The sequence below is a fragment of the Oryza brachyantha genome, chromosome 7 (genome assembly GCF_000231095.2).
Source record: "Oryza brachyantha chromosome 7, ObraRS2, whole genome shotgun sequence".
NCBI classification, from domain to species: Eukaryota; Viridiplantae; Streptophyta; class Magnoliopsida; order Poales; family Poaceae; genus Oryza; species Oryza brachyantha.
This window is the reverse complement of record NC_023169.2, coordinates 16,596,480-17,007,329: the sequence shown is the minus strand read 5'-3', so window position 1 is coordinate 17,007,329 and position 410,850 is coordinate 16,596,480. Positions and strand designations below refer to the sequence as shown.

The 410,850-nt window shown below is 41.7% G+C and overlaps 67 protein-coding genes, 7 non-coding genes and 4 pseudogenes across 91 annotated transcripts; 38 read left to right on the top strand and 40 right to left on the bottom strand.

The window, feature by feature from the left end:
• Positions 1-3,834: 3,834 nt before the first annotated feature.
• On the bottom strand, positions 3,835-5,949 carry LOC102702864 (cytochrome P450 709B2-like). The gene is made up of 2 exons (XM_006657945.3): positions 5,431-5,949; positions 3,835-5,316 (listed from the first exon to the last, which is right to left on the bottom strand). Exons 1-2 carry the CDS (start codon positions 5,708-5,710, stop codon positions 4,040-4,042), a joined length of 1,557 nt encoding a protein of 518 aa, XP_006658008.2. The 5' UTR covers positions 5,711-5,949; the 3' UTR covers positions 3,835-4,039.
• Positions 5,950-11,760: 5,811 nt separating this feature from the next.
• Positions 11,761-14,199, bottom strand: LOC102702119 (cytochrome P450 709B2-like). Of its 2 annotated transcripts, none has more exons than XM_040526014.1 (2): positions 13,774-14,199; positions 11,761-13,234 (listed from the first exon to the last, which is right to left on the bottom strand). In XM_040526014.1, the coding sequence occupies exon 2, from the start codon at positions 12,702-12,704 to the stop codon at positions 11,958-11,960; it is 747 nt and encodes a 248-aa protein (XP_040381948.1). In that variant the 5' UTR covers positions 12,705-13,234; positions 13,774-14,199; the 3' UTR covers positions 11,761-11,957. Both variants share the same exon structure in this region, with proteins under 2 accessions (XP_040381948.1, XP_015694744.2).
• Positions 14,200-18,929: 4,730 nt separating this feature from the next.
• Positions 18,930-21,098, bottom strand: LOC102702579 (transcription factor MYB61-like). The gene is made up of 3 exons (XM_040525704.1): positions 20,749-21,098; positions 20,342-20,471; positions 18,930-20,184 (listed from the first exon to the last, which is right to left on the bottom strand). Exons 1-3 carry the CDS (start codon positions 20,879-20,881, stop codon positions 19,350-19,352), a joined length of 1,098 nt encoding a protein of 365 aa, XP_040381638.1. The 5' UTR covers positions 20,882-21,098; the 3' UTR covers positions 18,930-19,349.
• Positions 21,099-31,470: 10,372 nt separating this feature from the next.
• On the bottom strand, positions 31,471-35,740 carry LOC102702303 (pectin acetylesterase 12-like). The gene is made up of 12 exons (XM_006657943.3): positions 35,201-35,740; positions 34,304-34,386; positions 34,069-34,198; positions 33,911-33,984; positions 33,423-33,509; positions 33,212-33,336; positions 33,021-33,081; positions 32,780-32,833; positions 32,603-32,680; positions 32,384-32,489; positions 32,148-32,293; positions 31,471-32,000 (listed from the first exon to the last, which is right to left on the bottom strand). The coding sequence occupies exons 1-12, from the start codon at positions 35,373-35,375 to the stop codon at positions 31,884-31,886; spliced, it is 1,236 nt and encodes a 411-aa protein (XP_006658006.1). The 5' UTR covers positions 35,376-35,740; the 3' UTR covers positions 31,471-31,883.
• A 7,608-nt stretch (positions 35,741-43,348) lies between these two features.
• Positions 43,349-43,420, bottom strand: TRNAH-GUG. The gene has a single exon. It is a non-coding gene; the product is annotated as a tRNA-His (tRNA).
• Positions 43,421-46,542: 3,122 nt separating this feature from the next.
• LOC102702024 (phosphate metabolism protein 8-like) lies at positions 46,543-49,357 on the top strand. Its single transcript, XM_040526363.1, has 8 exons — positions 46,543-46,623; positions 47,375-47,440; positions 47,542-47,607; positions 47,695-47,792; positions 48,136-48,261; positions 48,392-48,664; positions 48,773-48,838; positions 48,928-49,357. Exons 2-8 carry the CDS (start codon positions 47,395-47,397, stop codon positions 49,078-49,080), a joined length of 828 nt encoding a protein of 275 aa, XP_040382297.1. The 5' UTR covers positions 46,543-46,623; positions 47,375-47,394; the 3' UTR covers positions 49,081-49,357.
• Positions 49,358-49,544: 187 nt separating this feature from the next.
• On the top strand, positions 49,545-51,645 carry LOC107304570. Its single transcript, XM_040526362.1, has 3 exons — positions 49,545-50,214; positions 50,291-50,645; positions 50,876-51,645. The coding sequence occupies exons 1-2, from the start codon at positions 49,615-49,617 to the stop codon at positions 50,627-50,629; spliced, it is 939 nt and encodes a 312-aa protein (XP_040382296.1). The 5' UTR covers positions 49,545-49,614; the 3' UTR covers positions 50,630-50,645; positions 50,876-51,645.
• A 583-nt stretch (positions 51,646-52,228) lies between these two features.
• On the bottom strand, positions 52,229-55,565 carry LOC102701742 (ras-related protein RABA5a). 2 transcript variants are annotated; one of them, XM_006657941.2, is made up of 4 exons: positions 55,402-55,565; positions 53,226-53,628; positions 52,688-53,018; positions 52,229-52,528 (listed from the first exon to the last, which is right to left on the bottom strand). In XM_006657941.2, exons 2-3 carry the CDS (start codon positions 53,563-53,565, stop codon positions 52,693-52,695), a joined length of 666 nt encoding a protein of 221 aa, XP_006658004.1. In that variant the 5' UTR covers positions 53,566-53,628; positions 55,402-55,565; the 3' UTR covers positions 52,229-52,528; positions 52,688-52,692. The 2 variants fall into 2 exon arrangements, with proteins under 2 accessions (XP_006658004.1, XP_040382389.1); XM_040526455.1 differs by lacking the exon at positions 55,402-55,565 and adding an exon at positions 53,896-54,249.
• A 5,129-nt stretch (positions 55,566-60,694) lies between these two features.
• LOC102701465 lies at positions 60,695-63,177 on the top strand (annotated as a pseudogene).
• A 1,231-nt stretch (positions 63,178-64,408) lies between these two features.
• LOC102701189 lies at positions 64,409-67,049 on the top strand (annotated as a pseudogene).
• A 5,225-nt stretch (positions 67,050-72,274) lies between these two features.
• Positions 72,275-74,814, bottom strand: LOC107304582 (anaphase-promoting complex subunit 13). Its single transcript, XM_015839375.1, has 4 exons — positions 74,646-74,814; positions 74,477-74,539; positions 73,715-73,794; positions 72,275-72,852 (listed from the first exon to the last, which is right to left on the bottom strand). Exons 1-3 carry the CDS (start codon positions 74,737-74,739, stop codon positions 73,733-73,735), a joined length of 219 nt encoding a protein of 72 aa, XP_015694861.1. The 5' UTR covers positions 74,740-74,814; the 3' UTR covers positions 72,275-72,852; positions 73,715-73,732.
• A 3,733-nt stretch (positions 74,815-78,547) lies between these two features.
• Positions 78,548-80,724, top strand: LOC102701845. Its single transcript, XM_006658806.2, has one exon. The coding sequence runs from the start codon at positions 78,642-78,644 to the stop codon at positions 80,430-80,432; it is 1,791 nt and encodes a 596-aa protein (XP_006658869.2). The 5' UTR covers positions 78,548-78,641; the 3' UTR covers positions 80,433-80,724.
• A 2,086-nt stretch (positions 80,725-82,810) lies between these two features.
• On the top strand, positions 82,811-86,551 carry LOC102701565 (DEAD-box ATP-dependent RNA helicase 36). Its single transcript, XM_040525746.1, has 6 exons — positions 82,811-83,571; positions 84,284-84,606; positions 84,909-85,112; positions 85,206-85,290; positions 85,932-86,030; positions 86,178-86,551. Exons 1-6 carry the CDS (start codon positions 82,891-82,893, stop codon positions 86,301-86,303), a joined length of 1,518 nt encoding a protein of 505 aa, XP_040381680.1. The 5' UTR covers positions 82,811-82,890; the 3' UTR covers positions 86,304-86,551.
• A 1,000-nt stretch (positions 86,552-87,551) lies between these two features.
• On the top strand, positions 87,552-87,669 carry LOC121055057. The gene has a single exon (XR_005812276.1). It is a non-coding gene; the product is annotated as a U5 spliceosomal RNA (small nuclear RNA).
• Positions 87,670-87,916: 247 nt separating this feature from the next.
• LOC102700913 (IQ domain-containing protein IQM2-like) lies at positions 87,917-91,040 on the bottom strand. Its single transcript, XM_006657939.3, has 10 exons — positions 90,945-91,040; positions 90,379-90,807; positions 90,173-90,287; positions 89,982-90,047; positions 89,802-89,890; positions 89,607-89,697; positions 89,349-89,495; positions 89,156-89,248; positions 88,937-89,038; positions 87,917-88,842 (listed from the first exon to the last, which is right to left on the bottom strand). Exons 2-10 carry the CDS (start codon positions 90,780-90,782, stop codon positions 88,168-88,170), a joined length of 1,782 nt encoding a protein of 593 aa, XP_006658002.1. The 5' UTR covers positions 90,783-90,807; positions 90,945-91,040; the 3' UTR covers positions 87,917-88,167.
• Positions 91,041-106,994: 15,954 nt separating this feature from the next.
• Positions 106,995-110,089, bottom strand: LOC102700444 (serine/arginine-rich SC35-like splicing factor SCL33). Its single transcript, XM_006657937.3, has 6 exons — positions 109,914-110,089; positions 109,120-109,274; positions 108,515-108,592; positions 107,789-107,953; positions 107,587-107,709; positions 106,995-107,509 (listed from the first exon to the last, which is right to left on the bottom strand). The coding sequence occupies exons 2-6, from the start codon at positions 109,266-109,268 to the stop codon at positions 107,359-107,361; spliced, it is 666 nt and encodes a 221-aa protein (XP_006658000.1). The 5' UTR covers positions 109,269-109,274; positions 109,914-110,089; the 3' UTR covers positions 106,995-107,358.
• A 1,942-nt stretch (positions 110,090-112,031) lies between these two features.
• LOC102700160 (glucan endo-1,3-beta-glucosidase 4) lies at positions 112,032-115,670 on the top strand. Of its 2 annotated transcripts, XM_040525973.1 has the most exons (6): positions 112,032-112,451; positions 113,419-113,470; positions 113,667-113,763; positions 114,425-114,781; positions 115,184-115,211; positions 115,292-115,670. In XM_040525973.1, exons 2-6 carry the CDS (start codon positions 113,453-113,455, stop codon positions 115,500-115,502), a joined length of 711 nt encoding a protein of 236 aa, XP_040381907.1. In that variant the 5' UTR covers positions 112,032-112,451; positions 113,419-113,452; the 3' UTR covers positions 115,503-115,670. The 2 variants fall into 2 exon arrangements, with proteins under 2 accessions (XP_040381907.1, XP_015695126.2); XM_015839640.2 differs by lacking the exon at positions 113,419-113,470 and having other exon boundaries at positions 112,035-112,451.
• On the bottom strand, positions 115,477-117,200 carry LOC102701285. 3 transcript variants are annotated; one of them, XR_005812180.1, is made up of 7 exons: positions 116,823-117,200; positions 116,622-116,708; positions 116,432-116,539; positions 116,119-116,322; positions 115,851-116,036; positions 115,588-115,657; positions 115,477-115,498 (listed from the first exon to the last, which is right to left on the bottom strand). XR_005812180.1 is itself a non-coding variant. In XM_040525971.1 (6 exons), the coding sequence occupies exons 1-5, from the start codon at positions 117,117-117,119 to the stop codon at positions 115,896-115,898; spliced, it is 837 nt and encodes a 278-aa protein (XP_040381905.1). In that variant the 5' UTR covers positions 117,120-117,200; the 3' UTR covers positions 115,599-115,690; positions 115,851-115,895. The 3 variants fall into 3 exon arrangements, 2 of the variants coding, with proteins under 2 accessions (XP_040381905.1, XP_040381904.1); XM_040525971.1 differs by lacking the exon at positions 115,477-115,498 and having other exon boundaries at positions 115,599-115,690; XM_040525970.1 differs by lacking the exons at positions 115,477-115,498; positions 115,588-115,657 and having other exon boundaries at positions 115,768-116,036.
• A 4,109-nt stretch (positions 117,201-121,309) lies between these two features.
• Positions 121,310-126,617, top strand: LOC102701011 (integrin-linked protein kinase 1; the record flags this gene model as incomplete). Its single annotated transcript, XM_015839253.2, has 11 exons — positions 121,310-121,669; positions 122,380-122,454; positions 123,155-123,271; positions 124,096-124,190; positions 124,496-124,616; positions 124,698-124,777; positions 125,368-125,427; positions 125,505-125,626; positions 125,713-125,798; positions 125,880-125,995; positions 126,090-126,617. Coding segments are annotated over 11 exons (1,362 nt in total), but the record flags the coding sequence as incomplete, so codon positions are not given.
• A 293-nt stretch (positions 126,618-126,910) lies between these two features.
• LOC102699879 (transmembrane emp24 domain-containing protein p24delta9-like) lies at positions 126,911-129,331 on the bottom strand. The gene is made up of 4 exons (XM_006657935.3): positions 128,993-129,331; positions 128,674-128,883; positions 127,321-127,397; positions 126,911-127,227 (listed from the first exon to the last, which is right to left on the bottom strand). The coding sequence occupies exons 1-4, from the start codon at positions 129,230-129,232 to the stop codon at positions 127,083-127,085; spliced, it is 672 nt and encodes a 223-aa protein (XP_006657998.1). The 5' UTR covers positions 129,233-129,331; the 3' UTR covers positions 126,911-127,082.
• A 1,211-nt stretch (positions 129,332-130,542) lies between these two features.
• LOC102700728 lies at positions 130,543-139,258 on the bottom strand. Its single transcript, XM_006658802.3, has 20 exons — positions 139,070-139,258; positions 138,916-138,985; positions 138,294-138,336; positions 137,884-137,961; positions 137,685-137,769; positions 137,515-137,597; positions 137,297-137,354; positions 136,574-136,684; positions 136,105-136,162; positions 135,832-135,928; positions 135,349-135,384; positions 134,989-135,125; positions 134,007-134,077; positions 133,869-133,922; positions 133,608-133,750; positions 133,352-133,501; positions 132,366-132,599; positions 132,177-132,236; positions 131,480-131,713; positions 130,543-131,099 (listed from the first exon to the last, which is right to left on the bottom strand). Exons 1-20 carry the CDS (start codon positions 139,182-139,184, stop codon positions 130,953-130,955), a joined length of 2,064 nt encoding a protein of 687 aa, XP_006658865.1. The 5' UTR covers positions 139,185-139,258; the 3' UTR covers positions 130,543-130,952.
• Positions 139,259-141,663: 2,405 nt separating this feature from the next.
• Positions 141,664-142,369, bottom strand: LOC121055030 (the record flags this gene model as incomplete). Its single annotated transcript, XM_040526397.1, has 1 exon — positions 141,664-142,369. A coding segment is annotated over one exon (528 nt), but the record flags the coding sequence as incomplete, so codon positions are not given.
• Positions 142,370-147,809: 5,440 nt separating this feature from the next.
• LOC107304639 lies at positions 147,810-148,542 on the top strand. The gene has a single exon (XM_015839585.1). It carries the CDS (start codon positions 147,912-147,914, stop codon positions 148,302-148,304), a length of 393 nt encoding a protein of 130 aa, XP_015695071.1. The 5' UTR covers positions 147,810-147,911; the 3' UTR covers positions 148,305-148,542.
• Positions 148,543-148,746: 204 nt separating this feature from the next.
• Positions 148,747-149,924, bottom strand: LOC102699884 (xylanase inhibitor protein 1-like; the record flags this gene model as incomplete). Its single annotated transcript, XM_040526336.1, has 1 exon — positions 148,747-149,924. A coding segment is annotated over one exon (981 nt), but the record flags the coding sequence as incomplete, so codon positions are not given.
• A 1,671-nt stretch (positions 149,925-151,595) lies between these two features.
• LOC102699609 (29 kDa ribonucleoprotein A, chloroplastic-like) lies at positions 151,596-153,625 on the bottom strand. Its single transcript, XM_006658799.3, has 4 exons — positions 153,232-153,625; positions 152,679-152,780; positions 152,022-152,321; positions 151,596-151,883 (listed from the first exon to the last, which is right to left on the bottom strand). The coding sequence occupies exons 1-4, from the start codon at positions 153,571-153,573 to the stop codon at positions 151,821-151,823; spliced, it is 807 nt and encodes a 268-aa protein (XP_006658862.3). The 5' UTR covers positions 153,574-153,625; the 3' UTR covers positions 151,596-151,820.
• A 1,063-nt stretch (positions 153,626-154,688) lies between these two features.
• On the bottom strand, positions 154,689-154,762 carry TRNAI-AAU. The gene has a single exon. It is a non-coding gene; the product is annotated as a tRNA-Ile (tRNA).
• Positions 154,763-158,135: 3,373 nt separating this feature from the next.
• LOC102699328 (probable calcium-binding protein CML46) lies at positions 158,136-159,256 on the bottom strand. The gene has a single exon (XM_015839534.2). The coding sequence runs from the start codon at positions 159,076-159,078 to the stop codon at positions 158,452-158,454; it is 627 nt and encodes a 208-aa protein (XP_015695020.1). The 5' UTR covers positions 159,079-159,256; the 3' UTR covers positions 158,136-158,451.
• Positions 159,257-165,102: 5,846 nt separating this feature from the next.
• On the top strand, positions 165,103-167,614 carry LOC102699604. Its single transcript, XM_006657934.3, has 3 exons — positions 165,103-165,274; positions 165,393-165,457; positions 167,057-167,614. The coding sequence occupies exons 1-3, from the start codon at positions 165,184-165,186 to the stop codon at positions 167,177-167,179; spliced, it is 279 nt and encodes a 92-aa protein (XP_006657997.1). The 5' UTR covers positions 165,103-165,183; the 3' UTR covers positions 167,180-167,614.
• A 775-nt stretch (positions 167,615-168,389) lies between these two features.
• LOC121054981 (E3 ubiquitin-protein ligase RNF181 homolog) lies at positions 168,390-169,195 on the bottom strand. Its single transcript, XM_040526287.1, has one exon. It carries the CDS (start codon positions 169,157-169,159, stop codon positions 168,596-168,598), a length of 564 nt encoding a protein of 187 aa, XP_040382221.1. The 5' UTR covers positions 169,160-169,195; the 3' UTR covers positions 168,390-168,595.
• A 792-nt stretch (positions 169,196-169,987) lies between these two features.
• Positions 169,988-172,714, bottom strand: LOC102699325 (transcription elongation factor 1 homolog). The gene is made up of 5 exons (XM_006657933.3): positions 172,539-172,714; positions 171,315-171,446; positions 171,159-171,229; positions 170,505-170,526; positions 169,988-170,406 (listed from the first exon to the last, which is right to left on the bottom strand). The coding sequence occupies exons 2-5, from the start codon at positions 171,425-171,427 to the stop codon at positions 170,343-170,345; spliced, it is 270 nt and encodes an 89-aa protein (XP_006657996.1). The 5' UTR covers positions 171,428-171,446; positions 172,539-172,714; the 3' UTR covers positions 169,988-170,342.
• Positions 172,715-175,149: 2,435 nt separating this feature from the next.
• Positions 175,150-179,357, top strand: LOC102722881 (DCN1-like protein 2). The gene is made up of 9 exons (XM_040525975.1): positions 175,150-175,421; positions 176,110-176,194; positions 176,487-176,535; positions 176,619-176,694; positions 176,797-176,879; positions 177,565-177,661; positions 177,793-177,838; positions 178,549-178,616; positions 178,704-179,357. The coding sequence occupies exons 1-9, from the start codon at positions 175,364-175,366 to the stop codon at positions 179,015-179,017; spliced, it is 876 nt and encodes a 291-aa protein (XP_040381909.1). The 5' UTR covers positions 175,150-175,363; the 3' UTR covers positions 179,018-179,357.
• Positions 179,358-179,586: 229 nt separating this feature from the next.
• Positions 179,587-185,201, bottom strand: LOC102722877 (probable glucomannan 4-beta-mannosyltransferase 7). Its single transcript, XM_006657932.3, has 10 exons — positions 184,938-185,201; positions 184,408-184,790; positions 184,134-184,232; positions 181,873-182,125; positions 181,259-181,369; positions 181,019-181,155; positions 180,819-180,932; positions 180,547-180,746; positions 180,266-180,457; positions 179,587-180,165 (listed from the first exon to the last, which is right to left on the bottom strand). Exons 1-10 carry the CDS (start codon positions 185,044-185,046, stop codon positions 180,000-180,002), a joined length of 1,764 nt encoding a protein of 587 aa, XP_006657995.3. The 5' UTR covers positions 185,047-185,201; the 3' UTR covers positions 179,587-179,999.
• A 2,978-nt stretch (positions 185,202-188,179) lies between these two features.
• LOC102722595 (malate dehydrogenase, chloroplastic-like) lies at positions 188,180-190,494 on the top strand. The gene is made up of 2 exons (XM_006657931.3): positions 188,180-188,253; positions 189,036-190,494. The coding sequence occupies exon 2, from the start codon at positions 189,046-189,048 to the stop codon at positions 190,249-190,251; it is 1,206 nt and encodes a 401-aa protein (XP_006657994.1). The 5' UTR covers positions 188,180-188,253; positions 189,036-189,045; the 3' UTR covers positions 190,252-190,494.
• Positions 190,495-191,664: 1,170 nt separating this feature from the next.
• Positions 191,665-192,739, bottom strand: LOC102722314 (ribonuclease 1). Its single transcript, XM_006657930.2, has 2 exons — positions 192,653-192,739; positions 191,665-192,553 (listed from the first exon to the last, which is right to left on the bottom strand). The coding sequence occupies exons 1-2, from the start codon at positions 192,737-192,739 to the stop codon at positions 191,888-191,890; spliced, it is 753 nt and encodes a 250-aa protein (XP_006657993.1). The 3' UTR covers positions 191,665-191,887.
• Positions 192,740-194,302: 1,563 nt separating this feature from the next.
• On the top strand, positions 194,303-194,383 carry TRNAL-CAG. Its single transcript has one exon. It is a non-coding gene; the product is annotated as a tRNA-Leu (tRNA).
• Positions 194,384-208,302: 13,919 nt separating this feature from the next.
• LOC102722599 (transcription factor MYB30-like) lies at positions 208,303-210,136 on the top strand. Its single transcript, XM_040526043.1, has 2 exons — positions 208,303-208,662; positions 208,775-210,136. Exons 1-2 carry the CDS (start codon positions 208,530-208,532, stop codon positions 209,626-209,628), a joined length of 987 nt encoding a protein of 328 aa, XP_040381977.1. The 5' UTR covers positions 208,303-208,529; the 3' UTR covers positions 209,629-210,136.
• An 8,182-nt stretch (positions 210,137-218,318) lies between these two features.
• Positions 218,319-223,184, top strand: LOC102722318 (cysteine-rich receptor-like protein kinase 10). Of its 2 annotated transcripts, XM_006658795.3 has the most exons (7): positions 218,319-219,193; positions 220,267-220,395; positions 220,543-220,667; positions 220,752-220,962; positions 221,046-221,283; positions 221,383-221,533; positions 222,714-223,184. In XM_006658795.3, the coding sequence occupies exons 1-7, from the start codon at positions 218,398-218,400 to the stop codon at positions 223,017-223,019; spliced, it is 1,956 nt and encodes a 651-aa protein (XP_006658858.3). In that variant the 5' UTR covers positions 218,319-218,397; the 3' UTR covers positions 223,020-223,184. The 2 variants fall into 2 exon arrangements, with proteins under 2 accessions (XP_006658858.3, XP_040382345.1); XM_040526411.1 differs by lacking the exon at positions 222,714-223,184 and having other exon boundaries at positions 221,046-221,284; positions 221,383-221,523.
• A 3,391-nt stretch (positions 223,185-226,575) lies between these two features.
• LOC102722032 (cysteine-rich receptor-like protein kinase 6) lies at positions 226,576-230,285 on the top strand. Its single transcript, XM_006657929.3, has 7 exons — positions 226,576-227,416; positions 227,864-227,992; positions 228,522-228,652; positions 228,762-228,972; positions 229,080-229,317; positions 229,415-229,565; positions 229,655-230,285. The coding sequence occupies exons 1-7, from the start codon at positions 226,621-226,623 to the stop codon at positions 230,000-230,002; spliced, it is 2,004 nt and encodes a 667-aa protein (XP_006657992.1). The 5' UTR covers positions 226,576-226,620; the 3' UTR covers positions 230,003-230,285.
• Positions 230,286-231,856: 1,571 nt separating this feature from the next.
• Positions 231,857-234,924, top strand: LOC102721751 (origin of replication complex subunit 6). The gene is made up of 10 exons (XM_006657928.3): positions 231,857-232,105; positions 232,191-232,237; positions 232,346-232,450; positions 232,556-232,636; positions 232,803-232,914; positions 232,996-233,058; positions 233,225-233,303; positions 233,471-233,562; positions 234,266-234,359; positions 234,439-234,924. The coding sequence occupies exons 1-10, from the start codon at positions 231,986-231,988 to the stop codon at positions 234,525-234,527; spliced, it is 882 nt and encodes a 293-aa protein (XP_006657991.2). The 5' UTR covers positions 231,857-231,985; the 3' UTR covers positions 234,528-234,924.
• Positions 234,925-237,451: 2,527 nt separating this feature from the next.
• LOC102722036 (transcription factor BHLH062) lies at positions 237,452-239,834 on the top strand. Of its 2 annotated transcripts, XM_015839873.2 has the most exons (5): positions 237,452-237,639; positions 237,727-237,796; positions 238,267-238,385; positions 238,858-238,985; positions 239,156-239,834. In XM_015839873.2, the coding sequence occupies exons 2-5, from the start codon at positions 237,738-237,740 to the stop codon at positions 239,627-239,629; spliced, it is 780 nt and encodes a 259-aa protein (XP_015695359.1). In that variant the 5' UTR covers positions 237,452-237,639; positions 237,727-237,737; the 3' UTR covers positions 239,630-239,834. The 2 variants fall into 2 exon arrangements, with proteins under 2 accessions (XP_015695359.1, XP_006658857.1); XM_006658794.3 differs by having other exon boundaries at positions 237,453-237,796.
• A 61-nt stretch (positions 239,835-239,895) lies between these two features.
• LOC102721756 (pentatricopeptide repeat-containing protein At1g26900, mitochondrial) lies at positions 239,896-241,755 on the bottom strand. Its single transcript, XM_006658793.3, has one exon. The coding sequence runs from the start codon at positions 241,753-241,755 to the stop codon at positions 239,998-240,000; it is 1,758 nt and encodes a 585-aa protein (XP_006658856.3). The 3' UTR covers positions 239,896-239,997.
• A 136-nt stretch (positions 241,756-241,891) lies between these two features.
• Positions 241,892-244,603, top strand: LOC102721464 (40S ribosomal protein S9-2-like). Its single transcript, XM_006657927.2, has 3 exons — positions 241,892-241,970; positions 242,655-243,036; positions 244,055-244,603. Exons 1-3 carry the CDS (start codon positions 241,943-241,945, stop codon positions 244,227-244,229), a joined length of 585 nt encoding a protein of 194 aa, XP_006657990.1. The 5' UTR covers positions 241,892-241,942; the 3' UTR covers positions 244,230-244,603.
• Positions 243,361-243,452, top strand: LOC121055075. The gene has a single exon (XR_005812293.1). It is a non-coding gene; the product is annotated as a small nucleolar RNA Z161/Z228 (small nucleolar RNA).
• LOC121055076 lies at positions 243,729-243,817 on the top strand. Its single transcript, XR_005812294.1, has one exon. It is a non-coding gene; the product is annotated as a small nucleolar RNA Z162 (small nucleolar RNA).
• Positions 244,604-245,498: 895 nt separating the features above from the next.
• On the top strand, positions 245,499-247,445 carry LOC107304620. The gene is made up of 2 exons (XM_015839567.2): positions 245,499-245,833; positions 246,180-247,445. The coding sequence occupies exons 1-2, from the start codon at positions 245,528-245,530 to the stop codon at positions 246,963-246,965; spliced, it is 1,092 nt and encodes a 363-aa protein (XP_015695053.1). The 5' UTR covers positions 245,499-245,527; the 3' UTR covers positions 246,966-247,445.
• Positions 247,446-248,521: 1,076 nt separating this feature from the next.
• On the top strand, positions 248,522-249,794 carry LOC121055037. Its single transcript, XM_040526417.1, has 2 exons — positions 248,522-249,042; positions 249,181-249,794. The coding sequence occupies exons 1-2, from the start codon at positions 248,662-248,664 to the stop codon at positions 249,439-249,441; spliced, it is 642 nt and encodes a 213-aa protein (XP_040382351.1). The 5' UTR covers positions 248,522-248,661; the 3' UTR covers positions 249,442-249,794.
• A 2,393-nt stretch (positions 249,795-252,187) lies between these two features.
• On the top strand, positions 252,188-254,374 carry LOC102721468. Its single transcript, XM_015839564.2, has 2 exons — positions 252,188-252,648; positions 253,023-254,374. Exons 1-2 carry the CDS (start codon positions 252,337-252,339, stop codon positions 253,986-253,988), a joined length of 1,278 nt encoding a protein of 425 aa, XP_015695050.1. The 5' UTR covers positions 252,188-252,336; the 3' UTR covers positions 253,989-254,374.
• A 729-nt stretch (positions 254,375-255,103) lies between these two features.
• On the top strand, positions 255,104-255,175 carry TRNAW-CCA. Its single transcript has one exon. It is a non-coding gene; the product is annotated as a tRNA-Trp (tRNA).
• A 271-nt stretch (positions 255,176-255,446) lies between these two features.
• LOC102721179 (developmentally-regulated G-protein 3) lies at positions 255,447-260,704 on the top strand. The gene is made up of 10 exons (XM_006657926.3): positions 255,447-255,648; positions 256,795-256,848; positions 257,408-257,584; positions 258,071-258,142; positions 258,235-258,294; positions 259,051-259,160; positions 259,514-259,813; positions 259,903-260,094; positions 260,177-260,228; positions 260,303-260,704. Exons 1-10 carry the CDS (start codon positions 255,607-255,609, stop codon positions 260,351-260,353), a joined length of 1,110 nt encoding a protein of 369 aa, XP_006657989.1. The 5' UTR covers positions 255,447-255,606; the 3' UTR covers positions 260,354-260,704.
• Positions 260,705-262,678: 1,974 nt separating this feature from the next.
• On the top strand, positions 262,679-265,284 carry LOC102720892 (very-long-chain aldehyde decarbonylase GL1-9). Its single transcript, XM_006657925.2, has 2 exons — positions 262,679-263,395; positions 264,264-265,284. The coding sequence occupies exons 1-2, from the start codon at positions 263,156-263,158 to the stop codon at positions 264,798-264,800; spliced, it is 777 nt and encodes a 258-aa protein (XP_006657988.1). The 5' UTR covers positions 262,679-263,155; the 3' UTR covers positions 264,801-265,284.
• A 1,048-nt stretch (positions 265,285-266,332) lies between these two features.
• Positions 266,333-267,099, bottom strand: LOC121055022. Its single transcript, XM_040526375.1, has one exon. It carries the CDS (start codon positions 267,047-267,049, stop codon positions 266,570-266,572), a length of 480 nt encoding a protein of 159 aa, XP_040382309.1. The 5' UTR covers positions 267,050-267,099; the 3' UTR covers positions 266,333-266,569.
• A 2,960-nt stretch (positions 267,100-270,059) lies between these two features.
• LOC121054967 lies at positions 270,060-271,084 on the top strand. 2 transcript variants are annotated; one of them, XM_040526227.1, is made up of 2 exons: positions 270,060-270,531; positions 270,660-270,831. In XM_040526227.1, the coding sequence occupies exons 1-2, from the start codon at positions 270,227-270,229 to the stop codon at positions 270,766-270,768; spliced, it is 414 nt and encodes a 137-aa protein (XP_040382161.1). In that variant the 5' UTR covers positions 270,060-270,226; the 3' UTR covers positions 270,769-270,831. The 2 variants fall into 2 exon arrangements, with proteins under 2 accessions (XP_040382161.1, XP_040382160.1); XM_040526226.1 differs by having other exon boundaries at positions 270,104-270,531; positions 270,740-271,084.
• Positions 271,085-273,365: 2,281 nt separating this feature from the next.
• On the bottom strand, positions 273,366-276,778 carry LOC102720617. Its single transcript, XM_006657924.2, has 3 exons — positions 276,649-276,778; positions 275,608-275,997; positions 273,366-274,099 (listed from the first exon to the last, which is right to left on the bottom strand). Exons 2-3 carry the CDS (start codon positions 275,974-275,976, stop codon positions 273,764-273,766), a joined length of 705 nt encoding a protein of 234 aa, XP_006657987.1. The 5' UTR covers positions 275,977-275,997; positions 276,649-276,778; the 3' UTR covers positions 273,366-273,763.
• Positions 276,779-277,979: 1,201 nt separating this feature from the next.
• On the bottom strand, positions 277,980-282,049 carry LOC102721183 (transcription factor MYB124-like). 3 transcript variants are annotated; one of them, XM_040526425.1, is made up of 12 exons: positions 281,745-282,049; positions 281,335-281,381; positions 281,190-281,246; positions 280,993-281,065; positions 280,286-280,341; positions 280,005-280,178; positions 279,733-279,929; positions 279,503-279,642; positions 279,270-279,412; positions 279,040-279,188; positions 278,601-278,962; positions 277,980-278,513 (listed from the first exon to the last, which is right to left on the bottom strand). In XM_040526425.1, exons 1-12 carry the CDS (start codon positions 281,853-281,855, stop codon positions 278,409-278,411), a joined length of 1,614 nt encoding a protein of 537 aa, XP_040382359.1. In that variant the 5' UTR covers positions 281,856-282,049; the 3' UTR covers positions 277,980-278,408. The 3 variants fall into 3 exon arrangements, with proteins under 3 accessions (XP_040382359.1, XP_040382360.1, XP_006658854.2); XM_040526426.1 differs by having other exon boundaries at positions 278,601-278,956; XM_006658791.2 differs by having other exon boundaries at positions 278,601-278,953; positions 281,745-282,047.
• Positions 282,050-287,490: 5,441 nt separating this feature from the next.
• On the bottom strand, positions 287,491-292,098 carry LOC102720896 (4-alpha-glucanotransferase DPE1, chloroplastic/amyloplastic). The gene is made up of 17 exons (XM_006658790.3): positions 292,047-292,098; positions 291,487-291,899; positions 290,904-290,966; positions 290,697-290,785; positions 290,554-290,614; positions 290,295-290,373; positions 289,839-289,975; positions 289,596-289,754; positions 289,440-289,516; positions 289,213-289,352; positions 289,078-289,109; positions 288,914-288,988; positions 288,520-288,592; positions 288,307-288,395; positions 288,153-288,197; positions 287,915-288,067; positions 287,491-287,817 (listed from the first exon to the last, which is right to left on the bottom strand). The coding sequence occupies exons 1-17, from the start codon at positions 292,096-292,098 to the stop codon at positions 287,713-287,715; spliced, it is 1,842 nt and encodes a 613-aa protein (XP_006658853.2). The 3' UTR covers positions 287,491-287,712.
• A 728-nt stretch (positions 292,099-292,826) lies between these two features.
• Positions 292,827-302,244, bottom strand: LOC102720162 (E3 ubiquitin-protein ligase RKP). Of its 3 annotated transcripts, none has more exons than XM_015839734.2 (12): positions 301,963-302,244; positions 300,003-300,051; positions 298,229-299,914; positions 296,952-297,773; positions 296,232-296,392; positions 295,724-295,862; positions 295,550-295,633; positions 294,880-295,158; positions 294,659-294,790; positions 294,165-294,364; positions 293,685-293,889; positions 292,827-293,531 (listed from the first exon to the last, which is right to left on the bottom strand). In XM_015839734.2, exons 3-12 carry the CDS (start codon positions 299,714-299,716, stop codon positions 293,202-293,204), a joined length of 3,840 nt encoding a protein of 1,279 aa, XP_015695220.1. In that variant the 5' UTR covers positions 299,717-299,914; positions 300,003-300,051; positions 301,963-302,244; the 3' UTR covers positions 292,827-293,201. The 3 variants fall into 3 exon arrangements, with proteins under 3 accessions (XP_015695220.1, XP_006657985.1, XP_006657986.1); XM_006657922.3 differs by having other exon boundaries at positions 292,839-293,531; positions 300,016-300,051; XM_006657923.3 differs by lacking the exon at positions 300,003-300,051 and having other exon boundaries at positions 292,839-293,531.
• A 4,112-nt stretch (positions 302,245-306,356) lies between these two features.
• Positions 306,357-307,940, top strand: LOC102720621 (15-cis-phytoene desaturase, chloroplastic/chromoplastic). The gene has a single exon (XM_040526054.1). The coding sequence runs from the start codon at positions 306,394-306,396 to the stop codon at positions 307,819-307,821; it is 1,428 nt and encodes a 475-aa protein (XP_040381988.1). The 5' UTR covers positions 306,357-306,393; the 3' UTR covers positions 307,822-307,940.
• An 867-nt stretch (positions 307,941-308,807) lies between these two features.
• On the top strand, positions 308,808-313,504 carry LOC102719881 (putative MYST-like histone acetyltransferase 1). The gene is made up of 9 exons (XM_006657921.3): positions 308,808-309,157; positions 309,494-309,582; positions 309,781-309,840; positions 310,053-310,265; positions 310,854-310,922; positions 311,114-311,275; positions 311,465-311,558; positions 311,676-311,818; positions 313,128-313,504. The coding sequence occupies exons 1-9, from the start codon at positions 308,845-308,847 to the stop codon at positions 313,329-313,331; spliced, it is 1,347 nt and encodes a 448-aa protein (XP_006657984.2). The 5' UTR covers positions 308,808-308,844; the 3' UTR covers positions 313,332-313,504.
• An 11,058-nt stretch (positions 313,505-324,562) lies between these two features.
• Positions 324,563-329,122, top strand: LOC102719601 (probable inactive receptor kinase At5g10020). The gene is made up of 3 exons (XM_015839763.2): positions 324,563-325,729; positions 326,512-328,185; positions 328,376-329,122. The coding sequence occupies exons 1-3, from the start codon at positions 324,799-324,801 to the stop codon at positions 328,954-328,956; spliced, it is 3,186 nt and encodes a 1,061-aa protein (XP_015695249.2). The 5' UTR covers positions 324,563-324,798; the 3' UTR covers positions 328,957-329,122.
• Positions 329,123-330,827: 1,705 nt separating this feature from the next.
• On the bottom strand, positions 330,828-333,976 carry LOC102719312 (dnaJ-like protein MG002 homolog). The gene is made up of 5 exons (XM_006657919.2): positions 333,660-333,976; positions 333,175-333,249; positions 332,034-332,173; positions 331,747-331,884; positions 330,828-331,612 (listed from the first exon to the last, which is right to left on the bottom strand). Exons 1-5 carry the CDS (start codon positions 333,901-333,903, stop codon positions 331,391-331,393), a joined length of 819 nt encoding a protein of 272 aa, XP_006657982.1. The 5' UTR covers positions 333,904-333,976; the 3' UTR covers positions 330,828-331,390.
• Positions 333,977-334,281: 305 nt separating this feature from the next.
• LOC102720347 lies at positions 334,282-337,957 on the bottom strand. Of its 2 annotated transcripts, none has more exons than XM_040526448.1 (12): positions 337,814-337,957; positions 337,618-337,705; positions 337,225-337,324; positions 337,069-337,142; positions 336,912-336,980; positions 336,703-336,780; positions 336,401-336,525; positions 335,867-335,939; positions 335,502-335,560; positions 335,026-335,403; positions 334,832-334,934; positions 334,282-334,750 (listed from the first exon to the last, which is right to left on the bottom strand). In XM_040526448.1, exons 1-12 carry the CDS (start codon positions 337,900-337,902, stop codon positions 334,697-334,699), a joined length of 1,290 nt encoding a protein of 429 aa, XP_040382382.1. In that variant the 5' UTR covers positions 337,903-337,957; the 3' UTR covers positions 334,282-334,696. The 2 variants fall into 2 exon arrangements, with proteins under 2 accessions (XP_040382382.1, XP_015694737.2); XM_015839251.2 differs by having other exon boundaries at positions 334,282-334,755; positions 337,814-337,936.
• Positions 337,958-338,767: 810 nt separating this feature from the next.
• On the bottom strand, positions 338,768-343,797 carry LOC102719029. 4 transcript variants are annotated; one of them, XM_006657918.3, is made up of 6 exons: positions 343,510-343,797; positions 343,335-343,412; positions 340,928-342,391; positions 340,381-340,575; positions 340,149-340,300; positions 338,768-339,757 (listed from the first exon to the last, which is right to left on the bottom strand). In XM_006657918.3, the coding sequence occupies exons 3-6, from the start codon at positions 342,384-342,386 to the stop codon at positions 339,248-339,250; spliced, it is 2,316 nt and encodes a 771-aa protein (XP_006657981.1). In that variant the 5' UTR covers positions 342,387-342,391; positions 343,335-343,412; positions 343,510-343,797; the 3' UTR covers positions 338,768-339,247. The 4 variants fall into 4 exon arrangements, with proteins under 4 accessions (XP_006657981.1, XP_015695401.1, XP_040382058.1 ...); XM_015839915.2 differs by having other exon boundaries at positions 343,335-343,797; XM_040526124.1 differs by lacking the exons at positions 343,335-343,412; positions 343,510-343,797 and having other exon boundaries at positions 340,928-341,341; positions 341,432-342,534.
• A 794-nt stretch (positions 343,798-344,591) lies between these two features.
• Positions 344,592-345,328, top strand: LOC102720067 (50S ribosomal protein L7/L12). Its single transcript, XM_040526211.1, has one exon. It carries the CDS (start codon positions 344,634-344,636, stop codon positions 345,123-345,125), a length of 492 nt encoding a protein of 163 aa, XP_040382145.1. The 5' UTR covers positions 344,592-344,633; the 3' UTR covers positions 345,126-345,328.
• Positions 345,329-349,972: 4,644 nt separating this feature from the next.
• On the top strand, positions 349,973-350,996 carry LOC102719787 (transcription factor PCL1-like). The gene is made up of 2 exons (XM_006658786.1): positions 349,973-350,463; positions 350,984-350,996. The coding sequence occupies exons 1-2, from the start codon at positions 349,973-349,975 to the stop codon at positions 350,994-350,996; spliced, it is 504 nt and encodes a 167-aa protein (XP_006658849.1).
• Positions 350,997-353,303: 2,307 nt separating this feature from the next.
• Positions 353,304-355,693, top strand: LOC102719507 (non-specific lipid transfer protein-like 1). The gene is made up of 3 exons (XM_006658785.3): positions 353,304-353,804; positions 353,998-354,027; positions 355,417-355,693. The coding sequence occupies exons 1-3, from the start codon at positions 353,459-353,461 to the stop codon at positions 355,569-355,571; spliced, it is 531 nt and encodes a 176-aa protein (XP_006658848.2). The 5' UTR covers positions 353,304-353,458; the 3' UTR covers positions 355,572-355,693.
• A 1,019-nt stretch (positions 355,694-356,712) lies between these two features.
• LOC102719223 (SKP1-like protein 1) lies at positions 356,713-357,625 on the bottom strand. The gene has a single exon (XM_006658784.2). It carries the CDS (start codon positions 357,388-357,390, stop codon positions 356,932-356,934), a length of 459 nt encoding a protein of 152 aa, XP_006658847.1. The 5' UTR covers positions 357,391-357,625; the 3' UTR covers positions 356,713-356,931.
• A 1,939-nt stretch (positions 357,626-359,564) lies between these two features.
• On the bottom strand, positions 359,565-360,495 carry LOC102718943 (annotated as a pseudogene).
• A 3,659-nt stretch (positions 360,496-364,154) lies between these two features.
• LOC102718667 (SKP1-like protein 1A) lies at positions 364,155-365,348 on the bottom strand. The gene has a single exon (XM_015839536.2). It carries the CDS (start codon positions 365,246-365,248, stop codon positions 364,598-364,600), a length of 651 nt encoding a protein of 216 aa, XP_015695022.1. The 5' UTR covers positions 365,249-365,348; the 3' UTR covers positions 364,155-364,597.
• A 2,644-nt stretch (positions 365,349-367,992) lies between these two features.
• LOC102718380 (SKP1-like protein 11) lies at positions 367,993-368,781 on the bottom strand. Its single transcript, XM_006658781.3, has one exon. The coding sequence runs from the start codon at positions 368,709-368,711 to the stop codon at positions 368,199-368,201; it is 513 nt and encodes a 170-aa protein (XP_006658844.1). The 5' UTR covers positions 368,712-368,781; the 3' UTR covers positions 367,993-368,198.
• A 2,759-nt stretch (positions 368,782-371,540) lies between these two features.
• LOC102718100 (SKP1-like protein 14) lies at positions 371,541-372,131 on the bottom strand. The gene has a single exon (XM_006658780.1). It carries the CDS (start codon positions 372,129-372,131, stop codon positions 371,541-371,543), a length of 591 nt encoding a protein of 196 aa, XP_006658843.1.
• Positions 372,132-374,073: 1,942 nt separating this feature from the next.
• On the top strand, positions 374,074-376,651 carry LOC102717818 (subtilisin-like protease). Its single transcript, XM_015839249.2, has 2 exons — positions 374,074-374,094; positions 374,279-376,651. Exons 1-2 carry the CDS (start codon positions 374,074-374,076, stop codon positions 376,649-376,651), a joined length of 2,394 nt encoding a protein of 797 aa, XP_015694735.2.
• A 335-nt stretch (positions 376,652-376,986) lies between these two features.
• On the bottom strand, positions 376,987-377,999 carry LOC102717543 (SKP1-like protein 11). The gene has a single exon (XM_015839542.1). The coding sequence runs from the start codon at positions 377,949-377,951 to the stop codon at positions 377,250-377,252; it is 702 nt and encodes a 233-aa protein (XP_015695028.1). The 5' UTR covers positions 377,952-377,999; the 3' UTR covers positions 376,987-377,249.
• A 4,667-nt stretch (positions 378,000-382,666) lies between these two features.
• Positions 382,667-384,757, bottom strand: LOC102716990. The gene is made up of 2 exons (XM_015839437.2): positions 384,000-384,757; positions 382,667-383,637 (listed from the first exon to the last, which is right to left on the bottom strand). Exons 1-2 carry the CDS (start codon positions 384,676-384,678, stop codon positions 383,213-383,215), a joined length of 1,104 nt encoding a protein of 367 aa, XP_015694923.1. The 5' UTR covers positions 384,679-384,757; the 3' UTR covers positions 382,667-383,212.
• Positions 384,758-386,467: 1,710 nt separating this feature from the next.
• Positions 386,468-387,729, bottom strand: LOC102716709 (SKP1-like protein 13). Its single transcript, XM_006658776.2, has one exon. The coding sequence runs from the start codon at positions 387,610-387,612 to the stop codon at positions 387,031-387,033; it is 582 nt and encodes a 193-aa protein (XP_006658839.1). The 5' UTR covers positions 387,613-387,729; the 3' UTR covers positions 386,468-387,030.
• A 2,221-nt stretch (positions 387,730-389,950) lies between these two features.
• Positions 389,951-391,127, bottom strand: LOC102716433 (SKP1-like protein 11). Its single transcript, XM_006658775.3, has one exon. It carries the CDS (start codon positions 390,973-390,975, stop codon positions 390,415-390,417), a length of 561 nt encoding a protein of 186 aa, XP_006658838.1. The 5' UTR covers positions 390,976-391,127; the 3' UTR covers positions 389,951-390,414.
• Positions 391,128-393,314: 2,187 nt separating this feature from the next.
• LOC102718754 (UMP-CMP kinase 3) lies at positions 393,315-398,733 on the top strand. Its single transcript, XM_006657917.3, has 10 exons — positions 393,315-393,421; positions 395,869-395,935; positions 396,100-396,154; positions 396,232-396,349; positions 396,464-396,620; positions 396,762-396,842; positions 396,929-397,036; positions 397,171-397,239; positions 397,370-397,429; positions 398,405-398,733. Exons 2-9 carry the CDS (start codon positions 395,894-395,896, stop codon positions 397,376-397,378), a joined length of 639 nt encoding a protein of 212 aa, XP_006657980.1. The 5' UTR covers positions 393,315-393,421; positions 395,869-395,893; the 3' UTR covers positions 397,379-397,429; positions 398,405-398,733.
• LOC107304568 lies at positions 398,554-400,060 on the top strand (annotated as a pseudogene).
• A 6,062-nt stretch (positions 400,061-406,122) lies between these two features.
• Positions 406,123-410,242, bottom strand: LOC102716149 (probable trehalose-phosphate phosphatase 3). 2 transcript variants are annotated; one of them, XM_015839457.2, is made up of 11 exons: positions 409,835-410,242; positions 409,610-409,750; positions 409,337-409,408; positions 408,665-408,778; positions 408,361-408,432; positions 408,162-408,263; positions 407,951-408,028; positions 407,601-407,670; positions 407,141-407,211; positions 406,917-407,009; positions 406,123-406,462 (listed from the first exon to the last, which is right to left on the bottom strand). In XM_015839457.2, the coding sequence occupies exons 1-11, from the start codon at positions 410,090-410,092 to the stop codon at positions 406,400-406,402; spliced, it is 1,134 nt and encodes a 377-aa protein (XP_015694943.2). In that variant the 5' UTR covers positions 410,093-410,242; the 3' UTR covers positions 406,123-406,399. The 2 variants fall into 2 exon arrangements, with proteins under 2 accessions (XP_015694943.2, XP_006658837.2); XM_006658774.3 differs by having other exon boundaries at positions 408,361-408,429.
• Between the last annotated feature and the right edge of the window lie 608 nt (positions 410,243-410,850).

Here is a 410,850-nt window from a genome sequence, read left to right as displayed (position 1 = left end):
AATCACTATCCAAACTGGCTGTCAGCAGGAGGCACGGTGTCTTTTCAAACTCACCGTTTTAAAACCACTATTCAAGCTGGCTATCAGTGCGAGGCATGGTGTTCGTCCCGTCTTTTATTTTTTTTATGCTTATAAGTCAAAATTTAAATTTTTAATACTAAATTTAGTGTTTTTTCACTATAGTTTATATAGTTTATGTTCCAAACTTGTCTGGTATTAGCGATATGTATATAAAAAATTTATTTATAAATTATTTTTAATTTATAAATATATTGTTTTACTTTATTCATCGGGGTCCATCACATCAGATGTAGCAAGTACGAGCAGTGTGGTAGTTGCAATACGTACCACTCCGCTAGTGATAGTGCCGCAAATTACAATGCTGCATGTGAGCATCAACTTGTTTGTACGCTTATATACAACAGCTGATTACTGTGACTTGTGGAGGATTATTCGTGGTTGCATGCTGCCGCTGCCAAAATTAACCGCATCTGCCAGCCAGCGGCAAATCGTGTTGGTGGACAGGGATTTTTTTACTTTTACACATCCTTGGACAAAGAGTTCACATGTCACCCGCTAAATTAGAAAAAACTACGTCAGAGTAAATGAGATCCTCTGCAGTATTAGAGAAGCTTGATCTGTGTTAATGTTATCATACCGTATGTCAATACTCAATACCTGCTTCCCGGTGCTGCCCTATTGCCACCGCTCACCGGACATCGTGCAACTACTCTCTTCGTCCATAAAAAATAAATCTAGTAGCGGATATAAAGGCACGTGAAAACACAGTGCCTTTGTATGTCTCGTACTGGTTTTTATGGGCCTGATGAAGTAACTCAGATACTGATTTTAGAAACGATGTTAAATTTTAAAAAGGGTGGTACCTTTATACCACCGCATGACACCGCACTAGTGTGTCCGTGGCAACCCGCTGCACTGTGGTGCTGTGCTCTCATCAAATGATATATTTATTTTTGTAATTCTACACCTCACGCATTTATTCATACAAAACAAAATAAACAAATGTATATTTTTCAGAAAAAGTTTAGTGTCTGACCTTCTTCCGGGACGACGTGGAATCTCCATTTCTCATGCGTTTCTTGGCCGACCCCCTCTGGATCTCCCTTTATTTACGCTGGTTGACTCTTGATAGCAGCGGAGCGGAAGGAATTAATGAGCAAATCTGTTCGAAGGTATTTCTTGTTTGACTCGTCCATGGCAGAAGCGGAGGGAGGAAGAAGGAAGAGATTAATCGCGCTGGTTCCACAAGAAATGGACAAATGACGTAGGGCAAGTCAACCAGGAACTCAAATATTCGGGGGTAATTGTTTGGTCTTTTCAGCGAAAAAACCAAACAAATTATTTACAAACAAAAAATAATTTATAAAACTTTTATACATGTGTTCCTATTGATTTAAAGGGTAAGACCGATAAATAAACTACGATGTTAAAATCTAAGATTTTAAAAATTAAAATTTTGGTATATAAATATAATTATAGTCGAAAGGACGAGTTTGTCCGAACGATGAATGATGAATGGTTCATCAGTAATAAGCGAGCCCTGTTAGCATTTCCTCTGCATTCAGCACCGGGCCATTGGGGTCAACGCTGATTAAACACTTATATAGGTGTGTTATTTTGCTAGATGAAAGATAAATGATAATCTAGATAATATTTAATAGTATAAATGATAAAATTAACTATTATAAAATCAAAAAAAATCTAATTTATAAATTTGAGATGATGAACTTCTATTTATTTTTTGGCATAAGCAAGAGAGAACACACCATATAGTTCTGGCCCAAAATATAATAGTTTTTAGTATTTAAAATTTGTACTAATAATAATTTAGATGTCTATATTATGTTTTCAACCAATCGTAAATTTCCTATATTACTTTTTACAAAATTTATTTTCTAAACCAATAATATTTTTCTATACCTATTTAATTTCACTAGCTTCTTAATACATATACACAATTTTAAAATTTTTTATATTCTCGGATGGGATGGAGGGAGTAATCATTATCTATTTCTTGGAGCTACTTTAATTTGGCCAATGCCCCAACTTTTTTGTCTAAATATTGTGGGGGTGATTGTTTGTCTTTTTTAGAGAAAAAATTACAAATGAGAAAAGAAATATATGAATAAAACTTTTATATAAGTGTTCTTATCGATCTAAAAGTTAATACTAAGAAATTAACCACGATAAAAGAAATCTCAAAATATACTTTAAATTTAAAGTTAAAAATTCAAATTTTAAACATAAACAGAAACGAAAAACATAGGGGCGTGTGTCCCTTTCTCAGTTTCTCTCAATGTAAGTTGAAACTGTTTTCTTTAAACATTTGTAACTTGACATTATAAACATTATTGTTTAAACATTGCCTCCTTGTAATTGACCATAACTCCACACGCGATTCTTGCTCCAAAAGTATATGAAGTGGTCAACTATAAGCCATTTGGATTTGTTTTGTTGTTTTGACTCATCCCCGGATCGACGAATTCATATAAGCTCTAGTCAATTAGAGTGTTTCCTGGTCGATGAGCTAGATATACCGAAGCTTCCGATATCCAATCCAACAGTCAAAGCAGAGAATCTACACATTAAAAACCATCAATTTTGTACTAACATATTAAAGAACAAAACTGATCCAGTGTATAACATCTGGTGTGCCAAATATTGAATAAGTACCTCTTCTCCAGTTTCATACTTCATGTCTATTAGGATAAGGATGCATGATTAATATTTTAAAACTCTGATTATTGATAATTTTAAAATAGCTAGTTTGAAAATACTGTCACAATGAGTCTTAACTCTTAAAAGTGCTTCAATAAAATTAAATAGTTATTTATTTCTTTTAGATATTTTAATAAAAAATTATAGTCAAAGATACATGCTAAAAGTGGTATCATTGTCCAAAACAATAGAAATTATTAATTCGGAGGAAGTACCAAATTAACACGCTTATAACATCACGTACAAAGATAGCGTAATACATACATTTCTTGCACGTTTTTATGGGGGTGATGGTTGGTCTTTTTTGGGAAAAGTCAAATATATTTACAAATTAAAAATAATTTATAAATAAAAATTTTATACACATGTTCTGACATTACACAACTTTAGATTCCTGAGGGTCATCTAGAGCCTATCCTGGGCTGTAGTAAATTAAGGATCCCTTTCGCACCCCAATCTATTCACTTTTTCTTATGCTTATAAGTTAAAATTTAAAATTTTAACCTTAAATTTAGAGTTGATTTTGAGTTTTATTCATTGTAGTTTAATTTTCGGTCTTGTCTTTTATATCGCTAAGAATATATATATATATATAAGCTTTATTCATAAGTTATTTTTTATTTACAAATATGATATTTGACTTTTTGCCATAAAACTAAACAACCACCCCTCTGGTTTGATCACTTGCATCCAAATCTTATATGGATAATTATATGTTTCAGATCCAACTATCAATAATAAGTAATGTATATAGGCTGACATAGAGCACTACTTCCGAGGAATCTAATCACCTGCCCAAAAGATGAACACGTGATTTTACGTGCAAAACGCTGCATATTTGCATAGTATACAACGTCTCCTACGTATCAATTTGATTATTCTTCAGGCTAGTTGATGAATAGGTTAGTGAAATGTTAGGTGGTTCTTGCGTTTAATTTAAAGAGACTTGCTCTGTTTCTCTGCATCTGTGTGTATTTTATGCAATGTTGAAGTATATGACCTTGGCAACAACATTTGGGTCTTTTGTTTTTTTAATCTCGGATCCATGGTAACATATATACTGCTCGGGTCAAGAGTAATATACTAGTACCTTGCATGATGAGATGGAAGTACCAAAACTTGTTAAATTCAATCAACAAACAAACTAAATAAATTTACACTCCAAATTTGTACAAAATGGAATGTTATTATACATTACAGAAAGTGACATCATTATTAGGAGCAGATGCTCACAAACAATATCTGGTGTACAAAAGAACCGCCAAAATATACACCAATACAAATGGACACTTATCTCTCTCTACACTTTGAGGCTTTTGAGGATCATAGGGAGCCCATACTTTGGACGTATCGTGATCACATCGGTTGGTGTATGGACGTACTTGGGTGATAGTGTGAAGGAGAATTTTTGCAGGATCATGGCGATGACAGCCTTGGCCTCGATCATGGCGAAGTTCTGCCCAATACAAGACCTCGGCCCGCTTGAGAAGGAGAGCAATGCGTTGGGATGTTTCGCTGCCTTTGACACCCCATTCTCGAACCTCTCTGGTTTGAACTCGTTGGCATCCATGCCCCACACCTCCTTGCTACGGTGAATCGTCGCGATCGGGATCGATAGAATGGTGCCTTCGGGCACCTTGATGCCACTGAGCTCAAGGTCCGCACCAGCCCTCCTTTGTATCAATGCGACAGGGCCATACAACCTTAGGGTCTCAAGAAGGAACATGTTGACTAGCTTTAGCTTGTTGAGCATATCACCAGTGGGCACCTCATCGCCGCACTCTGTTGCCACCTCCTCCCTAAGCTTTTCCTGCCACTCCGGATGTGTGCTTAACAAGAACATGGTCCATGTGAGCAAGTGTGAGGTGGTGTCATGCCCTGCGAAGAAGAAAGTCTTACACTCGTCGATGATTTCATCCATGCTCAATTGCGGCTGGCTCTCCTCGTGGTCTGGTGCGCATGCCTCCAACATTAGCCCAAGTAGGTCATTTCCGTATCCTTCAACATCCTTGTTGGCAAGGCGACTCTTGATGATGTCCATGAGCATGTTCCTCACTTTCTTGTCTAATGACCATGTCTTTAGATTCTTCTTGGTCGGGAGGTGATTGAACCCTGGAATTTGGATGGCGAGGAAGGTAGAGAAGGCAAGAAATTGAAGCTCTCTTTGTGCGAGGAAGACCTGCTTTCCTTCTAGGTAGCTGCTCCCAAATGCTGTGTGTGAGATGACGTCGGCGGTGAGCTCCTCAAACCGCCGGCTCAGCTCGATCTCCACACCATCACCCTTTGTCCTCAACTCTGATTCCCACTCAGACATCATGGACTGAGCACAATCCGACATGGTCGCCGTCATCATCTTGAGCTTGTCCATGTTAAACGCCGGATGGACCACCTTACGGTGGCGCTTCCATTCTTCACCGTCGGTGAGCACAAGCCCCTTACCGAGCAAGCGAGCAAAGTATGGGTTCATCAGGTTCTTAGGGTACATCCCTGTCCGATCTGACAACACCTGTCTCACCATGCTCACATCTGCTAAGCATATGGTCGGCCGCGCCCCGAACCAGTACAAGAATGTCTTCCCTGTAACACGCATGAGTTCAAATCTATCTTAAATTAACAGTTAAAATTATCTTTTTTTAATAATTCAAGCTAAAAAGTATGGAAACAAAAAAAAAACTGGGATAAATGGCGTACCGTAGAGGGGAATCCATTTGCGGAAGTGTGGCTGCACAATGGGGACGAAGTCATGGGAGGAGACGTCAAGCACGAGTCCGGCGCCCTCGTCGCGGAGCCGCTTGATCTCGCCGAGGCTGCCGGAGAAGAACCTGTACCCCGGCCCGCCGACGCCCTGCGCGCGGAGGCGCCTGGCGACGGCGCGGGGCCTCCACACAAGGCTCACCACCACCGCGTTGAACACCCACGACACCACCGCCGCCGCCACGGCCGCCGCCACCATCCACGCGGAACCACCCATGGCGCGCAGAGTTTTCTTCGCCGGCCGCCTCGCCGGAATCAGCTCAGCTGGCTGAGACTTGAGAGAGGTGTTTTTTTTCTCCTGATCGAGTAGCTAGCTTTGTTGCTGGTGTTTTGCCGTGTGGTTTGAGACTCCGGCTGGCCGGCGATGGTGGTGATTTATATACGACGCGGTCACGCGGCCATGGCTAGCAGCTGCCCGCAGGTTTGACCATGGGGTAGTTGTGTTGTGCTACTGCTGGGATGGCTAGCTGCAGGGTGTGTACGCACGGTGAGGCGGCGACGATGATGCATGCTGCAGCGAATTTTTTTTATTTTTTAAAACATTTTTAATAAATAATTTTATTACAGAAAATATTTTCACCGAATGAACCTTTTGGCCACACCATCAACATAAGCGTGGCAAACCAACGCTATCACGTTTTGCCACGCCACTAACACTGGCGTGCCACGCCAACCGTGTTGCGTGACAGCGCTGCCTTGACACGCCACCAACACTGACGTGATCAAAACGATTCATACCGTAAAAATATTTTTCTCCGAGATTTAGTAATAAAATTATTTGTTAAAAATATTTAAAAATAAAAAAAATCTGCTGCAACTGGGGTAGTACACGGTCATGTCGGAGAGTGACCGGCGGTGACATCAGCGGCGACGCGAGCAGTTTTGGCTTTCGCGTTGTCCAACCATGGACGCGGAAAAAGGCTTCTAGACGCTTTGCTGCCGAGTCCATCTCGCACGGCACCGGGACAAGAGCGGTTTAACAGTAACTGATACTCCGTTCTAAGTCGTTTTATTAACTTGCTCCCTTTTAAGTCGTTTTAATTTTGATCAGAGTTAAACTACTCTCGGTTTAACCAAATTTATAAAACAATAGTAACATTTACAACCTAAGACATACATTATGAAAATATATTTAATTATAGATTTAATAAAACTAATTTGGTGTCGTATATGTTACTATATTAGATTTGGTCAAACTTAAACGAGTTTGACTTTGACTAGAGTCAAAATAACTTATAACTTAAAATAGGAGGAGTATTAAAGTTAACATGTAGGGTAGGTTAGGTATAATTTGATTTCAATATTTTTTATATCTTTATCTTTACCTTCGACTTCTTTTATTTTTTATTTTATTTCTTCTCCACGTAGATTTATAGTTGACTTACGTTATACTGAGTACTTGCTCTAGAAACACCGAGAGTGATAATATTTTATATAAGTTTTACTACAGCTCGAAAAACTTTCACGTTTATAATTTTATGAGTTTAATATTTTACTGATATAAATGAATAATTATCAAATTTCTACTTTTACTATTTTTACCGTAGCTAAGTCACTATAACGCAAGATACTGTGTGTTTTGGTGACTTTTCTTCACTGAGTTGTAGAATCCGGATTGGTGCGAAGGAAGAACACGTTTATTCAAGCTTGAGAACAAACCGGAGATAATGAGAGATTTGCATCCCTATCAGAGGCAGAACCCTCAACACCACGGTGAGTTGCCGGATGCAGAGTAAGCTGCTGCTTCGGCGCGTTGGTGACCAAATCCATAATCAACAGCGATCAGACAGACAATGTTTCTAGAAGGACACGAAGAAATGATGAAAACGGCATTACGTACGAGATGATGTATACGGTCTCTGTTTCTGTTTATATTGATTTATTTATAGATTAATAAATATGTTTTATACATGTATTTAGATTCACTGATCTTCATGTGAGCTATGGTCAATAAATTTGGTCAAACTTAAAGTAGTTTGACTTTGACTAAAGTCAAAATAACCTATAACATGAAACGGAGGGAGTGAGTATTAAAGTTAACATTTATGAAAGGTTAGTTATAAGTTTGATTTTAATATTTTTTTTATATATTTATCTCCAACACCTTTTATTTTTTATTTTATTTCTTCTTCACGTAGACTTATAGTTGACTTACGTTTTGCTATTGGACTTGCTCTAAAAACACTGAGAATGATAAAATTTTTATACAAGTTTTACTAGAGCTCGAAAAACTTTCACATTTATAATTTTATAATTTTAATATTTTACTGATATAAATGAATAATTATAAATTTCTATATCTGATTGGAAACAAAAAAATCACTTTAAGCCAAAATTTAAATTTTTAACCTTAAATTTAAAGTTAATTTTTAGGTTTTCATCCTAATATATTTTCCATCCTTTGGTTTTACATCAATAAGAACATACATATAAAAGTTCTACTTATAATTATTTTTTGTTTGCAAATATGTTGTTTGATATTTTTCACCAAGTCAGCCTGGAAGAAAATGATATCATTGTATTAACATACATACTATCAGGGGCGGATCCAGGCCAAGAACCGCTTGGGCTCAAGCCCTAGGCCTGGGATCCAAATTACATATAAATGTTATACAAATTTTAGAAAAAAACTAGAAAACTTGGCGCAGCTTTTGCTGCGTCCTTATGGAGTTTGGGTCATTTGCTTATTTATAGATATAGTTTTAGTGAATGCTTGAGGTAGAGTAAATATTTACTCTTCTGATTTAGAATTGCATAAAAGACATTATTTTCTTGCTTATGGTTATGTTTATAGGTAAAACTTTTATATATTTATCTTTAGCGATTCAAAAACGGATACTATGGAATAAATTACAGAAATACCGATAAGATAATGAGATAGTACTCAGGGAAATAAATGGACTATTATGCACCCCATAGCAGCTTGATGCCATTAACTTTTTTATACATGTTTGACTATTCGTCATATTCAAAAGATGTCATGCGAATTTGCCGCACGATAATTTTAGATGGACCAGATGTTTTAGTGATTATAATTATAAATGTATATTTAATGTTATTATGAATTATTTTAAATGAAGAAAAAGATGTGGCCTTGTTGCGCCCAACTGAGTTTGTGTCAGTCTAATTTTTTCATAGTCTTTTTTACCATATCCAGATCCATATAAAATATCCTTAATTTTTTAACATGTTAGATCAAGAATGATAATGAAGTTGGAGCTAGATTATTTTGTCGGGGGTTAGGTGACCCCGATGACCTCCAATGAAATACAAGTTTAAATGATTTAAGTAATGAAGATTACACTATAAATTAAGCAAGATTATACGTGAGACATTTTCTAGCTCCGTCACTAAATGAAGCTCTCTCCTTTTCTATAGCATGTGTATATTACTTAGATAATTTAATAAGTTTTTTAGTTTTATATTATAGAATATAAGAAATAAGCCGTACGAAGAATGTTGCTTAAGCCGTCTTTCATTATTAAAGTTCTACTTTGAACCATTGTAACCTTCTTTTTTTACTTTGGATAAGATTTTTTTTTCATTTTTACAATATATTTGTAACCAATACTTAACCAATACTTGTTTCTAGCCATTTCTGGCCATTCTCTACTAACAAACATATGGCCTGAGCATGGATGGAGAAGTTCACCGGTGCTAGTGAGCTTCCTGTTGAACTGAGCTCCTGCAGTTTTTTTTTTCGTCTGAGATTACGGCCTATATGTTTACTAATGGTCCGTTAATCCACAAATAAATCTTAGTTTAAATAAAGCCTTGTTTAGTTCCCAAATTTTTTTTCCAAAATATCACATCGAATCTTTGGACACCTAAATAAAGTATTAAATATAGATAAAACAAAAAAAAACTAATTGCACATTTATGGAAGAAATCTTGAGACGAAACTTTTAAGCCTAATTAGTCCATAATTAGCCATAAATGCTACAGTAACTAACATGTGCTAATGACGGATTAATTATGCTCAAAAGATTCGTCTCGCGGTTTCTAGGCTAGCCATAAAATTCGTTTTTTTATTCGTGTCCGAAAACCCTTGGTCAAATATTCAAAATAACACTCCTCTAAAAAATTTTGATCTAGACGGGGCCTAAAGTTCCTGGCAAAAAAAGAAAAAAGTGAGTGCTAATCTACTGATATTTATAGAGATACTTGTAATATTTACTGGAGCATATGACAAGGAAATTACTAATAGAAAATTACTGGAGACAGGCAGGCCATTGAGGCATCGATCGACGGATCAGACTTGGCAGCAGTGAGCTTATCCCTCGGTTGTATTTTGTCGTCTCTCTCGTTTCCTCTTTATCGCTGTACTCTCTCCTCTCGATCCTATCACCAGAGCAGAGCGGTGGTGCCGATAGGTGGTTCTTGTTGCCACCGCGGCCATGATTGGAGGGGGAGGAGGTGGTGGTAGACCAGCGGCGTTGCATCGTCGTCGTGGGCCAAGGCGAGCTTGGATCCGGTGACTTTTCCCTCTTCTGCCACCATCGCCGAGTGGCGGTCGTGGCTCCGACCACTTCTGCACCTTGAGGACGGCGTCCACGGCTCGCTGCCACCAGCTCTCCTCCTCCACCCTTGCCGCCCCACCGACGCGCTGGTGTGAGTGCCAGGGGAAGCAGTAGCACTGCCGCCCGCGCCGCACGAAGAAGGCCACCTCCGCTTCGTCCATGTCCACCCCCGCGCCACCGTCGAGCCAGTCCACCAAGAACTTAGCGAAAATGTTACGAATTTTCAAAATAGTAGAGATTAAGCGTGTCGTTGGTCGTAATGTAAATGCAAGTACACACTAGTACGTGTGAACGAAGAAAACGTTTTGTCCAAGCTTGAGAAGAAACCGATCGAAGAGATAAATTAACGAGAGATTTGGTCATGTGAGCACGTAGTATAATCAAATCAGATCGAGGTAACCTTCCCTCCTCAACGCCGCGGTGAGTAGGCAGACGCGGAGGAAGCTGCCTGCTGCTTCGGCGCGTTGGTGACCAAATCCATAATCAACAGCGATCAGATCACCAGACAGATAATGTTTCTAAATGATCAAAACGGCAGTACGTACGAGATGATAGTTTACCGTGGCCACGTTCGGCGGCAGAGAAGTGGGTTAGCTATCCAGCGGAAATCGTAAGTAATAAATTAGTATATAATTAATTAATTACTAAAAAATATAAAAATATATATACAAACTCCAGTTCACTGATTGGGGCAACTGGAGTTTTTTTTTTTTAAAAATGATGGCAATATCACAAGCTTTAAAATAGGAGTAAAATCACAATTATAATCAAAGTTGTGGTAAGAACACATCCTTTTCTGTCCTTATAGTCTTATGACTCTTATCTTTAGCTTATGATTTACCTGGTTAACCGTGTATCGTTTGTATTTGTTTTATTGTTTTGATCAGGCCCAGAGCCCCGGATTCACATAGTCATATTGCTCTAGTAGTCAAACAGTGTACTCTTTCGGTTGATGAGCTAGAAACACCAGAATTTTTCTCCTTGTAAGTACTCTCGTTCTTTTTTTTTTTTTGAAGGATACCACTCGGATAAATGCGAACACACACCATAATGCACGCGCACATACACATACACGTCCTTACTACACGCTTAGGATTTTAGGGTGCGCACGCGTGTGAGGGAAAAATCCCTAGGTGAGATACGCGAGGTATGATCCCGGATATTGAACTCGCACGGGTTGCACGCGAGCCCACGCGGCTAACCACCCGAGCTATGCTCGGTTCTCAAGTACTCTGGTTCTTAGTTTTTACTTTTCAAGACTTATCCCTGTGGTTTTCATGCATGTTTAGTTTTCTGCATTGAGTGAAAAGTATATGTATGACTCTGTCGACAATCCTTTGGCCTTTTTGTTTTTAACCTCGTATATTCGAGGTATCAAATTGCTCAAGTCAAGAGACTAACTGGTTGATGAGCTAGAAATAAGGAAACTTCCCATATCCAAACAACAAGCAATTAAGCTAGATAAATTAACATCCAACCGGGGGGGCTGTCCTGCATGAATTTCACGGTGCTAGATGTTCAAAGAATAATTATATTTTATATGCGGCACTTTATATTCTCCTTCCATAGATATAATTGTATTTTTAGAATATAATTGAACTTCATATATATCCTAGCTTCCGCCATATAGGTAAACTTGTATTTTGCATACAACTAAATAAATCAATCTACACCATTAGACCCAGCACGATCCAAATCGTTTTGTGTTTCTCCAATTAAGGTGAAAATTTCTAACCTCCAGAATGATTATGTTGGCTTCTTTTCGAGGTATCTTATTTAATACAACAAATAGACATAAATTTTATACACACGGAATATATCATTCCACTACACAATAACATTACTTGGGAGTAAATATGGTTGAACAACACTAACATTGTCTACAATAAAGTAATGCTAAAAAAGACATAAGTTGGGCATTCCTTAATTCTAACATTTCCTTATCTACACATTGAGGCTCTTGAGGATCATTGGGAGACCAAACTTAGGACGCAACGTGATCACACTAGTGGGCACGTGGACATACTTGGGGGACGGTGTGAAGGAGAACCTTTGTAGGATCATGGCGATGACGACCTTGGCCTCGATCATGGCAAAGTTTTGCCCGATACACGACCTTGGCCCACTCGAGAATGAGAGCAAAGCGTTGGGGTGCTTTGCTGCCTTTGATACCCCATTTTTGAACCTCTCTGGCCTAAACATGTCGGCATCCTCCCCCCACAGCTCCTTGTCACGATGGATTATTGCGATCAGGATTTTTATGATTGTGCCCTTAGGCACCTGGATGCCACTGAGCTCGAGGTCACTGCCAGCCATCCTACTTATGAGTGAAACAGGACTGTACAACCTTAGGGTTTCTAGGAGGAACATGTTGACTAACTTCAACTTGTTTAGCATGTCACTTGTGGGCACTTTGTCGCTGCACTCTGTCACCACCTCCTCCCTGAGCTTCTCTTGCCAATCTGGGTGTGTGCTCAGCATGAGCATTGTCCAAGTGAGCAAATGTGATGTGGTGTCATACCCTACAAAGAAGAAGGTCTTGCACTCAGCGATGATCTCATCCATGCTTAGTTGTTGTTGGTTCTCTTCATGCTCCGGCGCACATGCCTCCAACATTAGCCCAAGCAAGTCACTCGTATATCCCTTGTCATCCTTGTTCACTAGCCGACTCTTGATGATGTCCATGAGCATGCTCCTCACCTTCTTATCTAATGACCATATCTTTAGATTCTTCTTGGTTGGGGGGTAGTTGAACCCTGGGATTTGTACACTAAAGAAGGTGGAAAACGCAAGAAATTGGAGCTCCCTCTGTGCTTGGAAAACCTACTTCCCTTCCTTATAGCTACTCCCAAATGCCGTGTGTGAAATCACATCAACAGCGAGCTCTTCAAACTGCTGGCTCAACTCGATCTCAATAATATCTTCTCTCGTCGCCAACTCTAATTCCCATTTAGACATCATGGATTCAACACGGTCGGACATAGTCACAATCATCATCTTGAGCTTATCCATGTCGAAAGCCCGGTGGACAACTTTATGGTGGCGCTTCCACTCGTCACCATCGGTGAGCAGGAGACCCTTACCAACGAAGCGGACAAAGTGTGGGTTTATTAGGTCCTTGGGGTACATCCCTATACGATCCGACAACACCTGCCTTACCATGTTCACATCTGCGAGGCATATGTTCGGTTGTGCTCCAAACCAGAACAAGAATGTCCTCCCTACAACAAATAACACAAATATATATTATAACTCTTTCTTTGGGCAAATTAGAGGCTCTCATGGGAGCCTCATGTATTTTTGTAAAGCTAGAAATTTTCAGCATAATAAGAAAACCCTAGAAATTTCCATTTTAATTGAAGAAGAAGAGAATATAGTAAACACATCAACACTACAAAAATGGTACTCACATATTATACGATTTTAAAATCAGCAAACTCTGTTGGATTATTATAATTAAATCATATGCCTTTCTCCATGAGATTAACCTAGTAGATAAATTTTATGGTCATCAAAAAGTACATAAAAAATATAAGTTTTACGATACAAAATGTGGTCCTCGAAGATAAAAAAAAATCCTCAACTTAATCAGGGGTAAAGCTAGAAAATTAGTTTATCGGGGTCACTGGGTCAGAATACACTAATTTTACTTTATTTTTAGTATCATCTTAGTTGCTCAAACAATATAACAATGGATTTCGTCAGAGGTCAGCAGGGTGGCTCCGCCGCTGAACTTAATAGTCTCAGAAAGATGACGTACCATATAGAGCAATCCATTTAAGGAACTGTGGCTGCACGATGGGGAGGAAGTCATGCGAAGAGACGTCGAGCACGACGGCGGCGCCCTCCGCGCGGAGCCGCCTTATCTCGCCGACGTTGCCGGAGAAGAACCTGTATCCCGGCCCGCCGACGCCCTGCGCCCGGAGCCGCCTGGCGACGGCGCGGGGCCTCCACACCAGGCTCACCACCACCGCGTTGAACACCCACGACGCCACCGCCGCCGCCACGGCCGCCGCCACCATCCACGCCAGAGCCATATATGCAGTGATCAGATCGAACCAGTCGCGCCGCCGGCCGTCGACGCCGGATCTACCAGCAGCTCGATCGATCGCCTTGCCTTTGCTTGCCTGGTTCAGCTGGGGTAAGCTTGAGATTGACTGTTCGTCGCTAGCTTTTGCTTGCTCCTTGTCGCTGGGCAAAGAGTTGATTTTTCTTTAGAGAAAATGGCAAAGAAAGTTGAAAAGTTTTCACCATAAGAGAGTAGCTATCCGTGTTATTTTCAACGATGAAAACGACTGCTTTCTTTTTCTTTATATAGCGATCTATATACTCAACCAATATTCTCTTTATATTTTATCGTGCTTCTGCCGTTTAAAGAAATATAAGTACTTTTAGGATTTAAATTTTGTATTATAATATAAGTATTATTATACTGATTATTATTATTCCAGTTATTCAAACGACTACATAGCCAATTAGTCATTCAGGGGTGTTTAGTTGGGGAAATTTTTTTTGGGTGTCAGACGTTTAACTGGACCGCGAAACGAATCTTTTAGCCTAATTAATCTATCGTTAGCAAATACAGGTTGTTGTAGCACTTATGACTAATTATGGATTAATTAGACTCAATATTCGTCTCACGATTTCCTCACTAATTATACAATTAATATTTTTTATTTATATTTAATGCTCTATTTAGATGTCCAAAGATTCGATGTGATGTTTTTAGAAAAAAAAATTTTAGAAACTAGACGGGCCCTCAAATAGTATGGACAAGCAATAAACGGAGAAAACAGCGGTAGGTAGGACTTGTACGACTGGGAACTGAATTATTTGCTGCAGCATTAACAGCATTATATTTGAAATAAGTTAGTTATGACGTCTGTTGTGATGCAATCAGAGGCATTAATAGTGAACACGACTCGATCAGAAATCAGGCAACGAGAGCAGACGCTAGTTCAACTGTGATTGAGATTCGAGGCAATTGGATTGTTGGAGTGTTAATTGGGCCGTGATCTTTGACTCTTGCTTCCGCATCGGTTTGATCCATTTCTTTTAATTTGCAGATGTTTCAGAGCTAGAGCGACTAAAACGATGTTAAGTGAAGACGAACGAGAACGATTTGGTAACCCTGGATGGATGAACATATTTTTGTTTAAAATCGAAAGCGTAAGCTTTATGAGGATGAACAACGGGGATGCTGTAGTAATGGTTTTGTAAATTTGCTTGAAATACACGCAATACAGCACTCGACAAGAACGGAGAAAAGCAAGACCTATCCAAGATTTTCAGTTTATTGATCTAAATGGGCCCTCAAAGCTAGACCTAACCAAGAATTTCACAGCAAAATAATCGTCCACGCATTTCGACCTAATTAGGCCCATGCCTACGTTCTCCACCCCATCTCGCACTCACAATACGCCATATGGCTGCCGGTTGACCTGCGCCACGCCAGGACCAGAATCAGAGGCCCGTGACCGAAATATAAATAGAGACTCTAAAATAGAAATAGATGTGAGATACGTAGCGGTGCAGCAATATAGACGAACGATAGAGTATCTTCACGTCAGAGTACTCACTGAGGGTGTGGCGTTTTTATGAAGAAGATCGCTTCGGAGGAGGACATAATTCACCGTATGATGGAAGAAATCACCCTTTGGCAAGTGTGTGGAGCACTCGGGCTGGCCTCCCTCACGCCACCACAATAGACCCTGTAACCTGACCTATTGTCCGCTTAGACGCAGCAGTTCCACCTTTTTTTTTTCCGCTCTGTTTCTTCTTTTCTCCTTAATTATAACTTCTTCTAATTAATATACGCCCCTTCGGGGGCTTAAAAAAATAAATTGAGTTCATTTTCCACGCAGGGAGGAGTGGGCCTGGTAGTTGGTTTAAGATTATTTGACAGCGTTTAGACGGAGACGGTGACGATGCCTTCGGTGTATGGGCAGAGGCAGCTGAAGTATGTTAAAGGCAGGCGATTGATGGATGGGAAGAAGGCTGGGTGAGGGCGGTGGTAGCCAAACGACAAAGGGAAAGAATGTTGTGCATGGACGTACGTGATCGAAGATGCACACGAAGAAGTAACTTGATGTAACAAAAATTTTAATGTAAAATTTTGCAATTTTAAGATATTTGTATTTCAAAGTACTAAATTTTTACACCAAAAAAATATTGCCTCAAGATATAGCTTTTCAAGAATGGTAAAAAAAACTCTCAATAATAAGTTTTTTTTAAGAATAGTAGAGGTTTTCTTAATTGCTCTCAATTTTTTCTAAAACTTAATCATTCCCATACTAAAAAAATTCAAAATAAGATGACAGACACGGTGTACGATCGAGGTCTTAATTAGCCTCTTCTTTTTGTCGGTTACAGAAGTTGCATGCCACATGCTCATGATCAGTGTATCTAAGCAGGGCGTCAGCAATCGAAGTACACGTATTTTTTGTCATTAGCTTGTACATGATAAATTTTTATATATAATGATCTGAGAGGTAGATGGGACGACAGGTTTAACATGTAGGGTTAATTAGATCCATATGGAGTACGTACGTGTACGCGTATGTACGTATTTTCTTTCAGTTTCTTAAAAGAAAAAATAAATTGTTATTAATCGTGCCATCTTTTTACACTGACTTGCTACTGGTGTTTGATTAATTAGCAGTACTCCTATTTGGGCGACAGCTATGTGTCAGCAAGCAATCTCCATCTATGGCGACGCAAAGATCGAGATAGTGATTAGTGAAAATTTAAGTGTGCCCATTAAGCATCATGTGTTGAAAATACCCTTCTATATTCTTCTACACAAATCACTAGCTTGCTTGTCTGCATGTTGTACTGTCTGCCTTCACCTCTGCAGACTATGGCATTCCTAACCCATAACATTATATATGGTTTCTATAAATTTTTCATCATCAAGAAACTAATACTAGACACTACTCATTCAATGCAAACACCACTATTCCATACTTAAATTTAATGCTACTTATCTCACATGATATCTTGGATACTGTGTAGAAACCATGCCTCATGCAAGACATGGTTTTATTCTTTTTTCTCATTTATTCACTTGTCATATTATTTTTCATCCTATGTGGCAACTTATTTAATGTTATAGACATCATCCTAGTCATTGGGTTAGGAAGTGTATTTAGCTCTTGCATGCATTGCAAATGCTAGCGTTGATCACGAGCAAATTTATTAAACAAACTTGCACTAATTGTGAACACAGCCCAGTTGTGATTTTTCAGTCTGCACAAGGTTTACTATATAAACTGGCTACTTACTTTGAAGACGCACATGTTTTACACTTTGACTAATTGGTCCTCGATCCATGCATTTTCGTTATTGCTAGTTTGTCATGGTTGTACATATATAGACCGAGTTTTATGAATTTGAAGGTGTTTTGTATTATAAAAGATTTGGTATGTCTGATTTCCTATGGACAGTAAAATATCATTGCTCCCTCCTTTAGCACATATATGTCGTTTACGGATGTGCACACTCCAATCTCACAATATTGATTAAATAATATATTAAAAATTGGCTAAAGTAGTACGACTTATTTTGAGACAGGGTAAATATGATAAACGACGGCAATCCCTGTTCTTACAACAAACCATAAAATGTACCGAACACGATACAAAGTTACTCGTGGAACACCGGATTTACATTAATTAATTAACTGGATCGAATTAAACAGACTACCTTTTCCATTTCAAAAGGAAGCCATTACTAACTACAAATCTAGACATAGTTTTACCGATCGACACGAATCGGTTTTCTTACGGTCGATGTTATATCAAGGTAAAGTAACGAGATTTGCTTCGGTCCAACAAAAAATATATTGAGATATCGGTATCTCGAGGTACCAAATTGTTTTTCACCGTTGGATCTAGCCGAGCAGGATGTGCACTGTTAGATCCAACGATAATAAATGATTTGGTACCTCAAGGTACTTTTTGTTGAACCGAAGCAAATCTCTAAAGTACTTTTTGACCATTTATCTTATTCAAAAATTTAGTATAAATATGAAAATTTTATAAATAATACTTAAACTACTTTTAATAATAAAGAAAATAATAAACAAAGCAAATAATACTTTTAAATTTTTTTAAGACGAGTAGTCAAACGTTGTAAACAGAAAATCAAAATCCCTTATAAACTGAGACGGAGGGAGTACTAAATTGGCTATTCCACAAACTTATGATTGAAGCACGGAGATGTTAGTGTTAGCCAGCCAGCTACCGGACAAAGAGTGTACAGTAAAAGTACATCTTGGGGCTTGGATGTAAGCTCAATCATTGGCAAATTGAAGCACGAGCCTCCCCCCACGTAATTACACACACGGGACCCCAACACCAACATATATTGAAAGGAAACAGACACGAATATATGGCCGGACGGCCCCATTATTAAAGCTATCTCTGCACTGACACACACTGATTAATCACCACCATTACTTAATTAAGAGCAAGTTAAATGGTATAGCCAACTACTAGTTTCAATTTATCGATAGTCAATCTAATAGCTAATTCATACAATAGTTACCTACGAAACATATACTACCATGTCCTACATGTCAGTGCTTTAAAGCCCGTGTTGCAGCTAGCTACAAATTAGTAGTACAACTCTCTTCTCCTTTCTTATCTCTTTAAAATATGAGTTTTTTTTACCAAGTATCTCAAGGTACCAAAAATTTTAGTACAAATTTTTGATACCTCAAGGTACCATGCTTTTTATACTAAAAAGTGTGATAGCTTGATGTACTTTTTTAAATATGATACAAAAGCTCTTAAAATATACTTATAGCTGACTTATAGTCTTTTATTGTACATGCTCTAATTAATCCATGAAACTCAGCCATGCATAGCTTGAAGTACCACAGTAATATATATATTTACGTACTGCAGATTCCGGCATCAATGTCTATATATTTATATATAATTATATATATAATCGTGGATGTGAAAACTTTACATGTGCTGTACCCGAGATCGATTAAAGAGTTTGATTATCACAATCATGTCACGCAAAAGCAGCAAAAGCCCGACGGATCAATCGTTATCATCGATCGTCAAAGGAGAAAAGAAGCAAATTAAAGCGTGAAAAAAAAGGAGGAAATTACAACCCAAAACCTTGATCTCTCACCAAACATTAGCTGTCTTAATTACGTACGCTGGTACGCGTATATGTACGTATATATACTTGAAAACCCATGAAGCGTATGCGTACGTACGTAGCAGTGTATACGTACGTGATACGACGTAGCATGCGGCATGCAATTATGGCGCCTAATTGATTGGGTGATGATTGCTAGCTCGCTCGCCGCCGTTCTAGCTAGCACCAGTTGCCGAGGCCATGGGCGTCGAAGTGCACCGCCGCCGTGTCCTTGCTGTCGCCATAGATGCACTGTCCTTGGATGGCGTGGTGGAACGGGGGGAGCTGGCCGTAGGCGCCGTCGAAGACGTAGTCGGACCACTTGAGCTCGTCCAGAGCGGCGCCGTAGTGGTCGACGTCGGCGGCGGCGGCGGTGCTCGGGCCCAGCTCCAGCCATGGGAGGTCGGGGTTGGTGGGGCTGCCTCGGCCTCGGCTGTTGTTGCACTGCTCGTCGGTGGTGGTGGTGGTGGTGGTGGCCGCGGGGCTTAGGCCAGCCATCGAGTTCAGCGTGCTGGAGCTCGACACCGACGGGATAACCGCCGCGGCCGGGGCGCCACCACCGGCGGAGGGGCCGCAGTGCAGCGTGTTCGCCGCGTCAGCGTAGCCCGTGAACTCCGCTGTCGTTTGGCTGTATCCGGACAGCGACGACAGGGACCCGTCGCTGCACCCGCCTGCGCCGCCGCCTCCGACACTCGCGCCGCACTCCGTGCTGCACCGGCTGTCGTAGTACATGTAGCTCTCCGCGGCCGCCGCCGCCGCCACCAGCGCCGGCGGCGGCATGTGCGGCGGCTGGTGGGTGCCCCCGCCGATGGACGACAGGATGAGCTCGGCCTCGCTGAACACCGCCGGCGTGCGGGCGCCGGCGGCGGCGGCGGCGGCGGCCACCTCGGCGAGCGGCTTGTGGGTGGCCGGGTCGATGCCGCGCTGCCGGAGCTTCTTCTTGATGTACGAGTTCCAGAAGTTCTTCACCTCGTTGTCCGTCCTCCCCGGCAGCTGCGCCGCAATCTGAGACCACCTGCATCATGAACAACCAATCCAAGCAATATTAATTAATTAATTTCCTGTTCGATTGATTAATTAGATCAAATTCTTCGAGCTAAGCACAGTAATTAGTATATACAAATCGTACTTTATTTCCAGTAATAAATGCTTATGGATATTTGGTTAATTACTTGTTTCCTAGCATGGAATGGAGATGGATGATGAGGTCTTCTTCTTCCTGTGAGAATGCTCCCCTCTTGAGGTCTGGCCTGAGGTAGTTTATCCACCTCAGCCTGCAGCTCTTCCCACATCTCTCAAGGCCTAATGCAACCACAGATTAAGTAGTACACTACTAAATTACTAACAATTGTAGCACCAAATTACTCTAGCAACCTGAAAAGATTGTATGATTTCAGCTCAAATTTAGTTAGTTAATATGTGACATGTGTAAATTAGTTCCTAATTAATTAAGCACAAATTCTGCACAGAGAGTATTAACTTCTCAACGGATTAGTATTATATCACTAAGCTGAATTGCAGTTGCACTACCAGAGCTAAGAGCTGCATCTAGTGAGATGTAGCTGTGTGGAGTGAGTACCTGCGAGCTTGGGGACAGAGCTCCAGCATCCATGGCCGTACTTGGCAATGTGGTTCATCAGCTTCTCGTCCTCCTCCGGCGACCACAGCCCTCTCCTCAGCTTCTTCTTTGCGCCGCCGCCCCGCTTCGCCATGGATCGATATATAGAGATCACCCACCACCACCACTATTTCCCAATGGCGCACGTCGTCGTCGTACGTGGTGGTGCAACCGCCGCCACGGCCGAGAATTGAAAGAGGATGAACAGAGAAGACCGAACCGACGACCGGCCGGTGCGCTGACGACGGCGAGGACGAGGACGAAAGAGCTGGCCGGAGATGGGACAGAGGAGAGGGTGGGAGAGGGAAGGAGACGAGGTATAAATGGCGGGAGGGCGGAGAGGAGATCGAGGTCGGGTGGTGATTGCGCGGGAGGGGATGGGAGGGCGGGAGGTCGCTCTCAGGTAGGTGCCAATGTGGTGTGCATCGCCAGTGCAGAGTGTACACTCTGACTCCATCGATCTCTGATGAACCATCTCATCATCTTCTTCCAGAAGACTTTCTCTGAGAGTCTCCCTGCACAGCAGCTTTTCACGTTTATCTTTTTTGTTTCTGCTTATGCTTATAAACTAAAATTTGAATTTTTAGAAGTTATAGCTGATTTTGATTTTTTTTATCAAAATTTATTTTTCGAGCATTTTTTCCATCCTTAAGAAGATACCACTCTTTTCTATGTAAAATTTGGTACCTTCTAATATCTAAGATATTAAGAGATACCAAATTTTACATAGAAAACAATAGTATATCCTGGTACCTCCTCAAGGATGGTAAAATTGCTCTTATTTTTTAGTCTTGATTATTTTTAGATTGCGAACAACACATATATAGAATATTATTCACCAATTATATTTTGTTTCCCACGATCACCGCCTTCGCCCTTCCTCTCGCTTCATAATATTTTCCACCTTTGCTCCAACTAATGATAACTAGCGGATTTAATTTCCCGTGCAATTTTTTACATAGTAATTTGACAAGTAGAATTGTATTTTGAAGGTAATGTTGTTTCTTAATGCATCAGCGACCATTAATTGATGATCAACATATTTTCTTTGTCTCTGCCATGTTGCGCGTTCTGCTTGGTGATGTGTTTTTTCCCCCTCAGTATCCTCCTTCCTTGTAATGCAAAGATATCTTGTAGTTGGCTAAGTGGACTTTTTGTGTATGATGCTATCACATCAACAACGAAATTATATACACAGTGGTGCTACACTCTTGTACTTGGTAGCTAAGGATCTTAATTTTATTTCACTTCGGATAACATGGTGCCTACAAAATTGCTATGTGATGTTAGAAGCATTGGTTGCGTTCTTTTCAGCTATTAGATTAGCTTATTATCCTCACGCAAAAAGAAAAATATAATTAGCATATGATTAATTGAGAATTAAGTATCAAACGGTTGGAAAATAGATTTATTTGATTTTTCGAAGAAACTTCTATAGAACATTTCACACATAATGCATGCAGTTTAGAACAGGGGCTAGCTATATCTTCTATCCTTGGAGGGAGCTAGGGCTATATCGTCTTATTTATTTTTCTAGTTGGAAAACCGAAGATGTAAATCGGTTTCATTATCTAAAAAATACAACTATGGCTTTCTTTCCATTTTCATAAAGACAATTTGTTTTTTATATATCTATATCAATCGATATTTTCCAGTATAATTAATTTCGTTGTCATCAAACCGTGTATATATATATATATATATCTTTTGTTTTGATAATACAGTTCTATTTTTTTAGGCTTATGCAGTAAACACGGTGTCTTCTTTTCGGTCCCAAAATAATATATATGATAGATAGACAATAATATGGTTTTGAATGAATTAATTATAGCAGTACAAAAGGCAGAATTTGTTGCTGCTAATGTTAGCTTCACAAGCTCGTCAACCCATCTTTTTTTTTTTGCTTATAATTAAATTTTGAACTTTTAACCTTAAAATTGAAGCTATTTTTTGATTTTTTTCACTGAAGTTAATTTATTTTTCAACATTGGTTTTTATATCACTAAGATACATATATAAAAACTTTATTCACAAATTATTTTTTGTTAGTAAATATGTCGTTTGATTTTTTAATTAAAAAAATCAAACAATCACCTGGTATGTCAGTGTGTGGTGATCAGGTGTAGTAACTATCCACCCAGCTCATCATCACTTCATCAGCTGTGTTGGTAGGGCTAAGCTAGCAGCTGCAAGCATGATGGACTCCTTTTTTCTTGCCCTAAGCTTTTTGCCTCCCTCTCTTTCTCCTTCTAACATTATGTTCACCTTGACACTTTTGCATCCATAGATCTGTCACTAACTGCAGAGATGCTAGCTAATAAGCTATAGCTGCAGTGTGTGCATTGCACTGCATGCCCCTGTGTTGGACTTTGCACACACAACATTCGCTTTGCTTTAGCATCACTTCACTCTCGACACACACCAGTTACTTATTTGGGACGCAAGCAACCTCTCTATCGACTTGGTACGTTCTCCATCTCATCATCCTCACGATCAATTAAATTAATGAGCAATTACCCTGCAATTAATTGCTGGCCAGATATGCCACAGCACACACAGAATCTTATCATGCATGCATGGCCATGGGGGGCTAGCTAGCAAGCCTAATTAATTGTAGCTAATATGGTTATCTATCCAGCAATAGTTTGGTTAGGGACAGAGAAACAGTAGTGCTAGCTAGATAGAGCAAGTACTGCATGGTGTGTGTGGAAGAGAGGGCAATGAGATGGTAACCACATGTTAATTAACTAATACTATTCCCTTCTTGCCTTTCCTCTGGCATGCACAGTGATACTATTGATCATATTGCTCTAATCAGTGATTTAATTATTAATTAATAGCTGATGTGAACAGGTTTGTGTGATTCCCCATTTGCCACACCAATTAAGTTAATTTTCATGACAGGATAGAGAGAGAGAGAGACCTTAGCTAGTTGCATCCTGCATCTTGCATGATTTTTTCTCTCTGTAGGAGAAAGCTGCTCACCATGTACATATACACAGAGATATGCAGTGCCTATAGCTACCAAATGCAATTACCATCCTCATCATGACAGTGATATATCAAAGCATATATTTTAACACACGTGCATTTTATCCCCTCTTCACCGACAGAACATCGATCTCTCTTCCGTGTCTGTGTTGATGACTATCGCCAATAATTAATTAATTATGTCACACGCTATATACATGCAAGATTTGGGGCAACTAGCTAGCTTTCTTATTCGAGCTTTTGATCGAAACCAAATTGGGTTTAGGGTAAAATCTCTTGTTGTGACAGTTAAGCCGTGGGTGCACACCACTTGCTAAATTAAAGGTTCAAATCTTAGTGTCAAAATTATGCAAGTTCTCTTGCAGATAGAATTTTATGGGAACTTAGTTTTATGTACAGTGGAATTCATTTCGGGCTCTGCTTAAAGAATACAGTTTACATAGGTTGTTAGATGAATGGCTGAAACTTACAAAGTACATCTAGATTTAAAAAAACAATAAACTACTTAGAATACCATATTAAAGACAGAGATTCATTTCCATCTATGGTTTCAGTATGTATAACCTTTTGTTTTTTTTTCCACCGACTTATAACTCTTGCATGTAGTTCTTATCTTTCCCATAATGGTGATAAGTAGGAATGGAGGTTGAAAATGGACAATGGCTAGGCAGCACATGCAGACGTGTGTGCTCCTTCGGTTTTTATTTGACTATGTTAACTTTTAGGTCTATATTTGATTGTTTTTTTTATTCAATTTTTTTATAAATGCGTAAAATTATAGGTCAAGTTTAAATTATTTTAGTAATAAATTAAATTATAAGAAAATAGTGAGTAATTATATAATTTTTTAAATAAAACAAATAATCAAATGTAGATCTAAAAATCAGCAGCGTCAAATGTAAAATGTGGAGGAGTATGGTGGTATATGTGGTGTGTGCATCTTCTAAGGAAAGAAACTAAAAACAGGAATTGGATCATCAGCCGGTCTCAATATATACGTACGTGTCTGCTTATCATTCATATTTTAGTTTCAGAGGTAGCTAATAATAATAAGGTCAATTGTATGCGTACGTGTGTATATATATGCGTGTGGTACATGTGCCGCAAATCACGTACGGGGACCAAGATAATATAAAAATCTACATCGTCGACGTACGCGTACGTGCATGCATTAAACCGTGTCACCGTATGCTTGTCAAGCTCAACTATTAAAGCCGCGGCTTGCTCAATTAATTAAGCATGACTAGCTAGTTAATTTACAATAATGTGTGATACAAAGAGAGTTAACTGATTAGTTTGCAGTTATATACTCCCTCTGATTTTTTTTTAAATTGACACAATTAACTTTTAGATTTATGTTTGACATTTCATCTCATTCAAAAAAAATTAAATATTAAAAATATAAATCATACTTAAAGTTACTTTAGTACTAAATCATAACAAAATAATTAATAATTATATTTTTTTTGAATAAAATGGAAGGTCAAACGTAGAACCAAAAGTCAACTGCGTCGATTAAAAAAAATTGAAGTGAGTACGTGCATGGTGGGCATGGTGTGTGTATATATGGATAAATTGAAGGAATAGGTGTGTTTTTAAGTATTTATATTATATTATATATACCGACCCTGCTGTTTTTTTGCAAATTATATAAATTCAGGATAATTGTTATAATCCCAGAAATATTGATTAAACGATTGTAAACTTTTATATTTGCGGCACATATGTACAAAATAATTAATTAGCTTAATTTGCAGCGCACATGTATAACTGGTTGTCTTTGTCTACATATAAATATGTATATATCACCAAAAAAAACTAGTGAACAGTTTGTTTGTTTGTAGTGCCAATCAGCTTAAATTATAAAAAGATCACTCATTTGACAAAATATACGGTCAGTCTGATCTTCTTTTTGATTGGGGCTGGAACTTCCGGATACTTGTCATACTCAGATTTATTAAAGCATTAAATTCAGTGTGTTACACACACTTAAATTAGTCAGAGAATTAACCAGTAGAGACTACTGTGAAATTAGTTAATTATTCCGAAAATTATACACTCATTATGGAATATGGGAGATTCGTCCGATCAAATGGAGCTGGAGGCATGCAGACATATATAATGCATAAGCATGCATGCATGTTAGGTACAACAATTATGTACGTGTACATTATTGGGGTTTGCAAAATAGCAGCTTAATTGTGACGCGTACACTGATAATGATGAGGACAAAACATAACCATTTTGATATGGCACTTAATTAACCCTTAAGGGCCGGCATATATATATGACCCCATATACTCTTCAATATTGTACTACTCAAATATAATACAAATTATTATATATATAGAGAGAGAGAGTAACTGAAAATTTTGGTAATATGATTATATATGCAACATACATTAATTACCATGACTATTGTACAATCATGTAGAATTCATCAGTAGCAAGATAAATCTAATTAATTACCTCAGCACGCACCGTACCAACTCCAATATTAATTGTTGGAAAGCAGCATAGCTTTTGCATTATTGCTTAATTAGGACTTCAGTAAAAAAGCCTGAAGATGCCAAACTCCTGTATCTATATATATTAGTATTATATCTAATAGAGTCATTAGAGAAAGGAACATGGCACCAACTCTGGTGGGGCACTTAACTAATCAGCAGGTTCAATATAAACACAGCAGTGTGTTGATAAGCTTGCAGTGACAAGTGAGGAGAAAGCAGCCACAAATTAAATAGTTCATGTTACACCTAGCGTAAGTTACAAATTAACATATGATCTAGGGAAATCTATACACCACAAGTAATGAACATGCAGTCAAATGGAGTAAATTTCACTTTAATTTGCATTAGGTAAAACACAATGCAAATTAAGCCACTTGTTGCACTGGGCTATCCGAAAATAGCTTGGTTTGCACCAGTTTTGTGAAAAGACATGTTTCCTATTGATTGAAATGACCAAAGTAGCATCCTAAAGATCCTAGCTATTATATGCTAGGCGCTTGTTTAGTTCTGTAAAAGTTTTTAAAAAACATCAAATCAAGTTTTTGACATTTATTTAAAGTATTAAACGTACTCTAATTATAAAACAAATTTCAGATTCCACCCTGAAAACCGTGAGACGAATCTTTTGAGTCTAATTAATCCGTTATTAGTATATGTTGGTTACTATAGCACTTATGACTAATCACATTCTAATTAGATTTAAAAGATTCGTCTCACGATTTCCCGCATAACTATGTAATTAGTTTTAATATTTATGTATATTTAATATTTTATTTAGGTGTCCAAAGATTCGAAGTAATGTTTTTGCGAAAAAATTTTTAACTAAACTAAGTTGACGTACTTCAGTGCAAAGTGGAATTTATTACTCCCTCTATTCTAGAAAGTCCTTAAATTTTAACACATCTCACGCGTACCACCAAAGCTAAAAAAAACTATATGCTCTTTACCTTTTCAAATTATATTTATCCTCTACATTTTTAAACAAAAATAATGTGTTTGTTCCTCACTTTATTTACAAAAAAAATCTTTATGGAGCAACTAAAGAGCGCAAAAAAAATGATGCATCCGTGGGACGGTGGAAGTACGTATACATAACATGCATAGCTTAAAGTAAAAAAAAATGCAGGTGCGAATTATGGTGCAAAGTGAATAGAATAATTTCACCTAGTGCAGACTGCAGTTTACGAACAAAACATAATTATAACTACCATCTTAGATTATACACATTTGTTAGACAATTCATAGCATGTACATATATTCATGCATGAATTTATGAATATCTACATATTTAACGTTATCTCTCCATTTATGTAGAAAATACTAGAGAATATATCACACACGTTTGTTGATGTGGGTATTCTAATAAGCATCGTTTGAGCATGGCCAGCAAAATCTCAAAACAAAACCCATTCCCAATTTTTGGGGGGTTTTTCTAGAAAGAGCGGCTTCAAAAATTTCCCAATAGAAATTAGAACCCTCGACTCCATATTTCTCACTCTCTGCGTCCCGGTGTAGCTAGCCACTCCCAAATCCCAGTCCATCCAGTGGTAGGGGTAAAAACAGAACGGGTAATTAATCATGGATATGGAAACGTATACGAATAAATTAGATATAGAAATAAATACAAATTATTTTGAATAGAAATAGGATTGAATAGGATCAGACATGAATACTTTCTCGGAACATGATAATCACTTAAATTGATCATATGGCTAAAAATTATCATATAGTTAGCTAATTTGATATAAAATACATACATAGATTGGATAGATTTTTTTCAACTTCAAACATTGTTTATACCCGCATCCATTGGAATACCAACATAAGTAATCATCCTAACATATACCAACATAAGTATTTATGACCAAAGAAGTAGAACAATAAACATATACTCTGTGATATATTACTTGAGTATATATAAATAAAAAACTGTTATGCGTACAACTCAACCATTCAACTTCAATCAACGGCTACAATATCACTCATTTAAATACGATGTTTTAGTCATACGCTGATATAAATGTATCCCACGCAGCGGAGAGGGGAGAAATCGGCTGCAATTTAGCCGGGCGGGGACACGACAAATCGACGAAACGCATGGAATGGAAGGAACATTAGGCACAGAAATTCTTCCACCCGGCCACCAAACACGGGCGGCTAATATTCCATAACAGTGGTAGCAGTGACGAGTGAGCACAGCAGCACAAAGCCACACAGTACGTACTACTACGCACTGTCACTTGCATCAGCCAGCCAGCACCAACCCGACATGCAGCGCTGTCTCGCCTTTGTCGCCTTGCACCCAGCTATACATGCATGCCACTCTACTGCGCTCGTTGATCCCAAAATATAACAACAAATCATATGGGCTCTCTAGTTCCCAAAAATTTTAACCCAAAAACATCGCATAAAATTTTTGGACATCTAAGTAGAGTATTAAACATAGATAAAATAAAAAATTAATTGTACAGTTACGTGAAAAATTATGAGATAAATCTTTTGATCCTAGTTAGTACGTGATTAGCGGTATGTACTATAGTAACCCACATGCGCTAATGACGGATTAATTAGGCTCAGAAGATTTGTCTCGTGGTTTATAGGCCAGCCGTGAAATTCGTTTTTTCATTCGTGTCCGAAAACCTCTTCCGACATCTGGTCAAACGTTTGATGTTATATCCAAAAATTTTTATTTCACCAACTAAACGTTCCCTGATTTTTTTTTTCTGCCATATTCTCTTCTGAACTAGTCGCAACTTTTGTCAATTTACTTTTACAACTTGTTTAATTTTGGGACGAACAAATAAGCAGCTGTTATATATACCAGATGATACGATATAGCATGGTATGTATCCTGGGGCCGGGACCAAATGAGAGGACCAGGCCGCAGTACGTACGACCGCTGTGTGTGTGGCACTGCACTGCACGTCGTACGTACGTACACGAGTCCTTGGGTTCGCTCGCTGGAATTCCCCGGCCCGTCCGTCCTCGATCGCCGACGTACCCACACGCAAGGCCGGCGAGGTACGCGTCCAGCTATAGCGCCATGCGGGCACGAACGGCCGGCACGTCCAGCTATATCCTCGTCGGTCGCCGTCGTCCCCACCGCCGACGCGCACGTCCCACCCGCCGCCCGCCCGCGCGGTCCCGCCCCGCGTCGTCCGTCGTGGCCGTCGCCGTCGCTCGCCACTCTCGCGAGGCAGCTGGGCGCGCGCGCGCGCGGCGGGCCTTTAGTTGTCGGTGTGCGGCCGGCGCCGCTGTTTGATAGAGAGGCAGGGTGTGAACGCGGCGCGCGCGGGGCAGCGAGCGTGTGTGCGCTCGCTCACGTAGGCGGTCGCCATCGGTGGTGTGCGTTGTCCAGCGCCGGCGGCGGCGACGAGGAGGATCCGATACGTCGCTGTACCTACCTACTGTACGTACGTGTGGCAGGCAGTTGGAGCTCAGCTACCTTTGCTTGCTTTGCTTCACGTAGGTGTATCTACGTATATTATATATACTGCCTCTCTGCTTATTTTATTTAAAGTCGTTGATTTTTAATTTATATTTTTACTATTCGTTTTATTTAATTTTTTTAAATATATAAAATTATAGGTCATGCTTTTTTAATTGATAAATCAAAATATAATAATAATAAATAATTATATTTTTTAAGTAAGACGAATGGTACCTAGAAGTCAACGACGTCAAATAAAAAATTTAGAAGGATTATATGCTCCCTCTAGATGTTGTCGTTAACTTTTGACACATGTTTGACTACTCATATTATACAAAAAATTTGTTCAAATATTAACAATTTAAGTTATAATTAAAATACATTTAGTAATTAATCCAACAATAATAACATAAAAAATAATGATGTAATTTTTTAATAAGAAGATTGATCAAATATATGTTAAAAATCAATAATGTCATCTATTAAAATACTGAAATTATTTCAAACAAAATTATTGTTGGTAGGTGCATGATTGTAAATTTTTCTATTTACAAATTTACCGAGATATATAGTTGAACGTAATTTTTACATGAACCATGTATATAGAAACCAAACAAAATATTTCGTTCCAACTCGTTGTACAAAGAAAACTTATAAATTCCTGCATCTCCTCAAACCGCTCAAAAATATTTCTTTATTTCTCTATCAAAATTCCTCCTAACTGACCAGGCCTTTTATTTTATCTACAAAACTCCATGATTGTTTGACCGCAAGACCTAGAGCTGTAACCTATTTTCCCTAATAAAAAAATATTGCACGTGGCGGATCGAAATCAAAGGATTATCCTGTGGTTTTTTTTATTCTAGCTAGGTGAACTTCGAATTTATTTTCATCGCACAATAAAATCCATTAGCAAATGATCCACCTAAAATTTGTTAAATAAAAATTAAAAAGACCGCGTCTCCATTGAACGTAGCACACACCACGGGTTGTTCAAATTGCATCCGCCAATTAATGCGGCACAGTAGCTATAAATATTCCATCTCAAAATCAAATTCACAACACGACGCAATAAAATCTGCACGAATTTATTTCTCCAGGCTCCTCTCAGATGCAACCCCCATGGGCCATGACGTTGCCGTGGGCTGTGGGCTACGGATCCCGAGGCCCACGTAACATTGCAATATTGAGACGTGGGCCGTGGGCTGTGGGCTGCGTCAACATTTTTGGGCCGTTTTTGGTGGCGCCGTCCTTGGGCCTGGGCCACGAGAAGCTAATGTCTAGTCGGGCCATCGTAACTCGCAGCGACTTCGTCAGACCAACCAATATTGAGGCCCATACATACCACTGTCAAAATTTAATTAATAAAAGCATAAGTCTTTTAAGTTGATTTTAGAAAATTTTTTACATACCACTGTCAAAATTTAGTTAAGAAAAGCATAAGTCTTTTAAGTTGATTTTAGAAATTTTTTATCGTAGTTCTTTTTTCAGTATTATCAACAATCTGCCCCCTCAGAGAGGGTGGGTCATCTTTTCTCTTATCGAAAGAACGGAAAATGTCAAAAATGGCATGTTTACGTGTAAAAATAGTTTGTAAATAATTTTTTATATACGCGTTTTTAGTTATCTAAAACCAAGGCTAAAAAATAAAATACGATTAAAAACCCTAAAATCAACTTTAAATTTTAAATTTTGGCTTATAAGTATAATAAAAGCAAAAAAAAGCATACACAAGAGATCAACAGATCCAAGTGGTAATTAAATGCCCGACAAGATGGGTTGATTTCTTGCAGGCACGTTACTTATTTCATTCATATTATCTCGTTTAGTACATCACACGTAAACTTTATGATACACATACTCCAATGGGGTCTAAATGTTCAGAGATACATCATCAAGGGAATTCAGGCGACGGAAAGAATCAGTCGGTATGGGTGTTGTGGTGAAACTAAATTCTCAATGCAGAGACCTGAACTCGCCACATTAGCAAAGCACACCAGGTCCTGCCCTAAAATCATATCAAGTGATGATGAACATGTTCATGCAATTTCAGTACCTTGCATCCTCTATCTATACCATTCACTTTAATCTGTATTCCCATTGGGTGTTCCTCTTTTTCTTTCACTTTTTGCCACCTGAATTTTGTGGTGGTCTAAGAATGAATCTTAGTAGTCTCCTCTGAATACAAGATGATGGCAGGTACCATCACAAGGGTATGCACAGTCTGTGTACTTTGCGTCTGCCCTGTCGAAAAACCAGTCCCCAACCGCTTCAGCAATTCTCTGCATATCCAACAATAACATGGGGAGAAGAGGCCGATCAAACTACTACATTTCTAGCTTCCAAGCAAGAATTCAGAATTCAGACATCAGACAGCCACAACTTTTTTGGAGTTGGATGTTTTGCTACTTGAATCACAAAGTGCATACCTTGTTACCGAGGCGAGGCGAATCCCTTGCATACCATGTATCCTGTCTCTCACTCTGGCAATGTGCGAAACAGGAGTTGATAAAAAGACCGTTCTGCCTTGACCCAGAGAAACCCCTCACAGAATCAAGCATTTGATTCCTGAAACCTGCATTATACATAGTTACATGGGGATTGGCCAATCTTGACTTGAGTTTACAATTTATAGCTCATTAGATATGGGAGAGCAATCCGGCACCTTGTAAAAATTGCAGCTGATTGCTATTACAGGAGGCATGATTCATCCTGCATCCTCGCCATAGACCTTGGGGATCAGCCTTTTTGGGGGCAACACTTTGCTGAAGCTGGAAAATATGAAAGAAAATATGTGCTTTAACATTTTTATAGGCTATCCTTCCAATTTGTTTTTCAAATCAACTACATTATAGCAATTGCATGTAAAACATTTGAGACATACCTGCCACACATCATAAGCTGTGTTCAAAATAAAAGTCGGAGTTTGGATGTTTGGCACCACGTTCTGTGGGAAAAAACACTGCAGGAAGAAAGCAGTTAGAAAAGGATCCATTTTTTTCAAAAAAAACTTACTGTACATATCTTTGTAGAAAGTAGTAGTTCTTGATGTTCGCCTTACCGAAGTTTTATCCATGCGAGAGGTACAAGACCTAGGCAAGCTTCTTCCAGAACCCTGTTTGTCAAATTTTGATGAGAAGATAAGCAAAATAAAGATATCTTAAAAATATTTGTGTTAAAAAATGATATCAGATAATTTGACATAAATTTATAGTAGCACACGATGAGGAAGTAGGATAGTATATCCCAAGTATTACAGCCAAGACAAACCATCATAAGACATGATGGACAGTGGCAGATACCTGCAATCTCACAATACCATTGAAGAAGTCCCTCATTTCTCGTTGCCCAGAAACATCAACACTGCAAACGGTAATAAAATCCATAATGTAATATCAGATGTTTATCAATCACTCTTCCAGTATTCCTCTGTAGTAAGAATGGGCAAGAAACACTACATCAAAGCAAGTATCATTTGTATATATGAACTTACGTGTCCAGAAACATGCCAGCATCAGCAAGGCACTTCACTTTGGTGCTCGATGGGAACAATCCGCGGAACTCATCACAGTGAAGTATGGTTGAAACACCACCAGCAGAGCATCCAGAAAGAAGGGCCTGGTACAATCGGGTTGTGGCAGGGGAACATAAATTATTTCCACAAAGGCTAAAGTAATCATGATTAGCTGTGGAAGGAGCGGTACCTGGTTAGCATATCTCATTCCTTGGGCCATCAGATCATCCATAGCAGCCTGCCAAATACGTTCACCTCGGAAATAAAGGCCTGCAGACTGGAGAAGAAAATTCTGATGAATAAATCCATGAAATTCAGTAGGGAAAAATACAAAAAACATGTACATCATGTAGTAAAATTATTTGGGCATGTGAGGTATGTATTTCTTCTTGATATTTGCTTGAATGGGACATGCATTATGTACAAAATGGAATGTAGGTCACTAGGGAGCGAGGAAGGGGGAAGAAACATGTGTACTAGATATTATCTAAGAGAAGATATATATTTTTTTCATTTAGGAAATATTAAATTTAGGCAATCAGTTATCATGTTACCAAGTGCTAATATTTACAATTCTACTTACAGGAGATTCTATCTTGGTTATCTTCTGAAACCCTTCAGTACAGTTAAATATCTGAAACTGTTTAAGTAACATAAAGAAACAAAATTTGAACTCACCGCATCAGCCCCATCACCAGTGAAGGATCCACCATCACAATAACGAACCTTCACTCTGTTCCAGTTGTAGAAATCTAAGAAGAAGAAAACAGTGACCGCCAACAATTAATAGCAATATTCATATGAACACATCAAGGCAGACTTGATCAAAAGAATACCAGGATTTTCTTCAGGCCTATTACTCATTATCCCTGTAAACTGGAGTTGCCTCTCCATGTGATTTGATGAGCCGCGCCGATTATTCTTGCGGAACATACAGCTTTTAACATCATTGCACCAGCCTCCACCCTGGAATTCCATACAAATTACCATCATCGACTAAAGCCTAAAGGTTATTTGCTCAAATTTCTCTCTTAGTTCACATATATAAAGGAATTGCGATGTATTTCTCACCTCCAAATTGACAAGCCAACTGTTTGCCCCTGATCCAAACCCTCGGTGTAGGTGGTAACCCGGTAAGCTCCCATCCAAGCATACTATCATGATAGCCAAACAAAATACTCATCAATATTAGGCAGTCTACCCTGCTATAAGCTAAATAGATACTATAATTATTCTTGAATACTTTAGCAATGCTATTGCTTCAAAAATCCAGAGCGCTTGCAGAAATTCCGGCTATCATTTACTCAAACAGATTCACTTTACAATAGAACCCCAAAAAAAAATCAGGACAGCCCTAAGATAAGTTCAAGCCTTAGGCAATGGTTGCCTATCAGAAATTGATACCTGGATCCAAAATTTTCAGAAATCTAAACATATTTACAGTAGTCACTAGACAATCAGGCATGTCAACCTACTAGCTCACAGAAAACAGATAGCACTGAAACATCCTATATATCTATCAAGGTATGTGTGTGTCTCTTTTCCCCAACTAGGTAGGAAGGAAAATCCATCATGACAACCACCAACATCCTAAGGCTAGATCCACACAAATATATCTATCAAGATCCACACATGATGCATGTTATAACCAACCAGCAAAAGGTTAACACTGCATGATCACTCAATCAAATAGCACACATAAAAAGGGGGCACCAAAAAGAAAACATGAGCAATCACAACGCATCCAATATACAGATGCCCTGAGCCTCTGACCAACCAGGGTCAACTCAACGAAGACCGGATCACACCACTCAGTGACCCAAATCAGGGGAAACGTGACACCCATTGACCCAATCCAAGAGCTCACATGGGGGCAAGGCCAATAAAAAAGCAATCTTTGCAGTGCAGAAAGTATATATTGCAAGGAAAAAAAAATGAAGGAGCAATTCTGGATCAAACGAAACATACAGCCTCCCTTGGCGGCCGCCGACTGGATGAGCGTAAGGCCGACGAAGACGCCGTTGCTGCCGCCGGAGTTGGCATTGGTGGAGTAGACCTGCGTCTGGTTCAGCCACGGCTCAGAGCCATGGGCTACCACGCCCAAGAACCCAAGAACCGCAGCAGCAAGAGCCCAAGAACCCATGGTTCTTTGCTGGTTTCTTGGCTCTCCTCTCCTCCTCCTCACAAGGGCAGTGTGAGTGAGATCTGGAAGAGGAGGAGGAGGAGGAGGAGGAAGAATGGAGGGCGGAAGCGGCCAAGAAAGAAAGGGAACTTATACGCGGTGCCAAGTGCAGCTGGCCGCTGGCAATGGCAATGGCTGACAAAACAAAAGCGGCTTCTTCTGGGAGATTCTGTGCGAGCGTGGAGTGCTCCGATGCTTGCTCTCACTTTTGCAGTGGCAGCAGACAGCACAGCACTAGTGCTTCCGGTGTAAAACGTGTACTGGTGGTGTTGTTACAGCTGTGAAGCAAAGCATCACTCCTGTGGGGGCTGGAGAAAGAAGCGGAGCTAGGAGAAGAAGAAAAAGGCAAATGGAAGGAGGCGCCGCACCGCAACGTGGTGGTGTCAAGGAAGAGGACGGCGAAAGACGGAGGAGGCAGAAAGGCTCAAGGAAACTGTGAACTGCATTTACTGCCGTTTTGGTGTGCGTCTCCATTGGAGCAGGCGTACACAGCTGTGAGCCTGTGAGCTTGAGCTTCGCTGCAACGGCAGCACAGCTTTTCATGGGAAGGCGCAAAGGCCCTCGTTTAGTTCCCAAAAAATTTTTCTAAAAATATCACATTAAATTTTTAGACATTTAAATAGAGCATTAAATATAGATAAAATGAAAAACTAATTGCACAGTTATGTGAGAAATCTCGAGACGAATCTTTTGAGCCTAATTAGTCTATGATTAGCCATAAGTGCTACAGTAACCAACATGTGCTAATGACGGCTTAATTAGACTCAAAAGATTCGTCTCGCGGTTTCTAGGCTAGCCGTGAAATTCGTTTTTTCATTCGTGTCCGAAAATACATTCCAACATCTGATTAAATATTTGATATGATACTTCTTCTAAAAATTTTATCAATCTAAACACCATCTAATGTGTCGGCGAAGAACAAGAATGACGGTGATGGTTTCGGTTCTACGTAAAAAAATATATAAATAAAAAGTAATTTATAAATAAAATTTTTATATACATATTTTTAAGTAATTTAGGAGCAAACTAGTAGATCATATATTCTATTATTCATCCTAAAAATAATATGATATGTGAGAGAAAAGGAGTTCCAATAGCTCATCTATTCCATCGTTAAAAAATAAAGCATTATGCATATTGAAAAGAGAAAGTCCAAATATGTATGTTTTCTCTTCCGTCTCTGTATCTCAACACCAAATTATAAGAGAAGTAAGCAATAACAATATAAGAGGAGATAGTTACAAAATATTAATAAAATAGTATATATAGATGATGTAATATAGATGTTCTATTGGATTGATAACTGGTATGAATAGAGAATCTATTTTGGATGGTCATTTAAATGACAATATGAATTATGAAATTTAAATGAGTTGTTGGAATATTTTAAAAGCCAATGTTGTAAAATAAACTTCGACAAAAAAACCTTAAAATCAACTACAAATTTAAGGTTAAAAGTTTAAATTTTGGCTTAGAAATATAAGTATAAGCTAAAAGATGTGGTGGATGAAATGAGAACCAAATTTAACTCTAAATTAGGTTCTGAAATGTAAATCTTGGTTACAATTTATAGACAGAAGGAAAAAACAGTACAGATGTTGCCAACCCTACCTGCCTAGGTGGTGATCGGCAATGCTAACAGTTTTTCCGTCTGTAGGAGTAGGAATATTTCTTTGTGTATTAATGCCGGTTTAGTAGAGGTGATTAATTCACCCTTGATACCGGTGGCTGCTACCGTTGCATGAGTACTTGCTTCTTAATTAAGAGGTTAATAAGACCAAAGAAAGAAACGGTTAACGGCGGTACAAGAGCAACATTTTGTCTGGGGAAGGCTCCCAGACCAGACCACATGTTGTGCATAAGAACTTGTTTGGACATTAGTGATCGCCAACGTTTCATAGAGGCATAGATGCCACATGCAACTGCTTGAACCCTTTTTTAGCTGTGACCTAAGGGATGTTTGGATCCCCTTGATTTTTAGTCCCTGTCATATCAAATGTCCTTAAAATAGAGAAAAGGTTTTATTAATAGAATTATAGCCAGCTGTAGCACAGACTTCAAAACATAATGTGTGTATGACATATGAGACACGATAATATATGTTTTATAAGTTGATTATAGATGAATTAGATCCAGTAGTTGGCTATACTATTGAACTTGCTCTAAATGATTATCCACCTTTCCATGGTCAATTGTGAGGAATAGAACGGAATACAGGAACTTGCTCAGAAAACAAAGTAGAGCGAAAGCATTCTTAAAAATGAACAATTGCTCACTTAAAAAGCATAAAAATGGATGGAAATTCACTTACGCCCATCTCAAATTATAAGTGTTTTAAGAGACTAATATCAAAGGGAAAAAGGCGTTGTAATGCATCTCGTTAATTAAGGGGTGACCGGCGTAATTGGGATACATGACTGAGTGTGGTTACGGTAAAACTATATTAAAAAAATAAGACACTGTAAGAGTATTACTCTGAAAAGTCATATTATTTTTAGTCAATTTCAGATAAATTAGTAGTCTTATTAAATGACATGTGTGTTCTTATCTAGTTACCTTTGATGATAAAAACATGTATGATCATTGTGCATGTTATTAGGCCATGTTTGGTTAGAGGTCTCTTTTAGTCCCTAAAAATCCAAACAAGGAGACTAGAAGGGACTAAAATTATATCGGGTTAATTAGATGCGTTCCATTACAATTTTACCGGATTAGAAAAATACCATTACAATTCAACAAATCGCAAGGATGCCATTACAAATTGCATAAAACTTGCTGGACGCCACCGCATACGCCGGCCAGCCGTTTGTTGACTAGATTTGACAAAAAAAATTTGTTGATGACGAATCTGCCCCTGCGTGCGTGGCTGGCTAAACTGGTCGGATCGGACCGAGGGAGCAAGGCCAACCAGACCGCTCGCACCTCCCTTTCACTAAGCCGGCGGTGAGGGTGACGACCACGACGACGGCGCCGAGCCAAAGTAGTCTTTCCAACACCACCAATACTAGAAATGTCCACCACATTTACATTCTCAGATTCATATTCATATTCTTGGTTGATGCAAGATGATCTGGTTGATGCAGAAGGGAGACCGTTGTTCGTCCTGGTCCTCTTGCGAGCTGAAGCAGCTTCTCCTTCGATTCGCCTCTTGTGCTCCCGTCCAGAGCACATCTTCACCTCCAGTAGCTTGAGCACCTCACTCTCCAGGCCACGTACCTTAGATTTGTTATAAAAGCAGCTCATGGCCGACCTCAGCAGCTTGCCGATCTGACGCAGCGGCTCGGAGCGGGCGCAGCGGTCGAGGACGACCCCAAGCGTGTTCCTGAGGCAGTTGAGATCGTGCAGGATCTCCCTCACCGTGTCACCGTCGGCGATGCCCTGCAAGAAACCACCCTCCTCCCACAACGGCTGCTCCAGCTCCGTCGCCGTGTTCGGCGCCGGTTGGAGCTAGCGGTGATGGCGATTGAACTCGTCGAGGAGGTTGTAGGCGTCGTAGACACAACCCTTGAGCTTGAGGAGGAGCCTGGCCACCTCCTTGTCGCCCTTGACGAAGCTGAACCACTTGGCATGGCTGATGAGATCCGGCAGCTGGAGCATGCAGTAGTGGAGTTGCTTCATCTTGGCATCCTCCCGCTTCCACTTGAGCTGCCTCCGCTCCGTCGGCGCCTCATCCTGCCGCCACTCCCACCGGCGCCTCCACCGGGACAGCAGCTCCGACACCGCGGCGAAGGCCGCCCCGAGGAACTCGAACCATCGGTTGGCGTTGGAGACATGAGACGTCGCGGATGGGGGCATTTTGGCCATTAACAAAATACAGTACACCCAGATCGACTACAAACGGCTGGCCGGCGTATGCGGCGGCGTCCAGCAAATTTCATGCAATTTGTAATGGCATCCTTATAATTTGTTGAATTGTAATGGCATTTTTCTAATCCGTTAAAATTATAATGGTACGCATCTAATTCCAATTATATTAGGCTATTAGTCTCTTTAGGAGGAACTTATTGGGACTAATTTTCCTTCTTTTGTCCTCACGTAACCACCAATCTCACGCGCACGCAGGAGGCAGGCGACGCCAACGCACGGGACGCCGGAGCGCACGGGGACGTCGCCGCCGCAGCCCACGTCGGAGGGCACCGCCGTCCACGGCCGGAGGAGGACGCCGCCGGCCACACCGGAGGAAGCCGCCGGCCACGCACGGGGCCGTAGCGTGCTGCTGCTGCAGTGCTGCTTAGCGTTTGCTGCTGCTGCTGAGGAGTGATTGCTGCTGCTGATTTGTGATTTAAAAAATAACTACTTTTATTCTCTTTCAGTCCCTCAAACCAAATAGCATGGACTAAAGATTTTAGTCCAGAGATGAATTTTTAGTCATAGAAAGAACCAAACATGGCCTTAATCTGTTTCTTTTTTTCTTAATCTTAAAATAATCATTTGTTTTGTGATAAAAGTTGTAACCAAAATGATAATTTGTTTTTGATGAAGAGAGCATGGCAAATTTTGGATGAAAATGCATTATGTTATTATTATTACTGCTGCTGCCGCTGCTACAATTATTATTAAATATCATACATAAGTTATAGTAGTAGTTTTAAACACTCATGCTATCACGTCCACATACACAAATAAAACTATGCCGGTACACGTAATCATCTCCATATAATGCGGAGAGGACCACTAGTCAAAGGATATTATCAAATTAATCACTCACTGGTGAGAGTAATTAATGTATGTACGTATAAGAGCAAGAGCAAGGCTAATAATATAGCCAACAAATTGGATATAAGACTTTTTATAGTTTTTTTTAACGCACCCATATACCAGTTAGTTTTTCATCATTAATATAGGACCTACATGTCACTCTCACAGAGTTTTTTGATTTCTGTGCCTAAACTAGCTACAAGCTTATAGTCTACTTACACTCTCTCATCCTCTCTTTCCTCTACATAAACATATATCCTCTATATAAATATATATCCTTTATATAAGTATATAACCAGTTTATAGCTTGCTATTATACTCGCTCTAATAGCGCTCGCTTCGCTCCACGGCTGGAAAACGAAACACGACCAACTTTTCAGCCATCCAGCACGTCCCCTCGATGTACTGTACCTGTACTATTGTACTGGTACTACAGCTTCATCTGATTCTCCCAGCTCAACTTTTTTATTCCTTTTGATACTAATTATATATAAAATATTCTGGCTTTTTTATTCCTTTTGATACTATTTATATATATATTTATATATATATATGGGGTTTCATATACGAATATAGAAAACTAAAATACATTATAACATTAAACGGAGCAAGTATATCCATTAATGTGCAGAGAAAAATGAAGATGGAGAAAATGACGGAATACTATTGGGGTAATTGTTTGACATTTTTAGAGAAAATATCAAAAGATATATTTATAAACAAAAACTAATTTATAAGTAAAATATTTATGTGTACTTTATGTGATCTAAAAACCGAGTATGAAAAATAAACTACGATAAAAAACATTAAAATCAACTTCAAATCTAAGGTTGAAAACTTAAATTTTGGTTTATAAGTATAATTAGAAACGAAAAGACGAGGGTGATTGATTCGGTGGCAAAAAAAAGGATAATTACTATATACTCTGGCCTGAAAATACAATCAATGTTATAATTTTGTAGACAGACAGATACGAAAAGAGTGAATACTTTAGAGACGGAGAGAGTAATGCCGATTAAGAAAAACCTTTGTCTAGGAGTTTAATCATGACAGGCACCAGCATGGGCAAAATCTGGTGTTCTTTCAGCAACGATCAAGCTGTCATGAAAGCAGATCAGATCGGTGGACAGTAGACTCCGGTCAACAAGGCCAAGAAAAATATTATGGCTGCCGCTAATCAAGCAGCGACCAGATTTAATCCAACATACTAGTAGATGGCGAAGGCGATCTGATAACGAAATGATGCGAATCACATTTGGCCCCGTGATTCCAGCACAGCGAAAAGCTCTGCGCTATCCATCCCTCTCAAAAAAGGAGCGATTTTTAGCTGCTAAAGAATTAGATTGGATGAATGCCCCACCCTAATTATGCCTCTGCATTGACACCGCCGTAGAGCAATCTTAAGCATCAAGGAAACGCATAAAGCAACGCTCAATCATCTCCCGTTGACATTATTAATCACAATGCAATCATGTATAGTATTGGATCATTACTGAAAAAGCGAAAAAAATAAAACAATCTCTGAAGAATTCAGTGTTCTTGGACAGTCGCCATGTGCTGGCTGCATTTGATTTCAGTGCAGTGAACGGTGGAACAATTAAATTGGTCGCTCACCGACACAGTGAAGAACCACCGCGAAATGCTCCTGCTGCTCTTGGAGCTCATTGGCCTCATCACGGAGACAAAACCATACCTGAATCATTTCAGTTCTTTCAGATGCACTGTACTGTACTGTAGTACATCTGGTAATAACACTAGTATAAATTCAGAGGAAGAGTCGATTTGGATCGACTGCAAGCGCAGATAACCAGTGTACTTGATCGAGATTAGTTTCGTCGGACCATATTGCTGGTTGATTGATGCATACTCCTAATCTCCTATGCACGCATAGGACTCCTGTGGGTTCAGATAAAAGTTAATGCGACACAGAGACTGATCCATTGGAACCTGTTTGATTCATGAATGGGACAATGCATGGTGAATCTATGACAGGGTTAGGTGGATCTATGAGCCTTGTTTAGCGGCCCATCAAATTGCCTAATCACACACTCACACACCAGTACAAATGTACAATCACAACACAAATCCTTGTTTGCAAAAGTTACAGTATTAGTGTAGTGTACTATACTCAGTCAGTGCCTGACAGAGCACAGTGGCAACTCCTACGACTACGAGTGGTATTATACAGTGGTCCGTACAAGAATGGCGGGGAGCACGAGGAGTAGAGTACGCGAGTGCCGTAGTAGGTACGGAGACGGGGTCACGGCTTGCGGATGGAGGGGCGGGGCACATGGAGGCAGAGTTGTTCTGCAGCTGCTGCTTCAGATAAATTTACTCCTATTCTGAACAAGTGACCTGCCTGCCATAAGGGCAAGCAAAAAAAATAGATTTACTTTAAATATATATTATATATTTATTGATTTGTGGATGAATTTGGATAGAGTGAGACATCTTATGTATTCACTGAATCTTGTGCTAAAGAAAAACGGAGACCGGGAAGACTGGGCTCATGTTTGGCTGTCTGAGAAGTTCAACGAATCTAGATTCTGAATCTATCATCCATATGAACAGAACAGCAAAGCAAAGGAAATGGAGTCAGCAAGGCCGGCGCCACCTCGTGGACCCGTGGTCTCGGCCAAGTGTGCTGCTCATGGGGACCGGATTCATCCGCCTGGTGTGTGTTCCTTTGGCGGCTTATTCACAGTTTTTTTTTTTCCTTCGGATATATATATATATATATATATGCTTTTTGAACTGCTAAACGATAAAAAGTTATAAAAATATTTATATAAAAATTTATCATCTTATCTTTATCAAGTATTTTTTAACTTTATAGCGATTAAATTTCACCATTTATACTAGAAGTTTCTACATAAAAATCAAAAAGTCTTTATCGCACAGCCTCGGTAGTACTAAGTGCGTTGATCTGTTTGCATTGCAGGCTTAAAGCGAGTACAGCGTGGTGACTCGCATGGGCCTTTTGCAATTAGGCCCAGAAATGTCCAATGGAAAATAAAATAGAGGCCCATTGCAATTTTATCTTGAGCCATAACGCCAGCCCAACTTAATTAGGCCCAGAAACGTCTCCATTGGAAAATAAAATAAAATAGAAGAAAATTAGAAAAAGTTCGGCCCAACTAAAATAGGCCCAGAGACGTTTCCTTTGGAGGATAAGGGAAAAAAAAAAGGCCCAGAAACTTCTCCAAAGGAGAATAAATAAAAAAAAGAATCAAATGTGTGGCTGCTGGGATTCGAGCCCAGGTCTCCACGGCCACAACGTGGAATTCTCACCACTAAACTACAGCCACATCTTGTGCCTTAATGCAACATAAAAGATATTTATTTGTCCTTTTCTTAACTTTGACAACTCGACAATATTGCCTACATCTGCAAAATCTTCAGTGTCATATTATTGTTCTGATCCCAATTCAAGCTTAGCACGAATGCACAATCAGATCCTAAAAAATTTCGTAGGCATAAGATGAATATAATCGTAGCCTTATAGGGATGATGTTTCTATTCCACTTCTTAATTATTCCTTTTCCAAAAGCCAAAGCCTTTAGGGTGACCTAATTCTGCTTTTCTCTACGCCACTGCTTTCCCTTTCATCCGTCCCTCACAAAACTGCACAAATTCGATGCCCCAAAAAAACACAAGCAATTTCATTTCTTCTCCTCGATCGTGTCAGTTCGTCAGACTGATTGTTTTAGCAAAAAGAAGCTAGCACCAAACCAAATCAAATTGTTCTCATCGATCAGCCCTCTGAAACTCTGAAAACCAAGAACAACAACAACACCAGCTGTGAACTGTGCTCTCTGAACTGAAGATGACGGCAAAAAAAAGCTCTGAATCAGCTCCAGTTGCGTGCCGGATTCGTCAGACAGATGCAGATGCAGGTGCAGCATGAGTGACGGACAGGTTGGTATGCATCAGCAATGCACTCTGGCTTTTCCTGGTGCTTTGTCTAGCTAGGAATGAACCCAAGGAAGAGAGAGGACGAACACTCCACGCTTTGTCCAGATCGAACGCCAACGGCCAAGCTCATGGCATGTCTCCCCCATTGCGAGCGAAATGGCAGGCGCAATTTGGTTTCCCTTCGCTTCTGTGCAGCTGGGTTAGTTAGGATATATCATATATGTGTATATATGAGCTTAGTCTCGAGTAAAAGGGCACGTAGCCTAGTGGTTACAGAGGTCTGAGTAGTTTTCAAGGTCTTGAGTTTAAATTTCTATAGGAGCGAATTTCAGATTGAGTTATTTAAGATGCTAAGTTTTTTACTTAGGCTAAGTTTCCCGTTCAAAGAAAAATGCTACGTATATCAGGTTAAATAGAGAGATCGGGTAAAAAAAATACTTTTTTCTGGAAAAAGAGCTCAGTCCGGATGATATGCCAGCCTAATTAAAGCCATCGTCACTTGGTCAGTGGACAGGCTGCTCATCTCCACTGACGCTCCGGCATCGTACTGAAAAAAAAAAAGGAATGCCTCGATGCAATGCAAACGCATGAACGAGGAGTGAAAGCCAGATGAACGGGCATTCGGTCTTTCAGTGATCACGATACTGTTTTTGTTACGTCAAATTGTCAATTAGGTAACTCTAATCGTATTGTGATGAGGACAATCATATCACGGTTAGAAAAAGGGGAGTTGGAAGGATTTGTGACTAATTAATTTCTCGAATCTAGGTAGAATTTGGATCCCTACTTTCTCAATGAATAGGACTAGCATGTACATGGGTATGAATGCTCTAGGGGGGCCTCAAATTATCCCAGCCAAAATAAATCAAGAGGTGCACATCAAAGTAAAAGCAATTAGGTCACAAGAGAGGATTACAGCATAGATTTTTTTTTAATTTTTGTTTCAACACAATACGCACAGAACAACCCTCACGACAAACAAATGTATACAATAGCGGGCTTTTTAACTATCCTGAAACTACCGAGGTACCGAAAATTTTAACGTAAAATTCTGGTACCTCAAGATAATAAATTTTTGTACTGAAAAATATGATATCTTGAGAAACTTTTTAACGGTGTTAAAAGAATTCGTGCAATGCGGACTCTCTCTCTCGTTTTTCCTCAATACTAAATGGAGCTCATGCGTGCAAGAACCCACTTAAAGCCCAGCTTTTCTTTTGCTCTGCAATAGGCACGCACAAAAACGACACTGAAAACGGTGAGCTTTTTGTCTCTTGACACTGAAAACAGTGAGCTTTTTTTTACTTTGACACCGAAAACAGTTAGCTCTTGAGCTTGAACAGATCAGCACGGCACATCAACAGCACAGATACGGAACGAAAGCGATGTTATTTTTCACGGTTCACTGTACACACTTTACTACCAACACTTCGCATTAATTCACACACCGGACAATGATCTTTTACACCGAGGTATAACCACACTCATTATTTGCATGCGATATAAATATATTATAAAAAATTAAAAATAATAGTACCATTGATTAGGGTATATTAAATCAATACACAAACTAGATCCAATCAACAACTGGAGAACAAAAATACTACTAAAATCAGACAACGAATAGTATTACTTAACGTAAATAAAATTTGTTATTCTTTTTCTTGACGTGTAGATTGAAATCTAGTCACATGTTTGCGTAGCAGCTTATAGAATTGGTGAGGGAGACCCTCTTAATTTCCCTAATAGCCTAACAAATTCTCGCTACACCCGAGATGATGGATTTTTCCTACATTTAAAGCTAGTGATGGATTTTTCCCCTAATTTTAAGTTCATGCAATTCACTCTTAGTTTCCAATGTAAAACTATTCGACAATATACACGTAAGTGCATTTCAGCTAGGTGTAAAAATGTTTTCTATTCACATGTTCTTTTTAAGAGATTTGCTCCGGTCCAATAAAAGTATCTCGAGATATTAAATCGTTTTCCACTATTGGATCTAGCTGAGTAGTATTGCACTGTTAGATCTAACGATCGGAAACGATTTGGTAACGTGAGGTACCAATATCTCGAGATACTTTTTGTTGGACCGAAGCAAATCCCCCTTTTCAATGAGTTCCGGCCAGGGTGACTCCAACAAATTAATCACTAGTCACCGCGTATCACGTGCTAATCACCTTAATTACTACACGTTGCAATCACGGCAAGGCTGGCCACATCACCCATGTCCAATTATCAACCAGGTCGGTTGCATCCAAGCTAAAGCTGTCTTTCAACTTGGACAAATCTTGCAAACCTTATGAATCACACGAAAGGTGGCCTGAGTAGGATGGCACTCCTGGTGTTTTCTTGATGGAAAAATGACAGCTAAAGCAGCTAATCCCCCGAAGATAATAAAGCAAGAAAGAAAACCTGAATAATTTAGCAGGTTAATTTGTGTGGTGGAGGAGAATGAGATGTGCTTGTTTCAGACAACCATTGCTGTCGCTATACCATGTGTCATCTTCCAATGAGCAGAACGATCGGTATAAATAGGGCAGGCCAGCTAGGGGAGATGGCATCAAGCCAGGGCATTGTGCTTCCGTTTAGCATCTAGGTACCATGCCCATTTGCGTTCTCTTTTTCTTTGCGTTGTTCTCTCTTCTGCTGCTGCTGTTTTCAGTGTTCTTCCTCCATTTCATTTCCCAGATCGTTAGTGGTTTGTAAGCAGATGATAGTGGTCTAGTTTGTTTTTGGTTTAGTTTGATTGTTTTCGGTGTTTCTTTGGCAACCAATTAAAGGGTTTGAACCTCTCCGATCACTCTCTAGTTTCAGATTGCGTGATTTGGTGTGATGTTTCTTGGTCTAATTATTCATGGACAGCCTTCAAAACAGTTTCGTTACTGATCTCTGTGAAAAGCTTCAGTTTTGATCGCCTTTTCCTCTTCCAAAATTCGCCGAATCCTTTGCATAAATTGTGTTTTCGCTGGGTAATTGAAATTATTTTCGCTGGGCATAAATTGTGTTTTCCCTCGCTTAATTCTTCATTTTGTTGCAAGCCTGTATTTCCCTTGTTCACACCTCATGAGTTTTCAGCTATTTTCAGAAACAATCTGATAGTTTACTAAAATTTTCCCTTTGTACTGGTCACTAGTTTATATGTGACTGACCCATGACCATGGTGTTACTATACCAACCTTTGACTTTCAGTAGATAATAGTAACACAGAATCTATAATTCCCAAGAAATGTGCTCAAAACTGAATACAATAATATTGAATAAGAGGACACTAATTTTTCTATAGTTTTTATTTGAAAATGGTACATTTCCGACGATTTAAGGTTGTGATCACAGTTAATTTATTGCAGATTCTAGCAAACCTGTCAAGATGGAAGCCTACACTGCTGGAGCCAAATTTGATTGTTTGCTATTTGGTAAGTTGCTTACCTGACAAATTTCCACCCTACTAATTATCAGGCATGGAAGTTTCATTCCACTAACTTTCTGGTTGTCTGAAAATTTTGCACATATGCAGACATGGATGATACTCTCTACCCACTGAGCTTAGGAATCAACTTAGCTTGCCGCAAGAACATAGAAGGTAATTAAGTACCCACACTTACATTCCTCTAAAGTTACCAGGCTGTAAAAATTGTTTGTTCATTTAAGTGGTCTCTGTAAATTGCAGACTACATGCTGAACAAGCTTCAGATTGAAGAGACCCTTGTTCCCAAGATGTGCCTAGATTTGTACAGGGAATATGGAACGACAATGGCTGGTCTGAAGGTATGTCCTAGCGGGGTTGACTCTGGTGTATTTTACCGTTAATATAATTTAATCCATACCATTGGTCTATTTTTATCGAATAACTGTGATTAAATTATACTACCAATATTAGATGTAGTAGAAATTTGAAGGAGTAATATCGTCCTTTTTATTGTAATCTTTATTAAAAAAATAAAATTATAAAATACTACTAATCAAGTAATTAATAAAGTATAAAAATAACTTTTTTTCTACTAGTAAAATGTATCGAAGAGTTACTCATGTCCTAGCACGTATTGCACATTAATTGTTTCATAATTTTAGCATACCATTTAGGCTTCTCAAATTTTCATTAATTTGATAGGTCTTGGGTTATGATCTCGACTACGATGATTTCCACGCTTGTGTTCATGGCGCATTGCCATATGAAAAACTGAAGCCTGACCCGATCTTGAGGCAACTGCTGCTTTCACTGCCACAGAGGAAGATTGTAAGTTGTTTTTCCAGCATCAAAAATTCGATCATGTCAGCAAGAGAAATCACTTGCAATTAATTTGCATTCTGCTGTTTCTTCGTGATAAAATTAATTAGGCCTGAAATTTATATGCCCATCACTGCAGATCTTCACCAACTCTGACAAGGCGCATGCCGCGACGGTTCTGAAGAAGCTTGGGCTGGAGGACTGCTTCGAAGGGATCATATGCTTCGAGACTCTGAACCCGTCATCTCCTGAAGAACACGTTGAAGAGGAATCTGACAACACCGACGGAGGCAGCAGCAGCCCTGGTTCTGACAGCTCGGCTTCTCACCACCACAAGAGGATCCTGTGCAAGCCGTCTCTGGAATCCATGGAAGCCGTCATCGAGATCGCAAAACTCGACGCCAACAAGACGGTGAGCAACCAAGAAACATTTCATCTTGACTTGAACGTTTGCCGCATTACTGCAAGCCTGAAAGTTTGCTGCAACTGAAACTCTGAAACTGAATTTTTGATCATGCAGGTGTTCTTCGATGACAGCCCACGCAACATCGCCGCCGGGAAAGCCGCCGGCTTCCACACCGTCATCGTAAGCCCTCATCGAGTGAACGAGCAATCAGAATCTATCACCGGAATAATCTTGGGTCAGAGACTGATCGGTGAAACAAATTACTGCAGGTGGGGAGCTCGGCGGCGGTGGCCGGAGCGGACGTGGCGCTGGAGAGCATCCACAACATCAAGGAGGCGCTGCCGGAGCTGTGGGACGCCGGCGAGCACGTCCGGGCCGTCGACCTCCGGTCCGCCGCCGTGGAGGCCACCGTGCTCGCCTGAGCTGTGGCAGCCGACGTCCATGCATGTCACGGCATCCATGCACGCACGCTCCATTTTCCTCTCTTGGGCATCGGTGGATGGTTTTTTCATGCCACTTAGTACAGCTTAATTACTGCAAATCAAGGGAGTAAAAGGGAGACGGTGAAAATGATCCGATGTGAGGTTTGCTGGTGATTTGTGTTGTGCAGTTGTGCCTGTGATTGAATGGATCTGTCCTCATGGAGTATTGAACTGCTGATGTGAATGAATCAATAAGAATGGCCTCATTTGTGATTTCCTTTTCTTCCCATGTGATGGCTTTGTCTTGTATTTAAACTAAGCATTTAAGAAATAATTGTTTATTGAAATTTTAGAATTTTGACCAAATCTTATCCTAAACGAAAAATATTTTTGACTGAAGGGAGTAAAATCTTAGGATCTAACATGGAAAATGCGTCACTTGATTTGTGATGAGAAACTCTTTCATACATATAGTCGTATTTTAAATATATTTTTTTCAAGGAAATCAGATGACTTTGCAGGTTGTTTTAAAAAATGAAAAGGAAAAGGAAAAAGTGCACATTGAATTGGGCCTCCCCGAAAGCTTCATTTCGGCCCGGCCCGTTGCGTGGGCCAACAAGGCCGAGACGAGACGACGCGACCCTCGTCTCCGCGATTTCCTCCACCCACTTTCCACTTCTTCCACCGGAAGCAACGGCGGCAGCCAACCACTCGTTGATCTCGATCTCTCCCGCCGCCGCCGCCGCCATGGGCCGGGGACGCAACCGGAAGCCCCGCAACTTCGCCACGTTCCGCCTCTGCCCTCGCCCCGGCGCCGCCGACGCCTCCGACCGCGTCTTCGTACGCGTCGACGACAACCCCTACTCCGTCCCGGGCTTCGCCGACGACGACGGCGCCGCGGGGGAGGTCGATGACGAAGCGCCTTCTTCTTCTGAGACCGGGCCCCTCCCCGAGCACGTCCGCCGCGAGATCCTGGAGCTCGGCCTCCCCGACGACGGCTACGACTACCTCCCCCACCTCCGGGAGCTCCGCCCCTCCCTCTCCTCCTCCGGCGGCGGCGCCTCCGCCGCCTTCCTCCCCAGCCGCCGCCGCCGCCACGCCCGCGCGCACTTCGGCCCGCCCTTGGACGTCAAGGTCCGCTCCCGTTCCATCTGAACCCGCCGCGCCATCTCATCCTCGTCGGCATCTAATCCCTCTTCTGCGGCTTCAGGCCTACGACGCGAGTCGGGTTCGGATCGCCTCCGACGAGGCCGCCGCGACGACCGCGGCGGTGGAGGTGACACGGGTCGATAATGCCATCGACCCTGATGTCGCCAAGCTGCTCGAGGAGGGCGATGAGCCGGGCCCCGACCCCGACGGATCGGAGTCGGAGCACGACGATCTGGAGGAGGACTTCGTTCTCGTCGCGAACCAGCCCGATGAGGATTTCGTTCTCGTTGCAGATAATCCCGAGGAAGAGGAGATTTGCATTGCCGCCGTTGATCATGCAGAGGACGCCTTGAACTTGAAGGATGGTGAGTGCAAGGGGGGGAATTCAGCGTCTGCTTGATGCACAGCTTGTCATGGTAACCTTTGCTATGCCTGATAGTACTGTTTGACTGTTTCTTACTGCCAATCTTACATTCTTAAAGTTTACAGTTTTAGTTGTAAAAATGATCACCAGATGCAATTCCAATTTTCCAAACAGGATCGCACTGCAATATTCCAACATGTTTGTTTCTTGCAGTATTCCTCAATGAAAAAAAAAATCCCATTTTCAAGCCCCTGACATCAGATTTCACTCTGTAATTTCCAGGGCATGCTGTGGAAGAACAGGCAGGCGTGACGAGTGACCTAAGGTATTAGTATAATTATAGCGCGAGATGATGAGTTCATGATCTCATTTCAGTGCTCAAACGTCTCGTGGATGTCAATCCATCCTTTGCTAAACTAATCCTAGTCTTGTAACTTCGCCTTTATGGCTTTATGCAATATTCCTTTAGCATCATGATGTAATATTTCGCAACATTTCAAAAATTTTAAGGTAGAAAAGAAGAAAAAGATATTCAGGTACTACTGAAATCTCATTCATAATGCTAAATGTTTGCAATGCCCTATCAGATTACCATCTGAATGCAAGGACACTACTTGCTCCATCCAAAAGAAACTTCTACGATGAAACTGGACACTTAGTTGTCTAAATTAGTAATCGGAAGTTGAATTTTTTTTTATTTTGGGACTGAGTGAGTATCCAACATGAATTGTCTCCATACATAGGCCGTGCTTGTGTGTGTGACCTGTGTTCAGTGCCAGTCCTGTTGCTGGGTTCATGAGAGATTTGAGGGGGATGCAGTATTGGAGCAGTGACACTCTACACTTATGATTAGTACGTTGTCCTTGGGTGTTTCAGCTTTCAGGTAAGGTTCTCATTCAGTCGGCTTTCGCGGTTGCTTTCAATCGTTATTGAGCTACAATGATTCGGTGAAGATGATGGTGCTCCTACAAACAATGACGATGATATCTATAATAATGTCCTCATCATTTGATGTGGACTGCACTGTACCTGAATATGGTGATAATGTGATATGATACACCATGCAGATGTGTGTCCTGTGCTGCTTTCTCAGCTGCTGCTTTATCCATGATAGATGATGGGGAATTGAGACAGTACCGTTGGTTGGTTTTGTGTTGATTTTTTTCTTTGAAGGGCACAATTGCACACGAACTGTCTTTGTTTTGAGATTTTGCAAAGAAAAAAATCACTAGAATTTGGCAACTGTCTTGTGTCGGTTTCATGAACAAAATGGAAAATCGCCTAATTCCAATAAGGTTGGGCTAGTAAAAAACGATCAAGTCTGCCCTGATAATGTGTCAAAGAGTGACAGTTGCTGTGGGCAGTGGTCCCTGGCAATCAATAAACTGCTTTGGTTGCATGCCTACTTGCCTAGCATGATATTTAAATATTTTGTAGCATGCATGTTCTCTTCGGTTTGAAGGATTTTTGTTGGAAAATTAGAAAAATTGAACTAAAAACTGTCAAATTTCTGCTTTCTTTGTGCGTTCCGAAAAGGTCCAGTTTTGCTGCACTAGATGCATATAAGGTATTGAGAGCTACCGAGCTGAAGAACACAAGAGATACCAGCATGACCGTATCAAGAGACAGGAGCCGTGCAGATATCTAAGGCTAGAATGATGTAGAGAATGACACAACAGTCAGTTGGTCACACTTTTCCTTTACAAAATCACGTATACCCAATACCTCAGAAAGGGGATCAATCGAACTATACATTGAGATTTTTCCTCTGATGGAAAGCACACACGCCTTTTTCATACAACCAACCTCAGCCAGCTTACCTCTAGAGAAGGTGGGGCAACCACTCTGTTTTTTTTTTTTCCACTAATGCAGCAGTACATGGACAGATGTGTCTCCCAATCCTATGGCATTCCACAGGGGCTCTGTCGTCAGGTCCTGATTCATCGTTACAAAGATTTGGGATAAGTCAATGGATCTCTGCATTTGATGATCATCAGAAAGCTATGTCGAATAAGGTAACACGGTGTAGGATTGATGCCAGAAGAGTGGATATAGAGCAAGCTTAGTGAAGAGATAAAAGGAAGGGTGTCTTACAGGCTCTATGAAGAACAACACCACCTTCCACCGCTGGTTGGTCCGTTGGAGTCGCTCTGCAGCATCACAGGTTTCCCATTGCTCAATGACTGCTCGCTTCTCTTCTGCTCTTGAGATTGGAATACCTTCCTGCTTAATATACTGTATATCTCCTTGACTACAGTTTGAAAAGCTTCTGTGACATTTGATGAGTCCAAGGCTGAGGTCTCCATGAAGAAGAGGCCCTGGGCCTCGGCCAGAGCTTTGCCTTCCGCAGTGCTCACCTCACGTGCATGCTTGAGATCAGTCTTGTTGCCGACAAGAATTGTGACGACATTCATATCAGAATGAGCTGCCATAGTTGAGAGTCAAACAAAGATGTGGTCAACTATAAAATAAACTACCATGAACATAAACCAAGTAATCTGTCAGTCAATCCAAGTGATTTGGAATATGTAGCACCAAAGCACATTTATCAACTACTATGAACTGGTGAAGCAAAAGCTTTGAAATGGATGCACTTAATACCAAATAAATTAAGTGAAATGTTGGCTCTTACTGTGCAGTTCATTCAGCCATCGACCAACACTATCAAAAGTCTGACGCCTGCTAATATCATAAACCAGTAGAGCTCCAACAGCTCCTCTGTAGTAGGCAGATGTGACTGCTCTGAAGCGCTCTTGTCCAGCAGTATCCCATATCTGAGCTTTAATTTCCTTGCCATCAATTACCAACTTCTGTGTCTGGAACTCCACTCCAATAGTAGATTTAGAGTTTGGATAGAACTCGTTTCTTGCGAATCTTGCCAGCAAATTTGATTTGCCGACAGAAGAGTCACCAAGTAGAACAATCTTGAAAAGATAATCTTGGCTCTGTTCCTCATCTCCATCATAGGCCATTGTGAAACAACTTTATTGATGCAAACTGTCCTCTGATGCTTCACAAGATTGCGCCTATCAAATCTGTAGAGTGAGACACTGACATGAGTGAATGAAAAGATAGATGATTTTTATATCATAAGAACATATCAAACCATATATATAGAATGGCTTGAATAAGACCAAAGAATCACAAACTAAAAGTTAAATTGGGATTATAAAGGGTTCAGCAGTTGTTGCTTAACCAAAAGTTTTATTCAAGTGTCAAGATTTCATAATGTAGAAATTGTTCGTTTTCACCTGCTAAGCTCCAGATGTTACTACTAGTATATATACAGTTTGCTGGCACACCTGGCAACAAGACATTATGCATCCAACAAGAGAATCGTGTATCAAATGCGTCAGGAATCATCTGGAATGATCAGGAAGTAAACCAACAACCTGTAATAAGAGTGCTGGGAAAAGAATTTCATATCTGGAATGCATGAACAGGCCAATTCTGAATAAGAGCATTGCAATCTTTCTTTCTTTTTTTCTTTTGTAAACAAAAGTACAGTATGTTTCCAGACAGATAATGCTATGCACTTAAAGCAACTACCGAGGAATTATACAGTGTTGCTTTGAGCAGACTTCCCTTTAGCAAAACATCTTTCTTAGTAGTGTACCCAACAAGGAAATGAACTGCCTAGATGTGTAGTGTCGACATCATCTTGATATCTCCACTGGACAGTTAATAGTGTCTCCTCTCATTGATCAGCTCTTGAAGAAAGCAATTAGAAATGTCAATGGGAAAAGTCTTACGTGTTTGCTTGAAAGGATATCTAGTTGCGTGATAACTAAAATGTACACATTATCAGGCAAATTCTGTAAGGTGGATGTTTCCTAAAAAGACAAGAACAGCAGTGGTAAACTATAAACTTTTAAGACAACTGGTGAAGAAATAAAACCAAGTTGCAACAGGGCTGTAAGAGAAACCTCCTTTCGAGGCCAGCATAGGAAGAAGCAGAGAAAGAAAGTAGAAATCGTTGGCCACTGGATTATGCTTTCATAACATGGATTAGATACTTGCTTTTAAGTATGAACGTTCCATGATTAGTCACCAGCTAGACATCTACATCGAAACATGAACCGAAACATATGGCAAAGCCTATGCAAAGCTGCAGGCAACAGATTGATCTGATCCTCTGTTCCGGGCTTCCGGCAAATCAACAGTACGAACTGATCTCTGTACAGTTCTCCAAAATCCAATACTGAAGCTACTCATCTACTTGTAACGGGACAACTACTTGGATCATAGACAGCTTAAGTTCAAAGCGACTCCTCCCACGTGCACTCTCCAGCTAAAACCGATCACTGTTGCAACGAGGGGCGGCCCATGATCAAACTCACCACACCAACAGTAATCGCCAGATACCCTCGAGATTTCCGATCACCTCCAGCCAGAGTCGTCAACGCCCAAAACACACTACCCGTAACCAGCAACTTGGACACCGCGCCCAGCCTCATGCAATGCAAGCCGCACGCACCGGAAATTCCACTAGTCCCCCATGGCACGAAGCGGCGCGGCACAGCCAGCTAGCTCGGGGAGCAGGGGGGAAAATTCCCGCGCGCGCGCCGAGAATGCAGGAACCGAAAACCCCCCCCAAAAAAACCACCAAACCCGCGCTAAATTTAGGAGGAGCGCGTCCACTGGCATCATCGCCCAGCCGCCACCGCGGAGAGCAAGCGAGCATCCGGCTCCGCGCCACTCGGGGAAAGGGACGCTCCTCGGATCAGAATTGCGAAACAGCAAAAAATAATGAGAGAGAAAAAAAAACCGGCACGGCGGAATGCGCCAGATCTGAGTGGGGAGCTCACCGCGGTGGGATCCTCCCGGGGACGGGCCCCGGCCAAGGCTACGGCGGCGTGCGGGGCTCCTCCGCCCCGGCGGCGGCGAGCGAGCGAGCGGGTGGAAGCTTCGGCGTGGCGAGGCGGGGTGGGAGGGAGGGTGGAGGAAGACGACGTGAGATTCAGGAGGGAGAAATGGAGAGAAGAGGAGAGAGAGGGGGAGGTATAAAGGAGGCGGAAACGGGAAAAAAGAAGAAGAAGAATGGGTGGGAATTAGGAGGAGTTTTTTAAAAAAATTAATTTAATTTAATTTTGTTTTGTTTTCGTTTTTATTTTATTCTTTTTAGTATATTTTCTGCCTGGGTTTTGGGGGTGGTTTTTAAAACCTGGGTGCTGAATAAATAAATGGGATATATAAAGAATTGACATGTTTCAGTTGGATTCGATGCTCTCTGCTCTGATCATCTGATGTTGATCTATCCTCCCCTTCCTCCTCTGTATTGAATTCTCCTCTACTCTCTCTCTCTCAGACTCTCCATGAACCCTATTTTTCATCATATGCAGCATGTAAGTAATTTTTTCATCTTGATGGGAGTACACTAAATTGCTCCTGAGTCTGCATCCATCCTGCGAAATTCTATCTGAGCTTCGGTAACCTGGCAAAACCATTCTGAAAGCAAGAGTCACAGCTGCAATTGTCCAGCACCAGTACTCCCATTTTACAGCGCATGATTTGTTTCTGGCTCGATTTGGGCCATGGCAGGTACACTAATAGCAGCACAAAGCAAAACTGTCCGGAGTACACAAAGCGGCTGGCTTGGTTTTGGTTGCTCATTGCCGGGATGCAGATAGATAAATACTCTATCCGTTAATTTTTTATACATGTTTGACAATTCGTCTTATTTAATTTTTTTTATAAAATATGCAAAGTTATATATATGTATAAAAATATTCTTAACAATAAAAAATGATATAAAAATAATTAGTAATTATATAAATTTTTAAATAAGACAAATGATTAAACGTGTATTAAAAAGTTAATGGTGTTAAATATTTAGGACAAATATTTATAGAGGAAGGCATGACATAGAGAGAGAGAGAGGGAGACATCGACATTGACGGGTAAGTGAAGAAGCATTTCCTCCTCCTGCTGCACCTAGCTGCTGCTGGCTCTAGCCTCACTGGTAAATGCCCTGTCCTGCCTTGGCTTGACTTGTTGCGGCCCAGCAATGGCGATGCTCCCAGCAGGAGCAAACAAAGCCGATGCACCAGCGAATGACTCGTCATAAAAACGCCATGGCCAGGTTCCATGCACTTGAACAACGATGGCTTTTTTTTTTTTTACCTTTTTACCGCTACCTGACCTGCAAAATGCAGTAAAACAGAAACCGTGAGTTTGTTAATCTTCTTAATTGCAGTGCAATAAAATCCGTAAATTTACATTGACCCGCTACTTAAGTTACTTCCCTGTTCTAAAATAAATTTATCTTTAGATTTATTGTAGGAAGGAGAGATTAGTCTAATAATTTTACTAAGAGTGTAATATATTGTCAGTCTTTGAGCATGGATCGGGATATCACATAGGTTATGAGCTTATAAAAAATACATATTTAGCATCATAATATTAGTTCAATATGTCATCAAAGTTTAAATTGTAAACATGTAGCTTGGTGCTGGTGTAGCTATCTACAATGGGAAACAGTTTTTAGCACACGGGTGTAGGTATATCCGTGTGTTTGCATGTTATCTATCAAAAAAATATGAAAAAAAATTAAGAAGATAGATTAATATGATATATATCACTCAATAAACATGCAAATTGAAATCTAACTTCTACAAGTTATAGCAAAAAAAAACAGAAATTAAGTATGCGCATATTCATAATTGTTTTTGTTATTTTTGCTACAACTTGTAGAAGTTGAATTTAAACTTGTACGTTGGTGGAGTGATATAACTCATATTAAACTATATTGTTAAATTTTTTCATAATTTTTTATGACTATTTAGATGACATACAGAGCAATAGGTGTACATACACTCATATGCTAAAAAACTGCTTCCATCTATAATGGTGAGGATTTTGTATTAACATGTCCTTCTCTATAGAATGCTCTAAATTTGACTCTCATCTCTCTCAAATGGCACTCAACTATCTTAGTCATCATCATCTACGATCAACATGAATCAATTTGGGAACATGTTGTTGTAGAGAGGCATAAGCTCGAAAATTTCGCCATCTTCAGAAACCACGTTAGTGCATATATTATATATACTTTGACCGATCATGGTTAGAGATCGATAGATATATTTTAGAAGTTTATGAATCTAGATGACACGTTGTCTAAGTTTAAGTTTAAAGACCGATTATATATTTTACTCTTTTGTCAACATTTGACGCAACAAAATCCATCCACATAATTTACTAAATTATTGTTATTTGTTTGTTGGCTTATTAGTAACATCAAAAAAGTAAACTTTATAACCTAAATTTAGAGTTGAATTCGAGAGTGTTTTAATCCTAATCTATCACCCCGCCTTAATGATTTTAAGCAACTAATAATACACATATAAACTATTTATTATTACTATTCAATGACTCGTCAGCTGTAACTAATTAAATTGATGTATCCGACAGCGATCACGATTTGTCTGGATCTCTCTGTCAGTAACCGTTCATTCGTTCAGGGAGTTGGTTAATTTGGCGCTGGGGTTAGACCAACTGGAGTAATTAAATTAAGTAGCCTAGCTACTCCAGCTTGCATTGCAGGCGTAAGAAGCAAAGCAGAGTACCTAGGATCGATTGGATTAGTCGCTGTTTCTTGTGGTAGCTGGCCGCTGAGAGAGATGAGATCACTGCAACTCTACGGCAAAAAAACGCATGGGTGTGGTCCATGAAAGCAGCATGATCTGCATCCAATTCCTTCCTTCCTTCTCATGCCGTTTACCTTCTTCCCCTTTCGATCTTCTTCAGAGTGGTGACATTGCCCAGTGCCCTTGAAGACAAAGGCAAAGGATTGATGGTTGATGATAGGCACAGCAAGCACTGCAGTTTAGCAGCAGGAATAATTTCAGCTGAATTATTGTGTTACTAATGTGTTGCCGTCTGTTTAATGCCTCCTCATTTTCAGATAAGGAGAGTGTCTCTGTCGGCTGTAATCTTCAGGCTATCGTTGGAGATTTGGAGTTGTGATCGAGGAGATACATGTACTCTGAAAACGCTCCCCATTGGATGTGTAGATCGGTAAGGTTTTGTTTTGGTTGTTTCTTGGAAAAAAGACAAAAGGGAAAAATGCATCCATGTCTCTTCACACTTGCTTATAAGCTAAAATTTAAAATTTTAACCTTATATTTAAAAACAATTTTAGAGTTTTTTTAATTAGTTTATTTTTCACCCTTACTTTTAGATTTATAAAAACACATATATAAATTTTATTTATAAATTAATTTTTTATTTATGGATATAACGTTTGGTTTTTTATTAGAAAAAAAAAGTAGATGAGCCTTACGAACAGCAGCATGCAGGCAGGGGGCACAGGCATTGACATGAACCATCAAGTCGATCTAGCAGCAGCATATCTCTTCCTTGCAGCTGTCGTCCATGCACATGGACTGCACAGTGAGCGAGCTGCTCCATGGCTGATGGCTCTGCCTCTGCTGCTGGAGCAGCCGCAGTGGAGTGTGCGACATGCAATCGCCCACGTGTCGGATGCGTGCCATCGCAGCTTCTGCCTCCGCTTGCGTACTCCTCTGCACTCTGCTGCTACCTGCTGCTCGCCGGCCGTCTCCGACCAGATGCATCCATGCTTCATGCATCGGGTAGCAGTAGTTCTGCCGCCGTCATTCGCTGGGCCTCGCCGCCTCCGGCGGCCGCCTCCCTCCCGTCTTTCCTTCGCTGGTGGCTGGCCGCCGGCGAGGCGACGGCCGCGACAGGCTTGCGGCGGCGGCGAGCTGGTCTCCTGCGGCTGCCGTTGGGCCAGGATCAAATGGGCCGCGAAAGGCCCACCATGCAGAAAAAAGGCCCACCACGCACTTCCAGGCCCAATACGCGTTCCAATACGCGGGAAATATTTTTTTGGAGGAGTATCGCGTATTTAAGTGGGCGGGAGGAGTGGGGCTGTGGCGCCAAGCGAAGCCGGTGGTTTCAAATTCTTCCCACGCAAAAGTTTCCGTCGCCTCTCGGCTCTCGCCGCTGCCGCCGCCGCTCCTCCTCCCGCGCTCGCCTCCTCGCAGCGCCGCCGCCTGCCGCCTGAATCCGCGGGGGGATCTCGAGCATTCCGGTGGCATCCCTCGGCGGCATTGTCGGGATCCGCCATTCCCCACGTCGTCTTCTACGCAGCACTGGTACTCGGGATCGTGGGGTGCCGAACGGCCGCCTGCGTCTGCGGCATCTAGGGTTTCGGGCTCAGGTATGGTTTACGAGTAATGCTTGTGTTGATGTGAGAAAATGCGCCACGGTATGACTTGGGGATTAGGTTTAGCTAGCGACTCGAGAAAATTAGCATTTAGTTTTTTTTTCTGGAGGGAATCGACATTTGCGTTCACTTGGTCTTAAACACACAAGGAATTGGTCCAACTCTGTAGCAGATACTATATCCATCAAATCTTGTTATGATTTTTTTTTTGGTTCATAGAACTGTGTAAGAGATTATATATTTTTAATACTATACAGTAGATTAATGGATCTCAAAAAAGTTATCTTAGTTTTTGTTAAATACCGACCTTTGATCTTGGTGATGGAAAAAAAGGACCTCTTTTCCAACCACAATATATCAGTAGGTTTTCCAATATGCTGATGCTTCAATGTGATGTACAGAATTTATAATTCAGATAAATGTTGTTCTCGGACGTTTTGATTTTGTTTTTATATGTTACTCCATCCATTTCATATTATAAGTCACTTTAGTTTTATCCTAAATTAGACGTATTTAATTTTGATCAAGTTCCTAGAAAATTTTAGCAATATTATCAACCTAAAAGGAATACAATATAAAAATATATTCAATTATGGATATAGTGAAACTAATTTGGTGTTGTAAATGTTAGCATATCTTTTTTATGAACTTGGTCAAACTTGAAGAAGATTGACTTAGAACAAACCCAGAATGATTTAAAATATGAAACAAAGAGAGTAGTGTTCTGTTCTTTCTTAGTAAAATAGCTCTTGTTCTTCCGAGGGTGTGAACGACACAAACTTCCTTTTTCAAACAAAAGCAGTGGAGCAAGCTAATTGTTTTCATACTATCTACAGGTGAAGAGTTAACATTTCTTCGGCGGAAGTCAATACTGCACCGGATTCCTGTTTGGTTCTGAATAGCACAAAAGCATGAAACCTCCTCAAGTGCATTGTAAAGCAAATGATACAGGAGCAAAGGAAAAACTAGGCTGTAGTAAGATGCAAAGCCTGAAACCTGGCAAATATATCAGCAAATCATCAGGTGATGTGTAGAAACCTTGTCCCCATTTTTCCTATACACGTGGTATGGTTTACCTGCTGTACTTATAATCAAACAAAGTTTCAAATAGAAAAATAAATGCTTTCTTCTACAACACAACTGAAACATTTGCGTGATCCTAGATTTGCATGATCCTATTAGTTCATTGTCCATATGTCACATGTGTACTATGAATCAAATTGTCCTCTAACAAGAGTACAACTTTTCAGGCCATGCTAACGTAAAGAGCAGAAGACCTGGTATCTCCTCGTCTCAATTGTACACTGAAAATCAAATGCCACTTAAGGGTGGTACTATTATGGAAGCACAATTCTGTGATTCTAAGAATTTCTCTGCTCCGCAACCAAATCATTCTGGAAAGATCAAGCTTCAATTATTCCCAATAAATGAGGCAATTCAAAAGGTTCTGCAGCAGGTGAGCACCTAAGTTTTCGCAAGAATTCCATACATTTATTAAATACAATATTACAATATTCTACATGTTCCATACTAAGTGTCTTGTTTATAATGTGGCAGGAAAAACGCAATCCTTACCTGGAATTGATTTTGGCTCCACGAAAGAGGATATCCTCAGTCGTGCAGCATCTGAACACAAAATGGGGCCATTCTCAGTGTGCAAGAGGCGAACTCATGCTATTTCCTTATGATGCTAAACTGGATAACATATCTGGCAGTGGAAAATGGACTCATAGTGATTTTTGCACTGCTGCTGATGTGCATGTTGCTGTTGGCAGCCCTTCGACATTTCGCTTAAGGTTCAGTCCCCCCCCCCCCCCCCCCCCCCCACCACCACTTCTGTTTGCATCCATGCAAGTTGTAGTTGTATGTAGATCTTCTGGCTAAAGATTGTTCTTTCTTGTTTATTCAGATATGGTTGGTTTGGTCCTGATTTTGAGCAACAAAGCATTGAACCGATTTTAGAACCAGAGTACTCTGTAGACCAGATCATTTGCGATAAGCCTTTGGATCCTGTTCTCAGAGATCAGGAGACAGTTCATTTCAGTGAGTTCCCGAGTAACTTTGCTGCACCGTTTGATGTGGACAATGCAGTAAACATTGTGGTGAGTATTATACGTTAAGTATTTTTTTCAACATCATGAATAATATTTACACCTGCGACCTGACATTCTTTACATGCTTCCTAAAACAGGGTAATCAAAGCGAGGTAACACCGCTTTCATGGATTGACTGCATATCTGATACAAGCTTTGGAGCATTGTTATCTGAAGCTGCACCTTTACAAGACAGCAAGCAAATACTTTCACAAAATATTACTAGTTTCTCAGAGATCCCTATTAATTTTGATTCATTCGACGCTGATATTGCTTCTCTGATTGGTTGCCAACGAGCAAGTAACCAACCAAAGATGTCAAATCCATCCCTTTGGGATGTCGAAGAAACTTGTCAGGCATTTCCTTTGCACAATCAAACTTCAGCTAGGACATTCGGTTCAGCTCCTAGCCATTGTAGTGCTATTACCTCATCTATCCTCAGCACAATTCCAGAATTTGTCACAGATGTTGACCAGGTAGCTCAATAGCTGCTATTCACTTGCTCTAATTTTCCTTCTGGCCAAAGATACTATGTGAACATCTGATGCTTATCAGCTTGTCTCTGCAGCAATGCTCTGCTGAAGTTAGGGAAGAGGAACCAAGCCCTCCTCATATACCACTCTTGTGCAACAACAATGTGACACCAGACATATCAGTGGTATTCACTAGGGCCTCTAACAAACAAATTGATATATTTAAGATGCTATTTTTTCCTCGATTTTGAGAAGATAATCTGATTCTTGTCTATCATCATCTGCTTGCTTTCAGCCTGAATCCACTGGCGAGCCAGAGCTTGGAGCATCTTGCTCAAGACTTTTGAATAGTGCAGACAGTTTAGGGCTAAGTGGTTTACTGGCAAACAGCTTGGACCCTTGGGTGCATTTCAGAAATTCTCTGTTTTCTGACCCTTTTGAAGCTCAACTTCTGTGTTAAGGAATTGAAGCTATAAACCGTGTATAGACCAGGAACTAAGAAGCAACTTTAACTGGGCTTAAAGAGAGCTGATCATTTTGGGCTCCGCGAATGCTGAACCCAGAGATGTTTAGTGAATTGCACAGCTTTTTCGTGCAACTCTTTTTCTGATTGCTACCTTACCTTGCATACGACATATGGTGCCTGCCTTCTGTCATGCAGACATAGGACCAGGCTTTACCATTGTTCATTTCTATAGCATGTTTGCAGTGAAAGAACTGAAAGATGTAAGGCATATCTAACGAATACTTTGATATTATCATGTGAAACTCTAACAATTGAGTATTACTGTATGATTGGCAAAATCTATATAAATGGGCAATGATGGTTGTAGCACCTTACAATTCCGTAATATTATTCTATTGTATTCTTTCTGTTCCATATTATAACATTTTCTGTCTTTGTCTAGATTTATTTGTGTGTTAATAAATTTAGACACATATATTGGTGAATGGATAAATCTAGACAAAGTCTTGTAATATGGAACGAAGAGAGTAACTGGTAAAGTGAGAGTAAACCTTGGAGCGGTTTTGGTCTTTAATGTTAATCAATTGAAGTGTATTTTGGCGGATTTGGAAGTAAGAAATCCAGAGATAAAATGGATGTGAGAATTACAATGAAGCAATGCCATGGATATGAGCCCATGCATGCATGATTCTTTTTCTCTAGGACTTGGAGTCCATGATGCTGTTTGACAATGTAGGAATGCCAACCGGCGATTGATCCAACATGTGTTTAAGATCTTGTTCCATTTTTAAAGCTTATTCTTCTTGACATATTAGGCTAGAACTGGCTTGCTTTTCTCCACTGTAGCAAGTATCCTATGATCATTATAACCACCTCAATGAGAATCTCTTCATTAGGACATTATTCTTTGGTAGCTCCACCTGTCGTTGGTCACGCGAAAATTCATGCAAATTTAGTCCATGCACATAGATTAAGAAGGACAGGAGAGTGAAGTCTTTCATCGTTACGGTTGCATGGTGCATTGATCTGAAATTATGATCATCACTCAGTGTCTCAGTACAACTACATCATTAGTTCATTACTATTCCAGGTTTAATTTCTTCATAGAAAAAATCGTTTAGAATTTAAGCATGCTGGCATGAGAGCATCGATGTCAATCCTATTATGTTTTTAGAGCTTTCTGAACCTTCATGCAACGTTGCTAATTGCACTTCTACCTGATTTTCTGGATCACTCGTATTATGCTCGTGCATTACAATATATCCATAAACTGATAATGAACTGCACGTACACATAGAAAAAAAATATATCCATACAACTAATGATAGACTGCACGGTTCCATAAAAGAGAAAAGAAATGATTTTCTTACTGAAATCAGTTTATTTTCTTTCGGTTTTTTGAAGCAATGTTTCTGGCAATCTTGTGTGATGTAAGATGGGGAGGGGAACGAACGACTCTCATTATAATTTTTACTAGTAATATATATATACACACGGTGACAAATTCATATAATTAATGATGTACAGTATAAGTACAGACATATAAAGAAAATAGACAATTTTTTTAAGAAACCACTTCACTTTTTTTGGTCCATGATTTTTGCAGAAGCAGTGGTTTTTGCGTGGTGTGTGGTACGAAGGAAGCAGTATTTTTTTTTACGTGATGTGTGGTAGCGAAGATGATAGATGACTCCGCTTTGATACAAGTGGTAGAGATACAATGGATCTGGGCCGCAAACCTTACAGATTCAATGGCGACCGTTAACCCGTTATACCTCCGGCCCAGTCGCCGGATTAGCGGGTCCGGGTTGGAAGCGAAACCCGACCCGGTATCAGCTCGTCTCTCTTCCTTGGCTTCTCCACTCTCCTCTCCTCTGTTCCTTCTCCTCGCCATGACGCGTGCCTCTGCCTCGCCGCCCATCCCTCTCCCTCTCCGCATCGGCATCCAAGCAACCGCACCGTCCACGGCGCGGAGGCGGGACCGCCATGAGCACCCCGAGCAGGCAAGCACCCCATTGCACGCGTCCCCCACCACACGCACGCACTCGCGCTGCTCTGATTCGAGCGCGTACTACGCGCGTTTCTTGGTGGTTCAGGTGCGAGGCGGCGGCGGCTCCAGGCGCGCCGGGCTCCTCCCCCGAGCCGCCCCCCGCGCGCGGGACGGAGCGTCGTCGAGGGGAGGAAGAAGAGCGCGCGGGGATGGACGTGCCCGTGCCCGTGCCCGTGGCGGCGCCGGCGCCGACGCCGATGCCACCGCCGCCGCCTCCGCCGGCGGCCGCATCGGCGGCGGCGCCTCACCGGTGGCCGATGGCGATGGCGAGATCGCCCGGGTCGTGGATGAGGCTCGTGGTTGGAGGCCTGCTCGTGGGGCTGATCGTCTTCGCCTTCTACGAATGGGGGCTCCCCTTGTTATCCCAAAAGGTTCTGCCTTTTTATTTCACATCACTGTTAATACCGTTCGTCTTGGAAGTATGTAATGATCCTACGGAGTATTTATTTGGAGTATATGGATTTGATTGACGTATCATTTAGTGTTTCGATCGAATAATTGTGTAACTAATCCTAATCCGAGCAAACCATGTGGTCAGTTAAAATATTTAATCCCTTGTGATCTAGACGATGCCTAAATCCACATAGCAATTTATTATTATTTTTTTGGAAAAAGAAGAATGATATAATAGTGGCACATGCCATTGAAGTTTCTAGCTTTCTAAGTTGATTCCATCATGTTGTTCTATATTAATATTCCATATTTCCATTGGAGTGATCAGTGAGCATAGCTGTAGCAAATTAGCAATTGCAGTTTTTTTAAGATAGTGGAAATGATTTACATCTCTGGCTTTTTCGTTCAGCACTACAGAGCCAATGAATTTGACGTAGTGATTGCCTGCCATCTTTTATTTACTATTTGCATGCCTCATAGTGTAGGTGCTGGTGCCGATTATGCGATGGGAGGCAAGATCATTTGGACGCCCGGTGTTGGGTGTTGTGCTCGTTGCATCTCTGGCCATCTTCCCGATTGTTTTCCTGCCTTCTAGCCCTTCTATGTGGTTGATAGGAATAATATTCGGCTATGGCTTCGGTTTCTTGATCATCATGGTTGGAACAGCCATTGGAATGTCGATACCATATTTCATCGGTTCGTTGTTCCGTGAACGCTTACATGTAAGTTAATTTTCTTTAATTAATCTACTCAAGAGTTACACATCTTGAATCTTTAATTTTGCTTCTGTCCTGTTTCCAAATGTTTCTGAATATACAGGAATGGTTAGAGAAGAAATGGCCAAGGGAGATAGCTCTGGTTAAGCTGGCAAGCAAAGGCAGTTGGTTCAAACAATTCCGGGTGATTGTGCTGTTGAGAATCTCACCGTTTCCATATTCAATGTTTAACTACACTGTAACTGTCACCCAGATAAAGTATGGCCCTTACATATGCGGTTCAGTTGTTGGAATGGTACCTGACGCTTTCGTCAACATCTACAGGTAAGATATACTATTAACATGAACTATGTCTCAACAGATACTGTAACATGGAAGTTGTTCAACAGTTCAACATTGATCAAGTTCTCTAGCAAGTGGATGCTCCTGCCATTGATCATTACTTTCTTATCTTGGAACTGTTTTTTTTTTCTTTCCTCAGTGGTCGGCTGATACTCACACTTGCAGACCTGAAGTACCACAATCATAGACTGACAACTGTGGAGATAGTGTACAATGTTATTTCCATTACTGTCGCCTTTCTTGTAGCAACTGGATTTACAATCTATGCAAAAAGAGCTCTGGATGACATGGAAAGATCAGAAGGCGTATGCCCCCCTGAACCCTCTGGCATTGCTCATGGCTCAACTGAACTCAGGGTTCACCGTCAAGAATGTTCAAATTCCAGCTCTGTACCAATAGATGTTGTATAGTAATGCACAGCAGTGAACGGTGCAGTAATTTCTTTTACTGTAAGAGCACACACGAGTGCTTCGAAGGGCCAAATTTACAAAGTGGTATGCAGTCTGCAGAGAGGGGGAAAAAAACGAAGACAAGGCTGCTAATAAGGTGCAGCTTTTACGACCACAACGAATTGATTTATTCGATCCATACCTTATGCGTCTGTGTACATACAGAAATAAAAGAACAGAAAAAAGAAACAGTAGTTTTAACTGGAGTTTACCTAGCATATCCAGTGATTTTAGCAATTTTGTATGTTCCTGTTGGTTCTCTAATGGCGCCATGGTGTTTTTTTTTTTTTTGAAGTAAGAAGGTAGAGGAGGCTCTACCTTGTATCCATTTCATTGCTAAAATGAGTTGGTGTTACAGATTTTTGAGAGTTGGGGTACAGAGAAAGTATATACAAAATGAGGAGTTGTTGGCCTCCTCTGAAATCAAAAGAAGCAAATAAAAAAGGTAAGAAAGAAAGAGTGTTAAAGGTTAAAGGTGTTGGGACATCCATTGATTCATCTTCATTCTGTTAGCGTTGTTAGCTCTGTGGCTCCATAGCTCGATCGTTTCTTTTATCTGTCCCAGCATTTCTGGTAGCAGTTGCATGTGTTGTTCAAAAACTCGTTTGTTCCGTGCTTTCCATATAGTATATGCACATGCGGCAAACCAAATTGGTTCCACACCTGTTGGCCGGTTGCTTTGTCTAATTATTGATTCCAGAAACATACCTATTGATTTTGATGTGTTAGCTTTTCTTGATAAGTGCAGAGTAGCCCACAAATTTGTTGCTGTTATGCATCTTAGTATGATGTGATCCGTTGTTTCTATTGCTAGACAGAGATCGCAGTGTGGGTTGTCCTTCCATTTCTTCTTTACCATGTTGCCGTTTGTATTTAATCTATCTCGGAAAGCCAACCAGAGGAATATTTTGCAGCTATTAGGGATGGCCTTCAACCAGATGTATTCTGACTGTTTCCAGAAACATTTTGCAGCTATTAGGGATAGCCTTCAACCAGATGTATTCCGACTGTTTCCAGAGTGTACCGTGGTAGGTCATCATCTGGTATAAGCTTGAGGTTGCAATTTGTGCGGTGGGATACATCAGTTGTCTTGTGTCTGGTTCTGATTCGTTGGGTGCATAGTCATTGATGATGAGTTGCAGCTCTTCTAGTTCTTCTTGTGCTTGGGCAGATAAGTTTCGGTGTAGTTTAAGGTTCCAAAGTTGGTTCTGGTATTGCGATAGAACTGTGCAATCTTTGTCTAGCGCGTATGAAAATAGTGCGGGGAAAGTACTCATGAATCTGACATCGGTCCATTTGTCCTTCCAGAATAAAACTGTGCTTCCCTGCCCTAGCTTGTTAGTTGTTACCTGAATAAGTTTTTGGATTGGTATTCATCAGTTTCCAGGTGGGTGTGTCAGTACCTTTGATTTGGGATGGTATGCTATTCTGCATATATCTGTCTTTGAACCATTTTCCAATTGGCTGGTCTCCATTTTCAGTGAGGATTCTGTTTTCTGTTTTCAATAGGAGGGCTAGGTTATGGGTTTTGAGATTTTTGATGCCTAATCCCCCCTGCGCTTTAGATAGCATTAGTGTTTTCCAGTATACTAGACATTGCCCTCCCTTTACTGTCTTTTCTCCTTTCCAAAGGAAAGCTCTTCTTAATTTGTCAATTGCTTCAATTGATTTGTCTGGCCATAAGCAGCATGACATGTAATATGTCGGTATTGCTGATATTACAGAGTTGATCATAGTTATTCGTCCTCCCGATGTTAGGGGTAGCCATCCTGCCAACATCCTGTCTACCTTTGCAATGACTGGCAGCAACATGTTATGAGATATTTTTGTTGTGGTTAGTGGTAGTCCCAAGTAGTTGCAAGGCAGGGTACTTAAGGGACATTGTAGGATATGTGATGCTTCTTGTGCTATTGTCTGATCCAGATGAATTGGTACCAGAGTACTCTTATGATAGTTGATCTTCAGTCCTGAAAAGTTTGTAAACGATTCCAGTATTTGTTTTGTTGCTGTTACTTGCTGGCTACTGCCTTTGATTAATATTAAGGTGTCATCGGCATATTGGAGGATTGGTGGGGGTCCCATTGTGTCGAGAGGGTGTGTTAGGATGCCATCTTGGTATGCTTTCTGGACCATTTTTTGGAGTACATCGGCTATGATGATGAATAGGTAGGGGGATAAAGGATCACCCTGATGTACTCCTCTTTTGTATTGTATTGATTCTCCTATTAGTCCATTCATTATAATCTGTGCACTGCCTGTGTAGAGAAGTGTTTTCATCCATTCTGTCCATTGTTTCAGGAAAGCCTCTTTGATGTAGCGTTGATATGATTGTATCCCAACTTAGTGTATCGAAGGCTTTGTGGAAATCCAACTTGAGAACTAGCGATGGTTGTTTCTTTTTTTTAGTGCATATTGCACCATTTCAGAGGCCATGGTGTTAACTGTTATTTTCAAGTCATCTATTTTTTGTGTGTGAAACATATGCCATCCAGCTGTTTTGCGTACTATATATACTTGTGCCCTTAACCAAATATATGATCTAATTATTGTGAACATAAATTTTAGTGTGCTTGAGAACAAAATACTTGTAGTTATCAAAATTTTAAACAAAGAATTTAGTACACCCAGTAAATTTCATAAGGTTCGTAAAATAATTAAAATTTGTTATCCCTAGCTACATGTCAGTGTTTTAAGATATCAAATTTTACACTAGAAAACATGATATTTTCTTGGATGGTAAAATTACCTTGTGCGTGCTTACTAAGTTACTATGCCCTATTCCTGACTATTCCAAATAAGATATTTTCATATTTTGCTCACCATTTAATTTGTTAACGTTGGTATAGTACCAATATAACGGCAAAGAAAATTAAGCACACCCAGACATGCATCCAGCACGGCCGATCTCTCTGGATCTTCTTGTTTCCCCAGACTGAATCTCAATTAAGTTGCCTCAAATATTAACTCATATTTCAGGTACTTTGCAGTACAGCGTACAGCGACGAACAGTCTTGCAAGCCATGTGCTGGACTTATTGCCAGAATGCCTTACATGGATGCATTGCATGCTTGGTTGGTTGGTTGCTACTACATGGGGAGAATGATTGATTGATTGGTATACGAGGCTTGTCACTGTAGCTCGATCGCGATCGGTGGTGGTCAGGTCAGCCGCCATGGATTCTTTCTTGGGTTTCTTGGTGGCGCCGGTGACGAAGGTACGTAGCTGTTGGTCAGCATGGCGAGACGGCGGCGCCGGCGCCGGAGGAGGAGGATGAGAGGCTCCTCTCGAGGTAGAAGGCGCGCAGCCTGGCGTTGCGGCCGCTCGCCGAGTGGGAGAGGACGGGGAGGCCCCACTGCGAGGAGAAGACGATGGTGGGGCACTCGGCCGCCGCGTCGGCGACGCCCGCCGCCGCGGCGGCCGCCAGCCTGCGGACGAGCTCGGCGAACAGCGCGGCCACCCGCCGCGCCGGCAGCAGGAGCACCAGCCGCATCAGCCTCACCTTCCTCCCCCTCCCGCCGCCGCCGCCGGCGCGCGCCGTCCTGATACTCTTGCTGCTGCTGCTGCTGCTGCTCCTCCCGGCGGCCACCACCTTCCTCCGCAGCCGCACCTGCCGCCTCACCTTGCACACCCCCACCGCCGCCTCCTCCTCGCCGTCGCCGCGCAGCCGCTCGTACCGCCACCGCCTCGGCAGCAGCGGCGGCTGGTCTCTCGCCACGAGCATCTCGAGACCCATCTGAGCAAGAAGATCGAGCTACTCGCTAGGTTAAACCGAACTGATCGATCGAGCAGAGAGCAGCTGGTCACTGAGGAGCCCAGCTAGCTAGCTAGAGCTGTATTTATAGGCGACGAGTTCTACGGCGCGCGCATGCAAGTTGGGGGAGCCATAGGAAAAATGGCGCGAGCGCGCGGCGCCTACGGCCTCGATTCCTTTTGACACATGCTCTCCACCAATGGCATTATACAACTACGATTAGGCATGCTTGGATACTTGCTAATTACTACTCTTAATTCTCAAACACAAATACATATATGCTAAGTTGATTCTACTCTCATATAGCTCAACTGATTAGGTTTCTTGCTATGGAATCAAGGTTTTAAAACTATAGCTGTTTGAGGAATGGTATAAAAGCTTTTTTTAAAAAAAAACATCTCTGAAAAAGTAACTTTTTAAGTACCTTTGGTACCTCGAGATACATTTTAAATATGGTAAAAAAACCCATGGTATAACTGTTTGAGCCATTGTACAATTTAGTCGCTATAGTCTTATTTAGCTTTACTATTAGTTGTTTTAGAGTCCTGGCGCTAAACCCCATCGTCGAAGATTTAAAACACTAGGCGGAATCTGTTATTTTGGTTCAAATACTAAATTTGATATAAATGCTCATATTTATAGCTAACTATTCTGACGACATACCGATTTTAAGATATGCTGGCTAGTCACGTAGGTGCTCCCATTTACGGCTAATTATTCTTTCAATAGCAATAATCTACCATCACAAGATATTTTAATGGTAGAAGATAAACTTATCTCAACCTATGTTGGTTCAATCTTCGTAAAGTTGTTGGTATTTATGACTAATTATTCTTTTATGGTAAGTGATGTACGTGAGATATACTGTTAGAGTTCCAAGAAGCTTAGAAGGTGAGTGCTGTATTCCGGAAAAAGAAAATCTCTGTTTGTTAATCACCCCTCTTGATACACAAATCATATGCTAAGTTGATCCCAACTTTCTGTTTGTTTATTTCTAGTTTGTTAGTTTTATATCTCGATTATACCATCGATCTCGTTATGATTAACAGAACTACTACTCGTTTGTGTAAAGCATAGGGACCAGAGGAGAGATTGAGCACAAGTGACATTCTTTTTTATTTTCTCTTGCTTATTATGAACATGTTCTGAACCGAATGCGTGTAATATAATCTCTCAAGTCTTCTTTGGTTTAGTGGATAGCAAGTGACTAAGTCAGTAGTGAGTAAATTGTAAATTAGTAATGCCATGGCGTGCCACTAAACTAATCATATTCTTTCTTACGATGATTGGTATGATCATTGCTTGAACACCTCATGAAATTGTTTACATGTAGTTGTCAGCTTTTCGTCGTTTGCCGTAGGCCAAAGGAACAAAGAACACAGCCTTTTGGAAAAAAAAAAAAGAGCCTGGCCTCGTCACCAGATGTGCCTCAACTATGTACTTAATGCATAAACAGGGCACCACAAACTGTAGGGAGATTCTTGCTAATCAACGAAAGAGTACAATATAAGCTGTGCTAAGGTGAAAGTTTGGAAGTGTAAGGTAGGTTTTATCGTTAAGTTGGCATGTGCCATCATTAGTTAAGGCAAAAGAGAGGTTCACTAGTGGCCAAGAGAAATCATGGCCAATGATTGGGAAGAGGCCGGCTCAGATGCATGATTGGTTACAGTTCAATATATCAGTTAACTACCCTGACAGCCAAAGCATGAACCTAACATGCCTTTTTAATAGGAAGCAAATTGTGCCATCTTTTGTGAGAGAACCAATTCACAAGCATATATGAAACCACAGGCCGGTTGCCACAATGCCTCATTGGTCAGTGCCTCCCTGTAAAGATAGTGAACAAATGCACAATTCGTACAGGTTACAGCACAAGGCATGAATGAAGCACCAGTGCAGCATGTGACAGGCGAGTACAAACAATTAAGGACTTCAGCATGTGCATTCACAGGACAAGATCCTGTGTAGATTGCAGAATAACGTCTACTACTCCGCTGCAGGCTGCAGCTACAACCAAAAAACATTCCTTGTATATGCTCGGTGCAGGATCTATGTGGAGAAAAAGAATGTTTCCATACACATGACAAGGCAGAGCCTCTGATGTGTGTTATGCAGCAATGCGTGGTGACTGCAAAGTACCAGTGATTTGATATGTTCCAGATTATTGAATAGCTGTCATCATCACAACATATAGTTCTGACATGAACCAACTACAAGATGAAACTTGAACCAGATAGTACCCTAAGTTGAGATGAATCTAGAATTAAGAAGGTTCGACAATGCAACGACCCCATAGCTTCTTGACTACCAGCACAGTATGTTCATCTCTGCAAACACTGCAATTCATATCAGGTCAGATATGATTAGCACAGAAACTCACATGCTACATAATCACATGTTGAGAATGGGCAATGCTCTAAATGCATCAACCATTCATAATGCTCAGCATTGGATGATTTACTTTTAAGTGTTAGGCCAACAAGCTCACTTTACTGCATATAAAGTCTAAACAGATTGCATGTAGTGGGTCGAGATAATTGTATCCTGTATTCCAATCCTGCAAACCACTGATAATGTTTAGCTTCACTTACATTCATAACATGCCCATCAACAACTGATTTCCACTGCACTTTCAGAAACTAGATCAGAGTATATTCTTAACTTTCAAGTCTTCGTATTCTTGGCCCAAGTAATTCAAAGATGTATCTCGAAACTTTGATTATAACTCAAAGACATATCTTTGGTCCAGGTGAGGCAAGACTACCAATGAATTTCTTTCTCAGGAAATATTCTCTAGTTTTCTTTACTTTGGGCTCTTCATATTCTTTGTCGAAGTCCAAGCAATAAAGCTACGAGTATAACTCAAAGGTTTATCTTTGGTGCAGATGAGGCATGATACCAGGAATGAATCTCCCTTCTGGGAAATATTCTCAACTTACTTTACTTAGTAGTTTTCATATTTAAAATACTACTCTCTTTAATATACTTTTAAAACTTGGAAAAATTATAATGTTTCTGATAATAGTTTTTGCGATAAATCTACACATATGATCCCCATGTATCCAATCTAAAAGGTTAAAAGGATGTTGTGCTCAAAGTTTTGGAAGTTTGACTACAGTATACCCAGAACAACGTGCTTTTGTCCATAGAGTGTCATTTAAGGTTGTAGTCAAGATAGCAGTGTTTCTGGTTTCTCACCTCGCAGGTCACAAGATATCAGAGATTTTCCAATGCGAAATCACGCCACACATCGCCTTGTGCTGGCTGGCTTTCCTGATCTGTTCGGCATTACAGAATCACATATCAGAAAAGTCGGATATTATACCAGTCAGGGGACATATTGACAGAAGAAGAATTTTGTATGCAAACAGTGTCCAGAGATTACAGGACATTTACACTATTATTTCACTCAGAAATGTAACGCAAGATGCAGAGTTACTTATTATGACTAACAATTGAAGAAGATTCTCCGATTAAACTAGAGTTGAGTTCAGTGAGCTATGGTATTGGAAACCTACCAGAGCACACTAAGCAGAAGAAATAGTACCACACGGCACAGCAAAATGGAAGTTTTAGTTTGATGAGACACAGATTCTCCAACAAAAGATTTTCATTAACTACACGATTACAGTACCGGATCACAGGATGATATATTCGCTACTGTACAATATCTTCTTCAGGGTAAGATCTGTTCCAGTACTGGCTAGTGGTTACTGTTGAAGTTTAAGCTTGGAATCACTGAACCTAGCATTGCGATTTGGACGCTACACCTGCTGCCTGACACCGAACCCTCTTCCAGTATGTGCTCTATAAGCAACCGATTAAACGCATCCGGAGTTCGCTAATCATCTCCATCACGCAGATCGGAACGAATTTTGCAGAAAAAAAATCTGAACGAAATACATAGAGAAAAAAAAAAAGAGAGAGAGAGGGGGTGCAACAAGCAGAAGCCGAACGTACTGGCGGGTGCTGGCTCCTCCGCCTCCTCCGTCTTCACGGCCATGGCGGGCGGCACGGGGACATCTGCACAACCATCAAACAGAGCAAAGGGGGATCGTTCCGGGCGCCAAATCGAAGCCGAACATCTCATCGACGCGGAAGAGGGGGAAGGAGAGGGGCACGTAGTTACCGTCGGCGGGGAGGGTGTCGCGCATCCACTGCTCGTCGACGATGTCGATGAGGACGCCCAGGCTGAGGCTCTGCTCCTGCTCCACCCCGCCCATCTCCTTCCTCCTCCGCTCCGCTCCTCTCCACTCTTGCCCTAGGCCGGCGGTGGCGGAGAGAGGAGACGACCAGCTCCAGATTTGGGAGGAGGTTGAATGGGCCGCGCGTGTTCGGCCCATGTGGTGTTTGGGCTAAATTTGGGTCAGATTCAACAGCTCCATGGATTGTGGCGGCGTGGGCTGAATTGACATTTTTTTTGCGTGTGGTATGGACCTTGGCCCATGTGACGCCAGCTGTCCCAGATCCCAGGACTCGTTTTATGGTTTGAAACTAGAATAAGTCACCGTAGATCCCCTAACTTAGTACCGAGTTTTTAAATCATCCTTAAACCGTAATACAGAAATGTTGGACCTCAAACTTTTAAATTTCATTTAAAATAGGTCCTAAGGCAGTATGGAATAGATGTTTCGCTGATGTGGCATTGACCTAGGTCTGTTCATGCTGACTAAGCGTTTATATGGAAAAAAAAACCACACGTCATCCTCATTTCTAATTTCCTGTCTTCCATCTCTCTCCTGAAGAGAGGATGGCGCCCGCAGCCAGCGGCGGCGAGGTTGTCGGTGGCCGACGATCGGGGAGGCGAAACGGCGGCGGTGGCCGAGCGTGGCATGCGTGTTGTGGCTGACCGACCGCTCACATCGGCCGCTGCACATCGACACCGACCCGTCCGCTACCGCCGGCGCCGCTGCCCCGCGGATCTGTTGCCTGCCCACGTCGGCTGCCGCACGTCGTCCGCCAGCCACGCCGACCCGTCCGCCACCGAACGCATCAGCCGCCGCCTGTGCTCCGTCCTCCAGTCGCGCCCACCTCCGCGTCTGGCTCTCCAGCGTCCGGGAGCTCCCGTGAGGCCGTGGGCGTTTACCGGGGTATGTCTGTCGTCCGGGAGCTCCCGCAAGGCCATGGCCGTGAACCGGGCGATGCGGGTGTCGGAGCCGGAGCCGGCGCTCGACGGGTGCACGCTCGCTTCGGTGCTCAAGGCGTGCAGGGCGGAGGGGGACAAGCAGTGTGGGAGCGAGGTGCATGCGCTGGCGGTGAAGCGCGGCTTGACAGGAGCATGCTTGCAGAACGAGATGTTCTTGGAAGCTCTTGACCTGTTTCGACGGATGCAGAGCGCTGGCTTCAACATGAATTCCTACAGCCGTTGGTGTGCTACAGGTCTGTGAGCTTGCTCAACTGAATCATGGTTGGGAGCTACATGCTGTGCTTCTGAAATGTGGCACCGAGTCTACATGCAGACACCGCCAGGAGCAAGGCACAAGCCGCCGACAATGATGCTTCTGTGGCGTCGTTGCGGCTTCTTGCGGCGCCGGGCGTCTAGGAGGAAGAGAACGCCATCATCGCCTTCGTGCTGGCCGCGAGGTCCTCCCACTTCGATGCCGCCGCCGGCTGGCGAGCTGCGCGCAGATGGCGGATGGTGCATGCCACGGACCGCCGCGCGGAGGCGACCAAGCTGCCGTAGGTTGTGAGAGCTGGGAAAGAGGAAGAAAAGAGAGAGGAGAGGAAGGGAGAGAAGGAGGTAAATAAAAAAATAAAAAAATTCTGACAGGTGGGACCCACCGATCGCCACGTCAGCAAAACTGGTTAAAATATAGGTCAATACCGCCGAGAGACCTTTTTTGAACAGATTCTCTAAGTTTAGAGGTACACATTTCTGGTATTGTGGTCAAGGGACGAAAAACAAACTCGGCTTCAAGTTTTAGGACCTCTGGTGAACTTATTCCTTAAAAATTCTGGCCTTCGAGCGATGGACGTGGTTTCATAGCATTCTCAGCACCTCATCTAAACATACGTATCAAAAGCAAGTTTCTCATTTCCTTGGGAACACATAAAAACCATCTCCCATATATATGATTAACATTACAAGGATGTTTCGTAAGAAGCTATATGAGTAAAAGACTACGCCGACACAGAAAATACAAGTGTTGAATAGTTTTTTTATGAAAAAAAACATGCTACACTTCAATTGCAAATATGGTACACCACATCAAAGATACAATATCAAAATCTAACCTTTAGTGGTAACTTTTTACTTTTATAAATGTTTATTTATATCTGGAATCCCTGCATGAAATAGAGCTAAGTAGTGACATTTGATAGCGCGAACACCACTTATCATAAGCTTTCGACGAAACTCATCTTGCTCCTATGTCAAGTCCAAATTGACTTCAAGCAACCAATTTAGTGCTAACCAAATCACATCATAAATTGCTATAGTACGATTTTTATCATACAATTATAGTACGATCAGACGAACAGATGTTGTGTGCAAAATTAAGGTGCCAAAGGTGTACGATGTGATCAGATGGCATGAGGCAAGAAACATGATGATGAGGACATCACTCCTTCTGATGCACACAATACATCATCGTTGGATATTCAACGTCCAATCACTAGAGCTCGCGCGCGACAATTATATTTAGAGGTGAGCTCGTTCCTATGTTCTTCTTTCTATGATCTGGAGAATAGATTGCTACCTAATGATTGTATTATGATTAGAAATCATGAAGAGGATCATGAAGGACGTCCAAGTCAAGGTGGAGGCCCAAACCAATTCGACTTTGATCACGGTTCGGAGTCCACAACCAATCTGCACTAAAACGGACGCCTAGGTCACATACGTGCTCGGATTAGGGCGTTCTTTATATGGATGGAAAGCTAAGAATATAACCATTCCAATGGATCTGGTCTCACGTCCAAATTGATTCCGAGTGAACGTGAATCGACCGAACAAGTTGATGTCTAGAATCTGTCCCGGTGCTGCGTCACCGTCTTTGGGCCTTTTGGCCCATGTATCGTGTCTGAGTCCATTAGGGACGCGTCCAAGGGGGTCTTGCACGACACTAGCCTATATATATCAGTAGCCGTCATCTAGGTTAGGTTGGATTTTGCTTAGATTAATCTGTCAAGAACAGTTTTGCCGTTGGTTCGGTTTGTAAGACCCCAACTCGTGAGTTTAATCACTCATCTGTAATTTTGATTGCTTTCTTTCTTGTTCTTGTTTGTGTTCTTTGATTCGCAAACAGGGATTAGCCTTCTCGGCGAGACCATCTGTGTTTCGGCACGGTGGTAACCAGAGTAGACGTGGTGTTGCGATTGTAGGGCTCAAGAAGCCGGATCGACGTATGTCGGGATTCCGTCCAAATCGATTGTTTATCAGAACCTTTCGGAAGATCGGGAACCCTAGTTCACATCACATGATGACCGTCGTAGCATCCTTTGTCGTAGGATTGTCGTAAAAGAGAATCGTACGTATAGCAATGCTCAATCATATCTCTATGAAAAGTTACTAAAATTATGTTTTATATGAAGTTTTGGATTTGTCCATCGTATCAAATTTTTTCTCAACTATTACGTGCACACGCTTTCCGTTTTACTCCCTTCATATTTTTATGTATGACACCGTTAATGTTTAGGATTATATTTGACCATTCGTTTTATTCAAAATTTATATCCAAATATGCAAAATTATAATACGTACTTAAAGTTCCTATAATAATAAATCATGTTATAATAAAATAATTAATAATTATATATTTTTTAAATAAGACGAATGATCAAATATAGACATAAAAATCAACGACGTTATATTGAAAGAAATATAGAGAGAGTATTAACGGTTCACGTAATTTTATCAACGAATAAACTTATTTTGGAACCGGCGGCGGTTACAGGATGTACCGTGTGGCCGGCGTGCGTGCACATTTCTCCGGCGCGGCGCCGACACATCGAGACGTAGTACGGGACAGCTCAACCTCCTCTTTCCCTTCTCCCCCACGCACGCCAACCACACCACACCGGAGAGCGTCTCACCTCACTCACCCGCCCGCCCCCCACAAATCTCGCCGCCGCTTCCCCTCCCCTCCCCCAGATCCAACCCCCATTCATCCTTCCTTCCACCGCCATGTCATCCTCCGACCAGGACGACCACGACGAGGACTCCCCGCTCTTCCGCGGCAACGGCGCCGCCGACGACGACGCCCACCGCGCGCGCCGCCGCTCCTCCTCTTCCGGGGGGCCGTCCGCTGTTGGCGAGGTGCCCGTCGCGCAGTCGCTCATCAAGGCGGCCAGCAACGTCTGCTTCTCGCTCTTCGTCCTCGCCGTCCTCGTCGTCACCGTCGTCGCCGTCACCTACCAGCCGCCCGACCCCTGGCTCCAGTCCTCCGCCGCCATCACCAGCTCGCTCTCCCGCGTCCTCCCCAACTCCACCTTCCTCGTCCCCGACGACTCGCTGCTGCCCACCGGCGAGGACTTCAACTCCTCCTCCTCCTCCACCCCGGCCTCCGCCGCGCAGCGGGACGACCCGGACCAGGCCGCGGTGGCCGCCGCCGCTGCGGCGGCGGTTAACGCCACCGCGGGGACCTGCGACCCGGACGCGCCGCTCAACTGCTCCGACCCCCGCGTCCTCGCCGCCGTCAAGGCGTTCAATGCCAAGGCCTTCTTCCGCAAGTCCATCGTGTTCCTCAGCTACGAGACGCCCGTGCCGGGGCCCAAGCCCGGGGAGTGCGACGTCGCCTGGAGGTTCAGGAACCGGAGGGAGAAGTCGTGGCGCCGGTACAGGGACTACCGCCGCTTCGCCCTCACCCCCGGCGATGGATGCGCTCTCGACATTACTCGCGTCGGGAAGTTCCGATCTGGGGCGAATGCGGCTCGGCCGCCGCGACCCAAGGGATCCAAGAACCGGAACCCGCGTGTTGCGCCGCCACCTGTGGATGCAGAGATCAATGACACGATCCCCATTGTTGGTTCCGAGGCAGAGTTCAGGAAAGGCAAGTACTTGTACTACATGAGAGGTGGCGACCATTGCAAGAGCATGAACCAGTTCATATGGAGCTTCTTGTGTGGACTCGGTGAAGCCAAGTTCTTGAACCGGACTTTTGTGATGGATTTGAACATGTGTTTGTCTGGGGCGCACACAGACAATGGGAAGGACGAAGATGGCAAGGATTTTAGGTACTATTTTGATTTCGAGCACCTGAAGGAGACGGCCTCCGTGGTGGAGGAAGGGGATTTCTTGAAGGACTGGAAGCGCTGGGACAAGAAGAAGGGTCCAGGCAAGATCACAGTGCGGAAGGTACCGTCGTACAAGGTGACTCCAATGCAGCTTAAGAGGGACAAGAGCAACATCATTTGGAGGCTGTTTGACGGGCAGGAGCCTGAGAATTACTGGTACAGGGTATGCGAGGGGCGAGCTGCCAAGGTCATCCAACGGCCTTGGTATGCTATTTGGAAGTCAAAGAGGCTGATGAACATTGTCACTGAGATTGCTGGTAGGATGGACTGGGATTATGATGGTTTGCATGTAGTTCGAGGGTGGAAGGCACAGAACAAGCAAATGTATCCAAATTTGGATGCTGACACATCACCCGAGACGCTTGTAAATAAGGTGACAAAACTTATTAAGCCAATGAGAAACCTGTACATTGCGACCAATGAGCCATTCTATAACTACTTCGATAAGCTCAGGTCACACTTTCATGTGCACTTGCTTGATGATTACAAGGAGCTTTGGTCGAGCACAAGTGAGTGGTACAATGAAACGACAACACTAAGTGGTGGGAGGCCAGTGCTGTTTGATGCATACATGAGGGTAATTGTGGACACAGAAGTATTCTATAGATCAAAGACACAAGTTGAAACTTTCAACAACTTGACGAGGGATTGCAAAGATGGAATCAATACATGCAACTTGTGACACATGAGTTCATGCTGTGGTAACTAGTGGTGTCTTTATACTCTTCCTTGGCTGGCATATTGGAATTCAGAGGAACTTCATCCAGGGTTTGTCATTAGGCATGCCATCTTAATGTATTATCTGTCATGCCACCAAGTTCAATTGATTACACGTTGATCTGAATTATGTGCCACCCATTCTTTTTGTGTAATTTATCTATTACCCTTCAAAAGTCTCTTGTAACTTGTCAGTAGCCCCTTTGCAACATTGCTGCCATCTTTATGCTCTGAGATAACTGGGAACTTATATTTTGTTGCTTATCTGTTAGAGTATTACATATGTGTTGGTCATGTCAAATGTTTTCAAGTAAGAAATTTATTGTAACCAAAGTTAAACCTTACACTGTTAAAACAAAGCAAAGACATTGTGATTATCAAGTGCGCATATGGTGCTTTGTTTGTGGTTTACCTAAGCGTCTTGAACAAATGATCAACCTCTGGGGAGTGAGAATTGTCCTTTCAATGGATCCTTGCTGTTTTCTAGTACCTTGATAGTTCTGGAATTACCATCTGCCTAATGTTAAATTCTTGCAAATCAGAACAGGGACATGTCATAGCATGTTCAAATGCATTTTACTTACCAGGTAGGTTGGTTCTTATTTTAGGTTCAACTCTTGTTTTTGATGACAACCCTGCCTAGAAGTATCTGTAGCACACTTAGCAGTTAGTTCAGTTGTCACTTTCAGTGTGTTAACATCAAGCAGCTGCCACTTCAGCTGCAAGCAATGGCACACTTTTCTGTTCATAGACTTGTGAGGATGCTGGACAGCTGGAGTCATCTCTTGTCAGTGTCCTAGGAGAAAAAATGGTTCATTCCATCCAGACTGGCAGACACTAGATTTAATATGGGCTGTCCTGGGATTTTAGTGGCCTGTTTTCAGTTGTTTGATGTATAAGTTATTAAGCATGGTGATTGTAATTGAATTAGATTACATTTGGTTGAAATAGTAGTTACCGATATATTGTGAAGTTTTAGTGATGCAAATGGTTTAAATCAGAGATGGAAATTCAGACACAACATGTGGAGGTGTGGAATTGTTGAACAGCCAACATGGTTGAATTTGGATGTTTAACTATACATTTTTTTCAGGTTCAAGAATTATATAGGTTTGAAGGAACCAGTTATTTCCACCAAATATGTTTGGATGCTAGACCTATACCTGTCAACTGGCAAAGTGCAATGGATGAAAATTTTAAAACATTTTCTACGTGGCAAAAAAAGGAAGAAAAGAAAAATGCGCCATTAAGATTTACAAGCGCACTTGTCATTGGAATACGGATCAAATAGGAAATATACATTTCCACTTATTTTTATATCACTTTTATGTTTCTTGCAGAAGCCACTTGATAGAAACAATTCTGTTAATGCTGTATGATCGTTGTAATCTCATCAAATTTCTGATATAGTTGTTTTTTAAGATGAAAATTTCTGATTAGTTACTGTATGGAAATTTCTGATATAGATTTCTTTTCTTCTGGAGCACTTTTTTTAATCCTGTGTCAAGTTGGTTTGTTCCTAGGGTGACTTCGAAGGTTAAAAGGCACAAAACGAGACATCCAATGAGAAATCTAGTATTAGTTATTTTAAGTTTGGAAAATGGATGATTTTTAAATAAATTTTTAGAAAGAATATAAGTAAGTGGAATATATATGCTATACGATTTGAAAAGGCCGAGAAGAAGTCAAATTGAAGTATGAAAAAGTGAAGTGTATTTTAGCCTTAGTAGCTTCGTATTGATATGCATGAGATAGACTAAAAATAAAAGTATCTAAATAGTATCTTAACATTTTAATAGATGACGCATTTGATTTTTAATATATTTTTTATTGCTTGTCTTATTAAAAAACTTACCTATTTATTATTTATTTTGTTGTTATTGAAATTTTTTTTACTAAATGTATTTTAATTATAACTTTTATTTTCATATATTTGTAAAATATTTTAAATAAATTAAATAGTTAAATGCATGATAAATGTCAATGAAATGATCTATTAAGATATGAAAAGATTAGTTTAGGGAGTGTGCTAATCGAAAATGAGAGGATTTTCACCCTATCCACTGCTGTATTCCATCCGCTTTATATTAATATAAGTCTTTTCGTATTTATCTAGATTCATATGTGTTAATAAATCTAAACACTTACACAAAACATATACATTTATATATAGATAAATCTAAGTAAAATTAAAAATTTTATAATATAAAAAAGTCTTATAATATAAAACAAACGAATATGCATAAACTAACACAGCCCAAACTTGTGTGTTTGTGTGAAGCGTCGGATTTGAAACGAAGGGCCAGGATCGAACCAATCTGGTCAGGTGTCCGTCCTCTCAAACCCTGCGCGCTTCGTCGCCTCCCCTCCCCTTCCCCCGAAACCCTTCCGCCGCGCCGCCGCCGCCGCAAAGCTCTCGAGCCATGGAGGTCGACGGCGAAGCACGCCCCTTCCTCCTCTTCTCCAAGCCTAATTCTAAGAAGCAGAGGTCCAAGCAGGAAGCCGCGGCCGAAGTCCAGACCCAACCAGAGCCCCCAAACCCTAGCCCCGTCACCGCCGTCGAGCCCGGCCTCTGCGATGCCGACCAGGCCCCTACCGCCGTGACCGAGAGAGTAGACTCGGAGAACGCCGGCGATGCCGCTGAATCTGCTCCGGTGCCCTCCACCTTCGCGGAGCTCGGCCTGTCGCAGTGGCTGGTCGACGTGTGCCACTCCCTGGGGATGCGGCGGCCCACGGCCGTGCAGCGGCAGTGCATCCCGCGCGCGCTCGAGGGCAGGGACGTGCTGGGCATCGCGGAGACCGGGAGCGGCAAGACGGCCGCGTTCGCGCTGCCCATCCTGCACCGCCTCGGCGAGGACCCCTACGGCGTCGCGGCGCTCGCGCTCGCGCCCACGCGGGAGCTGGCGGCGCAGCTCGCCGAGCAGTTCCGCGCGCTCGGCGCGCCGCTGGGGCTCCGGTGCCTGGCGGCGATCGGCGGGTTCGACTCGCTCGGGCAGGCCAAGGGCCTCGCGCGCCGGCCCCACGTTGTTGTCGCCACCCCAGGCCGCATCGCCACGCTGATCAACGACGATCCTGACCTTGCCAAAGTCTTCGCCCGCACCAAGGTTCGCATCCAAAATTTTCTCCTGGAAAAATTTTACACTTTGTTGAGCTACTACTGCCTACCCATGTACATTTCTTATTCTTAACCCACACACAAACAATATACTGATGGTAAGGGAATGGAACAATTTAGTATTAGTTTGGAGAGATCTATTGTCTGTTGGATACTGGTTTTAGGATTGTAGTTTCTGTATTTCTCTCAATCAGGTCCTCATATGGATCGAGGAAATTAGAACAGATGAAGTTATTAGTGATCAGATGTCCATTCTCTTGTTTGGTGAGAGGGAAGGGAAAGTGCGAGAATAAATTTGTAGCATGCAAGAAACCCTCACATAATTATAATGGATTTATACGTATCTCAAACACCTCATCCATGGATTTAAAAGGGTGGGACTTAGATCCTCTAATTCGTAATCCCAACTGCACATTAATTCCAATTGGCTCACATCAGTTCCATCCAATGGTTCCAACCAAACAAGCCTTTTTGGTATGGAATTATTTATGAGTGGGCATTGAGGGGTGTGCATATCTGACTATCTGAGTGGTCGGTGCTTATTGTCGTAAGAGACTAAGAACCCCCCTAACAATGTTCTCTACTCACTGCTTCTAGTTTCAGACTATCAAGGCTTACGGTGCTTTCTATACTCTCATGGTCTTTTTGACGTGTTAGTTCTAATATGAGATATCTAAAGTGTGTTATATTTTCTGTCACAGTTTCTTGTGTTGGACGAGGCAGATAGAGTTCTAGATGTTAATTTTGAGGAGGACCTGCGAGTGATATTTGGTTCTTTACCAAACAAGCGCCAAACCTTTTTGTTTTCAGCAACAATTTCAGATAACCTGCGATCTTTGCTTGAACTTTCTGGCAACAACTCATACTTTTTTGAGGCATACGAAGGATTCAAGACAGTTGATACCTTAAAACAGATGTATATTCATGTACCTCCTGATGCTAAAGAGCTCTATCTTTTTTATCTTCTATCAAAAATGAAGGAAGACAATATACGTTCAGTGATTGTGTTTGTCTCAACCTGCAGGTATACCTCCCCTAAACAATAAACAATCTAATCTTTGGATATTTGCACAGGGTTTAGAACACATTGTTCTCTCTTGAGTACATCTGTTGTTTCAGTTTTTTTTCTTATTTTTGTATTGACCTTTTTAATAACTCATGCCCTAAGCACAAATTATTGGAAAATTACTTTTTATTGTACACCTCCACAAAAGTTTTTTGTACCCTCTGCATCCTTGACATATGCCCCCTTCTGTGATCAATATCCTATTTGAAGTTCAATACCTTCTTGATATGTTAATTAAGTTATTATTTATTTTTGCACAGGACATGCCAATATTTGGATTTTTTGTTGGAAGAACTTGGTCATCCTGCTGTTTCTTTGCATTCTCACAAGCCTCAGTCAAGAAGGCTGGCAGCATTGCATAATTTCAAATCCAGTAAGGTCCCAGTCTTGCTTGCTACAGACGTAGCCAGCCGTGGGTTGGATATCCAAACAGTTGATCTTGTTATCAACTATGACATTCCAAGGTGCTTAGATTAGCTCTATATGCAATAATTACTTAGTTCACGTTGATGTAGTTTGATGAATGCTAATATCTGATGGGTGCATGCGAGTTGTAGGTACCCACGAGATTATATCCATAGGGTTGGACGAACTGCAAGAGCTACTAGGGGAGGGCTCTCCATAGGCTTTGTCACGACCCAGGTCTGTATGCTTTGACCTCAGATAATGTTCTTTTCCGATGCAATCATCTTGTTTCCCCCTTATTTCTTCATATATGTGTGTGTGATTGCAATTTACTATGTACTGCCTCCGTTTTATAATATAAGATGTTTGATTTTTTTCGTTGCAACGTTTGACCATTCATCTTATTTAAAAATTTAGCACAAATATAAAAATGATAAGTCGTGCTTAAAGTTCTTTTGATAATAAAGTAAGTCACAAGCAAAATAAATGATATTTCCATACTTTTTTGAATAAGACAAATGGTTAAACATTGCAAGCAAAAAATCAAACATCTTACATTATAAAACGGAGAGAGTATTGATTAAAAAATGCCTGTAGGCTGGAGCTTTATGCAAAGAACTTTAAGAACTTGAAACTAATTTCAATGGGAGAAGTAATACTAACTGGAAACCTGCACACTGATGACTCAGAAATTGTAGTCTGCTGAGTATGAATTTTCTCTACCAACTTAGCTGTCGTATACCGAGCAACGAAATGATCAATCATTTTACATGGCAGTGTTATATATAAATATCTTAAGTACAGTGCTCAGTTTTCTTTCCATATTTATGGCAACATCCCAGTTAATGAAACTTGCACTGGTGTTCATGTCTTTGCAGAGGGATATACGCCTGTTACATGAGATAGAGGATGTTGTTGGGAAGCAATTAGGTGCATATGACGGCGAGATGAGAGATGTCAACAAAAATGCTACAAAGGTATGGCCTGCTGAGTCCGTGCCTTTGCATTAACTGACTGGAAATCCTCTCTTGTTTTTGTTTTGCATCTTGATGACTACTGTTGTCTGACCTATCGGTGGATCCTTTTTCTCATGATAACTGAGTTTTACTATACATATGCTATAGGTGTTCAAAGCGAGGCGTCTTGCGAATATGAAGATGGCAGACGAGGGCCATGAAGATAAGGTACACGCTAGAAAAGAACAGAAGAAAAGAGCTCAAGAAAGAAAGCGGAAACACGAAGGGCTGTAAAATGGTTCACCGATGACGAATTTTGTTTTGGCTTATTCTCGTGAGTCGTGACCTCGTCTCATCGATTCCTCTGTTGCATTGGCCACAGAAAGAAATGATGAAACAGAATTTTTGTAGCAATGGATGTAGATCATCATATTGAGTAGGTGCAATTACATGTAAAATCACCATGTCTATTAAATCAAATGTACCGATGCATCTTTTACCACTGGCACATGGTATTTGTCACCATTGAGTAGTGACTAGTACTGTTTCAGCTTAACGGCTAATAACCTTCAAATTATCATATTTCAGCTTAGAAGTGACTACACTACTAGAGCAAATAATAACAAGAAGAAAATTTAAATAATTTGAATATAGTCAATATTGGACCCAGTTTACCATATTTTTTGAGTGGATTACAGTGCCGTAAGCAAAATATTAAAACAATATATACAGTATTAATACGTTAACACGTGGGGTAGAGCAATCAATACATGTTTAGACAACTATCGTGTAGGCTTGCCTTGTGATGTGGTACCACCTGCGTCGCTGGTTAAGACCAAAAAAGTGCATTTTATTCTACTCTAAAAGTAAGGTGAATTAAAACAACGTCAACAAATATGCTTAGTTTTCAAAAAAATATCAAGTTTAATTAACCAAATTCGCTATTATGCTTAAGTTTATATGGCATATCACATACTCCGTACTTCAAATATATTTAGTATGGGTGACAGTGAATCTGCCACCCCACTGCTTTCTTTTGCAAAATAGCTCATAATATTTCCTGATATTATGAAATAGTCCATATTTAGTTCAAACGAATGATATTAGTATGATAAAAAAAACCCTTTAATATTTTGTATATAATTCCATAGCAAAGTATGAGTATTTTGCTAGTTTTATATAAAAACATGTACTTTCCTTAATCCGGCAGTATCCCTGTTCTATGAGACTATACCAAACAAGATAGTAATTCCCATACCGATTACCTGGTGTGATTCAAGTGGTAACGTGTTGCACACAGAGCACGTGGGCCTGATGGCCCGAAAGGCTGGACGCCCACGAGCGTTGCTGAGATGGGCTCCCGCGAGCGTTTCATGGTGAGCTGGGCTGCTTGGGCCCTTCGTGGTAGCGAGTGAGAAACTGAGAAGAGCAGGAGAACGTTGTTTTGCTTCTTCCGTTTAGTACCACCTCGCTTGCCTAGCCGGGAGCGAGCAGCGAGGAGGAGTATATAGTAGGGGTGTGGGTGAACGGTTCAAGGCACGCAGCTGCGTGGTGAGCACAAAGCGAACTATTCTTTCGCCTTTTACTAAAGAATACCGTGTGCGCGCCACATTAAGCAGCATACGCTAGTTTTTGGAGGGTCCTCTCTCTTTAAGAGGGCCCATAATTCAGAATCTTAAAATTTTATTAAATATTATGTTATATAGTTTGCAGGCCTAAATGCATGTTATAATTGAGACTTTATTGAAATGCGTTATTCCAATCTGATAGTGTTTGGTTTGCGTATATTTTTGAAGTTGCTTTCTTTTTTTCAAATTTGTAACTTATGAAATTATCTAACTTCAATTTTGTAACTTTTCGAGTATTCAATTTTGTAACTTCTGAAATTATCTAAGATGGTATTAACACTCTGCGATATGATTCAAGAACAAAGAATGAAAGAATCTGTATTGATTTGATTTGCTTGTATCACTCTAACTACTACAAAGATCTCTTTGAGAGACTACTACAAAAGATCTCTTTTGTATATCAATCTACTGAGGCGAGATGTTCTTCACCCCCACCCTTATTCTTCTCTGTATGCACAATTTGCATCAACTGTTCAAAGGCAAAGAACAGATTCAGTCTCTATTTTCACGGCGACGATCACTTCACCTGATCAGCACACCGTGCGTTGCAGATGCGCGCGGAACGCTTCTCCCGGCGTCAATGGCTCGCTGCACCCTCTCGCCATCGGGCTGCTCGACCTCTGCGGCGACGCGAACCGGGACGACGCCGCCCTGCCGCCGCCGCCGCCGCTCCTCGGCGACAGGTGCACCTGCTCCAGCGCCCGGAGCTGCAGCTCCGACGGGTAGTCCCTGACGCACACGATCCGTGGCCCGGCGCCGGTGGTCCACTTGAACGACAGCTGCTTCCCGAGCTGGTATGACTTGGCCTCCTTCTTGGAGTTGATCCTCTCCAGGATCTTCTCTCTCGGCACCGACGACGACGACGACGACGGCTCATCGTCTTCTTCAGGATCTTGGAGTTGATCATGATTTGCCTCTTCTTGTTCAGGCCAGCCGTTGTCGCGGGCATTCGACATTTCGGTGCCTTCTGATGAATCCACCCTTGGGAGAATTTTCAGGGTGCTAGGATGGCTGATTGCCTCTTCTTGTTGTGATGAGACCTCTTTTTCATGTGAGGTTTTTGTGGCTTCAGGTGTCTGGCAATGGTGGACAGCTTGTTCAGAAGAGTTCATCTCTTCTTCAGTGTTGTCGGCATCGGCGCACCGGTCAGAAGGAATGCTCCTGAGCCTGCCCCAGAATTCTTCATCCCCTTCGGTTGGGCTCATCTGCAGCAGAATCAGAAGTGTTAAGAACGCAATCTTGAGACACTTGGTGGCATCTCATTTTCAATGTCAGCGGTTTCAAGATATGCATGCTCACCTTGACATCAGTGAGATCGACATTGTTGTCCTTGAGGAAGCCCTGGAATTCCTGGAAGTTCTCCTCTGTTGGGCGATAGTGCCCGCTGTGAGGCCAGATAGCCTGTCAAGAACAGCCACAGAGATTGTATCAGCATGTTGCTTGACAAATCTATAACAGATAATAAAAATTGTTGCAAGATACAAGTAAGATAGTAGAATTTAGAAGATAATCAAGTACCTTTAGAGTTCCATCTTCGACGACGAGTCGGCCAGCAGCAGATGTTGCTCCACCAGCTAGGAAGCTAGAATGCTGAAATTTGCCCTTTTTCTTCTGCAATGGAAATTCATGGGCAATGTTACATGATGAACCATTTCACATAAGGCTAGTCTACTACAGCTTGTTGGTAGTATGAGGGTATCTGCATCTTTACCTGCCCAACATATAGATTCTTGGATGTGCTCAGAACAAAGATCCATTTGTCATCTCTTGGCCCTCCAGATGTGTCAAGGATTTGCCGGCTGTTCTTGTACATGAACTTGCCGTGTTCAATTACAACCTCGTAATCTTCTCTTTCTTGCTGCAAAAGTCCAGTTTTTTTACTTCATTAGTCATGAATATACTTATGATTTATGCACAGTTGCAGCTTAGATAAACCCTGAAGATTGCTTGCAAAAGTTCCAACACTTACTGGACCAAGATATTTGATGCACTGGCTCAGAAGCTTCCATCTTGGGCACCGGTCTTCGAGATTGATCTCCTTGCCTTCTCCAACATCAAGCCTGAATAACCAAACATGGTAATTATAACTTCAGTTCATTAACTGACCAGAAAATTCAGAGACTGAAAAAAACCCATGGTCAACTCAGTTTATTATATCACTCACCAATAGAAGAATGGCTCCTTGCTTTCGCATTGCAACCAGCAGTCATAGTAATAGTGGAGATTATGTCCATACCGGTGCCGCGGGTCAATCTGTTCATCAGAATTTAATCATCATTAACACATGTTTCACATAATATTAACCAAAATTTTTTAACAGTGTCTGTAAAAAAAGGAGACTCACAGCTTCAAGCCAGTGCTGCAATGCGAGTTTCTGAGCTTTGTCATCCTTGGACAACCCCTTTCCAACCTGAATTTGGGTGGAATTCAGGTTAATTGACCCCAAAATTAAGTGAGATCAAGAGCTGGCAAATGACCAAGATGCAATAAACAATTCAGGTGTGGAACCACGGGATGGTTTATTGGTTTGGTTACCTTGGCTGCTCGTGTTCTTGCCCTCGCCCACTTGGACACCGCGGATTCTTGCTTCTCGATGTCAAAGAAGGACACCGAGCTCCTCTTCAGCAGCGCGAAATCCAGCAGCTTCCACCTGCAAATCCAGAGTTTTTGGACGCGGATTAGCAACGGCGTCGAACAATGGCGGCGGCGGCGAGGAGGAGGTTTATTGGGTCGTGGCGCACCAGCTCTGCTCGACGAGGACGGCGCAGTCGGCGAGGCGGCGGCGGGTGCGGAAGCTCTTGTACACCTTCTGCAGCGTCACCGCCGCGGCCTCGTGCTTGGGGCTCTCCGGGGCGGCGGCGGCGGGGGACGCCGCGTCGGCGAAGCGGGTCCGGAGGAGCTCCCTCGGCATCGGCGCCGGCGCGGCGCGCGGCGAGGTGATGGAGATCTTGGTCTCCACCTGGAGGAGCGACTGCTGCTGCTCCCTCGTCTTGAAGCTGAGGGACCCCTCGATCCGCAGCTTGCCGGAGCCCAGCGACGCCCTCAGCACCGTCGGCTCCGCCGCATTCCCCGCCGCCGCCGCAGCGGCCAACCCGTTCTCCACCGCGCCGTCGTCGTCCACAGGACACGAGAACAGCACGCCCATTTCTCCAAAAGACGCAAACTTTCCTCTAAAACCAAACCAAACAAATCAGAATCAAAACACCATCTTTTCCCACGCAATCAAACGAGCCGCCAGAACAACCAAGAACAAGAAATCAATCAGCACAAAAGCAACACTTCACCACCTCCTCGCTCGCTCACTCACCTCGTTGCCGACTTCCTCCCGTCACCAAACCAGCAGCAAACTAAGAACTACCAGCAGCAGCTAGACAGCTCGTCGGCGACGGCGACTCGTACGACCTCGTCGTCGTCGTGGTGGTGTTGCTGTCTGGATTGCTTCGGTTTCGGGATGAGATGAGCTGAGCTGAGATGAGATGGGAGAGTTAACTACCGAAGGTGGCGAGGCGACGGGGGCATATATAGCGGGGGAGTCGGCGGCGAGACGACGACGGGCGGGCGGGGCCCGGCGCGGCGCCCTCGGATGCGGAAAAGCGCAGGTACTGGTCCGTATACGCGAGATCGATCCGGCGGTACACGTGGCGCGCCCGCGTTGCGCGCGGTGCCGGTGGCGACGCTGACCCGTCAGGCACTGAACCGTGTCAAACAGCAGGTGAGCCTGCCTGCCTAGCTGGAGCATTACCAAACCTTCTGCCCTCTCGTTTTTCGTATATTTTCAAACGGTATATTTAGATAAATATATATTTTATAAAAACATATATTAAAAACCATGTCAACTTATTTCTGAAAGATTTTGCTAATATTTAGTTAATTATATATGTACTAGTCCACATGATGTGTTGTATGTACTAGTGAGCAGAAATTCTCAACCACGCACCGCATATAGCCTAACCATGGCGGGGACGGGTTATATTACAATACTAAAATTTTCAACCATTTGCTATGAATTAGAACAGTGTTTAAAAAAATTCTTTAAAGTTGAATTGTTCAGAAATTTCTATGACAATATATCCTTCACTTTAAATTGGGCCTCCGTGGCTAAATATCTTTACCAGCTGTTAGTTGCTCACTTGGTCATAAAGTATAGCTTATAATATTTAAACTGTCCTAAAATATAGCATACCTGCATTATTTGCAGCCAATTACAAACTTCCGTCACTAAAGTTTCTTACCCACTTACATTTTTAACCAATCAAATCAAAGACATTTTCTTATTTAATCCCACCCAGTTTCTTAATACACGTGTGCGTACAGTACCATATGACTTGATATACAGCAATATTACGTACTCCTAGCTCTCCTTAAACATGACATAATATATGCACTAGTGTAATAGTACTATATTATATTAAAATATAAGTATTTCTAGCATTTGAATATCCGAATACGACCATAATAGGAATACATGCTTTTGGCTTGTACACTATAAAGATGCTGAGAAGTGATATGTTTTAATTACATAGGGGTTATCCCAAGCTTGTTTAGCATGGTTAACAATACTACTTATCACATCAATTATTCTTTATCTAATATTCTTCTTATTTATCCCATTTATCCTTCCGCCCATATTCATTCTTTATTTATTAAAATACACCATAGTATTTTTGTTGCTAACCTTAATTTATTGTAAATGAACTAAAAATGTTTATATTTAAAGACGGTTGTAATAATATTTTGTGATAGAAACTGAGAGTTGTGCACCCACACCTACATACTACACGCATATGCATGCAGAGCTGACAGCTGTATGTGGTGCACGCTCACCGGGCGCAAAGCAAACATTAGGTGACCATCTCAACGATGGACGCGCTGCAGCTAGTATAATTAATACTCCATGCAAGCGCACGGATGACGCATGTGTTTGTGTAATTGTGTGTATATGTGCTGTTGGATGGACAGACACATCGATCCATCCATCGATCTATGATTCGTCAGGGACAGTCTGGCACATAAGCAGTACAGTACGTCACACGCCCACCCGGCCCTTTCTTTCCTTGTGCCCGAATTTTGACTTTGGCCTTGTTTAGTTTTCAATTTTTTTTCTGAAAACATCGTATCGAATTTTTGGACATATGAATAAAGCATTAAATATGGATAAATAAAAAAAACTAATTGTACAGTTATGTAAGAAATCTTGAGACGAATTTTTAAGTCTAATTAGTATATGATTAGCCATAAGTGATACAGTAACCAACATGTGCTAATGACGGATTAATTAGGCTTAAAAGATTCGTCTCGCGGTTTCTAGGCTAGCCGTGAAATTCATTTTTTCATTCGTGTCAAAAACTTCTTCCGACATCCGGTCAAACATTTGACGTATCGCTTCTCCTAAAAATTTTCTCAATCTAAACACCACCTTCGTCGTCGATGCACCATGGCTTCTTTTTTTCTTTTTTCGTTTTGGTTTGCTCTTAATTTGTGAGCTTTTTCTGTGCCTGCACCAGCTGCACTGCACACACGTGCGTACGTATACACACACACGACTGCAGGTAGTACTGCAAGCCGCCGCGTCGTCGAGCTGGCTGAGCTGGGGGAGGCTGGGGCGGACGACCACCGCCGCGGCCTCCGGCCAAATCCTGGATTTTCTCGAGAAGAGAAGAGAAGAGAAGAATGAATCTTTGACTGGTCGGCGGCGCTCTCTTATTACTGCTCCCCTGCTGGCCGGCCGCCGTCGCGTGTCGCCGGTCGCCGGTCGGGGGCTGCTGCACGGTCGCCGGTGAACCCGCGTGCAACAGAATTTTTGATTCTCCCATGTAATGTACTCTATGCCTCTATCCATCCTACAAGGGCAATCCCTTTTCTCCCATGTAATGTACTCTATGCCTCTATCCATTCATGTTCAATGTAAATTGGAGAAAATAAATATGATCATAATTTCTTTTTCGAAAATAGACGAAGCAATGTATTTACAAACGAAAAATAATTTATAAATAAAATTTTTATATACCTATTTTTACCTAAAAAAGTAAGTGTTGAAAAATAAAATACGATAAAAATAGCTCAAAGTTAGCTCTAAATTTAAAATTTATCTTATAAGCATAAAAGAAAGAGGTTACAAAATATTTTATAATATATAATTAGTACAACAACATACAACGAATGCATGCATGGTGCATGGGCATCGCATCGCTAGCTGCTCGTTCATGTGCTATCAGGGATCCATGTGTAACCAGTTAATTTGGATGCGGCGAAACTGATCGAATGTCGCGTGTATGAATGATTTGACTACGTTAAGTAGCTACCTATGGGCGTATATATGCATCATATCACACCGATGATGATTAACTAGGGTTCCATTTCAACGCTCTTAATTACTCGATAGTGAATTAGTGATCGATCATTTCCGCTCATCATTGATCCGATCATCTGTCATATTCACCACGCCCGTGTGCATGAACACAGTAGTACTCCTACTCTCCTATTCTCTGTCAGATCAGTCATTCACACACACACGACACTCTCTCTAACCACAACGACTATCAATAATTCATCTAAAACCCATTAATCAGTACATCCATGCAAGTATACCAATTAATCTATAATCAGTTACGTACGTACGTACACTGATGGTGTAGCAGTATAATTATATAAACAAATACACGAATTAAGCGCTGACTAAACTGCAAAATACTAGAGGTCATAAATATGCAGATTAAAAGAGATGCATCTGATGATGCAGTATACATTTTTTTTGATTTTTTATTTGGTTCTGCTAGTTTGTCACCCAGCCATGCAACAAAAATTGTTGGCTAGTACGACGCCTAAGCAACTAACTAGGCCCCAAAATCAGAGACACGATGCATGCATTTCCCCCGACCAAAAACGATCGCGAGGAAACAGATCGAATCGATCTCGAGCTACAACACAAGAAAAGATTCCATTAGCACTCAATAATTATCAAACGAATCGAAATGAATTACGAACAGGTTAATCATCTGCTAATAATCTCAGTACCTGAAAAAGCTCAAGGAGCGAGAACTGACAAGTATTGTACGTACGTGTTAGTAAGCTAGCTATACAGTAGCTGAGCTGAGCTGAACGTACGTACGTACGTGAGCTTAATTGTAGTAGGCCAGTAGCCAATGAGCAGCTTAATTATATACTGCCACATGGTCGCCAAAAACCAAACTATTGCTATTTTCTGTTACACTAACATATATAATTTTATTAATAATCTATACATATACTCTCTTCATCCCTAAATGTTTGACGCCATTGACTTTTTTTATAAACATTTTACTATTTGTCTTATTCAATTTTTTTAAATATATAAATATATATATATGCATAAAAGTATATTTAACAATAAATTAAATGATATAAATATAGTTAATAATTATGTAAATTTTTTAATAAGACGAATAGCCAAACACATATAAAAAAAGACAACGACGCCAAATATTTAGGAATGAATGAAGAACTATTTATACTTTTAAAATTTATTCGTTGTCAAAGTTTAAAAGTTTGATATTGGTCTTGTCTATTATGTAACCGAAGTGAGCTGTGCTTATGCATGCATGCGTATGTGACTGCTTAAGTATACATTAGTTGAACAAGCTTAATTACCTGATTAACTAATGCTCCATATATATAATCGAGATTAGTTGGGAGCTTAATTAGGCGAGCAAGCATGCGCGGCAATTGTTTAGTGCAGCTCACGGATCATGCGGCGTGCAGCGAGAGACTCGTCGATCCATCCATCGTACAACGGCACAACTGTACATATGCAACTGGATCGCACGGCTCTGCACAAAAAAAATATATATTTATAAACATTTATATATTTCGAGAACATGCTGATCTAGCTCGAGGAAGCTTCCCATGCTAGCTGTACGTATATATATTGAGTACCGTATTTTTTCCCCTCAACAATTATATATGCATATATGTATCTTTGCAACTGCAACACGGGAAACACCGCAGCTAATTAATCAAGCTTGCTTTCTTCTATCTAGCACTGTAATTGGTGCATCTATGTGAAATCATTTTGAAGTTATTTGTTCCAAAATGGAGGAGAAAAAAAATAAGAAGCTACTCACTCTGGTTGTTAATAGATGATTATCTTTAATATATCTGATCGTTAAAGTCGTGGTGTTTAAAATATATATAATAAGTAAAATAATTAAAAATTACATAAACTTTTAATAGCGTGAATGATCAAAGATATATACCTAAAATTAACTTTGTCATCTATTGAAAATCCTAGTATATAACAGATAGAATAATCTGGTAAACGTACGTACGCGCGGTGTGATATGATCCTGGTTCCTTGTGGTGCAAACAAATGTGAATGATTAGGTTGATAGCGATAGAGATGCTCAAACCCATCCAATTAATACACACAGATGGATATATATTGCTGATCATTCCTTTTCATTTCTCTGATCCAGGAGAGATGGATAGTGAGATGTCAATAGAAGCATGCACAGTGTGCCCATGCTAGCCGCTGATCATATCAGCAATGATTAAGCTGGCTATTTATTCGACGCATTATGCTACACTAACTGTCTTATTTGATTTTTAAAAAATGTAAAATTATAATTTATATATGCTTGAGATAGTTTTGATGATAAAATCAAATTACAATAAAATAATTATTCAAATTGTTTTGTGCAAGACGACTTGTTCAATGTATATCAAAACTAAAGGGTAGTCATATATTCTGTTCCATAATAATTCTCGTTGTTTTCGACGAGAACATGATCAAAATTTTAAATTTTGACTACTAATAAATTATAAAATATCTAGCTTGAAAACACTAGGACAACATATACACATGAATCATAAATAATACTTTAATAAAAACAAATATTTGTTTACTTTGTATATATTTAAAAAGAAATACAATAAAAAATGGTTTAAAAGACCATGCCATTACCCAAAACAAATTAATTGGAGCAAATAACAGAATTAGGAAGTAACAAATAATAAAAATCAGAGCGGTAGCATGCAGTGACAATTAATTAAATCGAGCAAAACAAATTAATTGGAGCTGGCAGGCAGTAGTGTAGCATATAATGCGTCGTAAATGCAGTCGAGCTGTGCATCCGTGCGGCGTGGCGTCTCATATCTGTACGTGATTCGTCCGGGTTTAAGTTGTCTCGTACGTGCGCCGCCTGGTCCGCCGTGTGGTCCACCCATTGACAGCCGTAGTATATATATGTATCCCAGCACAGAAGATCCGTTGATTTTTCTAGGCTAGGGGGTGATTGTTTGTTTCAGGAAAAAAACCAAACAATATATTTATAAATAAAAAATAATATATAAATAAAAATTTTATATGTGTATCTTTAGCGATGTAAAAGTCTGCAAAATAAATTTCAGGAAAAAACCCTAAAATCAAATCCAATTTAAGGTTAAAAATTTAAATTTGCATTATAGGCACAAGTATAAATGAAAATATGGGAGTGCTAGACATAAACCATCCTATATTTTGTTTTTCAGAATTCATCAAATTAACGGCATAATTTATATTGGTTTCTTATAGATTTAAGTATTTGAGATGACTGATGAGCATGGCGGTGGCACGAGCTCAAACCGTGAGCAAAGTCCTTGAGAAGAGGGAAGGGAGAGGATATAAAGTGGGGTTATCGCTTACAGATTTAAAACTACATTTATTTATTTATTAATTAAAGTGATTCAGACAGAAATTATATTTATGCATAATATGGTATAGATAATCCTCTATTCTTTTCATCGCAAATAAGATGCATATGAGCATAAATCCTAAGTGTCTATGACCAACGAGATGTTCAACGTGATTCGTTAAGACTATAAAGCTAAGCTTAGTGCTTCAACCCTAATTGCCCATGCACCACGAGTACGCTCTCACACATTCTTTCCTGAAACCAAATACATTTTTTTCCCTGAAACTAAATACATTTTTCAGTTATAAAATTGATGGTATTCATTTTTCATGTGTAGCGCCTCCGTACTGCCTGAAATTAAAGAATTTTGCTTGAGGCGCCGGAGGATTAGCCGATCGAAAGGCAGGGTAGTATTGCACGTGTGGATGCAAGGTCAGAATGAAGCCGGACGAGCGAGCGCGAGCGGTGGTCAAAAGGCAGCAAAATAGTAGCTGCAGAATGCAAACACGTACACAGATCAGAAGTCCAAAAGAAAAGAAAACAAAACAAAAAGGCGCAGATCATAGATGAGAACAACAGCTGCAGATCCGAGCTGTCTTTGGACCCAAGCTTCTGCAATCCGTTCCTTTTTAATTGTCACTGCTAGCCAAGAGTACGTCCCATTTTCTACTTATGCTTATGCATATTAGCTAAAATTTAAAATTTTAAAGCCTTAGATTTAAAGTAGATTTTAATTATTAATTATTATTTATTAATTATTATTTGGTTTTTATATCACTAAAGAACATGTATATAAAGTGTTTCCGAATAATCCAAACAATCACCCGAATACTTCCATAACTTCGTACCACTAATAATCAATTAATAGAATAACTGAATTATAATTAATTTATAATATACTTTTATGAGATAATTCTTTTTTTCCCAAAAATACGAGTCATCAACGTTAAAATGTAATATCCGGAACCCAGTTTAATATAATAAGACATTTTTATACTCCCTAAAATTGTATATATATTAATAACTTTAGACATGTATATGAAACATGCTACTATTTTATATTATAGGGATCGTACTGCAAAGTTTCGTAGTCAAGCAGGCACGCACGCCCACGCGCGAGAGGTGAGGGGGACCGTACAGCTGCGAGGTACTTGCATGTACCCACCGTACTACTACTACCAGCTGCCACGTGTTGCACGGTACTTTTGGACCTAATTAAGCCACGATTAGAAAATGTTTACTATAGTATTATATTCGTTAATTATGGACTAATTAGGCTTAATAGATTTGTCTCGCGAAATAGTCCAAAGCATGAGGTGAGTTTTATTAATAGTTTATATTTAATACTTCTAATTAGTATCTAAATATTCGATGTGACAGAGACTTAAAAAATCAGAAGGGATCCAAAAACCCTCTCAATTAGATGCAAAATTAATTTCTGACAAACTAAATGCAGAGTAATTAAATTACATGCCAGCTCAGATTATTCACGTTTTTGTGTCAGATGGAGTACGTCCTGCGTGTGCTCGTCAGCCATGGCTCCTGCTGGTCCAGCCAACGCGATGACACCCTTCATAAAAGATATACTTACTATTATATTGCTACTCTCCTACATTACTGTTCTTTACTCCATTAACTCCTCCACCCTAAAATACAGGCGGTGACTAAGTTTAGATAAATCTAAACAAGCTAGATAAAGCTTTAACTACTTTTTTATCTTTAATATAAATTTTAGAAGATCTTAATATATAAATGTCTCGTAGTTTTAATAGAGACAGTAGGGCTCGAACCTTTACCCGTCGTCCTCATGCTAGATCCACCCCTAACTACATAGTGAGGTGGCAAGGCTTATGAGCCTGCTGCCTGTTTGGTTGATTGCTTCAATCTATCAAAGATTTAATACAATTTTGTTCTTTGTTTGGTTAGAGTGTGGCGAGTAAAATTAGAGCCACACTTTCGCTAGCATTAGACATTTTACCAATTTTTTTTGTCTAAATGGCACATAAAACCAATATGGTTCGGAAAGAATATTGCACAAGTGTGATTACAAATAAATGTGCACCCAAGACAGACAAGATTAATTTTCTAGTAGGCAAACTTAGGCAAGCAAGTTGAGGTGTCAATCAAACAAACCATGCATTTTACTATCTTGTTAAGGGCTCTTTTTTAGAGAAAAACAATAATATAGAGATATGCTCCATCGGTCTAAAAAAATACGAGACTATTTTATTTCATTAGGATATGTCTTTCATTAATAAGTGGATAGATTAAGTGTAACAAATCTGATAACATCAATTTTGAGTCATAAAAATTATATTTTCTTGAAAGTAATTATTGATCAAAGTTTTTTATTGACAAAACAAAATACACATTATATATTTGGTGGGGTGGCATATTTTGTTTGCATTTGGTTTGTAGGATTGCGAATTGATAGAATATTAGAAAAATCTCATATTTTATAAATAAACTCCAACAATAGGTTTAACCATGTGTTTTAAAATTATTTTGAGACTTGATATGCACCTTCTCTCTAATTTCTTTCTATTTTACTATGAGAGATCAAAGTATCTGTGTTTTCAACAATTCTTGTGGCCATTAAGGCCATATCCATAGTACTAGGTGGGTGATTGTTTGGGTGTTTCATGAAAAAGGTCAAACGGTATATTTGTAAATTGAAATAATATGTGAATAAAATTTTATATATGTATTCTTAGCGGTCTAAAGCCAAGGATGGAAAATAAACTTTGGTAAAAAAACTCCAAAATCAACTTCAAATTTAAAGTTAAAAATTCAAATTTTAACTTATAAGCATACGTATAAGCGAAAAGATGTGGGTGAGTTCAGTTTATGTCTGCTAAGTTATTGCACTACTTTGCTCCAGTTGTTTCTGTTGGAGAATTGGAGTACTCTATATCCATCTGAATGAAATCTAGTCCACAACTGGACAAAAACAAACTTTCTCAAATGTAGCTTTGGAAAAGAGAGAAATCTAAACCATGATTTTGCCCAAGTTGTTTCTTGTTTGTATATATATGGGCCCACATAGAACAAGTCCTAGCTGCCACCTCTCCACAGGACAGCCTGGAAGGCAGCTACAGCATCACCAATCCACTGTTCCAAGATCTTGATGCTGATCCATGCAGCATCATCACTAATATTCATGCAATTATTATTTCCTAAAAAGTATTATTCATATCCTTACAAGTTTGTTAGGTTAAAAGTTCACCTCTAAACCTTTGACTTGGCACACAAAAAGAATCACAAATAAAATCCCAATATGAGTAGGTAAACAAAAGAGATGTGGATTGGATCGAGGAGTCAAATGGGATTCCTTTCCTGCCTTTGTATGCAATATTAGGGCGGTACCAAAAGTGGGGTAGCTCGGGCTGGAGCTCCACGTCTGACAAAAAATTACTATTTTTTAGTTAAATTTTATGTAAAAAATTTATATTTCATTATTAAGTTCTAGGCTTAATAAATTTTTCGTTCCGTCCCTGATAGCAATACATTTATGACCTGTTTATTGGATATGATTAATCTCCACACCGATGAACTGAAAGTGATTGACTTCAAAAAAGATGGAGTTGTATGGGAGGTGTACGTAGAAGAGACTCCAGCTTGGCCAACAACAATTCCAGCTGTTGGCAGGCATTCATTAGCACTTTTTTTAATTAAGTCCTAATTAAACTAATCACACCATGCACGTACACTGATCTTTCGGTGACTGCTACTGACATGTGCAGTATTATATGATTCCATGCATGTATTATTATTATTTGGGAAATTAATATGGTTGATCTGATCATCCTTGATCCGGTAAAGGTGGTCTTTGTAGTGAGATACTCCATACAAATCATAGCACGCTATATATATATCCATGTCTACTCTGGTATTACTATTATACTTGCTGCACGGCTTGCAGCCAGCACTGACACGCCATCTGAATTTAAATTTCTTATATACTTAGGAAATTTCGTTTCATCTGAATTTCAAATATTCTGGTATGAGCTGAGTAAAACTTGTCCTCAAGACTACTTTGACAAAGAGTGGTTTATGGTGTTAAAGTTACCATTCAAAGTTGTATTTAACATTTTTCGTTTTGCATGAATTTTATACTTATGAATTAATTCTGAATGATGCATTCTGAAAATAGATGTCATTTCAGAATTCATTACAGAAGTGGTGACCTGTCTGAGCAAGTGGCTGCAGGGCCCAACCCAATTAACCAACTAATCAGCAGATAAGCTGCAACGTGGAGGGCCTCTAGACCAATCAGTCCCACCAAATGAACGAAAAATCAATGCTTAAACCAAAAGGGTGATCTGTACACTTCGACCGCTATATATCTGAAGCTATCTAGGGTTCTTAATTTCTCTGCATGCGACGTCGGCTTCACCGACAAACAGAGAAAGTCACACCACACTGTGCACACTCAACCACGTAATATAATGTGACCTGAAGCTAAACTACCGCGTCCCATTTGGCTATATGAAGTTGATTAATTAATTAATTAATAGCACTAACCATCCTGGAGATCAGCTTTAAGAAATTCGCATGAAGCAAACCATACAAGTTTAAATATATAATAATGAGTGCTATATGGCACTGACAGTGACCCAATTAAGCTGCAGTGCTTGCGTACTTAAGCTGAAGGGTATCATCTTGCATCAGGGGGTTCGATGTTAATGCCCCAACCAAACGATTCGAATTGGGCCAAACCTAATCTCATCTCATCCCATCTAAATATATATCTAATCTAACCCAAAACCAAGTCAACACGCGTATTTGAGAGTCGCAAAAATTGTGTACTGTGTACATACGGCCAGTCATAGATGATCCGTGAAAACAGTTTACCTGATGGCCTGATCAAGGAGGTCAATGAACTAAAATAAGGGATAATGACTGAATTAGAAATGTACGCAAAAGTGGTGTGGTCTGGAGCAAAGTCTACGGCGTCCGATGTTGTCGCGGGGGAAGGAGACCTGCGACTTTGGGTACCTGAATTCAGGCGACGACCATGGGCTCATCTTTTTGGCTTCGTTATGGAAAAATTCTAATGACGTATTTATAAATAAAATTTTTATATAGGGATCAAAAATAAAGGCTAAAAAATAAATAAAGAAATAAAAAATATTAAAAGTTTAAAGTTTAATTTGTAAGTATAAATAGAAGAGGAGAATATTGAGATTGCGAGCTGTCGTCCGTCCCGGTCGGCTCTTTTTAGCTTAAAGTCAGAGAGGCGAATCGAGATGGAAGTCAAAAACAAAGCTGTGTAAACCTGCATCGCAGCAGTGGCTACATGATGCTACACTGCTACCAGTTTATACTAGCTGCTGCAGTAGTAGTAGTATCATGGTACGTAGTAGACCGTGGGTTTGACAAAATGAACTGAACGCCTTCTCGTCGGCCTAACATCCTGCGAAAGTCCAAGTCCAACCCCCCAATAATTCATCTCATCTCGGCGGCGAAGAGAAGTGAAGAGAATAGATTCGTGTGTTTCCTGTCAACCTGCGCCAACCCAAGCAAGGGCGAAAATGCATATGCTTCCAACTGTTGATCCGCGTGTAGCATTCCATTCCATTCCATTCCTGCGACTGCATGCATCGCGCAGGACGCATGGCAGCAGTAGTATATTGTGTCCGTGTCCTCACATGTGATGTGCGCCTCCCTCCTCGATCAGTCGGTCGTTCACATCATGTGGTGCGTGGGTTTCGGTGGCCGGTGGCGTTGGCGCGTCCAGCGAACTGAAGAGCCCAGGCTGCTTGCCAGTCCGGCCTGTGTTCGGAGGCCCAGCTGCAAGCTTTGCTGCCCCCGTCCCGAAACAGAGAGGGTATCGAACGGTTAAGGATGTGTTTGTTTATCTGCAGCGGTCTAGTCTAGTTTGTATGAGTTAATCTATTTTTGTTTGAATGTGTGACGTGTAAATTGTTTTGCTAGTGTATTAGTCAGACATGTGTAGCTTGATATGTTGTTTGGTTGGTTATACGTGCAAATACTGTATATGATTTTGTTGGGTTGGATACATCATATCTATTTGGTTACCTCCTGTGTTAAGGTGCTATTACTTCTTGGAAAATTGTGTCCGATTTGGCCAAGATGGCACGTTGACGCCTCTAACCACCATATCGGGGATGATGGCCGTGCTGCCATAATCATGCTCACTGTATGTTCTCGTTGACTCGGATACATACATCGGACTTGATGTTTGATCCAATATTATTCTACTTTGTTGTAATCTATCTTATTATCACATACTCTCCCCCGTTTCACAACATAAGATTTCCTATCCTAGATTCATATAAATGCTAATAAATCTGGACATATATATAAATTATATATATTTATCAATTGATAAATTTAGGTAACGTTAGAAATTCTTACTATATGAAACGGATGTAGTAGTAGTTACTGTTGCTCGATGTTTGTAGTTTTTTTTTCCTGCAAATGCTTCAATGTTAAAACTCGTATTCGTTGTGCGTTTATTTTCACGACACAAACCATATGCACACCACGACCGCGTAAACGTTTCTTGAAGCACAAGCACGGGAGCTTTCCAGGACCCAGTTGCATAACATATGCAACGCTGATTACGAATAGGAGAAAAAATATATGTACTACTCGCGCGTACTCTGAACTGATCAGTAGTAGGCAGAACTTGTCCACCTTGAAACAGAAAGTCAGACGGCAAGAAATTCATATTCATGTTTCCCTTCAACTTGCCGAGACGACCATGCCTCCAACTGTGCGTCGCTAGCTATTCTGATTTCTACACCAACTGGGATGGGCAGTAGTAGTAGTACACTGCCCCTCCAACCGTTGCGTACTGGACCAATAATATTGGGTAATTTGGTCGTGTTTCCCAGCAACTACGATACATTACAGTCAATCGGTTACGGTCTTTTAATTTTTATTATGCAGTATACTGGGTTAGTTTACAACTCGCATGATAACTACACGGGACAAAGGCTGTACTATTATTAGATACAATAGTTTCTCTTTTGTCCCACGTTTTTCAAATGGTAGTAAATTTTTAGCATAAAGTTGAAATACAAGAGTTTATCATCTCATATTAATAAAATAAAATTTTAATTTTATAATAGTTAATTCTATCATTTATATCATTAAATATCCTTTTAAAATACACAGCCAAATAGTACACGGATACGCGCAACTCATCGTCCAGTGGACCAACCAATCTGGAGCTGCCGCGAAAATGAATCCCCGGTCGACTGCACGGTGCAGAGGAACCATCCCACGTAGGCATGGTTCTTTCATAATCTTATTTAATTCTTAAAAAATCTCTATATACGAATTACGTGCATATTCCCGGGCAGAGAAGCATGCCACGTGGCACTGTAAAAATCGAGCTTTCCCTTCCTTTCCGCTTGCCACCGCAGAAGACCCACCGTCGCTAACGCTGAGGCCCGCCGTCGCCGCCCGCCGAGGTCGAGCTCCGCCATCGGGACGCGGCCGCCGTCAGCTCCGCCATGGGGAAGCGCCTCCTCGCCCACGCCGAGGTCGCCCGCCGAGGCCCGCTGTCGCCGCTGAGGTCGCCTGCTGAGGCCCACTGCCCAGATCTGCCGCGGTGGGGCGGCGGAGCGTAGTGGAGATGCCCCTGGTGGATTGGTTCTACCGCGTGCTCGTCTCGCTGGGGCTGTGGCAGAAAGAGGCCAAGATCCTGTTCCTCGGCCTCGACAACGCCAAAAAGACCACGCTCCTCCACATGCTCAAGAACGAGGTTGGTTGGTCATGAGGGATTAGGAAAGAAAAGAAAAGAAAAGGAGAGTAAAAATCACTCATTTTTCTGTGTTGATTGTTAGGTGATCTGGATGCGGGTTCGACTAGATCATGTTTGGCTGATTTTTTTTTTTTACTTCCCTTTTTGTATGTGAAAAGATTTGTGTTGTTTTGGGGCTGCTGCTGTGTGAGAATTTTGATGAATGTTTCTGGTTTGAAATGGATCGGCATTTTTCATTTTATTTTGTTGTGGGATCCGGATGGGATACATCCACGTAATCTTGGAAGAAAATTTGTGTTTCTTTACCTTAAATTCAACAAATTCAATTGGTGTGTGTCCTTGCATGCGTACTTGTTTTCTTGATTGGGACATAAAAAATTCGATGTTTTTATGCTTGTAATTCTTCGTTTCGAAGGGCAAGAATTCACGTGGATTTCATCTAGAGGGAAAAACAAAGATCTTTAGATTGAGGCTTAGATTATACCTCCACTTAACCCATTTTTGGCTGGGCTAACTTTCTATATAGATTGATAACGTGGTTTATCTTGGTGAGGATAACAGGATGTAGAAACTATACGGGGTTTATTCTGATAACTGAGCTGCGCTGGATCGGTTGCAAGATCTGGCGATGTGCCATGTAATACGGATAAAGTTTTGCCTCTTTCACTTGTGTGCACAAGAAGATTCACATGCCTGGGTTTTGCAATTTACAATCTGGAGTTGCCTTGGTCTCATCCGACGCGCCTGCCAAGGTCGCACGTCGCTCTCGAGATCTGCCGCGGCCGAGCTTCGCCGCCCCTGACGCATCGCCGACCCCGCCGAGCTCCGTCGCCGAGACAGCCGGGAGAAATGTGCATCGGGATATATGATTTTTTTTTCGGGCAGAGGGAGGTAACTCAACCATGCTAAACAATTGGCAATGCCATAATCATTTAGCGGAATTGGAGCCAAAAATCATAGCACTACTGGCAACCCCTTTATATCAATACAAATTTATGTTTGGGCAATCTTGCTAAAAGAATTTGGCAACATTGCCAAAATAAATAGGAACACTACGAACAGCTTGGAACCAAGCATACCCTAAATTATATACGTTTGCAAACAACAACTAGAACACTTTTTGAAAAAAAACATCACAAATTTAATAATTCAATTATGATTTTACACAACAAAGGAACCCTAAAATGTACCAAAAGAAAAAAGAGAGAAAAAATATTGATTTTAGAAAGTTAAAGAAATTGAACTAATTCTACAGAAATTCATGAAATTTTAACTTCTAAATAACACTTTCAATATGCACAAGCAATAATACAAGTCACCAAACTTCTTTGCATTTACTGTATTTAGTCTCCTAAATATTTGGTTATAGAAGGAAGACATTCTAGAAAAAGGTCATATTTAGGATAAGAGGCATAAAGGAAGGATGAAAGTAATTAAATTATTAAATGTATAAAATAAGAAAGAACAATTTGTCTAATTTATGGCTATTAAGAACAAAATATCAAAACCTCCGATTTACCCTCATCTTATTAATAATCAAATCGGCCATGCTTTGCTTCTTTGATATATGCTCCATCTATCTTACAAGCACAAAACTTAAAAGCCACAAGTTCTCTTCTAAATATAATATTTTTTAAGAAAACAGAAGACCGTAAATTATATATACTCCATGTTCTGATTCGAAAAAAAAGTAAATTATATATACTCCATGTTGTTTTTTTATACTTGTATCGTTAGTTTCTAAGACATACATTTGACCAAAAGACACAAATCGTTAATGAAAACCCTTTAATAATAAAAAGGTTAATAATATTAACAAAAATATTATATATATATATATATATGAATAGCGGCCAACCAGCGCGCAAGCTTTCTAGTTTTAGTTTAGAACCCTATATAATTTTATTTTCAACTCGTTTTAAACTCGTCCTTTAAATTTTATAGGCAAAATAGTTAGACTCGTTATCACCACTGATCCCACACAAATTTTATAGGCAAAATATATAGGCAAAATAGTTAGACTCGTTATCACCACTGATCCCACACATGCATAGAGCGGTTATTCGCATTCGTTTTTTGCTAGCATTGCTGGGCTCAGCGGGCTGCCTGTCCCATGATGCCCTTCTTCGCTCCTCAGTGGCCCAGCCTGTCGAACAGGCCCCCAAGAACTTCACAAATCACAAGGCATAACGACATAATGCTAGTATTTGCCAAGTTATTGATACTACTACAGCACGACAGCACATAATGGACATATGGTTCGCAAAGCCATAGAAAGTAGTGTACTCTCATTACTTCGTAGATCGACCGTAGCACTAGACCTCAGCGTTACGCTTTCATCCGCTAACAGAGAGCGACCTCTCTCTCCGTGTGGATCCACCGTATCCCTCATCTATGGGGCTCCTACTTCTTGATCTGGATCTGCTGTCAACAGGTGAGTAGGACCTCTCTCTCATCCTTCGCCTTGCATACCGAGGCGAAGGAGACCTGCCCCAAGACAAGATTGTTGTTCAGGTGTGTGATTGTGAAATGAAACAGTAGCTCAAGCCTGACGATATTCATACCTCGAGTAGCTTGGGCTGCGGTAAGGCGAACGGCCCCTTCGAGGTGGAGAGTATCCCCTTGGAGGAGGAGAGTATCGAGGTGACCTAGAGTATCTCTGGTCATAGGAACGACCTCTGCTGCCACTGCAGATTGTGCAAGAAGATAAACTGAATCAGCTATGCTTCTGGAGTGTATACACCATAGGGGGACAGGACAACGAACCTTATTCTGTCACGAGCTCTCATCTCAGCAGGCTTCTTTCTGTTTTCCTCTGCAAATACAACAGCTATTTCCCTGCCAAGAATAGTCTGCCCGTCCATGTAGTATTTTGCATCAGCAGCGTCATCAGGATCATAGTACTGGACAAATCCAAATCCTCTTGGTTCCCTGTAAAAGACAATGAAATGATTTCCGAATAAAGATTCATAACAATCTGGCTGAAAAATGTCAAAGTTTCTGTTTTCAGCAATACAACACCCAGCAACCAAACAAATTCACCTATAAAACTTTGCCTGGTTGCACAGCATGGAATACAAATTAAGTAAAACAAAAGTGCACTCTGCTGCTGACCTTGCACCCGTCAGACTATACATATAGACTTCAAATTCTTCATGACTTGCACTATCTCTTAAACCAATAATTATATTTCTTCTCTTCATCTCTAATACTTATGTTGCATATCTCTTAACTTGCAACTCTTAGTTTCTTCCATTCCCTTCAACAGACTTGCGCCACTAAAGACTGGTGTCTTCAAAAACTTGTTTTCACTGTTAATCTCAAGTGGATGACAGAAGTATTTTAATGTCTGCTAATAAAATTAGAGCACACGTTTTTTAAGTTCACACAGTGCATTTTTTCATGTCAATGCATAAATCTCATCTATAAAATTTTAAGTGGCCTCTGCAGGTGTAAATGCCAATTAATACTAGTCTAAAATGGGCAACTTACCCACTGTAGTAATCTCTTGGAATATAAACATCTTTAAGACGACCAAATTGTCCAAATGGCCGACGAATGTCCTCTGGCCTGCATTCATAATTTACTAGGGAGTTATAAGGGTTAAGAGGAAAAACATAATAACCACTGCAGTACATACAAAGAATCACAACCAAGCATATAGTGAAGCATCAGCTCAATGCCTGATTTCCTATTCAGGGGTGCATTTAAATTTGATGCCCATTTTTCGCGCCAAATTCCATGTGTGCAAAAAAAAGGCATGCATCATGCAGCATACAACTCAAAGGTACATATATTTTTTTGGCTGCTATAAACAAGTTAATACCAGAACTAAAATTTTGTAAATATCGAAATCTAGTAATCCAATTATCTATGTGGAGTATATGATGCTGATAGCAACAAATGGACATGTATAGGCTCACAAAATAAGCTTATCTTTTTCACAAAAGAACTTGAGAATGCCACAGATCGCAGATGCATAACAATACTGTGTAAATACTTAGTTTTAAGTAGTGGTTGGAAAAGTTCCATACACAACACATGTACAAGTTGTGCGCTCACAATCACCGAGTAGAGGAAATTTCAAGAAATTTTACCGGCAGTCCCGGCGAAGATTCCTGACTAGAAGACTGGTTGGGAGATCTCTACCGCCACCACCATAACGACCACGGGGAATCGGGCTGCTTGCCCTTCTCCGGTAGCTTCTTGGAGGTGGCGATGGGCTGTAACTGTAGCCTCTTCCCATATCAACCTAGGACAACAGGTCAAGGTTTAAAAACTATCAGTAAATTAACAAATGTAGTAGTAGCACTGATACACTAGAAATTCAAAAAAAAAAAAAGGGTAATCAAGAATCTCAAGAGCATAGAACAAGGATATTCGCTCTAATTGAACTAAACCCTTACTTTTATATTAATCACATCAACAGTACGTGATACATAAACATAAACATATAGGTATAGTATCCAAAACCACCACAAATATAAATAATTGCATAGACCTTTGCAAGTACATGCAAGATGCAACCGCCAACACCACTACTTGTCTGTGTGTTGTGCATGGGATTTCAGTGTAACCACACAACATCACGCCACTACAAACCCACAAATTTACCAAGCTCCACGGCCGTTTAACCATCAAGGCCCATCGATACAAGCACACCAACGAACAACTACTAGATTTGAGACCCAACCCACCCTAGAGTCGTAGAACCACCACCAAATCATAACCTAAAACCGAAACCGTACACAACGATCGACCATGATGCTACCGCTCATACAACAACGCCTCCCGTAGGGTACGTTTTAGAGCAATCATCTCGAAGACCAAACCGAAACCGACGGACCTACGGCTAGAGGGCAGCGATTTACAGCGGCGGAATCACGCTTACCGCTGGCGAATCGGATCAGCCGTAGGAGGGAGAGGGAGAGGGAGAGGAATGCTTCTTCCTAATCTGGTTCGCCTCGTGCCCTCGTCGCCGCGGGAGCTTGGATTCCACCGCCGCTCTAGAAGCTTCCGGAGGAGCCGCGAATCGGCGACGGGATCGCCCACGCGTCGCGCTCGCGCCGCCTATGAAAGGCTACTAGTAGTGCCGGCACAGTACGCCGTTGGATCGTGACACGTGTCACGAGGTGATGCGGCTGGGCGGTGGACGTCGCCGTGTGGGCCGCGTGATTGTTAGGTCGTTCATTGGCCCTGTGCCTTTTGGGCCCGGAAAGGCTGAAAGGTAGGAAACCCAGAGCCATTTCTTTTCTTTCTTTCTTTTTTCATGTTCTATTATTGTTGTTCTATTGGGTATGTTTTTTTTACCTTCAAACAGAAAGTTTTTGGTAGTTTTTGTGCTTTAAAGTACTAAATATTAATTTGATGTGTCCCCTAGGTTGGTGAATATTTGGATTTTTGAATTGTTAGGAACTGACCTGGTGACACAAGATTTTGCAAGGTGGTAATCTATATACCAAGAGGAGTAGACCGGTAGTCCCTCCGTTTTTCTGTGTTTGACTATTAATTTTTTAATATATTTGATTAATCGTTTATTTAAATATTTTTCACATATGCAAAAATGTAAGACACACTTATAGTTTCTTTAATGATAAAATAAATTAGTATTAAATAAAATGATGGCTAATGATCAAAATTATATTCAAAAGTCAATAGTATCGAACACTGAAAAAATTGGTAACATAGAAAATTGGAGGAGTTAGTTCATTTGGTTTCAAGCTGGCATGCATTCCTTCCCTCTCCAAGGGCTAAGGCCTATCTACCTAACATATTCTTGCTTCCTGCGCATGATGATAACATTTCCTTTCTATCGATTTGTCATTCACGGTTTGAGTAGCTATGCTAATATATTTGATGTAGTTTGAGAATACCATCAACATAGGTATTGTCATGCTCACAGTTCCTCCTAGGCAGCCAACTTTTCTAAAGGTTCAGAGCTAAGGTTACATATAGGTACGGAGAAACATGGAAATGTTCAGATGACAAAACTTAATTCAGAATAACGCAAAAGGAGCATTCAAGATTAGCACCCATCCATAATTTATACTAGCACGTTAAAAAAATCCCTAGATTAGGACCAATTTAAGTGATCAAGGTGATGGGGATGAGAAAACCCTGGAATGGTCTGAACCCAATGTGTAATCCACCGATTGGCCTCAGTTGATTGTGACTCTGTTCATGTTTGATGTGCTAGTCCCAACCACCTGTTCCACTATCTTTCCTCCACATGTACACAGCACACCCCCATAGGCGTATGGAAGTATGGAGCAAGAGATAAGATACGAGATGCATGGAGAAGAATATAGTAAAACTGAAAGATGAACATCACTATCATTTGGTAACTCAGAGAATTCAGAACTGAATATGCATCAAAGTCTTGTTTTTTTTTTGTTTGTTTACTTCAGAAGAGAGAAAGGGCATGCATGCATGAAGGGAAAGCAAAATGGACTCATGATCTTTATGCGAGCATGTGAATAATTGATCCGGGAAGAGCAGTTGGGGCTTTGCACAACTCAAGCTTTTTTGAACGTTCTTTGCTGCAAAATTTTTCTTGTACCTTTTCGAGTTTCATATGAAGATGCTGCTTGTGCTTTTTGGTGGTTGCTTGCTTGCTCTTCATCAGAGTGGAGGTGGCCAGCAGCCCAGCAGGGAAAGTGCAGGTGAAATAAAGCCAAATTGATTGATCATTAGTGTATCATCAAAAGGCTTAGCATGCACATCATCCACTCTTGGTGATCACTGATCAAAAGTAGAACAAAAAAACAGCGATCAGTCTATGTTGTGTGACTGTGTCATTTTATTTTTTTATCTCCCTTTCTTCCTGTTTGGCCCACGTAACCACAATCCATAGATGACAGATCATTCAAATTCACACAAATTCAGTAGTATTTCTTCATACGAAAATTTAGGAATTTCAGTAGCATCTTGCAGCACACCGTTTGTGTATATACCATCGTGTGCTTGGAAAGGAACACGCTATATATAGCGACAGAATCAATCACATACACCACAATCACAACAGGAAAGAAAATCCGTTAATTTTTTTTTGTCACCCAACTACTCTGCGTTCCTCTGAAGTCTGAAACATTACACCATCTCCTCTCTCTCTCACACACACTATCTCTCTACCCCATATCATCTCTTGGCAGTATTAGCCTATACTTATTTCTTCTAATCTGTTGTCGGAGCAAAATATCAGCCTAATTACTCTCCTGTTGCTATACACCTAGTGCCAATAAAAGGCAGGGCAAGACCACATATCCAGGTTTTCTTGCTAGGGTCTGCTCATATCCCACGAATTCAGGGTTCAGGCTTCACAAATTCGAGCTCTGTCCACAAGAAAGAAAGAAAGAAAGAAAGAAAGAAAGAAAGAAGAGAGGAGATTGTTCTTGGCAGCTGGAACAAATCAGTAACTTGGTGGTGAAGGGTACGATTCTTCTCGATATTCTGTTCTAAGTCCTAGAAGAAGAATCATGTTCTTGCAGAGATTCTGATGAACCTTTTCCTTTCTCCTTTTATTGATCTGAAGAATTTGGTCTGTGTTCCCTTGCGAATCATCGCTCCTTGCTTTGAGTTAGGTTTCCTGGTTCTTGATATCTTCAGCTCTCTGTTGGCTCTTTGTCAGCTCTGTTCTGTTCTGGAATTCTTGTTTTCTTCTTCTGATAACCTTTGATGGTTGCTAATTTCCCTGCAAATATTTGGCAGTCTGTGTTATCAACAGCACGATCAACCTGTTTCAGCTTAAGCTTAGCAGAACATGATCGACTGTTTCCCCTTTCTTTAACAGTGAAATTTCACTCGACATCACAGAATTATAGAATAGCAGTCTGTCACCTTTGGTCTGTTCTGTAAATAAATTTGCATTGTTTTTCATTGGATCAAAAGCTAGCTTTAGCAGCTGAAAATTTATATTGCTTAAGATATGAATTGCGCCAATTTAGTCATCTCTACTGCTATTGCACAAATTAGTGAAAGGTGCACGGTCCATACCTCCCTCTTCATACAAAAGGTAGAATCTTTTGATGTGCTATCAACAATTCGGTGGCCATGTAGCTAGATGTCTCAGTTTCAACAATAATTCATAGCTTTAGTTTCCATGGATCATTTGCATTCCGTGGACATAAGCTACTTTTGTGCAGCTAAAATTTCCAGTTCATGTTTGTTAAATTCTTTCAGGTCCTAAAATTTCCAGTTCACGCTTGCAAAAAAATTGTCAGGGTTGTCGGAGCTAGGATTAAACTACATGAATAGTGATATTAGTTCGTGCCGACAGGAATCATGTCACCTGGTAGCGAGTCAATAGCAAGGGATTAAAATTTCTCCTCTGACGATGACGCATTTCATTATATTCGCTTTCCCAAAGACGTCTCTTACTGAACTTCTGTTGTGTTAAGGTGGGAATATGCAATTTTGGTCTGAAAGCATCATATGCTGTATTGCAGTAAGGTACAAGGATTGGATTAATTCTATGCTAAGCCTTGGGTTAACTCAAGGCTAAGGCTAAACCAGTTCTCACATTGTGTTCCTATTTATGCTATATCTCTGAATTCTTCAGATAACATGTTCATCTCTGAATTTTTGAGGCAGTGTTCATCCACTGTTCTGACTTTGTAGTTTGTACTAACCTTTGCTATCGTTACAGTCGATCGTGGAGGGTTCTTGGAGCAGTACAATGTTGGCCCAAAGATGGGAAAGATGCAGCATTCTTCTGCTCGTCTTTCTCCTCTCAAATGCATACGGTGTGTAGTGTAGCTTTCTCGCTTTCTTTTTCCTCATTTATTGAGATTCCTAGCGACACCTTGAAATGGATGACATTAAGCAAAATATCCAAAAGTGTGCATGTGAAGCTTTGCTTAGCATGGAATTGTTTGCCATCCTTTTCATCTCATGTCTCTCTCCAGTGAAAATGAACAGGCTACTACATGCTGCACTTGGCTGAAACTTTCTAGTACCTCTTTTTACTGAACCTGCAGAATATCTGAATATATGCCTACTAATCGGAACACTTAAGCATTGGAAGCCCACTTCCATTTCTGAATCTGAACAAGGATTAACTTTCAGATGACTGTGTTTTTTTGATGTTTCTGTGTGATTAACAAGCTCATTAGCTCCCAGTTTCTTGTTAAAGTATTCAGAGTTCATTTCATAAATTTATTACAGTGAAAAATGAACAGGCTACTACTTACTTAGCTTGTCTGAAAATTACTATACTGAACCTGAAGAATCTCTGAATATACTCCATCATGAGGAGTTCATTGCCATTTATAAATCTGTACATGAACTAACATTCAGATGACTGTACCACTAGAGCAACACCACTTCTCTTTGACATTTTTTATGCTCTTAATAAGCTCATTCTTCTCAGAGTTTCCAGAGTTTGATTTCATAAACTTTACACAGGGAGTCTTCTTGAGAGCAGCAGCAGCAGCAGCACCGACGCCGAGGCGATCGGTTCAGAGAGCGCCCCGGCGTCGGAGGCGGCCGGCGGCGAGGGCAAGAGGCGGTCGCTGGCGACGGGGCTGTTCTGCGTGGCGCTGCAGAACGCCGACCCGGCGGCGCTGCAGGAGGGGCTGAACTGGGCGTGCGGCCAGGGGCACGCCAACTGCGCGGCGATCCAGCCGGGAGGGCCGTGCTACAAGCAGAACAACCTGCCGGCGCTGGCGTCCTACGCCTACAACGACTACTACCAGCGCAACGCCGGCTCCGGCGCCACCTGCAGCTTCAACGGCACCGCCACCACCACCGCCGCCGATCCCAGTAAGCAGCTGCTGCACGCACTTGTGCAATGTCTGCCAATTTCAGTTTTTTTTTTTTGTCTTTTTGAGAACTCGCAAGATCTTTGCTTTATATCGTCAAAGAAAAGAATCATCGAAGAAATAGAAAGGAGACGAAGTTGAGTGATTCTGGCCTCAGCTCCTTTCACAAAATTCTCTAAATTAGACTCTATCCAGGTTTTAATAAATAATGTTGTTAACTTTGACACGCTTGATCTGTACATATGAAAAATATAGGTCATGTTTGAAGCACATCTAATGATTTACATGTCAAAAGATAACTATAGTTTTTTAAATAAGAAATGGTTAACCATATGTTTAAAAGTCAAATAAATATTATATGTCATTCAAAGCTTCTCTGGCTCAAATTATTTCATTGTTTCAGGTTCAGGGCAGTGCGTCTTCTCAGGAAGGTGAGCATTTTCTCTCTCGAGCAACAAGAAATCTGTCAACCATTACGCCGTTGCTGACATGTAGCACGTATGCACCGCAGCTCCATGGCGGGAGGCACCACGCCGGCGGCGAACGCGCCCTCCACCGTCGGCCCGTTCACGCCGGGGTTCGGTAACGGGTCGTCGCCGTCGACCTTCGGAAGCCCGGGCACCAGCCCCCTGACCCCCTTCGACGGCGCCGTCAGCGCCATGTCCGGCGCTCGCCGGGCGCTGCTGCTGGCGTCGCCGGTCGTCTTCTTCCTCCTCCTCTGATCAACACCAGTAGCTGGTCCATGTAAATTATGCATATGGCATTCGTTATAATTGTAATTTACTCGCTAGAAGAGAAGTCAGTCACCTTGGCGTATTTTGTTCCTGAAATTTACTTGTGCTGCTGTATATGTCAGTTGTCAGATTGAACCCTGAAACTATTTTAGACCATTTTATGTACTCCAGGTGTTCTTGATCCAAATATTTTCATGCGACACAAGAAATTTTGGAAAAAAAATCTTAGGTTATCAATTTACGACACTATGCATTGGAGGTAATATTCTTTGCAGAAAATTCTGTATTTTACAAGAATTGATCTTGATCTTGACACAAGCAAATGAATTTACATACGAGTGCATTTGCAGTTGATTCTTCAGAATTTCAGACATTCAGGCTTCAGTGTTTTCTGTCTGGTATGGCATTCAGCTTCGCCGTCGCTGCGGCGGCCGCTGCCTTCTCCCGCCGGAATTTCTGGAAGTCGGCTATGAGGCCGACGTCGACGTCCCTCTTCATCTTCTCGGCGAGCCTCTGTAGAACCTGCATGCCACAAAATCTTCAAGACCGCCCAAAAAAGAGCCGAAATGTTCTGGCCGACGGCGTCGTGCGGCGACGAACTTACCGACTCGGCGACGCCGCGCATGACGTCCTTCGGAACGAGGCGCATCGGCGGCGGCAGGACGCAGGTGATGGAGATCTTGAGGTGGCCCCTCAATCGGCAGGCCCGGCGGCCGCGGCTCCTGTCGGCGTAGAGCGACCCGCGGACGCCGAGGTCGAAGCTCGCCGGCGCGTAGCCGCGCTCCAGCCCACGCAGCTCCCACTCCGTCTGCGCCCATACACACAAACAAACAAACACATGGCGCGCACATGGTTCACCGGCGCTGCACGAAGCAGATGTAATTGGATTTTTTTTTTTGCTAGTCTCATGTACGCACGATTCGGAGGTCGAGCACGCCGTCGCGGTGGCGCAGCTGCATGACGACGACGGGGTGCACGGTGAGGAGGAGGAACTGCAGCGGCAGCATCTGGACTCTCCATTCCTCCTGCACGAGCGCGACGCGTAGTAGGAATTCAGTTAGTTCCAGCGTCGTCGCCGGCGAGATCGCTGGTGGTTTGCTTACGCACGTCGCTGAGGCGCTGGCTCCTGCTCTCGTCGGGGAACATGGCGCGGAACACGCGCGCGCGGTCGAGGAGGTACTCGTCGAACGACACCTGCACCGCGCCGACGAAATTCCAGTCATCTCGTCGGGATATCAATCCATTGGAAATGCAGAGAGAGAGAGAGAGAGAGAGAGAGAGATCAGGAGGCCGTCGGTTGCCGATTACCCCGGGAGGCTCGTAGAGCGGCATGTCGGTGGAGATGCCGGAGGAGTAGGAGACGGCGTCTGACAACGACGACGAAGGCCGCGCATCCGCCGTGCCGGCCTTGGCCACGGCGGCTTCCCGCCGCGGCGCGGCATCCATGGCGCTACGACCTCTCGCGCAGATCGGCGCAGGGGGGGACAAGACTCGGCAGCTGCTAGTGCTGATACTAACACCGCGGCTTGCCCTCGTCGTAGGCGCCGTCCATGGCCGGTGGCTGCCGCGAGCGGTGCTCGCTGCGGCGGCGGCGGCGGCGGCCATGGGGTGCGCCACCACCAACCTAGAGGCTAGAGCCTAGAGCTAGCTCGCGGGGACGAAGCGGAGACTGATCGCTCGTTTCGCCACGTGACGGGTCGGGACAAGGTGGGTTGGGCTACGTGGCGGACGAACTGTGGCCTCACGTTGGTAACGCGCGCGGTGCGACGTGTCGGGTCACCGAGCCGTACGTCCTGGCGTCGGATCGCGGAGATGCGACCGGATCAGGTCAAGTCCGACCGGCCAACCAGAGGACAGAGCCGTGGACGTCCACCCGTTGTACCCAACCATCGGAGGCTCGGAAGCCTCTGCTCGTCGCCCTCCCACGTTCGCTTTTGCATTTTTCGAATTTTGTAGTGTAGTGCAAACAATTTTTGCCTATTATTGCTGTTTTGATTTTCTATAAATTTATATTAATACTAATAAATTTAAATATATAAATATATATGCACATTAGTTTATAGATAGAGCCAAAGTATCTTATATAACATAAAACATTCACTTTTCTCAGCTATCTAATCTCAATACAATTGTCCTTCACTTTATCTGTTTTTAATACACTTATTCTCTATTTTTATAGACTACGATGCAATAATGTTTTAAAATATACTGTACTTACTTTTAATCTTCCAGTGAAATCCTTTTAAGTTAAACACGAATAAAGAGCAAAATTTTGATACCTCACCTCATCAGCACGATTGAGGAAGACGGGGAGGGGAGTGAAATGGAGAAGAAAACCTCTTGGTTAGTCGTGGGCTGGCATGTGTCCATCGAGAGAGCCCATGGGCCAACTCAATTGGGCCTCAGCCTTTTGCCACCAACTTATATGGGCCTGAACCTCTCAAGCAGCCCAAAGTGTCTTGGGCCCGTGCTTTTTGTTGCTCAGTCGTATGCGCCACGGGAAGTCGGGAACTCAAACTATTCTAAAAACAAGACAGCATTTCTGGTTACGCGATGACGAAAGCTCACTTAGAGAAAATTCTAAACTAAAATTTAAATTTAGAGGTTTTTTTATGTAGTTTTAGATTGGTCAGTGTATATATAAATGTTTTATCCCCATGTTATTTTGTTTCGCCTACCGCACCTGATCTTTCATCATTCTGCGCTCTTCACCGCATAGGCGACTAATTAAATAGTGTGATTACGTTGCATGTTAGTAGTAGTAGCTGGTTAGCTTAAAGTTGACTTGTAATTACCGATTTAAGTTGATGCTTCGTCAAATCGGGTAGCGTATGTGCGTCATCCCTTGATGAGTCAGTCTTCACTGAAACTTCTCCAACTAAATAGATATTTAGTCGACTTGTCATATGCCCCACTTTTATACTCCATCATTACACATGATTAATTTCTATCAAGTCGCACCCATTGGCTAGGCGCGTAATTAATTCGTAAAATCGCGATTCAAATAAAAAAGCTTTCGATAGATTATCTAGTAAGTAATTAAACTTAAGACGTCGCTGGCAAATACAGAGTACTACAGCTAGGTCCACAGATTATCTGGTAAGTAATCAAACATAAGACGTCACTGGCGAATACTATTAGGTCGTAATTCAGACCAGCGTTTACTCTGATCACTTGGAGAATTTCCGGACTGAAGTAGTGGTATATTGCCAATGAAACGGCATTAGAAGTTCAGAATAGAACACAAGTGACCAGTTTGCCTGTAATGAAGATTTTGAATTTTGGGATTATTCTAATCTTTTGACAATTATTAATGATATAAACATTTGAATTACTAGTAAAATGTAAAAAAAATTACTTTAGACGTATCGTGTAAGAATCTTTATTAAAAAAATATTTTACACCAGATGCAACAGTGTCGAAGTCTTTTTCGCCGGTACAAATACTAGTATCGCTGTCACGGCCTCAAAAACAGAAAAAAAAATGGAAAATGAAAAAAAGAAGCACCATATTTTTTTCTTATGCTTATAAACCAAAATTTATATTTTTAACTTTATAATTTGAGATGATATTGAGGTTTTTCCATGAAGTTTATTTTCAAACTTATCTTTTAAATTGCTAAGAATATAATATATATATATATATAATATTTATAAATTATATTTTCTAAATATATCTTTTATTTTTTATCGTAAAAAACCAAACAATCAGATTAGCAATTTTGGAAATCTTGCAGAGATCATCAGTGTCCACAAAGAGGCCAAACATGTCAAAATCCATGTGCTGTAGCAGCCGCAGCAGCACACGGAATCATCAATCACTCCAAACTTCCAAGCGACCAACGGCCAACGACTCTGCTCTGCAGCTGATCACAGTGCCGACTGCCCTCTATCCTAAAATAATCAATTTAATTTTTAAGGAAGGGTTTAGCTATTAAAATAAAATTTTTTACATGTCACGTCAGACATTTGATCGGATGTTAGAAGAGGTTTTCGGACACGAATGAAAAACGAATTACACGGCTGGCGTGGAAATCGCGAGACAAATCTTTTGAGCCTAATTAGTCCGTCGTTAGCGCATATGGGTTACTGTAGCACTTATGACTAATCACGTACTAATTAGGCTCAAAAGATTCGTCTCATGATTTCTCATATAACTGTGCAATTAGTTTTCGTTTTTATCTATGTTTAATACTCTATTTAGGTGTCCAAAGATTCGGTGTGATGTTTTTAGATGAAAATTTTTGGGAACTAAACAACCCTTAAATTACATGATTTTCAAAACACAACAATAGGGAAAAAAGTATGGAAGTGAAGCACCGTGTTATATAAATTCTATAAATTGGAGAAACACAAGAACGCTGTGGGAATAATCGTTTAAATCCAACACATGAAAAACATAGGAACTAGAATAGACATGTTGACAAGAAAGAATTTTTTTTCCAAGAGGTTGAACCTCATGTTAAAAATACTCTAAAATTCTTATATTTAGAGACATTCCAAACGAATTTCAAAGAAATTTTTATTTCTTTGTTGCAAAATACCATATAGGTTTTTTTTTTTCTCATAGAATCTAATCCTTCAAAATCCCTCCAAAATTTCTTATTTGTTCAAAAAAGACCTTATAATCTTACAGATGAATCTACATAGACACTATGTTTATATTCATCAATAGAAATTCTTTTTTTTTAACAAATAGAATACACCACTACTCCTAGATCGAATCATTAATTGCTTTTACTTATTGGAGATAGACTGATAGCCTATCTCACTCTCACTCAGACATGAGAATATATTAAGTGTGCTCGTATCGTATCATGCCACTTGAGAAAAGGAAAGCAAGCGACTTTAATTTATTCCACACAAATAAAGACAGTGAAGTGATACCATTTGCAAATAATTAAGCCACACCTTAAAAAAACAATAGCCAATTGTAGCACAAAGTGACGAACAGTTTTTTTTTTCCATTTTGAAAGATGCGCGTACCATAGGCTAACAAACACATGCATCAGTGGAGCTAATAATTTTTCTGCTCGAACAAATCAAAATACGGTAAATATTTATTATAAAAAATATCAAATAGTACAATAAAGTACGACAATTTTAGTGTATTCATTGTGAATCGATATGACCAGGTAGCTGAACTTTAGATCCACATTTGCACGCGTGTTACACTCGAGTAGACGTAAGGAATCATTGAATTAATCGATTTGTTTTGCTATAATTATAAAATACAACGTAGTCGAAAAAAAAAGGTGATATTCATCACACTTACTAGCAGTGACAATATTAACACTCAAATCGTGCATGTCCAATGCAATGTCTGATTGCTCGGTTACACCTTATTCCGTGTGTTTGGCAAGCTCAGCTGAGCCCTGCTACCCTGGTTCGATGAACCCGTCCAGCCTGGCACGCGACAAGTGGGCATCGCCTCGGTTAAGCTAAACGCCCAGCCTTTGCTTAGTCGCGTGGTTAAATGTTAATTAATCGTTAACTACGCTGTCAGGGAGAGAGATTAGTGAGAGCTGTGCCGCGGGATCCGATCCGATCGCTCACCCGCCACGGGAATCTGCACCGCCCAATGACACGTGGGCCCACCTGACGGAGGGCCCACGTGTCAGGGACCCAACTGGTCCCCTCGAGGCGAATAAAAATCCCCCGAATAGTAGGATTTCCAGAAGGCCGCGAGAGGTCAGAGAGAGAAGCACACGCAGACAGACACGAGAGGAGAGAGAGGGAACAGAGAGAGGGGATTCGGGAGCGCGCGCGATTGCGGGGAGGAGGGAGATGGAGGAGGAGGCGGCGGCGGCGCGGGGATCGAGGGGAGGGGGAAGCGGGAGCGGGAGCGGGGGTAGCGGGGGAGGAGGAGCAGGGGGAGGGGGAGGGGCGGGGTCGTCGGGGAGCAGCGGGGCGCGGCGGCGGTTCGACGACAAGGGGCTGGTGGCGAGGACGTCGCTGATCCTGTGGCACACGCACCAGAACGACGCCGGGGCCGTGCGGAAGCTGCTGGAGGAGGACGCCGCGCTCGTCAACGCCCGCGACTACGACAGCCGCACGCCGCTCCACGTCGCCGCGCTCCACGGATGGCACGACGTCGCCGAGTGCCTCATCGCCAACGGCGCCGACGTCAACGCACAGGATCGGTGGCAGAACACGGTGAGAGGCCGTCTCACCCCGATCCCCCCTCTTCCTTGTTTGCGCGCGCTGGAAATGGAGGGCGTGTGTTTGTCTGTGTGGCCGTGTGGGGGTTGGATTTCGCCATTTTGGTTGCGCTGTGGTTTGGGCTCTGTTTCGGATGCCGTATCCAAATGGATCATTCGTGTTGGGGATTCCGGATTCGGTTTCTGCTCTTTCTGGATTTTGTTTGGATTGGATTTGGCTTGTTCTCTGATGAATCGATGGTTTTAGACAGAAATCGATCAGCTACGCTTAAGTTTACACTCTTGTTGCTTTTGATTCGATTGGATAGTGCTCACGCCTCCTATCATCTTCTACGTGGATTTGGGGATAGCTTCGTTTAGGGTTGCAGCTTGAGCTTGCTCGACGAATTGGCAGCTTCTGCTACGAATTTATGCGCTATGGTTGGCTATCAAATGCGTGTCCCTGCAATGAATTCGTCGTCATCTGATACACTATACAATGCGCCCTCTTCCATTTAGTCCATTTTGACCATATTATTGCTGGTAGGATTTGTTGATAAGTTTTGATATAAAAATGATCCGTCACGTGTTAATAGACGGGGCTTGTGTGTTTGGACTGCTGATTAGTTCTATTTGTGCTGCATGCGGTGGATTTCCAGTCAACTATAGTACTGTGTTGGTATTGGGGACAACTGTTTATAATTCTGACTTTTGCTTCATGTACAGCCACTTGCTGATGCGGAGGGTGCAAAGAGGAATGCTATGATCGAGCTGCTCAAGGAACATGGTGGATTGACATATGTATGTGGCTATTGACTTGGGTTCAGTTTAAGAGATTGTCTTGGTTATTGCCTTGCAAAGTAGTAGGGGAGTTTAGGTTTAACCGCTAGCTCAGCATTACTAAATTTCTAACTTGAACACCAGGTATTCCGATTCCACCAGTCACTCTATGTTATGGAATTAGTGGGTGAGTTCCCTGTATATTGCTCTGAAGCTGTTCTTGCCCTCTTGGCATAATGTTTACAAATTTATATCCAGGCACATGATCCCGAATATCATTATCAGTGTAGAATCAGAGTATTTTGATCTACCAGTTTTAATTTTGGCAAAATATTAGATGAGTTTACGAGGGATTCAGTTATGTTGTGCTTTACAGATAGGCCAGTATGGGCAACAAATTCGTCATTCTCAAGGGAAGACCTGATGTTGTTTTTCTTAATATCATATTGGATATTCTGTGGATGCAGATATTTTTTTTAAGTTCATACTAGATATGCTATGGATGGGTTTTAGATTTTTTTTTCTTGTTATGTTTTCATGTAACGTGTAGTCTAGGTGCACCTCAAGCACACATTAGTTATGCTCTATGCAGTTGAAATAAATATAATGCAGAGCGCATAGATTTCTAATTAATCATTTTGTGCTTCTTGATTGGTGCAGCATGATTTTGTATTTTCTTGCTCAAATACATTGGATTCCTCTGATTTTGCTTTTCCTGTAGGGGAAAACCGGAAGTCATTTTGAACCAAAGACAATTCCACCACCCCTAACAAACAAGGCTGACTGGGAGATTAACCCTCTTGAATTGGATTTCACAAAAGCTGTTATCATTGGAAAGGTATCTTATTCCTTAAGTATATCCTAGTTTCATGTAAATATTTGTTAATAGCTATGCGATTAAAGCATTAGTTTTTAAACATGTCCAGTGCTATCAAAGTAAACTGAATTTGCTTACACATAGGAAGTAGTGACACAATGACACTTGGAATTGATTGACCATACAAGCCGTTGATTGTCATTTTAGTCTATAAAGCTGCTGGTTGTATGGGGCTCATGCTAACCTTGCTTGCTGATCCTTGTATTCATGTTTTCCTTCTGCTCTCTTAATAAATTTGACTGGCGATCTTCCCTGCCCCATTGGAAAAAAGAAAATTGACTATACAATTACTGTATATTGATTGCCAGATGATCCTTTTAGATGTCTTTCAAATGAGATAATTAGGTGCTCAGAACTTGCCGTAGTTGTTAATCAGCTGATGGGCTTTCATTTCTCGTGTTTAGAAATGTCTATCATCAGTGTAGTTGAAGTATCAATTTCTGTAGCATTTGTTTTGTACTGCAATGAAATCAACCTTTATAATTATATCCCTTGTACTGTCTAACTCTCTATTTTCCAAATGATATTCAAGGTTACTGTACCTTAACCTTCAACTGACCTATTGAGAGAGAGATTTCAGTATACACGAGTAGGAGATTAATGTATGTTAAGCATGACTGGAAGCCACAAAAGATAGTTTTAGCTGTTTCATATGAACAACTGAAAATAAAACTTTACAGTACTAGAAAGTTCATGAAACATATCTACTGCATTGTAACCATGTACTGTGATCCACCTTTAATCCATTTTGTATTGAGTTAATAAATCATATTAAACTTCTGCAGGGCTCTTTTGGTGAAATTCTGAAAGCCAATTGGCGAGGAACGCCTATTGCTGTCAAGCGCATTCTTCCATCTCTATCTGATGATAGGCTGGTGATGTAAGTTAAACTCTTCATACTTAATCACCTTGCCACGCTTCAAAAGTTAGTCTGACCAAGTTAGGCATAAATTTGGTTCATAACCGGCTAGCGACACTTGCGGCACGTTATCTTCTCCACCACATTGATCCCACATGTCAATGATACGAAAAAGTGTGGCTTCAATTTTTCTAGTCAAACCTTAGCCAAGCTGAGACACACTATCAAACATGCCCTAATGATGTATTCTGGATAAGCAGCTTAATTTTTTGTGACATAATTGACTTCATGGAATCATCCCTCAATCATTTTTTATGGGAATGCAGACAAGATTTCAAGCATGAAGTCAACTTGCTAATAAAGCTGAGACATCCAAATATTGTTCAGTTCCTTGGAGCAGTTACAGAAACCAAGCCTTTAATGCTCGTTACCGAGTTTTTACGAGGAGTGCGTATTCTTTTGTAACAATATCTTGTCATTTGGCTGTTTGGAATACTTTCTAATGTTGAGTTCACATGTATTTTCCAGGGTGATCTTCATCAATACCTGAAGGAGAAAGGCGCACTTGCCCCAGCTACTGCTGTTAATTTTGCATTAGATATCGCAAGGTATTCTTAGCTTCATTTGCAGATGTGCTTTTTAACACTTTGTAAAAAAAACGTAATCTGGATCATGACTGATGCTGTGCAAGAATTATCATGAGATCTGTAGTGTATCCTTTCGATAGAAAAATGATTCTATATTGTATTATGCACTTGAACCCATGATTACATTTATGCCCATTGTAAGATCATTTTTATTTATGTATTGCATTTAAGTACCCTTGATAATTCTCCTGCTCTGTCATGCCATTCATCTTCAGGACACTGGCTAACAAGAGTAACACCAATTCTGGTTTAAACAAAGTTTCTTGGCATCCAAGTGACTAATAAGAGTAATGTGAATGAATGATCTCTTGGATCCGTCTGAACTGACATCATCACTAATGTAGTTAATACTGAAAACTCATCTTGAGATGAGGGACCGAGGGGTTTCAGCACAATATTTTCTAGTTATAGTGCTAACACGATAACATCATCGAACCATCATGCACTATCCCTAGTGGATTCTAACTTAATTATCAAATGATTTGTTTTCTAATTATTAGACATTATGATGATTCATATATGCTTTACCCTTGATTAATTTTTATCTGCAGGGGCATGGCCTATCTTCACAATGAACCAAACGTAATAATTCATCGGGACTTAAAACCAAGGTTTGTGAATTATTTGATTTTGCTAATGCAATCATTTTCAGGGACGGTCTACTCTAATCTATTGTGTCAACATCCAGAAACATTCTTCTAGTAAATTCTGCTGCCAACCACTTGAAAGTTGGAGATTTTGGTCTTAGCAAGATTATCAAAGCCCAGCATGCCAATGATGTGTACAAGATGACTGGGGAGACTGGAAGCTGTAAGTGTTCAGGAGTTATACCTTATGTCCTTGTATCTCTTCTTTCAAATTCATCTTGACGATATGTTTTCATTTCTGTCACATAGACCGGTACATGGCTCCAGAAGTATTCAAACACCGGAAATATGACAAAAAAGTTGATATCTTTTCTTTTGCCATGATACTTTATGAGGTAAATTTTCCACATAAACTTACAAAAAAGTTGTGCCATCACTTGTATTAAAAATGACAAGGGATGTTTCTCTGATTACAGATGCTTGAAGGAGATCCACCTTTCTCCAACTATGAACCTTATGAAGCTGCAAAGTATGTCGCAGAGGGGCATCGCCCGCCTTTTCGTTCGAAGGGATTTACTAACGAATTCAAGGAGTACGTGCAAGCTAAACAAAATCATGAAACATGCTAACAGCCATGTTTACTTGTGGCCTGAGCACTTAAATTTTACATGGAATTGTCATTGCAGGTTAATTGACGTGTGCTGGGCTGGGGATATCCACTCGAGACCATCTTTCCTGGAGATCCTCAAGAGGCTCGAGAAGATCAAAGAACATTTCGCGGCGCATGATCACCACTGGCATTTGTTCTCCCAGTAGCTTCATCACTCTGAATTCATCGCGATTCATTGCTACTGCGTGTGGTGCCACGAGTGAGGAATTTATGGGAGACCTGACATTTATCGGTGTACAAAATTTAGATGGCCCAAGGAAGGGTCAAAATCGATACTGTTCTGCTAAAGCAGATATCTTGTTTTTCTTGAACCATCCCTTTTGTTATTAGGTTTCCTGCTCTCTTTTTTAAAATGTTTTTTGAGAATCAGTACAGTGGCTACAGGAAGTAAATGTTGCCATGTAATCTTTTAAAAGCACTTCTTGTTACGGGGACAAAAGGTTAGTTCTCTGCGAACTTTGTAAACAGATTGTATTTTTGTTGATGCTTTGATCGTACACTCATTTAAGTAACAGATTAGAATGAAGTTCCCTGTGAACTTTAAAAACAGACTGTCTTTTTGTTGATGCTCTGATCATACACTTTGAACAAAAAGTTGATGAGGTAGCTAACCAAATCTGAGAGCTGATAAACACGATTAGAATTAGCTGTTTGAACCTGCTGATCTTCGATTGGTTGCCCTTTTCTTTTGTGATCTTCAAAACAAGATTAGAATGACAAGCGAAAAGAGCATAATGACGCTGTCCTTCCAAGACACTTCGAATTCACGGCAATCTTCGTGTAAAGATATCGGCAACTTGGACGATCAACCTGAACACGTTATACAATTCTTTCGACTTTCAACTGGACAAGCTAGGGCACAGTTAGATATAATTTAGAGTATAATACACATTGTTGCTTACAAGGGGGTCAAAGTAATCGCTCGGCGACATAAATTAACCGCTGACACAAAAAAAAGGTACACCTAGCCACTTTCGTGCTGCAATATATTCTTTTGACCTTGGAAAAACTACAGAAGCTTCTTTCTCTCAAAAAAGGTCTTGAGATGCCACAGCTGCAGTCCCGCGACGGACATGCAGATACCGAGCGAGAGGAACCCGAGCCACGCCATTCTTGAGTTCGTTTGCCTGTTCAGGTTTTGCATCTCCTCCTCCCTGGACAAAGAAATATGATTTTCTAAATTGCCATACGAAATTCCACACAACGTAGGTTTACCACTGTCGCTAATGGTAGATATTGATAAATACCTTTCACGTAGATAAAACATTTCTTCATGGATCGATTTGATGGTTTCCTCTAGCTTCTTCAGCTCCATCTCCATCACCTGCAACACATTACAAAAATGTTTTGCTCATCACCTATAAGATACCTTGAAAAGCTAACACTCCACTACTCCAGCATATGGCACAGCACTCTCACAGATAGCATGGCCATGCATTAGCATTGATATACACATTCACTCCACACACAAGCAATTCTCACAAAAGCATACATGTTTGGGGACTTGTGAGCATTGTTCATAGGGCTAACGCTGAACCTGATACCAGCAATCAGTTGACACTGTACAATTCATATACCTGATCCTGCCCAGTTTCTGAGAGACTAAGAATCAGCAAGCATGGGTCTTCCTATGGTCAAAGGGAACATGGATACCGGCTGTGCATCAAGATCATAAAAAGCTCAAGCTCATTGTAGATCAGATATAGGAGCACCTGAACCTGAATACCTATATGCCATGACACTAGAACTTATGCAAGTACATGTCGTTTCAATTTTTCAAACAACTAACAACTGAAATTTCAATCATTTAAATCAATGCACAGTATAGTGTGAATTTCAGGCAAAACTGGCAAGTACATAAAGCAATATAGTATAAAATCAAGAAGTGCACACTCCACCAAAAAGAGTAAGAGTAACCGATTGGCTACTGAGAGTCAGCCCTTTCCTCATTTAGATTGAAACAAATTCAACTGAACTAAGGAAGAATTAGCTAATATGCTCACACAACAAAGCATCTACTCAAAATCCAAAATCATATCACCATCGATTCCAAGAAAATTCAGAGTCCGACCAGTTGAGATCTATCTACCATATAACCAAACAGATTTTTGGACATTGATCACTAAGAAGCATCTAAACCACACAGAGGTTCCACATCCAGATCCTCATATGCATAATTTTCTTAATTACTGTCAAAATCCCAATAGCTCAAAACAAAAAGAAGTCTAGCAGTGCTACATATACTAAACACAAAAAAATCACTACCAAAATCTAACAGAAACGAACTTCGTGAATGAAAAGGTCCAAACATCCTCTGACAAGGAATTGGTCAACATATCTATCGAACTACAAAGGGCACTTACATGCCCCATCTAATTATCTGAATAACCATCCCATCAACCCCCAATCTACTCCACATAGAAGCACCGAAATCGACAAAAGGAAATTTCCTAATCCATGCTGCCACACACAGATTAGTGGCTACGATCTGATTGCTTTAACGACAATACTACAGGACAATCCAACCATGGCAAGCAATTCGATTGGTTAGGAATTGAACAGAAAAAAGCACGAAGCATGGAGCGGAAGTGAACACTCACATCGACCTGCCCCTTCTTGGCGACGTTGGGCCAGTCCTTGGCCGCGACGCCACTCCTCCAGTCGAACTCGAACCCGATGGAGACGGGCGGCTTGTGGTCGGGCGCCCAGAAGCAGGCCAGGTAGTCGCCGGCCTCCGCCGCCGTGAACGCGAAGTGCCCCGACGGCACGTTCTCCGCGTAGTGCATGCTATTCCCGTACGGCGACGTCACCTGCAGCCATCCACCCACCGAATCAACCCTCCAAAAACATCACCGCGACGGCTAATTCGATCGCACAGCTCGATTGACGACGACGACGAAGCTTGCAGCATATGCTTACCCTGAGGGAGATGCGGTGGGAGTCGGGGAGCGGGGCGTCCGGGGAGCCGGGGTCGGGGCCGACGATGTGGTACTTCCCGACGGCCATGGAGCCGACCTTGATCTCGTCGGAGATGCACTTGGTGTGGCCGGACTCGAGGTCGAACCGGAGGGCGCGAGCCGCCCGCGGCGAGGCCGAGAGGAGCACGGCGGCCAGGAGGAGGAGGGAGAGCGCGGGCGATCCGGGGCGGCGTGCAGCCATGGCCGGAGATCGGAGGAGTCGTCACGGGGCGGTGGTGTGTATTGGCGGCTTGGCTTATTGAGGTTAGATTAATGGAGATTGCTAACGTCAAAGCTGGGAGAAAGTAGCTTGCATTCGTGGATTATAGAGGGGGAAGTTTTTTCCTTAAAATTCCTGTTATCTAGGTTTTATCCTCACCGTCTGAAAATAAAATCATCTTTAACAAATAAATATTATTTTAAATTATCTTTTCCATCGTCTCTTTAACGAATGAATATTGCTTCCATTTATCTTTTCCATTGTTCTTACCATTGTCATGTCATGTCAGTGTTACTGGCATGACAAGCTTGCCATGTTAAATACTCATGACGAAGTTTATATGGTGAAAATATTTTTCTATAAGGTTTAGTAATAAAATTATTTATTAAAAATATTTAGAAAATAAAAAATATTATCCGCCCTCCTCAATCACTTATAACAGAGGAGCTCCTTAAAGAGATCGATTCAAATCTAACACCACTATGTTCATTCACTTTTATCCTGGACACAACTATCTCGAGATTTGAATTTTAACCTCATGACCGTGACAATGGTTCACCTTACCTACCTTGCATATATACCACCTTACCTGTCCAACGGCGGTAGAGCTAAACACCGGTGGTGGATAGTTTGAAGGGGTGATTGTTAAGTCTGTCGTATTTCACGCTAAGTCAAATTATGACAAGTTTGTGTCACGTGTTAAGAAAGAGCTCATTATGTGCTCTATATTAAGCCACGTCAACAGAAAAAATTCCTCATATAAAGAAGAGTCTTTCAAGCCGGCTCTTTATAATTACAGGCTAATTAATTCTCCGTTCACATTTGATCTAATCGGTGTCTCTAATTAGAGTCAGCACACGTACAAAGCAGATTTTTCAGTTGTCTCCTCGTTTTATGCGCCAAGAGTCGATGTTTTATTGACTCCATGCAAAACAACCACTTTTGTCTCTCCTATCCACTCTCTCTTCCATGTCAACGAGTATACAGCGATAGAGACGACAATAAAAGTCCTTTGTACGTACCCTAATAGAAACACATCACTCTATCCATCAACACCACATAACCAATAAATAAGAAATTCAAATTTTAAATATTTCTCTATTCCAACACTAGAAAATTACTGTTTGTAACACATAGAATATGAAAAGGCTGAGATCTCCATCTTCCGACTTCTAATTTATTTTTTAGAATATATAACTCCATATTCTCAAAAGTTTAGTACTATTTAAAATAGCTTATGACCTATCGAGAAACTGTAAGAAGCTACAACCGCCGGAAGCTCCCCTCAGCCCCTAAGCTGAAGGAAAATGTAGCTTCAATTTGTTAAGCACCCACTCAATACATGCAATATCTACCCCCATGAACTAAAAAGTGATCAATACTATTGATAACTTTCAGATACGTTCTATATTGAACCTGTAAATTTGTGGCCCATGTTCCAATCAAGCTTTGAACGATAACAAAAAGAGAGTTATCAAGCTAAGAGGGATCAAAACTATGTTTTTCGCAGTTCTACAATTGATCAAACCAAAATAAGTAGTCAGCCGTGAAAGTGAAACACCAGCTGATACCATCAGATTTGTCAACTTCCAAGCAGCTAGGTAGATACACGAAAGATCAATTGGTCGATGTTTTTCAGATTTCTGATGTGTGATTAGCGTTTTTATCTAGTCCTATCGATGGTTATACATGGTTCAACTCGCTAGTCCGAATCAGAGTCGGTCATCTCCCACTGACGAGCGTCTTTGGGTTCAGGATCGGTAGACTCCGTGGGCTCGCCAAACAGTGACGTGCTCAGCTTCGGACGAAGACGACGCCTCTTAGTCTTGTCTTTAGGAGGAGCTTCACCCTGTAAGGCAAACATTAGGTCAGAATTTTAGAATCGCCCATGCAGACAATGAGTGACGGTAATAATTTTAGAATCGCCCATGCAGACAATGAGTGACGGTAATGATAGTGACATAATGGCAGAGGATCTCAATCCATTCTGAACACATAATTGACTTTTCTGGGGGATTAATTGAACAAATTTATGTCAATATTTGATCGGTTTTCTTGCATTTTTTTTGCTCAGTTTAATAGTTTAGGCTAAACTGTACTATCATTCACCTATAACTGATTTGAGAGAACATATGAGAAAGCTAAGCTGGTAGAATGAATATTTGTTTCAGTGGGAAAATAAAGTTCAGGAGAGCACTCGTATGATTGGTATAATCAAAACGCACTTACCCCTGGAGTGGTCTGAGTTGGTTGGTTGCTCTTGAACCATATTACTCCCATTGAAATGCATGCAGACATAAGCAAAGCTGGACCGATCCTTGGGTCAGTCAGGTAATCTTTGAAATGAAATCCACTATTCTGAATCCTGTGTTTTACGCTGCTCCCTGCTGAGCGGATACTTTTGGTACTTTTTAGCCATTCCTTATTTGTTTCCTCAGGCACAAGATCTGGTACCTTTGAAGTCTACATACACAGGAAAAAACCACATACAAGCAATGAAACCTAGGTGCTGATGTTGAGTATAAATGAGTGTGTGCATTCGCTGGTCACACGGTGATTCTACAGTTAGTGCCAAAACTAAATCTAGAATATGCTCAGATAGATACAAGGTATACGGATGATATAATATTTTCTTAGAGGCTAGTAATGATCATATTATGTCAATTGTGATGTTAGGTAAAGTAGGCCAGACATACGATGCATAGAGATTGGGTCAAGTTTGAACAAGTCTTGCCGCTGGGATATTCTTGCTGTTACAAGTTATGGCAGAAGCTAATGTTCATCTCACGTTGGTTTTAACCTTTATAGGGGACATGCTAGAAAGAGTTTTAAATGATTGTTTAACACAAGAAGACATGCTAGAGACTGTTTAAAAGGAAGCACAAGGATTTGTTTAATATCGATTGCAATGCTTTAAGATACTTACAAAGTAAGGTATTTCCCTAGTATCTCCATCTTTGATGATCTGGGAAATCCATTTGTTTATCTGCCAAGTGATGAGCAACCAAGTTAACAATGTATTTAGATTTTTCAGTTCAACTGCCTGACATAACATGATTACAGCAGTAGAATATAACAGATATACTATGTTTCAACAAAACATTAGAATGCTCACCTCCTCTATTTCGTCCGGACCTTTATACCTTGCCACTAGCTGGGAGGCATCAGGAATATGCTGTCCTTGGAGAGCCTCCATAAGATTATTCGTTTTCTCAGCTTTCAACGCCTCATATGTTGCATTTCTTTGAAAACGTACAATAAACAGTTCAGATTTATCACTGTCATCTCCAAAACCTCCAGGACCACAGGCTCCACTGTAATCAGTTGCAAGGTAGAAGGCACAAAGTTTCTGCAAACGATTCAGAAGACAGACATGTAGTACGTAGTCATGCACTACCTTCTTTCACAGACTTGTTTAATTGGCTTAGGGTGTAAAATGCTTCAATTACTATGGCTTCCAGTGGTGTACATGGCAATCATGGAATAATCAAAAATGTACATTTTTTATTTGTGGGGATATTTCGCTTGGCATAAAACATTTCTTCCAGGATTCATAGCACTTTTAGAGATACCTTATAATTCTTCCAAAGAGACTAATCATGATGACAGATGGGTATGTTGTGCAGGACATACCCATGGTCTATATGATCCATTTTACTCGTTTCTTTGAAAAAATGATACTGAAAATTGATGTGCACATCAAAGGCTACCATTCTAGATTGTAAGATGGTAATATAGTGGTGTAATGGTACCTGATCTCAATGCTAGGTGAGGCAAATTTCAAAATAGGCAAATTTATAATGGCATGGATCTAATTAACCCTACTTACAAATATCCCCAAACATGCTTTTCCTCAACTAGGTGAAGCTACCATTCTAGAACAAAATATCATATATAACAGTCACATTATCTGCTGCATTTTCCTCTTGCTTTCTGTCAAAAGGACTAATCAATGAATGGATGCAGGAATGATAATGTGAACTATCTTTTAAAGTTCATTCGACCCTTTGAAGATCATGTCACCAAACAGCAAGTACTAAACACAAGCTCAAAATACAGTTGTCAGTTAATAATTAAAGTTAGCACTGTGAAGCATTCTACCTTCTGGACTTCTCCATCTAACCAAACAAAGGTTAGCCTGTCATCTTTTAAGGCAGCTGCAGCACTTGATGCCACAACTGAACTATCCATACTCCCAGAAGTACTTGCGTCAACATCACTAAATAATTGGTCTTGGGCCTTCCGCAAAATCTAAAGAAGTTTGAATTGCAAAAGCAACATAAATTGGGAAGACAATAATGAAGATGAAACAATTGGCTTAAATACATAAGCCCCCTACCAACTACAGAAAAAATACCTGTTTCCTTTTACTTAGCTCTACACCAGGACGACCAGCAACAATTACACAATACCAAATCGCCGTGTCATTTCCAGCACGTGAATAACCTCTGGCATCACAACCAAGTTCCAAAGATGTATCGCTTCTTAGCTGTCGGAGTTCTAAACAAGAAAGGAGCATATTGAAGAGATCGAATATTTTCTTTTTCAATAGAGAAATGAAATTACAACGGTAGCATGACAATTCAGTATATTGCTGATCCACAAACTTAGTTAATACCTTGGTGCTTATGCTCCTCTATTATTTTTGTGAACTCTGACTTGGTAAAAGTTCCTGAAATAGATGCAATAAATAACTAGAACTCAACAGTGCAGAAAACCCAACGATAAAAGAGATACATAGGGAAAGGAAACTTGCCATGGAATACAACAGGCTTGGCACCTGGTCCCTTCAAGAAAACAAGTGATGGAGCTGATTCCACTCCTAACCTGCTCCAAAAGAGACAAGAAAACACTAATAAAAAGGAACTCGTCATAAATTATTTGTGCGCTTTGACACAGGGATCTGTTTGTTCGTTGAAATGTTCATTGGTTTGAAAATCATGTCTTTTGAACACTAGTGGACCAGCCCTATCTGTGATTTCAGCACGCGGTGTTTCAGATAGCCAACTTCTCTTCTCCACAAAAGAGCTCTATAGCTCCCTGGAAGTAGTCTTGGTTGTTAGAAACTTTAAAATCCAGACATTTAACATCTAAGCACATCAACATCAGTAGGAGTTGTTTATAAGGGCAAAGGGTTAGGAAGCAGATCCACAGCAGTAAAGTTTTATTAAGACCAAAACTGACTTGAGTCTCTTCTATTGGACTTTTCGCAGGATGAATCATCAGAGGCAACAAAGATATAAACATATAAAAGTCATGCAACAGTAAGCAGATCAAGCATAATAATAATATTAACTGAACAATAACAACATAGCAAAAGGGAAGAATTATATAAAACAAAAGAAAATAAAGTTCATTCAGTTTGATAAACAATTAAGTTCACTCATGCAATCTATGTGGATCAGCAGTTAATATGAGAAAACTATTACATCTGTAGAAGGTCAATAGTTAATACTAGAAAATTACTACAGCAGCTAGTAGCAGTTATATTGAATAGAGATATAAAAGGTGCAGTATGTAGCTTTGAAGTTAAGAACAGATTTAGATGGATGAAGCTAAAATGCATGATAGTTTTCACTATCTTCTATAAACTGAATAAATTTCCACATTTACTAATAAAAACATTATTCATTACAAAATTATCAGCTACCAGTATCAATTATAATACTGAATGAGCATATGAATACCAACAAAGGTGAATATAAGATATAACAGTAAATAGTACATAAAGGACATACGAATTCCACCAAATCTGGGATTCATCTTCTTTCCATAAGACAAATGCAAATGATGCATAGGTCGAATACTCTTGGGCAGCTTGGCGAAGGAATGGAGCAGCACGTTCCCCAGTACTTGAAAAAAAGATAACCTTGACCTATGTAATGCAAAAGACAGTAGCAGTGATTTTGATAAGAAAAAAACGCACACAGAAATCCCTCTAAACTGATTCTATCAATATTGTCATTCCAACAGATATATTTATGTATACTCTCCTGATGAAGTATACATAAAAAATGATGCAAGAAACTACATAAGCGAAGTAGCTATAGATGCACCAGTGTATGATGCACTAATCAGTAAAGTGAAGTCAAATGTACCTTATGATGACTGCTCTTCCCGATGAACTGGGGGCCCTGAAAATGAGATAATCTCTGTATTAGAGAAACATAATACTCTTGGATAAAAGCCTGTCCAACTAAAGCGCAATTAGGTTACATGGTCATATACTTCAGAGGGTAGGTTAGGGTCATCCTTAAATCAAGACATGATGTCACAAGGGATCACAAGGAGATATAACCTCAGCCAATGAATATAGAATCTAGATGTTAAAGAACTGGATATAAATGGATAGTATTAATGTGACTGGAATAACAAAAGAAGATTTCCAGCAAAGGAACAAGGAAGGCAATGTTATGTGTAACATATAGTAGGCCGTATCAATCTTAACTGCTAACTCAAGATGGATGGAATTAATTAAAAAATCATTTGTACAACAGTTAGCTTTCTATAACTTAGTATGATCTTGGGACAACCATAAAAAGGAACAAAATTGAAGAAATAGAACCAGTCATAAACCTCACCAATGTCTCCTTGGAATAGTACAAGATACGAGGTAAACCAATAACTGACGTTGCCACCCAGTCAACAACCGAATCCACAAGAAGCTCACCTGGGTACCTAGGCATACAAAACAAAGTTATATTGATTACAATCATAAATTCCCTGTTTATAATGGATCAGCCAAGACATAAGGTTCCATTGTGCAAAAGCAAACATGGCAGGAATGAATAGTCGAATAGATTGGTCAAACTCTTAGTATTTATCTAAATCAATCCTTTGACTAGAATAGTCACCTCATGTAACAGGATGGACTTCTGCAGTTTGAAGGATATGCAACAAGAGTGGGTAGACCTGCATGTGACGAACAAATATTGTAAGCGCATATGGCAGAGAAGGCTATGTTCCGAGCTCCCACTAAAGCAAATTAAAAATTAACAATGAACTTTAGGGGCAAACTTTGTGAAAGTCTTTGGGTTGTATTCATCAAATTGAAAGGGACCCTTATTTCTTGGTCATAATCATAGATAGCGAACCCTGCCATTGATCTTGAATACTCCCCTTTAGATATCACGGTAATATCCAGTGGTAAATTCATGTGAAGTACCCACATTGACCTAATTTAATGTAATGCCAGTGTCCCTAATCATTTTGATAAAATTTATGTAACAATAATGACTGGCCGAAATAAACATGACCATGTGCAGATTTGCTGCACTTGCATAGTGCATGTTATGATTAACAGGGAATGCTGATTTGACATACCATTACGGAAAAATGGTTGTTTAGAGAACCTTTGTTCTGCAAAATGACCAGTTAGTTGCACATCACCAAGTTCTACCATAGCAGTGTTTGCTACACCATCCAGTCGATTGCCTAAATCATGAAATATAATATTCAATCAGAGGGGGAAGAAAGGTATATGAGACTTTATTTCAGAGAGGGCTTCTCTACAGAATATAACAATTTTCCATTCTTAGAAAGTAGCTGTAATTACATTAACACCAGTACACCACCAAGTTATTTGGAAAAGGAGATTTTGTTAACTCAACCATAAACATATCCATCAAAGTACTGCTCAATAAAAAAAATAGAGAGGAAGAGACAACTTCTAAGTTTGCATACCTTACGAAGAATCCGAGCCTTATAATATAAATAAATATAATGCTCAAAAGTGCCAAAAATTTATGCCAGCCAAACCATCTTAATAGAAAAATATGACATGCAGATACATAACATGCCAGTTTAAAAGGGGGAAAGAGAGACCAACTATGTTTTTTTTATCAATCTCACTTGTACCATTTATCACAACTCTAGTTTCTACTAATCCTACATGAACAGTACTAAGTGGGACTTATTGCAATCCAGTTCAGCATAGATCTAACTATTAGAGGAAGAATATTGGTTCTAATTTTTCATTGTGTATAAACTATGTAGTTAAAGGCAGCAGTGCACCAAAAGCTAACTAATTCAATGCGAAAGACATACCAATTTGTTTCCAGTATTCAATAAATTGAGCACAGCGAGGACTACCCTTTGAATACACCTACACAGTAACAGTAGAACAAAAGTCAGCTAGAAGCAGAATACTGTTTCCAGTATTCCTACAAAAGAATAATCTTAAGAGCTGTGTAAATATAATGTGAAATAGACATCTGAAGCCTACAGTAATAACATAAGCCAGAAACCAAGTATTTTCAACTTACCATTATGAGCAATGGGTGTTCTTGAGCAATAGTATGCATGAATGACTCGTAGGTCAGTACATTGACGGCGTAATCAGTTGAGTCTATGGAATCAACATAGTTAAATGTCAAGAATAGAGAAACCAATGAAATCAATCCTAATTCTAAGACATTATACACACAGAACTTACAAACTGAAGAATCTTTTAACAAGGGGAGATCTATTTTCAGAAAGTGCTCTTTTTGATACTGTTCTTTGACTTTCTCGAGGACATTCTACAACAAATCATGATTAAATGAATGAGCGAAGGTTTGCCAGAAACAAAAACATGACTGAAAAAAAAGTGTTGATCATGTCAACACGTAAACCACACACAGAGAGAGCAGCACCTTATGATGGTCCAGACCAAAAAGATCATAATCCCTTTTCAAAATTGGATTTGTCAACAGCTCATATGCATAACGGATCTGCATAAAACACAAGAAGATTGCAACGTTCCATGTTAGCAAAAGGCAGGCATTGAACATATCTGAAAAGCACATAGATAAGGTTCAATGGCTGAAGCCTGAAGGTGTGTAATCCAAAAGTTCATATAATCCCTCTAGTTTTAACTTTGAAGGAGAAACCACAGAGACATAAAAATGTCATGTTTATTCAAGGTCTTACAATTTACGAGAGAAAACTGTTTCAAGACCCATGTGTGGAACTGTGGATTGCTGAAAACTTCCTATGGAAAATTTTATCTGTATTCTACTACAAGATTGCTAGCAACTAGACAAAGGGGTTGGTTTTGTCTTACCTTAATAATATCAGCAGTTGTTTGTTGATTTGTTTCAGCGAGCCTGAGTTGACATTGAAAGAAAAAAGTCACACAGTTTACCACAATGGATATATTCAAACTTCAAATGAAATAAAGTAGGCATGCATTGCTAAAGTGAAATATAACTGGCACAAGCATTTTCAGTTTCAGGTTTGGAAACTGAAAGCACTTGAAAAGCCCCATTGAGTCGTAATTCACCAAACCGTAAGCTTGGCATCCACTTACAAGTAATTTCATTAAGTACATTACTGAAACGCTAGGTAAGGACAATTAATATTGTTCACAATATCTCAAATCTATTTCTTTTTCAGCACAACCAAGTATGATCATCACTACGACACTACCTATCATCTCCCACGTAAAGAACATCTAGATTGGATTAAATTTTACAGTAGCAAAAGCTATGAAATCTGTCACAGATAAGCACAGCAGCACTACCGTACTGGTAAACTCCAGATAGATGTGACCGTTAAGACCACATCGCAATAGATTACTCCAAATACACTTATGAACTGCAGTTGGCGCTGCATACTCCATCAAACAAAGCAGGCTGCAGAAATAAACCCGAAATTATTAGCAAATTCAGATCAATCACACCCACCACTCCTTGGAGAGCAGCTCGTAGGCCTCCACCACCCTCTCCACCGGCGCGAACCTCTCGATCCCGAGCGCTAAAAAATCCAACCAACCGAAAAACAAACTCTCAGAACGATACCAAATTTAGTGAAACTGGACCTGAAGCGGGCGGGTCCCACCGTCGTAGTGGGTGGGCGGGAAGGAGTGGGGCAGGACGAGGAGCTGGAAGAGGAATCCGGCGGCGGAGAGGAGGATGGGCAGCCAGTAGCGGCGCACCTCCGCCGGAATCGCCATCGGAGATGGATTCCGCCGCAGCAGCGCGGGCGGAAAAGGCGAAGGGCTCTGCACTTTGCGTCGCGAGTGGGGTTTTTGGCTTTCACCTGTGTTAAGAATAAAAAAAAAATCTGACTTTTTTATATAGTTATGGTATAAATAATGAAATTAATTACTAAAATATTAAAATTCTGCTTCCTCCAGCTTTTTTTCTATTCGGCATCATTAACTAACTTTGGATCTATATTTGATATTTAATAACTTACCTTTTTTATATTTTTTTATAAAAATAAATTATATAAACGGTTAAATATAGATTAAAAGTCAACGGTATCAAATAAAATAAATCAGATGGAGTATTAGAGCAACTCCAATGGCCTAGGTATAGTCCTGCCTAAATTTAGAGATTTAGTAGCCTGGTAGAAAAATAGAAAGTGCAAAAAACTGAGAGGAAACCAACAGGCTATCTAAATCCCTAGACTAGCCATATTCAAAAAGTACCAAATCAGATCAAATCAATACCGGCCGACCACTTTTTTACGTGCGACTGCTCCTGCTGCGGCGGATCAACTTGATACCGACCTCATGCCGTGACGGTCTCTTGCCGCGGCGGCCTCCTACTGCTGCCATATGTTGCCGTGACTGCACTCAATCCGCCTCGACGCTTGCCAATGCGAGTAGTCGCTGCGACGACGCCTGTCGCAACCCCTCGCCGTTGGACGTTGTCGCCTAGGGTATGGATTCCGATGATGAATTCAATCAATTTGTAATGAATGAAGTGATTGATCCCTCCTCTTCGGATGATGAGAATGATCTATTTTTTGGTGCTGCGAACATGATCATTGAGGATTCGGTGAATAATCTAGGTCGAATTGGTTCTGTTGAGGGACATGCGGTAATAGATCGTGACAGACTTTTGTGGCATGGTCTTCTATACAGAGACTATTTCTCAGAGAATCCAACATTTGGAGCAAAGACTTTTAGACGCAGGTTCACATATTTGGTATAATGTTTATGTAATATTTAAGTGATATATATTATAATATTGCTAACTTTTTACTGTACTGTGACATAGATTTCGGATTAGGCAACATGTATTTCTTCGCATAATAAAAGCTATTGAGGAACATGATGACTATTTTAAGCAAAAGAGGAATGCAGCCGGTGTGCTAGGACTATCTTGTCTGCAGAAAGTTGTTGCGGCTTTTCGTATGTTGGCTTATGGAGTACCGGCTGATGCTTTGGACAAGTACATTCGTATTGGTGAGAGTACCGCTCTAGAAGCTTTGAGAAAGTTTGTGTCCTGTGTTGTTGAGGTTTTTGGCTCGGAGTACACGAGGATGCCTAATGAACAGGATACCACTAGGTTACTAGCAATTGGAGTGAGCAGAGGATTTACTGGCATGTTTGAGTCCATAGATTGTATGCATTGGACTTAGAAAAATTGTCCTACTGCGTGACAGGGGATGTATAGGGGATATAAAAAGGAGCCAACAATTATACTTGAGGCAGTTGCATCTAAAGATCTATGGATATGGCATGCATTCTTTGGCATGCCTGGTTCACACAATGACATAAATGTGCTTCATAGATCTTCTATATTTGCACGGCTTGCCGAGGGGGAAGGTCCACAAGTTAATTACAAGATCAATGGACACGATTATTCAAGAGGTTATTATCTAGCAGATGGCATATATCCGTCGTGGGTAATAAGAAAAAAATATTTTGCAAAAGCACAAGAAGCATGTCGAAAGGATGTTGAAAGGGCATTTGGGTTCTACAATCTCGCTTTGCTATTGTTCGAGGGCTGGCTCGTTTGTGGGATGAAGACACTCCATAATATTATGACGGCTTGCATCATAATGCATAACATGATTGTTGAAGATGAGCGAGATGAGGATGATTACAACTTCAACGATATGGGACAATATGTGTGCAACTACGACGACATGGGAGAAAGGGTGACGATTTCCCATAATGCTGCACTTGAACCGGATGCTTTCATTCAGAATTACAAAAACATTAAGAATAAGAAAACCCACACTCAGCTTTAGGCAGACCTAATTGAGCACTTGTGGCATAACCAAGGAGACTTATACCACTTGGATTAATGTTCAGTAATTGTGTACTCCATTTAATAATTATTCCAGAGGATGATATTGTTATTTTATGAATATTTAATTATTTTGAGATGGTTAGCTGAAAGCATGGAATTTAATTGTTTCGTTTTTAGGTCCTTTGTATCCTTAGTAGAGAAACATGACACTCTTGTGTTTGCTAGGGGTCCATTCCGAGGTTACCAAGACATTTTCATGTGTCTTCTTAAATTTGGCACCTAATTCAGTTTGTTCAGCAACTTGAGCCAGCCAAAAAATATTAGGATAATTTAGTTTGTTCAGTGCAATATGCTGCAACAGGAAAAGTTGCAAACGGGAGACTGCCTCAAGTGCTTTCTCACTGTTCTTTTTCATTATAATTAAGTATCAAACCGCATGAAAAGTTGAGAACTGAATAAATGAGAACATAATAGTTTCATGACACTTCACTCCAATAGTTTCATGACAAGAACAGAACAGAACCTGAACTCAAACTAGAATTGTGCTAAAACTAAACTCAAACTGAAACTGGACTAAAACTAGACACATCTAGATATTGAAACGTCTTGCAATAATCTCATTCTAACGCCCTTCATAATATTGTTGTTGTTTGTAGTTCATTGTGCTCAGATCCAAACCAAGAATTCTATCCTCTTCCTGCTGTCTTTGGAACTCAAACTTTTCTTTCTCCAATTTGATCCTTTCTTCCTGCAGAGCAAAGGCTTTGTTGCACCTCTCTTCTTTCTTCAACTCTTTGTCATGGTCAGCTTCTTTCTTCTTTGCCATTAGATAGTCAACAGCTTCGACAGTGGAACGTTGCCGTAGCTTCTGTTTCTCCTTCTTCTTTACTTCAGGTCTTCCTGATAGTTGAGAATCAGAACCACCAACAGGAGGGGCGGCAGGGGGATCTAATTCAATATATGAATTTGGCACTGTCTTTTGTTTCTTATTGTTTTGTTTTTTGGCACATCCAACTTCCTTGCCTTTTTCCATCCACTTGGGCTTATCCTTCAGGATATTCCAGCAATGCATCAAGGTAAACTTCCTATGCTTCTTGTCTTCAGCCTTGAACAATGCACATGCTTTTGCAATATGCACATTGAAACAAAAAAAATTATGACAAAGGAAACCTAAAATAAATGATATAGCACTCAAATATTGTTTGTTACCTTGTCATCAACTCAAGAACCACTTTCGTTCCTAGCCTCAATCCTAGACACACATCCACAAAACAAATTCACATCATGTAGTATAGTGGACCAACGATTCATTAAAGAAACTTCTGTATGAGTTGACTCAAACGTCTTGTTTGCATGGAAATATTCATGTATTCTTCTCATAAAATGTGCCTTGTGATTGATCAACCCCTAGAATAGGATCCATGCCCACATTCAGCCGAGCTGATACAAGAAGTATGTCCTCCTCAGTGCTGAAATTTTTTATTCTACCCTGAGAACTCTTGGCTGTTGCATGAGCTTGATGGATGGTTGCCTCACTAGTAGGTGTGTCATCGTGAGATTCTTGAGAACCACTCATTAGGAGATCAGTGTAAGACCTTGTATCCATAGCACCTGTCAAGTGAATAGCACTAGTATGATTTTTGAGAACCACTCACTATGCCATCACCCTGCACAGAATGAAGATGGCGTCTCAGTATCTTCCCAGTAGGCAATTATTCAATCAAGAGATTCATTCCGTGCAATGCAAATGATCAAGGGAATATAATTTTTTTTTCATTGTTGTGTCATGCTTGGCATATGGTGTTGAACTTGCAGAATGCACTTCATACAAAAGTTCTGTGTAGTGTGGCACTTAATTTGCTTCTTTTAATTCAGTCATCCAGCCATACTGCACTCCTCATTGAAAATTTTAATACTACATCCTGAATATCAACATTGATTTTTGTATATACAAAAAGAAGATCAGCATCGATTTACTTGAAGAACCTAATATTTGTCTGGTGGTTTACATCTAGAAAACTTAATAACCCTGGGTTGTTCATCTATGAATTTTCATTTGACAGCATGTGTTCAAATATTTACATCTGCCAGGGTGATTGTATATGGTCAGCCAACACTCGAAACATATTGACAACACCAATTGAAGCCTGTAGACCCCCAATTTTATCAACAATCAATTTATCCATTAGACTACATCAAATGGAAATATATGAATTGAAACATCATCTCACCATTGTAGACCTCATCGTCGTTGGCTTGCGTATCATTCTGCACATTCTCCGGCATCCGACCATTGAAGCTTGTGGGAGGAATCACATGAGAGAACATTGAGCCGATACCGGTTAAATCAAACTCTCTCTCCAGATCCACCCTTACTGCTGCAACCTGAGAAAAATTACCAGTCCCGACGGATTCATTACATGAGCTGCTTTCCCCGTGCGCTGTTGAACGGGGACGCGGCGGCCTCCACATGGCGAGACGACGATGGCCAGACGGAAGCGGCGCGACGGCAAAAGGGCGACGACACCAGATGGCAGCGGGCGAAGGCGTGACAGGGGGGAGCAGGGAGACGGCGCGGCAGGGTGAGGTCGGCCGAGGGCGACGGCGTGGCTGCGGTCGAGGGCGCAACGACGGGAGGACGGAGAGGCGGCAGAACGAGGGCGGGCAGCGAGGGCGCGGCTGCGGGATGCCGGGCACGTGGGATGACGTGCGGCGGCGGCGTCCTGTGGGCGGGAGCGGTGCGCGGGAGGGGAAAAAATGCGCGAACAAACTCTCGGTTGCGCGGGACGAAGGGGATGGCGAGCACGGCAGCCTCGTGAAACATACCGAGCGATCACGAAAATATTGCTAGCCAGATAGCGATCGGACGAGATGAAGAGGCTATTGGATTGAGATTTTTTTGAATTTTTTCTATTTTTACATTGCCAACTCAGTTTACAGAGCCTTTTGGAGTTGCTCTTATAGATATAACATGATAAAAAAATTCAAAAAAATCACCAGTTAGCGGTTTGAAGGAATAATTAACTCTAAAATAACTCACCTGATTAATTGAATGTTTTACAGATTTATTCATGTCAAATTCCTCCTTTTCTCCAACGAGCACGAGCGCAAGAACGGGTGGCAGCGACGCAGACATGTTACTTGAAGTGTTAGAGAGGTGGGGCTCGGGGTGTTAGAGACACGAAATTATGTATTTGGAAATAAAAAATAATTTATGTTTTTATCAATCTAAAAGATAAGCCTAAAAAACTATGATAAAGCAATTCCAAAATTAACTTTATTAAAAATTAAGTATATGGGAAAAGATAAAGATAACGGTGGGCGACATGGATGGATGGGCATATGGCGGCACGGTAGCCCAAGGTTGCTGGAGGATAGGTGAAGGAAGCTAAAACGAGAAATCATAAAACTACACATTTAATACTAAATGTTTCATAAAAACTATAGATTTAGGATGTTGTTATATAAAAAATACATATTTAACATCAAATTTTATCACAAACTATAATTTTTGTAACTTAGAAAAACAATATGCCATGTATATACAATCTAAATCTAAACATGTAGTTCTTCGATAAATCTAGCAAAAAATCTATAGTTTCCTAATACATGAACTTAAATATATAAAATATATAGTTCTGGGATAAATTTAATGTTAAATCTATAATTTTGGGGTACACATTCTTAAATATTAAATATTGAGTTTTACTATAGTTTAATCAAAGTACACCCAGTTTTGCGAAATTTACTCTAAGATTTAATAGGAAACATTTTAGTTCCTCGCAAATTTATGTGAAAATTCTTTAATCCGAATACTCACTGTGTCCTAAAAATAACTTTATTTTTCATCCAACCACACGTAACATATACAAAAGCAAAATGACTAATTTATCTTTTACTTTTTCGAACCTCAATACAATTGTTTTGACATTACTTTCTCTTTCACAAACTTCAATACAATAATTACATATAAATAAACTTGTTTTGTGATAAGCAAGAGGTGAAAAAGGTGATCTTATTTTAAGAAACGGAAAGTTGACCCTACATGGGTGCAATTTTTGCTGTATCATCTAGCCAAAAGCTACATGGGTGGGCAGCTTCGCTCCCATCCTTTCGACTTCTAAGCCAAAATTTGTATTTTTTATTTTAAATTTAGAGTTGATTTTATGATTTTTTATCGAAATTTGTTTTTTCTAGATCATTAAGAATATATATATATAATTTTATTCATAAATTATTTTTTATTTATAAATATACCGTTTGACTTTTTTCATAAAAAACAAACAATAACCTCCTTATTTCCTATCATTCTGGTTCGTCACTTTGCGGAAGTATGGGTGTGACCAAATGTGTTACTTCGTCTCTCGTCTTGGAGCCTACGTACAACCTACTATAATTTAGTTAGTTGTCTACTTTATCAAGTATGTGTGTGACCAAATATACGTGTTTGCCATATAGTCAGAAAAAATGATACATGCATGAACTATATATTGCCTTTGTTTGCATGTACGATGTATGGTACGCGTCCATGCATCGGTTCCCTCGAACGCTGAGAATCCATGAGAGATGTAAAAGGAGGCGGCCTGTACCTCGTCCCAAACAACCCCCAGTCACGGATTAAGTTTTCCCGGATTAGCGATTAGAAATTGCTATGCATACGACTCAATCATCCGATTTATTTATGACTTAACTATCTAACGGATATAATGTCATTTATTTAACCCTCTTTGTCTAATCAATGATGGCAGTGTTCTACGTAGGATATAATGTCATTTATTTAACCCTCTTTGTCTAATCAATGATGGCAGTGTTCTACGTAAGCTGTACAGTTGAGTCATACGTTTTTAAGTTTTAATTTAATCACAGCCCAACAGATTAATTAATCAATTAATTTGCACGTGCAGGCTTCCGTCACGATGGCGCATCCCGACGGCAACAGCGGCGGCGGCGACGGCCACGTCGTCGTCGACGTCGGCGCCAGCAGCTGCGCCGTGTGCACGGAGCCCCTGGAGTGGGCGGCGGTCGGGCCGTGCGGCCACGGCGACGTCTGCCCGGGGTGCTCGCTCCACATCCGCGCCTTCCAGAACAACCGCCTCTGCTGCATCTGCAGGGCGCCCTGCCACTTCTCGTCGTCACCAAACACGACGCCATCGCAGCCGCCGCCGCCGTCTGGCCCGCCGTCTCCTCGAGGCTACCGCGGTCTCCGGGCGACGGGTACTCGTAGGTCGAGGGACGGGTAGGCGAGTACTGGTACTTCGCCGGCATGGATGCCTTCTTCCAGACGAGCGGCAGTACGCGGCAGCGAAGGCGGCGGCCAAGCTGGTCCCGCCGGCGCCGCCACCGCCGCCGCTATCTTCTCACACGAGTGAGCTAAGCGACTCCGATGGTCAAGGTCAACGATCTGGTCGTGATCCTCCTGACACTCCTGACAGTGACAGACCGCGCATACGACTACCTCCTCCTCCGTTCTATAATAACCTCATTTTTTCTTTTTTCTATGTCTAACGTTTCGTCTTATTTAAAAAATTTATAAAAAACTTTAAAAAATTAGTCACGTATAAAGTACTATTCATATTTTATCACCTAGTAATAATAAAAATATTAATCGTAAAAAAATTTTAAATAAGACGAATAGTCAAACGTTGAACACGGAAAAACGAAAAATAGGGTTATTGTGGGACGGAGGTAGTAATAAGTAATTAACTCGGCCGTGTGCAATTAATTCATCTATTAACATATTTTTTGCTTGTTTAAACCTTTAATTAGGCTTGAGTTAAGCGCTAATTAACCTTGTGTTTTTTTCTTTTTTTTTCCTTTTTCAGCGACGTGAAGTGTTTGAGGCCATTGGTTTGTTTTTAGTTTTCGTCTTACTCCTCGTCGTATTAGCGTTTCATTAGGCTCGAGATACGCGCTAATTAACCTTGTGTTCTCTTTTCGTTTTTTAAGTTGCCGTGTTACTCCAGGCCTGTTTAGTTTGCAAAAAGTTTTTCCAAAAACATCGCATAGAATTTTTCACATCTAAATAGAGCATTAAATATACATAAACATTAAAACTAATTGCACAGTTACGAGAGAAATCGTAAGACGAATCTTTTAAGTCTAATTGGTACGTGATTGACCATATGTGCTACAGTAATCTACATGTGCTAATGACGGATTAATTAGGCTTAAAAGATTCATCTCGTAGTTTATTGGCGGAATCTGTAATTTATTTTATAATTAGACTACGTTTAATATTTTAAATGTGTGTCCGCACATCCGATGTGATGTTTTTGAAAAAAAATTGCAAACTAAACAAAGCCTCATTCTCGTAATAGCGTTTGCGTGATCCGCCGCCGGCGGTAGATTAATTATAGTCTTATCTGTATAGACAGATTAATTATTTGTTAATGCTGATTCGGAGTAAATATTATAGGCGCGCAGTAGTTGCGGCGCGATACGGAAGATAGAAACGGAATCTTACATAAAAGAAAGGAAAAAAGCGTCGGCTGCGGGGGAAATAGGATCGGATTGGCTAATGAGGTACTACGTAGGAAATAGAGATATGTATCAGCGCAGAACGAATCGGATTTGGCGGGTGCGTCCGTGGGCTTTTTAAACTGAGGCACGGAGACTCCGCCAGCCAACATCATCATCGAGATCGATCCGCAAAACGAACCATTGGAAGTAGACAGATAGGAGGCTAGCTTCCCATGGCGGACGGGAGACCGAAGCGGAAGGAGCCGGAGCCGGAGGCGGCGTCGACGGAGGGGCCGTCGGACTGGATCCATACCGCGGCCAGCGCTTTCTGGCTGGTCCAGGAGATGAACGAGCAGGCGAAGTTGGACGAGGAGAGGCTGCGCGAGGACAGGGAAAACGCCGCGTGGGTCATGGCGACCCTCCCCGAGTTCAGGAAGAAGTTCAACCTCCCGGTGCGTACGCCGGAGGAGGAGGCGGAGTACACTGCTGCCGCGCTCGCCAACCTCGACCGCCTCCGCGACGACGACGGCTTCGATGACTACCTCGACCTCCTCGTCAGGCCGGAGGACCGCGCCCTGAGCAAGCGCCGCGCCGTCGACGATGGCGCTCTCCGTCGCTACCACTAGGATCAACCAATTAAAGCATTATATATAGTTTGTTTTCAAGTTAATAATAGATAGTTCGATTTTGTCTTTTTTTTAGTCCTGCAGTGGCATCGGCTTTAGCACGTTGGTTTTGTTCTTTTCAACTGATTAATGTAGTTTATCGGGTTGATTAAGGTGTTATGATCAGTTTTGTTCCGGCAAGTAATGCTCGTAGTTAACCCGAGCAAGTAATGCTCGTAGTTAACCCGCCGCCGTTGGGCCCGCCGTCTCCTTGAGGCTACCGCGGTTTCCGGGCGACGGGTACTCCTTTTTAAAGCTTTATAAATAAATTATTTTTTATTTATAAATATACCGTTTGACTTTTCTCATAAAAAACAAACAATAACCTCCGGAGGACCGCGCCGTGAGCAAGCGCCGCGCCGTCGACGACGGCGCTCTCCGTCGCTACTACTAGGATCTCATCAGTCAACCAATTAAAGTAATCGTTGATTTTTCAAGCTAACAATTGATAGATCAATGGATGCATGTTGGCATCAATGTCCTTTAAGTATTTTGTCGTTAACAATAGTAGATCACTAATTGTTTTATTCTGCCAAAAAAATCCCAATTTATTTAGGTTAATGTATTTATTGAACTAAGTTACAACTGCAACAAATTAGCTCAAGCCCAGGAGTGGACGTAGCTACTGTAGCCGCTCTGCTTGTCGCTGTAGCGATCCCAGAGCACGAAGCCGCCGTAGTTGGCCGCCTTCTGCAACGCCGGGACGTAGCTGTAGTAGAGCGTCTTGGGGTAGATGTACCCGCTCCGGCCGCCCTGCTCCGGCGGCGCCGCCGGCAGGCCGAAGTAGACCCGGCTGCGCGGGTACGCCGCCGTCCACCTGTCCCAGGCGTCCTCCCAGTACAGGGTGCAGTTGCCGCCGCCGTCGCCGTAGAACCGCACGTGGACGCGCTCGAAGGCGCCCGTCGCCAGCGCCCGGCCGGCGCCGCGGTCCGGGAACGCGCACCGCGTCGTCGCCGTCAGGTGCAGCGGCCGCCCGCCGCTGACGCTGCTGCGCTTCGCGAGCCCCGCGGCGAGCACGTCGTAGCGCTCCGCCGGCGTGGCGTGCTCCAGGATGAAGTCGACGCCGTCGAGCACCGCGTCGCCGAACGGCCGCGCCACACTGCTCCTGCGGGAGCCGCCGCCGCCGCCGCCGAGATAGGTGTTCCAGAGGTGGTCGAAGAGGCCGAGCGCTGACTGGTTGGTCGGGAGCGAGTAGGCGCCGCCGGGCCCGCCGATGGCGAGGGAGACGAGGACGCCCTTGCGCTGGCAGTGCTTGACGTCGCCGCCGATGTCGCTCACCGGATGGCCGGAGAGGTCGAGGCGGTAGTCGCCGTGGCCGTAGACGTTGAGGAAGGACATGACGACCATGGTGTAGAGGCCGGTGTCGCACGCCTCACGGAGAGACCCCTCGTCCTTGTTCCGGCCCCAGAACACCGTCACCTGCCCCGCCGCCGCGGCCGGGCCGGCGAGGAAGAAGAAGAGCTGGACAAGAAGCGCGGCTACGGTGACCAAGCTACAGCGCGTGAGCGCCATTGATGATCTCTTGGCTCCTTTGGAACGTGGAGCACTAGCTAGCTTTGTACTCGTGGTGGTGGCGAACGATCATGAGACAAGCATGTCCTTATATAGGCAGCACGGACGGAGATGAAGCTAACTAAAGTTGACCAAACTTGACTGGTGCACATTTTTAAAAAGTAGGGGATCCTCGAAAACACAGGATTTTCATGTAAACTATTATCTCCGTTAAATAGTACTACCTCCGTTTTGTATTATAAGATTTTCTAGCCTTGTCTAAATTCATCAATTGATAAATATATATAATTTATATATATGTCTAAATTCATTAGCATCCATATAAATCTAGACAAAACTAGAAAGTCTTACATCGTAAAACTGATTGAGTATAAGATGATTTTATCTTTACTAGATTCATGTGGATGTTAATTAATATGAATATATATAAAAATATATTATGATCCATAGACGAATCCAGGAGTAGTTCATTTTCTCCAAATATTCTTTTTAAGGCCTCTTTTGCTTTAGTACTTGCTTAGCAAATGGATTTGGGAAAAGATATATCACCGATGAAAGAGTATAATTCAATCTTGGTCATTTATTCTTTACAATCAATTAATCCTAATCATTCATCCATGTTATTTTCTAATCCTGCCTTTCATAAACCATTTGCCAAACAAGTCCTAAAGGAAAAAAATATGAATTCTATAGAATTTTGATTCTCTATGGTTTTTTATGAACCTTTAGTACATGCATTGAATCCTATAAAATTCCTATGAGTGCCTCATTCAATATAGCTTTTGGAGAAAAGTTAACCCTTATGTCCAACCTTTAGAAAATTCCTTTGTCTTATCTCTACTCAAATTTATGTGTTTTTTAATGGCTAGCAGTTCAATCAAACACATATTTATGTATTTTTTTTGTAATTCTCTATTTTACACTTGTAGTCATGTTAAAATCATATGTTTTTATATCCATCTATCTTCTTAACCATGTATTTCAAAGAAATCCTGAAACTATTTCAAGACTATGTGGTGCAGTAGTATAGGAACATATAAACATGGTTGGTTAATGCAAAGTCCATAGAGACGATCGGCTCCAAGATAACATGGGAGACAGCTCATCGAGATATCCCAGATCAGATCGATCGTTTTAGGCGAGTTGATGAAAATTAAAGGACATGGAGCAATGGAAGGGGAGCAACGGAAGGGGAAAAGGAAGCACATGCATTACGCGAAACGGTCGATCGGGTACCGTAGCCACATCCATCATCCTTCACGCATGGCTGCACGATGCTGATGGCGCGACAACGCAATCAATAAACTACGAGAGGTCTAACTGTTTATCTATATCTGCTACCGCTGCACATTCTAATACTCGATTAGATGTCCCTCTTTTTTAGGTTGTTTAAATAGTTGTGAGAAATTTTTTTGAAAAAAACAATAAGATAGAATAATTTTATACATCACTCTACAAACATGTGTTCAAGTTTCTCCACGGTAAGTTATTAAAAAAATAAATTGAACCTGAGGTAGTTAATGCATATTTAAACTCATGTTTGTTTGTTTTTATATTTTATAAAAATCAAATTTGATCTCACATGTTTGTGCAGTAATATATCTCATATTAATCTATATTATAAAAAACAAATTTTCCTTAACCATTCAAATATATATCATGCAATAAACGAGTAGATACCATGGCAGAGAGTTCATGAGTTTCCCTACATGTACATTCAACGGCTGAGATCAAACGAGATTGTAAGAGTCGATGGACATGTTCTTTTTTCCAAGAGGCTCTGTGCATTGCATCATTGGGGAAAATCTTCCCCTCGTGTACATTTTCACTTTCAGATCTTCTCAGTCTCTCATTAACCACATCAGTTTTCGTTTTGGCCAGACGGGTGTACAATAGTAGAAGCTAGAAACTAACATCTGGAAAGCACATCATAATAAACCTCTAAATTAATGTAACAAAAGAATTTCAAAATTGACGCCTTGGCTTTGATTCTGCAACTGTAACTCGGATCTGCCTGCCGTCCAGATCCTAGAGAGCAATATCACATACTCAATTAGCATATTTAAAACGAATGAAACGATATGAAGAACAAGTCACCTCGAGCAACTAAGCTAGAGGAAAATGGTAAACTCAGATGTGGTAACAAAAAATATGTTTGGTACTTACAACGCCGTCAAGATTTGATATGGCATTGGTGACTTCTTCAGCAGAGCCATAGGTAACGAAACCGAAACCCCTTGACCTGCCACTCTCCCTGTCATAGATGACCTTGGCATCAAGCACATTTCCTTGCTCACTGAACAAGTTCTCGAGCGTTGAGTTGTCGACGCCCCAAGAAAGGTTCCCTACATAGACCTTGTTGGATGAATCGAAGTTGTTCCCGCCACCTCTAGGTGGTCTGGGCGAGAATTCATCCCGGGCCGGAGGTGGCCCTGAGTTTACCCTCAGAGGCCTTCCTTGGAATGTCTGTTTTGAGACAAGATGATTAGTCAGTAATGTTCAGTGTATATTGCCAGGCATTTGGTGTGTCGAACATTTAGCAAAATGCCAAAATGACATGAAAAGGCAATTGCTCATACTATGAATCAGATTCCAGTATTTTAGCATTGCAACCCTCAAGTATAAGCTTTTGCTACATAAACAGTCCACTTAAGGTAAACAGTCTGCATAATGTATCAATACTAACAATAATACAGTTCATAGAAACTTTTAGCAGAATAGTACTAATGTGCACATTTTCCACTATAAATAACTAGCCCACTTCATCCATATATAAGCATATAACACTATGAAAAAGGTATCATCATCGGAGCATATACTCACATATCCATTGAATTGCTCGACAGCTGCACCGGCTTCTTCACTCGAAGACATTGTGACAAATCCAAATCCACGGCTTCTTCCAGTCTGTCTGTCGTATACAACCTGAAAAAAGGATAGATCTTATTATCATTATGTTGTTGCCTTGGGCTGGAGACTGGAGTGCTGGACAATTGAATCGAGCATTCATCTAATTTTGCATAATTTGAACTACAGGACCAATTAAAAACGATTCCATTGAGAAACTATCTAATACTATCTAACAAATGTACGCAGCAATTAAGAGATACATAAAAATAATGGTAATTACGGGTTAATTATAATTTTCTTTAATTAAAACACCGCTGCAACTCGCTAGTCATACAAATTTTCAATACAAATCCTAGACAAACTTGAACCGATTCATTGCAAGAATTCCTCACGCAGTGGATGCCTTGGCTCTCAGGTCTACCAACCCACGCATCAATGAGCAGAGCTCACATTTTGTATAGGAATACAGCGTTCACTAGCACAATCGCGTCGCCCAGTTTACCAAGATGAAACAGTTGGTTCATACCTCGACCATCTCAACGGAGCCGGCCTGCTCGAAGAGCCCAGCGAGCTGCGCGCTGTCGACACTGAACGGCAGGTTCCCGACGAACACCTTGAGGTCCTCAGCGAACTCCCCCTCCGACTCCTCCCCGCCCTGCGACTCCTCCGCCTCGACCTCCTCCGACACGGCGACGGCCACGGGGGCGAGCCGGCTCCGCGGCGCCGCCAGCGCGGCGCGCAGCGGCGCCACCGCCACCCCAAGGTGGAACGACGCGGAGGCCGCCGCCGCCGCCGCCTTCGTCTTGGGGCCGGAGGGGACGGGGAGGAAGGTGCGGGAGAGCGAGGTGGAGAAGAGGGTGGCCGCCATGGCGCCGCGGAGGTGGTGGGTCGCGGAGATGAGGCTCGGGGAGACGATAAGGTTTTGGAGCTTGGAGCGAGCGATGAGTAGGGTTTATATAGTGTGAAATGGTCTAATAATGGGGTGGGTTGGGGTGTGATATTTTTTGGGGTGCAGATATTTTTTAGGTGTGGCCCACTGTCGGTGGGAGAGAAAGAGGTCGACCAGGCTGTTTTAGCTGGAGTATCGACTGTTTGTCTCGTTCAGATTTGAGGGAGCGTTGGGGTTGCTGGTTGCTGGTTTGGAATCGGATAGGATAACGGATGCTCTGGCCTTGACATAATGGAAATGGAAATGCTCCTAACTTGAAAACCCTTCATAAAACTTAGCACTAACAGAAACTAAGGTACTATTTAGTTTTCAAAAACTTTTTTAAAAAACATCACGTCGAATATTTGGACACCTAAATAAAACATTAAATATATATAAACATTAAAACTAATTACATAGTTATAGGGAAAATCGTGAGACAAATCTTTTGAGCCTAATTAGCATATGATTAGCCATAATTACTATAGTAACCAATATGTGCTAATGATGGATTAATTAGACTCAAAAGATTCATTTCGTGGTTTCCAGACGGAATTTAAAATTTGTTTTATAATTAAACTATGTTTAATACTTTAAATGTATGAACGTAAGCGTCGATGTAACCTTTTTTCCAAAACTTTTTGGAAACTAAATGTAGCATAACTTTACCTTCTGAGCAAACAAGAACATCAAATATAAAGTGAACATAATTTTTTTTTTTTAACTTTACCTTCGGAGCAAACAAAAAATAATGAAAATATTAAAGTGAACACATTTAAAAAAAATAGTAAAACGACATTAACTTTACCTTCTGAGCAAATAAAAACATCAAATATAAAGTGAACATAATTTGTTTAACTTTACCTTCGGAGCAAAGAAGAAATAATGAAAAAAATTAAAGTGAAGACATTTTAAAAAATAGTAAAGCGATTTTTTGAAGAGCAAACAAACAATATAGTAAAGTGAACATATTTATTTTCAATACTAAAGCGAATTTTTAAGAGCAAATAAACAATATATTAAAGTGAACACATTTATTTATCTTCAAAAATAAATGGCCCATGCAGGTCTCGAACCTGCGACCTTCGCGTTATTAGCACGACGCTCTAACCAGCTGAGCTAATAGGCCAATTGTTAAATTCATTAAACTCTTAAAATACTATATGGACTGACAGCACAAAGGCACATGTCAGCCCAGGCCAACTAGTATGGCCTTCCTGTAGGCCGCAATGGCGTTCCGGCCTAATAATTACTAGCCGGTACTAAAGAAATTAGAGAGATGCCAATAGGCCCTTAGTTCGGTTTCTGTCCCACGGACTCACGGAGCATATATACAGGAGATGCTAATATTTTATTTTTAAAAAATTATATTAGGTTTATATTTAAAAAATATTGGGTATAAAAATTAAATAGTCCTCTAGCAGAAATTTAAAAAAGAATAATATGTATTAGGAACACATATTCTTGTCTCAAATTTAAGACACGGGGGAGCTAAATTTAGGCATGTGTAAATATTATGAATGTATTTGATAATTGTTGAAGATATATTTTCTAGCTCAATTCTCAAAAATCAGTTATAGGGATCAATTTTAGACATCTCTCGAAGATGATTTGTCTATTTTTGTTCCCCGGTCCAAACGAGGATGATTTCGGTGATGTGGTGCCACGTGTAATACTAATTATCTATTTAAAATATATTATAGATATAATCCGCGAGGGAATTAGAAAAAGTATACGTGGATTGTCATAGTATTTTCTTCGTTTTTATTCATTAGTATGTTGATGCCATCATCGTTATCGCACGTGGAGATACAAATAAAATGTGAACCGAAAACCACCTTAATTTGGACTCACATATCAAGATTTACAGTTTCAAGAGTCGAAGGACCAAATCATAGATCAAAACCAAACAAAGGATATAATGGAGGGACCAAATATGGAGTTTTGTTTAAGCAATTATGGCCCATCTATCGTGGGCTTTCCTTTGCGTGAGTTATCTTTAAGGCCTTCTTCAGTTAATCCCAATCATAGAAGGATTTAAGGGGATTACGAAGAGATTTATTTCACACATGGAATTATTCCTCTCAATTCTCTCCAATCTCTTTCTCTTTGGGAATAAACGAACAAGATGACAATGGAGCCTGTGACTTGAATCCCCATGGGTATTTTAAAGGGTTTAGTTATTTACCCATGTGTCTCTTTAAAGAAAAAAAAAACACCACACAACAGACTGCTCTATGTGTTGTACTGTCTATACTCATCACTAAATAGATTTTCGCCATATTATATAGGCATGTTAATTTTTGGTCCGGTTATCTAAAATTGGACCAAAATACTTGCATGACGGACGGATCCAACAGTTATTTCATCGGTTTCATATTATATAACTTTATGTTTTTATCTAGATTTACTCGTATGCTGGTAAATTTAGACATATATATAAAACACATATATTAAAACGTGGATAAATCTAGGTAAACCCAGAAAACAGAGGGAGCATCATATAAAATAGGAGAAAACCCAAAGTATGTGGACGTAGCTTATGTGATCTAGAGCTTTATTCATTGTTTAAGTGGTTACCTTGATGAATTGTTAAATCTGATCTGGACTGATTATATCCATATATGTTCGAGTATTGCCTCATTGTCTTATTACTTTTATAAATGTTTAGTTTGTTATTTCATCTATATTCATATGACTGTTGCTTGTGAGTCGAATTCATGTGTCCGTCACCTACATTGGTATGGATTTGGGGAAGAAATTATACCTAGCAGGTATACACCAAGTGTCATATTTATTATGGTCATGGATGGAGATCGGCGCTGCAATTTAGGCACTTACCTCTTTTTAGATTTGCATTGTTATTTTGTTAGCTAATGTCCCAACCACTCGTGTTATTTTTATTGTAGAATGACTACATCGATAGATCGGCTAGATCCGCTCATTTTCCTCCCATATAATAAGAGGTGTTGAGAAGATGTAAATATTTTTCTCCCTCCAATCACACCACAATGAGACAATGAACACAAGATGTAGGTGTGAAGTTCTGTCTCTACCAGTACTATTTATAGTAAAGAAAGGCTAGAGGTAAGAGCAGATTTATATTTAAAATCGATTCAAATTAACCCACAAGAACGAAGTTTATCTCCTCCAGACATAAATATTCCATAATTAACATCTCATTTCTCATATACGAGAAGCACTCGTGTTAATTAAGGTGTATCCTCTAATTGAAAAATAAATCCTTGGACGATCGATCCGATTCCCACAAAAGAAACGCAGGCAGCTGTCTCTTCTCTTCCCCTCTCCTTTTCATACCGCGAATATATTCGGCAGTAAAGTCTCTGCTCGCCATGACTAATATAAGCCGTGAATCATCCTCCGTTTAACAACATTTCCACACCAATACCAATATCAATCACCAATTCACCGGCGGCTTGGTTGGTCGATCATTCACATGGCCATGAGGCCATCTTTTTTGGCATTTTGTTTAAAGAAGACAAATAACATATTTTAAAATAAAAATTAAATTATAAATATAATTTTATATACATGTTTTCAGCGATCTAAAAGGAAAGGCAGAAAAATAAATTATAATAAAAAATCCAAAATTAATTTTAATATTAAAAATTTAAATTTTGGCTTACATGTCCATCTTTTCGCTTATGCTTATAAGCCAAAATATAAATTTTTAACCTTAAGTTTTGAGTTGATTTTGTTTTTTTCATCATATATAGTTTATTTTTTAGCATTTGCTTTTAAACCGCTAAAAACATGACTGTCAAAAATTTTATTCATAAATTATTTTTATTTGTAAATATGTCGTCTGGTATTTTTTATCTAAAAGTCAAAAAAATAAACCTTTTATAAGCATATTCGAGTCCGTTAGTCAATCAGTCACCCACATCGATATTTCCTGTCAGTTTCCAAGTCCGTACTTACCGATAGACGAGTTCTCTCTTGGTGCATGCATATATATGGTAGACTGACTGACTGCCAGTCGTGTCGTTGTTCTTCGGTTCCTCAAAACAGACGAACTAAACAAACGGATTGGGCATTATTTACAGTTCCGACAGTGGATAAAAACCGAGCAGTATCTTCAAATTTCATAAAAGCTATCGATAAATCGACAAAACCCGATAAAACCCAAGCAGTTTTTGCCAAAAAAAAAATCCAGCTAATATATTCTAAAACTTGATCTAAAAATCGAGCGGTTTGTATCCTCCAATTCGAAAAGTCAAATTTGGATCGGTTTCCGTTGGTTTTATAAACCCTTTTTTTACCGTTTTGTGTGCTTGTCAATGTCTTGAACCAGACTGCAGATTTTCCTGCACGTACTAACAGAGGAAGCTTCCTGCCTGCTGACATGGAGAAGAGAAGAAGATGCAGAGGTTAGGAAGATCCAATCATCCATGCCACGTGTTTGACCGTCTTGGCTGATGGATATGAAACGATGGAGACCCAGATAATCTTAACACTTGGCTTAATTGCAAAAACGTGGTTTGATTCAGAGAACTGATCAATGGAAGCAAGCAAATTAAGCCAGAGATCATTCATATACAGTTTTTTAGGTGAAAGTACAGATTGATTTGACCAAGTTTAGATGATCGATTAATGGACAGATTAGTGCGTTAATTGTTGCACAAAGCACCCAACTCATGCCTCGCAGAAGGAAAAAAAGAAAATTACAGAAAATTTGCAACACACACACCACTAGCTTAATTAGCTCTCTCATCTTCTGCCACAAGCTGAGCCGTGCACCGTGCAACGAACCAAAAAAAAAAGAGAGAGAGAAAGAAAAAAAGCTGAAGGAATTGATCAGCAGAGGCCGGTCTCGAGGAACTTGACGAACTGGAAGAGGTTCATCCGGCCGTCGATGCTGCCGCAGCTGGCGGCGATCATGGCGCGGCAGGCGGCGGCGTCCTCCCGGAACCCTAGCCTCGCCAGGGCGAGCTGCAGGTCGGACGCGTCAATGAAGCCGTCGGAGTTGCCGTCGAACACGGCGAAGGCGCGCCGCACCTCGGCGAAGCTCGGCTCGTCGGCGTCGAACAGCCTCGACACCTCGTCGTGGCCGATGCGCGGCCTGAGGCCCTCGCCGTGGCCGGCCACACCCAGGCCGATCCGCTCCATGATCTCCTCCACTTCCTCCCTACTCAGAGGCCGCAGAGCCTCCTCCCCCTCCTCCTCCTCCTGGGCGGCGGCGGCGGCGACACCAGCCTCGCCGCACGACTCCGCCGCCGACGACGACGAGTACGCGCACTTGACCACCGCGCAGGCCGCCGCCGCCGGGACGACCGACCTGGCGAACGAGTGGAGGAACGAGGAGTAGCTGTGGAAGAACCCCGACGCCGCGGCGGCGACGAAGCCGATCAGGTACGGGATGAGCAGCAGCGGCTCCCTGAACGACAGCACCCTTCTGAGCAACGGCCTTGATGACGACGCCATAGTTAAGCTAGCTAGCTAGAGGAGACTGCTTCAGCTGCTACCGGCCGGCGACGTACGGCGGCGACCGACGATGTGTGATCGGGTTAGCTCGAAGTGTTGGTGGGGATGGGTGGAGACGAGATTATATATACACACACCACGAACACACGAGAGGTTGGAATAATTTTGCAGTCGTGACGGCTGGAGCTAGCAGCCAGGAAGCTCACCTGCGTGGCAACTTGGCGCCACGCACAGCCACAGCGCGGGAAGTTGCCTACGCGCTTCGCGTGAGGAAGAGAGAGTGCGCCTGTCTGTGTCACTGTGAGAGGGAGAGAGACAGATCAGGTGTGGATAATTAATTAATTGATTAATTAATTAATTATTGTAAATATTTCTTTTTTTCTGAAAAGGAGAGGAATATATAAATATATGAATTAAGAATGGAGGGAGGACACAGGAGTGGACTGCAGAAAATGTGGGGAAATTTAGCAAGAGGGGTGGGTGTGATTGCGTTGGGTACCAGTTCAGTTTCATGAATTAGTTGACAACTTGACAAACACTTTGACAATATGCAGTGCATTTATGCTTCAGCAAGGGGAAGCTTCCTGGAAACTGGGTGTCTCTGTGTGTGGTTGTAGTGATTAATTTGCTAACTATAGTTAAGCACGCAGGTTTATTCGCAGATTCAAACTGCAGTGTGTTTGGATATTGCTACCTGTATATCAAACGGAACATACATATGTATATATACATAAATACCCTCCATTCCAGATATTACCATTTCACATTCTCTCCAACCTTTAGTGTAGTACATCAACTACAAAAGTAACATTATATGTAAATGATTTTAAATGAACTCAATAACATTTATATTAGTTCAATTATTAATTATTTTTAAAATGTTAGTTTTTTCTTTAAAAAAGTCATGTATTTTCGAGCGGAGGAAGCAATGCCCATTTAAACAAGATCAATTGCATGCAGTTAGGGCCTTTTGAATCAAAATAATTGTGTATGGATTTTGTAGGATTCCATAGCCCTTTGAAACAAAACATTGGAATTTTCAAAATCTTGTAAAATCCATAAGAAATTGCATAAGGCACATAGTTTTTGGGGGAAAATAGCAAAAGCTCCAACCTCTTGAAAATTTTCTTCAGGTCTATCCATCTCATTCGATTCCTATGTTTTTTCCGCGGTCTATTCAAGCAACAATTTATTTCTTTATTTCTTCTGTGTTTATGTAATTCTTTGCCATATATTTGTATTCCTACTAAAATCATGTGTTTTAGTGTGCTACCGCTGATACAAAAATGAAACGAGTAATAGTAGTTCTTGCAGAATATACCAACAGGCAAAGCATCACCAATTGAGCTGGCTAGCTGCTAAGCAAGCAACAAGTACACAGGGCCACAATTAACAAAGCACACGAAGGCAAGCAAAATGGCCATTAGCTGTCACACCACGGTGTGGCAACGGAATCAATCGTACTCCAAATTCGAAACTATGTAGACAACGATCTGATCGACCAAGCAATTAATTAATTAAGCAAATTAAACCACAAGCAGACCTGCCTGCCTCGCTGGCCAGCATCTGCATCGCAAGCACGTCCATCGCGTAGCTAATTAATTAATTAATTAATTAATTAATTAATTGATCGGCGATTAGCCCTAACAACGATTAAGATTAACTATTCACCAATTTTTCAATAGGCGCACGTACACTGATCCGGATCTATTGTCGGGGTGATCAAGCAAATGCTCCTTGCATCATTGTACCTGCGTGTCGGGACGGTGTCGCAGTAGCTGCATATGAGGAAAAATATGCCCTCATCGATCTTTTCATTTATTTATGCTTACTTTTATAAGTTAAGAAAAAAATAATTTTAAATTTAAAGTTGATTATGGAGTTTTTTATCGTAGTTTATTTTACTGTCTTTATTTTAGATTACTAAAAACACATATAGAAATTTTTATTTATAAATTATTTTTTAACTTTAAATTTGAAGTTGATTATGGTGTTTTTTTATCGTAGTTTATTTTGTCGTCTTTGTTTTTTGATCGCTAATAACATGTATATAATTTTTTTATTTATAAACTATATTTAACTTTAAATTTGAAGTTGATAATTATGGAGTTTCTTATAGTAGTTTATTCTACTATCTAAAATTTTTATTCATAAGTTATTTTTAACTTTAAACTTAAAGTTAATTATGGAGTTTTTTATCATAGTTTATTTTACTGTTTTTGTTTTTAAGTCGCTAAGAACAAGTATATAAAATTTTTATTCAAAAATTATTTTTCGTGCGTAAATATGCCGTTTGATTTTTTTCTTTTAAAAAGCCAAAAGATAACCCCTAATTGTTCTTCAGGTCACGGAGCTGTACTTAGATTAAACTAACCCCAACTTGATTAATTAATTAGGTCGATCGCTTATAAGGTTTATTAAAAGAGGAGCCCTCGTGCAACCAACCATACGTACGTACGTACGTACGTACGTGTGTGTAAGTTACATGTACGTCATGGGCAAAATCTGACGGCTTCACATGTGTGTCCCGTTTGATCCGTTCGCCGTCGGTACGGCCGGCTCGATCGATTTATCGACCGGTTTAGCTGGCATCACACTCACACACATTGCCTAGATCTGATCTAACATGGACAGCTAAGTAAGAGTTAATTTAGCATGATATGAAGTTAAACTGGTACTAGTTAAGTAGAGTTTAATTAGTTGGTAATGTTCAGTAGCTGTAGTTAAATATTATTGCCGGCTGTCACATTTTTGGCCCATATTATAGGTAATAAAGGCAGATAAGACAACTTAATCAGGAGCCAAGTTAACTAAGTAAGCAGTAGGGACTTGTACCAGTAGTTTAATACCACTGCCGGCTGTCACCTTTTTCTTTTGGCACATTGGGATGGTTTGATTTGTGGTCAAGCTGGTTTTATCAATATTTGTTTTTTTTCAATAGCGTTAAGTGTATATTTGGATTGAAACCAAAATTTTAACACACCTAGGAAAAGAAAAGGCCACTTCAATAGTGTATTGGGCTATTTGGCTTCAATCAAACACAAGTCTAAAATGGTACTTAGGCAAGAGATTTTGCTGTTGAACGGCTATACAATTTATTAAGTTAATTAATCCACGATTCGACTGCTAAGTAGGGTTGATATCAACATAGATAAATTATTAGTCGTACTGGTGTGGAGAGAAAAAGGTGGGAATTAAGCTTCACCGATGTGCTCCAACTGCTGCCAATCAGTTGGATAGACCCTAACTTTGATGCAACTAGCCACTTTTGCTAGGTTGTTTTATGATTCTAGGTTTTTAGATTTTAATTTGCTCGCTTTTTAAACTTCTAAACGGTATGTTTCGTGAAAAAATTATTCTAGAACAATTTCTCAATTTTATATGAGTTAATTTAATAATTCATTTATACTCTTAAATAACTATTAAAAAGATAATCCATTCATTCTAGTTATCCTAAATCCGCACTTAGGGAACCCACCATGGCAAGAGATCATTTGACCTGGACCTAATGAGAGGTTACGGCCATGGCGATCAACCCAGCCTTACCTCATCTAACCAGCTAGTATAATTAGCACCCCTATTTCTAAAATAACTCTATTTCCTTAATAAAGTTACTGTCACGTAAAGACTTAGTATTTAGGATAACTAACGCATTAGAGTTAATAAAAGTGGAGAACAATTGGAGTATGCAAAAGTTTGAGACAATTACATTGGAATGTCTTAAATTGGTGAACAATTGCATTATAGTTTGCCAAAGTGAGAACATTATAGTCTTTTTTATTTGCAGCGTGTGTGTGAAAAATTATCTTTTTTGGAACAGAGGCTATACCAAGTAACAATTACTAGTACTTGCACAAAGATAGAAATGGAATACCATTTTCACTTAATTTCAAAGAAGATTTAAAAAACTCATAAAAGTTACAAAACTATCGATTGATTGACACACGGAAGAAACATAGTAGTTTATTATAGAAGAAGAAAACATGAGGCAACATAATACTTATTTTCCTCCAAAATCACTTTACGTTCGGACAGACCATACAAATTCATTTGTCGTAAATATCTTTATAATATTTTTTAATAAAACTGAAATCCGGTAAACTATCTATATTTTTTTCATATAAATCAAAAGGACCTTAACCGTTTCCGAGGCAGATAGTCACCTACTCACCTACTACTTCAGTTCCTATCTATCCTATTATTCCTATCGCCATCGTTTTTCACCCTTTTCCACCGTTAGTCGTGGATAAAAAATGAGACGGCGACTTGCTTTATTAAGCTGCTAAACACACACACACACTCTCAACTTGTATTGATTGATCAGCACGGCCACCACACGTCACAGCGTGGGCCGCATGCAGCACGCACTGCCTTTCCGGCCCAACAAATAACGGGCCGAACGGAGAACGCGATACCGTTCCGGCCCAACTAACATGGGCCGCACGGAGGACGCAATAGTGTTACGGCCCAAGTAATATGGGCCGCATGCCTTTCCGGGCAGAGAACTATGGGCTTCACGGAAGCCTCACGAAGCCCGCAGCGCCATTCCGGCAACTGTAGTGGGCCGCACGGAGGCCATTTTGCCGTTCCGACCCAAATCTGAGGAGAAGGCTGCTCCAAGCTCGCCGGAGAAGGACGGATTGACCCTCGCCGTCGCCGGAGGCGAGGAAGACGGATCCAAGGCGACAGACGGCGAGAAGATTGACGCTGCTCATCATATCAGTCATCGATCATTACTACTCACTCTATTTTTTTTATCTAACGTCGTTGCTTTTATATTTATATTTAACCATTCGTCTTGTTTAAAATTTTTATATAACTACTAATTAGTTTGTTATAATTTAATTTATTACAAAAGAAAAAATTTAAGTTTAACTTATAATTTTGTAATTTTAAAAAAATAAGACGAATGGTTATATAAAACCTATGAGAAATTGCGATAGCATTGGTGTAGCACTCGTTGGCTGGCAATGGCATGGAGAGACGTTATCCTCATCCACCCAATCCACTTTGGGAATCTCAACGCCATTACTGTGCTGGCTAGTGCTTAGCCAGGTAGGATCAACGTCAGTTCAAGGCGTAGGATCACATCGACCGCCCATGGATTATCTCGAACTACAGTAATGGGGAGTGCACCATCCGAATCGAGTAGCTGACACCTTCATGCTGGAAAATGATTTCTTCAGCGTTTTTACACTTGCAGAAATTGCATCTATGAATGAATTATTACTAATCTATTGCCGGTACTGTTTGTTGACGGCTCATTGGGATCTTGAAATGCAGAAGCAATCAGTACAAGTGGTCTGGTCACTGATTTGCTATGCCTTTCTGAGGCCACATGATGAACACGGTTGACCAGAATTGGGCATACCCTGGCCCATCCTCCTAGTGGTCACCAGCCCGTTTTCAGTTATCTCCTGATCAGAAACCTAATTATGATTATCATTAGTGTAAGCTGAGAGAGAAAACAGGTTGTGATTGATAGCAATTACCTCATACGTCTTTTTTTTTATAAAAAAAATCAATTTCTGCGAATGATTCTGAACATCTTAGCCAGCGATAGCTGACCCATATTTCTTCTTCAATTGTCTCTCTCACTTGCCTGTATTGTCATGATCAACTTTTCACCTTTTATCGATCCCAGAAGCTGACCAGAGAAGAAAGAACAACTGATAATTAGCAGTACAAATGTGACGGATGATTTCAGGAATTGTGCCGAACACGTCAGAAAATACGGAGATCTTGGGATGCCAACCTTCCATGCTGAGCAGCAACAGTCCTCTACTAGTTCATAGCTAGGTTTAATTGGGCGTTGGCACTCTTTATCTCAGATAAAGTTTTTATGTCATAGATTGTTAGGTAGGTACCCAATTGCATTAGTGTGGGCTTCACAAAAAAAAGAAGAAAAAACTTTCTTTTTCCGTGTCATTTCAGTGCTCCATGATTAAGACGCAACAAGCTCACTGTACTTGCTTGGCTCGCTCCAAGTCGCAACTATTTAATCTGGCCGTATCATCGAGACCTCGAGACAGACAGATAGATAGATAGATAAATACTGGTGCTGTGGTTGTAACTTGCAAGAAGCAGAGGCACACAAGAAAATCCATGGCAGCGAGATCGGCAGCCGGGCGCTTGCTGGTGATCCTGCTCGCCGTCCTCCTCCTCGCCGCCTGCTGCGATGCGGCTCGTTTCGCAAGTAATTTGGCTGGAAAAAGCTCGCGTTTTTCGTGTTCTTTCTCGGTGAGGTGTTCTTGGGGGGAGGATCTGGGGGTGATGAATAGGTCAGTTGATCATTCTGGTTGGATTTTTTGCAGGGAGTTACAGGTCGGCGACGATGGTGGAGGCTCCGGCGCGTCCGGGTGCTGCTGGTTCATCAGAGGTACTACTAATTTAAACTCGGTTCTTTCAGCACGGTTAGTCTGTTTCTTCAGTTATTCAATGGCCAAAGTCTGCATTCTAATTGTGTCTTGATGCGTGCAAAGCTTGGTTACTTTCATAGTTCAGTTACTTCAGGCCGCGTTCGGGGACGGGGTGTCAGTTAACTTATTCGGCACAGAAAACACATTAATAGATTAGTACATGATTAATTAATTATTAAAAATATAAAATAGATTAATATGGTTTTTTAAAACAACTTTCCTATAAAATTTTTTTTAAAAAAATATATCGTTTGGCAGTTCGGGAAACGTGCGCGTGAAAAACGAGGGAGAACGAGGGAGGGTTAGTTAACTTGCAGTCACGCCGAATGCGGCACTCATACCTGAGGGGTTATCTTTTCGCTTGTCAAAGTAAAAAAACCAAACGTTATATTTACAAACAGAAAATAATTTATAAGTAATACTTTTATATGTGTTCTTAGTTATTTAAAAGTTAAGGTCAAAAAATAAACTACGATAAAAAAACTCCAAAAATCAACTTCCTATAGAGGTGCTGACCTGAAAAGTTCCAAATATTTTTAGGTTCTATTCTAGAAGGGTTCTTGGTCAGGAGGCCTTGTTCTAGACGGAAAAGTTGAAATCTTTCACACTTGGTTTGATTATTGCCAATTCAAAATTGTTTCATCCAAATGTATTTCAGAACATTAAAATACAGTTGGCCAAGACTGCTGACAAATGGCAAAAACAGGAATCCAAACTGTTGTTATAAGTGAAGCTGTAAACCAATGTTCAGAGTTTCAGACTTCAGAGAATTGTTCCTGTTTGACTTGAAAGACTCTTCTAAGGCCCCGTTTAGTTCGCAAAAGGTTTTCGCAAAAACATCACATCAAATCTTTGAACACCTAAATAAAGCATTAAATATATATGAACATTAAAGCTAATTACACAGTTATGCGGGAAATCGTGAGACGAATCTTTTAAGCCTACTTAGGACGTGATTAGCTATAAGTGCTACAGTAACTAATATGTGCTAATGACGGATTAATTAGACTCAAAAGATTCGTCTCGCGGTTTCCACGCGAAATTTGTTTTGTAATTAGACCACGTTTAATACTTTAAATGTATGTTAAAAAACTTGATGTGATGTTTTTGCAAAATTTTTTTGCAAACTAAACATGGCCTAAATTCCCCTTTCGTAGTTAATCCAGATTCATTAACAACCTTAGGCCCACTTTGATTCATACGAAATTCATAAGAATTTTAGAGGATTTCATTCCTGTAGGAATTTTTTCTACAAAGTCCTTTGAATCAAAGGAATGAACCCTATGAAATACTATAAAATTCCTATCGAACACCCCTTCTCATACAAGTTTTGGAGAAAATTTAACAAGAGGCAGAACCTCATGATAAAATTCTTTGAGTTTTTATCTCTTTTCAAGTTTCTGTATTTTGCCTATGGTCCAATTAAACAGTCATTCCTATATTTTTCTTGTGTTTTATAATTATCTATTTTACACTTACATCCCTGTTAAAATCCTATATTTTTTATTCCTCAATTTTTTCGTTCCTATAAAAGGCCCTTAATTGCTTGTTCTGTGCAGGATGACGCGAGGACAACCGATGAGATCGTGGAGGAGATGTTCGGAAGGATGACTCTGCAGACAACAGATTACCCTGGTTCGGGCCCAAACGATCGCCACACTCCCAAGGCACCCGGTACATGATGCCGGAAGCCAAAGGAAGCAGCTTTTCTAGCTGAATCAATCATGACGGCGTGTACAGAGAGATTAATCAGTAGACTCATCGATCGATTAGCATCTGCTACTACTAGTAACAGTTGTCACCATCAATTGTAAATTCTTGTATCTGTGCGAGTTCTATCTGATTTATCATGCATGGTCAGAGGTACAGGGGTTAATATTGTTTTGCTGCGTTTCAGACCTTACTAATACCGCATACTTTTTTTTTATGTTGCATTCAACGAATAACTAGACGAAATGATGCCCAGTTGGATCTAGATGGTTTTGTTTTAGATGGAACTTCAAGGTTGTTCATCACTGGTACACAGGGAAGTGAAATGTGAAAAGATCTTCACCTTCGCTATTCGTCATGCAACTATGGAAAACAAAAATTTCGATCAGTTCCTAAAATTTGTGCTCCCGTCGTCTTGGAAGCCAGCACCGGGTTAAGTGGAAAGGATTTGGAGAGGAGAATCATGGCTCGGGTCGCTGTAGAGGTTGTAATGTGCCATTTTTTTGGCAATAAAATTTAATGGCTAGGTCTAAAATAAAGTTAGCTAAATTTTAATAGATTTTAAGCTAAAAATATATAAAGAGTTAGGTTATATTATAAAATTTTCCATATGCCTTAGTTAGATTATGTATGATCCATAAATATTATCACATTACCATAGTTGAACATTGTAAAACCATACCAAATTTTATAAATTTATTTTACTTAAATTTATCGTTGGTACCGACTACACCACACTAGTAGGTGTGATAACGGTCACGGTTTTCCCAGTTTTGCCATATGTTGCTGCGGTAGAGCAGATAACGACGAGGTGGTACTAGTGGTGATACTGTGCCTAATTTTTTTGCATATAAAATTTAAAAATTATGTTTAAAATGGGTTGAAGCTAAAAAAATTACATAGTTTTGAGCTGAAAACTTTTAAGGCCCGTTACTACTCGTGAGTCGTGATGGGAGCTACCTCAACTGTGAAAGAGGATGGCGATGAGGTCTAAATACAAAGTGAATCTTAGAGTTATGCTGACTGAAAAAATTGACGATATTTTGCCACTGGAAACTTGGAAATTAACTATGTTTTACAGCATGGATCTTGAAGCGATCCTAACAAATGTTTCAGTGTGAATCTTAAAACGATACTGACCGTCTAAAGAACTTAAAGATGTTCTAAAATTTCCGGATAATTGATGAGTCACCGATCCAAAAATTTCTCTTGAAACTCGTGGACACTTTTAAAATGTTGTACAACATCTTTCACATCTCTAAAAAGATTCACAACTATATCCCATTTTTTTCCACTTGTACTAGCTAGTAGTAATAATATGTACACAAATTAAAAAAATCAACCACCTTAAAACCAATAAAAACCAATTGGTAAGGCTAATTATAGTCTTAATCCACGTCTTCTATCCTAATGTTCCATGGCTCCTGCCTCTCCTCGCCACCGCCGCCGCCGTCTCCCAGCACCAGGTAGCTCACCAGCACGGCCCTCGGCCTCCGCCTCTCCCCGGCGTCCGCGCCGGCGCCGCCGTTCTGCTGCTCCGCCGCCGGTTCCGCCGCGGGAAGCTCGCGGCGGCAGACGGGGCAGCTGCCGTGCACGCCCAGCCACCGGTCGAGGCACTCCCCGTGGAACCGGTGCCCGCACGGCATCTCCTTCCCGGCGTCGAACGCGTCCAGGCATATCGCGCAGTCCCCGAGCGAGCCCTCCTCCGCCTCCCCGGCCCTCACCTCCTTCAGCGAAGCGATCGCCGCCTTCGACGCCGGTGGGACCCCTCCGCCGAGCCCGGCGGAGAACAGGTCACCGCCGCCGTCGCCGATGATGATGTGCTGCACCATCATGACCTCGGCACCGCCACCCCCGCCCGGCATTGCCACGGAGGGCCCCATCATGCCCATCCCCAGGAGCAGCCGCAGGATGCCCGCCGCCGCGCGTTCGCCGCCGTTCGCCGAGGCCATCGAAGCCGGTGGAGAGAGAGAGAGAGAGCGCGCGCCGCCGCGAGGAGAGTAAATTACTACTTTTTTTTTTGTTTTTTCGTGCGGGGATATTTCGGTGGCTTGAAGAGGCCGGTATTTAAGAGGAGGGGAGGCGAGGCGAAGGTGGAGAAGGTTCTGGAAGATTCTGGGCCGCCGCGTCGTGCCACTGACCCGTGGGCCCCACCTAATCCAGGTTCCGGTTCGGTCCGGTCCGGCTCGCGGCTGGAGACGAGCCGGGATTTTTTTTTTCCAATTTTGGATTTGTTTGATTTCGATTGGTGCGCTGGATCTAGTAAAACCGTTCGCGTGCCGGCGCGCGAGGGGGTCTTGAACGTTCGAGATATTTCCATGGGTGGCTGACTCGTGGGCCCACCTGGAGGCTGCGCTGTTCGAGCCGTGGCTCTGGAAGGTTGTGGAAGAAGGGAAACGGGTACGGGCTGCCGACGCGTGGGTCCCATGACTCCTCTCTCGTCGTACTATTCTCTCTTTTTTTTCTTTTTGTTGGGCCTAGTTGCACATGAAAATTGGGCCAGCTGAATTTGGGCCGACCCATGGCCTTATAGTTTAGGCCCATTAATATGCAAAGCCGAAAGGTAGCCCAACTTTAATTTTTGGCCCCTCATTTTCTCACTTATGTTTGAGAGTCAATATTAAAATTTTAAAACTTAAAATTAGAGTTGATTTGGGGAGATTTTCATTGCAATTTATTTAATACATATAAAAAGGTTTTACCCATATATAACTTTAATCATTAATAATTCGTTTCGCTTATGCTTGGTTTGAGAGTCTGAGACGAGTAGCGGCTTCAGATGTCAGAACGTTTTCAACTATATAGTCTCTAAATTCAGAGAAATTTCATCCATGGAACATACTAGTTTTGATTCGAAAACCATGGTTACAGCATCCCATAAGGGCACTATGCCCGTACAATTACACACGCATAATAAGCTGTTTTTGAGTTTCTCGATATGTAGGTATACCACGTCTTCAGGTGCTTATTTCAGGTGCAGGATGAACTGCCTACTAATAAACCAAATCAGCCATTGCATCCTTAGAACGCTACTATTACACTATTATAGACGTGGCTGACGGTGACGATGGCAGTCAATAATAGCACCCATTACAATACGGCTATATCAAACGTTGGGGCATGATGATGGCATGATCATGCACCATCCTCGTCTTCGACATTGTTGACACGCTCGCACTCATCGATCCATTCACTATATCTGCAAGAAAACAAAAATTCAGTAAAGGGGTGGGAGGGTGATGATTTTGCAGAACTGAAAATGAGCAAGGAGTTATTTGTAGTGGGGATTTGACTTACATATCAATTGGTTCAGTCAGTGCTGCAACAAAGAAATCACCTATTAGTAGAGACTTGGAAAATGGCATTTACCAAAGAACATTTTCTTTACTATAGACTGTTTTTTATGCATGATACTGTATTTTCGTGCAGGTTTTTTACCCTTCATCCTCTTTCGCATAATTCAGCTAACTCACACTTGGACAACAAATAAAACAGGACACAACAGGTTAATTGTCTTGACACTTTGACAGTCATGACGGTGTGGACATGGTCGCTACTGAGTATGTGGTTAAGTGTGCGCAAGAGATAATAAGATCCTTTTTACTGAAAAAACTAAAATACTAGTAAATGGTAAATTCCAAGTTGAATCTGCTTTGTTATCCTCAATTTGTTCTCGATAAGAGATTTTGCTTTACTCTCTTATTAATTCTGCTTTATTATACCCAAGTTGGTTCAAACTTAAAACATACAAAATGAAATGTATGTGCTACGAGGATATGGCTACAAGAAACTATTATTTTCTGTTCCTGGAAGTGGTACCAATTCATTTCATGAAAATTAAAACCAATAAGTTCAGTCTACACAATTTTCTTGTTTGCAATTTTTAAATGAAATGTATCGTCTAAATCTGGAGTACAACATGCAGTTTTGTTAGTGTATCCTTGTGCATACCATTGACAGTGGTGCTGAAGTTTTCCTGACAGATTCTACAAGAAGCCTCGCCGATCAGATTCTTCATATCACTGGAAGAAAAGGGGTAAATTGAGTCAAAATGCATTACCATAAGCAGTAGCAAGAGACAAGTAGAGTTGTGAAAAAGTTACTCACATCCGGCATTCAACACTACTGCCATGATTGCAGAATGGGCAGGAAAATACTGTATCAAGCTTGTCCATCCTCTTCTTAGGTGGTGGCTTAGCCGCGGACTTTCTCTTTCCCATGGCTCAAGTTCTTTTCTTCCTTAAAAAACAAACCATGAACAGTAACTATAATGATCTAAATGACCATAGATTCTACATAACTTGAAGTTTCCAGCCATAAACACCATGACACAAAACATCCAATGGCAATTTGCATCAAACAGGTAAGCATATCTATATGAGAAAATTCAGTGTATTTTGAAGAATATGTATAGCACAAAAACTACAGGTGACATCACCAATCTATGGAACATAAAAGAACACTTGTATAAAAGCTACGAAATTCCATGATTGCACAAGGTAGTGAACAAACACAACAGAGTCCAGTAGAACTCGATCCTATCTGTTCCTGCCATGGATATTGCGGCCACCATTCAACTAGTAAGAAATTGATCAAGATATACTTCATAAATACGGAATTTGCCATAACTCTAAACTCTTCCAATCTGCCACAACCCTGAGTCACGATCCAATCAACCTCTGCAACATCAACAAGTCACGTGTTTTGAAATGTTTTGCTGTGGGTATCGTTTTAAGGAATCCACAAGGGAGTTCCTGACTGAATATAAATTGATTACTCAAAGGAAATCATTTACAGCTCTTTTTAATTTTGGTCAGGATTACAAATAAGAGAAAGGGTTTGAGGGGTGCTGTGCTTCTATATTCATTTGTTATGTGATTCGTATTGTATCTTATTATCCATCGCCAAACTTCGGCTCTTCCATGACAGATTTGAAACGAAATCAAGGAATTTGTACTAACCCTAGCGGGAGAAATCCCCAGTCATGCACCACTCGTCTACTAAGATTCAACCTATCCGATTAAATAGTAATTCGATCAGACCAACGCAAACAAGAATACCGTCGCAATCCCCTCAAATAGACAGATCGGGTGGATCCCTCCCCATGATCAAGGGGAAAACACACCAACGATCCAAAATCGTGCGCCTAAACGCCCACGGGGATGCACCAAAAGTCCGAGAAATTTCTGGGGGCGCGGGCGGGAGGCGGAGGAGGGGGCGGCGAACGGTGCGGCTGGCCGCAGGTAGAAGCGGCACGGGGTCGCCGATGGAGTCACCGTCGGGCAGGAGCGGAACGTAACGCAACGTAGGTGATGGAGCGCGAGGCCTCACCTGAGCCGGCCGACAGAGGTCAGCGGCGGAGAAGCGCGGGCTCGGAGCCGCCTACGGAGGGTGGCTTCCGGGGGCGGATCTCACCGGAGGAGCAGCTCAAGGCGGCGCGGAGGAAGACGGGGAATAGGGGAGCTCGATCGTGTCAGGAGGGATTTGGGGGAAGGAGGAAGGATAGGGCGTTCACACCCGTTAACGAAACGGGTCAAGATTGACCTGACCCATTATCATCGACTCTATTGTTTCATCCGTTGCATATTATAAGTCAACTTTAGACTTTATAGCAATCCTAATAAATCTTGTGGAAAGGAGGAAGTATGGGGGTATTCCTTGAAACAGATATCAAACGAGATATACATATGTATCATGCATAATACTTAGGTATTAGGTCTCCCCCGTTTTGTAACGATGTGTTGTTCAGTAGTCTTCCTTTATAAAAGAGTTGATGCAAAATCTATTGATCTAGTGTGCTTAATACACACGAAGGACTCAGAGTATTTGTGTCTCTCTAGTGTATGATCTAAATCTTGATGAGGTGTAGGCGAGCTAGACAGTTTGATCATGCAACTAATAAGATGAATAGTAAAAGAAGTCAAACGACTATCGAGTTGATGAATATTTTAGGACATAGCCGATTAGATTTTACATGGTGGTGTTTAGCGAATAGATTGAACAATCGACCGTATCGGCTAGGAACGTATGTCTACCACATAATCTACCTAATCTAGCTTATTAAGCATAACCTTGATAGGTTAGACCGAACCAATGCAACATTAGATTACACTTAATAAGAGATTGATCGATTGGTTAGCAAACCTAAACAAATTATCAAACTAATGAGCCGATAACTGGTGACTTATCATCTAGAACTTCGATAAAATCGTTAGCAAAATAGATCAATTTGATATAAACTATTTGATAAACACATTCTAATATATCAAATATAGCCGAGATAGTACCGTATTAAACATATCGAGACAACATAAATCACTCAAAGTGGTCGACCAAATCAACTCAAAATATAAGAGTGACTTAGAACCGAACCGTATAGTTACTAAGCAATGGTATATGTTTTGATTGAAATTTGTACCTAACAAACGAAGCTCGATCAAACGGCACATTTACAAAATAATTAGATCAAATATACAAAAGTAACTTAAACTTAAACTAAGTAACTAGTAGCCATACAACCATACTAGAATATCAGATCGAACTGAGAAAATACTAATCTAGCTGATACGATTGGTGGGGCCAACAAAACATAGGACTCACCCCTTCAGCAGAGATTGAAGCGATACAGCCACACGTTGGGTGGTAAATTCTTTCGATGATAAAAACCTTGGCAAGTAGGATGGTGACGCGACAAGAGTAGTTATTGATCCATAATATATTTTAAGGAACCATGGTATATATATTTATAACTAGGAGTAAATACTAGTCCATATCGAACAAGATACATATTTTCTAAAATAAAAAGGAAACGTACAAGTCCTAATCGGACACTAGACTTAGTGCATATTGGACACAACACATGTTTTCTAAGGACAAAGGAAACCTAGCCCTAAGAGCATCTCCAACGGTGAGCTAAAGATTGACTCCCAATTATTCTGAATTGGTAACATTCTAAACAATATTAGATCCATGAATCACTCTCATCTCCAACAATAACCCAAAAGTTGGGAACCCTAGGAGAAGCCGAATATCTAGGTCAAAAAATGCTAATGCTTAGGGGTGCTAAAAGTTCGAAAGTAGTTTTAGGCTGTTGTTGGAGTGTGTTTTTACTCTTTAATGTCAAAATTTAATTTTTGGAAATCATATTAGCCTCTAATAGAACACTGACTTCGTCCTAATCGAACACAAATGTGTTTCGGAAATACAAAAGGAAACGTAATCATATACACAAGACAAAACTTTCTAAAAATAAAGAAAAAAACTAAATCATGCCTAATGAATAAATATAATTAAATTGCATCTTCATGATTACTTCTTGACCTCTGACTATTATATATAATCTTTTCGTACTCTTTCTTTAATCAAATTTACTAGAGAATCTTACTCAATTTTACGTTAACAAAAGTTGCCATATAAATAATTAAAATAATCTATAGTGTAAAAATAATTTAACTATTTTCTTATAAAATATGATGTCATAAAAAAAGAGGTGACTCCAAAACTAAGGTACCATGTCCGATACATATGCATATCAGATTTGATATTATATTATGTTCCAATGGTATACTGTTTCCTACTATCTCCGTTCTAAAATAAGATCATTTTTCAGTTTTTAGATATATTGTTTTGACTTTTCGTCTTATTTGAAATTTCTTGCGATTATTTTTTTATTGTTACTATATGAAAAAAAACATGAATATCGCTTTATGCACGACTAATTTTTTAAGTTTATGTACAATTTTTTCAAATAAAATGAATGGTCAAATTTTAGACACAGAAATAAAAAAATAATCTTATTTCAGACCTTCGGAACGAAGGTAATAGCAATTTTTTTTAAAAAAAAGACTACTCCCATTTCCGATATGCACAGCCAACGCAAACAGTACAGACACTATACAAGTTTGGGCACGGTGCCACCAGCCCAGCACAGAACAGACCACACCACACCCACGCCACAGCATTCTTTTCCGTCTCCAGCATCGCCTCCTCCTCCTCTCTCCCTCCCCCACACTCCGCTTTCCCGTCGCCGACTTAGCCGCGCCGCCCGCACGTGAGCGCGAGATCGAGCGCGTCGGCGGCCGGCCGGGCTCCTCGTCGTCGGCGGCGCGCGGGAGTCGGGGCTAGGGCTTCCGGGGTCGTGGGGGGCTCTCGGATCCATGGCCTGGCCCACGGGCGCCTGCCCCGCGGCCTTCCAGGCGTACCAGAAGTACTACGGTGAGCGCCCCCCCCCCCCCCCCCCCCGCCCGGATTCGCGCTACCCCCCTTCCGTCCTTTGGTTTGATCCCGTCGTGGGAGAGTTTCGGTTGCTTGCGTCCATGCAGAGCAGGAGAAGGGGGGGAATTCTGGGGTTTTCAGGCGGGTGTTGCTACTTTTTAAAGCTTCTCCGGTGGATTTTAGGGAACTCCATGCTGTTTAGGTTGCGGATTTCGGTGGAGGGGTGACTCTGAGGAGCCAAGAACTGATCTTTTTGGTATTAGGTTATGGACTGGTCAAGTACCTGGTTTCTTGGATCGATGGAAGGTGATCAGTGACTAAGCGCTTCTAAGGTTTAAAAAGACTGCAAGAACTTTTAGTTAAGTGTGTGTTAAGTACGGAGACCAGTTGGGGAAAGTGCTGTGGTTCTTTATTGGCATGTTCTAGCTGAAGGCTAACACTAGGCAATCCTTGGCACAATTTAGTCTAAAATAATCTCTTGGTACAATTCAGTTACCATAATTCCTTAGCACATGACCTAAGTGATGATTTCTTAGCACCTCAAAGCATAATTATTTTACGAAATACAGAGAGAATCTTTAATGCACGGTGATTGAACAGCTACTATCCTACTTGACTTACATCAATGTTTCCTGAGGTAATCTGATGCTGTCTAAATCTATTGTTTGATATTGTTTTTGTTTGCTAGGTATTGTATCAGCATTTTCAAACAATAACACACGAGAAGGATTGGCTGAGTTTTCACAAGCTATAGATCGCATGGAAGGATTAAGGTAAGCTATCTCAGTATCTTGCATATGCTTTTGTAGGCACTGAAAATCACACGGTGTGAAAAAAAATGAGGTGATCTTTTTCCCCCTTTTAGCAGGAGGCAGCTCGCACTTATCACTTCTCACCTTTATTGTACCTCAGTGATGAGATTTTAGAAATATTTTTTCTACCCTACATGGATGCCTAAGACAAAAGAAATCAATACCTGTATCACCTAATATTCATCTAGGGATGCAATTTCCTCATACTTGTTTTACCTTTACACTGATTATATTCTCTAATGTTTTCATCCAGGGATGCGATATTTAATGACATCCCCAAGCTCATGTCAACTCTTGACTTAGTGAGTGATGCTCTCTAAGCTGGTTATGCATTTTTCACATGCTTTTCAATGCATTACGTTGATTGAGAATCCTCTCTCTTTAGGATGATGCTCTCCGATTCAGTATCTTCTATGATTTTGTCTTCTTCATTTCCCGGGAAAATGGCCAAAAGAACATCTGTAAGACCACCTATTTGAGCATGAATATGCATGCTACTTATATAGTTCATATGCCCCTAGAATACTAACAAGAATGGAACTTTTCAATTTTCATTATTTTAGCTGTTCAGAGAGCTGTGGTAGCATGGAGGATGGTTCTAAGTGGGAGGTTTCGGTTGCTTGACAGGTGGTGTAACTTTGTTGAGGTATGCACATTTCTTCTCCTGAATTTAATTATTTCACCTCAAACAATTATTAGGTGAATATTCTTATACAATCTTGCTTCTGGGTTTTTTAATTTTTTAAATTATATCATAGGGATTTGCAAACACATGGATTACATTGAAAACATCTCTAGGTTTATTGTCAAGGAATCAATCAACATTTAATATAAACTTGTGAACTTCATCAGTTCCAGTGAAGTGGCGACATAATTATATTTTGATGTTTGACACACAAATACATGATGAATTGATGATTATATAGACTTATTAAGGTGTTTCCTAGCACATCAAATTCTCTATGTTTGCAGAATTGCCAATGCACTTGTATGCCTAACACTTACTTTTCTTCCAAAAAATAAAGTTGTATTTGATATGGTGAAAAAAAGCTTATAATTGTGCTTGTCAGCATCTGGTATCATGCATTAAAATAATTTTAGTTGTGCATGTAAATCAACCTTGAATTCTAGGCACTTCCCAAAAATTTCTTGTATTCGAGTTCACTTTAATCTGAGATGAGCGTGTAGGCCTTCCACTATATTCTAGAATAATTATTTTAAAAATGTTGAGTTTTGTGGGAACTACATTTATCTTTTGCACTTACATGATAAAGTGCAAGTAGTAGACTTTCCTGTATATTTTTAGTGGAGCTGTATCTTTCCTTTCTCAGAAGTACCAACGTTACAACATAACGGAGGATGTCTGGCAGCAGCTGCTAGCTTTCAGCAGATGTGTAAATGAAGATCTGGAAGGTTATGATCCAACAGGTACAATTTGCTCTATTTCATATAATTCATTTGAGGATGTCAATCATGCATTGCAGCTTCCTCTACAGAATTAGCTCAGTAAGAGTTAAGGCAAATCTAATGTTGTTGTTTTCTCTTGTCTGTTTACTTAGGTGCTTGGCCTGTTCTTGTTGATGATTTTGTGGAGCATATGCACAGGTTTGTCGCTCCTGTCCTTAGTGCTCATTTGGAGTGCTTTCTGATTTAGTTTGTTGATCCTGTTCCCATTTTCTAAGCCTAAAGAGCATGACAATTCAATTTTCTGGTAGGAGCTTAACGATCCTGCAATTGAAAAATGTAATTTAGAGTGGAATATTAATATTTGTCTTGATGCACAAGTACCTTGTGGATTTTGGTTTCATCCTCATGTGCCAGAAGTCATGATATCTGGTGTTTTGTGCATTGACAAACCTTTTGGTAAAGAAAAGACAATTGAACGCAAATTCTTGTTCAATAAAGTTCCACATTTGCTTCCTACTCTTATGCTTGGTAGATGATCTTAAGGAATCTGTCTTGGGTTATGGAACTTTTGCGATTTAAGATTTAGCGCAACTTGAGCAACTTTTCATTATACGGTGTGGCTATTCTCGCTGCAAATGAAACGCATATTGAATTGGTAATACAATTTTCTGCCATATAATAGTATTACAGATAACTTTCCCAGGCTTGTCTGATCAATGCGTATTGTGGATTGTTGTCTTGGTCTAGATTTATCCTGCTAAATATATCTTATATAGTAATAAATTGGTGGAAGTCTTCTCCTTGTATGTTTACAGGTTCTTTGTATTTCATAAAACACTTCTATAACTTTTAACATACTCTTTCCTAACTGTACTGCTTCTTATGACTTTTCTTTTTGTGAATTGTAGAAATTATAGCTCCTGTGATTGCTCCAGTGCGATGGAATCACAATTGAGCATTTCCAATACATTTGGAGGTAATGGTTTGAGGCAACATTATATGCTAGTTATTTAATTTAGTCAGCTTTGTAGTTATGGGCTCATGGCAGAATTTTCTGTGACAGGAATAAATCCATTACCTGGATCAAAGAGGAAATGCGCTACTCATCTTAAATCTAATGAGGATGTGGACCTTTCGGATAATTTTACGCGCTCTGTCCATCTTGCGCCACTGAAAAGGCTGAAGGGAAGTCCTGTCATTACTAAGTATGGAGTTTGGGAATACAATGCAGGTACTCCTTTGGTTCACAGTCCAGATTATTGTGAAGACACAAATTTGCACAACCCAAGAGGTTGTCTTCAGAACTCACCATCTATTGTTGAGGATTGTTTGTCAAAAGGATTTGATGGTTGCATTTCAATGAAATGCTCCTTTTAGTATTGTCAGGGATGCATGACCTCATCACGACACTCCATAGGCTTCATTTTTTTTCCCCACATAGTGTCAGGAACTCAGCATCATTCTGTATCTGTAATTAGTCAATTTTTAACTGGTAATGTTTATTAGTTTGTACTATGAGATGAAATACATGCAACTGCCGTCCCCACTGTAACTGAAGATATTACTATTTCGCTGTTCCCCTTTCTTTTAGATTGTTCCTTCTACCGTTTTAATAGGTTTGTGTTAGAATTTTGTATTGGGCACACTGTTATTCAAATATCGGCAAGTGCGATGGAGGGGAGAAATGCCAAAGTATAGCATAATTGGGTTTTTATTGGTCGAGTTATATGCATCGTTTGATTCTAACTAATGCTAACAAACATGTTTGGCGTGTTCCTTAATTTGCATAAATGAATATGGCATTTTTTTTTGGCATCAAAACCCTAGCAATTGTGCCTGCAGATGAAGAGAGAATTTGGTGAATATAATTACTAGTAACCAGCAATTGGACATGCATGTTCGACAAAGAAACTTAGGCTTAAGTTTGCATCTCCATGTCGGTTTGGGCTAAATATTTGACCTGACCAGTACCCATGAGTATGGCTAGGTTTTAGCCATGTCTTGACCCCCCCAAAAAATAGTGCTAACTCCCATATTAGTCGGCATTAAAAGGGCAAAATAGATCATGAGACCATATTATGCGTACTCCGTACTAGAACAATGAGTTCAGTCGCCCAAGCAACAAGCCCACAAAAATCAACAAATTGTGTTTCGTGTTAACTAGCCTGGAGTACATGACAAATTGTGTTTGGTGTTAACTGTAGTCTGGAGTAAATGACAGATCACTGATGGCATTGGATTACAGCACATACGGACAAACTGGAACTGGTGTTAGAGCACAGATCTGAAACGTCGTCTGAAGAATTTGTATCCGGAAAAGAACTGCAACACAGCTTCATACAATAAAGTGTTGTCCTTGTCAATGGCAGCAGGCAAAATTGCCAGTGAAGTTGAACCCTAGAAGTAAAAATGCCAATCCTTGGAGATAGAGGTTAAAATAGTAGCTAGTTTTCCCATGGAAGATGAGGTTATACGACGCACAGAAGATGAGGAACACCGAAAATACAATCTCAGGAAAATTAATTCTGCAAGCAAAAGACAGAATCAATTAAAAAAATGTAACTCATACTGCATGTTTGTTTAAATCATGATATCGATATAGATAGCCTTGAATAGAGGTCATACCTATCTCTTAACCTCTTCCGGTTTTTTTGAAGTAAAGGAGCATCAGTGCCCTCAAAATTGCTCCCTACCTTCTTTGTCACAATCCACTGGTTAAACCCAGATAATTCCAGTAGGCCAGTCAGTGCAGCTCTCATGCGAAGCAAGGTCATCACACTCTCAAATAAAATCCAAAATGGCATTATGTGTAGATTTCTGAAGAGAGATTTAAGGACATTAACTTTTAGTTTATGGGGAAGGACATATGGGAACCATTGTTGGCACACAAACACTGTAGAACTGACCTTGGATTTCTTATAGCTGTGATAATCAGAAGCGCCATAGGAATGTAGGCAACACCCCAGATTGGTATGAATAGCTCTGGTATCATGACTGATATAGGGACTATGATGTTGTAAAGAATGCAGGCAACGGTAGGGGCTACAACTCTCCGCACCAAAAAGAAGCTATAGAGCATATAGAACTTCTTGAGGAGTGATACATCCTAATGGAACAACAACGGGGTGAATTTCAGATCTACTCTTGTATCTGTTACTGGTGTGAGAAGAGAAGCTACCTTGGCCACCAAAACATCCACTGCTATTTTCCTGAATAAGTTTGCACCACCGCAGGCCCACCGAAATTGCTGTCGACAGTAGGCTCCATAAGTGGATGGCAGTTCGCTCTTAACCTATGACATGTTAGCATAGCCAAATTATACCAGACTGTTTTACTTGTAAATACTTTGAACACTATTGTAGCGAAAGGTATGCTCACTCTGATATCCCCAACATAGATAAATTTCCAGCCCTTTAGGGATGCTCGAACTGCCAAGTCCATGTCTTCAACTGTAGTGCGGTCCTTCCAGCCTCCTGCCTCATTGATGGCTGCTGTGCGCCACACTCCAGCAGTTCCTTAAATAGACATGCCTTTAGAAGATTGTATTTTTGTAATACTACAAGTTATGGATTCATTTTGTTCCCTTTGTAATAATCCAAAAGTTATAGCAACATTTACCATTAAAGCTGAAGAAGGCAAAGGTTGCTGATCCAGCTTCCTGCTCAACCTTGAAGTGGTAATCAAAAAACATCTTCTGTACCCTTGTCAACAGGCTTGTGGTGTGATTCACTGCAAAATTCTGTCAATTAAGAATTGGATCGATCAGAGTAATAAAATGTTATCTTGTTTGATAAGTCAATATGCTAGCAGTATTTTGCATGTCAATTTTTTTCATGCCTATGAATGTGTAAGGAGATATTTTCTTCGTCAGCCAAAGACAGTTTTTAAGCAGGTTTTTGTGCAAAGTTTCTGAACAATGAGGTCTGAAGTGGAGAAAGTATTCCTCTGTGATAATGTACCATGATACAGAAGCATATAAGACCCAAAATATGATCCAATCATATGTGATAGTGCACCATGATATAGAGGCATATAAGACTCGAAATATTATCCACTCCTTTGTGATAATGTACAGTTTTTCTTTACTTAAGTGACAATGTACCATGACATAGAAGCACATGAGACCCAAGGCTATTCTTTGTTTCATCTTTCATGGCCTAATCAAAATTATGCATTTGTGATAGATATCTGGAAGAGTGATGCTACATAGCTCACAGGAATGGAGTCCTTACCGAAGGCCCACCGAGCTTGAACAAGGGCGACATTTGGGTTGTGCATGAGGAATGGAACAGTTCGGAGCAGGAAATCTGGTTCAGGCTGGAAATCGGCGTCAAATATGGCAATATATTCGCACTGCTTGGCATAGTCGCATTCCATTCCTTTCTTCAGGGCTCCTGCCTTAAACCCCTTGCGGCTGCTTCTTATGGCATACTTGATGTTTACACCTTTGCTTGTCCAACTCTCACATTCAAGCTCCACCAAATTCTGCAGGCAAAAGTAATCTGATCATCTTGGGATTACACGCCTACACTCATTAATGATGAATACAATATGGTAGATGATTGTGCACTTGTAATTGAAATGTAATGCCCCAAGGTTCAGTTTAGTTACACAAATGAATGAGAAGCTTCCCAAGCGACTGTTGTGTCAACTGACAACACGAGCGGATGCGCTGCAGTGTGGTGCCACCGTGTTTGCACACATCGTATTGTCATTGGACATCATAGGATAACCATGTTCAATGATTGGGTAGAAAGGTAGATACAGATCCGACAGCCGAGGGCTACCTGCTTAGGAGGTCACGTGTCTTGTTTCCCTTACTTATTTTTGTGAAAACAGTGTATATGTGCTCAAAGTGAATCATCATAAAATTCTGAAATAGCAAAGCGCTTTTGAACAGCGAAGATAATAACATAGGAAAAGCGTAAAATGTTGCAAATAAGTGCCACGTAGACGTCCTCTGCTAGCAGTTCAAGATATGAATTAACATGGCAAAGACCACTCCAATAGGAGAATAGTATGCCCAATCATTGAGTCATTTCATCAGATATATCATCCATGGGTATGCATAAACATTGGATAGTGGCTGCAAGCCAGGTGGGAAGGAAGCCAGAGAGGGTGCTCATGATACAGAGCAATGTCAGGACTAGGTAAATGAGCTCATGTAGTCATGTTAATATACTATAAGTTCATGCATCTCTCACCAGTAACACCAATGATAAACTCAATTGAATCCAGGATGCTGATCAACTGAGTTTAAAGTAACCAAATCATACCCCATGGTTTCTCTGTACCCAAATTATTGCGTTAACTTAATCCATGTGATGAAACTCATCACAAATATCTGGTTGGACGTTCAGATCAGGTGAATAGCAACTGAACTACACTAAATCTAAAAAGTTTTTTCTTCGTGTGCCATGTCCTAAATTCTCAGAGCAAGTCTCCTTTGCCGTTGAAAATTGGGCTGCAACTGTATGGCAGGAGAAAAAAAAAGAGAAAAGAAGTAGAACTATTGAATTTTCTCACTTCAGATACATATTCGTACTATTTTCTCTGAACATCAAATTATATTTGTGGTTCAGACAGGGGGTCCACTGTACCCATGTGATTGAAAGGTCCAGACTCTGAATGGCTTGTTCTCTTTCTCCATGCTCTTTGATTGCAGCCCTTTCGTACTTACTGCCCCGTCTTTTCGCTTTTGTTTACACTTATAAGCCAAAATTTAAATCTCTAGCCTTAAATTTAAAGTAGGTTGTTTTTTTTATTTTCGAGGAATAACAGAGAATTGGATTCCTATAAAAGCCATTCGGTTTGGATGAGTGAAATATAGAAAAAACAAAGATTCCTACATCTTGGAGAGAGAAAACAACGAAATTTCTATCCACTCAAACCTTTAGAAAAATTCCTACGGATTGATGTTGGTATGCATTCTTATTCCTATACTTTCCTGTTCCTATGCCTTAAAATTTCTCCAAACCGAATAGGGCATTAGTTTGGCTTTTTTAACGCTAAAAACATGTATATAAAAGTTTTATTTACAAATTATTTTTATTTGCAAATATATCATTTGGTTTTTTTCCTGGAAGAGCCAAACAATCACCCCCTTCATTTTCACATAATCATATGCCCAAGCCTCATCCCCCATAATAACAAAGAAGCTCACACAACATAACTAGCGATTAGTGAAGCGGTGATAGCGAAAAGGTTTTAGCAAGTGACAGTACTCCTTCAATCCTCATCTTCCATGTTCAATCCAACTATACCAACTAAAAAACTAAATGCCATGCCATGACAGCTACTCTTCAGTTCAAAATTTTGATCTAAATTGTTCTCTTCCCACCAACAAATGTCTAACTTCTTTGAGACGGAATTTAGGTAGGTACAGATAGGCTCTTCACTTTTAAAACAGAAAGTTCCAGCCACTAGCCAATCATGCAAGAATGGAACTACACACACTACTACAGTACCACTAGATATGTGGAGTTCAGTTTACCTTGATAAATGGATCGGTGGAATCATCGAGCACCTGGACAATTATCCTATCCTTTGGCCAGTTGAGCTCACATGCTGCTCCAATTGACAGCTTGTACACCTACACAGAGGCACACAGCCCATTCCTAACATGATGAGATAACATATAGTACCAAAGTATTTAATCTGGCAAGGAAACAAGAACAGGAAAAGGTAATCAAACAATATAGGAGGAGAGAATGATTAGTATTTTTCTTCCTTCTACAATCAATTTTTTTAGTAGAGTATCTTCTTACCTCCAGCTCATTGTACATGGGTATCTGGACCATGACCATGGGATATTCCCCGCTCCCCTTCTCCTCATCGGCGCCGGCGAGGGGCTCCCACTTGAACCTCCACTCCGGCCGCCACCCGATGGCCTTGACCCCGAGGCTGACCGCGCTGTTGTACGTGGCCTCCACCACCAGCATCACCGACATCACCATGCACACCCACACCGCCACCTGCAGCGTCGGCGCGATCACCCCGCCGCGCACCCGCACCCACAGCTCGTACGCCATCCCCAGCGACAGCACGCCCCCCGCCTCCTCCGCCGCGGCGGAGCGCCCGCCGACGCCGAACACCCCGATCAGCCACGGAATCACCCCGTCCCACTCGAACGCCCCCGCGCCGGCACCAACTACAGACACATCACAAGCAAACGCCGGAGAGATAGAGAGGGGCACCAACGAGGAGAGCGTCAGATCACGCGAGCTCCCGCGAGAGAGGGACGAGGGGGGTAAAAACAGAAAAAAAAAACTACGAGAAATGAGGGGAATGTATGTACCAGCGAAGGGGTGGGTGAAGTCGACGGCGCCGAGGGAGACCGCGGCGGCGAGGGCGGCGGCGGCGGCGAGCGCGAAGACGGCGGCGCCGCCGATTTCTCCCGCCTCCATGGATGGTGGTTGCAGTGCAGTGACGGAGGAGAAGGGAAGGGAGGGGACGACGGCGGGGGCGTGATGCCGATGGGGCCTTTTTGTTAAGTCTACACACCAACGTGTACCTGTTCTTTTGTTCTTTCAGTTTTTTTTTCTTTTATTTTTTTTGTTTGGTTGGCTCCACCTAATGGGGACAGCACATTTGGTTTAATGAAGTATTTATATTTGTACTTTGGGAGTATCCTTCTGTATCTGACCTTGATTTTGCACCCGCTGACCCACTAATAAAATTAAGTAAAGACAAATACGGGTAATTAAGCGACAACGTGTTGTATGTTTGTATCTATTTTTTTAAATCATCTGAGATGAAATATTGTGAGTAATGGAGTAATTTTTTTAATCCTGCTCCCTATCATACAACCGACGTCAATTCTTTTATTTGCTACTGTTATATGTTGATCTAAATAATTAATGAACTTCATATGTTCAATAATAAATTATATAGCCAAAGTCATAATGTTTAGCATAAAAAATGTTTATCAACATCTCTATATAAGGGTATCCACCGTCAATACCCATCACCGTCCAACGTTCGGTTTCAAACCCAAAGGACTTGATTCATAGTTCATAAAAAATACAAAAGGTACCATATCTGAAATCGACCTTCCTCCTTTTCCAAGGATCTTGAAGTCAACCTTAACTAAACTATATGTAGCATGTTCTAACCAACATCACTATTTTCTCTAAAGTAAAAGAAAATCTCCATTTCACATGCATTCCAGTCAGTCGTAGCCTCACAGCGAATCAATGTCTTCTGACTAACAGGGGCGTGGACATTTATGTGCGCCTAGCATTATGCTCTCACCGATCTTGCGACGCCATTGGCTGCATTTTTTTTTTTACTGCGTCGTGCGGTGAGCAGATCCGATCCAGTGGCGGAGATTGCGCACCGTGAGCATCTCCGTCATCTCGGGCTCACCCGCACACTGGCCTGGCAGCTTTGCTTGCTGCAATGTGCCACAGTGCCAGTATGATGTGCTTGGTTCGGATTGCACAGATTGCAGGGTCCAGAGTTAATACTTATTTGTTTTAAAACAAGTTTGTTTTATGACAATTATTTTACTTAAGTTTGTGAGATTAGTGGGGACAAATCATTGGATAGGGATAAAGTGTAACAGTCACATTAGGATTTGATGAATTGGAGAGTATTATACTATGTGGTTATTTAACTTTTGTAGTGATACGGACGAGATAAGTGAAAAATAAAGTTATTTTCGGATGGAGTGAGTAATATTTTATATACCGGTAATATACTTTGTATTAAGTTTGTAATGGACTCATGTAAGAGGAGCATGTTTTTAACAAACAAATAATTATTTTTTGGACTTTTGAGGACGATGTTGTGAAATACGGGGAGACGCGAACGGATATCTCTATTTTAGAGCTTATTTGGTTTGAAAAAAATAATCTATAGAAATATGAAAAGTGAAAGAATAGAAATACATGTGTATACCAATCCATTAGAATTTTCAAAATGTTGGAGTGGATGGAAATTATTGTACGTTTTCTCTCTATAACTTGGAAAAGTAAACTCTTCTTTGGTTTCCATATCAGTGTGTACCGTGTAGTTTTATTGATAACTTTTGGGCATTATTTTGGTGCAACGTTCTTCACAAAAAATTAATGTACCTTCAATCAAAACTGTCAATACTAGGTGAGCAGATGTGTATCATCAGCAGAGATTTTGGCTTGTAATAAATCAGCAGAACAAGATAGCAAGTAGTAGTAGGCTGAAGAAACAGGAACCCTACAACCATGATGGCCTGGCACGAAAGGAGAATGGCACGTTTTCTCTTATTATCCTTTTTATTGATGAACCACTCATAAACATGCCAATGATTGGAGCCAAGCGCAGCGATGATTGCAGGCACGAGTAAGATAGGAGTATTTTTAACTACTGGAAAATGCCATCAGGTTTTCGTGAAGAATGCCTGTCATTAGCAAGGTCTTTTCGCATTACTTTTACATATACAAGCCCAGATGCATCATGATTCATGCATGCTTAATTTCATAGTTAACTGGAAGTTGGAACACCTACGTACTGATATTGTATCTTGCTTGCATACTCAGCATGAGGTTTACCAAACCGACGAAATCATACTGACCAGAGTTCCGGAGCCAATATGAGACCAAAACAACTCAACTTTTCTGCCAAGTTAATAAAATCAACTGAATTTCATTTTTTTCCACAAAACTTAGATGAGATTTTTCATGAAAACCAAGAACATCGTTCACCCCTAGTTTCTCTCAAAAAAAAAATTGATGAACCCTGGTTGACACTCCTCTCGTCCACCCATTGTGAGCTCCAAACTCTGAATAGCTGTCACCACCGGAGGTGATAACCGATCCCATCTTATTAATTATTAGCAAAATAACTTTTCAGTGATGAAAATATAATCTAGCGATGAAACTTCTCAACGATTTTTTTTAAAAAAAACATGCTTGAAAATTAACTAAGATAAAACAACCCTACGATCAACTTTAAACTTAAGTTTAAATTATAAATTGTCTCTTATATGCTTATAGGTTGAAGGGTAAATGAGTTGTTTGGTTAACTTATGTTATTCCAACACGCGCGTGTGCATCGCTCATGTAGCGCACGCTAGCTTCGGGAGATTGCTGGGCCAAGCTTGTGTCGTGCACAAGGCTACAGCCCACGAGACCCATTGCGTTGATCCACCTAATTAAGCCCCAAAGAGTGGCTTTTGTTAGCATCCACTCGTTTAACATGAAAATTGAGATTAAAATTTCATCGTAATAAAAAATCTATCAAAATTTTTGGTATGTACGAGAAGTTATTGATACTAAAAAATCACGCAATAATCAATTCTCTTGTAAACAACTTCAACAAATTACTGCAAAATTATTTTTTAGAGAGAAAAAAAACTCTGGTCAATTTGTACTCATGAGAGAGCAGAGTAGGCATGTTAGGTGTTCTCCAAAAAAGCAATTGGTGCAACAATTTTTTCATCAGTAATGTCAGTAATCTGGAACCACATGCATATTTTGTTCTCATTAGAAATCTGTGGCTCTGGTGGGCTCTCTGATCAGAGAAATCCAACCAAAAGGTCCAAATAATTTGCACCTGTCAGGCTGTCAAGCAGGTAGCCAGCCAGACACTGGTCTTCCTCGCTTCCATCTCCACCGCTCGTGCTCGCTCGTCAGGTCATGCTCCTCTTCCTCCTCTTGATCTCCATCTACTTCCATCTTATCATCTAAAAACAGTTTAGTTCTATCTGTTCAATCTGCCTGTGGTTAGATCACAATTTGCAAGGATAGAACTAGAAGCAAAGATTACTGATTGCTTCATCTTTTTCCCAAATGAAATGAGATGCAGGGGTTCAGTCTTTTTTTCTCTCTCCTTATGTTCTTGTTGAAGAAACTGAGTTTCAATTCTGACATTTTGGTTCCTTTTTGTTTTCGCTACTGGCACTCTTGCAATCACAGTGTTGTTGCAGATGATGATGATGTGTGTGTCTCAGATTGGATTAACCCATAGTTCTTGTCGATGTGGTTTTTTCTTCCTCTTCACTTGGAATGATTACACATGGCCACACCAGTGCCTGTCACAGATGACCCGGCTATCATGTTGTCAACATTGTTAGCCAGATAATCTCGAGATAAAATATCTGATAATTCGGAGTTCTGCTCTTGTGGTGTACTAGCTGTCTACAAGGCAAGCTCAAGACTGTAAAATTCAGCATACAGTGCTGTGTTATCAATTTGTCATTTCTGTCGTGTTACTGTCTGAAAGGCAGTGCACTGGTATCAGAATCTCGTTTTGATTTTCACGTTCAAGCACTTAAATTTGAGCTGGAATGCATTGTGAAATTCTTTTTATGAAACTGGAATCTGTTCCCCTAATAACAGTTTAATATAGCACTGACAGTTTTCAGCTCTGAAACTGAAAGTCTGAATATCTGAACAATTCTGCATTACCTGTTCAGATTCTAGGAGATGGCGTCGGCTGCAATGTCTACTCTGAACCTGATCAGTTCGTCTCCTCTGAACAAGCAGCTCCGACATGGAGCTGGAGCCACCGTCGATGCAGACCACGTCAATGGCTTCAGCTCGGCAAGGCCAGCTCCACCGATGTGCTGCTCCTCCAGCTCTCGCTGGCAAGCGGTCAAGATGAGACCAAGACTGCGGCCATGGCGGCGCGCCGGAAGCCGGGTCGTCGCGCAGGCCGGCAGCTACAAGGTGGCCATCCTTGGCGCCGCCGGAGGGATCGGGCAGCCGCTCTCGCTCCTGATCAAGATGTCGCCGCTCGTGTCGGCGCTGCACCTGTACGACATTGCCAACGTCAATGGTGTCACTGCTGATCTTGGCCATTGCAACAGCCCCGCGAGGGTCGCTGGCTTCGCCGGGAAGGAGGAGCTCGCCGGCTGCCTGGATGGTGTGGACGTCGTCGTCATCCCCGCCGGCGTGCCGAGGAAGCCCGGCATGACGCGGGATGACCTGTTCGGCATCAACGCCGGCATCGTGAGGGAGCTCGTCGAGGCCGTGGCGGACCACGCGCCGGGGGCGCTCGTGCACGTGATCACCAACCCGGTGAACTCCACCGTCCCGATCGCCGCCGAGGTGCTGAAGCGGAAGGGCGTGTACGACCCGAGGAAGCTGTTCGGCGTCACGACGCTCGACGTCGTGCGCGCCAACACGTTCGTCGCGGAGAAGAAGGGCCTCCCGCTGGCCGACGTCGACGTCCCGGTCGTCGGCGGGCACGCGGCGGCCACCATCCTCCCTCTGCTGTCCAAGGCGAGGCCGAAGACATCGTTCACCGACGAGGAGGTCGAGGAGCTGACCGCCCGGATCCAGAACGCCGGCACGGAGGTGGTGGAGGCCAAGGCCGGGTCCGGGTCGGCCACGCTGTCGATGGCGTACGCGGCGGCGAGGTTCGTCGAGGCGTCGCTGCGCGGGCTCGACGGCGACGCCGACGTGTACGAGTGCGCGTACGTGCAGTGCCAGGCGGTGCCGGAGCTGCCGTTCTTCGCGTGCAGGGTGAGGCTCGGCAAGGACGGCGTCGAGGAGGTGGCGGCGGCGGAGCTGAGGGGGCTCACGGAGTTCGAGGCGCGCGCACTGGAGGCGCTGAAGCCGCAGCTCAGGGCGAGCATCGACAAGGGCGTCGCCTACGCGCAGCAGCTGCCGGCGGTGGCGACGGGATGAAGCCATCGCCGCCGTCGCTTTGCAGCCATTTCTCTTCTTTTCCAATGCAATTTTGTACGAGTAGTGACAACTGACAACACATGCGAATCATCGAGTTCATGCTGAATTTTGAAGTGACGGATTTTCTTTTTCCGATTTGGGCTGAGCTTGGTGGGAATTAAAGAATTTCATCTAAAACAGTTCGATTTTATACTGAATCCTAGGTTTTTCAGCATGTGAAATGAAAATAATAGGTTCAGGTTTGCCGTAACAAAAGATTTTATAATATTACACATTTGTAAGTTCTTTAAAAATTGTAATTATGAACTACTAGAGGTATTCTAGGGATGAATCTGAAAAAACTGGTATGATTCATTCCCAGCGTTTCTTACATTTAAGCACAGGGGTTGTATGTAGTTAAAGGTATACATGCCTTCATCGTTAAATGACTAATTTGCAAATAAAAAATAATTTGTTAATAAACTTTAATATATATATGTTCTTAATGATCTAAAATAAAGATTAGAAAATAAACTACGGCCAAAAAAATCAGCTCCAGATTTACATTGTAAAATTTAAATTTTGGCTTATAATCATAAGTATAAGCGAAAAGATAAAACTCACGCTATTGACTTTGAAAAGTCCAAAAATACTTATTTGTTTATTTATTTCTTGCAGGTGGGAATACAGACTGAATGAATTTAAAAGCCCACGAAATTATTTTGGATAACTACAGTTCTCGTTGCTCCGAAATACCTCGTTTTTCTATTTCAGTTACATTCACATTTGGATGGGATTACTAGATTATATATGGAATATTATATCACATAATCATCTATGTCATAAATTTGTTTTTTGAAAAAAAAATTCTAACCTATCTGGATGATATGCTGATCGGTTATTGCAAGTCGGACGCCGTAGAACAGCCAAAGCATGCAACTCACCAACGATTGGAGAGAGCACAAAAGGTAACAAATCGATGAAAAGTCAGAACCAACATAAAAAAAACGTGGACGCCGTTCGATCAATCGACTGGTCGTCGTCGTCAGACGTTCAGGTACGTGAAGACGATGGCACACGACTAAAACTTCATTTTTAGAGCTGTTTTCTAGCCCTTCTATTTTTCACTCATACTTATGCTTATAAGACATATTTAGAGCTGATTTTAAATTTATTTACCGAAGTTTTATTTTTTAATCTTGGATTTTCGATTACTAAGAATACATATTTTTAAATAAAAATTTTATGCACGTATTATTAGCGAAGCCAATGTTATAAAATAAACTTTGACGAAAAATTCCAAAATTAATTCTAAATTTAAGATTAAAAATTTTGGTTTATAAGTATAAGTAGAAAAAAAGATGAAGCGTGCAACTGCACCTATGAATCCAATTAATACTGACAGAACTGTTTGTGAATCGAATTCATCTCAACTGATAAAACTCCTGTTATTCAACTGAAGCAAATCTCTCAGGAATAATAATGCCAAGTGTAACGTAACGTACATGTGCAGGAATCCAACTGCACAAATCCTCGAACTTCGTGTACCTGAAACCACATACAACGCGACGACACAAACGCACGTAACGTCCATCGTCAGAGACCAGCCGGCCGGCCAAACTCCGGCGAGCTAGAACGAACGTCGCCGGCGAGCTAGCTAGAACGTGGGCAGCTTGACCCTGTCGCGGCACTTGCCCTGCATGGGGAGCTGGCAGTCGACGAGCTTCTTCGCGGAGCGGTCGACGCACTGGTACACCTGGAACAGCTGCGTCTCGCCGGACGCGTCGCGGTTGCACTCGAGGTTGGGCACCGCCCCCGTCGCGCCGGCGATGGCGTCGCGGATGCTGCTGAGGAAGTAGCTCTCGTTGTCGGACGGCACGACGCCGGCGTCGGCGAGGATGGCGGCGAGGCTGTGCCGCTTCTTGAGCTCCAGCGCCGCCGCGAAGTACTCGTGCTGGCCCATGCCGGAGCAGGTGCCGTGCTTCTTCCACTCGTAGCTCCAGAACTCCATGCTCCGGCCGCTCTTGCACGACAGCGTCGGCCAGTTCGCGTCGAGCTCCGCCACCAGGTCCTTGATCTCCCACGGCTTCAGCGGGTTGCGGTCGTCGCAGTTCTCCGGCCAGCACTTCTGCCGCCGCTCGACGGCGTCGACGGCCGCCGTGGTGCCGTCGACCACCATCGCCACGTCCTCGACGAGCTCGGGTCCGGCGGCGCGGCACTTGGCGTAGTTGGGCCATAGCCCGTGGATGCCGAACTCCGGCGCCGGCTTGCCGGTGTCTGGGAAGCAGCATCCCGTCTGCGTGTCGCAGAACGAGCCAGGCCACTGCAAAGCAATCGAACACATCCATGGTTACGAAAAATTCAGAGGACAGACATGCCCATGATCATGAGCTGATCGATCACGACGCCATTGATCGCCAACCTGCTGGACGAGGTAGAAGAAGTCGAAATCGGCGACGCCGGCGACGAGAGGGAGGAGGAGCGCGACGGCGATCACGGCGAGCTTCATCGTTGCCGCCAGTGCAAAATTTCCAACTCGTCGTCGTGCTGTTAGCATACACTTGCAATTAGTCAGCTACTTATACAATGCAAGCTAGTACGTACCTGAATTAACAATTGCTAGGTTCGTGCAGCACGCATATTACAATGGTATCCCGGAATATGCCGTATAGATCGATCAGTTTAATTAACTAACTCGTATAAACAAACTTGCAAACTCATTATTGAAAAACATGTGCACTGTATAGGACTCAGATTAAACAGATCAGGTTAATTAACTCGTATAAATAAACTTGTAAACTTATATTATTAGAAACTTGTATATTGGACATGTCCATTGCAGTATAGGACTCCAGATTAATAAGCATGCACATTGTATATGGAAACGAAGAACAAGTAAACGGCCCAATCCTGATCCAAACTGTTGAGAAAGCATCGCTGTCATGTGCTCTCAGATTCAGGAAATTTGTAGTGTTCTTGGGCATGTGTTCATATGTCGTTGATCGATTCCCTCTGCAGTTAACTGCAAGTTGGATGACGAATTAGCAGAACGAGCAGACGACGCAACATGTACAAGAAGGGGATAGGAACAGATTGTCTTTTGAGAGTCAGACACAGGTTGTTAAGTCTGACGCCACGTATTTTCGCTTCTGCTTACGCTTATATATAAACTTTTAAATATTTAATCTTAAATTTAGAATTGATTTAGTGTTTTTCACCCTTGTTTATTTTTTAGTTTTGGCTTTTAGATTGTTAAGAGCTTATGTACAAAAATTTATTTATAAATTATTTTTTGTTTATAAATTAATATGCTAAACAATCACCCCCTAATGCAGCTTGCATCATGGGATTAATCGTTCGTCTGTTCTGACCAGGCAAGAGGCAAGGACGTGATCCATACTAAATCTTAAACACATTATTATTGGCAATTGGTTGAGATAAGATTTCATTATTTGCACGTAGTTTCGAAGTGGCTTCAATGATAAGCTAGGTCAGGTCCACTGCAGCCACATTGCTCACTCATTTAGGAGTATTACCTAGCTAGCTAGAACATGTTTAGCATTGATGAGTCTTAAACAAAAACATGCCATGGTGTGCTTTGTCGATGTTGTTGCGAAGATGGTATATTTCTCACTTTGAGAGGGGGAGATCATGATGCCATAACAAGATCAGTATTGGGTTTTTTGGGGAGTAAGGCCGTGTTAGGTAGAGGCATCAGTAAGTTATCTTGCCTAGCACGAAAAACATAATAATAGATTAATACATGATTAATATTATTAATTATTAAAAAAATATAAAATAAATTAATATGATTTTTAAAACAACTTTTCTATAGAACTTTTTTGCAAAAAATACACTGTTTAATAGTTCGAGAAAAAGTGTGCGCGCGAAAAGCGAGAGTGTTAAGTTAACTTGGAGAGTTGAACCAACGCGGCCTAAGTAACTCATTGACCTCATTCACATGTACATTAGCACATACACGAATGTTATCTCCTGCAAAGTACTGTTATTAATTCGACAATGACCAAGAGACAAGGAGTCAAGTTGTAAAGGTAGGAACAATGAACAAAAAGTCAAGATGGCCGAGTTGGTCTAAGGCGCCAGTTTCAGGTACTGGTCCGAAAGGGCATGGGTTCGAATCCCATTCTTGACATCAAATTGTTTTGCTGTTATCACCAGTAAATCACAGCGAAATCTTGAACTGTTATTCTGGAGTGATTAGGTATGTCTTTTCGATAAATGATGATGATCTAGCAAAAGTAATGCTGGAGTTATCATAGATCATGTTATGAAATATGTGACCGTCCCGTCTTTTTTATATAGGAATATCGATATCAATTTAATTTTATATGGATATTCATCAAGATTTAATTGAGTTTTAATATTATACAATAGAAGTAGGTAGAGATGACAGATAGTCTTTTATAGTAGTAAAGATGCTGCCACACTTTCTTCAATTCTAGCTTTAATTTGCTCCGACTATTATCTTTGACCTATCGTTGCTGCTGCTGCTGCTAGGTTAGGTTTATCTCTTCCAACATTATCAGAGTCCTCCACAAATAGAAACTCGTGGTAGAAACTGTCCTTGAAGACGAATTGAATCATTGTCATCCTTGGTTAAGAAAAGTTGTGACGAAAATTTTTCTTCGGTTGATGGCCTGATATCTTACGTAGATGGGCCAGGATTAGGCCCATTTAGTGAGGCCTAGTGAGTTCACATTCTCAGTCCATCTGCTGCTGCATGGGCTGTGATTTGATCCGGCCTACGTTAAATAGAAAATTACTGGGGACAAAGCATGTGAACCTCACACCATTTACCATTTCTCTTCCGTTTCATGCATATTGTAAGAAGAAAGATCGATCTTTCGACAACTTTGATTGTATGACACATCTCGGATAGACACTTTGCACCATAACATTTACTAGTATTTATAACACTTACCAAAAACAATACTTTAGTATTATGGCGATTTAGCTTCAATTTAATCGTCAATCGATACACACGCATCCCGGGAATCTCCCTCCTGTGATCCTATCCATGGCCAATAACATAAAAGACTAGTTTATCAAATTGCCCCACACGCTAGCACACAAGGATTAATTTACCATATCTAATTTTACACACCAATTATTTTAAGTGGATAGTTAAATCAATCTATCATTTATATTGGTATTATATTTTTTGATAATGAAAATTATTCCAGTATTTGCTTTAAACAAGTTATAACCAATTATCGTAGGGTGATTGTTTCGTTTTTTAATGGAAAAACAAACGATATATTTACAAATGAAAAATAATTTATGGGTAAAAATTATATATGTGCATTCCTAGCGATCTAAATGCCAATGCTGAAATATAATATTAGGTAAAAAAACTCAAAATTAACTCTATATTTAAGGTTAGAGTTTTAAATTTTAACTTATAAATATATGCAGAAGCGAAAAAACCATATCTACTAGAGGATACTGTCGGTTGTACTTGTACCGTAAAAGTTGAATAGCTTTTAGGACGTCGAGAGGCAGCTGACCACAGTGTTCTCTACTCCCTCTAATTCCATCAAATATGGTTATGCATGAAAGATCTCTTCATGCAGATTAGAAGAACTTCTTAAACCTTAAAATGTTATAGCATTGGCCTAATGCCAGGTCTTCAATTTTAATCCATAGCAGGAGCTTACAACTCTGCAGCTTGTTGTTCAGATGACAATTCCCTATCGCTATCAGAACAAGCAAGGAGAGAGGTGCCAAAGGTCCACAGAGATCTTAGTACTACATACCGATTGCTTTCCATGTAATTAGGCCTGTTTTGTCATTAAATGATCCAGCAAAGCAGCAACAGTAGTGCCAGAGCTACTATCATGCTAACTACCACTTAGGATGTGCTGCCACATTTTCTTCAGTTCCAGCTTCTGTTCCTACTACATTATCCTTAACCTGTTGCTGATGCTAGGTTAGGTTAGGTTAGGTATATCTCTTCTCACATTATCACCAGGGTCCTTTTCAAGTGATTCTCCTGGTGTTCCAGACGATGAGTTGAACCAAGTCATTCAGAGTTGGTTCATTCCTGACTGTAACAGCTCTGAAATAACAGGTCCTGAATGCGGGAACGATGAGACAGTGAGTTCATCCTGTAGGAGAACAGACTTTGATTTGCTCTTCCTTGCGATCTAACAACATTCCATCTGAACAGATAACTGTTAAGCTTGTCAATTGCCTGTTTTCACACAGCAAAACTTGCTTATCTGACTAATTTCTTGCAGCATTCATGGCATTGCTACTTGCTAGTACGTTCGCTGTTCAACCTCACCAAACCATGGCTGCTGACCTTGGTTTATGTTGCTGTAATTATAGCTGTACTCTGGCGAAATCGTACACTTGTTTGATAATCTAGTGCCTGCTTGTATGACTGTATATCCATTAACTGAATCAGTTTGTCAGTCAATTCTTGGAGCCGTATCAAGTTGCTGGCCCAATAAAAACCTCAAGGCACTGCTGTCACTAACTAACTTGCTGGGCCTGCAACCTCTGAAACCAGATTCAGAACTGTTTGGATCGATCGATCGATGGAATAATTCCACCTAAGAGGAGTGCCTGAGTTGCCTTCCAGCCATTAATTAGTGCTCAATTTATTATAGCGATTAGGAAAATGAATGGAACAATGTGCTGTATCGATCATACATTCTTAAATAGAGCTGACACTGGTAGATGACTTCGTTAAGAGTTTGACAGTTTGGTTCTTCCCTTTCGCTGATTCCATATCTCTGAATTGAATGCTTGTACTGGTCGATGCAAAAATTGTCTATCAACATCTGTTCTTCAGAATCATGGGTGCAGATTTCTGACTAGTTTTCTGAAATGATTTCCCTCTGAATTTCGAGTTCAAATTGAAACAATCTGAAACAGGCACAGTTTGTTCCAATAATGTCAAGTGAGGCATCATTTATCATCCACAAAGCCGATAATCTTTAAATTCAGGCAGAGAAAAAGAAGGCCATCATTTATCAAATGATCAAATCGATTGACTTGATGAGCGACAAATTCTCATCTTGACTCTCTCTTTCAGTGCATTTAAGCTCCTGCCAACCCAGTGTTAGAAGTTTTGGCGCCACTTGTGCCCTAGTGGGCTCAGGTGCTACTGTCCGCTCCTGTAGTCGAGGAGGCTCATCTCCGTCTCAGCTCTAAACTCTGAAGAGCAACTTGTTCTTCTTCTCTGTACCACACACTCACACTAGCTTAAGTAATCGAGATTTGCTCTGATCTAACAAAAAGTATCTTAAGATATCGGTATCTCAAGGTACCAAATTATTTCTTATTATTGGATCTAGCTGAGTAGGATGTGCACTGTTAGATCTAACGATCAGAAATGATTTGGTACCGATATGTCGAGATATTTTTTGTTACTTTTTGTTAGTCTGAAACAAATATAAGTACTCAGTACTCACTCCAATGTCCAGATACATAGCAAGAAAAATATTTATATTTTAAAATAATGGAATAGCTAAACTTAACAACTGACATCTACGTTAGTTCCTCCTCCGTTCTATAATATAAGATGCTTGATTTTACCTAGATTCATTTATGGATCAATAATTATGTTATGTTCAAATTTATTGACATCCATGTGGATATAGAGAGTGACATGGCATCTTATACCATAAAACAAAAAGGTAATACGATTATATAAACCTAGAGTCCAAATACAATGAACTACTGCAAAGTGAACGAAAGACAAAAATATCAGAATATCAAGCGTGATTTCTTGGACCACCCAGGAGTCTGAAAAACGCTCCAGAAAACCCCATTTTTGGTATCTTTTTTTCGTTGGGTATTTCTTCTTAGGACACACAGAAACTGTAGACAGAGACAAGTAGAGCGTACGAACATTGACATTTTGCCACTCTCTAGAAGCATCGTCTGATCTGTCCAAAGGCCTCGCAAGGTTTGACTTGCTCTGGTGCAATTTATTGTCGCCGCGATGCCCACCATGCTCGCGCGGGATGGGCCGGGGGCCCGTTTCGAGGAGTGATTACCGCGTGGGCCCCCATGTCATAGGGCGTTAGGCCCCAGCCCAAGCCCAGCCATGGGAGCCACGTCCATGTCAGAGCAAAAATTTTTTTTAAAAAAATAGAAACAGCGAGAGAAAAACCTCCGGCTTGGCTTGACAATGGCGGAGGAATCAGCCAGCCGGGAGACGCGTCGTCATGGCACGGCCCCGACCACGACGTGCCTCCCCTGCCCCGGTGGCGGCGACGGCGACGGCAGTGACGACGGACGCAAGTGTGGTGCGGCGGTGCGCCCATCCGGCCCATGGCATTGGCCGGGCTAACGTGCAAAAATATTTGAGTAGTTTTGCCGACCTCAATCTCTCGGTGCTACTAAAGTGAACATATGGGTATCTTCGTACTTCAAGATTAAGATTGATTTATACTGTGCATATCTGTAAAAATATTGTAACCACAACCGCGGTAATAAAAGTGTGTAAATGTAACCCGGTGTTAATTAAGATAATAATGTGTCCAGACGAAAAGGTTATCTGCAAAAATAACGCGAATTTGTCCGAGTGCTCGTCACTTGGTTGTGCGTCGCCGCCTGTGGGAGCGAAGGAAGCTAGGCTCGAACATTTCAGGGCCACAGGCTTCCAAAAGAACGGGACATGCGTGCATGGATGGCCTAGGTATCTCCCAGTGACGTTGCTGCTTGAAAATGAACAAAAGAAAAGGTCATGCTATTATGTTTTGTGCCAAATAAATAGGAGGCGACTTACACATGAGCAGTTATGCCCTAGCATCACTGCATGCGTCATGAATAAGCATGGTTATTACCTCCGGCCATCTTGTAGTTGTATGTTCTTTTTTTTCCTTCCTATTTGTTTTTCCCTTCTATCTTAGCATGGTATATTTGTAAACAGAAATAATTTGTAATAAAAAAATTATATATGATTGTTACCGATTTAAAAATAGGCTTTAGTAAAAAACCTTAAAATCAACTTTAAATTTAAGATTAAAAAATTAAAATTTAAATATATATATATATATATAAACGCAAGCGAAAAAATTCGGTGTGCTTTTCTTCTCTTATCTAGCTTTGTGCACCGCTATGGACCCTGCTCTCTCGATGCTTCTTCTCGCCGAGTATTTTTATGGTGGTCACTTTGATGTATGGTCCCTTAAAAAGATGTATGATGGCCTCCAATATTTTGGTGTTTTTAAGAAACTATTCCTATTATTAGCAATAGAGATGATCCAATAATCTAGCATTTCTATAACAAGATTCATTTCCATTACCATGCATTTAATTTAGTCATCTGTGCTCTTAAATAACCATCACAAATCATCAAATAGTCTTTCAGTATTCCCATCTCGGTTATTACAAACACAACCTACGTTTCATCGAATAGGAAAAGATTAAGATTAAGATTAATAGATATCACCATAAAATTAAACAGTTTTCTCTCTATTAATCATACTTTTACAATGTAAAGAGTTGCCTAAGATTCAAGCAAAGAACTACCTACAATCGTTTCAAAACTATATTCAATTTTTCAAAATTAGCTGCTCTTAAGGGGAAACCTAACCCCAAGCATCCTCTAAATTTCATAGCCCACGGCAGGGATAACTAGTGGTCATCATCCACCGTCGAACCATGCTTTGAGATCCGTGCTAGTGACAGCTGCATAGCACACAAGTGAGATCCCCGTTGAAACAGTCAACGGACGGATACGATGTACCAGGCCGACAACACTTCGAATCGTCAAAAGTTAATCTGTCAACAACCGTGGCTGACTAATTTTGACCATTCCGTTCTGCACTCAGTAGCATCAAACCATCAAAACCCAATCAATCTCTCTTGATCTTATTTGAAAATAAAAATAATTTATAAATAAAATTTTTTATATATGTATCCTTAGCGATCTAAAAGATAAGACTAAAATATTAACTACATAAAAATCGATACTAAATTTAATATTAAATTTAGTAAATTTTAGCTCATAGGTATAAACACAAAAGCGAAAAGCCATGGCGCATGATCGTACAGCAGCAAGGACGGCTCAGAATTCATGGCATTCTGTTGGACTATTAACGTCAGACGAGACCATCACCTTGACTTAAGTTGAATTCCAGTCAGTCCCTTATCTGTAACCCTATCAGAGCTAGCTGCCGTTGGTTAATCGCCATCAGATTAGGTCATCACATCCGGTTCCGAAAATTGTAATTAATTCGACCGATCGATCGCCGTGAGAACCCTAGATCACTAGATTTCCATTGTTTCGGCGGCTTTTGGTTTTTCTTTTTCTCTTCTCGATTTCTGGCTTTCAGAAATCTGTCTGAACATGGACAGAGTTTTAATTACCCTAGTTACTGTGTCTCAACGGTATGCATAACTGTAAATAGTTTTAAAAAAAGCATAACAAAATTTATCAAATTTTTATTTATAGTCTTTTTAATTTGGTGGATTATGGGGTCATTCTTACAGTTGTCCTAGCTTGATGGTAACCATCTCTAAGGGAAATCAGTAGACTATGTCGTTTAGATATTGACCTTAATTACTTGGAATTAATTTGGAGTGTGATTAATATATGGACCTTAATTAATTTTCTTTGTTTGGTACACACACGGTTTAGATATTTTCCTTAGGGTTGATTAATGAGTGAAGTTATATTAAGCACAAATCGATCACTTGTTTTTATATTGAACAGTTCAATTTGGATGGTCTGTACCATCCATCCATTCTTTTTATTTGGTTATACTTAATTTTCTTCTCTTAATGCAATGACAGACATATATAGCTAGGTTGAACAGTGCAGAGAACTGTACAATGAAAATCTTGGCTCAGATTGAATTAAGCGCGTGTCTAATTTCGGCACTCTTCCATTTTTCATGGAGTTCTATTTACATATATGGCTCATTGGCTCTATGGTGGTGTTTTAAATAGCTGAAATTATAGTATTGAAGTATTATCCAATTTTTGTTATAGTTATATAAACGCATGACAAATGTAGTAAAAATATATTGCTTTAAAAAGGCATCAGGAGAACTTTTTATATATTTTTCTACAAAATACACTGTTTATGAGTTTGGATTTATGCCTACGAGAATCTAAAAACTGTTATTAGAAACAGATCTGTAGCCGCTAATATTAATGTTGCTAGTACTGAAAAATAGAACAAGTAGAATAACAAACTGTAATATATCTGTAAGAGTTATCTCTATGTATGCACCAAGACATATGTATTAACGCATAAGTTAGAGAAATGGATATTAGAAAATACTGAAGCTAACTTTATAGATAATCTATATAATAACTCTAATATAAATTTATAGCTAACTTGGCCTTATTATCCACTGCTTGTTAAGTTATTCCTAACATAAATATCAGTGACCGGAGAAGTACTATTATTTCCATTTTCTTTTGTATTATGGTGGTTAGGAAATTAAACATAACATAAGATCGACAGTACTAGTAGTATACACATATGGCTAAGATTTTCCGAGAGGTTAATTAATGTACGATGCTATATTGAAACTAATCGTCGCTTGCCGTGCCTTCACCGACTGCTTATACTTGTAAACAAAATTTAAATTTTTAACCTTAAATTTAGAGTTAATTTTAGGGTTTTTTCACTATAGTTTATTTCTAGCCTAGGCTTTTTAGATTGCTAAAATACGTATATAAAATTTTTATTTTTAAATTATTTTTTGTTTGTTTACAGATATGCTAATTGGTTTTTTTTCATAAAAAAATTAAGACAAACGATCACCCCGGCCGTTAGTTATTCATAATTTTCATCTGTCAATGCAATGACTGACATGCTAGCTAGCTGTATTAAACAGGTTCGGAGAGTACTAAAAAACCATGTGTCTATGATGTTACATTTTTCTAGCTGCTTTTTTACCCGGTTTCATTTTCATGGAGTACTTAGGTACTGCCTATAGAAAATAACACACCAATAGAAGACATCCAATGGACTGATTGATCGATCTGAAAACCTAGGCAGTGTCAAATATCGTGTCATCGTCTTGGTTTCAAAAAAAAAATAATTGCTTTCAAAAAAATGTGTCATAGTCCTAGCTATTATATACCATCTCCTTTTCATAATGTAAGATGTTTGACTTTTTTAGTTGTAACGTTTGACTATTCGCTTATTTAAAAATTTATTATAAATATAAAAAATGGCAAGTCGTGATTAAAGTTCTTTTGATAATAAAGTAAGTCACAAGCAAAATAAATAATAATTTTATAATTTTTTGAATAAGACAAATGATTATATATTGCTAATAAAAGTTAAGCATATTATATTATGAAACGAAGGAACTATCCATCAGATCTCGACCTTTCTTTCAATGGCCGATATGAACATTCCAGCCAATGGCCCTCGATCTCCAGCTTCTTTCAGTACGGCTTCAGTTGTAAATATTATGGGACCAAACCAAACTAAGGTATTGTTTAGTTCCTAAAATTTTTTTTCAAAAACATCACATCAAATTTTTGGACACCTAAATAAAGCATTAAATATATTAAAAAAAACTAATTGAACAGTTACGGAAGAAATCTTGAGACGAATCTTTTGAGCCTAATTAGTCCATGATTAGCCATAAGTGCTATAGTAACCAACCTGTGCTAATGATGGATTAATTAGGCTCAAAAGATTCGTCTCGCGGTTTCCAGGCTAGCCGTGAAATTCGTTTTTTTATTCATGTCTAAAAACCCTTTTCGACATCCAGTCAAACATTTGACGTGACATTTCTTCCAAAAATTTTCTCAATCTAAACAACACCTAAAAAGCACGGATCGACCAAAACAACACACAACATAAGCACGCACGTTTTCTTGATTTTGTTTCAGAATTAAGATGGCCAACGTCATGTTCATTTGTTCAGAAAAAAGGCATCTGAATCGATGCGCCAACCACTCTGCTGTCTCCTTGCATATGCATGCTACTGATATAAACGTTATTTGAAAAAAAGATTATCACTATTTTAGAAAACAAACTTAACTAATAGCGAGCACGTACGTAATATTAAATATTACTCCCTCGGTTCCAAAATAAGCACAACTCTCTATTTCAAATTTAAACTATAGACGCACGTTGGGACATAGGTAATATTATGTAAGATTTACTTTGGAAAAAATGGAGCAATTTCCATATACCAATAATAGGGGGTAATCGTTTGGATTTTTATTGAAAAAGCCAAATAACATATTTACAATTAGAAATAATTTAGGAACAATATTTTTATAGATGTATTCTTATTGATCTAAAAACCAATAAAAAAATAAACTATGATAAAGACCCCTAAAACCAACTTTAAATATAAAATTAAAAATTTAATTTTTCGACTTATAAACATAAGCAGAAACGAAAGGAGCAAGTGATAATATAATACAGCGGAGAAGCTGAACACAGCTGATCCTACTGGCATTAACAACAGTAGTACTGGATCGAAGGAGTCGATCGAGCAATGTTGTTTTCTATTAAATCCATGGATAGATCACCAGCAACTAAAGAACAAAGACAGATCATAGCCGGCCGTGTGTACCGAAGAGCGAAGAGATCATGCATATATAAATACTACTGCCTCTATTTCATATTATAAAATTTTTTTAGCCCAGTGATTACAAAGGCCTTAGTAGCACTTGAGGTCGTGTTCGACTCTTTTTTTTCATGATTCTAACGGCTTTATGCTTTCAGTGGGTGACAACGTGTCTGTCGTCAGCGAGGCAACCATGTTGTCTTCGTTATTCTGTTATTCTCTTTAGAGGTGCTCATAAGGTTAGGGCTAGATTTGTGTGCGCGCGTTCTGCGTTGTACAAAGTCTTATACCGTAAAACGGAGAGAGCTGCTGCTACCACACTCACACGCATATAAATGCAGTGTCCTGGTGCTACTGCAGCACAGGCGCGTGGTGCACTGTTGAGCTCGATCGCTACTACTCATCCTCCTTCCTGGATGGATCATCGTCCATCCATGGCTCGTTTCGCGGAATCTGCAGGCGTTTTTTAGCAGCAGCAGCTAGCCCCAGTTGATCAATAGATGGATGCATGCATGGATAGGATGGCAAATGCAGTGCAAGTAAAAGCTGAGTTATATATTTTGGTCAGATCATTTCCTGGCTTTTACAAACGCCACTTTAAACTACTAAACAATGTATTTATTTACAACATAAATTTATATCTATGTATTAATCTCACATTTGTGTAATAGATTTTTAAATTTATAACAACTAATTTTATTGCTTATATTATTAACAGCTATAAAAATCTGATAATCCTTATTTTTTTAATCTTTCGTTAAAAAAAATACAAGCCAAAGTGCACAGATCTGCACATTGATTGCCACGGGATGAGGATGACGACCAAGTCTCGCTTAGCAGTTACGGCCATGCCGCACGGGGCAGGAGAGGGGTCTGATGCATGCATGTACACTGCCAGAAGCAATGCCTCTTGCCAAGCAATGGGCTCCTACCATCTCATGCATGGACTCATGGTGTCGATCTGCTTGCAGCTGGTTAGGGGAGGTGAACGCGGACGGCATTTTGTTGTTCACAAATTGATGTGTTTTTTTATACCAGAGTTATCTCCGTTTCACATTCTAAATCTTTATGTATCATATAAATACAAATAAATCTACTACTGGATGTGACATATTAGAAAACATAGAACTTATGTTTTGGAACTGAGTAAATATTCATTAATTAATAAATAGATGAATCCAGATAGAGAAAAACATCTTATCTTATAATATAAAACGAATAAAGTAGTATTTAGAACCTTTTGAAAACACTGTCATATTTTTTATAAGTTTGCTCAAGCTCAAATGGATTTAACTTAGAATAAATTTGAGTTGACTTACTTGTTCCATACATCACTTCTCACTCAAAATTCTTTTAATTGTATCCTCACGTACCCTCGCTCACTCGTATTAATTTCTCATTTATCAAAAGACACCATAGTTTTTTATCTCAATCTTAATCTCTACTGAATAATATAGAAATAATTATATTTTAAGATGAATGTAGCATACTACAGAGGGAGCACTGGAATTAAGTTGTGGAATTGAATTTTAGCATAGGGGAGATAGGGGCTCAAGCCCTCACTATCCCGCTAAGACCATAAAAGTTCCCACTAAGTCATCTCTAAAATTTTGTATTAAAGATAACTTAGAAAAAGAACTAAAGTACTATCTAATTCATTTAGACCTCTGTAATATTATTTGCTGGATAAGGCCGAACGATCATCCTGCGACACCCAAACGAGAGCTTTCCCTCAATAGACGACAACGCTGGTAGGTATACACACATTCATGGAAAAAGAAAAAAGAAAATATCATCTGCAATACCCCAAGATAACGATTTCTCATAGACAACATGCAGTCCCAAGAGGCCAAGAGCAAGCACAAGCGGCTCCTCCCATGGACAGCAGCTGGGGTCTCGTACTACTCCTGTCCCGTGGACACTGTGTGTTGACTTTGGTGTCACTCTCTTTACTCCACTGGGTTGACCTTCTAGACAACCCAGCACATGTGCCTCTGCCCTTGTGCTACTGCTATCTAGCTAGCTACCTACACCTACTTACATGCAAAATCTCGTTAGCTAGGTCATCCCTCATGACTGCTGATCATCGGTCGTCGTCTTCGTATGTTTGCATTCAGCAGCAGTAGATATATACTACTACTATATACGTATGGATGAGTATACATGTGTACTGCAAACTTTGGCGCTGCATTCATGGAGGGGCAATTGCAGCATGCAGCTAGCTGGGTGGAGATATCCATGGCGATTAAAGTACCAAGGCGAGAGGGTAGAGTAAAAGGGGGAGACGGCCATTACTCATATCTGCATGCTGCTGCTCTAGCTACTACCACTTTATTCATATCTCCTGCATGCGTCGCCTACCTAGCTCTCTCTCCCTTCGCTGCTGCTTCCTCTGATTCTGGCTCTGCCTCTCTTTGTTTCACAGGATAGGTAGGGTTTGCACAGGCTAAAAGCTCTCTTTTATTGCACCCGGAGTGCGTGACGTCGTCGAGGCCAAGGGCCAAACCTTTTTTTTCCACGGAAAATGCTATATGGTTTTTTCTTCACTATCTTATCTTGGTACCATCAAACATAATATCGCGGAGAACAGAAGTAAAATATAACGATGTTTATGTGTCATAAAATCTAAAAAAAATACTTTATCATATAAAAATCATCGTACGTATAGCAGCTATGAGCTTTCTGTAACCATACGGTGTGCATATATATGATATGGCTGGCTGGTCTATGATGACCGTCAGAAAATTGAGAGTCCAAACGGACGGCGATCGAGGAGTTCTAGCTGTTCTTCACAACAGGTACGGTGAAAGAACACAAGACAAAAAACAGCGAGAGAGAGATCATCAGCAGCAGTGAAACGTCAGCCAGCCGCAATCGGTGACGGGAGATATATATATATATATATATATATATATATATATATATATATATATATATATATATATATATATATATATATATATATATATATATATATATATATATATATATATATATATATCACCATGTGGTGTGGTTATTCAGAACATTTCGGATAGATATGCAAACGAATCAATGCAGGGAAAGCAGATCGACAGAGACAAAACTGCTTAGCGAAGAGATGGAAAATGATCACGAGTTTTGTCGCATGCACTTGGTTAATTTCCTCTTGCCTTTATTTTTTGTTACAAACGGAGCACATAATTAACTGCGTGAATGAAGGGAATGATCATTTATCCTGGCGTTAACTCATTTTATTGTGAATGGCCAAATTTTCTCTTACCTTATTTTTTAAGAAAATAGTGTCCAATTAGATATATGCAGTTTTACGGTGTCATTTTTTTTCCCAAACGGAGCACATGATTAACTAGGTGAATGAAGGAAAATGATCTTGGGTACACAGAAACTGTGCCGCTACGGCGACATGGAAGTGGGACATGGGCTCTCTCAAACCCCAAGGCGAGCGATGTAGATGGCTCATGGCGCGCCATGGCCGGTGAGAGACCAGCAGCGTGTGGCAACATGGCATATGCGGCCACGCGACGGCCGCCATTAATGCACGCGGCAACGCTGCCTGCCCTCCCTGAGGTGAGACCGATCCGTTCATCCATCCATCGCGAGGAGCAAGAAGGCGAAGGCGAGGGCCGAGGAGTAGCTAGCTGGCCTGGGGTCGTTTTACGAGATTATTTTTCGGTTTTTATACTTTCTTCCAAAACTGTTATACGGTGTATATTTTAAATAAAAATTACAGAAAAAATTTCATCTTATATTGTTTAATAGGAAAGATTTTCATTTTAATTTTATAGAGTACACTAATTTTATATAGTTAATTTTATTATTTGTACTATTAAATATTATCTTCGGTATGTTATAAGACTTTCTAACATTATCTAGATTTATTTATATGTTAAATAAATTTAGACATATATATATATGTACATTTGAGACGTGGCTGAGTCTTAGATAAATTAAAAAATTATAATATAGAACAGATAAAATATCTATAAAAAATCAAATAATTTTTATCTCAAGAAAAAAACCAACAGTAACACAGCCTAGTGTTGCAGGGTTTGTACTGGTACTAGCGCCCCACCACCAGGCTGACTTTGGCACGAGCCCGTCGTAAATGCAGCCTCACTCACCTAGCTACGTTGTACAAGAGTAGTATAATAGCAAGCTATAAGCCAGTTATAAATATATTTTAAAGAGATAAGAGAGAAAAAAGAAGAGATGTGAGCTACTAATTTGTAGCCAACTGCATATGGACTTAAAAAAAATATGTGTATGACATATAGGATCATATATTAATATTTTATAGTTAACTATTGTATACATTGACTATTAAATTAACTATAGATAAATTAAAATTAGTAGTTGGCTATACTATTGAACTTATTTGACTCTTCAAGGAAGCCATGGCCACCCATGGCAGCTTACTCTAATAAAGCAGCAGTTAAGCTTAAGACTGCACACGTAATAAGGTCAGCGCTACTGTGCTCGCGCGCTCCGTGTATATAAACTCACCTACACCTCACTCCCCTTGGACCCTTGTCCTCAAAGCCGCCACACCACCACCAAACTCCTCTTCCTCTTCTTCTTCCTCTTCCTCTCTCGCGTCACCACACTGATCGATCGATCAGAGCTCAGAGCTCAGAGCTCTAGCTCAGCTCGGCTGCCTCGTGCGGTGAGCTGCCGCCATACGTCTTGTTGCTGCTTGCGAGCGAGAGACGTACGGGGTTCTTGGATCTGTTTGATCGGGGCAGGAGAGGAGTACTGACGCGCGCGACCATGGTGAGGCCGCCGTGCTGCGACAAGGAGGGTGTCAAGAAGGGGCCATGGACGCCGGAGGAGGACCTCGTGCTCGTCTCCTACATCCAGGAGCACGGCCCCGGCAACTGGCGCGCCGTCCCGACCAGGACCGGTATGTATGCCTCTCCGTAGCTAGCTCGAGCTTTTCCATGGATGGATCGATGGAGGTCTTCTTGGAGCTGGATTCTGATGCGTGCGAGGTGTGTGTGTGTCAATGGTTGCAGGGCTGATGCGGTGCAGCAAGAGCTGCCGGCTCCGGTGGACGAACTACCTGAGGCCGGGGATCAAGCGCGGCAACTTCACCGACCAGGAGGAGAAGCTCATCGTCCACCTCCAGGCCCTCCTCGGCAACCGGTGGGCGGCCATAGCCTCCTACCTGCCGGAGCGGACGGACAACGACATCAAGAACTACTGGAACACGCACCTCAAGCGCAAGCTGCAGGGTGGCGGCGGCGGCGAGGGGGAAGGTTGCGGCGCCGCCGCGGCGTCGTCTAAGCCCGCCGCGCAGAGGCCGGCGTCGTCGTCCAAGGGGCAGTGGGAGAGGCGCCTCCAGACGGACATCGACATGGCGCGCCGCGCGCTGCGGGAGGCGCTCACGTCGCTCGACGACGTCAAGCCGCAGCCCGACGCCGCCGCCGTCGTCGCCGCCGGAGGAGGCAAGCCAAAGCCAGCAGCAGCAGCCGGCGCCGTCACCGCAGATAGCCCCGCCGCGTCGAGCTCGTCCGGCGCGTCGCAGTGCTCCCCCTCGGCGGCCGGCTACGTCCTCACCACCGAGAACATCTCCCGGATGCTCGACGGCTGGGCCCGGAAGGGCAGCGGCCCGGCCACCCCCGGCGCCACCGAGAGCGCGTCCGGCTCATCGGAAGCCTCGGACGTGTCCTACGGCGGCGGCACCGCCATCTCAGCCGCGCCGGCGCCCGCCTCCACCTTCGACTACGAGACAAAGCCAACCCTCACCGCCGCCGTCGCCGCCGCCGACGACACACAGCTCTCCGCCATCGAGTCTTGGCTGTTCGCCGACGCCGACGGCATCGAAAGCGGCAGCTTGCTCGACGCAGCCATGGATTACACCTTCTAATCCACCAAACACCCCAAGAATCGTAGCCCAACCTCAAGATCGAAAACTACACAGATCCTGAAGTCATCCTAATCACTTGGGATCTGCGTAGTTTTCGCTTAGAAAGATCAAAAAAAAGAGAGGAGGGATTAATTAGAGGTGTTGCTCCACTGTTAATTGAATATGCTCATGGTAATTTTGGGTTTTAGCTCGGATTAATCAATCACTAGTAACAAGGTTAAAATTAAGTAGATCCACAAGCCTGCAAGATGCAGAGAGTGTGGGAGAGAATAACGTGAGTTATGTCACATACTTGTCAATTGTCATATACTGCTGTACCATCACTAACTCAAGTCAGTAGATTAGTCACTGGGCTTTGTCAAATTATACTCTCTCTTTTTTTCACTTTTAGCTGTCTGTCAAATACTCAAAAGTTGTAGAGATATTCTGCTAAAAAGTTCAGTTAATTAACCTGTGAGTAAAAAATAGCAATGGTAGTAATTTGCCTGTAAAAAAGCCAAATATATTTATGGAGTATATATATGTATCCTGTCAAAAAAACGTCATTGGAAAATGATTTTTTTAATGACAAGTTATCTTTCGTCACCTGCTTTTGCACATCTAGCACTAGATCTGCCTGAGAAAGATAACATTAATAAAGAGAAATTTATAGCTCGTGATGAATGAACAAGTTACGTGAGCATATATATATATACTGTATAAAATATATCCGCGCGGTGCACATGGGAAATACTGCCAGGTTTGCCGTTTGTATAGCAGCTCTACCGTATTACCACATTTATTTTCCTTTCCGCTGGAAACTCTGTTGTCTGTCCCATTATCGGCTATCACCTTATAAGTCAAATTTAAATTTTAGCCTTAAATTTAAATTAATTTTAAAGTTGTTTACTAAAGTTTATTTTTTAGCTTTGTTTTTTACTAAAAGTACGTATATAAAAATTTTATTTATAAATTATCTATGTTTGCAAACATGTTATTTTGTTTTTTTCTATAGAAACCAAACAATCACCCTCTGTAGTTTTACTCCCTCCTCCCAAATAACTTTATTTTTATCCATCTCACATACAAATAAAAACAAAAGTATTATAATACTTTTCACTTTATCAAATCTTAATACAATTACTCTTCACTTTATCACTTCTAATATATTTCTTTTTTACTTCCATAAACTCCTATTTAATAATTATTAAAATAAATTTATTTTAGGATAAAGAATGTAGTATTAGGAAAAATTATTGTATATGAAATTTCTGCGATTTGTTATTAAGATGACGGTAACCTAGTGGCCATGGCAGGAAAGAGATGAAACGTGTTTGTGTTTGTACGGTGATATTTCATAGAGCTTCTTAGTCAATAGCAATTCATAAAATTGATCGATGACGATTCTAAAAATATAGACAACCCCATGTAGTGAAGATATGTTATGAAATTACGATGTACTACAAAAGTAAATAATATTTTTTTATCAGCTCCATATCATATAGCTCACCTTTGTTTAAAAATGAGACCCAAAAAATACTTTTTCTAGAACTAGAACATACATTTTTTTTAATGTTTTTTTCTATATTTCTGGAACTTTCTTGTTAAAAGATTAAAATAAACCATCAAAATCTCTTTTAAAACCAAACCTGTTATGGTGTATAGCACAAAATGCTCTTGGCTTGCCATGCGTCGGCCATAGCGTGGTGGTATTTTGTTGCCATACCATGGCCGGTGATGGCACCATGGTTTTGTCGCGATGAAGTTGTGTTATCTGTCACACGGCTGAGGATGGTGTTTTTAAATAATTGATATCAAAAATAAGTTATGAGAATGTTTATTTTAATAAAATAATATTAAAAAATAACTTATCGATGCTAGTTTTTCAGCCACCATTATTGTCATAAACTGATCTTAACCATTGATTTGGTGGTTCTACTATAAGTGAAAAAATAGCAGACTACTAACATTGAAATAGATATGATGTATTGGATAAAAAAGAATATAACAGTGTGGATCCGTTATATTACTACCAGAGAGTAACAATTGCTCATTTCGTTCCAATGCAATTGCCTATCATTTTATCTAATTCCAATGTATTTGTTCTCTAATTTCATATACTTCAATATGTAATTGCTTGCATATAAACTTATTTTTGGTAAAAGAGGGTGAAGATGAAGTTATTTCAGAACAGGAAAGTATAGAGTATATACATTGATTTATTAATAAATCTAGATAAAATTAGAAAGTCTTATAATACTGAATGGATAAAGAAAAAATGGTCATTTATACCGCAGCACAAATGGATAAACCCTTGCCCTTGCCTGAAAACTGCAGTATCCTATGCTATTATACTTGCCTGAAATACAGGAGACCTGCCATTTAGGTTCCATTGCCCTGGTGATTGCGACTCCCATTATTAGCTATGACTTGCTCGTCTAAATGCTCAGTTGCACAATCTTAGCCCAAAGACTGAACTATCATACTACAAGTAGCACTACAATTAGCCAGTATATAAATTCAGATATAATCATGCTAATTCACCATCATTATTAATCCTTCTTGAGCAAAAGGAAGAAAAAAAACCACAGCAGCTAGCTCTGTCAGTCCTTAAATACAGGGCATGTGAGTGCCTTGACTCTTTTACAGACAAAGCGTTGGATCGTCCCACCCATCCATGCAACATGCGGATCTAGCCAACAAAATTAAAGAGGTCTTCAACAGTTAAATAGATTTTACGCTCATTTTTTCTATTGATTTTTGCCACATTATGGAGACTCCAACGACTTTAACGGAATAGCACGGACTCGAGCCCCTGCCACCCCCATACTAGATCCGCCACTGCATCCATCCATCCATCGATCGACCGGTCAATCATGCTACTGCTATTCATGCCCCTGCGTTGCTGCATCCTCACCGATCGTTTCCCAAGCGGTAAAAATGGCGAAAAGGACCCCAGAAAGGAGGCTGCCATTCATGCTTTGTACCCAAATTGCCAAATGGCCATGTTGCAATGCAAGGTGGCCATATATGTGTGTATAGTAATGTATGGCCCCTAGCTCTTTTACTTCTTGTTGTTTCAAGGGTGTGTGAGGACTGAGATGGCCAGGCAAGCAAGAGAGCTTTTGCATCCATGGCCTTGAATGCCCTAAAAGTGTAGGCACACTCCATTCAATCCACATGACCCCATTTGCCCTGGAGTTGAGACTACACTCATAAATTAAAAACAACAAAATAGTTATGATTGATATGAGAGATTTGATAGTGGTTCTTATAGAAAAAACCAAACAACATATCTATAAATAAAAAATAAAAATGAAAGTGATCATGTATTAGTATTGTTTTGGAGAAGACATGTATACAGAGGCAATTAATAAGTGGGTCCATATAGTCACCACAAGAGGGAGAAGTGAGCAAGGTGAGGGAAGAGTGGACTCTTCCCTTAACATCAACTCTAAATAAACTATAATGATAGTAACTCGAGCAAATTGAGAGGAAGAAGAGAAATACAAATCTTATATGAGGCCATGGTTCTAGCCCACCAAGAGCTCACAACTATTGTGACAAGACTCTTGGTGACGTGGACGATTTAGCATTCGAACAAACATTCAACGTATGAACTTGTCCTAAGGAGAACCAAACAGTACTAATTTATCTAAATTTCATCCATCCTACCGAGATCATAATGGAAAGTTCACAAAATCATCATACTAATGTGTACACCGTATGTTTTGCATTTGTACATATTTCTCTTGCTCTTTGATAATGACACCATGGAAATGGCCATGCCATTGCTTACATGAATGACAGCCCATCTTTCTTTTTTTCTTCTCCCCCAACCCATAATTTGCTGGAGGGGATCTGCAGTACACACCATGGGGTCCCATGCATGCAAATTTATTCCAAACATGCATGTCTTTGCATTGATTCGAGGGTTCCCCATTTGGAACTGATCATCACCAGCTGATGAACAGGTGAAGACAAGCAGCACTTGCTAGTGCTGTGCCACTGTGCTAATGTCTTGCAGGTGGAGCTTAATTAGTGCTCCTTGTACATGCTTAATTCACTTAATTTACTGTGCTAATTCCTTATAATCCTCTTTTTGTCAACTAAAACCAATAGTTTATCTGTAAAGATTGAAAGCATTTTTATTGCAAAAACGGGGATGTGATGACTTCAAAAGGAAAGAAAAAATAAATCAAAGAAATGCTATGCAAGTTACAGCTCGTGATTGCACAGATTAAAAGGTTAACGAAACAGTTTGAGCGCATCACGTATTATGGTACACCCGTGGGGGAAAAAAAGGACTGGAAAAAAAAAAGGAAAAGAGAGGAGAAAGTTCATGCGATGCAATGGCCAGCCAGGCTGGAAGCCAATGTGGCAAGGCGTGGGGCCCACGTGTACAGTGGAACGTGTATCCCAGTCGCCCGTGGGCCATGGCCCGGCTGGCTGGCCGACATGTCATGTTTCTTCATTTACTGCTCTTCCTTTCTAAAGACTGCAACTCAAAACATCGATCAGTTCGTGTAACCGTGCAGGTACTGATAATTTCACTCATTTTTTTCAAAAAAAAAGGTATATGATGGTTCTTTTCGGCTTATATTTTTCTGTTCATACTTATAAACTAAAATAATTTAAATCTTAAATTTAGAATTTATTTTAGGTTTTTTATCATAGTTTATGTTCTGTCCTTACTCTTAAAACGTTAAGAACACACCGTACATATATAAAAAGTTTTATTGAAAAAATATTTCTTGTTTTACGTTTTCTAAAGAATTTTTTTTCTTCAACTGTATGGTTTAGACACACTTGTTTTTATGATATCAAAATATCTGATCTATCTATACACTCAAAATAGATAATCAGAGACACCAATCTGGGCCTCACACGCTGTACGGTATAAGCTGGTCTTAATCCGGGCGAGCTGAGAGAGCTGGCAAGGTTTGGACGATGAGTGGTGGAAGTAGAGACAGGATTAATTTTGTGCAGACAAGTAGCAGTACTGCTCAGATAGCTCGGTGCAACAGTATCCAGGGATATTGCGGCCGGAGATGCCGATCGACCGACGGTGAAAGTCAGCTCAAACATCCTTCTCGTCGCCATAAAAATAGTCAGGCCATTTATCCTGGCCATGCCGTGAAGTAAGAACAAGCCGTAACAATAATAACACTGTTATCTTGATGTTGAAAAATTATCTGATATTTTATGGTTATTTAATGTTATTGACGATGAAATTGAGTGATATAACGTTAAAAATCTTAATACGATTAAATTATATTTTTCATGTTTAAAATACACCGTTTATATGAAAGTCGAGGAAAAATATAAGAATATACAGTTTAAAATAACATGTTTGTACAATAGGATACAATAACCATCTATATACATTCACGTCAGATTAAATATACTCCATGACATCATTAGCTAAAAAAAACTTAGCCGACGTCTCTTCATTCGTCTACCGCTACTATACATGCTTTCAAACTACATGCAACTTGTTTTACATAAAAACTTTATACATTAGTTGCGTGTATTAAATATGATACATACATGAGTGGATCTAGCATGGGGACGGCAGGGGATCGAGCCCCTACTACCCTTTTTAAAGTCATTGGAGCTCGCACAGAGACCCCCAAAAAAATTATGGTAAAAATCAATAAGGGCTTATAACTCTATCTAACTTGTTCAAACCCTTCTATCCCTGTTGACTAGATTCGTCACAGACAACTACATAAACAATAATTTATATAAACTATTTATTTAGTTATCTGTGTATGTCAAATACTACATCTGTTTTATTGTAAGACTTTATATTTTGCCTAAATTTATCCATTGATGAATATATATAATTTATATATATGTCTAGATTTATTAGCATTCATATGAAAATATGTAAGGCTAAGGGGCTGTTTGGATCCAAGGACTTTTTTATAGTCCTTTGTCACATCAGATGTTTGGACGTTAATTAGAAGTATTAAATATAGACCGATCAAAACTAATTGCATAAATAAAGGCTATTTCATTAGACAGATTTTTTAAGCCTAATTAAGCCACGATTAGCAAATGTTTACTGTAGCATCATATTCGCTAATCATGGACTAATTAGGCTCAATAGATTCGTCTCGCGAAATAGTCCAGAGTATAAGGTTGGTTTTATTAATAGTCTATATTTAATGCTTCTAATTATTGTCCAAACATTCAATGTTACATGAACTTTAAAAAAGTCCCTAAGTGTCTAAACAGGGTCTAAAAAGTCTTATATTTTAAAACGAATGGAGTACGCAGTAATTGTCTGCGGTCGTAAATGCCCTTAGTACTGCTGGTCAGAATTTATATAATAAAAATGCGTGTCTAAGTCAACCCAGAATTTATGCCTGGTGATACGTACGTACGCCGTGTGTGGCGCTGGTTAATCCCGTCGGGTTCACACGACGTGGCGATCGAGAGCGCGCCGCCTGCACGCACGCCACGCCACCCCACGTTACCGCCCTAGAGCTCTAGCGCGACGCCGAGGAGGCCGCGACCGCGAGCACGCATGGTACCCCACCCGGGCGGGGCGCGCTCGGCGTACGTACGTACGTGCAGGAGGGCCCGGCGAGCTAGCGATACACCACCATGTACTCCTACGCGGCGCGGCGCGGCGCGGCGGCGGAGTCGGCGTCGCCGTGGTTGCGACGGTGCGTGCCATGTGGTGCGGGGTGCGCGCGGCGCGGCGGCGGCGGTGCGTGCGTGCGTGGATGGCATGGCAGATGGATTTTGATGGGCGAACGCGTGCGGTCCTCTGCTTTAGGCGAGGGTACGTACGTGGCCGTGGGTGGCAGGGTAACATGCGCGCGCGATGCGATGCGCGCCGACAAAATCCATGTAAAATCCTCCCGGGTGGATCTTGGCCGACGGAATGGCCGGCCGGTGCCCGGCGTCCGTCTCCGTCCGTTCACATGGACACGTCGCCTTGCGAAACCTATCGTTTTCTTTCTGGCTTCCTCTCCCAACTCTTCGCGCGCAGGACCAGCACCTATGCACATCATGCCTGTGGTTATTACTACTAACCTGAGACTCGAAGAGTGCTCTTCCTCAGATGTACGTAGTTTTCCATAGTAATCAACCTGCTGGCTGCTGCTTCCGATCGTTCTTTTTTTCTTTTGAGCTTCAACCATGGCAAGGCTGCAGCGTCGTTCGAGTGTAGGCCAGCTGCCTGCACAGCTTGTGGAAATATGGTCATTCGCATTGGCGGATCTACCCAACTATATTAAAGGAGTCTGAATAAGTTAGATAGAGTTTTGGTCTCCCTTTCTATTAATTTTTGCTATAAATTTTAGAGAGGCCTTCATTAGATCTCTAATGACGCGGAGTCGTGAGCCCCGCTGCCGACTTCGCCACCGGCGTTGGCTAACTTCCCTTCCGTTGAGGTCTCGAGTCTCGACGAACGTAGTCGTCGTGCAAACGCAATCCGGCCAGTTCCGCCGTTCCGGCCCAACTGTACGGGCCGCAATACAGGGTGAGCCCATTGCAGCCCAACGTAATCAAGTACCATGGGCCGCACGCACGTCACTTGTCCTACTCCGGCCCAACCATTATGGGTCGCAAGTGCACGCCAGCACCGTTCAGGCACAGCGTACTCCCGAGCTGGCCCAAGTAGTATATGGGCTGCAGATTGTTGATGCAATCAATATGATTTACATTATCTGCTTGTTTTAAAATGCTTGACAAACTTTTGTTGCAAAAATCTATGCCAAATAAAAACTGACTTTATGCTAGTTAAATCCACAGTTTATTCTAACATAAAATTGGTTGTTGAAATTTTAGATAATTAACCAAATATTATCCTAAGTGATAAATATTTTTTATGTATCCCGCACCATCTTTGTTTTGTATACAGTAAATCGGCGACAAAACTACTATTGATATCGATCGTTTGAAGATGACACTAATTGGGCCACAATTGTTGTGTAAAACAGTGAAACGAAAACCATCGCTAGGATTGGGTCAGTCTCAAGATAAATGATTTCTCTTGCTCAAAAGTTTTCCCACATTTAGTGCTAAATAATCCTAGCTAATTGAAAAAAAAACTCTCCATTTGTATTTCCTACTGCATAAGTCCAAGTACACACAACATTAAACCTCCTATCTTGACTCTGAGCCACAGTTTTGAATAAATATTTGTCCATGAAAGACTTATGGGCCTCCTTTATCACAGATAGACTTTTCAGAGGAAGACATCAATTTAATTCCCCTAGGCCTTTGAGGAAAATTCTCATGTCACCATGTGGAACAGAAAATCTAAAAAATATCATTGACAAACGTCTAATTCTAAAAAATATCATTAACGAATGCGAGCCATAAGAAATGGTATTATACAAACGAATTTGTCTGAGAAATACCATTGACGTTAGTTTTTCGTCCATTTTTTGCCGTTAAATACAATGTTCATACTATAGCACTTAACCGGAACCCTAACGGCGAGTATATTTCTTAGACAAATTTGTTTGTATGATGACATTTTGTAGAACTCACGCTCATCGATGGTATTTCTTATAATTAAGCGTTTGTCAATTGTATTTTTTAGATTTAAAAATGATACATATATAATTATAATTATAATAAATTAATAATAATTTATTTTAATTTAAACTCTGTTCTAACACACGGACAGTATATTTACTGGTAGCTGTAAAATATCTCTATATAGACCGAACTTATCCATCACAAAATTGTGGAAGCAGGAGGGAAATCTGCTGCCTGCGTTCAGTGCTCTCTCGACTGACGCGAGTAGGTAACAATTATTGAGCAATGCACCGCGGCGGCGTCCGCACCCTCGCGCTCGTCGTGCTCGTGGCCGCCCTCGCCGCGGTGGCGCCGCCCATCCCCGCCGCCGGCGAGCAGGTCTGCAGCGACCGCCGCTACGCGGCGAACAGCAGCTTCGATGCCACCCTCCAGCGAGTCGTCCGCGCCCTCCCCGCCAACACCTCCTCCTCGCCGCTCCTCTTCGCGACCCTCGCCGTCGGCGAGGTGTACGCGCTCGCGCTCTGCCGCGGGGACACGAGCGTGGGCTCCTGCAACTTCTGCGTCGCGCAGACCCTGCGCGACGGGGAGCACGCCTGCGCCGGCGACAAGGACGTCGCCATGTACGACGACATCTGCACCGTCCGTTTCTCCGACGAGGACTTCCTCGCGGCCATGAACAACTCGCGGCGGAAGACCGTCGTGGCCGGCTCACAGTCACAGAAGCTGGTCCCCTCCGTCTCCGGCAGCTTCTACCGTCTGGCTGGCGAGCTCCTCGACGCCACCGTCGACTACGCCGTGGCCAACTCGACGCGACGGTTCGCCACCGGTGACGTCGGCGTCGCCGGTTACTTCGCCGACGAGCCGTTCTCCAAGATATATGCCCTGGCTCAGTGCACGCCGGACCTGACGCCGGAGCAGTGCAGAGCGTGCCTAGCGTCGGCCATGGCGGAGATGACCCGGCAGGTCTTCCCTACCAATTCACCGGGAGGAAAGGTCATCGGCGAGCGTTGCGGCCTGCGTTTTGAAGTTTTCTCCTTCTACAACATCGAGGCCATGGTGCAGCTGCAGGTTGGGCTACAAGGTCAGTCTCTTTTACTATGGCAATTTTAACTTTAGATACTCCTCCCTCCGATCCATATTATAAGATGTTCTGTGTTATACTAGATTTATCCATATATAATATTATATATATATATATATATATATATGTGTCTAAATTTATTAGCATCAAATAAATCTAGTTAAAGACAAAAAATATTATAATATAAAACGGATGAAATAAAATTTATACTGGAAATTTTGATAACTTAATGTATAAAGTAACTGGAGTTACAAAAATTTACACTGTAAAATACGGAGCATCTTGATACTGTCTTTAAAAATGATAAAATTTCTCATTTTACTATTTACATTTTGGGCATATCAGAATTTAGACATACGCTAGCTTTGAATTTTATCAGATAATCGACATGTGATGTCAATAGTGAACCGAGGTACAGAGATTGTGCAGAGTGTTGCTACTTTCTTTGTTTTTTATTTCAGCTAAATTTGCTTTTTACTACGATTACTATATATTTTAATTAGGAACCACGGTCATTTCTTATAGTTAGTGTGTTCATTTTTGTTGACTAATGAAAAGCTAAATGATTTTGGGATAAATATTCAAGGATACAATATAAACGAACTAACTAATTATAATAAATTTGCAAAATAAATTTAGAATCCATTCATTTAAGAAACTAGAATGTAGGTTTAGTGTTCAGTGCCATGTTTAAATTGGCTATGGACTTTATTGAAAGAGCATTTTTAGGTACTTGAGGTTACCACACTTAATAATTATTGAAACCTTTAGGTACCTTTGTAGAGATAACATGGAAGACATAGCACACATTTAACACTAAAAATTATTGTACCTCCTAAGGACAACAAAATGCTCTTATTTTAACATGTTAAACAAAACAAATACCTTTAGCTAATAGATAGTGGTCTATTGCATTCAGTGTTGGTTTTTCTCTTTAATTAGCACCTCCTGGCTATTCCCCCATTTTTATCCTCGACAAAAATAAAATACTAAACCTAATACTGATAAATAAAAGATTTAGATTTTTTGCGTTTATACAAATATATCTGTTGATACTTCTATCACTGTTGCAGGCAAAAAGAAATCAACCCCAGTTCTTGCAATTGTGCTTCCGATAATATTTGTTGCATTACTCACAATCATACTAGCTGGCTTGTATATTTGGAGGAGGAAAAGGTTGCCGGCCAAAACACTGCTAATAGGTAAGACCATGCTGCATGATATAACTCTATTGTTGTCTATTTTGAAAACACTACTAATGGGTAAGATTCTGCCAGATAACAAGTAAAAAAAAAGCAACAGTGTTAAGAAAATATCTCTTTACGGCTATTCCACCTCAATGAATGCAGAAAATACAGAGGACCTCGAAGATTTCGAATCTATCTTCATTGATCTTTCAAAATTGCAATCAGCAACAGACAACTTTGACGAAAGCAACAGACTTGGCGAAGGAGGATTTGGTGTTGTTTTTAAGGTATATAAATATCCTTGGGCACTGAAAAAAAAATTGTATCCTCCATAGAATTGTTGAAATAAAATTTAGTGTTTGATTGCTCAGGGTGTCTTCCCTGATGGACAAGAAGTAGCAGTAAAGAGGCTCTCCAGTTGCTCCAATCAAGGACTAGGTCAACTGAAGAATGAACTGTACTTGGTAGCCAAGCTGCAGCACAAAAATCTTGTCAGGCTCATTGGTGTTTGCTTGGAAGAAGGAGAGAAGGTGCTTGTCTACGAGTACATGCCCAACAAGAGCCTGGATACTGTTCTTTTCGGTACCTGTCTTCACTTGAATTTTGTCTGAATCTGTAAACAAATTTACATTTAAAACTGAGAAACTTTTGTCATCTGCCACCAGATCCAGAGAGAAGCAAACAGCTTGACTGGGGAAAGCGATTCATGATTCTGAATGGAATTGCTCGAGGCCTGCAGTATTTGCACGAGCACTCTCAGCTGAAGATCATCCATCGGGATCTGAAAGCAAGCAACATTTTACTTGATGCAGACATGAAACCCAAGATCGCAGATTTTGGGATGGCGAAGATCTTTGGAGACGATGAGACCAGGAACGCCACAAGCCGTGTCATTGGAACACTGTTAAGTGATTTTCTCTGCAACTCGCTCTAATTTTTGTCTCCCTTTGTAACTCCATTATGTGCAGCTTAAACTTACGATTGATCCTGTCATTGTCACAGTGGCTATATGTCTCCAGAATACGCCATGCGGGGGCACTACTCGACGAAGCTTGATGTCTTCAGCTTCGGTGTCATAGTCTTGGAGATCGTCACAGGGCGAAGGAACAGCTACTCAGTTATATCTGAACATTGTGAAGATCTCTTTAGCCTTGTAAGCACACTAATCAAACTGTTAGCTTTCTTTTGGGCACATCTTTTTTAGATCATGGCTGATGGGTATATGCGGATTATTGGTGCCACATTTTCAAAAGTACTATTTCTTATAATTATAAATAGTACTTCCTCCTGACAACAATATTTATCGATTATGACAATATTTGAATAGACTTTTAAATTCTAACAGGTAATTTGTGTTACAATAAATTTATAAAATCTAATAAGCTTATGATATTACGATTTCGAGGAGAATTTATATGTATTATTTTTCTTGTATTTAAACTAAGAATTTAAGAAATTATCGATTATTGAAATGTTATAACTTTTACCAAATCTTGCTCTGAACGGCAATGTTTTGTCCAGATGGAGTATCAAGTACAATTATATAAATTGTCCATACTATGGGCATGTTTGTTTCCCACAAACTTTTTTTAAGTCCTTGTCATATTAAATGTTTGGACACTAATTAGAAGTATTAAATATATACTATTAATAAAACTCACCCCATACTCTGAACTATTTCGCGAGACGAATCTATTGAACCTAATTAGCCCATAATTAACGAATGTGGTGTTACAGTAAATATTTGCTATTCATGGCTTAATTAGCCTTACAAATTTGTCTAATAAAATAGCATTTATTTATGTAATTAGTTTTATTATCAATCTATGTTTAATACTCTTAATTAACGCTCAAACATTCGATATGACGAGAAACTAAAAAGAATTATCCAGATCCAAACACACACTGCGTTCAAGTATCAAGTACATTTTCTACTAGTATAAACTGTCCATAAAGTTCAGTGCTGACAAGCAACTAAGCTGGTGTTTAGTTTGCAAAAAAAATTTGCAAAAATATCACATCAAGTTTTCGGATGCATATTTGAAGTATTAAACGTAGTCTAATTACAAAACAAATTTCAGATTTCGGTTGGAAACCGCGAGACGAATTTTTTGAGCTTAATTAATCCGTCATTAGCACATATTGGTTACTGTGGCACTTATGACTAATCACTTTCTAATTAGGCTCAAAAGATTCGTCTAAAGATTTTTTCCGTAACTGTGTAATTAGTTTTTTTATTTATTTATGTTTAATATTTTATTTAGGTGTCCAAAGATTTGATATGATATTTTTGAAAAAAAATTTGGAAAGTAAACAAGGCCTTAACATGACAGGTGTGGAGGCACTGGAACGATGGGACAGTCACAGAGATAGTGGATCCTTCTCTGGGTAAGCACTACCCTAGGGGAGAGATCTTGAAGTGCATCAACATTGGGCTCCTGTGCGTTCAGCAGAACCCAACGGACAGGCCGGCGATGTCGGTGATCATCGTCATGCTCAGCAGTGGCACGGTCTCCATGCAGGCACCCTACAGGCCCGCGTATCTTTTTGGCAGGAACAGGAGCTACTCAGAAACAATGGACATCCTACTGTCTTCTTCAGAGCCCCATTCTTCAATCACAGTGCTTGAACCTAGGTAAATGTATCAACCGTCGGACTTTTTATCATTTTTAAAAAATATCTTTATTTGCTATAAATTTTAGTGTAAAATCTTAGTATCTTAATGTATATGATATCTCATGATATCAAAATTTTACGCTGAAAATTACGATGCATCAAGCTAGTTTTTTGAGTATGATAAAGAAAGCTCATCAATCGTCTGATAGCAGATAGCGATGGGGTTGAAATTTATGAATACGCATCGGCTCACTCTATTTCAACTAAAAAGACATATCTGTCGATGAAGAAAAAGATACATTTTAGTTGAAACTAGTGGTTAGATGCCTGATCATCTCACAATCTTGTCCCTGCTAGTCAGAGCTTCGATCTCCATGAAGTCATCAAAGCACTAAAGTGCAGGTCGTATGATGATGGATGATGAGTTGAAAAACTGGCAATTACCAATAGGGCAGAAGTACAATGTATGATAGGGTTTGCCTTTGCCAAATGTACTACTAGATTTTTTTTACTCTTTTGTCAAATGTACTTTCTCTGCTGAAGACTTTGTAAATTTAATTATAGCCACTCATGAGAAACTCTTCTTGTCACGACATTGTCACAGACACCTCGTATTAGTTATTACATCCTCGAAATTTTATAAGGCTATGTTTAGTTCCTAAAAATTTTCACGTTCATCCAACACATTAAATTTTTAGACACATGTATAGAGCATTAAATATAGTTTAAGAAAACTAATTACACGGTTTAAAAAGAATTTACGAGACAAACCTTTTGAGCTTAATTAGTCTATGATTAGCCATAACTGTTACAGTAACTCATATGTATTAATGACATATTAATTAGGTTTTAAAAATTTGTCTCAGGTTTTTTGACACCCTATATACATAGTTTTTAAATTAGTCATCAAAATAGTCTTCCGATATACGGTCAAACATCCGATGTGACACTCGAACTAAAAATTTCCGCGAACTAAACATACCCTAAATCTACAGGTGTGATGTGATGCTTTGTTTTACAAGAATCACATCTGAGGGGGGGGGGGGCTTAATGCTGGAGCATTTAGTATGCATCTAGATTACCCTATGGGCCAGGCACTAGCCACCAATTAAGTCGCTTTGCATTGCGCCGGCAATCCAATCATGTTCTCGCTTGTCTCATTCAACCATTGGCGGTTTCCCAACATTTATCATCTCAATTTCATTGCCCCAAATCTAATTATAAAAACCATGTGCAATGTTGGCCAAGAAGAGGCAAGTTTTAGTGAAACAAAAAAGGCCATGTTTTGTTGCCTTTTTAATTATTTTAATTCAAGAATGTATGGCATATGTGTTGCCTTTTGGATTTGAGAGTGGTTGCAAAACATTGCAAGAACTATGCTCCAAGATTCAACTCATGGTTTCGGTACCATTTCTTTTATATAAAAAAAACATAGGTTCATTCTAGCAAAGTTTATGTGGTCAGCTCATCGGCCTACGGCTGCTAGAGAGAGTTATCCTGCAAATACAAATGCCATACAAATTGCAAAATTTTGGCACCACGTCCATGTTCAAGTTTTTGACTAGTATTTATTTAAGTATTCATGTTTTTGCACCAACAAACTATCAAAGGAAGTCATAAAAAACTGTGGATTTAATCGACCAAGAACCACATGTTATCTGCCAGGAAAACAAAATCCACAAATATCTGATGCGATGCGATGCACCTAGCAATCACCACGTAATATCTGATGGCCCAAATAACATTGACTCTTGTGAAGACTTAACCTTTCATGGGACCCGGTATGATGGTAACCTCATCCGTCTACACCAGACACTGGCCAGGTCAAATAATGCATCCTTGTTCACTCGTGTCACCGTCAACCAAATGGGTGTCTCGTCAGGTTCCCTCTGTCAGTTGGCTTTACGAATTTTGTTGGCAGGCACTGATCGACAGCGAGACCTAAGGTTCACCGCAACTTTGAGCTCATTTTAGTGGCGGGATTTTTTTCCCCGTCTTTTGGACGTTAATTAGGGATATTAAATACAGTCTGATCATAAAACTAATTGTATAAATAAAGACTATTTAATTAGACAATTTTTTAAGCCTAACTAAGTCACGATTAGCAAATATTTATTATAGCATCATATTCGCTAATCATGGATTAATTACGCTCAATAGATTCGTCTCGTGAAATAGTCCAGAGTATAGGTGAGTTTTATTAATAGTCTATATTTAATATGTCTAGGTAATTGCTTCTCCATCATGTTTCACAATGGAGTGTTTATTGTCCAGATGATTTCTTGGATACTTGATTTAGTGACTTTTGTTTATTGCCTGGATGATTTCTTCGGTACTTGATTTAATATGACTTTTCTGGTCTAGGATGGTGTTTGAAAAGCATAAAGAAAGCTGAATATTAGTAACATCAAGCTAGTTGGTCATGAGGGCTTTCATCACCTCTGTAAAAAGTGAGGGAAATATATTCGAGGAGCAATTTCTCTATGAGTGTTCTTTATTTTCCCAAAACATAGTAGCATAATAATATGTTAAAGAAGAGGAAATATTGGACCCCTACTTTTGCGAGGAAAAAAAACGCAATCTTGTCAATATAGGAAAAGGAGACTAAATCTTTACCATGACTAGCTACAGCCATCGAGTCCCAATCCGGCACTTAGAAAATTGTGATTAAACCATCGCAAAATATTGGTTCGTTGAAATGACGGGGCTGTTATTTTGCTAGCCACACTTTGCCAACATGAGCCAATAAAATTTGTCACGCTTATCTAAGTTAAGATCAAGTCCTTAGGCACGTCATGAAAAGTTCAATGAAATCTTGGCACATTTTCTTTCGGTCATTGATATGTAGGATCTAGTTTGCTGAAAATGAATTTTGCCACAAATATGGATGCAACTCAAACGGTTGCCAAGTTAGTCAAAAATTGCGTGTCAGTCTATGGTTAGCAACCAAACACCTCCTTAAACGTGTTTCGATAAATTTCCACTTTTAACTACCTGTATATGTCAGAATATCATCTGGGACCATTTTGCCCTTAAGCTTTCTTACTCCCTCCAACCGCCCGCTGCAACAGCTGCTCGGATGTCATCGCCCTCCACTGCAGCAACAACCTCCAAAGCTCACCACCCTAACCCCCAGTTCGCACCGTGACCCTGACGACCTTGGCTCCACCTTAAGTGATGGCATTCGAGCGAGGTCACTTTTTTACGGTGGTATAATCCCAAATTTCTCGTATTGAATAGGGCCGTAATACCGACCATGTCCCTTAGATGTAAGAGATGTAGTAGTATTTAATCCATTTCATATAAGATTGTTTAACCCTACGTAAATTTGTGTGGATGTTAATGAATCTATACACATATACAAATTGTATATTTTGATAAATGGATGAATCTAAGTATAAACTCTTTCATTATGAAATGGATGAGTACTTAACAAACATAAGGCAAGCCACACTTTAAATTTTGTATGAGATTTTTGCCTTTGATTTATTTTTAAACACAAAAATCCTTTTCTTTTTTGCAGTTGCATTTTATTTTCTCGTCCAAATGGTTTGTCAGTTTTAAAAGTGGTCTCCTGATCTCACTCTGAACAGCTTCGCTCCACTCGTGCGTTAGCTCGGTAACATGCGCGTCGCACTGGCCGTCCATGTCCTCGCCTTCGCCGGCCTGCTGATGGCCATGGCGCCCCTCGCCGCCTCGTACCCATGGCAGGTCTGCAACGGCAGCAGCAACTACACGGCGAACAGCGCGTTCCAGCGAAACCTCGGCGCCCTGGCCGCCACCCTGCCCGGCAACGTCTCCGCCTCGCCGGGCCTCTTCGCCGACGCGACCGCCGGCGACGCGCCCAGCACGGTCTACGCCCTCGCGTTCTGCCCGCCGATCGACAACCAGAACGTCTCCGGCTGCCGCGCCTGCGTCGCCGCCAGCTTCGCGGACGCGCAGACGCTGTGCCCCTACACCAAGGGCGCCCACATCATCTACGACAACTGCGTCCTCAGCTTCTCCGGCCGGGACTTCCTCGGCTCCGCCACCAACCCGCCGGACCTGGAGAGGAAGCTCCGGAACACCGAGAACGTCACCGTCTCCAACGTCGGCGAGTTCAACCGGGTCATCTACGTGCTCCTCGACGCCACGGCCGAGTACACCGCGGGCAGCGCGGCGAGGTTCGGGACCGGCGAGATCACCTTCGACCCGACCTACCCCACCATCTACAGCATGGCGTGGTGCACGCCGGACATGACGCCGGGGAACTGCCGGAGCTGCCTGGTGGAGGCGATCGCCGAGATGCACGCCTTCTTCAACCCGAACGCGCAGGGGGCCAGGCTCGTCGGAGCGCGCTGCGCCGCGCGCTACGAAATTTACCCGTTCTACCAGGGTGGCGGCATGGTGCAGCTGCCGGCGAACGGGCCGGCGACTCACGGTGAGTTCTTTGGGTTTGCTACCTTTGGCTGTATAAATTATTGTTTTTTTTTCTGTTTTCTTATTTGATACGATACAGATGTCTTGCACAAGTGTACATTTTAAACTTTTGTTTATTACTCAATCTGATTTTTAGTTTGTCGTAATTGACTTTTAGACACATGCTTAATTATTCATGTTATTTAATTTTTATGTAAATATGTAAAAAAAATATAAGTCGTGGTTTAAGTTTGCTCGGTAATAAAATAAATCATACGCAAATAAATAATAATTACATAAATTTTTAACAAGACGAGTGGTTAAGCGTGCGTTCAAATGTCATCGGTGTTAAACATGAAAAACTAGTGGGAGTAGTTTGGATCGTAATTTTGATTTTAGTTAAACCTAGCTATATTATTTTGCTAGAAATTAAATGCCGTTTCATATGGAGTATTGTGTTTACTTTCAGGGAAAAAGGGTAAAACTGGTAAGGTTCTTGCAATTGTATTACCTACAGTGGCAGCTCTACTTGCTGGCACTATGATCTGCTTTTGTTGCTGGAGGAGGAGAGCAAAAGCTACTAAGCGGCCACTATCATGTAAGTTACAAAAGACTGAAATGGTTGAATCTTTGTCCAAAAAAAAAAATCATTCAGTGTTTTTTTTTTCTTGAAATGAGCTCAGGAATCAGAGAGCATATGTAGCAGTTATATATACGAGGGATGCACTGATTTAGATCAAATGTTTAACAATCCAAATTCCATATATTCTCTTTTAAAAAATAATTTTTAATTGCGTTCTTAATTAGCTATATAGTCTTGTTTTCCTAACTAAATCCGTGCTGCTCTATACCAAGTTCCCTCCAAAGAACTGTAACGATATTACTCTATCCTGTCAAATTTTTTGGATACTATTTGGTCAGACATTTGAAACCTGAACCATTAATAATTTATCAAAATATTTAATTTCTTTTAAAAATGATATGATAGTATGAACTACTAACATAATATCATAAAATTATTACTTTTTCCTAACTTACCGTAATGCAAAATCGATGGTCAGAATTATACAAGGTCGATCAAATCTTGTCCAAACTGATGTGTTGTTTTCTGTTGCCATATGTCACAGATGCATCTCGTTCTGAGGACATTCAAAATATCGAATCTTTTATCATGGATCTACCAACAATACGGATTGCCACAGATAACTTTGCTGAAAACAATAAACTTGGTGAAGGAGGATTTGGTGCAGTTTACAAGGTACATGCCATGTCTTCCTGCCATTTTGCAATGCATGGTTGTGGATTTATAACAAATTCCTTCGGTTGTAGCACAAGATTTTAGTCAATTAACATGTTAATTTGTGCAGGGATCCTTTCCCGGTGGCCAAGAAATAGCTGTGAAAAGGCTCTCTCAAAGTTCTGGACAAGGGATTGGGGAGCTAAAAAATGAGCTAGTTCTAATTGCCAAGCTTCAGCACAAGAATCTCGTGAGGCTTTTTGGTGTTTGTCTGGAAGGAGATGAGAAGCTACTTGTCTATGAATACATGCCTAACAAGAGTCTAGACACATTTCTTTTCGGTATAATTTTATTTATTATTGGGAAACATTTAACTAAAGCATATTGCTTTTATGCATGTAAGATTGAAAAATAAAATTACAGTGTTCACAATGTGACTGAACTGTAGACTCCGAGAAACGCAAGCAAATCGATTGGGGAAAGCGGTTCACGATAATAAAAGGGATCACGGGAGGATTGCAATACCTGCATGAAGATTCTCAGCTGAAGATAATTCACCGTGACCTAAAAGCAAGCAACGTTCTACTGGACACAAACATGAACCCTAAAATTTCAGACTTTGGCTTGGCGAGGCTTTTTGGAGATGACCAGTCACAAGAAACCACAAACCGTGTCGTTGGAACTTAGTAAGCAACATAAGTATCATAGACTGATAACATGTTCCAAATTAATAACTCAGTCATTATAGTTAATGATAATGGTATATATTTTTGCCTCTTGCAGTGGATACATGGCACCAGAATACGCCCTACGTGGGCAATATTCAGTTAAGTCTGACATATACAGCCTCGGAGTATTAATTTTGGAGATAATCACAGGAAGGAAAAACAGTGACTCCTACAACAATGAACAGCCTGTTGATCTTCTGAGCCTTGTGAGCGAGCATCTTATTCACCTCATGATCTCTAAACTGCTTGGCAAAGAAAGCTAATTAAATTAACAAGCATGTTTACATTGATACAGGTTTGGGAACATTGGGCAATGAAGACTATCACAGAGATGGTTGACCCATATTTGAGGAGTGATTCTTCCTCTCTAGATGAGATTCTGAGGTGCATTCATATTGGGCTCATCTGTGTCCAAGAAGACCCCGTGGACAGACCAACCATGTCAGTGATCAATGTCATGCTCGACAGCAATGTGGTGCCAACTCAAGCTCCATCAAGACCTGCATTTTACATAGAAATGGCTGGCAACATTATTGGCTCAAATATGTATTCACAGCCATACCCGGTAACTGACTCCACAGCCAAGCACTCGACGGCCATGTCACTGAATGATGTGACAATAACTGAGCCAGAACCAAGATAAGTCATATGCAATGCTTGTTTGTATAAACAAGTTGATGTAGGAGGAAAAATAACTGTTCTATCGGTAACTCAAGTTATAGATGCCATGTGCAGTAGTCAAATGTAGGATAATTCGCTTTATCTTGTTTCGGGAGATAATATATATATTATATTATTAATAGGAGTCGTTTCTCCTGTGATCTCTCATGTTAGAATTTATCCGAGTCATTGGTAATGGTATGATTAGTAGTATTTTGTAATTTAGTTTTTTTACAAATAAAAAGGTAATACATAATTGAGTTTTGGCGGCCTCGTAAAAGAGAAGATCATTTCATCTGTGTGTGCATCCGTGGCAGCGAGGTTGCGATCCGCGGCTTCTCGGCAGAAGAGAGGATAATACTTATGTTACTTTCAGGCTCACAGTTAAAAAACGATCATCTTTCTATTTCTCCTAATACTGTTAATAGTATAATTTAATTATAGACATTCGATAAAAATAGTTTAACGATGTTGATTAAATTCTACTGCCAAAGTGCCAATAGAATGCAGCGGAAAGGGGCTCCATTAATAAATAATGAAAAAGAGTAACCACATTTTCGGGGAGGTCTTCTAATTATCAAGAACTAATTAAGAAAAAGGAGAAAGGCACACAAATTTGATAATGTTAGGTGTGCACAATGACAATATACTGTGATTAGAATAATTGTAGATATTTCTATTTATGGAATAGAAGCCAGAGTTGCAACTATACATGGTAAATGGATAATATATTTCTGTAATGGAAGGTCATAAATGCTTTTTTTTTTTAAAAAAATCATCGTGGAAGTGAAAAAAGCAGGGCGCAACACTGGAAATGACCATCATAAAACGATGACCAAACATGATATTAGGTGCTAGCACCTTTTTTTTCAAGATTTTACATGTTATCTAACAAGTGGTTGTAGAACCAAACAATTTGCATTATTTCTGGAATACGAAAACAACTCGCATATCTTTGCAAAACGAAAAAAGTGTGCCAGACAACAAAAAGCCTATTGTCGTGATATTGATTTTTGGCAACCAAGCAGTCACTGCCCAGGCTACAAACTCAGTTGGGGTGATGCTGCCTCAGGCTCAGGTGCCAAAGTGTCGCCTCCTCCGCTATTGGCCTTGAGATCTTCGTTGTTGCGCTCCTTCTAAACTGTCCAGACTCTCAAGCGCTGAGATGGTGTTAGATGTCAACCCTCCCCTGGCTTCTTTTGGCAAATTTTTTTTTTATATTTTTGGTAGTGTATGAATCATGCGTGTAAAAACTAAAAAAATATGAAAAAAATTGGGAAAAGAATGCGGACTGCAACCCGATCGAGAAGCATTAGGTCTGTATTTAAGATTGTGTATTTGGAAACAATCATTTCTACTTCCATCTCTATCCGTATAATATAAAATAACACTAACACAATATTTTATACACTATGCTCGCACATCTAGCGTTTCAACATAAATTTAGTGAGATCAACAACGTTGGTTTCCGTCTCTTTGAGCATGTGCCAGGAGACGCATTGGCAGGTGCGTGAGTATATTGTTACTTGTGTTACATGACCAAAAAAACAAAACACTCCTACCTGTATTGAACATTCCATGGGTTATTTTTGTGTATGGATAACATGCCGTCATTTTCTTATAAAAAAAATAGGTGGAAACATTTAGGCCATTTTTGGATGTGCTGAAATCTTGGCCCATCTACATGTTTGGGCCGGGATTGACCATCCGAAAACCCCCCCTTGTACGGAGGAAATCCGCGCAACCAGCGGGAGCCACGAAAGCATAAAAGGCGCGAAAGGGTCGCGAATTCCCCCGTCTCCCGCCATCCCCACTCGCCCGCCAAAACAATCCCAAATCCGCAAACCCAACCACATAAATCGCCAGCCATTTCTCCCGCTCCGATGCCCAAACCGCCTCCCTCCCCGCGCCAATCCCCATCGATCCACCAGCGCAGGCGGCGGCGGCGGCGGCAGCGGCAGCGGCCATGGACATGTCGGCGATCGCCTCCCGCCTCGGCCTCTCCGACTCCCGCCCCGTCGTCCGCAAGGCCGCCGAGCTCCGCCGCCTCTGCGACGTCACCTTCGACTCCTCCGTGCTCGGCATCGTGAGCAGCCCGGGCGTTTCCTGTTTCTTTTGGTTGGCTCATGCTTCGTGCCTTCGTGTCTCTGAGATCTTTGGCTTCGCCGCAGGGGGAGGTGTGCAAGGCGATCATCTGCCTCGAGATCGCGGCGTCCAAGTGAGTTTTTGGCGAATTGCCTTACAAGTGTTCGACGGATTGCCCGTCCGAAGGGATCGTGTTGCTCGATGGCGTGACCTGGTTTGATTGTCTCTTGGTTTTGTGCAGGTTTCAGGTGATGTTCGACCGGGCAGAGGCGGTGCGGATGAGCGGCATGTCCGAGAAGGCATACATCAGATCATTCAACGCGCTGCAGAATGGTCTTGGTGTCAAGTACGCTTCTTTCCCCGTCTGTCCCACCAATCGACGCATATGAACAACTACTTTTGAGGCTTCATTCTTGACTAATACAATTGGATTGCCTAATTTCACTTTCAGGGCAACACTGGATGTGCGTGAACTGGGCATCCAGTTCGGCTGTGTCAGGCTAATCCCTTTCGTGCAGAAGGGATTATCACTGTAAGTTTGCTCTCTGTTGGCCGTGGAAGCTCGGTTGTACTGGAAACTTGTATTTGAGTCCAATTTTTCGTTATGAGTTGTGCAATTCGTTTCACTAGGCTGTAGTTGAGTGTTGGATACAAAGTCGTTGATGCTTCCTCAGTTTACTGAACGTCTTCCTTTCCAGCTACAAGGAGCGTTTCTTGGCTGCATTGCCACCTTCTCGCCGTGCAAGCACTGACTTTGGTCGGCCAGTGTTCACTGCAGCAGCATTCTATTTATGTGCAAAGAGGCATAAGGTGCTAGCAGAATTAGTAGCAATGATTCTTTATAGATAATTTTCCTCCTGTAGTGCTGAAGTATCCCCTATTTTGTTGCAGCTTAAAGTGGACAAACTGAAGTTGATAGATCTATGCGGTACATCTAGTTCTGAATTTACAACGGTAATGATATTCTTGCACCATCTCATATATTCATGTGCATTGCTTGTGCATGCATCTTTATCTTAGCATGCATGTATAGACAATGGGGGTATGGACGTGCACGAATGGATGATTGGATTGATGCTCTGAATTGTCCTGTTTTGACTGTTAATTATGGTGGTAGCAGGTTTCAACATCCATGGCAGACCTTTGCTTTGATGTTTTTGGGATAGCCAAGGAGAAGAAGGATTCTAAGTCGAATAGAGGTATTGCATTCTGCAGGGTCTTGATCTCTTTGTTTTTTGCATCTCATATTCATTAGTTATTCATGATTCATCACAGTATATTACACACCTGACATCTAGTAATGTTGAAGTCCATAGTTTGCTGGGATTTTATTTGTATGCTCATATAATTTGCAACTTTGATGCAGAACTGCTGGATGTTTTGCCTAGCAAAAGGAAACATGATGATGATAGTGATTCATCTGGTGAATCCTCAGGGGATGACCAAGATGAACTAGATGTAAGTACTGCTTTATAATGCATGTCATAAATATTTAGGGGTAGGCAGTCTTTTTTTAGGTCTGGTTATACCAAAGTTTGAATAGCCTTGATGCTTGTTGCTGATATGATATATGAAGATGTTTCTACCTACAACACTAGGCTAACAATTTTGTAGATTCAATAATTCACATGGTTACTTGTACTTTGTAAGATGAGAGCAAACATGAACAACAAAAAGTTTTGTAAACATTGCTCAGAAGGAATACATACTAAATTCTTTTTCTTGTGTAAAGAACCCTGGCTTTGGCAAGTAGTACTGCATAGCTTTATAGTCTACTGCTTTTAGTTTGTCAAAATATGATCACATGTAGTTTCATCTACACAATTATGCCTGCAAAATGGCAAATGCATATTGCCACTTATATGAATAATGGTTCCTTCAGTAACAACTAGCCGTTTGGACATGAGCTTGTAAAACTTGATGAGTGCAGACCAACAGAGTGTATAATGATTGCTCAGTTCGAAATTTGTGGATCTGTGCAATAACATCCAATGCATACTTGCAAGTAGCTTCTAATTTGTCGAACTGTGCCTCTAGTATGTTCATGATGATATTCCTTTTATGTTCATTTGGGATTTTTGGTGCCATAGAATTTTCTAGTTAAATATTATGAGGCATTCTGGATAACATATGCAGCTGCTTCTGTTTCTTATGATCTCAGCTGCCAACTTACAAAAGACACAAGAAAATGGAAAAGGAAGCTTACAGTGCATGGAAGTCATCGGTTCTCTCCTCCAACAAGCAAACCAAACCAGGTGATGAACTGTTCAACCTCTTCTAATTAGAGGCTTTTATCCATCTAGCTGATGAGCTTATTGTGCTGTATTGTTGCAGACCCTACAAAACCCAGGAAACAAGCTCAGCTTAACTTCAAGAAGAAGCCGTCAGACATAGCCCTTGAAGTATCATCTGCGGCCAACTAAATTATTCTCAACTGATGCCAAAAATGCTCTTAGCACCATAGAACTTCCTCCTAAATGCATGAAGGAAATCTTTTGCCCCCCCCCCTTCTCATTTGTTTTAAGACGCTGACAATCCACACAAAAAAATGTTTCTTGCTGGTGACATTCTTGTGTAAATGGTGACATATCTAGTTTTCTAAAAATAAGTGACATTTTTTAATGTACATGAGAAATTCTGAGCGTTTAATCATGCTGTCATCGGCCATTAGGCTTAGCAAGGTGCTCTCCTTTTTCTATCATCAGTTGCCAAGATATTTCAGCCTTTTGGACTAAAAAGTGCAAGTTAGTTGTGCTGTTTACATAGCAAGATGCATGCTGCCTGTGTCACTGTCATCTTCTAATGCAGGCTTAGCCAGGCCCCAGGTGCATTCTGTATCCTTGATGAATTTGTATATGACTACAAATTTGCTAGTTAAATCTTGGCCAGTTTTTTCTAATCATAGTTAAAATGTCTTATAATATGAAATGGGGGAGTACATGATAACTTTAATATAGTTATATGTTTATGACGGTTATCTTTGCAGCATATCATAATGTCAATTGCTTACTTCATGGTGATGAAACTATGAGCCCTCCCTTTTCATGCTGCCATGGAGACGCAGATCACCATTGGATTCCCTAGAATAATGGCTTTAGGCATGCGTAGCCAAAAGCGGCCGGTGGCTGAATAGACAATAGTATCTCTTGTGCTGAAGTCTGGAGATATTTCAGTCGATTTTGATTAGTACTGCAATAGTGCAAAATTTATAAAAACGAAATTATCAGTCGTAATCACAGTGACGCATGGTTTGTCTGTTTCTTCTTTGTTGCATTACGTGCTCCAAGCCCAACGTTGTTAATCCGAAGTCTACGTCAAACCACAAACAACTTAGGTTCCAATCTTCTTCCATCAATATTTGTTTTAAGACCAATACCGAGAAACAAAAATTTTAAAAACTCACACGCTTGTGATAAACCCATATATGAAATGTAAAAGCTACTCCGTTTGTTTCGTATTATACAATTTTTCTGATTTTATTTAGATTTATCTATGAATTAATGTGTATGTTTTACATATATCTAAATTTATTAGTTTTCATATAAATATAGGTAAGGAAATAAAAAAATTAAACTATAACGAAGATAGTATATATTATAGTATTTGTGTGTGTCTTTAACTCTCATGTGTGACAAATTTTTTATCAACTAGTGACTACTCACACATTGTGTAACAACCAAGTGGATAATCAAAAGTGAAATAAGCCGCTCTATCTGTTCGAAAATATAAATATATTTAAATCTTATATCATAATATTAATAAATATGATTCATAATATTACTTGTCATATCGACTACTTTTCATTTAAAATTATTTTAACTTTATCTCTGTATATCCAATCGTCATTGTCGTCGGGTAATAGTAGGTAGCAAACTATAATTTGGTTTAGACAGTACATATATTTTTTAAAGAAAATCCAATATAGACCAAACCATATTAAAGAAATCAACATAAGATAACCTAACCTAGGTGTTTGTTTATAATTAAACAAAGGCGGATCTGGAGCACTAGTAGCAGTCAGCATGACGAGTTGACGACGCCCCTTGGGTGGTGGGTGCGGGTGAGAGGCGCGGTGGCCTCAGGCGAGCTCAAGAGGGCAAGGAACCCGACGAATCCCACGAGGCCACACGACTCGGCTCTCAAACTCGCCGGAGGCACGAGCAAAACCGTGGGAATGGCCGGACAAGTTGGGATTAGTAATAAACTGATCGCCGTGGCCTGGACGCCCGTGCCCGCCACGCGCCGCTACTTGCTTCCTTTTTTTGGCTTGACCTGACCCGCTCCCACCGTTTGACGGAGCCGCCGGTTGCTTGCCTTTCGTTCAAGGAGCTCACCTCACTCGTGACGTACGTATATACGAAAATACTTTGAAAATCATACTCGCTGTGTACCAAAATATAACTGGAGCCAAGTACGGGATTAAGAAAGTAGTTACGGATAATTGAAGACATATTACGATTCGTTGGGAGAAAAATACATATTAGAAAATTAAATAGGGAATGATCATGATTAGTTAAAATAATAAGTTAGGTGGAAAAATAACTCTATTCTAAAATAAATATCTGAATATGAATGAGGACCTGGTGTCTAGAAATATTTTGTTAGCACCATATTTTTATATGAAATAAGTAAATTTCTTGATATGCCAAATGACGTATCACTTAAAAAAAGAAATGTGCACTTACTGCTAATAACGAACTATAAACATAACTAATGAAAAATATTATTAGTAGTTTCACTTTGTTAAAAATTGTCATATACTTTTTTAAACTACAAAGAACTCGTACGATAAATATTTTCTATGAATTATATGATCACTTAATATTTGATTTAAATATCTTTTCATGTAATATAAGAAGACACGAAGAAAATTATTTTTAAAATCATAATAAATTTAGACTCGAGAGTTGTGCAGTTCTTTTATACTTATGATATATACGACGTTAACAAAATTTCATTTTACTAAGACGTAAAGTTGCATGTAATGTAGCTCATGTTTATATAGAGTAATTTTTATTAAATTTAGCTTTTATAGTGTTTAAATTTTTGATAACCTATAATTTTACAAATTTGATAAAAAATAATTAAGACATATAAAAATCAACAACTTTAAATAAAAAAACAGGGAGTAGGAAATTCCGAGATTTATCTCGGTTTTAATCGATATATGGGGGAGAAAAAAAAAAACGGCACCGTCAAGTGACGCCGACGGTGACAGGTCGGTTCCCTTGGGTTGGTGCCGTGCCAAGGTGGCAAGCCCACGCGGCGGTTCCCGGGGGCGGAGGCGGGTGCCGTCCACGCGCCCGCCCGCGTAGCCGTCGCGCTCCAGCCCCACGCTTCCGCGAAACTGCGGGCGTCGCTCGCACGCCGCCTCCCCTCGTTTTCCGCCTCCCCCCAACTCCTCCCCCTCTCCCTCGTGCAGCCGAGCCAACCACTGCAGCGGAGCGGGGCGGGGGGGCAAGACGAAGATAAGTAGAAGCGGAAGGAGCCCTCGGATCGGGGGCACCACCGGAGGGCCGCCCGCTTCGGCCTGAGGTAACCGCCGGGGAACTCCGCGCGCGGAGCGGTGGGGGTGGGGGGGATTTGACTAGAGACGGGTTTGTTGTTGGCTGGGAGCTGCAGGGGAGGTCGGCATGGTGCCCAGGGACCGGGTGAACGCCGCCGCCGCCGCCGACGGGAGGCTGGTCCAAAGGTGAGTTGTTGGCTTGTTGCTTTGAGAGGAAGAGGGGAGAGGAAAAAAAGTATGAACTGGATGGTGGATTGGTTCATCTTAGCTCTATTGGTTTTGGGACGAAATGAAATTTAGAAATTTGGAAATTTAGAAAAAACTAGTATTGATTTGTATGCTTTGCATCGAATTTTTGAGTAGAAGGAAACCTAATTTGAGTTTCTACCCTATAGAATCCTCTTGTTTGTTATCCTAGGAAGTTTGACCACTTGGGTCATCCATTAAGTGGGTAATGTTGTATTTGAGCTTAGACCTGTTGTACTCTGTGAGCAAAACAGATTTAATTGCTGCAATGGTGGTTAGCTAACACAAACTTCTGATTCCAAACAATTCCTTCCTTCGCCTTGAGCTGTTTTGTCATAGAATATTTTTTCCAGACCGCCCCAAAATCACATGACTGGATTCTACAGCTGATCTTTGGACTTTGTATGCAGCGGTATAGCGAATAAGAAGTGTGATAGGAAGGCTCCAAAGAGAATCCATAAATCGGAAAGGGAGAAAATTAAGCGAGACAAACAGAATGATCTCTTCAGTGAGCTGGGAAACCTTCTAGGTATGTGTTTGTTTCACGATTGCAGGTCAGAACATGATTTCAGGTTGCATAGTTGTGTTTTTGTTTCTTCTCTCTTTCTGAAATGTGTTCATTTTATGTCATTCCATCTGGTACATACTTTCAATACTGCTACAGACAGCCATGTATAATACTGTAGCTAGTACATTTTAAGATGTGATAATAGGAGCTCTCTTAACAACCAAATCACAGGTCAATGACATAATCAAGTTGTACTAGAAATGTAACAGCTGGCATGGATTTAGCAATATTTACATCGTCATCTGTCACAACATAATCTTTACCCTTGACATATAATACAAAAAGGGGACAAATGCAGCAGTACCAGTGAGTGCTAGTATCATCACGCATATCATTGTCTGTGGTTAGTTTTAGTTGTCTTAGATCGAAAACTGCACTATTTTTTTGCTTACGAAATTATGTTTTCTTGAGCAATGTGCAAACTTCTTTTCAGAACCAGACAGGCAGAACAATGGGAAGGCATGTGTGCTTGGTGAAACTACACGAATTCTAAAAGATTTACTTTCACAAGTGGAATCCCTTCGAAAGGAGAATAGTGCACTGAAGAATGAATCTCATTATGTAAGCTCTTTTGAATTGAAATATCCTATTCAATCTATTGCCATGTTATGGTTAATATTTAGTAATACCATAGATATGAAAAATGTAGCATGTATTATCATGTTAAGAGTTTCTAACTGGGGTCCACCTTACCACTAATTCATAATCCTACTTTCCATGCTACAAAACAGGTTGCACTGGAGAGAAATGAACTGCACGACGATAACAGTATGCTTCGTAGTGAAATTTTGGACCTTCAAAATGAGATTAGGATGCGGATGGAAGGCAGTCCTGTTTGGAGTCATGTAAATACTGGACCAGCTCTTAGAGTATCTTATCCCACAAACGGAATGTTCCCAGTACAGCACCTGCCACATTTACCAGTCACCACAACTGTGGCATTTCCTCAGCAGCAACCGGTTGTCATTGAGCAGCACTATGCCACCACACCAAGAGAGCTACAGCTCTTCCCAGAGTCCGCCACCAGTGAAGAGGACAGTGAACCATCACAAGAACACGGGATTTCGGATCATGTGACACGGCCCCAGGCAAGGTATCCAGCACCAGGGGCTACTGTGCCTGTAAACCTATTTCCAGTCCTTCCAGGAATACAAGATCAGCAGTGTAGCAGTGGTACTACTGGCACTAGCTCGAAGACCGCATAGGCACATTTTAGGTACATAACGAGAGATCCACATCACGGTTTGAGAATTCCATAGCTTCAAATTTTAACTTTTGGACTTGCAAATACGCAACAGAAAAATTGTAACTGTGCTCATGGATAGCACCCAATCTGTATATCTGAATCTCAATCTTAGATGGTCAAATAGGTGACATTCAGGTGGTTTCAAATCCATTAATTATTCTGTACGACATCTGTTCAAGTATGGATTGCTTGTAGCCAAATTTGCCTACCTCACCACATGATGATAACCGCTGTTAGTTACCTATACAGAAGGTATGACTTCCTACGGAGAGTCCAATCCTAATATCAGGTGATTATTTGCTCCATTCCAACAAGACATATACATAACTACAACACTTCTATGGAGCTGCAGCCTGGTTCCTTCTTGTCTTTGACAATTTTCTTCTCTTCTGAGTCTCTGACCCGTGCTATCTCATCCCACCGGCTTTCCAACGCATATGTATTTGACAGCAGAATGGCATCTGATGGATGGTAGTTGCCCATGTTATCCAGCTGTGTTTGCACCATCTTCCCCAGCTTGACATTGCCATGGACTCTGCAGGCCGCAAGTAAGGCTCTCCATGCCGTGGCATCACCCTGGGAAGATAATCTCCCTATGAGCTCATACGCTTCATCCAACCGCCCTGCCCTTCCCAGTAGATCGATGATGCAGCCGTAGTGTTCAGTGCTAGGGGAGAGGCCATATTGCAGCACCATGCTCTCCATGAACTTCTTCCCCTCCGATACCAACCCACCGTGGCTACAGGCATTCAGCACCGCGAGAAAGGTGACCTCATTAGGCACCACACCATCTTCTCCCATGGCGCAAAACAGGGAGACCACCTCGCTTGCCCGTCCATTAACACCGGAACCCATGATCATCGCTGTCCATGCCTTCACATCCCTATCTTGCATCATGTTGAAAACCGCAACCGCCTCACTGGGGTACCCACACTTGAAGTACATATCCATTAGAGCTGTCCCAAGTGCAGTGTCAAGCTCAATTCCTGCTTCCAGCGCAATATCGTGAAGGCGGCGGCCAATTGATATTGCCCCAGATGCTCCACAAGCAGAGAGGACACCCACAAGAGTCCCTGAGCTTGGCCTCACTCCCTCCTGTCTCATCCTGTCCACCAAGTCCATTGCCTCCTCAAATTGCCCTGCCTTTGCATAGCCATCCACCATACAGTTGTACAATATCGTGTCCCTCTTGGTCACCTCATTGAACACCTTCCTGGCACACACGAAACTGTTATCTCTGACATACATCCTCACCATTGCTGCCGCCACCTTAGCATTGATGCAGAACCCCACCTTGAAGCAGAACCCATGCAAAGTCTCTGCTTGCCAGCAACACCCGACGATGGCGATCAATGCTGTCACACTGACATCCACACCATAGCGCCTCATCTCGCTGAACATCTGCACCGCCTCCATGACCTCCCCCATCCTGACGTGCCCTCCAATCACCGTGTTCCACGACACGTCGTCCCGTTCCGGCATTTCGTCGAACATCCTCCGCGCGTCCGCCATTCCCGCGTCACTGCCACCGCAGCAGCTGCAGTAGAAGTGGCACAGGGCGTTCCCAAGGCTGACGACGCCAGAGAATCCGTAAAGAACCACGAGCGCGTGTAGCTGCCTCCCAAGCGAGGCCGCCGCGGCGTCGTGGCGCTTGGCGCAGAGCGCGAGCAGCGGCTGGAACGCGAACTCGTCCAGCTCGGGTAGGCGCGCCCGCGCGGAGGCGAAGACCGGCAGTGAGGCGGCCAGGGACTCCGCGGAGGGCGACGCAGAGATCGCGCGGAGGAGCGTGGTGTGGTGGAAGAGGGTCGGGCTGGGGATGGCGGCGAAGAGGGAGAGCGCGTAGCGGAGCGGCGCGCGCGGGGAGGCCAGCAGCCTGGCCGTCGGGAAGGCGTGGTGCGGGAAGAGGGAGCACTTGAGCATCGCGGCGTGGATCTGCAGGAGCTCGCCGGCGCGCGACGCCGACTTGAGCAGCGCCGCGATCTGGCGCTCCCGCCGCCGCAGCGGCATGGCTCCGCTCGCTCCGGTGGCCGCGCGGCCAGATCGCAAACCGCGCCTTGACCTTCTGCAAGTTAAAAGAAAAAACATTGTAAATTGGGCCGATAATATAAAAGGCTCATGTGTATTGGGCCTACTTAGTGATGCCTTACCCGGCCCGGCCCACTTAACGAATACTACTAGGGTTTGCTCTCCTATATAGCTCTTGTTTCAACGCGCCGCCTCCACCACCACACCTTCCCCTTCTCCGGCGGCGGCGAGCGGCGAGCGGCCAGCCATGGTGCACGTGAGCTTCTACCGCAACTGTAAGCTCCCATCCCCTTCTCCCCTGCTCTGTAATGTAATGTGCGCTGCGTCGGGGGCCCAAATCCGCGGTGTTATTTCCATGAGGTGGCATCTGAGTCCGTGAGGTTGTTGACTGTTAGAAATCCGTAGCCTTCGATCTCGCTGTGTGTGTTGACCTTGATGAGCTAGACACTCTTGAGTTCATCTGTGGCTACGATTCGTAGCATGAAGCAATGGGCAACTGTGTGTACTGGAATGAGAGGGCTTGGCGTTTGTTCTGATCCTTCAACCCCTAAGCTTGGGCCAATCTGGTTTCGTTACTACATGTGATTTCATTGGGCAAATGTTCAGATCAAATTGTATGGGGCCGTGAGGCACCTGGGGTGATGCATATTTAGAAATCAGCCTGGAGAGGATGTAGATTTGGCTTGGTGAAACAGAACACTTTCTTGATCTTTTTTTATGATATTAATGGATTATTATGCGGTGTGATGTTTATGGGAAGATTATTGTTTATCGCTGTGGTTATAATTTATAAGGCTTGCTAAAGTAATGTGTTTGTGTTACATTGTTGACCTTTTGGTGCTAAAGCAATGCTTTGCAGGCTACACATTTTATTTCACTGTTATCTGTAATATCTCGTTGGTCATTTTACTTAGTGATTTAGTGCCCTTATATGAATAGCTTATACTGTTAATGTGTAGATGGTAAGACCTTCAAGAAGCCAAGGCGTCCGTATGAGAAGGAGCGTCTTGATGCTGAGCTGAAGTTGGTGGGTGAGTATGGCCTGCGGTGCAAGCGTGAGCTGTGGCGTGTGCAGTATGCCCTTAGCCGCATCCGAAATGCGGCCAGGGAGTTGCTCACCCTGGATGAGAAGAACCCCCGCCGTATCTTTGAGGGCGAGGCACTCCTCCGCCGCATGAACCGCTATGGTCTCCTTGGTGAGGGTCAGAACAAGCTTGATTACGTGCTTGCACTCACTGTTGAGAACTTCCTCCAGCGCCGCCTTCAGACCATTGTCTTCAAGAATGGCATGGCCAAGTCAATCCACCATGCACGTATCCTTATCAGGCAGCGTCACATCAGGTTAGTAATCTAACTTCCATCTCTCACATGCATAACCCACTCCTACAGTACTTTGATAGCTTATTTTTCTATGCTTAGATTCATCTATTGTAAGAATTCCTCTGTTTCGTACTTTCATATTGTAAGATCTTTTAGCTATGTTTAGATTCATTTATTGATCAATGTATATTGGTTGTATATATGTCTACATTCATTGGCATCCATATGAATATGGACAATGCTAGAAAGTCTTGCAATGTGAAACCGATGTAGTAGTTTATTTGCTATTCTCGTGCTATTTCAATGCAAACTGTAAAATGGCAATAGTGGCTTGTTTTCTTGTATGGGCCATGTGATGAGAATCCATATGCAATACTCACGACGGTCGTCTGATACACTTTGTGTGTCATGTTGCAGTCATATATTCTCTGATGCCCCTTCTATGTAATTTGTCAATTGTAGGGTTGTTATCCTTGATGAATCATTTTTTGTAACCCTGTTCAATCTGAATTTTCAATTTCTTGGAAAATGGTGCAATCTGAATTTTTAACATCTGTTCAAGTGTTATACTCAACATTCCCTTTTGTATTACATGATTCGTTTCCTATTCTATGTGCTCAAGGTGTTTTATCTTATGGTTTAGACTCTTATACTTTTAGGTGTTCATGCCTTTTTTTTCCTGGAAATGTTGATGTAAAAATCTTTACGTATTGTTTGGCACAATGAGGAATCAATTTAGCTAATGTATCTCTGAGGTCTGAAAACCAATGACTCTATATGTCCTTTTCATTCTGAGTGCCTTTTTGACTTCTGAAAATGAAAGATAAGGTTGCTGATTTCTAATTCATTTCCATTTGTTCTTAAGTCTTAATCACGCCATTGACACTACCAACTTCTAATGCGGGAGACATCCAACTTCTTTCAGTTATAGATGTAGCTCTAGTGAGCTACACATCTTTCAGTCTTCAGGTCTTGTTTACACTGTTTGAGAAGATATCTTTATCCTTGGATCTAACTCTGTATATTTTCACTTTGTCAGGGTGGGAAGGCAGCTCGTCAACATTCCTTCTTTCATGGTGAGACTCGAGTCTGAGAAGCACATTGACTTCTCTCTCACCAGCCCGCTTGGCGGCGGCCCTGCTGGAAGAGTGAAGAGAAAGAACCAGAAGAAGGCCTCCGGTGGTGGTGACGACGGTGAGGAGGAAGAAGAGTAAGAGCTCGGCCGTCTTGCCTCGTAGGAACTTCTCTCAGCATGAACTGATTGAACCGTCAATTGAGCTTAGAAAAACTTTTAGATGGTGGCAGTGGGGGGTTGTCGTTGAGTCTTTTTACCTTAATTCAGAGCCCTTCTTTGGGAGACAGTTTTGAAACCGTTGATTTATCCCTCTCCGGGTAAACATGTGAACCCTAATTGACACTCATGTTTAATTTAAAGCCTTGTGGCATCTCCAGAACATGATCAAATGTATGTACGTTTTTTGTCAGTGGCAATTGCATATTCAGGCAAATCGAGTCCTCTCCAGTGAGATTCACACGAATTTGCCTGTGAGATTCACTCGAATTTTGTCAACCAAAAAGGACTCGTCCTTGTCAAAAAAAAAAATTGTGCTAGTTTACTCGTATTATTATGTATCAATGTTCCCTCAAAATTTGTACTCGCTAAATTGATACGTGGAAAATAATTTATTAGGAAAACTTTTATATATGTCTTTACAGTGATTTAAAAACTAATGCTAAAAAATAAATTATAATGAAAAATCCTTAAAGTAAACTCTAAATTTAAGATTAAAAATTTAAATGTTAGGTTATAAGCATAAGTTAATAAATACTTCCTCCGTTTCATAATGTAACTATAATTTAAAATATTTAACCTTTTTCTTTCAATGTTTGACTATTTGTCTTATGTCTTATTCAAAAAATTGTGAAAATATTATTTATTTTGCTTGTGACTTACTTTATTATCAAATGAATTTTAAGCACGATTTATTATTTTTTATATTTGGACAAATTTTTGAATACCAAAAAAAAATCAAACATCTTACGTTACGAAACAAAGGTTTTAAGACGTTAATCTTTCATTTGTTTTCCACGCACAAATGGTTATAGTTGTTTTGTTTTCAGATGACATTTTGAATGGAAAATTGAATAATATCCAAACGATTTTAACCAAATTACCATCAAGGGTGCATCACATCCAATTTACCATTCGAAAAATTATACCCGAAATTAGTGTACGCTCGCTTTGTGTGCTCTGAATGCAAGTAATCTTTAGCCGGCCCATTACACTGCGAACGGATACGGCCCAGCCCATAAAGTTTTGGCCCATATCCACTCAACTTGCCAATAAATAGGTCTCCCGACTCCCTCCAAGATTTCCAAGAACTCGCCCTCTCTCTCTCTCTCTCTCTCTCTCTCTCTCCAAGAACAAGCAGGCTCTCCACCAAGATCACCAAGAAGCCTCGCCCCCCCCCCCCACCCCCAACTTCCCCAGAGCTTCTCCGCTTCCGCCGCTATGGCCTCGCTGCGCGTGCCGGATCTCATCGCGGCGATCCTGGAGCGCCAGCCGATTCTCGCCTTCGACCGCACTTTCTTGAGGAGGGCGCTGATTGTAGAAGGCGTATCCACCATCATACCGCCGAGGTTCCTGGAGATGCTCTTCGGCCTCCATGGAGATGTCACGGCGGCCGTTCTACTGCGAGACCACCACAGACACGAGCGCATTGGCATGGTGGTGTTTGCCACAGATAGGGATTTGCTTTTTGCGGTTGATGCTGCGGCTCAGGCGGATGGTCGGACCTCATACCGGAGTATTTCCATGGTACGAACAGCGCTCATCTGCTTTTGCTTCCCCTATCCGTTCTTGCTGAGCTTTCTTGGGTGTTCTTGGTGGTTCTTGGGAGCTTTGGGCCGTGAAATTGGTGTTCCTTTTGTGTTCTCCAGATTTATTCATGTCATGTTCTCTTCTCTCGTTCTGAATTGATCTCCGCACCTTGTTCATGCCCCAAAATTCTCTGTATTGGGTTCTGAATTGGTTGCTGCAGGTGAGTTCCATGTCTGAGTTCTCTGAATTGGTTCTCAATTTGTTGCTGCAGGTGAAACTGCATTTTGTTTTTCTTCTTTCCACGCTTGTTTCGACTTCTGATGCTCTGAATCTGCTGCTGTAGATTCGTGATCATGTTCTGCGGGATTCGGAGAATGTTGTGAATGCTGCAGTGGAACAGAGGAGGATCCGGAGCTCCACCGCGGAGGCTTTCCGCCGGACGATTCCCCAGCGATACGTGGACGCCGACGTCCGAGGGGACCTTCCCTTGAGGTGCCTGCTGCTGAGGATGACGGAGGGGAACACGGCCATGGAGACGCCCGGCCATCTGTATGCCGTCGCGAGGACCACGCTGAGGGCGACCGGAAGAGCGCGCGCGCTGGCGATCTCCCGCACGGCGAGGGTGGCCGTGGTGGTGTTCGACGACACCAGAGGCATCGAGCGATGCGGCGACTGGTGCTTGGACCTGATGGGCTTGGGCCTCAGTCTGTACGACTCGGGGCTCTTCCCCTTGGGCGCCTACGCCGCCGGTGGCCAGGGCGTGGCGGTGCTTGACCTCATCCCGCGCTTCTGCCGCTCGCCGGAGTTTCCTGGCAGCGTCGTCGTGCTCCGGGGACCCGGCATCGGGGAGCGCGACGCCGGCGAGACATGCCAGTGTATAGAGCAGCGTCACCCGGTGGAGGCACTCCTGGCACACCGCGCCGAGCAGGCGGTGGTGGTCGTGCTGAGTAGCCGCGACGGCGCCGACGCGCTGGCGGCGGAGTCCGGCGAGTTCTGGAGGCGTGCCTTTGGAACGCAGCTGATCACCGCCCAAGTCATCGGGGCCCCATCCCCGCCATCTACCCCTCCGCCATTGCCTTCCCCCGACGAGGCGAACTCAGCGCCCGGCCCGCATCCACGCCAGGATTGATGCAGCGCTCCATGGATGATGACCCCGAAGGTTTAGCTCGGAGCTTGGTCGAGCTCAAATCACTCCACCCTGTTCACCTTGCTACATCGTCTATCCGTGCGGAAGAGGGTGAAGGATTCTTGTTAATGATGTCCTCTCTCCTTCGATTGGTGTTCTTAGAACTGTACATTTTAGCCTTTGGTTCTTTTCCTTCTTTCATTCTGGTTCTTGATCCTGATCATAGAGTTGGGTTGTGCATATATGCCTCTGAACATTGATGATTGATTGACAGTGATGCTGCAAAATCTTATACTTTGTACCAGCTAACAGCTGTTGCTGTTTTTGACGTATCCATACTGCCCTTTGCAGTGCAGCTTTCTGAAAAGAAAAGAAACATTCAATCTAATAAATTGTATGTGTTTGTGTTTGTGTGTAGGCTGTGAAAATATGAAATAATACTCTTCACCTGATGTATAGTTTCATACTTTTCAGTAAAGACGATTGGGGGCAATCTGTAACTGAAATACCAGGAAGAAATAAAGGAACGCATAGATGCGTGCCTCAATGAACCACTTCGGTATTTTGATGCCTTACAATCTTGGTTTGATCCTTCTGGTATCCCTTCCTGTTGTGTACTTGTGTCATCAAAGATTCTGAATTTCTCAATCTTGAGTTCATCTCAGTCTCAGATTCTGAATCTCAATCTTGAGTGCATCTCAGTCTCAGATTCTGAACTTCTCTATCTTGAGTACCGTCACGGATTCTGGATTTTCTATCATGTGCCAATGGTTGGGTATTGAAGACGAGCAGCTCTTCAGAAGTTCAGATCATATTGGCCCCCTTCCATGGAGTATATCTGAGTAACGAGTAGTCGCAAGCTCTGAAATACTGAAATACAAGCAGATGCGAGGTTCAGTTATAGAACAAGAATTGGAGTACCGAGTACTGATAGTCTGATACTGCGAGCGAGCTAAAGAAAAGTTGCCACCTTGGCAACGCAATTCGTCGAACACGACGAGTGCGCGGGAGCCGCCGCCCGCCCACGATCACCATTACGCACAGAAGCTTTCTTGAGTCCTCGAACCCAGCACCCCGGGCTCTCCCTGTTCCAATCTCCGGGGTAGCGCAGCAGTCCACCGATGCATTCGACCAGGCAGCCGGGTCGGGAGACGGGAGAGAGCGAGCTGCGGCGGCAGATTGATCAAGCTGCTGCCGGTGCGAAACAGCGAGCTGCGTCGGCTGGTCAAATAATCTGAATGGGATGGGTGGGTTTAAACGTAAAAGCTAGAATTTAAATTTTTATCTTAAATTTAAATTAGATTTTGATATTCTTTCCTAATAATTTATTTTTTAGCTTTAAATTTTCAATCACTTAGAATAAAAGTTTTATTTACAAACGAATAGTTTGATCGTGTTACACGTCAACAACGGAATCTCTATTTTATAAAAGTAGATACAAAGTCTTAATTAAACAACAAAATAACTTCTATTATCATATTTTTTATTATATACGCTCGTACACTATTTTACTTGTCAATTGGTCATGACGAAGCGGTAGCAGAGCATTGCACCGTTAATGCAACGAAACACATGGTCCTAAACCCAGCCCAAGAATGCTCCCGCAACTTTGACCATAAAAACCAATCGTTTTCTGATTTTTTTAAATTAGGTTGATAAAAACATAGATTAGATCACAAGTAAACAGCCGTCGACGAGCATGGCGGGGACGGCGACGGCGGAGGAGACGCTGCGTACGTATTACGGGGAGGCTGCCGCCAAGGCCACCCTGGCGCGCAACATCCTCGCCCCCGTCGCCGGCCGGCTGGGCGGCCACCCGTCGGAGCTCCACCGCCGCTGCATGCTGGTCCGCCGCCTCTACTGGGCCACCGGCACGGCGGACCTGGCCGAGCTCTTCTCGGCGTTCGGGCGCGTCGAGGCGATCGCCCTCTCCGTCCCCATGCGCACGGCCGTCGTCGTCTTCGAGACCGTCGCCGGGTGGGCGGCGGCGGCGGCGGCGACCCTGAGCGGCTGCTGCGACACCGTGCCTGCCCTCTACTTCGGCCCTCCCCTCGTCTTCGTCGACTGCAGATACACCATGGTAGATCATCGATGCTCGATCTTGATCGATGCTGATCTCACGAGATCATCGGAGATCAGATGCATCACGCATATACGTCAGATTAACTATATGCAAATTTGGTGGTGATATCGATCGATCGATCGATCTGCACTGCAGGTCTTGCTCCACCCCAAGAAGCCTGCGGCGAGAGGGAGGGAAGGCGTGCCGATCATGTCGTCGGTCGGAGCGTTGGACGGCGGCGAACCGGTGAAACCCACGACGGCGAGTCGGCGAGGCCGTGGTATCTATGACGGCGGCAGCTACACCCACTGGACCGCAAGACGGACTCCGACGACGAGTACTTCCGTCCGTCCAGTCGAAGCACCGATCTCGACCAATGAACTGCGTCCGTATCCGCATTCATGGTTTGAAAAATGACTTCCAAGAGCATTTCCAAAGACTTATTTAGATTTCATCATCTATATTATTATTTAGATTAACATTTAAAATAAATCCTCTGCATCACTCCAACAAAATATCCTTATCACATCATCTATATATATTTTATTTTGATGTTACTCTCTTCTCTTTCGATTGAATGTTGAGATATGTATCGAGCAGAGAGAACATTAATATTTTGAGTTGATGGGATAGATAACCTGCTGTAATCTTTTTTTTCACATCATCAATTTTTAGAATTGGTGATAGGATAGATGATATCTTGTCTCGATTAATTTCATTTGGTTGTCTGATATGTGTTTTTCTTTACATAGCATATTATCTATGTGATGCAACAGAATTTTATTAATATATAGAATTATCATGTTATTAAAATAAAATTAAAAGTGGTCTGATGCGTACGACTCAGTTGTTTTTCCAAATCGGAGGGAGTTGGTGATACGACCATCCACTCTTCGTATAGGAGTATAGATATTCATGACGATGATTACCCAACGGTGGGCTTACATTGGAAACATATCAAACACATGTCCAAGTAGAAATATTAAAATAGAATCATTTTTACCACAAAACTACCTCTACGTATTTTATCAAGGAAGGTGAAATTTGCCATGAAATAGATAGGGTGATTGGAAAATTTACGGTCTGATATATAAAACTTTTAGTGTAAAATTTTAGTACAGCGAAGTACTTAGCATTGAGAGGCACCTAAGTTTTATACTAGAGAATATTATAATCCCTCCAATTTATTTGTATAATGGCGTTAACTTTTAGATCCACGTTTGACTATTTGTCTTATTAAAAAATATAATTATTAATTATTTTCTTATACTATAATTTATTATTATAGAAGCTTTAAGTATGACTTATAATTTTATATTTTCAGATTAATATTTTGAATAAGACAAATGATCAAATATAGATTGAAAAGTTAACGGCGTCATATAAAAAATATGGAGGAAGTAATGTACTACTTCAAATATAATAGAATGATAAATTTTACGGTTCTTGATAAAGCAGTACCAAAATTTTCTATTATAATTTTGGTATCTGTAGATACTTAGTAAATAAAGATATTGAGGTTTTATATTATAAAGTATTATCTTTTTAAGGATAATAATGTTGCCGTACTTATCTCGAGGCACTAATATTTGTAATAAATTTTACCATAATTTTACCACTTTGGATAGATAACTTGAGGTTATCATATTTTTTTAATGTAAAATTTTGGTACATCTAGATAAATAGATACTAAATTTTTAAAATTTGGTAGCTCAAGTTACATCTTCAGATAGCATAAAATTTTAGTACATTGAGATAACCGTAACGAATTTTATTCTTAAAAAAGGTACCATCTCAATAATGATAAAAAAAAAGCTATTAATGATGGTTGAGTTCCGTGGCATCCGGCGTCGGCCACCACACTCCATGAGCTCACCGGCCTTTATCCTTCACAAGCTCGTTCCATCGCCCAATCATGTTTCACCTCCTCCCCCTTCTACTTTAACCACACTCCACAGTGGAAGATAACGAGATGCCATTGTTCTTCTCCACACTGGTCAGTAAGGTCACTGGCAGGTTCGCCCTAGTATTCATTTGACTAGGGGTTAATTCTTTCCGGATAAAGAGTTCATAATCAGCTCTATATTTTCACTTATATTTATATGTTAAAATTTAAATTTTCAATCTTAAATTGAATTTGATTTTGGGGGTTTTCATCGAGGTTTATTTTTCAACATTAAATTTCAAATCGCTACAAATACGTATATAAAAATTTTATTCATAAATTATTTTCGTTTGCAAATATGTCGTTTAACTTTTTTTCATAAAAAAATCCAAACAATCATCCCCTATGTTACTTCAGAGATGGGATGTTAGATTGGTCACTTGCAATATATGAAGTTGGTAAATCAAACTTAACTCAAAAGGGAATGTTTTGTAAGAATAAACTTCCCTCGAGGTATGTCCATGGTTTTTGCATGTGATCAAAACAGTTATGAAATTAATTTATAACAATATAAATAATAAATTAATATATAATATATCATAACACAAACATGTATTTTTAAATTTACCCTCTGACTACTGCACACATATTTAGAGTCATTTTATTTTGCAACTTATAGATTCCAAATTTGATTTTGCAGGTATAGTGGCATATTATATATTAACCTTTCTGTCATTTTTTATAACCCGTTATAAGTCATGTAAAAAAAGAGAGATATTCTCTCGATGGTTTGAAAGAGTTTCTCAGGAAATTACTATATATGTAGTCTGAGCAGAAAGATTAGTCTGAATTTGCGCCATCTCAAACAAAGAGATCAGATGTCTGACGGATTCGTTAACCGGCTCCGTACACTCTGTAGATATACGAGTCTGAATAATTTGCCATCTTTTCACTTCCAGTGAACATTGTAACAGAACAATTTGCCACTCGTCAGCTTTTTACTGCCCATTTTGTCTTAAATCTGAATATTTAGATTGCTGATTATTTTTTTCCTCACGTCACTACTGACAAATTGGACATCAAATAAAAAAAAATCTCAAATTTTGTTGTTGCATCAGTTTCAAAGAGTTACCTTGTTTCTGAATATGGGCTTCATCACTCCATTCTGACTGCAACAAGCCCATTGCGCTGCGAGCGGCCATGGCCCAGCCCATAAAGTTTCGGCCCGTGTCCACCCAACTCGCAAATAAACAGGCCGTCGTCTTCTTCCTCCCGACTCCCTCCAAGAACTCGAGCTCGCCCTCCTCCCCACTGCTCCTCTCTCCAAGAAACCAGCAGGCTTCTCCACCAAGATCACGAACAACCTCCACCACACTGAGCGAGAAATTTGTTCTCCCTTCCCCGGAGCTTCTCCGCGCCCCCCGGCTATGGACAGGGCGCGCGTGCGCGACCTCGTCGAGGCGCTCCTGGTACGTCAGCCGATTCTTGAAAACGATCCTACTTTCTTGCGTAGGGCGCTTGTGGTCGAAGGCGTGTCCTTCACAGTGTCACCGGTACGCTTGGATTCGCTCTTGGGAGGCTATGGAGATGTCATGGCGACCGTCCTGGTACGAGACGCCGCCAGGCGCAGGCGTGCTGGCATGCTGGTGTTTTCCGAAGAGAGCGACTGCTTGAATGCCGCGGAGGCGGAAGCGGAGGAGGCGGCGGCTCGACAAGGAATTTACCAGAGGATTTCCAGGGTACAAACACCGCTTCTCTGCTTTTCTCTCCCCACCTGTTCTTGCTGAGAATTCTTGAGTGCGAGATGTTGGTCGCAGCGGTGTTGGATTTTTGGTTCTTGGGAGTTCTGGGCCGTGAAATTAGTGTTCACTTTTGAGTTCTGCCGATTTATTCACGTCCGGTTCTCTGTTCTGGTTCTGAATTGGTATCTGCGCTTTGCTCGATCATGTCCAAATTCTTTGCATTTTGGTTCTGAATTGGTTTCTGCAGGTGAGCGTTCATGTTTTCCCGGCTTTGTTCATGTCCAAGTTCGTTCTCAATCGATTGCTGCCGGTGAATGTTCATGTTTCTCTTTCTTCTTTCCACTTCTGACGCTCCGAATCTGTTTCTACAGGTTGATGAGGAGATTCTGCAGGATTCGGAACAGCTTCTGAAAGATGCGGTGGAGCAGCAGAGCAGGCGGAGTTCCACCGCCGAGGCATTCCGCCTGATGATTTCCCGGCGATATCTGGAGGTAGACGACCAAGAGGATCTTCACTTGAGGTGCCTCCTGCTGAGGATGGGGGAGGCGAGCACGGAGACGCCCAGCCATATGTATGGCGTCGCGACGAACACCTTGAGAGGGACCGGAGTAGCGCGCGCCCTGGTGGTTTACCGCTCGAGGAGGATGGCCATGGTGGTGTTCGACGACTCCGGTGGCATCGAGCACCTCGCCAGGTATGATTCGGGGCTCTTCCCCTTGGTTGCCGATGGCGCCGTTGGCCATGGCACGGCGGTGGTGCGGGACCTCCTCCCGCTATTCTGCCGCTCGCCGGAGTTCCTTGGCCGCGTCGTCCTGCTCCAGGAACCTGGCAACGCGCGCCGCGACGCCGGCGACCTGTGCCACCGCATAGAGGCGAGCCACACGGTGGAGGCGCTCATGGTACATCGCGCCGAGCGGATAGCGGTGGTCGTGCTGCGCAGCGGCGCCGACGCCCGCGCGCTGATGACGGAGTCCGACCAGTTCTGGACGCTCACCTGCGGACGGCGGCCGGTCACCACCCTCGTCGGCGTCCCATCCCAGCCGTTCTCCCCGCGACAAGGACTGTTCCCGGAGGCGGTGAACTTAGCCGTTGCTCACATCCACGCCAGGATGCTGGAGTGCTCCGGCGATGATCCATTGGGGTTAGGTCGGGGGCTGGTCGAGCTCGAATCACTCCGGGCTCCTTCGTTTGTCCGGGGAGGCAAACTCGCACAGCGGCCTTCCTCCTCCTGGAGCTACCTCCTGGGTTCAGGATGGAGGACCAGCTCAAGAATCTCCTCTCGCAGTTTGGTCAGATCGAGAGCTGCGTCGCCTACTCGGAGAGGGCGGCGGCACTGATCATCTTCTCGACGCCGGAAGAAGCGGCCGGAGCGCTGAGGAGTCCCCTGGCGGAGGAGCACGGCCACCCTGCGCCACGAGACGATCGGGTGATGGAGTGTCTGTACCTGCTCCGGTATAGGCTGCTGCTCTTCACCCGGGAGGTGCTCCACTCGATGGAGCTCGGTGAAGCAGCCGGCCCGCTCGCTTACGAAGACGCCTTGCCTCAGACCATTGCCAGCGATGTCCTCCCTCCTGATGCGTAGAGTTAGCTTGCGCATCTCTGTCACTGATCGTAGCATGGTTGTTTGATTGTGCCGTTGTTGCAAAGTTTTGTGTTTTGTAGCTGCTGCTGCTGCTGCTGTAACCTCACTGTCCCTTGATACGCAAACTTCTGAATTCTATATCTTGGGTGCCAGTGGTTGGTTGTTGAAGATACGAGTTACTGCGTGAAGCTTATTTCGGTTGATCAACGGATCATGCTCGATCACTTCCGCGAGAGAGACATTATCTGCCAAGAAAGCACCATCAAGTTATGGAAGTTAGAAATACTGCGAGCGGGCTGAAGAAAAGTTGCTACCTTGGCAGCGCATTTCATCGAATACGAAGAGGGCACGCGGCGCCATCGGTGCGAGCGCTTGCTTACCGCGCCACTGCACCACCATCCATCCGCCTCCACCCGCGACGCGATCACCATTGCACACCAGCAGATTACATCACAGAACCTCCTCGATTCCGCAAACAGTATGGATCACACACACGCCTGCGCCGCTGCGCGCGGCCTCCCCGTTCCATCCACCGGGGCAGCAGTCCACCGAACCAGGAGGGCGTGCGGGCCGGGAGGGACGCGAAGCGCACGGAGAGAGTGAGAGGGAGGAGCTGCGGCGGCATTTCAAGCCGGAACGCTTGCTTTGCTGGTGGCCGCCGGTGAACTGGGTGCCGCGCTTCGTCAGGACGGACTGACGGAGCGAGCTATGCCGCCGGCCCGGCTGCCTGCTCAAGAGAAGCCCAACGAATAAATGGGCCTCATAAACATAAATTTCAAACTAAAATCTTAAAATTTTGAAATTAACACATGGATTTGGACACTTCTGTTCATTTGCTGATATAGTTGTAGGCTACAACCTATAACAACAGGATCCGTGGCGCAATGGTAGCGCGTCTGACTCCAGATCAGAAGGTTGCGTGTTCGATTCACGTCGGGTTCAATACCCCGATCCTTTCGGATTCCTTTATTTTTTAATTCTTCACGTAATTACTTTTTTCATGGGCCAAATTACCAAACATTTGGCCCAACAAACTAATATCCAAATGAAAGCCCAATAAATTTTCTACACGAGCGGCCCAACAAACGAATATCCCAATAGAGGCCCACCGCATTTTTGCTCCCCTAATTTGAGGCCCATTAAATAAAGCCCAGGAGGCCCACCCCACCTCGGCCGCGTCTAAACCAAAACCCTTACCCCACTTCTCGAACCTTCTCCGCCTCTCTTCCTCTTCCTCGCCTCCGTCTCCGTCTCCGTCTCCGTCTCGTCCCCGCGACCGCACCGGCGAATCCTCGCGCGAGCGGGAGCCAGGCGAGCCTTCTAGAACCTTCGCTTGCTCGGGCCAGCCCACCTCCTCCCGCGAGCCCGCAGCCATGGCGACCGTCATGCAGAAGATCAAGGACATCGAGGACGAGGTAACGTAACGAGGACCCGTGTGGCCGCCGCCGGCCCTCCGGCGATCCGTCGCGGTCGCCGGTAGATTTGATGCTCGGGGATGCTAGTGGTTGGGGGTTATGGTAGTAGCGTGCCTGGGGTTAGGGTTTCGGTTGCTTAGTCTCGAGCTGAAATTGCTTGATGCTGCTTTGTGGAATTGGCGTGGTGCGTGTGCTAGTTTTGTGGTCCCGACAGTACATTAGGTCATGGAGCTATGGCTCTTAGATTGGAAGTAGCAGGTTTTAATTTTTTTTTTTTAGCATTGGTGTAGAACTGTTTGGTTGTACTCCGGGCAGCATGCCCATGGTGAGCGGTGGTTTGGTGTTGTGGTTGAGAGCTGCTCTGATTTGATGAATGGTTCATACACTTGTGCTTGATGAACTACATACAAGTTACACTTGGGGCAGCATCTCAGTCTCGATGCTGGGCTATTTCCTCATCTATATGCTATTCAAATGTTACTGGGAAGTTAATGCTTGTAATTTGGATTTTTGCTAGATCTGATAGACATATTTTGAGGGTATCACTGATTTGAATGTCGGATGTTGTTGTGTCATCAATTTGAATAATAAATGTGATGGTGGAACTCTGAGAATCCGTGAGCTGCAGTGTTTCTGTAGTTTGGGGCTTGTTCTGTTTGTTCTTCAGTTGTGATTGAGAATTTGAGATGTTTAACTGATTTTGAATTGTAGCTAGGGACTAGGGTATTGAATTTTTTGCAAGGTCAATAATAAGAGTACTGAGAATCAATGATGACTTATTCATTAGACTTGATCTATGCCGCCTTTTGTTTTGACTTGATCATCTCTTATCAAAGGCTGCATACTGCAGGTACAAGTGCATATACTTCTTAATTGCATCTTGCATTTGCATGGTGACGATTTAGTACCATACTACCATGGTCATGTTTTCTTGGTTCATAATTAACAACAATAACATAATTGATGTACCATTTGAGAAACTTAGAATTGTTACTCATGTAGGAATCTTGCGGAACTGCCCTAGTCTCTACTGTAATTGAAGGACTGAACAAACAAATTGCAACATGTTTAATAGTAAACAAAAGAGCTTATCTGTCCACTTTCTAATCCCTGTGCTGATGTTTTGGCTTTTCATTGACTTGATAGATGGCAAGGACACAAAAGAACAAGGCCACCGCGCACCATCTTGGTCTTTTGAAGGTGATGAGAACTTCATCCGTCTTTAATTTAAAATGCTAGTAGTATGTTCGCCATGATGTCTCATTCTGCTTATTAAAATCCTAAGAAATTGGCCTAGGCAGTTAAGCTATTTCCTATTCACAATAACTGATGCATTTGTTCTTGTGAGTATATCTTGCGTAATTCATGCCCAATCATATTGCAGTTTTATTTGTTACTAAGTTATAATATATATTATCAGCCTAATGCGCCTGCCAAAAGCCATTAGTTCAATTATATCACTAATATGATTATATTATCCTTTCATTGCGCATGGACTTTAGTATAAATCTTATATGTAAGGGCCTATGCTATGCCACAATAATAAGTGGCGTTTTCGCAAGAGTTCCCTAGTTCTAGGTAAAAAATGCTCGAAAGGATGACCATAAGTTCCATCCTCATGACCTAGACAAATTATTTCATTGTCGTCTGTGTGAATTCCATCATATGTTTACTGCTAGAACCTGTGTACTTTGTTTAGCTTATTTTGCCACTTCTACAAATTCATGTCTTTTTCCTAACTGTTTCTCCTTTTGATCAGGCTAAGCTTGCAAAATTACGGCGTGAGTTGCTGACTCCTACATCCAAAGGAGGCGGTGGTGGCGCTGGTGAGGGATTTGATGTGACAAAAAGTGGAGATGCTCGCGTTGGTTTGGTAGGCTTCCCTTCAGTTGGGAAATCAACATTGTTGAACAAGTTGACAGGAACATTTTCAGAGGTGCTGTGCAAATGCTATGTACATAATTCATTTATTAGGGTCTTCCCTCACCTAGGCCGTGTTCGGCAGTTGGTAGAGTGTGGTTTAGTTATCCCGGTGGAAAACGTAGTAATAGATTAGTATATGATTAATTAATTATTAAAAAGATATAAAATAGATTAATATGATTTTTTAAAACAACTTTCCTATAGGAAATTTTCACAAAAAATAAACCGTTTAGCAGTTCGGGAAGCGTGCGTCCGGAAAACGAGGTGGATTAGATAACTAACAGGCAGTGCCGAATGCGGTCCTAGTTGACCACCTTTTTTTAGAACACATTCACACATGTTCATACCTGTACATTGTCTGTATTTCTTTCTTCAATTTCATGAATATATTTAAACAATGCCCATGTTCCAAGTCATTTTTTCCTACAACTATTGCCGAGTTTGTATAATGTTGTGGTCTCACACAGTTACACTCCTGTCCCTGTTGTTGATTCAACAGGTTGCAGCCTATGAATTCACAACTTTAACATGTATCCCTGGAGTTATAATGTATAAAGGGGCTAAAGTCCAGGTAAGTATTTACTCTCATAAAGTAGGATGCAAGTTAGCATATGTTATGTGAGCTTATCTGCTCTTGGTTCCTAACTAGCAGTTCATTTTCAGCTTTTAGATCTTCCAGGGATCATTGAGGGTGCCAAAGATGGAAAGGGTAGAGGAAGGCAGGTAATGTCCAGCTCTCACAGTTTTGTATTGATACTAATGTTATTGGAAGTTTTTTTTTGGGCGCTGTGTAAACATTCGTATTATTAACTCTTGTGGTTTTAAACCTGTCATGAGTCATATCATAGTATACATGAACAAATTTATTGTTTGCAAGATTTTTGATGCAAACCTTTATTGGAATCACCTGAGCACTCATCTCTTGTACAAATCATCTGGGCAGCTGTATGGACACACAGAATTGCACTTCTCATGATAATATTTGTTCCAAAAGAGGGAAAGGTGTTCCATATAAGAGTTGCCTTTTATCAATTGGCAGAAGATTTCCACTTTATAGTTAACAATGCATAACTTCCTTGTACGTATATGTGAGTTAAATCAGATTAGCTGTATGCTCTTGATTGTGTTGAAGGCTGAATGAGCTATTCATCTTTGAGCATCAACTTTGCAAGTTAAGTGAACATTATTTGTTCCATATACGTTGGTTGAACTTATCTAACTTCTGCGTACCTAAGATTGTGACAGCATGTTCGATCTATCTTTTTAAACATAACGACCATGTGTTTCACTAAGAAAGCATCAGTCATTTTTAGGAGTGAAGTCTAAAATGCTTTAGATATCCTCACATTTACAATACACCTGACTTTTCCCCCTATGTCAAATATCAATATTCAATGTGATAATGTAGCATGCTTTTGTTGTTCATTAGGAAGTCTGACAGTTTCTCATACTCTGATACATGGTTTGCATGCTTTTCAGGTTATCAGCACAGCAAGGACATGCAATGTCATTCTGATTGTTCTTGATGCTATTAAACCAATAACTCACAAGCGGCTTATTGAGAAGGAGCTCGAGGGATTTGGCATTAGGTATGCTTTGACTTTCTTTTGGTGTAGAAGACGTTTCAGCAGTGTTTGCCATAGTAGTATACCAAACTGCTAAATAGCTTTTGTCTATTTAATTTCTGTTCGCCTCTACCACCACGAGTACAAAGAGAAACACACAAATTTATATGACATCATTCATTTTAGTTTTTGTGGGTGTGCCATTCATCCAATTTTATAAAGATTAACTGCACGTTCTGGATCATGAGCAGTTCAATATGCTATATCCATCCGGTCACTAGTTCATTTTCTTCGTCTGAGTTCTTTTAGACTATTCTATTTCACATGTTGAAAGAAGGCTGATGTTTAACCTTCACGAGCTCTGCATCAAATGCTAGGTTGAACAAAACGCCCCCCAATTTGACATTCAGAAGAAAGGACAAGGGTGGCATCAATTTTACATCGACAGTGACAAACACACACTTGGACCTTGAAACAGTAAAAGCAATTTGCAGTGAGTACAGGATACACAATGCTGATGTCTCCCTTAGATATGACGCAACAGCAGATGATCTGATAGATGTGATTGAGGGAAGCAGAATTTACATGCCTTGCATCTATGTTGTTAACAAGATTGATCAGATTACACTCGAAGAGCTGGAAATCTTGGACAAACTTCCCCATTACTGCCCAATTAGGTGAGAATTTACTTGGCATCTTTTATTGTGCTTGATTCCATTCATCCATTTTGGTCCAACAAGTACTCGATTTTTTTATTTGACAACAGTGCTCATCTTGAGTGGAATCTCGATGGACTTCTAGAGATGATCTGGGAATACCTGGATTTGGTTAGGATATACACAAAACCAAAAGGTTTAAACCCAGATTATGAGGATCCTGTGATCGTATCATCTAAGAGGAAAACAGTGGAAGACTTCTGCGACAGAATCCACAAGGACATGGTGAAACAGTTTAAATAGTGAGTGCCTACATATGTACCCTGGGTTGAATATTTGCCCCTCAATTATCTATGAGGTTAACTGCTCAACAAAAACCTGCAGTGCGCTTGTGTGGGGTTCTAGCGTGAAGCATAAGCCTCAGAGAGTTGGCAAGGTATGTGTTCTTGAACCACTACCATGTTTTTCTTCCATTATACCCTATAGTATTAATTTGGGAGCTTCATTCAGGAACATGAGCTTGAGGACGAGGACGTTGTCCAAATCATTAAGAAAGTTTAGGTATATTGTGTGGTCACGTTCTGCAATCTGGAAGGAGGTATGAGCTACGAGAATTTTGAGAAGCAGCCACTACTGCGTGTTATTTTGCTAGTTATGATGGCCATAGTTGATTGGCTGTTCACATTATTCTCTTTGATGCAATCAAAATGTAGACGGGCAGATTTTTCTTCTGTCGAGTTAGGCTTGTAACTGTGATCTTTGTCTGATCTTCCTGTTGCTATATATGGTGAGTCACCGATGAACTCATGAGTCATGACACAGCAGTTGGAACACATGGAAAGATGCTTGCTTATCTTTAGAAAGATAAAAGATGAATCCCTTGCTACAAGTGTCCCAGTTTTCTTGTAGCCACGTTTAAGACCCCAATTCCTTGCCCTTTCTTTAACGATGAGGAACATGATGGCGACTTGGGAAAGCATGATGGCGATCCAACATGCCAAGCCTGGTAGCAGAAAAGGCATGCAACAAATACCTAGCTTTTGGAAAAGGTATTAATCGTGCTTCGATTATTAATTTCAAATCGTATAGTTATGTCGTGGCTATTGATGCCGATTGTCACAAGATTACCTGTATTTCCAATCTTATCTGCAATGGAAGGCTATGATCTGCATTACGGCAAGTATCCAACAAACTAGAAGGATGTACGGAACATTTGCCGTTTGTTGCATGTGACGGTGCCTTGTCATATTGCGAGCAGCTGATTGGCGAAACTAGCTGTTCCAGCATGTTCGCGTTTAATTATTGGCATGTGAAACATGATCTACACTGCATGTAGATCTCTTCTTGTTTACTGCTTGGGGAGATCTTCCAGCAATGCTCGTAAAGAGCGTCCCTAACAGCTCATCTAAATTTGGTCATCCGTATCGTATCTTCATTTGGATGATTATCTAAAATATTTTCATCCTTTATATCCCTTTGTACTTCAGCAGATTTCCTCTAGAGGATTGGAGAAAGAACATCTCTTAGTATGGATGACATCCAAATATAGATGATGAGATAGATGTTTTACTGGAGCTTAATTTTTACTCTTCATCCTCTATTTCTACGATGGAGAATGAGATGGATAAGCTGTTAGGAATACTCTTAAATCGGCTTTATTAGCCAGTTTACTTGATCTTTGTATGTTTCTCTTATACGGCTGTCACAGTTCTTATGATCGTTCAGCTTTCACGTCACGTTATCGTCTCATTTTCCTTATGCTTATATACTAAAATTTAAATTTTGAATTTAAATCTGAATTTAGAGTTGATTTAGCTTTTCTCATTGTAGTTTAAGTTTTAATCTTTATTTTTAGATCACTAAGAACAGTTATTATATAAAAGATTTATTGATAATTTTTTTAATCATTAATAAGTTGTTTTGTTTATGCTTCTTGAAAGCAAAATGATGGTGCTGCTAATCTGTTACGATCAAGTAAAGGAGGTTATCTCAAAAGGCAATTTGTGAATAAAACTTTTATATACATGGTTCTAGCCATTTAAAAGCAAAGATTAAAAAATAATTGTGATTAAAATTTAAAACTAACAATTTAAATTTTGGTTTATAAGTACAGGCAAAAAATAAGGGTGAGGGTAAGAGTATCGATTGAAAGATTATGAGCCATCGCTTACAAAAATAAGAACGATTAAATTAAATATCATATGTTACAAACCCTTTAGAATAACTTCGAACGAGTTATCTAAACAACTTTCAAATAGAATGAAAAAAAAAACTATCAAAACCGTGGTACATGGAAGGTATAAGCTGAAAGGAACACGTCTTGCAATTGTTACTACTGCTGTAGTACTTTGTATAATTGTATCACTACTTGTAATTTATTTATGTTCATTATGATTATATTATGGCACTTTTGCAATGTCAACTCAGTTGAGATTGCTGATTGGCAAACAATTCTACCACTGGGATGATATGTTTGCCCACCGTCCAGCTAATCGACATGTATTTTTTTTTTCTCGTGAGGAAGCACGTTTGACTGGAACAACAATTTCACTTTTTTTTTGTTTGTTTGGTTGATCTTTTGAGAGGGATCTAGAGGGAATAACTCCACGTCACTATGAAATAAAACCCTTGAAATATTCTTCAATTCCTTTGAGAAAATAACAGTTCTGCACACTTACATATTTTTTTCACAAATTTTTAAGTATGCATTAAGGTGGTCTATTCATTTTAGGGTATGTATGTCTTTCGTATAACAATAATAAAAACAACTGAATACAATTATTTATTTATTATGAGGAGATCTCTTATTCAGTTATTTTCTTTAGAAAATATAAAAACAGTGTTAATTATTGGAACCAAAACCCCCTCCCCAATTAACATGGAATGTCCGCGTGCAATAAATTCTTCAGCTCTGACACCTCACCTCCAAAAACAGAGGAAGGACACACAAAAGGGGAAGAGAAGAAGATGAAGCCCTCCTCCATTTTGATTTGCTCTTGAATCTGCTCCACAAAAATCTCTCCAAACCATCAATTCATCCGTCGTCTGTCTGTCTCTTCCAGGTCCTCCTTTCCATTCCGCAAGGGAAAAAATCCAAAAAAAAAAAAGTCAGCAAAAAAAATTTTCAGTTTTGCGATTTCTGTTCCCCAAATTCATCCCCAGCCGGGGCGACCTCCAAGAACAGGAACACGACCTGTTCCTTGTCCCCTAGATCTGCGTGGAGGCGGCGTGAAACCTTAAACCGGCAGGAGGGCTTGCGGTTGACAGGCCGGAGCGCGCCGCTCCGCCGTCAAAATCCGTTCTTGGCGCCTGCCGGCGGCGTATTTCCCGGTGGTAAAGAGGAGAGGAGAAGGCGGGACGGAGATGGTGCCATGGGAAGGGTACGTGAGCGACGAGACGATGGGGACCTTCGCGCCCATCCTGCTGTACTGGGTGTACGCCGGCGGCTACCAGCTGATACTGCACCGGCGGCCGCTGGAGCGGTACAGGCTCCACACGCGGGCGGAGGAGGAGGAGAAGAACCTCGTCAGCCTCCCCGCCGTCGTGCGCGGCGTGCTCCTGCAGCAGCTCGTGCAGGCCATCGTCGCGATGATCCTCTTCATGGTAAGGATGTAGCCAGTTTTTCTCCTTGCATAGACATTGTTGTGATGCTTTCCATGTTCCGGTTCGCTGACAGCCGTGGAGGAGATGAACTAATCTATGTTCAGAATCAGATAGTTATGGTCATATACAACAATAATCAAAGTGTTGGAATTCCACACATTTTTTTAGTTTCGTAGACATCAATTGAATTGGTTTCTCTGTTATTTGTTTCGCAATGCAAACCATTGGGCTCCTTGCTACCATTACTGTGATAGATTACTCACATGGCTGAGTGTAGGTTTGTCAAAAAGAAATACCTTAGTTTTGGGAAATTGATGATATTCAATTGTTTATATGTGTGTTCTGCCAGAGTGTAGGTTTGTCAAAAAGAAATACCTTTTTGCATGTTTACTAGCAGATGTTACAGTAAATTTTATTTCCACACAATTTTGTGTGCATATTATTTTAGCTATCCTTGTCATGTTTTACGTATATTTACCATGGCCCCTTAAGCTTGTCAAGTAGCAGCACATTATGATTTATGAGTGCACCATCTCCTGATGATGCTTAGGAAGGCTTTTGCTTGTAGCTCTTTTCTAACTCGTTGTGTGTATTGGTGTGGATCCCTTTTCTGTATGGTTAAGCCGAGGGGTCATGTACATGTTATCATTTTGAGGTTACAGATTTTTGAGATATTGGCTTCTATAATCTACCTGACATTTCCCTGTGTACCACCTAAGGTCATTGTGTTTGTGTGTGTAATTGTGTATGTGTTCCCGTAGTGCTATTTTGTTGAGGAGTTCAAATGATTTAAAGCCGTGTGTTGTTTTTTTAATGGGAAACTAATTGATCGTGTCACCTTTCTTACCCAGTTCTGAATGATTTGCAGGTTACTTCAGATAGTACAGCAGTTGTAGTCCAGCCATCTATCATTGTTCAAGCCTTCCAGTTTTTGGTTGCAATGCTTGTGATGGATTCATGGCAATATTTTGTGCACCGCTACATGCACCAGAACAAATTCCTATACCGGCACATCCATTCACAACATCATCGGCTGATAGTTCCCTATGCCATTGGGGCTCTCTACAACCATCCATTGGAGGGACTCCTTTTGGACACTGTGGGTGGCGCTATCTCCTTCTTGGTATCTGGCATGACACCAAGGACTTCTGTGTTCTTCTTCTGTTTTGCTGTCCTCAAGACAGTTGACGACCACTGTGGACTTTGGTTGCCATACAACATCTTCCAGTCCTTGTTCCAAAACAATACTGCCTATCATGATGTCCACCATCAGCTTCAAGGCTCAAAGTACAATTATTCTCAGCCTTTTTTCTCAATCTGGGACAAAATACTGGGGACCCACATGCCCTACAACTTAGTCAGACGGACGGAAGGCGGATTTGAAGCAAGACCACTGCGAGACTAGCTTGAACCGATGGAAGTGTATAGAACTCCAGCAACTCAGTGAGATACAATGCTCTACATCCCTTTCATATGTTTAGAAGCTCATAGGGACCAATCTAACTTCGAAGATGTTGAAGCTATTCAAGTACTCCCAGATCTTTTTTTTTCACGTAAGCAAATGCCACTTTGGGATTTGGGAAGAGATTGAAGCTCTCGCGATGCCTGTTCTTGCACCTGATGTTAATCTAGTTAGAGTGGTCACCTGGAATGTGTGTGGTACTGTATGGTTTGTCTTCATGGCTTTCTTCTTATCATGGCTATTTTTTGTGCAGAGCTGGCATTTACATTGCTGTGCAGATAGTGTATTTGAAATCACACTTCTGTATGTACCCCCATTATTTATGTAACTGAATATCTGGGCATGGTTGGTACCTTCAAAATTCAAAAACCAATCTTTATCTACTACTCTATAGTTTGTTTGATCAATCACAGAAACTTTGATGGTATTCATGTTTCCATTAACATGTGTAGCTTTTACAGCTGTTGGAAACCAAAGATCTCCTGAAGATCTTGCATGTTGAATGATTACATGTTTGTTGATCTGGAGCTCGTTTCACTTCAGACTTGAGACCGTTTGTGTTTTATCTTTGGACATTGTACTGCGCCGTCACCGTTGTCAGTCTCACATACTGTTCTTGGTTAGGGCATGTTTTTGTTTCAAAAGTTTCAGACACTGCCCTAACATCTTCTGGGCTACTAGCTTCTCTTTAAAACACGTTCAACTATTGTATGCCACGTGATCAAAAATGCCAACAGAGGGCGTCAGGTATAGATAGGTAAAACTTTGAAATGAAAATATACTTCCTCCATTTTTTTTAATTTGACACCGTTGACTTTTATATCTATATTTAACTATTCGTCTTATTCTAAAAAATCTATATAATTATTAATTGTTTTATTATGATGTGATTTATTATTAAAAGAAATTTAAAGAATAACTTATAATTTTGCATATGTGCACACAAATATTTTAGATAAGACAAAGATCAAATGTGATAAAAAAAAGTCAACTATGTAGGATACGAAAAAGCAGAGGGATTTAAATAAAAAACACATAAATTAAAAATGTTCGTGAGTTGAGTCGCTGGCTCGTCGGGCCCAAAATCTCAAGGCTTCAAGCCCCACTAAGCTCTCCATTGTCCATCCGTAACAAGCCCAGCAGCAGCAGCAGAGCGGCGTCGCCGGAGAACCAGAGACGGCGGCGGCGGGGCGACGAAGGGGACAGCACACCGGCCGGCGATGTGATCCTCCCCGCGAGTGACTTGCGCCATCACTGGAGGCGAGGCCACGTCACGGCGTCGGCCGTTGGCACGTCCACAAGCGCCGTCTCATTTATATTAAGATTAATTACAAGTACTAACCACTACGAGTGGTAACTGTGAGTCATCCCATCGGTGAAAGCACCAGCTCACCCGCGAATTAATCTGATCTCGGCTCAGCTGTCCTTCCATTTCTATTGAGAAATTCGCAGAAAAGAAAAAATAGAAGAAATCTTGATGATCATAATAAGGTGATAAAATACCACTTAATTAAGCAAAGTATTAGGGGCAGACTTGCATCCCATTAACCAACCATGGTATTTACACCCAAATTTGTCTCATTTGTGATTCACAGTAGTAATTAAATTAGGTATAAACCACCACCTTACTTCTATTTTTGGTAGGGATTATGATCGTGTATACATATAGAGAGCTATATAAATGATGCAATTTTGGAGAGATCGATTTGATTTTACAACCCGTGGTGGCCGGCATCGCCGTCGACGTCGTCCTGCGAGTAGAACTCGACGATCTCCGACAGGTCGGCGGCGGCTGAGTCGTCGTCGTCGTCGTTGTCGTTGCCGAGCAGCCCATTGTTCCGGGACGCCTGCAGCCACAGCAGGTGCTCGAACAGCAGCGCGTCCACGGCCACCGCCACCGCGCCGCCGGGGGTCCGTCGCCCGGCAGCCGCGAGGAGGCGCCGCACCGGCCCGGCCTCGAGGACCGCCGGGTCCACGTGGAACACGCTCCTCTCCCCCTTCCCCGTCCCCACCTCCACCCTGATCACGTCCGCCGCCGCCGCCGGGCTGTCGAGGCGGCGGTACCCGCCGCGGCGGGACGAGGAGCGGAGGAGGAAGGTGTAGCAGCCGGCGGAGGACGGCCGCGGAGACGGGGCCTCCACCACGTCCTCGGAGACGGCGGGATCCGCGGAGTGGCGGCGGCGGTGGGGCATCGCCGTCGCCGGGTGGCTTGCGGCGCGGCGCGGCGCGTTTGCTTTGTGCTCGAGCGGTGGCGGCGTTTGTGGGGCGGGTGGTTCTTTTCTTGGTGGCGAGCTCTTTTATGCAGCGTGTGGGGTTGGAACTAACGGTCGGCGAGCAAGTTCAATATACCCATTCATCTACAGTTAATTCATATAATAATTATTAAAATATCAATACATGATCCTACATGTCATATACATATTTGTTTTAGAGTTTGTATACAGATGGCTACAAATTAGTAGCCTATCTCCCTTCTCTCTACTCTCTTATCTCTTTAAAATATACTTATAACTGGCTTATAAACTGTTACTGTACTTGCTCTTGCACGTTGGATATTGGGATTATGTGCTTTTTACCTTGCTTTCGTAAGAGAAGTCGATAAAAGAACTAACTACAGCCTTTAAAGTTTTTTCATGTCATTAATAACGAACACAGAGTAAAATAGTTATACATAAATATATATTATATCATAAATGTATGATCCACCTTTTATACACACATTATAGTATTTTAGAACTTATGTTGTACCTGGCTGTAAATATGTTGTCCTTATTTCAATCTCCTCCACGTAAACATAAATAAAATAAAACAATTCTTAAAGCTCGCTTGCATCATCTACTGTACTCGCTCTATTTACTGGCGCTTTAAATTTTACATATAAAGTTGGCCTTTTCTCTTATTTAAAATTTTAGGTACATAAATATGTCATGTTTAGATATTTTTAATGATATATTTTACCCAGGATTTTTTTAAAAAAATATTAAATAAGATGATCAAACTTTATTTTGAATATTAAAGTATCGTATATTTAGAAGTCAAGATGGTGCGATTTGTTTTAGTGAACTTAAGTATACCACTTTTAACACACGCTCAATAAAATGGGCGTGCTAATGAACCTGTGAACATTGTTAAATTCCTAACAAAAGCGCACTTATATAAGCTTACTTTGAGCTTTATGACTTAAACCTAGGTGACACATACATGGAGTCATGCTCCCTGTCTGTCACACTTACAATGTTTCCCGGATTTTCTCTGGTTTCACTACGAATTCCAACTCATTTTAATGCCAAAACTACGAGGTTGCTGCAAAAGAATCATGGACTCCCATTCTCCAAACGTAGCTTCGCCACTTTCGGTTTTAGATGAAATTTACAGTCCTACTTTGCAAATCTAAAGAGAAAAAAAATATATAAAGAGGTATCATTTGTGTTTGCAACGAACTGTACTGTCTCATGAAATGCTACAATTTTATCCCTGGTGCCATCCAACCGAACACGTAGGTGCACATTACCCAACTTTGTCATTAGTTAGTGCAAACCATGTGAAAAGACTCGTTTTCCACACTACCACCACTAATTTAGGGAATACTAGCACACTAATCTATCCTAATAATATGTACAACTTTATTGGCTCAAGGATTAGCATCAGAATGTGGTAGTTAACCGGAAATCAGAGGGCTACTCAAGAGGTAATTAGGCCAGAAAAGACCAGCTCCAGTTACACAGGTTCGGTGGTGTCAATCCCCGTGTAACACACATAGTCACAGTTTTTATATCTTCACGTCTTAAAGGAACTAGTACCCATATCTCATCATATTTTTTGGTGTTTGTAGCATGAGACATAATTTTCTTCTATTTATTCGTTAATTCACTTGTCATATTATCTTTTTATCATATGTATCAGTTTATTTAATTCTATTAATTTCATTGTGAATGCTCTTAGAGCAAGTATAATAGCAGACTATAAACTGGCTAAATGCTTATGTGGAGAAGAGAGGGGATGAGAGAGAGTAAGCGGGCTGTGGAGAAGAGAGGGGATGAGAGAGAGTAAGCGGGCTGTAAACTTGTAGTCAGCTCGGGCAAAAAACCAAGTAACTCACTCTATGAGAGTGACATATGGGTCCTGCATTAATGATAAAGAGCTGACTATTATATGAGTGAGCTAAAAAAACTATAAAAATCTTATAACCAGCTGGTTGTCTTTTTAATTATTAACAAGGTAAGAGTAAACTCCAAAACGTCGGGTGAAAAATCAAACCAAATGTCCAATCGTGTAATAGGTATTAACTTGAGACAAGAACCAGTCGCTAGATACGTGTCATCACGAACCTGTTAGCTTCAGCTGGTATAAGATACGATGATCATTCGTGCGTGACATCGTCCGTTGCGTGCAATCAACTCATCGTCCATCACACGGCGACGCATAATAAAGATAAGCCATACAAATTTGTTACGACGCTAATCAGACGTACTAATTTTGATTTTTTTTTAAGTTGGCACCGTTGATGCTTAAATCCAAAATTTATCTTTCGTCTTATTTGAGAAGAGTCCATTTCACATATTGATCAAATTGCAAAACTATATTTTTAAAAGTATATCATAAATCTACAAATTTAACATCATTTTCATCACAACATATTTAAGGCTTTATATCACAAAGCTATCGATTTAACATCAATTTTGTTACAAAATTATAACTTTTGTAACATAAAAACAATAACAGTGAAAGTACAAAACATGTAACTCCTATCTTTTTCTTCTGCTTATGCTTATAAACAAAAATTTAAATTTTTAATCTTAAATTTAGAGTTGATTTTAGAATTTTTTTACCGAAGTTTATTTTTCAATTTTGGCTTTTAAATTACTAAAAATACGTATATAAATGTTATATACACAAATTAGTTTTAGATTACAAATATACCCAAATAATCACTCCCATAATTCTTTGATATGGTAGTTTTGTGATATAAGATCTTAAATTAATTTAAGTATAATTTATATTTTATATTAAAAAATAATAAGATGAATCATGTGCACAACTACCACGCATAGTGATGTTTTGCTGTTGAGTGATTAATCAGACGTGGTACCCGGCGGCTATCTGATGGTGACATTGTTTAATTAAGCAGCTGCGTACGTGGCGTGACACGTGGCGCCGTCGCTGGCTGCCTCGCTCCCTGCTCCGCGACCGTTCCTCCGGGAGATCCACACGTGTCGCCGGACGTGTCCATCGCCGCGAAGAAATCTCACAGCCACCACCCACCAGCCCTCCCCGGGTCGGCCAATCCATGGACGCCGCGGCCAAAGTGCTCTACTTTTCGTCGTCTTCGCGATCTCCATCGCCGATCGATCGAGCACGTACGTGCAACCATGGCGGGCGGCTCAGGGAGCAACGGCGGGAGAACGAGGAACGGCGCCGCGGCGTCGACGGAGGCGGCGAGCGGCGGCACGGCCACCACCGTCGCGGCCCTCGTCGTCCTCCTCGCCGTGGCCTCGCTCCTCGTGCTCCTGCTGTCGCCGACGCCGGTGGCGATGCGCGCCGACGGCGACGGCGTCGGCGTCCCCCACGAGCCGGTGGAGCTGGCCTTCGGCCTGGCCGGGCACGAGAGCTGGCTCGACGCCGTCCGCGCCTGGGCGAAGCTGGCGCTGCTGAAGCTCCGGCCGCCGGAGCCGCGGTAAACCGTGCTCACCATCACCATCCATGGCATTGTCGATTCAATCTTTGCTGCACATATGTTTCGCATTTTTGCAACACTACATGTTGCGTCGCATCTCTTTGTGTGCGTGTGTTTTGGGGGGGCAGTGGCAAGGTCGCGTGGTGCTGTTCGAGGAACGGCGCGACGGCCGAGATGTGTGTTCTCACGGCGGCGTGTGTGTGCCAAGGTACGATCTGCGGAGCCCGGCGTCGGTGAAGAAGGCGGCCAGGGAGAGCCTGGAGATGGGCAAGCAGGCGGTGGAGCACGCCGCGGAGTCGGCGGCGGAGACGCTGGGGAAGACCACGGTGAAGCTCAAGAGGAAGGTGTCGCCGCCGCCGGGGCGGCACCTCGACGGAGACCTGTGACGTCAGCAACGAGAAACAACAAATTCTGTACACGTCTCCTTTTCCTTCGCATAAGTGTAACGTGTTGAAGTGTGATCTACCAAATTTTGTGTTTCTGTATCTCTTATACCGAATGCAATGCATATTCTCGGGCAAAGAGAGTGTCCACGTGGCACAGTTTGGATGGAGCCTGGATCTCAGCCATTGCTGCCGCCCGAACACTGCCGCTGCCCTGAGCCGAGCTCCGCCGCCGTCGCTCGCCGTCCGATCTCCGCCGCTGCCCCGGCAAGAGCTCCGCCGCCGTCGCCCTGGCCGGCGCACGAGCCGCCGCCCCCCGATTTGTGCCATCACGGCCGAGATCCGTCGCTCCGGCCGGATCTGCGCCGCCCCGGCCCGAGCTCCGCCGTCGTCGCCCTCGCGGTGGACGCAGAAGACAATCTGGTTCATGCCGCTGTCGACGACGGACTTGGTAGCCGTCGTAGGCGAGCTGCGTGAACGCCATCCCGGCGTGCGCCCTCCACGCCTTGTCCGCCCACAGCAGCCGCCCGCTGTCGCTGATGCTCCACACCGACGACGACCACTTCTTGGAAGGCGTCCACTGCTGGCTACTGATGCTGCAGTGTTTCTCTGCCTATTTAACTTGTGGACGTGTCTCAGTTTTCGCTTGCATATCAGGGCTAAAAGGGCGAGAAGAAGTCACACTTTTCTTTTTTTTCAATTAATGGAGCCTAGAGAAAAGTCGTCAGTGCTGCTGCGTGTAGCAATGTCGTGTATGCCTCGTGATCATCTGATTTGAAAGAATATTTATTTTTCATAATTAATTATGTAAATGATAAAATAAACAACTACAAACTTCAAAATTTATAAGGTGAAACAATAAGCTTTTATATATAAAAGGTATTATTTTGAAAGAACGCCGATCGAAAAACATACACGGAAAACTAAGAGAAAAATATAAAAGATAAAACAATAATCTGAACATGTCAATTTAAAGAAGAGAGGCTATATCACTGGGACATGGACGTATCGTGGCTATTTGTAGTGTATCTCTGGACTTTAAAAGAAGAAAAAATAATATATTTATAAACAGAAAATAATTTACGGATAAAACTTTTATATATATATATGTTAATAGCGATAAAATAAACTAATATAAAACTATCAAAATCATTTGATTTTTACAATATCTATTTAAGATATAAATGATTGAATTAATTATAAAGTAAGAAAATTACTATAGTAGGTTAGATGACATTTTATATAGAATGTTTTTTACCTAAACACGTACGTCCAACGAAAATCCAAATATGCCATTATAATAAAATTTATCTAGATATAAATCTTTTCTATAGTATTTAGTTTCTTACCAACCACATCTCATTTAACTTTTACTCAACCTTCGGGACACAATCACATTTGAGAAGCATTATAGTTATTTTCCTTTATTGTTATTTAGTTCTTTACTCTTACAAATTACAGCATGGTCCTAAATAATTCAATTGTTGCAAAAAAAAATTATACATTGGCAATAAATACTGCTGAGAGAGGGGGAGGGGCCATATAAAAACCACCATGCCGAAGGAGGGGGCGAAATGGTACCGACAGAAGGAGAGGGGCCATATGTTTGCTACAGAATGGCTCACCAATAAAAACATTGTAAAAACATTAATAAATATCTTATCCCAGGAAAAAAGGAAAAAATGATTACGACGATTCAAAATGGCTCACCAATATCATCGGTGTTAAAATATCCCTAACAACAATTTAATATTTTGTTTTTGCCAAGGTCAAAAAAATCAAATCTATTTTATCTAGATCTATATGTGATAAAAAAATTACAGAGAAATTAGATTTGCCCAAACTCATTTGGTTGCGACAATACCACGCTATTTTTAAAGTAATTCATAACAGTGCATATTTATGGTTATAATCATAAATCATAAAAAAATAGTTCCTCTGTAATTACACGCGGCAAAGCCGCGTTGTCTTTCCAGTGAATACGATGTGTCAGCGTATTGTGATGTTGGATGACGCTTGCAAGGTGGATTTGGGAGTACCAGCTTCAGTTCGCAATCTGCACAAGCAACTCAAATAAGGCCATTTTTAGTTCGTAAAAATTTTATCCAAAAACATCACATCAAATATTTAAATATTTAAATAGATGAAACGAAAAACTAGTCTCACAAAAATCATAAGACGAATCAATCATAAAGACGAACCAATCATAAGATGAATCTTTTGACCTTAATTAAAAGACCTTAATTAGTTATGATTAGTAACACACATGTGCTAATGATAGATTATTTCATGGCGAGACGTGAAATTCGTTTTTTCATTCGTGTTAAAAACCTCAACCGACATCCGTCTCATATGACACCTATAAATTTTTATTTCTCCCGCTAAACACCCCCTAATCAAGGAAATTCTATAGGGAAAAAACACACTGTTAGTCTTAAATAGTGATGGCTGCTAAATCAACTATAGGTGCACTGTGCACAGTGTACTTCTAATATTATGATTATTATGGCGTACATGTACATGAAAATGTGACAGAAATGACCATTGTACTTCTAAAAGCAGAGGAACAGAGCTTTCAGTACACAGAGTACAGTTGTCTACTTGTCTTCAATGGATAGCAGGAATTAACCAGCGGCAAGCCAATGGTTCAGACGCCGGCTTTAATACAGAATAATATCCTAATTTCCTCACCTAAATATGTAGAGAGAGAGAGAGATTCTCTCTTGACAACTACTTTTGGGACTAATTACTGATTATTACTAGTATTAAGTGTGCATACAGGAGACAGGAGAATATACAGAACAAATTTGATCCATCATCCATGTTGAGATCTTGGGAATGTCCACCGTTTATTCGGGGCAGATGCTTATGAAGACGGGCAGCCTTCGTCGATTGCTTTGACCATAAAGAGTTTTAAGTATCAACTCTTCGTCCTCCTCGAATGGCTCTGCCTGCGCAGATGCAGGCTGAGCGGAAAGTGTTGTTACTTCAGGTTTTGGTGTTGAAGGCTCTGCCTTGGTTGCTTGGACGACAGTATCTTCCCGTGGTCGGGGGACAGCAAGTGTCTTGTTGCAGATGCCTCGAGCTGTGGCAGTAGTATCATCGGCACAGGGCTGCCATGGGGAGATGAGAGAATCGATGTCGTTGAAGTCCTGGAAACCTGGAGCACCAGTCTGCCCAGCCGCCTATTCAGAAGGGAACATGATAGTCAGTTAATGTCAACGGCGTCCAAATTTTTGATATTGGCTAAACTGAAGCTGCAAACGAATGGTGTTAGTAAGCCAAGTGCCCTGAAATAATGGTATCAGTAAACCATAGAGCGTACCATTGATAGATTTAATTGAACGATGAAGCTGAAGATACATGGAACCATTTCATAAAGCAAATCAGGTAATGAATAAAGAAAAGAATAACATAGCAGGCACTATCCAAATAAAGAAAAGAATAGCATAGCAGGCACTATCCATTACATAACAGGCGATAATGCGTCTTAGGTTTATCAAATTGAGGGCTATCAAATACCTTGGGTCATAAACCCTGACTTATCTATCACACTAAAAAAGAAACCGCTTTTAAGCTAACATCCCTAACAGAAAGAAACGGAAAAATCCCATGGTGAAGTTTAATTTCAGGCTAGATTAAAAACGATAGGTCTACTCTTTTTTTTTTTACAAAACAACATTACAGTGGCAACCGGCAGGTCGTCATTACCCATGTCTATCGAAAATTCTGTATTTGTATGTTCACTGGTCAGTAACAAGGATAACTAGCGGGGAACAAGAATGAAAGTGCACAGCGAAGCTAACAAACGAACTGGATTGAAAATTAGTTATCCTCTTCAAGAAGAGGAGACAAGAACACACATATAGGAATATAGAACTGTCCGATTTTGATACCTCTTTGGATAGCAATAACAGTTAAGCGCTATTGAAGAATCGGGTAACAGAAGGTCTGAAGCACAACCATATTTCTCACTATATTTCTAGAAATTCTACTGGTACCCTATATTTCTGAAAACACTAAATGTGTTGACAAAACACTATAAATATCACATCTTTCAAAGGCATGTACCACCTAGAATTTATATTAACTGATTATAGCATTCTTAAATGCATAATCAAATTAAATCCAATCATATGGAAATAAAGAAAACAGCATCAACTACTTCAATTAAACTATGAAGACATAATTAAACTTAATCAGTTTACATGTTAATTAGTCTGATGCAATAGATGTGTTAGAGACACAAATTTCATTAAGGGTATGGCCTACATGTACCCTACAACATTTATGTAGAATAGTGCTAAAATTAGTTGACCTGATGTAACCTGTTTCTTGTTCTCTCATCATCACTTCGATGTCAGACTCAAAATCCTACTATATCTGTAACAAAACAAGAACTGCCTGCAGAATCATACATATACCTTCTCTCCTAACTTCCTAATAACATCAGTTATTTTATTTTCTTCTCTTCGCGATAGAAGGAATGAAATATCTGAATCATGAAACTCTCTTAAGATCATTGCAATTGTTGGTCTTTATAACTGTCTTAAAATCAACAACAAAAAGGTACTGCAATTTCAATTCATGGCATAAACCTCTGATACTAGAGAATCGGTGATCATTGATCAGCCATGATTGGAACTCAGACCCGAAATTCAACCGAAACTGGATCTCGAAAGCAACACAGTACCTGTCGCTTGGAGTCATATCGGCAACCTCCAGCAGCCCCCACGTCACCGCCCGTCGACACCTGGTACACCGGCCCCGACTGCGGCGAGTAGACGAAGACGCGCGGGCCAAGGTCGGCGGTCGCGGAGAAGCAGGCGCGGCGGTAGCGGAGGAGTGAGTCGTCGAACCCGAGGTCCAACCCGCCAGACGACGACGACGCAGAGCCGGAGTACGCGGACATACCGTCCGCGCCGGCGGCGACGGCGTCGAAGGCCGGCGTGAGGTGGGCCCTCAGCGACGGCGACGACAACCGCCGCTGCTGCCGCCGCCGCACCGCCGACTCGGCCATCCACCTGCTTCCGGGAAAGGCGGCGACGAAATCGAGGTCCATCACGACGCCCCAATCCTTCACCTGTGGACCAGTAACCGCATAAAAAACTCAATTAAATCCTCGCGACGGCGAGATTTAAGGAGGAGGAAATTTCGTGATGGGAAATTTGAAAAAACTGTGCCGGAAACTAGGGGTCTCTTGGAATAAATCCCCATATTTTTGTTCTCTCTCTCTCGGAGGCGCATGCGGCCAATCAGGCGGTTACGAGCTCACGATTATTACGCGAGTCCAAACAATACTGATTTCGGGCGATTTCTTCGAGTGGGGAATCAAACAAAGTAAGAAATCGCCAGGGAAATGGTGTCATCGCAGCAGGATTGCACGAGGAAAGCACTCATGATATTCGCGAACTCCAAAACCTCGAACAGCAGATCAGGATCTACCAAGCAAATTGAACCAAGCCAAAAAAAAACCTCACAAACAACCAAATTTCCGAACCATTCTAACATCTCTTCGTTCGCGAAGAGATCACCAATCTGCAAACCAAGCCGGAAGCATCCAGTGCAGAAGATCCGATTAGACAGGCATGGAAGCTTTGACTCACCGGGAAAAAAAATCCCCACCCAAAAAAAAAAAAGCAGTTAAAAACTATTCGAGAGGCCGCTCGCCGAAGAGGTTCAAACTTCCAAAGATCGACGGAGGCTCGACGCGGGGATGGAGAAGACGACTCACCTCGCGGACGCGGAAGGTTCTGGAAGACTCTCGCGGAGGGGAGGAAGGTCACGGCGCCATTGCTGCGCGGTGCTCGCTCGCTGGGGCGGCCGGGCGGGAAGGGAAGACGAACTGGAGAAAGGCAGGAAGGAGAGCGAGGTGGGGGGTGGGATATGTACACGTGGCCCTACGTCTCCTCGGATTCCGTTATTTTGGACGGGGAGGGGGGGAGTGGGCTGACTAGTTGGGCCGAGCCGATTGTTTTGGGCCTGGAGCTGGAAGGGATTGGTTGGGCTGGGCCCAGTTAACACACTCTCTCTCTTCCCTTCTCCTCTCTCTCTCTTTTTTTTCTCTTTTTTTTCTTTAATTGTATTTTCATGAGTCATGGGGATGGAAGTGTTCATTAGAAACCTGCTTAACTGTATTTTTATGAGAATTGGAGTGTTCATCAGCAGCTCGTTTAAAAGACTCCTTTGGAATGCAAAACACAGAAATAAGAAAAATATAGAATTAAAGTGTCATATCAAACTAAATCCTATGGACTAGAGAAACATAAGAAAACTACATGAATAAGCGTTTGGATCAATTACAGATGTACAGGAAAAACATAAAAAATTAGAAAAGAGATAGACACACAAATTTTTTTTCCCAAGAGCTTGGACCTCATGTTGACGATCTTTCAAAATTCAAATGTTTTGAGGCATTCCTTATGAATTTTAAAAGAATTTAAAAGAAGCATTCCTTTTTCCAAATGGTTATATAGGATGTTTTTTTAACATGAATATAAACCTTCAAAATTCATTTGCTCCCAATAAGCCCTAACTGTATTTTCATGAGGATGGAAGTGTTCAGTAGCAACCCCGGAAACATTTGTGAGGTGCAAGCTGGGTTTATATTTTTCAATCAGTTTTCACGAAAACTACTCGATTTCGTGAAACCACTACTCCACTAGGGAGTATATATTTTCAATCAGTTTTCACAAAGTCTACTCGATTTCGTGAAACCAATAGGGATTGGTTTGTGAAAAAAATCAAGCGGTTTCAGATGGTTTCCAGGCGAAAGTTGTCAATTTTCACCGGTTTTCGACAAACCGGCACGAGTGTTTTTTACCTCAAAAAAAAAGGTAAGGTAAACCTGGATGCAAGTCATGCACCATGAAAATGTTGCACTGATCCACATCTCTGGAGTCTGAACAAGTAGCAGATAGAAGATGAATACTGAAATTGGACAACAAATTGAGCAACATTGAAAGCAATTTCCCAACATCAGGGAGCTCATACAGTACTAAATAATGGAGTCATATAGGATCAGCCATATGTGCTCAGTGCAAATAAAAGAAGAAAAAAACGTTTAAACACACTACACACCAAACCAATATATTCCGCACCACATAGAAAGGTTACAGGAGTTAATTACACAAAGAATAGTACTTATTCTATATTTTGGATACAAGCTGTGAACTCTTTTGGTACATCACCCCTCTTAATCCCTGTATGATTCTACAACACCGCCAATGCAATATGTACAAACCAAACAAACTATGAGACTCGTACAACAACTGAGATCTCATATACAAACAGCTGGACTTGGACATGAGATAGCCAAAGTGCCAAGCTTGATGCAAATAGGAGTATGTGAAAGAACCTCCTAGTAGCTAACACACGCTGGAATAGTAGGCATGCTGAGGAGCATGCATGACAGGCTTGGGGTTGGATCCCATGCAAACCTATAATGCAGAAAAATCTTGACAATGTACTTATAACAAATTGGTGGTACCACTTTCATAGGCTATTAAGGAGAGCCCTTTTGCAAGAAGGCTGCTGAGAAGTGTCTGGCCTCGACCCCGGAGAGGTCAACTCAAGCACAGACAGCAAAAAATTCCTCTCCTGGAAATTCAAATAAGAAATGTAAATATATTTTATTAATTATTTCTTTTAGGCAAGGTGCCATATATCAAGCAGTTGAAAACTTACACTGGCAGTAAAATTTGGAGTGGGCATATCATCCGCGTACGGCAGGAATGTTGGAACTGTATGAGCAGGCGAAGTGAATTCCATGCATAGAGGTTTGTTACATTTGATAGCCTCGCATGACTTCTCAGATGCTGGTGTTTCTGTATCTGCTTCAGCTTGGGTAGTTGTGTGAGCAGGGGAGACAGATTTGATACATTGTTCAAGAACCTCGCTAAGGTTCTCTGATGCTGCTATATCTGCATCTGCTTTAGCATGAATAATTATGTGTAATGGAGAGCTGTATTCCACACAGTGAAGCAAGCTATCCTCAATAGTAGCCTCGTTCAAGTTTTCAGATGTTGGTATATCTGCACCTGCTTCAGCTTCAAGAATTCAGTTAATTTTCTTTGTGTGGTTCAAACAGCGTTTTTATTACCAAATAGTTAAGATCATAGGTTACCTGGGCAAGGTTCCATATTGTTATCTTCCATGTTCTTATCATTTAGGCAATCCTCCATTTTATTGTTGGGGGTCATTTCTGATGTAACTTCCATGCTAGTTTGTGATGGATTTTGCTCATTCTGCACATCAATCTGTTCGGTCTGCTCCCTGTTTTCACAGTAATTGGTGGGTAAACAACTGAGAAAATATATAACCAAAACAATGAAGAAATCAAGAAATGATAATCACCTTAACTTCTGATCATCTTCCTCTTCATTCTCATAGGGGTCTACAATTAAATCATCAAGATCCTCTAGCAGCGAAGCCATTCCGGACATACTGCTCTCTGACATGTCATTATCATCTTTCTTATCCAAATGATGCTGTAGTTGCTGAAACAGGTACGGAACAAATTATTTCAAACAGAGTACAAGGTTGCATCCCTAAATTCCAACCAGAGCAAACTGTTGGTGCTGTCATACCTGCCAAGCTTCGTCCATACTTTGGCTTGTGTTTTCAGTATTTATTTTTGTTGCTAGGGAGCAAAGCAAGTCGGCTTGCTGCAATAAAGTAGCAATTTTTGGATCGTCCTTGTTCAAAAAATTACCCTCACGCTTAACACCTGAAATTATGCATGTGGGTCTGATTGAAACACTCTTACAAGACGCATACATCAAGCTCAAATGTGCGTTATACAGGAAAATGGGCTTACAGTTCTGTTCCCCGCCAAATAATTGTTTTGCTGCAGTTTTAGCAACAAGATTTTGGGTATCCATCATATTCACATCACCATGTTTATTTTGACAAACAGTTGCAAGAGGCTGTCGAGAATCTTGTTGTGTGCTCTTGTCCTGTCCAAGTAATCTCATATTCGGTACAATATTCTCCTTGAAATCTGAATTACATGCCCTAGTTGCCACATAACAATGTTTTAAGTTGACTTCCATGCTTAATAGAAAAAAGTACAGCTAGTATTATGTATACCTCATCTGCTTAATAGGTGGTGCGGCTGCACCAGACGTGTGGCACTCAGTTTGTGCCAATACCCTCTTTGCATTTGCACTGGAACATGATTGTCCATTTTCCTTGAATAGGTCATCATCCTTAGCCCGTCTTTTGCATAGAGTGGAAAACCGATTCTTCACTGCATTATCGGTTCTGTGGTAAGTAAACAAACAAATAACATGTTAGGTATATTATTACACATATCTAATACTTATTTCTCTTTACACCTTGCAGCAAACTGCACAGTACAAGAAACCCACCTGCCTGAGACAACCTTTGCTATTTCAGTCCATTTGTTCCCAAGAACCTTTTGAGCCTGCATGACAATTCCAAGAAGGGAAGAATATATAATTCAATCTTGATAAGGTGTCTAAGGTAGGAACAAATAATTATGCAAACAACAACATGCAGAGCTACAAATCTGTCAGAACACAAAACTTGCAACCAAACTAAGAACAAAATAATGATATTAAAAAACCATGCATGAGCCCATCTAGACTTCTTTATATATACCCCCCCCCCCCACCCCGGTCAGGTTCTAAGATGTTTTGGCTAAATCTAGATTCATCCATGGACCAATGCATATATTTTATATATATGTCCAGATTTATTAATATCCATATGAATCTAATGAAAGCCAAAAACATCTTATAACTTGAAATAGAGGTAATACAAAAATAAGAAACCTATATCCTATTATGCACAAAAGAAACTCATTCTTTTCCTGATAATCTGCAAATAGGCTATAATCTCCAAGCTGCATACGTTGTCAACTCCATGGTCATGCCAATATGCCTGGGCTTTTACCAAGGAAGGAACCAACGCATATTTGCCAATTAAGAAATTTCAAACTTCCAAAGTTTGATTACAAAAATGTCATCAGCATTTTATGCAGAAATTCCTGAATTCAATGAAATTCGCTGCCTGGACTGAATAATTTAAATGCCAGAAGATAACAAGATCCCACCTCACACAATAGCAAGTCCTCTTCATGGGACCACCCTCCTTTCTTGCACTCTGAGTTCAAATAATTGTACCATCTGTAGCAGTAAACAAGCAGAGAAAAAATGAATCAGGCAAGACGCATATTTCATCAGAATTTCGAACAAATTTCCAACTAAAACCACTCTTTTGTCAGAATAGGGAGAGGTACACTGTACACACCTTCTCCTGCATTGTCTGGCCGTCTTGTCCTTGTATTGTGCCGCTATAATTGTCCAACTACCGAAAGGAAAATAAAAATAGGGTAAGATATGTTGATTAATCAAGATGACCGTCAATTCAAACGGGAAGCGGGAAAATTTCATACTTATCAGTTCCATGAAGAGCAATTTGAGTACGAAGCACATCATCCTCCTACAGGAAGAAAGGTGCAAATGTCAGGCAAACAGCTTGGTCTAAAAGTAAAAAAATTGCAGGCACTCCCAGCACAGGCTCCACAGAATATGAAGCTAAAAATGACACAAATTCAAATTTCAACTATACTCAATCCTCACAAATATCGCCGTAAATGACAAAATTATGTGGGGAACGAATCTAACCAAAGAACATTTAGATAGATTGTGTCAGACTACGTTGAAAAATCCACTGTTGCAAAAAGGTGGGGGGAATAATCGCTACAGGAGCGGAGCCGCAAGTCGTAGGCAGCGAAATCGAGCAGGAAAACGCAAGCGCGCAAAAAAGAAAAAAGAAAAAGGCAAGCACTCCACTCGCACGCACCTCGGCGCTCCAACTCACGATGTGGCGGTCCTTCTTGGCCGACGCCGACGACGACGAAGGCGGCGCTTCGGCGGCGGCGGCGGGTGAGCTCAGATCGGGTCCGGTCGCCATGGTCCGGGATCCCGCATGTTCCGCTGGACGGATCCGGCGGAGCGAGGCAGCCCCACGCCGGCGGCGGACCGGGCCCGGCTAGGGTTTGGGAATTTGGGCGCGAGGGGAGGGATTTTTGAACCACGGTGGAGAAGACGACGACGACGGCGACGGGCGGGTTGGGTGGGGTGGGGAGGATGAGATTGAGAGGGTGGGATGGGGAATTTTGTGTTGTGCGGAAGCGGAGGTGTTGGGGTTGGGGTTGGGGTTTTTTTAAGTTGGTGGGGGAAAGCGCGGTGATGTTTTTCGGGGGAGAAGAGAAAGAAGACGGCGACTCCTACGGAATGGCGGCACGTGCAGGCTTCTTTTTCACGATCTTGCGAATTGTGAAAACGGCCAGAGTGGCAGTTGCCACTTTGTATACTTTTTGGCTCATATTACTTCCGTAAAAAAATAGTGTTTGGTTTCCGTTTATCATCCGATTTATTAAAAAAATTATTAAAAATTTAGTCCCCGTAAAGTACGTCATGTTTTATCATTTAATAATAAAAAAGATTAATCATAAAAGATTTAAATAAGACGAAGAGTTAAACATTGTATTTTAAAAACTGAAAAATAAATTTATTTTAGGACTGAGAGAATACGTTTTTTTATTTGTAACTGTCTATAGGTAAAATTTTGAAATTTTAAAAATAAATTTCAGATGGATTTTGTGGTTTTTATCGCCATTTATTTTACAAATTTTGATTTCAAGTCGTTATGGACATTATATAAAAAATTTTATTTGTAAATTATTTTTCGTCTGTAGAAACCGTGATGTCGCTTTTTTTTCTTCAAAAAATTACCATAGAGCATCACTAACAGAAGCCTAATGAACTGTTAGTTGATTAAAAACATGTAATTATCTTTAAAGAAAGTAGATTTGAGATGTAGTTGTGATATTAATGCCCGTGAGGTTAATAATCATATCATGTCAGCAAGAGGAATCGGTGTATAACAGCATTATCCATTTACAGAAAAAAAATGAATAAAATTAATATATTATCATGCTGGATATTAGTATATTACATCGATATAGCCATGATCAAGAGGGTTTAAAAATTTTCAGGTACCGGTAGGTTCACACATATTTGTCTTTAAATTTGTTTTGTCCATGTCGCTGGTGAATTGTGTTCATGAGTTGCATCATGCAAATCTAGCCCCATGCATTTCATGCATGGGGGGTGCAATGGTGAGCTCTTGTGACTTGGTTTATGGTGCTACGCTCCCACTACGTTATGGTCGGCTGTTTTGAGGGCCAAATGGTCGTGTTAAGCATAAGAATCTTGTGAATTTGGTTCATCCCTGTACGCACGCGAAATTGAAAGTTTGAGAAAATTCGGTTTCGAAATTTGGGTGTCGATGCCTGGCTAGATCCCTTCGTTACGTTCCTGTGCGAGCTGTGATCATCTTGAATTTCAGGGTTTTTTCTTAATCTTGCATCTAAGTTCTAGCTAAGGGCAGAGATTTTTTGGGGCAAAAATAACGCTGAACAAATTTACTCACGCAATTAGACAAATCATTAATACATGGTTAATTACGTCTTTGCAAAATATCTATTGAAAAGCCTCTTTAAAACCACAAATAAGCTCAAGTTCAAGTTTAAAATAATTAATACATAACTAATCATGTGCTAGTGACTTATCTCATTTTACATGAATAAATTCGTTCGTGACATTTTTGTCCAAAAGAATTAGATTATCTGTCTTTAGTTTGCACTAGAGATTATAAGAATTATATGTAGCTAGCTTTCACTTTGTGTGCATTTTTTCAAAAGAAAAACGGCGAGAAAGAGATAGGCATAGACTAGTCACCAGGGCGTGGTTTGAATAAAGACAGTTCTTCAGGTCTTCAGGATTTGAATAAGCATTCCTAAAACAGGGTCTAGCTGTAATTAACATGATTTGAACGGAGCAATTGTTGTTAGGCAACCTAGTGGTTAGTGAAATTTGCCATTTGTCCACTAAACGTGACGGCGACCTTAGAGACTTTGGATATTTTCTATTGTTCCAGTCTTGAGAAGATCATTTTTAAATTGTGAAGCCAACGGCTAATTTCGAAAGTCCAAAGTTTCACGAAACTAAACAAGCCTGATGACGTTAATACTCACAGTCACTCAGCACCATCGATATCATGCCTTCAGCGAACTTTCTGCACCGGGTAGCACTAGAAAAACCTGAGCTCTGAATGAATGGAAGTGCTCAAGATAATAGGAGTGAAGCTTGAAAATTGCTTCACTGATATTGTTTAATGTTTAGTGTCATCTTCACTGCTTAAATAATTTAAGCATATTTCATGTCAGAGGTCGTCTTGACAAAAAAACTATAGCTCCACCCCTGCCTGACAACCAACCTAAGCACTGTTCACTCCGTCTCTAGATAAATTAAGGCCGCTTCGGCGGGTGGGTATAAGTTTATAATAGATTAGTATATGGTTAATTAATTATTAATTATTAAAAAAATAAATTAATATGATTCTTAAAATAATTTTCCTATAAATTTTTTTAAAAAAAATACACCGTTTAGCAATTTGAAAGCGTGTACGCGGAAAACAAGGGAGGTAAGTTACATGGCCAGCCGGACACGGCCTAACTCATAGCTCATACTTTGTTCCAAATTGGCCAAATTAAACCTTCTCCTCTATCCTTAGTTCCAAATCAAGAAATTAACTTATAGCTCGTACTTTGGCTAGCTTTACATGTATTCTAAGGAAAATATATTAAATGTATAGGTAAGAGAAAAAAGATAGAAGATAAAAATTATAGCCAATATTATAGTTAATCTATTATATATGTTGACTCTAATGTGAATCAATAGCTAATAAGAGCAAGTTCAATAGTATAGCCAATTGCTTACTACAAATCATTTATAGTCAATTTTATAGCCAATATATACAATAGTCACCTATAAAAATATACTACACAATTAATATTTGTTCCTACCTATCATACACATATGTCTTGGAGTCTGTGCTACAACTAACTATAAATCTGTAGCCCGCTGATCTTCTCTCTCTTCTCATATCTCCTTATAATATGTTTATAGTTGACTTATAGATTACTATTGTACCTGCTCTAAGTTGGTCTCTGTTATTAAACTTGCTCTTATCATGGTGTTGCTAAGGATTTAATAACCTTAAATTATATAAGTGTGGTAATTTTGTTGGCTCATAATGGTAAAGTGTGACTACAACCATACATGCTCTTAATGTATATAATACACTCTCTCAAGGTCACACAATATAATGCCACCTTAATACCACGTGGAGCACACAACAGATTATAAACCTCTAGAAAAAGCTAAAACAATAGCCTTGTGAAAAGCCAGGTATCCCTCTCACCTATTGAAAAAAGAAAAGGAGAAGGCAAGGTACATGTCATTCATTCACATTCAGCCAATCATCTAAGTCAAGTGTACTCCTTTCATCCACAATTATAATTATTTCTAGAGATTTTAGGAGAGATTAAGATAGACAAAAAAATATTATGATGTCTCTAGGAGTTTACTTGATTGGTAAATATGTCATGTCAATCAGTGCAATATTTATGAGTACATTTATTAAAGATGCCAATGTTTATGGAAAAGAGTATCAATCCTATCTACTCGCTTATATTTAAACTTATAAGCCAATTTTCTAACTTTAAATTTAAATTTAGAATATATTTTAGGTTTTTTGTTGTAGTTTATTTACTTCTAAATCATTAAGATTGCATATATAAAAGTTATACCCATAAATTATTTTTATTTGTGAATTTGTTGTTTGGCTTTTTTTTTCTTGAAAAACAAAAAGATGACCCATATAGATAGTGCAATTGCAAAGAGGCTTTTGGTGATAGCAGCTGCATGTGCGTGGTTCCACGGGCTGGGGTTTTTAATTTTAACCTTTCCGACGGCTGGCGCTGCATCTGCTTTCCCCTCGCCGAGTACACTGTTTTTGTGTAATCTGTTCTTTCCCCTCAGGGCATGCACTATGCAGACTCTCCACACAGGGAGCCCTATCATGTCACGTGGGATGGGGAAACACACCCCACAGTGCAAAGTGTTTTAGGTGGGTCCCATAAAATTTTTTTTAATTTCACTGGCAACTCTCTCTCCCCTCTCTCCTCTCCTCTCTCCCGAGTTCTCTTCGCACCAACCCTCTCCCGAGCTCTCCTCGACCGGAGCTTGGCGGTGGTCGTAACCGACGGCGGAGGTTGGCGACGGATCCGGTCGTCGGGCGGGCGGCGCCGGTGTCAGGGCAAGGGAGGTCCTCGCCGGCGGCGCGTGGCGGATCCGGTCGGCGGCCGGCCGGCGGCGCGTCGGGGCGGCGGATCCGGCCGTCGGGCAGGCGACGGTGCGTCGAGGCGGTGGATCCAGCCGACGGCGCGTTGGAGCGGCGGATCTGGCCGGCGGGCGGGCGACGGCGTGTCGGGGCGGCGTCGGGTCGTCGGATCCGGCCAGCGGCGTGTCGGGCCGCGCGGATCCGGCCGGCGGCGGCGCATCGGGGCGGCGAGCGGGCGACGACACGTCGGGCCGCGCGGATCCGACTGACGGTGGCGCCTCGGGGCGGCGGGAGGGCGACTACGCGTCGGGCCGCGCAGATCTGGCCGGCGGCGGCGCGGCGGGCGGGCGACGGCGTGTCGGGCTGCCGCGGATCCGGCCAGCGGCGGCAGGCGGGTGACGGGCGGTGCTCTCTCCGGCGTCGTCTCTCTCCTTGCTTTCTCCAGTTTATCTCCTCTCTCTCTGACACTCTCTGACGGAGCTACCGTCCCCTTGTTAGGGGACGCGCACCCTGGCTGCGGTGCGGTTCACGCCGAGCTAGCGAACCAGCTTCTACGTGGCGAGCTAAAGCTCCTCGCCATATAGGAGCACTGTGCATGGCCTGAAGCGAGCAGTGGTGTGCATCTTCTTTCTGTGACGAGAACCCTTTACGATTGTCAGATCCCGTCAGGACCGAAAGTGCTCCAGCGAACCATAGAGAATCCTATGCATGCAAAAGAGTCAAGTCAGTTCGGGCGGTGGTGGCCTGCATCCTCTCTGCTCATCCGCACCGGCCACCACCTCGGTTGTCCCAGCGCCTTGCAGTTGCAGCGGTCTTCACTCTTCAAACTATCTCGTCTTGGCCTCTGTGGACATGCTGCAGAGACAAGTGCATAGTAGCAGATGAGGAGTACGCACGGTACCACTTTTTTATCGAGCTTTCTTCGAAAGTTATTTTTTAACTATTTGTTATATTTTTTATCTATCGTTTAATATATTTTTTATAGCCGAGCGAGCTGAGCCAAAATAGGATGAAAACAGTCCATTAAAATTAAAATATTTGTATTTAAAATAAACTAGATCAATCTGAGGCAGTTTTGAACCAAGCTAAACAAGTTTTGAAAGATTGAGGCCAAGCAGATTATAAAGTGTTAGAGCATTCGTAGCAGAAACTACTCATTTCATATCTCAACGTTCAATTCCAATAGAAAAAACAAGAACATGAGAGAAGATGGTTGTATAAAATTAATAAAATAAACACGAATGATGTAATATGATTGTTCTACCTAATATGAACATAGAATCTATTTTAGATAGACATCCAAATAGCATATGGATAATCAAATTTGAATGAGCCAGTGAAAATACTCCTATGGGGTAGCCTTTAGAAGATAGATTAGTGGAGAATAAGCAGCATTCTTAAGGAATTTTTTTTACATAATCTGCATGTTTTTATTAAAGCATTGCACAGATATACAGCGCTTTATTCGAGTACGGGTACAAGAGTCTCAGATAATAGCAGCCAAAATGTTTACATTTCGCTTATATTTTTATGACAAAGATATCTGAAGTTCAAGCGACAAAACGATCGCTGGGAAAATTTAGAGCCGGTTGTACAGTGCAAGCAATTCCTTCAATTTCGCCGCTTCAGGGCTGAGGCCATCAAAGCTGACAGAGTTCGGGATCCGCCATCTCCAATTCCCTTTCTGTTTGATGCCAAAAAAAAAAGAACAGTTTTTTGTTGGTCTATCTGCTCTAGCAGTATCTGTGAATTCTACAAGGTGATTGGATGCAGCTGATTACCTGTGTAGCTGGAGTATTCATTCTAGCAGAACTGCCGAGGCCAAGAATGTCTTGCATGGTGACCATGGATGTCCTTGCAACTGAAGAAAGGGCAGCAGTGATCAGTGCCCATGAGATATCAGTCCTGTTGGCCTCAGGTAGATACTTGAACACCTGAGACAAGATTCAAGGTGTGACTACGACGATATGGTTCGAGGTACTGTAATATGCAAATTTAAGGAAGTTTGGAGACACAAACAGTTTGCTGCTCTCCCTCTGGTATACTCTGCCACCAACCAAGAATCTGGGGAAGACATGATTGAAGAGCGTCAGCATTCTTTGTATGCTTGTGTAGCTAGCACTCCTTACAAGATTATTGAGAATAGGCAACTTTGGGAAATAGGTAAACTAACCGTGTCATTGTCATGTGTTCCAGTGTATACTACTTGATCAAATTCGTGGTTATGGGGCAAGTGTGGATTGTCAGAACCACCACCAAAAGCTGACCACATAAAAGTGGGAGTAGGAAAATTTAGATATCGAATCTATATATTCAAGTATGCTCAATCGCTCAAGGTGCCGTCTCATAACAGAAGTATACACGTAATCTGCCTTTGGGACATTACCAAACTGAAGAACTGCCATTCCTGGAGCTCCAATAGACTTCCTTAGGTCAACGACATCTTCTGTTATCACCCCCTACAAGTAGCATGAGAGATAATCAGATAAACCATAAGCATGTCAGAATTAAATCTTTTGAGTCCTGAATATAATTGTACTCGACTATCTTGGCACGCCATGATATTTATGAGGAATTCCCAGTTAAATCATTTTTAACATTCTACAGCCAATGCTAAGTAGCCTATGAATGTTGATTTGCACAAAAAGAACTTGTGTAGTTGACTTCAATAAGACTTGTCCTAATGATAAGTCATGCGAATTTCTATCTCCATATTGCTCCACAAAAGAAAATTTGATGGGTTTCTAGTAGATAAAGGTAAAAAAGAAAAGAATACTTACCAGGTCTTCTGCTATTATATTTATTCTACCAACAGCTTTGAAGAGTGCATCAAAAAATGCATTCCTCGGTCCAGCCTACTGCCGAAGAAAAACAGGAAAGCACACATCAGCAACAAATATTTCTAGAAAAAGTGTGATACCATGTACATCAAGTCAATGCTCACCCTCCAGCTTCCAACCAGCGCTACTTTTGATTCTACATGCACATGTAATCAGTTAGCAAATGTAAATCTATTTTCTCAGAAATATATACTATACTACTATTATGCAGAAAGGTTAGCTGGATGTATTTGGTTTACCAGAAGGAACTGCCCAAAAACCTGCAAGCCCCCGGAAATGGTCTATACGAAACTCATCATACAAATCAAGAGCACGGTTAATCCTTTTTATCCACCATTGAAACCCACCTTCTTCCATAGCTTTCCAGTCGTACAATGGACTGCAAAGTTGCAAGTTTCAAAAAGGAAATACTGTTAATTGTATTCAACTATTTGCCTGGTCACATTGATAGGGAGCAAAAGATTACCTGTTCCAAAGCTGACCAGTTTCACTAAATGCATCAGGTGGAACACCACTAACAAAAGTGGGAAAACCGTTCTTGTCCTTTAGGCCAGAAATAACAATCAAGAAACAGAATGTATAGTATTATAAGAATTTGATGACGTAAATTATTGAGGTGTACCAGCAAAAACGATTTCCTGTTTGCCCAAACATCTGCACTGTGGTAACCAACATATATGGGCATGTCACCCATTATACTGATACCCAGCTTCTGTGCATGTTTACGAATTCGCTGCCACTGCCTTTGAAATAAGAATTGTTGAGCCATAAATATCTCTATCTGCATAGCATGTTAAGTAGATGACTTCCATTTGTTTCTGTAAGAATTCATTCCAATGAAAATATTATAGCTTGAAATGCTTACAAAATCCTTCTGCTTTTGATATATATCTTCCAAGGCCCCAAGATGTCGATTTTTCAGAGGATCAGGCCACTCATACCAGGATAATGCATCAACACTTCTGTCAATAGCAGCAAAAAGTGCAGCATCTTCAAGCCAACCTGGCAGGAAGATAGACTAATCCATTTTAGTGTCCATATTACTTCAGGCATACATTTCAAGTTCAATGCCTTTTCATTTTGATTGGAAAAGGCATGGTGTAAAAGCAGTTCCCTGACCCCTGATTTGAGGCAGTTACCTATCTGATGGTCTTTCTGATTTAGCAACACCTAGCTACTTATTGGTGCTAACATAAAAGGTTCAATAGATTACAGTTTTGTGCTTGATGCATTACCTTTTCTTCTGACAATAGAGCTGCATCTGCTAAGTATGGAAGACTGAGATAACATGGTTTGAAATTAGCGAAACAAGATTTCTTGCCTGAAATATTTGGATTTTTCTTGAAGCAGTCATATTGAGTTCTGAGCTCTCCATGGTTCTGCAGGAGCCTCTCTGCAGCCTGCAAGAAAATATTTATCTATAATTTAATTTCAGGCCAATCATTAAGCAATGATTTGTTTCTATCAATTCAGTAATATAACAATATTGTACACATTTGAATTGTTTGAACTCAGTAGAACAATCAATCCAGAGGGGGTAAGAGAAAGGTATGTTGAACAAACAGTCATGAAAAACAAACCTTCGCTATAAGAGGTTCTTTCAGATTGGCGACGGTATCAAATTCAACATACTCCACATCCCTACCATCAGTTCAAAAATATAAAAGTTTTATGCCAATCTTAGAAATGCATTTCCAGTTAATATGAAGGAGTTTAAACTTACAAGGGGTCAGGTAATTCATGCTCCATCAACAACCCATCTTTTACAAGCTCTTCAAGAGAAATCAAGAGGGTGTTACCGCAGTTTGCATCCTGCAATGCGGACCCATATAAGTTCCATTCGATGATTGCCACACAATATACAAGAATAGTCGGAAACACTTTCAGCTCCTAATCAAGGAGAGCAACTGTAATTTGCATGCAGTATCACCTCTCCTGAATATGGAGAGCCATCCTCCCCAGACTTCCTTCCCGGTGGAACAAGTGGAAGAACCTGTAAACATGGACAGAACCAATCAGTGCTACTACCACACTGTACTAGTACATAGTTAACACTGCACACTCCTAACTCTTCTCATGTTTTACACCCATTCAACAATCTTGTGCCCCTTTTCCATCCGTTGCTGTGACAATCAGAGCGGACGTAATCCCATCAGATCAGCAGAGAAGATGGGCATTTCAATCAGCAAACAACTACGATCGCGGTCTCGCAGAATCTCTCGGTGCCAAATAACTACCAGTATGCTTCAGCGAAAATGGACGACAATGCTTGCTCCACGTACGGCTAGTGGGCTCAGCGGCAAACGCGGCCCACTTTCTGGGCCCACGTATTTGTCTTGTTCCCGGCCCACCACAGTGTAAAGGCCCATAGCATGGCCCACCATCGTTGATGGATTTGGTTGAAAAAAATTTTGCATCCCCGCAAAATTGCAATTAAGCTCGCTAATGGCGGTCTAATCGGCGAGCGGATTTGGCTAATCACGGGCGATGATGTGCAGCGCTGCTCCCCTCACCTGCCAGAGCGTGCAGCCGGCGCCGTGGAGCCAGTCGAGGAAGGCGAGCGCCTCGCCGCCGAGGTCGCCGATGCCGTGCGGGCCGCGCAGCGACGTCGGGTGGAGCAGCACCCCGGCTCGCCGCCGCCACCTCGCGTCCTCCACGGTCGGCATCATCTGGTCGTACCCCTCGGGGAGCTCCTCCCCGACGCCCACCGCAGCCACCGCCGCCCTGTCCGGAGCCGCAGGCGCCGGCGGCGCCACCGCCACCTTGTCCAGAGCGGCAGCAACGGCCGCCACCTCCTCCTTGTCCGGAGCCACCGCCATCGCGGCGCGGCAGGGGATCCGACGAGGACGCGCTCGCGCGGGGAGGAGACGGCGGGCGGGGAAGGGCAGGGCGAGGTGCGGGAGAGGGAGAGGGAGGGGGAGGGTAGCCATCGCCGGCGGAGGCAGCGGAGGAGAGGGGAGGGGAGGCGAGGAAATGGAGGAGAGGAGAGATATGGGGGCCCGTATGGGAGGATGACACGTGGGGCCCGCTTGTCGGGCGCGGGAGACTCGGGAAACGAGGGGCGTCGGATCACGGGACAGGGGCCCCTCTGGTACGTTCGCGCGGTCGCACGTGGACGGTGCCATGCGGCTGTGGGGTCCGCACGTAGGTGTGGCATTCCCCTGGCATGTGGGCCCAGCATGACACTAGCCGTTTACTCCCTCAGGAAAAAAACGAATTCTTCGGTTTTTTTTCCAACATTTGACCATTCGTTTTATTTAAAAAAAATTTAGAAAATTAAAAAAAATTAGTCACACGTAAAATACTATTTATAATTTATCATCTAATAAAAACAAAAATATCAATCGCAAAAAAAATTGAATAAGACGAAGAGTTAAAAATTAAAGGTAAAAGGTGAAAAATTAGTTTATTTTGGGACGGAGGGAGTATGTAGTAGTATTTCGTGGAATAAGACGTTTTAAAGTTTCGTTTATGTTATTGTTATAGGGTAATTTCTTTAAAAAATTGGAGTTAATTTTTTATGTTTTTTATTGTAGTTTATTTTACAATATTTATTTTTAATTGCTAAGAACACATTAAGTTTCTCCTATAATTTTGTTTTTGTTTTTATTATAAACCAATATATGAATTTTAAAAAGTTAATTTTAGAGTTTGTCCTTCTTAGTAGTATATTTTACAACTTTATTTTAAATCGCTTAGAACATGTACATAAAAATTATACATAAATTATTTTTGATTGCTAATAAATAAACCATGGAACTGGGAACCCTCTACTCCACCAGAGTTCACAGATAACGGTAGGGAACAACAGCATCTGAAAACAAAAGGATTTTATTCAACACAGCTAAAAAAAAGGCTAGAGCTGCTCCAACATAAAGCAACTAGTTTTCTTTATTTTAACTGACATAATTACAAAGGTTGATGTAGATCTGACACCTCCTTTCTGTTTCATATCTCGTATTTACAATGGAAATTTTTCCTACAATCTACAAAATTTTCGTGATTCTGTGAATCCTTCTTTGGGTGGTACTGGCTTCCCACCTTGTACAGACACTTCCTTCTGCAATCTTGTTATTGAATCTTTTTTAACTATTATACCTGACCTTTACACAAGGGAAAAAGATTAACCTTTCTAAGTTCAGGAAAGCAAAAGGGGATAACTCCGAGCTGTCTGCGCCTCCATCAAGCAAAAATGGACAGACATACAACAATCCATCTTTCATCGGGTTCACGGTGCCAAAGGTGACTGAGATTGGCTGCAGGAATCAGCTACCCTGGTAACTGATGTCACCACTGCATTGCAAAAGAAGCACCTTTGGCTATTCAGGAGGTGCCTGCTTATGCAGCCGTAGCAGGAACTGTGGTGGCATGGCTCAAATGTGGTATCTGAGTCGCAATTGTAGCATATGCAGCAGTAATCCTCCTCTTCGTCGCCGCCAGTGCTGAATCCTTGCTGTTCATCACCTTCCACTGACAGTGTGATACGCCTGAAGTAATGGGAGAATTCTTCAAGCTGTGCTAGCTTTGCAAGGGAGTTGTCTCCTCGGAGAACATTGCTCTGTACAAAGGTACATGTGTATTGACACAAAAAGATGAGCATATAGAAAAAAATCTATAAGAAAAACTGCCCACAAAAAAGCAATCTAAGTAGATCTTTAGTATAACCAAGTAATACTAAGGACACTGAAGTATTTAAACAAAGAAATCTAACCCAATTATAGCTCAGTAGGTACTGCAACCCAAAATCGATTGTAGCAGGGCAATCCATGCTTGTGAACACTGCAATCACATCATTTAACTCCATATGGCCTGAAGTACTGGTGCTTTCCATAAGATTGAGGATGATGCCAACAAGAGGAGCCAAGATCATAGTACGATTTGTTTTATCTTGGTGTTGTCCTGGCCGTCTAAGAGTCCTGCAGTACACAAGTTTCTGACTGGTTAACACAGTCCATTTACAACTATCAGAATAAACGTTACTAAGTACTAACTGAAAAAGCAAATGAGGGAAACATCAGGGTGTACTGTTGAAACAGAAAAGATGAACTACTAACATATAACAACATTGGTTCATACATGAATCAGCTCAAATTGGCAATAAATTGAACAGCCTTCAAGGATCACTCTTCCAACATAGAAGAACTATATCAATGATAATTTCAGACTTCAGATTAATAAGATGTGGACTTACATGTCAAAGAATTCTACATCAGCCGTCGATATGATGTGGTTCAGAATAAAGACAATTAATTCAGTCAACCTCCGTAGATTCATATCTGGCCCCATGAGAAACGCACATGGGATCTCTCTGGTGCAGAATTCCAAAATCCTTGCAAGACTACATGATATGTCAAAAATAACACTGCACTTTCTTTGCTGCAAATCAGCAACCTGAAAAATAGGACATTGGTTACAAATATTTAGCTCCACGGGCATGGGTACACCACAGGGAGGACAAGGAGTTCCCCCTTGGGATATAATATTGAAAAAGCAATTAACTCAAGCAACCAGATTACTGCAATTGGTCCTTGTGAAGAGTGCAGAGCTAGACAAATTCAGTTTTTAATGCATTTTGCCGCATGAGAAAGGAGCTTGTGTTACTACATTGACAATTTCACCCGAATATTAAAGCATTTAATTAGCAAAGAGTTGAAGTTCTATACTAAGGGGAATACAAATATCCACCTGGTGCTTATCTTGCATCTCTCGGATGGACATGGAGAACTCAGTCATAGTCCAACTTAATGTGTTGAAAAGTCGATTGAGAAAGGATAAAAAGAGTTGTTCTTCATAAATACATGTCTCCCTGAGTAGAACCTTCATAGAGAAAAACAACGAGATCAAACAGATAGTTCTCACACAAGACTGAACATAATAACAAAAGATATTGTTATATAAAAATAAACCTGGAAAGTTGCAGATGATGAAGATTCAATGTTCTTAGATGAAGCAAAGCCTAAACCTTTGCAGAGTTGGAAAAGTATGTTGGTAACAGGTATCCATGATCTATTATCAAAAGCTGACAGAAGTGATCTTGGCAATCTATTGGTAGCCTCTCGATTGTTCTCAAATACAAACATGAATTCTTTGTATTGTACAAGAACAGATATTGTTTGAAGAAGGAGATCTTTCACGTCTGCACTCACTATCCTTGGATCATCAAAGTGTTTGACAACAAGAGTGACCTATTCATAGGAAAACAATTAGTTGGTACTGCAAGTCTGCAACACTAAACGGTACTAAGCACACACCAGAAATTTGCTGAAAATTTGGCTCAACTAGCAGTGAGCTACTTTTATTTTGTTATCTGCAACAGACTGTTGCTTATTGCGAAATACAAGAAACACAAAACACTGAGTGCATCAAATTTCCTATTATACAGAGTCAACCTCACCATTTTGCTCCTAAATGTAAACCGGCAAAAACTTATCCAAATTTGCCTCAATTTAGTCATTCAAACATTAGTAATGCAGGCTTCAATGGTACTGAATGATGGGTGTATTTAGGTTCTTTAACAAGAAAGAATCGCAATAGATTAGCTAGTAAAAAAAACATTAAAGATGCTTCGACACATACAAATGAAGCTAGCCCGTGCTTAAGAAATACTGCAGGCGAGACAAAAGGAGGATCACTCCTTCGCAGAGCATGGAAAGAGTCTACCTGGACAAACAAAAACAGAAAAGTGCTTGCTTCAGTATGTTGTTTCAATGCAAGTAACCAAGTTGGCTACATAAGGATGTTCAAACCTACCAATGATTCCACATAGAACTCAGGAATATAGTGGAAAATAGAAGAAGAATCACTGAGCACCAAAAGAAGCTCCACAACCCACATGCAAGTTGCATACATTCCCCTTTGCTTCCATGATGAAAAAATAGTGGCACGATACCTGCATGAACCATATACCAAGTCAACAAATTAACTCCCTAGTCTACAAAATGGCTGCATCAACTGTAGCCTGTACAAATTATCATGCAGGCAAATCTTATTCACACCAAGGAAAGAAAAGGAACATGTATCATAAACACCTATAAGAGGTAGCAACTGTCTCCTAAATTATCCAAGGTAAATATATCCAGAAAGCTCCAGCTTCAATGAAATAGCGAACAGCCTTTGGAATCTTGTTTGTGAAGCCATATGATCATTCAGAAGCAAATATGATCTATAAACTATTGTATATGACAGAATTTTAGTGTTTTCATATTGTTATGTAATATATGAACAAGATACGTATTTTTTGTCCTTTCAGAAATCATACCAAACACAATGCCTGACAGAATCCACCAAATCCTCATGATAGCTATTGCGGGCTTCCTTTAAGCGTCTTACTTGCTCCATGCATGACTTTTCTCTTATCTGTTTATCAGTTTCTTCTAGTAAAGAAATGGATTCTGATTGTTGGGACATGAAATAGAATGCCTGAACAGAGAAACTGAAGTCAGTGCCATCATGTAAAGAAGAATAAGAAAGTATCCTAGTGTCTGGTCAGCATCAATGGATATGCAGCACTGGGAAAATACCCTGATAGACTATCCAGGCTGATGTGCTTCGTTTTTCAAAAGAATGAAATAATAATGAACCCACATGACATTAGACATCTGGTCCTGTTCTTAAGTAACTTAGATAGATAACTGATAGTTTATCACTCCCCAATAGTTCCTTTCATGATTGGGAGTGGCACATCCTCAAATTACTCTAAATACTATTGCAGAAAGTGCAGCCACTATCTAGGAAAAAACTATATATGCTGACCATGCATCTCACACACACAATTGGAAGGCACATATGATGTCTAAACTCATTGGTGATTAACATGTGCAATCTCATAAAATTAAGACAACTCCCTACAAATATGAAAATAAAACTGTACATTTGCAGATCCTGAGGATCTCCATGTAAGAGAAGTGGTGGATCCTTACTGCAATATGTATTTGCTTTATTGTTACCTCAAGAAAGGATTAAATAAACATCAACTTGCCTGCCTAAAATTTGGTGAGACACCCAAATGATATAGCAACAGCATAAAATCAAGCAACTCTTCTTCTTTTAGTGCTTCTGATGAAAATTGGTCTGTAATTGGCATGCTTTCTAAATTGTGTAGTGTTTGATATCCATATTCAATTTCTGATTGAGCACTTGTGCTAGGTTTGTCTTCAATCTCATCACCGAGACTTCTCCCACTACATTCAGCAGCGACATGAGCAGATCTTTCATGCATGGGCTTGCATGGGCCTTTTGAAGTTGATGGTATGTACTTGGCATTTTCTATGAATCTCAGGCCAACAGTGACATCTGTGATTGAACAACAGCAAGGTTTCTGTACTGTATTATGTGTTATCCGTGTTTCTTCATCATTCATGCAACCTTCATCCCACTGCACCTCATCTTCCTTGGCATCAAGTTGGTAAAACATCAACAGGTGATTTAGCGATCCACCAATTCTAGGAATTACATTATAATAGGCATCATTCCTCAATAGTAACTGTACAGGAAACCTTCGCTTTCCACCTTTGTGGAGGAATCCAACACCATTTCCATAATTTATTCCAGAGGATGATGCAGGCCCAGAAGAATCCAAAGAAAATCCTTCAGACAGCAAATGGAGGATTACAGTGTACAATGAGACAAGAACCGTGTCATTGAAAGACCCACTGGAAGTCATCCTATGATCTCCACCTCTAGCCTTTAGTATTGAACTTTGCACAAATGACCTAAACAAAGATCCAGGAAGCTGAGGGGGAGATGCTGGTGGAACAAAGCATATAACCAAGCTGCAAAGCTCATGGTGCTTCTCCTCAATCTGTAGAAGAGAAAACAGTACATACCATAGCAAACAAAGAAAGATTTAAGAGTTATGAATGGAGAAGAAAGTTTGAAGTTAAAACTTACAAAGATTAATCTCTAATATAACAGAGCATAAACATTGAACAAATAGATACATCATATAAGTAAAGAGAATGGAAGGTAGCACACAGGTTCACTAAAGCAAGGAAGCAACATGCTGAAAACTAAAAGGAAAAGACAGTTTTTTAAACTGTGTTAACTACTGGATAATACAAATTTGAATCACCAAATGGCACAGCATGGATATCCAAGAGTTAAGAAAAACAGTAGAACAATCCAAGCCAAAAACATATCAGCACAGAAGAATTGTCGATGCTAGAATAAGTAGTTGCAATGCCATCATTATGTTGAAGGTGTCATCTCTGAGCAGAAACTCTCCTTGTGATACCAGGGAAGAGAGAGAAAGTTTACCTTCTTGATTGCATCAGAGAGTGTTGTCATTGATAATGTCATGCTAACTTCATCTTCAGAAGACCCAGGCCACCAAACAGAAGGTACGAGGTACTGCAAGTCCTGCTTGTTTGGAATCTTCATTGTAAGAAATCCTTCAAACGAGAACACAAAATCTTCTGACTTCCACCATAAATGCATTACATCTTTATGCCTAAAGATGTGGCAAGCCAGTGCTAAAAACGGATATGGTCCAGAAAATGGGCATTCTGTCAACACAAGTGGGGCAGCTTTGCACATACAAGAAAGAGCCACAATGAGCTCCTGCAGTAGCGAATTGCACCCTGGAAACTGAAGAAAAACTTCGAGAACCTGGTCAAGGCATAAGAAATCATGTGGCTCCCGTGCCCTGAAAACATCTGTAAGAAAGGTGATGAAAGATCCCCAGGTAATATACTCAGAACACCCTTGGCTTCCTTCAATGGCACTGAAGAATTCTGCACATATCCCTTCAGAAATTGGTCGAAATAGCTCTCGTAAAGGTGCAAATTTCTTGACCCTCCTTAGTTTCTCAAAGTATGCAGATTCGGATTTTTCCAGATTTTGAATTTCTAGTAGTCGGAGCAAACATCTAAGAAGATATGCCGCAAACATCCAAGAATCTGGCGGTGCCTCGATTGGATCAAACCCATCTACAGGATATCTGAATGGATGTGAGCCAAAGTTCAGATGGCAACGCTCACCTTCTGAGAGAGATATTGCAGGATAGTAACCTTTCCTAGGCCCCACTTTGCGAATCCCATCAAAGGCAACACCAAGAAAATTCCCATTCCTGTAGAAACTGATCTCCCCAGAATCCAAGTTGATGCAGCAACCAATCACATCACCTACTGCCCATAGCTGCCCGTATGGTTTTGGGTCATTGTTCCATTTGGTCACACGCCGTCCATCAAATGCATATGAATCATCAGAATCACCAACGCCTTTCCGATCAGTGAAGGGGCACGAGAAAGTAGCCCATCCAAGTTGCTGAACTCCAGAAGTCTCCAAGGTCACCTCATACATCCACTTGCCATTCCAAACACAAGCGTTAGCCCTTGCGCTGCTGAATGATGCAGAGCTCTCAACAAGCAAAGGTCCCCAAATGCTCTTGAACTTGCCACATATGCTCGAATCATCAAGAACAACCTTCATTTGCCCAGCATCTTTATCCACAATCAAGACACCATCATCATATTTACGGTTATCTTTGCCACAACCAAGATCAAACTTTTGTGCCTGATTCCGCAGTATTGACCGCACAAATCCTACATCGATCGGACCCCGAGGCCGGACCACCGACTTATGAGGGAGATCAAATATATGCTCTATCGTCCTCTCGATATCCTGGTGCCCAATCTCATCATGGTACGATACCAAGTGCGACTTCTGGGAGCTACCCTTGGACTGATCGCCAGATAGCAGAACAGCCAGCCCGGGGGAGAACCCACTCCTCCCAGGGACAGACATAATGTGGGGCAAATAAACTGCTACCAATACTCCCCCGCACAGCAACCAAATCCACAACAAACAGGATGCATCGGTGCACTCATCCCAGCAATAAGGAAGTGAATTTGATTGATCACGGCAAAGGAAAAGAGTGGGACAAACCTCTTGTGGCAATCCAAAATGAAATTATGGTTCTATGATGCCCCCACACTTTTAGCACTGCAGATAAAAGTACAAGGCTACAAATTATTATTTAACAAACTCTTGTTTTGTCAAATAATAGCCCACATCAGAGATCCGAAACTACCTTCAACTAGTACCTTTAGATCTTAAGGTCATCATTATATTGTTTGAACCTGTAGTGGTTATATAGCAAGGGTGAGCAATTTGCTCTTAGCGAGTCATTAATAACAATATAAATGTATGAATAATAAAAATCTAATAATTTATATTATATACCTTACTCCCTCCAGTTTGATAGTTCTTGTCATTTTAGACGATGACACGGTCTTCTAAATCTAACTTTGACCATTTTTTATTAATATATAAAAAATAAATAAATGTTTACTTTTATTAAAGTGCACTTTATGACTCATTTGTACATGTTGCCCTAGCAAATTCAAACTACATGTTTTAAAATTTAATAGTCAAAGTTTAAAAGTTTGACCACACCCTTGTCCAAAACGACAAGAATTATGGAACTGGAGAGAGTATATCCTACACCATCATTATTCATATTTCCTCATCAAGTCAGTCTATTTTGTAAAAGAAGTTTTTCAAAAGGAGTGTTATAAAAACTAAATTACACTGGCAACATTGAATAGAGTTAGTAGCCTCCAATCTAGGAAACAGACGTGAATCACGATTTTACTTGGAGCTGTGTAGGTTGTATCACTTTATCCATAGCTAGTTTGAACATGTTTAATTCTCGCACTTCATGAGGTGCAAAACCATGCTAGAGTACAAAACGTTTCCCCTATTTTCATTTACTAAACTCTATGATCATGTTAGGCCTAGCAGCATTCCACACCACTGCACATAATATATGCGCTTGGAATACACTTCAATCAGCATTTGATGGGTTTGCCATCACCCATCCTGCTACTACATACCTGTGTGGATCGCAATAAACTTCATAAGGTATTAAGTCCAGCCCATCTTGAGACTAATCTATGGTCAACACGATGTAAATGGTTCTCTGATACAAGTGAGGGGGTGATTAGTCCTTATTTTTGCAACCCTGTATAGAGGGAGCCCTGACTTATCATCAACCATCACTTCGCTAGGCTCCCTCTACCTATGTGTTTGTGTATATATATCCTGATCATCATCAGTCTATCAATATTCTTATTTTAGAAAATAGTGTGTTGATGCAATACTACGACTGATAGTTTTATAACTAAGTTTTTAATTGAAATAGCATCATCATCTGTCAACATGGTCAAAGAGGGACTTGCTTGAGTCTGTGGTTGAAACCGAAATTAGTCGGTACTGTCAAATGACCCATTTTTTCCTCTAGCCTTTTTTATCCTGCATTTCATTGTATACGCCGGTTTTTAATTAACTTTTACTTGACGAATATAAATGGGTCTATATTACTTACAGTGCACCTAAAACTATAGCCTGGTTATAATTTCTAGCATTCAATTAATTTGTAGTAAGCATCTATTGCTTACTTATTTAAAAAACTAGACTTGGTTTACAGGATGTTGTTAGAGAGTTCTGTAAAACTAGCTACTAGCTCCATCTTTTTACTCCTGTAGATTATCGATGTGTACTTATCCATTTACTGCCATTTCTCCTCTCCTCCCCCAACTCTCTCGCACAGGCCGCGTTGCAGTTGCAGCTAGCATCCTTCTTCCTTCCCCTTGCTTGCTGCTGTTAATGGTTTCTTCCTCCCCTAAATCTCCACCCCAACTTGGCTGCTGCACAGGAGCCACCGGCGACCACATGAGCTGACACCACCTGCTCTCCTTCTACTCCCTATGCAACCCCAACCCACAAGCTGCTGTGAATCCCCGAGGCTAGGATGGGGCTCACTCCATGGATTCCCAAGCTGCTTGCTATCACTACCCCCTCCAATTTCTCAGCTATTGCTCCCCCTCGGTGGATTTCAGGTATTGGGCTATTAAATTAGAGCAAATCCTTGTGCTTAGATGTGGGGATTTTTCGTCCTAATTTCAATCTTCCTGAATCGGTGATAAGTATGACACTGATTAATTCAAAACGATGAGGCGTGGATTATGTGATGAGCTAGTAGGAATCACCTTCTTCTTTGTCACCGACGCATGTCCCTGATTGCTTCCCGGGTTTCCTCTCTTCTCGCAGGTTCCATTCTCCCCAGCTCCAGAAATCAGCCTGGGGTCTCGATTGATCTCCGCTCTAGGGGAGCGCGGTGGAGAGGAGGATGCTGCGAGGGATCGAGAGGAGCGGGGTTGACGCGAGGAAGAGGGCGAGAGGGCGCCGATTGCTGCTGGCCTCGCCGCGCCGCCGCCGTTGCGAGGAGGAGAGGAACAGAAATGGGGGTAGCGCTGGAAATGGAGCGAGGGAGTATTTTTTGTGTTTTGTGAGGTTGTTTTCGTGCACGAGGGCATTAGGACAAAAAAAAAAAAAAGCGGAGCCTGTCTGTAATTTTGCCTCTCGGGTTTGGACTAGGGTTTTCTGTGCTATTATCCCTTTCTCTGTGTTTTTTTAATTATTAGTAAATTTCAGAATACGGTTTTATTGACAAAACTATCCATTTTCTATGGGAATTATTAGGAACATATATGTTTCGTCCAACCTATTAAGGATGCACTAGGGCTGCATGTCATATGGATGATGCATGTCTGGGCTGGAACGAACAGCCATTTTGTTTGATATATTATAGCATAGGCAAGTCAGATGACACGGGGATGGGTATTGTTAATTGATACGTGGCATCTGAAATCATGTCCTAGCCCTAGCCACAACGTAAGCCACATTGACAACAAACACTTATATTTTCCATTGAAGCTTTCTTTTTGCTCCGGAGGCACATTCTTTCTTTTCGAGTCCACTTCATCTTTGTCGTTACATTCATGATCATCTCATCGTGGCTAGGATAATCAATAATGTCGATAACAATGACTCCTACGTGAGCTCTAGACGGACCCGGAAAGAAAGGAGACAGTGTGTGGTGACTGCTACATCCCTTGCCTAAGTTTTAACTGAACACCCATCCTGATGTGCTCGACCGAGGCTAGTTTTTTCTTTGCTTGTTGTTTATATCTTTCGTATTACCTTCCGGAGGCGTGTGATTCTAATAGTTCTTTATATTTGTCAAACGCTCTATCTACAAAAAGCAATAACATCATGTATTAAAAACATAGGCAGTATTTTGCTTTATTATAAGGGTAAAGCGATAAATCATTTAAATTTTACTCCCTCCGTTTTATAATGTAAGATGTTTAACTTTTTTGCTGGTAGTGTTTGATCATTTGTTTTATTTAAAAAAATATGGAAATATAATTTATTTTGCATGTGGCTTACTTTATTATAAAAAGAACTTTAAGCATGACTCGTTATTTTTTATATTTGTACTAAGATTTTGGATAAGACGAATGGTCAAATGTTAAAAAAAAAAAGTCAAACATTTTACATTATGAAATAAATATAGTAGCTAAGAAGGGGAATATCCCATATGACCCTTGAACGGAGGAAGAGGACAAATTGATCGGTCAAAGATGTATTAATCTCTTCAATATACCTTTCCTTGTACGGAATGCAGTTTATTGTGCTAGGTTTCTTCTTCATTTATCTTGTGGAATAATTTTTGGAGGAGTCAACTTCAACTTGATGCTTTGCATGGTATATTGATATGGTGATGATTTGTTCGTTACAATTAATTAATACACCACCTTTAATGATACTCCTAGTAAAGAGGATGTTCGCATTAAACTTTTCAAAAAAAAAGTGGTTTCTCTTTGTTTTATCTCTTTCTCGGACCAAGCCTTGCGCAAGTTAAAACTGAAGTTGTTGATCGAGTAAAACTAGATGTAAGTAAGGCACTATAATATGGAGAAGTATCATCAACTATCTTATTGTATTAATTAGTAGCTGCTGTCAAAGTGCTGCTGTTGTCGAGCAAAATTGCTTCTTTTCTTCTTAAAAAAAACTTTACTACTTCAAAATTTTTTGATTCATGGAAGAGAATACTTCGTGACTAATAGCACAAATCCGAATAAGTAGATAGATCTCCACGAAAAACCGCAAAAGTTATACACGGAACAATGCCAATCGACTGAAAAGGAAAGACAGACAGAGAGAAACTTAATTACAAAACACATGCCACGTTTGGTTTACTTGGGACTCATCCAAAATATACATCTACAATGCTAACTGACTGAAAAGGAAAGATGAAAAGGAAAAAAAAACTTAATTATAAGAACACATGCTACTCTACAGCTCTTTCGTGTCGTTTAAGATGTAGATAATTTAAGTGGAGCAAGCATACAAAAATTACAAACACGCCACATAACAGTTAAACGGCCAACGAGTACACTAAAAAATACTCTATTCCTATTTTAATAGATGACGTTATTTTGACACATATTAGATTATTTGTCTTATTTTTTATAAATATATGTAAATATAAGTTATGAGTAAAATATATTTAGTAATAAATTTAATAAAAATAAATAAAATAATTATGTAAGTTTTTAAAAATAAGACAAGTAATTAAACATGTGTTGAAAAAAAGTAAACTACTCACCGTTAAAATAAATACGAAGCGAGTAAAAAAATGGCAGCGTTTGTTGGGCACTCCGAAACGAAATGAATTGAAGCGTAGAAAGGTGGAGCATATTCTGGAGCAGGGGAAAAAAACGAAAGACGCTTTCGAGACGTCTACTGGACGTAGGTAGGCACGTTACGAGATTCGTCCACCGGCATGGGACGGATGGTAATCGACCGTGCACGTGAAAACCTTTTTTGAAGAAATTTCCTCCTCCACTTTCTATTTATTTTTTTCCACCTCCTTTTTTTTCCCCCGTTTTGGCGGTGAGCCCTTTGGTTTCGCTTGATATTTTGGTTTGGGGCCTCGTGACGTGAACACAGACAGCGATGTGTTGTTGCTTAACGTTTCGCTTGTCCACGATTAGGGGAGAGGAGAGGAGAGACAGCGGCGTGGTTACACGGATCAACGCTCGTGTGCCACGCGGGATGGCGGGGTAATGCGCCCGCGCGCGGGCGCGCCGGGCGGTCGCGTGCCGGGAGCACGCTCGCACCATGACATCTTCTATACATTTTATTGAATTGTAGTTGAACTATAAATACACAAAAAAATATAAGTTGTAAATAAAATATATTTAGTAATAAAATTAATATAAATAAATAAATAATAACCACGAATGTTCATCATATATACATGGAATGATAGTATAGGATAATGTGGTCTTTAGGAACACATACATTTTACCCTTTCTCTCTTATAAAAAATGGTTTAATTCTTTTAATGTTTCTTTGAAAATATTTTAAATCGAAGAGGCTTTACACCAAGAAAACCTTCATCCGAGATGACAAGAAGAAGTCACTGTTAATGTCAAAGTTTTATAATTCTCTAACAAAAATTTATCCTTGAAAAATTATATAATTTGTTTCAATAAAACCATGAGGTAGGGTTGTCGAGCGAGCCGAACTCAAATGTAGACTTATCTGGCTCTGAGCTTGAATTAAGTCTTGAACTCGACTTGTTCGAGCTTTAAGGAGTCCGTGGAGCTGAAGCCATACACTCATCCTACGGAGTGATTGTTTGCCTTTTTTATGAAAAAGCTCATGGGAGCAGTTGGTCAGCTTGTGAGGCTCGCGAGTGTCACGGTGACTCGGGCTCAACTCGTTTAGCGCTCAAGTCAAGCTTGAATCAAGCCAGAGCGAGCCAAGCTTGAGTAGCTTGCGAGCCTCAGACTCTTTCTGATAACCCTACCACAAGGGAGGCCATAGCATCAAAATCCTTGAGAAAACGCATATTAGAGACCTCTCTAGTTTTGGGGGTTTTGAAGAAAAATAGAGAATTACATCCACTTATGTTTGTATTTTCACGTAGACGTTTCCAAACTCTTAAATATTGCAAACAGTACATTCCATGCAAATTATTTATATACAAAAGTTTATAATATGAATTTTTAAAATAAGAGTATTAATTTGTAGTAGTTAATTAAATATTTTATGCTCTCCAATAGCTAAAAAATAGATAGTCCTTCTATCTTTTAACCTCGATTATTTCTCATAGGTTTTCGTAAGGCTCACAGTTCTATTTTGATTTCTAAATGCAAGCCTAGCAAGACAATGAGTTTCATTAGTTTTAATGAATTTTAGGTTGAAATTCAACAACAACATAACATTTTGAAGACGGTTCGAATTTGTAACAAAAGTGTGAACTTGGTAGTTCGATACTCAGCAGCTAGCTGTGTCAGTTGACTCATGACAGGATGAACACAGCGGATAACGCTCACTTCAGGACAAATCCTACCTGGATAGAGTCCACAAACGTCCACAACAGAACACCAACCCTGACCCCACCACGCAGTCTCTTTCACCCATAGCTCCAACCAAACGCCGGGTCCATGTACGAACCACCATATCCATAGGTCCATGGACAATCTCCTACACCACCCAAACTCTCCAACTCGTCTCCCCGCGCGCGTTTCCCGCCACTCGCCGTCGCTGCCGCTGCGACACCCATGCACGTCCACGCCGCGTGGCCCGTCCTCCCCGCCGCGCCACCCAAGCTCCGCCACCATGGCGCCCTCCGCCTCACCGTCACCTGCAACGCCGCCGCCGCCGCCGCTGTATCGTCGTCGTCGTCGGGGAGCGACGGCGCCGGCGGTGGTAAGGCCGTCATTGTTGGTGGCGGGCTAGCGGGCCTCGCCGCGGCGACCCACCTGGCCTCGCTGTCGGTGCCGTTCACGCTGCTCGAGGCGTCCGACAGCCTCGGCGGCCGCGTCGCCACCGACGAGGCCGATGGGTACCGGTTCGACAGGGGGTTCCAGATCTTCCTCACCGCCTACCCGGAGTGCCGGCGCCTCCTTGACTTCCCGGCGCTGCGTCTCCGGCCGTTCTACCCTGGGGCGCTCGTCTTCCTTGGCGCCGGTGAGCCGTTCCACCTGCTGTCCGACCCGTTCCGCCTTCCTCTGCGCTCCGTCTCCGCCATCTTCTCCCCTGTCGGCACACTTGCCGACAAGGTCCTCGTCGGCCTCACCAGGCTCCGCGCCGCGTCCACCCCGGATGAGGTGATCCTCTCATCGCCGGAGACGACCACGGCGCGGCACCTGGAGAAGCTCGGATTCTCGCCGTCCATCGTGGAGCGGTTCCTGCGGCCGTTCCTGGCCGGGATATTCTTCGACCCGGCGCTCGACACGTCCTCCCGGCTCTTCGAGCTCGTGTTCAAGCGCCTCGCCCTCGGGGACAACGCGCTGCCGGAGGCCGGCATTGGCGCCCTCGCGTCGCAGCTCGCAGACCGCCTGCCTGAGGGCTCCGTCCGCCTCAACTCCCGCGCCGCGGCCATCGACAAGTCCAGCGTGACGCTCGACACAGGCGAAACCGTCTCCGGCGAACTCGGCGTCATCGTCGCCGTCGAGCAGCCGGAGGCCGAGAAGCTCCTGCCGCAGCTATCAAACCCTTCAAAACCCAGCAAGAAGTCCGAGAGGAGCACCGTGTGCCTCTACTTCGCCGCCGACCGGGCGGCCGTCCAAGACCCCATCCTGCTGCTCAACGGCTCGGGCAAGGGGATCGTCAACAACATGTTCTTCGCCACCAACGTGTCCCCATCGTACGCGCCGGCGGGGAAGGTTCTGGTGTCCGTCTCCCTCGTCGGCTCCTTCGCCGACCGGGCGGACGCCGATCTCGCCGACGAGGTGGTCCGCGAGCTCGGCGGGTGGTTCGGCGCGGGGGAGGTCGCGTCGTGGACGCACCTGAGGACGTACCGCATCGGCTTCGCGCAGCCGGACCAGACGCCGCCGACGGCGCCGGCGGGGCGGGACCCGAGGGTCGGCGACGGGCTGTACGTGTGCGGCGACCACTGGTGCTCGGCCACGTTCGACGGCGCGCTGGTGTCCGGGAGGAGAGCGGCCGAGGCTCTTGCTCAGGACAGGGGATTATCCACAGCCTGATCTGATCTGATTTTGAGTTGAGTTGACTGGGCCTCGATTATTTGGGCCTCTCGTTTGTAAATGGTTTCGATGCAACAGTGGACATTTTTTAATTTTGTAAATGTTACTGCTCCGGTGCTCCCTCCATTTTGAAATACAACTGTTTTTAGAATAATACTAAGTTAAAGTTTTACTGTTAATAAAAAACAAAATATTGATCACTTCAAAATGATATTATTAGATCTACCATTAAACAAACTATCATAATATACAACTCTTTTATTTAAATAACTTAAAGTAGGATCTCAAATACCGTATTGATTATATTTTGGAACAAAAGGAATACTTTTTATTAATTCATTTATCAATTTGTAGATCGTATAAAAATAAATGCTAATTTTGTTTCTATTTATTGGTACCCGGTGAATTACCCCTTACAAGAATATTTGAATTCAGAAACAGTTATGGTTCTTTCTATATTTTGTTTGAAAATAATGAAATACTCAATCTGGTAAAAAATATTTATCATTTAGAATAAAATTTGGTCAAATTTATGAAATTCTAAAAAATAATTTTGTGCTAAACTACATCTAATAAAACCTAATAAGCTTATGATATTATGATAGTGCTTTTATTGGAGAATATATGTATATTATTTATCTTGTAATGAAACTAAGCATTTAAGAAATAATCCATGGTCGAAATTTATTAGATTTACCAAATTTTATCTTAAACGAAAAAAAATTGACCTTAGGGAGAATAATTTATTCTGTACAATTGGCAAGTAAAGCGATGTTTTGAACTGAAAATAAACTTGTTTAAATAAGTAAGTATTAGTATGAAAGGGAACGAACCCCATTCAATACAAGAGTATCAAAGAGAGGCTGCAAGCCTGCAACCGAGAGCGTCACTTACATGTGGGGCCCGCAGAATAAAATCATTCGTCCCAACGGAGATGATAAAGACCCAACCCAAAGCCCAAATGCGGGCCAAGAGGCCCACAAGCCCCCAAACCGCACGCTTCCGATCCACTCCGACGACCAGATGGGCTCGATGGAGGCGTCCACCGCGCCGGAGAACGGCACCGCGGGGGCGGCGGCCGCGGCCGCGGCCGCGGCCGCATCCACGGCGTGTAACGGCGCGGGCGCCGCCTCGAACGGCGGCGGGGTAGAGAGGAGGCTGAGGTCCTCCGCGGCGTCTGCCTCGTGGGCGTCGCATCTGCCGCTGGAGGTGGGCACGCGCGTGATGTGCCGGTGGCGCGACCAGAAGCTCCACCCCGTCAAGGTCATCGAGCGCCGGAAGTCCTCCGCCTCCTCCTCCCCCGCCGATTACGAGTACTACGTCCACTACACCGAGTGTAAGCGACCTCCCCGCCTCGCCCCCACCAGGATGCTTCATTTCTAGGGTTAGGGTTAGGGTGCTTCATATTGGGGAAATCTTGCGTTTAAATGGTTAATTATGTTTAGGGGTTATAAAATTCGAGGTGACATAGTGATGAATTGATACATAGGATTGCTTTTGCTGGGGCTGGAAATGGTCTTTCCAGTCTGCTAGTTTTCAGTACAATCACAAACTTTTACCTGATTTTGTTAGCTGAGAACTTAGTGCTCGGTGTATTCTGTCATGGGCTTGTGGAGTTCGGTCAAGACATATTGATGCTTACCAATCATATTTAAATGATTTGAACTTGCAGTCAATAGGAGGCTCGATGAGTGGGTTAAACTTGAACAACTTGATCTTGAGACTGTTGAGACTGATGTCGATGAGAAGGTAGAAGATAAGGTAAGGGAAAATCATGTCGTTCAATTGTGGTAATTTAAACATCAACCATAGTCCATACCTGTATAATTTGCTTTCTCCTTACACAGCAGCCATACTGTCCAGGTGATGGTTGAAAATTTGAGATGCTCATCCTAAAACATAAATAACCTCCGTTATTTCAAAAGAATACTCATGCTACCCCTTTTAATATTTACCCAGGCAACAAGCTTGAAGATGACACGCCATCAGAAGCGTAAAATCGATGAAACCCATGTGGAGGTATGGAATAGTATTACTGTGCATATTTTGATTATCCTCTATTTTAACTGTTATGTGAAGGTTTATTATCTGAAAAGATGTTAGTTTGCTATTCTTTGCCAAAATTTAATTGAATATGTGTTGATTCCTTCTTCGTGTTGTACTGTAATTGTGTTTTCCGTTTTGTACTAGTGTCCTGAAACTAATCTGACATTATATCCATTCCATTATAGCAAGGTCATGAGGAGCTTGATGCTGCTAGCTTGCGGGAACATGAAGAGTTCACAAAAGTAAAAAATATAGCGAAGATAGAACTTGGGAGATATGAGATAGATACGTGGTATTTCTCTCCTTTCCCACCAGAGTACAATGACTCTCCAAAACTGTTCTTCTGTGAGTTTTGCCTCAACTTTATGAAGCGCAAAGAACAGCTTCAGAGGCACATGGTAAGATTTAGTTATTTGTTTCTACATTGTTAAATTCTATCTTGTCAGTTTTATCAACTTGCAAGTTGGTGTTTGAGACCAAAGCTATCTCCTCTCGTTTAACTCCTGTGTTTTTTTGTACTATCATTCTTGATTTGTTGTTCATTTTACCATAAGGCACCAGCAAATACAGCAAGGAATTATGCTATTTACTGTGATAATACATGGCCGAAAAAGGACCTTGGTTCTTTTTATCATTCCAGTGGTCCCAAGCTCTCAATTGATTGCAACCTTTGCATGTTTCCAGTCATTTAAATTTTAACATTTAGTGTAATGAATTTCATAAGTAAAAAGCAGTCCCTCTGCTCCACCTCTTATTTTTCTGGTGTCTCAGAAAATTTTCTTTTAACGACCAGAAGTCATAGTTGTCACTTGTTGATGTTACAAATACCATGGTTCAGATCAACCTTGCTGGCTTGGTCTATGAAGGATGCATTTTATACCTTGTTTGTTGCACGCATGTTTCATTTTAGTGGGTTCTGATCTTCTTTCAAATTAAACTATCATAAGTCTTAACCAATGGTTAATGTCATCCTTTTTACTTCACAGAAAAAGTGTGATCTTAAGCATCCCCCTGGTGATGAAATATACAGAAGTGGAACTCTGTCTATGTTTGAGGTAAGATTGGTATCCATTTTTGCTTCCTATAATGGCAACTTGCATGCTATGTCGATTGAGTTTCTGAAACTGTATAGCTTCAGCTGTAGCCACCAGGCTCCTGACTTTAGAGAGTGGAAGTCTTGCAACTTAGCTTATTTCTTTCAGGTCTCTTAATTTTTTCAATGAGAAGAATGCTTGCACAATTTCAGGTTGATGGCAAGAAGAACAAAGTTTACGGGCAGAATCTTTGTTATCTGGCCAAGCTATTTCTTGATCACAAGACACTTTATTACGATGTTGATTTGTTTTTGTTCTATGTCCTGTGTGAATGTGATGATCGGGGGTGTCATATGGTGGGGTATTTCTCCAAGGTAAAGCTCACAATGCTTCTCTGTAGTACTCTTTTTCACCAATTTTTCTTATTTCTTGTTTGCTTGAACTGAAACTTATCTGTTCTGATTCAATGATTTGTATGCAAGATGTATTTCTTGTTAGTAGTAGTGAATCATTTGATGTTTAATAAACGTCTGTGCTTTAAACTGGTTTTTATCATTTTCCAGGAGAAACACTCTGAGGAATCTTACAATTTGGCTTGCATCCTCACTCTCCCTCCATATCAAAGAAAAGGATATGGAAAGTTCCTTATTGCCTTCTGTAAGATCATATGCTCTGTTCCATTATGCCTGAAATCTTAGTTCTTTGCACACCAAATTACAGCTGTACTGTAGCGTTTGTTTAAGAAGATATGTGTCTTTTTTGTTTTAATGGCAGCCTATGAGCTTTCTAAGAAGGAAGGAAAAGTAGGGACACCAGAGCGCCCCCTTTCTGATCTTGGTCTGCTCAGTTATAGAGGCTATTGGACTAGAGTGCTTCTAGAGATTTTGAAGAAGCATAAGAGCAACATATCCATTAAGGTAATCACCTCCCTTTCCCTCTATCTAGCATTATAGACTTTTATATTCTCCATTTAGCATTTTACATTTATGTAAATAATGGTAAAAATAGGCATCATTTTATTTTCTGGCATTGGATCAAGTATCGACACTTGAATATTTGATCTCTATCTGATCCTGTACATCGCTGATCTCAGCCTGTATTACTGGCAATCATATATAGGATAAAGCATCATCAGGTTAATTTCTAATGCATAAATGGCCAGGTTAATGTATGCTAAAATGGTCAGGTCAGGTGTAGCCAGTTAAGCCAACAGTAAGATCCACACAAGGACATTTGGTTGCATATAATAGGCTTTCACCTTACATCTTCCTGTTCATTTGCATGGGGCCTGAAATTTTTGGACTATGTGAAACAGACCATTTGGTGCTACATATCAGTGCTTGGATGTTTATGGATATCCATGAGATTTTGATTATCAACTCAAATCTGCTGTGCTACTTTTCATGGAGACAGTACATACATGCATTTCTGTAGTCGAAGAGGTGTTGATGTGTTGTAGATTCTTACACCCGATTTACTTATTACAAGTTACAAGCAAATATTGAAATCCACCAAGCCAAGCAGAAATACCCGTGTAGTCAATTTTGTCCACATCTAAGAATAATTCATTTAGATATAACCACTACAGTATCATGGACAACTATAACTAAATAGAATTTCTTCGCTTAGCTTGTCATTAGAACTATTTTTCTGGCTCTTAGGGATTGCATGAAACAATAAATTAACAGTTAGATTCTCCAAGCTGCATTATATCCCTAAACCTTACTGAAGAAGAGGTGTCTCCTTTTCTTTAAACTCAAATGTATGTAGACACGATCACGTGCAACTAGTGTAATCTGCAGAAACTTCCTCTACGGAAGGACATAGATCCCATGTGTTCTCTGGCTTGTCAGCCTGTGCCTTCCTGTTTATCTTGCCCCGCCCATCTGAAACTTTTGGATGTATGCAAATCAGACCTTTTGACGACACACAAGAACAATTAGATTCTGAAAGATAATTGTTCCTGCATCCTTGCTCCCTGATGCACTAGTACGGACACTGGTGCAAATAGATCCATCCGTAGAGAAGTCAATAGGCTCGGTTGCACTGTATAATTTGCTTTTCATGCTAGTTTCAAATCATGAAGAAATGTACACATACATTGCTTTCCTCTGTAGCTGAATCCATCCATACCCCATAACTCCAGCACAGAACCATCGTTTTCTAGTATCATATAATTCGTTTATGCAGCCATATTAGAACTATTTCTAACACGCTTGCATGCAGGAGCTTAGCGATATGACGGCCATAAAAGCAGACGACATCTTGAGCACGCTGCAGAGTCTGGACCTGATCCAGTACCGGAAAGGTCAGCACGTCATCTGCGCGGACCCCAAGGTCCTCGACCGCCACCTCAAGGCCGCCGGCCGGGGAGGCCTCGAGGTCGACGTTAGCAAGCTGATCTGGACACCCTACAAGGAACAAGGCTAAGCTCACATGCGGAGAAGAATTAGATAAATATCTGACCAGCCCAATCCTGTACATTTTTCACTAGGATCTCTCTCTCTCCCTCGTGTATCGTAAATGTAGTTTTGTAAACATCGAACACTGTTATTTGTGTTGCAGTAATCATCCATGAAAGAAACAATAACTCTCTCTTCCCTCCCCTCTGTTTGCACCTACAACACCCTCTATTCCTGGACGCATTACGTATACCTGAACAATTATTGCCTCTTGCCCCTGAGATAGTATCAATCAATTTACACGAAGAAGAAGAGAAGACCAGCACAGCAGCAAACAAGGATTCGTCTTCCTTCCTCCTCCCATACCATGCATGATTCATTTCAGCTGTGTGTGTGTTGAGATCTGATCTATCTCACCGGATGCATGCAATTGCAGATCCTATCCAGACCAGCCAGCCGCTCACCCCGAAAGGAGAGCCTGTTTGTTTGTACCAGTACTACTTACGTATTTGCACATTTGGCAGTAGCAGCATTGCTTGCACTGGGTACACACACCTGTACACGCCCATATGGGTGGGGCAGGGCAGGCACGTTGATGTACGAGGGAGACAAACTGGGGTTAGTGGTGGTGGCGGCAAATAATAGCAAGGGACGGGGAGGAAGACGACAGATGCCGCTGGGGATTGGCATTAAGATGAAGATGGAGATGGAGATGAGATGAGATCCATCTCCACCTGCAAGCAAACACAATCAGCTGCTGCCTCCTCCTGCAGCATGGCGCAGGCGCAGGCCGTTCCGGTCCCAGCGGGTGGATGCTTCACTGTGTGCTTGCCGTGCTCCATACCTACCCGTTGCCATGAGTGACCACGGTTGATGTTGAGTGCTGGTAGTGTTAACAGCCAATGCAGCCAGGCAGGGACGCATGCTGCTGATGCTGGAAGAACGTGTCGTTGCCCTCTCAGTTCTCACCATGGAAGAGAGAACGCAGAGCCTGATTGCTGAAGAACCTGGCGATAACCACGGCTCACTGATGTGCGAGCGTGTGACTTAATAGAAACTGACAATACTCCAATTCAACTAAATTCGCAGTTTGTCCAGCACCGAAGTCATCGATCCCGATCGGTTTTGCGGCGCGACATGGGCATCACTTGGAACCCAAAAAAGGCCAAGCGGATGCTCATTTGGCCTTTTCAGGATAAAGATAACAAATTTACAAATGAAAAATAATTTATAAATAAAAATTTTATATACATATTCTTTACTATCTAAACACAAAATTGAAAATAAACCTGCTAAAAGATTGAAAATTGAATTTTTGTAAGAAAGAATATCAAGAAGCGAAAAGAGGACGGATGGCATGGCTTGCCGTACGCGGACACCGAGGCGGCGCATGATTGGTGCCGGTGCTGGCGCTCGCTCTCGACCCCGGTTCCACCTCCGCATCACGGCGTGCCTGCGCGACCTCGCTCGCTTTACGCGAATTCCGATGCTACCTACGCCCCCGCCGCTTTTCTTTTCTGGGACCTTCCCAACATCTTATCTATTTTCATTCGTTCCAGAAATAAATAATAAAGAGTAAAAATTAAGCTGCAACAGATAATTTATCCTATTATTTATTTTTAGATGTCATCTGTATTAGAATAGACTTATATTTGGATGTTCTCTCTATATCTTCCAAAGAGATATGTAGAATGTTACGTATAAATAATTTGTTGGAGTACAAAGAGATATGAATGATGTAACTATTATGAATGATCATCTAAATTAAAATATGAATGATCAAATTTAGATAAACCGCTGAAATAGCCACCCAACCACGTCCCTCCCGGCCCTAGCTAATCATCGTGCTGCACACAGATGCTGTTGCTGCCTAAGCTAATTGCTATCCCGGTGGCACGCACGCCACCACCATGATTATATTACCACCCCTTCGAAATGGTTACTTCGAAACACATAAATTTGCAAAATTCTTATAATAATCAAATGTAATCCCTATAAAATTTCTTAAAATTCGCTTGTTTCAAAAAGCTTAGACTTTTTTAGCTCGATTGGTTAATTACTGTCATCGCCACACACGCATGTGCATATCTATACACATATAGAGAGGATGGTCAGGTGGACGAGTGGTAGTGCCGGCGATCGAGCAGAGGGGAGGCCATGGCGGGCGGGGGCATGCCGACGTGAGGACGAGGAGGGGAAGGAGAAACACATAGCGGGGGGCCACGCTGTGTTCTTGCTCGGTGATCAGATCACATGGACGCATCATGTCATGTGTGCATGGAGGGAGATCGATCGATCGGGGGGGCCCCAGGCCGGCCGTCTCCTACAGTGGCCGCCTTAAATGGCATCCTGGTCGCACATGGACACGCTCAGGTTCGATGTATGTATTGCTAGCAGCAGCAAGCAGCAGGCAGCAGACATGGCTGCATGTACACACACATGTTGACACGCACTTCTTCTTCGGTCGACCCTCTGCTCTCGCTCCTCCTTCCCGTCGTTCGTGCCCATTTTTGCTATGTCCTTTTGTCTTCGGTTTGGTTTGGCCTGCTTGGTCAGTCACCCCGGTGAGCAAGAGTACGATGGTCTTTTTGTAAAAAACACATAAATTTTGTAGGATTTTTATCGGTGGATCTATCGTCAACGGTATTATTTTTAGGGGTGGAAGTGCGCCCCTAACAATATTTGATGATAACTATTGTAAAATTATTTATACACTGAGAACTTATTTGATTTGTAAACAACATAAGACATTTGTAGGATTTGGATCCTATAGGTAAATTTTATATTTGGTCATTTCAAACAAAAGATTGGGATTCAAAAGCTCCTATGAAACCCCTATGGTGGCTTGGTATAGACATCAATTTGAACTTTTAATTTTAAATTTGGAGTAAAGTTTGAGGTTTTTCACCGAAGTTTATTTTCAGCTTTAGCTTCTAGATCGCTATAAACACGTATATAAATTTTTTATTTATAAATTATTTTCCGTTTGTAAATATGACATTTAACTTTTTTTCTTTTACACCCCAAAATTTTTTCTGGGTTGTTATCTCAACTCTAATTCCTATTTTTTCTTCATATTTTGCAGCCCTCTGTTTTTCTTTACTGTAGTTAAAATCTTTTTTTTTTGCCGGTTCTTATATCTTCGTAGTACTACGTTTCAAAGACAAGCAATTCCATGAAAAAAAAACCTAAAAAATTCCCCAAAAGAAGCCACGAATGTACATGATACTTGACGATGCCCCAGTTTAAATCGATCCATCACAATCTGAAAACCAGCGAATCAGCCGTGACCGATGAACTGTCCTACAATGCATGCTACAGAGGTTGGAAGGCGATACCAGTTCATCTTTGACCAGCGGATACGGCCCTGTTCCAAAACACGTGAGGGGTTAACATCACATTGCGCCTACTACTACTCATCAACTCGACCAGATTATATACCCTGACAACAATTAATGACGCCAGTTTAATCCTGCTAATTCTGAATTAACTAACTACCATGATAGTACTACTGGAATGACAAGGGCGTGTGGAGTCGTCGTGGTAGCTTGGATGTGACAAGAGAGTGGGCCGGCTGGGCAGGCGGAGTCGCACTGACGAACCGAACGACAAGAGAAGATGCTGTGTTCGATAAGGAATTTCTGAATTTTTGTATAGCCGGATATAAACGATAAAATTAATTATTATAAAATTAAAAATCCAGAATAGATAATGAATGTTTATGGAAATGTATTTTAAAAACACATCATTTATCACTTTCCGGAAGTGCTAAAAGACGAGAAAAAAAACTGAGTATAATCTAGCTTGAAGAACGGAACCATGGTAGCATTTAGAATTTAAATTTATCCTAAATACATATATTCTGTACTTTCTCTGTACCATATTACAGATGATGCTTATTTTGTTGAATGGTCTCGTTTTGAATGCAGAAGGGTAAAAGACCTAAGATATAAGTGGGAGAGCTCCTCAACTCAATAGCTAACTTTTGGGGTGGGAAAGACCCTTTACGATCCTTCAATTGGTATCAGAGTCTATAGTTTAACATCTCTGCCCCGATGGATACAGTGTGTGAATGTCTGATGGACCGTACGGTGTCTGCGGGGCTCGTATACCTGATGGACCATGGACCGGTGGGGCCCGTATACGGTGAAGGGACGGTGAAAGGCTGACGGACGTCAATGTGTGAAGGGGGAGATTGTTAAATAGTCTCATCTTGGTTATGAAAGGGCAAATGACCTAAGATATAAGTGGAGGAGCCTCTTACCTTAATGGCTAGCTTTTGGGGTGAGAAAAGCCCTTTAAATCCTACACATTTGTTACTAGTCAAACTGACCTAGACACAAAATGACTGGTAATATAAAAGAGAGACTATGTGAATTTTTTGCACTAATGTTTTCACGGTATCCCTCTTAGTTCGCTAACCACGGTAGGTACTTTATTGAAATTTAGATTTTTCATCCTAATTGTAAAGCCATCCAAAAACTATAAAGATAACTATATTCTAACTTAAAAGTGAGGTGCTTCATCCTCCCACATAGAGCGCTATCACAAATAGGGTTGAAAATGAGAGCTCGGCTGGACTTGTGAAAGCTCCGTCACGAAGAGGCTTGGCTTGGCTTGGCTTGATAATGGAAACGAACAAAGAAAAAACTAGCTTGGCTTGGCTTGTTTTAAAGTTCGAGCCAACTCGAGCTGGCTTGTTCCGCTAGCAGCAAATAAATACTTTAGCAATAGAGCAAACAATTGTTAACAAGTTAACAACAAGTATGCATTATAATAAAACTCATAGAGGTCATGTATGCATCAAATAATTAATAGAAAGCCGAGCAGTAACACGCAACAACATCTTTTAATTTCTAACATTTCACAAGATGACAAGTTCGCAAAAGGAGGAATTATTTGGTTGCATTAATTCTATCATTGATTATATAAAATTTTAGTAATATATGAGCATATTACTAATACTTCCTTTGTTTTAGCCTTTTAGGTTATAATATATTTTGATTTTTCTAGATTCATCTTTCAACATTTATGTGTTATATATATATATATATATATTTATCAATATTCATATTTATATAAGAAATAACAAACATCTTATAATCTACAGATGTACGTAATAGTATTTATCATAGAGCGAGTAGCTAGCAAATGGAACCCGCTGGGTTTACTCCTGTAAAAAATAAAGAGTGAAGTGCACCAGCGGTCCCTAAACTTGTATACATGTGTCATCTACGTTCCTGAACTCTCAAAATGTATTTTTGGGTCCCCGAACTTGTCCGGGGGTGTCATATAGGTTCAAATAGGCTCCGACCCGCTCCATCCGCTGACGTGGCATGTCACGGTGGCGCCTACGAGAAAGTAGAGAAAAGAATAAGGAGGAGAGAGAGAAACTGACATGTGGGACCCATATGACACCACCAACATGTAGGCGCCACCGTGGCATGCCACGTCAGCAGATGGAGCAGGTTGGAGCCCATTTGGACCTATATGACACCCCTGGACAAGTTCGGGGACCCAAAAATAAATTTTGAGAGTTCAGGAATGTAGATGACACATGTGTACAAGTTTAGAGACCGCTGGTGTACTTCTCTCTTTAGTTTTTACAGGAGTAAACCCAGCGGGTTCCATCTGCTAGCTACTCACTCTATCATAAATACTATTACGTACATCTGTAGATTATAAGATGTTTGTTATTTTTTATATAAATATGAATATTGATATTATATATATATATATATATATATATATATATATATATATAACACATATATGTTGAAAGATGAATCTAGAAAAATTAAAATATATTATAACCTAAAGGCTAAAACAAAGGAAGTATTAGTAATATGCTCATATATTACTAAAATATATTTTAAGAGTTTATGGACCTAGATAATACATACATATAAATTTAAAACCCGCTGTTTTACTTCACTCGAAACTAAAAAGAAAGAAAGGAAGCCAGCAAATGGCCAGGGCAGCATATGGCGCCATGGAATGGAACACGCGGCCACGCCGCACGCTGCCTGCCTGGTGCATGCATGCGCTCCCCTCTCTCCGCTCCAGCTCCAGTGCAGGGCGGTGGTCTTCTCTTCGTCCTCGCTCTCGCCTAGCTCTCCCTTGCAGATATTCTGTTCTGATGTGCTTTTCTTTAATTACCCTTGCTAACCACTTTTACTTACCACTGCATATTAAAATTATCTTCTCTCATTCACTCTCTTGTCTGCCTCTTGAGTTTGTTTAGAGCAAGTTCAGTAGTATAGCCAACCACTAGCTCCAATTCTTCTATAGCCAATCTAATATCCAATTCATACAATAGTGATATACAAAACATTAGTACATGGTCCCACATGTCATATATACACTCTATCTTGAAGTCCGTATACAGCTGGCTACAAATTAGTAGTCCACTTCTCATCTCTCTCCTCTTTTTCTTTAAAATATGCTTATACCTGATTTTAAAATATGCTTATACCTGATTTATAGCCTGATATTATATCTGCGCTGTTAAAGAGAGGAGAGGGAGAGATTAGTGTGTGGTGTGTCTGTTTCTGTTCTCTGAATATGTGCATCCTAGAAGACTTTCTGAAAGAGTGTCACAGTCAAATCAAACCCTTATCCTTCTGACAGCACGGGTCCATCCAGCATTCCAGCCTTTCACAGACAGAACGGCCTGTCAGTCTTTGGGGCCCACCACACAAAGATCACACAATGGCAAAGCCATCCCGGTCCAGTACTGTTACAGCAGCAGTGCTAGAGCATCCCAACAGCTTATCTATCTCATCGTCTATCTTAAAAATAGAAGATAAAGACTACAAATTAAGCTTCAATAGAACGTCTATCTTATCATTTATTTTTAGATGTCATCTATATTAGAAGAGAACCTTTATATTTGGATGATCTCTTTCCATCCTCAAAAAGATATAGAGGATATCACATATGGATGATCTAGTGGAGTATACAGAGATATGAATGATGAAACTAGTTTAAATAATCATCCAAATAATATGGATGACTAAATTTAGATTAGCTGTTGAGAATGCTCTTATACTACTACGGCAGTCTGGAAAATGATTGTTCAGTTAATCACTATGAATGTACTACACTAGTATGATGTAAGTAGTACTTTAATGGCTCATTATTCAGGTTATTAAGCTTGGTGCTCAAGCCTCCAGACAGCTTTAGTTTGCCCCCATATGTACCATGGCACCACGATGCATCATGGTTTAGCTACAAAAAGGCGCATCAAAAACATCATCTCATGGATCAGCATGAACAAACACTGGGAGTAGCAAGCAGCAGCAACTTTTTCTTCCCTGATCTGATGGTTTCAAATTCAAGCAAAGCCTCGGGACGCCTTAAGCCATTGAGGAGGACAGCGAGCAGAAATCAAGCAGCTTTATTAAGTGCCACACCAATAGTCTTTTGGCTACTCTTTTTACAGTGAAAGTGTCCTGGTTAATCCACGCCTTTTGTACTGCCCATATCTTTGCAGTCCTTTCTTGCAATCAGCAACAATAATTCTCCTCGTCCAATTGTACTATTGCTGGTAAGTGGTAAAAAATAAACGAGACGATAATTTTTTTAATAATTTTTTTTATATCCGTGTGGTACTTGTACTAAGAGACAATGCTGATTGCTGAACAATAGGCTATAATGAAAAAAAATCCTAAAATCAACTGTAAATTTAGTTTTAAAATCCAAATTTTGGTTATAGTTGATAAGCTAATAAAGTAGATGTTGAGAGACCAACACTGCAAATCTATTTGTAATTCTCTCTTAGAGTTTTGTAGGTTGACTGTTGAAAGAGCATCAGGAGGTTCAGAAAAAGAAAATGTGAGTATTAATCACGGATACAATTTCTTTCCTTTTTTGTGTTTTGTAATGTAACACGGCGTCAAGGTTCTACTCGGTTACAGCTCAGGGGTCGGTAGCCTCAACTAATCTACTCGGTGTCGTGTTGATTCTTCGGTGCGAAACATTACTTAATTCCACGAATAAATTAGTAGTACCTGCAGCATGTTCTGAACCAGTTACTGATTAGCATTTGCATTTCCCCCAAGGAACCGCAAATTCAGAGCAACACGGAATGATAATGCTGTACAGGTGATAATATCGCACCAAATCAGGCTAAGAAACTTCCTAATCACATCGCAACTACTGCAAGGACATCTGCTTAATTTATATGTGCAATTGTGTGTTACATGATTCATAATACAAAAACTTTTATTTTTACATTTTTAATAAATAATTTTATTACTAAACCTCTAAGAAAAATATTTTCACCATATGAATCTTTTGCCCATGACGAAACGGCTTGCCATGCCATTGTCGGTGACGTGACTCTTGACACATCGACCAAGCTACGTGACAGCGTTGTTTTACCACGCCATCAACACTGGCGTGGTCAAAAGGTTCAGTTTTGAAAAAAAATTTGTCCAATGATTTAGTAACAAAATTACTTGCTAAAAAGATTTGTTTAATGATTTTTTTTCATAATACCGTCTAATTGCCAGACCTTAATTGCAATCTCTCGAGTTTCCGCATACGTTTTCATAGCGTGATGATCATGGCCTTAATTAAAGTAATCAGAAAACAGCTGCTTCTAACACACATGGCTAGATAGATGCTGACTGAAATTTATGCCCAGTTCTTGCACCAATTAGCCCATTCTATGTAGGAATTATATCCAGCTCAGGACCAGTCAGGACACACCGTCTCTCTCAGGCACATCCAAATGACTAAATGAGAGAGGGGAAAAAAATGGAAGAATATTTTTTTGACTTATGGAACACCAATCTCCATTCATGGTGGCCGCCTTTTAAGCTAAAAATATTATAGCGCTAATTAAGTGTCATGTCCCTTATCTCTCTTTTTTCATGACACGCTTTTCAACTTATCCTGCTAGTTAAATTTCTGTTAGCACTAGTGTCTCTGTCACATACAAGTCTGGATTTTGATGTGAAGAAACTCCAAACTCCAGAGCCCATCAATCTCTCCGACTGATTAGCACTCTACACCCATGTCATTTTCAGAACCTATATTTCCTCCTAACAGCAAGCATCTGGATTAGGTTATGGATAAATCAACTATGCACTGACTGATTTACCGTCCTTTCAGTCATCCTTAACCTTAAACTTCAGTAAATGGCATGCTGAATATTGACAAGATTCAGAAACAAAAACAGCATGTATCTGGATCAGACTTATGAAAGGACCGACGTCAATTCGACAGAGAAATCGAATAGTTAATAAATACTGTGATTCTCTTTTCTTTCGATGAACAGGGGGAAAACCACAGCATAAAATATCTTGTAAACTGTCAATGTGAAGATCTGAAATTTTCTGGAGAGGTAGAAATTTCTCCTTATCTACCTAGTACCCAAAAATATATAATTGGGCATGTGACAGGCTCCTGAATCTAAGGTCTGTGTGTCTCTCTTAAACACCTCTGTGAGCTACTGAAATAAATACCACTACAACACTCCATTTACTACCACCACCACATCGATCATCACATCAATCTTGCACAATCTAAAATATCACCTCATGACACTTGTTCATGACAAGAAATGTATACTTTATAAACTGTTGTGATTTTTTTCTCCAGTTCTGTTTGGATTTTCTGTAAAAACTCTAGTCTTATGTGTTGTTGAGTGGTCTGAAGAAAGAAAGCATGGGGAGGTGAGGAAAGGGAGGAAAGAAAGAAACGAAAGCAAGAGGGCAGGCAGCTCAACTGAGCTGGAGGAAAAGGGGTCAAAGCCTTGGAACAGCCTTGGGGCATGTGGGGCTCTTGCTTTTCTACCAGTGCCCAGTCTCTGCACACATTTGCTTGCATTGCTGATTGTCCCCATTGGGTTGCACTCTAAATTTCTAATAATCTAATTAATGTGCTAATGAATGGTAGATTTTCTTGATTTTGTTGTATGTGTATTATTTTTTTCTTTCTTCCGATATCAAGAAGGTGATTTGAGAATAAGTATTTTAACGTGAAAATTTTTTGTAGTTAAAGGGAGTTTTGGTTTCCAGGAATAATGACTGTGACTTTGTGAGATGCAGTTTCTTGTGTAACCAACATTGTGGTGGCAAAGTCCTCTCCAAGGATATAACTTGATACATATTGGTGCCAAAAATGCTACTGATACTATAAACAACTATAAACCATAATAATACCATTCAAAAGTTCTCACCACACTTGTATTCTAGGTAGTCATTTTTTGCCCGTACCAAACCACCAAAGTTCAGTGAGGGAAAACCCATCTGCAATGTGATAAAAACACAAACCAATGGTAAAAAGAAGGCAGGAGTGGAGTGATTGTTTGAATTTTCCATGAAAAAAACAAATGATATATTTGTAAATAAAAAATAATTTATGAACAAAACTTTTATATACATACTCTCAGCAATGTCGAAAAATAAACTTCTATGAAAAACATCAAAATCAACTTTAAATTTAAAGTTGAAAAATTAAATTTTGATTTAAAAACATAAGCATTAGTAAAAAGAAGGGAAATTCCACTATGAATATTTGTACTATCACACAATTTTCTCCATAATCCAAGTACTTTCACACAAACAGTAACATAGACGTAAACAAGCCACAAGTTAATCTCACATCACACCATCCAGCCAGTGTTCTTTTAAGATATATTTTCGTGCACACGTTTCCCAAGTTTTTAAACAACTCATTTCGCGTATAATTTTTTTTTTCTGTAAAGAAGGTTCTCATCTAGGCCTTGTTTAGTTCCAAACAATTTTCCTAAAAACATCGCATCGAATCTTTAGACATTTAAATAAAGCATTAAATATAGATGAACCAAAAAATTAATTGCACAGTTATGAGAGAAATCGTGAGACAAATTTTTTTAAGACTAATTAATCCATGATTAGCTATAAGTGCTACAGTAACAAATATGTGCCAATGACGGCATAATTAGGCTCAAAAGATTCGTCTCGCGGTTTCCAGGCGAGTTGTGAAATTCGTTTTTTCATTCGTATCCGAAAACCCCTTCCGATATCTGATTAAATGTTTGATGTGATATTTTTGCCAAAAACTTTTGCCATCTAAACACCCCCTAACCCTTTTAAAGCAAAATCTCATATATGTACAAGTTAATATAGTTATTTATACTCCTAATTAATTAAAAAAACCCAGATGATGTACCATTAGTAGCAGTAGTATTCATCTACAATTGCACAGTAGTACTGCCTCTACAACTTCTACAGCACAAGACAAACCACTTGTAACTTTCCAGTCTGTACTGCCATACTCTCTCCTCTCTCTCTCTCTCTTCCCCAGCTGGTGCTATTATTACCATCAGCCCCTCCCATTTCCAAAAATTTGCACTTCTTCTCTCACACGCGCAAGAGAGAGAGAGAGCTTAGCCACCCCCCTCTCCAATGGCAGCCGCCGCCACGGCCACCACCGCCTGCTCGTCCGAGGCCGAACCCTAGCTGTAGCAGCTGTGGACTCCCTTCGGCGGCGCGCATCCGTCCATGGCGGCGCTCCTCGTGTTCTTGGTTCTGGTTGTGTTTGGAGGCGGCGGCGGCGCGGCGGGGGACGACGTGGCGGCGCTGCTGGAGTTCAAGAAGGGGATTTCGGACAGGGGGAGGGACCCCGTGCTGGGATCTTGGTCGCCGCCGGCGACGCCTGACGCCGGAGGGGGAGGCGGGGGCTGCCCGTCGGGGTGGCGCGGGGTGGTGTGCGACGGCGGCGCGGTGGTCGGCGTCGCGCTCGATGGGCTCGGCCTCGCCGGGGAGCTCAAGCTAGTGACGCTCTCCGGCATGCGGGCGCTGCAGAACCTGTCTCTCGCGGGTAACGCCTTCTCCGGCCGCCTGCCCCCCGGCATCGGGTACCTCTCCTCGCTCCGCCACCTCGACCTCTCCGGGAACCGCTTCTACGGCCCCATCCCAGGCCGCCTCGCCGACCTCTCCGGCCTCGTCCACCTCAACCTCTCCCGCAACAACTTCTCCTCGGGCTTCCCCACCGACGGGATCCGGCAGCTTCAGAACCTCCGCCGCATCGACCTCCGCAGCAACTCCTTCTGGGGCAATGCCGGCGATCTGCTCACCCAGCTCCGCAACGCCGAGTACATTGATCTGAGCGACAACCAGTTCACCGGCGCCGTCGATTTGGACCTCGACAGCCTGTCCAGCATAGGGAACACGGTGAGGTATCTCAACCTCAGCAACAACAAGCTGCAAGGCGGCTTCTTCCGGAACGAGACGGTGGGGGCTTTCAAGAACCTGGAGGTTCTTGATTTGAGCAGCAGTGGGATTGCTGGGGTGGTGCCAAGGATCGATGCGTGGTTCTCGCTGGCGGTTTTCAGGGTCGCCGGCAATGCGCTTTCCGGTACGATGCCTGAGGCACTCCTCCAGAACTCGATGCGCCTTGTTGAGGTTGATCTCAGCCAGAATGGCTTTTCAGGTATCTTCTTTTTGCTAGTCAATACATATGCTATCTTGTCAAAATGTCTTGATCTGCTAGTATAAACTCACTAGGAACCCCAGCATAAGTCTGAAACGGTTTTGATCTGGTGGTCGATGGTTGTGACTTGTGTGTTTGGATGCCACTGGCAATGTGGAATGGATGAGCTTCCCCAGTAGGATGATTAATAAATTGCAAGCTGCAAATCCAATGTTTTAAGATTGACAACATTTGCGATATGGGTGTTTCTAGGCTTTGTTGGAAATTATTCACTGTATCTTGAACCTGGTTGTGCCCATTTGCTTCAGGGATTTGATGAGCATACACATCAATTGCTTGCATATTCTTCTCCTGTGACTTGTTGCGAAGCTTCATTGCTGGCTAATGGCTGATTTTTGCAGCTTTTTATAATTCAAGTTTGTTGCTTCCGTAACAGGGTTGTATTAAGAGTTGTTATTTATTTACCTAAAACATAGTCCTAAGTACTTACCATTCTTGGTGTTGATTGCTAAGCTCAAAGTCAAATATACCTTTTATGCTGAACTAGCTGTCTTGTTGACACTTGATTTCTTCTACCTTAGACTTACTGCTGGATTCCTTCCAGCTAACATGACTTCACGCAGGGAGATTATTCAATAAAAAATGTAAATGAATTTGAGCATGTATCTGTTTAAATAGTTTTATGTAACCTATGTCTACCCTCTTGTTTGCAGTTAATCACATGTGCCATTTTCACTTGTCTACATCTTTAAATGATTTGTGTTGCCCTTGTAATCTTGCAGGGCCAGTTCCAGCTGTGAATTCGACGACTTTGAAATTGTTGAATCTCTCTTCAAATACGCTCTCAGGTTCCTTGCCATCCACTGTTGGCAAGTGTATCTCAGTTGATCTGAGTGGGAACCAGCTTTCTGGGGACCTAGCTATACTGCGTGCTTGGGACAGTACAGTGGAGGTGATTGACTTGAGTTCAAACAAACTGGAGGGAAGCTACCCAAATGATGCTTCCCAGTTCCAGAACTTGGTCTCCCTGAAGCTGCGGAAGAATGCATTATCCGGATCTATTCCTTCAGTGCTGGGAACCTATCAGAAGTTATCCTTCCTTGATCTCAGTCTAAATTCACTTGGTGGACCTGTTTTGCCTTCCTTCTTTCTGTCAAGCACCTTGACAGTGCTGAATCTTTCTGGAAACAAATTCACTGGGGCTATTCCATTTCAGAGCACCCATTCAACGGAGTCACTTGAGCTAAATTCTCAGTCAGTTCTCAGGATCGTTGATCTGTCCAGTAATTCTTTGTCTGGTCCGTTGCCACCAGACATTTCTAACTTGCGAAAACTTGAGTTCCTTACTCTTGCGATGAATGATTTGTCTGGGGAGATTCCAAGTGAGATAAACAAACTTCAAGGATTGGAGTATCTCGATCTATCACACAATCACTTCACTGGCAGCATTCCTGATATGCCCCAGACTAGTTTGAAAATATTCAATGTATCTTACAATGATCTGCAAGGAACTGTTCCTAAAAGTGTTGAAAAATTCCCCCTATCTTGCTTTAGACCTGGAAACGACCTATTAGTTTTTCCAGATGGTCTTCCTGCTGGAAATTATGATGATACAGGAGTTGCTCAGAGTAGATCATCTCATGGACAAAAGGCTGGTGTTCGTGTCGCTCTTATTGTTGGCTGCATTGGAGCTGCCTTGCTTGTGATCTTCATCGCATTGGCAGTGTATGTGGTCAGGTCTCAAGAGCTTTGCGGAAGAAATGGATTTAGAGGTCAGATTACTTTTAGGGATCTAAAACTGGGGAGATTAAGCCGTCCAAATCTGTTCAAGCCTCCAAAAGATAATGTCATACCAACTAAAACAAGTTTCTCAAATGATCATCTCTTAACATCTGCAGCTAGATCATTGTCTGGCCAGAAAGAGCTGTTAGCTGAAGCTGCTGTTGAATATGGCTATGCTGATCCAAAAGAAGTCACCGAACCCTCAAGTTCAGGCATGGCTGAGACCTCTGCTGCAGTCCCTGTTCTGGAGTCCTCTCCACGGACTGCTCTGCCAACATCACCACATTTTATTGATAGTAGATTCCATGAGGAACCTGTGGCTTTTGAAGTGTACTCACCAGATCGGTTGGTTGGAGAATTGATTTTCCTAGACAGCACTTTGGTTTTCACAGCTGAAGACCTGTCCCGAGCACCAGCAGAGGTTCTTGGAAGGAGCAGTCATGGCACAACATACAAAGCCGCATTACAAAGTGGCCATGTCCTGACAGTGAAGTGGCTGCGTGTTGGTCTCGTAAAGCATAAAAAGGAATTCACCAAGGAGATAAAGAGGATTGGGACCATCAGGCATCCAAATATAATTTCATGGAGAGCCTTCTATTGGGGTCCGAAGGAGCAAGAAAGACTAATTATTTCTGACTATGTCAATGGCGACAGCTTGGCTCTTTATCTTTATGGTAACTATCCCATGCTCACCTGAATCAGCAATGGATTTTTTTTCCTTGCTAGGTTGACATATATTTCTAATTTACAATAGGATAACTAATATTATTATTATCATATATGTTGCATGTACTTGGTGGGTTATTCATGTCAACATTTGCTTCTTCTGTCGCTGAAATTGTGTTCTCCTTGTCTGTGCTACAGAGTCAACTCCCAGAAGATACTCCCGCTTGTCAGTTTCTCAACGGCTCAAAATTGCAATCGACCTGGCACGCTGCCTCCAGTTCTTGCACCATGAGAAGGGCCTGCCTCATGGCAACCTAAAGCCAACCAATATATTCTTGATGGGTCCTGATCTCTCCCCAAAGCTGGTCGATTATGGTCTGCATCGGTTCATGACTCCCAGTGGCACTGCTGAGCAAATACTGAACTTAGGGGCATTAGGGTACCGAGCCCCAGAACTGGCGAACACAACCAAGCCAATGCCATCATTTAAAGCTGACGTGTACGCATTTGGGGTGATTGTTATGGAGATGTTGACACGAAAGAGTGCCGGGGACATAATTTCGGGTCAATCCGGTGCTGTTGATCTGACCGACTGGGTTCAAATGTGCAACAGGGAAGGACGAGGAACTGATTGTTTCGATCGGGACATCACAGGCTTGGAAGAATCTCCGAGGGTGATGGACGAGCTGCTCGCAATCTCTCTTAGATGTATTCTTCCTGTAAATGAGAGGCCTAACATGAAGACGGTCTGTGACGATCTGTGTTCCATAACAGTGTGAGTTTCGTTTAATTTCCCGTGTACATGTAACCGATTTTTCGTTCATCCCAATTTTTTTCGTGGGTTTTCCAGAGCCTTGTAGCCAGGGTTTGTTTGATTGGTAACTCGTAGTGTAAAGAGGATTTGATCCATCCATCCATTGATTGATTGATACCATTGCCATCTTTCTTCATGACTCAAAGAGGCCAATGCACCTCACTGTCCAGATTATTCCAGCTCATCAAAATTTCCCTGCTCTCAACTGTCAAAATTAGCCAGCACTGTAGCTGTAACATGCAATCCTGCAGCTGATCTGCAATTCTGAAGTTACTCCGATTTTGGCCTGGCCATTGCTGGCCTTTACCAACAGCGCACATGCAGCTCTGATTTCTGGAGCAGCTGCAGCATATGGCTGCAATGAAATGCTGCATGGGTATGATATCCAGTGCCCCCTGTACCAGCCAAACTGGCTCAGGATTTTATTGAATGAACACCCAAGGAGGCGTTTATTGAGCCGGTCCATTTTGCTGTAGCCTTCAATGTTTGCTGTGGAGAGACAGGCATTGCCATGATCCCCCAACCTCAAGCTGCTCCTCCACCCCCTGATCCAGCCCACATCTGGCCATTGATTGGCATTCTACCATATGCCGAGCCAGATGGACGGCCGCGATCGCGCCGATGGCTCGCTGCGACCGATGGCTGGGCCCGGGCCCACCTGGCAGTGGGATGTGAGCCCTGGCCGGTGCACGTTGGTTAGGGTCCCAGGTGGGGAGGAGTGGTTTGGTTACCAGACAAGCATCTGGGGGCAGTCCTTTGGTTGCAGGAGCAGAGGACATATGGGTCATGGAGCCATTAATGATTTTTGCCTCAGCCTGCCTCACACTCGCTGTGGTCCTTTGTCTGAGGCAGTTTTCTGTATTGACACATCTGTCATCACATGACTGTACAGCTTCACCTGTCCGTAATCACCAACTCTCTCACCGTTCTGGTATCTCATCGTCTGCTTATCAGCTTGTTAGCCATGATCAAGATTTAAATTCTGAAACTTAATTGGAGAGTTTCTTATCCATCTAATTTATTTTATATATTAGCTTATAAACCACAAACATATATAACTTTTTTTACCCTTAAATCATTTTCGGTTGATTCTTCTATGGCTTATCTGCTCTAGTTCCGGGGTGGTCCCGGGACCCAAAAAAAATCATAATCTAAGGTAGATAGTATTTGTAAAAAAAAACTTCTATGAAGAGGGAAAAAGACAGAGAAAAAGAAAACTCCCTTAATAACATGTGATGGTGATTTTTCAATCAATTTTATACTTATATGCTATATTTGGCATGATATATTTGTGGTATTTAAAAATAAATTGGATTACCCGAAAATAAAATTCTCGATACGCCACTGACCAGTTCAAACGACCGGGTTTACTAGTTTTCTCAATTCTGCTAAACCAACTTTTTTTTTCTTTCCAAATGCATCATAATTGAAACTAAACCAAAATCATTTCATGCTGGGTTGTGTTTGCAAAGTTCCAAGATCCTCGTAGTAGTAGGTCCAGGACCATGGAAACTATAGCATGTGTAGGGCTAGTAGCTCTTGATCTTGATGGCTTAAGCTGCCAGTGTGCCATGCATGGCGCCGTGCCTGCTCTGAATGTCCCTGCCTCGTCACAGCGAGACGAAATCAATGGCAGGCAGCCATCGTCGTCGTCGCCGTCAGTGACTGGCTCCATGAATGCAAACAGTTAGAGAACAGATCAGCTTCTCCAATTGTACCGCTCTGCGCAGGGTGCAGGTTCTGAAGCTGCAATTTTCGGCATCTGACCACCAGTCATTGCTCTGCGACGCATTGAAAGTAAGTTTTCAGAGTTAAGAGAGAGATTTGGGTGCCGAGAGGACAAGATTGCTAAGTTCGGCTTTATCACAACATATGGGCGATCTGAAAATGTAATATCCCCTGCTCAATAAAGATAAGCTTTGGATGTTTCGGTAGTATTTACAAAGTGCCAGAACTTGGGGCACACACAGAATGCACTTTGTTTTGCTTGGACAAACAAGAAGATTACATAGTAACCCTAGCATAATTACAAATTGAATGTATAAAGTATACATATTTAGTCATATGTCTTGCAACCATGTCCATCTTCTGCTGCAAACAATGCAAGAGGATCTGCATAAAAAGCTTTAGTCGAATCTTGAATTATTCGGTTGCAGGCTGCGACAATTGGGCATGACGGATTGCGCTGCCATCTGCCATTTCTTTTTGCTCTGTGAGAGAATTCTAGATTTGCACCAAGAGGATCCATTTAGGGCCCGGCAGTAAGTGTATGATCCAATGTTTTCCATGAACTCGATTTTGCTTGTGTTAATATATATTCACTAAATGGAATTTTGGTGGAACCTTCTAGTATATGCTGGGTGAAGTGGATGGAATTTGTGAAAGAATATTGCATAGAGTTACTTTAAGAAGTTTTTGTTCTCATCTTCATCTGTATCTAGCTCAAGCCCCTCAAGAGCTAGAAGTCTACTGATCTCTTTCTTCTTGTCTTCCTCTGCCTTCCTGCGCATAATATCCCTCTTCCGCAGGACAAGGGTATGTCTCTTTAGAGTGGTGCTGTAGAAGTCCATGGATGCCTTCTTTTCCTTGGCAAACAACCTCCTCTCCTCCTCAGGATCAATCTGGATCAGGTATTTAGAAAATCAATAACTTAGGAATAAAAAGCATGAGGATAACACAATGCGAACGCCATCAAGCATTAATAAAAGGTTCCTCAAAAAATCATCAATGAAAGGAAGAAGTGTTCTAATATAACCTTTGATCGTGAGAGACGGCGTGCACGTAGCGTCATTTCCCGATGCTGCTGCTCAGCCCAAGCAGCTACTGCCATGTCACCACGTTGATCGAAAGCTTTTCGCTTTTTCATCACCCACTCCATCCATGCTTGAGAAGCCTGGTTAATGGAAAAAAGAAGGTTTCAGAACTAATCCGCTGTTGACTAGATATTTCTCTACAATACACTTTAACACTCGCAATTTCAATTATCAAAATGATCTAGAAAATTTGACACAACAATCGGTAAATGGCCAAGGAAATCTGGACCTTCATTGGATTCACATGATGCTCTCTGTCATATGCCCTTCTCCTTTGATCATCAATCAACAGCTCATATGCTGCTTGGATTTTGATGAAGCGGGCTTCAGCAGTTTCACCTTCCTCAAGGGTTCCCTTACCATCATAAACTAAGAGGACAAAATAATCAGATGGAATGAATACACAAAGTATTACTGGGCAATGCATACCAAAATAGCATTAATCAACTAAAAGGTGCCCTCCTACGGTATCGCCATGCACCAGTATATCCCACGCTTCACTTATTTAGCTGCAGGAAAACTACCGACCTGTCACTTCTATTTGCTTTATCAGTGCACATCGCCCTTTTAATAGCCTTAAGAGGACCAAAGTTTGATATTTCCTCCGTTTTAGATTATAAGACTTTCTGACCTTGCCTAGATTCATATGCATGCTAATGAATCTAGACATATATACAAAACATATATATTAATACATGGATAAATCTAGACAAACCCAGAAAGTCTTATAATATGGAACGGAGGGAGTACTTATGACTGTTATGAATCAGAATGTTAGTCGAGCACAATTACTGCAACTCGTACTATCATAATTGTGTCTAATTGTCTATTACACTTAAACCCCATGATAGATGAATAAAAGTTTACACGTGACGAAATAGCTTTATGCTGCACAAATTATGCATCTAAGACAAGAGATCAGATTTTTTACAGGCCTACATCATTTTACTTGATAAGATAGTAAAGCAAAAATTGTCAGCGATCAAATGCAACCGATTCTTAACCAAAGGAACAGCAACTAATAAGTATAGTCAATAATTGAAATAAGAAGCAAATTCTGTAAATAATAGTCAGCTAGTCATTAACGCACACCTTCTGTTTCCACGTTAATCCAATAATCCTAGAAGAGCAACAGTGTGAGAGAGCACAAAGACAGCGTACATAGTTTTCACACCAGTCAGTGACATGAAAACATACGCCTACAGAGTACAGCCTATTTAGTTACACTATTGATCAGGGAGGACTGTAGAAGTCATTTCATCATGTTTGAATAAACATATGGGATTATTAAGCATGGAATAAATTCTGAAATGCAATAAGGAGGAATGGAAGATTGCTGAATAGGAAAACAGAAAATGTAGAGAGCAAACCATCAGGGTGATAGAACTTGGCCAATCGTCTGTATGCTGTCTTTATTGTCTCCTCGTCAGCATCCCTGTCCAGCTCTTCCAACCATACAGCGCACCCCCAAAAAAATGCACACATAAGTTTCACCAATAATTCCATATCCACATTACAGTATATATTAAACAAAAATAAACTAAAGCATATTGAAACGATTTTTTTTAAACAATATGGTAACCAATCGACAACTTTAGATCACAGCAGTAAGCTCAAAAGATCAAAATACATGCAACCGATCCTGAATTTTGACCACGAATTAAAACCCCACCGGATCAAAGGCTCTTGACAGCGGAATCTATCTATCAGGTTCCACCATTTCACATAGCAAAAGCCCAGGTACCGGTACTCTACTACTACTGATCCCAAATTCATACACTCGCTCGAGAAATTTCATTTATGCTCTCTCTCTCTCTCTCTCCAGCACAGGCCATAGCGTGTCATCTCATCATACCGAGCGTCTCGTACGGAGACTTCTCCGAATCCCAGCTCGCCGCGCGCGTGGACACCCTCCTCCGCTCGCCCCCCGGCGCCGCCCTCTCGACCTCGTCGAAGACGAACGCGGAGGGCGCCCTCGACGGGGCGCGGAAGCTCCGAACGAGCGGCGGCAGCGGCGCGAGAGCCAGCCGCCTTGCGCTTCCTGCGGAGCCGGCGGCGCAGGTGTGGAGGAGGGTGGAGATGGCTCGGAGGCCACTCATCGCCGGCGACGCGGGGGCTTAGGGTTAGGGCTTGGAAGAGGACGAGGAGGAGGGGAGGGGAGGTCGGAGCTCGTGTTGCCGTTTCTTTTCTTTTCTTTGTGTGGTGAAATGGAGGGAAGGACTCGCGATGGTGACACATGGCGCCTCCTCCTCTGCACACGTGGATCACTTCTCTTCTCTAAAATTCAAAAAAATAAAAATAAAAAAAATAATGCAGGTGCTATTCTTATTCATTCGACTGCACCCTTGCTGCAAGCAAGAGAATACTCATACAGCAAAACTTCAGGTCAAGAAGTACAACTATGATCTTCATTTTTGTCATTTTGCAGCTGCAGGTAGTAGCAATATGAACACAGATTAGAGACGACCATATATGAATGAGCAGACACTTTTCAGCTATGTTGTTTTTATTGCATATCAATTACTGTACAGCTACATGTATATTTACAAATTGAAGGTGCTTCACAGATGCCAGCTGATCAATCACACCCTCTTCTCTGCAGAGTTCATAGTCACAGGTTATGGTTAGTTCTGTACATCAACCAAAAACCTTGTGAGTTATGATCAGCTAAATCCTATGCAGACTTGCAATGTTCTAAATTAACAGCTTGGCTTCAAAGAATCACATGAGCTGAGCCATCACTTCTTTTTGGAGCCACTGCGATCGAAGGTGTGGGCTCTTTCCCATTGCGCAACGTCTTCGACTCGCGACGGTGGTGGCGGTAGGATGTCACGCTCCACCATATCCCAGCCCTCTAAAATGTTGTCTGGAACTCCACCATGCTTTGTCGGTTTACCGCTGTACAGAAAGCTTGCGTTGGAGTTCAGTAGGGGGTTGTCCAGAGAGCTGGGCTGATTAAAGCAGAGATCCCTATCAGTTGATGTACCCATATACACAATGCAAGGCAAAAGAAAGGCAGTGGGTTACCATTATAGCTGTGTTCACACTGTCCATCAGGCTGCTGTTAGATGAGATAGCTGAGCTTGCCTTCCATATAGATCTGTTTAGTTGCTGTGCTTGCTTCTCTGATCTGAAGGCAGAATAGAGGATTGAACTTCTCTTTATTTTTGGGAACACAGTATACATAATTATGGATTATTATCCAGGCATGTTAACTATACCTTGAAGCAACGTTCGATTCAAGAGTAGCAAGAAGGGCCTTCAATGACGATAGCATATGAAGCAACTTTGCAAATGCTTCAAAAGTAGAAAGATTTGATGGCACATCCATACCCAATGAGTTATAACAGTAGGTGGTAATGGCAGTAACACTTGTCTTTAGTAATGATATTCCTCTTTGCAAGTCTTGATGCCTCTCCATGGAGTGAGAAGATGCAATAGAGAAGTTAAAGCTATTGCTTCTCTTGGAATCAAAAAACGATTTCTTCTCTGAATCAACAGAGTGAACACCAAAGTTACCCGAACCACTTTCTGTCCATGAATTGTCATCACCAACAGAGCAATTATTTTGCCTAGGTATAAAAAGTGGGTAGACTTTGCTGCAAAGAAGAAACATTATCACATCAGAGATGCTTTTGTATGTTGTGGAGGAAAAAATGTGGTGCACTTTCCCTTATATTATGGACTACTACTATACCTCTGGGACTGTCTTGTGCTCCAGTAGGAACTACGCTGCCATACACGTGAACAAGAAACCTAATACATTATAAAGAAACAGTATATAAGCCATGTAACCAACTGAATAACCAATTGAGAAAGCATATGTGTATCACAAATCTAAACAAGCATCACATGCAAAATATATTTGCATAAAAATGTAACGATCCTCACTATGATCAGGGAGATTGTAAATAAAAATATCCAGCAGTAGAGGAAATCTTAACGAAAAGAACAATAGTTATAGGACAAGAATGACTAGCTAATTAAATCTGCCAATGTAGCATGCTAATGCCAACAGCAAGCTTGTGATGATAGATTACATGGTACTGAATTTCATCTTACCCCAAAGCCAGATACATGGAGGGCAGGTGCGGATAGGATAGGAACTGCAATATTAAGGAGTTGTAACATGTACCTGCAACAAAACGAAATAAATTTAAATTCCATATAATTGTGAACCAAATGTACATACTAAAATATTATTACGCGCAAGCTGTTCCATAGTGATCTGCTCAGCCAAATAGAATGATATATATATAACACAATAGCACCTCAAATAGTTGTAGGTGACAAGGAAGACTATTTATCTCCACATATCTTCCCCAGATTTTTACTTCCATAAACTGATGAAAAGTGGTAACTTTTCTCTGTAGCACACTAGCACTAGGGAGTTTTCAAGAAGGAAACCACATTATACATATTTTACATAAAATTAGAGCATGCACAAGGATGAATTTGTCAAAGATCATGTAATGAACCATAGAGCAGTCATCAGTTTAACCATTTTAACTATTTACAATCGTAACATTCCAACTAGGTAATAATCAAATTAGATTGTACAGGTCAGAATAACATGTAATCAGAGCAAAGAAGTACCCCAAAGAAGCTGATAGCTCTTCGGATGGAACTGAATGTGGATCGAGACCACGAGGTAGACGAGCATTGCATATGACATCATACGGACCACTGTAGCCATCCTTCTGTTCACCATCTGTAATAACCTACAAATTGAAATGAACATATACAAATCCTTATCTAAGAATGGAACTCCAGAGATAGGAAAATGAAATCCTTTCTCAGCAAATGACGAAGAGGGCAAATAGCAGCATAATATCACTAACAGGTGTCTCAGTACATTTCAGTAGAAGCTCATGCTATAAAAAAAAACTAGAACTTACTTGTCGCAATGGGAACAATCTACAAAGCTGCTTTATGACTTTTGACTGCATTTTGAAACGTTCTGAGGTAGTTGCCATCTGCCAACAAAATATAAAGTCCTTCAGTTACAGGGGTAATAGGCCACATAGATAATGTCATAATGGACAACAAATGAGGTCTTACTACACCAATCAAACAAGTAAACAAGCAGAAGCACATAATGACTCACAAGACCCATCTGTGCTGCTTTCATGGCATTGGTGTGCATCACCAATGAATCACCTCGCTTCTTTTTCAGCTGTCAATTGACAAACAAGATACATGAAAGATCAGTAACCTGTCAATGTTTTAATCAAAGGGAAACACTGAGAAATACAGCCTCATACTGTGACGAAAGCCAAATTCAACGATGCAATTCTCTCTCTGAGATCACGTGATGCCTTCTCAGCTTTCTTCTTCTCTGCAAGAAGATCGATTCAATAACCAGAACTTAGTATCAGTGACTGGGATCGTAACATATACAAAGAGTACTCGGTGTTAACCTGTCGCATTTCGCCTTTTCAATTCAGTGAGATGATCCCTCAGCTCCTTGATATCCTGTGCTTTGCTCACCCTCCAGTTTCTCTGCTCATCCCCTTTACTCTGTAAAAAAACACAAGAAACAAGTCAAAGCTACACTTCTTCAGGATAATGGCCTAACCAAACACCAAAACGCTACAGCATACAGCTATTCAGACACCATTGTTATCCTAGGTTCAGATGTACACTACACCTCTCCTCTCGGCCCAACTAGATTTTCACACTTGCAGAACTTAATAATTAAACCAAGTAATCTAATCCAAACTGAGTAATCCCGCGTGTAAATTAGCAACCAACCGAGACCGAATTTTCACCGGCTAGGGCGAATGAGGTGAATTCAGGGCAGACCCACCAACCTTGGCCTCGAGGCGCGTGGCTATGCGGGCGTGGAGGGTGTCGCGGAGACTCTTCATCATCCGCAGCCTCGCGTGGTACTCCGCCAGCCTGCAAAAACCCCAAATCCAACCGGCACCAGACAAGAGTATGTAAGGATCAATCCACACGGAGACGCAAACTCCCTGATCGTATCGGGGCACGAGTCGAAGGCCCTACTTGGTGTTCACGCAGGCCGAGCAAAAGGACGGGAGGTTGGATCCCTCGCAGAGCGCGCAGCCGCTGCTGCCCCGCCGAGACGACGCCATCCTTCCGCGGTCTCGCGCACAATTCGAGAGCCCAGGAGGGGTGGGGGGGGGGGGGGGGGGGGGTGGGGAGAAGGGCTACGCTTCGGCAGAGTCGCGATTTGTTGTTACTGCAAGTCGCTTGCGTGGGGGAGGAGATAAAGAAGGATAATTCATTCAATTCTGGAGTAGGGAGAAGAGAAGGAACACGGTAGAGCATCCCCAAGCAATTTATTTATCCCATACTACATTCGATAAAAAATAAGCTTCAACATATCTATCTTATCCTCTATTTTTAAGACATCATTCATATTAGAAGAGAAACTCTATATAAAAAATATTATATATGGCTGATTTGCTAAAGTATAAATAAATATAAAGAATAAAACTATTTTAGATGATCATAATAAAGATATTGATCAAATTTAGATGAGCTGTACGATGCTTTTAGGGAAAAAAAACTACGAGTCAGTGACCCGTTCTTCTTCTTTACGGTTCGAATTGGGCCGAGATATGTATATGGGCCGTGGCCCGAGTTGTATGTAAAGCCTATCTCTTTAGCCTGTAAACTTGGCAATTCATGCAAATATTTTTAACTTATTTTGTCAGAATAAATTAAGAAGTTCATTTGTATCAATTACTTTCTCCGTTCCATATTGCAAGCCGTTTTAGTTTTGTTTTAAGTTAAGCTTCTTCAGTTTTAATCAAGATTATAAAAAAACACCAAAAATTACAATATTAAACTAGTTTCATTAAACTCATTCAAAGTTAAAGATGTTTGACAACAATTTTTTTTAAAAAAAAAATGCAATGGAGGAAGTATCTATCTATAAATTTTGAAGCGTGTTCACACATTTGTCTACAAGTAGTAAGGTGGATGAAGGATTCATATAAATTCAGAGCCCGCGATTTACCACTTACCAGGATAAAAACACAAACGGAGCCAACTAGTTTTTCTCTTCTTATGTGAGGCAGCATGCAGCCATCCACCCAATTCAGAAGGATCACAAAACACTGCCAGCTTCACAACGGAACCCATAGATTTGAGCGATGTCGAGTTCAGGGTAAATGCTGTGACCTAGCACATATGCATTCCCCAAGTTCATAGAAATTACGCTAAGCATCGTTTCCACCGATCAGAAAATGAACTAACATACAATCCAGATCGATATGGGCGAGCTATCGTTAACAGTTACGGAGTTGCACGAAACTACAGCTAGTTGTATGTACACCAAAATGACCACCTAGGCTCTGAAGGTCTAGCACTTGCAAAAGCCCCAACAAAATAACACCACCAAGCAGTACCTATCAAGGCAAGGATCAACTGGTAGTACAAACATGGCAGCAAGGGCAGCAAATTTGAGTCACCCTACACTTCCTTCTTCCCTTTGCCGCGTGCTGCAAGCTTGGCAGACACCGCCTCTTCCGATAACGGCATGTAGTAGATCCTTGGAGAGGCCTCTGTCTTCCTGAAGAGATCATCAAGAGTCACCACAGGTGGTTCCAGGTTCTTTGGAGGGGGCGGAAGCATCTTCGTCACAGGTCCATTGTCGGAGGTAGAAGGCGGCTTAGCAAGTGTTGGGAAGGTGCTGCCTTTGGTGTTGTAATGCCCTTGAGGAGTGGGTAACAGGCCCCTTGAGGTAACAGCAGCATGGAGAGGCATGGTTTGGTTGGCCTTGGATTGTTGGGAAGGTGCTGCCTTTGGTGTTGTGGCTGTGCTAGGGCTGATAGGTGCTGGAGATGGGGGAGGGGGTTCAAGTTTGGCCTTCACCTCAAGTGGATCAACAAATTCGGCCACTAAGTAACTGCCATTGTTTGGAGGCCATTGGAGGTTGTAAACAGCATTCCTTGTAGCCAGAGCTTCCTCCACCGACGAGTACTGGAAACATGAGGCTGGGTAAGATGGCAAGTTGACAACTCAACACAATCAAGTACAAAGAACAAACAGTAAAGAAAGCAATACGATGATGAGTAATTTGATGACTGAACTAACAATCAGGCACAACAGAAAAATAAACTTAATAGTAGCAAGGTCAGATCCAAGATAAATTGGTCATAACAAACCTATTGTAGGTAACAAATTAAAGAGCTGCAGCAGTTGGCATCATCAAATTTGCAAAACTTTAGAAGTAAAACAGATACAGTGCCAGGTAAATGAAAGGGAAAAAATAGTTTAGGAAAGGCCATAGTGATTTATAAGCACGAAAAACATTTTTGATAATATTCTGCAGATGTAACATAATTTAAATTTATGGAAGCTAAGGACATACTGTGATATAGCAATGGGTCTTGATGTGGTCCATCCAAAAGCTACAGACAGATCCAGTTTTACCAAGAAGGTCTTGAACAGCTTTTAAAGTAAATGGGCGGACAAACCGATCAATTCTCAAGGAAGTTGTTGCAGGTTTCTGGGGCGGTGGTACTGAAATATGAGCATGCCATAGATGAATTTGGCAAGAATGATGGAGTAAATACTTTATCAAGAAGGCAGAGAAACCTCACCTATCCTCTCCTTCGGAGAATCTCCATGTGCGGTTGAATCAGACCTGCCAAAAGAACGTCTTCGAGCAGGCTGATGTACATGCTTTAAAGCATCAGAGTCACTTAGTTTGGAAGTTGGTTGCTCAAGTTTGACATTATCCACATTCTGTAGGCGCTGACGTTTGATTGGCTCATTATTTGCAACAGCTTCTTGACCTTTGCATTTAACAGCAAGTTAGAGCAAGGGGGAAATCAGTTCAACCTTATATCAATTATTATCAATTATTTGAGTAATATGGCATGTTAAATGATCATAAATTTTACTGAAGTACCATACAAAAGTGAACATGTAGAAAATGTAGAAGAGCAGAAAAAAATAAAGAAAAAATGTTCCATAGAACATTTCATCAGCCAGTAGATATAATGCACTCCACTCTGGACACTCATAGATAGTGTGCATCATCACAAAATAATTATAAAATTTAGAAAGCAAGGTGTCATCATCAAGTAAGGAAAATAAGCAACACAGCAAACGACTGAGTACTGTGATAAGGAGATAAAGACAGACCTTCGGCTTTCCTCTTTTCAGTTGGCACTAATGGCTTCTCTTCACTTATAACTTCATTTTTTGGTACGTATGAACCCTCAGTGACAGTATCAGGAAGGATAACCTCTTCTACAACACGCTCAAAGGTTACATCAGTGTTTCCTTCGAGATAATCGCATTTTGCATTAGAATTCCCATGCTTAGTTTCCATCAGAGCGTCATCCATTGAATCATCGTCTGAACTCCTGTCCAAATTCAGTTTTTCAGGATAAACATTATCAGGACTGCGTTCTTTGTTGTCCAAGTTCATATCAGTATCTTGCAAAGGCACATTGATCAGAGGAAGATCTTTGTCATCATCTAATATCTGAACATTATCACTTATGGAAGGATTGATGGGTGATGGCTTGACTATATCCTGCTTAGACTCTAGTTCTGAATCAGAATTGTCAGAATTCAGGCAACCTTCTATATAGTTTTTTTCACTAACTGATAGAGTATTGTGAGAAATTAACATATACTCACTTTGAGACTCTAGATCTTGCTTGACTTCAGATACCTGGTCCTTTGGGCCAGACTGTATGGGCTTGCAGTTACTGCTTGTTTGCTCAGAATCCTTTTGGTCATTCTCATACATCAAATTATTATCACTGATTTTTTTCTTAAGAATCAGGCTCTCTGCATTCTGTTCCTGTGCATCTGCAACAGCATCAGCATGTGATGAAATACCATCTGGAGGTGATGGTTTTACTTCCTGCTCTGGAATATCACAGCCTATATCGCTACATGGTTCACCTTTAGCAGATGACTCATCCAACTTGTTATCAGTACCTGTATCATCAGATGGTATGTCATTGACAGTCATTTTCTTGCTGTTGCCATTGTCTGGAGCCTTCTCTGCAATAACCTCACAATTAACATCAGCATGTGAATATGCTTCTTTCATCACATTACTGTCACTTGGAACTGATTCTAGATCATCTCCTTTAGTTGCTTGTGCATCATCTAGAGAAATTTCATCAGTTTCTGCCACATCAATAACAGGAGCCTCACTGACCTCTGTAACAGCAACCAGAGTCCCCGCACTAACTTCTGCAGTAGCAACAACTCCTTCCTGATTATCATCTGTAGGAGCAATTGCACTATCATTACTTACTTCTGTAACAGGGACAAGGTCTTCATTCTGTTCAGCAACACCAGAAGGACCTTCATCAACATTTCGTTCTGTTGAAGCCTGGTAATTGGATGCATCAGTTGAAACAAGAGTCTTGTCTTCTTTTTGCTCCTCCACAGGGGGGGTTCCACTGACTGTTTCATTCCCTCCATCAATAACCTCCCCCTGAAGGGCCTCAGCAAGCCTCTTCACAAGCTCATCCTTCAAGCCTTTGATAGGCAGCTCCCTCCTACGGAGCTCATCCTTCAATTCAGTGACCTTCCACTGATCAATTGACCGGTTGTCCAGCACAGGATACGTTGACATTGTGACTGCAAAAAAGTTCACACTTATCATAATCAAAATGGCTAAACAATTAAATATGAACATTGCACAGCACTTCTACTACATCCATTTTACAATGTAAGACTTTTTAGCATTATCTAGATTCATATGGATACATATTGATATATAGATGAATTTAGACATAGCCAAAACATCTTACAATATGAAACAGAGAGAGTAACATATAAGCCCTGTTCACTAGTGCTAGCTGCGGGCCTGCGGCTGTATTGCATCTGCAACTACAATACAGAGCAATACAAAATGTACTGTCGCAGCTGCAGCTAGGTGTGCCAAACAGGGCCATAGTAGAAGGTACAATGAAACAAAAACAGACTGAACTATCAAACAACCTTCAGTGGAAACTGCACAATTACACAAATAATTAAGTCATGCCATGTATATGCAGTCTTGCAATAGGAATTCTGATGGAGTATAAGTTTACATGCAGACAAAGTTTGTTCTAAAACAGATACGACCCCGGGATTCTGGTGCGAAATTTGTATACCGAAATGCTCCATGTAGAAACAAAATTTTACATTCGACGTGAGCTGTATGTCTGCTACATTAGAGGGGAAAATGCAGTTGTAAGCGATACACAAATTAGGTATGAAAAATATTACATAGGGCATTTCCGCACACAAGGAACATGCAAAATAACATGAAGCAGGTAGACAGTAGAGACATCACTTCACAGCATACCAAAAATAGACACACATTGCACAGTTGCAAACATCTCCGATTACTTTCAACCCCAATCGATCCCCACCTACAGCTCTAATCCCCAACTTGACAATATAGTTACATGCAGCGTAGTAGTAATCCAGTGGTAGTCTAGAACTCTTGATTGTGTTCTAAACATAGGGAATATCGAATGATAAGCACCCGTGTAAAACCCTAAACATCGCAAAGAGAAGGGAGCTCACTGCTCACCTAGCAACAGCAACGCAAAGAAACCTCAACAGTGCACAGAGCAAAGCACCACCTTTCTCCCAAACCGCAAAATCCAACCTAAAACCACGCAGCAACCGGATCAAAACTAACACCACAAAAAAAAACACCCGGCACGAACGCAAACGCACGCGCGAATAGAAACGATTCCACCGACCAGCACCTCCCGCGAATCCACTGATCCCTCGCGTCCCCCCCTGAAATGAAACAACCGAAGAAAAATGCACCAAAAAATCCAAAAAAAATCCCCCAAAAAAATCGCAAGCGGATCGAAGAAGCCTCTCGATCAGAGAGAGAGGGAGAGGACTAAGAGCGAGGCTCCGCGCGATCGAAACGCGCGCTTCCTTCCGCCCCCCGCGCGATCTCTACGAGGGTTTTGCGCTTTTGCTCCGCTGCGCCGAAGCGTGCGAGGCGACAGAGAGAGACGTACGTACGGCGTGGTCTGCGTGCGCCGCGACCGCGAGTGGCGCTCCGGACTAGGATGGGGCAATGGGTAAATAGTACTGTTATTCCGTACCCATACCGACTAGTAAAATTCCATACTATTAAAATACATATACCCGTCATGGGTAAGAAAACTTCCTCGTACCCATACCCGTTTAAGTAAACCTTACCTATCAGGTCACCCATATCACCGCAAAAGTTTAAAACAATCTAAATACCACGGTTTTCATACAGTATATTACATAGACGCTAAATACTCAGGACATCACACATTTATATAGTGTGGTGGAAAAAATATGGATGGTTTAAATACCTATGGTTTTGGTTAATTTGATATTAGGCCATGACATGCCTTTAAACTTACGGGTATTTATTACCCATGGATAAATGAGTATGAGGATCATAAGAACACTTCCATACTCGTGTACCCATCGGGTGAAAGTATTTATACAATTATTTACCCACGGATAATATATTTAGCTCATATCATATCCTAATAGAGTAAATACCTATCGAGTCTCGGGTCACGGCCCCGTTGCCATCTCTACTCCGGACGCAGCAGGACTGGAGGTAGATGGTGCACGTCCTTGTCTCGGAGCGGAACAGCCCATCACTCTCACTGACATGTAGGCCCACCACGTTCCAAAATACGCCTTCTGTGGCGGGGAGAGAAAACGTAGTAATACGCCTTCGATCACTGAAGACGGGATAATTAAGTACGTCTTCGTGATTGGAAGGCGGATTGCTGTGGGTTACGTGTTTGTGTGTTCGTATAAGGGTCGTGGCGAATGGGCCAGAACCCTAACCCCTACCGCGTAATTACCAGGATTTACGGAAATGACACTCTTGTCGTCCAAATTCGCGCCGCTGATCCCCCGGCTCCGCCGCCTCTCCACCGCGGCGGCGACGGCCGCCGGAGAGGACCCGAAGCTGTCGCGCATAGCGGACGAGCTCCTGGACCTCTCCCCTGCCGAGCTCGACGACTACGCGGCGCTCCTGCGGCTCAAGCTCCGCCTCTCGCTCACTTCCAGCGCCGCGTCGGGGGCGGCCCCGGGGGCGGCGGGAGACGGCGCCCCCGGCTCCGCGGGCGCGGAGGAGGCCGCGGCGGCGGTGAAGACGGCGTTCGACGTCAAGATCGAGAAGTACGAGGCGGCGGCGAAGATAAAGATCATCAAGGAGGTGCGCGCGGTGACGGACCTGGGTCTGAAGGAGGCGAAGGAGCTCGTGGAGAAGGCACCGGTCGTGGTGCGCTCCGGGCTTCCCAAGGAGGAGGCCGAGGCGCTCGCGGCCAAGCTCAAGACCGCCGGCGCCGCCGTCGCGCTCGAGTGACCCTGAGCGGTGGAAAGGGTTCGTCTTTTTTTTCTGTTCCTATTATGCCCTTAGATCGAGGATGAAGCGTTTGTGCGTGCCTTGATTGAATTGGAATTCGATGCGATTGGGGCAATTGAGCAGGTGTATAAGAAGATGCATTTCTTGATCACATTGTTGTTTTTTTCACGAGTCTCAAGCTTAAGCACTGGTTATCATCTTGAATCACCCAATAAGCTCTACTTCTGCTGTTCTAGGTAATTTTTATGCATAGTATCTGATTAGCTGACTTGACTGATCAGGGTTCCCAATAATACTTGATGGCATTACTATTACCTCTAAAGATTTACTACATGATTTAGCCTTTGAATTACTGTGATTTATATGCGCAATACACGGTAATTTAGTAGTGATTCTGTTGGATAGAGACTTTTTCTGATAAGGTTGATTTTAGCTGTGCCTGCCATTTCTCTTCTTTTTTTTTCCCTGGATTCTATTCTGAATTATGCAGAAAAGTGTATATGAGCTTTTGCTACAATTACAAGTTTACAACAGAAGCAAATGCTGTCGGTAAATAAAGAATACAAGAGTGAATTTAAACATATATTTTAGGCCTGGGAAATGCCTGCAGGCACTCAGATAAGATAAGAAGGCATAGCGACCTGCGGTTTTGCTGCTGTTGAATCCTATACCAAGCAGTACTATGAACTGACTTAAATCAATAGGCAAAATAAATCTTTGTGCTGATGGCTAATGGCTTCAGACCAGTTCCTCTTTATGAATTGTAAACATTCCAGAGGTAGAGTGTGATATGACATGCTATGTTTCGCTCTACACTTCGCTGTAGCCTGTACTCGCTTGAGCGATATGGCATGTTGTGTTTCACTCTATGCTTCATTGTAGTCGCCTAGTAAGCAGTATCACATGTTTTTCGCTCTATTTCTATCTTTTGGGTGAGAATTTAAGAAATGTACAAGCTGACTGAAATTACCCACTCCTGTATTCTCAAATATACAGCCTTTGTGCATGCTTGATTTGTTTGAGCTGAAATGCGATGCCATTGGGGCAATTGTGTATAAGAATATGCAGTCTGAATCCATGTTTGATTGTCATACATTTGAATTTTGATATAAATGGTTAAACAAGAGAATTCCTGGCTAATTGTTTACAGTTTGCCTCCTAAATTGAAAATTGCCTGTGGCAATGGCATTTTTAACGAAACTTTCTAAATCGTTAGCAGGGTAGATTACTGGTTTGCCCTGATGACTTTTCTCCTTATGAGTCATTACTAGTACTCCTTCTATTTCATATTATAGGATATTTTGGCACTTTCTAGATCAATACATATCTTTATTTATGTGTCCAAATTTATTAGCATCGATATGAATCTAGGGATAGTCAAATATCTTATAATGTAAAACAGATATAATAGATCCGAATCAAGATGGGCCACACAAGAAACTTACAACAGATTAGAACATACATACTTGGAGATAACTCCATGCATCTCACAAACGAAACACTTCGGATGCAGAAGAAAAGAATGCTAGGGATCAGTCCACATGCATATGTAAAACGAGATGCTGCAGATGCAGAATAATTCAGACTCATGCAGAGATCAGTTAGTACATCTCTGGAATAAAACGCAGCATTTAGATAAGGTTGCAGCAATGATTTCATTTCCCTTCTATGTTCAATTCACACCACAAACCAATCAATAAGCAGCTCCAAAATCGCAACCCTATGCAAACAAACGAAAAATAATTTGTAAATAAAACTTTTATATACATATTCTTAGTGTTTTAAAAGTCTAAGGCTAGAAAATAAACTTCAGTGAAAAAAATCCTAAAATCAATTTTAAATTTAATGTTGAAAAATTTAAATTGACTTATAAGCATAAACAGAGTGCAAGACCCATGAAAAATAAAAAAAAAGGAAACCACGGCACGTGCACAATAAGTTTTGGTGGAAGCACGAAAGGAAATTTGTATTTTTAACAATTAGTAGTTGTGTTTTGCAGCAAAACTATACTTGTCAATTCAAGATTTTATCTTGCTCAGATTCTTCCTATCAATGATATTTCAGTTCATGGGATAATATCCGTACAGGCACCAGTAATATGGAATGATTCTTTGTAATCTGGCTTCAAGTAGCAAGAACAGTACCTATAATAATCTATGCCACAATTGTCTCTAACCTAACCTATCGTTCTTAATCCATGTAAAAAATTAGTTCAAACTCAGAACAAAAGAGCCCTACAATACTTAATTTAGAGCCCTTAGATTCTGATAAGCAGCTGCTTGGTACCCAGCTTTTGATAATCTAGAAAAGCTCCTAAACCCAGCTTCTGGATTCTTAGTTCATTTTCTAAAATCTGTAACTACATATTCTCAGAAGCTATGGACCGTTTGGGGCAGCTTTTGACAGAAACAGTTTTTTCCAAAAACTATAGCTGGGAGAAGCTCTCCCAAAACTAAGTAAGCTATTTGTCATGAATTAATCTATTTGTCCTGAAACCTAAGTAAGCTCTAAATTCAGTAGTAAAATCATGTAGTCCTAAAAAAATTCTGAGACTTAATAAGTACAACGCCTATAACGAAGAAATCCAAATGGAATTCTCTGTCGCACCGCATTGGTGCCAGCTGAGTAACAATGAATACTCGATATACACTATGTTCAATAGTAGAGTTTATTATAGGATCTATCTTAAGCCACATCAATAATAAGAGTCTATTTTATAATGATACGTACAAAGAATTAGCCAGATGTGGTTTCTTCATTAATACAATAAAATATTTTTTATTGCGTTAGTTTTCTTTTTATACACCCTCATACAAGAAAATTTCCTTTAATAAATGCTAAAAGTCGACTCTAAATCGTTGTTATGCATGATAACCGTTTTTCTCTCCTTCCCTCTTTTTTCACCACGTCACCAAATTTACTTACGTGACAACTGAGATAGTCAGCTAATAAGCACTTTTTATGTGCTCTAACACTATGTTTTATGTAGTGATAGACTTTGGTACCTACTAATAATATATAATACTGGCAACCATCAGTACAAGAATGGCAATCAATTCTAATAAAGAATAAATTGGAAAAAAATGAAAAAATAAAAGTTAACATTTTGATGAGAACTGAGTGTATACCGATCCAATTGCTCAGGACACTACGTCATCCTGTAGTTTTCTCTTCTCCCATTATAATAAGTTAAAATTTAAATTTTAACCCTATATTTAGAGTTAAATTTAAGGATTTTTCATTCTAATTTATTTCTCAATCTTAGCTTTTGATCTCTACTAGGTTCGTGCCCGTGTGTTGCTACGGACGTATAACGAGTAACGTATAACTTCACAGAAGACAATAATTTAAAGCTAATTTATGTTAAAAAGAAACAATCAGGTCTATCATATATTTAGACCCGTGATGCGATTAAGATAATATAATTAAGAATATTAATTATACGTTGATCATAATTAATATTCTCGACTCAATATGTAAATTATTTTTATTTACATAATTATAATTAACTTAATCCGGTACAACAGACGGACATTTTTTTTTCTAGTATTAAAAAAATAATCTCAATTACAATGAAGTACTCACTCCGCCATCCAGTTCAGAACACAGAGTATATGAATAACAGAAAAAAAAAGATTGTTAGGAAGATTAGAAATTGACTTACGTCATCTGTTAAACATTATGACGTTTTAATATATTCTCATTAACAATTATGATCAAATTCTATTTGATCGATATAAAAATACTAATCTCAATTACAATTAAGTACTCACTCTGCCATCCAGTACTTCAGAACACAAAGTATATGAACAACGTAAAAAAAAGAAAAATGGATGTCTTAAGAAGATTGGATTTTGAATAACTTCATCTGTAAAACATTATGTCGTCTTAACCAGATATCTTTACAATTATGGCCACCTCCCGTAATGATCTCCTGAAAAATGACAAGGATGCGATAACTCAGAACCAAAGAGAAAAGTATCGGAAATGAATCAAAACTTTGCCAAACACATACATGCGAAAATGTACTCCTCTGTGCCAACAAATGAATTGGATGCTCGCATAGGTTCAGCAAAAACTATGGTGTAACTCCTGCTTTTTCTCTTTTTCTCATCAGCATCTTCTTGAACCAAGGAAATATCTGTTAGAACTGCAACCATATAATTATCTGATGAACAGGGAATGAAGCTTTAGTCTTACCAAATTAGCATCTGGGAGTTATTTTGAAGCCTCATTGACATTATCTGCAATTTTCAAATCTTTTGTGTGGGTATTTATCCATTACTGATTAGTTACATGAATATCAGGTCATATAGATCAAGTCGAATAGGTTACATGTATAAGACCATTAAAGTGTGAAATTCTGAATATTACACATGATCTGCGTGGTGAGTCTGTACATCACGTATACTCTTTATTTCAAATATACTAATAATAACCGCAGTAAGTATTAATTTTTTTTATCTAAAATGCAGCCTTGCGAAGCTCCTTGCTCACTAAATCCAGGGACCTCAATTTCGTTAAAAGATTTCTTGAAAACCGTTGTGCATACCTTGCTTGCGTGGTCTAAGAATGACGTGCACAATAATCCTGTTGATTAAATGTAACAACAAAAAGAAACTGTTATTAGCAGCAGCAGTAACAATGGACAAAACAAACGATGCATGATATTTCACAGGTGATGTTCATATTACCTCATCTAAGCCGTTAGGACCTCCTTGTATATTATATCTCCTCTTCTCACCCACCGCTGATTCGAGCTCTGATTAGCTAAGCTCGGCGAGGCTGGGAGCTTCTAGACCGAGAAATCGATCGATTTTTTTAGATTTGATTGGGAGGAGGTGGGTATGGGGGAGGAGGCGCTGGAGGAGTATGACATAGACATGCTGGGCGGCGGAAGCGGGGGGCAGGAGCGGGTGATGCAGTGGGAGGCGGGGCTCCCGGGCGCCGACAAGCTGAGCCCGCTGTCGCAGCCGCTGGTGCCGGTGGGGTTGGCGGCAGCGTTCCGTATCCCGCTGGAGCCGAGGCGCACACTGCTGGACGTGAATAGGGCGTCGGCGGCCACCGTCTCCTGGCTGCGGCGCGCGTCATCGTCGTCGAGCTTGTTCCTGGCGTTCGTGTCGAAGGGAGCTGGCGTGGAGACGGAGTCGGAGTCGGGCGCCACCGCGGGGGGAGCGGGCGGCGGCGGCGGAGGAGGAGGGGCGGTGTCGGAGGGGGGCAGCAAGCGGGCGCGGCTAGTGTGGACGCCGCAGCTGCACAAGAGGTTCATGGACGTGGTGGCGCACGCGCACCTGGGGACGAAGAACGCGGAGCCGGAGGGAAAGAAAATGAAGGCGTCGTGGGCGCGACGCGAAAACGAGCGCGACGCGACTCGCCCTTGGAGTTTTTTTTGGAGCAGAGAAATACACATATATAAACGTTTTATTTATAATTTATTTTTTATTTATAAAATGTCGTTTAAAACCAAACAATCACTGGCCAGTCTTTTCGTAGAATGGCCCGAGTCCTGATCTCCGAAAGACCTTAAATGCGAATCACTGGCCAGTCTTTTCGTAGAATGGCCCGAGTCCTGATCTCCGAAAGACCTTAAATGCGTTTAGCATATCGTGCATCACATCGAATTTCCAGACATCTAAATAAAATGCTAAATATTAATGAAAATAAAAACTAATTATATGGTTATGGGCCAAATCATGAAATGAATATTCTGAGTCTAATTATTGCATGATTAGCCATAAATGTTATCGTATTCTACATGTGTTAATAATAGATTAATTAGACTCAAAAGATTCGTCTCATAGTTTTTAAGAAGCCGTGGAATTCGTTTTTCCATTCATGTTAAAAACTCCTGACATCAGATCAAACATCTGATGTAATCTTTCCTCTCAAAATTTTTGAAATCAAAACGGGGCCTATAAATTAACGAGATAGGGTCTGCACACCGTTTCACGCGCCGATTTGATGCTGCAGCTAGCAACGTGCAATCGTTGCTGGAAACACACATGATGCTTGCATGCACCGGCACCGCTACACGTAGGCACGTAGCACGCTCGACACCCAGGTTTTGGCTGGCTACACTTCTTTGAGCTGTCACGGGCCTCCCGGCTAAAAATGTTATTAAGTAATCCTGTCATCCACCTATGGCCTATGGACCAGCTCTTTATTAATTGTTTCAATGGAAGATCCAGCTTTTATGAAAATAAAAAAAAAGTCCTCGTAAGAAATTGCTTTGCTAATCCATTACATGCTACATGCTGGCATGTTGCATAGTATCGCGAGCCCACTCCGTTTGGGGGTTATAATTTAGATTACGGGATGTTTTGATTTTTTTTAAGATATGTTTTTTTCTATATTTAAGTAGGTGTATTTAAATATACAATAATATATACTACCTGGTTGATGAATATATATACTTTATATATGTGTCTAGATTTATTAGCATCTATATGAATTTGCTAGAAATATTTACATTTCGAAACAAAGAGAGTAGTATAACACTATATTAGTTTCTTTAAATTAAACATTAAATATATTTTGATGACATGTTTGGTTTGTATTTGAAATAAACATGGTTATCTAAAAAAGTTTGACTTTGAAAAGAATCAAAACATTAATAAATACCTTATCCATAGAGTTCCCAATACCTATTTAAAATACAATTACTTATGCATCACCCGTTGAACTTGTTCGAACTCATGGAAATTCTAGCCTTTTAAACTTCTCTTACCCTCCCCAACCCCACGCACATATCTTTTGGGATTTGGATTGTGCTTATAACTTAAAATTTTAAATTTAGAGTTGATTTTGATGTTTTTACCGAAGTTTATGTTCCATTTTTTAGTTAGATTGCTACAAACACATATATAAAAAATTATTTTTATAAGTTATTTTTTTATCTATAAATATATCGCTTGGCCTTTTTATTAATATATGCCAAAAGAGAACCATAACAGGCTTTAACAACAAATGCCCCGTCTCAAATTTAGTGGATCATTAGTTGAAATTCTGCAAGTGCATCCTTCAGTTAATAATCTTAGGCGACTAATCCATTCGGGCAGTCATGATGGAAGAAACTGTCGCGGTTTGTATAAAAATCATCATTAAAAACTATTTTTCATAGTAGATATGTCTTCGAGTAATAATTATTTTCTTTCTCCCTAACTCACCATAACACATGCTCTATAGAAACTAGTGATTTCTCTCCAATGATAAATTCATGTTTTTTTACATCAGGTAAAACGAAGACATGATTTCTTCGTAAAGAAATTATTTCTAAGTTTTTTTCTTTTTTTCTTCATTAATCATTGTCGTGCCATCATTTTACTTATGTGGTAAGCTATTTAATAAGAATAAAAACCACCATTAGGTATCTTTAGTGTATATTTCCTTAGCAAATTTTAATACGGACATGTCATAAGGTGCTAGTTTAGTTAAGTGTGCTCCAATACCTAGACTCATATATCTAAGACTAAGATGAGACCCATTGAGATAAAAAGATGTCATCCTTCTCACATTTTCCCACAATGTAATATTTTTTAATCTAAGCACTAGTTGGCTAGATAAGTAATGAGTACTTAGAAAATTTAGCTTAGCACCCTCACTCCAATATATAGCACACATCTTATACATTTCCCTCTTCTCTATGCATCTTCTCAGAATACACATTGGAGCTGCTTACACCATTGGGACTGCTCTTAGTCTCTCCACTTTAATTTTCTTTAGCCTCTACTAAAACCCAAAGAGGGACTAATAAAATTGTATTATTCTATTAACCCCTTCCAAAGATATTTATTGAGACTAAACTTTCCTTTTACATCTGTCCTTATGTAGCATTGGGACTAAACATTCCTTTCACACTTGTCCCTACGTAGCATAATCCTATCTCCTCGTATTTTTTGTCTCTTTTAGTTACTCTAACCAAACAGTAGGGAGTAGGGAGTACATATTTTAGTCCATGGACTAATTTTTAGTTTAGTGCTAAAGAACCAAACACTTATCCACTTATATGGAGGGGTAACACTAAACCAAAATGTGAGTATTAAACCAAGTCTTACGGCTAATAATTATCCAAAATTAATTAGAGTTACAAATACCTCTAATCACGCCGCCGCGCGCCGCCACGTGCACAGCATTGAAGGTCGCACCAACTTACCAGCGCTTAACCGAATCCCTGTGCATCCGCCCACGATAACGATTCCCTCCCTATAATACTACACACCTCTCCGGAGTCCCCGCCGCCTCTACAGCCGCCACCGCCACCGCCACCGCCACCGCCACCACCACCCTCGCGGAATCGCCGTCTCACGCTCGGTCACTCACTCTCCCACGCAGCCATGTCGCGCGCCGCCGCCTTCGTCGTCGTGCTCGCCGCCGTGCTCGCGCTGGCGTGCGGCGCGGCGTCGCAGTCGGCCGGCCCGGCGGCGGGGCCGTCGTCGGACTGCGGCTCGTCGATCGCGGCGCTGACCGGATGCCTGGGCTACATCAAGCCGGGCAGCGCGGACGCGAAGCCGAGCAAGGAGTGCTGCGCCGGCGTGAAGACCGCGCTGGCCAGCCCGGCCGCCGTCGCCTGCCTCTGCAACGCCCTCGGCCAGGACTTCGGCATCCCGGTCAACTACACCCGCGCCGCCGCCCTCCCTGCCACCTGCGGCGGCGACTCCTCCGCCCTGAGCAAGTGCAACAGTGAGTATCTTCCTCTCATTATTTTTTTCTTCTCCGATTTGTTTCTTTCTTCCTCTTCTCTCTCAAAAAAGTTTCTTCCTCTCATTTTCTTTCTTTTCATATATCATCATTTTTTTCGTTTCATTTTTTTGGTCGATCACGGTTAGTACAATTTTTGTATCTGTATATAATTCGATCCATTTTCTCTTCGCAGAGAAACTTCCCGGCGCCTCTCCTACCGGAGGTAATTATGCAAAAATTCTGAACCCCCTCCCCTGTTTGATTGATTATTCTTGTGGTTTTTTGGGGTAAAAAATAGGCATAAATTTGAGTTTTGATCTAAATGGCTAAATATACGAAACCCTCCCTAATTAATTAATTATCTTCAGTTTACACTTGAACATGGCCTGCTCTTTTTTTTAAAACAAATGCAACCAGATGGACCACACAACATGAAATTTTCTAAATCATCTGCAGAGTGGATGGCTGGTCCTTCCTGATGACTTCCTCCTCATTATTGATTACTAGTAGATCTAATCATCTGAGTACTTGAGTAGTTTTCCCCCACTTTATGCAAGTGGTGTGCCTGCTGCCTGGCATATTAGTGGATATTAGTGGGGTGGTTGTATTACAGCCTACCACTACAACCTACAGGTGCCAGATGGTCAATGGCATGGTAAGTTGTGGTCCTTGTGGAGGACGGATAGTAATTAGTAAATTAGTCTGGTTCTGTGATTTAAGGGCGCAAACGAATAAACTAAATATTTAAAATTTCAGAATGGATTTAAGAAGTATGTCAAGAAATTTCTAGGTAGAAAAATGCTTGCAAAAACCACATTGTTTAGCAGCTTGGAAAGGATGTCATGGTAATTTAGTTGCTAGTAGCACTTTAGAATAGGGTCAACTTTTGTAATCCATCATGCATACAAAAAATATTGACCAAACCTTATGTTGGGTTATCATGTCATCGACGAGGATCATTGTTTCAAGTGATTTGAAAGTTCTGGCTTCTCATTCAAAGTTCTGGTTTCCAATCGAATAAATTGCTAGATAATTTGCTTAACATTTTCTAGACTTTTACTGCATTATAACACTACTCCCTCTCTTCCATTTTATAAGACTTGTTGATTTTATCTAGATTCATCTACATATCAATCTATATGTTTCGTGTGTGTTAATCCATATGAATCCAAACAATGGTGGTGATTGTTTGTCTTTTTCCACGAGAAAGCTAAACGTCAGCAAAAGAAAAATAATTTGCTGATAAAACTTTTATATACATATTGTTATCGATCTAACAACTAATGCTGAAAAATAAACTTCAGTAAAAAAATCCAAAATCAACTTCAAATTTTAGGTTGAAAATTCAAATTTTAGCTTATAAGCATAACCATAAGCAAAAAGATGAGGATAAAAACCCAAAAATCAACTCAAATTTAAGATTGGAAATTCAAATTTGGCTTATAAGCGGAAACGGAAGTGGAAGCGAAAAATATAGGGGTGAATGTCAGAAAGTTTTATAGTTTAGAATGCATGGAGTAGTAAATATGTTGGTTGTATTTTCTGCTCATCTTCTAAAATTGCTGGAATATATGCTCTTTGGCCATCTCAAAATTGTGCATCCACGTTGCAGCACCTGTACCATCTTCTTCTGGGTCTGGGTCAGGATCAACACCAGCGACCGGCACTCCATCTTCAACAAAGTCCGCGGCGACCCGATCTCCAGTCTCAGCAACGCTCATTCTAGCCACGATTGCTGCAACCCTGCTTTCTTACTATTACCTTTGAAAATTTTACCACATCATTTAGTTTCTGATGCAATATTGTGATTTATTAGTGACACTTTTAGAGGGAGACCTTTTCCTGTTATGGTTGATTTTAGCTGTGCCCGTGGATGTCATTTCTTATTATTACTTGGATTGTTATTATTACTTTGGGGTTTTTTTACCATCCTTAAAAAGTACCTTTAAGTATATCTCAAGGTACAATGTACCATATTTTTTACACTGAGTTTTTTTACCATCCTTAAAAAGTAACTCAAGATATCAAAAATTTTAGTACAAATTTTTGGTACCTCAAGATATCATCCTTTTACACTAAAAAGTATGGTACCTTAAGATATTTTTTTAAGGATGATAAAAAAACTCTTTTACACTAAAAAGTATGGGGCCTTGAGGTATTTTTTTAAGGATGGTAAAAAAACTCGTTACTTTGTACAATATTGGGATGGCCCCATCACAATTTAAGTGATAAATGCAGGCATGCAGATTGACAGATTGTTAGTTTTTTTCTGAATGATGCGGAAAAGCATATTTGATCTTTTGCTAGAATGACAAGTTTAAAACAGCAGCAGTCAAGCGGATTATAATCGTAATCAAGGAAATCATAGTGAATTTTTCAGTTCTTCAAATATCGAGTATATCATTACATTTGTAAAATTCAAACAGATATTTAGGCCTGGGAATCCTTCCATGTAACGAAATCAAACAGAAGAAATTTAGACACATTCTCCGTGCATCTCTGAATTGACCAAACAAAACAAGAGACTGAATACAATTATACAAAGAAACAAGAGACTGAATACAAAGGGGTCAATACGAAATGGATCGGTCAGTCAATCAATATCTGAAACGAAATGCAATATTCAGTTAAAACTGCAACAATATTTTACCTTCTCTGTGCAAATTAACACAATCTGAGCAAAAGGCAACCAGAGACTTGCACCCAATACAAATTCATGACAAGAAAAACATCCAGGATCGATCGAGCACTGAGAAATGTTGCAAATATGCAAAGGAATCAACAGAATCGGAATCCCACCAACGAACGACAAGCCAACAAGTAGACAGAGTAGTGTTAGAGAGAGGGCAAACATGTGATGAGAAGAGTAACTGCATGAAAACCAAGCAGACACGGCAAACAATTTGGGGCGAAGTATTCTCTTCATGCAAGCGATCCACCAGTTCAAAGCATTCAACTACACAGCCGACTCTGATCTTCTTGGACAGGATGCATCATGCACGAACTCACGGTAAGCCGATTCGATCTGAATCTACCAGCGAACACAACACACAACTACGACAGAACCACCATTGCGCGACGAGGACACTACGAATATACGATCTACGGGTTCAGAGAGAAGTTAGTGCTACCCGAAGACCTTTTCGTTCTCCAGGCTTATCTCCTTCAAGTCCTCAGCGGTGAGGTCGTTCTCGATGTTGAAAGCCTCGCGGATCTCCTCGGGGGTCTTGCCCTTGATCGTGTCGGCGACCTTCTGGCAGCCGTCTTCGAGGAGTCCACGGATGCAGAGGAAGTTGGCGGCCATGATGACGCAGAAGAGGAAGTTCCTGTTCTTGTCCAGCTCGTCGATGAAGCCCTTGTCCCAGTCTTTCTCCTCGTCGGTACCGGACTTGTTGTTGGCGGCGAAGTCGGCGTGCTTGTCGCAGTACTTGATCACCTTCTTGAAGGTCTTGGAGTCGATCTCCGTGAGCGGGATGACTCCATCGGCGTGGCCGGACTCGACCATTTCCCCGAGGATTTTGGACAGCATCGCCGACGCCGCCCTCACCTCGATCAGCTCGCCATCACTGCACTTGAGGGTGATCATCCCGCCGCTCCTCCTCCTCCGCCCGATTCCCCGTCTTCGCCGGTGCCTTCTCCACCACCTCCGACACCACCGCGCCCTCTCCCTCCTTCTCCTCGACCACCGTCGCAACTTTCCCCTCCGCCGCCTCGGGCACCACCGGAACCTCTCCGCTCCCCGTCGCCATTACTCGCGCTCACAAAACCCTAACTCTTCCCCTTTCACTGACTACCTAGCGCTCGCGGTGGATGCGGCTGGTGGCACGAGCCGGATTGATCGCTGCGGCAGGTGGCCGCGCCTATATATAGCCGAGCCGCCGGCGCCGGAGGAGGAGGAGGCGTGCTCGCTTTCGCGGTCACTACGTTTCATTCTCCTGCAAGCCTAGCTGGCTCGCCAGCTGGACAGAAGCACTATGCTTTGCAGGCCGTATTGGGCCGGTAGGATGGCCCAAAAACGTTTACAGTCCATCATCACACTAATATAAAAGGTCATTTTGCATCCATCGACTATTGGCTAAATCTAAATTACATCTTTTCACCGCAAAACCAGATAGCCACAATTATTAAAATCATATACATAATCTCTTGGAGTTTCTCTAAGAGCATCTCCATGAGATGTCTAATATTGATCTCTAAAATCAAAGTTTGGAAATTGGACTAGAAAACATATCTCCAACAGGTTACTAAATACATTCTTAATATTTACTCATGTCTAAAATTACCTCAACTGTATTATAAATTTGGGGTAAAAATATAGATTTCTAATACAAGTTATTTATTTTTATATTTCTATTGGAGGAGTGTGTAATTTTTATGCCTAATATTTTTTAGATGAACCCAATACAAGTTTTTGATAGCAACATATTAGAGCATCATCAACAGTTTATCTATCTCATTCTTCATCCTGAAAATAGAGAATGAGAGATAAAATATGAGCTCCAACAAAATACCTATCTCATCCTCTATTTTTAGATGTTATCCATATTAGGAGAGAGAAACTCTATATTTGGATATTCTCTCTCCATCTTCCAAAGAAACATAGAGGATGTCATGTATGGATGATCTACTGGAGTACATAAAGATATGAAGAATAAAACTGTTTTAGATGATCATCTAAATGAAGATATAGATGATCAAATTTAGATGAGCTGTTGGGGATGCTTTTAACATTCTCTTTGAGATGCTCTAAGCGGCTTGGATAAATGAACACTACAGTGCTCCCATCGTGTTCATTGATAACTGATGAGAGGATTGTCGTGTTCTTCTACACATATTTGCGCGCGATATCCAAACTGCTAAACAATATAATTTTTAAAATACATATATATATATAGAAATTCATCATCTCGCATGTCTGTAGTAGATTTTCAATATTGGAACAGTTATTTCCATCATTTATACCATTAAATATTAACAAAAAAAAGCAGAAAATCATCTTCATCTACTAAAAAGAACACAGCCTCAGGGCATCCAAGTGATCTAAAAGCTGATGAGTCAATGTAAGGTACTAGCAATATGAAACTCTCTGAAAAACTCATGGTATCCAGTCCCCCCCCCCCCCCAAAAAAAAGCCCAGATGTTTTCCTTTTTTCTTTTTGAGATGAGATGTTTTGCTTTGACAAACATTTTCCAACTTCTGCTACTTTTATCTAATTACAAACAAAATTCTTGATGCTCGAGTTTTGAACCGAATAAATATGTAGTCCTGCTGAATGTATTCATCGGCCATCTTTTAGAGTTTCTTCTAGAGCTGCTTCAACTTTTGCTGTTTAGCAATCTCGCAACTCTGCATCCATGTTGCAGCACCCACATCCTCAGTTTCTGCACCTCTGTTACTCCTAGTGACCTGGTTCAGTGGTTCTGCCACTCCTTACATTAAAGTTGCAACATACGTTTACATTTCCACTTCTCCATCCAATTCACATCAGAATCCAAGCAAAACGCAACCCCAAACTTGCACCCAACACAAATTCATGAGATATAAGAATTAAGAAGGGAACGGTAATAACGGATCAGTCCGTGCATCTCTCGGACGATTTTTTCAGAAATGGTTGCAACGATTTCTTTCCCCTTGTCTTTTCAATTCAAAACAGAATCCGAGCAAAACATAATCAAAACAGCAGGCATGCAGATATTGGGATGGCCCCATCAGAATTTAAGTAATAAATGCAGGCATGCAGATTGCCAATTTTTTTCTGGATGATGCACAAGAGCATATTTGATCTTTTTTTTGCTAGAATGACAAGTTTAACAAAGCAGCAGTCAAGCGGATTATAATCGTAAGTCAAGGAAATCATAGTGAATTTTTCAGTTCTGGATGATGCATCATGCACGAACTCACGGTAAGCCGATTCTATCTGATCAACCAGCGAACACAACCCACAACTACGAGAGAACCACCATTGCGCGACGAGGACACTACGAAACTACGATCTATGGGTTCAGAGAGAAGTCAGTACATTCGCACTTCTGGCTGATGTCCTTCAAGTCCTCATCGGTGAGGTCGTTATTGAGGTTGAAAGCCTCGCGGATCTCTTCAGGGGTCTTGCCCTTGATCGTGTCGGCGACCTTCTGGCAGGTGTCTTTGAGGAGTCCACGGATGCTGAGGAAGTTGGCGGCAATGATGACACAGATGAGTAAGTTCCTATCCTTGTCCAGCTCGTCGATGAAGCCGTTGTCCCAGTCTCTCTTCGTCGGTACCGGACTTGTTGTTGGCGGCGAAGTCGGCGTGCTTGTCGCAGTACTCGAGCACCTTCTTGAGGGTCTTGGAGTCGATGTCCGTGAGCGGGATGACTCCGTCGGCGTTGCCGGATTCGACCATTTCCCCGAGGATTTTGGACAGCATCTCCGACGGCGCCCTCACCTCGAACAGCTCGCCATCACTGCACCTGCACTTGAGGGTGATCATCCCGCCGCTCTCCTCCTCCGCCCGATTCCCCGCCTTTGCCGGCGCCTTCTCCACCACCTCCGACACCGCCGCGCCCTCTCCCTCCTTCTCCACCGTCACCGCCTCCACCGACACCTCTCCCTCCTCCTCCTCCTCCACCGCTGCCGAAACTTTCCCCTCCCCCTCCCCTTTCCCCTCCGCCGCCTCGGAAACCACCGGAACCTCTCCGCTCCCCGTCGCCATCACTCGCTCTCGCTCACAAACCCGAACTCTTCTCCTTTCACTGACTACCTAGCGCTCGCGGTGGATGCGCTATATATATAGCCGCCGGCGCCGGAGGAGGAGGCGTGCTCGCCTTCGCGGTCGCTACGTTTCTTCTCCTGCAAGACTTGGACAAGAGCACTACGCTTTACAGGCCGTATTGGGCCGGTAGGATGGCCCAAAAACGTTTACAGTCCATCATCCATCTTATTTGCGCTCAAATCTACATGCGCGTATCTTTCACCATGAGCAGTTTTTTTTTGCCAGAGACTGATGCCACCAACTAATTAATTTTAAAATTTAGGTTTACTCGTGGACTGATGCCACCAACTGATTAATTAATTATTAAAATTTAGGTTTAGTCGGTATGTTATATTTTTAGTACGTTATTAGATATATCAAGACAATATGTTGCAAAATTTAACACCAAATTTTGTCACCTAACTAAATTCTCAAAATAAAATCATTATTAGTGTGATCCTAGGGTAGATTATTTTGATTGTAGTAGAAATTTGACAAACGCAAATATTTTCACATATAAATATTTTACATATATATAAAGTTTATGAACATAAATATTTTATTTAGGTTAGAGGTTTATGAATATCTATGCATTTTTATTTATATGTAAAGTTATGAATATTTATGTGAAAATTTGATGAATGGAAATATTGTATTCATGCATAGAAATATTTTGTTTATGTACAAAGTTTGCCAATGAATTTTTTTCATATACATAATTCCAAATAGAAGGCTGAAAATTTAAGTTCACTCTTATTTGAAAAGAGAACTTAATATAATAAAAAATATTGAGAAGGTTTTGATATCAAATTCTAAATACTACATTTTTCTTTTCCATAATTTTTTACAATAAGGGGAAATGTTTTTTTTATTTAGTGGGGCATGTTAACAATTGAATAGAGCATCACACGAATATAAAAGAAATATTGAGTAGAACAAGTTTGGTTTATGGAGTGTTGGTATATATAGGATTATAAAAATTTCTGTAAAGAAGACTTCAAGTACAGCAAGCAAGTCACTTACATTCACCTTACCATTCATGGTTGTTCAGGTGCGCGAAAGCTTTTGATGAAATAAATTATCTAAGTTTAAGGTTTAGTTTTCAGTAGTATCTAAATTTACTTTTTTTATTATTTTTTCACACAATCTAAAATTTAAATTTTTTTATGTTTTCTACACAATCTTAATTATTTTTGTTTTTCTTTACCCACAATATTTTAATTTGGTTGCATCAAATAAAGAAAATGAAAGGAAGTGGGACTCAGATAACTTGATTAAAAATGTCATAATAAATTTTAGTGTATGTTTATCAAATCAATTGTACGTTGATCATAATTTAATATTTCTGACTTGGTGCGTAATTCATTTTTAAAACTTATTTTACTTTGAACAATCAAAATTAATTTGATCTGGTGCAACGCACGAACAATTTTTCTAGTATAAAATAAAAGGTCATTTTGCATCCCTCAACTATTGGCTATATGTGAATTACATCTTTTAACCGCAAAGCCAAATAGCCACAAGTATTAAAACCAGATCAAATTGCCTCTCTAAGAGCATCTCCAAGAGATGTCTAAAATTAATTTCTAAAATCAAATTTTAGGAATTGGACTAGAAAATATGTCTCCAACAGGTTACCAAATATATTCCTAATATTTATTCATGCATAAAATTACCTTAATTGTATTCTAAATTTAGGACAAAAATATGGGTTCCTAATACAAGTTATTCATTTTTATATTTTATGTTGGATGAGTGTGTAATTTTTATGCCTAATATTTTTTAGATGAACCCAATATAAGTTTTTGGATAGCAACATATTAGCATTCTCTTCGATATGCTCTAAGCGGTTTGGATCAATGAACACTACAGTGCTCCCATCTAGTGTTCATTGATAACAGATGAGAGGATTGTCGTGTTCTTCTACACATATTTGCGCATGATATCCAAATTGTTAAACAATATACTTATATATATATATATATATATATATATATATATATATATATATATATATATATATATATATACTCATAATCTCGCATGTCCACAGTAGATTTTCAATATTGGAACAGTTAATTCCATCATTTATACCATTAAACAGTAATTAAAAAAATCAGAAAATCATTTTCATTTTCATCTACTAAAAAGAACACAGCCTCAGGGCATCCAAGTGATCTGAAAGCTGATGAGTCAATGTAAGGTACTAGCAGTATGAAAATCTCTGAAAAACTCATGGTAGGACTCCACGGTGAGGATTGACATATTGATACTCATTGTCATTTACAAGCTTATACGATGACTGGGCGCTTAAGACATAGACCTCAACGTCAGAGTGAAGCATCATCAAGGCAACCTGAATCTGGTTCCGGAGGTCAAGCAAGGAATGGAGGGTCTTCCCATACCAATGTCCAGGATCTGATGTGAGGGTCTTCCAACACTACTGTCCAAGAACATGAGACTAAAACTCATGGTATCCAGCCCATAAAAAAAGCCCAGATGTTTTGCTTTTTTCTTTTTGAGATTAGATGTTTTGTTTTGACAAACATTTTCCAATTTCTGCTATTTTTATCTAATTATAGACAAAATTCTTGATGCTGGAGTTCTGAACCGAATAAATATGTGGTCCTGCTGAATGTATTCATCGGCCATCTTTTAGAGTTTCTTCTAGAGTTGCTTGAACTTTTGCTGTTTAGCAATCTCGCAGCTCTGCATCCGTGTTGCAGCACCCACATCATCTTCTTCAGTTGCTGCACCTCTGTTACTCCCAGTGACCTGGTTCTGCCACTCTATTTTTTGAAAATCATATAATGTTTTCGTGCGTTCCAAACGAGCATGTAAACACACCAAGCATTGCAAGTTACAAACATGATTCTGTTAAATGGCTACATGATGCAGACGAAGCGGAGAAAATGCTGACATGCAAGGAAGAATTGGATTAACTTTAACCAAACAAATCAGAACACATACTCCATTCATATCTGAATAGTAACATACTGGGGATCAGTCCACGTGCGTATCTGACACGAAATGCTTCAGATACAGAGGATTTCAGACACATAATTCATGCATCTCTGAATTAACCAAACAAGACCGAGTCGCATATCCGAAACGAAATGCTTCAGGTACAGAAGAATTCCTACGCATGCAGGCAGTTGGGTTCGTTAACCAAACAACAGAGATATAAGAATTAAGAAGGGAACGGTAATAACGGATCAGTCCGTGCATCTCTCGGACGAATTTTTCAGAAATGGTTGCAACGATTTTTTTCCCCTTGTCTTTTCAATTCAAAACAGAATCCGAGCAAAACATAACCAAAACAGCAGGCATGCAGATATTGGGATGGCCCCATCAGAATTTAAGTGATAAATGCAGGCATGCAGATTGTTATTTTTTTTTCTGGATGATGCACAAGAGCATATTTGATCTTTTGCTAGAATGACAAGTTTAAAAAAGCAGCAGTCAAGCGGATTATAATCGTAAATCAAGGAAATCATAGTGAATTTTTCAGTTCTGCAAACTGAACATATCATTACATTTGTAAAATACAAACAGATATTTAGGCCTGGGTATCCTTCCATGTAACGAAATCAAACAGAAGAAATTCAGACACATTCTCCGTGCATCTTCGTACATCTCTGAATTAACCAAACAAAGCAAGAGACTGAATACAAAGGGGTCAATACGAAATGGATCAGTCCATTAATCAACATCTGAAACGAAATGCAACATTCAGATAAAATTGCAACAATATTAATATTTTCCCTCCTCTGTTAAAATTCACACAACTGCATGAAAACCATGTGATGAGAAGAGTAACTGCATGAAAACCAAGCAGACACGGCAATGGGGCAAAACATTCTCTTCATGCAAGCGATCCACCAGTTCAAACCATTCAACTACACAGCCGACTCTGATCTTCTTGGACAAGATGCATCATGCACGAAATCACGGTAAGCCGATTCGATCTGACCTACCAGCGAACACAACACACAACTACGAAAGAACCACCATTGCGCGACGAGGACACTACGAATCTACGATCTATGGGTTCAGAGAGAAGTTAGTACTGCCCGTAGACCCTGTTGCACTGCTGGATGATCTCCTCCAACTCCTCATCGGTGATGTCGTTGTTGTCGATGTTGAAAGCCTTGCGGATCTCCTGGGGGGTCTTGCCCTTGATCGTGACGACGAAGGTGTCTTTGAGGAGCCCATCGATGCAGAGGAAGTTGGCGGCCATGATGACGCTGAAGAGCAAGTTCCTGTTCTTGTCCAGCTCGTCGATGAAGCCCTTGTCCCAGCCTTTCTCCTCGTCGGTACCGGACTTTTTGTTGGCGGCGAAGTCGGCGTGCTTGTCGCAGTACTCGATCACCTTCTTGAGGGCCTTGGAGTCGATCTCCGTGAGCGGGATGACTCCGTCGGCGCAGCCGGACTCGACCATTTCCCCGAGGATTTTGGACAACATCGCCGACGCCGCCCTCATCTCGATCAGCTTGCCATCATTGCACTTCAGCGTGATCATCCCCGCCTTCGCCGGCGCCTTCTCCACCACCTCCGACACCACCGCGCCCTCTCTCTCCTTCTCCACCGTCACCGCCTCCGCAGACACCTCTCCCTCCTTCTCCTCCACCGCCGCCGCAACTTTCCCCTCCCCTTCCCCTTTCCCCTCCGCCGCCTCGGGCACCACCGGAACCTCTCCGCTCCCTGTCGCCATCACTCGCTCTCGCTCACAAAACCCGAACTCTTCTCCTTTCACTGACTACCTAGCGCTCGCGGTGGATGAGGCGGGTGGCACGAGCCGGATTGATCGCAGCGGCGGGTGGCCGGCGCCTATATATAGCCGCCGGCGCCGGAGGAGGAGGCGTGCTCGCTTTCGCGGCCGCTACGTTTCTTCTCCTGCAAGCCTAGCTGGCTCGCCAGCTGGACAGCAGCACTATGCTTTGCAGGCCGTATTGGGCCGGTAGGATGGCCCAAACACGTTTACAGTCCAACATCACACTAAGATAAAATGTCATTTTGTCTCTCTCACTATTGCCAAATCCGAATTACATCCCTTCAATGCAAGACTAGATATGGAGGCTACCACAATTATTAGGGTGTCTGCAAACGTCCTAGCTAGTTGCTAGTTAGGAGATGTCCATGTCATGAACAAAATAGCCAGCAGTCCAAAGAGCTATCTATATTGTTTGCTATTTATAATTTTAATAGTTGCATACACAGAAAGAGAAAATAGATACATTGTGCATCATCTTTGTGGCTCATTAGGTGGATGCTTCATAACCAACTAAAATAATAGTCGCTAGAAGAATAGCTAGCAGACGATACACGCGCAACGGATCTAAGTCCGGGTGAAATCGCTAGAAGAAGGCAAGGATATCGGCGATTTAGTGCATCTTCGTGTGTACGAGATGAGCGACGAGAGAGACGCTGGCTCCTCTATTTCCTCCACATAGGATGCATGCTAACGTGTATAATGAAATAGCTAGCTGGCTTAACCTTGTTACGGACGCCCTTAATGCCAGATCAAATTGCCTCCCTAAGCAGTTTGTATCAATGAACACTGTTGTGCTCCTATCTTGTGTTCATCGATGACTGATGAGAAGATTCAGGTTGTGTTCTTCTACACATGTTTTTTCTCTATTTTTCGACGCACTTTCCAATCTATTAAACAATACATTTTCTTAAAAAGGTTATATAAAAATTCATCATCTCACATTTTTAAACTATATTTTCAATATTGGAACAGTTAATTCCATCGTTTATACCATTAAATATTCATCACAAAAAATAGAAAATTATCTTCATTTTCATCTAAAAAAGAGCACAGTCTCAGGGTATCCAAGTGATCTGAAAGCTGTTGAGTCAATGTAAGGTACTGGTAGTATGAAACTCTGAAAAAATCATGGTATCCAGCACAAAAAAAGGCGAGATGTTTTGCTTTGACGAACATTTTCCAACTTCTGCTATTTTTATCTAATTACAAAGAAATTTCTTGATGCTGGATTTCTGAACCGAATAAATATGTGGTCCTGCTGAATGTATTCATCGGCCATCTTTTAGAGTTTCTTCTAGAGTTGCTTGAATTTTTGCTCTTTAGCAATCTCGCAGCTCTGCATCCGTGTTGCAGCACCCACACCATCTTCTTCAGTTGCTGCACCTCTGTTACTCCTAGTGACCTGGTTCTGCCACTCTTTACATTACACTGAATCCCTGCCTAATTATCTCAGTTTTTTTCTTACCCAAATCAGACCCAGAATTTAAGAAATGAATATGACAACTGAAACTGTGCAATCCTATGTTCCCAATTTCAGAACTCAGAAGCAACACCAATTCAAGCAGATTTACAGTTGCGCGGCATTTCACAGCTGTGCAATCCCCTGTTCGGAACATTCAGAAACAATGCCCATTCAAGCAGGTTTACAATGGTGCAGCATTTCACAGGGAACACAGACCAGGAGGAAGCAACAGGTGCATCCAGCAGCTCATATTTTTTTCAAAACAACAGCCAAAACATTCAGGCATTGGATTCAAAACGCGTATAGTCCCCTTCTTTTTTTTTGAAGCCCCGTATAGTCCCCTTCTGAAGTAAAGAAATCTTATAGGTGTTAATGGTGACTGAACTGAAGTAATCAATTCATACAAAAATTAGATAAAATTCATGTATTCAAGCGAAGCAATAAACAAAACTAGCATTGCAAGTTTACAAGCATGATGCTTCAGGTTTAAGTCCATACATCTCTGAAATGGAAAGCTACAAATGCAGAAGAGATCTATGCAAGACAGAACATACTTTGGGGATTAATCCAAATTCATGTTTGAAACGAAATGCTTCAGATGCAGAGGAATTCAGACACGTGCAGGGAGTTGGGTTAGTTTAACCAAACAAACAGAGTCAAAATACTCACGGATCACCGGATCAGTACTAACATGGATCAGTGCGTACATCTCTGAACCAGAATGCATCGATCTCTGAAACGGAATGCAGTATCCAGATAAAGTTGCAACATACGTTTATATTTCCACTTCTCCATCCAATTCACATCAGAATCCAAGCAATACGCAACCCCAAACTTGCACCCAACACAAATTCATGAGCAGGAAAACAATCCGGATTGATCGAGCACCGAGACATGTTGCAAATGAGATTTGCTCCGGTCTAACAAAAAGTACCTCGAGGTACCAAATCGTTTCCCACCGTTGGATCTAGCTGAGTAGGATATACACGGTTAGATCTAACGATCAGAAATGATTTGGTACCACGAGGTATGGTACCGGTATCTCGAGGTACTTTTTGTTAGACTGAAGCAAATCTCGTTGCGAATCGATCTGCAATGGAATCTCTCTATTCGGAAAATCCCACCAATGAACCACAGGTCAACAATTAGAACAGACAGAGCAAACATCTGATGAGAAGAGTAGCTGCATGAAAACCAAACAGACAGAGCAAGCAATTTGGGGCAAAATATTCACTCCATGCAAGCGATCCAGCAGTTCAAAACATTCAACGAGACAGACGAATCTGTTCTCCTTGGAGAGGATGCACGAACTGAAGGCAAGCCGATTCGATCTGAATCCAGCAGCGAACACACCACGCAACTACGAGAGAACCACCATTATTACAAGACGAGGACACTATGATCTAGGGGTTGAGAGAGAAGTGAGTACTACTGGAAGGCCCTCTCGTTCTCCTGGCGGATCTCCTCCAAGTCCTCCTCGGTGAAGTCGTTCTCGATGTTGAAGGCCGCGGGCATCTCCTCGGGTGTCTTGCCCTTGAGCGTGCCGGCGACCTTCTGGCAAGTGATGTCGAGGAGCCCGCTGATGTTCAAGTAGCTGGAGGCCATGACGACGTCGAGGAGGGCGTCCCGGTCCTTGTCCAGCTCGCCGACGAAGGCCTCGTCCCACTTCCTGAGTTCCTTTTTCTCCTCGTCGGTGTCGGACTTGTCGTCGGCGTGCCTGTCGCAGTACTCGATCAGCGTCTTGAGCGTCTTGGAGTCGACCTCGGGGAGCGGGATGATGTCGACGGCGCTGGCGACCTCGATCAGTTCCCCGAGGGTGTCGGACAGCCTCGCCGACGCGTCCCTCACCTTGATCAGCTCGTCGTCATTGCTCTCAAGGGTGAACATCCTGCCGCCGACGCTCCCCTCCGCCGGCACCTCATCTCCGCTCCCCGCCGGCATCACTCGCTCTCGCTCGCAGAAACCTAACTCTTCGCCTTTCACCGAGTACCTAGCGCTCGCGGCGGATGCGGCAGGTGGCACGAGCCGGGCTGGCCGTTGCGGCGTCGGAGCAAGAATATATAGCCGCCCGAGGAGGAGGCGTGCTTCGCGTTCGCGGCTCGCCAGCTGGACAAGAGAACTGTGCTTTTATAAAAATCTAATTAGAATAAAAATTATATATACACATATAAAACATTGTAGATATAAACTTAATATATATAAATATTTATAAGAATTGTTTCGGTCCAACAAAAAGTATTTCGAGATACCAAATCGTTTCCCATCATTGGATCTAACTAAGTAGGATATGCACTGTTAGATCCAACGATCACAAACGAGTTGGTACCGTGATGTACCGGTGCCTCGAGGTACTTTTTATTACTTTCTATTAGACTAAATCAAATCTCAATATTTATACATATAAATTTATATATACAAACTCTATATACATTAAAAAAAAGGAAAATACGGTAAGACTGTCTACTGTCGGACGGGACACGAATACGGCGTCTACGGCTGCGGGGACAACGCCGACGGCAGCCAGGAGCGGCCACTGGCGGTTGACAGCAGTGACGACTACCACGTACTAAAGGGCAGGGGCAACGAACGTAAGTGCATGAGATAGATCAACATGATCGATCGACACCAAGTTGGTTAATCGACCGATCAATCGCAACAACATGCACGACAGCCCATGAATCTTGTCAAGATCGCTAGCTGTGAATCCTGTGATCTTCCCATTCTTGTTAGAAGAAGATGAGGGATCGATAATCCTACAGCTAGCTGCCTACCGCGACGTCGGCAACGGCCAGGAGCAGCCAACGGTGGTCGACGATAGCGGTGATGACTACGGCAGCAGCGAGAACAACGACAAGGATTCATCATTTTTTAGGTGACACTAACCAAGTATACCTGTTATTGGTGCGATATCAGGTTTGATACCGATGAGGTATTATGTTTGAAACCTCATCGGAATTATTCCATTCCAGTATCAGATCTAGTACTGATGAGGTATTGTGTTTGATATCTCGTCGGCCCGTATTAGATCTGATTACCGACGAGGTAACGTATTTGATACTTTGTCAAAATCATCTCGTTTTCCTTATTAGATCTGATACCGATGAGGTAACGTGTTTGATATTTCGTCGGAATCTTCTCGTTTTTATTATTAGATCCGATACCGATGAAATAACATGTTTGATATTTCGTCAGAATCATCCTGTTTTAAAACGGGATCCCGTGTGATAGCAATCCAAAAAAAAAAAACTACCTGTATAGGAAGTGTCAAGAGGGCGTGCATGCGAATTAGATTTTCGAGAGAAGGGGGGGCCTACTTTTGGTTTTGTGGCAGGCTGGAGAAAAGGGGAATTTGAATATAAGCTGAAGTTTGAATTTTTGATTATGTGTTTTTTCATATAAATTTATTTTTGTAGAGTTAGTTTTTATATCACTAAGAGTACATATATAAAAAAGTTCTATTCATAAATTATTTTTTATTTACAAATATATCATTTGATTTTTTTAAAAAAAATATAAAAATCACCTATATAGTTTTTTTAAGCAATTTTACCATTCTTAAAGAGGTAGCAGGAGGTTCTATGTAAAATTTTGGTACCTCTTGGTATCTTAGATACCAGTAATACCTTATGGTACCTGCTAAAGGATGAAAAAAATACTTATTTTTTTACCGAAAGTCTTATAAAATTTTGGTGCATTCCAAACGAACCGGTAAACACACCAAGCATTGAAGTTACAAACATGATTCTGTTAATTGGCTGCATGATGCAGACGAAGCAGAGAAAATGCTGACATGCACGGAAGAATTGGAATAACTTTTAACCAAACAAATCAGAACACATAATCCATGCATCTCTGAATAGTACTGTAACATACTGGGGATCAGTCCACGTGCATATCTGACACGAAATGCTTCAGATACAGAAGAATTCAGACACATAATCCATGCATCTCTGAATTAACCAAACAAGACCGAGTTGCATATCTAGGGGTGGTAATGGACCCAATCATTTTGCCTAGAAAATTTAAGGACCGGATTCAAAACAAGTTAAAAATAAAATTATATAGAGTTTTGAACTAAAAAATTTTTAAGAACTAAATAGAGTCTAAAAAAACCCACGGGCCTTGACCCATTCGCACCTCTACGCGTATGTGAAACGAAATGCTTCAGATACACAAGAATTCATACACGTGCACATGCAGGCAGTTGGGTTCGTTAACCAAGCAACAGGGTATATTCCGTAAGAATTAAGAAGGGATCGGTAATAACGGATCAGTCCGTTCATCTCTCGAACGATTTTTTCAGAAATTGTTGAAACGGTTTTTTCCCCTCTTCTTTTCAATTCAAAGCAGAATCCGAGCAAAACATAACCAAAAACTTCCCGATACAAATTCATGGCCAGGAAAACATCCCGGTCGATCAAGCACATAAAAATGTTGCAAAAATCTGCAACCAAATCTCTTGGGTGGAATATCACCAGATAATTGAATCATGCCAAGGAGTTGACAGAATAGTTTTGGAGACACAGCAAAACGGAGACTAGCAGCATGAAAATCAAACATACCAGCAAACAATTTGGGGCAAAATATTCACCTTATGCAAGCGATACAGCAGTTCAAAGCATTCAACGACACAGACGAACTCTGTTCTTCTTGGAGAGGATGCAGGAAACTCAAAGGTAAGCCGATTCGATCTGAACCTACCAGCGAACACAAAACGCGAGTACGACTACGAGAGAACAATCGTTAAGAGCGACGACAACACTACGGAAACTACGGATCATGGGAAAGCATGCGTGTGATCGGGTCGTTGAATCTCAAGGCGTTCATCAGGAGGATCTCCCTCTCCTCCTCCTCCGTGTAGTCGTTCTCGATGCCGAGGAGGTCGCGGATCTCCTGGGGAGTCTTGCCCCTGATCTTGCTGGCGATAAACTCGGCGCTGAGGTCGTGGAGTCCAAGGATGTCGAGGTGGTCGGGGCTGGAGGCCACGATGACCGCGCAGACGGATCTCCCGTCCTCGTCCAGCTTGTTGATGAAGGCCTCGTCCCAGCTATCCAGCTCCTCCCTGTCGCTGACGGTGGCGTGCTTGTTGCAGTACTCGATCATCTTCTCGAGAGTCCCGGAGTAGATGTCGGGGAGGGAGATGTCCTGGGTGCGGCCCGCGTCGATCATTTCTCCGATGGTCTTGGACTGCCTCGCCGACGCCTCCGTCACATCGTACGTCTTGCCGCCGTGGCTCGTCAGGCGGATCATCCTGCCGGTCTCCTTCTCCACCGCCTCCGGCGCCACCGCGCCCGCCTCTCCCTGCATCTCCACCGCCTCCGGCGCCACCGCGCCCGCCTCTCCCTGCATCTCCGCCGCCATCACTCGCTCTCGCTCACAGAACCTCAACTCTCCCCTCCTCCCGCTCGCGGTGGAGGCGGCGCGGCGGCTCGATCCGGATCGATCGGTGAGGAGGTGAAGTGATCCATGCCAAATGGGGGACGCCAATATATAGGCCCCCGGAGCCGGACCCGGACCGGAGGCGGCGGCGTCTATGAGTTTTGCAGGCCGTGTTGGGCCAGAAAGTTGTGGGCTACGAGCTGAGAATTTCTAACTGATGCAGCCCATCTACGAGATTTTTTTACCGTACAGTACATAGTCCCATTTTCATAGTTTTGCTGAGTGAAATATTTGTAGGGCGGTTAAATATTACTCTACTCGCTCCAAAGTAACTTTATTTTCACTCGCTCCACACATACAAATAACTCAACAAAAAAACTATAACACCCTATAATTTATCGAATTCCAGTGCAATTATCCTTCAATTTATATATTTGCAATGCATTTATGGTCTACTTTCGTAAACTCTAATGTAATAATTGGTTATAAATAAATTTATTTGGGACAAGTAAGATATAAAAAAATAATTTTATTTTAGGACAGAGTTATTTATTGTCATAAAAAACTAAAAATGTATAGTACTCTCTTCATTTTTTATACTGGCCAGGTTAAAACAAAATGAAGAGAGTTTGAATGGTTGCTAGAAATTGGGAGGAACTTTGAATATGATTTTGGAGGGAAAATCAAATTCAGATATTTTGGATTTGGACATGATTTTTTATGGGGGATTTTGGGCCTCAGGAGAAGTTAATTGAGATATTCGACACTTAGGTTCTTAATTCACACACAAATATCTAGTTTTTTGAAACAGAAAATCTAGCCAACGGACTCCCGTAAGAACGAGAGTCACTTATAACGTGCGCGGACACGCGGAGGCCCATGGACGCGGTCTGTTTTTTCTCCGTTATGTTTTACTTATTCCGTCGAACGGTATACCGTACGGCAGTTGTTATCTTTTTGAAAATATGATTTTTTTATTTTTTACGACCCAAAATTCGGAACGTTACTCTTGGCCACCACATCAACCATCAATTTAAAAGGGCGGTAGTTATGTTAGCGTGCTAACTCGGTAGTTATGTTAGCGTGCTAATTCAGTAGTTTTTAACGAACGGTGCAATTGTATCCAATTAGTTAATCTTTAATTAATCGCACACCCCAAGTTATAAAATTCAGGATATGAAATAGTGTTCCTGTCACCACGTGTAGTCCGGTCGATGTGTACAGTAGTTTCTTGTTCAGAGCCTACTGTTGAGTTTGTAAACTTTTTGTTTTCTTATATTATTTTGTCCCAATCTGATTGAAATTGGTTGGCCTATTCTTCGGCCAACGCAACTAAAAAAAGTACCAACTTATTTATCCACGTGTATGACTAAAATTTTAATTTAAATTTTAGAACGCTGCTAAAGTGCTAATTCCACCAAAGTACATCGTATAAAAGAATTGTGGTCAACAAATATGTTATTAAAAATTACTCCAGAAATTCAACATCAACTATCAACGAATTGTAGGTGATATGGAGTTATTATATTAATCTAAGCTTCAACAATGAAAAAATAACAATAATTATGATTTAACCATTTAACCTATGCAACACATAGACGTCGACGACTAGTCTTTGTAGGTAAGGGTGCATCTAATGATCAAATGTTTAAAAATTTTAATTCCATCAATCAAATCTGTCGTTAATTTGTATGATAAACTAAAGGCATGCACGTAAGTGAAAAAAAAACACACATACCCTCACTCCCTAGCCCCATGCATTACGCGTATATTTAGCAGAAGAATAAAAAATCAAACAAGTGTGTAAGTAAACCTCCCTATCTGATAGAATTGGATAATAATTGCCTTCCATACTTGAAGCTGCAAACGTTGCTCAAACCACAAAGAAACTAAAACCAGTCTACATTCAAGCAGAAACACGGAAATGGGTTGCATTTCAGCTACTGTCAGATCATGCGTTCCACCCAAATCCGACGAGAGATTAATACCACGATACGCCCACGAAATGCATTCCTCCCAAATCTGAGCCGAATTTGGCAGCAGCTAATGGCGCTGAATTGGACTAGTACGAAAAATGAAGATAATGGATATTGGCTCATAGCATCTTGCAAAAACAACGTGCCATTCAGGCGCGTATAAACCAGCAGCACCATGTCGCGATCGATCGGCAGTCATCTTCCTCGCTGCAGCTCGATCCAGTCCTCGTGCAGGCCATGGCGTCCTTGCTCCCAATTCTGTTGCTCACCGCCTTCCTGCCGGCTAGACCTGCGCTCTGCTATGTCGGTATAGGTGCAACGCTACAGAAAAATGCCACGAAATCTTCAGCTTCAGGTCGTGGAAGTGGAACCTACATCGTGCTCGTCGAACCGCCGCCGCACGGCCATGGCGATGGCGAGGACGACCTCCACCGGTGGCACGAATCTTTCTTGCCGTTGAGTCACCTCTCCGGCTCCGGCGACGACCGACGCCTCGTACACTCCTACAGCGAGGTGTTCAGCGGTTTCGCGGCGAGGCTCACCGACGAGGAGCTCGACGCGGTGTCCAAGAAGCCTGGGTTCGTGCGCGCGTTCCGGGACCGGACGCTGCAGCTGATGACGACGCACACGCCGGAGTTCCTCGGCCTGAGGAGGGGCGCCGGGTTCTGGAGGGACGCCGGCTACGGGAAGGGGGTCGTCGTCGGGGTTCTCGACACCGGCATCCACGCGTCGCACCCTTCCTTCGACGACCACGGCGTGCCGCCGCCGCCGGCGAGGTGGAAGGGTTCATGCAGAAGCTCCGCCGCCCGGTGCAACAACAAGCTCGTCGGCGCCAAGTCGCTTGTCGGCGACAATGACACCAGCGATGGCGTGGGGCACGGCACGCACACCTCGTCCACGGCCGCCGGAAACTTCGTCGACGGCGCCGCGATGGACGGTCTCGGCGCGGGCACCGCCGCCGGGATCGCTCCTGGTGCGCACATCGCCATGTACAAAGTGTGCACCGACGAGGGGTGCAGCGGGGCGGCCTTGCTGGCCGGACAAGATGAGGCGATCAAGGATGGCGTCGACGTGCTCTCCCTCTCCCTCGGCGCCAACCAGGTTTTCCAATACGATGAGGACCCGATCGCCATCGGTGCATTCAGCGCAGTGGCCAAGGGCATCGTCGTGGTGTGCGCCGCCGGCAACAATGGCCCGGGGACGGCGACGCTTAGCAACGAAGCGCCGTGGTTGCTCACGGTGACCGCCGGCTCAGTCGACCGGCAGTTCTCGGCCGTCACCAGGCTCGGCTCCGGAAAGCTCATCGACGGCGAGGGGCTTAATCAGACGACGAGGAATTCAAGCAGCAAGTCGTATCCTCTGTTCTACTCAGAGGACCAGCGCGTCTGCTACCTCGTGGGCAACGGCAGCATCAACGGCAAGATCGTGCTTTGCCAATTGACCTCGGGCTATCCGGCCGAGGCCCTCGTCGGTAACATGAAGGGCGCCGGCGCCGCCGGCGTGGTGCTGATCAACAGCGACATCGACGGCTACACGACCGTTCTCGAGGATTTCAGCTCCGGCGTGGTGCAGGTGTCCGTGGCCGACGGCGACAGCATCGCGGAGTACGCGGCGTCGGGAAAGGCCGTGGCGACCATCACGTTCAACAACACGTTGCTCGGCGTTCGTCCCGCTCCCACCGTCACGTCGTTCTCGTCCCGGGGGCCGAGCGTCCTCAACCCCGGCATCCTCAAGCCGGACATTCTGGCGCCAGGTCTCAACATCCTCGCCGCGTGGCCATCTCCGGTCGGCGTCGGTGCCGCGTCTTTCAACGTCTTATCCGGCACGTCCATGGCGACGCCGCACGTCAGCGGCGTGGCGGCGCTTGTCAAGAGCGCGCACCCGGACTGGTCGCCGGCCGCCATCAAGTCGGCCATCATGACGACGTCCGACGCGGTGGACAGCACCGGCGGGCCAATCCTGGACGAGCAGCACTCCAGGGCCGGAGCGTTCTCCACCGGCGCCGGCCACGTGAACCCGACGAGGGCCGCCGACCCGGGCCTGGTCTACGACCTCGGCGTCACCGACTACGCCGGCTACATCTGCGCGCTCCTAGGCGACCACGCCCTGGCGATCATCGTGCGCAACGCGAGCTTGAGCTGCAAGGATCTTCCCAAGGTGCCGGAGATGCAGCTGAACTACCCGACGATCACGGTGTCGTTGGAGGGGAAGCCGTCGACGGTGAACCGGACGGTGACGAACGTGGGGCCGGCGAGGTCGAAGTACACGGCGAACGTGACGATGCCCGCCGGGTCGTCGGTGACGGTGCGCGTCTCCCCGGAGAAGCTGGTGTTCTCCAAGGCCGGGGAGAAGAAGACGTTCAGCGTGACGGCGAGCGGGAGGATGAGCGGGCAGCAGCAACTGGTGGAGGAAGGGAGCCTGAGCTGGGTGTCGAGGAAGCACGTCGTGCGGAGCCCGGTGGTGGTCACCGCCGGTGCTTCCATTCCGCCGCCGGGTCCCGGTGGGAGTCGCCGCAGCGACGACTGACAGAGAGATAATTTTCATGGGCTATGTGTTAGTTCATGCATCTCTGAAACGAAACGCTTCAGATGCAAAAAGCAACACGAACATACTAGGGGATCAGCCCACATGCATATCTGACATGAAATTCTTCAGATGCACAAAAATTCATACAAATGCAAGGAGATGGGTTGATTAACCAAACAACAGACACAAAAACAAAGGAATCAATCAGTTCATGGAACGAAACGCAGAGTTCAGATAAAATTGCAAAAATGTTTTCACTACTCTATGATTAATTCACACCCCAATCCGAGCAAAACGTAACCAAAAACTTCCCGATACAAATTAATGGCCAGGAAAACATTGCAAATCTGCAACCGGATCTCTTGGATTGGAATGATGGAATCCCACCAACAAACTGATGAGTCATAAGCGAAATATTTGATAGGGAGGCGAACGGCATCAAAGCCAAACAGACACAGCAAACAATTTGGGGCAGTTCGTGCATGCAAGCGATTAAGCTATTCAAAGCAATCAACGACACAGCCGAACTCACTCTGATCGACCAGAGAACACAGCACACAACGACGAGGCAACAAATCATTACGACGACGACGAGACACTACGGCTTACGGGATTGCATGCGTTTCACTCCTTTGCTCTGACCCTTGAAGGCCCAGGCGTTCTCCCGGCGGATCTCCTCCTCCTCCTCCTCGGTGAGATCGTTGTGAATGTTGTAGGCCTCGCGGATCTCCTGGAGGGTCTTGCTCTTGAGCGTGTCGGCCACCTTGTCGCAGGTGAGGTTGAGGAGTCCGTCGATGCAGAGGTAGTTGGAGGCCCTGATGACCTCGAAGAGGCGCTCCCTGTCCTCGTACAGCTCGTTGATGAACGTCTCGTCCCAGTTCTCGAGCTCTTCGTTGTCGCCGTCGGTGGCGTGCTTGTCGCAGTACTCGATCACCTTCTTGAGGGTCTCAGCGTCGACGATGGGCAACAGGATGTGCGGGTCGGCGCTGCCGGACTCGATCAATTGCGTGAAGATCTGGGACTGCCTCGCCGACGCCTCCGTCACATCGAGCAGCTCGCCATCCGAGCTCTTCAGCGTGATCATCCTGCCGCTCTCCTTCTCCTCCTCCTCCTCCTCCTCCCGCTTCCCCACCTCCAACGCCGGCGCCTCCTCCACCACCTCCGGCTCCAGCTTCTCCGCCGCATCCAACACCACCTCGTCCACCGCCGCCACCTTCTCCGCAGCCTCCGACACCATCGCGCACTCTACCTTCTTCTCCGCCGCCGACACCCCCGCGGCCCCTCCGTTCCCCGCCGCCATCAACTCTCTCCTTTCGCTAACTGTCTAGTGCTCGCGGTGGCTCGAGCCGGATTGATCGGTGAGGGGTCCAGGCGGTGAGGTGGCGCCGCCAATATATAGCCCGGGGCGGAGGCTTTCTCACGTTCGCCGCTGCTTCCTTTCTAAATAAAACGAAAAGTCGAAAATCCTACCTAAAAACTCAAAACTCATAAATTTGTTTATTTTACAATGTCAATCGCTTAAAATTTTTTACTATGTCAATCATTTTTTTTATATTAGATTTGCTTGACGATCTATGCTCGTTGCCCATGTGTTAATTCGTTTAGTTTCTTTCATTACTGTTTAGTTTCAATCAAATGTCTCAAAAAATCGATGGATGGATTCAATTTTCTCACGCAATTGACAGATAGGAGACCCCTTTAGTTTCGTACTGAAATTCATTCTATATACATTAGGACTAGAATGTTTTCTTTTCTTACAGTTCATATGTTATTTATCATACTTGGGAAAAGCATACTACTGTGGCATATAACGTATAATGTATTTTCGTATACTTATTTATCGTAAGTAGTACGCCCTTTTCTTCCTTTTCTGAAACCGAAGATAAAAGAACTATGGCGATTGAAGAGGCGTAGAGTTATACGATCTCATCTTTTCGCTTTTGATTATGCTAAAATTTAAATTTTTAACATTAAATTTAAAGTTGATTTTGGTGTTTTTTTAATCATAATTTTTTTGTTTTTTATTTTAGATTGCTATGAACACGTATAATAAAAGTTTTGTTTACACATTATTTTCATTTGCAAGTATGTCGTTTAGCTTTTTTCAAAAAAAATCAAAGCAATCATCCCATAGTAATCGACAAAAATACTAGTAACAACTAACGAGTTCTTTATAGTTAGGAGATTTTTTACAACCTTAATTTCGTTTAACAATATAGGTGGATGGATAAAACACTACAGCAACATATACTTTCCCCTACAGCAACCAAGAAATGTGACTAGTTAACAGAATATATTAGCAAATATTCTGTTACACCTGCAAATTGCAAGGTTCCGTCACACGTTATTGGGTTCCAATGGTTCCATAAACAACTGGAGAGTGGAGACTGTTATTATTTCATTCAGCAGCTTAATGCAACCAGTAAACACAATTACACAGCTAGCACTGCAGGTTACAAACATGAGGAATTGCATAACTGAGCAAAACAAGTTGGAATACTGCCTTAAGTTCAAGTAGCTAGATGGCAGATTCAGAGAAATTGCCCTTAATCTAATCAAAGGATAACTCAGAACATACTGGGATTAATCCATCCATCTCTAAAGCGAAATGTTTCAGATGCTGGAGGGTGAAAAATGTACTACAAAACATATTAGGGATCAGTAGTTCATATGAATATCTGAAGCGACAGAAGAATTCAGACACGTCACACATGCAGGGAGGGATTTTTGTTAATTAACCAAACAGCAGATGCTAATTAAGGGATCAATCAATGCATGTCTGACGAGAAGGTACAGGAGGTACTGGTACCTCTTGTTACCTAGATATTAGGAGATACAAAACCTCTTGTTACCTAGATATTAGGAGATATAAATTTTACACTAAAATTACTCTTCAGATAAAGTCGCAACAACGTTAGATAGAGTGCAAGACCAACACTTGTCAAGTTAGATAGAGTGCTTTGTAATCTTCAAGGAGACCTATTGTTCAACTCTCACTCGGTAACAGCCTTAACCTCAGCAAGCTCAGACCACTCGCCACTCCTACTCGCTTGCAGAAAGGAACCAAGATCCAAATCCTTCTTTAAATTTGAAAATTTCTGGACCACAGTAAGGGGCTTTCAAGATGTAGTGCAGGAGGCTTGGAACTTACCAACTTTAGCAAATCACCCAATCGACAGACTGGCCGAAAAACTCAGAAATACTGCAAAGCGGCTGAGAATATGGAGTCGTCGATCCTTTGGTGGCCTACGGCTGCTGTCACAGATGATAAGTGAGCTGATACTTAGATTTGACATTGCTCAAGAATCAAGATTGCTAACAGATGAAGAGCTAGCTTTCAGAAAGGAACTCAAGTTAAGGATGCTGGGACTTGCAGCAGTCTTGGAAACCAGACGAAGACAAGCTTCAAGGATAACCTGGTTAAAGCAAGGAGACGCCAACACAAAATTTTTCCATATGAAAATGGCGGCCCGAAAACGAAGAAATCACATCCCTAGCTTGCAAAGGGAGAGACTGGCTGTTAATACCCAGGAGGACGAGATGGACTTGTTTTATAGGCATTACCACACCATCCTGGGAGGAAAAAACGAGCGGTCATGCACACTAAATTGGGACGGCCTTGGCATGACAAGCATCCAGAATATGGATCTTGACAGAAGATTTACTGAAACTGAAATTCTCCAAGCAATTAAAAATTCGCCATCTGAAAAGGCTCCCGGTCCGGACGGCTTCAACGGAGCTTTCTACAAATTATGCTGGACCATAATAAAGGATGATATTATGGAGACTTTCTGCAGCTTTCATCGGCTATCAGAAGGAAACTTCGGAAGCATCAATAGGGGGAACATTGCCCTAATACCCAAGAGAAAAATGTGTGTAATGCAAGTGACTTCAGGCCAATTAGCTTGATCCATTCAGTGGCAAAACTCCTTGCGAAGGTCTTGGCAGCTAGGTTGTCCCCATGCATGCACGGAATGGTTTCTAGTGCTCAGAGTGCCTTCATAAAAACTAGGTGTATTCAAGACAACTACCTCTATGTGCGGAACTTGCTGAAGACCCTCAACGGCCAAGGCAAGCCGACCCTCTTCTTTAAACTGGATATTGCCAAGGCCTTTGACTCGGTTTCCTGGGAGTATCGCATCGAGATGATGCAAAAGCGGGGTTTCAGCAAACGCTGGATAGACTGGATTGTAATCCTGCTATCGACGACTTCCTCCAAAGTTATGGTAAATGGCTGCTTAAGTGAGAAGATATACCACCGGCATGGGTTGAGATAGGATGACCCCCTGTCACCTTATCTCTTCATACTTGCGATCGAGCCACTAGAAAAATTGTTGAAGATGGCCATGGACCAAGGAATGCTGACGCCGATGGGCACGAGGTTCACGACTTACAGGCTATCACTATATGCAGACGACGCGGCAATTTTCCTGAGACCAAAAAGGCAGGATGTGCAGAATTTGATGTGTGTCCTGGAAGGCTTCGGCAATGCCACAGGCTTGAGGGTCAATTTTCAGAAGAGCTCGGTTACAGCTATCCAGTGCCATGGCATCAACCTAACCGAAGTCCTGGGAATCTTCAATGGACAGATCACAGCTTTGCCGTTGACATACCTGGGACTACCACTGCACACTGGAAAAATCAAGCTGGTACACCTGCAACAAATACGGGACAAGATCAAGGCAAAATTGGCAGGCTGGAAAAAAGCTTGATGAGTACGGCAGGCAGGCAAACCCTTGTGACCTCGGTTTTATCCTCAATTCCCCTATACCTCCTAATGGTAATCAAGGCCCCAAATGAATTCATTACCGAGATAGACAAGATACGAAGGAAATTCTTGTGGGCCGGCGATGAAGAACTTACTGGAGGGAAGTGCAAAGTCAATTGGACAAAGGTTTGTTCTCCAAAGAACAGGGGAGGAATGGGCATATTGAATATGGATAAATTTGCAACGGCCTTGCGTCTAAGATGGCAGTGGTTCCAATGGACCGATGAGGCCAGGCCATGGGCGGCAATGTCCATCCCAACAAGTAACAGGGACGCTGAGTTGTTTGCAGCGCTGACAAAAGTACAACTTGGGAATGGGAGGAATGCCAAGTTTTGGACAGATAATTGGCTAGGCACTACAACAATGAAAACGCTGGCCCCAACCCTTTTCATCCGATATAGGGAGAAAAATTTAACGGTCAAGGAAGCCCTCGCAAATAACAGATGGGCGTCGACCATGGAAAACCTCATAGCCAGTGATGCGACCACGGAGTACTTCACCATCTGGGAAAGGATTGAAGGTGCGAATATACAGCTGACTGAAGACATTGAAGACCACATCATCTGGAAAGTCGACAATTCTGGACAATATACGGCCAAGTCAGCTTATCTGGCTCAGTTCGCAGGAATGATCCATTCTCATGCGGCGTCCACAATCTGGAAAACTTGGGCGCCGTCCAAGTGCAAGGCGATGCTATGGCTGCTGACGCAAAACAGACTTTGGACAGCAGATAGGCTGCAAATCAGAGAATGGTCGAATGCTTACTTTTGTCAGCTGTGCTACAGAAACTGGAATCGGCAGATCATCTTTTCAAGGATTGCACCTTCACAAGAAAATTATGGGATGCGGTATCCACGAAGGGGAAAATCGCTGGCATGTACAAGGATTACTCTGCTTTGGAGAATTTCAACGGATGGCTAGAGAAAGCTACGCAGAAAAGAGACAAGAAGTCTGGCAAGGTGGTTAAATCCTTGGTGATGCTAGTAATTTGGGAGATTTGGTGCGAAAGAAACCGCCGAATTTTTCAACACAAAGAATTGAGCTTCGACCAGCTTCAAGCAAGAATCTTTGATGAGATGCAGATGTGGAAGGCCTGTGGGGCTACACTAGCACGAGAGTAATCCGTTCTGTTTAGAGAGGGTCTCCCCTGCGAGATCAACCCAAAATTTATAGGCTATAAATTTCTTACCTTCTAATATAAAATCAGCACCACGCTGGCTTTGGTTTCAAAAAAAAAAAGTCGCAACAACGTTTTCCCTTCATTATTCAGTCCATGCCGGAATCTAATTATCTAAACAGCACGAAGCAAAACAACTCGAGGAAAATACACAGGGATCAGTAGGGATCAATCCAAAACGAAATACAGCATTATTCGCACCTGAATCCGAGCAAAACTCAACCCCAAAACTTACACCCAAAACACAACCGAATATCTTTGATTGGAATCCAACCAGCGAACCATATTCCAAGGAGTAAACGTGGTAGTCTTGGAGACATAAGGAGACGAACTGCATGAAAACCAAGAAGACGCAGCAACCAAATTGGGGGCAAAAGATTCACTTCATGCAAGCGATCCAGCAGTTCAAAGCATTCAACGGCGACGACACAGCCGACTCTGTTCTTCGTGGACAGGATCCCGGATGCAAGAACTCAAGCTAAGCCTAAGCCGACTGGATCTGAATCTACCAGAGACACAACACACTACGAGACAACAACCATTACGACGACGACGACGACACTGCGGCTTACTGTTCAGGTGTGTACTCCACGCACGAAGCCCTGGCGCGCGTCTCCTACTCGCTGACGTTGAAGGCCTTGAGGATCTCCTCGAGGCTCTTTTCCTTGACCGCCTCGGTGACCCTCAGGCAGGCGAGGTCGTGGAGTCCATCGATCTTGAGGTAGGTGGAGGCCGTGACGACCTTGACGAGGAAGCCCGTGTCGCCGGCCACCTCGTCGATGAAGGTCTTGTCCCAGTTCTTGAGGTACTCTTTCTCCTCGACGGTGTCGGACTTCTTGTCGGCGTGCTGGTTGCAGTACGCGATTATCTTCTCGAGGGTCGCGGCGTCGACTTCGGGGAGTAAGATGTACGGGTAGGTGCGGCCGTCGTCGATCTTGTTCCCGATGGTCTTGGACAGCCTTGCCGACGCCTCCGCCACCTCGATCAGGGCGCCGTCCGAGCTCTTCAGGGTGATCATCCTGCCGCTCTCCTCCCGATGGTCTTGAGGAATCAATCAGTTCATGGATCGAAGCGCAGAGTTCAGATAAAAGCTTGCAAAGATGTTTTCACTACTCTCTTCAATTCACACCCGAATCCGAGCAAAACATAAGCAAAAAACTTCCCGAAACAAATCAATGGCCAGGAAAACATTGCAAATCTGCAATCTCTTTGATTGGAATGATGGAATCCCACCAACGAACTGATGAATCATAAGCGAACGCATCAAAGCCAAACAGACACAGCAAACAATTTGGGGCAGTTCATGCAAGCGATTAAGCAGTTCAAAGCATTCAACGACACAGCCGAACTCACTCTGATCGAGCAGAGAACACAGCACACAACGACGAGACACTACGGCTTACCGGATTGCATGCGTTTTACTCCTTTACTCCGACGCTTGAAGGCCCATGCGTTCTCCCGGCGGATCTCCTCCTTCTCCTCCTCGGTGAGGTCGTTGTGAATGCTGTAGGCCTCGCGGATCTCCTCGAGGGTCTTGGTTTTGAGCGTGTCGGCCACCTTGTCGCAGGTGAGGTTGAGGAGTCCGTCGATGCAGAGGTAGTTGGAGGCCTTGATGACCTCGAAGAGGCGCTCCCTGTCCTCGTACAGCTCGTTGATGAATGTCTCGTCCCAGTTCTCGAGCTCTTCGTTGTCGCTGTCGGTGGCGTGCTTGTCGCAGTACTCGATCACCTTCTTGAGGGTCTCGGCGTCGACGATGGGCAGCAGGATGTGCGGGTCGGCGCTGCCGGAGTCGATCAATTGCGTGAAGATCTGGGACTGCCTCGCCGACGCCTCCGTCACATCGAGCAGCTCGCCATCCGAGCTCTTCAGGGTGATCATCCTGCCGCTTTCCTCCTCCTCCTCCCGCTTCCCCACCTCCACCTTCAACACCTCCTCCACCACCTCCGGCTGCAGCTTCTCCGCCGCATCCAACACCACCTCGTCCACCGCCGCCACCTCCTCCGCAGCCTCCGACACCATCGCGCACTCTACCTTCTTCTCCGCCGCCGACGCCCCCGCGGCCTCTCCGTTCCCCGCCGCCATCAACGCTCTCCTTTCGCTAACTGCCTAGTGCTCACGGTGGCTCGAGCCGGATTGATCGGCGAGGGGTCCCGATGGCGCCGCCAATATATAGCCCGGAGGCGGAGGCGTGCTCGCGTTCGCCTTCAAGCCGAGCTGGCTCGCCAGCTGGACAAGAGAACTGCCTTTCGCAGGTCATGTTGGGCCATAAGTTTGTGGGCCATGGGCTGAGAAAGTGAAATTTTGTAATGGATTCAGCCCATTTATGAGGACCATGTTAGCATACGGTACAGAATTCTGTTTTTCTTTTCGTTTTTTTCTCCTTGGGAAAAGTATTTGTACGGTTGATAATTCTCCTCCAGTTTATATATTTTTATTTTCGTACTGAAATTCATCCTGTATACGTTACGGCGTATAAACGTGTTTTCCTACACTTATTTTATCATAAGTAGTTTGCATTTTTCTTCCACTTTTCTAGTATCATAAGTAATGCAAACTCATCTTTTCACTTTTTCTTATACTAAAATTTGGATTTTCAATGTGGTTTTTCATCATAATTTTTTTTTCAGTCTTTACTTTTAGATTCATATGAACACATATATAAAAGTTTTATTTATAAATTATTTTTCGTTTGCAAAGTACGTCGTTTAGCTTTTTCGCCGAAAATACAAACAATCACCCATAGTAATTGACAATGATACTAGTAACAACTATCGAGATGTTCATAGTTAAGAGATTTTTTACGATCTTAATTTCGTTTAACAATATATGTGGATGGATAAAACTAAGGGCCCGTTTAGTTTTCAATTTTTTTTCCCAAAATATCACATCAAATCTTTAGACACTTAAATAAAGTATTAAATATAGATAAAAAACTAATTGCACAATTAGGAGGGAAATCGTGAGACGAAACTTTTGAGCCTAATTAGTCCATGATTAGCCATAAGTGCTACAGTAACCACATGTACTAATAACAGATTAATTAGGCTCAAAAAATTCGTTTCAAGGTTTCTAGGCGAGCTACGAAATTTATTTATTTTTATTTGTATCCGTTTACCCCTTCTGACATTCGGTCAAATATCCAACGTGACACAACAAACTTTTTCCTTTCGCGAACTAAACAGGGCCTAATTAGGATTGGTAATGGGTCCAACTATTTTGCTTGTAAAATTTAAGAGTTGAGTTTAAAATAAGTTGAAAATAAAATTATAACATTGAAAACACTACAGCAACCAAGAAATGTGCCTAGTTAAGAATATTTTAGAAAAATATTCTGTTACACCTACAAATTGCAAGGTACCGTCACACATGTTATTGCGTTCAAATGCTCCAACAACAACTGGAGAGTGGAGACTGTTATTATTTCATTCGGCAGCTTAATGCGACTAGTAAACACAATTACACAGCTATCATTGCAAGTTACAAACATGACGAACTGCATAGTTGCGCAAAACAACTTGGAATACTGCCTCATTGCCTCAAGTTCAAGTAGCTAGATGGCTACATGATGCGGAGGAAAGCAGGAAACATGCAGAGAAATTGTGATTAATCTAATCAAATTTATCCATCCATCCATCCATCCATCTGTAAAGCGAAATGTTTCAGATGCTGAAGGGTGAAGAATATACTACAAAGAGTGCTCTACTACAAAACATATTAGGGATCAGTAGTTCATATGAATATCTGAAGAGACAGAAGAACTCAGACACGTCACACATGCAGGGAGGGATTTTTGTTAATTAACCAAACAGCAGATGCTAATTAAGGGATCAATCAATGCATGCCTGAAACGAAATGCATCATTCAGATAAATTCGCAACCACGTTTTCCCTTCATTCTTCAGTCCACGCCGGAATCTAAACAGCACGAAGCGAACCACTCGATGAAAATACACAGGGATCAGTAGGGATCACCGGATCAATCCGAAACGTAATACAGCATTCGCACCTGAATCCGGGCAAAACTCAACCCCAAAACTTGCACCCAAAACACAACAGAATATCTTGGATTGGAATCCAACCAGCGAACCACATCCCAAGGAGTAAACGTTGTAGTCTTGGAGAAAACATTTCATAAGGAGACGAACTGCATGAAAACCAAGAAGACACAACAACCAAATTATATTGGAGGCAAAAGATTCACTTCATGCAATCGATCCAGCAGTTCAAAAAAGCATTCAACGACGACACAGCCGACTCTGTTCTTCGTGGACAGGATGCAAGAACTCAAGCTAAGCCTAAGCCGACGAGATCTGAATCTACCAGAGACACAACACACAACTACGAGACAACAACCATTACGACGACGACACTACGGCTTACTGTTCAGGTGTGTACTCCACGCACGAAGCTCTTTTCCTTGATCGCCTCGGTGACCCTACTCGCTGACGTTGAAGGCCTTGAGGATCTCCTCGAGGCTCTTTTCCTTGACCGCCTCGGTGACCCTCTGGGAGGCGAGGTCGAGGAGTCCATCGATCTTGAAGTCGGTGGAGGCCACGATGACCTTGACGAGGAAGCCCGTGTCGCCGGCCAGCTCGTCGATGAAGGTCTTGTCCCAGTTCTTGAGGTACTCTTTCTCCTCGACGGTGTCGGACTTCTTGTCGGCGTGCTGGTTGCAGTACGCGATCATCTTCTCGAGGGTCGCGGTGTCGACTGCGGGTAGTAAGATGTACGGGTCGGTGCGGCCGTCGTCGATCCTTTTCCCGATGATCTTGGACAGCCTCGCCGACGCCTCCGCCACCTCGATCAGGGCGCCGTCCGAGCTCTTGAGGGTGATCATCCTGCCGGTCCCCTCCGCCTCCGGCGCCGGCGCCGGCACCTTCCCCACGGGAAACACCACCATCTCCACCTCCGGCTCCACCTTCTCCACCTCCTCCGCCACCTTCTCCACCGCCTCCTCCGACACCTCTCCAGTCTTCTCCACGGGAAGCACCGCCATCTCCACCCCCTGATCCGCCATCACTCGCTCTCGCTCCAAAACCCCTTCCGCTAACCCGGCCTCTAGCTCTCGCGGTGGAAGCAGCAGGTGGCGCAGTGGGCACGAGCTGCCGGAATGATCGGTGCGGCGTCGGAGAGCCAAATGGGAGCGCCCATATATATAGCCCGGAGGCGGAGGAGCGATGGATTTGCTTCGGCGGCCGTGACTCTTCTCCAGCAAGCCTAGCTGGCACGCCAGCTGGACAAATGCCTCTGTGTTTCGCGGGCCATGTTGGGCCGGCTAAGTAGGTTGGGCCTGGAGATTAGCCCAGAGGAGCAGGAGCGCGACGCGTGGCAGCGTAGGTTTTCGTGGCCGTTACGTTCTTCCTGTGCACGCTGGGAAATTGGTAGTGGATTCAGCCGTACAGTGCATGCTCCCATTCTCTCTTTCTTCTCTTCCGCTATTTGAACTGTTTTTAAATCTCATTTTCTCTCAAAAATTGCATTTGGTTCCATAGCGTATCAATCATGCTACTTGGTTCCATGAAAAAACTGGAGAATTGGCATTTCATTCGGTAACTTAGAGCAAGTTCAACAGTATAGTCAACTAGTAACTTCAATTCAGATATACTCAATCTAACAGTTAATTCATATAATAGTTGACTACAAAACATTAATACATGGTCCCACATGTCATACACACTGTCTGTCTTAGAGTCCGTGTACAGTTGGCTATAAATTAGTAGTCCACCTCTCTTCTCTCTCTCCTCTTATCTCTTACTGTGACCAGTGACCACCGCATATCACTTGTCTTTGATCTCTAGAGTGAAAGACACAGTACCACCTACAGTTTCTTTTTGTAAAAAAATAAAGGTGAACATCTAAGTTCCTACCTCCGTTTTATAATGTAAGACTTTCTAGTCTTGACTAAATTCATCAATTTATATATAAGTTATATATATGTCTAGATTTATTAGCATTCATATGAATTTAGACAAAGTTAGAAAATCTCGCATTATGAAACCGAGGGAGAATTAAGGTGTGCAAACCGTGCGCAAATAAACTAAACTAAGCTTAGTTAAATCTCGTTTATTCTTTATATGAATTTTGCTTTGTGGTTTCCAATTGGCAACTGGGATGAATTAATTTGTGTGTGTTTCCCTATTATAAGAGTTTTGAATAACTAGCCCCCTTCTGAAATAAAGAAATCTTATAGGATGTTAATGTTAATGGTAACTCAAGCAATGTTCATACGAAAATTATATAAAAGTCATGTATTCAAGCGGAGCCCATAAGGGCATACACAGTGCAAGGATCCCATGAAGTGGTTCTAGCAAAAAAAAAAAGAGATGCCATGTAGAATGAAACCCCACCCTCTACAGTGCATATAGCCTCAGATGGATCCCACGAAAAAATCACATTTTCTTTTTTAGCCACTCCACCGGTCCACCGTCTCTCCCCTCTCTCTCTCTCCAAGCTCTCTCCTCTCTCTCTCCCTCTTATAGATCTGAGCCCTCCTCCGGCAGCGGCAGCGGCGGAGCTGGGCATGGCATCGACGGCGACGGAGCTCGGCGGCGCTGGGGGTGGTCACGGATCTCGGCGGCGGGACGACTGGCTCGGCGGCGTGGGGACGGAGGTCGGCGTTGGGCCGATAGGCTCGGCGGCGCGGGGGCGGAGGTTGGCGTCGGGCCGGCGAGCTCGGCGGCGTCGGCGAACGGATCCAGCCGGATCTAGTCCGGGCCGACGACCTCGGCGGCATAAGTGAGCAGATCCACTCCGGGCCGGCGAGCTCTCCGCTCCCTTTGTCCCGGCGGCAGCGACGGAGGCCGGCCGCGTCCTAGCGGCGGCTGAGGAGCACGTCCTCGGCGGCGACAGCGGCGGTCCTCGGCCTCGACGACGCCTCTCTCCTCTCTCTCCTGCTTTTTGATGGAGCTCCTGTGGATCCTGCGGGATACGTGCGGCTCAAGGAGGAGGGTACGGTGCATGGTGATATGGCAGGCCGGCTTTGACGTGGTGGGCTTGAGCCACTCGCCACGTCGGAGCATAGTGCATGCTCTAACCAAAACTAGCACTATAAGTTACAAGCATGATGCTTCAGATAAGTCCATACATCTCTAAAATGGAAAGGTAAAAATGCAGAAATGCAAGACAGAACATACTTTGGGGATCAATTCACATTCATATCTGAAACGGAATTCTTCAGATGCAGAGGAATTCAGACACATGCAGGGAGTTGGATTAGTTTAACCAGACAGACAGACAAAATATTTAGGGATCAGTACTAACACCGTAACACGGATCAGTGCATACATCTCTGAAACGAAATGCATTGATCTCTGAAAAGGAATGCAGCATCCAGATAAAGTTGCAACAGACGTTTATTCTCCTTCTCAATCCAGTTCACATCAGAATCCAAGCAAAGCGCCACCCCCAAACTCGCACCCAATACAAATTCATGAACAGGAAAACACTCCCGTTCGATCGAGCACCGATAAACGCAGCAAATCTGCAACAAATCTCTTGAATTTGAATCCACCAACGCACCAGATACCAACGAGTACACATAGCAAAACATCTAAGAACAGGACTAATCTGCATCAAAATCAAACGGACAGAGCAAACAATATGGAGGCAAAAATATCCACTTCATGCAAGCGATCCAACAGTTCAAAGCATTCAACGACACACCCGGCTCTGTTCTTGGACAGGATGCACGAACTCAAGGTAACCTGATTCGATCTGAATCTACCAGAGACACGACACTTCACAAAATCACAACTACGAGAGAACCACCATTACACGACGACGACGAGGGACACCACGGGGTTAAGAGAGAAAGCGAGTACTAGACGAAGGCCCAGGCGTGCTCCTGGCGGATCTCCTTCTCCTCCTCCTCGGTGAGGTCGTTGCGAATGTTGAAAGCCTCGCGGATCTCCTCGGGTGTCTTGCCCCTTATCATGTCGGCGATCTTCTTGCAGGCGAGGTCGAGGAGCACATCGATGTAGAGGTAGTTGGAGGCCATGATGACTTTGAAGATGGAGTCCTTGTCCAGCCCGTTGATGAAGTCCTTGTCCCAGGCCTTGAGTCCCTCCTCGTCGGCGGTGTCGGCAGTGTGCTTGTCGCAGTACCGCATCAGCAGGGCGAGGGTCTTGTAGTCGACGTTGTAGAGCGGGATGTACGGGTCGGCGCAGTTGTCGTCGATCATTTTCGCGATGAACTTGGACATCCTCGCCGCCGCCTCCGACACATCATACGGCCTGCCATCGTTGCTCTTCAGGTGGATCATCCTGTCGCTCCCCTTCTCCTCCCGCTCGTCCGCCCCCTCCACCGCCGCCTCCGGCGCCGCCTTCTCCAACGCCTCCGGCACCAGCTTCTCCCCCGCGGCCTCTCGGTTCCCCAACGCCATCACTCGCTCTCGTTCGCAGAACCTCAAACCCTCCCACTCCTTTCGCTAGCTACCTGGAGCTCACGGTGGATGCGCCAATGGCGGTGGCACGAGCCGGATTGATCGGTGCGGGGTCCGACCCAGATGGCGCCGCCAATATATATAGCCGCCGCAGCAGCCGCCGATTTCCTCTTCTGCAAGGATCGGCAGCTGGGCAAGAAGCCGTGTTTTTTGCAGGCTGTGTCGGGCCAGAAGGTTTGTGGGCTATACACAGAATTTGTACCGGATTGGGCCCAGTTATTAGGACCTCCTGTGTTTTCATGGGAAAGTAATTAATCTGTAGTGTTTACAAATTTTCCTCAGGTAAATGATGGTAAAATACAAGTTTTTCGTGGTTAAGATAATTTTTATGATGTCAAATTATTTTTAAGAGTAGGTGGATGGATGGAAAGTAACACTGGAAAATCGCTTCAGTGACCAGGGAATCTGCCCAGGAATAATTTCGATAATATTCTGCATCACCCTTTCACTGTCATTCTAGTTGCAAATTGTAAGGTAGAGTACCACACATGTTCTTAGGTTTACATCCACAGCTGGAGAATTATTATCTCAACTAGCAACTTATTGTGACCAGCATCGTTGTTACTTGATCAAGCTAGAAAGGGAGATGCCAACTGTATTCTATTTTGTAATAACATGTGTGAACCTTTTTAAGTTAGGTGCGCATATAGAGTGTGTGTGAAGAAATTAAATATGAACCCAATTTATTATGGTTAAGCACGTACATTGCAAGTTTACAAACATGCTCTAGCAGCCTAGCTCCACTAATCTGAGGGGTTGTTTAGATGTGGTTAAACTTTTTAGCCTTATGTCAAATCGAATGTTTGGACACTAATTTAAAGTATTAAATATAAATTAATAAAAAAACTAATTTCATAAATAAGAGCTAATCCACGAGACAAATTTTTTGAGCCTAATTAATCCATAATTAGCAAATGTTTACTGTAGCATCACATATGCTAATTATGAATTAATTAGGCTCATTAGATTCATCTTGCGAATAAGTCCAAAATTATGGATGAGTTTTATTAATAAACTACGTTTACTATTTATAATAAGTATCTAAACATCCAATATGACTAGGGGTTAAAGTTTAGCCTCTATAAACAAACGCCCCGTGAGCAACACACATGTACACAAATAGGTGGAATACTGGAAGAATGCCTCAAGAACCTAGGCTACGTATCTGGGCTTGTTTGGTTTGGTACCTAAATATGCTCTACCATTTTTTTTGGATAATTTAACAGTAGATATATATGTTATTTTGTATTGGTGCCAAACAATTGGTAGTGCATATTCCTATTTGGTCAAATTTTAGAACTGGCATATTGAGACCAATCCAAACATGAGCTCGCTAATTTTATGTTATCAAAGAGCCGGTAGTGCCAAAAAAAAGCCACGTTTTCGGTAATTTGGTAGGTTAAAGAACCAAACATACCCTAATATTCTCCTACTATATATGATCCTGATTGCATAATTAATTCAACTCATTTTTTTAGCTTTTGGCTTGCATCTTGTAAATTTTTTAGTAAATTTCAAACAACTATAGGTATCAAAATTTGGTGATAAATACATAGTTGTATGACATGCATCCATAAATGTATAGTTTTAGTATAATTTGATTATATATATATATATATATATATATATATATATATATAGAAATTTACACTCATTTCCCCTTTAATGCTATAAGTAGTTTGCTCTTGATTCCAATAAAAGTGGCTTCGAATCCAAAGCCAAGCTCCCGCTTTTCTCAGCTCTAGCTCTACACAGCTGCGTGTATCTGATGAATATTCGCATGCACCGTCTTTGCGCAAACATCTTATTTATCTAACACATATAGACTTTATGCATATAAATTTTAAATATATAAATATTACATTCAGTATATAAACTTTCCATATATATTTTCTAATATAATATATAAACATATGGATTTAAGATCGAGAAATCGAATCCTAGTTCGAATAGAGTCAAATGTATAAATTATATATAAATATTGATGCAAATTTTATATGTATAAATTTTTCAAAAAACGAAGAAGTCATATGAAAAAAAGGTAAAAAATAACGAGCGTTTGCATCAAATGGGAGCGCGCGAACCTACGCTAGCTCTTTTGCACGCACACGCACGCACGCATCTCGTCCACGGCGACGGCGACGCCGACGCGCCCCCTCTCCCTGACCAATCACCACGCTTCCCGCGGCGACCCCGCGTGGGCCCCACCTGTCAGAGGAGAGAGCATCTCGCCCCGCGCGCCACGCGCGTATAAACGGACACCTCTCCCCTCTCTCCCCACCGTTTCCTCCTCGTGTAGTTTCTTCTTCTCCACCGCGCTGCAGATCTTCCGCCGCCAAGCCGACCGCAGCCGGGGCCTCGATCCCCTCGCCGGAATCCAGCGGAGGTAAAAACGCCGAATCCCACCATCCCTGACTCGTCCTATCTTACCCCGCTCGCGGGATCTTTGCTGGGGCCTCCCTTGCTGCGAGATCTGATTTGCTCATTTGGCGGGGAGTGTGATTTTGGTCGAGGGCTTGGGATCTGCGTGACTTTGGCGGGGTTAAGCGGAGGGATTCGTCTCTCGGTTGGGGTGGATGGATCTGACGAGGAGGGCTGCTGTGATGGTGCGGCGGGAGCCGGATCTGGAGATTCCTCGGTGCTGCTTTTTTTTTGGAGGGGGCCGACTGCGCTAGCTTGTTGGTATGCTTATGTTTGCCAGCATCGATTCGGGAGATCATGGGGTTGGGTCGTGGTAAGGAGATCTTAGTTCTAGTGATCTAGTTATGTTGTAATCGCGATCCTTCCGCGTGTTAAATACTTGAGTAATCAATTTATCAGCAAGCACCTCAGTGAGTAATGTCGTAACTGAGTTAGGGGAATACAAGGGAATTATCGATCATTGTTTGATCCTGCTTTAGGATTAGTACTAGAAAGCAAAGCCGCGCAAATAGGACAGCTTAATGGAGTCTATATGCATTTTTAAAAGTTGTTTCGTATAAATTAGTTTTAAAAATCAGGTAAAAACTTATCTAATTTCTTCATCTCTACCAGGGGTCTAAAACTTGCATATAGCATTCAATTTCTAGGGTTAAGAGGGCTAAATACCTTTAAATTTATATTCTTTTCACGCCAATAATTCTGATGCCAAATAAAATTCTCTACTTTCTTTGGCTCTGCCATCTTTTTATTGGAACGCTGCAGTGAACATTATAGAAGTCTCTAGAACTGCTCCCGTTGGAAAGAAGACTATAGTGAGGCATTAAGATGATATACTACGTTGTTGTTTTGCCATCAAAATCTCAGCTAAAAATGCTCATGGGATAAAATATATTGTGTCTTTGTCTTTACCTCATGTCCAATTGACGATTTCCTGAGGATGAAATTCAGATGATTCTAAGAATAGATTATTTTGTTTAATCTAGGAGAAATCTATTTAGGTACTAATACAGAGCATTGAAGTACTTCTATTGGAATTTATTTGTAACACTGACCAAAATTTTTTTTCTCATAAATCTTTCCAACTTACCGTCCGAAAACAAATGGACCATTGTCAACGTGTACACCAACAACAGTAGGATATAGAAGTATCTGTTAGGGCAAACATGATGGGTTTAAAAAGAGTAAACCTTTTGAATGGGAGTAGTGCTCTTTCTGTTGAAAATGAAATAAAGTTATTTGTACTCTTGTACTTTGTTATAAGATAAAATTAATTCTACACCTATTTTTTTATCTCAACCAATCATAGGGGCCAATATTTAGTTTTTTGGAAAAAAAATCAAACATATATTTACAAACAAAAATAACTTGTAAATAATACTTGTATATATATGCGTTTTTAGCGATATAAAAGTGGCTGGAAAATAAGTTCATTTCTAAATAATAATTACAAGTTTGGAAAAGCAAGAAATAGATATATTAGAAATAGAAATAAATAAAATAAAAGATAATTGTATTGAATATGATAAAATAATGTATATATCAGTGTTTTGGCTTTTATTGATATAGAAATATATAATGAGCAAAAATAAAATTATTTGAGTAGTATAAAGTATCAAAGAAGGCGGCCTGTAACAGAAATGATGGTGTTGCCAGTCTGGCAGCCTCACATGTAAAATGCTACTCCCTCCGTCCCATATTATATGAGATTTTGACTATTCACTCGTAATTTTTAACCTTTCGTCTTATTCAAAAATTTTGTACAAATATAAAAATTTATAAGTAATACTTAAACTACTTTTAATAGTGAACAAAATAAATAATATTTTTAATTTTTTTTAATAAGACGAGTGGTCCAAATTCCATATTATATGAGATGGAGGTAGTAAATGATTTGCAATCCGGTGGCAAGGAAGCAAAAGCTCATTTTCGCTGCACCACGTGACACGTTTCTTTGATTTGCCATCCGACAGCAAGGAAGTGAAAGCTCATTTTTACTGCGCCACGTGGCACATCTCTCCATCCGAGAAAGTGTAGAGAATTCGGTATTAGAGATGCCAACTTGATGGAGCAGGACATAACTGTTTCTAAGTTTGGTATATCCATAATAGCACAGGGACGTGCAGATTTGTTATTAGATTAAGAATGAGAAGTAGAATCAGTGATTAGTCAATGCATTGCATTGCTATGTGTTGTTGTCTTGTGCATAAGACTACTGTTGTGAATCATACTTTAACTCTTTAAGTTGGCTTTGACTGGTTCAAATCTCAGAATTGGCTGACCTGATAAAGGTGGTTGAGTCCTCACAATCCAACCAGCACTAGGTGTTACAATTGTGTGCCACTAACAATTAGAGTGGTGCCTTTACTTTTTAGTCTGCACCTCTCGTCTGTAACCTCAGTGTTGTTCCCGCAGACACTGAATTTCGGAATTTAAAGCCATGGGTTCAGTTGTGGATGCTCCAGCGGTTGTGGTGGAGGAGGTATTCTTGTGGCATTACTTTGCACTGATTAATATTGTTCGTTTGTTACATTTTAGATCATAGGTCATTCCACTTTTCTGATGCAAAGCGTTGGATTCATTGGCAAATTGTGCTTTTCATGATTGCCGGTTCATCTTACTGGTGAAATTGTGCTTTTCACGCAGGGGGTTGCTGAGAATATGTTGGGTGGTAAGAAAGTTACAGTTGTATTTGTTCTAGGTAAACCATCTTCATTTATGTCTGACTACTGAACATTCTTAGCCATCTTCTGTATCTGACCAAAACTTTACGTACAGGTGGTCCTGGAAGTGGAAAAGGAACACAGTGTGCCAACATTGTCGAGCATTTTGGATTCACCCATCTAAGCGCTGGAGACCTTTTGCGTGCAGAGATAAAATCTGGTTCTGAGAATGGGTATATAATAATTTCCATCCATAAGTTTCTTTGGAACAAGATAGGCCATTTCTACTTCTATATTTAGCACTCGCATGTTCCTACGTATTTATTGCTACATTTTTTGATTTACAGAACTATGATTGAGAACATGATAAAGGAGGGAAAGATTGTTCCTTCAGAGGTTACTATAAAGCTCTTGCAGGAAGCCATGATAAAAAATGAGAACGATAAGTTCCTAATAGACGGGTTTCCAAGGAATGAAGAGAATCGTGCTGCCTTCGAGAATGTTGTAAGCTCATCTACTAGTTGCACTTAAAAAAACTAACTACCCATTCTTTGTTAGCTGATAATTCAGTAGCTTTCTTTCCCCTACCACTGAATGCACCTAGATGTGAATTTTTATGACCGCTTATTGTTTCATATATACCAGACAAAAATTTCTCCTGCATTTGTGCTATTCTTTGACTGTTCTGAAGAAGAGATGGAAAGACGTCTTTTGGGACGCAATCAGGTTGCTTTCATCACTTATGTTCTTTTTAGCATTTGTATCCTCTTGAGGACACCTTTGTGTTTCCAACATGCCTTATGATTTTACAGGGTAGAGTTGATGACAACATTGAGACTATCAGGAAAAGATTCAAGGTTTTTGTTGAATCGAGTTTGCCTGTTATTGAGCATTACAATGCGAAAGACAAAGTTAAAAAGGTACCACCACGCTCTCACGAGTCATGACCATTACAATTTACTGACAATGGTTTAGTCATTCGCATATTTTTGTCACTGCTACTCTTTTGGGATCTTCACTTTGACCCCTCATGAATAAATTATCTTCTGATCAGATTGATGCTGCAAAACCAATTGCTCAAGTGTTTGAAGATGTCAAAGCCATTTTTGCCCCATATGCTAAGGTAAACTACTGGTTTCACCTTGTTTTAGCTCCTACACATATCATCTAACAATTAGGCATCCAGTTACTTGCACTTGACGAAATATCACCTACCATTTGCATGCGTCTAACACCATATTCTTGTCTGTCAGGCTGCATAGAGAGATAGAAAGGACCACAGAGGTGATAATGTTGGCGTGCTTTTGGAAAAGGTATACGGTATACCCCACCTCAATACATTACTTTATTTTCATCTGTTTTCCTTTTCTGACTTGATCAACAAGGTAGTTAGGTACTGAATAGTTGATCTTTTGGATATGTTATTAACAGTAGCAGCTGTCCAGGGTAATCATCAATCGAAACAAGAACAGCAACTCTAATAACATAGGAGTTAAAATGCTCCCTCGGCTACATATTATAAGATATTTTGGCTATATCTAGATTCATTCATGGATTAATACATATGTTATATATATGTGTTCAGATTCGTTATCATCCATATAAATCTAGAGAGAGTCAAAACATTTTATAATGTGGAACAGAGGCAACACTAATCATGTGCATTAATAATATGCATTGCTTTCCCCTTAATGAAATGAAACGCAATTCTCTTGCGTTTATGCATTGCTTTCCCCTGATCGAAAGCTAGGGCTACCCTGTAGAATATGGCATATTCTTGCTGCTGGCTTCATTGATAATTGGCCTTTTCCACTACGTCTGAATGCATTCAGTGGAAAGTTTGGTTATATATATGTGATGCTGAAGAAACTGCAGCCAAGTTTAAGTTGATGTAGACCTTCAGAACTCAAATCCTCAAGTGGAAATGACTATCTTATTTTAAGAAACAAAGCTGCCGGGTGTTCATATCTCACTTCGATCAGAAAATTACTTATTACACGTGCTCTCATTCTGCTCTGGTTTTGTTCTGTGATATCCTTCTTTGAATAGGCATTCTTGCAATCTAACCATTGCATTGAGACACTACTAAATTATTGATGCTTTTTCACTTTTGCCAAATGGTTTTCACATAACTGGTGTTAATATATTATCTTCTTTTTTGCTTGTATCTCATTTATTCTCTTACTCTGCGCTCTATTGTATTGCCTAAAGCACTTCGTTTGTTGTGATACGTTAATCTTGTTATTACCATCGAGTACTGTAACAAAATCTTCACTAACTTTTTGCAGGCTTTGCTCGAGTGTGACTGCATATCTGTGATTATGAACCCTTAAATATAGAAAGGTTTTTTTTTGTGGCTCACATGAGCTACCTGAATTTATGTAGGCAATTCGATTTGTTACCATCAATAAGTATAAATCCGAGTCTCACTGCCCCCATGGTGTAACATTTTCCATTTTCGTGTATCCTTTATAATGTTGTACTGTTGTATAATTTGCCTCGTGGATGATCAGACATTATCCCCTCCCACCAGCTAATGCCATTGCAAGAGGGGATTAAAGCATCTGTAACTGTCACATTCTTTCACAAGCAATTTGTTATTTGTCCTTTTTGATCCTGCTCTTTAGTCATTATCGATTATATATTAACGTGAGCATGTTTCTTTCTTAAACTACTAAACTGTGCTACACTATCTTTGCTTTAATGTTTATTCAAGGAATAAGTTTATTTTAGATGAGATACTGAGTTGCAAAATCATCCCTCAACCTCAGTATCAGAAATGTTAGACCCCCACCTCATAAAAACCATGCGAAAGAGGTCCTCAGGTAGCATACAAGGATGGATTCACTTACGTGGCATACTAGTCAGCTTGTAGGACCCACTTGTAAGTCAAATAAAAAATAAAAATAAAAACTCCCTCTGCTCTCCCCTCCCTCTCCATTGCCATCGCCACTGTCCGGCTGGGCGGGCGGAGGCCCCTGTCTCAATGCCGTGCTGGCGAGCTAGCCACCAACATCCTGCGTGTTGTGGCGGCGAGAGCGTTGAGGGTGGGGATTTAGCGTCGTCATCGACGGTCGCCTTTGCGCCGACATCATCGCCTACGCAGCGCGGGACGCGGCCAGGTACCTCTGCCGCATCGGCGTCGACTTCGCCGTCCCCGCCGGTTGCCTCGACGGCGTGGTCTCCCGCAGCAGGGACGCCGACACATACCTCCCCGACGTGGCATCTAACCTCACCGACCTCGTCCGTAACTTCTGCCACAAGAACTTCATCGTGGAGGAGCTCATCATCCTCTCCGGTGCGCACTCCATCGGCGTCACCCATCGCACGTCCTTCTCCGGCCGCCTCGCCGCCCCTGCATCCCAGATCAACCCGGGCTACCACCTACCGTAGCCTGCTCGTGTCCAAGTGCGGTGGCGTGTCACCAACCCCAAGCAGCAACCCGGCCGTGGTGAACAATGTGTGCGACGAGGACGCGGTGGCAGTGGCGAGGAGCTTGCTGCGGTTCGTGCCGAGGCTGAGGAAGGCGAAGGACACAGCTACTACCACAACAACCTGGCTATGGCGGTCACCTTCCACCCCGACGGCATGGGCGCTGCTCACCGGAAAGGAGGCGTGCGACCACGTCATGGAGTATGCCGAGAACGGCACGCCGTGGAACCTGGACTTCGCTGACACGCTGGTGAAGCTGAGCAAGCTGCCCATGCCGGTGAGAGAGAATTTTTTTACTTTTTTATTAGGCTGACATGTAGACTTGATACTGACATTTTTTTAAGTTTGCTTAAGCTAACTTGATACTGACATATGGGTCCCATAAATTTTTTAAGTATTTTTTGGCTGACTGGGACGCCACGTAAGCGAAACCATCCTCATATACCGCTAGGGGACCTCTTTTGCATAGTATTCTTTAATTCAGGGTCTAATATTTCCGGTATTAGGGTTGAGGGACGATTTTGAAACTCTATGCCAAGATAAGGGACCTAAAGTAAACTTATTTCTTTATTCAAGCTGCTACAAAAATCACTCCCATCCTTGGGGCCTTGGCTTTCCGGCCCATTCTACGGCGCGCTGGGCCTCGACCTCGAAGCTGCTCATGGTGCTGCATTTGATTCGGGCGTCAGTCCCTGCCTGCTGGCCATGTCCCTTGTACAACAACAACTCCTATACCACTCTCCTGTGTGCATGCATAATAAAGCCATCAATCTAGGGCAGATTTTCTTGGCAACTTGTTGCCGGTCAAATTTATCTTGTCAGAAGAAACATGCATGCATGGTGTGGGACAAGGCCATAACCTGATATCACCGATGCACACAACTATCGATTGATTTGGCACCATGCATGCATGGTGCCACCTTATATTATTCCACGCATGAATGTTAGATTTAAATTTCACATGAGCCGTTTCTTTTTTTCTTTTTCTCTTTAAAAAAAACCGAAATGATAGAAGGCATCTCTATGGCCATTCAGAATGTGTACGCACACTTCGGCACATGGCCACCAAGTTTAGCTCCTTCGCTTTCTATACAGCACCCGAATAATATAATTGTATATACATGATTTCTCATATCTCATAGTCAAAATTTAAATTCTAAAACCTAGTTTTAAGTTTGATTTTGGAGTTATTTTATCATACATAGTTCATTTTTATTACCATTGGATTTTAAAACATTGATAATATGTATGTAAATGTTTTACATATAAATTGTTTTTTATTGCTTTGTTTATGTATTTTATGGCTTAATCAACGATCAGATGATCATAGCGCTGCAACCTGCAAGTCCATTGTCAAGCTAAACAGGACAAAATATCGTCCTTCAGATGTACTGCTGTAGTGCTGTGTGTGCAGTTCCGTTTCATGATTTCATCGATCACATCAAGTTAAAGTGAATGCAGCTATAGCGCATCCAATAATTTAGGTGGTGATTAGATTAAGAAAATTTTTGAAAGAAGTGTCACGTTAAATATTTGACCGGATATCGGAAGGGGTTTTCGGACACGAACGAAAAAACAAATTTTACGGCTAGCCTGGAAACCACGAGACGAATCTTTTGAGCCTAATTAATCCGTCATTAGCATATGTTGGTTATTGTAGCACTTATGGCTAATCATGAACTAATTAGGCTCAAAAGATTTATCACAAGATTTCTTTTATAAATGTGCAATTAGTTTTTTGGTTCATCTACGTTTAATGTTTTATTTAGGTGTCCAAAAATTCGATGTGATGATTTTGGAGAAAAATTTTAGGAACTAAACAAGGCCTTACTTTCTAGGGATGATCTCGCGTGCAATTAGCTAGCTCGATCGATCATATCAGATATAATAATCATGCATACATGCAAATCAATCAGGGGCCAGAGGCCCAGAGCCACGCATCCATAATGCCAACCAACCACAGAATAGTCTCTTTTATATAGTACATTTTCGGCTAGCTAGCTAGTTACACTAATCTAGCCTTAATCGTTTAAACTACAGCTAATAAGACGTAGAATAACAAAAAAATAAATCAATCAGAATAATTTATATAAACTTTTATCATGTGTTATTAGCAGTTTAAAAATCTAATACTGAAACATATATACAGTGATTAAAAAACTTGAATTCCTAATAATTCAACTCTATTTTTAGTTTTATTAAGTCCTAAATTTTGCTGAGGTTATAACAAGCAGAGAATGAGATATATACTTAGCTCTCTTTTTGAGTCATAAGATCCATTAATTAGCCAGTTCAAATCGCCCCTAGCTAGATCTCCTTAGTCTTTACCGTTAATTCTTTCATATAATTAAACGCCGGTCGATCTACCTTTCCGCCGCGGCCGCCACTCACCACGCCGACGGCCGCCGGCCGGCGAGGACCACCGCGGATTAATGCATGATAAAGATACCTACTTAAAGCCCCACTACGTATCTTGCTTTGAGATCCATGCATGTATTCTACTGCCGGCCTCTCATCTAATTAATCAGAGACCTTTAACACACAAGCCTTTGAATGTGACCAGCATGTGATCACTCCTCTTGTAGCCTTGATACGTGACATGCTTAAAAATTGGGGTTTCCCAATGCTAGCTCCAAACATATATATATAGGATCATAATTAAAGAATCAGATAGACTAATCACACCAATCATATGTTATAACAAAAAAACCTGCAAAAGTGGCCTTGCTTTCCCCATAGGTTTGAGGTTAAGTGGTTGGCTCAGAAGCTCATCTTTTTTGCCCCCAATTATTCCAAACGCAGGACTGTGTACTGTGGGTGTGGTGATTCCTTGTTTATGCAGTGCCAAGGCAAAGTTAATTACCCTTTTTTCGGCACAAAGCATGGGGCTTGCACGGCATGCTTCTTTCCACGCATGCCAATGCCAGTAAAGTCCACAAGGTCCCCCCAACCCAACCATGCATTGCTCCACACAAAACCCCTAAAAAGTAATGCAAATTGTAATAGCCACAAATTAACAACAAAATGTCCCCGGTGTCTATTCATAGTCACCGACAAAGCAGAATTTACGCTCCAGAAATACTACTTTAGGTCCCAACGTCACGCGAAGGTATACACCTTCCAGTTTGATAATCCTATTGTTTTAGACTGACACATTTTTTTGTTGACTACAATTTTCTACTAAAATATATTAAAACATTAAATAGATATTTACTTTTATTAAATTACCATTCATGGCTCGTCGATGTATATTATATTGTTTTCAAACTGAATATTTTAAAAGTTATTGATGGTCAAAATTTTAAAAGGTCTGATTACATCCTTGTCCAAAACCACAAATTTTAAAACTGAAGGGATTACATCGGGATACAGCGTCGCCCAAGCCCCCGTCGCTCTCAATACAATGACACCCAAATCTCCTGCGAGCTATAACAACGTGAGAGCTAGCAACGGAGCCTGTACGCTCGAGATTTCAAGGAGTGGAGTCCAACTCGTGAAAGGCGCAGCTAGCTTCTGAAAACGATTGGATCGATCGATCGATCGGCAGGAAGGCAGCGCACACATGCTTTGCACACACACGCGCAAAAGTACAAGCTGGTGCTGGCTGCGTGCGTTTAGTTTGTCGGCTCGTGCCTTCTTCCACGCTAAGGCAAGAGCAAAGCGAGAGCCACAGATCAAGTTCTACTTTTAAAGTCACGTGACTTTGTTACTGACATATATATATATATATATATATATATATATATATATATATATATATCCAATAATCCATATATTGATAACAAAGAAAAACAATATCGATCGGAGGGCCACACAGGAGCACGTATGCATGCCGGATCCAGATCTTACGCAGTCACAATAGTGACGACAACTTATGCAATTGCTGCTGTCATCCCAGGATGGAGACCGGACGGTCTAAATCAGCAGTGCGTACTGTTCGAAACACTATACCAACACACCGGAGCATATTTTACCGTTGACAATAGCACTGTAGTGGTCATTGTGTACAATTAAAATGGATGGCTAAAATTATGTGTAATTCTTGAGGTGCAGTCATCTCAAATCATGCATGCCCCTGGTCCAGGGGCAGCTTGGCTGGTTGTGCTGCGGCCGCCTCCCTCCTCGTGGCCTGGATCGGTTGGGTCAAAAGGGAGCTACTGCAAGGCTTGCAAAACACTCCTATTAGAAAAGAAATTGTGCTGCCTACCGGTGGAGAGGGAGATTCGCTGGGAATATCGGCAGCCAGGCATGTTCCCCTGAAGTAAATATATAGGGGTAGTCCATAAACAAAAGGGGAATTAATTGATAACAGAACCGGGCATGTTGCGAGTTCAACAGAGAATCAATATGCCGGGGACAAAATTAAAATAGTGCAAGTAGCGTGGTGCCCATATATCTAGGGTAGCTGGACTACGTGCCAAGAAGCCTCTCATTGGTGGTGTTGCTGAGAGAAATCAGTGTGCGGCTGTACTGTATAGTATAGGGGTAGTAAATTGTCATTCTCAACGCTGAGGTTTTATAAACTTTTTACCTGGATCAGTTAATTCCCTTCAAATTTCTCCCAGTAAAAAACGTTTATTCTGAAGAGGCGGGAAATTTTAGGCTTTGTTATTTTCCAGCTAAACATGAAAGAGAAAATTTATCTGATTTTTATGATATCTATTTCATTATGTAAATGATAAAATTAAACGAATATAAATTTAAAAATCCACTTTATAAAATATTAAAATGTGAGACAATAAACTTTTATATATATATATATATTTTTAAAAAATTGCATCATTTAATCTTTCTTGAAAAGCATATGTAAAAGCTAAGAAAAAAATGTGAGAATAATTTGGAGAAATAACACTTGATATTCTTCCATTGTTGTATATATATACTCCCTCTGATTTTTTTATTTGATGTCAATGACTTTTTAATCTACGTTTAACCCTTCGTCTTATTAAAAAAATTATATAATTATTGACTATTTTATTATGATTTGATTTATTACTAAAATAACTTTAAATATAATTTATAATTTATATATTTAAATAATTTTTTTTAAATAAAACGAAAGATTAAACGTAAATTAAAAAGTTAACAGGGTAAAACCGGAGGGAGTGCTACAAGAGTCGTATTGGTTCGACTTTATGTTGGCACCAGGTAGCAGGTATAGCCATGATATAGCAGCTGTGAGCCTGTGATTTGTGAAGGTAGCGTGGCTGCTGCCACGGGTGGAAGCGCGCGCGCGTGCAGCTACGCTACGCTACCCTAGCATGGGCCGGCACATGCAGATGCAGCCAGGGCGATCCCTGCGCCGGTTAGCTCCGGCCGATACGCCGGATTATTAAATGACGAGATGGATGGACTGGACGGACGGACGCCGCCGTTCCGCGAGCGTGGAACGGAGGCAAGCGCGCTCAGGGGAAACCGCATGCAGGCATGTCATGTGGCCGGCGCATGAATCCCCCGGACAATGACAAACCGGCGTTCAAAAGTCATGTGATTTTGTCACAAACATCTAAACCCGATAAATCGTGTGCCCATATATTATGTTAGCAAATAATGAACTAAATAGAAATGTTCTCAACCCAAATCCCTCTATAAGCCGTGTGACGTTGCTGGAATGATTAGGGCCGCTTGGACATGGTTTCTCTGAGCACCCAACGATAACCGTGGCAAACCCTGATAAATCGTTTATAATAACCACGGTAACTACACCTATATACTACGATGATAATCATGGTTACACCGTATAACTGACGACGGTTACTGCCGTCTCGTTTCCATGTGGATCCTCGCCGTTTTCTACCCGCCGGGTGCTGCCCAAAACACTGCCAAGAAAATATGCATGCATGGTGCAAACTGCAAAGTACTGCGACCAGTGCCCAGTCGTCGCCCCCCACTCAGGTCTTTTCGGTGGCCAACGCTTTGGCACCTCACCATTAAAATTCATCACACATTGCTGCAGCCTTCTAGCTCTTCTTGGGCAGTTCTGAAACTTTGCACTTTTGTGTACATACGGTCCATGTGCCTGCACATATATAGTACTCCATACCGGTATGTACAGCAAATTTACTACTCCACCAGGCACCAGGATGCATATGGATGGTGCATTTACTGAACTACTGGTGCAGCAGCTAGCTGCATGCTCCCCCAAAGCCATAGCTAGCAAATGCAATTCTGCGTTCTGCACCCACCGTGCAGTGTGTCGATCTCCTTCGCCCTTCGATCGGTTGATCAGAATCAGAATGTAAGCCCTGCCCACCAACCAAAGTAATTGCAACTACTACTACTACTACATGTACAATGTTTTTTTTAAAAAAAAATTAATAAATAATTTTATTACTAAACCTCAAAGATAAATATTTTTACAATCTGAACCTTTTGTCCACCTGGCATGACAACTCTACCACGCCATCCAGCTTGACGCAACAGCTCTTAATGCCACACGAGGAGTTAGGTAGCCAAAAATATTCAAATGCTGAAAATATTTATCTCGAAAGTTTAGTGATAAAATTATTTATAAAAAATTAAAAATTAAAAAATCGATAAAGATAAAAATGCAATCAAGAACAGCACAGTGCAGGTAAAAAAGAGGAGGAGATCACACTTGTGTCCCTCTTCATCGATCATTTCTGTCGTCACGGCAGCTAATTTAATTACATGGCCTTTTGCCAGAAGGATACGGTAATAGAGACCTTTCACAGCCAAGGCCTGGAGTTTGTTTACTACCGCATGCACCATGCATGAGTTTACCATTCATCCATGCTTTGTTTCTTCTAATAGACCAAAAGGGAGAGACGAATTAATTAAGGAACAAAAGGCTAGCTAGCTAGCTATAGGCTTCGATCAATCGATCTAAATCAACCCTTTGTCTCGTTGCTCTTAGGAGTAGGCTTCACCAGCTTGCGCAGGAACTCCTTGACCTGTACACAGTGCACAGAAACGCAATGAGAGCAAGCTAGAAACAGATTAATTATCTAAAGCGATCGAGTTAATTAAAAGTGCACACTTGCTAGCTAGCTAGCTAGCTTTCGCTGCTTTTTCCACAGCAACAAATTCGACCGATCGATCACTTTATGATCATCTATCAGGTGGCATGCAGTTTCGGAGCATAAAAATATGTACTGGTAGTAGCTTTCAAAATGCACCAAACTGCTAGCTAAACTAGCTAGCAACTCCTACATTCTTCAGTAACCAACAATGGTTGCTCTAGCATAGCATTTTTTTTTTCCTGAAAGCCTTTCACTTCTTAAAGCAAAATTAAAATTAAGAGCATGCATGTATAGCACATGGACACAAACAGCAATAGCTATAGTGTACAACATTGTAGATACAGCTCAGTGCCCTAGTGGTGTGAGTGACATGCAGTATATATACCTCGGATGGCTCTCTCAGAGTGTAGGATGCAGTGGTCTCCTTTGGGAACTTGGTCACAAGGATTCCTATGCCCTGTCCCATGTTGCGCAGCACCTAATGTTCATTTAGCAAAGGGCAAAAGTGTCACTTCATTTCATTGTTATATATGTGTACAACAACTTTTCTCTCTTTATTTTCTACAACAAGTAATGCATGCCCCTTGAGCAAATGATTTACATATATACCTTGAAAGCGTCCTCATCCGTGCGGTCATCTCCAATGTAAATAGGGAAAACATCATTGCGCCCCTTGTAGCCTTCAAAGGGAAATTAAAAACATTCATAGAAAATATGCCATTAGTTCATTTATTAATGACGTCAAACATGAATAACGGATTTTCCCGCGCATTTTTGCATGAACACTAAATAGTAAATATACTCGCAGAATTTATATACAACATTTATCTTATATTTTTCACGAATATAATTTTATATTAGGGGAACTATATCAAACAACTAACATGTTATAGTTTAGACCCACTCTAATATAATATAATAGCTAGTGTAATTGGTTTTCTTTTTTTAGGCCTTGGAGGTTCATTTTTAGCCACAGATACTCCTATATAGTAGTACATAAATAGATTGATAATTTTAGCTTAGCATGCTAGATAGTATACAGATAACTAGAGTACGCGCGTGTTCTCACCGAGAGATTTGAGCAGGAACTGGAGCGCGGAGCCTTTGTCCCAGTCGATGACAGGGCGGATCTCCAGCACCTGTAAACATGTGACAACATGAGTTCCATCAATCAGATCCACAGCAATAGCTAAAAAACCCTTCATGTTAATCACAACTCAACGATTGCACGATCATCTGCAACCCAATCAATCCTAGTTTTTTTTTCTCTACATAAGGGTATTTATTTCATGGCCTCTATATTCAACCGACTTTAGATACTACTCAGATTACTGCAACCACTCAAGCGCGTGTCTTTCAGGATCAATCCTAGATGTAGTTAGCAGGCTTTAATTGCAGGGATGGCAGTTTGGCACCGACCTTTCTTCCCTTGGTGAGACGGAGATCCGGGTAGCCCTCCATCACCGCCCTCACCTCCGCGTCCAGCGCGCCCCACTCCTGCATGCACGGAAACCAACGAACCGACCGATCGATCAGCCGCGAGAAAACACACGCGCAATCTCGAACGACACGACACCGACGGGTCGCGCGCCCGCCCGCGCAAGCGCAAACCGATCGATCGATCGCTCACCGCCTCGTCGACGCAGCGGTAGTGGACGGAGAGGCAGAACTTGTTGTTCTCCACCAGCGCCCCCGCGATGCTCGCCATCCTCCCCTTCAGCACCTGGTACACCTGCAGTAATTGCGTGCAAATTTCCACCGAATCAGCAGTGCGGTCACGGTGAAATTTCCCCCCCGGAAACTGCGTGCGTGCGTGCGTTGCCGTTTACCTCGTCGATGACGGGCAGGAACTCGGCGGCCGGCTGGCACGTAACAACCGCGTCTTCACCACCACCACCCTGCTGTATGTACGTCGTAGCCACATCAGACGAATCGACAGGGAGATGTACACGTATAGTAGCAGACAAAGGACATGTCCCTTTCGCAAGCCTAGTGTACACACACATGTATACACGTCGGGAGAGATGGAGAGAGAAACACCAGCTCGATCGGGACAAAAGTGCAGGGCAGAAAGAGACCGATCTAGAGAGAGGGAGAGAGAGGAGTTGCTGCGTTAATTGCTACAGTACTGACCTGGTTTGCGTTCATGCTGTGGTGGTACTCCGATGCTGCCGCCGTGGGGCCCCTGATGTCCATGCCATGGCTCCCGGCGTAGTACAGCTCCTCCAGTTTCACAAAGTCGAACACCTACACACACATGCGTTGCGTTGCACTCATGTCATGTCACTCATGCATGGCCCACGCTCCATACATGGCTATTACTGTTACTACTACTACTGCTGCTGCTGCCGCCGCCGTTACCACTTGACCAGGACCAGCACAACAAAAAGAAAGGGAAAAAAGAAATCATTTTTTGGCACACATGATGCTGCTGCATGCTGTGCCTGTGCCTGCCTCCTATGGAAGCGCAAGAAGAATTTGCACTTTCTGAAAGCACTGTTCCATTCCACCCGGTCCGGGTTCATAGGCGGCCGGCATGCATGTGGACGGGAAATAAAACCGCACGGGAAGGAATCACGGAGAAGATTCCTTGTTTTTACTGCCTCACACATGACACACCATGGCATCATTGCCGAGTCATGCATGCACGGATCGGAAAAAAAAACACACCAAGGGTCCCGGTTAAAAAAAAAACTCTCGGGACCCCTTTTTTTCTCCATGGAAAGAGGAATAAAAAGTCATGGAACCATGAAAGAAAGTACTACTACTAGTGCTTCTTCTTGGAGTTGGAAGTGCCATGCGTACCTTGTCGATGCACCTCCCGCTCACGATCGCCGTCGGGAAGTGCTTCGACACGGCTCTCACCGCCTCTCTCATCTGTGGTGAAACAGTAAAAAAATAGAGAAGGGAGAGGGAGTTAGAAACGGTAAAAAAAAATGGGGACAGCTCGGCGACGAAACAGGGGCATGTCGCTCTGGTTCGAGAGCGGCAGGAAAAGAGAGGGGTATTTCGAGAAGAAAGGTGAGATCTTTTTTTGTTCTTTTTTGGAGAGGGAGGGGGGGGGGGGGGATTACTGACGTCGTCGGTCATGACGGCACGGTCGGGGTCGGCGACGATGGGGGAGAGGGTGCCGTCGTAGTCGAGGAACACGACGATCTCCTTGCCCTTCGCCGCGGCGGCGATGGACTCGAACATGGCCAATGCCGACGGGTGCTTCTCCTGCGAGCAAACACGACCGGATCACGCCGTGATTCGCGTCATCTGAGAGAGAGGGAGGGGAAAGAGACACGGTAGCGTGCGTACCATCCATTCGTCGTGCTCGGCGCCGACGACGGGCTTGGCGTGGCGAGGGGAGGAGGCCCTCATGGAGTCGAGCCAAGATCCGGGTATGGTCACCCCGGCGCCGGCGAGGTCCACGTGGACCGGCGGCGCCGCGGCCTTCTTGCAGTCGGTACCGCGCCTGCCGGCCATGAACGGCGAGAAATGCCGCCCGGCCTGCGCCGCCGCCGGGACGGCCCCGGTGACCGCATCCTCCGCGGCGAAGCCGGCGTGGTTCGTCATGCCCAAATCAACCGCGACCGAACAAACGAACGAACAGGGCGCAGGGCAGGCGCAAACAGCACCAGCTAGCTACAGGGAGCTGTGGGCTACAGGGGGAGTGAGAGATCGAGGAGGAGGCGGTGGTGATGGCGATGGCTGGAGGTGGTGGTGGAGGAGGAGAGGACAGGAGAAGGTGGGCTTTGGACGGTGGGGGGAGAGGGGTTTATATAGGTAGAGAATGGCCCACCTCCGCAGTTTCCTCCCATTTTTTTAGAGGCTCCATTAGTTTTTCATTTTCTAGAGAAGTGATTCCCATTCGATTTTTTTGAGGTTGGTAAACACGTTAACACATTGATCAAAATGTTTTTCCGACTATCTTTGAAGGGCATGAGTTGTTTTCGTTGGGTACCAAGTTCCAACTAATATACGTGCATAACAGATCATATCCGATATGACTATATATATATATATATTTTTGTCTATATCGAAAATACAATGCTACATATCCTAGGCTTATGTATAACGCGGTGACAGATGACGATCGACGTATCTCACGGATGTTTATCGTATTGACGTTTTATTAAATTTATTCTCCGGTGTTAGAATATTCCGTTACGAAATCTTTTCACGTACGTGTCCATGTCGTATCTGTTTGTTAAATTAAATGTCGATGACCATGCATCTGTTGCGTAAAATACATTATTGATCTTCCACGTGCCATTTCCTCTTCGCTTTCTTCCAAAGAGAGATAACGTGACAAGAATATGTAATATTTCTTT

Coding starts and splice junctions, on each gene's coding strand:
- LOC102720617 (XM_006657924.2), bottom strand. CDS start 275,976: ATGGACCTCGATTTCGTCGCCGCCTTTCCCGGAAGCAGGTGGATGGCC. Junction 274,100..275,607: donor GATATGACTCCAAGCGACAG/GTACTGTGTTGC, acceptor CCTTCTGAATAG/GCGGCTGGGCAGACTGGTGC.
- LOC102721464 (XM_006657927.2), top strand. CDS start 241,943: ATGGTGCACGTGAGCTTCTACCGCAACT. Junction 241,971..242,654: donor CGTGAGCTTCTACCGCAACT/GTAAGCTCCCAT, acceptor GTTAATGTGTAG/ATGGTAAGACCTTCAAGAAG. Junction 243,037..244,054: donor ATCAGGCAGCGTCACATCAG/GTTAGTAATCTA, acceptor TCACTTTGTCAG/GGTGGGAAGGCAGCTCGTCA.
- LOC102718754 (XM_006657917.3), top strand. CDS start 395,894: ATGGGTTCAGTTGTGGATGCTCCAGCGGTTGTGGTGGAGGAG. Junction 396,350..396,463: donor AAATCTGGTTCTGAGAATGG/GTATATAATAAT, acceptor TTTGATTTACAG/AACTATGATTGAGAACATGA. Junction 397,037..397,170: donor CGAAAGACAAAGTTAAAAAG/GTACCACCACGC, acceptor TCTTCTGATCAG/ATTGATGCTGCAAAACCAAT.
- LOC121055037 (XM_040526417.1), top strand. CDS start 248,662: ATGGCGGGGACGGCGACGGCGGAGGAGACGCTGCGTACGTATTACGGG. Junction 249,043..249,180: donor TCGACTGCAGATACACCATG/GTAGATCATCGA, acceptor TCTGCACTGCAG/GTCTTGCTCCACCCCAAGAA.
- LOC102701565 (XM_040525746.1), top strand. CDS start 82,891: ATGGAGGTCGACGGCGAAGCACGCCCCTTCCTCCTCTTCTCCAAGCCT. Junction 84,607..84,908: donor GTGTTTGTCTCAACCTGCAG/GTATACCTCCCC, acceptor ATTTTTGCACAG/GACATGCCAATATTTGGATT. Junction 85,113..85,205: donor ATCAACTATGACATTCCAAG/GTGCTTAGATTA, acceptor TGCGAGTTGTAG/GTACCCACGAGATTATATCC.
- LOC102719881 (XM_006657921.3), top strand. CDS start 308,845: ATGGGCTCGATGGAGGCGTCCACCGCGCCGGAGAACGGCACCGCGGGG. Junction 310,923..311,113: donor GAACTCTGTCTATGTTTGAG/GTAAGATTGGTA, acceptor GCACAATTTCAG/GTTGATGGCAAGAAGAACAA. Junction 311,276..311,464: donor TGGTGGGGTATTTCTCCAAG/GTAAAGCTCACA, acceptor ATCATTTTCCAG/GAGAAACACTCTGAGGAATC.
- LOC102702579 (XM_040525704.1), bottom strand. CDS start 20,881: ATGGCGAAGCGGGGCGGCGGCGCAAAGAAGAAGCTGAGGAGAGGGCTG. Junction 20,472..20,748: donor CTCTGTCCCCAAGCTCGCAG/GTACTCACTCCA, acceptor TGGTTGCATTAG/GCCTTGAGAGATGTGGGAAG. Junction 20,185..20,341: donor CATTCCATGCTAGGAAACAA/GTAATTAACCAA, acceptor TTCATGATGCAG/GTGGTCTCAGATTGCGGCGC.
- LOC102700160 (XM_040525973.1), top strand. Junction 114,782..115,183: donor CACCACCGCCGCCGATCCCA/GTAAGCAGCTGC, acceptor TCATTGTTTCAG/GTTCAGGGCAGTGCGTCTTC. Junction 115,212..115,291: donor CAGTGCGTCTTCTCAGGAAG/GTGAGCATTTTC, acceptor TATGCACCGCAG/CTCCATGGCGGGAGGCACCA.
- LOC102716709 (XM_006658776.2), bottom strand. CDS start 387,612: ATGGCGGATCAGGGGGTGGAGATGGCGGTGCTTCCCGTGGAGAAGACT.
- LOC102717543 (XM_015839542.1), bottom strand. CDS start 377,951: ATGGCGGCGGGGAACGGAGGGGCCGCGGGGGTGTCGGCGGCGGAGAAG.
- LOC107304582 (XM_015839375.1), bottom strand. CDS start 74,739: ATGGGCGGGGTGGAGCAGGAGCAGAGCCTCAGCCTGGGCGTCCTCATC. Junction 74,540..74,645: donor CGACACCCTCCCCGCCGACG/GTAACTACGTGC, acceptor ATGGTTGTGCAG/ATGTCCCCGTGCCGCCCGCC. Junction 73,795..74,476: donor GGAGGAGCCAGCACCCGCCA/GTACGTTCGGCT, acceptor AATGCCGAACAG/ATCAGGAAAGCCAGCCAGCA.
- LOC102701845 (XM_006658806.2), top strand. CDS start 78,642: ATGTCATCCTCCGACCAGGACGACCACGACGAGGACTCCCCGCTCTTC.
- LOC102721468 (XM_015839564.2), top strand. CDS start 252,337: ATGGACAGGGCGCGCGTGCGCGACCTCGTCGAGGCGCTCCTGGTACGT. Junction 252,649..253,022: donor TTTACCAGAGGATTTCCAGG/GTACAAACACCG, acceptor CTGTTTCTACAG/GTTGATGAGGAGATTCTGCA.
- LOC102722314 (XM_006657930.2), bottom strand. CDS start 192,739: ATGAAGCTCGCCGTGATCGCCGTCGCGCTCCTCCTCCCTCTCGTCGCC. Junction 192,554..192,652: donor TCTTCTACCTCGTCCAGCAG/GTTGGCGATCAA, acceptor ATTGCTTTGCAG/TGGCCTGGCTCGTTCTGCGA.
- LOC102701285 (XM_040525971.1), bottom strand. CDS start 117,119: ATGGCCGCCGCCGCCGCCGCCGCAGCGAGCACCGCTCGCGGCAGCCAC. Junction 116,540..116,621: donor GGAGCCAGCGCCTCAGCGAC/GTGCGTAAGCAA, acceptor GCGCTCGTGCAG/GAGGAATGGAGAGTCCAGAT. Junction 116,323..116,431: donor GCGTGCTCGACCTCCGAATC/GTGCGTACATGA, acceptor GTATGGGCGCAG/ACGGAGTGGGAGCTGCGTGG.
- LOC102722318 (XM_006658795.3), top strand. CDS start 218,398: ATGCACCGCGGCGGCGTCCGCACCCTCGCGCTCGTCGTGCTCGTGGCC. Junction 220,668..220,751: donor GATTTGGTGTTGTTTTTAAG/GTATATAAATAT, acceptor TTGATTGCTCAG/GGTGTCTTCCCTGATGGACA. Junction 220,963..221,045: donor CCTGGATACTGTTCTTTTCG/GTACCTGTCTTC, acceptor ATCTGCCACCAG/ATCCAGAGAGAAGCAAACAG.
- LOC102716433 (XM_006658775.3), bottom strand. CDS start 390,975: ATGGCGTTGGGGAACCGAGAGGCCGCGGGGGAGAAGCTGGTGCCGGAG.
- LOC102702024 (XM_040526363.1), top strand. CDS start 47,395: ATGGAAGCCTACACTGCTGGAGCCAAATTTGATTGTTTGCTATTTG. Junction 47,793..48,135: donor CGACAATGGCTGGTCTGAAG/GTATGTCCTAGC, acceptor TTAATTTGATAG/GTCTTGGGTTATGATCTCGA. Junction 48,839..48,927: donor CCGGCTTCCACACCGTCATC/GTAAGCCCTCAT, acceptor AAATTACTGCAG/GTGGGGAGCTCGGCGGCGGT.
- LOC102719601 (XM_015839763.2), top strand. CDS start 324,799: ATGGCGGCGCTCCTCGTGTTCTTGGTTCTGGTTGTGTTTGGAGGCGGC. Junction 325,730..326,511: donor CAGCCAGAATGGCTTTTCAG/GTATCTTCTTTT, acceptor GTAATCTTGCAG/GGCCAGTTCCAGCTGTGAAT. Junction 328,186..328,375: donor CTTGGCTCTTTATCTTTATG/GTAACTATCCCA, acceptor TCTGTGCTACAG/AGTCAACTCCCAGAAGATAC.
- LOC102718380 (XM_006658781.3), bottom strand. CDS start 368,711: ATGCCGGCGGGGAGCGGAGATGAGGTGCCGGCGGAGGGGAGCGTCGGC.
- LOC102722599 (XM_040526043.1), top strand. CDS start 208,530: ATGGTGAGGCCGCCGTGCTGCGACAAGGAGGGTGTCAAGAAGGGGCCA. Junction 208,663..208,774: donor CGCCGTCCCGACCAGGACCG/GTATGTATGCCT, acceptor CAATGGTTGCAG/GGCTGATGCGGTGCAGCAAG.
- LOC102700444 (XM_006657937.3), bottom strand. CDS start 109,268: ATGGGAAGAGGCTACAGTTACAGCCCATCGCCACCTCCAAGAAGCTAC. Junction 107,954..108,514: donor CCAAGAGATTACTACAGTGG/GTAAGTTGCCCA, acceptor TGTCTTTTACAG/GGAACCAAGAGGATTTGGAT. Junction 107,510..107,586: donor CGCAGCCCAAGCTACTCGAG/GTATGAATATCG, acceptor GTCTTGGGGCAG/GTCTCCTTCGCCTCGGTATG.
- LOC102719787 (XM_006658786.1), top strand. CDS start 349,973: ATGGGGGAGGAGGCGCTGGAGGAGTATGACATAGACATGCTGGGCGGC.
- LOC107304570 (XM_040526362.1), top strand. CDS start 49,615: ATGAAAAGGAAAAGGAAAAAGTGCACATTGAATTGGGCCTCCCCGAAA. Junction 50,215..50,290: donor GCCCGCCCTTGGACGTCAAG/GTCCGCTCCCGT, acceptor CTGCGGCTTCAG/GCCTACGACGCGAGTCGGGT.
- LOC102702119 (XM_040526014.1), bottom strand. CDS start 12,704: ATGCTCATGGACATCATCAAGAGTCGGCTAGTGAACAAGGATGACAAG.
- LOC102716149 (XM_015839457.2), bottom strand. CDS start 410,092: ATGACGAACCACGCCGGCTTCGCCGCGGAGGATGCGGTCACCGGGGCC. Junction 407,010..407,140: donor CGGATGAGGACGCTTTCAAG/GTATATATGTAA, acceptor AATGAACATTAG/GTGCTGCGCAACATGGGACA. Junction 406,463..406,916: donor CTCTGAGAGAGCCATCCGAG/GTATATATACTG, acceptor CACTGTGTACAG/GTCAAGGAGTTCCTGCGCAA.
- LOC102702303 (XM_006657943.3), bottom strand. CDS start 35,375: ATGGGTTCTTGGGCTCTTGCTGCTGCGGTTCTTGGGTTCTTGGGCGTG. Junction 32,834..33,020: donor ATGGTATTGTGAGATTGCAG/GTATCTGCCACT, acceptor TTTGACAAACAG/GGTTCTGGAAGAAGCTTGCC. Junction 32,294..32,383: donor TCAGCTGCAATTTTTACAAG/GTGCCGGATTGC, acceptor TGTATAATGCAG/GTTTCAGGAATCAAATGCTT.
- LOC121054967 (XM_040526226.1), top strand. CDS start 270,227: ATGGCGGGCGGCTCAGGGAGCAACGGCGGGAGAACGAGGAACGGCGCC. Junction 270,532..270,739: donor CTCCGGCCGCCGGAGCCGCG/GTAAACCGTGCT, acceptor GTGTGTGCCAAG/GTACGATCTGCGGAGCCCGG.
- LOC102720896 (XM_006658790.3), bottom strand. CDS start 292,098: ATGGCACCGTCCACGTGCGACCGCGCGAACGTACCAGAGGGGCCCCTG. Junction 290,615..290,696: donor CATGAATTACCTGACCCCTT/GTAAGTTTAAAC, acceptor AACTGATGGTAG/GGATGTGGAGTATGTTGAAT. Junction 288,198..288,306: donor GAACACATGACAATGACACG/GTTAGTTTACCT, acceptor TGTCTTCCCCAG/ATTCTTGGTTGGTGGCAGAG.
- LOC102717818 (XM_015839249.2), top strand. CDS start 374,074: ATGGGTTGCATTTCAGCTACT. Junction 374,095..374,278: donor TGGGTTGCATTTCAGCTACT/GTCAGATCATGC, acceptor CGTGCCATTCAG/GCGCGTATAAACCAGCAGCA.
- LOC107304620 (XM_015839567.2), top strand. CDS start 245,528: ATGGCCTCGCTGCGCGTGCCGGATCTCATCGCGGCGATCCTGGAGCGC. Junction 245,834..246,179: donor CATACCGGAGTATTTCCATG/GTACGAACAGCG, acceptor CTGCTGCTGTAG/ATTCGTGATCATGTTCTGCG.
- LOC102720621 (XM_040526054.1), top strand. CDS start 306,394: ATGCACGTCCACGCCGCGTGGCCCGTCCTCCCCGCCGCGCCACCCAAG.
- LOC102701742 (XM_006657941.2), bottom strand. CDS start 53,565: ATGGCCTATGATGGAGATGAGGAACAGAGCCAAGATTATCTTTTCAAG. Junction 53,019..53,225: donor ATGGCTGAATGAACTGCACA/GTAAGAGCCAAC, acceptor CAACTATGGCAG/CTCATTCTGATATGAATGTC.
- LOC102699325 (XM_006657933.3), bottom strand. CDS start 171,427: ATGGGAAAGAGAAAGTCCGCGGCTAAGCCACCACCTAAGAAGAGGATG. Junction 171,230..171,314: donor AGTAGTGTTGAATGCCGGAT/GTGAGTAACTTT, acceptor CTTTTCTTCCAG/TGATATGAAGAATCTGATCG. Junction 170,407..170,504: donor CTGACTGAACCAATTGATAT/GTAAGTCAAATC, acceptor GTTTTCTTGCAG/ATATAGTGAATGGATCGATG.
- LOC102702864 (XM_006657945.3), bottom strand. CDS start 5,710: ATGGGTGGTTCCGCGTGGATGGTGGCGGCGGCCGTGGCGGCGGCGGTG. Junction 5,317..5,430: donor CAAATGGATTCCCCTCTACG/GTACGCCATTTA, acceptor TGCGTGTTACAG/GGAAGACATTCTTGTACTGG.
- LOC102699609 (XM_006658799.3), bottom strand. CDS start 153,573: ATGGCGGCCACCCTCTTCTCCACCTCGCTCTCCCGCACCTTCCTCCCC. Junction 152,781..153,231: donor GCTCCGTTGAGATGGTCGAG/GTATGAACCAAC, acceptor TCCTTTTTTCAG/GTTGTATACGACAGACAGAC. Junction 152,322..152,678: donor TCGAGCAATTCAATGGATAT/GTGAGTATATGC, acceptor GTCTCAAAACAG/ACATTCCAAGGAAGGCCTCT.
- LOC102721179 (XM_006657926.3), top strand. CDS start 255,607: ATGGCGACCGTCATGCAGAAGATCAAGGACATCGAGGACGAG. Junction 259,161..259,513: donor CTCGAGGGATTTGGCATTAG/GTATGCTTTGAC, acceptor ATCAAATGCTAG/GTTGAACAAAACGCCCCCCA. Junction 259,814..259,902: donor CCCCATTACTGCCCAATTAG/GTGAGAATTTAC, acceptor ATTTGACAACAG/TGCTCATCTTGAGTGGAATC.
- LOC102722595 (XM_006657931.3), top strand. CDS start 189,046: ATGGCGTCGGCTGCAATGTCTACTCTGAACCTGATCAGTTCGTCTCCT.
- LOC102699328 (XM_015839534.2), bottom strand. CDS start 159,078: ATGGCGTCGTCATCAAGGCCGTTGCTCAGAAGGGTGCTGTCGTTCAGG.
- LOC102699879 (XM_006657935.3), bottom strand. CDS start 129,232: ATGGCTGCACGCCGCCCCGGATCGCCCGCGCTCTCCCTCCTCCTCCTG. Junction 128,884..128,992: donor CCCACCGCATCTCCCTCAGG/GTAAGCATATGC, acceptor GGATGGCTGCAG/GTGACGTCGCCGTACGGGAA. Junction 127,398..128,673: donor CCAAGAAGGGGCAGGTCGAT/GTGAGTGTTCAC, acceptor AATGTGTTGCAG/GTGATGGAGATGGAGCTGAA.
- LOC102700728 (XM_006658802.3), bottom strand. CDS start 139,184: ATGGCGATTCCGGCGGAGGTGCGCCGCTACTGGCTGCCCATCCTCCTC. Junction 137,962..138,293: donor CAACTGCTGATATTATTAAG/GTAAGACAAAAC, acceptor TGTTTTATGCAG/ATCCGTTATGCATATGAGCT. Junction 137,598..137,684: donor GTTAAAAGATTCTTCAGTTT/GTAAGTTCTGTG, acceptor TTGATTCCATAG/ACTCAACTGATTACGCCGTC.
- LOC102720162 (XM_015839734.2), bottom strand. CDS start 299,716: ATGTCTGTCCCTGGGAGGAGTGGGTTCTCCCCCGGGCTGGCTGTTCTG. Junction 296,393..296,951: donor TCTCACCAAATTTTAGGCAG/GCAAGTTGATGT, acceptor TTCTCTGTTCAG/GCATTCTATTTCATGTCCCA. Junction 294,791..294,879: donor CATCATCTGCAACTTTCCAG/GTTTATTTTTAT, acceptor TTCTCTATGAAG/GTTCTACTCAGGGAGACATG.
- LOC102719029 (XM_040526123.1), bottom strand. CDS start 342,449: ATGTTCATATTTAATTGTTTAGCCATTTTGATTATGATAAGTGTGAAC. Junction 340,576..340,927: donor TGAAAAGAGGAAAGCCGAAG/GTCTGTCTTTAT, acceptor TTAAATGCAAAG/GTCAAGAAGCTGTTGCAAAT. Junction 339,758..340,148: donor AGACCCATTGCTATATCACA/GTATGTCCTTAG, acceptor TCATGTTTCCAG/TACTCGTCGGTGGAGGAAGC.
- LOC102716990 (XM_015839437.2), bottom strand. CDS start 384,678: ATGGCGGCGGGGAACGGAGAGGCCGCGGGGGCGTCGGCGGCGGAGAAG. Junction 383,638..383,999: donor AGTAAAACGCATGCAATCCG/GTAAGCCGTAGT, acceptor TGATTCCTCAAG/ACCATCGGGAGGAGAGCGGC.
- LOC102718100 (XM_006658780.1), bottom strand. CDS start 372,131: ATGGCGGCGGAGATGCAGGGAGAGGCGGGCGCGGTGGCGCCGGAGGCG.
- LOC102722032 (XM_006657929.3), top strand. CDS start 226,621: ATGCGCGTCGCACTGGCCGTCCATGTCCTCGCCTTCGCCGGCCTGCTG. Junction 228,653..228,761: donor GATTTGGTGCAGTTTACAAG/GTACATGCCATG, acceptor TAATTTGTGCAG/GGATCCTTTCCCGGTGGCCA. Junction 229,566..229,654: donor CTGTTGATCTTCTGAGCCTT/GTGAGCGAGCAT, acceptor ACATTGATACAG/GTTTGGGAACATTGGGCAAT.
- LOC102721751 (XM_006657928.3), top strand. CDS start 231,986: ATGGACATGTCGGCGATCGCCTCCCGCCTCGGCCTCTCCGACTCCCGC. Junction 232,238..232,345: donor CTCGAGATCGCGGCGTCCAA/GTGAGTTTTTGG, acceptor GGTTTTGTGCAG/GTTTCAGGTGATGTTCGACC. Junction 232,637..232,802: donor GTGCAGAAGGGATTATCACT/GTAAGTTTGCTC, acceptor CTTCCTTTCCAG/CTACAAGGAGCGTTTCTTGG.
- LOC121055022 (XM_040526375.1), bottom strand. CDS start 267,049: ATGCCCCACCGCCGCCGCCACTCCGCGGATCCCGCCGTCTCCGAGGAC.
- LOC102700913 (XM_006657939.3), bottom strand. CDS start 90,782: ATGGGCGTGCTGTTCTCGTGTCCTGTGGACGACGACGGCGCGGTGGAG. Junction 89,249..89,348: donor AGAATCTATATGTTGGGCAG/GTAAAGATGCAG, acceptor TTTCCATTGCAG/AAGAAAAAGGGCAAATTTCA. Junction 89,039..89,155: donor TCGAAGATGGAACTCTAAAG/GTACTTGATTAT, acceptor TGTTCTTGACAG/GCTATCTGGCCTCACAGCGG.
- LOC102721756 (XM_006658793.3), bottom strand. CDS start 241,755: ATGTTTTTTCTTTTAACTTGCAGAAGGTCAAGGCGCGGTTTGCGATCT.
- LOC102719507 (XM_006658785.3), top strand. CDS start 353,459: ATGTCGCGCGCCGCCGCCTTCGTCGTCGTGCTCGCCGCCGTGCTCGCG. Junction 353,805..353,997: donor CGCCCTGAGCAAGTGCAACA/GTGAGTATCTTC, acceptor TTCTCTTCGCAG/AGAAACTTCCCGGCGCCTCT. Junction 354,028..355,416: donor CGGCGCCTCTCCTACCGGAG/GTAATTATGCAA, acceptor TCCACGTTGCAG/CACCTGTACCATCTTCTTCT.
- LOC102720347 (XM_015839251.2), bottom strand. CDS start 337,902: ATGGCGTCGTCTCGGCGGGGCAGCAGCGGCTGCGCGCTCTGCGAGGGA. Junction 335,404..335,501: donor AGCACAAGACAGTCCCAGAG/GTATAGTAGTAG, acceptor TCTTCTTTGCAG/CAAAGTCTACCCACTTTTTA. Junction 334,935..335,025: donor GAATCGAACGTTGCTTCAAG/GTATAGTTAACA, acceptor TTCTGCCTTCAG/ATCAGAGAAGCAAGCACAGC.
- LOC102719312 (XM_006657919.2), bottom strand. CDS start 333,903: ATGAGTGGCCTCCGAGCCATCTCCACCCTCCTCCACACCTGCGCCGCC. Junction 332,174..333,174: donor CAAGTTCTATCACCCTGATG/GTTTGCTCTCTA, acceptor TTGTCCTCTTAG/TTTATGATGGTAAGGGAACC. Junction 331,885..332,033: donor ATCATGTGAATCCAATGAAG/GTCCAGATTTCC, acceptor TCCATTAACCAG/GCTTCTCAAGCATGGATGGA.
- LOC102722877 (XM_006657932.3), bottom strand. CDS start 185,046: ATGGAGGCGGGAGAAATCGGCGGCGCCGCCGTCTTCGCGCTCGCCGCC. Junction 181,156..181,258: donor TGCCTTCTTCAGCTTTAATG/GTAAATGTTGCT, acceptor TGTCTATTTAAG/GAACTGCTGGAGTGTGGCGC. Junction 180,933..181,018: donor TCTATGTTGGGGATATCAGA/GTGAGCATACCT, acceptor AACATGTCATAG/GTTAAGAGCGAACTGCCATC.
- LOC102722881 (XM_040525975.1), top strand. CDS start 175,364: ATGGCCTGGCCCACGGGCGCCTGCCCCGCGGCCTTCCAGGCGTACCAG. Junction 176,880..177,564: donor GGTGGTGTAACTTTGTTGAG/GTATGCACATTT, acceptor TTCCTTTCTCAG/AAGTACCAACGTTACAACAT. Junction 178,617..178,703: donor CATTTCCAATACATTTGGAG/GTAATGGTTTGA, acceptor TTTCTGTGACAG/GAATAAATCCATTACCTGGA.
- LOC102722036 (XM_015839873.2), top strand. CDS start 237,738: ATGGTGCCCAGGGACCGGGTGAACGCCGCCGCCGCCGCCGACGGGAGG. Junction 237,797..238,266: donor GACGGGAGGCTGGTCCAAAG/GTGAGTTGTTGG, acceptor CTTTGTATGCAG/CGGTATAGCGAATAAGAAGT. Junction 238,386..238,857: donor TGAGCTGGGAAACCTTCTAG/GTATGTGTTTGT, acceptor ACTTCTTTTCAG/AACCAGACAGGCAGAACAAT.
- LOC121054981 (XM_040526287.1), bottom strand. CDS start 169,159: ATGGCCTCGGCGAACGGCGGCGAACGCGCGGCGGCGGGCATCCTGCGG.
- LOC102718667 (XM_015839536.2), bottom strand. CDS start 365,248: ATGGCGACAGGGAGCGGAGAGGTTCCGGTGGTGCCCGAGGCGGCGGAG.
- LOC102699604 (XM_006657934.3), top strand. CDS start 165,184: ATGGCAGCGAGATCGGCAGCCGGGCGCTTGCTGGTGATCCTGCTCGCC. Junction 165,275..165,392: donor CGATGCGGCTCGTTTCGCAA/GTAATTTGGCTG, acceptor GATTTTTTGCAG/GGAGTTACAGGTCGGCGACG. Junction 165,458..167,056: donor GTGCTGCTGGTTCATCAGAG/GTACTACTAATT, acceptor TGTTCTGTGCAG/GATGACGCGAGGACAACCGA.
- LOC102720892 (XM_006657925.2), top strand. CDS start 263,156: ATGGTGCCATGGGAAGGGTACGTGAGCGACGAGACGATGGGGACCTTC. Junction 263,396..264,263: donor TCGCGATGATCCTCTTCATG/GTAAGGATGTAG, acceptor AATGATTTGCAG/GTTACTTCAGATAGTACAGC.
- LOC102719223 (XM_006658784.2), bottom strand. CDS start 357,390: ATGATCACCCTCAAGTGCAGTGATGGCGAGCTGATCGAGGTGAGGGCG.
- LOC107304639 (XM_015839585.1), top strand. CDS start 147,912: ATGGCGGACGGGAGACCGAAGCGGAAGGAGCCGGAGCCGGAGGCGGCG.
- LOC102721183 (XM_040526425.1), bottom strand. CDS start 281,855: ATGGCGACCGGACCCGATCTGAGCTCACCCGCCGCCGCCGCCGAAGCG. Junction 279,189..279,269: donor GAAGATGATCAGAAGTTAAG/GTGATTATCATT, acceptor CTGTGAAAACAG/GGAGCAGACCGAACAGATTG. Junction 278,514..278,600: donor CTCCAAATTTTACTGCCAGT/GTAAGTTTTCAA, acceptor TTGAATTTCCAG/GAGAGGAATTTTTTGCTGTC.
- LOC102720067 (XM_040526211.1), top strand. CDS start 344,634: ATGACACTCTTGTCGTCCAAATTCGCGCCGCTGATCCCCCGGCTCCGC.